The 487,587-nt window shown below is 41.3% G+C and overlaps 4 protein-coding genes across 9 annotated transcripts in view; 2 read left to right on the forward strand and 2 right to left on the reverse strand.

The window, feature by feature from the left end:
* The window catches only part of tbck (TBC1 domain containing kinase), a 338,866-nt gene extending 248,238 nt beyond the window's left edge, over window positions 1-90,628 (forward strand). Inside the window, exons 23-26 of the mRNA XM_072256396.1 lie at window positions 3,894-4,069; window positions 31,966-32,141; window positions 63,520-63,679; window positions 83,669-90,628. Of these exons, the coding sequence (XP_072112497.1) occupies window positions 3,894-4,069; window positions 31,966-32,141; window positions 63,520-63,679; window positions 83,669-83,779 (623 nt within the window). The 3' untranslated portion in view covers window positions 83,780-90,628. The remainder of the gene's footprint in view (window positions 1-3,893; window positions 4,070-31,965; window positions 32,142-63,519; window positions 63,680-83,668) is intronic.
* Window positions 90,629-99,412: 8,784 nt separating this feature from the next.
* npnta (nephronectin a) lies at window positions 99,413-189,547 on the reverse strand. Of its 4 annotated transcripts, none has more exons than XM_072256397.1 (13): window positions 188,991-189,542; window positions 186,932-187,029; window positions 183,091-183,141; window positions 177,123-177,215; window positions 165,186-165,305; window positions 158,371-158,490; window positions 156,635-156,769; window positions 155,857-155,979; window positions 149,317-149,628; window positions 135,904-135,996; window positions 126,794-126,892; window positions 109,968-110,227; window positions 99,413-101,965 (listed from the first exon to the last, which is right to left on the reverse strand). In XM_072256397.1, exons 1-13 carry the CDS (start codon window positions 189,068-189,070, stop codon window positions 101,864-101,866), a joined length of 1,686 nt encoding a protein of 561 aa, XP_072112498.1. In that variant the 5' UTR covers window positions 189,071-189,542; the 3' UTR covers window positions 99,413-101,863. The 4 variants fall into 4 exon arrangements, 3 of the variants coding, with proteins under 3 accessions (XP_072112498.1, XP_072112500.1, XP_072112499.1); XM_072256399.1 differs by lacking the exon at window positions 188,991-189,542 and adding an exon at window positions 188,536-188,734; XR_011885793.1 differs by lacking the exon at window positions 99,413-101,965 and adding an exon at window positions 124,480-124,626 and having other exon boundaries at window positions 110,140-110,227; window positions 188,991-189,547.
* Window positions 189,548-214,861: 25,314 nt separating this feature from the next.
* gstcd (glutathione S-transferase, C-terminal domain containing) lies at window positions 214,862-453,597 on the reverse strand. Of its 3 annotated transcripts, XM_072256400.1 has the most exons (12): window positions 453,558-453,597; window positions 452,672-453,097; window positions 437,694-438,182; window positions 428,117-428,371; window positions 417,213-417,306; window positions 269,824-269,939; window positions 262,699-262,743; window positions 257,031-257,159; window positions 237,511-237,644; window positions 227,754-227,784; window positions 220,261-220,330; window positions 214,863-216,648 (listed from the first exon to the last, which is right to left on the reverse strand). In XM_072256400.1, the coding sequence occupies exons 2-12, from the start codon at window positions 453,083-453,085 to the stop codon at window positions 216,509-216,511; spliced, it is 1,917 nt and encodes a 638-aa protein (XP_072112501.1). In that variant the 5' UTR covers window positions 453,086-453,097; window positions 453,558-453,597; the 3' UTR covers window positions 214,863-216,508. The 3 variants fall into 3 exon arrangements, with proteins under 3 accessions (XP_072112502.1, XP_072112501.1, XP_072112503.1); XM_072256401.1 differs by lacking the exon at window positions 257,031-257,159 and having other exon boundaries at window positions 214,862-216,648; XM_072256402.1 differs by lacking the exon at window positions 437,694-438,182 and having other exon boundaries at window positions 214,864-216,648.
* A 59-nt stretch (window positions 453,598-453,656) lies between these two features.
* Window positions 453,657-464,991, forward strand: ints12 (integrator complex subunit 12). The gene is made up of 6 exons (XM_072256404.1): window positions 453,657-453,949; window positions 454,820-454,972; window positions 455,300-455,481; window positions 460,303-460,462; window positions 461,787-461,936; window positions 463,611-464,991. The coding sequence occupies exons 1-6, from the start codon at window positions 453,797-453,799 to the stop codon at window positions 464,172-464,174; spliced, it is 1,362 nt and encodes a 453-aa protein (XP_072112505.1). The 5' UTR covers window positions 453,657-453,796; the 3' UTR covers window positions 464,175-464,991.
* Window positions 464,992-487,587: the final 22,596 nt, after the last annotated feature.

Below are 487,587 nucleotides of genomic sequence, written 5' to 3' on the forward strand. Positions count from 1 at the left end.
AGTTTTTTGTTTGCCATCAATAATTTATTTAGCTACTGTTTCTTTATGAAACAAAGTCTTGTGTAGCTAAATTGAATTGAATTGAAGTAATTTTATTTCTTACATCGTTCACATTCATGGGGAGTAAAAACCTTTACACTACATCTCTGTCTGAATGTGCAATGTGCAAATGAAAGTAATTTGTAATAAATAATATGTACAGTAAGTATACAACAGAGCAGTCAATATAGCTTAGAAATACAATTGTGTCAGTGTGAACTAATCAGTCTGATGGCCCATTTAAAAATAAACAGGTTGAGTGTCAGTTGATAGAATTGTACTCAAATGATGATTGTTTTATGTAGAATATGACCACAGTCTTCGGGTGAAACATAAATAATAAGGGTATATCAATAATTATAATATCAAAAGACTGAAGGTGCTGGAAGACCCAGGTAGGATAATGGGTTTCCCTATCTTACCTGCTTTCTGTCCTGCAGTTTTTCCAGCACTTTTCATTTCATTTCACATCATTAGTTAGTTTTGTGATAGTGAAAGAAGATCAGTAAAGAGAATTGTCTGTACAATTTAGTTTTCTTTTTTCCCCATCAGCATATTATAAACATTCTCTTTTGCATTAGGGATGTAGGATAGGCTACCCATCCCATAGGATGATGATGATAGATGGATTAGGGATTTTGCATTAGGGATGTAGGATTACATAAACCTCTGATGAACGTTTGTTCTTGTCAGGAAATCTATAAGGGTCAAATAAGGATGACGTCCATTTGAGTCCAGTCAGTTCAGTGGTAACTGATGGGCCAGTGTAGGACCTGCTGACCCCAACTTTACAACCAAAAAAGTACTTTTGAAATGTCATTTCTGTCCTAATATAGGAAATGAAGATTTAAAAAATTAAGAATAATAGACCAAATTAACCAAAATCTCAGTGCGAAGCAGCAGGTGAGTGAAGGCAAGGTAAATGGTATTTGGTATAGGAAAGAAAATGGGTGAACTTTGGTTGACGTGATTTAAGAAGCATAATGAATCAGAGACATCTGATTGCATAATGAATCAATGGGGAAACATGGAGCTTTTGACATGGACCTAGTCAATATGTGTGGCTTTGTTCTCCCCCATATTGAGATGGAGGAAAATGTAGGCAGTCCAATATTTGATGTTGGACAATGGATCTGGCCTAGGCGAAGAAGTATTTTTTCAGTAAGATATAACTTTTCAAGTCATCCTTGATATCAAAGAACAGACTAAGAACACCTGATTTGTGTCTGCAAAATGTTTTAACTTAACTTTTGCTGTTTATCCAGTCTTTTTCAAAAGAAAACCTTATATTCCACCTTTCACATTTTTAATGCCTACTTCGCAAGTAGTAATGTACCAAAATGTCAACTGTACCTCTTCCTAGAGATGCTGCCTGGCCTGCTGCGTTCACCAGCAACTTTTGTGTGTGTTGAATGTAGTTTACATGTTTAGTTTTTTTGTCATAATGCAGTTTATTCAGCAGCGGGAAGCCATTGGTTCTCATTTCAGTTATTTTCTTTTTTTGCAAACATAAGCTAACCTTGCTTGCTTAACAAACTTTAAGGGTCTCACAGTCAGGCTTTGCCACCTCAAATACTGCCAGCAAAAGTTATAGAAGAGTGACTTCCAATGCTTTTGCATATCCTTCCTCAACACCCTTTCTCCTTTAAGGCACTTCATTTAATTCTGTCTGTCTGTAGGATAGCGTGGTAGCCTAGCAGTTAGCGCAATCGATTTACAGCATCAGCGATAACTCATTGAAGTTCTTTGTAAGGGCTTTGTATGTTCTCCTTGTGACCATGAGGTATTCCTCTCACGTTTGAAAGACATATGGTTAGGGTTAGGGATTGTGAGCTGTAGGCATGCCATGTTGGAGCCAGAATCAGGGTGACTCTTGCACATTTGATTTGATTTGATATAAATGACACATTTCAATGTACATATGACAAATGATGTTGATCTTCTTCCAGTGAACACAACGTAGGTCAAGACCTTAGATACTTTATATTCCCACATGCTGGGACCCTGATTCATGTTCTCCCTTCGTATTACAATGAGATCCAGGGCCTTGGTGAGTGGAAAGGGAGCAGAGGTCAACCAGGTGCCGAGCCATCACCATTTTGCATTGCTCGGGTATCAGATTATTAGATTTTTACTCTATGGGTATTAATGTACTTCTATGGAGTAGCCACTGTTAGAGTGTTGAGGCACATGGCAGTCAGTCTGCACAAAGCTGCACTGAACAGTGATCAATAGCCAGGTAAACTCTTTCAGTTAGAGTTTGGAGGATATAATTTTACCAGGGCAGCTGCTAAGCAAGGCTATCAGATCTTGCTCCTTCACTTGAGTTGGCAAACTCGATGTGGTTTCACATTTCTTTTGAAGTAAGGTATTTCTAATAATCCACCAATATTCCAACAGTACCATCATGTCCTGTTCAGTTTATGCTGAAATCTCTGCTGTGAGCCTTGAACTCGCAGCCTTTCGAATTGGGCAAGGGTGTTACCAACAGAGCCAAGACTTCTACACAGGCTGTTCACCAAATGCATGTTGTATGTTCATAAGTTAAAATGTGCAAGAGCTTCTTAATGAAATAAGCATTTTGGTCCTTAACATTAGATTAATGTTAAGTTAAGGAGCTGGTTGTGGACTACAGGAGGAATGGAGACAGGCTCACCCCTATTGACATCAATGGATCTGGGATTGAGAGGGTGAACAGCTTCAAGTTCCTCGGCATAAACATCACCGAGGTCCTCGTGGTCTCTACATACTGGCTGTGTGGTGAAAAAAGACAACAGCACCTCTTGCACCTCAGATGGTTGAAGAAGTTCGGCATGAGTCCCAAATCCCAAGGACTTTATACAGGGGCACATTTGGGAGCATCCTGACTGGCTGTATCACTGCTGATATGGGAACTGTACTTCCCTCAACTGCAGGACTTTGCGCAGAGAGTGATGCAGTCAGCCCAGTGCATTTGTGAATGTGAACTTCCCAATATTTAGAACATTCACAGTGATGATTGCGTAAAAAGGGCCTGGAGGATCACTGGGGACCTGAGTCACCCCAACCATAAACTGTTTCAGCTGCTACCATCGGGAAACGGTACTGCAGCATAAAAGCCAGGATCAAAAGACTTCGAGACAGCTTCTTCCACCAGGCCATCAGACTGATTAATTCACACTGACACAATTGTACTTCTATGTTATATTGACTGTTCTGTTGTACATCTTACTGTACATACTATTTATCACAAATTACTTTCATTTGCACATTGCACATTCAGACGGAGATGTAACATAAAGATTTTTGCTCCTCAAATATGTGAAGGATGTAAGAAATAAAGTCAATTCAATTAATAGTCCATACTCTGCGACGACACTGGTGCTAAACTGTATCAGCACTTGCCCTTCCCTTGGACTACATCAGTGATGTGGAGACGAGAAACACACTGCATGGGCACCAGCCAGTTCTTCAAGTCTTCCTGCCCAGGCTTGCACCCTGGAGAGGACACAATCCATCAGAGACACGAACCCATTATCCCCTAGGGCTGCCTACCTACCTATCTACTCTGTGAGTAGTTTCTGACTAACCTTCCATGTGTTCACCCCAGACAGTGTGACATTTCATGAAGTCATTCAATAAGTTGCAAATGTTGCTTTTGCTTATAAGATATTCCAGCACTTGATTAAATTAATGTAAAGACTAGGAAGGAGAAGGATAAGGACAGAAACTATGTCACTGCATTATTCGCTGTGTTTGCTTGAGAGTTTGTGTAAGCAAATAGATGGAATAGTTTGGTGGATTTGACTGGCATGCTTGAATGCTTTAGGACTTGCGTTCATTGTTATTGATTGAGGTATTCATTTTTTTTTAAGAAATCGACATTGAACGTTGTGTGCGAGAGTCTATCAATCTTTTCTGTTGGACACCCAAGAGTGCTACATATAGGCAGCATGCCCAGCCACCCAAGCCTGGACCTGATGGCAATGGTATCCACCGACAATCATCCTACTATTCTGCAGACTATCAAGATGTGCCTAAGACTGATCTAGTGAGTACTCCTGATACATTGTTTAATGTTTCCCACACCGTGGGTAGATGGCTTTAAAACCTGTATTCAAATTAGAGTTTCAGATAATTTCTGCGATAAAAGATGAATGTTCCCTGTATCAGTAAATATGAATAATGTCAATTTATATATCACTTTTGATTAGGTATAAATGGTATTTTTCATTTATGTATTCAATTGTAGCAGATGGAAAGGGCAATATAATAATCTGTATAAATATCCGTTGCTTTATTTTTAAAGCTCAAAGCATTGCTGTGGTTGCTGCAGAACTCTGAGCATTTTATGGCAGTGATTGAGCATGCTTATGTAATGCAGATTCCACACCTGTTGCAAGTCTTTTAAAATTCCACACTGAAAATAGAAGGGATTAATTCATCATAGACTGCAGCTTTTCTATCATTATCGAATAAAACATGTAATTTGCTGTACATCTATGATGGACATCCTGTATGCATACCCACTCTTTGTTCTCTCTCTTCATCTTTTACCCCCACTTTCTTCTTTCACTTCTTTGTCTACTTAATTTAACAAAGCTCATTCATTACTCTACCAACCTAGATGGCTGGTAAACAACGTTATTGGTTCTGTGTTCATCTGGTAATGATTGTTGGATTAACATCGATGTGGATCTGACAAATCTTTTAAAGTGGTACGCATTCTCGTTGTGCAAAGTAAAACCTTTGGAGATTTGATGCAAAGAGAACCATTTTATACATCTGGCCTAATCTAACTCCATGTCAGTTCAGTTTAAAACTAAATGACTGCAAGGTTCCGCTAGTTTTCCACAGGCCTGTGAAAAGACACAGAATCAAGGTAAATAACCTGCATTCCTATGGGAACAGAAATAGACCATTCAGCATGTTTCACCATCCAGATAAACAGCAGCTTACCTTTACTGTTATTTCATTATCCTCTTGGTTCTATCAGCAAGAATTTTTGCTAGGCAAAAACAACACCTCTCTCTCGGTTATTATTTGTCATGACCTCGATCTCATTTTGCAAGTGAGGGTTGTTCCAGATTTCCATTCCCTCTGGTGTGGAAGAAGGATCTTAGAGTGAGAATTGGGTTTATTATTATCACTAACATATGTCTTGAAATGTGTTGTTTTGTAGCAGCAATACAGTGCAAGTAAAAGATTACTGTTAAGTAACAAAAATAATAGTTTGCAAAAGTCTTCGTCACAAGAATAGGGCAGCCTGGTGGTGTAGCGGTTAGCATCATGCTATTTATTATAGCACCAGCATTCACGGAGCATGGTTCAATATTAGCTGCTATCTGTAAGGAGATTTTTATGTTCTGCCGATGACCATGTGGCTTTCCTCCAGGTGCTCAGTTTCCTCCCTCATTCCAAAGACATGTAGATAGGGATAGTCTGTTCTGGGCATAGTATGTTGGTGCTGTGAGCACGGCAACACTTGTGGGCTGCCCAGTATAATCCTCAATGATTTGATTTGACGCAAACATCACAGTTTATGTTTGAACGTACATGTGACAAATAAGTCAAATTTTTAGTCTTAAAAGTAATGAAAAAGAAATCTAATGAGATGCTGTTCATGGACCATTCAGAAATCAGATGCTGGAGGGGAAGAAGCCATTCTTAAAACATTGGATGAAGTTCTTCAATGATGGATTCTGCTTTCTTGAGGCATGCCTCTTGGAGATACCCTCAATGATGGCAGGGGGAAGTGGTGTGTCCCAGCTGGAATCAGCTGAGTCTACAATCCTCCACAGCCGACAGCCTCTTGTGATACAGTACAATAGAGATTCAGTACCAGGTTCTGGTGCAACTCCACTGTGCATCTATAGAAACATAGAAACATAGAAAATAGGTGCAGGAGTAGGCCATTCGGCCCTTCGAGCCTGCACCGCCATTTATTATGATCATGGCTGATCATCCAACTCAGAACCCCGCCCCAGCCTTCCCTCCATACCCCTTGATCCCCATAGCCACAAGGGCCATATCTAACTCCCTCTTAAATATAGCCAATGAACTGGCCTCAACTGTTTCCTGTAGAAATGGGTGATAGAGACTCTCATAAAGTCTCCTGCTATTAACCATTAAAAAACTTTGTTTTAATTTTGTTATACAATGGAATCCCGTTAATCGGGACACCGGGACCAGTATAGTGCAAAAGTCTTAAGTGTATATATATATATATATATATATATATGTATAGCTAGGATGCCTAAGAATTTTGCACAGTACTGTATTTGACAAAGTGAAGTGGAGAGAGAAGTTGTAAATAAGGCAGGAGCAAAGGAAGTTGGGAATGGCAAAGGTGGAGTGTTGATGGAGGTGTGTGAGACAGGTGGCACAGAAGAAATACCCAGGGCGGGGAAGTGGGAGGCGCGATTGCAAACACACTCAGCCCTAGGCAGCAGGCAAAGTAATTTGATTCAAAACAATTGGTTTATTGATCATTACAGAATGTCCCTCTGGTGCTTCCAGTTCTGCTTTCCCCTTTTCCCAATCACAATTCCTCTATCCCTGCCCCCTTCCCACTCTCTGTCCACAAAAGAGTCCCATATCAGAATCAGGTTTATCATCACTCACAAACATCATGAAAGACGTTACTTTTTGCAGTAGCAATGCAGTGCAGTACATAAAGTCACTACAGTACTATGAAAACATCTTAGGCATCCTAGCTATGTATATGTTGGCCCAATTAAACAGCTGTCCCGATTAGATGAAGTTGCATGGAAATAGTTAAAAAGGTATAAAAAGACAAACTATCATTTGACTGAGAAACAATTTAGGTATTTAAATGAAATGTAGAACAAATTAGAACTCTACTAATACTACTACTATACTATAGAACTACGTATTAGTTCCTAATAGTTATCAACAGCGGAATTCATCTAGTGTACGCTGTCATGTTCTTTTAATTGACTGTAAATGAACAAAATTGGTGCAGACGCTTTGTGCAAATAATTGACAGCTTTCGTACAAGGCTTTTGATGATTGCATCCTCCAAATCTTCATTTTCATTGTAACATTCAAGATGATTATCCACACTTTCAAGTTGGTCATAGCCCTAACTTGTTGAAGTAATGAAATCATTTCATTTAATGCCCATTTCATTTTCTGTCATCTCCAAGCCTCAAATTTGAAAGTCGCAGAGAGCAAAGCTGTTCTGAATTGTCTTACTGCTTAGTTCTCACCAACTACCAGTGGCAAAAATCACTACTTTTTCAATTCAAACACACTATTTAAAAATTATTCGCTCTGAGCACGGTGTAGTGTCTAACTGTACACGAGTGTATGTGTCTGATGCTAGTTAGAAACTGTTCCACAACAATCTCCTGTCCTAATTAAAGGGCATAGTGTACCAAATAAATTAAGGGAATCCCAGCTATTTTCTCGATTAGTTTTTGTTCTTTAAGAGTTGTCCTGAATAAGGAGCTATCAGATTAATGGATGGCTCAGTTAACCGGAATCCACTGTATATTTGTGTTTAAGACTCTAAACCATACTAGTTTGCCTCTAATTAGTTATCAATTTCTTTAATAATGTACATCTCAGTTCAATTTTTCACATTGAAGGAAATACAAACTTGGTTCACCTTAACCCCAAGACATGCCAAAATATTTCATTGCTATTGTAGTGGATATGAAATGTAGCTTTTCTACATGTCATACAGAAGTTCATTTGATGAGATTAAAAGAGGTTGTTGCCAAGGTTGAATATCTTGTCCCACAAAGAAAATTGTTTTTTCACAGGCAATCAAGCAATGCCAACAGAACCATCTGTAATGCCTGGTCTATCCTGCACAATTAATACTCAAGAAGAGACACTGACTATTTCGACCCCAGAAACCACCAAAACTAGTTTAATGACCAGGAGATCTAGGAGTTAATATATCATAAAGAGAATATATTTTTGGAATTGAAAAACAGACACAATTCAGTATAGGTGTAGGAGGAGGAAAATAATTCTATGAGCATTTGGAAGATGAATTGATTTGAACTGAATTCACTTTATTTCTTACATCCCTCACATACATGAGGAGTAAAAATCTTTACGTTACGTCTCTGTCAAAATGTGCGATCATAGTAATTTATAATAATTTATAATAAATAGAACAGTCAATGTAACGTAGAATACTTTGGTCCTGGCTTTTATGCTGCGGCACTGTTTCCGGGATGGTAACAGCTGGAATAGATTGTGGTTGGAGTGACTCGGGTCCCCAGTGATCCTACTGGCCCTTCTTACACACCTGTCTTTGTAAATATCCTGAATCATGGGAAGTTCACAACTACAGATGCGCTGGGCTGTCCGCACCACTCTCTGCAGAGTCCTGCAATTAAGGGAGGTACAGTTCCCATACCAGGCAGTGATGCAGCCAGTCATGATGCTCTCAACTGTGCTCCTGTAGAAAGTTCTTAGGATTTGGGGCCCTATACCAAACTTCCTCAACTGTCTGAGGTGAAAGAGGCACTGTGTGCTTTTTTTTTACCACACAGCTGGTGTGTACAGATTACATGAGGTCCTCGGTAATGTGGATGCCGAGGAACTTTAAGTTGTTTACCCTCTCAACCCCAGGTCCATTGATGTCAACAGGGGTTAGCCCATCCCCATACCTCCTGTAATTCACAAGCAGCTCCTTTGTTCTTGTGACATTGAGGGAGGTTGTTTTCTTGACACTACTGTGTCAGAGAGATGACTCCTTCTCTGTAGGCCACTTCGTTATTGTTTGAGATAAGGCCAATCTAGTGTTGTTGGCAAATTTAATTAGATTAAATCTGTGGGTGGTGACACAGCCCTGAGGGACTCCTATATTGAGAATCAGAGGGGTGGAGGTGAGGGAGCCCACTCTTACTACCTGCCAGCAATCTGACAGGAAGTCCAGGATCCAGCTGCACAAGGCTGAGGTCTCTGAGCTTCTTGTCGAGCCTGGATGGAACTATGGTGTTAAATGTTGAACTGTAGTTCAAGAACAGCATTTTCACATAAGCATCCTTCTTCTCCAGATGTGTAAGGTCGGTATGTAGAGCAGTGGCTATTGCGTCATCTGTCCATTAAAAGATGAGGTCCATCAAAAAAAAATTGTGGATAGAAATAGTGAAGAAGACGTAGTTACTCTCACCCAACCATAGCATGCAGGGATTCTTCTTCCATGCTATAAAAACTTTCACTGATCCTGTTTACATTTACTATTCTATAGATATGCTGAGTCTGCCCACAGGAAGAAGAATCTCAGGGGTGTATGTAGTGACATGTATGCACACTGATAATATTTTGAATTTTGAACCCTGAAGTGCAGTTATCCCCTTTGGTTCAAGCGCCTGATGGGTGAGCATTAGTACCTCTTTCTGAACCTGGTGGTGCGAGTCCTGAGGCTCCTGTGCCACCTTCCTGATGACAGCAGCAAGTCGAGAGCCTGTCCTGGGTGGTCGGGGTCCCCGATCATGGATACTGCTTTCCTGCTGCAATGTTTCGTGTAAATCTGCTCAGTGGGGGGAGGGCTTACCCACGATGGACTGGGCCATATCCACTACTTGGTGTCAGAGTTTCCATTCATGGGCATTGGCGTTTCCATACCAGGCTGTGAAGCAATCAGTCAATATACTCTCCACTACGCATCTATAGAAGTCTGTCAAAGTTTAGATGTCATGCAGAATCTTTGCAAACTCCTAAGGAAGTAGAGTTGCTGTTGCGCTTTCTTCATACTGGCACCTACGTGCTGGGCCCAGGACAGATCTTCTGAAATAATAACTCCAAGGAATTTAAAGATTGAATGGCAGAGCAGACTCGACAGGCCAAATGGCCGAATTCTGCTCCTGTGTCTTATGGTCTTATGGTCTAAAGTTGCTGACCGACTCCACCTTGATCCTCCGATGAGGGCTGGTTCATAGACCTCAGGTTTCCTCCTCCTGAAGTTAATGATCAGCTCTTTGGTCTTGCTGACATTGAGTAAGAGGTTGTTGTTGTGGCTTCACTCAGCCAGATTTTCAGTCTCCCTCCTAGATGCTGATCCATCACCACTTTTGATTCAGCCTGCAACAGTGCTGTTGTCAGCAAACTTGAATATGGCATTATTTATGTCTTTCATAATTTTAAACATTTCTATAATGTCTCCCCTTACTCACCCGTGTTCCAAGAAATACAGACCTTGCCTGGCCAAAATCTCCCTACAACTCAGGCTGCCTAGTCCTGGCAATATCATTGTAAATAGGTTTTTTTACACAGTAAACAGTAGGTGCCTGGAACACACTGCTGGGGTTGATGCAATGAACACATTTAAAAGACTTAGATAGGCACGTGGATGTAAGTAAAATGTAGTGCTTTGGGCTGAGTAGGAGGGAAGGATTAGATTGATCCGGATTAGGTTGGCACAACATTGTGGGCCAAAGGGCCTGTACTGTGCCATATGGTTCTATGCTCTATACTCTGTGTTATAAACCTTTTCTCCAATATCCAGCATGGCAAGTGTTCAGAAAAAATATCCACATCTAAAAACCATAAAGACCCCAGGTCCAGATGAAATCTCTGATGAGTACTAAGTTGGTAGAAATGTACAGTACTACTGGGAAGTAGAATGGTGCAGCTGGTAAAGCTCCTGCCTCAGAACTCTGGTGACCCAGGTTCAGTCCTGATCTCCAGTGCTATCTGTGTGGCTTTCCTCAGGATGCTCTCAGTCCCTCCTCCATCTTAAAGACAATGTGGTTGTTTGCTAATTGGCAACTATATATTCCTCCTAGTGTATAGGTGAATGATAGAATCTGTTGATGGGAATATGGGGAGACTAAAAGTGGGATTGATTAATGTAGTTACATGGATGATATGGTGAATGCAGACATATTTTCTCTCTGGACGAAACTTTTTCATCCTGTTATATTGTAATAATTCTTGTACTGCAAGAATGGTAGCACAATGTAGAAGTTGGATGAGCAGCCGAAGGTCTGACTCATTGACCCAGAGATGTGAGTTCAAATTCTACCTTAGTAATTCTTTGCATCTTTCTATGTCTCTGTGCAATTGAATTGCTGCATTAGATCATTGTGCAACCAGTCAGGGTACTTTCGATGGTACGAATGTAGATGCTATGTGCCTGTAATACCCATGCACCCATGCACACGTGCATATGACAATAAACTTGACTTTGACTTTAACTTTGAAATTTGTCAAAGACGTGCCAAACTCATTTACTTGCTAAGAAATTAAAGATTCTAGCATTCATTTCTTGCAATTGCACGTAAACACTGGGTTAGTACAGGCCATCCAATATGTTAAAGCCCAGGAGTTTAAAGTGGAGATGCCATGTGCACAAAAGCAGTAGTTTACTACAGGTCGACCTTCACTAATCCGGCACCATTGGGACCTGAGGAGTGCCAGATTAGTGAAAATGCCGAATTAGAAAAGGATCACATTAAGCAATAGCTAACCTTCACTAATCCGGCACCATTGGGACCTGAGGAATGCCGAATTACAGAAGGATCACATTAAGCATAATCAGTGCCGGATTATCGAAGGAACCGGATTACAGGTAGTCGGATTAGTGAAGGTCGACCTGTAATATCACCGCACCCCACCCCCCACCCCCAATGTACGGTGTGGGCTAGCCAGGCGCAGGAGTCAGCCATTCAGATAGTGCAAAGAGGAAAAGGTTGGCGGAATGAAAGAGACGTCACTACTCCTAAAGGTTGTCTGATTGTGGTGCTAATTATGCCTTGCAGTTCCTAATAATAATGTTGAGATTGTCAGTAGTTGTGCTGAATTAGACCATCTTCTCAAAAAATGAGGCAACATTATTCTGAGCTGCTGAACAGAGCAGCAGAGTTTTGAATGTTCATCTCATTTACTGTGTCAGTGGTTTTCCTCATAGCTTTGGTATGGCTTTTACTGTATCTGAATTTATCTTTCCTTCCACACTATATCCCACCTGCACTGATATTTAACAGATAATCATTATCACTGCAAAGTAAACAATCTGCTCTCAATGCATTTTAAAAAGTTTCATGATCAAACTACATATTTTAAATTAATAAACAAATCCCCGATAAAGTCAATGAATTAGTGTGGAACTTAGTTCACTTTCAATACCGCATGCTCCATGCAAGCTACAATTGAACTAAAGGACCAGAATAGCCATAGTTGCATTAAATTGCAAGCTCTTCAGGATTTAATATGTGGCTTATTATTTAAAATTCTATTTTTGTCCCACTCATCACTGTGTTTTTCTACTCCAGGGACCAGAGTTGATTTGTACTGCTAACCTTTTCATGCCTCCTCAGAAGGGTTAGGATAAATATGCTTCTCTTTGAAAGTGGTGCTAAATGGGGTTGCTATTTTACTGACCTGGTGGTTGATAAAGATCTTGCACCAGGTTTGGTGGTAATCATAGTACTGTGACGTGATATCCCAAAGAGAAAATTTCAGCCCCCTCATCTGTTCACAGGCCTGTCAAGTTTCATTCCTTTAACTAAAATGAAATAAAACCCTGAGCTCCTCTTTTCTTGGCTCAGATTTTTAAAACAAACACTTTTGTTATATTTGAGTACGAGAGCTGATTGACCGGAGAGATTTCTGGAGGTCTTAGTCTCAAATTAAAATGATAACATGGACCCTTGAAGTTTAGTCACTGTGAGTACAGATCTAAATTTTTCCAACAATCTTTACCAGCCCCACTCCACCACCTCGTCCATGCATAATGATATTAAATGCAGCATGCAATACAGCAATTAAGGTTTTCTCAAGATAATTCCCAGATTTTTATATTCTACTGCTCATATTATCTCTCTCTTCATGTGCCTTGCGCATTATATGCTTGGGCGATCATGGCTTTCCACATCGAACAGTCCCTCACAGCGTCAATGATACCTCGCACACTTAGATTTGTTAGTTCTTTCACAGTGTCCATATATTTTCTTCTTTGCCTTCCTCTTTTGCGTTTCCCAAGCATATGGCCTTGTAATGTAAGGCATTCTATTTCTCCCTTTCTGATGACATGGCCCAGGAAATTAAGTTTCCTCTCATTTAATGTTCTCATTGAAGATGCTTTTGTATGGGCACGTTGGAGTACTGTCTCATTAGTTACCCTATCTCTATATGATATTTTCAGCATTCTTCTAAGAAACCATATTTCTGTTGCTTCTAAGTTCCTTTGGAGTTCTGGTGTTATAGTCCACGTTTCGGAAGCACACAGCAAGATTAACCAGATGTAACATTTTAGTAGCCTAAGCCTTGTTGTCATAGAAATGTGTCATTTCATTTTTTGCAAGTTGGTTTTGGCAATGGCAATTCTTCTTTTTATTTCTACTTTACTTCTAGCATCTAGTGATATAAAGCTACCAAGGTAATTAAAGCTGGTCTTTTGTTCAATCTCTTAGTTACCGATGTACAATTGGCAGTTGGGAGTGTTCTGCTGTTTTGATATCACCATACATTTGGTTTTTTTACAGTTGATGGTTAAACCAAAATCTGCACTTGTTTGTACTACTTTGTCTGGGAGAATTTGTAGGTCTTCTACAGCACTTGCTATTAGGGTGGTATCGTCTGCATATCTTATATTGTTAATGTTAACACCTTCAATTTTTATTCCATCTAGGTCATTTCACTATAGATATTAAATAATTCCGGTGAGGCAACGCATCCCTGTCTAACTCCCCTTTGAATTTTAGTCCAACTGTTTATATTATCATCAATTTTTACCGCCGCCATTTGATTCCAATATAAATTTTGAAACAGTTGCTGGTCCCGTCTGTCAATACTTAACGAGAATTTGAAATAATTTTTCATGTTGCACTTTGTCGAATGCTTTAGTGAAATCATTAAAACATAAAAAGACATCATTTTGATATTCAATTGCCCTTTCTGAAAGCATTCGTAGTATGAAAATTGAGTTCCTAGTTCCTCTATCCTCTATAAACCCATATTGCAGTTTAGAAGTTTCTGGTCTTAAATTGTTTTTAATTCGACTCAGAACAATTCTCAACAAAATATTATGTGACTCTTAAGACTGATTGTTCTATAATTTTTGTAGTCAATAGTTCCAGGAATTTTTGGCAGAGTTATAAATACTGATTTCAAGGAATCGTCATGCAATACACCAGACTCATATATGCCATTAAACAGTTCAAAAAGAATATCTATGCCCAGATCTTCTAGGGTTTGTATCATTTCCACTGAAATTTCATCAGGTCCAGTGGCTTTGCCATGTTTCATGCCTTTCATTGCTTTAGTTATTTTTTCTTTGGTTATAGGTGGGCCAGAATTAGGGTGTTTAATACTTGGGGGTTCCCCTCTATTATCTTCAGAAAGTTGCTCTATATACTGAATCCACCTCTCACATACTTTATCTGGATCTTATAGTATGGATCTGTCTGCTGATCTTATGCATCCTGTAGAAGAGGTTTTCTTAATTCCAGTAATTTCCTTAATTTTTTTGTGCATTTCTTTGCTTTTGATAATATGGCCTTCTACTTCATTGCATTTTTGATTCGGCCATTCTTTCTTTTCAATATTGCACAATATTCTGGTCTGTCTGTCTAGCTCTCTGTATTGCACTTCATTATTCTTCACTAACCTTCTTTGTTCCATCAGATCTAGAATTTCTTGGGTTATCCACCCTTTGTTGGTGTGTTGGATTTCTTGTACTGGCATTATCTCCTCTGCTGATTGTTGTATAGCATATTTAAATCTGTCCCAAACAGGTGTTGTTTCGTTTTCGTTGAGGTGTTCTTCTACAGCTGTTTTGAATTGTTGCATAAGTATGCTAACATTTTTAAGTTCTCCCAACATATACTTCTTGCTCTTTTTTCCATGTTTCAGTTTCTTTAATTTTGTTTTGATGGTAGCTATTACTGGATGGTGATCTGAACCACAGTCTGCTCCTGGGAAGGCTTTAGAATTTGTGATATTATTTCTAAAGCGTTCATTGATGGTAATGAAATTTATTTGATTCCTTGTTCTATCTCCAGGGCTAATCCAAGTGCACAATCTACGTGAATGGTTTTTATCCCAAGTATTGGTGATCACTTGGTTGTTTCTGACACACCAAGCAGTAAACCTTTCTCCATTTTCATTTTTCTCCCCTAATCCAAAAGGTCCTATGATGTTATCAACCCTTTCCTGTCCAACTTCGGAGTTAAAATCTCCCATGACTAATTTTATATCCTGAGATTTACATTGCTCATAAGCACTGCTGAGATCGTCATAAAACTTGTTGATATCCTCTTCATCCGCATCATTTGTTGGCGCATATTATAAACTGTAAAATTCCATTAATAATTTAAAGTCCATGAACCTGAGATGTTGGCTTTAAGTTCCATAATCTAGGTCCACAAATGCGTTTGCATTTCCAAGTTACTGAACCCACTTCCATTCAACGTGTGTTGTTATCTTTTAGTTAAATAGGTCCTCATTGAAAGAGAATTCCTTTTGCTCCTTTATGTTTATTTTGCGTCTTGTCAGTTTTCCTCTGTTGATTATGGTTCATTGATCAGTGAATAGAAAACCCCAAAAAATGAATCCTGTGGGTCCCAAAATCCAGCCAAACATTATGAAAAAGTACGTTAAGCTCTCTATTTTAAATAAATTTGCTTTCTTCCATGTCATTCCAAATCTTTTAGCCTTCTCTAATTATCTTTTGTCCAGTACCTTTCCCAAGGCTTTGCCAAAACCTATGGCAGGACATTTGCCTTCGGATACTAGCACGAAACAGTCACAGGAATTTCATTCTGCCAGTACATTGACTGCTGTAGCCAACTGGCAGCCAATATTTGCATACATGTTTACCAATTCTTTCTTTACTCATTTATTAATTTTTTTGGAGTACACACATTAGCAGGTCCAGCATTTTTTGACATTTCCAGTTACCCTTGAGATAAATTTCTTCCCTTCTGCAGAATATTTCCTTCAGGCTAATAGGAGGTACAACATGTGAGTGGTCCAGTTCACCACTCCATCGAACGTTGGTCTGATTTGTGATCCAACTTCGCAAAATTGCATTAACTGTACGGTTAGAAAATATGGCACTTTCCCAAACAAAACTCAGCTGCACGGTATTCTTTCTTGGGTCAAACTGAGTTTATTGTCAGATGCACAAGTGCAATGTATAATGAATATCTTGGTTGGAAAAGCAACGCAGACAGATGGCAATGAAGATAGCAACTATCAAAAGACATAAATAAACTAAATATAAATTATACATAAATTATGCCAACCTTATGCAAGAAAGAACACATTTAAAACAAAAAATAAGTATATTCCATTGTAATGCAAAGTTAGAATCACATTTACTAACACTGACATCTGTCATGAAATTTGGTGTTTTTTGTGGCTGCAGTGCAAGACATAAATAATTGTTATCAGTTACAATAAAAAAAGTAAGTAAGTAGTGCAAAAGACAAATAGTGAGGCTGTGTTTATAGTTTGACCATTCAGAAATTTCATGGCAGAGGGAAAGAAGCTGTTCCTAAAACACTGATTATGTGCCTTCATGCTCCTGTACATCCTCTCTGATGGTAGTGATGGGAGGACATGTCCCAGATAATGAAGGTCCTTAATGCTGGATACTGCCTTTTAAAAATGTCCTTGGTATTGGGGAGTATTTGCCCGTGACGTAGCTGGCTGAATCAACAACGCTCTGCGGCCTCTTGGAAGCTTATGCGTTGGAGCCTTCAAATCAGGCATGGTGCAGCGGTTAGAATGCTTTCCACCGTGCATATGCAGACATGATGACACACCACATCTCCTCAAACTCCTGCTGGCATGCCTTCTTCATGATTGCATCAATATGTTGGGTCCAGGATAGATCCTCTGAGATGTTGACACACAGGAACTAGAGGCTGCTCACCCTTTCTATCGCTGATCCCTCAGTGAGGACTGGTGCACGCTCTCCCGAACTTCCCTTCCGGTCAAGGTGGTGCCTGCGTACAATGCTCCTTTGGTCAACATCTTCTGGATAGATCATGAAACCATATATTTCACTTCTTTTATGTCTTTTATGTTTGTTTTTCGTCTTGAATGTGATTCTGGAACAGTTGGAGCCTGTAATTTGCTGTTCAGAGATCGTTTGGGTAGTGCTCTGCAGTCTCCAAGAGGATACCGGGAGGTAGATGTAGCATGCGGGAACCTCATGGATGATGTTCAGCTCCATTTCACCGATTAAAACTTCCATTGTTCACCGATTAAAGTGACAAGGGAGATTGAAACATCAAGGTGAATACAGAAGGTGAGCGCCAGCTACCTGTCTTTTGACCGCTGAGGGATCGCACGGAGAACAGAGACTGCCTTTTTTATCACTGCCAAGATTGCTGTGCTACAGAGAGGGGAGACTGCTTTTTTAAGATCACTGGTAGATTGATCTGTTACGGAGAGGGTAGGTTGCCCTTTTGTTGCTGGTGACATTGCTCTGCTACAGAGAGGAAAAGCCTGTCACTCTGCCCAGAGAATGTTACCCAAGTTTTCTGCATTTTGGATGTGGACTTGGACTATAGACTTTTTCAGTCTTGTATTTTTTATATTCTGTGTTTATCGCCTGATCTTTCTCTTTTTTGTGCGGGAAGGAGGAATTTGGGGGGCTGATCATTGGGTTGTTGTTCTTTTCTTTCTTAGTTTTGTGACTATCTGGAGAAAAAGAATTTCAGAGCTGTATACTTTCACAATCAGCTGAGGTTGAGTGCAAGATTGCTGTTGCGACATCACTCAACCAGCCAATTTATTTCGCTCACTTAAGCCTCTTCATCGCTATCTGAAATTCAGCAAACAATAGTGATGTCATTGGCAAATTTATAGATGGTGTTTGAGCTGTGCCTGGCCACACAGACGTATGTGTAGAGAGAGTAGGGCTATAGGTTAAGCATACATCCTTGAGGACATTGTATTACTATACTGAGATAGTTATTGGGGTTGTGCAGGCTGGTTCGAGAACCAATGGTTGACAGGAAGTAGCTGTTCATGAGTCTGGTGTATGGGACTTTAAGGACTTTCTTGTGAAGGAGTTAAAAGTTTATGCTTTATCTAGCATTTCTCAAGATGGAATATGAATGATTGTGTCTGAGCTGAAGAGCCAGTGTATGTAGTAATTGGTGTACTGCTGTGACTGCATCAGCAACTGGGTTCAATTCCACTGCTACGTGTACGGAGTTTGCATGTTCTCCCCATGACCGCATATGTTTCCCCAGGTGTTCCAATTTCTTCCCACAGTACACAGAATGAGTTAGTCAGTTGTGTGCCTGCTACGTTGTTGCCCCTTGCTAATTTGAAGTGATCTTTATCTTTCATTCCATAAGATAAAGAAACCAGGGTCCACTCTGTCACTGACTCCAGCTGTACATGCAGCCTGTGAGTGGCAATAAGTGCAGTGCACCCATCCAGCTGACAGACAGCACAACAAATATCTTAAGTAACTTAATGAAACAAAAAAAAGTGCCAATGATTTGTTGATCAGGGAGTTTTTTATTTATTCTATCCACTGTAGAAGCTTTGCAGATTTTATTCTTGTGAATGAATTTTAGCACTCCTAAGTAATCTTCCTATTTAAATTAAGGTTTTAAAAAGTTGTAGCTGATCTTTCAGGGATGGACATGCTCTCAAGAAGGGGAGAATTTGCTATCCAGAGGGAGCAGGGTAATAAAGTTTTTAATTTAGACTGTGTGGGCACGGTATTGTATAATCTCCCTTCCAGGATGCTGGGAACTATCTTTCGGATTTGTTGTGCCTTTCACAGTGAGCGGTCTCCACTTCCAAGAGAGAATGGTGAAGACAGTAAGAAAGGGGTGTGTGTCATAGTTGTGATGCTGTGCTGGAGGATCCTTGCATCTTGGGGAAACGGCCCTGATTTCTGGGACATGTTGTAACCTGTACCCGACTGAAAACCCAAGAAGAGTTTATTCGTCATATACGCCAGGAAAACACTAGATCCTTTTTTAGGGTTGGTTATAGCTTACAATGTTGCTCCCACTTTTTATTTAACTGCATATCAGATGATCATCTTTATCAGTTAAAATACCTCTAAATCCAAGCTTTGTAGGTCAACTAATGTGCAAGAAACCACACCGTTGCATGTTCTGTAAAATGCAATGCCATGTAAACTTTGATTTTCATAAGAACTGGCCTTAGTGATCTTCAAAATACCCCTTTTTTCGGCAGAATTCTACCCTTACTATATCATTTGTAATTAAAGACCATGGTATTTCAATAAAGATACAAAGTGTCTACTCTCCTGTATCTCATATCTCATCTGAAATAATGTACTTCAATTTGTCTTGTCAAATACAGGTTTAAGTGAAAACATTAAGCCTCCAAATCTGGTGTGTGTTATCAGAAAGAACATCTTAGACGGGCCCTGACATCATCAATCAGTTGACTGATTACAGCTCAATCTGATTCCCTTTATCTCAAATAATATTACTTTGATCTATTTTTGTGCCCAGGCATGCTAGTAATCACAGCAGTTTGATAGTTGGCATTTGATGTGAGGCATCTTTGTTCTCTATTTTCACACATAGCAAATTTATTTGAATTATTTTCAACCAGTTTGTGTATGAGATAGGTTAAAATCTACGATAGTTCAATGGGAAGCAGAATTTAGTAAGCTACCAATAAAGTTAAGCTTTAGAGTTGTGAAGAAGGCTGCATCCTTTAATGATTATGATGAATAAGGTACCGATCTAAGTAGGGTGACTGAAACAACACTGAATACTTAACATGTGTTTCAAATCAGAACAGGAGGAGCAACATGCTCTCTCTGAGGATCTCTCTGCCCACTGTCTCATGCTGGATGCTTTTCATGATTATTTTGTTGAGAACCATCCTTGTGGATTTATCAAGATGTCAGGAATTTCACTCCCTTTGGGAAACAAAATTTCCCAAAAAAATACACAAGCCTGTACGTTCTTTTCATCTGACTTTTTAAAATTCCTAATGTAGTGATTCTATATAACGTTACCATTTGTCCTTGTACATTTCTATTCTGTGCCTCATTTTTTACAAAGAATTATAAAATTATGAATTCTGATGCAATTTAATGGACCTTCAAGATTACCTATTTTTATACAAAAATTGCAATTTTCAGTCTCGTTACAGACAGTGACATCTGAATAATAATGCCATATATCTTTATTTTCTCCTTGAAGTTCAAGAGCCCCTCTGTTAAAGGTTGAATTTCAAGTAATGGTCATAATTTATTTCTACTTCTGATGGTTATAAATGCTGATCTCTCCCTTAGTAAGTCCAGTAATAAATAACTTTTCATAAACTTAGTATCAGAGGCTTCTTTTTAATATGCATGTGGATCATCCTTCAAAGTGTGCTCTAATCAGCTCAGAAATTTTGCATTGTATATAAGATAGTGCTTGAGTATTTACTGACCTATATAACTCATCTTTCTTTAAGTTAATCACTCAATAAATCAAAAGATTGGCTAGATTTTGCAGAAAAATTAATGTGAATCCTAAAGTTAATACATTGATACTTGTGCTTTCATTTCCACTCTTCAGGTTCAATGGTATTGTCATTCAACCATACACATGATATACAGCTAAATGAAACTTAGTTCCTCTGGGTCCAAGGTGCACAACATAATACATATATTCACACACAGCACATCTCGTTGTGATCCAGCACATACAGCCACAAAATAATATTAGCATAAGTCCCTGACTGGTATGGCCTGAAGATTAACAGGATGACATGAAGTACGAGGTGCCTGTTTATGTAAGACAGCATAATGTTACTGGTACTATTATAATATAATAATATACCCATAACACCCATGACTGCGCGACACCCAACATACTGATACAACTACAAAGAAATCACGACGGTGGCTATATTTCAGCGGTCCCCAACCTTTTTTGCACCGTGGACTGGTTTAATATTGGCAATATTCTTGTGGACTGGCTGACGGGGGAGGTTGGTGGGGGGGTGTTAATCACGATTGGAATATAGGTGATAAGTCAACTATAAGTCACTTATAAGTGGCTAATAAACTCAATTTTGTTTCTAAAAGGGTTTATCTAACGAATTTAATATTAATCACACGGCACATATTTTCCTCGGATGAATTTAGTGATAAGTCAATTATAAGTCACTTATAAGTCAATAGTGTCCCAACATTTTAAGTAACGTTTGGATATTAAACACACAGTGCATATTTTCCTCATATGAACATATAAAATCATTGCAACACACCAATATCGCTGAATCACTGGGAGCCCTGGGCTTGTTTCCCTGCCACAAGACGGTCCCATCGAGGGGTGATACTGGAAAGGGGTTCCTTATGTCCAGTTTATTCTGCTTCGCAAAGATATGATGTTGGAAATGGAAGCAATGTTTTCAGTGCTTTCGTGGCTATCTCAGGATATTCAGCCTTGACTTTGATCCAGAATGCCGGCAGAGATGATATGTCAAACATACTTTTCAGTCCCTTGTCATTTGCAAGCTGGAAGAGTTGATCTTCTTCCCGCACTGACATGGATGGCATGTGTGTAATGACCTTGTGTGCATTCCAGTTCAACAGTGGGTGTGACAAGGAATGAGGAGGGGTGTAGCTGACTCATAACAGGGTTACCAGATTGGCTGTTTTGGTGCCAAATCCCAGAAATCTGGCTTTTTCCCAATTTGGTTGGCGTCGGAAAATTCATTTTGCTTTTTGGCTTTTTCCTGGCTTTTTACATGCTAAAATTATCTGCATGAAAATTACATACCATCCTTTTTCTAAAACTTTTTCCTTTAAGAAAGATGTTTTTTGGTCAGTTACATTTGGCAATATTTCTGCCACCAAGAGTCTGGGCAAGAAGGCGCCAACTGGCAAGTCAGCAACACGGTCATGTCGCCAAATCATATTGTTTCCTTGCGGCCCGGTGGTTGGGGACCAATGCTATACTTCATTTGGAGTTTGAAGAAATTTGGCTGGAAATTTATACAGATGTACCGTGGAGAGCATTCTAACCAGCTGCATCACTGTGTGGGATGGGGGTGGTGGGAGAGGTGCTACTGCACAGAATCAAAATAAGCTACAGAGTTGTAAACTTAGTCAGCTCTATTATTATGTATTGCATTGTACTGCTGCCACAAAGACAACAAATTTCACAACATATGCTGGCAATATTTAACCTGATTCCAATTACGGTCTGATTCTGGTTCTGATTCCAAAAAGTGACCACTGCAGGATGAGAGTGTTTCAATAAGTTTGGGAGTTAGGGAGGTGCAGCAGTAGAATTTTCAGACCAGGTGTACAGGTGTGCTGGATGTCAACAGGGTGTTATGAAGTCTAACAGTGTTGGTTAAGAAGCTGTTGGACTGTTAAGAAGCTCTTACTCAGCCTAACTGTTCTGATTCTTATACTGCGATACCTTCTGCTCAAGTCAAAGAGATTTTGGGAAGGTTAGGATAGGTCTTTGAAAATGCTGGAGGCTCTGTGTACACAGGGCTTATGATCTATGTCCTGCTTAGGGGTGGGGTGGGGAGAAGAGGGAGACATTGATGTTTTCAGCTGTCCTTACTTTCTGTCACAGGGTCTTGCAATTTCCATTCCAGACAGTCAAGGGATAAAATTAGATTACTCCATGTCAGGAGTAATTTAATTCTATCCTTTTTACATTGTCTGCTAAGTGGCCATCTGCCTTGTAATTCAACAGTTTTCCTCAAAATGGGACCTGACATACTTGACCCAAGCGTGACAAGATCCTACTATATGTCAGTTTCGGTGTGTAATTCAATTAAGGTTCAGGTCCAGGTTCATGATGGGTCAGGTCAAACCCTGCACAACAGTCTAACTTAGTACTTCATCCAGGTCAAGATACTTTGCTTGATACTACTCTCTTTGCCATTCTTCTCCTCTCTTCTCAATCAATAGAATTAAGCGTACAATATTGTTTTTTTTCTCCCTGCTTTTCTACAGATGCCTCAGGGTCAGGTCAGAGTATAGAAAAAAACCTAGGCATTTGAACTCAGGTCAGCTCTCAGATTGCTTGTGATGAGGTAGGGTTTAGGTCAGTTTTAGATCTCTAGATAGAACAATATTGATAAGTTAAGATTTAATATATGTGTCAAGTAGGTTGTAATGTGGTTAACATGGCAGAAATTGAGGAGCAAAGTTATATTATTTACAAAATCATTTTCTTGGCTGTCTATCAACAATCTTTTTTTAAGTTTTTGGCTACAGAATAGGAGCTGGTAACAATCAACAAGGGCAACAGGCACCCAGTGAGCAATGGGACAAGCAGTGGTCCTCCTTAAAGAAACTTAGAAGAAACCAGAGAAGAAAATTGAAGGTGATGGAGGTGTGGACAGGGGTATGTAGGTCATGGATCAAGTAAAGTGGATGAGTTAAGTTTCAAATCAAGTACAAAAGGAGAAGTGTAGGAAAGAAAGATACACTAAGAATACGATAAAAACAATAAAAAGAAAGGTGTAGCAAATGGAATATATGGTGGAAAAGCATGAAGTCATCCTCACTTAACTAGATGAGGTAGTGGAGAGGCAGAGTATTTTTTAAACAGTGAATTATTGAGCGGCATTGGTGTTTGGAAGGATCTGGGTGTCAAAAATCTGTGCATAACACACCAACCATTAATATGTAGTTTCAGCAACCAGTTAATAAGATAAGCAGTATGTTAGCCTAAATTGTCAGAGCTGGAATATTTTGTAAGGGTCTAGTCTCCTTGCAAGAATGGTCTTGCAATAGAACAAGTGCAGCAAAGGTTCAGCAGATTGATTCTTGGAATAATGAGTTTGCCATTTGATGTTAAGCAAGCCAAAACCTCAACTCCTTGAGTTCAGAAGATATTTTTATTCATTCAAAGGAGATGGGCTTTGTAGGCCCTGCTGGATTTAACTGCCTATTCCTAATTGCTCTTGAGGAAGTGGTGCCGAGCCGCCTTCTTGAACTTCTGTTGTTCCTGAAGTGTGAGTAATCCTCAAAATGCTATTAGAAAGGGCATTACAGGAGTTTGCTCCAGTGACAGTGAAGTAATGGTGATACATTTTCATGTCAGTACAGTGTGTGGCTTGGAGGGGAATTTCCAGGTAGTGATACTTCCATGCTTTTCCTGCCCTTGTCCTTCTAAATGGTAGAGGCTGTGGGTTTCACAGGTGCTGCCTAGGAAGTCTTGGTTGCTGCAGTGTAGGTGGCACAAACTGATACTACTGTGTGTGTGTGTGTGTGTGTGTGTGTGTGTGTGTGTGTGTGTGTGCCTATCTGTGTGTCTGTGTGTCTTTTGTGGAGTAAATGAATGGTTGTGTGAGGTACCCATCAAACAGGTTACTGTGTAGCATGTTGAGCTTCTAGAACGTTGTTGAATCTGAACTTGTCAAGGGTCTTTTTCTGTTTTTTATGTAAGGAATGGGGAGAGGAAGGGCAAGAATGTTGTTTACACAAACCCAGTAAAAGAATAATTTGAGCAACACACATCAAAGTTGCTGGTGAACGCAGCAGGCCAGGCAGCATCTCTAGGAAGAGGTACAGTCGACGATTCAGGCCAAGACCCTTCGTTGTTTCCGTTTTAAAAGAATAATTTGGTTTATTTGCATTGTACTGGGTATCTCTTCATCCCTGCAAATGTGGCCCATTTTCTATATTAAAAGTAGCAATGTGTTATGTGGTTCAGGTTCACAGAAACTGGTTCATTATGTCTAAAACACACTAATATAATCTGTTAGATGACCCTATGGGTCAGTGATAATAGTTATATTATCATCAAACTCCCTTCAAGCCAATTCAAAGAGGAAAAAATTATGTTCAAGTATATTCCCTCTGGCATTAACTTCCACATGGTCAGCAAAAATGAACAGCAGTTGTAGAATTGATTCAAAAATGTTCTCAATAAAACTTTGAATTTAGTGTTACTGCCAGCTTTAAAATACCCACATTTTATAGTGCCAATGTTCAAAGTAAATTCATTATTAAAGTGCATGTATGTCACCATATACATACTTGAGATTCATTTTCTTGAGGCCATACACAGTAAATCTAAAAAACACAATAGAATCAATGAAAGACCGCATCCAACAGGATGGACCAACAACCAATGTGCAAAAGGCAACAGACTGTGCAAATACAAAAAGAACAGATGTGACTAAACATATTGATGAAGGTAGAGCAGTAGATGTAGTGTATATGGATTTCAGCAAGGCTTTTGACAAGGTACTCCATGCAAGGCTTCTTGAGAAAGTAAGGAGGCATGGGATCCAAGGGGACATTGTTTTGTGGATCCAGAACTGGCTTGCCCACAGAAGGCAAAGAGTGGTCGTAGACGGGTCATATTCTGCATGGAGGTCGGTGACCAGTGGTGTGCCTCAGGGATCTGTTCTGGGACCCCTGCTCTTCGTGATTCTTATAAATGACCTGGATGAGGAAGTGGAGGGATGGATTAGTAAGTTTTCTGATAACACAAAGGTTGGAGGTGTTGTGGATAGAGTGGAGGGCTGTCAGAGATTACAGTGGGACATTGATAGGATGCAAAACTGGGCTGAGAAGTGGCAGATAAGTGTGAGGTGGTTCATTTTGGTAGGTCAAAGATGATGGCAGTGTGGAGAATCAGAGGGATCTTGGGGTCCGAGTTCATAGGACACTCAAAACTGCTTCGCAGGTTGACTCTGTGGTTAAGAAAGCATACGGTGCATTGGCCATCAATCGTGGGATTGAGTTTAGGAGCTGAGAGGTAATGTTGCAGCTATATAGGACCCTGGTCAGACCTCACTTGGTTTACTGTGCTCAGTTCTGGTCACCTCGCTATAGGAAGGATGTGGAAAACATAGAAAGGGTGCAGAGGAGATTTACAAGGATGTTGCCTGGATTGGGGAGCATGCCTTATGAGAATAGGTTGAGTGAACTCGGCCTTTTTTCTTGGAGTGACAGAGGATGAGAGGTGACCTGATAGAGGTACATAGGATGATGAGAGGCACTGATCGTGTGGATAGTCAGAGGCTTTTTCCCAGGGCTGAAATGGCTAGTACAAGAGAGCACAGTTTTAAGGTGCTTGGAAGTAGGTACAGAGGAGATGTCAGGGGGAATTTTTTTACGCAGAGAGTGGTAAGTGCGTGGAATAGGCTGCCAGCGACGGTGGTGGAGGGGATACGATGGGGTCTTTGAAGAGACTCCTGGATAGGTACATGGAGCTCAGAAAAATAGGGGCTATGGTAACCCTAGATAATTTCTAGGGTAAGGACATGTTCAACACAGCTTTGTGGGCCGAACGGCCTGTATTATGCTGTAGATTTTCTATGTTTCCATGTTTCTAAAGAAAAAAAAATAATAACAATAATAAATAAGCCACAAATACTAAGAAGCTGATAATATTCTCCACCACACATCTATAGAGATTAGTCGAAGTTTTGGATGTCATGCTGAATCTGAGCAAGTGTCTAAGGATGTAGACGCGCTACCGTGCTTTCTTCATAATGCCACTTACATGCTGGACACAGGACTGATCCTCTGAACTGATAACACTGAGGAATTTAAAGTTTTTGACCCTTTCCACCTCTGATTCCCTGATGAGAACTGGCTCGTGGACTTTTGACTTCCTCCTCCTGAAGTCAATAATCAGCTCCTTGGTCTTGCTAATATTAAATGAGAGGTTATTGTTGTGGCCAGATTTTTAATCTCCCTCTTATATGTTGATTCATCACCACCTTTGATTTGGCCAGTGACAGTAGTGTCATCAGCAAACATGAATTTGGCACTGGAGCTGTGCTTAACCTCACAGTCGTAAGTATAAAGTGAGTAGAGCAGGAGGCTAAGCACACAGCCTTGTGGTGTACCTGTGCTGATGAAGATTGTGGAAGAGATGTTTTTACCAATCAGAGTTGACTAGGGTCTGTAAGTGAAGAAATCGAGGAGCCAATTGCACATATTGATATTGAGGTCAAGGTCTTGATGCTTATTGATTAGTTTTGTCGGGATGATAGTATTGAATGATGAGCTGTAGTTGATAAAGAGCATCCTGATGTATGCATTTTTGCTGTCCAGATATTTCAGGGTTGAGTGAAGAGCCAATGAAATGGCATCTGCTGTGGACCTGTAGTAATGGTAGGTGAATTGGAGAATATCCAAGTCACTTCTCAGGGAAGTATTGATATATTTCATCACCAGCTTCTCAAAGCACTTCATCAAAGTGGATGTAAGTGCCACTGGATGATAGTCATTAAGGCAGCTAACCAGATTCTTCTTGGGCTTACTTGAAGCAGGTGTTATGTCATGAAGTTACATTCCTGAGTAATATCTTCATTGCTTTTCATCTAAAACGTTTGAAACAGCAGCTGGAAGAGGCCATTTGGCCTGTTGCTCTCTCTGGAGGTTCTAGAACTGGGGCATAATCTCAGGATAACAGGTAGGCCATTTATGGCTGAGATTAGGTGGGTTTCTTTTCAGGAAAGGACTGTCTATCTTTGGAATTCTGTACTTCATGTGCATGGGGGGTACTTACTGTGTACAAGTCTGAAATAAAGAGATTAGTAAGAGAGTGGGCAACAGGATCAACTATCATTTTAATGAGCAGTAAAGTAGTCTCTGGCCTTCTATCTTTTTGAAGATGTCCAGCTAGTGTCAGTTAACCTTTCTTAAAAATTTTGCAATAATTTTTCATTCAAGAAAGTATTCAATTACTTTTGCACAGAAGTGATCTGCTAGAGATTTGAGATTTTGTGTGTTAAAAAGGACACACAAACATTGTTAGCTCTGGTATCTCTTCTGGCAGATGGCTAACAGAGAATTACGACATACATTCCAAATTTTAAAAAGAGATGAAAAGTTCGTATTGTGTTTACACACCTGGTTCTTCGGTCATTTTTCCAATTTCAGTTTAAAAGTGAATGAGTTTTGTTTCAAGTTGTAAAGCTGGCCAAGTTGTAAGTCAAAACAAGGCAAGGCTGTTTCATGTTTAATCATGTTTATGTAAAAGAGAAATGCAAACCCATACACAGCCTGGAGATGCATGTTGTACACCATATGACTTCATACTGTACTGTGCTCCTTATCATCAGACAGTAATAAATTATGAAGGGAACATTTATTGGACAACCAACGCTATTGAATCCCAGCTCAATAAGCTAATTCCACTGTGTCATTCATTGTCTGTCCTTGCTAGAGATTCAACTACTGCTCTCATATACTCACGATTTTCTTGGACAATCTTTGCATGTCCTTTGTCAAGCATATTTCCCAATCTTGAATCGTCTTGTTTTCTCAATCTGAATTTGACCCATGCCTCCATAGCAAATTTATAAACTGCACTAACATGGTGGGTTTTGAAAGCTGTTGTAGCTTTCCGCCAGTTACGGTAACCAGTGACAGTGAAGGTAGACTCAGAATGGAACCCATGTCCTCCACACAGGAAATGCCTGCATGCGAAGCAGAACGTAGTATCCTTGGTGATCGAATATTCCAGTCAGTCAAACCAGCCACAAATAAAACTCCTTTGCTGATTGTCAAACTGTTGCGAGCAGCGAAGGGTACTTTTTCAATGCTGGCCGACGGGGTCCTTCCTCAGGCTGCTGGCTAACATCGCTAACAGTGTTCCCACTAGCACTAAGAGCAGCTTCATCCACCTTCTCTTCTGAATCCTGCTCCATTTCTTGTTCCTGTACTTCGCCTCACACTCCTTCGATGAACTGCTGTCGTCCTCATCCCCACTTACTTCTTTCTGCATGTCACTTTCAATTAAGACATGCTCAGGCTGAGACACCACTGATTCCTCTGGCTGAGATCATTTTCTCACTAAAAATCCATCCATTTTTCACGCCGGCCAAAATAATGCACATGCCAGGCCCACGCTAGCTTGAAAAAGCACAATGTGTGTGTGTGTGTGTGTGGCATCCGTTAGTCTCAGGAGATCATGGATCTGCACCTGGATCATGCACAATGTATGTATACTATCAATCTCTCGCGTGAGTGAGAGTGAGTGACATCACCACCTTAAGTGATCTTAGATCAGCGTAACTGATCTGAGGACAGCAACGGCAAGACATTGACAACGAATGAATAAGCAGAAGTGTAGAGTGGATCTGCCAGAGTTTATAACTTTATTGCTACGTGGGTGCTATGGTAATTGGGGGTGCTGTTTCACTAGATCAACTGGAGAAACAAGCTGTATTCAAAACTATACAGAGAAAGCAAAGCAGCTGTAATTTGTATGTGAAATTTCAGTTAATTTCTTGGTGGTGCTATGGTGGTGCTATTGTAATTTCTGCTGGGGCTATAGCACCAGTTAGCACCACCTTAGTGCCGCCCCTGTTATGTAGGAACTGTCTGGAAATTAGGATGTTTACTACTTCTTTATCCCTGACATAAAATCAGAAATATCGCACCAGAGGTTGACAATAAAGGTTAGTGTGTGCAAAAAGTTGCAACTAATTTAATAAACAATTTTTCATGTGAGATATACCAGTGTTGTTTAGCTTCAGTCCCTTTTGTGTTAATATTTTTGGGCCAATTTTTGACAGATGAGGATGACAGTGATTGAGAGCAGGTGCTATGGTAGAAAGAGTGACACAAGCATGAGTGAGATTTCAAAGAAGCACTGGGCAGAAGAGTAATACACAAAGTTTCTGGCATTTCCATCCACCTTTTAATCATAACTTCCTTCACCAAAACTTAAGAGAAACAGACGATATAAGTTCTTTCAACAGCAGCACCACAGCTAAGGAGTACAGATATTTTACCAAATTTTACCGAACTGTATCCTTAAGATTAGATTATGAGGACACTCAGTCCTCGTTTATTGTCATTTAGAAATGCATGCATTAAAAAATGATACAATGTTCCTCCGGTATGATATCACAGAAACACAAGGCCGACCACGACTAAAACTGACAAAAACCACATAATTATAACCTATAGTTACAACAGTGCAAAGCAATACCGTAATTTGATAAAGAGCAGACCATGGGCACGGTAAAAAAAGTCTCAAAGTCCAGATAGCCCATCATCTCACGCGGACGGTAGGAGGAAGAAACTCCCCCTGCCATGAGCTTCCAGCGTTGCAAACTTGCCAATGCAGCATCCTGGAAGCACCCGACCTCAGTGCGACTCTGAGTCCGTCCGAAAACTTCGAGCCTCCGACCGGCCCTCCGACACTGAACACCATCTCTGCCGAGCGCTTCGACCCCCGGCCGCCAAGCAACGGGCAAAGCCGAGGACTCGGGGCCTTCCCCTCCGGAGATTTCGGATCACACAGTAGCAGCGGCAGCGAAACAGGCATTTCAGAAGTTTCACCAAATGTTCCTCCGTGCTCTTACGTCTGCCTCCATCAGATCAGAATTGTGCACGGCCTCCTACTTGACAGATAACAGGTTGAAGTTAAAAACAATTAACTGGCCCAATTATCCCACAACCTCTAACTTTCTCTCACTCCCAAGTTATATGTATATAACTCCCTTGAACTCTTATTTGTTTAATCACTTCAGAAGGCATTTGAGAGGTATCCATGTTGCTGTGTGGTTGGAATCATATACTGTATATGATGATATGTGTATGGAAGGAAGATTTCCTTCCCTGAACAATGTCAGTGAACCAGATGGGGTTTGACGATGATCCAGTAGTTTCATGGTCACTGATACTAACTCTTTATGGTGCTGAAGCAATTGAATTTTCCTGAAGTTTGGCTTCTTAACTTCTTAAAATGCCTTACGGTTTGTAAAATTATTGTACAAAAATAAGGCCATAATAGTTGACTTAAAAATAATGACCAAATCATTTTCCCAGGCTGCAAATGTCCAATACTAGAACACGTGCATTTAAGGTGAGAAGGGGAAAGCTTAAAGGAAATGTAAAGGCAAACAACAGGAATTCTGCAGATGCTGGAAATTCAAGCAACACACATCAAAGTTGCTGGTGAACGCAGCAGGCCAGGCAGCATCCGTAGGAAGAGGTGCAGTCGACGTTTCAGGCCGAGACCCTTCGGCAGGACTAACTGAAGGAAGAGTGAGTAAGAGATTTGAAAGTTGGAGGGGGAGATCCAAAATGATAGGAGAAGACAGGAGGGGGAGGGTTGGAGCCAAGAGCTGCCAAAATGATAGTCCTGACGAAGGGTCTCGGCCTGAAACGTCGACTGCACCTCTTCCTAGAGGTGCTGCCTGGCCTGCTGTGTTCACCAGCAACTTTGATGTGTGTTGCAGGAAATGTAAAGGGCATGTTTTTCACATAAACAGTTGTATGTGTCTGGAATGGGCTGCCAAAGGTGTTAGTGGATGTAGATACAATCGTGGAGTGTAAGGGCTTTTAGACAGACATGAATATGCAGGGATTGGAGGAATCTGGATCATATTCAGATAGAGAGATTTAGTTTAATTTGGACCAAAGGTCCTGTTTCTGTTTTGTACTAAGTTCCTATGTTGAAATTTGGTGACTGGATATCAATACAATTATTTATTGTTTTTTTTGCTAATATTCACTTTGAGTTGACACAAAGGTCAAGTCAAGTTAAGTCACTTTTTATTGTCATTTCGACCATAACTGCTGGTACAGTGCTCAGTAAAAATGAGGCAACGTTTTCCAGGACCATGGTGCTACATGAACAATACAAAAACTACACTGAACTACGTAATACAACACAAAACTACACTAGACTACAGACCTACCCAGGACTGCATAAAGTGCACAAAACAGTGCAGGCATTGCAATAAATAATAAACAAGACAATAGGCACAGTAGAGGGCAGCAGGCTGGTGTCAGTCCAGGCTCTGGGTATTGAGGAATCTGATGGCTTGGGGGAAGAAACTGTTACATAGTCTGGTCGTGCTTCGGGCTCTCACATGGAAAGATATTCCCTCTCCATGTGAAAATTCTATTGTAATGCTTGATGGCAGTCTTTAAAAACTTAAAACGTAAATTTGCTTGTTAACATTTATAATATTTGTACAGTATCTGTGTTGCAGTTTTAAAATGTGTAATATGGAACCTTCGGTTTTTTAATTAGAAGTCGTCTCTTTCAGTCACGTGAACCTATTAGGTTAGCTGAACTCAAGGCCGAAATGTCACCACGGATATCTGCAGAGGACCTAATTGACCTGTGTGAGTTGTCCGGACCGACAAGCTCTAAGATGCCCACTAAAAAGACAAAATCGGGAAAGCCAAAACTGCTCGTGGTGGACATTCGCAACGTTGAGGAGTATCCTTGAAACAAAATATAAATATCTTTTTCTCCCCTTATTTTAGGGTTACTCAATGTAAAGGATATTTCTAATTTCTAGATTAGAAGGTTGTGTAGATTCATATACAGGTTTATCGTCATATATTAGGTTATATTTATATAAGTTTATTGTCAGGCTATGGTGAAAATCCTTGCTCGCATGAAGCTCACACAGTTAGTATTATACATGAGAATAATAAATACAACAGTAAGTACAGCAACCAGTGCAAGACAACAGAATGGTGCAAAAGTTGCAGAGCAGTTTGAAGTAATGTGGAAAAAAATGCTGAAGTGACAATAAAGGATTAACTGACAGAGGTGATACAGTATTAAGAATCCAAGAATATGGCAGCATCTCTGGGAAGGGTAGGTGATAGAGATTACTGGCTCAGAATTTGAGAGCACTGGGGAAGAAACTTCCTTAGTCTCATTATCTGGGCTTAAAATGCCCTGCATTTTCTCCTGGAAGTTAGAAGTGAGGAAAAGGAATGGCCAGATGGTAGTTATTTTCTATTATTAAATAAATATATTGAAGGTTATGATCAATAGATTTTTCAACACTGAGGGTTATGATAAACCGGCTGGAAAGTAGTTGATGCACAGGATCAGCCACAATCTTACTAAATGACGAAAAGGCCAAATAGCGCATTCCTCCTGATTATTTAAATTCATCTTGTTTGACTAGAAATAAGCTGAAAGTAGGGGATGAATGTAATGTAGCATAAAATAGGCAAATAATAAAAGCTTAGATGTAAAGATATTGAACGCAGTCAGTTCTGATTTTGAAATTTGAACTGGCATCATTTTGAAACTTAAGCGAAACATATCTTTGCAAAGCCATTCTTTTTAAATGCTGACAAGTACATATTAAAGTATATCTTTTTTTTCTAATCCTTTCAGCAGCTAATGTTTATTTTGTATTTTTATGGGCTGCTTTTTGAGGTTTGACATGTGGCCTATTGGTAAAATGAAAACTTGGCATTTGATCAAATGAATCTGCTTCATCAACTTCAGTTCTATTTATAAGATTGTACTAGTGAGATGTTTTTTATGACCTTGTTAAGATCCTGGACTACTAAATGCTAAATATTTCCATCTTTTTCAAGGTTATGGTAGCTCCATTCAATCATCCCACATTTGATCAGTGTCCAAATATTTTACTGTTAAGTACATTTTGTTTATGTGGTACTTTACATCACCTCAAGCAACACATGGTGCTTGAAACTTAGTTAACTATCCTCAGTCGAAATGGAAGAAATGTGGCTGCTAATTTACACATAACAAAACTAGAGAAATGCCAATGTGGGAAGAACAGATAAGTGCTTCAGTTATGTTAGCCAAGGGACAACCATTGTCCAACATACCAAGGGGAACTCTCCTGTTCTTTATAATAATAACCCTTGATCTCTTAAGTTCTCCCAAGAGAGTAAGTTATCCGTGGAAATGAACGATTGTCTTGTTTTAACATTTTTGAAAGATGATACTAGGCATATCAATTCTAAGTGTTTTCTTTTCTGGTGCTGTTTTGTTGGATGCTTAATGATTGGAATTTTCTGCATTTGTACTTTATTTTCTGGCTGAAATCTCAAAATGCTGAATGTCCTTGTTACTAACTTTCTTTTGCTTTATAGTTTTTTCCCCCTTGTTTAACCATTCTTTTAACCAAAGGAATTGCATTACTAAAGGAAACTTTTGAATCTCTCCCCTCTGACATGTAAGTAAGTTTCTTTACACATATGAACTGAGATGGTAAAAGTAAACCACAGGCAATGTCCATTACAACTTCTACTTGTGTGCTCTTTTGTGACTTGGTTTTGGTCTGTTTGTCCATATTTTTGTTCTTTTCAGTTGAATGTAGTGCAGCAGAATAGTATAACAATGAACTACATTGTTTGCAGTAGGCCTGTAGACTCAGAGTGCAGTATAGTCTAAAACAACAATGCAACTTAGAAGATTGTTGCTCAGTGTACTGATATGAACATTTCCATTTCCTAGGTCACCTTTTTTGTGTAAGCCCTCTGCGGTGATGTTTAATATTTGATTATTAGAACATAAGGATTAGACTAGGAGCAGGCTAACTGGCCCATCGAGCCTGCTGTGCCATTCAATTAGATTATGCCTGATCTGGTCATCAATCCAGCTTCACCTTCCTGCCTTTTTCCCACAACCCTTAAATCTCTCGCAAAATTCTATCTACCTGCATCTTAGATATGTTTAACCAGGTAGCCTCTACTACTTTTCCTTGTGATAAGCAATTCCTCCTCATCTTTATCCTAAATCTACTCCCCTGAATATTTAGTCTATGTCCCCTAGTTCTAATCTCAACTGCTAGTGGAAACAAATTTCCTGCCTCTATCCTGTCTATCATAATATTATGTTTCTATAAGATCTGTTCCCATTTTTCTGAATTCCAGTGAGTATAGTCCCAGGCGATTCAATCTCTCCCCATTGGCAAATCTGCTCATCTCCATTATCAACCTGGTGGACACCCTCTGCACCATTTCCAAAGCTAATATATCTTTTCTTAAAACTGCACGCAGTACTCTAAGTGCGGCCTTACGAGGATCTTGTACAGCTTCAGCATAATTTCCCTGCTCTAATTAGTATTTCTGTTATGACAATGCATTTGTTGATGCTGCTCTCGTTAACATTAGTTTAGCCTTCTGTGCAACCAGACCAAGTGAAATTTCAACCAACAGTTAGCCTTTATCTTGGGAGGTTAAAGATATTTTACTGAACTACTTCATATATCAGTTTCACACATAAAAACATTTAATATACACCTGCAGAAGTTATAAAAATATCAAAGAAGAAGCTATTTAATTGCTCTAGATTAGGGGTCCCCAACCTTGTTTATGCCGTTGACACCAGCTATTAACCAACGGGTCCATGGACCCCAGGTTGGAAAGCCCTGCTCGAGATAATCCTGTACAGGAAACCCACATTTTCTCCCTCCACTGCTTTCTAGTTTTCTCTTGAATGATTGCAGAATTTATCTTTTAGATGTAGTATGGAATCAATTCTATGTATAAATTACCCCTGGGATTGAACAAATCTGACAACAGTCCTAGACTTGACTTTTACCACAATGCCTGTGCATTCTCTTGTGCTAAAGTTACTTCTAGCATGAAATCACATTCTAACATTACTCATGTCTTTCATGTTCCAGATAAAGTTTCAAATATTTAATACAGCTGGACTGAATTGCTTTTTAGAGGTGTACAACTCTATAACTGTTACTGGAGACTTTGTAATATACCAACTGGGACAGAAATGTGGTGTTTAATTTCAGAAACCATGCAAAGCAGATCCATAATGTTATCAATTTCTGAGACAAAAAGCCCATTAACATATGGCTTTGAAGTTGAGAACAAAGTGGGCATGAAAGAAAGCATGTGTTGTCCTTGCGTCAGTTAATTCCAAATTAACTGCACTTGGTTGAAGGGAGGAAATTAGAATGGGGTTTAATGTGGGTGAATTGTTGATGTACCAATCACATGGCATGGAAGGACCTAAATCATGCCTCAGATAAGGTGGTCATGCTGCCACCTCTGAGCAATTTTTCACTGACAGTGGTTTCCTTATCTAGAAAATGTTTGTGATTGTTGCTTTCTGCATCCCCTTGACTTTCCAGGAAGCTTCCAATCGAGTACCTCTGTCCAGTCATGCCTTCCTTCCTCAGTCAAGAATGTTGCACCTCCTTCAGTGTGCATCATCTGCCCGATAAAGGAGTACCTTGCAGTCTGTGGATGGCTTGCAAGGGTGATGCTGAAGCAAGGGTTCAGTGAGCTAAAGGGTTATCCAGGAGGAATAATTCAGAGGGGTGGGCCTTTAACTCACTGGCTATAGAAGAGTGAGATTTAACCTCTTAACATGCATCACTCTGAGGGCACACGCTGAATAGCTGTTTCCCCTGCAAGAGTTCTAGTTTCCCCTAGTATTTTAGGGCAGGCTGTAAAGGTAAAGAATTAGTGATGTGTGACTGAGATGGAAACAATTGCTGTATTCAGAGGTTTGTGAATCTTCAGAATTCTGTATTCCAGAGGCATGGAGGCGTTTGAATTAAAACCTAGGATTAATAGATCTTAGCTCTAAAAGAATCAAGCTACTCTGGTGACATTTGGAGGCAGATCATCTGCTGTCTTATTGAATAGATTATTAGTTGGAAAGTTCCAAAGCCTACACTTCCTACTTTCCATCTTCTTAGGAGTAATACCATGGTAACCATAAATGCTACTGGAAGAGCTAAATATGTCCCAAGTTTAAGTTCAAGTCAAGTTTTTTTGCCATGTGCGTAAATATGGTGCAGTACAGGTACAAACTTGCTTGCTGTAGAATTACAGATACGTGAGTTCAGACAACGCACAAAGTATGAAGAAAAAAGACTATAAATTGATGCATGTAACAGCACAGTATTTTGTCAGTACTATAGTTGTCCATGCACTGAAGTTCTAGATTTGGTCTAGACCCTATAATGTTCTAGCTAGAGGATTTAAAAAGTAAGACACTGAAGCAAGCTTGTGAGCCATGTTTTGTCACTTCTGCTCATGGGGCAGGAGCTCAGGGAAGATTTAGAATAGAGAACATAAAACAATACAGCATAGTACAGGCCCTTAGGCCCAGGATGTTCTGCCAGCCTTTTAACCTACTTTAAGATCATGCTAAACCTTCCCTCCTACATGGCTTTCCATTTTGCGTTTAGCCGTGTGCCTACTTACAAGTTTCTTAAATGTTCCTAATGTGCTTGTCTCGATCACCATCCTTGGCAAGATATTCCATGCACCCACCACTCTCCGGGCTTAAAAAAAACTAGCTTTGATATCCCCTCGCCCCCATACCTGCCTCCAATTATCTTAAAATTATGCATATTAACCATTTTAACCGTGGTAAAAAGCAACTCTATCTATGTCTCTTATTATCTTATACAGCGTGGCCGGCTGGTGGCACAATGGCATCAGCGCCGGACTCCAGAGCGAAGGTTCCCGAGTTCGAATCCAAGTCAGGCCACCCCCCGAGCACACTTTCCATCCGTGCCGGGTTGAGTGTTGAGCTAGCCACTCGGCCTTGTTAAAAAAAGGGTCGAGTCAGGAACGTTCATATCGTGACCTGGTTAATCCAAAAGGAGACCAATCCTGACACCACGCACCAGACAAGAATGGCTGACTGTCCGGTGCAACATGCTAAAAACAAAATCTTATGCACCTCTATCAATTCTCCTGTCATCCTCCTTCACTCAAAAGAGTGCTCACTCAACCTACTCTCATAAAACCATCTCTCTAATCCAGGCAGCATCCTGGTAAAATTCCTCTGCACCCCCTCTGAAGCTTCCACATCCTTCCTACAGTGAGACAACCAGAAGTGAACACAATAATCCAAATGTGTTCTAACTAGTGTTTTACAGAGTTGCAATATAAGCATATGGGTCTTGAACTCAAACTGCGACTAATGAAGGCCAACGCTCATGCACCTTCTTGCCCACCTATCAATTTTTGGGACAATCTATGGGCGTGGACCTCAATCTCTCTCTCTCTCTCTCTCTGTTCCTCCATATTGCTAAGAATCCTGCCCTTAAACCTGTCGTCTGCCTTCAAGTTCGACCTTTGAAAGTCTATCACTTCACACTGTTCTGATAGAACTAATTTTTTTACTTCTCAGCCCAGCTCTGCATCCTATCACTGTCTCATTGAAACCTATGACATTCTCCTATGCTATCCACAGCACCAGAGTTTGTGTTATTCGCACACTTACTAACCCAGCCTTCCTCTTCCTCATCCCAGTCATTCATAAACTTCACAAAGAGCAGGGATCCCAGAACAGATCCCTGCAGAACACCACTGGTTACCAACCTGCAGGCAGAATACACTCCATCTACGACCATCCCCCGCCTCTGTGGACAAGGCAAATTAGAATGCATATAGCTGAGTTTCCCTGGATCCCATGCCTCCTGACTTTCTGAATGAGTCTGCCATGGGGAACCTTGTCAAATGCCTTACTAAAATCCATATACACCACATTCACTATTCTTACCTTTCTCAGTGTGCTTTGTCACATCCTCAAAAAATTCAATCATGCTCATGAGGCATGATCTACTCCTCACAAAGCCATGCTGACTATTCCTCATTGCACTTTATTTATCCAAATGCTCGTAAATCTTGTCTCTAAGGATCTTTTCCTATAGTTTTCCTACCACTGAAATAAGACTCACTGGTCTATAATTCCCAAGATTATCCCTATTACCTTAAACAAAGGAATATATTAGCCACCTCCAACTTTCTGATACAACTTCTGTGGCCATTGAGGACGTAAACATCATTGCCAAAAGAGCAGCAGTCTCTTCTCTCACTTCCCAGAGTAACCTATGGCTTATCCCATCTGGACCCAGGGACTTATCTATCCTAATGTTTTTCAAAAGTTCAAGTACTTCCTTTTTCTTAACATTAAGATGTTCCAGCACTTCAACCAGTTTTATACTGTTTTCACATTCATCAAGGTCTTTCTTTCCGTGAATACTGAAGCAAAGTATTCATTATAGACCTCCCCTACCTCCTCCAGTTTCAGACACATTTTCTGTTTTATCCCTGATCAGTCCTGCTTTCATTCTAGTCATCCTCCTGTTCTTCATATACATGTAAGATGCCTTGGGGTTTTCCGTAATCCTACTAACCAAGGCCTTTTCATGTTCCCTTCTAGCTCTTCAAAGTTGCTTCTTAAGCTGCTTTCTGGCTACCTTAGAACTCTCAAGAGCCCTGTTTCAGCCTTGCTTCCCAAACCATAAGGCAGAGGTTGATAGATCCTTCTTTGTCAGGGCATGAAGGGATACAGGGAGATGACGGGAAATTGGGGCTGAGAGGAAAAATGGATCAGCCATGATGAAATTGCAGAGCAGGCTTGATGGGCCAAATGGCCTAATTCTGCTCCTATATCTTATGGTCTTATGGTCTAAGCTTCTTTCTTCCTCTTGACTATTTGTTCCATATCTCTTGTCAACTATGGTTCCCTCACCATAGTTGACAAGAGATGTGGAATAAATTTTGGAGACAGTGAGCACAACTCCCTGACCTTTACCATAGATAACCTTGGAGAGGGACAGGAACAGATGGCATGTCCCACATGGGACACATTTATCCAGAACCCCATGCAAGTGATTCCTAAGTAGCCTCAACATTTTTGTTATGTATTTCCCTGAGTACATCTTTTCCCAATTTACGCTCCCAAGTTCCTGCCTAATCGCATCAAAATCCGCCCTCCCCTAATTAAATACTTGCCCATGCGGTCTGTTTCTGTCCCTCCCCAAGGCTATCTATGGTAAAGATTAGGGACTTGTGCTCACTGTCTCCAAAATGCTCACCCACCAAGAGATCTGTCACCTAACTAGGTTCATTGCCTAGTACTAGATCCAGTATGGCTTTTCCTCTAGTCATGCTATCCACATAATATGCCAGGATACCTTCCTGCACACACCTAAGAAATTTCACCCCATTTAAACCTTTTACACTAAGGAGTTGCCTATCAATATTAGGGAAGTTGATTTCACCCATGACAACTGTTTTTTTTGCAACTTTTCAAAATCTGCCATCCTGTCTGATTGTCAGTATCTATGTTGCTTTTTGGGGTTCCATAGAATGCTCTCAAAAGAGTGATCGCTGCTTTCCTGTTCCTGATTTCCACCCACACTGAATCAGTAGACTCAATAGATTTGTTCCTATAATTCACAAGCTGATTGTTTCCTGGAGACCTTGAAAGTGCTGACTTGCAGTTGGTGATTAACAGGTATGGTTACATCTGCTCTCACAGCAAGCAGCTGCAGTCTAATCTTGCTACCAGCTAAATTTTACTACTGGTTTAGAAATCTGTGAACATTATACTTGCGTAATGTTATGAATGTACATAAAAGGAACTGAGCTCAGGACATCTACTCCATACTTTTGAATAGCAGTCAAATTCAATTTTTAGAAGACTGAACTTGCAGTTAATTTGAATTCTCTAAAACAGGGATCATAATGTAAAATGCTGAAAGCTCGTACAAGTATGAAGACATGACTAATGCAATAAATATGGTCTAAGTATAGCAGCCAAAATTCATGATGCCAAAAAAAAGGCAGAGTAGGTTCCTCAACTATATCTACTTCTTTACCGCCTACGTGCCAACTGTAAACAGGAGAATAATGTTGTTATATTACAGAATGGCACAGTTCAGATAGAGAAGATGTCAGATATTTGAAAGGAATATCTTGTTAGACCCAATTGTTTGTGCATTTCTATGATGTACAGCTTCTTCTCCACTTCCTCTCCCTCCCCCCCGGAAACAACCATGGTCCTTTTCCAATTGTTCTTTCAGAAGTTATTATCTCCTTCCTATACCCTTTCAGGGCATACATTCCAAATTACAATTTTCTAGCGATATTTAAAAATATTTTCATCTCACACTGTGCGGGATTGATTGTCTAGCCTTCTATTAAAGGCTTACTGTGATTTAAGTTCCTAAGCTGCCACTTACAAAAGTACCTGATTTTATTCAAAATACACTGTAAATTTAGAGCTTAAATCTTGGTTTATGGGGTTTAGAGAATCATAGAGACATACAACACTAAACAGGCGCTTTATTTCAGTGAGTCCACGCTGTCAGCCAGCTATTTTTAACTAATTCAACATGAATTCCATTTTTCATGCTCCTTACAACCTCCTCAATTCTCCCCAAATCTTAGATTCACTTACACAATAAGGGAAATTTACAGTAGCCTATTAGTGTACAATATTTTCAATATTGTTGCGTGTCTTTGGGAAGAAGCTGTAGACCTAGAGTAGGCCCGTGCACTTGCAGGGAAAATGTGAAAACTCCACACAGGCACACCCACACAGGATTAAACCTGGGTCACCAGTGCTGTGAAGCTGCAGCTCTACCAGCTGTACCACTGAGCTGCCGTGGTGCATGCCACAAGGAAGTCAAATAGAATGAGATTGAAATGACTAATGTGACACATGCCTCGAGAGGGTTTCCAAGCATCCAGTATACGTGTTCCAATGCTAGAAATTAACTGTATCATTGTACACCCATTGCAACTCATCTCTATTTCATTAAATTCTAAATGAAATGTTTGCATAAATTTTAATTGTTCTACCTTAAATGTACGAAGTTCAAAGTAAATTTAATATCAAAGTACAAATATGTCACCATATACTACCCTGAAATTCATTTGCTTTTGGGCATTCGCTGTAAATACAAAGAAACACGATAGAGTCAGTGGAAAAACTGCACACAAACAACCAATGTGCAAAAGGCAACAAATTGTGCAAATACAAACAAAGAACTAATTACTAATATAAATAAGTAATAGATATAGAGAACAAGAGTTGTAGAGTCCTTGAAAGTGACTCCATAGGTTGTGGAATCAGTTCAATGTTGGGGTGAATGAAGTTATCCATTCTGGTTCAGGAGCCTGATAGTTAAGGGGTAATAACTGTTCCTGAATCTTGCAGTGTAAGCCTGACCTCCTTCCTGAAGGCATATTCAAGAAGAGAAGAGAGCATGGCCTAGATGGTGGGGGTCACATGATGACAGGTCTGGCCTAAATTCAGTTACAATCCCAAGCAATGACTATACTTCAGGGCACCTAGGGCGACTCGAGTAGCAGCAATACTCTCAAAGGATACGATTAAGTATTCTTGTTTCAGCCTGATGCAGCTAAAAGGCATAATTTCTTCCAAAGTCAGTACAGTCAACATAGATGTCTTAATGCGTTTAAACAAACTATCGCTGCTTAAAACTGACGGAAACAACTCTGACTGTGGACGGAAGAGCCCACAGAACAAGCATCGCTGCAGATTGGCTTTTCAAGTTTGTTAAAGAAATACCAATTATCTTGCTAGCAAACGTGCAGTCTCTGGTAAATAAAATCGATGATCTCAGAGCCAGGGTGCTGAATCAGAAGGACATTAGGACCGTGTGTGTCCTTTGTTTCACGGAATCCTGGTTAACCCCTTCCGTACTGAATGCAACTATTCAGATCGACGGGTTTACTATACTGTACACAGTCAGGATAGATCCATAGAGTCTCTCAAAAGCAGAGATGGAGGAGTATGCCTCAATATCAACTCTTCTTCATGCACAAATATGTCAGTGCTGTCCCATTTCTGCTCGCCAGACCTAGAGTATCTAGCAGTTAAGTGCGGTCCTTTTTACCTACCACAGGAGTTCTCCGCGGTCATTTTGGTAGCAGTATACATTTCACCTCAGGCCAATGTCAATCAGACTTTAGATGATCTGACAATGGGATCAACATGCACAAAACAGCACATCCTAACACCTTCTCCATTGTTTTGGGAGATTTTAACCAGGTCAGTCTGAAAAATCACTAAGCAATTATCATCAACAGATCACTTGCAATACCAGAGGAAACAACTCACTGGACCATTGCTACACCACCATCAATAATGCCTATCATGCTATCCCACACCCTCACTTTGGGAAGTCTAATCATCTGCCTGTACTTCTACTCCACAAGTATAGGCAGAGACTGAAGACTGCAGCACCAGTGGTGAGGACCAAGAAGGTTTGGACAAGGGAAGCACAGGAGCGCTTACAGGTCTGCTTTGAATCAGTGGACTGAACTGTATTCAGGGATTCATCTTTGAATCTGGATGAGTATGCTGCAGTTGTTACCAACTTCATTAAAACCTGTGTGGATGAGTATGTGCCTACAAAGACTTACTGCACATTCCCAACCCAAAAGCCGTGGATGAACCAGAAGGTATGTCGTCTGCTGAAGGCTAAAGATCTGTGGCATTCAAGTCCGGTGATCCAGGCCTGTACCAGAAAACCAGGTATGATCTGCAGAGGGCTAGTTCAAGGGTGAAGAGACAATTTCGAACGAGGTTGGAGGCAACATCAGATGCACGACAACTCTGGCAGAGCTTGCAAGACATTACTTCCTACAAGCGAAACCCAGTAAAATGAATGGCAGCGATACTTCACAACCAGATGAACTCAATGCCTTCTATGCCTGCTTTGAAAGGGAGAACACAACTACAGCTGTGAAGATCCCTGCTGCACCTGATGACCCTGTGACCTCTGTCTTAAAGGCTGATATTAGGCTGTCTTTAAAGAGAGTAAACCCTCGCAATGTGGAAGGAGTATCTGGTAAGGCTCTGAAAACCTGTGCCATCCAATTGGCGGGAGTATTCAAGGACATTTTCAACCTCTCACTGCTATGGGCAGAAGTTCCCACTTGCTTCAAAAAGGCAACAATTATACCAGTGCCTAAGAAGAATAACATGAGCTGCCTTAATGACTATCGCCCGGTAGCACTCACATCAACAGTGATGAAATGCTTTGAGAGGTTGGTTATGACTAGACTGAACTCCTGCCTCAGCAAGGATCTGGACCCATTGCAATTTGCCTATCACCACAATCGGTCGATGGCAGATGCAATCTCAATGGCTCTCCAGCGGGCTTTAGACCACCTGGACAACACAAACACCTATGTCAGGATGCTGCTCATTGACTATAGTTCAGCATTTAATACCATCATTCCCACACCCTGATTGAGAAGTTGCAGAACCTGAGCCTCTGTACCTCCATCTGCAATTGGATTCTCAACTTCCTAACTGGAAGACCACAATCTGTGCGGATTAGTGATAATATATTCTCCTTGTTGACGATCAACACTGGCATACATCAAGAGTGTGTGCTTAGCCCACTGCTCTACACTCTATGTACCCATGATTGTGTGGCTAGGCATAACTCAAATACCATCTATAAATTTCCTGACGATACAACCATCATTGGTAGAATCTCAGGTGGTGACAATGAGGGCGTACAGGAGTGAGATATGCTAACTTTTGGTTGGGCCACAGCAACAACCTAGCACTAAACGTCAGTAAGACGAAAGAGCTGATTGTGGACTTCAGGAAGGGTAAGACGAAGGAACACATACCAATCCTCACAGAGGGATCAGAATTGGAGAGAGTGAGCAGTTTCAAGTTCCTGGGTGTTAAGAACTCTGAGGATCTAACCTGGTCCCAACATATTGATGCAGTTATAAAGAAGGTAAGACAGCGGCTATACTTTATTAGGACTTTGAATAGATTTGTTATGTCAACAAGTACACTCCGAGGCAGAAAAATCAGTTGAAACCAGAGATTACTTACAAAGAGTGGCCTAGCAGGAATAGTCATTTTTCAAAAATGAGTTTATAAAAATGCCCATCACTTCTTAATCTAAGTCTTCCGACTAACTCAGCCCTCCCTGCACTCGGTATCCAAAGCACAGGCTAACTGGAACCAGGACTTGAGGAGCAGGCCTCAAAGAACAGCTGTATTTTTATGCATTCCATGTACACGTAGAACAGAGGCCTAATGAAAAGCTCCCAGTAGCAGTGTTTTGATCTCTTCTGAAATGATGACCATTTCAAAGTCTAATATAGTGTCACGTCCCATCAGAGTGCCCATCAGCAATGGAGGAGGGTGGCCTGATGTTTGATTGACAGCACAGTGAAGGAGTAAGCCACATGCATCTCTGACTTGTAGCTAAAATCTCTATGAGCCCATCACAATGAGTGGCCAGGAAGCTTAAGTCGACCTGTGCTTGGATAGAATTTTTTTCCTTGTTCTTCAATCTTCTTTGGAAGCCTGTCCACACGACTTGAATCCTCTCTGAAAGGTTTTTCATGTAGCATTTCCTGTATAAAGCATAAGAGCAGAATTTGGCCATTTGGCCCATCGTGTCTTCCAACATTTTATTATGACTGATTAATTTTCCTGCTCCACCTCATCCTCCTGCCTTCTCCCCATAACCTTTGAATCCCTTACAAATCAAGAACGTATCATCCTCTAGTTTATATATACTGAATTACTTAGGCCTCACAGCCGTCTGTGGCAATGAATTTTGCAGATTCACCACCCTCTGGCTAAAGCAATCCCTCCTCATCTCTGTTCTAAAGGGACGTCCTTCTATTCTGAACCTGTGCGCTCTGACTCAACATTCTCCCACTATTGGAAACATGCTCTCCACATCCATTCTATCCAGCCCTTTCACTTTTAGGTAGGTTTCAATGGGATATCCCTTGATTCTTTTAAACTCCAGTGAGAACAGACCCAGAGCCATCAACCACTCATACATTAATCCCTTCGTTCCTGGGATCATTATCATAATCCTCCTCTGAACCCTCTCCAATGCCAGCAGATACTTAATATGGGGCTTAAAACTGCTTTTAATAATCCAAATGTGGTCTAACCAATGCCTTTTACTACCTCAGTATTACATCCTTGCTTTCATATTCGAGTCCACTTAAAATGAATGTTAACATTACATTTTCATCTTTGCTACGGACTCCAAACAGCAACACCTACCTCAGCTGGTGTTTATTATTGATTATTGCTCAGTATCCAACATAATCATACATACCCACAGCTCTAATCCAGGGGTCCCCAACCTTTTTTGCACCGCGGACCGGTTTAATATTGACAATATCCTTGCGGACCGGCCGACAGGGTGCGGGGTGTTCAAGTAGGGCTAAACTCACCTCAACATGTCTTTTACAGTTAGGGTTGCCAACTTTCTCACTCCCAAATAAGGGACAAAATCCCAGGACAATTTACCCCAGGAAAGACTACCATGACCATGAAGCCTTGCGCGGGCACCTGTGTGTGCATGCGTGACGTGCGGGTAGCCGTGCGCATGCGCGTACGTGCTGATTTTTCTCCACAAATTGATTTTGCCTTCATCTTCCTGACTACACTGTACATACATTATTTCTACTTTATATAGGCTGTGTATTTATCATGTCATTCCTGCTTTCACTATATGTTAGTGTTATTTTCGGTTTTATGTGTTATTTGGTATGATTTGGTAGGTTATTTTTTGGGTCTGGGAACACTCAAAACATTTTTCCATATAAATTAAAGGTAATTGCTTCTTCGCTTCCCACCATTTCGGCACGAAAGGTTTCATAAGAACGCTCTACCTTAGTGGGGGAAATATGGGACAAGGGCTGTCCCGTATGGGACAAACCAATTTAGCCCAATATACGGGATGTCCCGGCAAGTACGGGACAGTTGGCAACCCTATGTTCAAGTTCAACAGTGCATGACAGGGAATGAGGAAAGGTGCAGCTGACTCATATCGTTTCCTCACGGCCTGGTAACACATGCTCTGCAGCCCGGTACCGGTCCGCGGCCCAGTGGTTGGGGACCGCTGCTGTAATCAACAAGCTCAAAAACCTGGGCTCTGTCTGCAACTGGATTCTTGACTTTCCCACTGGGAGACCACAATCAGTGTGGATGGAAAATAACATCTCCTCCTCACTGGCAATCAACACTGGTGCACCTCAAGGATGCATGCTTAGCTCAGTTATACTTGCTCTACACCTACAACTGTTGGCTAGGTACAGCTCAAACACCCTCTATAAATTTAATGATGACACAACTATTGTTAGCAGAATTTCAGATGGTGACAAGGAGATGTACAAGAGTGAGATAGGTCAGCTGGTTGAATGGTGTGCATCATCAACCTTGCACTCAACATCAGTAAGAACAAGGAATTGATTGTGGAAAGAGGAAGTCGGGGGAACACTCATCAGTCCTCATTGAGGGACCAGCAGTGGAAAGGGTGAGCAGTTTCAAGTCTTTAGGTGTGAACATCTCTGAAAATCTATCCTGGATCTGATATATTGATGAAATGACGAAGAAGACACGACAACAGCTATGCTTCATTAGGACTTTGAGGATACTTGGTATGTCACCAAAGAAAATCAAAAATTTCAAAAGGTGTACCTTGGAGAGTATTCTGGTTGCATTAGTCTAGTATGACAGAATTTCAGGGGACCTCTCTTGGTGTAATGTTGAATGAGGTTCGTGGGTCTGGCAAGTAAGACAGGAAATGCACTGACTTTGAATAGTTATATTAATCATTTATTTACAAGCAGTAAATATTCAACCAAACATTCATTTTCCCCAAGTTACAGACACAACAAAGCTGAATAGTCCACAGACATAAGTACATCCAACAGGCATACTTAGTTAAAAGTGCATGCAGAGCATTCCTTCTCAATCATTATGCCTCAAAGGAAGAAAGCAGCATGTGCTCTTCCATGTGGTAATTTATATACTCAGGATATTTGAAGCCTTCTACCCACTGGAAAGACAGCTGCAGTTTCAAAACTAACCAATCACAACAGAAGCGACTTTTGACAATCAGAATAAGGCATGCCCCCATAGGACACCTGGGCCCAGTACTTAAGTGAAATTACTAAGAAAACGCAGCAGCACCTCTAATTCTTTAGATGTTTGTGAAGATTCAGCATGACATCTAAAACTTTGACAAACTTCTAAAGATTTATGGTGGAGTGTACATTGACTGGCTGCATCACTGCCTAGTATAGAAACAGCAATGCCCTTGAAGAGAAAATCCTACAAAAGAATAATGCATATGTCCCAGTCATCATGGGTCACGCCCTCCCCACCTTTGAGCATTATCACAGGAAAGCAGAATCTATCGTCAGAAACCACTGCCACTCAGGGGTGTCCTCTTCTCACTGCTGTTACGAGGAAGAAGGTACAGGAGCCTCAGGACTCACACCACCAAGTTCAGGAACAGTTATTACCCCTCAGTCATCAGACTCTTGAACCAGAGGGGATAACATCACTCAACTTCAACACTCACAACACGCTGGAGGAACCCAGCAGGTCGGGCAACATCCATGGAAACGATCAGTCAGCGTTTCGGGCCGGAACCCTTCTTCCGGACCCTTCTTCCTGACGAAGGGTTCCGGCCCTAAACATTGACTGATCGTATCCACGGATGCTGCCCAACCTGCTGAGTTCCTCCAGTGTGTTGTGAGTGTTGCTTTGACCCCAGCATCTGCAGATTACTTTGTGATCACTCAACTTCACTTGCCCCATCACTGAAATGTTCCCACAACCTATGGACTCACTTTCAAGGACTCTTCATCTCATGTTCTCAATATTTATTGTTTATTAATTTGTTGTTATTATTATATATTTTTAAAATTTTCTCAGTTCAAGCTGGTAAAACCTGAGAGTACGGGCATAGCCAAACACATTCATTTCTCAATTACTTGGAACTTTCAGACTATTCTAGTGGTGTTTAGTATTGTGGCTTTCTGAAGATTTACATAGATATTGCTGTGTAGCCCTAATTGTTTAATGCTATTATGTAGTGCCTTTGGGATGATGCTGGTAGTACAAATTACTATTGGAACAATGTATACACGGTTCACTTACCACAGTCTTTCAATTTCCTCTTTTAATTCAGCATATCTCTGGTGTTTTTCACTGATTGATTTCTGTAAGTTATGTGTGTTTGGAATGGCTATATCTATAAAGTAAGTTGTTCTTGTTTGTTTATTTGATCTAGGGTAATAGATGAATTGAAGGAAATTTATATTAGGCAGGAAATGGTGTTGGATAGGCTGTTGGGTCTGAAGGCTGATAAGTCCCCGGGACCTGATGGTCTGCATCCCAGGGTACTTAAGGAGGTGGCTTTAGAAATCGTGGACGCATTGGTAATCGTTTTCCAATGTTCTATAGATTCAGCATCAGTTCCTGTGGATTGGAGGGCGGCTAATGTTGTCCCTCTCTTCAAGAGGGGAGGAAGAGAGAAAACAGGGAATTATAGTCCGGTTAGCCTGACGTCAGTGGTGGGAAGGATGCTGGAGTCAATTATAAAAGATGAAATTACGACACATCTGGATAGTAGTAACAGGATTGGTCCGAGTCAGCATGGATTTACGAAGGGGAAATTGTGCTTGACTAATCTTCTGGAATTTTTTGAGGATGTAACTATGAAAATGGACAAGGGAGAGCCAGTGGATGTAGTGTACCTGGACTTTCAGAAAGCCTTTGCTAAAGTCCCACATAGGAGATTAGTGGGCAAAATTAGGGCACGTGGTATTGAGGGCAGAGTACTGACGTGGATTGAAAATTGGCTGGCTGACAGAAAGGGTAGCAATTAACGGGTCCCTTTCGGAATGGCAGGCGGTAACCAGTGGGGTACCGCAGGGTTCAATGCTGGGACCACAGTTGTTTACAATATATATTAATGATTTAGGTGAGGAAATTAAAAGTGACATTAGCAAATTTGCCGATGACACAAAGCTGGGAGGCAGTGTGAAATGTGAGGAGGATGTTATGAGAATGCAGGGTGACTTGGACAGGCTGGGTGATTGGGCAGATGCAGTTTAGAGTGGATAAATGTGAGGTTATCCACTTTGGTGGTAAGAACAGGAAGGCAGATTATTATCTAAATGGAGTCAAGTTAGGAAAAGGGGAAGCACAACGAGATCTAGGTGTTCTTGTACATCAGTCACTGAAAGCAAGCATGCAAGTACAGCAGGCAGTGAAAAAAGCTAATGGCATGCTGGCCTTCATAACAGGGGGAATTGAGTACAAGAGCAAAGAGGTCCTTCTGCAGCTGTACAGGGCCCTGGTGAGACCACACTTGGAGTACTGTGTGCAGTTTTGGTCTCCAAATTTGAGGAAGGACATTCTTGCTATTGAGAGAATGCAGCATAGGTTCACAAGGTTAATTCCCGGGATGGCGGGACTGTCATATGTCGAAAGATTGGAGCGACTGGGCTTGTATACTCTGGAATTTAGAAGGCTGAGAGGGAATCTTATTGAAACATATAAGATTATTAAGGGATTGGACACACTGGAGGCAGGAAGCATGCTCCCGCTGATGGGTGAGTCCAGAACCAGAGGCCACAGTTTAAGAATTGGGGGTAGGCCATTTAGAACGGAGTTAAGGAGAAACTTTTTCACCCAGAGAGTGGTGGATATATGGAATGCTCTGCCTCAGAAGGCTGTGGAGCCAAGTCTCTGGATGCTTCCAAAAAATAGATGGATAGAGCTCTTAAAGATAGCGGAATCAAAGGTTATGGGGATAAGGCAGGAACTGGATACTGATAGTGGATAATCACAGTGAATGGCGGTGCTGGCTCGAAGGGCCGAATGGCCTACTCCTGCACCTATTGTCTATTGTCTGTTTATCCTGTATTATTATATCCATACAGTTATTACGGATTGTCCTATCTGTAATAATGGATTGGTTGTAATATAATTTGTGGTATCCTGACTCTAAAACTGGATCAGTATTTATAGTAAGGTATGATTTCTTTTATGAGTTTGTATTTTAAAACAAGATTTTGGTGAGTGATGCTTGCCACTTGATTGTACCTGTGGAAGTAATCAGATTGAGTTATACCGCTAGAGGATCCTGTAATGTGTTGGATTGTTTCTGGTTATTCTTGGCATTTTCTACATTTATCATCTTGAATTTGTATGACTTTTATTATTTATTTTTGATATTTTGATATTTGTGTTAACAATCTGGTCGTGTATTACCACAAGGAACCCTTCTGTTTCTGGGAAGAGGTCTGAGCCAGGCACTTGACACTTCCTTGTTGACATCTAGTCTGTTCAGATCATGGGGATGTCTTCCATGGGGGGTCATGCTCTTCCATTGGGTAACTTTTTCTTCAATAGTGGTAATTTCTTCATTTTCTTCTGGGTTATGCTCTCATTTACATTCAGTGGTGTATACTTCTCATCAGAATTGCACTTATTTGCGTGAAGTGCTGAATCCTGTTTTTGTTGATAAAAATATTTCCTTAGAAGTTTTATCTGACTGTTGTGTAAATTTTTCACGTCTGTTATTTCTCTTCCTCCTTCTATCCTAGGTAGTGTTAATCCAAGTGAATTCTAGTGTACATAATGTTTTCTGAAATTTGTCATTTCTGTTCTTATTTGTATTTGTAAATGTTCCAGATTGGTTTCAGACAAGATATTATGCCAAAAGAAAACATTAATATAGGTATAGCGAAAATATTTATTGCCTTTATTATATTTTTACTGTTGAGCTCTGTTTGGCAGATTTTCTTAAGCCTTGATGTAAAATCTGTCAAAATAATAATAATAATTTTTTCTTTCTCTTTGTATTTGCACAATTTGTTGTCTATTGCATACTGGTTGTCCACCCTGTTGATGTGGTCTTTCACTAATTCTATTATGTTTATTGGATTTATTGAGTATGCCCACAAGAAAATGGATCTCAGGGTTGTATATAGTGTCTTGTATGTACTTTTATAGTAAATTTACTTTGAACTTTGTGACCCATGCAACAGATTTGTCTGCCATTTCTATGGCCTGAACATCTCCATGTTCCATGTGTTCATGGAGTATTGATGGTATTGACCAACTGACTTCACATGCAGTTCTACATCATCTGTTGTACCCTGATCTGTATTTTCCCTGTTTATTTATTATTTTGTAATAATCTGTGAATTTTTCTTTCCACTAGCTCTCTCAGAACAGCCTTCTCACTGTACAAACCTGTAGAAACCTCTGCATCCTAACAAAAATATAGTTAAGTTAGAAAGATACCCTTTACAATCAGGTGCTCAAAATCAAACTGTCTTTCATAGCGAATTTACTTAGAATTTACCCAAAGTTGTTATACCCACGTGTGGTTATTTTTGTAATAGCGATTTAATGAGGTCAGATTCTTGCAAAGTGTCTACAAACAATAGTCTAGCCAAAGCAGCATACCAATTGCTCTTTGAAAAGGGAAGAAAAATCATATCACATGTTACCAAAAGCCCCTGTTTATTGTTTCAAAATTCAGGTAAACATACGATCTCTCCATGCCATTCCCACTGTGTTGGTATGCACATTTAATTTTGGATATATTTGTCATGCTCTTAAAGCTGTAGCAGAACTGGTTTTATACTATAATGTGTACCAGCTGTGCATAGTCTCAGTAGTTTGCAGTGTCCTGTTTCCTATTAAAACTGCATCTAACTAAGACTTACAGCTCCCTAATTCAGTGATTTTTTTCACCCTGTGCCTTTTGGTCGAACGATACTATCCTACTCCTTCATTCCCAGGTGATTCTCTAAACCCAATTCACTCGTTACCTTTGGCTGAGCTCTCAGCAAAGTCCTTTATCTCTTACAGAATTCAAAGTATTACATTCAGGTCCTCTTACCATACATGTGCAACAGATTTTTCCTTTGATTTACTCACTAACACTCAGAACATTCTGGGACATGGAACTAGAATTTAAGTGTGAGCTTATTGTCATATATTTGCCTTGTCATAATTTTCTGTGATGTGTCAGAGATATTAAGAGATAACATCAGGCAGCTCGAAGCTGAAGTTAAGAAAGATATTCTCTCGTTTACCCCCTCCACCCCCCCACACACATCAAGCAAAAGATACAAAGCTTGAAGGCATGTGCCACTAAGGTAAAGGTCCCATTGTTATAAAACTATTCAACAGCCCCTACTATGATAAGTTGGAATCTTAACCTCACGATCTACCTCTTTATGGCTTGCACTTTATTGTCTGCCTCCACTGCATTTAATACCTTATTACACTTGTAATGGAATCATCTGTATGAAAGGCAAGCAAAGCTAAGTTTTTAACTATCATCAGTACATGTGACAATAATAAATCAATTTGCCAATTTAAAATGAGAAATAATTAAATAGTGATCCGTAATTTTTTGTGCATCCTGAAGATGGATGAAATCATTGTTATCACCCAACTCCAAACTACAGTTTCACCTAATCTCCTTGGGTTTGGTTGCAACTGAACAGACAATGCTCATTCTCAGGGTTTCCCCTTCTTTCTTGACAACAGATCCAACCAGTTCCCCTCCACCACCACCTTCCTCTGTTTGGCAGAACTGGTCCTCACTCTCAACAACTTGTCTTTCACTTTCTGCAAACCCATGGTGTATCTATGGACACCTGCATGAGTGCCAGCTATATTTGCCTTTTTATTGGCTGTGAGGAACAGTTCATGTTCCAAGCCTTTCCAGGTAGTGATCCTCAACTCTTTCTGTGCGACATTGACAACTGCATTGGTGGTGTTTCACGCACCAATGCTGAGCTCATCAGTTTCACCAACTTTGTTTCCAACTTCCATCATGTCTGTAAATGCACTTGGTCCACTTCTGACACCTCTCTCACCTTTCTCCATCTCCCTGTCTCTATCTCTGGAGACGAACTATCGACCAATATATTTTATAAACCTACCAATTCCCACAGCTATTTTGACTACCCTCTTCCCACTGAGTGTCCTGTAAAAATGCCATTCCCTTTCCTCAGTTCCTTTGTCTCTGCCGCAACAGTTCCCAGGATGAGGTTTTCTTTTCCAAAGTATCAGAGATGTCGTACTTCTTCAAAGAACAGTGTTTTCCTTCCTTTTCATTGATGCTGCCTTCATTCACATTTCCTCCATTTCCTTGGCATCCGCACTCACCCCATCTTCCCATACTTTTATAGAGATAGAGTTCTTCTTCTTCTCACCTACCACCCCATGAATCTCAGCATCTAACACGTCATTCTCCGGAACTTCTGCCATTTTCAACGGGACTCTAGCACCAAACACATCTTTACCTCCCCGACACACCACCATTTTCTGCTTTCCACAAGGATCGATCCCTCCATGATTCTCTTATGCATTCATCCCTTCCCATTAATTTCCTTCCTGCCAGTTATCCCTGCAAGTGGCCAAAGTGCTACACCTGCCCATTCACCTCCTCCTTCATCTCCATTCAGCACTCCAAACAGCTATTGGGGTTGCCTACTGTATCTGGTGTTCCCAATGAAGCTTCCTCAACCTTGGTGAGACCTGATATACATTGGGGAACCGCTTTGTAAAGCACCTCCACTCCATCTGCAAAAAGCACTATCTTCCGGTAGCCAACCATTTTATTTCCTATCCCCGTTCCTGTTCTAGAAAATCAGCTACTCTTCTGCCACGATGAGGCCACTCTCATGTTGGAAGGAGCAACACCTCATATTCCATCTTGGTAGCCACCAATCTGATGGCATGAACATCAATTTCTCCCATTCCTGGTCATTTTCCCCCTCCCCTTTCCCTCTTCTTCAACTCCCTAGCCTGGCCTCTTACTTCTTCTCCTCACCTGCCTATTACATCCCTCTGGCTTCACCTATCACTTTATATCATGTCATCCTTCCCTTTCCTCCACCTTCTTATTCTGACATCTTCCCCCTTCCTTTCCAGTCCTGATAAAGGGTCTCAGCCTGAAATGTCAACCGTTTATTCATTTCCATAGATGCTGCCTGACCTGCTGAGTACCTCCAGCATTTTGTGTGTGTTGTTCTAGATTTCCAGCACCTGCAGAATATTTTGTGCTCGTTCTCAGCTATGTGTTAGATAGCCAAAGGCGAAGTTCATCTGGTCAGAATGATAAGCGGCCATAAAATTGATTAGCTTGTGATGCAAGAGCTCAGGCAGCATGGGTGGTTGGGGATAGGAAGCTGTGCCTTGGGTTGAGCAGGAAGAGAGGGATGTCCACCTTTGAGGAGATCTTCAAGAGATGGCGCCTCAAGAAGGCAAGATCTATCGTTTTCAGGAACAGCTTCTTCCCTCCTCCATCATGAGCCATGAACAAGACCTTTTTATTCAGTTTTATACTATCCTTGTTAATTTATCTCCATGTCAGATAGGCCAATGGTAATACAGTTTATTTCTGATTTCTTAAAGCCTAAGTCTGTGCTTTGGGTCAGGGATAGAGGAAGGAGACAGAGATTAAATAAAGCATATGTCTTTACATGTTTTAATGTGCGCACATTAAATGGGGCACATAGAGGTCATAGGATAGAGAGCAATTGGACTTTTGGTTTTCTGCAAACTACTAGCCCTCCTACCCCAAAACACCCCAGTAATTTAAATAGCGTGGCCACAATCCTTAGAGAGTCCATAAGGCAGTCCAATGTTGAATCCAATGCTGAATAGCAACTCCTATGACACTGCTGGTGCCAAACTGTATAGGTCTCTGCAGTTCCTTTGGATTCATCAGGTTTGTGGAGAGGGGGAGCCTGCAGGACAACAGCTTGTTCTCCATGTTGTACTGCCCTGGCTTGCATAGATAATTAAGACGCAACATCCATGGGTGACCCAATCAACAGAGGGCCTATGTGTCCACAATCATTATCTAAAATTGTGTGCAAAGCCTGGTTGCTTACAAATGATATCAGGATTTAGAGAATTAAATTAAGGGCCGGTTGCTTTATCTCTGAGATCAGAAGATTAGTAAGAGACAAGGGATAGATATGACTGAGGTTGATAAAATGCTAAAGCGATTTGATAAAATGAGGTGGAGGAATAATATCTTCTGGTGAGATATTCAAACATAAGGATCATTACTAAAGTTAGAGCCAGCCAAGTCGAGAGCAAAACCCAGGTGTACATTTCCCTGAAAAAGTCTGGAGCTCTTTTCCCCACATGACAATATTTGTTGCAGCTCAGTTGGTGCTGCCAGGATTCTTGTTAAGTAAAGGAGAAATGGAGTTGGGAAAGTTAGGTTTAATGCCAGTCTAATTAAATGGCAGAGGAAGAAAGAGGCCCTGAATGTTCAAATGGTTCCATTTATTATCAAAATGGATACCGTATACAACCTGAAATTCTTCCTCTTCGAAGACATCCACGAAAAACAGAAGAACCCGAAAAGAATGAACAGCAAAAGAACATTAGAACCCCAAAGCCCCTTTCCCCCTCCACCCAAAAGGGTCTGCAAAAAGCGTCAGGGCTCACCACCCACCAAGCAATAACTTAGCACCCAAAGAGAGACCAGAATCTGCAGTCAGCAAGAACTATTGTTTACCCGACAGTTCAACATGACACAGGCTCTTTCTCTCTAACAAGGGACAGAGAGATGTCACCCATTTCACAGCAAAAGGGGAGACCAACGAACAGTTGCCGTTACGATGTTACGGTCGGCCATATCACTTCTTTCCAAGATTCTCCTCGAGAATCAGCAGCAAACTCTCCCCACCATCAAGAAAGTGTGAATGCTTGACTACAGAGACCTCTATCCGTTGCATCTGCAGCCGCAAAATCCTGATGTTCCTTCTGCCGCAACACCTCAGTTGGCGGCACCAGCCTGAAATCGGTGGTCCACAGGGCTGCACGCCAGCGTCTTCCATGCCTCACCTGGAGAATGTCAGAAAATGGCCGGTCGGTCCGCGAGCTGCAAGAATGGGAACTCATCGCCGTGCAGTTCAGGGACCTCGATAGAACCCCGGCCACCCTGAAAAGGAAAGAAAAGAGACATTAAAGAGAAGAATTTAAGCTGTTTCTGAAGATGAGCTCGAAGAGGCAGCCATTTGGTGCAATCTTAACTCCGCCCACATTGCACATGGTCCTAGAGATTACCTGAGTCCCGTGGAATTGATCTAAGAACAAGTCATTGCTTTAGTGAGAGGAGCAGTGAGGAGAAACACCATCACCATCTCATTTAGTATTCCACAAGAATTGAGGCTAAGTAATTTTTAGATGTAAAGTGTAGTGTCAGGTATAGGAAATAAACTGAATAATACAAGGGGTGATTGATAAGTTCATGGCCTAAGGTAGAAGGAGATGAGTTATTAACTTCAAACTTTCTGCATTATCACTCAAAGAGTTGAACTGCACGTGCATGTAATGAGAGCGTCTTGGACCTCCAGGTGGTCCACAGCAGGGGTGATTGATAAGTTCGTGGCTTAAGGTAGAAGGAGGTGAGTTATATGGCTCTTGTTACCTGCAAGTGCAGTTCAACTCGTTGAGTGAAAATGCAGAAAGTTTGAAGTTAATAACATCAACTTTTACCTTAGGTCACAAACTTATCAATCACCCCATGCGGTGGACCACTTTCTGGAGGTCCAAGATGCCGACTTCTACAAAGAAGGGATCCGTATGCTCCACGACCACTGGACTGTGTAAATGTAGGAAAAATAGATGTGCTCGGTTTTCTAAAATTGACTCCTTCTACCTTAGGCCATGAACTTATCAATCACCCCTCGTAGTTCAATTATTACATTTAATATAAGAGAAAGTATACAATATACAACTTGAAATTCTTGTTCTTTGCAGGCAGCCAGGAAAATAGGAGTGCCCCTAAGAGTGAGTGACAGTAAAAACATTTGAACTCCAACCCGCCCTGCACACCCCTCCTCCCACGCACAAGCAGCAGCAAAGCAACCTCCCCCTCTTACTGCAGCAAATACTGTAACACTTGCATTGCAGTACGATCAATTTGCTTAAACAGCTACCAGTATAATGTAGGTAATAGAATTCAGACGGCTGTACATGCATGCAGATCTTAACATATCATTATATTATACAAGTTATACTGTGAAAAATAGGTGGAAGACAACTTGGAACTACTCTGAGGACTCTTGTTGGAGGTTATTTATTTATGTATTTATTTGCTTTCGTTTAGATAAACACAGGGTAACAGGCTTTTCCAGCCCAATGAGCCCAATTACACCCATGATACCAATTACTCTATTAATGTGCGCACCTTAGGAATGTGGGAAGGAACTGGAGCACCTGGAGAAAACCCACTGAGTCACAGGGAACACATACACTCTTTACAGCCAGCAGCGGAAATGAACCCAGTTTGCTGGCCCTGTAGTAGTTTTATCCTAATCACTGTGCTACCATATAGTTCTACCCCAACACGTCACATCACAATTTTGCCAAAGTGTTCCAGAAGCAGCAAGATTACTTATTTCTAGTCAATCCAAACAGCTGATAATCTCCAGCACTTTTCAGTGGGCCCACCCTGTGTGGACAGTTGTAAGCTCTGCTATCTGAGGCAGAAAGAGTCAATGTAATTAAAGTGCCTCTTGGACAACGGAGTGAATTACAAGCTTCGTAGCTTACTGCTTTCCCAAGGAGTTTATTACACTAGTTACAGCTTAGCTTTATTGTGCTACAGGTGTGAACTCTAACCTGTGGAAACATCCGCAGAATTGTACCCATAATCAGTGAAATACCTGCATCAGTGAGAGTAGATGATGCAGAATTACTGCTCATCTTACATATACAGAAGAAATTGCAGGTTTCCACAGACCTTTTATAGGATCTAGAGTAAAAAAGCATATTTGCAAAACAGCTTTGCAGAACCTCAGGATCTCCAGCCAGTGAATTGCTTTTAGTGGCCAATTTGCAGCTAGCAGTAACCCAGAAAACAATGAAATGAATAACTGTACGATCTGTGTTAGGTGTTGGCTGAACCTTCAGTACTATAGTTCAAAATAAATTTATCCCCAGACTTCTAGAGGTAGAACTCAACATCTCTCTGATTGAATAGTGTCTTGGATCCTACACCACCGAATTCAGGAACAGCTATTACCCTATAGCCATAATAAATTTACTTTGAAATTTAAAAACTGATCTGTTTAGTTGAGATACTTATATTTTAAGTAATTAAGAAAGAGATCCCAGTTGTCTTGGCTTTGAGCATTATACCTGAACCACATCTACGAATAGCAGTGGGAGATTATTATCCATGCCTGAATAGTTCCAATGAACCAGTGTTCTGGCAATTAGAAAATATCTGCGTAGCTTACCAGGAACTAGCATTATGTTACAGCCTCATTCATCAAGGCTGTAAAGGTGTTTGTAATACTAACTAGAAAGTGGGATGTCCTCTCCTTAAGATAGACTCCTAACACATTATCAATATGGTGTGAAGAGTGTGTTGTGCTGAATCAGACTCATGCTTTTCCCTGGTCTGTTGACGCCTAATATTAATATTCATTGAGGAAAATGTTAACTTTAGATGATAATGGAAAATGGAAAACATCAGGACTTCTTAACTACTGAGAGCCATTTAATGGGTGTCTGATGTGCAGTATCACTAGCATGCACTAGTTTATAAATTGACTAAAGATAAATTGAACTGACTGAATTCTCTAGCGCTGATGCTGGTGTTGTTAATAGGCATCAATTCACAGAAATCTGTGGGAGGTTCTTTTATAGCACTGACAGCATGCCAAAGTGTTATTCAAGCAGTGATGTCAGCTGCAGAATTAAAATAAAACCCCTAAAAGGTCCATTCAGCTTATTGCAAAGCATAGCTAAGTTTAGAACGATGCTTGTATATGGTCTCAGGTGGGTATCCAACTTGCACATGCATGTACACTAAAGTAAAATAGCCTTACTCTCAACTGTCTTTTATCCCAGTACTTAGACGTTTTTGTGTTGAGGAGAAAGGGGTTTATTAACAGTTTAAAGGAAGTGGAGAGAATTACCCCTTGACCACAAATGTATTGGCACTAATTAATTCTCTAGCGCTTCATATGCAGTTTCACAAAAGATCTTATGAGGAGCTGCAGATTTAAAACTGTGGTTAAAGAAACCCAATTTTTCAAGATGCTGTGTTTCTAAGGAAACAGCTACTGTAAAAGTAATTAGAAATGAAGGGTTGCATGTTTTTCGTAGGGCAGGGTCATTCTGTGAAGATGATTAAAACTTCGGAGGCTGTCTAAAGCATTAGGGTGATTACCCTTTTTGGAGTGTTTTCCTCCTCCTCCCCAAATGAGAAGCGGGAGGTTTCCTCTATTTAGCAGGACACACAAGCCAGCACAGGGAGACATTTATTTACTTTGATACTTGAAAGTGAGGCAGTGATTAAAAACAAAGTTGGTGGGTCCAAAAAGTGACAGGGATCTAACTGCAAAGCAAGTTAAGTAAACTCCAGTTTCTCACTGCATGTAAATGTTTTGCTTTTCTCTTTGGTCAGAAAAGTGACTAATTGTATTCATACTTTATGGTGGGAGTTTGAGGCCCTCCATTGGTAGAGGCCGACCATGAATATTGCATCCAAGCTGTGTACATGGTATGCAAGTCAGTACCCAAGCCAGGGTGGTACGATATGGAAAGCAAGCTGTTGGGTGGGAGTTTACTTTGAATTATATTAACTGATACGGTTGTTCAGTGTAAAAAAAAAACAACTGGACTCCCATTGTAACTACAAAATCTAATAACTTTTGTTAAAAATTCTCATAACAGTTTTTAACAAAGAGTATAATATGTCACAGCACAAAGGGTTCCACTAATATAAAATTGAAGTTTGTTACTGAATATTGTACTGATGAGTTATGGAGGCCCACATTGGTCCTCATTATTAGAGAATCTGCTAAAACCTGCTTATTTTTATACTTATGGGATATTGCCACCATTGGTAGGAACAACACAAGATGCCCATACCTAATTGCCCTTATTAACAATTATAATCTCACAAACTGCATTCCATATCACTTAGAGCTTAACTTCAATATTGCATAGTTTGAGTATCGTTTATCATGTTGCATTGTAATTATATGTTTGCTTTAAGAGCTAATTAACTAAATTTGTATAGGACCCCTTTTCACTTCTGGTCTCATTATAAAAGGGTAGAGTCACATTGGAAAGGTAGCGGAGAAAGATAGGAAATGCATGCCAGGAAGGGCTAAGCGGACAGGAACATAGAAGGTAGGAGAGGGAAGTGTGTAATGAATCCAAAAGTATCTCCTGCAGTGGGCAGAGGGAAAATGGTTATGTTTGTTTGAACATTCAAAAGAAGTTATAAATATAAAAATCATAAGGAAACCTAGCCAAAGCTTTTACATCCAAAGAGTAGAAGTTACTGCCACAGAGCTTCTAGAATGAAGAGAATAGATGCATAGAGGCAGTAAAAAGGCTGAAATGGAAAGATGAATTTGAATAGGAAAAGGCTTGTGTGAAGTACAAACATTAACACAGGCCATTTGTGCCAAATATCTAGCTTTTGTGCTGCCAACTCAATGTAACACAATACATTCACTCACACAGTATTAAAAACTGCAACATGCTTGATCCAACCATCCCTTACTAAATTGAGTGTGAATTATATATGATTTTTATAGAACATAGAACATATTTCATCAATAATAGCTGGTAGCTTGCATCTTATAGAGCAAAAGTATGATAAATTGTCGAGATTTCCTTGAATGTTGGTGGTGTTGTGTTCAATTGTGCAGAAGTGATTTAAATATATTATGGCACATTAAACACTATTCTTAAATGTTAACTTCACAAGCATCACAAATAAAGTTAAGAGAGAGGTTGAATAGCTGGCAGGTTTGATACCTGCAGAGGTCACCTATGCTGAAATTTCTACTACTGCTAGTGGCATAGAGTTACCAGTTGAACTGAAACTATCTCATATTTTGTGACTAACTTGCCTTTTTTTCATAAGAGTGTGGAAAAGTGTAGTGAGTGTGAGGTAATGATGGGTTTACCTGTGTAGTATTTAATCATTCGAGTGCACTTGGATAGGTGTCTAGTGTTCTCTGTTTATTTTAACTATGCAATAAATCAACATGATAAAACTCTGTGCTGAGAGAACTTCAAATTTTTTTTGCTCACTGACCGAATTGAGTAAAATTGATGTTTGCATTGAGTTAAAATGTGAGCCTCCATCACCCATTGTTTAGTCCATAACGAGAAATGGATGGCACTGGCAGATCAATGCAAAGTAATGCTCCTCCCCAAGTCATAATGCTCCTCATCTCTGCACATTCATTACATCATTATCCATTTTTCCTAATGTTGAGAAACAGTTCTGGTTTTTTTAATCCACCATGCAGTAATGGATTTGCTTTGCTTCAAATATGTTGATGTAACGTCTAGTTCTGATTGAATATCTTTTTTGATTGTATTTCAATATAATTCAGTGTATTAGCCCTTGATATTGTGAAATGAAACTTTCATTTAGGTTATGGCTTAAGGCATTCGCAGGTGATTAGTGTAATATAGGAGATATGTGAGTCATTTTGCATGCAGGAAGACTTCACTAATAGCAATGAAATAATCTATTTAATGACATTGGTCTTGGTGAGACAAGATCAAAAACTTAACTGCTCTTGGATATTTTATATTAACCTGTGTTATGGTTTCAGGTGTTGTATAACAGATCACATATATAATGGTGCAGCATTTCCTTGATACAACACACACAAAATGCTGGAGGAACTCAGCAGGTCTGGCGGCATCTATGAAGAGGAATAAACAGTTGACCTTAGGAGCCGAGACCCTTCATCAGGACTAGAAATGAAAGGGGAAGAAGCTAGAATAAGTAGGTGGGGGTAAGGGAAGAAGTACAAGCTGACAGAGGTTAGATGAAATCAGATGAGGAAAAGTTGGGTGGGCGGGGGAAGGGGGAGAAAGCAAGGTTGTAGAAAAGGTAAAGGACTGAATTAAAAAGAATCCTATAGGAGAGGAGAGAGGACCTTAGAGGTAAGGGAAGAAGGGTTACCAGAGGGAGTGTTGCTGTGGTTAAAGCTACTAAAACATCCTGAAACCAAGAACTGTTTGTCTCTTGGGTCCATTCAGGATTAGATGGTACTGGTTTTTGGGAAGAAAAGAGAGTCCATTCTCCACCTCTTAAAAATTTTAGTTTCATCTTTGACCAATACTTATTTGAGAGATTCTGCCCTCAGTCGTGGCTTGCGAAAGAACTATGTGTCGAGATTCTTCTCTTGTTGGCTGATTGTGCTGAATTAAATAATTAATTGTTATTACAAGTAGAGTTGCTTGAATTCCAAAAGCAGAAAATAAGACTTGATTTAGCTGCAACAAAAATATTAGTTATTCTTAAGTCGTGAAGAAACTAAATGTCATTATTTAACCAAAAGATATGAACCAATTTACTATAGAAAATAATACTCTATTTCATCTGTTGTCGTTCATATCAACAGATTAAATCTTGGGGAGGAGTTGAGGCTTGGGGAAGACCAGCCAGGATCATATTGAATGGTACAGGTGAGGTCTAGGACAAAATGACCTACTTCTCATCCTTTACTATGCTGTTGTAACCATTATGACCAACTACAGGTAGTTTTGCTGTTACATTTCTAAAAAAAAGCTCACATTATAGGAAGGTTTTCTTGATTGCACAACAACCAGTGTGGCCTGTGTAATGATGTTCCTAATCCATCAGTAAGGTTATAATCAATTCATGTTGTGGAAACATGCACTACAGCAGAATTATTTGTACAAAGCTGTAGCTATTGGCTCAATTGTGGAGTTAAATTCCAATCTCACCAAACATTTCTAATATGTGCAACTGAACCAATTACTGTAAATGACACCTTGCAGTGTTGATTGACATGGGCTTTAATCAAGATAGAGATATTGAAGTATTTCTTCTGCTATGAAAATATAAATAGCAGCACATAATTGACAAGGTATTGTGATATCAGAGCTTTTATATACTTTTAATATCATACAGGGTTACAGTGGAAATAGTTGAGATGTGAATGTTCTGTGATATTTCTAATAGAGAGCAAAGCCCTAGCACAATCATTAAATGAGTAGGACTTAGAGAGTTGAACATCTCCTTTGTCTGGTTATTAACCATAAGTATTAAAGTGTTAAACATTCTGTTTGTCAGAGAAGTAAGTACAAGTGTTAAGTGGATTTCAAAGCTGCTTTTTAGGTGTGGTTTAGGTTCTATGGAAGTTTTAAATAACTGCCTGTATGTTTCCCCACTGGTGCTCTCCTTGACTATTCATGCCAGATTTACTCGTGGTCATATCAATGGCAGCATAAACATTCCATACGGTTCTGCCTTTGGCCCAGATGGTGAGCTGATACAGTGTGCTTCTACTAGCTTGCTGCAAAGTTTCAAGGGACGTGTCATTGTCATTATAGGAAACATCGTCAAGAACACAAGCAATGTAAGTTACTGTTCATTTTTGTTCTAAGATATCCTGAGATACTTCTGTGATATTAGTTTTGCTGTGCTATTGATTCCTTGGTGGAGGGCAGACTCATGGAACAAAATAGGCCTGTAAAGAAGAACAGAAACATGGAGCTAGCTCACTGCAGGTGCTGAAACTGAGGTCTTCCAAGATTGTTGTTACCTTATGGGATGATGACAAGGATGGTCGGTGTGAACTGTATTTGCCTACCCACCAAATGATCCTGAACAGAACATCTCAAGTAACTTGTTATCAATTAATATTCCGAGCAATTGGAAGAGCTGTTCTCCCATTAACAGCACCTTTATTTCCCTAAAGGATTTACAAATACCTTTTTTAAATTGTCTTTAGTAAATTTGTTACAGTTCTTTGTGACTATAGTTACTTTATTTTTGAACTGTAGGTTAATGGAGGGTTATTGGGCTTGGATAGAAAAGTGAAGTTGGTGTCAATACCAGATCAGCCAGAAATCAGAATAAAGTGAAAGACAACAAGGCCAGAGTTATAAACATGAGAAAGTCTGTAGATGCTAGAAATCCAAAGCAACAGACAGAAAATGCTAGAGGAACTTAACAGGTCAGGCAGCATCTATGGAAATGAATAAACTTTACACGTTTTGGGCTGAGAATCTTCTTCCGGACTGGAAAGGAAGAGAGAAGAATAAAAAGGTGGGGGAGGGGAAGGAAGATAGTTAGAAGGTGACGCGTAAAGCCAGGTGGGTAAGAAAGGTAAAGGGCTGGAGAAGAAGGGAACTGATAGGAAAGAACAGTAGACTGCAGAGAAATGGAAGGAGGAGGGGACCCAGGGAGAGGTGATATGCAGGTGAGAAGAGGTAAGAGGTCAGAGTGGGGAATAGAAAAAGAGGGATGAGGGAGGGAATTTTTTGTTGCCAGGACAAGAAATTGATGTTCATGCCATCAGGTTGCAAGCTATCCAGGTGGAATATAAGGTGATGCTCCTCCACCCTAGGGGTGACATTGTGGGAACAGATGCAAAGGAGATGAAGGAACTAAGAAAAGGGAATAGCATTTTTACAGGAGACAGGGTGGGAAGAAGTATAGTCAAGGTAACTGTAGGAATCGGTAGGATTATACCAAGTTGTCGGTTGACAGTTTGTCTCCAGAGATGAAGAGGGATTGAGAAAGGGGAGGGAGGTGTCAGAAATGGACCAAGTGAACTTAAGGGCAGGTTGAAGTTAGAAGCAAAGTTGATGAAATTGACGAGCTCGGCATGGGTGCATGAACCAGCACCAATGCAGTCATCAGTGTAGGGGAGGATTACCAGGGAAGGCTTGGAAAATGGATGTGTGTTTAGCCAACAAAGAGGCAGCCATAGCTGGGGCCCATGCAAGTGTCCATGGCTACCCCTGGAGTTTAGAGAAAGTGGGAGGAGCCGAAGGAGGAATTATTGAGGGTGAGGACCAGTTCTGCCAGACGGAGGAGGGTGGTGGTGGAGGGGAACTGGTTGGTTCTTCTACTGAGAAAGAAGAGGAGTGCCACAATCTAGAATATATTGAACATAGAACATTACAGGTCAGTACAGGCTCTTTGGGTTTTGCAACAATACTCATGAAAGTAATGGAATATTAAATTTGATTAATATCAAGAGTACAACTATATTGCTGCTGTTCTACTTAACAGTAACACCTGTTTTATTTCTATGTCTGGAACCAGAAATCTTAGTAGGAAATTTTGTGAGACTCATGGACAAGTTCAACTGTTCCCATCTTGCTCAAGATCCTCATGCTTCCCACAGTTGAACCTCATACTGTACTATGATCAACATCTTCAATGTAGACTTGCACACGAGCAATGATGAGGAAGATGTAGGATTAATGAATCTATCACATGTACCCATGTGAAACTATTTACCTGAGTAGATTCACATATTCATTAACCCCTAACTTGGCCCTGCTGTCTTAGTCTGGTATGACTTGAAATGCGGCATCTGGAAAAGAATAAGTGTTCAGTGTTTCAGGCTGAGACCCAATTCTGTGGCTGATGTTTCATTGAAATTTCAGGGAGAACTGTACTGTCAATAAAACCATCTTTTCAAATGTAAATAATTCAGGTGAATGTGATAACCTACTGCAACACTTGAAAGAGAGTGGTGGAGTTCCCCACATCCAGTGACTAGCATTTTACCTTCTCAGTAAATAATAGCAAAAATAGGTCAGCCAGCTATTTATCTCAATTGCTGCTAATGGAAATGTGCTGTGTCTAAATTGGATACCATTTTAACCTACATGACAATGACTGTATTTCAGGAAGTCCCTTCTGGTATCCTGCCAGCTTTGACAGGGTACATTATAAACAGAGCTTCGCCCCTTTTGTGTGCCATCAAGCAACAGTTTAAAAGTGCCCGGAAAATACTTAGTATGTGTGCCTGCAGTAAATTTTAGTACCTGGATAACACAGTCTCATCTCATAGTACTCACAGCCCAAGTGCAACTGCAGAATGATATGTCTATCGACAGGGATCCTTGCTAAGACAGGAGACTTGGAGTTGCATGTGAACAAGGTTCTGCCTAATTGAAAACTAAACTGCAGTTATCTAATTTAGAACTGAAGCTACTATGTAAAATTCGCCTTCAGTTAACAATTAGATTTACATACACAAAATGCTGGAGGAACTCAGCAGGTCAGTCAGAATCTATGGAAAAAAGTACAGTCGATGTTTCAGGCTGAAGCCACAATATAGATTAGTTATTGTGAAGCTAAATTCTTTTTTTTTCGCATTTATTTCACTGTTGCTGAATACTGTTGAAGGCTAATAACGAGATAGTATTTTGAAATTTTGATTTGTGAAATTAGGTAAGCTTTTCTTCAAGGAATTATATATTACCAAAGTTTTGGCAAAAAGAGAATAGCAAAAGTACGGCATGTCAGGGATCCCTAATGATGTTTATAAATTGTTAAATAAATTGGTTTATTATTGTCTCATGTACTGAGGAGCAGTGAAAACGCTATCTTGCATACTTCCCATACAGATTATTTCATTACAACAGTGCATTGAGGTCATATTATTTTTAAAATTACTAATATATAAAATTAAGTTTCGTGCTCAGTAAGAGTATTCAATAAACTAAGATAAAAATCTATAAGGTTATGCAAGTGAATAAAGACACTGGTACTGTAAAACCTTGTGTGGGGTCAAAAGCTTCAGTTTTTGCAAAATCCAAGCACAATCTATAAAGACACTTACTGTATCATAAGAACACTTACTGTATAGGGGAGCAGCACAGGATCAAAACTTTGCTAACACTGCATTCTTAAGAATGAGCTTTTTATTGGCAAAAGATGAGTAAGATGTTCATAATTAATATTGTGCGCACAATGTAAGATTTACATTCTAATAGTGAGTTCTCCTTTTATGTATAATCACATAATCTATCTGGTTTATGTATCCCAGTTATGCTACATTTATTGTGCTGGTGGCCTGAGCTTGCTGCTGTGCTGGCTACCCCTCCGCCATGAAATGCCAACATATCTTTGACCTATAATTGCCTATGCTGAGTGTCTCCTTCATGATAAATTCAGGCTATTTTTTTCTCTCTGTTAAGGATGCACGGGGTCCATTTTCATTCCTTGGTCTAATGATCCATGGTAACAAGTTTCGTATTCTGCATGGAGGTCGGTGACCAGTGTTGTTCCACAGGGATCTGTTCTGGGATCCCTCGTCTTTGTGATTTTCTATAAATGACCTAGACGAAGAAGTAGAAGGGTGCATTAGTAAGGGTGCGTTAGTAAGTTTGCTGATGACACAAAGGTTGGGGGTGTTGTGGCCAGTCTAGAGGGTTGTCAGGTTACAGCAGGACATCGATAGGATGCAGAACTGGGCTTAGAAGTGGCAGATGGGCTTCAACCCAGATAAGTGTGAAGTGGTTCATTTTGGTAGGACCAATTTGAAGACAGAATACTGTATAATATAAATAGTAAGACTGTTGGCAGTGTGGAGAATCTGAGAGACCTTAGGGTCCACGTCAATAGGACACTCAAAGCTGCTGCGCAGCTTGACACTGTTGTTAAAAAGGGGTATGGTGTGTTGGCAGTCATCAACCATAGGACTGAGTTCAAGGGCCGTGAGGTAATGTTACAGCTATATAAGACCTTGGTCAGACCCCACTTGGAGTACTGTGTTCAGTTCTGGTCACCTCACTACAGGAAGGATGTAGATACTATAGAGAGAGTGCAGAGGAAATTTTCAAGGTTGTTGTCTGGTTTGGAGGGTGTACCTTATGGGAATAGGTTGAGTGTACTTGGCCTTTTCTCCTTGGAGTGACAGAGGATGAGAGGTGACCTGATAGAGATGTATAAGATGATGAGGGGCATTGATCGTGTGGATAGCCAGAGGCCTTTTCCCAGGGCTGAAATGGCTAATACAAGAGGGCATAGTTTCAAGGTGCTTGGAAATAAGTACTGAGGGGATGTCAGGGTTAAGTTTTTCACACAGAGAGTGGTGGTGGAAATGGATACAATAGGGTCTTTTAAGAACCTCTTAGATAGGTACATAGAGATTAGAAAAATAGAGGGATATGCGCTAGGGAAATTCTAGGCAGTCTCTAGAGTAGGTTACATGGTTGGCACAACATTGTGGGCCGAAGGCCTGTAATGTGCTATAAATTTCTTTGTTCTATGTTCCTCTTCATCTGCCAGAAACTTTGCCAGCAGAAGAGAGTGAAAACCATAAAATGAGGACAGCGTAATCTGAATACAGGCAGAAAGCTCAAATTGTGCTTGCCAAAGCTTGTATAAAATGTGTCTCTCAGTTCTGAGAAAGTTAGTCAGCTGGAACCCCACAAGGCCCTTCACTGTTAGGCTCATCGCAAGAGATTAATAGTGTGTGAACCCCTTCCTCTTGGTCACATAATGTGTACCTGTGTGTTGTGCATTGTCGAGCACCCATTTGGACTAATTCCATTTTTTTCTCACCACAGTCCTCTCAACTGTACCCCTCACCCCAGATTATCCTACACTAGGGGCAATTTACCCATCAATCACATATCTTTTGGGTGTGGCATGAAACTGGAGACGCTGGAGGAAATCGACATGTTCGTACAGACAATATTCAAGATCACAAGGAAGTCAGGATTGACTCAAAGTTCTCTTAAGAGGCAGTAGCTGCATCTTAAGAGAAATGTTAATCAATCGTAACTAGCAATTTCAGCAGCTGAATTTCATAAATTAGAGGCAGGTCAGAGGAAGTTATGATCAATTTCAGTTGGGGTCTGGTCAACCAGCTCCATAAATACCGAGAAGCACATAAAAAATGCTGAGAGAGCTCAGCAAGTCATTGAGAGGGATAAACAGTCAATGTTTTGGACCAATATCCTTCACCAGGACTGGGAAGGAAATAATGTGACCATTTCTGGTTGTCAAGAAGCAGAACCATGGGCGGAGAAGAGAAAAACCACAATGTACGAGTTCTCAGTGAACAGCTTGGTGGATGTGAGATTCTCAGCTTGGAAAGAAGCCATTGAAGTGATGGTATTGTGTAGTAAGTGATTTGAAAATGACAAAACTGGAATAAGCTTTAAAATAAATAGCAGAATGGATAGTGAAAAACCTCAAGAAGTCAGGAACCATCACTAAAGACTCTTACCATTCAGGTCATGCCCTCTTCTCATTAGTACTATCAGGGAGGATGTACAGGCTTCTGAAGACCCATGCTCAGTGATTTAGGAACAGCTTCTTCCCCTCTGCCATCAAATCCTTGAACAGACCAGGGACCTCATTGTTCTTTTTTTGCACTTAATTAATTTTGTAATTCATTGTAGGTTTTATCTCTTTGCACTGTCCAATTCTGAGGCCTCCGTCAGTCGGAGATGGCCATGATATTGCATCTTAGCTGGCCAGATACACATCGACAGCAAGCTGTTGCCCATGTGGCAAGCTTCCCCTCTCCACACAGCTGATGAACCCGAACTAACGGCAGAGACCGATACAGGTTGGTACCAGCAGCATCGCAGGAGTTGCCAGTCACCAGTGAACTCAACGTAGGACTGCCTTAGGGGCTTAACCTCCGGGTTTTTCCCTCAGGGTTTACTCCCAAAGCCTTCACGATGAGTGGGTATGGCTGCAAGGCAGCAGAGGTTTGAGATCAGAGTTGTCCTTCTCCTAGATGAGCTGCTCATCATGGCTGACAAGCCCCATCTGCCTGAAGCAACTTGTTTTAAGGCGCAGTAGCCTGCCTTTGCCCCTTCTCCTGTCAGTAGAAACGGCTTCACCAGGCTTAGTAGCTAAGCCACACGTGAAGGCCAGGAGCTGGTTTTGGTTGTCAGAGGCTATTTGAGGCGCACACCATTGGGGCATTTACTAGGTAGTGGGAGCTTGTCCCCACGACCACCCCCGACTATATCTGCAATACAACGGATTTCATATCTTATAATCAATGATAATTAGCCTGCTTTTGTTTCTGAAATTGGCTCTCACGGAGAGAGAATGGATATTGTAGAATAGGTACTGGCAAACATTAAAATGTGTATAATTTTATATTTAGGTGGAGGCAGTATAAGATCTGTCACCAATGTTTTCCAATCATAATTATGAAATCACATTGTAGCAAACAGTCACACAATGCATTTACCTGTGTGATTAATTGTATGGAATGGTGTTTATAGTTTGTAAAGAGAAATGCTGGTTTTAATTTGTGTGCTAATTTAAAAACTCCGTAAAAATTTAGTTCCTTGCAATTGAGATAGAGGTTTATTTATACTGAGCTTTTGCTTTAAGTCCATTTTAGTTTGTTTATATCCTGTGCCCTACAATTTGGCAAAGAAATGCTATCCTAGAACTGTGTGACTTGCACTATTACAAGCCATGCAAGTGGTTTAATTTGATTTATTTAAAACATCAGGATGGAAATTCTTGAATTCCTAACATGAGCCAGGCTGTTGTCACAACCTAATCTGCTCCAACCAATATGGTAAAGGTCCAGAAACCTCCTGCTTAAAGGCCAACTGAACCACAGGGAGAACAGAGAACCTGTGTTCCCTAGAGTTCTCAGAAAGGGAATATTCCAATCATGGCTTAAATTCTACCCTTAATTCTCTGTGTTGACGTGTGGCCAAGTGGTTAAGGCGTTCGTCTATTGATCTGACGGTCGCTAGTTCGAGCCTTGGCTGAGGCAGTGTGTTGTGTCCTTGAGTAAAGCACTTAACCACACATTGCTCTGCGACGACACCAGCGCCAAGCTGTATGGGTCCTAGTGCCCTTCCCATTGGACAACATCAGTGGCATGGAGAGGGGAGACTTGCAGCATGGGCAACTGCCGATCTTCCATACAAACTTGCCCAGGCCTGCACCCTGGAAACCTTCCAAGGCGCAAATCCATGGTCTCACGAGACTAATGGATGCCTAAAAAAAAATTCTCTGAACCTGAATATATATGAAAAAATTGCTTCAAAATTTGGCCAAGCAAGAATAATGTTTTACAGACGGCATCTTCAGAGTAGGGAGATTCAGACATGGTACTTTTCCCTTCTGTTTACTTATGCTCCCGTTCATCCCCTTTTCCCAGTCTCTCTCCTATTTATTTTTAGTCACCTGACCACTTTCACTTCAGTAGCTGTGGAACATGCCTCAGTGAATTGAACAAGTTAGACTTAATTTATCTCATTGTCCCTATTTGCTCTCCCTTCCCTGGGTCAGATCAGGTAGGTTGTTTGATCCAGTTTTCCATCCTGACCTTCAGGTGAAGAGGCACCAGCAGCAATGAGCCATCAGCCAGTGTTACATTGAGGTCCTAATGCAGAACTCTCCAATAGCTCTTCAGTGGAGGTAAGGATGTCAGGGAGCCTCTTAGAACCAAGTTCAGAGACATTTAGCAAATATTTGGTCATATAATTATTTTTTAAAAATCACTAAGGAAGAATTATCTTAAAAAAGCAAGAAAAGGGTATTTTTCTACTGATTTCCTGGACATTTACAATGAATGGAGGCACCATTCTAAAGAGAGCTCAAGTTGATGTTGCATTGCCAAAGTGTATTCACGAGCATAATTTGGGCACTTGAGCATGAAAGGGATGCTTTTGAATGACAAAGTAGGCGTATAGGGCAGATTTTTCTTTATGTTCTCATGAAGTGAATTTTGAGTGCAGGGAAAAGAAACAGAGGTTCTTTCGCAGTTATAATTTTGCTTACTATTGTATTTGGTGCAAAACTACAAAGTGATTATGCCTGACCTTAATGACTGCTAAATCTCTTTAGATAATCTTTAAAAATATTTTAATCTAAAACTTAAATGGTTTAACTTTGCAGTACAAACACGATGAGCCAGGAATAAGAACAAGTTTCAAAGTAACTTTGCTGGTGTCAGAAATATCTTAAGGCAAAAGATTAAGACAAAACACATCAAGCACCTAAGTGCTTGTTACCTGAGGCTCTAAAAAAAATTTGTAAAAAAAAATGGGCAAAACACAGAAATGGTGATGAAAGAGCAGGAAGGTTAAAAAAACTGACACCAGAGAAGCAGTTTTACTAATTGGGATGGCGGAGGTCACAGTAACTGCAATTCAATTCAGACAAATGTTATCCTCAAGGCTTATTTTGAACTGTATCACAGTTTTAGCCATCTTGGTGCTTTCTTCCTTTGGATCTGAAAGTTTATGCAATTTTCCCAATATCTAGTTACATCCCACTATCCTTACCATAGTTGGGTCATTAATTTTTAATTGATAGAAACTAAAAATTGATTTATAGATTATTTAGAAAGTTGCAGCTATAAAAGCTGTAAATATAACTTCTAGAAAAAAATGGTCTCAATAATGTTGCGAGGCCTCCCGTAAGCTCAAAGTTAATGATTTAAGGATATTTACATTTGGGAGTTGACGGGTGTTGTGCTTGGACAAGTAGGAGGCATGGGATCTGGAGATTTTAGGATGAGTACTTCTTCAAAATATGCAACTTTTTTAAAGGCGAATTCAGCACTTACGTTCACTCCACCTTGAAGACTGATCTCCGCAGCTCCTACGCGACCTATTGGTAAATTTGTTTAGTATGATCAGAAATTATGCTGCATTCTCCAATACTGCACCCAATAGTCTAACTAGACTCCATTCTGATTTTTTGTTCTTACGGTACACTCCTTGTTATTTTGGGAGTGTGCCTGAACATAGAACATAGAATAGTCCAGCACGGTACAGGCCCTTCAGCCCACAATGTTGTGCTGACCCTTAAACCCTACATCCCATATAACACCCCACCTTAAGTTCCTCCATATACCTGTCTAGTAGCCTCTCAAATTTCACTTGTGTATCTGCCTCCACCACTGACTCGGGCAGTGCATTCCACACACCAACCACTCTCTGAGTAAAAAACCTTCCTCTAATATCCCCCTTGAACTTCCCACCCCTTACCTTAAAGCCGTGTCCTCTTGTACTGAGCAGTGGTGCCCTGGGGAAGAGGCACTGGCTGTCCGTTCTATCTATTAATATCTTGTACACTTCTATCATGTCTCCTCTCATCCTCCTTCTCTCCAAAGAGTAAAGCCCTAGCTCCTTCAATCTCTGATCATAATGCATACTCTCTAAACTAGGCAGCATCCTAGTAAATCTCCTCTGTACCCTTTCCAATGTTTCCACATCCTTCCTTTCAGCCCTAGTGTTCAAGCATATCACAGGTAAAGTCCTCCCAACAATTCAGCACATCTACGTGGAGTGTTGTCGCAGGAAAGCTGCATCTATCATCAGGGACCCCCACCACCCAAGACATGCTCTCTTCTCATCGATGCCATCAGGAAGAAGGTACAGGAGCCTCAGGACCCGCACCACCCTGGACATGCTCTCTTCTCACCGATGCCATCAGGAAGAAGGTACAGGAGGCTCAGGACTCACACCAGCCACCAGGTTCAGGAACAGTTATTACCCTTCAACCATCAGGCTCTTGAAACAAAAGGGAGAACTACTTGCCCCATCACTGAGTTGTTCCCACAACCTATGGACTTACTTTCAAGGTCTCTTCACCTCATGTTCTGGATATTTATTGCTTATTTATTTACTATTTCTTTCTTTTTGTGTTTGCACTTTCTGTTGTCCTTTGCACACACACTGTTGAACGGCCAAGCTGGTGGGGCCTTTCATTGATTCTATCATGGAGTTATTGAGTAGGCCCAGAAGTAAATGAATCTCAGGGTTGTACGTGGTGACAAATATATACTTTGATAATAAATTTACTTTGAACTTCGAACTTTGAAATTTTAGTGTAAAAACCAATTGCAAATCGATATTAAATCATTTTGTTTTATTACTGCTTCCATTAAAACTAATCCTACATTATATTCTTGTAATGGAAACCAAATTAACATTTAGGCATTAAAGACAATATTTGACTCACAGATCCTTCAAGGCTGACATGCCAATGGAAACTTTGTATATACCCAAGTGCTGAATCAGCTGTCTACAAAATAAAATGTTTCTCATAATTTAATTACAGATCCATTGCAGGATTATGTTCATGCTTGTGTTTCGATGACCAACAAGTACTGTTGCATTTCCAGAAATGTGTCATACTGAGAATTTTCATTAACTTGAAGATATTTTTTCCAACTGAGTCATTCTTCAATGTAGATTTCAGTTGCTTAAATTAATGTTCATTTAAAATATGAATGTTAAAGACAGAAGCTGATACATTGCAGTAATTATATCAGTGCACCTGGTTCATTTACTAGCATGGCTTAGGGCTGTTCCAGCTTTTAAAAATCTGTACTATTTTATTTTCCTCTATTTCTAGGGTTTCAGACCCCGATCAGATACAAACGTGTGCCTCGTTCATTGCAGTAAATTTCATTCCCCTCTAAACTCTTTTGTGTTGTAAATTCCCTTTCACATCTGTGGTCCATTTGGGCCTTTTGCCTTTGATGTTGAGCTGATGCATTTTTTAACCATTTGATTGAGAAATTTTATGTAGTCATAAGCCAGATATTGAGAGCTTTTTTCCAGCTCAGTCTGAAATGTGTCCGACTCTTCCTGAGTCTGGACAGTTGGTGATGAGTTTGCACTCTGCTTGATGCTATCCTAAAAGGAAACAGATGCAAAAATAATTGTGCAGTCCTTGACTACAGTTCAGGTTTTTAATAGAAGTTATTGACCCTCAAGTTACAAGCACGTCTGTTATACCCAGCCTTTGAGGTTGCTGTTGCACACTGGAGGCCAATATTATTTTGTCTCAAGCCTGAAGTTAATGTCACTATATATTCAATTACAACTCTGGGCTGGCAGTTAGAAATTGGATCATTTTAACCAGCATTATGTAATGTGAGTATGTGGTAATCTCTGGTCCCTTAACTGTTAATAGTCCATTCTAAACTCTGCAGGTTACAGTTTGGTGCTGGTGATATTAAAAATATACAGGATTTTATTAATAAGCCCTTACCTCAGCGTCAATTGTGCTCAGTTAATAATGCATCTCTGAATGCCTGCTTTTTCATGTGAACAATGACTGTAGTTGAACCCAGTATTAATTTTGCATCAGTGATCACACTCTTACCTGGGAGCTGGAATGAAACTGAAGAGTAGATCACCCACTCCAGATAGCTGAGGAATTATTTCAGGCTGATGCTCGACTGCAGTATGAAGAGAGTGCCACACTGTCAGACATCATCCCACAAAAAGGACGTTAAATTGAGATCTCTCTGAGATGGATGTAACTTCTTGATGTTTGCTGACTTTGATATGAACAAGTTTTACCCATCACCATTGTGACTCTCCAGTAATAGTTCATAAGCCATAAAATACTTTGGCACATACTAAGTTCACAAAATGCATTACAAATTTTTTTCCCAGCGGTTGAAAATATTGTTTCCAGTATAATCTGTTAGAAAACCAGTGAGAGGATTCAGATACAGATTAATGTGTAAACAGTACACATGGTATTAATAAATACAAGAAGTAGCTATGTTTGTGGGAGAATAAAATGTAATACAGGAGTTCCTTTGGATAATACCGTGAACTACTGAGGGGTAACCTTATAGAGGTTTATAAATTCATGAGGGGCATAGAAAGGTCACAGTCTTTTTCCCCCAGGAGCCTAAAACTAGAGAGTGTAAGTTTAAACTGAGAGGGAAAAGATTTAAAGGGACACGAGGGGCATGTTTTTCAAACAGTAGGTGGTGGTTATGTAGGACGAGCTGCCAGAGGAAATGGTAGAGGTGGGTACAGTTACAATGTTTAAGAGACATTTGATCTGATACATGGATAGGAAATGTTCAGAGGGATATGGGGAAATCAGTCTACCTTAGTTAGGCATCTTGGCCAGTGCAGACAATGGACTAAAGAGCCTATTTCTGTGCTGTTATGGTTCTATTTCAAAGAACAGGCTAAAAAATAAATGAAGGAATCTGGCCAATGAACAGTTAGTTGGTCCTCAATTTGTTGAATGAGCACCTTGTGTGAGCTGATCCTAAGCTCTACTATCCTTGTCCTAACTCATATCACACATCCTTAACCAACATGAATACTTAAGCTTTGAAGTTTCCAGCTTTGTGTTTTGGAGCTTTTGTGGCCGCATTCCCTCTCTATCTTTGTGTCTTCCTCCAACCCTTCTAACTAATTCTGCGCATTGGTCTGTTTGTTGTTGTTTCGTCGTTGAGAGTCCTGCTATCATCCACTGTACTGCTAAGCTCCAGAATTTCTTCCCTAAAACTCCTTGTCCTTCTAGATTTATTTCCTTAAGATGTGCCTCTGGACCAAACTTTCGCTCATATTATAACATGGTGCCCACTATCTTTTGTTGTTATCATTCCTCTTTAGAGTTCTGTATGAATATAAGCTGGATTCGTTCTGCTGTTTTGAGCCAACTTAGAAGCACAGCAGGCATTGCAGCTTTTGTGAGATATAAACTTTAACTGTAATGAAAAATGGTTTGAGGCAGTGCCCGTCGTTTGAAGATATTGGTCGAGTGAAGAGGAAGTTGCATTGCAAGAGGTTTTGATGTACTTATGTACCCCAATTTGATGGCTTCCGGTAATGGAAATCTGTACACTTTTTATCACCGTTGCAAGTCCAATTAAGCCAAGTACTCATTTCTGGAGATATGAAAGGAAATTAAACATTCTCTCTTGCTGATGGTGGAATGCCCAGTTTTTTTTTTAACTCAGTGAGACAAACCCACTCAACACATTAGCTAAAATGTCCACGAACAATGAGTTTCCTTCTTGGTCGATTGTTTGAGGTTGGTGAACAATATATAAATCAAACTGATGATTTCCAAATTTAATTGATTTACAGGATTTGCTGAAAATTGCCAGAAAACCAGGTCAAAGTGGTACACTGCACCACCCCAAAAAAATACTTTGAACCATTAGATCTAATAGGTTTTCAAGTATACACTGAAATATGATTATGACTTTATTTGTGAGGCAATTATGGTAAATCATTGCTGACTGAATATAAATGGCAGTGGGTTAGTTTTTTGGTAAGATTTTTAGAGAGGATACAAAACCTTCTTCACTTTTCTTTTTTTTACCTGTTTCCTATATTTAGTATTTTAAACAACAAAATTTATTTAGAATATCTGCATTTGGAACTCTAATCTTGCTAAATGGTGCTAAAGTTCACATTGCTCTACTTGACAACTTAGCAAACATATGCCCAAGGCTGTTTGCCATTGTGTTTGCAAATCAGAATCCTTTTAATTGTCGCCAAGCAGTTTCATGAAGCTGGCATTAGAGGATGAGAAGTGTGCATATGTGTGTGTCTTCAATGGCCAGTTAGCTTAGAGAAAGGTAGTAGGTGCAAATGGGAAAAGAGAGGGTGAGGAAAATTAAGATACCTATGCATTCGATTTATAGAGACTGTTGAAATTGTCAGTCATTCTCCTGGGTGAACCACAGGCACAAGAGATTCTGCAGATTTTGGAAGTCTTAAGGACACACACAAAATGCTGCTGGAACTCAGCAAGTCAGGCAGCATCAGTGGATGGGAATTAACAGTCACCATTTCAAGTCAAGACCCCTCATCAGGACTGGAGAGAAAGGGAGGAAAAGCCAGAATAAAAAGGTGAAAGGGAGAAAGGAGTTCCAGCAGGCAGGTGATAGGTGAAGGGGAAGGTGGGTGGGTGGGGGAGAGGTGGGAGTAAGAAGCTGGGAGGGGCAGGTGAGGAGAAGAGAGGAGTGAAAAGGTATCCAGGATGGGGAATGAAAAAAAGAGAGAAGGACGGAGGGAGGCAAAATTACTGGAAGTTGGAGAAATTGGTATTCATGCTATCAGTTTACTTACTCAGATGGAATATAAGGTGTCGCTCTTCCAACCTGAGTTTAGCCTCATCATGGTAGTATAGGGAGCCATGGACAGATACGTCAGAATGGGAATGGGAAGTTGAACTGATTAAGTTGAGCTGATTTTTTTACTAGTTTCATTGCTTAGTTTGATCTCAATTGGAGACACTCTCATCCCTCGTTCAGAATCCCAGGCTCAAGCCTCTTATGTTGTACTGAAGGACTGCTACACCGTCAGTGTTGCTGTTCTAAAATCTAAACCAATAGTCACTCAATCTACTTCTTGGCACACTTCTGGCTGGATACTGAGACCGTTACAGTAGATGACTGGATGACTTTTGGATATCTGCATAGTGGCCTTTTATCCCTGCCTCTGCTAACCAATACTACTTTTTTTTAGAACTATTATTAATTTTCAAAGAAAATGTTGGAAAATATATTATTAAGATGATTTTTCATTATTTCTTACCCCCTAACCATTGCTTTTCTTGAAAATCAAGTTTTAAATACCAAAACCACCAGGATAACCCTAGATGACTGGAAGCCCCACATGTGGAACAAGTTTGCAAGTCCAAGTCTGCCTTCTGCTTGAAATAGGAATACAATATAAAACAGTTCCTAATCCACCACTAATTAGGCATTACACGCAAAGAGGCTACTGACTATCTGATGTGGGAAATAGGAATATTTTATAATTAGTGCATGTCTACTCAGACAACTGTCTCCCATCCACAGTTAATAAGTTTCTGCTGAACCATTGCCTCTGCAATTAACCTTCCACTACCACTAGTGTATTAGGCTGTTATTCAAAAGATATGTTTGCTGGGATAAAGTGGAGTGTGTTTTATTCTTTTTCTGTCTGTGTTAAGCTTAACACCTGAGATCTTGATGTAGACCTTGAACACTTAAATGGGATGGATCTATTTCCTGTTTAAAATATTCTTTGTGAATAGCACAGAAGAAGAAAAATCTGTACCCCTTAATTAAGTACTGCAGATATGATACGTGATTTTGGAATGACAGTCCATTGAGATGACCTGGATGTCCAAAATATTGAATTGATTTTGATCTCCTAAAACAAAAGAAAGATGGCAGGAGAAAGCAGAGCAGAATAATTAGCTTTGGACTAGTCTGGCATAGGCTTGTTCATAGGGTGAATAAATCACCCCGCCAAAAGCTTTCAAAACACTCTGGTTACTTCAGTGTAGTCCAAGAAGCTGCCATAACTAATATCAAAACTGTTGTAAACAAAGATGTACTTCAACACAGAAGTAGAGATGATACTGTAGTAATAATTTAAGAAAAGCATGAGACCTGTGTGCTAGAGTCTGCTTTGTTTAAAGTTATGATGATTACACCCTTTCTGTCTTCTCCAGTTGCATTGTGAAGTATGAAATATTGTTTAAATAATATCCTTATTCAGCTAAAAGGGATTAAGTTCTAAAGAAATTTGGTACATTTTTAAAATAATTCATTATTTTGCATAGCCATCCTGAACATATTAAAGAAAATTCTTGGTGTTTTAGCATTAAACATACACATGAAAATCCTATTTAACACCTTTCTAATTCTTTATTATTTTTAAAATGTATTCTAATATTGCAAAGGGTGCTTTTAACTCGTGGCAAGTTGTTATAAAAATGTCTGCTGCGTTAGACATTTGTATTTGACTGGACTGAACCTATATTTGATTCTGGCTTCTGTCAAAACTACACTGTTCGTGTGTATGCCAAATGCTGTGTATTTAGTGTAACATGATCTTGAATCAAAGGGTATTCTAAAGAATTGTTATGAAAGTGCAAGTGTCTCATTATAAGCAATGTGCAATGGGTGACCTTCATAGATTTCAAATCTTGCAAGTAATAAAAAGGAAGAATTCAGTTAAAAAATGTCATAGTTCTAGATAAATGTTGACAAAATTCTTAATTTTTAAACTCTAATTATAATAAGTTCTAAGGGAGTTGGTTAAAACTGTATTGTTGATTTATAGAGTGAGGTTTGGCTTATCCAAGCAATTCTGGGGCTCTGGCAATGTTGACTTGAACGGTGAAGGCAGAAGCTCTCAGCAGATTTAAAATGGTACCTGGAGGAGGCCTGCAAAATCTTCACCCTCAAGGCTGCATACTGTGAGCGGACAAGAGTCATTATGGAAAATGGCTTCTTTTGCTAACAGTGCCTGATGAGCTGAATGGCAAAGGTCCACCAGTTCTGATGAAAGCTCTTTGACCTGAAATAGTAATACTGTTTCCCTCACACAGATGCTGCCTGATCTGCTGAATATTACCAGCATTTTCTATTTTAATTGCAAATTTCTGCCATCTGCACTTTTTTTTGTTTCTATTCACCAGATTGATTCCTGGGATGATGGGATGGAGGCTAAGGATAGTGGTGAATTTTCTTATTAAGAGAGCTTAAACAGGGAGAAATGTCTTCATCCAGAGGTTGGTAACTAGTTGGAATTCTCAGCCCAAGAGAGCTGTAAGCCTCAATTGCAGAGTATATTCAGAATCAGAATCAGGCTTATTATCACCGGCATGTGTCGTAAAATTTGTTGACAGCAGCAGCAGTTCAATGCAAAACATAATATAGAAGAAAGAAAAATAATAGTAAGATGATAATAATAATAAATAAATCAATCAATCAATTACAATATACGCATATTGAATAGATTAAAAATCATCCTAAAAACAGAAATAGTATATATTTTCAAAATGAGGTAATTTCAAGGGTTCAATATCCATTTAGGAATCGGATGGCAGAGGGGAAGAAGCTGTTCCTGAGTCGCTGAGTGTGTGCCTTCAGGCTTCTGTACCTCCTACCTGATGGTAACAGTGAGAAAAGGGCATGCCCTGGCTAGAGGTCCTTAATAATGGGCGCTGCCTTTCTGAGACACTGCTCCTTGAACGTGTCCTGGGTACTTGTAGGCTAGTACCCAAGATGGAGCCGACTAAACTAACAACCCTCTGCAGCTTCTTTCAGTCCTGTGCAGTAGTTCTCTCCCCGCACCCCCCATACCAGAGGGTGATGCAGCCTGTCAGAATGCTCTCCACGGTACATCTGTACAAGTTTTTGAGTGTATTTGTTGACATACCAAATCTCTTCAAACACCTAATGAAGTATAATTGCTGTCTTGCCTTCTTTATAACTGCATCAATATGTTGGGACCAGACCTTGACACCCAGGAATTTGAAACTGCTCACCTTCTCCACTTCTGATCCCTCAATGAGGATTGGAATATGTTCCTTCGTCTTACCCTTCCTGCAGGGCAATGGATTTTAGGATGTAAGGAAATCAGAGTTAGTGCAGGACAGTAAATGGCTGCTGCTGCTGCTATTTGGTGCGTTCACATTTCTAATCCTTAAGTATCTATTATTCTGGTGAAGGTAATGTTTATACTGGAATCAGTGACTGTTTAAATCATCAGTGAGAACAGCAGATATCCGTACAGAGTTTAAGAATCCCTAGTTGAGTTCCCTCAGTTGCCTCTATTTGCAGTTGAGACAAGTGGCACGTTATAGAATCTGTCAGCTTGAATCATGTTAGTAGGGTGACAGAAACCATATTTAACACTTACAATTCTGTACTCCCTGTCAATCTTGTGTGCACCCAGTCAAAAATGCTTATAGCTGCTCAGTACAAAATGAAACAAAGCTGCCTTGAGCTTCAGGTTTTCACAATCATAGGCTTACTGACCAAATTCTGGCTTCACAAGGTTTAAGGGGAACTTGACAGCAGTATAAGTTTGAAATTATGCCTAACATAATTCTAAATAGCAGGTGGGGATTCTCTACTTTGTTAGAGAGCTAGTGTTACCGTATTCATAGCCATCAGATGCTGGTTATGACCATAGAAAATATTCTGAGATCTGTATCTTTTATTTAACCAGGCTTAAATAAGTAGAGGTTGTAGGAACCTACTTAATTAAGCCCATCACCCCTAATGGGGCATAGGTTGCCAACAGCAGCTCCCCAAATTGCTCTGTGCTGGGCCTGAAGTCTTTGGAGCTTCTGTTGGTGTTTCCTTAGCTCTTGAGTTTTTCATGGGATAGGATTGCTAGGCCCATGTCCAACCCTCCTCCTTTCGCAGCCAGGCTTTGAACCATCCATTGTGGAGTTGGAGGTGTAGGAAGGAATTGGGAAATAATAAGAATCTTCCGACTCATTAGATAGTCCTTTGAGATCAAGGATAACTTACTTCCATTCGATTTCTGTGACTTTTGGGGTAAATAATGAGACCAAGTTTGACCTCAGACTCTTCCACAGAGTTCCTCCAGCGCATTGTGAGTGTTCCTTTGACAACAGCATCTGCAGATTATTTTGTGTCTTCCACAGATGGTGCAGGGGCAACCTGAAATGGATAGACAATTTGTGAGATTGATGTACCCCTTCTGTCTTTTACACTGGGCTTCTGTGTACTTGTAACACGTGGACCCTAGTCACTCAGTGCAATCCCAAATCATCTCCTCAACTGGGAATGAGAATGTAGATAATGACTATTTCAGGCCTCCTTGACTTTTCTCAGCAGTAGAGAAAGCTCAACAAGTGTTGTGGTGGAGTGGAGTTAGGTAGGGTTTGAGAAGGGGGTTGAGAAATGGGCTTTGATGGAGGAATAGCTCATAAGTTTCATGAATGCCGGTAGTTGTCTTGCTTATCAATAACACTTTAAATTTATTATTGAAGTATATAGATGTCACCATATACAACCCTAAGATTAATTTGGACCACAAAGGCTGCTCCCCTGAGCAGGTTTGTTCTTTTCTAGTGTTGTGATTCCACTGTGGGGAACAGAAGCTGGATTGTTCTGAGAGCTGTCCGTAACCTGAAGTTGCCATAAATCAGAAAAGTTGTTAGCTGAGATTGCGAAAAGTTGCATTGCTTTTTATTTAGAGATTAGTGCAGATCTCAGTTAGAATTAATTAATAAGTACAGATCTGCACTGCAATTTAAAAGAAACGTGCTGGATCACAAAAAGCTGCACCTATCTGTCAGGGCATCATTGCTCCGTTCAATGTATTGATGCTCCCACCTCTCCATCACTGCAATTTTCCCCGAATTATGTCAGGGTTTGTTGCAAACCTATCGATGCAATTGCTATCAAAGTTCAAAGTATATTTATTATCAAAGTGCATATATGTTACCACATGTTACCTTGAAATTCATTTTCTAACGGGGAAAAAATAAAGAAATACAATTCTGTAAAAAGATTAAACATAAAAAAAAGCTGACAACCACTGTGCAAAAGAAGACAAACTGAGCAAGTAAAAACAGGAATAATAATACTGACAACATGAGTTGCGAAGCCCTTGGAAGTGAGTCTGTCAGGAGGTCATAGATTCAGAATTAGTCAACCACTCCATTATCCCCAGAATAGATTAGGCCTACCAGATCAGGCTGACTTTCTATCATTTAGCAATTTTTATACTATACAATTAATAATGAATTTTATTTTGATATGCTTGTGTACATTTGAAGGTTTTTTTATATGATAAGTTCACCTTCATGAACAAAAAGGCAGTTATTTTTCCTTCTTCATTACTGATAAAGCTTTATTGCCCATTCCTAGTTCTGTGAATTAACCAACTTGTAGGCCACTTCAAAGGTCAGGTGGTGTGGTGGTGAAGTTGCTAGTAGTTCAGCAGTTTTGTTTCCCTAAATTAGAACAGAGAGACCGGTTCTTCACCAGGTTATCATTTGGCCCTTCACTGGGCTATTTCTGTGACGCTTCATTGCTAATGACTCCGCCTTTGTTCTTCAGTTTGCAGCTCATTTGGTGAAGCTAACTTATCCTCGAGTCTGCATCTTGGATGGAGGCATCAACAAGATGAAACTGACAGGACTACTGATTGTGCCTTCACCTCAAATCTGAACCGTTCGGACCCACAGCACCAGGGACAAGTGCAAGAACTCGGAGCTGGCTGAGGGAGTGGTAATGCCTGCGTCCAAGGGCCGTACCCTGGAATCAGTGACTGAAATCCTTGTCTAATCTTGTCTTAATCCTTAATCATGTGGATCAAGAACCTACAGTTTACTGCTGATGACAACATTGGTAAAACTCCATGGAGCAGTGTTATCCAATGCATAACACTGATACAGTAGAGATTTATATCTGAATGTTATTTAGCAAGGAGACCACTGATGAATCATGTTTTTCAGTACTTTCAGAAATGTAAAGTTTGTTGATTGTGACCTGTGATTTTAACTGCATGTTGTAGCACAATCTTTATTTAAGTACTAAGCACAAAACTAAGCCATTATTGCAGGTTTTTTTCAGTAATTTTAAAGTGCATCTGAAACAGTATATATGACAGGGATGAAACTGTTCAACAGGGTAGTTACCATGTTAATGAAACCCAAAAGATGGATTTAAATGGGCAGCACCTTTCAAAGGAACTAGAAAATAACTACCAAAACACTGATAATAAAAATGTACTGCATAATCCTGAGTGGCAATTGAGCACTGAGGGCATGTTCATGCGAGTTCGTAAAAAAATTGCTTTGGAGAACTTTGTCCCCACCCTCTACTGATCCTTTGTGTCTAATTTTGAGTTGAGTCTGTATGCCTGTGGTGACTATTGCTACTATCTGACCTGGATGAAGGATGTTCAACTATCCATTTAGGCCATAAGACCATAAGATAAGAGGAGCAGAATTAAGCCATTTAACCCATTGAGTCTGCTCTACCATTTCATCACAGCTGGTCCATTTTCCATTTCAGCTTCCAAACTCCTGCCTTCTCCCCATATACATTCTTGCCCTGACTAATCAAGAATGTATCAACATCTGCCTTAAATATACTAAAAGAATTAGCCTCCACAGCCACCTGTGGCAACAAATTCCACAGATTCACCACTGTCTGGCTAACGAAATTCCTCCTCATCTCTGTTTTAAAAAGATGCCCCTCTCATATGAGGCTGTGTCCTCTGGTGTTAGATTCTCTCATCATGGGGAATATCCTGTCCTCATCCACTCTAATCAAGGCCTATCAACATTCGATAATTTTCAATTAGGTCATCCCTCATTCTTCTGAAGTCCAGTGAGTACAGGCTGAGAGCATTCAAACATTCTTGATATGACAAGCCATTCAATCCCAGAATCATTTTTGTGAACCCTCCCCAATGTCAGCACATCCTTTTTTAGATAAGGGGCACAAAACTGCTCACAATATTGCAAGTGAGGCCTCACCAGTGCTTTATAAAGCCTCAACATTACATCCTTGCTTTTATATTCTAGTCCTCTTAAAATGAATGCTAACATTGTATTTGCCTTCCTCAATTGCAAATTCCTCAGATTTTTAAATGTTCTCTCTATTTAGAAAATAGTCTACCCTTTAATTTTTGCTACCAAAGTGCATGACCATACACTTCCTGACTTCTTTGCTCAGTCTCCTAATCTGGTCTCCTGTTGCACCTCAACTTCCTCAATACTAGCTGCTCTTCCAACTATCTTCATATTGTCCACAATCTTTGCAACAAAGCCATCAATTCTGTCATCCATATCATTGAGATACTGTGTAACGTAAAAAGAATCGCTCCCAACGCAGACCCCTGTGGAACACCACTAGTCACCAGCAGCCAACCAGAAGAGGCTCCCTTTATTCCCACTGCTTTATCCATGCTAGTATGTTTCCTGTAATACCATGGGCTCGTAATTTGTTGAGCAGACTCATGTATAGCACCTTGTCAAAGTCCTTCTGAAAATCCACTGATTATGCAACATTCACCGATTCTCCTTTGCCTATCCTCCTTGTTACTTCTTCAAAGAATTCCAACAGATCTGTTGGGCAAGATTTTCCCTTGTCAAAACCATGCTGACTGCAGCCTATTTTGTCATGTGCCTCCAGGTCCCCCAAAACCACATCCTTAACAATTTACTCCAACATCTTCCCAACCACTGAGCTCAGACTAACTGCCTATAATTTCTTTTCTTTTGCCTCTTTCTCTTCTTGAAGAGTGGAGTGACATTTACAATTTTTCAGTCTGACGGAACCACTCCAGAATCTAGTGATTCTTGAAAGATCATTACTAATGCCTGCACAATCTCTTCAGCCTAGGGTCTACACCTTTCAGTCCAGGTGACTTATCTACCTTCAGACCTTTCAGTTTCCCAAGATCTTTCTCCCTATTAATGGCAACTTCACACGCTTCTGATCCCTGACACCCTAAATCTTCCATCATACTGATGATATCTTGCACAGTGAATACTGATACAAAATACTTACTCATTTCATCCACTGTTTACTTCTCTACCATTACTACCTCTCCAGTATCATTTTCCAGTGGTCCAATCTCCTCTCTCACCTCTCTTTTACACTTTATTTATCCGAAAAAACTTATGGTATCCTCTTTAATATTACTGTACCGGCTAGCTTACTTTTGTATTCCATCTTTACCTTTTTAGTTGCCTTCTGTTGGCTTTTAAAAACTTCCCAATCCTCTAACTTCCCACCAATCTTTGCTCTATTATATGCACTCTCTTTGGTGCTTATCTTGTCTTTGACTTCTGTTGTTAGTCATGGTGGTGTTATCTTTCCTTTAGAATACTTCTTCCTCTTGGGATGTATATGTCCTGCACCTTCTGAATTGCTTCCAGAAATTCCAGCCATTGCTGCTCTGCTGTCATCCCTGCCAATGTTCTTTTCCAATTAATTTTAGCCAGCTCCTCTCTCATGCCCCTGTAATTTCCTTTTTCTCTATTGTAATATTGATAGATCTAACTTTAGCTTCTCCTTCTCAAATTTCAGGGTGAATTTGATCATATTATGATCACTTGTGTGTTGGCACGTGGCCAAGAGGTTAAGGCGTTGGTCTAGTAATCTGAAGGTTGCTAGTTTGAGCCTCAGCTGAGGCAGCGTGTTGGGTCCTTCAGCAAGGCACTTAACCACACATTGCTCTGCAACAACACCGGTGCCAAGCTGTATCGGCCCTAGTGCCCGTCCCTTGGACAACATCAATGGCATGGAGGGGGGAGACTTGCAGCATGGGCAACTGCCGGTCTTCCATACAACCTCTCCCAGGCCTGCACCCTGGAAATCTTCCAAGGCGCAAATCCGTGGTCTCACGAGACTAAAGGATGCCTATTATGATCACTTGCCCTAAAGAGTCCCTTTACCATAAGCTCGCTAATCAATTCCGGTTCATTGCACAACACCCAATCCAGAATGGTTGCTCTCCTAGTGGGCTCAACCACGAGCTAATCTAAAAAGCCTCCTTGTAGGCTTTTGAGAAATTCCCCCTCTTGGTACCCAGCACCATCCTGATATTCCCAATCTACCTGCAGATTGAAATTCCCCATCACTATTGTAACATTGCCCTTTCATCATGCATTTTCTATCTTCCATTGTAATTTGTGGACCACTTTCTTACTATTGTTTGCGGATCTGTATACAACTCCCATCAGAGTATTTTTACCCTTGCAGTTCCTTAGCTGTACCCACAAATAGACCATAAGACATGGAGCAGAATTAGGCCATCTAGCCCATCGAGTCTGCTCCACCATTCAATCATAGCTGATCCTTTTTTTCTCCTCCTCAACACCAGTTCCCAGCCTTCTTCCCATAACCCTTGATGTCTTGACCAATCAAGAACCTATCAATCTCTGTCTTAAATACACCCAGTGACATGGCCTCCACAGCTGCATGTAGCAACAAATTCACCACCCTTTGGCTAAAGAAATTTCTCCACATCTCTGTTTTGAAAGGGTGGCCCTCTATCCTCTTGTCCAAGACTTTCCCACCATGGGAAACATCATTTCCACATCTACTCTGTCAAGTCTTTCAACATTCAAAAGGTTTCAATGAGATCCCTCTCATCTTTCTGAATTTGAACAAGTACAGTCCCAGAGCCATCAAACATTTCTCGTATGATAACCCTTTCATTCCTGGAATCATCCTTGTGAACCTCCTCTGGACCCTCTCTAATGCCAACACATCTTTTCTAAGATGAGGGGCCCAAAACTGTACACAATACTCAAGGTGAGGCCTCACCAGTGCCTTATAAAGCCTCAGCATCACATTGTGCTCTTGTATTCTAGACCTCTTGAAATTAATGGTAACATGGCATTTGCCTTCCTCACCACCAACTCAACCTGCAAGTTAACCTTTAGGGTGTTCTGCACAAGTCCCTCTGCATCTCAGATTCCTGAATTTTCTCTCTGTTTAGAAAATAGTCTGCATATTTATTTCTACTACCAAAGTGCATGACCATGCTCTTTCCAACATTGCATTTCATTTGCCACTTTCTTGCCCATTCTCCTAATATGTCTAAGTCTTTCTGTATCCTACCCATTTCCTCAACACTACCTGCCCCTTCACCAATCTTCATATCATCTGCAAACTTGGCAACAAAGCCATCTATTCCATCATCTAAATCATTTATATACAGCATAAAAAGAAGTGGTCCCAACACTGACCCCTGCGGAACACCACCAGTCATTAGCAGCCAACCAGAAAAGGATACTTTTATTTCCACTCACTGCCTCCAGCCAATCAGCCAATGGTCTAACCATGTCAGTAATACCATGGGTTCTTAACTTGGTTAGGAGTCTCATGTGTGGCACCTTGTCAAAGGCTTTCTGAAAGTCCAAATATATAATCAATTCAACACCTTCCAACCCTTGTCACCTTCTTCTAACGCTTTGGTTTAATTTCTTACCCACAGAGCTACCCCTTCGCTTCTGCCTTCCTACCTATCCTTTCGATGCAATGTGTATCCCTGGATGTTAAGTTCCCAACTATAATCTTCTTTTAGCCATAATTTAGTAATGCCCACAACATCATACATGCCAATCTGTAACTGTGCTACTCATTCTTCTACTTTATTCCATAAACAGCACACATTCAACTATAACAACTTATGTGCCGGATTCACCCTCTTCAATTTTGTCATCCTGTTGACTGCAATTTTGCCCAGTTATCAGCCTCTCCTTGCTAGTAGTCTCAGTACACACTGCCTGTGTTTGTAACTAACTGCTCCATCCTGAGCCCTATCACTCCAGTTCCCATCTCCCTGCCAAATTAGTTTAAACACTGTCAAACTACTCCAGCAAACCTGCCCGCGAGGATATCAGTCCCCATCGGGCTGTAACCCGTCCCTTTTGTACAAGTTGTACCTTTCCCAGAAAAGATGCCGATAAAACATTAATCCGAACCCCTGCCCCCTGCACCCTGCACCAGTTCCTCAGCCACACATTCACTTGCTAAATCATGCTATTGTTACCCTAACTGTCGTGTTGCATGGGCAGCAATCCAGGGGTTACTACTCTGGAGGTCCTGTTTTTCAGCTTTCTATCTCACTCCCTAAAATCTCTCTTCAAAACCTTGTCTACCTATTTCATTAGTGTCATTGCTTCTCATGGATGCTACCTGACCTCCTGATCTCCTACAACACCTTGTGTGTTGGTGAAAAAGAGCTAGTTGTCTGGAGTTGGAGAATTCAACACTGAGTCCAGCAGGCTGCAACACGCCCAGATGAAAGATAAGGTGATGTTGCTTGTAACAGTGCAGGAGGCTAGAGATCTCAGAGTAGAGAATTGAAGGGTAGCCAATGAGAAGCTCAGGGTCACCCCTCAAGACTGAGTGCAGGTGCTCTGCAAAGCAATCACCCAATCTACTGTTGAATTACAATGTAGAGGAGGATGCCACATTTCTGAAGAAATGAAGGTTCTTCACCTGGAATGATAACTTAAATCCGGTATCAGTCTCTCCTAAAGTTTGTCATGCATTGTGCAGACCAAAATTTAATAAAAACAAAGCGTGTTAAAGGACTTTCCATTCTGAAATTTCAGCACATTCATTAGCAATGATTAGGTTTCTCATATCCTAGTTTAATATAAGGAAGAGCATGTTGAAGACCCAGCAGAAGAGTCAAGCTCATCAACCACGAAGCTACCAGGTAAGCTAGGCTGTCAGAGAAAAAAGTAAATAAACATACAGTCACAATAATCAAAGTTAGTGTGTAAGTGGAATAAACTGTTGGCCAACAAGTTTTATTGTCTAGCCCTTGGTGAAGAATTTGAATTCCACTGTGGAAACTGCAAATCTAACTGAGCCAGTGACAAGAGATGATGGTGACTTCTAATTCTGAACCTTTGTAAAGGAAAAGGATATTGTCTGAAATCAGCTTTTCTAATACTATCTTAAAATAATTGTGGATTACTGCCTCAGTTGCAATGCTATGAGATAAATGGAAAGGATGAGAATGTGAATGTTTGAGCTTTCGCCCTGCATGAGCAGAGTTTTGTTCTTTAGAGCCTGCTTCTGAGCTGCTAGCTTTGTCCAACCTACAGATTAAACTGTTTCTGGTCACGTTTTATAAAGTTTCTCAGAGCAACAGTCTGGGATTTTACCTTGTGGCCTTGTAGTTACTGCACGCTCTAATTGCCTATGAACAATAGAAGCATTGTGAAGACTTTCTCCTTCCATAATTGTGAGCACTGTTAACACAACTTAACTTGTTGTCAAGCACAGGAAGGATTACCGTGTTTGCTGGAGGAGTGAAAGAAGTTAGAATTTCAGATTGCAGCTGTAGTTTTGAAGAGTCGGGGCTTTACTGTTGGAATTTTCCACTGTGCAATCTTGTTACGGTTTCTGTGTGTTTTTAACTGATTAAAGTTTAATCTCCATAGAGATTCAACATCAGTGTTTCATAAGTAATCATGAATCTTGAAGACTAATGAGTGGGAATATTTAATACTTGTATGACAGGAATTCTTGATGCTTTTTATAGTAGGACACTTCTGCATAGAAACATAGAAAATAGGTGCAGGAGTAGGCCATTCGGCCCTTCGAGCCTGCACCGCCATTCAGTATGATGATGGCTGATCATCCAACTCAGAACCCTGTACCAGCCTTCCCTCCATACCCCCTGATCCCTTTAGCCACAAGGGCCATATCTAACTCCCTCTTAAATATAGCCAATGAACTGGCCTCAACTGTTTCCTGTGGCAGAGAATTCCACAGATTCACCACTCTCTGCGTGAAGAAGTTTTTCCTAATCTCGGTCCTAAAGGGCTTCCCCTTTATCCTTAAACTGTGACCCCTCATTCTGGACTTCCCCAACATTGGGAACAATCTTCCTGCATCTAGCCTGTCCAATCCCTTTAGGATTTTATACGTTTCAATCAGATCCCCCCTCAATCTTCTAAATTCCAATGAGTATAAGCCTAGTTCATCCAGTCTTTCATCATATTAAAGTCCTGCCATCCCAGGAATCAATCTGGTGAGCCTTCTTTGTACTCCCTCTATGGCAAGGATGTCTTTCCTCAGATTAGGGCACACAATACTCCAGGTGTGGTCTCACCAAGGCCTTGTACAACTGCAGTAGTAGCTCCCTGCTCCTGTACTCGAATCCTCTTGCTATAAATGCCAGCATACCATTCGCCTTTTTCACCGCCTGCTGTACCTGCATGCCCACTTTTAATGACTGGTGTATAATGACACCCAGGTCTCGTTGCACCTCCACTTTTCCTAATCGGCCACCATTCAGATAATAATCTGTTTCCCTATTTTTGCCACCAAAGTGGATAACTTCACATTTATCCACATTAAATTGCATCTGCCATGAATTTGCCCACTCACCTAACCTATCCAAGTCACCCTGCATCCTCTTAGCATCCTCCTCACAGCTAACACTGCCACCCAGCTTCGTGTCATCCGCAAACTTGGAGATGCTGCATTTAATTCCCTCATCTAAGTCATTAATATATATTGTAAACAACTGGGGTCCCAGCACTGAGCCTTGCGGTACCCCACTAGTCACTGCCTGCCATTCTGAAAAGGTCCCGTTTATTCCCACTTTTTGCTTCCTGTCTGCCAACCAATTCTCTATCCACATCAATACCTTACCCCCAATACCATGTGCTTTAAGTTTGCACACTAATCTCCTGTGTTGGACCTTGTCAAAAGCCTTTTGAAAATCCAAATATACCACATCCACTGGTTCTCCCCTATCCACTCTACTAGTTACATCCTCAAAAAATTCTATGAGATTCATCAGACATGATTTTCCTTTGACAAATCCATGCTGACTTTGTCCGATGATTTCACCGCTTTCCAAATGTGCTGTTATCACATCTTTGATAACTGACTCTAGCAGTTTCCCCACCACCGATGTTAGGCTAACCGGTCTATAATTCCCTGGTTTCTCTCTCCCTCCTTTTTTAAAAAGTGGGGTTACATTAGCCACCCTCCAGTCCTCAGGAACTAGTCCAAAATCTAAAGAGTTTTGAAAAATTATCACTAATGCATCCACTATTTCTTGGGCTACTTCCTTAAGCACTCTGGATGCAGACCATCTCTAAGTGTGTAGTGAAGATTAATTTTTCTCGCTTATTTTGCACTTGTGTTTAAATACTATAATATTGCTTAACTCATCAGATATTTCACTCTGGTTCCAATTGTAACCACTCCACAAATGATAGCCATATCTCCAGCTGCCTGGGCTCTTGAGCTCTGGAATTCCTTCCCTAAATCTCCTCTTTACTTCTCTCCTAATTGAGGACATCCCTTAAAGCCTACTCATTTAACGTTTAGTCATCTGTCCTAAATCTCCTTTGACTGATAATACTCCTATAGGACATTTTGCTACATTGAAAACTTCATGTACTAAAGTAGATAATATTTTTTTCGGTATTTGTCTTCCTGAATCCACAAGTGACATGACATTAGCATTCATGTAGGTAGCAGTTCTTTGTATTGGGAAGTGGAGCCTTGTGTAAATCAGGAAGAGGTTAATTTAAATATTTATTTGCAAAAACATGAACAGTTGAAAAATACCACAACAAAATACTGGAGGAACTCAGCAGGTCAAGCAGCATCCATGGAAATGAGCAAATAGTCTATGTTTTGGGCTGAGACCCTTCTTCAGGACTGGAAAGGAAGGGGGAAGATGCCTGAATAAGAAAGTGGAGCAGGGAGTTTGTAAATCTGCCATTGGAAGATATCATCTGTGTTGCCCTGCATTTTATTAGTTCATACTTTGCAACATCTGATTCATTCTCAAGACGTGTGTCTCATGGATTTTCCCCTTACACCATTCATGATTGATGTCTCATTACACATTGTTGGACTTGAGCCTAACGCAGTAATGAAGCTCGAAACTCCAAAGTCATTGATAAGTTACAGCTGCAACTCCAGTCTGCTTCAGGAATCCAGGAATGATCTAGGTTTGGCAGAAAAAGTTAAGAACAGCGCAAAGGAAATCTAATGTATATTGTTTACTCACTATGAAGATAATTTTGAGGCTACTATGTATTTGGTAATTTACTCTTGACACAATATGATCATTGGCATCTTTTTTTTATCCTCAAGCTGAGGTAAATGGGTAGCAGCACTATTTAGTTGTCATTAGATGTCCTGATGGATTGCTCCTTGAATCAGTATAGTTCTGATTAGTGATGGAACTTCTAAAGATTGTTAAGTGAGTACTTTGAAACTGCTAACTCATTGAAGGAAGGATGATGTATGTTTTCAGACTAGTGACGGACTTGTATTCTAGCAACTTTGGTTCTCTTGTTTTTCTCTGAAGACAATATTATTGAGAGAGAAATCTTTACAAAAATAGTATTTATTTCTTAGGGTCATAGAATGACACAAAGAAGCTAATCAGACAATAAAGCATGCCTATGCAATTTCTAGTCAATTAGTCATCTGCCATTTCCTCATAGGCCTGCCAATCACCATCTTATGTCCCCTGGTCTTGACCCTTCACCAATAGAAACAATTTCTCTCTAGCTATGCTTCATATATGCTTTATGATTTTAAGTATGTCTCAATTTCCTCATAACCACCTCCACTCCATGGAGAACAGTCCCAATACAATCCCAATTTCTCAACATAACCGAAGTTCCATACCCCTTGAATTATTTCACTAAATCTAATCAGCACCCCTTTGACAGCCTTCTTTTTTAACCAAATCCCAATACAATACCACTACCTGAGGTTGAATCAGTGCTTTATGAAGTTTGTATTGACTTTTTTGTACTTAGATTTCCTTTCATTTCTCAGTATTAAATTTGATCTGCCATCTTTGTGCTCATTCCAGCAGACTGTCTGAATCTCCTTGAAATCTATTACTCTCCTTCAAAGTTGACTACCTTTCCAAGATTTGTGTTAAATGCGGTCAAGTCACCCAAGTTCAGATCATTAATATGCTGCTAATCTTTTTAGTACTCACTTATCAATTATTATCCCAGCTAAATCAGAATCAGGTTTATTATCACTGGTATGTGATGTGAAATTTGTTAACTTAGCAGCAACAGTTCAATCCAATACATAATCTAGCAGAGAGAAAAAAATAAATAACTTTTTTAAAAATAATAAATAATTTTTTTAAATAATAAATAAAATTAAAAAATAATAAATACATAAATCAATTACGGTATATGTTAATTGTATAGATTTTATTTTAAACCTGCAACAGAAATACTGTATATTTTTTTAAAAAAGGGAGGTAGTGTCCAAAGATTCAATGTCCATTTAGGAATCAGATAGCAGAGGGAAGAAGCTGTTTAAACTACATCCTTCCTTACTGAAAGTCTACAACGTCAACTTAGTCACCTGCATCCCATTGAGTCATATCAAGTCATATAGGCCGGTGAGCTTGACATCAGTAGTGGGTAAGTTATTGGAAGGTATTCTAAGGGAATGATTACGTAGGTATTTGGATAAACAGGGACTGATTAGGGATTGCCAACATGGCTTTCTGTGGAGTAGGTCATGTCTAACCAATCTTGGAGTTTTTTGAGAAAGTTACCAGGAAAGTTGATGAAGCCAAGGCAGTAGGTGTTGTCTACATAGACTTCAGCAAGGTCCGGCATGGGAGATTTGTCAAAAAGGTTCTGTCATTTGGTCTTCAAAATGAAATTTAATGCGGCCAACTGTGAAGTATTGCACTATGGGAGGACAAATCAGGGTAGAACTTGTATGGTGAGCAGTAGGGCACTAAGGAGTAAGGTAGAAGAGAGGATCTGTAAATAAGACCATAAGACCTAGGAGCAGATTTAGAACATATGGCCTATTGGGTCCACTCCACCATTCCATTAAGGCTGATATATTATCTCTCTCGACTCCATTCACCTGCTTTCTCTCCATAACCTTTGGTGCCCTAACTAATAAGGAACCTATCAACCTCTGCTTTATAGGGTACCACGGTAGCATAGTGGTTAGCGTGACACTATTGCAGCTCAGAACGTACTTGGGTGTTCAGAGTTCAACCCTGGTGCCATTTTGTAAAGAGTCTCTGTACGTCCTCCCTATGGAGTGCATGGGTTGTCTCTGGCTCTCCAGTTTCCTTCCACAGTCATAAACAGGTAGGTTATTAGGTCATCGTAAATAGTCCCATGATTAGACTAGGTTTAAGGAGATCCCCTTCATTCTTCTAAACTCTAGTGAGCACAGACCCAGAGTCATCAAACCCTCCTCATACATTAACCCTTTCTTTCCTGGAATAAGCACGTGAACCTCCTATAGACCCTCTCCAATGCCAGTATATCGTTTCTTAGATAAGGGGCCCAAAATTGCTCACAATACTCCAAGTGCACTCTGACTAAATGCCTTGTAAAGCCTCAGCATCACATCCTTGCTCTTATATTCTAGTCCTCTCGAAATGAATGCTAAGATTGCAATTGCCTTCCTTGTCCCCAACTCAACCTGCAAGTTAACTTCTAGGGAATCCTGCATAAGGGCTCCCAAGTCCATTTGTACATCAGATTTTTGAATTTTTTCCCCATTTAGAAAATACATTACTGCCTCATTCCTTCTACGAAAGTGCATAACAATACATTTCCCTACACTATATTCCATCTGCCAGTTCTTTGCCCATTTTCCCACCCATCAAAGTCCTTCTGCAGACTCCCTGCTTCCTCAACACTACCTGCCCCTCCACCTATCTTCATATCACCCATAAACCTGGCCACAAAGCCATCAATTCCATCATCAAAATCATTGACATTTAACATGAAAAGAAGCAATCCCAATACGACCCCTGCAGAACACCACTAGTCACCTACAGCCAACCAGGAAAGGCCCCCTTTATTTGCTTCCTGCTAGTCAGCTTCTCTTCTTTCCACGCCAGTATCTTTCCTCTAATACCATCAGCTTGTTAAGCATCCTCTTGTGCAGCACCTTGTCAAAGGCTTTCTGAAATTCCAAGTAAACAATGTACAATGACTCTCCTTTGATCTATCCTGGCTGTTACTTCCTCAAAGAACTCCATCAAACTTATCAGGCATGATTTCCCCTGATGGAAACCATGCTGGCTTTGGCTTTTTTTTTAAATCATATGCCTCTAAGTACCCCTCAACCTCATGCTCAATAATGGGCTCCAACGTCTTCCCAACCTGTGAAATGCTGAAGAGATTGTGAGGCATTAGTAATGATCTTTCAAAAATCATTAGATTCTGGAATGGTTCCTGAGGACTGGAAAATTGCAAATGTCACTCCACTCTTTAAGAAGGGAGGGAGGAAGAAGGAAAATTATAGGCCAGTTAGCTAGACTTTAGTGGTTGGGAAGATTTCAACCAACAAAAATCCTGTATCTCATTACATTCCAAGATAATCCAATATTAAGTCATAAAATTAAGTTGGATGCCATTAAGAGTTTTAAATTATAGAGAAATGGAACTTTTACTTAAATAAAATAAAGTCCACCATAATGAATACTCATTGCCAAGGGCTAACATAATCCAAACAAAAAATAATTGGCATATGATGATCCAATTGCAACATTTTTAGAGCTATTTCACTTAATCATTGTGCAAGCAGACAACAGTCATTCCACAAATGGTCACAAAGGTACACAGAAATTTTCCCAGTATCTTTTGTGTTACAAAATCTTTCCTCTATCTACTAGTTTTGTCTTCTCCAAGATTTTTGGTTCTCCACATGTTCATCTCCCAGACTGTTCTAGCTCTCCACTGAGTGCTCCTATACAATTCCACTATTTCATACAATTCTTACTGCACCACTGAATTCATGTATTTCACCCTAGTTTCAGAACCCTCTTTCCCATCTGCTTCATGCTACCTTGACTTTTAACGGGCCCTGTCCATTGCCTTTCACTTTACAGCAGTTCCTCCCTCAACATCAGTGAAAGCAGTCACCTCCCTCCCTTGGCATCCGGTTGCAGTGCTAATATAACTCTGTAAAAACTGAGCTAAAGAATGGGGATCTGGTGTGCAATGAGTGGAAAGGCAGCTACTGATAGTAGAAATTCAGCACAAAAGAAGAGGCAGGCAAGAATGGAATAAGCCCATCATTTGCCAACTATGTAAGTTCACCAACAAAGTAGTTGCTACTTAGGATGTGAATGCAAAATATTCCTCTCCTTCAAATATAGATCTGATGTTGCAGTTTCCTTAGCTTCCAATTACTTTTATCAGTCACTAAAATCCATGGATTAATAGGTTGGTTTGCAAGTAATGAGAGATTTTGAGCTAAAGTTCTGAAACTTTTGTGAAACCTATAAATGGAAGAAGGAGAACATAGAGGGGAAAGAATAAATTATAATGAAAAAAAACAAGTGGAAGTGCAGATGCCAGAAATCTTACATAAAAATGGAAAATGTTAGAAATAGTCAGCAGGTTGGGCAGCATTTATAGAAGCAGAAACTTTTAACATTTCATGTCTATGACTTTTTATCACGTGAAGTTAATGCTCTACAGCTAACTTTCTCCTTCTTAAGTTCTTTAGAAATTCTCTTTTATGTTCACTATTAATGCAAAAATTGTTGAGGTAAAGAATCATTCAGCACATCGATTCTTGTATCTCTCAAGCTACAATTTTTGGTTAGCTTAACTGAATGTTGGATTTATTTCTAATTTTGCTTAATTTGTTAAATGTGTTCCCAAGACTAGTTGTTCCCAAGGAATCAGTCCAAAAAGTTCTGATTTTCTGAGTGTGGGTCTTGAGTTTAATGGAATCATTTGATAGCATTGTTGACCACATAATTATCAAACAAAGCTAACTGAATAACTGTTTTAAACTTGTACTGTTGTGTATTCGCTTGCACTGCCTTTACTTCAAAACCACCCGGTTATTGGCAGCATGGCATGCTAGATTTTCCTCCAGGGGCCAATCCACTTTGCTCCTTTATGTCATCTTTAGAACCTTCTAATTTAAGCTTTTGAGCAGTTGTCCTAATACCTCCTAATTTGGCTTCTGATAAAATTTGGTTGCTACTCCCATGACGTGCTTTGGAATAGTTTACTATATTAACAAAATGTCCTAAACAAACATCGCTAATGGTATATACAAAATATTTTCGAATCTCACTTCATCTTTAGGAGGAGATGAGCTTTACATGCTGATGATTGCACAGTAGGTAACTTCTTTTTGATTAATATTCAGTTAATGTAATAGACTTTATATAGCTTGAGCAGAATATACATGTTCTTCAGCTCATTCAACCATTTAATTCCATACCAAAAAAATCATTCAGTCACACGTCCTGGCTTTTGGGGATCTGCTGTTGTTCGTAAATCTGTGCAGTACTTGGGTGGTTTGGGATTAATTGGTTGCTTTGTTCAAATGGGCGTGTCAGATCCATGGGATGCCATAGGGCCTCATCCTGCACTCTGAAATCCCATATAAAGGCAAACAAGAGAGCTGAAAATTTGGAGACTTGCAGTTAAAATGCAGCTTCTGGTATTCACAAGATTTATGATATCCAGTATAACATCACACTATAACAGCTTGAGTATTAAATTCATGTTGTTTTCAAAAACCATGTTAGAAGGCAAACTGGTCAACTAATGTCCATCAAAGAATGAAATCCATCATCATTTACCTCATCTTTCTCATACAAGCAGTCCCTAGGTTATTGAACGGTTCCATTCCTGAGAACTGTTCACAAAGAACAAGCAGGTCTCTGAAGGGCTGCCGCCAGCCACCCTCACTAACTCAATGAGCTTCCTCAGTTCTAACCCGTACGTCTTGGGATGTGGAAGGGAACCAAAGTACCTGCAGGGTCACAGGGAGAAGGTACAAACTCTTTACAGACAGCAGCGGGGTTGAACCCAGGTTGCTGCTGCTGCTGCAATACTGCTTCCTAACTGCAACCATCCTATACTCACCAAACCCTCCCCCCCCACCCATGTCCTTTTCCAAGCTTTCCTATCCACATCCCTAAATGCAGCTTAATAGTGTCAAAAACACCACCAGCTTCAGCTATTTAAAACAGTCTAACTCTTGGTAACTCCAGCTCAGGGTCACAGAGCAGACAGGCAGGAGAATTACTACCTTTTTGCAATGATTCCTCCTGTGGAGCACTATCAGGGGCATTATTATTCAAAGATCAGTGATGTCTAATACTATTAAGAGCAGGCACTTGTGTACAAGTTAATTATTTATTACAAAATCAGCACTTGAAATCCATTCCAATGAATGGGTGGCTTAAGTTGACTTACTGCCATGAACTTCATAAAGAAATGCCATTCCTGCCTGTGTTAAATGGTCACACCCCAAATGGATCTGAAGATGTCAAGTAATCAAAATGACAGCAAGATATGGGGTACAAAAAGTATATTCAGACTACAATGTTTACTATGTGAAATAATGAGTTAAAACTCTAGAAAATATAGCCACCATCGTAAACACAGTGTCACAGTGCCACCCAATGCTGCTCATGGGTGTTGTTTAACAAGGATTACAAAACAAGCCAATAAATGCCAACATGACGCAGGTATACAAGGACTGACCATACAGCTATGTCAAGAGGAGATTTACAAGGATGTTGCCTAGATTGGGGAGCGTGCCTTATAAGAATAGGTTGAGTGAACTTGGCCTTTTCTCCTTGGAACAACGGGGAATGAGAGGTGACCTGATAAAATTTCTATATACAATAAAATTTGCAGATACAATAGGGTCTTTGCAGATATGATAAGGTCTTTTAAGAGACTTTTGGATAGGTACATGGAGCTTAGAAAAATAGAGGGCTATGGGTAACCCTAGTAAATTCTAAGCTAGGGACATGTTCGGCACAACTTCGTGGGCCGAAGGGCTTGTATTGTGCTGTAGGTTTTCTGTGTTTTTCTATAAGATGATGAGAGGCATTGATCGTGTGGATAGCCAGAGGCTTTCCCCAGGGCTGAAATGGGTAACACAAGGGGATACCCCGTGTAGTTTTAAGGTGCTTGGAAGTAGGTACAAGGAGGATGTCAGATGTAAGTTCTTCACACAGAGAGTATGTGGAATGCACTGCCGGCGACGGTGGTAGAGGCCGATACAATAGGGTCTCTTAAGAAACTCTTAGACAGGTACATGGAGCTATGGTGCTTAGGAAAATAGAGGGCTGTGCGGTAGGAAAATTCTAGTCAGTTTCTAGAGTAGTTTAAATGGTCGGCACAACATTGTGGGCTGAAGTGCCTGTAATGGACTGTAGATTTCTATGTTCCACATTATCATAATTGGTGGCTATAGTAGAGGGAGGATAGTTGCATCCTTTACTGTAATACCCGTGTTGTGATGAAGACTACTTAACAGTAAGTATGAACAAAGCCCACTGGGGTAGGTTGCTGCACCCTGGCGACCAGACAAGGACCACTGTAGTCTGGACAGCTTGGTTTACTCCTGCTGAAAGAAAACTTTTATTTAAATACTACATTATAAAAATATAATGAGCATATTTACCATTTAAAAAAATGAGGAATTGAGCTGCACATTGTCACGTGTCCATTAGATTACACTGCAATCCTAGTCAGTGTTACAAAACTTCTCAATTGCTGCCTGAAAAGCTTGTCAAAGTACAACTGTTTCCCTGCAGTGTTTATACAGTACCATTGAGTGCCTTGACGTACAAACATTTTCAGTAAGTATATGCTCATGTAAATGTGAAACTCATTTTAAATAGAGTGAGACAATCATCTAAAACCATAATGAATTAATTTACAGTTAAGTACATTTTTGAATGGTTATAGTTGTTGTTCAATGTCAGTTACTAAACAAGTAAAAGCAAAAGCATATTGTAGGAACGTGTTCAAGGAAAGACCACAATGACATCCCAATTTGCAAGTTAAGTGACTAAAATGTGAGGGAGAAATGTGGATTATTAAGCCACAGTCCATGACAGTACAGCTGGATGAGACCATGCGCGGTGCAGGAAACCACCCACATGAAATAAGTGGTTTCCCATTGTTACAATATGCTTCATACCTGACTGTGCAAGGAGCCAACTATCAGCTTTAAGCTGAGATGGTAGTGATAGCAATTTAACAGGTCCTCCAATACAAACCTATAATGAGGTGGTGGGCACTACGATATAAGGTGACCACAGGAAAGACTTAGTCCTGCAAAGTGTAAGGGCAAGAGTGGCTGGAAAGAGTGAGAGAGGACCAGGGATCATTTGAGTTGAGTACTGACAGAAGTCTCTTAAAACATCTGACACATTACACTGCATTTATGTCAAGGATCTGGTTAACTTTAGAGGTGGAAGTTTCTAACATGGCAATGCTGGACTCAAGTTTCATGTTACATGAGAAATTTCTCATCTGAGGGACAAGACTCATCAGGATAATTCTCCAGGAAGCTTCCAGTAAGAAATACCAAGGCCAAAGTAACAATTATACAGAAATCATTCCATGGGATGTTGACAGAGTTGGCATTGAACTAAGTTTGTACTACAATGCTGCCTAATATGATAGCAAGTCAATTGATGAGTCATTTATTTAGAACTGCTATTCAAACAACACCCCTCTAGTTACAGACATTTCACAGACACATTCCTCAATATTACTGGATTGCAGACTAATTGTATAAGCACACAAGATAATGATTATTGGAAATGTGGAGTTTGTTTGAACTCCTGTGCCCTTGGAGGGCCGTGTCTAGCGTAGACTGTTTGCACAACTTGTACCCAGGAGTCAAATAGAATGCAGTCAGTTGCCTCTCCCCTTGCATTCAGTCCTCCTACAGACAGAGGAGATGAGGTGATGTCCTTTCAGATATGAAACCCACTCTTTTTTACTGCCCCCAAGGCTTTCCAGAGCAGTGCCCTTTTTGAAAACTGATATCATCCAGTCCGATGATTCCTCTTTTCTTCTCTTGCACTCCTTTGAAGATGACCTGTGGAGAGAGAGATAGAGACCAGGTGAAAAACCTCTCTGAAGAGATGATCCACCTCTTGCCTACTAAACCATGTGCCATGATCTGATTTTTTAATCCACTAGTTGCAGCTAATCTGAAGAAATAATGTATATTTGAAGTCTTTTTTTTAATAGCTTACGCTGGAGTAGATACTATTGATGTTTTGGCATCAAGTACATTTGGCAGATCAACCAAAACAATAGGAAAGGCAGTGTGAATTATGATGAATATTTCTAATGTGATGCAACCTCAATTGATTATAATAAATTTGCTTCTTGTTAGCACAGGAATGAGGGGGAAAAAAGAAGGCAAGAGAGATTAAGAAGAGATTGTATGAAAATTAAAGGGTTACTGGAAACACTGGTTATGCTTAAAGAATTATGTCATCTAGCACCCATATGGTATCTTGAAGGAAGTGGTAGATCTTGTAGAGGGTTTGGAATAATCTTCTGATAATTCCGAGATATTGGAGAGGTTCCAGAGAACTGGAAAATGGCATGTCTCATAATTTTCTTCAAAGAGGGTGCATGGACATGCTCCACAGTTACAGTTTGAATGGATAATTTTACAGATGGGAAACTCCTTAGAAGCAAAATTCTAGAGAAAATAATAATAGAAAAGATAGAGTTCATAAATGAGAACTATGGACGTCTCCAAGGCAAATCATGGTTGGTTAACTGGATTGATGGGATAATAGAGAAGATTAATGAAGGGAATACAGTAGATGTGGTCTATGTGGGTTTCCAGAAAATGTTTGATAAAGTCCCAATAAGTAGCTGGTTAACAAAATTAGAGTCAAACAATCAGAGGTAGAATGGATGGCAAAGCTGACAAAAACAGGTGAATCTATAGGAATGAAGGGTTATTTAGCAAGATGGCACATTAACAGCATTATCATTGAGAGCACATTGCCAGTAAAATCAGTTCAGAAGCCAAGTTTCAATATTTATCTGTTTGTTGTTAAAACATGCCACTGTGGTGGCCCGCACACGCGGGACTCGAACTGCCATCGGGAGCGCGTTTGGGACTACCTGCTCGGGGCGGACCTTCCGGGGACAGTCTGACGTCACGCCCGCCCCGTGGGTTGCAGGGGCCCATGGGAGGGGAGATTTAAGCGCGTGATTTTGAATCAGTAAAGGCATTCTGATTTCAGCTGTCTCTGTCTCCGTGTGTTTCTTTAGTAGTACGTTTGTGCGTGACTACATTGGTGACCCTGGCGTTCCAGACGGCATCTGGAGCCAGCGACTCAGCGACCAGCCATGAGTTCGAGCAACTCATACAGCGTGGTCTCTCTGAAGCTTCCGACTTTCTGGGCCACTCAGCCCCATGTTTGGTTCGAGCAGGCTGAGGTCCAGTTCAATATCAGAGACGTTACAGCTGACACCACGTGGTACTACTACATAGTCAGCACGCTCAACCAGGAGACGGTAGGCCAGATCATCGACTTCCTACGCCAGCCACCAACGGAGGACAGGTACACTAAGCTTAAGGTGCTTCTGATCCGTACCTTCGGACTCTCCCGCCGCGAACGAGACGCGCGGCTCCTACACATGGACGGCCTGGGCGACCGCACGCCATCTGAGCTCATGAATGATATGCTGGCACTCATGGACGGCCACAAGCCATGCCTTTTATTTGAACGCAAACAACAGGAATTCTGCAGACGCTGGAAATTCAAGCAACACACATCAAAGTTGCTGGTGAACGCAGCAGGCCAGGCAGCATCTCTAGGAAGAGGTGCAGTCGACGTTTCAGGCCGAGACCCTTCGTCAGGACTAACTGAAGGAAGAGTGAGTAAGGGATTTGAAAGTTGGAGGGGGAGGGGGAGATCCAAAATGATAGGAGAAGACAGGAGGGGGAGGGATGGAGCCAAGAGCTGGACAGGTGATTGGCAAAAGGGGATACGAGAGGATCATGGGACAGGAGGCCCGGGGAGAAAGACGGGGGGGGGGGGACCCAGAGGATGGGCAAGAGGTATATTCAGAGGGACAGGGGGAGAAAAAGGAGAGTGAGAGAAAGAATGTGTGCATAAAAATAAGTAACAGATGGGGTACGAGGGGGAGGTGGGGCCTAGCGGAAGTTAGAGAAGTCGATGTTCATGCCATCAGGTTGGAGGCTACCCAGACGGAATATAAGGTGTTGTTCCTCCAACCTGAGTGTGGCTTCATCTTTACAGTAGAGGAGGGCGTGGATATGTCAGAATGGGAATGGAATGTGGAATTAAAATATGTGGCCACTGGGAGATCCTGCTTTCTCTGACGGACAGAGCGTAGATGTTCAGCAAAGCGGTCTCCCAGTCTGCGTCGGGTCTCGCCAATATATAAAAGGCCACATCGGGAGCACCGGACGCAGTGTATCACCCCAGTTGACTCACAGGTGAAGTGTTGCGTCACCTGGAAGGACTGTTTGGGGTCCTGAATGGTGGTAAGGGAGGAAGTGTAAGGGCATGTGTAGCACTTGTTCCGCTTACACGGATAAGTGCCAAGAGGGAGATCAGTGGGGAGGGATGGGGGGGACGAATGGACAAGGGAGTTGTGTAGGGAGCGATCCCTGCGGAATGCGGGGGGGGGGGCGGAGGGAAAGATGTGCTTAGTGGTGGGATCCCGTTGAAGGTGGCGGAAGTTACGGAGAATAATCTGTTGGACCCGGAGGCTGGTGGGGTGGTAGGTGAGGACCAGGGGATCCCTATTCCTAGTGGGGTGGCGGGAGGATGGAGTGAGAGCAGATGTACGTGAAATGGGGGAGATGTGTTTAAGAGCAGAGTTGATAGTGGAGGAAGGGAAGCCCCTTTCTTTAAAAAATGAAGACATCTCCCTCGTCCTAGAAGCCACACTCAGGTTGGAGGAACAACACCTTATATTCTGTCTGGGTAGCCTCCAACCTGATGACATGAACGACTTCTCTAACTTCTGCTAGGCCCCACCTTCCCCTCGTACCCCATCTGTTACTTATTTTTAAGCACACATTCTTTCTCCCACTCTCCTTTTTCTCCCTCTGTCCCTCTGAATATACCTCTTGCCCATCCTCTGGGTCCCCCCCCCACCCCCGTCTTTCTTCCTGGACCTCCTGTCCCATGATCCTCTCGTATCCCCTTTTGCCAATCACCTGTCCAGCTCTTGGCTCTATCCCTCCCCCTCCTGTCTTCTCCTATCATTTTGGATCTCCCCCTCCCCTTCCAACTTTCAAATCCCTTACTCACTCTTCCTTCAGTTAGTCCTGACGAAGGGTCTCGGTCTGAAACGTCGACTGCACCTCTTCCTACAGATGCTGCCTGGCCTGCTGCGTTCACCAGCAACTTTGATGTGTGTTGCTTTTATTTGAACAGTTGTTTCTAGAGCAAATGCCAGAGGACATTCGCCTCCTCCTCGTGAGTGAGGATTTCAGCGACCCACGCAGGGTCGCAGCTAAAGCAGAGCAAGCAACGTGGAGCAGCCTCTATTGGCCTAGCCACAATCACGCGCCCCAAAGCCCAGGCCCCGCAACCGAAACCGTCGAGGATCACGGGGGGAAAAAGATGAAAGTTCGGAACAATGGTATTTCTATCACCAAAGATGGGGCTCAGGCACGCGCCACTGCCATCCACCATGTGCTTTTTGGGAAACGCCAGGGCCAGCTGTCACTAATGGTTATGATGGCTGGCCACCAAGACAGCCTCCTGTACCTCTGGAACCGACACTCCAGGCAGTGCTTCCTGGTAGACACCGGGGCCGAAGTCAGCGTAATCCCCCCCTCGAATATAGACACTTGTAACACGGTCCCAGGCCCTGAACTCATCGCTGCAAATGGCACCAGTATTCGGACGTACGGCCCGCGAACTATCTCACTGCATTTCAGGTCCAGCCGTTTCACTTGGACTCTCACATTGGCAGCAGTGTCACAGTCACTACTAGGGGCAGATTTCCTACGAGCCAACTGCCTCCTGGTTGACCTAAAAGGCCGGCGTTTGGTCCACGCCGATCCGTTCCAGACTTTCCAGCTCGGAGAAACCAAGCTACCGGCCCTCCACCTGGATTCTGTGACCCTCTCGGGTAATGAATTCACCAGGGTGTTGGCGGAATTCCCCTCCATAATCACCCCACAGTTCTCCACAGCTGACCCCAAGCACGGCGTGCAGCACCACATCCCCACGCAAAGACCGCCGCTGCACGCCCGAGCTCGCAGGCTCCCACCCAACAAGCTCCACCTCGCCAAGGAGGAGTTCCGTAAGATGGAAGAGATGGGAATTGTACGCCGCTCAGACAGCCCGTGGGCATCCCCGCTGCACATGGTGCCCAAGTCCGCAGGAGGATGGAGGCCCTGGAGAGACTACAGAAAGCTCAACGACGCCACAACCGCCGACAGATTCCCGGTACCCCACATCCAGGACTTCACAGCAAACCTGCACGGTGCGACCATCTTCTCGAAAATCGACCTTGTCAGGAGATACCATCAGATCCCAGTGCACCCCGATGACGTGCCCAAGACGGCCCTCATCACCCCGTTCGGCTTGCTCGAATTCCTGAGGATGCCTTTCTGTCTCAAGAATGCAGCCCAAACTTTCCAAAGGCTCATGGACTCGGTGGAACATGGCCTGGATTTCATTTTCATTTACTTGGACAATATCCTGGTGGCCAGCAGTTCGCACCAACAGCACGTGGCACATTTGCGCCAGCTCTGCCAATGCCTGAGCGACCACAGACTGGCAATCAATCTGGCGAAATGTCAGTTCGGGCTGACAGAGATCGACTTCTTGGGCCACAGAGTCAACCGACATGGCGCAGTTCCCCTACCGGACAAGGTCCAGGCCATCCGCCAGTTCCCCAAGCCCAGCACGGTCAAGGGCCTGCAGGAGTTCCTAGGGATGGTCAACTTTTATCATCGGTTCGTGCCGGTGGCGCACGCATCATGAGACCCTTGTTCAGCCTGATGGCCGGCAAGGCCAAAGAGGTGGCATGGGACGCGGAGTCCATGGAGGCGTTCGAGCAGGCCAAGGAGGCGCTGGCAAAGGCGGCCCTCCTAGTGCACCCGAGAGTCGATGTACCCGTGGCACTCACAGTCGACACTTCCGACACGGCAGTCAGCGCAGTCCTGGAGCAGCTCGTTGGCCACCGGAGGTGAAGTACAGTGCTTCTGACAGAGAGTTGCTAGCGCTCTACCTGGCTGTCCGGCATTTCCGGTACTTCCTCGAGGGAAGGGAGTTCACCGTGTATATGGACCACAAGCCCCTCACCTTCGCACTGGCCAAGGTATCGGACCCATGGTCGGCTCGGCATCAGGGGCACCTGTCCTTTATTTCAGAATTCACCACGGACGTCCGCCACATCGCAGGGAAGAACAACGTCGTCGTCGACACACTGTCTCGCCCCTGCCTCCACTCAGTAGGCGTATCGTGCTCAGGAATAGACTACGCAGCACTGGCGGAAGCACAACGGTCGGACACTGAGATCCCGGCTTACCGCACCGCCGTTTCAGGGCTCCAGTTGGAGATGTCTCCATCGGCCCGGCAGTGGATCGACTCCTGTGCGACGTGTCTACCGGCAAACCCCAACCCGTGGTACCAGCAGCACGGAGGCGCCAGGTGTTCGACACACTGCACGACCTGGCCCACCCGTCCATCCGAGCGACAATCAAGCTGGTAGTGGACAGATTCATCTCGTACGGTTTGCGCCAATAGGTCGGACACTGGGCCAGGACCTGCGTACACTGCCAGACCGCCAAAGTCAGCGGCACGGTGATGGCTCCCCTCCAGCAGTTCCAGCCGACGCACAGGAGGTTCCAACACATCCACATGGACATCATCAGCCCCTTGCCAGTCTCCTGGGGTGCCAGGTATACCTTTACCATGGTAGACAGGTTCACCAGATGGCCGGAAGCCGTACCGCTCCCAGACACGTCCACCAAGTCCTGCGCCAGGACGCTCATTGCAAACTGAATCGCCAGGTTCAGCCTCCCAATGGACATCACCTCCGACAGAGGGGCGCAGTTCACGTCGGGTTTGTGGACAGCACTGGCGCATCTCCTGGGCACCCAGCTGCATCACACCACAGCGTACCATCCCCAGTCCAACGGTTTGGTAGAGCGATTCCACCGGCATCTCAAGTCGGCCCTGATGGCACGTCTCAGGGGCCCCAACTGGGCAGATGAGCTTCCCTGGGTCCTACTGGGCATCCACACAGCCCCCAAGGAGGACCTGGACACCTCAGCAGAATTGGTCTACGGTGCCCCCCTGACGGTCCCAGGCGAGTTCGTACCAGAGGCCCGAGGTTCGGAAGAAACTCCAGCAGTGGTGCTAACGAGGCTGCGGGACAAGGTAGGGACCCTGGCACCGGTCCTGACCTCCAGGCATGGTCCCACACCATCCTTCACCCCTAAAGACCTCCCAGACTGTGAGTATGTTTTCACTCGCAGGAGCATGCCCAGGTCACCTCTACAACGGCCGTACGAGGGACCCTTCGAGGTGATCCGGTGTTGTGGAGGTGGGTGGCTGGGAAGAGACCTTTACAGTGGACCGCCTCAAACTGGCGCACTGGGACACTGAGCAACCAGTGAGGGTACCCGCACCGCGCCGGCCAGGCCGGCCACCCAGGGAAGCCACACACTCCTCCGACAGACATTTCTGGGGGGAGGTGTTGTGGCGGCCCGCACACAAACCGCCATCGGGAGCCACGGGCAGACACGTGGTAGCGTGTTTGGAACTACCCACTCGAGGCGGACCTTCCGGGGACAGTCTGACGTCACGTCCGCACTGTGGGTCGCAGGGGCCCGTGGGAGGGGAGATTTAAGCGCGCGATTTTGAAAAGTAAAGGCATTCTGAGTTCAGCTCTGTCTCCGTGTGTTTCTTTAGTAACGTGTTTGCACGTGACTACACCACCTTGATATTTCACCGGACTGCAGTAAGTCAGGATCAAGAAAAGAGAACAAAAAAGCTTATCAAATTTGCACAAGATTGAATCCTCAACAGTATGCACATTAATAGTGTAAACATTCCTGTGCAATCTTTGATAAATAAGCAAAGCCCATCACCATACATCGCTTGGAGATCTGCCCTTCTACACAATCAGAGGCCTGTTTAATTTTGTCGCTCCATATCGCCCTATTTTCTTGAGAAGATAGACATCCTACAGCAATTCCCATACCCTTGGGCCATTTCAAAACCTTCATCCCACCAATAAAATAGTTCTGAAGATTGTCTTGGTGTTTTTGGAGGAATACATTCGAGCTAATATCTGCACATATAGATTACTGAAGCAAGAATTAGATTTTAGATAATGGATTGAAAGAGAAATGTTGGCTATAGAAGCCACTTCAATTTTCTTAAGTAGCACCATCAGATCATTGGAGGGCAGACCATCTTGTGCTAATCACCCATGATTTTCACCCCTTTGATTTCTCTTAGCAGTCTTGTGAGAAATCTGCGTTCCTCTAGTTCTTGCTCTAGGGCATCCCCAATTATCTATGTCCTTTCATGTGTCTTGGTTATAACATTTTGATTTTCCTATTTCCTTTTTCTCCTGTAATACAACCCTCAGAACTCTTCTATCATCAAACATCTGGTCACCTGTCCTTATGCATTTTCTGTTCACATTATATATGGTCACTGATCATTTTGTACAAAACTAATTTTTAAGCATTTTTATATATAAAAGGTGAGATCTTCATTCAGTTCTAGGGAGAAGTGACCACTAGTTCTTGGAGAAGGGCTTGGGAAGCCCTCTGTTTGTCATTTTTTCCTAAAAATTCCCCTTGCTTTTCTGCGTTGTACATGGTTATTTCCAACTGCAATGCCTTTAGCAGATGCAGCCCATCTGTGCACAGTAAATAAGTTTTCCACAGTCATCAAAGGCGCATCTTGATATGAGTTGCTCAAGCTGAGTGTTGGCAGTGACACATGCAGACAGCTGTTTCTGAGCAGATTGCGCACGTGGCACTTGAGAATGATCACATGCAGTATGATTGAATGTTCCTCCACACACACAAAAAAACTTATCCTTGCAGTACTCACACTTTCAAGACCTGGTCCTCTTAGTGTGAACCGACTTGTCCTCCAGCCGTGCCCTCTGTTCCTTTCCCACATTGGATACCCGTAACTGCCATTCCTCCTCACAAACACCTGGATCTTTCCAGGAGAGTCTCCAGATAACTTGTGCCTGAAGGTCAGACAGAGGTTGCCTGTGTGTGCCTTTCGCCCCAGTGCAAGGAAAAGATGGGCAGCTTCCCTTCTTTTGTAGGTAGACACAGAAAGACTCAGATACCAACCATGACCTAAAAACACAAGCAGGAGAGAAATGGACTTGGTACATACAAGGGTTGCTATTAAAATGGAAGTAAAACGAACAGGCATCATCAGCCAAATTTCAGAAAGAAAGAACAAACTTGAATTGATAAAGTGCTTCTCATTCTCTTGATATTCCAAAGCAATTTTCTGCAAATGAAAGATAGTCACTTTGTACTATGAACAACATGTGTTGAACAAAATCCCACAAAAGCATTGTGATTAATAGCATGGCAGAGCTGAACTGGCAGAGGGTAGTGGTCAAATGGTCTGTAATTAGTGATGTTCTGCAGGGATCTGTACTGGGACTTCTGCTGTTTCTGTGATGTATATAAATGACCTGGATAAAAATGTAGATGGATGGATTAGTAAGTTTACAGATGCTGAAAATCCAAGCAACATACATAAAATGCCGGAGGAACTCCGCAGGCCAGGCAACATCTTTGGAAAAGAGTAAAGACTCAACGTTTCAGGCTGAGACCCTTCATCGGGACTGTAAAACAAGATGAGAAGTCAGGGTAAAGGGGGGAGGGGAGGAAGAAGTACAAGGTGGTAGGCGATGGAAGAAACCGGGAAAGGTGGAGGGTGGTAAAGAGCTGTGAAGTTGATTATTGGAAGAGATAAAGTGCCGGAGAGGGTTGAAGGCCATGTGAGAAAGGGAAAGGGAAGGAGCATCAGAAGAGGGTAATGGGCAAGTAGGGAGATAAGGTGACAGAAGGAATGGGAATGAGAAATGGTGAAGGAGAGGGGGGAAATTAAATGGAAGATCGAGAAGTCATGTTCATGCCATCAGGTTGGAGGCTACCCAAACGGAATATAAAGTGTTACTCTTCCAACCTAAGTGTGGCCTCATTGCAGCAGTAGAGCAGTCCATAGACTGGCATGTCAGAATGGGAGTGGAGAATCGAACTGAAATGGGTGGCCAATGGGAGATACTCGGGAGCCTTCTGGTAACTACTCGACAAAGCAATCTCCCAATCTACATTGGGTTTCACCAATATACAGGAGGCCACACTGGGAGCACTGTATACAGTTGATGACCCCATAGGACTTACAGGTGAAGTGTTACCTCATGTGGAAGGACTGCTTGGAGCCCTGAATGGTAGTGAGGGAGGACATGTAGGCAGGTGTGGCACTTGTTCCACTTGCAAAGGTAAGTGCCAGGAGGGAGATAAATGGGGAGAGATGAGTGGACAAGGGAGTCATTTGGAGAGCGATCCCTGTAGAAAGTGGAGCGTGTGAGGGAGGGAAAGATGCGATTAAGATGTTATGGATAGTGTAAATGAATGGCAAAGAATAGATCGGGATATAGATCAGTTGTAGATATGTGTGGAGAAATGGCAGATGGAGTTTTACCTGGCCAAACATGAAGTGTTGTACCTTGATAAGTCAAATGTAAAGAGACAGTACACTGTTTAAGGACAAGGCCATTGGCAATATTGATTGAGGAGCAGGGGGATCTTGGAGTCCAAGTTACAGGTCCCCAAAATTGGCTCCACAGATTGATAAGGTGATTAAAAAGGCATATGGCATGCTTCCCTTAAATATCATGTTATTGTCTTTATTAGTTAAGGCATTGAGTTCAATTGGTCCCCTAATCTGAGGAAAGACATTCTTGCCATAGAGGGAGTACAAAGAAGGTTCACCAGATTGATTCCTGAGATGGCAGGACTTTCATATGATGAAAGACTAGAACGACTAGGCTTATACTTGCTGGAATTTAGAAGATTGAGGGACGACCTTATTGAAACGTATAAAATCCTAAAGGGATTGGACAGGCTAGATGCAGGAAGATTGTTCCCGATGTTGGGGAAGTCCAGAACGAGCGGTCACAGTTTAAGGATAAAGGGGAAACCTTTTAGGACCAAGATGAGGAAAAACTTCTTCACACAGAGAGTGATGAATCTGTGGAATTCTCTGCCACAGGAAACAGTTGAGGCCAGTTCATTGGCTATATTTAAGAGGGAGTTAGATATGGCCCTTGTGGCTAAAGGGATCGGGGGTATGGAGAGAAGGCAGGTACAGGGTTCTGAGTTGGATGATCAGCCATGATCATACTGAATGGCAGTGCAGGCTCGAAGGGCCGAATGGCCTACTCTTGCACCTATTTTCTACGTTTCTAAAAGCCAGGAAGTTATAATGATAGAGTCATAGAAGTGAAGAATTGTAAATAAGAACCAGAGAATACTACAGCACAGAAACAGGCCTTTTGGCCTATCTAATCTATGCCAAACTATTTGCCTGGCTAGTCCCATCGACCTTGACCCTGACCAAAGCCCCCCAAACCCCTCCCATCCATGTGCTTATCCAAATTTTTCTTAAATATTGAAATCAGATCCACATCTCCACTTCTGCTGACAGCTCTTTCTACAATGTCACCACCATCTGAATGAAGAAATTCCCCCTCAAGTTTCCCTTAAACATTTCATCTTTCACCTTTAACCCATGACCTCTAGTTCTAGTGTTTTCCAAACTCAGTGGAAAAATCCTGCTTTCATTTGCCCTATTGATACCCCTCATAATTTTGTATAACTCCATCAATTTTCCCCTTAATCTTCTACACTCTAAAGCAGGGTTTCCTAACCCTTCTATGCCATGGACCAATACCATTAAGCAAGGGGTCCGTGGGCCTCAAGTTGGGAACTCCTACTCTACAGAATAAAGTCCTAACCTATTAAACCCTTCTTTTGCAACCCAATCCTCCAATGCTGGTAACTACTTGTTAATTTTCTCTGTACTCTTTCAACCTTATTTCCATTTTTCTTGTAGGTAGGTAACCAAAACTGCACACAATGCTCGAAATTAGGCCACACCAAAGTCTTGTACAACTTCAAGATAACATCCCATCTCTTGTTCTTGAGACTTTGATTTATGAAGGCCAATGTGGAACAAGCTTTCTTTGCAACCCTATCTACCTGTGACATCACGTTCAAGGAATTATGGAGCTGTATTTCCAGATCCCTCTTCTACTGCATACCTTAGAAGGAGGTAATCATGTAAATCCTACCCTGACTGGTCCCACCAAAGTGCAACACCTCACACTTATCCATATTAAATTCCACTTGATATTTTTCCAGCTGGTCCAGATCCTGTTGCATGAGTTAATAGTCTTACTCAATGTCCGCTACACTCCCAATCTTGGTGTCATCTGCAAAATTGCTAATCCATTTTACCACATTATCATCCAGATTGTTGATATGGATGACAAGCAACAAGAGACCTAACACTGATCCCTGCAGCACACCACCAGACCCAGGCTTCTAAGTCAGAAGGGCAACCATCTACTACCACTCTCTGGTTTCTCCCACAAAGCCAATGTCCACCCCAATTTACTACTCATCTTGAATGCCAAGTGACTGAACCTTCTTAATTAGCCTCCATATGGGACTTTGTAAAAGGCTTTGCTAAAGTCCAAGTAGACAATCCACTGCCTTGCCTTCATCAACTTGCCTGGTCGTCATCATCATCATCAAATGCTGTGTCGTATAACATAGGCCATAGTCATGATTCACAATTATGAACAACCATGATTATTCTTGGCAAATTTTTCTACGGAACTGGTTTGCCATTGCTTTCATCTGGACAGCGTCTTTATAAGATTGGTGACCCCAGCCATTATCAATGCGCTTCAGAGATTGTCTGCCTGACGTCAGTGGTCGCATAACCAGGACTTGTGATATGCACCAGCTGTTCATCCTTACCCAAGAGTGACCTGCAGGCTAGTGGAGGGAAAGAGCACCTTATACCTCCTTTGGTAGAGGAGACATACATGACCATAAGATATAGGAGCAGAATTAGGCCATTTGGCTCATCAAATCAACTCTGCTATTTCATCACGGCTGATCCAATTTTCCTCTCAGCCCCTTTTCACCATATCCATTCATGCCCTGACCAATCAAGAATCTATCAACCTCTGCCTTAATTATACATAAAGACTGGCCTCCACAGCTGCCTGTGGCAAAGAATTCCACAGATTCACCACTCTCTGGCTAAAGAAATTCCTCCTTATCTCCATTCTAAGTCCTCTGGTCTTAGACTCTCCCACCATAGAAAACATCCTCTCTACATCCACTCTATCAAGGCCTTTCACCATTTGATAGGTTTCAATGAGGTAACCCCTCATTCTTCTAAATTCTAGTGAATACAGGCCCAGAGCCATCAAACACTTTTCATAAGCCATTCAATTCTGGAATTATTTTTGTGAACCTCCTTTGAACCCTCTCCAGTTTCAGCACATCCTTTCAAAGATAAGGGGCCCAAACCTGCTCACAATACTCCAAGTGAGGTCTCACCAGTGCTTTTATAAAGTTTACATTACATCCTTGCTTTTATAATCTAGTCCTCTTGAAATAAATGCTCACGTTATATTTGCCTTCCTCACCACAGACTCAACCTGAAAATTAACCTTTAAGAAATCCTACACAGGGACCCCAAGTCCCTTTCTGCCTCTGTTTTTCATATTTTCTTTCCTTTTAGAAAATAATCAACCCTCTCACTTCTTCTGCCAAAGTGCATAACCATACATTTCCCGATACTGTATTCCATCCACTATATTTTTTGCCCATTCTCTTAATCTCTCTCAGTCCTTCTGTAGCCTCTCTACTTCCTCAAAACTACTTGCCCCTCAACCTATCTTCATATCATCTGCAAACTTTGTAAAAAAGCCATCAATTACATCACCCAAATCATTGACATATAACGTAAAAAGAACTGGTCCCAACACAGACCCCTGTGGAACACCACTCATCACCAACAGCCAGTCAGAAAAGGCTCCCTTTATTCCCACTTTTTGCCTCCTGCCAATCAGCCACCACTTTATCCATGCTAGAATCTTTCCTGTAATATCATGGACTCGCTTGTGAAGCAGCCTTGTGTGTGGCACCTTGTCAAAGGCCTTCTGAAAATCTAAATACACAACATCAACTGATTCACCTTTGTCTATCCTGCGTGTTACTTTTTCAAAGAATTCCAGCAGATTTGTCAGGCAAGATTTTCCCTTGAAGAAACCATGCTGACTATGGCCTATTTTGTCATGTGCCTCCAAGTAGTTTGGGACCTCATCCTTATTAATCAACTCCAACATCTTCCCATCACTGAGATCAGACTAACTGGCCTATATTTGCTTTCTTCTGCCTCTCTGCCTTCTTGAAGAGTGGAGTGACATTTGCAATTTTCCAGTCTTCTGGAACCATTCTAGAATCTAATGATTCTTGAAAGATGATTGCTAATGCCTCCATAATCTCTTCAGCCAGTCCTTCAGAACTTTGGGGTATACACCATCTGGTCCAGGTGACTTATCTACCCTCAGACCTTTCAGCTTCCCGAGACCCTTCTCTCTAGTTATAATAACTTCACACACTTTATGCCCCTTGACACCTGCAACCTCCACCATACTGCTAGTGCCTTTCACAGTGAAGACTGATGCAAAATACTTATTCAGTTCTTCTGCTATTTCATTGTCCCCCATTACTATCTCTCCAGCATTGTTTTCCAGCGATCCATTCCATTACCACCTCCCTTTTAAACTTTATGTATCTGAAGAAACTTTTGGCATCCTCTTTAATATTACTAGCTAGTTAACTTTCATATTCCACCTTTACCTTCTTAATGACTTTTTAGTTGCCTTCTGTTGATTTTTAAAAGCTTCTCAATCCTCTAACTTCCCACTAATCTTTGCTCTATTATATTCCCTGTCTTTGGCATGTATCTTGGCTTTGACTTCTATTGTTAGCCACAGCTGTGTTATCTTTCCTTTCGAATACTTCTTCCTCTTTGAGATATATATATTTGTGCCTTCCGATTTGCTTCCAGAAATGGCATATGTCGTGAAATTTGTTGTTTTGCGGCAGTGGTACAGTGCAATACATAATTAAAAAACTATAAATTACAGTAAGGATGGGCCGAAGGGCCTGCACTTTTCTATGACTCTACTGAGTATAAAAATAAAGTAAATACTGGGCCCCATTCAGGGCCCCAAACAGTCTTTCCAAGTGAGGCAACATTTCACTTGAGAGTCTATTGGGGTCATCCAGCACATTATCCTCCACAACTTCCGCCACCTTCAACAGGACCCCACCACTAAGCACATCCTTCCCTCTCCACCCCTCTCCGCTTTCCACACAGATCGGTCCCTCCGCAACTCCCGGATCCACACGTCCCTCCCCACGGATCTCCCACTCGGACTTATCCTTGTAAGCGTAAGTGCTACACCTGTCCCTACACCTCCTCTCTTGCCACCATTCAGGGCCCCAAACAGTCCTTCCAAGTGAGGTAACACTTCACTTGTGAGTCTGTTGGGGTCATCTATTGCATCTGGTGCTCCCAGTGCAGCCTCCTCTACATCGGTGAAACCTGACGCAGATTGAGGGACCGCTTCGTCGAACACCTCCGCTCCGTCCGTCAAAACAGACAGGATCTCCCGGTAGCCATCCACTTCAACTCTGCTTCCCACTCCCATTCAGATATGTCCATACATGGCCTCCTCTACTGCCATGATGAGGCTAAACTCAGATTGGAGGAGCAAAACCTCATATACCGTCTAGGTAGTCTCCAGCCCCTTGGTATGAGCATACAATTCTCCAACTTCTGGTAATTCCCTCCCCCTCCTTTCCCCTATCCCTATGTCACTCTGCCCCCTCCCCCAGCTACCTATCAACTCCCTCATGGTTTCGCCTCCTTCTACTACCCATTGTGTTTTCCCCTATTCTTTCTTCACCTTTCCTGCCTATCACCTCCCTGCTTCCCCTCCCCCACCCCTTTATCTTTCCCCTTACTGGTTTTTCACCTGGAACCTACCAGCCTTCTCCTTCCCCCCACCTCCCCCCACTTTCTGTATAGGGCATCTGCCCTTCCCTCTTCAGTCCTGACGAAGGGTTCCGGCTAGAAACGTCTACCGATCTTTTCCATGGATGCTGCCTCACCTGCTGAGTTCCTCCAGCGTGTTGTGAGTGTTGCTTTGACCCCAACATCTGCAGATTATTTTGTGTATAAGTAAATACTGTACGTAGTGCAAAAATCAAGAAGAAAAAATGTGAAGAAGTGTTTACGGATTCATTGTCCATTCAGAACTTAGATGGCAGAGGAGAAGAAGCAGTTCCTGAAATGTTGACAGCATGTCTTCAGGCTCCTGTACCTTCCCCTTGATGGTAGCAATGAGAAGAGGGCACGTCCTGGGTGATGGAGCTCCTAATGATGAATATGGCCTTTCTGAGACATCGCCTGCTGAAGGTGTCCTCAATGCTGGAGAGGCTAGTGCCCATAATGGACCTGGCTCAGTTTACAACTTTCTACAGCTTTTTCTGATCCTGTGCAGTGTCCTCTCTATACCAGGTGGCAATGCAGCCAGGTAAAATGCTCTCCACGGACATCTGTATAAATTTGTGAGTTCTTTGGTGACAAACTCCTCAATTAAATATAGCCACTGTCGTGCCTTCTTTGTAATTACATCAATATGTTGGGGCAAGGATAGATCTTCAGAGATGTTCACACCCAGAAACTTGAAACTGCTCATCTTTTCCACTTTTGATCCCTCGATAAAGACTGGTATGTGTCCCCTCGACTTTCCCTTCCTGAAGTCCACAATATATTCCTTGGTCTTCCTAATGCTGAGTACAAGATTGTTGTTGCAAAGCAGAACTATCTCACTCCTGTACAACTCCTGGTCACCATCTGAAATTCTGCCAAAAATAGTTGTGTCATCAGCAAATTTACAGATGATATCTGAGCTGTGCCTAGCCATGCAGGTGTGGTTTTGAGAGAGTAGAACAGTGGGCTAAGCACACATCCTTGAGGTGTGCCAGTGTTGATTGTGTCAGCAAGGGGAAAATGTTATTTCCCATCCACACTGACTGTGGTCTCCTAGTGAGGAAGTCAAGTATCCAGTTACAAAGGGAGGTACAGAGGCCCAGGTTTTGGAGCTTGTTTATTAGAACTGAGTGTATGAATGTGTTAATGCTGAGCTGTAATCAATAAACAACAGTCTGATGTAGGTATAAGTATTGTCCAGGTGATCCAAGACCAAGTGAAGAACAAGTGAGATTGCATCCACTGTTGACCTATTGTAAATCTTATGTTTCTATCTAGATCTATTGTAGATCTAGAATCGCACACTCTCTAGTTGGTACCTCTATTTACTAATTGAATGCTTTTGACAAACTCTATCTCATCCAGCCCTTTTATAGTATGACAGTCCCAGTCAACATGTGGAAAGTTAAAATCACCTACTCGCACAAGTTTATGTTTCTTGCAACAATCTGCGATCTCTTCACAAAATTGCTCCTCTAAATCCCATAGACTGTTCGGTGGACTACTATATATGTGATCATCCCTTTCTTACTCCTCAGTTCCACCCATGTAGCCTTACTAAAATTTGATTCATGTTGCAGCCTTATATAAGTTTAGTTAGGCCGCATCCAGAGTATTGCACACAGTTCTGGTTCCCTATTGTAGGAAGGATCTCAAGGTTTTGGAGAGGGTGTAGAAGAGCTTTACCAGAATGCTGCAAGGATTAGAGGTCGGCTAAATTTGGGTTGTTTTTTCTAGAGCTGCAGAGGCTGAGGGGAGATCTGATAGAGGTTTAAATGATTATGAGAGGCAGAGATAGAATGAACAGATAGTATCATTCTCCCCCCAGAGTCGAAATGTCTGAAACCAGAGGGCATATATTTAAGGTGAAAGGGGGTAATTTCAAAGGAATTGTGAGGGGCAAGTTTGTTTTTTTTGAACACAGAGAGTGGGGGGTGGCTAGACTACACTGCCTTGGTTGGTGGGAGAGGCAGATACATTAGGGACTTTTAAAGACGTTTAGATAAGCACATGAATGTGAAGAAAATGGAAGGATACGCACATTGTATAAGCAGAGGGGATTCGATTAATTGGCCAATTGTTTATTAATTTATTTAACTTGTCACACCTGTGGGCAAAAGGGCCTGTTCCTGTGCTGTACTATTCTTAAGGGTACAATTCCAACATAGTCTACATGCTGAACTCCCTGCGCTTGTCTTTTATTCACAGTGCCCTCATCTCAAGATGCATTATTTAGAAAACCCTGAAAAGAAAGTACTGGCTTGGCTAGAAATCCCTATCCTCTCCTTGCTAAAGCAGAAAATGAAGTAAGCTTTAGTGTCCACCCATTATTACAAACAAATACCACGCACAAGAGATTCTGAATATACTGGAAATCTTGAGCAATACACACACAGTGGTGGAGGAACACTGCAAATCAGATATCACCTATGGAGTGAAATGAACAGTCACATTTTTAGCCGAGTCCTTCATCAGGACTGGAAATGAAGGGGGCAAAAGTCAGGAGAAGAAGTTTGAGGAGGTGGAGTACAAGGTTGTATGTAATTTCTCCCTCTTCCTCTCTTCTCTCTTATTTCATTCCCCATTCTGGATATCCTCTTTCACCCTTTCTCTTCTCCCCGCCAACTTCATGAACTGCCCCAGTTCTCCTTCTCCTTCATTTATTCCTTGTTCAACTGTCCTCTCCTATAGAATTTCTTCTTCTTTAGCCTTTTTATATCTTGCAACTCTAACCTCCCAGTTTCATACATCACCCCCATGGTCGCACTTGTCACCTCTAAGCTTGTACAGCCCCTCCACCCCCACCCCACCTTCTTATTCTGGCTTCTGCCCCCTTCAGTTCCAGTCCTGATGAAGGGTATTGGCTCAAAATGTCGACTCTTTATTCCCCTCTATGGATGCTGCCTGACCTGCTGAGTTCATCCAGCATTTTCTGTGTGTTACACTAGAACAGCGAGTTGACTGGTAAATGATGTACAAAGATTTAAGATGAATTAAGATTGACTGTGTACAGCAGCTTTCACACCCTCGGGACCTCTACAGAGAGCTTTACTATCAATAATTTTGAAATTCAGTCATGTTGCAAAGATTGGCATACGAACTGGGGAGAAGTGCCTTGTGTGGTGAATTATTATGACTTGAAATGTACTGTCTGAAAGGATGATGGAGGCAGAATCAATAGTAGCTTTCAAAAAAGGAAGAGGGATGAAAGGAATAATTGGAGAACTTTTTCAAAGAGTTGGCAGAGATAATATAATATTCTAAGCCTAATACAAAGGTAACCAATGCCAAAAAAAAACTTATTGACAATAAACAGTCAGCATTAGAATTATTTTGAGTGCTGCAAGTTCTCTTTTGCACTTTCGGCACAATTGTTCACAGTTAACAAGATAATTGTTGCCATGGCTCACCACATCTTTGTTCCTCATGCACAACAGTCAGCAACCAGCACATCACAACAGTTCAGAACAGAGCACAGGGTTTGAATTTGTATTTTAAAGACACTGAATATTCTGTTTGCAGAGAGAGATAGCTTTTTTGCCCCAGTTCCTCTGTCTCCACCGCATCTGCTTTCAGGGTGAGACTTTTCATTCCAGAACAACTGAGATGTCTTCCCTTCTTCAAAGAAAGGGACTTCCCTTCTTCCACCATCAATGCTGCCCTCATCTGCATCTCTCCCATTTCATACACATCTGCCCACTCCACACCAGGAATAGGGTTCCTCTTGTCCTCACCTACCATCCAACAAGCCTCAACATCCAACACATAATTCTCCATAATGTCCACCAACTCCAACAGGACCCCACCACCAAGCACATCTTTTCCTCACCTGCGCACTCCACTTTCCGCAGGGATCACTCCCTACGCGACTCCCTCGTCCACTCATCCCTCCTCACTGACCTCGCTCCAGGCACTTAGTCTTGCAAGTTGAACAAGTGCCACACCTGCTCCTACACCCCTTCCTTCACTACCATTCAAGGCCCCAACAGTCCTTCCAGGTGAGGCGACACTTCACCTATGAATCTGTTGTGGTTATCTACTGTATACGGTGCTCCTGGTGTGGCCTCCTGTATATCAGTGAGACCCAATGTAGACGGGGACACCACTTTGCTCCATCTGCCACAAAAAGAGGGATTTCCCAGTGGCCACCCATTTCAATTCTACTTCCCATTCCCATTCCATGGCCTCCTCTACTGCCACGATGAGACCGCACTCAGGTTGGAGGAGCAACATGTTATATTCCATATGGATAGCCTCCAACCTGATGGCAGAACATTAATTTTTCAAACTTTTGGTGATTGCACCCCCCCCCCCCACTCACCACTCCTCATTCTTGTTTCTCTCTCACACTTTCTCTTCTCACCTGCCCATCAACTCCCTTTGATGTTTCCCCCCCTTCCTTTTCTTCCATGGTCTTCTGTCCTTTCCTATTAGATTACCTCTTCTCCAACACTTTATCTTTCACCTGTCAACTTCCCAGCTCTTTCCTTCACCCTCCCCCCAGTTTAATCTATAACCTGCCACTCTATACTTCTTCCTCCCCTCCCCTCACGTTCTTATTTTGACTTTTTCTCCCTTTCCTTCCAGTCCTGATGAAGGGACTTGGCACAAAATATCGACTGTTTACTCTTTTCTATTGATACTGTGTGGCCTACTGAGTTCCTCCAGCACTTTGTGTGTGGTGCTTTGGATTTCCAGCAGCTGCAGATTTTCTTGTTTGTTTTTAGCTTTTTACATTTAACTGTAACTGCAAACGATTTACACACACACAGTAATCAGACTAAATAGTTTCTAATGGTGCTTGTACTCCATATGAATCATGACATCTTATTAATATATGCTTCAGTTCCTTTCTGTCTCAAATGTTCACCTAACTTCCTTTACATTCAAAATGCCGCCACTTGAACTATTCCTGGTTTTATTAAGTTCCACATTCTAACCAAGAATTCTTCTGAAATTCCATTGAATTCATTGGTAACTCTATTAATGGCCCTCAGTATTGGGCAACAAAATAAGAGTTGTACCGCACTTAATTAACGTACACTAAATTAGAATTGTGTTCCTCTCATCAGTAATGCAATTTACATCAGTAACAACAATTTGCATTTATACAGCATCTTAAAATTGAGGAATATCCCACAGTTGAGTCCAGGAGAAACAAATCGGACAGTGAATGTATCTAGTGGCACCCCAGAGCCATCTGGGTTTAGTTATGGAAGGCAGTACCCATTCTCCTGACAGTCACGGGAAGCACATTCTATCTATGCCCATCAAATTATGTGACTCCTCAATTTCACCTTTCTCATATTTTCACATTTGTTCTAATATTTTAAAAAGGCCATTCAGCCCATTGTGTCTATGTGGCCCTCAGAGCAATCCCATCATTTCCATCCCCCAATTTAATTCCTTGCAACCTCGTCTCTCTCAAATGTTCTAATATTCACTCTAAAGTGTTCTAAATACTCACTTCTCACTGCCCTGGTAAAGGATCTAACTTAATCAAAGACACAACCCACCCCAGTCATTCTCCCTTCTCTTCCCTCCCCCGTTAGGCAGAAGATTCAAAAGCCTGCATACTACCAGGCTCAAGCACAACTCATCGTTATAATACTAATGAATGGTCCCCAATACGATAAGATGGACTCCAGACCTCATTATGACCTTCCACATTACTGTCTGCCTGCACTGCACTTTGTCTGCAACTGTAACACTTTAACATGTTATTGTTTTCCCTTATATTTCTTCAATGTACTGGTGAGCTCAAATGATTTGTGTGGATGATTTTCACTGTACTTTGGTACATGTGACAACGATAAATCAACATGCCAATGTTACTGCCCTATAGGCAATATACACCAAAGCAGCATGTCTGTAGGATGTGGGGGGAGGGGAATGGAGTACCCAAGAGAAATCAATGGAGCCACATTAAGAATGTGCAAACTCCACACAGACAGTGCCTGAGGTCAAGACTTAACCTAGGCCATTGGAGCTGTGCAGTAGCTCTACTTGCAGTGGGAAGTTGCCACCCTAAACATAGTTCATAATCAAGCATCCTTGTTATGGGTGGACTTCGGATGATGTGAGTATCTGATTGCTTCCTTAAAAGTAGGAAGGTGCCAACAATCTCCATCCACACAGTTCAGTTGTAATCCTACCTGGGGACTGGTATCTATGGAGAGTTATTGGCTCAGATGCAGTTTAAGGAACAGAATGAATCATTCGGATTTGAAACATTCATATAGAGTCTTCCACTGATTTCCTGCTGGACTTGGGACTTGTACTTAGGGAGAATTCTTCATAAGGTTTAAGGTACCATTCCCATTGAAAACATTCCTATTTAGTCTTTTACTGCCTTCCTGCAGGCCTTCTGTGCATGCCCTGGGTTTGTGTTCATTCCTGAGATCTGGGTGTATCTAGCAACATTATGTTTACTGTACAACACTGACAACCCTTTCAAAATTGTCTGCAGAACCTCTTAGGAGTCTTATTTCAGGAAATGCACTATCTTCTTCTTCTCTTCCAATTATTCCGAGATGATGATGGCAGACTTCCTTCTGTCTTCTTCGGAATTTTGATTATATATATTGGTGACTCTTACACAGTCCATAGATTAGGACCGGGATGAGAAACTGGATTTCTAATATACACTGAACAATAGACTTTCATCAGGACACTTCTCAGCATCTTGTTTCTCATGTTTCTGTAGCATTTCATGATATAGAATGAAACTATTTGGCCCATTCTAAAATAGCTAGGATAGGTTAAGGTTTTATCCTGTTATGCTTAGTGCTTTCTACTTTACATAGAGATTGTACTTTCTAAGTTTCATTGGCTGCAATGTTCTTGAGGACATCCTGGAGTTGTAACAGCCTGGAATAGCAATGCTCCAGTGCAGAAGGAAGCTTAGAACTGAAGCTAAACTGTGAGATATGCAAACTGAGGGATTTCTGCTCACCCTATAAGCTAAGGACATAAGATTAGAATACCTTCACTTCCATGAACATTTGGGAAGTAAACCTGCACTATACGCTTGTGCTTAGATTTGATCTATTCATTTTAGAAGCAATTAGTTTAAAGGAGACCTCTGTTAAGATCACTATGCAATAATTTTTGCTATAATCAATAATAATAATAAATAGCGCTATCAAACCAATCCTTGCCCTGAACTGATCCCCCGTCTGCTGTGCTTCTGTGACTATGTTAATACATTTGAGAGTCAATAAAGTCATTATCCAGGCAACAGTCTGCAGTCAGGGTGTGTTAGCCTTTGCCTGCTGCCCATATAGTATGGTATATGCCATCTGGCAGAGTGCAAACATACTGTCTGCTCAGAAGCTGGACAAGGACGTCCATCATTCTAATTTGTCCCTGCTTCTTCCTGACCTTGGTGTCTGCACTTGCTGGCCTCCTGTTGTCTCTCTTAATTTGTTTTGCATACCTGTTTAAGTAATAGCTTCCCTCCAGTGGTGTTTTGTCAGGGTCATTGTAACAAACTACTGTTGTCATCCAGAGTTGGCATGTCAAGAATTACTCCAGCTCAGCAACTGCAGTGAAATTCGGATAAACTCCTCTTCAAACTGTAGTTCTTAGTCCAAGAGAAGAGAGGTGAGGAGGGCAATTAGATTTATAGAAATATTTGAAGATTAGGGATTTCCAAAGTATTTCAAAACTTTGGAAATGCAGTTAATGTCATAATGTCAGGACATATGGCAGCCAAATTTATGCACAGCAGAATCTGTTGAGTATAAAATATTGACGTGGACACAAGATTTGCTTCCTTTTCAAACAGTGCCACGTCTGCTTGAGGGTCTAATCTAAGAAGGATCCTTCAATAGTACAGGGCCCCTAGTAGAGTGTGAGAATGACAGCCTGGATACTCTGTTGAAATCCTGGAATGGGACTGGTATTTATTCCCATCACTATTGACATAGATCTGACCCACATTAAATAATCAACCACATTGTGTGTTGAACTGGAGTCACATATGGTCAGGGTGGCAGCAGGTATTTTCTTTAAATAAATGGGATCATTTCTTAATGAAAACTCCTGAAAAAAAGTGTCTTTAAAAGATCAATTTTTATCTTGGCATTCTGTAAGCTAGGAGTGATGGTTCAGTTAGCAAAAACGCAAGCCTAAAGGAACCTACCACTGATAACCCACCGCTTGAGACTGTACGGAATCGATTCATTTAATTTTCCTTTAAACTATTTCAATTGCATTTTCTACCTGGGACATTGCAACAGATAAAACCATTTTATTTTTGGGCTGACTATTGCAATAATTTGCTGCATGTTTTGTTCTACTGCCATATATTTGAAGGTTTGAGCAACAAATGATTTAACAGATTTTAATATGTAATAGGTATAACCCTGGGAATTATAGACCAGCAAGTCTTACGTCAGTGGTGGGCAAACTACAGGGGAGGATTTGCAAGCATTTGGAGAAGCACAGTCTGATTACGGATAGATAGCAAAGCTTTGTGAGAGGGTAGGTCATCCCTCAGGAGTTTTTGAATTCTTCGAGGAAGTGACAAAACAAAATGACGAAGTAGAGTGGTGGATGTGATGTATATAGATTTTAGTAATCTAGTTCAACAAGAATCCCCATGGTAAGTTCATTCAGAAAGTTGGGAGACATGGAATCCGGGGAAACCTGGCTGCCTGGATTCAGAGTTGGCTTGCCCACAGAAGGCAGAGGGTGGGAGTAGATGGAGTGCATTCTGCCTGCAGGTTGGTGAACAGAGGTGTTCCACAGGAATCCGTTCTGGGACCCCTGCTCGTTGTGATTTTTATAAAGGACTACAATGAGGAAGAGCAAGGACGGATTAGTAAGTTTGCAGGTGACATGAAGGCTGTTGGCAATGTGGATAGTGTGGAAGGTTGACACAGGTTACAATGAGGCATTGATAGGATATAGAGCTTGGCTGAGAATTGGCAGATGGAGTTCAATCTAGAAAAGTGCGAAGTGATTCACTTTGGAAAGTTGAACTTCAAGCCAGAGTACAAGGTTAATGGCAAGATTCTTAGCAGTTTGGCAGAACAGAGGGATCTTGAGGTCCACATCAAAGTTGTCAGGCAAGTTGATAGGATGGTTAAGAAGGCATGTGGTGCATTGGCCTTTAGCGCTCAGGGCACAGAGTTCAAGTGGTGTGAGGTAATGTTGCAGCCCTATAAAACTCCAAATGTGTACTGTGCTCAGTTCTGGTTGCCTCATTATAAGAAGGATATGGAAGCTTTAGAGAGGGTGCAGAGATTTACCAAGATACTGCCTGGATTAGAGCATATGCCTTATGAAGAAAGGTTGAGCAAGCTGGTGCTGCTCTCCTTCAAGCGAAGGAGGATGAGAGGCGAATTAATAGAGGTGTTAAAAGATGATAAGGGGCATAGATAGAGTGGAGATCCAGTACCTTTTTCCCAGGGCAGCAAAGGCTAATGCCAGGGGACATACTTTTAAAGTGTTTGAAGGAAAGTATAGTGGGGTGGGGGGGGGGGGGGAGTGATAGAGGTCGGCTTTTTACATTGAGAATGGTAAGTGCATGGAACACATTCTTGGGATGGATATAGAGGCAGATATATTAGGGGCATTTAAGAGACTTTAGGCACATTGATAAAGGAAAAAAAGAGGGGTACATGGAAAGGAAGACTGAAAATGATCATGGAATAGCTATAAATGCAGGTTAGAAAGGATTATGAGCTGGTTAAGTAGATTAAAAGGACTGTACCGTGCTGTACTTTTCTATGTTCTCTGATTACCTGATGGGTCACGGACTCGCTCCCAGTGAAGTCCCGCATGTTTCTCTTGCGTCCATCCACACATTCCATGGTCAAAGTTACAGCTGTTCACCAAAATATCTGCCAACAAACCAAAGGCACAAATCATTTACTTCAGTCAACTGAAGGAGAACCAATGGTTCATTGGTAGTCCCAGGTGCAGGTGTGGGGCAGAGCAAACAGATGTACATATTAAGCTATGAGCTTGTTGACAATGATGGATGGGTGAGGCAGGGCCTTTGCCAATAAGTACGACAGGTTGGCAGAGTGACAGAATATAGTATAGGGAAGTGTGGGGTTAGGGCCTTTGATAGGAAGAATAAAGGTATAGATTATCTTCTAAAAAGGGCAAAATCAGAAACCAGAGTTGCAAGGGGACTTGGGAGTCCTAGTTCACGATTCCCCCAAGGTTAACTTGCACATTAAGTTGGTAGTAAAGACAAATGCAATGTTAGCATTCATTTTGAGAGGACTAGCATACAAAAGCAAGGATGTAAGTTTAAATTATGAGGTCTCTAGGACTGTACTTGATAGAGTTCAGGAGGATGAGAGGGGGATCTTATTCTCTATCCAATAGGTCTCAAAGGCCTGAATGGAGCAGACATGAAAAAGATGTTTCTGGTCTTCCCATTATAGGAAGGATGCCAAGATTTGGAAAAGCGTGTAGAAGTAGTTTATCAGAATGGATTAGAGGGCAGAAGGAGACACTGGACAGACTTGCATTGATTTCTCTGGAGTGGTGGAGGCCAACATAAGATCCAGCAGAGGTTTATAAGATTATGAGATGCATAGATTGATAGTGGGTTATTGTTTTCCCAGGACTGAAATGTCTATACCAGAGGGTATGCCTTTAAGGTGAGGGGTCTGATGAGATATGTGTGGGGCAAGTTTTTTAACACAGGGAATGACTGGGGCCTGGATTACACTGCCAGGGTGGTGGTGGAAGCAAATAGAGCAGAGGTGTTCAAGATAGGCCCGTGAATGTGCAGGAAACGGAAGGATATTGACTGTGTAGGCAGCAGGGGTTAGTTTAGTTGGGCACGTAATTACTAATTTAATTAGTCTGACAGAATTTTATGGGCTTAAGGGCCTGTTCCTGTTCTATACTGTTCTGTTTTCATTAGGAAGCGAGCCTAGGATCTGAGGGTACAACCTCAGGATAAAGGGGTGTCCCTTTAAAACTGAGATGAGGAATATCTTCAGCCAGATATGGTGAAGATTGCCACAGAAGGCTGTGGAAGCCAAGTCATTGATTATATTTAAAGTGGAAATTGATACGTCCTTGATCATTAAGAGAGTTACGGGTTACAGGGAGAAAGCAGGAGAATGGAGTTGATAAAATCAACCATGATTGAATGGCAGAGTACACTTGGTGGGCCAAATGGCCTAATTCTGTTTCCTATATCTTACGGTAGAATTCAGCCTTGACATTCTTCTACAGACAAAGATAGATTGATCACTGTCTGAGATCCTTGAAGGAACCAGCATCTTAAAATAATCTTAACTTCTAGCCATTTTAGATAAAATGTCCCTCTTGTATTGTTTAATCATTTTGTTCTTTGAGGTAATATTGCTAACTATTCAAAGATTTCATTTATTTATTGAAATTCAGCGCAGAATAGGCACTTCTGGCCCTTCAAGCCATGCTATCACCCAATTTAACCCTAGACTAATCATGGGACAATTGACAATAACCAATTAACCTACCAACTGATACTCCATCTTTGGACTGTGGGGGGAAACTGGAGCACCCGGAGGAAACCCATGTGATCACAGGGAGAATGTACAAACTCCTTACAAGCAGCAGTGGGAATTAGGCAGATTGAAATGAGGCACACAGGAAAGCCAATGAGCATTGTACAGCATTTCCTCAAATGTCAGATCACTTTCAACACTTGTAGTCAACTGCACAATTTGGAGATTAATTATGGGGCTGTCTTAGCTAATTCTAGGCAAACACGGACACAGTCTATTCAAGAGAATTATGGTTGGTATTATTTGAAATTACTCAGAGTAAGATCAGCAAGATTTGCCTGAATATTCACCCAGTAAAGGACACTGAGACTATGTCCACACTAGACCAGATAAATCCGTAACTGAAGATTTTTCTCTTCGTTTTGATCCTCCGTCCATACTGAAACGGCGTTTTCCTCTCCCAAAAACGGAGATTTTCTAAAACACCCTCCAGAGTGTGTAAATTTGAAAATGCCGATTGTGCAGAGCAGTGTGGACTGGGTAAACAGATATTTTTAAAAACGCTGTCATGACGTGCTGGAACAAATGGCGGCAGCGCGGCATTTCATTGTTTTCTTGAATGCAACCCCCCCACTCAACCTAACAATTTCAGAACAGACGGCAACGAGACTGAAGCCAGAAGAGTTAGAAATGTACTCACCAAATACTTTGACCCATAGCTTACTGAATAAATAAGTATACTCACTTTGCCCTCTTTTCTGTCCTTGCTTGTATGAAGGTGGTTTACCTATTAATGCAAGTACTTCTCTGACAATAGATGTGTAACAGCCTAATGTAACATTGTATGGAAATACAAGATAACACTGATGCAGACATGTTTTATACATTTAACAAGGTGCTTTAAAAATGCAATAGAGTTAGTCAATTTTTCAATGTTCGTCGTCAGCTGAGTCATACTGTCCGTGAACTCCCTGTCGATTGCCTCCATATACTCCAGTATTTGTTTTTTTTAAGCTTTAAGTCCTCGTGCGCGAGAGCCAACAGCAATTCCTTTTAAGTTTTTCTAGTCTGTAACTGGACAAACGCGCACCAAGTATACCGTTCCCTCTTGGCTTGTTTTCTGTGTGTCCTGCGCATGCCCAGTAGGAGGAGATTCGCCCAAATATCCGTTCTGATGTGGACAGAGATATTTTTTAAAACGCCTGGTGTGGACGCCTGTTGTTTTTACGCGAAACCAGCGTTTTCAAAATTATCTGGTCTAGTGTGGACGTAGCCTGAGTAATACAGATTGAGGCTCTGCACACTTTTGAACAAGGCTTTGTAAGCCGCACCGTTTTCCAGCACAATCTGTTGTTTACATACTCCATGTGTGTGTGTTTTATTGTGTTAAAAGGAAGCCTTGTCAGGCTCAAGTCCCAAATCACACCTCGGAATATCAAGAATTTGACAGGTATCCAAGGGCAAACTTGCAACAGTACAGCTTTGAGTTTTGGCCTGGACACTTACAAATCTCCTCAGTAAAATTTATTATTGGTTGCTTGTGCCAAATACAGCACAGTCGCTCAGTTGTAGAGCTTCTGCCTCGCAGCGTTAGAGACCCCAACTTCAATCCTGACCTTGAGTATTTATGTGGAGTTTGTGACTGTGGGTTTCCTCTGCGTGGTTCGGTTCCTCTCACAGCCCAAGGACATGCAAATTGTTAGAGTAATTAGCCACTGTAAATAGCTCCTGGTGTGAAAGTGAGGTGTAGAAGCTATGGTATGGTTGACTGAAATATTGGTGAAAGAAAATGGGATAGAGTAGATTAGTGTAAAAATGGTCAGCATGGACTTGGTGGGCCAAAGGGCCTGTTTCTGTGTTGTACTGTGTTTCATGGCATTGTGCCAGAAGCTTGTGGTAGTCTACTGAATTCAGACTTTCAAACAGATACAAGGTGAGATATTGCACATTCGGAGCATACAATTGAGAATGACTTCCACTTTCACGACTCTGTAACCTTAACAGTGTGTAATGATTAGTTGACAAGAAGATCCTGGGCAAAGTTTCAGCATGGGCAATTCCAAAAGGTTCCCATCTGATAGAAGGAAATGTCAGGTAGAGTGAACCACCTTGCTACTCTCTGAAAAAATAAAGGATTACTAAGAAGGTGGATACTAGCAGAGAGGGTACCACCTCAAGATCTACCATTTCTCCTTCCTTAAAAATGTGTCAGGATTTTCAGATCACTGTGTTCAAATGTAAATGTACTGCTTAAATTAAGACAAAATTAATAAGACTTTCCAATGTCGCACAAATGAGCCAGAAAGAATTTCTCTGAGGTGTGCAGACATCCATGCCAAAACCCAAAGCTACACTGTTGCAGGTTCCAAATATGTCAGACACACTTGCCCCAATACTCTGTTAATGATTTAGCTTAGTAACCTGAGCAGTCAGTTCTGTTGTGGTGTACAATTCCTTATTTCTTTACAACAGCTTCTCCATGGAGATACCTCCTGGATTCCTTAGATCACTCATACTTATAGCATAGAAAGCCACTGAGCACAACAAAATGGACTACTGTATCTTAGAACTATTGGCCTGACTTCTTACCCTTGCAAGTTTAGTTTTAAGTTTCATTCCTATTAAATCTTGTTTCCTTCACCTTTCTAGTCTTGCATTCCAGTCCTGATAACTCATGAAATAAAGATCTTATTTTCTCCCCTTTGGACATTTGCCAATTGTCTTATGTCTGTGTCTAACAATAACCAGCCCTATGAAAAATGCAAACGATTTCTCCCTATCTATCAATGTCACTCAATTCTGAACCTGTTAAAAAAAAATCACCATTCAACTTTTTGTTCCGAGAAAAAAATTGCATCTTTCCCAGTCCCTTTAGACATTTTAGTCAACTCTTGTACTATTTCTGGTAAACATTCTTGCCATCTGCTCCCAAACACTACCACCTTGCCCGAAATGTGATGCCCGCAAAATGAAATAAGTTTGAAAATTCAAAAGAACTGCAGACACAGGAAATCTAAAACAAAAACTGATATGGCCGGAAAAGCTTAGCAAGTCAGGTAGCATCTGTGGAAAGAGAAAAAAAAAAACAGGCAACACTTTGGGGCTGAGACCCTGCAGAAGGAGATACTAGTAGGTTTTCAGCAAAAGGGAAGGTGGGGGAGGAAGTGGGAAAACAAAGTGAGCGATTGTGACAGGATGATTTGAAATCATTAAGAGACAACGTAGGAGGATTGTGTTAAGACCATTTCTGAAGACTAATTGTTCAGGTTCACTGAGATTTTAGCTCATCATTCCACTGAGAATCTCTTTGTTCTGCACATCCCTCCCCACCTGGTTTCTTACTGAAAAATTACTTGCATCTCTTTCTTTCCCATTTTGGAGAAAGGGTCACAGACCAGTAACCTTAACTGTTTCTCATTCCCTTGATGCTGCCTGCCCTACTGAGTGTTTCCAGTGTTCTAGTGTTTGTGTGAGAAACATATATTATTCTCTTTAGAGGAAAATCATTGCAGTCGAGTTGAAAAATGACCTTCCACATTATCAAAAGAAGAGAACGCTGCTATGTCTTAACTTACATGATTATACCCTTCTTTCTACATCAATTTGCACTACATCATTTTGTTTATTTTGTTGTGCAAGTTATGTATAACATGATAATTTAAGTTTATTTTAATTATGTTTGTGATGCACTGTGCTGCTGCTGCCAAATGACATTTCATGTCAGTTTGTCCTTGAGAATAAACTTCAAATTCTTACTGATTTAATAAGTCATGGGAAATAATCAGATGGGGTACCGTCAATACTCCAAATGCAAGCAAAATCAAAACTTGTGTTGGTATTTCTTTGTTTTTCTAATTACACTGGAAACTTGTAATTATTTTCACATCACAGTCACCCTTCTGCTCTGACCATTGGTTCTTTTACATTTAAAAAAGGATAACCATAACCTCCTAAGTAAATTCCAAATGTAACCACCGCCTAATAATTTCAGTGGATAGAACCAGTCTTTTATGCATGAGCTGCTCTGTGAGTAATTGAATGTAATAGCAACCATTTTCACTAAAATAATTGAACCAATATCCCCAGCACAATTCACATTGGTATGACTTACATTTTAGTGACATCATTGTAAATATATCATAATCATAAGATATGGGAGAAGAAGTAGCCTACAGGTTTCTCCCGCTGTCCAAGAGTAGAGTGTTCCTATAAAATTGTTCATAAGCCGAAATGGCGTAAAGTGAAGACGAAATTACCATGAATTTATATGGGAAATTTTTTTGAGCGTTCCCAGACCCAAAAAGTAACCTACCAAATCATACCAAATAGCACATAAAACCTAAAATAACACTAACATATAGTAAAAGCAGGAATGATACGATAAATACACAGCCTATAAAAAGTAGAAATAATGTATGTACAATGTAGTTTTACTTAACAGAATCAGGAAGTTTAAGCCAAAATCGATTTGTCGAGAAAGATTGGCACGTACACGCATGTGCACGTCACACATTTGCACATCACGCATGTGCACACACCCAGCCGCACAAGGCTTCATGGTCATGGTAGTCTTTCTCGGGGTAAACACAAGTTTAAAGCCAGCGTCTTTTTTCGTAAAAGCGAAAATTGTCTTTCGGTAACGAAAACAGGTACTAATGTAGGTCTTTCGTAAAAGTGAAATGTCATAAAGAGAACGTTCGAAAAGCGGGGGACACCTGTATTTGGTCCATTGAGTCTGCTCCACCATGTCATCATGGCTGACCCATTTTACTTCTCAGCCCCAATCTCCTGCCTTCCCCCCACATTCCTTCATGCCCTGACCAATCAAGAACCTATCAACCTCTGCCTTAAATATACACAAACATTTGGTCTCCACAGCTGCCTGTGACAAATAATTTCACAGATTCACCACACTCTGGCTAAAGAAATTCCTCATCATTTCAGCTCTAAACAGACACCCCTCTATTCTGAGGCTGCGTCCATTGGTCTTAGACTCTCCCACCATAGGAAACATTCTCTCCACATCCACTGCGTCAAGGCCTTTCACCATTTGATAGGTTTAAATTAGGTCACCCCTTATTCTTCTGAATTCTAGTGAATACAAGCCCAGAGCTATCAAACACTCTCCATATGACAAGCCATTCAATCCTGGAATTATTTTCATGAAAATCCTTTGAGACATTTCCAGTTTCAGAATGCTCTTTATAAGGAGCCCAATACTGCTCACAATACTCCAAATGAAGCCTCACCAGTGCTTTATAAAATCTCAACATTATATCCTTGCTTTTATATTCTAGTCCTCTTACAATGAATACTAACATCACATTTGCCTTCCTCACCATAGTCTCAACCAGCAAATTAACATTTAGGAAATTCTGCACAAGGACCCCAACTCCCTTTCTGCCCCAGGTTTTTTTGTATTTTCTCTCCATTTAGAAACTAGTCAACCCTTTCAGTTCTTCTACCAAAGTGCACAACCATAAACACCCCAACACTGTATTCCATCTGCCACTTCTTCGCCCATTCTCCTAATCTGTCTAAATCCTTCTGTAGCCTCTCTACTTCCTCAAAACAACCTGCCCCTCCACCTATCTTCATATCGTCTGCAAACTTTGCAACAAAGCCCTCAATTCCATTATTCAAATGAGATCCCCTTTGCCAATCACCTGTCCAGCTCTTGGCTCCATCCCTCCCCCTCCTGTCTTCTCCTATCATTTTGGATCTCCCCCTCCCCCTCCCACTTTCAAATCTTTTATTAACTCTTCCTTCAGTTAGTCCTGACGAAGGGTCTCGGCCTGAAACGTCGACTGTACCTCTTCCTAGAGATGCTGCCTGGCCTGCTGCGTTCACCAGCAACTTTGATGTGTGTTGTTTTAATGACGTTTTAGTTGTCTTCTGTTGGTTTTTAAAAGTTTCCTAATCCTCTAACTTCCCACTAATCTTTGCTCTATTATATGCCCTCTCCGGCTTTTATGTTGACTTTGACTTCTCTCGTTAGCCACGATTGTGTCATCTTGCCTTTAGAATACTTCTTCCTCTTTGGGGATACATCTATCCTGTGCCTTCCAAATTGATTCCAGAAATTCCAGCCATTGTTGCTGTGCCGGAATGCCGGCCGGTGTTCTTTTCCAATCAGTTCTGACCAGCACCTCTCTTATGCATGTATAATTCCCTTTACTCCACTATAATACTGATACATCTGACTAGTTTCTCCTTCTCAAACGTCAGGATGAATTAAATTATATTATGATCACTTGCAACCAAGGGTTCTTTACCTTAAGCTCTCTAATCAATTCCGGTTCATTGCACGACACCCTGATCCCCTACCCTAATAGCCATCTTGAAGGCATTCTAGAAACTCCCCCTCTTGGGATCCAGTGCCAACCTGATTTTCCCAGTTTATCTGCATACTGAAATCCCCCATGACTGTGGTAACATTGCCCTTTTTTCAAGCATTTTCTATCTGCCATTGTAATTTGTAGGCCTCATCCTTACTACTGTTTCTGGGTCTGTTTTACACTCCTTTTAGAGTCTTCTTACCCTTACATTTCCTTAGTTCTATCCACTATTGATTCAAAACCTTCTGAGCCTGTCACGTCTTTCTAATGGTTTGATTTCATTTTTATCAACAGAGCAAAGCCCCCCCACCTCTGCTTACCTGCCTGTCCTTTCGATACAATGTGTATCCTTAGATATTAAGCTATCATCACCCTCTCCTTGTTAGGAGTCTCGTGGCACACTGCCTCTGTTTGTAAACAAACTACCCCACCCTCAGCACTATCACTCCAGTTCACATCCACTTGCTAAATTAGTTTAAACCCTCCTGAACAAATCTAGCCAACCTACCCGAAAGAATAATCATATGAGACATTGCTCCACTAATAGGAACTGGTGTAATAGAAATTGTATAATATAACTTGCAATAAAATAAAGAACATGTAAGCTGGCTAGATGATATTATATATATATCTTACGAATTTGGGTAAGGGATAATTTAAGGAATATAGCCCAAGAGTAAGCCAGTGAGAGTGTTAGGAATTTGTAAGTGACTTCCATCTCTCAATAATAGATGTCTACTGTTGGATTGAATGTCAGTGACGAAAACAAAGACAAAAGAAAACATCCACAATTCTGAATATTTGTGTCAGGCAACCTAACAAAGCTGGCATTTTGCCTTCCATTTCTGAAGGATCTAGTGTTTAAAAAAACATCTACCTGTAACATTAACCACTGCCCAACATTAAGTGATTCATTCATCTCACATTCAACCTGAGGCGCTCATAGGGCTATTCTGATAAAACCCTCGCACTTTCAGTAAGGATGTGAAGTATTATCTCACACTGCTGGAGACCTGCCAGGTCCATACAGAGTATGAGTGATAAGACTAGAGTAAATACCTTGGTCGTCCCCTGCATCATTTTCTTCTGCGGTAATCCCCTTTTCAATGTCAAGGCCAAGTAAAGCCCCGTTCCCTCCAGGCTGACGTGGAACTGAAAATTGAATGAAGAACTGTTAGATGAAACTCAAGACTAATCTTGTTCACATATTCCTACAATTACATCATGGTGAGGAGTATAAAATGAAGCACTTTTGACTGTCCTGTACACACTTGATTTTTTTACCATCCAAACAATGACAGGCTGAGGAAAGCAATTCAGCAAAACATTCTATTCAATAAACCCCTTTTAACATTGCTGTGTGTGTTCTGGTACATACTGCAATTCTCCATCTGTAGTGAACTTTGACACCATTTACAAAGACCAGGTTGGAGGGTGGTGTAGGATAGGTGGAAACACTTTCAATCTATTCCCACCAACAATACCCACTTCTTGTAAATGATTAACAAGCTCTCAGAACAGAAAGTTCATACAACCATAAAACTTCTTTTAGCGATGTTGACTGAGTAGCAAATATTTGCCAAGACTGGGGAAAACATCTCTATTTATCATCAAAGTAGTACCAAAGGAACTTGTATGTTCACCTGAGAAAACAAAGTTCAAAGTAAATTTATTATCAAAGTATGTATGTCACTAAATGCTACGCTAAGATTCATTTTCTTGCGAGCATTCATAGGAGAACAAAGAAACACAATAAAATCATAGAAAAACTACACACAAAGACTGACAATCAACCAATGAGAAAAAGACAAACTGCAAATACAAGTAGAAAAAAAGAAAGCAAACAAATAAATAAATGATACTGAAAGGATGAGTTGTAGAGATCTTGAATGTGAATCCACAGGTGGTGTTCAATGGTCAGTTCAGTGTTCTGATGAGTGAAGATGTCTACACTGGTTCAGAAGACAGATGACTGAAGGGTAATAACTGTTCCTGAACCTGTGGTGTTGGACCTAACACTTGTGTACCTCCTTCCTGATGTTAGCAACAAGAGAGCATGACCTGGATGGTGGGGGTCTAAGACGATGGAAGCTGCTCTCTTGTGGCAGCACTCTTTGTTGATGTCATCAATGATAGGGAGGGTTTTTCCTGTGATGAACTAGGCTGTATCTACCACTTAGGCTTTTCTATTCTTGGGTGCTAGTGTTTCCTTACCAGGCTGTGATGCAACCAGTCAGAATACTCCTGAAGTTGCACGTCAAGAGAAGTTTGTCCAAGTTTTAAATGACATGTCGAATCTATGCAAACTTCAAAGAAATAAGAGGCACTGCTGTGCTTTCTTTACATAACATTTAAGTGTTCATCCCAGGAATCACTGGCCAACTATCTTCAATGGAAGAATGTATTATGCAAGAATAATATTAACTACTGCTCTGGATGAAACCTAGAAAATGCATGACACAATTTCCACATTTCTTTACAACGTTCAAGGGGCCATTTCACACCATCCAGTCCAAGCCAGCTCACAGAGCAAACCCATTTCACAGTAATTCTCTTTGTAACTTATTCTTCCCCACATTCCCAATATTCTCACATTCACCTAAGGGCAATTTACAGCGTCTATTTAACCCACCAACCTTTGAATGGGAGGGGAATGAAGTACATGGAAGAAGCCCAAACAGTCGCAGGAAGAACATGCAAACTCCTTGCAGACAGCACTCGAGGTCAGGGTTAAATCCAATTCGTTGGTGCTATGAGGTAGCAACTCTACCAGCTACACCACTAACCACCCCAAAATTACAATGAAATCATATAACATTATTCACAACTTCAGGACATCACAAAGCATTTCACTGCTGAGAACTTTATTGGGAAATCTTGCTTACAGAACCATGGGCTAATGGTTCCAACTTTTTGAATGAAACCCTAACTTATTCCCATTTGTAAGAAGCACTCCGTCACCTTTAAGCACCTGGTTGCAACACCCAATGAATCTTTACTGTTGTCCAGATAAAAGGTCTCAGCCCGAAACTAGAATTGTGGGTTGAAAGGCCTGTACTGTGCTTTACTGAAACATCAACTGTCCGTTTCCCTCCATATTCTCCAAGTGCTTTCAGATACCAGTCTCCCGTGTCCCAACACTTTTAGACCTGGGACTGATCTAGATACTGCAAAGCATCCCTACAATGACACCAGCTGGCATGCCGAGTATGTTTTTATCTGCTTTTTGTTTATGGGTTTTTAGCTAAATTACATTACGATTATGCAAGTCTATAATATCTGGCAATTCAGGGTGCCTAGCGATGTGCACCTAGTGTGGGGAGCCAGAATAGGTGATCTTGCAAAGACCCTGAAATGGCCATGGCATCAAAAACCTCTTGCAGGTAAAGGGTGAAACAGCTAAACAAGGATAAAAGAAACATGTTCTGCATTTTGGCATTAATGTGGCATAGTCTTTTCTTCACTGTCTATATAATTTATAATCTGTGTTGTCTGAATCTATGTGCTTGTGGTACAATTGCAAGTAAGCTTCTCATTGTACTGTGTCTGCTTCTCAATATTCTTGCACCCATGTCAATGAACTTGATTTGACTTGAACCACTAACACCTAATCCTTAAGGATATCTGGAGAATTAAAGGCAAAGTTGTTGCAGCTCCAATAACTGGATGCTGCCATTTTACAAAATAAAATGCACTGTCGTAATTTGCCTTGAGCTAAGCTACCTACAGAGTTCGGTTTGTTTTCCTGGTTTCAGTGTTGAAACGTTCCCTGAATTAGAATGCAGTCAGCACCAAGATTCCAGTAACTGCAATGAAGATTAGTATTCAGGTTGGAATGCTGTAGTTATGGGAAAATATCGTTCCTCTTTGTGATATTATGATAGTCTAAATGTCATTTCAGACACCTCTCCTTTTAGAATAACACCACATGCTGTTGAAGCCCTGTAAGTTATCTTTAGTGAATGCCAGTGGAATGAGATGTACAGAGCTATAATCATGCTTGGCTGTTAGTGTAAGTCAGCTGTTGGACAGATTTTAATCATTTGGGTGAATGCCAATGCTTTAATTGTTCCCACCCTTCCTGACATCTGCTCATTGAGCGCAACTTTTAAAATTATAAATCATGACAGAATTTGTCTTCTTCAGTCATCAGTAACTCCAATTGTGGCAATACTTGTTCCACAAAACCCCAGCAAAAATCCTTCAGCCTCTGTTGATGTACTCAGCCACTATGAGTCAAGAGAGCTTCCTGGAGAGCAGTTTATAAATGAGTTGATATGCCAAAGTAGCTCAGATGCACAGCTGAAGCTTTCCATCCTTCTCCAGAACTTTAAGATCAAGGGCTTTGGATTGCTAATGCCAGAAGATGCATCTTCAATGGAAACGAGTCAGGCCAACAGCAGTGAATGAGCAGGGCTTGTTTGGGACAGAATGAGAAAGACAAGATAAGACAAAGGGGAGCAGTAAATAACTAAGGTGAATAAGAAGTAGACGTTCCAGGCTGAGACTCATCAAGAGTACTGATGAAGGGTCTCAGCCCAAAACTTTCCCCTCCATGCTCAACTTACGGATTTCCTTAAACATTCTGTGCATGTTGCTATAGATTTTCAGCAATCTGCAGAATCTCGTGTTTACAGTAAACAACTTCTTCAGCCCTGACAATCCAACCACCAACTAGACTGTGTCTATGACTTATTTTTTCACTTTATATTTTTCTGCACTTTCATCATGAAATTCCAAATTAAATATGGTAATCTAATTAACATCATATTATCAGGTGATATGGCCAAGTGTGAGTGATTATGAGAACAGTAGGTGGATCAATCCCTAGGTAGTGCCAATTTATAGGCACTCTTTAAACTTAACTATTCACCACAGAAGAGTAACATAAGGATTCAACATTTTATGTACTAATTCCAACATCTGCAGTGTCTTTTATCTCAGGTGGTCAGTTGCCTTCCTGGTACGAAGACCTGGGATGTCTCATAGTGAGTACAGACCTTTCTGAAAGGGACAGGTGACCAGCCAGTGGGCATGGTATACATCAGCAGGAACAAAAATGGCAGAAAAGGGGATAGGATCCAATGACATGGATTTTGGGAGTTAAGTCACAGGTTATAGAACAGAATCTCATAAACTTGTAAACTCTGGATTATTTCCAGTAGCATACAGGAAAAAGGAAAAGGTCTGATGGGTACTTTGTGCACAACATGATTACAGTGGACCAAAGGGCCTGTTTCTGCATTGAATGACTCTAACATCTGACCTACAATAGATAGAATGTAAATCATCCTGCCAATTCATTAATGCCTGTATTCTGCTGCCAAAGCTTCCCATCAGATAAAAATCACTGGTTCTAGACCTCACTCACCAAACATAAACAAAATTATATTTCTGTCAAAATCTGACAATGAGAGGTGTACTCTGTCCCCATTTCTATACCACTTCTAAATATATGAAAGGTCAATTGCAGCATTGCCCCCACCCCCGCCCCAGGATTAGTTCATGAGTAACATCCAGGTGAATAAAATAAATCCCATAACCCTACTTCCAAAACTAGCAGTGGAATTCTTCCTGACATCAAACTATTTACTCAACAGATTATCTTGTGGTTAGTGTTTGAAGGATCTTGACAGGCACAAATTGAATGTCTCTACAACAATGTCAGATTTCAAAATTACCACTGTGGTTCTCGATGGGGATAAGGGTAAAATTAAAGTCCAGGAGCTATGCAATCCCACTGAGAACCAAAAGGTAAAACCGCACCCCGGACCTGGATTTTACATATAAGGCACTAAAATTTGTTGAATTTTGTTGCTGTCTGCAAAGTTTACATTTTAGGAAAAATAAGATCCAATTTCTAAGCCTGGTGAAAAACTTGGCAGACTGCTAACTGAACAGCTCAGTGGTATGGCCAGTAGAGCCCCTGCCCCACAGCTCCAGTAACCAGGGTTTAATTCACACTTCAGGTGCCATCTGTGTGGAGTGTGTACAATCCCCCTGTCAGCTTCCTCCAGGTGCTTCAGTTTACTTTGAGATCCCAAGGACATCTAGACTGGTGGGTAAACTGGCCTCTATAAACTGTGTGATAACATTCCTGAGGAAATTGATGGGAATGTGAGGAGAATAAAATGGGGTTACTGCAGGAATAATGTAAATGAACACTTGCTGGTCAGCATAGACTTGGTGGACTGAAGTGACAATTTCTATGCTGGATAACTCTCTGACCCCAAAACAAGCCTGTAAAAGAACCATAGAACCATAGAAACTACAGCACAGAAACAGGCCCTTTGGCCCTTCTTGGCTGTGCCGAACCATTTTCTGCCTAGTCCCACTGACCTGCACACGGACCATATCCCTCCATACACCTCCCATCCATGTATCTGTCCAATTTATTCTTAAATGTTAAAAAAGAACCCGCATTTACCACCTCGTCTGGCAGCTCATTCCATACTCCCACCACTCTCTGTGTGAAGAAGCCCCCCCTAATGTTCCCTTTAAACTTTTCCCTCCTCACCTTTAACCCATGTCCTCTGGTTTTTTTCTCCCCTTGCCTCAGTGGAAAAAGCCTGCTTGCATTCACTCTATCTATACCCATCATAATTTTATATACCTCTATCAAATCTCCCCTCATTCTTCTACGCTCCAGGGAATAAAGTCCTAACCTATTCAACCTTTCTCTGTAACTGAGTTTCTCAAGTCCCGGCAACATCCTTGTAAACCTTCTCTGCACTCTTTCAACCTTATTTATATCCTTCCTGTAATTTGGTGACCAAAACTGAACACAATACTCCAGATCTGGCCTCACCAATGCCTTATACAACCTCACCATAACATTCCAGCTCTTATACTCAATACTTCGATTAATAAAGGCCAATGTACCAAAAGCTCTCTTTACGACCCTATCTACCTGTGACGACACTTTTAGGGAATTTTGTATCTGTATTCCCAGATCCCTCTGTTCCACTGCACTCCTCAGTGCCTTACCATTAACCCTGTATGTTCTACGTTGGTTTGTCCTTCCAACGTGCAATACCTCACACTTGTCAGTATTAAACTCCATCTGCCATTTTTCAGCCCATTTTTCCAGCTGGTCCAAGTCCCTCTGCAGGCTCTGAAAACCTTCCTCACTGTCTACTACACCTCCAATCTTTGTATCATCGGCAAATTTGCTGATCCAATTTACCACATTATCATCCAGATCATTGATATAGATGACAAATAACAATGGACCCAGCACTGATCCCTGTGGCACACCACTAGTCACAGGCCTCCACTCAGAGAAGCAATTCTCTACCACCACTCTCTGGCTTCTTCCATCGAGCCAATGTCTAATCCAATTTACCACCTCTGCATGTATACCTTGCGACTGAATTTTCCTAACTAACCTCCCATGTGGGACCTTGTCAAAGGCCTTTCTGAAGTCCATGTAGACAATATCCACTGCCTTCCCTTCATCCACTTTCCTGGTAACCTCCTCGAAAAACTCCAACAGATTAGTCAAACATGACCTACCACGCACAAAGCCATGTTGACTCTCCCTAATAAGCCCCTGTCTATCCAAATGCTTGTAGATTCTGTCTCTTAGTACTCCCTCCAATAACTTACCTACTACTGACGTTAAACTCACCGGCCTATAATTTCCCGGATTACTTTTCAATCCTTTTTTAAACAACGGAACAACATGAGCCACTCTCCAATCCTCCGGCACTTCACCCGTAGACAGCGTCATTTTAAATATTTCTGCCAGGGCCCCCGCAATTTCAACACTAGTCTCCTTCAAGGTCCAAGGGAACACTCTGTCAGGTCCCGGGGATTTATCCACTTTAATTTTCCTCAAGACAGCAAGCACCTCCTCCTTTTCAATCTGTACAGTTTCCATGGTCTCATTATTTGATTCCTTCAATTCCATAGATTTCATGCCAGCTTCCTTAGTAAATACAGACGCAAAAAACCTATTTAAGATCTCCCCCATTTCCTTTGGTTCCGCACAAAGCCGACCACTCTGATCTTCAAGAGGACCAATTTTATCCCTTACAATCCTTTTGCTCTTAATATACTTGTAAAAGCTCTTTGGATTATCCTTCACTTTGAAGGCAACCTCATATCTTCTTTTAGCCCTCCTGATTTCTTTCTTTAGTATTTTCTTGCACTTCTTATACTCCTCAAGCACCTGATTTACCCCGTTTCCTATACAATTCATACAACTCCCTCTTCTTCTTTATCAGAGTTGCAATATCCCTTGAGAACCAAGGTTCCTTATTCCTATTCAATTTGCCTTTAATCCTGACGGGAACATACAAACTCTGCACTCTCAAAGTTTCCCCTTTGAAGGCTTCCCACCTACGAATCACATCTTTGCCAGAGAACAACCTGTCCCAATCCACGCTTTTTAGATCCTTTCTCATTTCTTCAAATCTGGCCTTCTTCCAGTTCAGAACCTCAACCCTAGGACCAGATCTATCCTTGTCCATGATCAAATTGAAACTAATGGTGTTATGATCACTGGAACCAAAGTGCTCCTCTACGCAGACTTCTGTCACTTGCCCTAATTCGTTTCCCAACAGGAGATCCAATATTGCATCCCCTCTAGTTGGTCCCTCTATATATTGATTTAGAAAACTTTCCTGAACACATTTTACAAACTCTAAATCATCTAGACCCCAAACAGTATGGGAGTCCCAATCAATGTATGGCAACCTTTCAGTCAGAGTATTTACATAAATATCAAGGTGGATTTGTGAAGAATTCTTGGGACACACCAAGAAGATAATCTATTGTGAGATTTTCCTTTAACTTCTGCTTTGTAGCTTAAAAAGTCTCTGCAGAGTTTGCTAACATTTCTGAAGTACTCCCAGTGGAATGCTGCTCCAGGAATGGGCCTGAGCCTACACAAACCAGACACAAGCAGATTGCCATGTGAAATTAGTGCCAAACATGACAACAATTTTTGGAATGTCGCTGGGATATAAATGAGTTGATGAAAAGTTTCTTAATCTGGGTTACAAGGGGAGTGGATCGGAATCATTTAAGAAAATGACATGCCACTGGGACAAATGTGTAAAAATTAAACTACTCAATCAGGAGCACAATAGACTTCTCACCGAGGTTTTAATTAACTTTGGCTTTCATGCAAATAATTTAAAAAAGAGGAAAGAGATGTAAAACTAACATGTGATATATTATGTTCTCTTTACTGAAACTTCTTTAGTTCTTCTGTTACTCTCTCAGTTTTAAAATTTTCTGTTTTAATTGGTGATTAAACTTTCAGGTGGAATCAGAAGAGTTTAAGTAGATCATATCAATGGATGTTTTAAAATCTGGTGACTAAATCAGTTAGAAAACTGACCACTGATTGGCTATGATATTTATCTGCAAACTCTTTGTCTTATGGTGGTAATCTCAAATCCTAGTCCATGATGTAAAAATTAATTTAATACAAAACTGTCACCAACTAGCATCAGGGCCAGTGTTCTAAAACAAATTTTTGCCTTACTTGGCAACCACATCTTGGTAAGCTTTAAACAACTCATTAAGAAAGATACAAGGAAATATAATGATAAGTATACATTATGCAAACATCCCTTTGTTCTCCTATGGATTCACAATTGCCTTAGCAACAGCCACTTCTCCTTTAATCTTGCAAAACTAGGCAACTGCACTACACCAACACTATCTCTGCACTATTGCAATGCCTCTCTGTACCTCTTTGTCTTGAGCTGCAGAGTTCCAGGAAATATTGCAAGGTTTTAAAGTTCATTTCGTGGCTTTTTTGCTTTTTCTACTTATCATAATTGTTGCCTGAAATAGATGGAGGTTTTGGCTCATTACTGTCAAGAAGTTGGCACAGCACAGGAGGAACACAGACTTGGATCCAGAGTGTTGGAACGAAACTGACAGCAGGAAACAGTCTAATGCCTTCTCAATCTTAGTCATCAGGCAAGCAATATAGCCTCAAGCCAAAGCCTTACTTCAGTGGAATGCTAGGGCTTAAACAGAACTGCATTGGCTTGGAGATGTGGGATATGTGCAGTATATGTCCTCCATAAAGTCCTGCAGAAGAGCAGCATATGGTCACTTCACCTCCCCCTCCTCTTCCAAGTGCAGAGCCAAGGAAACATGCAAGTAGAGTTCAGTACTACTCCAGAGAAAGATTATGAATTAGAGTATGAATGGCTTTAAAAAGAGGAAGATTTTTTGCAATCTATAGGTACTTCACCCTGTCAGAGATTTAGATATCACATAGGAAGAATGAAATTAACACTAGCATGAACTGTTTGTTCAGTTACTTTACATCAATCACATTGTAAGCACTTTAAATAATTTTATTCCACTTTTTGTTTTCAACCTTTTGAAACCAGTTGAGCAGTTTGGGACTTTTTTTTACATTTGATTTTTAGAGAATGAGGAGTAATTTTATAGAGGTGTATAAAATTGTGAATGCACAGTGTTTTTCCTGGGATCAGGGAAGCAAGAGCTAAAGGACATAATGTTGGTTTAAGGTGAGAGGGGAGAGGGGACAGATTTAATAGGAATCCGAGGGGCAAGCTTTTCACCCACAGTGTGGTCAGTACATGAAATGAGCTACCAAAGGAAGTGGTTAAGGCAGATCCATTACCAATATTTAAATGATACTCAGAATGTTATGTGGATAGGAAAGCTTTAGAAGGATATAGGTCAACTGTTGGAAAACGTGACGACTTTAGATAGGAATTATAATAGTGAACATAATTTTTAAAAATCATGATGGACAAGGATAGGACAGGTCCACAGGTTAGGGTCCCAAACTAGAGTAGGGCTAATTTTTGGGGAATTGTGCAGGATCTAGCAGAGGTTGATTGCATGAAGGGAAAGGAATGAATGGCAAGTGGGAGTCTTCTAAGATTGTGATATGAAGAGGTCAGAAACAGCATGTCCCTGTTACTGATTAACCTTTGTGCATTTGCATCCAAATCATGTATAAATAACAAGCGTACCAGTACCAACCCCTATAACACACCATTAGTTACTGGCCTTCAATCTGAGAAACAGTCTTCAACCACCACTCTCTGCTCTGCTTCCTACCTCGTAGCCAATTTTGAATCAACCTAAATAGCTCTATTTGGATTCTATGTGACCAAACCTTCCTGACCAACCTAACATGTGAAACCTTGACAAAGCCCTTGCTAAAGTCTACACAGGCAACGTCCATTGCCCTACCCTCGAATACTATTTAGGTTATTGCTTCACAAAATTCTAAAAGATTTGTCAAACATGACTTTCCACGCAATAAAGCCATGCTGAATCCACCTTTTCAGACTCTGTCCAAACGCCAGTAGAAAAAGAAGGAATCACACATTTGGTTTAGAACAGGAGTTTCCAAACTTTTTTAAGCTGTGGACCCCCACTATTAACCGAGAGGTCTATGGACCCCAGGTTGGGAAGCACTGGTTTAGAAGGTTGGGGACAATTGACTTATTTTATAAAAAGAAAATGAATATTCAAAAGGAAATCAGGTGGACAAAGAGAGGGCAGGAGATAGATCTGCAGAAAAGGTTCTATAGAAATATTAGAAGTGAAGGGGTGGTTAGGGAGAGGGTAGATCCACTTAGAGATCAGTTGGGTTGCCAATGTCTCGACCCATGGGAGATGGGTGAGATTTTTAATGAATTTTTCTCCTCAGTGTTTACTGAGGGAAAAAACATAATTGTTGCTCAGGAGATAAGAGAAACAAGTGGAGAAGTTTTGAAGGACCTTTGTATTGCCAGGGAGGAGGAATTTGCAGCCTTACAGCACATTAAGGTGGATAAATCCCCAAGACTTGACCGAGTGCATCTTCAGACCTTGTGGGAAGCTATTGCAGAGACCTTGCAGAGATGTATGCTTCATCATTAGCCACTAGTGAAGTTGTTAAAGACTGGAAGGTGGCTAATGTTTTTTCCATTGTTTAAGAAGTAAAGGCAAGCCTGGGAATTACAGGCTATTCAGCAGTCATGCTACATTACTGGTTAGGATTCTGAGGGACATTATCTACCAGCACTGGAATAGACAGAGTCTGAAAAGGTGGATTCAGCATGGCTTTCTGCATGGAAAGTCATGTTTGACAATTCTCTTAGCATTTTGTGAAGCGATAACCTAAATAGTATTCGAGGGTAGGGCAATGGACATTGCCTGTGTGGACTTTAGCAAGGGCTTTGTCAAGGTTTCACATGTTAGGTTGGTCAGGAAGGTTTGGTCACATGGAATCCAAACAGAGTTATTTAGGTTGATTCAAAATTGGCTGGGAGGTAGGAAGCAGAGCAGAGAGTGGTGGTTGAGGACTGTTCCTTGAAATGAAGGCCAGTAACTAATGGTGTATCGTAGGGGTTGGTACTGGGACGCTTTTTATTTATATACAAGATCTGGATGCAGATGCACAAAGGTTGGTCAGTAAGTTTGCGAATCACATGGAATTATGTGGTGTTGTTCATAATGAGGAAGGTTATTATAGCTTGCAAGGGATCTTGATCAGTCAGGAAAGTGGATAGGAGTGATAAATAGATTTTAATACAGTTAAGTTTAAGATGTATGGGCGAAAAGCAGTACCGATTAGTATTAGTAAGTTGTAGGCATGTTATGTTATCACCAGATGCATGCTTATACTTGCAGACTGCCCCCAGCATGGCTGTGTTGGTTGTTGATGCAAAAGATGCATTTAAATGTATGCTTCAATGTACATGTGACACATAAAGCTAATCTTTAATCTTTAATGTAATGTATTTTAGAAAATCCAACTAGTGTAGAACTTGTACTCTGAATTGTAGGGCACAAAGGACTGTAATGGAACTCTAAGGGTGGTGAGAAAAGTTGTTTAGCATGCTGGTCTTCAACAGTCAGTGCCATCAGAATAGGAGTTGGGTCATTACTTTCCAGTTGTACAAGTCAATGGTGAGGCTGCACTTGGAGTACCTTGTACAAATTTGGCACCCTGTTATAGGAATGAGTCGACGTTCCCTTCCCCTATAGGAAGAATGTGGTTAAACTGGAAAGAGTGCAGAAAAGATTTTCAGTAATGTTGCCTGGACAAGAGGGCCAGTGTTGTACTAAGAGGCTAGGTCTTTATTCCTTGCAAGATAGGAGAATGAGGGGTGACCTTACAGAAATCTTTAAGATTATGAGAGGCATTGATAGGGTGGTTGGTTACAGTCTTTTCCCAGGGTAGGGGAATCTAAAACCAGGGGGCATAGATTTAGGGTGAGAGGAAAGATTTGGATTTAAAAGGGATGTGAAGGACAACTTTTTTTATATAAAGGGTGCTCAGTACACAGAATGAACAATAGTGTAATTTAAAAAGCATTTGGATAGGTGCATAGAGGGTCAGGGCTGAGAGGAATGTGAGCCGAATGCAGGAAATTGGGGCTAGCCGTATTATATGGCTTTAAGACAGTACTCTTGGTTGGCATGAACCAGTTGGACCAGAGTTCATTTCTGTTCTGTGGACTATGACTCTACTACTGGAATTTTGTACTGTCTAATGGACAATCAGACTGACAAAGACTTTGTGAAAGGGGATTCCACAATTGGAATAGTCCATTACAAATTTTACTGCAACTTACAATGAAAATGTTAACATTATTCCCATTTGGAACAGATATGTTCATATGAAGAATTTAAGAAGTGTTACGGACCTGCAAACAGAAGTCCACAAAGTTATATTTTGTTGCTCATAAAGCACTTTGAGATGGTCTAAACATGTTAAAATGGCTTATAAAAGGGAACTTCTGATTATTTTATATTCAAATATATAAGGTAATATAATGCAGACACAAGAGACTGTATGTGCTGAAATCTAGAGCAACAATCAGCATGCTGGAGGAACTCGGCGGGTCGAGCAGCACCTGTGGTGTTAGAGGAATTTTTTGGGTTCAAACCCTGTATCAGGAGTTTCACCAACATAATGTTAACTATAACACAACTTAGTTCACCTACTCAAAATTACAACCTGTTAGTAGTAGTATGGGAAAAAATGCAGAATTCAGAACGTAGAATTAGCTCCATCCCTCCCCCTCATGTCCTCTTCTATCATTTTGGATCTCCCCCCCTCCCCCTCCCACTTTCAAATCTTTTACTAGCTCTTCCTTCAGTCAGTCCTGACGAAAGGTCTCAGCCCGAAATGTCGACTGTATCTCCTCCTATGGATGCTGCCTGGCCTGCTGCGTTCACCAGCAATTTGTGTGGGTTGCTTGAATTTCCAGCATCTGCAGATTTCCTTGTGTTTGAGAATTCAAAATCTTATAGTTTTAATGAACTTTACTCATGCACAGGCATTAATGTTGGAAAGGGAATTAATTCGTGTAGACTTTGGGAAAATATCCCACATATTCCCTGTTTGCCCATCATCAAGCTTTGTTTTCATTGTTTCCAGTCACTGATTGGACAGTTTTTCTATTCCCAGGTCATTAAGGTAACATCTGCAGAAAGGCAGAACAGTATTGTAATAGCTCAGGTACTCACTGAAAACATCTCCTCTTTGCCGTGGGACCTCATTCGGAATCCTGTTGTCCACCGGAGTGGCTATGATTGTGGTTGCAGCTGAAGCTGTGGTTGTTGTTGCCATTGTTGTTGCCACTGTTATAATTGTGGGTGGGTTTGTGGTCAGGACTGCCCTTTCTGTTTCGACCTCTGGATTCCTGTTAACAACTGGTGTGGTCGCAGTGGTTGTTTTGATCCTCACTGCAGGGGTGGTGTTTTCCACATAAAAAGTACTCAGAGTTTCATTGTTTCTGCCATGGGGTGGGTCTGTAAACGTAGGGAATTTTGTGTCAACTGGAAAACAAAGTGCCTTTGATTAGTAACTGCTTTGCAAACATTCAAGTAAATGACATTGTTCATTGATTACAGTGGTACAATGACTCAGCCAGATGTTTGTTGGTAGCTTTTCACGCAGCATGATATTGGCACTGAAACCATGAACACAGATATGGAAGGGAGTCAGTCTGAATTGGTATTACACACCAAGTAAACACTCAGAACACTCCAAAAGGCCTTAAGGTAGGTGACATTTCTGACCTTTAAAATTAGTTTAAAGTGGTTTATCAAGTTTGTTACTATTTTTACTTCTTTCATTTTTACTTATATTAATTTTCTTCTAAAACAGAAGGTCATTCAGCCCATTATGACTATAATTGTGTTAGTCCCATTCCCCATTTACTTTAATCAATCCAGTCTCAAATGCCCACCAAATATTCCTTATTCTCCAACCACCTACCCACACTAGGGGCAATTTTGGCAATTAACCTACCAATCAGTACATTTTTGGTACAATATACACCATATAAACATGGAAACCCCATGTCACAGGAGAACATGCAAACTGCCCTTGCTCAGGATGGAACATGATTCCCTGAGAAGTTCCAAACCATTCTATTAAACATAAAAAGGGGGTAAAAGGTTAACTTGTCTTCAGGTGCTGAGTTCACTCGGGAGTCTCACCAACAAGGACCTACCATCATCTTGTCACTACTATAACAGAGAGGTACAGAAGCCTGAAGACAATAATTTAGAAATAGCTTCTTCCCCTCTACCATCAGATTTCTGAATTGCCCATTAACACTATCTAATTATTATTCCCTTTTTGTACTATTTATTTATTTTGTAATTCATACTAATTCTATCTCTGCACTGTACTGACGCAATAAAACAGCAAATTTCACAAACTATAGGACAGTGATAATAGCCTAATTCCGATTCTGATACTTTTGCCAAGATGTAGAGGAACAACTGAGCTCCTATTTTATTTTGCTTATTATCGTAAATTGCCATGATAAATTCCAATGTCAACAGCTAGAATGAAGGTACAATTACATTCTCTGCTGAGGGGAGGATGTAATTGCAGCTTACCCCATTATATAAACACTATATGACATACAAAGTTAGCAGGTAAGGAGTTGACAAGTGTACATAAGCCATAGTTATTTTTAAAAAGTAGAAAATAATTTCTAAAAATACAGAGTTTCAAGAGTTGAATATTTTTAACTGAAGTCATTACTTCCCCCAAACTGACAGGCTGATCAACACCCCCACCCATTAATCCATCCCTTGACACTCTCCACCATCACTAATTTATCACTGCCCGTCAGAATCACATTATGTACATATAACATTGTACCTAGTGTCACTTTATCTACATACAGTCTATATGCTAAGTTAATTTTATGTACTTATATTTATTGTGTTCTCGTGTTTATTATGTTTTTATATCACTGGGTCCAGAGTCAATGGAATAAGTCATTTCATTCAAAGTAAATTTATTATCACAGAACATATATTTCACCACGTACTGCCATGATATTCATTTTCTTTCAGGCAATCACAGTAAGTAGAAGAAACACAATAGAATAAAGAAGACTTCTCCCAACAGGGTGGACAAACAACCAACGTGAAAAGAAACATAACAAAACTGTGCAATTACAAAAAGAAAGAGGGAAAAAAATGAATGAATAAATAAACAAACAGAGAACATGAGATAAAATGTCCTTGAAAGTGAGCCCATAGGTTGTGGGTACAGTTCAGTGACCAGGTGAGTGAAGTTATTCTCTCTGCTCAAGAGCCTGATGGTTGAGAAGTAATAACTGTTCCTGAATTTGCTGGTGTGAGTCCTGAGTTTCCTGTACCTTCTTGATGGTAGCAGTGAGAAGAGAGCATGGCTGGATAGTTGGGTCCTTGAAGATGAGTGATGATTTCCTGCAACAGTGCTCAGTGTAGATGTGCTCAATGGCAGGGAGAGCTTTACTCTTGATGGATTAGGCCGTATCCATTACTTTCTGTAGGCTCTGCCATATGAGGGCATTGGTGTTTCCATACCAGGCCATGATACAACCAGTCAATATACTCTCCAACACACATCGATAGAGGTCCTTCAAAGTTTTAGATGACATGCCTAATCTTCATGAACTTCTAAGGAAGTAGAGGCACCACCATGCTTTCTTTGTAATGGCACTTACATGCTGGATCTAGGACTGAACCTCTGAAATTATAACACAGAGGAATTTAAAACTGCTGACCCTATCTGCCTCTGATCCCCCAATGAGAACTGGCTCACGGACCTCCGGTTTCCTCCTCCTCAGGTCAATAATCAGCTCCTTGGTCTTGCTGACATTGAAAGAGAGGTTGTTGTTGTGACCCCACTCATCCAGATTTTCAATCTTCCTCCTATATGCTGATTCACCACCACATTTGATTTGGCCAATGACAGTGGTGCCATCAGCAAACTTAAATATGACACTGGAGCTGTGCTTAACCTCACAGTTATAAGTGTAAAGTGAGTAGAGCAGGGCACCAAGCACACAAGCTTGTTGTCCACCTGAGCTGATGGAGATAGTGGAAGAGCTGTTGTTAATCTGAACTAACTGGGATCTGCAAGTGAGGAAAGCGAGGATCCAGTTGCACAAGGTTGCTTTGAGGCCAAGGTCTTGAAGATTATTGATTAGTTTTGAGGGATGATATTATTGAATGCCAAAGTGTAGTTAATGAAGAGCATCTTGAAATATGCACCTTCGCTGTGCATATGTTCCAGGAATTAGTTAAGAGCCAATGAAGTGGCATCTGCTGTTGACCTGCTGTGGCAGTAGGCAAATTGAAGCAGATCCAAGATGCTTCTCAGACAGGAGATGATATGTTTCATCTCCAACCTCTCAAAGCACTTCATCACAGTGGATGCAAGTGCTACTGGACAATAGTGATTAAGGCAGGTTACAAGATTCGTCTTAGCACCAGTATAATAAAAGCTGCTTGAAGCAGGTGAGTACCTCAGACTGCCAAAGCGAGAGATTAAAGGTATCGGTGAACAGCCCTGCTAGTTGATCAGCAATGGTCTTTAGTACGCAGCCAGGTACCCCATCTGGGCCAGGTGCTTTCCATGAGTTCACCCTCCTGTAGGATGCTCTCATGTTGGCCTCAAAGACTGAAATCGCAGTATCATCAGGGACTGTGGGAGTCCAAGAAGGTGCCTCCATGTTCTTATGGTCAAAGGGAGCATAAAAGGCAATCGGCTCATCTTGGAATGAAGCCTTGTTGTCATCTATGTTGCTTGGTTTCACTTTGCATTCAAGCCCTGCTGTCAAACATCTTTCAGTGATTCAATTTAGTCCAGATTTGCCACTTCACACGTGAGATAGCTTTCTAGAGATCACACCTGGAACTCTTGTATTTGATGGTTGCCTGATCTGAATGCCACTGACCTGGCCCTCAGCAGATTGCAGATCTCATGATTCATCCAGGGCTTCTGGTTACGGAAGAATCTGTATGATTTTTTGGGGACACACTTGGCTACAACTTTTTATAAAGTCTGTGACAGCTGTGGTGTATTTGTTTCGATCCTCTGATGAGTTCTTGAACATGCCCAATACATCAACTCAAAGCAATCCCACAGCCACTTCTGTGACACCTCTCTGCTGTCCTTATCTCTGGAGCCTTGCTCTTTAAGCTCTCCCTGTATGCAGGAGGAAGAGGGCCAGCTAAGTGATCAGATTTCCTTAAAGGTGGCCTAGGCATGGAATGGTAGGCATTCCTAATTGTAGTGTAATAGTGGGCGAGTATGTTGGGGCCCCTGGTGCTGCAAGTGATACGGTGATGATAACTGGGCAGAGATTTCTTCAAACAAGCCTGAGTGAAGACCTCAACAATGATTTGAAAGTCATCAGGGTAGGCAGTTTCTTGTTTGCTGACTGTGACAGTCTATACCTCGAGTGCCTGCTTAACATCAGCTTTTGGCGGTACGTAAACTTCGGTAAGGATCACGGAGAGGAACTTTCTTGGGTAGTAGAATGATCTGCACTTAACCATCGGATGTTCCAGGTCAGGGAAACAACAGTGCGACAAGACTGCTGCATCCAAGTATCACAAAGAGTTTATCATGAAACACTGACCCCTACCTTTTGCCTTCTCTGAATCAGCAGTCCTGTGCATTTGGTGTATCGAGCAGCCGTCAGATCTTGCCAATGTATCTAGTGTGTCCAGAGTGAGCCATGTATCCAAGAAGCACAACTCCGCAATTCCTCATTACCCTCTGACACAGCAATCTTGCCCTTAGGTCCTCAATCTTGTTCTCCAACGATTATACATTTGCTAACAAGATGTTGGGTAGATGACACTTCTTTCCTTGGCATTTCAGTCTGGCTCAGAATCCTCCCCTCCTCCCTCCCTTCTGGCTGTGGTGATGTACCTTTGTCCACTTAAAGGTGCCATACCTGCAGGCTTGAGAGTTAAGTCCACCGCGAGCTTCAGAAGATCGTGCAATCACTAGTTCATTAAGGCGGTTCTAACGTATGTTATTTAAAGGGAAATTACAGGCTGCAGATTGCAGTGAGAGTAGTTCAGAAGTATACTTAGTTGCTTTGTAAGCTGCTTGCAACATGTTGTTGTGGTTCACCAGCACCATCTTGTCTCCTTTACACACTTGAACTGACGAATGGCAATAAAATATCTTGAATTTTGACAGCAAAAAAAAATGATGTTATAGTATTTTATGTGCATGAATAATTTTATAAATAAGGTATTTATGAAACTGTCAGCCAATATTTTTCCTTCTGAATAATACATAGAGTGGAGAGAACAGACATTTGCAAGTAACATTTCCGTAAGGTTTATTACTTTTAAGACTACATTGCCCTCAAACTGGGACAATAATTGAGCAGAGTCTATGTAGAGAAAAATGTCTACCCTCTTTAGCAGTTTTAGCTGAATTGAATCATTTTAGCCACTCACTTTCAGAGACGGTTGGGCAGGTACATGGATAGGAGCCAAATGCAGAAAAATGGAATTAACACAAGGGATATGGGCCAAATGGAGGTAAATAGGACTAGCTTTGAAAGGCATCTTAGTTGGCATGAATCAGTTAGGCTGAAGGGCCTTTTTCCATTTTGTATGACTCTATGCAGTCAACAGGGTGGCTTTATTTTAGTGGCTTTATTTTATTTGTTGCTCTGTTATTCATGTGCTATAACAAAACTGCAGATCTAGCAAGGTTATAATATTGTACATTATTTCAAACATCAAAAGGCAATCTTTTGCTTTCAAACAAAGAAATAGCAAGTTGATAAGGGGGAATAATAAATAAGCCATGATCAGACTTGATGGGCCAAACGGCCTAATTCTGCTCCTATGTCTTATGATCTTAACGACTTCACAGAGTAAAATGAAGTAGCTTCAAGCAAATGTTACAGTGAATAATTCTGTCATCTTAGGAAAGGACCTCATTATTGTGAGAACATAATTGTTCCTTTCAAAGTTCATATGGATTCAAAGAATAATAAGGAGCTGAAGGTGGCCAATCAGTCCAACATGTTTTGTTTTTTTGAGCAGCCTAACAAGCTGCATCACTTCAGGAAACTGCAATGTGGTGGATAAGAAGGCTGGATAACAGGTAGTCAAAACTGCTCAATGCATCACCAGCAGTAGCCTACCCACCATCAAGGACATAAAAATGCTGGAAGTTGGGCAATAACATCATGAAGGATCCCACCCGCTCTGCTCATGGACTGTTTGTCCCACTCCCATCAGGGAGGAAACTATATAGCATCCATGCCAGAACCAATAGACACAAAACAGTTACTTTCCCCAAGTTGTAAGGCTGAACAATTTCACCCACTAACCCACCCTTCCGTGCCCCCAAATACCACTACTTTATCATTTCCTATCAGTCAGACACTCCTTAGCCTAGTGTCACTTTATGGACATACAATCATTCTATGTATATAAGCTATCTTATGTATTTATATTTATTGCATGTTTTTATTATTATTGTATTCTTTATCTTATTGTGGTCTTTTTTTAGTGCTGCATCGGATATGAAATAATTATTTCGTTCTCCTTTATACTTGTCTGCTGGAAATGACATTAAAGAATCTTGAATCCGAAAAGACCAATTCAATTACTGCTGCCCCCTGCTCTCTCTTTATGCAAGCTATTAACAATAAAATCTGATTTGAAATGTAAAGAACCATTCTAAACAATGATAGAGTTATTGGGGTGCTTTGTTAGGGCTGACATACATACCTGTGCAGCTGTAACCATTGCCCCTGTAGCCTCTCATACACTTGCATTTATAGAAGCCTGGTATATTGTGACAGGTAGCAAAGACACTGCATTTATGTATCCTCCTTGCACATTCATCAACATCTAGGATGGAGGAAAACAAATGGGTCAATGTAGCTTCCCATTCTTATCACGATAAAAATTTATCAATCATATAAAAGGGATAGAACCAGCTCTCCACATGGATGTCCTCCAAATCTACTCCTTCCAACCCTATCAACATACCTTTCTGTTCCCTTCTCCCTGACAGGTTTAATGAAGTTTTGCAACATATTTTTTACCTCAAGCACTCCAAGTAATAAGAAGGTTCTCCTGATATAATTATTCGACCTTTTATGTTATTATTCTTCAGAGAGGAGCAAAATTGAGGAATAGAACAGAAAGGTGAGATCCAAGAAGAATCAACACACAAGTGCGGAGGTGATCAACAAAGCAATTGCATGATCTGTGTTTGATCTTCACACTGTAGAGAAGGCCCATGTTATACTAAAGTAAAAGTAGTTGTTTTATCTACAGGAAGCTGCAGTTGCAGTTTTAGTGACCAAGAAACTCACAGATACGTGAATGGAGGGAGGTCTCAAAATAATATCACAAAGCAAGTTGAAAAGTCAACATGGCTGATTGACTTCATGAAGTTGATGCCACAGACTGAAGGGACATTGTGAGTGGAGAGTTAAAAATCCTATCAGGAACTCTCCAGTGTAAGCAGAGATAGGTAAGACAGAGTCCTTCCACTCACCTAGACACTGATATTTCCCATTATAGTAACGGAGATCAAAGCCATTGTAGCACTTGCAGAAGTAGCTTCCAAAAGTATTAGTGCATTTACGGAATCGAGGGCACGTAGCTGTGCCAGAAGCACACTCATCGACATCTAGAAAGAAGTTACAAGAGACAGTCAGATCAGTTCATCAGCAGTTTCCATATATAGTGCACCTTTTAATAAAACACAAACACCGTCATCACTACAAATAAAATAAACTAATGCCGATGTAAGCAGCAAACAGAACATTGACCGAAGGCTTGGCTGAGGGGGGAATATCTTTGGGAGTGTCTTAACGGGTGAAAGAGAAGGCGAGCAAGGTGGATAGCTTAGCGTCTTGGCTATTAAAGGCAAAGTCACCAGTGGTGGAGTGAGGAAATGCAGCAAAGAGCAAGAGACCAGGATGAGTGGGCAACCAACAGGTATCTTGGAAAGTGAAATTCAAAGCAACTGCAGATGCTGGAAATATAGAGCAAGTAAAATAAAATAAAATGCTGTAAATACTCAGCAGGTCAGGTTGCAGCTGTGGGAACAGAAACAGAATCAATATTTCAGGTTGACGACCTGACAGAAATGTCAACAGAGTTAGGTTTTAATCCATGGACCACTTAGGGAAGCAAAATGCTACCAATGTCATGTGGAGTCAGGTCTGTTTAAACTGAGCTCAGTGTGAAAACATCTACGTTCTTCTCTCTCTCTGGCATGGGCTACTGTAAGGCATTACGATGTTTTTTTAATTGCTCTGGAATTTCAAGGTAAAAGACGCTAATTCCCCAGTTTTAGGCCAATAGGAGCAATTCTGCACATTTCTAACAAGGGAAAACCTGATTTAAAATTAGACCCAAGCCCAAGCCCTGGAAGTGGCGGTGGGGGAGACATAGATTTCCAACTCCAGAGTACAAAGGAGACATAAATTCTGAGAGAGAGGAAACTAGTTGTTATGCAACATCATCCTCAGGAATAACATCCTACTAAACAAAACGTTTTTGACCAAGAGAGTTCAACCTGAATGGTTAACCCTGTTTCGCCAAGCAGAATATTTCCTAATATTTTCTGCATTTGTAGTTCTTCTAACTTACATACAAATTCTATTGGTGAGAAAACTCTGGAATATAAAGATGTCTGCAGGACAAACTAACATAGAATTAGGAGCTCAACTTTTGATAAATGATGCACTCTACCAAACTGAGGAATGGGGAAGTCCACTCAGCCCTTTTAACATCATCACATCATGGCCGATCCCTAGCAACAATCTCCTGGAGGAACTCTAAACACAAAATAATCTGCAGATGCTGTAAAAGATCAAAGCAACACTTTCAGTACGCTGGATGAACTCAGCAGGTCAGGCAGCATCAGTCAGAAACGATGAGTCGACGTTTTCGGGCCGAAACCCTTCGTCAGGACTGAAGAATGAAAGTTGGGGAAGGATTTTTTCCTGGAGAAACTCAACAGGTTGAGCAATGTCTGTGGGAAGGAGAGGACTTATCAACATTTTAACATGAAACCATGCATCAGTCCTGATGCAGTTTTGATCCAAAAGGTCATCAATTCCACCACACGCCACCCCCACAGATGCAGCTTGACCTGCTGAGATTGTGGCAACTGCAGTCTCTTGTGTCTCCATGCTGACCTTTACATCTATTGACATTTACTTAAGTGTTTCATGATCCTTCAACCGGCTGCTTCTAATGAAGAGAATCTGACATACTCACCCACACAGGTCCTGCGGTCTGGAGCAAGTTGCAGCCCGGGAGATGGACAACGGCAACGGATTTCTCCTTTCACCTCATCACAGCCGTACTGGCAATTTGCCATAGCGCATGACCGCATATCTATCAAAGAACATGAAAAAATGCATTCACACAACAGCACAGCTATTATCTTCATATTATCTTCACCAATTCCACCAATCATATAGGCAGCTGATATTGGCAATGTCTATCCTGTTACTGTATACTAACTTTGAACAGACACAAAGGTTAATGGTTCAGGCTGGGTTACCTCACCTTAGCATACATCCCACTCCCGTTCTGATCTCTCTCAGTCTCCTATCCACAAGACAAAGGTCCTGTACTGGCCCACCCTGATGCAACAAACAACCCTACAACAATAAAAGTGCATGGTAACACCGTGGTAAATGCAGACTAATTCTCATATCTCAGGCGCCACTTCACAATGAAAGCAGGCAGCAATGATGGAGTTCAGCAAGTTTCAAAGCACTACCATGGACCTTTAGCTGATTTATAAAAAAGGATGCTGGAAGATCAAGGCTCCAAACCTGGTATACAACTCATGGTCTCACAGGCACCTCCTTGCCCTTCAACAAACTTTAGAGAATTCCAACTACCAAAATCTGCACTTCAAACCACTAGAAAGACAACACCACCGCTGACCCTGTGAAAAACCTCCTACTTCATGATGAGGATAAACATCAGTTAGGCCAGTATCAAAGCTCATGAAGTATTCAGTTGAGAGGCCAAATTATTCACGTGCCTAACATCACACTCTCCTCCAAATTCTATTCCAAATTCTGCCATTGGAAAATTTACCAGGCAGACAGAGGAAAAGATTCAAAGATATGCACAAAACCTCCTTAAAATAGATGCTGAGAATCTCCGACCAATGAATACTTAAAGTGAAAAAGGAACATTTGGAATGGTATCAAGAATCTTGATTCCACACACCTGGAATGAAGAGAAGCCCCACTTTAATCACAAAAGAAGTGCACCACTTTACAAGCTACTTAACCACTCATCCAAAAGCCACCTTGTGTCCCAGTCTGCAATTCCCACCCGAGCCTCATTAGTCAATTCAGATCCCAGAAAACCAGAATGGCAGTAAATTACTGTTGATCTCAAGGAGCTTCCCAAGAACAATTTTACAGCACAGAAATGCACCCTTTGTTCCATCCTGTGCATGTCAATCATCTTGTTCATCTGCATTTATCTCATTTGCCCACAACTTATCCGTATCCTTCTCTACATTGTCTACTGAAGTGACATAAACATAAATATAATGATTTTAATTAGTTTCCACCACCCTCTCTGGTAGTGTGCTCAAAACAAGAGGTAAATATAAACTTTTTTCCTTGGTAGGGGTATCATAAACGTAAAGGCATACATTTAGGGTGAGAGGAAAAAATTTTAAAAGGAGGTCTGAGAGTAACTTTATTACACAGGATGGTTGATATGGGATAGCACTCTCACAGGATATACAATGGACCAGTAATGTAAACTTAATGTTAGCATTTTCTCTAGTTATTTTTATAGCTCTGAGTGTGAGCACTGTATTTCTTGCAGGTTCTTCTTTCAGCACAGGTGGAGAATATGGAAACATTGTATGGTTATCGTGGGAGTGAGATAGAATCTTCTCTCTTCACAATCTCCTATACCTTGCACCCCACCAGCCCCACCATTACATGTCATACCCTATTGGTTTGTGTTCTGTTTATGCAGGAGGTAGACTCATTATTGACCCTATCACCACCTCATTACAAAACATGCTGGAGAGAATCTGGTGAACTTGAAGCTATTTGACAAACCTCTGACTCTTTCATGTAAATTTTGTGAGTGATGACTGCAAAGTCCCCACTGGATGAAGAATGCATTGCCTGGACCAACAGTACTGATTTACTGTACATGTACAGCAAGTATCCATTGTGCTGAATACACTGGGAATATGGAGAGAATACAATGGGATTAGTGTATGACTAATGTAATGAGAACTTGATGATCAGTGCTTACTCAATGGGTCAAAGGGCTGTTTTTGTGCTGTCTGGCTCAATGATTTAGAATTATTACTGCAAGCATTTCTGGATGACCCTGTAATTTCAGTTTCTGAGGCTGAAATCTAGACATAAGACGATAAGATTTAGGAGCAGAAGTAAGCCATTCGGCCCATCGAGTCTGCTCTGCCATTCAATCATGGGCTGATCCACTTCATCCAGTCATCCCTACTCCCCTGCTTTCACCCCATACCCTTTGATGCCCTGGCTAATCAAGAACCTATCTATCTCTGCCTTAAATACACCCAATGACTTGGCCTCCACAGCCACTCATGGCAACAAATTCCACAGATTTACCACCCTCCGACTAAAGTAATTTCTCCGCATCTCAGTTCTAAAAGGACATCCTTCAATCCTGAAATCATGCCCTCTTGTCCTAGAATCCCCTACCATGGGAAATAACCTTGCCATATCTAATCTGTTCAGGCCTTTTAACATTTGGAATGTTTCTATGAGATCCCCCCCTCATTCTCCTGAACTCCAGGAAATACAGCACAAGAGCTGCCAGACGTTCCTCATACGGTAACCCTCCTATTCCTGGAATCATTCTCGTGAATCTTCTCTGAACCCTCTCCATTGTCAGTATATCCTTTCTAAAATAAGGTCCAAAACTGCACACAATACTCCAAGTGTGGTCTCACGAGTGCCTTATAGAGCCTCAACATCATATCCATGCTCTTATATTCTATACCTCTAGAAATGAATGCCAACATTGCATTCGCCTTCTTCACAACTGACTCAACCTGCAGGTTAACCTTTAGGGTATCTTGCACAAGGACTCCCAAGTCTCTTTGCGTCTCTGCATTTTGAATTCTCCCCCCATCTAAATAACAATCTGCCCACTTATTTCTTCCACCAAAGTGCAGGACCATACACTTTCCAACACTGTATTTTATTTGCCACTTCTTTGCCCATTCCCCCAAACTATCTAAGTCTCTCTGCAGGCTCTCTGTTTCCTCAACACTACCCGCTCCTCCACCTATCTTTTATATCATCGGCAAATTTAGCCACAAATCCCTTAATACTGTAGTCCAAATCATTGACATACATTGTAAAAAGTAACGATCCCAACACCAACCCCTGTGGAACTCCACTGGTAACTGGCAGCCAGGCAGAACAGGATCCCTTTCTTCCCACTCTCTGTTTTCTACCAACCAGCCAATGCTCAACCCACGCTAGTAACTTCCCTGTAATTCCATGGGCTCTTATCTTGCTAAGCAGCCTTATGTGTGGCACCTTGTCAAAGGCCTTCTGAAAATCCAAGTACACCATGTCTACTGCATCTCCTTTGTCTACTCTGCTTGTAATTTCCTCAAAGGATTGCAGTAGATTAGTCAGGCAAGATTTTCCTTTCAGGAAACCATGCTGGCTTTGGCCTATCTTGTCATGTGCCTCCAGGTATGCCATAATCTCATCCCTAACAGTTGATTCCAACAACTTCCTAACCACTGATGTCAGGCTAACAGGTCTATAGTTTCCTTTCTGCTGCCTCCCACCCTTCTTAAATAGCGGAGTCACATTTGCAATTTTCCAGTCATCCAGTACAATGCCAGAATCTATCGATTCTTAAAAGATCATCGTTAACGCCTCCGCAATCTCTCCAGCTACTTTCTTCAGAACCCGATGGTGCATTCCATCAGGTCCAGGAGATTTATCCAACCTCAGACCATTAAGCTTCCTGAGCACCTTCTCAGTCGTAATTCTAACTGCACAAACCTCACATCCCTGACACTCTTGAATGTCCGGTATACTGCAGACGTCTTCCACTGTGAAGACTGACGCAAAATACGCATTCAGTTCCTCTGACATCTCTGCATCTTTCATTACAATATATAGTTGTTTACAATATATATTAATGACTTGGATGAGGGAATTAAATGCAGCATCTCCAAGTTTGCGGATGACACGAAGCTGGGTGGCAGTGTTAGCTGTGAGGAGGATGCTAAGAGGATGCAGGGTGACTTGGATAGGTTGGGTGAGTGGGCAAATTCATGGCAGATGCAATTTAATGTGGATAAATGTGAAGTTATCCACTTTGGTGGCAAAAATAGGAAAACAGGTTATTATCTGAATGGTGGCCAATTAGGAAAAGGGGAGGTGCAACGAGACCTGGGTGTCATTATACACCAGTCATTGAAAGTGGGCATGCAGGTACAGCAGGCGGTGAAAAAGGCGAATGGTATGCTGGCATTTATAGCAAGAGGATTCGAGTACAGGAGCAGGGAGGTACTACTGCAGTTGTACAAGGCCTTGGTGAGACCACACCTGGAGTATTGTGTGCAGTTTTGGTCCCCTAATCTGAGGAAAGACATCCTTGCCATAGAGGGAGTACAAAGAAGGTTCACCAGATTGATTCCTGGGATGGCAGGACTTTCATATGAAGAAAGACTGGATGAACTGGGCTTGTACTTGTTGGAATTTAGAAGATTGAGGGGGGATCTGATTGAAACGTATAAGATCCTAAAGGGATTGGACAGGCTAGATGCAGGAAGATTGTTCCCGATGTTGGGGAAGTCCAGAACGAGGGGCCACAGTTTGAGGATAGAGGGGAAGCCTTTTAGGACCGAGATTAGGAAAAACTTCTTCACACAGAGAGTGGTGAATCTGTGGAATTCTCTGCCACAGGAAACAGTTGAGGCCAGTTCATTGGCTATATTTAAGAGGGAGTTAGATATGGCCCTTGCGGCTACGGGGGTCAGGGGGTACGGAGGGAAGGCTGGGGCGGGGTTCTGAGTTGGATGATCAGCCATGATCATAATAAATGGCGGTGCAGGCTCGAAGGGCCGAATGGCCTACTCCTGCACCTATTTTCTATGTTTCTATATCTCCAGCGTCATTTTGTATTGGTCCTATATCTACCCCCCGACTCTCTTTTACCCTTCATATACTTAAAAAAGCTTTTAGTATCTTCTTTGATATTAGTCGCTAGCTTCCTTTCATAATTCATCTTTTCCTTCCGAATGACCTTCTTAGTTTCCTTCTGCAAGTTTTTAAAAGTTCCACATCCTCTTATCTTCCCACTACCTCTGGCTACTTTGTATGCCCTCTCTTTTGCTTTTACTTTGGCTCTGACTTCACTTGCCAACCATAGTAGTGTCTTTCTTCCCTTTGAAAATTTCTTCTTATTTGGAATATATCTGTCTTGCACTTCCCTCATTTTTCACAGAAACTCCAGCCATTGCTGCTCTGCTGTCCTTCCTGTAAATGTCCCTTTCCAGTCAACTTCGCCCAGTTCCCCTCTCATGCCATTGTAATTTCATTTATTCCACTGAAATACAAACACGTTAGATTTTATTTTTTCCCTCTCAAATTTCAAAGCGAACTCGATCATATTGTGATCACTGTTCCCTAGGGGTTCCTTAACCTTAAGCTCTCTTATCACCTCCGGATCATTGCACAACACCCAATCCAGCACAGCCGATCCCCTAGTGGGCTCAACAACAAGCTGTTCTAAAAAGTCATCCCTTAGACATTCTACAAATTCTCTCTCAAGGTCCAGTACTGGCCTGGTTTTCCCAATCACTTTCATGTTAAAATCCCCAACGATTATCATGACGTTGCCTTTCTGATATGCCTTTTCTATCTCCTGATGTAATTTATAATCTACATCCTGGCTGCTGTTTGGAGACCTGTATACAACTGCCATTAGGGTCCTTTTACCATTGCCATTTCTTAACTCAACCCATAGAGACTCTACACCTCCTAATCCTATGTCATCTCTTTCCAATGATCCTTCAAGATGGTGAATCAATAAAAGGCAACTGATCCGGATCATGTACCTGACTGAGTACTAAAACTCTATGCAGATAAATTGGCTGGAGTAATTACAGACATATTCAACCTCTCGCTTCTATCATCTGAGGTTCCCACCTACTTCAAAAAGGCGTGTATTGTACTGGTATCCAAGAAGAGCTTGGTGACCAACCTCAATGACTGCCTTCCAGTGGCATTTACATCAACTATAATGAAGTGCTTTGAGTGATTGTAATTAATGTATATTAGATTGCTGTTCCTTCATTCCAGCCCATCATTCAATACAATCATCCCATCCAAACTCAACATCCAGTTTCAAGAACAGGGCCTCTGTATCTCCTCCTGCAACTGGATACTTGACTTCCTCAGCATCAATGAGGTCTGGTAACAACATCTCCTCTCAGACCATTAACGCAAGTGCAACTCAAGACTATGCACTTAGCCTCCTGCTCTACTTTCTATACACAGACCACTGTGTGGCTAAGCACGGCTCCAGAGCCATTTTCAATTTCGCCATAAACACTGTTGTTGGTGGTGATGAATCAGTTACCAAAGTGTGATAGGTCACTTGGTTGAATGGTGCCACAAAAACATCCTCTTGTTCAGCATCAGCAAAATTAAAGAACTGATTGTTGACTTCAGGAGGAGGAAGGAGGGCAAACATGTGCTAGATTACACTGAGGGATTAGCAGTGGAGAGAATCAGCAGCTTTAAATTCCTGGACATTAACAAGTCAGCTGTCCTGTCCTGGGCCCAGCACATAGATAAAGAAAGCATGCCAGTGACTTTATTTTCTTAAGAAGTTAAGGAGGTTTGGCGTGTGTAATGTTTTGCTTGTGAATACTGCTTATATGATTCAATGTAAGTTGTTTTTCAATTTCATATGTGCTTAAATGTACTTGTGCATATGTCAGTAATTTCAACTTTGACTTTGAAGCACAGTACGAAGAGAAGTATGAGGTTGTATTTAATCAAAAGCAGATCACTCACTTGCACATGATCCATCAGACATAAGCATATAGCCATTCAGGCAGTAGCACTTGTAGCTGCCATACGTATTCATACATCGGTGCTTGCATGGGCGAGGCTTCATTCCACACTCATTAAAATCTGTCCAGAAACAAAAAATTAAGATTCAAGATTGTTTAACGTCATTTCCAGTATACAAGTGCAAAGGAGAACAACATCATTGTTACTCCGGATCTGATGCAGCACAAAAAAAGTCACAATAAGATAAAGAACATAATAATTTAAAAAACAAACACAGTAAGTATAAATAGATAAGATAGCTTAAAAACATAGAATGTGCATAAAGTGGTGTTAGGTACAGGAGCGTCTATAGAAGAGGTGTCTCTGACAGGAAATAATAAAGCAGTGGTGGTGGGGTGTGTGGGGGGGTGAAGTTATTGGTGGAGCTGATGATCAGCATTACTGCTGGAGGAAAGCATCTTTTTTTGAGTCTGGTGGTCCCGGCACGGATACTACATAGCCTCCTGCCCGACTGGAGTGGGACAAACAGTCTATGAGCAGGATGTGTGGGATCCTTCACGGTGTTACTAGCCTCTTTCTGGCACCTTTCTGTACATACAGTGTGTCCTAGACTAGTGCCAATGATGCTTTGGGCAGTTTTGACTACCCGTTGTAGAGCTATCCCGTCCACCTCAGGGCAGTATCCATACTGTGCAGTGATACAGCATGTTAGGACATGGAACAGTGGATCCGTACAAGGCCGTGAGTATAGATGAGATTAGTCCAGCTCTCTGCAACCTCCTCAGAAAGCAGATGAGTTGGTGAGCTTTCCTGACTGTGTAGGACCATAAGAGGTTTACGAGATTTTCACCCCCAGGAGTTCAAAACTGCTCACAGTTTCCATTGCATTGCCGCCAGTGTAAAGAGGGGTGTAAGTGATTATTTAGTGGCATCTTGCTGCATGGATTTCATTGAATTATATAAGCTTACAGCTTATTCACCTTTATAGTTTCTATGTCAACTTTTATAAAAATTGGTCATCCTTTTACCTAGCCATACTATCCACATCTGATCACAATCTCCAAGCTATCCAATTCCTTTACAGAAATAAACATGCTAAAAACACGAGAAAATCTGCAGATGCTGGAAATCCAAAGCAACCCACACAAAATGCTGGAGGAACTCACTAGGCCAGGCAGAACCTATGAAAAAGACTGAACAGTTGGCGTTTTTGGCTGAGGCCCTTCATCAGGAATGCTAGAAATACTTAGACTGAAAGATGAAAAAGTGTTCTCAGTTGGACATGAAGCTTCTGGCTAGGAATATCTGGACAGTTTGCAGTATAAGTGTTCACACAAGATTCTCCCAATGGGTGCTTTTTGGATCGGGACAAGGAGGGCACCGTGAGAGCTAAATTCTGAAGGAAGGCAGTTTTAAAAAAAAACTTCTTCAAGTACAAGAAGGATGATACTGCGCAGGCGCGTGACATAGACAGGACAGCGCAGAGAGTTTAAAAGGAGACCATCCTATACAGCGGGAAGCGGAGTGAGTGACAGCAGAGTGTAGGGCTTTGGCTCAACGGGCTTAGGCAGTAACAGAAAGAGGCGAGAGCGAGGCACCAACTCTTTTTTTTTCTCCTTGGCGAATCGGCCCAGACAAACAGAGGAACAGCAGGACTTACACAGCTAACGGTATGAGCTAACGTTTTAAAAAGTTTGTGTGTTTGGTGAGGTAAGTGGGTGAGACATATTTTTCCTTGTTTCATTCCTGTAGAATTAGGTAGCATGTCTGCAGAGTTAGTGCTTTGTTCAGGGTGTCAGATGTGGGAATCCTGGGAGACCTCCAGCCTCCCTGATGGCCACATCTATACCAGGTGCACTGAGATGCAGCTCCTCGGAGACCGTGTTAGGGATCTGGAGATGCAGCTTGATGACCTACTGCTTATTAGGGAAAGTGAAAAGGAGATATACAGGAGCTACAAGGAGGTAGTCATCCTTAGGCTACAGGAGTCAGAAAACTGGGTGACTGTCAGCAGAGGGAAGGAAAATGCCCGGATAGTGGAGAACACTCCTGTGGCTGCCCCCCTCAGCAACAAATATCTTGTTCTGGATGCTGTTGAGGGGCATGACGTGACAGGGGACGCCCATGGTGACCGGGTCTCTGGCACTGAGCCTGGCACTGTTGTGCAGGAGAGAAGGAGGGAGAAGAGAAGTGCAATAGTCAAGGGGATTCCATAGTCAGGGGAACGGACAGGAGATTCTGTGAGCCTGATAGAGATACCCGCATGGTGTGTTGCCTCCCAGGTGCCAGGGTACGGGATGTCTCGTTGGGTCCAGAATATTCTGAAGAGGGAGTGCGAGCAGCCAGTTGTCTTGGTACATGTTGCTACCAATGACACAGATAGGAGAAGGGAGGAGGCCCTGAAGAGAAACTTCTGGGAGTTAGGAAAGAAGCTGAGAAGCAGGACCTCCAGGGTAGTAATCTCCGGATTGCTACCTGTGCCACGTGCTAGCAAGGGCAAGAATAGTAGGATCAGGCAGATAAATGCATGGCTGAGAGACTGGTGCAGGGGGCAGGGCTTCAGATTCTTGGATCATTGGGATCTGTTCTGCAGAAGTATGACCTGTTCAAAAAGGACGGGTTACACCTGAATCCAAAGGAGAGCAATATTCCGGCAGGAAGGTTTAATACAGCTGTTAGGGAGGGTTTAAACTAATTTGGCAGGGGGATGGGAACCGGAATGGTAGAGCGGAGGAAGGGGAAAACAGAAATAAGTTTAAGATAGTGAGCAGTAAAGTTGTCAGGAAGGTCAGGCAGGTGATGGGGTAAATTTGTAGCCATTGGGATGAGTTGCAGTGCAATCAAAGCAAAAAGTACCAAATACTGGACTTAAGGTGTTGTACTTAAATGCACACAGCATAAGGAATAAGGTGGAAGATCTTGTCATACAGCTACAGATTGGCAGGTATGATACTGTGGCCATCACTGAGACGTGGCTAAAGGATGCATGTCTCTGGGAGCTGAACGTCCAAGGATACACGGTGTATCCGAAGGATAAGCAGGTTGGCAGAGGGAGTGGCCTGGCTTTATTGGTAAAAAATGATATTAGATCATTAGAAAGAGGTGACACAGGATCGGAAGGTACAGAATCTTTATGGGTTGAGCTAAGAAATCGCAGGGGTAAAAGCACCCTGATGGCAGTTATATACAGGCCTCCTAACAGCTGCAGTGATGTGAACTACAAATTACAACAGGAAATAGAAAAGGCTTGTCAGAAGGGCAGTGTTAAGATAATTGTGGGGGATTTTAACATGCGAGTGGATTGGGAAAATCAGGTCGGCACTGGATCTCAAGAGAGAGAATTTGTAGAATGTCTGCGAGATGGCTTTTTAGAACAGCTTGTTGTTGAGCCCACTAGGGGATCGGCTGTACCGGATTGGGTATTGTGTAATGAACTGGAGGTGATTAGAGAGATTGAGGTGAAGGAACCCTTAGGAGGCAGCGATCATAGCATGATTGAGTTCACTGTGAAATTTGAGAAAGAGAAGCCGAAATCTGATGTGTCGGTATTTCAGTGGAGTAAGGGAAATTACAGTGGCATGAGAGAGGAACTAGCCAAAGTTGACTGGAAAGGGACACTAGCGGGAAGGATGGCAGAGCAGCAGTGGCTGGAGTTTATGCGAGAAGTCAGGAAGGTGCAAGACAGGTATATTCCAAAAAAGAAGAAATTTTCGAGTGGAAAAAGGATGCAACCGTGGTTGACAAGAGAAGTCAAAGCCAAAGTAAAAGCAAAGGAGAGGGCATACAAGGAAGCAAAAATTAGTGGGAAGACAGAGGATTGGGAAGTTTTTAAAAGCTTAGAAAAGGAAACTAAGAAGGTCATTAAGAAGGAAAAGATGAACTATGAAAGGAAGCTAGCAAATAATATCAAAGAGGATACTAAAAGATTTTTCAAGTATATAAAGAGTAAAAGACAGGTGAGAGTAGATTTAGGACCGATAGAAAATGATGCTGGAGAAATTGTATTGGGAGATAAGGAGAAGGCAGAGGAAATGAAGGAGTATTTTGCATCAGTCTTCACTGAAGAAGGTATCAGCAGTATACCGGACACTCAAGGGTGTCAGGGAAGAGAAGTGTGCACAGTCACAATTACGACAGAGAAAATACTCAGGAAGCTGAATAGTCTAAAGGTAGATAAATGTCCCGAACCAGATGGAATGCACCCTCGTGTTCTGAAGGAAGTAGCTGTGGAGATTGTGGAGGCATTAGCAACGATCTTTCAAAAGTCAATAGGTTCTGGCATGGTTCCGGAGGACTGGAAGATTGCAAATGTCACACCGCTATCTAAGAAGTGGGCAAGGAAGCAAAAAGGAAATTATAGACCTGATAGCTTGACATCGGTAGTTGGGAAGCTGTTGGAGTCGATTGTCAAGGATGAGGTTACGGAGTACCTGGAGGCATATGACAAGATAGGCAGAACTCAGCATGGTTTCCTTAAAGGAAAATCCTGCCTGACAAACCTATTGCAATTTTTTGAGGAAATTACAGTAGGCTAGACAAGGGAGATGCAGTGGATGTTGTGTATTTGGATTTTCAGAAGACCTTTGACAAGGTGCCACACGAGGCTGCTAAACAAGATAAGAGTCCATGGAATTACCGGAAGTTACATACGTGGATAGGGCGTTGGCTGATTGGCAGGAAACAGAGAGTGGGAATAAAGGGATCCTATTCTGGTTGGCTGCCAGTTACCAGTGGTGTTCCACAGGGGTCCCTGTTGGGGCCGCTTCTTTTTACGTTGTACATCAACGATTTGGATTATGGAATAGATGGCTTTGTGGCTAAGTTTACTGATGATACAAAGATAGGTGGAGGGGCCGGTAATGCTGAGGAAACAGAGAATCTGCAGAGAGACTTTGATAGATTGGGAGAATGGGCAAAGAACTGGCAAATGAAATACAATGTTGGAAAGTGTACGGTCATGTACTTTGGCAGAAGAAATAAAGGGGCAGACTATTATTTAAATGGAGAGAAAATTCAAAGTTCTGAGATGCAACTGGACTTGGGAGTCCTCGTACAGGATACCCTTAAGGTTAACCTCCAGGTTGAGTCGGTGGTGAAGAAGGTGAATGCAATGTTGGCATTCATTTCTAGAGGAATAGAGTATAGGAGCAGGGATGTGATGTTGAGGCTCTATAAGGCACTGGTAAGATGTCACTTGGAGAACTGTGGGCAGTTTTGGGCTCCTTATTTAAGAAAGGATGTGCTGACGTTAGAGAGGGTTCAGAGACGATTCACCAGGATGATTCCGGGAATGAGAGGGTTAACATATGAGGAACGTTTGACCGCTCTTGTATTGTACTCCTTGGAGTTTAGAAGAATGAGGGGGGACCTCATAGGAACATTTCGAATGTTGAAAGGCATGGACAGAGTGGATGTGGCAAAGTTGTTTCCCATGGTGGGGGAGTCTAGTACGAGAGGGAATGACTTAAGGATTGAAGGGCGCCCATTCAGATGCAAAGAAATTTTTTTAGCCAGAGGGTGGTGAATCTGTGTAATTTGTTGCCACGGGCGGCAATGGAGGCCAAGTCATTGGATGTATTTAAGGCAGAGATTGATAGGTATCTGAGTAGCCAGGGCATCAAAGGTTATGGTGAGAAGGCGGGGGAGTGGGACTAAATGGGAGAATGGATCAGCTCATGATAAAATGGTAAAGCAGGTTCGATGGGCCGAATGGTCGACTGCTGCTCCTTTGTCTTATGGTCTAAGATGCTGGAGGAACTCAGCAGGTCAAGAGCATTTGTCAAGGGAAATGGGCCTGGAATGTCCACTGCCCTTTTCCTCCATAAATGCTACCTGACCTGGAGAGTTCCTTCAGCATCTTGTTTGTTGCTCTAGTTTTCCAGCATCTGCATTCTCTTGTGTCTGCAGGATAACTGCTTTGCATCATCACTGTACATTTGGAGATGATGATACAGAGGCATGGAAGAAAGCAATAAAAGAATGGACAAAATCACAGTCAGCTTTCGGTACATAAAGGAAAACAGTATCACCCTGCTGATTCTGTTTTCCTCGATATACTACAGAAACTTAATACTACTGATAGATAGTTTTAATTTTGGGATCCCACAGAGGCCAGAGAAGATTAGCAGTAGGGGTTAGTTAACTCTTAGGGTTTCTTCTGTGTGCTCACGTTTCCTCCCGCAGTCCAGAGTTAATTGGTCATTGCAAACTGTCCCATGATTAAATCGGTGGGGTTTCTGGGCTGTGTGGCTCCAAGTGTCAGAAGGACCTATTCCATGCTGTATCTCAATAAATAAATAAATACACAAGCTCTCTGTTCCTTGGCCAAAACCCTAAGCACATTATGACATGGGTAACTTCAAACACCGCTACTCTGAGCTGACTCTGACTTACAGGTGCACTTTCAAGGACTCTTTACAACTCATGCTCTCAATATTATTTTTCTTTGCACAGTTTCTCTTCTTTTGAACATTGGTTGTTTGTCACTGTTTATTTATGTATAGGTATTCATAAATTCTATTAATTTCTTTTTTCCCTGTAAATGCCTGCAAGAAAATGAATCACAAGGTAGTATTATGGTAACAGGAACGTACTTTGATAATAAATTTACTTTGAACTTTGGACATTATGCTGACCTGTCCTATGATGAATTTATTTAGCACTGCCAAGAATTATATCAATTCTACCCTGATTTGAGCAAACTCAAATTGCCCACGTAATCCAGGAAGTTCAATTTGCTATTGTGGGATTTGAACTCATGACCTTGAGGTTTTCAGACACATGTTATAATCACCATACATCCACCACATGTAACTACAAGGTGTAACTTAGTCCCTGGTCAGAATTTCCTTTCCTCCCACTAAGCATGAACATTGAAGTCAATGCATTTTAAAAAGATTAGAAAATTTTCCTGCTCATACAGTGCCTTGTATACACCAGAGGAACACAGAATACATGCAGACTAAACAAATTGAATATTCTCATTGAACTTTACTTTGTGCTATTATTGTAAATAGTGTTTTTCCTTCTTTGGTTACACTGAATAGATCTGAATTGCCTCATTTAAACTAATAATTGCACACTTCATAAAACCAATGTTAAGACGTCCCTTGATCCTAATTCATCAACTATAATATAAACACTTAAAAAGAGATCTAATCAGCTGTGGAAAAAAAGCATTAAACACAGATTCATTTATTCCTTATCAAGATACTGCAATGTTAGTGAAATAAATAATGACTGAATTCCTTTTTCATTATAAAAAAGTTGTGATCATTAAGTTCTCTCACCCCCAAATGTCTTCAGCAAAGTATTTAATTTCCTACTCCTCTCACAGTACCATCTGGTTACCTGATGCAATCCAATTGTATACAATGAACTCGGGCAAGGACGGGAATCTAAATTATAAAGCCTCAGACTCAGATCAGGTTCAAAATGACCATGGCCAGGCTGGGTTTAGGATAGGTATCAATGAGTAGATCTCCTGCTCCAGTTGCCAACTACAATTAGAATCATGGTTAACACTTCAGTAAGAGACCTTTCAGGCCATTTAATTCATACTGGGTCTTTTTTATACAGTTCAAATCACATGGAATCTTACTGCATCACTCTCCAGTGAACAGAGCTCCAAACATAAAAAGAAAGATTTAGCCTTATTTGTTTATATATAACAAATACAGCTAAATATATTTATAGCTGTATACAAACAAAGCTATATATATCTTACAGTGAAATGTATCATTTGCATCAATTCAAATCAACGAGGATTGTGCAAGGCAGCCCGCAAATGTCGCCATGCTTCTGATGCTGATACCAACGTAGCAGGACCACAGTTCACTTGCTCTAATCATATGTCTTTGGAAAGTGGGAGGTAATCAGAACCCCCAGAGGAAACCCATACAGTCATAGGGAGATTCTGCAAACTCCTGCAGACAACAGCGGGAATTGAACCCTGGTCTTACAGCCAGCGCTATAAAGCATTGCGTTAACCACTACACTACCATGCTGCATTTACTTTCAGCAATAATTCAGAATTAATGACCTTTTACCCCTTATTCTTCAATTACAGTTCCAACAGGAAATTCATTGTGTGATTCTCATGCATATACTACATTGATCAAATTTACTGACTGAATCTCCCTTACAATAATGTGACACTCAAAATTACATCCACTACTCTAGCTAAATCCTTTATACATAAACTAATTGCTTCCTTACTATTGCCCCTGTTTATAATGTCATGGGTATTTGTTATTTTCCCTTCTGGAATGGGATGGACACAAGCCTGGAAATTACACTGGGAAGGGAAAACTTCTGACAACTCAAGTAGCCCTGAAGGAATAAAATTCCCAATAGCCTTCTTCCGGGAAGATCAGTTAAAGATGTTCCCATTCCAAACAAATTGGATTTGAACCCAAACAACGAAGGCAAAATGCAAAATGTTATCTTTATCTATCCTTCCTGGAACATCCAGTTCCCTTACTCCTTTTTATATGTTTAATAATGTTAAAGATAAAAAAAAAATCAACGTTTTACAATCGATCTGGTAATCACCGCTGTTCACAAATATAACGCTTATCACCACTTCGACTATTTTGTTTTTCTGTTCTAAACGTATTCTTTCCTTGTAAAAATTGTGTATCATTTATATTTTTCTTGTGACTGTTACGTATCTGATGCAACATGTCTGTAATGCTGCAGCAAGTAATTTTTTTTCAATGCAATTGTACATACACGTACATATGACAATAAACTCGACTTTGACTTTGCATCCTCAAACCTCATGACAAAGACCACTTTCTTGCTGAATGCTGGAAAATAGTTGTGGCTTTGAACGATAAAGGAGGTTAGGAACAAACAGCTTATTTTTCCAATGGTTGGGGTGAAGCTTTGTACTCGCATAACCAACTAACTGGCTTGACTTTCCTTTGGATAACCTCATAGTTCACTGTATTGGACAGGCAGTAACAAAGCCCTGAAGAGAATCCTTAATATTTAATTCTTACACATTCATGTCAAATGGAAAAATGACAGTATTGTTAAATCTGTACAGCCAAATATCTAAATTTCCAAGTAGTCTGAGAACTTTCAAATCTTGCTGGGAAAAAGATATTTAGGCTTCTCTCCAATAACATGCATTTAAGTTGATGTTCAGAAGGAAAAAGTTACATTCTTAATTTTAAAGATCCAGGGTATATTAGTAATAATTAAAAAAATGGGATCCTGTAGCAGGAATATCAGGGAGGAGTTGATGGGCATGTGTGAGAGAACAGATTACAGAGAAATAAGAGACAAAGATGCTTGACAGCGGGCATTAACTTGATGTTTCTTCATTTAAAAAATATGTATATAATATTTTGTTATATATTTTTTGACACTGATCAACAGAAAAGACTCTTTCATGTCAAAGTGAAAACGAATTTCTACTAATTGGCCTAAATTTATTACATTTATTAAACACAAAATAATTGATCGCATAATTGCTCAGCCCCTTCAAGTCAGTATTTAGTAGATGCATCTTTGGAAGCGATTACAGCTATGAGTATGTGTGGATAGGTCTCTACCAGATTTGCACATCTGGACACTGCAGTTTTTCCTCATTCTCCTTTACAAAACTGCTCAAGCTCTCACAGATTGCATGGGGATTGTGAGTGAACAGCCCTTTTTAAGTCCAGCCACAAATTCTCAATTGGGTTGAGGTCTGGATTCTGACCTGGCCACTCCAGGGCATTATCTTCACTGTTTTTAAGCTATTCCCATTTAGCTTTGGCTTTATGCTTGGAGTCACTGTCTTGCTGGAAAACAAATCTTCTCCTAAGCCGCAGTTCTCCTGCAGACTGCATCAGGTTTTCCTTCAGAATTTCCCTGTATTTTGAAGCCTCACCTCATTTTACCCTCACCTTCACAAGCCTTCCAGGGTCTGTTGCAGTGAAATATCCCCACAGCATGACGCAGCCACCAACAGGCTTCACAGTGGGGATGGTGTATTTTTGATGATGTGCCGTGTTTGGCTTACGTCAAATATACTGTTTAGTCTGATGGCCAAAAAGCTCAATTTTGTTCCATCAGAGCATAGAACCTTTTCCATCTGACTTCAGAGTTTCCCACATGCCTTCTAGCAAACGGTAGCCCAGATTTCATGTCAGTTTTTTTTTGCAACAGTAGCTTTCTCTTTGCCTCTCTCCAATAATGTTGCGACTGATGAAGTACCCAGGCAACAGTTGTTTTATGCGCAGTCTCTCCTACCTCAGCCACTGAAGCTTGTAACTCCTCCAGAGTTGTTATCTATCTCTCGGTTCCTCCCTCACTAGTCCCCTTCTTGCACGGTCACTCAGTTTTTGAGGACGGTCTATTCTATAAAGACTTACAGCTGTGTTATATTCTTTCCATTTCTTGATGATTGACTTAACTGTACTCCAAGGGATATTCAGAGACTTGGAAATTTTCTTGTGTCCAACTCCTGGCTTGTGCTTTTCAATAACCTTTACACGGAGCTGCTGGGAGTGTTCTTTTGTCTTCATGGTGGAATTTTTTCCAGGATACGGACTCACCAGCAGTTGGACCTTACAGATACAGGTGTATTTTTACTACAATCAATTGAAAAACCTTGACTGCACACAGGTGATCTCCATTTAACTAATTACATGACTTCTAAAACCAACTGGCTGCACCAGTGATGATCTGGTGTGTTATATTAAAGGGGATGAATACTTATGCAATCATTTACATTGTGTTTTATACTTGTAATTAATTTAGATCACTTTGTAGAGATCTGTTTTCACTTTGGCACGAAAGAGTCTTTTTCTGATGATCAGTGTAAAAAAAGCCAAATTACATCCACTGTGATACAATTGCTGTAAAACAATAAAACACGAAAACTTCCAAGGGAGGTGGATACTTTTTATAGGCACCGTATGAGTAAGATTATGCTTACATCACTAGCATGTGCATTCCAGATAGACAATAAGAACGTTTATGCTCCATAATATATGTGGCTATTGTTCAGTATATCTAAGACTTCTGATTTTTTTGTATATGAGCTCAGTTGGGATGTATGGAGTGCCTTGGGAGGGGTAGCATGTCTGGTGAAGAGACTTGTCATGTCTAATCTGGGACAGCTCTTTTGTCCCCAGTGGTCACGCAGCTCTCACCTGTGGCTCCAAGTCGCTGGTTGCATGAAAGAGCAGTCACACGCAGTACACTGCTCCAACAGGCAGACTAAAGCAGGTGAAGGTAGACAGTATGCTTTATACCCTAGTGAGATAGGGACCTGCCTGACGTAGCATGTGAAGTCAGCTGCGGGGGAACTGGACGGATGAGATCTACAGTGAGTTCCAAAGACCAGGAAGGCAGCTGTGCAATGCTCCACGGAAAGTGAAGAGCATGACGAGGCATAGAATTCATGGCCATCCATTACAGCCAAGCAAAACCCTCTTGTGGTAACTACTCGTACCACTGCACTCAGACTTCCGAGGTCAAGAGAGTGGAACTGCCCTAGTACAATGGCTTTTTCACTTTGCTGTTCCACACAGGTTTCCCGTCATCATCAGAAACCACCATATAAACTCAGGCACCACACCACCATATAAACCCAGGCAACACACATAGAAAATGCTGGTGAACGCAGCAGGCCAGGCAGCATCTATAGGAAGAGGTACAGTCGACGTTTCGGGCCGAGACCCTTCGTCAGGACTAACTGAAAGAAGAGATAATAGAGATTTGAAAGCGGAAGGGGGAGGGGGAGATCCGAAATAAACTCAGCCCTGTTTTAATTATCAGACAGAACAAACTGTTGTAAATCTGTGTATACAGTTTCCTCTTGGAAAATAATAGTTCACTGTGATTTGAACACTGGTTTTTTGAATTATTTCTAAGGTATATAATACAAGAGGTATCTAATAAGAATAAATCGGACCATTGTTTTCATCCTGTTCTTACCTTGACTGCATGTTTTGCCCGTGTACCCTGGGTAGCACTTGCATTTATTTGGTCCCACGCACTCTCCATGTTTACATCCATGGTGGCACACAGCTGGCAACAGCAGATCAAACAAATTAACACTTAAAACAGAATAACCAGCAGCTTCATTAGCCCAGTCAAGCTAGCTTTTCCCGATCAAGAAGGATTCTGTTTCAATAAATTAAATTCAAAGGTCCAATCCAGCACACCACAATTTTTTTTATCTCAACAAGGAATTATTTCTCAATCGCTTATCACTTGATTCACAAGGACATTGACTTTGACATGCAATGCTTGTCCCTGAAAGATTATTAAAAGCGTATACATATACCAGTAATAGTGAGAAAGAAACCAATGAATTGCTATATATAAAAACAACAACTTATCTTGTACTTTAAGGTCTTGCCCAGTCTGGTCAGTTTGGGCAGCATGGGCAAATTGACTCTCCTTTGAATTGACCTAGTTAGCAATTTGTTTTGGGAACAGATCTCATCACGGCATTTTCAGAGTAATCAGGGACAAGCAATAAATGTTGGCCTGTAAGCAATATCCATCAATGACTAAAAAACATTTTAAAAGACATATTTTCACAATGTCAAGCACTAGGATTGTAATTCATTCAAAATCAAACACACTCTTTCCGTATTTGATTTGAGCATTAAATATATTCTTTCTGATATATCACATCTCTTCCCCCGAGATTTGTTTCACCCATCTTTGAAAGGCATATCTTCCAAAAGGCTGCTCACTTCAAAGTGGGCATCTGCTTCCTGCTGAATTGATAACACATGCACATTTGACGTGTTACAGCAGCTAGCCATAGTCCGAGAGATGATAAAGGTCGAGTGAAGGACTGTATCTGTAATATAAAACTTGGGGTTCATCTCAGACTGGAAAAATTGACATTCCAGTAATGTGATAATCTTGTACTTACAGTGCTAGAGCTACTTCCAGCTTAACAAATTGTAACCTCAGAGCATCATTCTTCATTTTCTACTTTGAATGACTTACCTTGATAGCAAAGTAAAGTTTCTTGCAATACTGCCAGGATGAAGAGTTCCTGCAAATTGTGCATGGCTGGGAGTGGTCCAGGACCACATGGAGCAAGAAGGGCTTTTGCTTGATCAATGCTGAACTTGGGCAGCGGAGATGGTAAATGGCCTCACTGCCCCTCACATTGTGTGAGCTGGGTATGAGTACTGTGCAAAGTGAATCAGGCACTGTTTTGTGCATTTGATCACTTTCCAATTAACTCCTGCTGGGCAAGGTGATGACACATTCCAAGGCTAAATAGCTTCCTGAATCCATCCATGGAGTGCTGGTGAGGTGATGATGATTGATGATCTTAGTGAAGGTAGAAAGGGTGACTGTCTCCATGGAGAACATTAGATGGGAAAGGTGGGAGTCCTAAGGGAATCAATGGTCCAATGGACAAAATGGGAAAGTGGAGTTAGGGTAGAAAATTACTCATGATCTAACCATTGCCATTTGAGAGAGCCTTTGGTGCATAAATTGATTCCTGTTGCGTTTGCCAAAATACTGCATTTTAAAAGTACTTCTGTAGCTTCAGTATGCTTTGAGTCACACAAGGGTTACAAAAGGCATTTCCAACTTCAGCAAAAGAAGGAATGGACCACCTCACATATTTTACACCCATTCACTCCATTGGCGATCACCTGCCTCATCTGTGGAAGAGTTTAAATTCCCACATCAGCCATCACAAAAATAAGGAGCAAAAATAATGCCATTCTCAATGTCAAGTGACTGCCCTTGAAAAAGACAGTGTGTCATTTTCAATGTCAAATGACGGCTCTTGAAGAAGAGATATTTAATTCTATAATTTTATTGAATGATGGAAATGTTATTTTGGTCTTGTTTCTTACGTTTTATTTTGTAATGACAGGATTCAGGTGGAAAGAAACAAAAGGAAATGTTCCCAATTGTAAGAATAAAAGATCAAAAGAAATTTATATCATGGCATGACTAATACTGGAAATCAGCGGCATACAAAACGGATGGAGAGGCAGTGAGTTTCTGAAAAGATATCTGCTGCTTTTGCAGAGAAGGAAGGAAACTAAATAGTAATGTTCAGAACTAGCTATGTAGCCAAAAAGGAAAACATTTACAGAGCTATGGGGAAAGAGCAGGGGAGTGAGACGAATCATGTAGCTCCTTACAAGAGTCACCAAAGGGTCAAATTGCTGACTTTATGCTCTAAGGTTTGGTGTTTGTTAAGAATTTTCCCGCAGCAGAAGTTAATGAATGTCCATTACTACTTGCTTCTTACATGACGTCAGGAACTTTCACTGAAGTTGCAGCAATCCTTTCCAATTATGTATTGTAAGCACACTATTACGTTTCCATCAGAACACTCTTTGTGTATAGCTCCCAAAGATGAGTTTATGACGGATGAGAAGGGGTTGTTGGAAGAAATGCACAGTATTTTAATTCATCCCATTGCTTTGAAAGCTATTTATTAGACAGAGGATTTACTTCATGGTGGTCTAGTCTAATGTTTATTCAGTATCTTGTGGCTGAATCAAAGAAATGAACAAATAGACCTCAAACTAATGACAGGTTTTCATTTATAAAATGGAACATTCTCACAGCAGTTTCTATTGGAATATTCACATTGGTTTGAATGAATTGCATATGCTAACCAGATACCTCACTCTGAACAGGGGCTTCTGAAGCACCCATTCAAGCAACAGGATACAGACATTCCTTAGTATAACAGGGTCACTGAGAAAACAAGATAGCTTCTGGCTCTCCAGGAGATGTCTGCAGAAATAGTGGGAAGGGAGCTTTTACTCCACATCTAACCTGTTACTATTCTTCATTTCCATTTTATGTGGTTCCGTTTCTTTTTTTAAGATTTAAAATAACTCCACAATATTAACAGCATATAAACTTAAACAAATGTTTGATGTTACTGCAACACTCACAACACGCTGGAGGAACTCAGCAAGACGGGCAGCATCTGTGGAAAAGATCGGTCGACATTTCGGGCCGGAACCCTTCATCAGGACTGAAGAGGGAAGGGGCAGATGCCCTATACAGAAAGTGGGGGGAGGTGGGGGGAAGGAGAAGGTTGGTAGGTTTCAGGTGAAAAACCAGTAAGGGGAAAGATAAAGGGGTGGGGGAGGGGAGGCAGGGAGGTGATAGGCAGGAAAGGTGAAGAAAGAATAGAGGAAAACACAATGGGTAGTAGAAGGAGTTGATAGGCAGCTGGGGGAGAGGGTAGAGTGACATAGGGATAGAGGAAGGGAGGGGGAGGGAATTACCAGAAGTTGGGGAATTCTATGTTCATACCAAGGGGCTGGAGACTACCTAGATGGTATATGAGGTGTTGCTCCTCCAACTTGAGTTTAGCCTCAACGTTGCAGTAGAGTAGGCCATGTACGGACATATCTGAATGGAAGTGGGAAGCAGAGTTGAAGTGGTGGCTACTGGGAGATCTTGTCTGTTTTGGCGGACGGAGCAGAGGTGCTCGGCGAAGCGGTCCCCCAATCTGCGTCGGGTTTCACCGATGTAGAGGAGGCCGCACCGGGAGCACCGGATACAATAGATGTCCCCAACAGACTCACAAATGAAGTGTTGCCTCACTTGAAAGGACTGTTTGGGGCCCTGAACAGTGGCAAAAGAGGAGGTGTAGGGACAGGTGTAGCACTTGCGCTTACAGGGATAAGTGCTGGGTGGGAGATCCGTGGGGATGGACGTGTGGACCAGGGAGTCGCGGAGGGACCGATCCCTGCGGAAAGCGGAGAGGGGTGGAGAGGGAAAGATGTGCTTAGTGGTGGGGTCCTGTTGAAGGTGGCGGAAGTTGTGGAGGATAATGTGCTGGATCCGGAGGCTGGTGGGGTGGTAGGTGAGGACAAGGGGAACTCTGTCCCTGTTGTGATGGAGGGAGGATGAGGTGAGAGCCGAAGTGTTTAAAATGGAGGAAATGGGGGTGAGGGCATCATTGATGACAGCAGAAGGGAAACCACAATCCTTAAAGAAAGAGGACACTTGAGATGTCCTGTAACGGAAAACCTCATCCTCGGAGCAGATGCGGCGGAGATGGAGGAACTGGGAATCGGGAATGGCGTTTTTTCATATGGCGGGGTGGGAAGAGGTATAGCCGAGGTAGTTATGAGAGTCATGGGCTTGTAGAAGATGTCAGTGGACAGTCTGTCTCCAGAGGTGGAAACCAAGAGATTGAGGACGGGGAGTGAAGTGTCCGAGATAGACCAAGTGAATTCGAGGGCTGGGTGAACCAAGTGAACCAAGTGAATTCGAGGGCTGGGTGGACCAAGTGAATTCGAGGGCTAGGTGGACCAAGTGAATTTGAGGGCTGGGTGGACCAAGTGAATTTGATATTACTACTTTCGTATTCATGCCCCACTAAATTTTTCTACTGGACTGGAAAAAGAAGCTAGATCCTGGAAGAAATATAGTTTCCATGTCCCCCACTCTTAACACATGAGTGAAATGGGTAATGATCGAACAACTTACCACATCCTTGTGATTTGACCTAGCAGAATAGACAAAGATGGTAAGCAATGCACACCACTTCTCTGCATATGTACACCACTAAGAAGCCTCTACAAAACTACTAGAGCTCTCACAATCTAAAGATACCTTGACCTTTTAGTGCAAGGTTCCTACTATATCCACCTTTCTGAAACTCGTAGTCATATACCATAGTCAGCTATAGCATTTCAGAATCATAATTAGAATTAGAATCAGGTTTATCATCACCGGCCTGTGTCATGAAATTTGTTAATTTAGTAGCAGCAGTTCAGTGCAATACATAATATAGAAGAAAAAAAGTAAAAATAAATAAATAAGTAAACCAATTACAGTGTATGTATATTGAATAAATTAAAAATCATGCAAACACAGAAACAATATATATTTAAAAAGTGAGGTAGTGTTCACGGGGTCAATGTCCATTTAGGAATCGGATGGCAGAGGGGAAGAAGCTGTTCTTGAATCACTGATTCTGTGCCTTCAGGCTTCTGTACCTCCTATCTGATGGTATCAATGAAAAAAGGGCATGTCCTGGGGGATGGGGTTATAAATCAGTGGAAATAAGATTTACGGTAACACAATTATTAGGCGCACCTTCAACTAAGTGTTTGTCATTTCTATAGTAAGTGTAAATAGTAAAATGTACTTTTTAGATTTTAGCAAGAAAGATTTCATTTACCCAGTCCTAGCTACTGTTGCATTGCACTGTGAATCCCAGTAGCTAGCGGGGGCAACAGCTGGGGCCAGGGATTAACAGCAGTGTTGGCAGAACACCTATGAAGAATATTCCACTGTTGAGATGCCACCATTCATTTAAAATTAGCACTATTGTGATCTCTTAAAAACCAGGACTTTTCTCCTTTCTAACAGCTTGATAGCAAGGGCGGTCGGTGCTGCTTTGTCTTGGATTATTGTACAGACAATAACACGACATAAGCACAAAGCATTGCTGGAATTTATTGTCCACTATCATATTTCAGGAACCGTACACATCTCTAGATCAAAAAGAACTGGGTCTTATATTGAACATCAGGATATCAAATTAGAAACACAGCAAGGTCCCACAAACAACAACTTGAATTATTTTATTTGATTAGATTAATTGTGGGTTCACCACAGGCCAGCAAACCCTGATTTTCTTGAAGGCATTCTGAGGAATCTTTTACATCCACCTAAGAAAGCAGAGAGCCTCGGAGTAACAACCAGAAGTCAGCATCCCCAACAATGCAGTACTCTCTCAACACTATTATGCAGCGTGAAACTACATTATGTTCTCAAGTCTCGGGAGTGGGACATGAACTCTGACTCAGAGGAGGGAGCATTATTGCTGAGCCAAAGCTGACACCTGTCAGTGAGATTAATCTATGCTTCACATACCCTGTCTTTAAACCACAAATTAACAAGATTATTGTAAGAAATATGTTAAGCTAACCTTTCAGAGGGTACGTTACTTGACATATTCTCTGCAAAAACGGGATGAAAGCTGGAAAACAAATATCCAGAGAATTCCAGAGGCTTTTTAGGAGGTTGGACTTGATTTAGTTAATAATCCACATTCTGGTACACACAGGCAAACCAATACACACTCACCCAGACACACGCATATATAATGCACAACTCTTAAAAATTCTCTAAAACACATAACATTGGTCACAATTTTTTGTGTGCTGGTCAAGACCACACTGTTTACTCTGCAATAATTGTTTGCATTAATGAGTGAGAGATACACAGGGGAGAAATTTTAATTATTCTCTACTTTTGGGTTGCCTTCTTAATCTGGTTACAAGGGCATGTCTGCTGATGGGTGACAATTGCCCAATCCAAAGCAGGAGTCTGTATGAATACGTATGCAATGCAAACTGTAGCAGCATCATTCATCCTGTGGCTGCAGCACTCATGCCATTTACTGACAAAAGCTCTTGCAGGCATTGTTATTTGAAAGCACCCAACGATTCTGTATCTTGGAAAATATATCAAAATAATCTTTTAGACAATCTATTGCAAAAATTTATCATAAATCTTTTTTTGTTTATTGGGCTGTATCTTATAAAAAGAATTTAATCAATTAAGGATGCCCAATCTGTACATTAATAGCAAAAGAAACTCCACGTCTGAATACCGGTGTCTAACGAATTGATTCAGGAATTAGTGCACTTGTTATCACTGGGCAAACCTTTCTATATGCAGAGTTCCAGAGATGCTTTTCTCAGTGGCAACATACAAAAACTCCTTTTGAACCTTTGTCTGCTGTGCAATAAGGGCAGTAAACTGTCACAAGAGATGTCCCTGTCATAAAGGTTGTGGCGGTAGGACTAAATGGATAGTTCTTCCAAACAAAACTTGTTAGGCATGATACCTTTACTGCGTGATTTAATGACACACTTTCAACTGCATCTAGAGAACAGGAGTGAGAAGAGCCTATTTAATAAAACATTGATGTATGGTTATTCACAATCAAGTTCAAAGGTTTAAATTACGACCCACACTGAGCCTTCTTTAGCCTTACCACCAACCACTTGACCATGGTTGTGATTGTTTTGTCTTTTACTGGTTGCTATAGGATTATAGGTAGTTCACATTATCTTACTATACTACAAACAGTTTCTAACTACAGCGTATTCTCATTCCTGAGGTTGAAAAATTGGGAATTGCATATACAAATAGGTGTCAGTACAATTGGATGTCGATAAGAAAAGAGGAAGGATTCTTAGCTTAATAAATAAAGAGTACAAAAGCAAAGCAATGATGCTAAAGCTTTCTAAATCTGAGTTTAGCTAGAATATTGTGCCCAATTCTGGAGAAGACACTTTAGAAAGGCTTTCAAGAACATGTACAGAATTGAGGTAATTCTCGTGTATAGAAATAGCAGAAAAGCTGGAATTATTTTCCTTGGATTTAATAGTAAGATACAGAATAATGAAGTGCTTTGATAGTGTAAACAGGTGCATAATGGTTGCATTTATGGAAACATTGGCAATCAGAGGACACAGGTTTAACTCAAGCAGTGTATGAATCCGAATGTCATTGAAGTGAAAGTTTTATGGATTGATCTGGAACTCATTTCCAAAATGTGGTGGAAAATAGTTCAATGAAAGGAGTCAGATACATACTGGAAGAAAAAGAAGGGCAGTATAGTGGGGCAGGGACTGAAACTTACCAGAATCCTTGCCTTTTTGCAAAGCGTTGGCATTGGTGCTATGGGGCATAAGATGATATTGGTATAGGGCTGGGCCATGCAAGAGAGGTGCCAAAGAATTTAAATTTTCTGATTTTTAAAGATTTCACGTGCACGCATTTTAAACATTACAGGGTGAACATGACTAAGATCCAAAATCTCCTGAATGATTATTTCAGGGATCTGCAAGCCTCCTTATGCATGCATCTATTTCTAGGACATTGCTGCTAGAAAAGCAGAACAAAGACCTCTGAAGACATGACACAGTTTCTGATATTTTTGAAAAGTTCTAGAGCTAAATTTGGACAAATTTACCAAGGTTAAAGGACATCCCCTGGTCTCTGAAACTAGAAGCAGGCACAAGGACTGCGCCACCTAGTGTCAAGCATATAAATTATAGTCAAAACTGACAGAAATGAGAGCAAGGGAGATTTTGGGTGCTGGCTGTAGCGAACTATGGAATGGTCTGATTAATTTGGAGGAAGTTACAAATAACTGCATGTGACCAGTGGACATGAACCAACATTCAATGCTGCCACTTTGAAAATTCCCTCTGGAACACTGTAACATGCAATTTTCAAGTATATTTGACAGTGTAAACAGGTGCAACAGGTTTCCTCTTTTAAAAAATACGTCTGTCATCTATTCAAGGTGACACAGTATGCATTTTAGAGTGAATTAACTGCAGGAAAGATTTTGCAACATTGCACATGTCCAAGCTGCCCCTTGCATTTTAAATTCCAGTAGGATGTCAACAGCCTTACTTAATCCCAGGCAAGCAAGTGCAAAAATAAACTTCACCTACTCTTCAGGAGTAAGGATGAGCAGCCATTTGCCAAGCACATTAGAAGCTTCTGCAGCAAGCTGTAAACCTGTACTGAATAATGAGTAAAAATACTATTCCCCATCAACCACCCCCTCAACACAGGTATAAAGTTGTTGCTGGTAATAAATAAATGTGTGGGGTTTGATTTAAATTGTTGTTCTGCTTAATGCCTCAATGGATGACCACTGCACGGATACTATGCACTTGCCTTTAATCTCTTCATGAAGATGACTTGAGCAAATGGCCTAATCCAAGTTTTTATTTTTTAAAAAGTGTGTTAAAGCATTTATTTAGTGCATGCTAAAAAATCGTGCTGTACCTCTGATACTGTGATTGACAATGAACATAATACTACAGCTGAGACTTTCTAAGTTAAAAACAGGAAATACTTTACATGCAAACAGCAGTAATATTTTGCAGTATGTATTCCAAAAGGGTTGTGTATCTGAGGGGCCCATTAAAACATTCAAGACCATCTCAGATTTTTGTTCTTGTTGGATAAACATATTAATAGATATGGAGCAAAAGCAGGAAAATTGTGTTACAGAGCAGATTAACCATCAGTTGAATGAAATCAATTATTACTAAAGGTCCAATATCTGCACCCAGGCATCCAGTATTCAAGGCTCTGGAACTATGTAAAAGCAAAGCTCTGCATAAAGTCTCCCAGAGTAACACTATGAACTAGAATTTGCAACTTAAAATCATTAAATGATCTCTGATTGTGTATGTATTTCTTTGCGAACAAACAGTATAAATAAATTTCATGTGACATTCAATAAGAATTGTGTTAGAGTCCTTTAAGGAGCTACCTATGTCATACCCCTTTATAGTATCTAAATGACACAACACTACAGGAAAACCTCATCTCTACTGGAGATAAATGGTTGCAAGCTTCATATTAAACACTCTTTAATATCCATCTCTCCTAGTGTTTTGAAGTCCCAGCTATATGTAATTGCCTCTATAATACTGCTTCGATGTTCCTGATGTAAAAACCCAGTATGTATAAAAACCTAAACATCTAAAAGGCCTTGATCACTTGTGTGCAAAAGTCCTTGTTATGTGTTTGTAAATATCCTGGCTGAGTGCAAAAGTCCCTGTTATGTGTTTGTAAATATCCTCGCTGAGTGCAAAAGTCCCTGTTATGTGTTTGTAAATATCCTGGCTGAGTGCAAAAGCCACAAGTGCACGTGAGCAAAAGCCCCAGCTCCCTGTTATGAAAGCTGCAGCTGTGCGCAAAAGCCCAAGCTGGCAGGTTGAGGTACTCACGCTGGCACTGTCCCCAGGGTCTGCGGTTCCATCCCCAACAGCAATCCATTCGAAGCCCATAGCGACACATGCCCGCAAGAGAACGCTGCTTGCGGACCCTGAACGGGAAACAAGGCCAGAACAGGATCAGTGACTTAAGGCAGAAAGAGAGAAACCACCAACCATCAAGCTGTGTGCACCCAGGCTGATCGAGGGAAGTCATCCTTCACCAATTCGAGCCATGGACAGTGTGTATTAGATAGAAAAAGACTAGGACAGACTTGGATTGTTTTCTCTGGAGCATCTGAGGCCAAGGGCTGAACTTATAGAGTAAATGAAATTATAAAAGGCATAGATAGATTAGAAAGTCAGAGCCTATTTCCTAGTGAGGAAATGTCAGATCCGAAAGAGCATAAATTCATGGTGATAAGGGGAAAGTTTAAAGATTTGTGAGACAAGATTTTTATGCAGAGACTTCTAGGTGCCTGGAACACAGCTCAGAGGGAGATTGCGGAAGCAGACGTGATAATAACATTTAAACACAGGCAGGGGGAATTCAGGAGGTATCGGTATCAGATTTATTATCATTGCCTTAGATGATGTGAGATTTGCTGTTTGGCTGCAGCAGAACATTGCAAATTACTTAAATTACAAAAATAAATAGTGCAAAAAATTATATAATTAAGTAGCAATCATGGGTTATTCAAAAATCTAGTGGTAGAGGAGAAGATAGCATTAGGTTATATTGATATCATGGTCAGTGTAGAAATGGTGGGCTGTGCTATACTGCTCTATGTTCTGCAGAACCTAAACAACTCCTTTGCCCCACCATGACCTTGACAGTCCTAATCTCATTTTTCAACAACTGGCCCATAACTTTTTATGACTTGATAATTCAAGAGCTCATCCAGGTACTTTTTAAATGTTGTAAATGGACCTAACTCCAACACCTTCTCAAGCAATGCACACCAGATCACAGGCATTCACCTCAGGGTTGAGGAGTTAAAATGAAGCATATTAGAAAGGGTTTCCTCTGAAGGTCATGATCAGCAGACACAGGTTTAAGACATTAGTAAAGAAATCAAGATGTATTGGTGAACATGGGTGCAATGAGGTCAGACAGAAATTTTCTTTCATGCATTGAAACGGCCGGAAAGACTGGCAAAAGAAAATTCATTAGTCAAAAGAGAATTGGACCCCTATCTAAAAACAAGGAAGAATTTGCAGACATAGGCAAGAAAGGCTGTGGAATATGGCTTTTTAAGCACTGTAAATAGATGGAGTTAAGATACTAGGTGAAGATTTTTTTTCCAAAAGTTTCTACACTTCAAAAGTACTTCATTGACTGCAAAGTACTTTGTAATGTAATGATCAGGGACACAATAGGTCTTCCATAAAAAGTTAAGACTTTCTTTCAGAACAGTCCTGATCCAACAGTCTTAAAAGGCCAACTTCTCTTGCTCCCATGCATGGGACCACCTAAGTGAATCTTTCATAGATTCAGCCCAAGTAAAGGAGTTTCCTTACGATTCTCCATTCCTGGTCACGTTTAAACTAATTATTTACATTTGCCCCAAATCAGGATCTGGAGAACGGCAAGCGCATCGATTCCTGGAGATCCTTACCCGACACACGGAGTCAAGACACGCTCACTGCGGTACAGATCATGCGGGCGAACTGTTGCATTCTTGCACACCCCAGCAAAGACTCCATGTTACTACGCAAGCCCCAACTTGACAGCGAGCCGGTGCCTGTGTGTCTGACAATTTTTAATCGCAACGATCTGACTTTGGATACACGTTGTTCTTTTTGTAATGTCAGGTTCTGTACTTCGATTTAAAAATAAATACGCTGAAACGAAATTACACACCATAGCAGAACTTTGCAAACACTCAAGTGTCAAACGTGACAGGTGTTACACCACATTAATGATGCAAAAATTTAAAATAATCAATGGACAAAGAAGGGTATAAACTCGAATTTAACTGCATGGAGAATTTATAATTGTCGCGACAGACTCCACTTCATGTCGCTCTGCTACAGGGAGAAATGTATATCCGAGTTCCTTGCATAGTTTTACCTGTTTCTGCTGTTTTCTTCAGCTGTGACACACAGGTACAATGTGGACACGGCCAGCAAGTGCCCCACGAACGCCCTCATGGCCTTCCCCTTCCCCCTTGCAATCCTTGTCCCTCGATAAAACAGAACGAGTGCAATCGGCAGCTGTTTCTCGATGTAGGGAATGACCCTTGCTGGATCGGCGCCGTTGAGCTTGGTCTATTGGGAACACGCTTCTCTCCACCGCGCTCTCCAGGTCTTGCTGGAGTTAATTCCCGTGAAAAAAAAAACGATCCAGCAGTTAGTTCTCGCAGAGATTCGGTGGTGAATGCATTCAGTACGGACCGTGTCCCTCTCTTCTATTTCCACTCCTGCCTTGTTGCTCTGCCGAAGATTAGATCCCCTGGCGGAGGATGGCTTTGGTTAGCTCCGACAAGTCAGCGGAGAGCGGGAGGTGCGAGTATAGTGGGAGAGGTTGGGAATGTTGTGGTGTGTAGGTTGGAGCAGGGTGCGCGGGAGGTGGGCGCTTGTCATGCCCCTAACCCAACCCTTCCCACTTCCCCGTCCCTAGCCGCAGCTGTTGTCAGTCATGGGCAAAAGAATGAGAGACAGACAGACAGACTGAGAGAAGTAATGATAAATACAGCGGGAAACAAGGATAAGGACATAAACGTGAAAAAAAAACAGTATCGTAATCGGAGGGAGAGAGAATCTTGCAAAAAACGATATAAAGAGCTAACAGGATAGGAGAAAGGCAAAAGTGAGAGCAGAGTAATCGTGAGATTAGTATTGGAATTGGTTTTCATAGACACGTACCGAGAAAAGCATCGTTTTAAAAGTCTGCGTGGCGTCGGGACACATCATGATATCACGTAGCAGCAGGACGCAGTACATAGCGTTGAAATTACAGACAAAGTGAGTGCAGGTAGACAAGTAAAATGCAAGAATTCATTTTTGGTCAGTCGAGTCTCATAACACCTAGAAGTCCTTCAGACTGAAATGATGCAAAGGTAAAATGGGTTGAAGTAAATTGGAAGAAAAAAAAAGATGCATTGTGTGTGAGAGGATGGATTAGATGAATGCAGGGTGCTCCACTCACAGGGCAGCCATGGGGAAGGTAAACCAGCATCAATCCAGAATCGCAATGGAAATTGAAAATGAGAAGATTGAGAATCTGTTCCACTGAATGGCAAGAAGCTTACCGGCTAAAATTTCTCCCTTGCTATGTTATCACCAGTTATAAGAGAGATTTTGCCCAACAGAAAAGAGGGAAATGGTAGTTCTGCCAGGTCTCAATGCATTGGGGTCAAAGATGACCTCTTGATCTCCCAATCTCCCTTGTCATGACCCTTGTACTTTTATTTGTCTACCTGCACTGCACTTTCTCCGTCACATTCTGCATTCTGTTTTCCTTTTTACTACCAGGATGTACCTGTGTATGGAATGACCTGTCTGGATTATCTGCCGACATTCCACCGTATCTTGTTTTGTGACAATAAACTATTACCAATTTGGTCTTATATTCCTGGGCAGGTGGGCACATTTGTGAGCACTCTGTACTGGAATGACTTGTTCAGAGAGCTCTGAATTACTCAACAGCTGGGTAAGGGTGATGGGACCTCCTGTATTGGATTCTGAGGGACAACAGATTGAAGCACCCTTAGCTCTGCATTATTCTCAAACTTGCTATTAAAGTGTACAGCAGCCAATGAACTACAGTCATCTTACTTTACACAGTGTTTGGATTTCCTAACAACATACTCTTCTTTTGCATTCTTTAAATCTGGAACTGGGCAAGGAATGGACATAATTTCTAGAAAAATGGGAGATTAAAGAGCAAATCAATACAGCTGGATTCAACAGCATTCTTCTCAAGTTTAGACACTCACAGAGGAGAAGGCATGTATTTCATTGGCAATCCATTCGCCATGTGCCATGATTTTCAGATCAAAAATCAGTGCAGCAATTAATATCACAAAGAAAATGTTCTAGAGAGTGCACAGTTTACCACATGGGGTGGTATTTAAAGATTCAAAGTACATCTATTATCAAAGAATGTATGCAGTATACAACTCTGAGATTTGCCTTTCCCACAGGCAGCCACAAAATGAAGAACCATGCAATCCATTCAAAGAAGAAAAACATTAACTTGCCCCCACACACACACACGCACAAAAAAAAATCACATCACTCAAACAGCAACCAAAACAAAAACAAGCAAAACATGGAATATAAAACACAAAATCAAAAAGCACATTCTCAGGCAATTAAAAACAATAGCCCACCCTGTCATCACTCAATGAGCTCAGTGCTGGGAGTGGAAGTGTTGGCAGCCTTGTGCTCTTCCCTTGGTGAGAGGTTCTCAGAAAGCCTCAATCCAAACCAATAGGTAACTGCTGATATCAGCAGAACTCCAAGGCTATTATACATCTACTTGGTTAAAAACAACACACATAATTTCATTGCTTCATGTGATTGGTGGATCCAAATTATAAGCAAAATAACTGGATAGATCAGTTTAGAGACAAAGTATAAAAACCTTTCCCTTGTAACTGCTTCTCTGCTCCTTTCCCAGTTTCCAGGTCTTTGGCGTTTCTACTTCTTTGTTCATGTTTGGAATCCCTTTTCTTGGGCTTTTGAAAATGCCTATTTTCTTGCTATCTCATTTCTTCATTTAACTTTACTCTACTATCTCTCTGTTCCACATAGCTCAGTGTGTGTTCCTTTGTTGATGTTCAGTATAACATAAGCAGTAGTAACAATAGTAGATCAATAGGACTCTAGAGCACACTCTGCCATTGTTAGATCATGAGAGATTAAATTCATCTCCAACTAAAGTAGATGTAAACTTGTTGTTGTTGCTTGTGTTGCTCTGAACATTGTGGGCATGGTATATTGGCACCAGAATATTATGCAAACAATGCATTTCATTGTATTTTTTACTGTTTATTGTGATGAATAAATTAATCTGAATCTGAACCCTTATTCTGAAATTATGTTCCCTAGTTCTAAATACCCCATTGAGGATAACATGCTCTCAGCATCCTCTCTACTCCCAACCCCCTTCTACTCTGAGTCTGAGCCCAACCATAATTCATACACCAACTTCTTCATCCTAAGAATCAACCTCGTCAATCTTCTCTGCGCTGTCTCCAATGCAATTCCTTAAACATGGAGATGAAACTGGATGCAGTAATGCCAAGTATGGCTTCACCAGAGCTTCATAAACGTGCATCAGTGTTTTCCTACATTTTATTCCATACCTCTTGCAAAAAAGGTCAATATTCCATTGGCCTTCCTAATTACTTGCAGTGCTTGCTTGCTAAAATATTGTATTTAATGAATGTCTGATCCCTTTGTGCTACATTTAGTCTTTAATTCATTTAAAATACCTTATTTATTCATTCTTTCAAGAATGAATAACCTCATATGTTCCAATATTATTGTCTATTTGCTAATATCTATGGTCATTTAATTAATCTATCTATATTCTTTTGCAAGTTCTTTATCTCCATACAGTTCGGGAATCAATATAGTTTTGTATCATCAGCTAATTTGGCTAGTTTGGTTCTTTCATCTGATATGAATTCTCAATAATTCAAGTCCCAGCGCTCATACTTCTATAATTTCTACACTTCCACTAGGTATTGCAAACAGAAGGAATAACGAGGTAGTGTTCATCGTTCATGGACTGTACAGAAATCTGATGGTGGATGGGAAGAAGCTGTTTCTAAACCATAGTATGTGGGTCTTCAGGCTCCTATGCTTCTTCCCTAATGTTAGTAATAAGAAGAGATCATCTCCTGGATGGTGAGGGTCCTTAGTGGTGGGTGCCACCTTCTTGAGCATTGTTTCTTGAAGACGTCATGGATTGTGGGGAGGGTTGTGTCCATGATGGAGCTGGCTATAACTCCATTCCTGTGCATTGGAGCCTCCACACCACGTTGTGATACCACCTGTAAGAATGATCTCCACCAAACATCTATAGAAATTTGCAGGATGCCCAGGACTTGAAACTACTCATCCTTTTCACCACTGACCCCTCAAACAAAGACTGGTGTATGTTCTTCTGACTTCCCCTTCCTGAAGTCCACAATCAGTATCCTGAAATTGTTGATGTTGAGTGTGAGATTGTTGTTGTTACACCACTCAACCATCTAATCTATCTCGCTCCTGGAAGCCTTCTCATCACCATATGAGTTTCTACCATCAGTGAATTTATAGATGTTATTTGAGCCATGCTTAGCCACACAATCATGAGTAGAGCAAGGGACTAAATATGGAGCCGTGAGACATATGTGTGTTGATATTCTGCAAGGAAAAGACGTTATTATCAATCTTCATTGATTTTGGTCTCCCAATAAGGAAGTTGATAATCCAATTGCAGATGGAGGTACAGAAGCCCAGGTTTTGAAGCTTGATTATTAGTACTGAGGAAATAATGTTGAACACTGAGCTGTAATCAAAATGCAGTAACCTGATGTATGTCTTGTGGTTGGGAGTGAGCCATTTCTCTGTGAAGTGGAGTCCATTTGTGTGCAAAAACACTTCTACTTGGCATTTAATCAACTGCCCTGTAGAAGTCCAAATATGCCGAAGCTACTGATTCCCCTTTACCCACCCTGACTTATCCTCAACAAATGCCAACAACGAGACAACCATTTCAGAGTTAATTTGTGGTGCAGTTGTCATAAGCCAAAGCAGTGTGTGTGTGAGTACAAGAAAATATCGGAATAATGTGAGAGTTCCAAGGATGGATGAAGGTGGCTGGCCCAATGTGGCTGTATGAGGAGATTTCTATGAAATGTTAGGAGAGAGCTATGAATGTCTGTTGGAGAGTTGCAGTAAGGTAATTTTCAGATTAATATTGTACACATGGGATTCAATTAAGTACTGTAGGATATGCATAGCACTTGCTTTCATGGAAACAAATGGTGGTTATTCATGGTACATAAGGTACTGCTTGTAATGCATTAAATACACGTGTTCTTATAACAGTTGTCCAGTTACTTGATGAAATAGATTGTATCCTATTTGAAGTTAGACCATCTGTTCGACACCCGAATCGCAAGTCAATGCGTAGAACCATAGAACACTACAGCACAGAAAACAGGTCATTCGGCCCTTCCAGTTTGTGCCAAAACATTATTCCGCTAGTCCCATTGACCTGCATCCAGTCCATAACCCTTCAGACCTCTCCCATCCATGTATCTATCTAATTTATTCTTAAAACTTAAGAGTGATCCCGCATTTACCACATCAGATGGCAGCTCATTCCACACTCCCACCACTCTCTGAGTGAAGTTGTTCCGTCTAAACCTTTCCCCTTTCACCCTAAAGCCATGTCCTCTCGTATTTATCTCTCTTAATCTAAGTGGAAAGAGCCTATTCACATTTACTCTGTCTATACCATTCACAATTTTGTAAACCTCTATTAAATCTCCCCTTTCTTCTACGCTCCAAGGAATAAAGTCCTAACCTGTTCAATCTTTCCCTCAACCCCTGAAGACCCGGCAACATCCTAGTAAATCTTTTCTGCACTCTTTCAATCTTACTGATATCCTCCCTATAGTTAGGTGACCAGAACTGTATACAATACTCCAAATCTGGCCTCACCAATGCCTTATACAACCTCCCCATAACATCCCAACTCCTGTACTCAATACTTTGATTTATGAATGCTAGGATGCCAAAAGCCTTCTTTACAACACTGTCTACTTGTGATGCCACTTTCAGGGCATTATGTATCTGAACTCCCAGATCCCTTTGTTCCTCCGCACTCCCCTACCATTTACTGTGTATATCCTACCTTGATTTGTCCTTCCAAAATGCAACCGCTCACAGTTGTCTGCATTAAATTCCATCTGCCATTTTCTGGCCCTTTTTCCAGTTGGTCCAGATCCCTCTGCAAGCTTTGAAAGCCCTCCTCACTATCCACAATGCCTCCAGTCTTAGTGTCATCATCAAACTTGCTGATCCAGTTGACCACATTATCATCTAGATCATTGATATAGACAACAAACAACAATAGTCCCAGCACAGATCTCTGAGGCACACCACTAGTCACAGGCCTCCAGTCTGATAAGCAATCATCCACTACCACTCTCTGTCTTCTCCCACATAGCCAATTTCGAATCCAGTTTACAACCTCTCCATGGATACCTAGTGTCTGAACTTTCTGAACTAACTTCCCATGTGGGACTTTGTCAAAGGCCTTACTAAAGTCCGTGTAGACAACATCCACAGCCTTTCCTTCATCTACTTTCTTGGTAACTATACTTTTGTGAGCAACAGATCAATTTGTGTTGGCGCATGGCCAAGTGGTTAAGGCGTCAGTCTAGTGATCTGAAGGTCACTACTTCAAGACTCAGCTGAGGCAGCGTGTTGTATCCTTGAGCAAGGCACTTAACTACACATTGCTCTGCAACGACACTGGTGCCAAGCTGTATCGGCCCTAGTGCCCTTCCCTTGGACAACATCGGTGGCATGGAGAGGGGAGACTTGCAGCATGGGCAACTGCTGGTCTTCCATACAACCTTGCCCAGGCCTGCACCCTGGAAACCTTCCAAGGCACAAATCCATGGTCTCACAAGACTAACGGATGCCTATAAGATCAATTTGATCCAGGGTTTGTTTTATAGACAGTAGGAGTTACTGAGTTTTGGCCCAACTGGCTGTGGGAAGTGCAATTGTTGTCTCTAGGAGGAAACACGAAAGAACTGAAAAATCCTTTAAATGAATGCCATACATTGCCTCATGCCAGTTGGATTTTTGATAGCAGGCTTGGATATCTGTTGTGATAATGCCCATGGCAAAGTAGTTCACTGACATTCAGGTCCCAGCATAAAGAGTGGATTGGAATGTTCTTCTTCTTATCTGCCCAGCACCTCCATCTGGTGCCCCTCCTCCTTCCCTTTCTCTCATGGTCCACTTTCTTATCAGATTCTTTCTTCTTCAGCCCTTTACCTCTTCCACCCATCACCTCTCCCTCCCTACCCTCCCAGCTTTCCCCCTCACCTGGTTTCACCTATCACCTGCTAGCTTGTACTTCTTTCCTTCCCCCACCTTCTTATTATGGCCTCTTCCCGCTTCCTTTCCAATCTTGATGAAGGGTCTTGGCAGAAATATTGAATGTTTATTCCTACTCATAAATGCTGCTTGACTTGCTGAGTTCCAGCAGATATTTTGTGTGTGATGAATAGAATGGGAGCAAGAATAGCGAGTTCAGGGAATTTGCCCAAGCTTTATAACCTTGAGGCAGCACTGGAGGAAAGGTTAGTATTTATACAGTCAGATCATGTTAATAACCTACATCAGAATACTGAGCCATTCTAATCTGTTCTGCAGTAGTAGTTAACATGTGTTCTTAGACCTTTTCAGCTGAAAAAAATCAGACCCTTTCTGATTGGATATTGCAAAAGGCACCATCTCTGCCTTCAAGGAAGGGTACTTATGTGTGCAGTTTTAGCGAGAGCTGGCCCAGCAGTCAATATGGAACATATTCAGTATTTACCAGTTGGACAGTAGCTGGACTACAGTAAATGAAGCAGTTGTACTGCTATGCATGAACACCCATCATTCCAATTGCAATGAGTTGGATTGCCTGCATTGCCAAGAGTTTGCCTCGTGATCAAACAGAGAAATTCATTATTTATGCACTTGCAGTGATGTGTACTTTTCAGCAGGGCTGGAATTAAATGGGTATTTACTTCTGCTTCTTATTGCATCTTAAAGCAGCAGAATGTTCCAGAATGACTCGCTGGACCATAAGTCCTTGTCAGACTCCAGAGCACAAATAGAAAAATTAACAGAGACAGATAAACACTTTATTAAATAAATAGGATTAGTCCGAATCTGAACCATAATGCTCACAACACTGCTGTTCCTTTAAAGGTTGAAAATGCTTTGTATTCTATATCAATATTGACCTCTGTTATATTACCCAACTCCTCCTAACATCAGCTCAATAATTTCTTTGTTATCTGTAGCTTTTGCAATTTCATTTTAGTTCTATACTTTTATCAGCTTTGTTCTAGACTATTGATGGAAAGAGACTGAGGAAACTATCATATATACTGGAAATCTGAAATAAAACAGCAGAATATGTTGGAAATAGTCATCAGGTCAAGTAGCATGTGTTACTTTCTCCACAGAAGTCAGCTGGTGAGTGAAATGTGCACACTTCATTGTGGATCAAGATCTGTGTGCTTAGTTTCCAGATCACTACATGTTTCTAACAATGGATTGTAAGGTCTAGGTTTAGTGCAATCAAAACATTCAAAAGTAAATTTGTATCTAAATTGAAGTGTCCCAAGCTGTGTCACAGAAGTGTATCAGATTTAAAAATCTACCACCAAAGCAAAAAAAACAGAAGTTTGCAGGCCATCATTGGAGAACTCAAAAAGTTAAGAAGATGGAAGGATATTGGGATGGATTCCATTACTTTGAGTTGATGTTGATGATGGGTGCCAATGTTTGGTGCCACTTAATTGTAATCTTCAGTGAAGTGACACAGTTAAGTGCAGCCTTTTACAGAAACATTTTTAAAAGTAAAAATACTCTTCACAAGACAATGCCTAACTTTTAAAATACTCTTTAGAACATGTTGAGATGACTAAAGACTAGAGTGCATTACACTGATTGTGCAATATAAATGTTTTAGATTGCTTGTGGTCATCTGAAGCCTCTCATTTGAATCCGAGAGTGTACTATGGAATGGTTTATAAATATTAAGCTGAATTATGGAGGATGGTACCATGTGAGACAACATAAGAGTGTTAATATAGCCAGCCACTTTCCACCGATAAATTTCATAATAGACATTGTAAGCACATTATTTTTTTTAACTTCTTAGTATGCAGAATCTTAATAAAGAATTGTGGTTCTAATGAATACTCACATTTTTCAGTGTAAAACCAATGTGTTACTTCCTGCCCTTACAATATAAAATGAATGGCCTGAAAATCAGGGACTTACATTCTCTGATTATTTGAACACATGCCTGATAAATGTTGAATGTAGATGAAGCTCCTCTCTCTGTAAATGTATAAAAAAATATAACCAGTATTTTTAAAAAATCAAATGTGTGTGTTTGATTGCCCTAAGGAATGTAAATATTTTTTATATAAATGGATTACCATAAAGCTATCATTTCAGAAAATAACAGCCAATATCTATGTTGTAAACACAAACCCACAAATTAGTTGCAAAGAACTATAGAGCTCATCCAGCAGATGCTTAACATAACTGATCCCAAAAGATCAGTGGACAGCCCCGACAGGTTATGGACAATATTACCAGCTGCTCGACAAATAGATTATGCAGGATGATAACTATATATCTTTTTTTGAACTCCGGTTCATTGCCAGGATATCACTTACTGATTGTAGCTCTCTCTGAACATAAATGACAGAACCTCAGTAAAAACAAGATAGTCTCACTTTCACATCATTTTTCTATCATCCCAGCTTGTAATTGGCTGATGGTTCTTTCTCAGATACAATTTCCCTTTCTATCTCTTGAGGGATGGCATCAAATCAGGAGAACAGATTGCTAAGTGTCTGATTTTAAAATAAAACATAATGGAGAGATGTATTAGGTTAAGGTAGAATGATAACTCTATAACTAAAACTGGCCAGGTAAACTGCAATTCTCTTCTGCAATCTTACACATCAGCAATGCAAGAGGCTACAAAAAGTGAAGGACTCAGCCAACTTCATCATAGATACAGGTCTCACCACTACTGAGAACATCTACAAAGACTGTGTCTCAGAAAGGTGACATCCATCATTAAGGGCCCCCACCATCTTGGCCATGCCCTCTTCTCAATGCTACCATCAGGCAGAAGTTATAGAATCCTGAGGATCCACACATCAAGGTTCAACAACAGCTTCTTCCCCATTGCCTTCAGGTTCTTGAACTTACCAGTAAAACCCTAACACTACCTTGGACTATATTCCTTTTATCCCTTTCTTAACTTGCACTAATACCATTAAGTTTATTTTGTCATGTAAGTTTTGTATAATTTACAGTATATGTTAAGTTCCTGTGAACTTACGATTGTAATATGCTGCTACTGCAAAAAGCTAATTTTCATAGCATTCATATCCTTGATATGTATGCCTATGATGATAAACTTGAACATATTTGTTCCCAAATTTTAGCCTCTCCCTCAAGTCAGGATTTAGTGCAGAAAGTAATCAATTCTGGACTTTTTAAAATCTAATCTAAGTAAACATTAAAAAGGGAATAAACTGCTGCATTTGTCCAATCTTTCATGTCTTCAGGATCCCACAAAATGCTTTACAATCACTAAATTACTCCTTTGCATCAACACTGTCATATTGAAAATATCTGTTTATCATAATAATAGTGACATGAGAATTTTTTTTACCCAGGAAGCCATATTATGTCAGAATGCCACTTATGTCAAAATGCTGTTTCTGGACTTCACTTTAGCATTCAACACTATCCACAGACTTTGGTGAACAAACTCCTACTCCTACAACTGAATGTTGGACTTCCTAACAAAAAGACTTTAGATATTCAGGATACACAATCGCACCTCCATGCCCATCATCTGCAACACAGATACCCCCCAGGGCTGTGTGCTGAGCCAATTTCTGTACACCCTGCTCACACATGACTGCATGGCCAAACATTCAAACAATTACATCGTCAAGTTTGCCTAAGACACAACAGTGGTGGGGCTCATCACCAATAATGTTACGACGGCCTAAAGAGTGGAGGTGCAAGAGTTTGAGGTCTGTACCAGACAAATAACCTCTTCCTTAACATCAACAAGACAAAGGAGATTGTTATTGACTTCAGAAAACACTTAACACTCACACCCACTTTACATTGGCAGCACAGCAAGCAGTTTCAAACTCCTGAGAGTACAAATAACACACAGCCTCTCATGGTCCTAGAACACATCCTACAGAGTCAAAAATACTCACCAATGCCTCTACGTTCTGAGAATGCTGAATACTCACATCATTCTACAGAAGTACAGTAGAGAGCATCTTGACAAGTTATAATAGGAAGGTTTTACAACAGATAGTCAAAACTGCCTGATGTATCACTGGCACCAGCTTACCTGCCATCAAGGACATATAGAGAAAGGTGCTGGAAAAGGGCCAGTAATATCATGAAGGATCCCACCCATCCCACTCATGGACTGTTTCTGCCACTCCTATCAGGGAGAAGGCTACATTGCATCCACACCAGGACCACCAGACTCAAAAAACAGTTATCTTTCCCAAGCAGTAAAGCTGATTACCATCTCCACCCACGAACTTCATCTCTGCTTTAATATTTCTTGTCAGACATTTTGTGTACAGCCTAGAGTCACTTTAAGGACATGCAATCAATCTATGCATATAAGCTACTTATGTATTAATATTTAACATGCTTTTTATTATTAATGTGTTCTTTATCTTTTGTTTTGTTATTGTGCTGCATCAGATCCAAAATAAAAAGTATTTCATTCTCCTTTACACTTGTATACAGGAAATGACATTAAACAATCTTGAATTTTGAATCTTATGCCTTTGTTAATTTCTCACTTGAAAGACAGTAAGTACCTCAGATTTGCATTAGGGTCTCAATATAGACTTTGCAATTTAAGAATCTGGAGTGAGATTTGGACACACAATATCTAGGGCAACTTAAGTTCTGAGAAGTCTACCAGAGCTCATAAGATTGCAAATTATGCATAAACATCAACTTATGTACAGCCCAAAACACAAAATTTAGTTTCAGAGACAGAGACAGGGGCATTTCAATTAAAGTACTGTTCCAAAACGGCCTCTTATTAATTCTAAGTTATAGGTCAGGTATTTTAGTCAAGAGTACCAAATGTCTGAGCTAAATATAGAATAATAGATACCTGAGCCTGTTGTTAATATTGTAATTTAATCAACTACTTTAACTGGTGATGCTGGAACAGTTTATGAGGGTCATCCAATCCCCGGTATCAAATAACATGTTTTAGCTCAATGCCAGGTGTTTATGTGGTTCAAAATACAGAACATACCTATGATATATTTTTTTACAAAATCTTACATCTGCATGCTTTTGTGATCAATTTTTTTCATATATATGCAAAGCAAAAGAGAAAGCAGTGGAAAGTGTCTCCCTAGTTTAAGTTTCAAAGAGGCAGCAAAGGTGTGATGGGTTAATTCCATGAATTCCTACGTTTGCAATTATAATAAACACTAGGTCAGTGAACATGATACACTGTAATAATAGTCTCATGCTTAGAGAGGCACAACAGCACCACCACTTGTTGAATATGTAATTACAGTGTGACGTTTACATAGACAATGCAATTATCCATGTAGATGTTGGACTATATAATTAAAATCGGAAATAAGAACAGAAGATATAATTTTTAAATGGGACTGAATTATATTAGTGTGTCACAGTTCATATATTCATAGATAATAACCTTTTTTCACCCAAAAGATTTAATAGGTTTTAATTCTGACTCCCCAGTGTGCCGTCCTTAGTGAGATGGATTAATATTTTATGTAAAGAAAACTTAATGTTTAAATCAAAGAAACTAATTTGTTGATTGCAAGGTTATGAACGTGTACAAAGCTTTTCATAAAACTTGAAATGTATTTCATGATATATCAGCCTCCGACATCCCTTTAACAGACCACTTACATACGAAGACATAAAGAATAGCCTTATAACTCATAACAGAAAACAATGTGAATTCACATCAAAAATATGTTTAGCACTATTTAAATGTGTTCAAAACCATCTGTATTTACTACATTTGAATTTACTAATGGGTTAACCCACAGACATACACCATTATGTACTTACTGCAATGCAGGATGCTATTCAGCCCTTTAGCTTGCTGCTAACTTCTGGAAAAGCAATCCCATCATTCCTATCATTCTCTTAGTTGCTCATTCTTGTCTATATGCCCATTATCTTTCTGCCTGCCAAATAATGAACTAAGTGGTAATGGACAGTATCAATAAAAGTGTATGCACAATACTATAACAAATCTTGATTAAGATTAAAAATAGGTTCTTGACTAGTAAGGATGTCAAAGGTTATGGGGAGAAGGTAGGAGAATGAGGTTGAGAGGGAAAATAAATCAGGCATGATCGTATGGTGGAACAGACTCAATTGGCTGAATGGCCTAATTCTGCTCCTTTGTCTTATGGTCTCACCTCAAAGTTTCATTCATTTGAGCAGACATTTGGTGTGTTTGAGGGTCAGTGTGGCATTCTTTCCTCCCTTCAATCCAGGCCAGTTCCCCAGTTTAGTACTGAGGGATTGCTCCATACATAATGATCTTCAGAAGCTTCATATGCTCACTTGAGTGACTCAGATAAAAATTAAAGCTCCTATGGCACCTTTTGAAGAAGAGCAGCATGTTTCCCTGTATTTGACCATGGTCCATGCTCAGTCATGACCAACAAATTAATTGGTCACTCATTCACTTTTTGTGGGATTTTACAGTGTAAAATTGGTAGCCAAAGTTGCTAATATAAGTTATCGCATTTCATATTAATTTATTTAACTGTACTGTTGCACAATGCTATTAAAGATAAGATCATAGCTATAAGTTTAGTTGGAACCATGACCTGTCCAATTTCCAGTTATTATGCAGAAATAGCATCATATTAGGAACTGAATTTCTTCCGCGGTTTGATCGGGTCACAACCGCGCAAGCGCGTGGACGTCAGCCAGTGAGAACAGCGAGAAGAGCTTAAAAGAAGACAGCTTTATAGAGCGGGTAACAGAGTAGAGCGAGACAGAGTTGGAAGGCTTTGGCTCAATGGGGCTTCAGCGATAAGAGGCTGAGGCGAGGTAGGTTGCCTGAGTAGAATACAGACAGGAAGTATATGTGTGAGGCCGGTGTTCTGTGCTCGGTGTCAGATGTGGGAAATCCGAGAGACTCCCAGCCTCCCAGATGGCTCCATCTGCACCAGGTGCATCGAGCTGCAGCTCCATAGGGACCGTGTTAGGGAACTGGAGATGCAGCTCAATGACCTTCGTCTGGTCAGGGAAGGTGGGGAGGTGATAAGAGAGGAGATATAGGCAGGTAGTCACACTGGGGCCTGGAGAGATAGGCAAGTGGGCAACAGTCAGGAGAAGGAAGGGCAGGAGTCAGAGGCTAGAGAACACCCCTGTGGCTGTACACCTTGATGATAAGTACTCCTGCTTGAGTACTGTTGGGGGGGACGGCCTACCTGGGGGAGGCAACAGTGGCTGCGCCTCTGGCACAGAGTCTGGCCCTGTGGCTCAGAAGGGTAGGGAAAGGAAGAGGATGGCAGTAGTGATAGGGGACTCTATAGTTAGGGGGTCAGATAGGCGATTCTGTGGATGCAGGAAAGAAGCACAGATGGTAGTTTACCTTCCAGGTGCCAGAGTCCGGTATGTTCCTGATCGTGTCCACAATATCCTGAAGTGGGAAGGAGAACAGCCAGAGGTCGTGGTACATATTGGTACCAACGACATAGGCAAGAAAAGGGAGGAGGTCCTGAAAGCAGACTACAGGGAGTTAGGAAGGAAGTTGAGAAGCAGGACCACAGAGGTAGTCATCTTGGGATTACTGCCTGTGCCACACGACAGTGAGTACAGGAATAGAGTGAGGTGGAGGATAAATGCGTGGCTGAGGGATTGGAGCAGGGGGCAGGGATTCAGATTTCTGGATCATTGGGACCTCTTTTGGGGCAGGAGTGACCTGTACAGAAAGGACGGGTTGCACTTGAATCCCAGGGGGACCAATATCCTGTCAGGGAGGTTTGCTAAGGCTAGTGGGGAGAGTTTAAGCTAGGATTGCAAGGGGGGTGGGAACCAAACTGAAGAGATGGAGGAAGAGGTGGTTGGCTCACAAATAGAGAAAGCTTGGAGACAGTGCAGGGGGGAGGATAGGCAGGTGATAGAGAAGGGACGTGATCGGACTGATGGTTTGAAATGTGTCAATTTTAATGCAGAGAGTATTATCAACAAAGCAGATGAGCTTACAGCATGGATCAGTACTTGGAGCTATGATGTTGTGGCCATTACAGAGCCTTGGATGGTTCAGGGGCAGGAATAGATACTTTGAGTGCCAGGCTTTAGCTGTTTCAGAAGGGACAGGGAGGAAGGCAAAAGAGGTGAGGGCGTGGCACTGTTGATCAGGGATAGTGTCACGGCTGCAGAAAAGGAGGAAAACATGGAGGGATTGTCAATGGAGTCTCTGTGGGTGGAAGTTAGGAACAGGAAGGGGTCAATAACTCTACTGGGTGTTTTTTATAGACCACCCAATAGTAACAGGGGCATCGAGGAGCAGATAGGGACACAGATTCTGGAAAGCTGTAATAATAACAGGGTTGTTTGGGAGATTTTAATTTCCCAAATATCAATTGGCATCTCCCTAGAGCGAGGGGTTTAAATGGGGTGGAGTTTGTTAGGTGTGTTCAAGAAGATTCCTTGACACAATATGTAGGTAAGCCTACAAGAGGAGAGGCTGTACTTGATCTGGTATTGGGAAATGAACCCGGTCAGGTGTCAAATCTCTCAGTGGGAGAGCATTTTGGTGATAGTGATCACTATTCTATCTGCTTTACCACAGCATTGAAGAGGGATAGGAACAGACAAGTTGGGAAAGCGTTTAATTGGAGTAAGGGGAAACATGAGGCTATCAGGCAGGAACTTGGAAGCATAAATTGGGAAAAGATATTCTCAGGGAAATGTACGGAAGAAATGTGGCAAATATTCTGGGGATATTTCTGTTCAGTTCTGCAGAGGTACGTTCCAATGAGACAGGGAAAGGATGGTAGGGTACACGAACCGTGATGTACAAAGGCTGTTGTAAATCTAGTCAAGAAGAAAAGAAGAGCTTACGAAAGGTTCAAAAAACTAAGAAATGATAGAGACCAAGAAGATTATAAGGCTAGCAGGAAGGAGCTTAAGAAAGAAATTAGGAGAGCCAGAAGGGGCCATGAGAAGGCTTTGGCAGACAGGATTAAGGAAAACCCCTACAAGTATGTGAAGGGCAAGAGGATAAGACGTGAGAGAATAGGACGAATCAAGTGTGACAATGGAAAAGCGTGTATGGAACTGGAGGAGATAGCAGTGGTACTTAATGAGTACTTTGCTTCAGTATTCACTATGGAAAAGGATCTTGGCAATTGTAGGGATGCCTTGAGCATGTAGATATTAAGGAAGTAGATATGTGGGAGGCTTTGGAAAACATCAAGTTGGATAAGTCACCAGGACTCGGCAAGATGTACCCCAGGCTACAGTGGAAGGCAAGGAAGGAGTTTGCTGAGCCTCTGGTGATGATCTTTGCATCATCAATACAGATGGGAGAGGTTCCGGAGGATTGGAGGGTTGCGGATGCTGTTCCATTATTCAAGAAAGAAAGTAGAGATAGCCCAGGAAATTATAGACCAGTGAGTCTTACTTCAGTGGTTGGTAAGTTGATGGAGAAGATCCTGAAAGACAGGATTGATGAACATTTGGAGAGGCATAATATGATTAGGAATAGTCAGCATGGCTTTGTGAAAGGCAGGTCATGCCTTATGAGCCTTATTGAATCTTTTGAGGATGTGACTAAACACATTGATGAAGGTAGAACAGAAGATGTGGAGTATATGGATTTCAGCAAGGCATTTGACAAGGTACCCCATGCAAGGCTCATTGAGAAGGTAAGGAGGCATGGGATCCAAGGGGACATTGCTTTCTGGATTCAGAACTGGCTTGCCCACATAAGGCAAAGAGTGGTTGTAGACAGGTCAGTGACCAGTGGTGTGCCTCAGGGATCTGTTATGGGACCCCTACTCTTCATGATTTTTATAAGTGATCTGGATGAGGAAGTGGAGGGATGGGTTAGGAAATTTGACACAAAGTTTGGGGGTGTAGTAGATAGTGTGGAGGGCGGTCAGAGTTACAGCGGGACATTGATAGGATGCAAAACTGGGCTGAGAAGTGGCAGATGGAGTTTAACCCAGATACATGTGAGGTGGTTCATTTAGGTAGGTCAAATATGATGGCAGAATATAGTACTAATGGTAATACTCTTGGCAGTGTGGAGGATCAGAGGGATCTTGGGGTCTGAGTCCATAGGACACTCAAAGTGCTGCGCAGGTTGACTCTATGGATAAGAAAGCATATGGTGTATTGGCCTTCATCAACCGTGGAATTGAATTTAGGAGCCGAGAAGTAATGTTACAGCTATATAGGACCCTGGTCAGACCCCACTTGGAGAACTGTGCTCTGTTCTGGTTGCCTCACTACAGGAAGAACGTGGAAACCACAGAAAGGGTGCACAGAGATTTACAAGGATGTTGCCTGGATTGGGGAGCATGCCTTATGAGAATTGGTTGAGTGAACTCAGCCTTTTTTCCTTGAAGCGACTGAGGATGAGAGATGACCTGAAAGAGGTGTTTCAAATGATGAAAGGCATTGAGCGTGTGAACAGTCAGAGGCTTTTTCCCAGGGCTGAAATGGCTAGCATGAGAGGGCACAGGTTTAAGGTGCTTAGGTGTAGGTACAGAGGAGATGTCAGGGGTAAGTTTTTTACGCAGAGAGTGGAGAGTGTGTGGAATGGGCTGCCGGCGACTGTGTTGGAGGCGGATGCGATAGGGTCTTTTAAGAGGCTCCTGGACAGGTACATGGAGCTCAGGAAAATAGAGGGCTATGGGTAACCTTACGTAATTTCTAAGGTAAGGACACGTTTGGCACAGCTTTGTGGGCTGAGGGACTTGTATTATCCTGTAGGTTTACTATGTTTCTATGAATTTTTTTTATTAGATACAGTGCAGAATAAGGCCTTCCGGCCTTCAAGCCATGGTGCCCAGCAACCCCCGATTTAACCCTGGTCTAATCATGAGACAATTTACAGTGACCAATTAACCTGTTAACCTGTATGCCTTTGGACTGTGGGAGGAAACCAGGGCACCAGGAGAAAACCCACACATTCCAAGGGGAGGATGTACAGACTCCTTAGAGAAGATGCTAGAATTGAACTTCAAACTCTGACGCCTCGAGCTGTAATAGTGTCGCTTTACTACGCTACCTATTTCATTTGTACATCCTCATCCACTGTGATCTCCTCCTCTAAAACCATGTCATCTTAAGAACGTATTGGGATTTGCAGTGAGGGGAGACCACTAACACTGAAACTGACAAATAATAATTTCCTGTAGCAGTTTTCGAACTGGCACCCTGAGCCATACTAAAGCGGAACATTGAAATCCATCGAGAATTCAATAATATGTTTTGGTCTATTTGTTTTCCTCATTTACACACATATTTGTCTCACACCTCTCTCTTTTCTAGACCCCACTAGTCTCTGCATCCAGAACATCATCCTTCACTGATTATGCCAAATCCACATGTCTCCCTCCATCTCACTTTTCTGCTTTCCACAGGGACCATTCTCTCCATGACTGCCTGTCCACTTATGCTTTCCACAGTCAACCCCTTCCTGATCCCCTGTAACCACAGGTTTACCACTTGTCTCTACACCTCCTCCTTCACTATCATCCAGGGATCTAAACAGCTCTTTCAGGTGAGGAAGGAATTTACTAAAACCTTATCCAACCTGAACTATCACATTCAGTGCTCATGATATAGATTCCTCTATATCGGCAGGGCCAGGTGTAGACTGGACAACCATGTTACAGAGCACTAGAGCTCTATCTGCAATGCATGTTGCTATTGCATGTCATTTCGGCTCTCCTTTCCATTCTCACACCAAGATGCCTGGCTTTGGCCTTCTCTATTGCAACATGTAAGCCAAATGCAAACTAAAAGCACAGTCCCTTATACTCTACTGGCTGCTTACAACCTAATGGCACAATGTTCCCCATGTTAAAACACACCAAATGGTGGAGGAACTCAGCAGGCCAGGCAGCATCTATGGAAAGGAGTACACATTCAATGTTTCGGGCTGAGATTCTTCATCAGGATGAAGGATCCCCCTGCCAAGCTCCACTTCCTTGTCATTTCTGTCGCAAACCCCTCTTTTAACTGGTTTCATCTAACACCTACAGTCACCCCTTTGACCCAAAATATCCATCATCCCTTTGCTTCCTCAGATACTGCTTGACCATGGAGATCTTCCAGCAGCGCTGCTCCAGATTCCAGCATCTGCACTTTCTTTTGTCTTTAATATGTTTTGGTGTTCTCCATGAAGACCAGCATAGGAAAACATTTTAATTTATCAACATAATAAATGTTTAGACTATATTTCAAGGGAATTGAAAAGACATTGCAGTTTCTAATCTCACCTGAAATGATATTGTCTTGCAACGCTCCATGCCTGCATTATCAAAAACATTCTTAATCTTTATTAGGTAAAATGCTGATCACATGGAGGGAGGATTCACTAAAGAACATTAAGTACTCTCATACAACATAAGAGATCCAAGAGTGAATAGATAGAGAATATGGTGCATGAAGAAATTCCCTGAGGCATATTAACGATGATCTGTATGTAGTTTAATCCATGACATTTATATGTTAATGAAAAAATCTGATAAGCTTTCATCAATAAAACATAGTACAACACAAGAACAGGCCCTTCAGCCTAACATGTCTGTAACAACCATGATGCCAATCTAATCATACCTGCATGTACGTACATGGTCTGTAGCTCTCTATTTTCTATCTTCTCATGTGCCTTGTCCAAATGTCTCTCAGGAATTCTCATCATATCTGCTTTCACCACCTCCTCTGACACTTATACACTTACAACTCTGTGTATAAGAAAAGGCTTGCTCACAAAACTCCTTTAAACTTTCTTCCTCTCAATTTAAACCTATGCCATATTGTTTTTGACATTTCCACCCTGGGAAAAAGACTCTGGCTTTTACCCTATAAAAGCCTCTCATTACAATCAGAGCAATGAAGTACTAAATGGCACAAGCTAAGTTGAATCACTAAATATTTAGTGACTAGTCTAACTAAGTCTTCCATTTTTAGTTACTTCCCAGTTGGCTTAGATGTTGAAATCTGGAAGTATGCGTCATTGTCTCAATAACAAGAAAAAGTCAGCAATTGGCAAAGAAAGCCAAACAGATTAGATATGGAGACCTGATTTAAAGATTTTTTGTGCATACACACCTTACAATTCAAGAGAAGAAAGCCTTTTAAAATAATACTTGGCATTTTTTACTGCCAAGGATCACAGTAGTGATAACTTCCTTGGAGATGTGACTATACTATTATTAAATAACCTTTTAGATACTGGATACAGAAACCTTTGGTATGAGCAAACAAAATAGTTAAGGATGAACCCTTGGGAACACACTGACCTTTTATTGATTAATTTGGTTCGTGAATTTTTTGCTCATTGTGAGTTCTCATGGATAGCAATTTACTGCAGGCTTTGCTTGAGGATAATAAAAAAGTAAAAATGAATAATCTTTGGTTGACTTGTATTGGTTTTGACTAGTACCGATGCATAACAATAATGCATATTAAAGTAAGATGTGCCCAACTTGAAAGGAAATAATCTACAAGTTTAACACCTGAGTTAAAATCAGGATACATTACAGCTGCCAAGTAGATTCAAGTTTTAAGTGAAATGTCCTCAGTATTATTAATTTTTATTTACAATTTTTTTTTCTTTTACACATTGGTTGTCAGTCTATAATATATAGTTTTTAATAAATTCTATTATATTTCTTCATTTTGCTGTAAACAACTGCAAGAAAATGAATTTCAAGGTGGTATATGATACTTTGACCATAAATTTATTTCTACTTTGAGAGTGGCAATGGACATAATTAGTTGAACGGCCTCCTAAATTGTAACATCAATGAGATATGAGAAATATAACTTGTCATAACCACTATCAATTATTTACATAGAACATAGAACAGTACAGCGCAGGAAAAGGCCATTCAGCCCACAATGTTGTGCTGAACCAGCTAAAAAGCAAATAAAAAACACCCAAACACTATCCCCTCCTACCAACACCATGTCCATATCCCTCTACCTTCCCCACATCCATGTACCTATCCAAACATCTCTTAAAAGTTTGTAATGTACTTGCCTCCACCACCATAACAGGCAGTGCATTCCAGGCATCCATGACTCTTTGAGTAAAAAACACCCCTCACATCCCCCTTGAACCTAGCCCCCTCACTTTCAATGCATGCCCTGGGAAATAGGTATTCTCTGCTCACTTTATCTATGCCTCTCATAATCTTGTAAAATCTCTATTAGATCTCCCCTCAGGCTCCAGCACCCCAGAGAAAAAACCCCAGGTTTTTCCATCCTCTCCTGATAGCACATGCCCTCTAAACCAGGCAGCATCCTGCTAAAGTTCTTCTGCACACTCTCCAAAGCCTCGCCACACTAGCAACAGAGTCATGGATACAGAGGGAGTACAGCAGTGGGCTAAACACATACCCCTGAGGTGCACCATTGTTGATTGTTAGAGAGGAGATGTTATCATCAACCCACACAGATTGTGACCTTCCGGTTAGGAAGTCGAGAATCTAATTGCAGGTTCTGTAGCTTATTCATCAGGATTGTGGGAAAAATGATGTTAAACATTGAGCATAATCAACGAATGGCATCCTGACATAGGTGCTTGCATTGTCCAAGTGATCTACATAAGAACATAAGAAATAGGAGCAGGAGTAGGCCCTCTGGCCCATCGAGCCTGCTCCACCATTCAATAAGATCATGGCTGAGCCCACCACGGACTCATCTCCACCTACCTGCCTTTTCCCCACAACCCTTAATTCCCCTACTAGGCAAAAATCTATCCAACCTTGTCTTCAATATACTTACTGAGGTAGCCTCCACTGCTTCATTGGGCAGAGAATACCACAGATTCACCACCCTTTGGGAAAAGCAGTTCCTCCTTATCTCTATCCTATATTTACTTCGCTGAATCTTGAGGTTATGTCCCCTAGTTCTAGACTCATCTACCAGTGGAAACAACTTTCCTGCCTGTATCTTATCTATCCCTTTCATAATTAGGTATGTTTCTATAAGAATCTCCTCTCACCCTTCTGAATTCCAGTGAGTACAGTCCAAGGCGACTCAATCTGTCCTCATAGTCCAACCCTCTCATTTCTGGAATCAACCTGGAGAACCTCCTCTGCACCAACTCCAAAGCCAGTATATCCTTCCTCAAGCATGGATACCAGAACTGCACCCAGTACTCCAGATGTGGCCTCACCAGTTCCCAATACAGTTGCAGCAAAACCTCCCTGTTCTTAAGTTCAATCCCTCTAGCAAAGAAGGGCGAAATTCCATTTGCCTACTTGATAGCCTGCTGCACTTGCAAACCAACCTTTTGCATTTGGAAATATAGAAAACCTACAGTACAATACAGGCCCTTCAGCCCACAAAGCTGTGCCGAATATGTCCTTACCTTAGAAATTACCTGGGATTACCCATAGCCCTCTATTTTTCTAAGCTCCATGTACCTATCCAGTAGTCTTTTAAAAGACCCTATCATATCTGCCTCCACCACCGTCGCCGGCAGCCCATTCCACATACTCGCCACTCTCTGCGTAAAAAACTTACTCCTGACATCTCCTCTGTACCTACTTAAAACTGTGCCCTCTCGTGCTGGCCATTTCAGCCCTGGGAAAAAGCCTCTGACTATCCACACGATCAATGCCGCTCATCATCTTATACACCTCTATCAGTTCACCTCTCATCATCCGTTGCTTCAAAGAAAAAAGGCCGCGTTTACTCAACCTATTCTCATAAGGCATGCTCCCCAATCCAGGCAACATCCTTGTAAATCTCTCTGCACCCTTTCTATGGTTTCCACATCCTTCCTGTAATGAGGCGACCAGAACTGAGCAGAGTACTCCAAGTGGGGTCTGACCAGGGTCCTATATAGCTGCAACATTTATCTCTCGGCTCCTAAACTCAATCCCACGATTGATGAAGACCAATGCACCATATGCTTTCTTAACCACAGAGTCAACCTGCACAGCAGCTTTGAGTGTCCTATTGACTCGGACTCCAAGATCCCTCTGATCCTCCACACTGCCAAGAGTCTTACCATTAATACTATATTCTGCCATCATATTTGACCTACTTAAATGAACCACCTCACATTTATCTGGGTTAAACTCCATCTGCCACTCCTCAGCCCAGTTTTGCATCCTATCAATATCTCACTGTAAACTCTGACAGCCCTCCACACTATCTACTACACCCCCAACCTTTGTGTCATCAGCAAACTTACTAACCCATCCCTCCACTTCCTCATCCAGATCATTTATAAAAATCATGAAGAGTAGGGGTCCCAGAACAGATCCCTGAGGCACACCACTGGTCACTGACCTCCATGAAGAATATGACTCATCTACAATCACTCTTTGCCTTCTGTGAGCAAGCTAGTTCTGAATCCAGAAAGCAATGTCCCCTTGGATCCCATGCCTCCTTACTTTCCCAATAAGCCTTGCATGGGGTACCATATCAAATGCCTTGCAGAAATCCATATACACTACATCTACTGCTCTACCTTCATCAATGTGTTTAGTCACATTCTCAAAAAATTCAATCAGGCTCATAAGGCACGGCCTGCCTTTCACAAAGCCATGCTGACTATTCCTAATCATATTATGCCTCTCCAAATGTTCATAAATCCTGCCTCTCAGGATCTTCTCCATCAACTTACCAACCACCGAAGTAAGGCTCACCGGTCTATAATTTCCTGGGCTATCTCTACTCCCTTTCTTGAATAATGGAATAACATCCATAACCCTCCAATCCTCCAGAACCTCTCCCGTCTCCATTGATGATGCAAAGATCGATGGCAGAGGCTCAGCAATCTCCTCCCTGCACAAGCACTCTCAAGTCCTTCTGCACAGCAGAATGCTGCAGTCTTTTACCAGTTAAATAATAATCTGCTCTTCCACGTATCCTTCACATTTACCAACATTGTACTCCATCTGCCAGACCCTTGCCCACTCACTTAACCTATCTATATCCCTTGGCAAACTCTGCATATCCCCTGCACAATTTGCTTTACCACTCAATTTAGTGTCATCAGCGAACTTAGATACACTACACTCGATCTCCTCTTCCAGATCATCAATGTATATTGCAAACAGTTGCAGGCCCAGCACCAACTCCAGCGGCACACCGCTCACCACTGTTTGCCAACCAGAGGAACACCCATATATCCCAACTCTAAGGCCGTGTGAAGAGCCATTGAGATTGCATCTGCGGTAGAACTATGGTGGCGATAGGCAAATTGCAGTGGGTCCAGGTCTTTGCTGAGGCAGGAGTTCATTCTAGCCATGACCAACCTCTCAAAGCATTTCATCACCATGGATGTGAGTGCTCCTGGGTAATAGTCATTAAGGCTGCACATATTACTCTTCTTAGGCACTGGTACAATTGTTGCCCTTTTAGAGCAGGTGGGAACTTCCGACCATAGCAGTGAGAGGTTGAAAATGTCTGCCATAGTTGGCAAAGTTTTCAGAGCCTTACCAGGTACACCATTTGGACCTGCCACCTTGCGAGGGCTCAGCCTCCTTAGGCAGCCTAACGTTGGCCTCTGAGACAGAGATCAGAGGGTCACCGGGTGCAGCAGGGATCTTCACAGTTGTAGTTGTATTCTCCCTTTCAAAGTGGACATAGAAGGCATTGAGCGTAGCTGGTAGTGAAGCATCACTGCCCTTCATGCTATTGGGTTTCGCTTTGTAGGAAGTAATGTCCTGAAAACACTGCAGAGTTGATGTGCATCCGATGTCACCTCCAACCTTGCTCAGAATTGTTTCTTCGTTCTTGAAATAGTCCTCTGCAAGTCATTTTCTGGTACAGGCCAGGCCACCAGTCTTAATGCCACAGATCTACCCCTCAGCAGACGATGTACCTCCTGGTTCATCCACGACTTTTGATCTGGGAATGTACAGCAAGTTTTCATAGGCACACACTCATCCACACAGATTTTAATGAAGTCAGTAACAACTGCGGCATACTCACGCAGATTCGAAGATGAATCGCTGAATACAGTCCAGTCCACCGTTTCAAAGCAGTCTTTTAAGTGCTCCTGTGCTTCCCTTGTCCAAGCCTTCTTGGTCCTTACTACTGGTGCCGCAGTCCCCAGTCTCTGCCTATACTCAGGGAGTAGAAGTACAGCCAGGTGATCAGACTTTCCGAAGTGTGGGCGTGGAATGGCATGGTAGGCATTCTTGACGGTGATCCAGTGTGTTGTTTTCACTGGTACTACAAGTGATTTGTTGATGGTAATTATTTTGTTACTTTTCAGGCAGGCCTGCTTAAAACCTGCCAAAATTATAGTGAAGGTGTCAGGGTGTTGATCCCATTGCTCAGATCATCTAGAGTCTGTTAGACATTGGACTGAGGTGGAATGTACACCGTTAACAAAATGATCGCTGAAATCTCCCGTGGCAGGTAAAATGGAGAGCACTTAATTGCAAGATATTCCCAGTCTGGTGGGCAGGATTGGGACAACACTGATACATGTTTGCACTAAGAGGAGTTGATCATGAAGCATACACCACCAAATCTGTTTTTGAGAGACATGACAGTCCTATCCTGATGGTGTACAGTGAACCTGTCAATCTGAATCGCTGTGTCCGGTATGGAAGGGGTTAACCAGGATTCTGTGAAACAAAGAATGCATGTGGTCCTAAAGTCCCTCTGATACGGCACCCTTGCTCTCTGAGGTCTTCGATTTTATTCATTAGAGGCTGTACGTTTGCCAGCAAGATAGTCAGTATTTGGAGCCTGAAACCTCGTTTTCTTAAAAGCACCTGAATTCCTGACCTGCAGCTGCCAGGAATCCAGTGAGAAATGCAGCCACAATTGGCATTGTTTCCATCGGTTTTAAGCAGAAAAAGTTTATTCAATCATATTAAGACATTTTCATTAAGTGTACAGACCTTGGAAGCAATTGTGATTCTCAGCTGCATCGAGCTGAAACAGGGATATGTAATCACATCCATCGAACTGTGTTGCACAAGATCACTGTTCCCAAGTCACTCCGGAGGTATAAAAAAAGGTTAAACTATAGGTTATAGTTTAACCTTTTGAAAATAAATATTGTTTAGTATCTAGGATATTCAGTATTTCCTTAAATTATTTTGTGCAACTTCTGAAGCAAAAGTTTGCTTGCAATTTTTTGGATATGAATACATATGGGTAGTTCAAGTATAATGCAAACTTTTGTGAACACGAGAACGTCATATTTTGTTGGTGTGCAATATATTACATAACGTAGTAGGCTATTGATTTTAAATATAAATATTAAATTTTGACTTCATCTTCATCTAGGTTAATACACATATACCCGTTCAATAAACTGAAACAATCTGCATTGTTGCTTTCCAAGTGGCTGTTTAATCAAAATATTTATATGGGGTTTTGAAATTTTCAGAGGAGGATCTAGTGATCCCAAGGAAAACAACTAATATTAATGACTAATATTAATAGACATTATTACAAAGTAATGGCAATTCACTTGAAACACTCAAGTTGTCAATCATACATAGCCCTTGGCTAGAATCAAATTCCATAATATCAGAACAATTCTGGAAATATCAAGAATATTGTGAATTATGTCTATCTATATTAGAGCTATATTACTTTCTTAAAACTCCTTAAAAATATGTTAGCTTTACCTACCTAACATTGATTACAAGTGTTTGTCCGTGTTAAAAATACATTATCTTACAAAAGAAAGCATTCAGAAAAAAAAACAGCTAGAAAATAACACTCTGCTTTTACCAAAGTTGAAACATTGAGATGGGATGACTTCACAGAATCCTCAGCAGCATGCAGTTCACTGAGGAAGCAGAAACATGCCCACAATAATCCATTAGCAGCGTCCTTCTCAAGTACATTCTCAGATTCTCAACTTCTACTAGACCATATTTTCTGATTCTGTTATTTTGTTGGTTGAAACACATAGGAAGAGTGTGAATTTTATAATCCAAATAATTATAACATGCAATAAATCAGGAAAAGTATCTAAATATTCCCCATTATACTTAATAGTTTAGTTACTTCTATTTATCAGTCAATTCATAGAATAGTAGTTTAAAAGGCAGTGAAGTGCAGTGAAGGGGAGAGGCTTCTTTGTTAAAATATGTCAGATTGTGCAATCAAAGGTTATTTTCCATAGTTACACTTAAGTCATTGTGGGAAACCATAGGTGTAGGGATATTCCACCGTAAGCAATGACTCATGACCTCATCACTGCTGCTGTTGAGTATGGAAAAAGGAAGAACTAAAAGTAAAGTGGATGCTAGGAATCTGAAAACAGAAATTGTTCAAAATACTAACCAGGTCAGGCAGCATTTGTAGAAAGAGAGAAAGAGTTAAAAAGTCAGACTGTAAATCATTCATCAGAACTGATTACAAACTTGAAACATTAACTCTGCTGCTCTTTTCACAGATGTTACTTGATTTTCAGCGTTTGCTTGATTTTAAAATTCCAGCATTTTAAATTTTATAATGGTAAAACGTTGACTGACATCAAGTTACACACAATGAAACAGCTCATCTTTCTTGATGGCAGAGCAGTTTATTTGTTGTCTTCGGCTATTATGTAGTTAAACTAAGACTTTAGACTGAACAACTACCCACTATCAGGTTGTTTTTTGGTGAACAGCTGTCTGGTTCCATGGATGTCACATAGACCTTGTACCCATATTCCTCTGCAGACCAGGCTCGGTCCAGATCCACAAGGCCCATGCAGTTCTTCCCTGTGAATAAAGAAATTTCATTAATATTTTTGTTGGTAACCACAAATCAGTAAGCCATAACCCGACATAAAAATAATTGGGTGTGCTGGTTGTTAATAGAAATAATACATTTCACTGTATGTTTTTATGTATATATGATAAATAAATTTGAATCTGAATCTGATCTGAAAGGTCATTGGATCTGTCTTTTTTGGAACAGTTTAAATATTATCTATATAAGGAATGTTAACTCCCTGAGAAACACTCTTTGTATAAACTTACAGTGAGTCACAAATTGAATTTGTTGGAACTGCATTCAGGGCATTTCACAATTTAAATAATTTAAAGTGTTTAATAAACATAACTCATATTTGACAAAAAGCATCAAATTCAGATTACAAAAAAAGACGGTAAAATTAATTTTGTTTTAGTCTACTTAATATCTAATAAGCCCAATAAAATAAACAGACTCTTGCCATAGTAACAACCATGGTGGTAATTAAATAACTGCTCCGAAATTGATAACCACTCATTATGTTTATTGAAGTAGTTTTCCCACGTGGGTTAAGAGCACTGCAGCTAATAATGTCATGCTTTCACAACACTTAAGTGTTCACTTTGACCCGAATATGAACCAAACATGCATCAGAATGTACATGGCTCAGTTATTTTAAGTTTTCTGCATGAAATTGAATTATTGGCTTAAGATACTTCCTAAAAAATTCAAGTTATTCTGAGCAACACACAGAAATGCTGGAGGAACTCAGCAGGTCAGGAAAAGAGTAAACAATCAATGTTTTGGGCCAAGACCCTTTTTCTAGACCGAGGTGGAAGGGGTGGGAGATGTCTGAATTAAAATATAGTGGGAGGGGAAAGAAGCTAGCTGGAATTGATAGGGGAAGCCAGGTGTGTGGGAAAGGTCAAAGTCTGGAGAAGAAAGAATCTGATAGGAGAGGAGAATAGACAATGGGAGAAAGTGAAGGGGCTGGGGACCCAGGGGGAAGTGAAAGGCAGGTAAAAAGAAGTAAAAGGTCAAAGTGGGGAATACAGGAAGTGGGGGGGGGGAGAGAAATTTTGCTCTTTCCAGAAGAAGAAAAAAATCGATATTCATACCATCAAGTTCGAGGGTACTCAGATGGAATATAAGGTGTTGCTCCTCCACCCTGAGAGTGGCCCCATCTGGGCACAACGGGAATGGAAATTAGAATTAAAATGTTTGGCCACCGGGAAGTCCTGCTTGTGGCAAATGATGCAGAAATGCTTGACAAATTGGTTCCCCTAATTTATGACAGGTCCTTCCAATGTAGAGGAGGCCGCATCAGGAGCAACGAATACAATAGGTGACCCTATCAGATCCGCAGGTGAAGTGTTGCCTCACCTGGAAGGTCTGGGCCCTGAATGGAGGTGTAGGAGGCGGCGTTTGGGCAGGTGTAGCACTTAGGCCATTTGCAGGGATAAGTGCTTGGAGGTAGATTAGTGGGCAGGGTCAAATGGACAAGGGAATAGCAGAAGGAGCAATTCCTGCAGAAAGTGGAGGAGGTAAAGAGATGTTTAGTGATAGGGTCCCTTTGAAAATGGTGGAAGTTGTGGACGATAATGTGTTGGATGATGGCGTTTAGGTTTTTCTGCTCAGCACTCTTTCCAGGAGTTCTGTTAACCCTCCACAAGTAGTTATAGCCTCCTTGTTAATATGAATGAGATTGGAACCTACTTTGGTTTGGAATCTTAGACCCAGGTGTCCAATGGACAGATGTAGAGCCATAAAGTTATACAGCACAGAAACAGGCTTTAACTCAACTCAACTTGTCCATGTCAACAAGTTGCCTTTTGAGCTAATCCCACTTATCTGCATTTTTCTCATGTTCCTCTAAAGTTTAGAGTCTAAACCTTCCAATCCACGTACTTGTCCAAATGTCTTTTTAGACATCTGTAAGAAAATAGATTAACTAGGCCAATGGAACATGAAATTCATAAAAGAATTCTTGGATCAAAGTCATTCCATACCAGGATCTGGGTTTTGGTTAAGTTCTCAATGATGGTTTAGAAATCTCCTTTGTTTAGAACTTTCCTCTCAGTGAAGACATTTTGTAAAACATGTCTATGTAGATTCAACCTTATTTTACAAAGGTTTACGAACATTTAAGGAGCTGAAATTGCAACATGGATGCTTCTTTGTAAGGTTTAAAGGACAGGTTAGGGGTACACATGATGCTGACGTATTGCTGGAGCAGAGAAGGAACCTCCTGTGCTCCTAGCAGCTACTGATTATGGAAAGCAAATAACCTTCAATAATTTCCAATAATACAACCACTAAAGTGGTCTTCAGCAAATTGTGTCAGTTCTGAACTCTAATATTAACCTTAGCTAAGCTTCACCTGGAACCTTCAAGATCATCCTAGAGTCAGCCAGCAGAGACTAGATAAAACAACAAGCATCCTTCTGTGTTATACTATTCCATAATTTTACAAGGCTTACAAAAAGAAGTACATTTTCCATCACTGTGCTGAGAGATATAAGACTGTAATCTTGTTGTCATCAAATAAATAAAGTGAAGATACAAAAAAAGACTTGACTGTAATTGGGTGTGACTTGTTCAAGACATACACTGCGGTTTTCCAATTGATATACCAGCCATATACCCAATTATCCCATGACTAACATTTTATGAGAAAACTGCTCATGCAGAAAACATTCCTTGCCAGCAGCTCACAGGTTGGAAATAGGCAGATACTGCTGCTTCTTAAAGACTTGGAACAAAAGCTTAGAAGGTAGATGGGGAGATTTGTCAGACAAGCACTGTAGAGGAGTAAAAGGCAACATAAGTGAGCATTATCAAATGTTTTAATAAGAAAATCCCTACTATTAACTGAAAATAAAATGCATTCAGAAGTTCCAGACAGATATATGCTGAGACCAGCTCAAGTACTCATTAAATATTGCATCTCTCTCCTTGTGGTACACATGTTTCTTAGTAGATGTGGAGAGAAAATAGGTCCAAGTTCTAAATGATATCACCAGACTCCTGACTGACTCTGACTGACAGAATTCATCTCAACCTGGAAATTAAAGCAGCCCTTACTTCAGTGGTGAACAAGCAGGATTGCAGCTGATTTGTTTCTAAGGCATCAATCATTAAAGGAAAATGTGAAAAACTATGTCTGAAATCACAGTGCCTTTGAAAGAAAAACAAGTTGGGAAAAGTTCTCTTGTAAACAAAGAGAACCTACAAATTTAAGAATCATTTATTAAGCACAGGAAGAAAGCGGGTGAAAGGATGGTGGAAGTAGATTTAATTCTACCCTCTAATAGAGATTTGTGAGTAACTGTGAAGGGAAAACTTGTAGGTCAATGGGGAAAGAGCAAAGTGAATGGAACCAAGTGAACAGCTCATTAAAATAGCTGCTGCAGGCAGAGGCACAGAGTACCTAATAGCAACTTGCAGTAGTTATTTCCAAAAATAACATTCTTAAATTGAGCTTGCTGTCCATGTCACATTAATTTGTTGATTCTAAGAGATTACTAGCCTCTATGCTTTGAATAATGGAGCAACCAGGCCTGGCCAAATGAAATACATTCAGTCATTTTCCTCCACCATTCTATAAGGTAGTGTCAGCTATGTATTTGTCCTCGTACCTATTAGCCGGCGCTCAGCAGGGAGTTGAACAGCTGTCTGATCTGCAAACCTGCACAGAATCATGTGTTCCTGCAACAAAAAGAACAATGCAAAAGATTTCAGAATTAATCTTACAATTGCCAATAAATAATCACTTAACGACTTCAGAGATAAAGCATATGCAAGAATAAATAAAAAGTAAACACAGAAAAATGATTTGGTATTTGAACAGATCCCAAAGGGTATTTCAAAGCATTAACAGTGGGCAACTCAAAATAAAACACCCATTTGTAAATCTACATGCCTTGCAGCTAAATATCCATTTCACTTCCAATGTGAGTTTTTAAAGAAGTATTTATGAATGCACTAATAATTCTTATTCTCAACAATTTTTAATTAGGACAGACAACATCTTGAACCTGAAGCAGTGTGTTCACCTGCTGAAATTACCAGTAACTGCATTACTGAAAATGTGGAGCTTTCACCAATCTTGTTAGGCTACTTTCATATCCATCAGTCTACACTTCCAAATAAAATACTATTGCACAGACACAATTATCTTGTTCAACCCATTTAATATGGGTGAATTTTTTAGATTACATTAATTGCTACTTTCTTTGTATGTTGGAAGCAGTAATACTAATCTGGTCTATATTAAACATATGCAATTTTCATGTTAAAAAGAGAAAGTGTTTTCTTTGATCCAGATTCTGTAAATAGAATAGTCCTGTTGGCGTTAAATTCTCTTGTTGTATTAGTTGTAATATCTAAGCTACGTAACTTAATTAATGAACTAAAGCCAACAGTAATTTTTCTGAACCAATTTCTGTTCTATGTGAAGTGCAAGTACACTTGAAGCTAAGTACATAACAAAGCATTTCTCTATCATTTGTTAGAGTTTGTACCAGTGGTTCCAAAATGTTTTGGGGCTACTGCCACCTGGGCTCCCAAACCACATCGCCAGATCCCCTCACTCCCTTTCCAGCCATTACATAAACACTATAAGAATTTTGATTTATGAAGCACAGTGAAAGAAAACAGGAACTGCAAATTCAAAGCAGTGACAAATAATTACAAAAAATATTCAAATCTATTTAACGCTACAAACAAGATAATTTATCCACTTACCTACAATAACAGTTTTCATGAACAACTTTAGAGGATACATTAGTAGTTCAATTATTCACTAGTTCATTGATTTTTCACCTCTCAGAGAGATGGATGGGCTTGCTGCAGTGACAGCAGCTTCTCAACGTCAGCCTGAATGTCACTCAGAAAAGAGTCTCAGATCCCATGTTCAGTAATTTGCAGTCTGTTTTGCTGCTTTGAAGAAAGTTGGACAACTACACTGAGACCATATTCCACTAAATATAATGTTGAAAAGACAACAAAGAACATTTTGACCTTCTTCCACAGTACAGGATAGCATCTAAAGATTTCTTCCTGCAACCAAAAGTCTTGATATGATTTTTGAACCTTAGCTTCAGCTCAAAGTCATTTTGTAGAGAGATCAGTTCTTCTTCCTCCATCCTTCCTATTAATTCCTCATTGCAAGTGTTCAGGAATGAATTTATTACCCAATCTGGAATTTGAATCAAGAGAAGACCCAGAAATCTATCTGATATGTTTTCATGCAGCTCATCCAGGTAGGCACAGTATATTTGAAGATCATTATCTGGTATTCCTTCTTTTCCTTCCAACTCAGAGAAGTTCGGAAATTGGAAAAGGTCATGATGGCCAAAACTGCACTTAATAGGGTTAACTTGGGACAGAAACCTGGAGATGACTGATTTGATTTTGATAAGTTTCACATCATTTCCTTGCAATTGAAGACTGATTTCGTTAAACGTTGCAAATATTTCTGACAAATAAGTAATGTCATACCTAATATTCTTGAGTTGATTACTGAATTAAGCACTTGAGTCCTCAAAGAGTTTTATCACAGTTTCAAAAAATGCATAAAAGCATCTCAAGCGGCTCTCCTTTTGAAACAGTCAAGCATTGAGAGTGTGGGACTTGATTTTATTTACCGCTGTGATAACAGTATTTAATGATCTATGCAGCTGATCACTTTACATTTCTTTGCAACAAGATGTTGTCTGTGAATTACACGGTGAAAAGTAAATATGTTAGGTAAAGCTTTTTCCGAAGAAGTAATAACCCCATTCTGGTGCCCCATCTGTTGCACAAACAAGAATGCTGGTGAGCAGATTGTTCTTCTCTTTGAAAAACTGCTCAACAACCCTGTAACTGTTTCTATTTTCCTTGCAAATAACAACTCTTGAACCATGCTTTCATATTTTATATCGTGAACATAACCAAGAAGCAAAAATTTGTTGCCCAGCAAAGCTGACTCATCAAACTGCAGAGCAAATTCTGTTGTCTTAACTATGTTGTACAATGTGTCTTCCACATTCTCAAACATTTTATCTATTCATCTTTGAAAAGAGTTGTCACTGAGCGGAATCGCTTTAATTGAATTGATTTTATTTCTTACATCCATCACATACTTGAGCAGTAAAAATCTTTACATTATGTCTCTGTCTAAATGTGCAATGTGCAATTTATAGTAATTCGTAATAAATAGTATGTACAACAGGACAGTCAATATAGCATAGAAATACAATTGTGTCAGTGTGAATTAATCAGTCTGATGGCCTGGTAGAAGAAGCTGTCCCGAAGCTTGTTGGCCCTGGCTTTTCTGCTGCAGCCCCGTTTCCCGGATGGTAGCTACTGGAACAGTTTGTGGTTGGGGTGACTCAGGTCCCCAGTGATCCTTCGGGCCCTTTTGACTCACGTCTCTGTAAATGTCCTGAATAGTGGGAAGTTCACATCTACAGATGCACTGGGCTATCCGCACCACTCTGAAGAGTCCTGAGATTGAGGGAAGTACAGTTCCCATACCAGGCAGGGATGCAGCCAGTCAGGATGCTCTCAATTGTCCCCCTGTAGAAAGTGCTTAGGATTTAGGGATTCATGCCAAACTTCTTCAACCGTCTGAGGTGAAAGAGGCACTGTTGTGCTTCTTTCACCACACAGACTGTAGGTACAGACCACGTGAAGTCCTTGGTGATGTGCATACCGAGGAACTTAAAGCTGTTCACCCTCTCAACCCCAGATCCATTGATGTAAATAAGGGTTAGCCTGACTCTATTCCTACTATAGTCCACACCAGCTCCTTTGTTTTTGTGACATTGAGGGAGAGGTTGTTTTCCACTGTGTCACAGTGATGACTTCTCTGTAGGCTGCTTCATTATTATTTGAGATTAGGTCAATCAATGTAACGTTGTCAGCAAATGTAATTAGCAGATTGGAGCTGTGGGTGGTAACACAGTCATGGGTATACAGAAAGTAAAGGAGGGGCTAAGGACACAGCCCTGAGGGGTACCTGTGTTGAGGGTCAGAGGGGCAGAGGTGAGGGAGCCCACTCTTAACACGTGCTGGCAACCTGACAGAAAGTCCAGGATCCAGCTGCACAAGGCAGGGCGAAGGTCGATGTTTTTGAGCTTCTTGTCAAGTCTGGAGGGAATTATGGTGTTGAATGCTGAACTGTAGTCCAAGATCAGCATTCTCACATAAGCATCCCTCTTCTTCAGGTGTGTAGTGCTGTGGCTATTGCGTTATGTCAATCAGTTGTGTTGGTAGGCGAATTGTAAGGGGTCCAGTGTGGGTGGTAGCAAGCTGCAGATGTAGTACTTGACCAGCCTCTCAAAGCATTATTGAGGTAAATGTGACAGGACACCAATCGTTCAGATATGTTACCTTGGTCTTTTCAGGTACAGGAACAATGGTGGATGTTTTGAAGGAGGAGGGCACTCTACACCAGGAGAGGGAGAGATTAAAAATGTCTATAAACACACCTGCCAGTTGTGCCGCGCACATCCTGAATACCTGTCTTGGGATGCCGTCCGGTCCGGCAGCCTTGCGACTGTCCACTCGTTGGAAACACCTGTGTACCTGATACTAAGGTGCAGGTTGCTTTGGCGGCTCTCCTCGGGGGCTCACTGTCGGTGACAACCAACCGAGAGTAAAAGAGATTTAGCTCATCTGGGAGAGAGGCAGTGATGTTGGCAGAATCACTTAGCTTTGAAGTCTGCGATGTGCAGACCTTTCCATAAGCTGTGTGTGTTGTTGGTGGACAGTTGTGTCTGGATCTTGTCCCTGAATTGCCATTTCCCTGCCTTGATGACCTTGCATAAATTGTAGTTGCATTTCTTGAGTTCCTGCTGATTACTGGCAATGTAAGCTCTGCCCCACGTGGTAAGGACTGCTCACACAGAACTGCTGATCCAGGGTTTCTGTTTGGATAGACCCTGACCAATATCTGGGGGCCATCATCCTCAATGCACTTCCGGATGAAGCTCATGACCCCATCCGTAAACTCGGAAACATCCTCATCATGAAAGACATTCCAGCTGACTACATCCGGGCAGTCCTGTAGCATGAAGACTGATAGGTCAGAGCAACAGTGGACAGTTTTAGCTATGGCTGCCCCATGTTTCAGCTTCTGCCTGTACATTGGCAGAAGCAAGATGGAGTGATCTGACTTTCCAAACGGCAGACAGAGGAGCACTTCGTAAGCATTGCAGAATGGAGAGTAGCAGTGGTCAAGTATGCTATCTCCCCACGTGCTCACTTGGATATGTTGACAAGACTTCCGAGAGTCTTTAGTCAGTGACGCTCTATTAAAGTCTCTGGCGACAATGAAGGCAGCCTCTGGGTGTGCAGTCTCCGGGGTGCCGATGGTCTTATACAGTTCCTTGAGAGCCAGGTCAGTATCAGCCTGTGGTCGAATGTACACAGCTGTGATAATAACAGCCGTGAACTCCCTAAGCAGCCAGCAAGGTCTACACACCACCACAAGATACTCCAGATCCAGAGAACAAAAGGGTTTGAGGTATGCACATTCTGGGGGGTCGCACCAAGCATTAATGACTGTAAGGCATGCCCCACCTCCTTTACTCTTCCCAGACAGGTTTTTTGACCTGTCTGCTCGGAACAGGGAGAACCCAGAGGGCTCGTTAGCGTGATCCATTATCTCCTGCGTCAGCCAGGTCTCCACGAAGCACAAAACATTACATTCCTTTGTTTCCCGCTGATAGGAAGTTCTGGCTCTCAGTTCGCACAACTTATTGTCCAGGATCTGAACATCAGCCAGGAGTATGCTAGGGAGCGGTAGCCGGTTAGCACGCCATCACAACCTCACCAGGATGCCAGCCCTTCTCCCTCACCTCCGGCGCTGCTTCCAAGGTAGCAGAGGTGTAATAAATGAGCCTTCCATGGATCGTGTAAGCAAGGGTTCGCAATGTAGAAAAGGTGGCACATTGCGGGTAAATGCCATCTTCACGATGTTCAGAAAAGTCAGTCTATCATATCTGATGTAACTATCAGCTTCTTGAACAAGAAATGTGAAGGAAATTGCAGAAATTAGCAGTACACTGTAAGGTTCATATGGAGCTTGCAACACAGCCGCCATACGCGGCATCATCTTTAGTCTGGTGACTCATGCAAACCATACGGTTAACCTCCCTTACTGCTGGCAGAATCAATTTTTCTCCATTGTATTGGGCTTTCCAGATTTAGCAATGAGCAATGAAATGTTGTATGAAGCATGCAAACCATCACTGTTTCATTGTGAAGTGCTAGCAAACCTGTTTTGAGGTGTTTTCATTTCTGAAAGTTTTCACAAAGTGACTGAAAATAAGCCAAGTTCTTATTTGCTTTGTCAGAGTGTATTTGCTTCAAATGTTTTCAAGGAGCCTGGATGGTTTCATTGCCCCATTTGTGAAAAAAAAAACTTTTTCAGCCAATAGACACATTGCCTGCTATTGGTTGCTTGGTGCTAGTATAAATCCATATTTCAGATACTGTCTACACTTCTTTTTCATTTGGCCTGCTTCTGCCATTTTTGTTATGGATTAATGACTATGGTCAATCTCATACTGTTGTCCAACCTCAAATGCTACAATCAATAAAGGGGAAGTTATGATGTCATCATAGCTCAGGTAAAACCTGACCCTCTGCCAAAAGGTACATAAAGTGGAGCAGCTATATCATAGTTGGGCCATGGGCCAGAGATGCGGTGAAGACCATTCGAAAGGGCAGATTCTGAACTTTACCCCATTGAACCCTGTACACTTGCCTCCTCACCATATCCTTTGATGCCCTGACCAATCAGGAAACTATCAACTACTTTAAATATACTCATGGACTTGGCCTCCACCACAGTCTGTGGCAGTGCACATCACAGATTCACCACTCTCTGGCTAAAAAATTCCTCCTTACCTCCGTTCTAAAAGGTCATCCCTCAATGTTGAGGCTGTGCCTTCTAGTTCTGGATACCCCCACATGGGAAACATACGCTCCACATCCACCTTATTACTCCCTTCAACATCCAGTAGGTTTCAATGAGACCTCCCCTCCCCCCCCCGACATTGTTCTAAATTTCAGTGAGTATAGGCCCAAAGCTGCCAAACACTCCTCTCTCATTAGCAGAATTGTCCTCATGAACCTCCTCTATATCCTCTCCAATGACAACACAACCTTTCTGAGATATGGGGCCCAAAGCTGTTGACAATACTCCCAAGAGCAGCCTGACTAATGTCTTATAAAATCTCAGCATTATCTCCTTGCTTTTATATTCTAATCCCCTTGAAGTAAATACCCCTTTATCTTTATCACCCCCTTAGAAACTCTCAGGCCGGGGGGGGGGGGGGGGGGGTTGCGTGTGGAGATGATATCGTCCGCTTTGGGAACCACTGGTTGAAATCCAGTTTATCTTAATCTGTTTGCAAAGATTCTTAAATCGTGATCAGCAAATCATTTCCCCACAAAACATTATGAAATTGTTAACAATGGCCCCAACACCAATGACACCATTAGTAAGTGATCTCCATGCATATCTACACTGACTAATAATGTTCCATTTCTCTACAAAAATGCTCAATTTGCCTAATGAATAAAGTAGAACTGGTGGACCATAAACAGAAATAACAATATTTCTCTTCAGAAATCAGTACAAAGTGTGATCTTTAACAGTAAGAATGTGATAACAGGAAATATTTATAAAAATGACAGCCAGAATAAAACAATAGTTGTTGGCTGTATTTGGTCTCTCTTCCTCCGAAAGATTATAAACAAAATCAAGGGATATGAGGGCTGGGAGACTGATGAGAAAGAAGATTAAGCATAATCTTATTTAATAGCAAAGGAGGCTTGGGTCTTTTCCACCTTCATTTTCTTATAAAATAAATGAACGCATGTATTGAATGTTCTAGTAAATGAATGAGATTGTGCTAATATAAAATGATTAAGATGAACAGATAAATAAACGAAATCCAAAGTGCTTGACTACTTCAGGACCCATATTAGCTCAGACATCAGTAAGTCTGGAGAACCATTTTTGTTTATAGCTTGCACACTGTTATATCATTAAATGGCAAGGTCATTAGAGTCTGCACACATAATGTTCTTCAGCAATAACATACAAGCTGTTAAGTAAAATGCTACGTACCTTATATGACAAAACACTCTTGAATTTTTGGCTAAAAAGGGAAATCAAATTTAACTATTAGAACTTACATCTGATAATAACATTTAACACAAGCAGTGGTACTCATTTCACTATGTATTGTGAATACTTTCGCATAAGTGTTTATGGGCAATTTTCTATATATTCCAAATGTAGATAAGTGTATAGGATTTCATTAAAAATACTTATCACTATTTCATGAATATGTGCATCTTAAGAATAAAAAAAACTTTACTGGAAGCAAACATAATTATTAAGCAAAAACAAAATGACACAATTACTTCTAATAACTTTTTGACAGCACCTAAATTCTAAAATGAATCAATCACATCAAGCAACCAAATGGTGGATGAGTGATCTACTCCTGGCCTCTTGCCTGCTATCCTGAATCCATGCCATTGTGCTAAAGGCTAGAGAGTAGTTCTGTCTACTGGTTCCGTTACTAATAGGGTCCTCCAGCAACACCAGCAATAACTGATATGTTAACTAATACTCTGTAAACAGATGGAATCTGGAACTGAGGAATAAGAGGTGACCACATTATTAGGATTATATTATGCACCTCATAACTGTCAGTTGGATTTACAGGAGCAAGTTTGTAGAGAGATAGCAGGCAGATGCAAGAAAAATAAGGTTGTGATAATAGGTGATTTTAATTTTGCACATATTGACTGGGGCTCCCACACTGTAAAAAGATTCGAGGGGATAGAGTCTGCCAAGTGCGTTCAGGAAGTTTCTTTAAACAATATATAGAGGTTCCAAATAGACAGTACAATACTGAATCTTCAATTTGGGAATAAGATAGGGCAAGTGACAGATGTGTTTGTAGTGATCACAATTCCATTAGTTTCAAGATAATTATGGAGAAGGACAGGACTAGTCTTCAATTTGAGATTCTAAACTGGAGAAAAGCCAATTTTGATGGCTTCAGAAAAGATCTGACAACTGTGTATTGGGATAGGTTGTTTTCTTGCAAAGGGATGCTTGATAAGTGGGAGCCTTCAAAAGTGAAATTTTAAGAGTACTGAGTTTGTATGTTCCTGTTAGAATAAAAGACAAGGGCAACAGGTTTGTGGAACCATGGTTATAGAGGGAAACTGAGACCTTACACTCAACACAGATAAGACCAACGAACTGATTGTGGACTTCAGAAAGGGTAAGACAGGGTTACACACACCCATTCCCAGAGAGGGATCAGAAGTGGAAAGAGTGAGCAACTTCCAGTTCCTGGGTGTCAAAATCTCTGAGGATTTACCCTGGGCCCAACATGTCGATGCAGCTACAAAGAAGGCACAACGGTGGCTATATTTCATTAAGAGCTTAAGGAGATTTGGTATGTCACCAAAGACCCTCGCAAATTTATACAAATATACCATGGAGAGTATTCTAAGTGGCTGCATCACTGTCTGGTATGGGGGAGCGGGGGTCTCAGGAGGGTGACGTTCTCAGGATTGCTGCCAGTGCTACGTGACAGAGATGGTAAGAACTGGAGGAGATGACAGTTGAATGCGTGGCTGAGGAGTTGGTGCAGGGAGCAGGGTTTTAGATTTTTAGATCATTGGGATCTCTTCTGGGGAAGGTGGGACCTGTACAGATTGGATGGGTTGCACCTGAACTCGAGGGGGAGCAATATCCTTGCAGGTAGGTTTGCTAGCATGGTTCGGGAGGGTTTAAACTAATTTGCGAGGGGGATGGGACCCCAGAGCGATAGAGCAGTGAAAGAAGTGCATGGAGTAAAGCCAGATCTAACATACAGAGAGGCTTTGAGGAAAGAGAAGCAGAAAAAACGGTGTAAAGACAGTAAGGTAGAAGGGCTGAAATGTGTGTACCTCAATGCAAGAAGCATCAGGAACAAAGGTGATGAACTGAGAGCTTCGATACATACATGGAATTACGATGTAGTGGCCATTACAGAGACTTGGCTGGCACCAGGGCAGGAATAGGTTCTCAATATTCCTGGATTTCAGTGCTTTAAAAGGGATAGAGAGGGCAGAAAAAGGGGAGGAAGGGTGGCATTACTGGTCAGGGATACTATTACAGCTACAGAAAGGGTGGGTAATGTAGCAGGATCCTCTTTTGAGTCAATATGGGTGGAAGTCAGGAACAGGAAGGGAGCAGTTACTCTACTGGGGGTATTCTATAGGCCCCCTGGTAGCAGCAGAGATACAGAAGAGCAGATTGGGAGGCAGATTCTGGAAAGGTACAAAAATAACAGGGTTGTTATCATAGGTGACTTTAACTTCCCTAATATTGATTGGCACCTGATTAGTTCCAAGGGTTTAGAAGCGGCAGAGTTTGTTAAGTGTGTCCAGGATGGATTCCTGTCACAGTATGTGGACAGGCCGACCAGGGGGAATGCCATACTAGATCTAGTACTAGGTAATGAACCGGGTCAGGTCACAGATCTCTCAGTGGGTGAGCATCTGGGGGGCAGTGACCACCGCTCCCTGGCCTTTATAATTATCATGGAAAAGGACAGAATCAAAGAGGACAGGAAAATTTTTAATTGGGGAAAGGCAAATTATGAGGCTATAAGGCTAGAACTTGCGGGTGTGAATTGGGATGATGTTTCTGCAGGGAAATGTACGATGGACATGTGGTCGATGTTTAGAGATCTCTTGCGGGATGTAAGGGATAAATTTGTCCCGGTGAGGAAGATAAAGAATGGTAGGGTGAAGGAACCATGGGTGACAAGTGAGGTGGAAAATCTAGTCAGGTGGAAAAAGGCAGCATACATGAGGTTTAGGAAGCAAGGATCAGATGGGTCTATTGAGGAATATAGGGAAGCAAGAAAGGAGCTTAAGAAGAGGTTGAGAAGAGCGAGAAGGGGGCATGAGAAGGCCTTCGCAAGTAGGGTAAAGGAAAACCCCAAGGCATTCTTCAATTATGTGAAGAAAAAAAGGATGACAGGAGTGAAGGTAGGACCGATTAGAGATAAAGGTGGGAAGATGTGCCTGGAGGCTGTGGAAGTGAGCGAGGTCCTCAATGAATACTTCTCTTCGGTATTCACCAATAAGAGGGAACTTGATGATGGTGAGGACAATATGAGTGAGGTTGATGTTCTGGAGCATGTTGATATTAAGGGAGAGGAGGTGTTGGAGTTGTTAAAATACATTAGGACAGATAAGTCCCCAGGGCCTGACAGAATATTCCCCAGGCTGCTCCATGAGGCGAGAGAAGAGATTGCTGAGCCTCTGGCTAGGATCTTTATGTCCTCGTTGTCCACGGGAATGGTACCGGAGGACTGGAGGGAGACAAATGTTGTTCCCTTGTTCAAAATAGGTAGTAGGGATAGTCCGGGTAATTATAGACTAGTGAGCCTTACGTCTGTGGTGGGAAAGCTGTTGGAAAAGATTCTTAGAGATAGGATCTATAGGCATTTAGAGAATCATGGTCTGATCAGGGACAGTCAGCATGGCTTTGTGAAGGACAGATCGTGTCTAACAAGCCTGATAGAGTTCTCTGAGAAGGTGACCAGGCATATAGATGAGGGTAGTGCAGTGGATGTGATCTGTATGGATTTTAGTAAGGCATTTGACAAGATTCCACACGGTAGGCTTATTCAGAAAGTTAGAAGGCATGGGATCCAGGGAAGTTTGGCCAGGTAGATTCAGAATTGGCTTGCCTGCAGAAGGCAGAGGGTGGTGGTGGAGGGAGTACATTCAGATTGGACGATTGTGACTAGTGGTATCCCACAAGGATCTGTTCTGGGACCTCTACTTTTCGTGATTTTTATTAACAACCTGGATGTGGGGGTAGGAGGGTGGGTTGGCAAGTTTGCAGACGACACAAAGGTTGGTGCTGTTGTAGATAGTGTAGAGGATTGTCAAAGATTGCAGGGAGACATTGATAGGATGCAGAAGTGGGCTGAGAAGTGGCAGATGGAGTTCAACCCAGAGAAGTGTGAGGTGGTACACTTTGGAAGGACAAACTCCAAGGCAGAGTACAAAGCAAATGGCAGGATACTTGGTAGTGTGGAGGAGTAGAGGGATCTCGGGGTACATGTCCACAGATCCCTGAAAGTTGCCTCACAGGTGGATAGGGTAGTTAAGAAAGCTTATGGGGTGTTAGCTTTCATAAGTCGAGGGATAGAGTTTAAGAGTCGCGATGTAATGATGCAGCTCTATAAAACTCTGGTTAGGCCACACTTGGAGTACTGTGTCCAGTTCTGGTCACCTCACTATAGGAAGGATGTGGAAGCATTGGAAAGGGTACAGAGGATGCTGCCTGGTTTAGAAAGTATGCATTATGATCAGAGATTAAGGGAGCTAGGGCTTTACTCTTTGGAGAGAAGGAGGATGAGAGGAGACATGATAGAGGTGTACAAGATAATAAGAGGAATAGATAGAGTGGATAGCCAGCACCTCTTCCCCAGGGCACCACTACTCAATACAAGAGGGCATGGCTTTAAGGTACGGGGTGGGAAGTTCAAGGGGGATATTAGAGGAAGGTTTTTTACTCAGAGAGTGGTTGGTGCGTGGAATGCACTGCCTGAGTCAGTGGTGGAGGCAGATACACTAGTGAAGTTTAAGAGACTACTAGACAGGTATATGGAGGAATCTAAGGTGGGGGCTTATATGGGAGGAGGGTTTGAGGGTCGGCACAACATTGTGGGCTGAAGGGCCTGTACTGTGTTGTACTATTCTATGTTCTATGTTCTACTGCACATTATCAAAATAAGCTGTAGAAAGTTGTAAACTTAGTCCGCTTCATCATGGGCACTAGCCTCCGAAGTATCTAGGACGTTTTCAAGGAGCAATGCCTCAAGAAGGTGGCATCCATCATTAGAGACTCCCATCCCCCAGGACATGCCTGTTCTCATTGTTACCATCAGGAAGGAGGTACAGAAGCTTGAAGGTACACACTCAACTATTCAGGAACAGCTTTTTTCCCTCTGCCATCTGCTTTCTGAATGGACATTAAACCCATGAACACTACCTCACTACTTTTTTATTTTTGTACTACTTATTTAACTATTTAATAAATAAATACACACACACTTAACTCACGCTGATTTGAGTGTACTTCTATGTTACATTGACTGTTCCATTTATTATAAATTACTTTGATTACGCATTGCACATTTAGACAGAGACGTAACATAAAGATTTTTACTTCTCATGCATGTGAAGGATGTAAGAAATAAAGTCAATTCAATTCAAAATTGGTCCACTTGAAGATCAGCATGGTCATCTATGCATGGAGCCAAAAGAGGTGTGTTTTTTTGCATCTGTATTTATTTGGTAGTGGACACAGAGTAAAGTTTTGCATAGACTATATCCGATCGCAGAAAAGGACATGCTTGTTGCCTTGAGACAAATTAGGGTGGAGAAGTCCCCAGGAACTGACAAGGTGTTCTGCTGGACCCTGTGGAAGGCTAGTGCAGAAATTGCAGTAACCTTAGCAGACATATTTAAAAAGTCTTTAGCCATGGGTGAGATCCAGAGAATTGGAGGATATCTAATGTTTTTCCATTGTTCAAAAAAGAACATAGAACATAGAAAATCTATAGCATATTACAGGTCCTTCGGCCCACAATGTTGTGCCAACCATGTAACCTACTCTAGAAGCTGCCTAGAATTTCCCAACCGCATAGCCCTCTATTTCTCTCAGCTCCATGTACCTATCTAAGAGTCTCTTAAAAGACCCTACCACCTTTGCTAGCAGTGCATTCCACGCACCCACCACTCTCTGTGTGAAAAACTTACCCCTGACATCCCCCTTGTAACTACTTCCATGCACCTTAAATCTATGCCCCCTCGTGTTAGCCATTTCAGCCCTGGGAAAAAAAACCTCTGGCTACCCACACAATCAATGCCCCTCATCATCTTATACACCTCTATCAGGTCACCTCTCAACCTTTGTCACTCAAGAAGAAAAGGCTAAGTTCACTCAACCTATTCTCAGAAGGCATGCTCACTAATCCAGGCAACATCCTTGTGAATCTCCTCTGCACTCTCCCTATAGTATCCTTCCGACTCAACAAATAAATGGGAAATTATAGGCAGGTGAGCCTGACATTAGTAGTGGGAAATTTATTGGAAGATATTCAACGGAACACGATATATAAGGATTTAGACATGGCCTAATTAGGAATGGTCAACATAATACTATATGCGATTGGTCATGTCTAACCAATCCTATTGAGGTTTTTGAGGAGGTTACCAGGAAAGTTGAAGAAGGACAGTCAGTGGATTCTACCTACATAGGCTTTAGCAAAGCCTTTGATAAAGACCCGCATAGAAGCCAGGGAGCGGTGGCAGATGGCTGTCTCTCTGACTAGAGGCCTATGATTGATGGTGTGCCACAGGGATCGGTGTTGGGGTTGTTGTTGTTTTGTCATCTACATCAATGATCTGGATGATAATGTGGTAAACTGGTTCAGTTAATTTGCAGATGACACCAAGACAGGGGGGTGTAGTGCGCAGTAAGGATGGCTCACAAAGCTGGCAGCAGGATCTGGACCAACTGGAAAAATGGCAGATGGAACTTAATATGGACAAGTGTGAGGTGTTGTACTTTTGGGAACACAAACCGGGATAGGACTTGCAGTGTCTGGTCGAACACTGAGGAGTGCAGGAGAACAAAGGAATCTGGGAATACAGATTCATAATTCCTTAAAAGAGATATCACAGGTAGTTAGGATCATAATGGACATTTTGGCACACCGGCCTTCATAAATCAGAGAACTATGTACAGGAGTTGGGATGTTATGTTTAAGTTTCATAAGGCATTGGTGAAGCAAAATTTGGAGCACTGTTACTAATCTGGTCACCTAGTTACAGGAAAGTTATCAATAAGATTGAAAGAGTACAGAGAAAATTTACAAGGATGTGCCTAACTTGAGAACCCAAGTTGTTAGGACTTTATTCCCTCCAGCATAGGAGAATGAGGAGAGATTTAGGTAGAGATATAGAAACCTACGAGGGGAATTGACAGGGTAAATGCAAGCAGGCTGTTTCCACTGAGAATGGATGAGTCTAGAACTAAAGGGCATAGGTTAAGTGTGAAAGGGGGAATATTTAAAGGGAATCTGAGCAGGAACTTCTTTACTCAGAGGGTAATGCAAGTGTGGAACAAGTTGCCAGCAGACGTGGTGGATTTGAGTTCAATTGTAACAATTAAGAGAAATTTGGATAAGTACGTGGATGGTAGGAGTATGGAGGGCTATGGTCCAGGTGCAGGTCAATGGCACTGGGCAGAATTACAGTTTGGCACAGACTAGATGGGCTGAAGGTCTGTTTCTGTACTGTATTGTTCTATGACTCTATAAAAGACATTACAAAATGAGAATGTTTGAAAATAAAATGTATATTGTTGAAGTTAAACCCTTTGGAATTTTCCATTTGATTTCAAAAAGTGATTTCTTTCACTGTTTTGTGAGTTCCTGTGGGAAAAACAATTATAGCTATAAAAGGCTCGGAATGTATAATGGTTTTTGTAATTGCAAGCATTCACCTCTTTAGATAGGAGCTACAGTTTGATCTTCTAATAATAACATTTTCAGTGATGGGGGAGGGGAAGGAGGCCTGGTGAGAGGTTTAGAATGTGTTTATGAATCGTGACGCCACTCCTTAATGTTCACAGGCACTGTTTTTACTTTGTTAGGTCATAGTGTTAAAATTGCTGTGAGCTGTCCTGTCAGTACAACATAAACGGTCTTTATATGAACCCTGAGCAGTACAGAAGCAAAGGTTGGTGAAAAGTATTTTAAGATTTGAATATACTTGGAGTAAAATTAAAGATCTGGATTGCCACAATAAATTTAAATTGAATATCCCAAGAAGCAATGCGTTATCTGCTCCTAACTGTAGTAATTGTTACAATGATCATTGCTTTCTTGATCTAAGTTGTCTCTCTCCACCTGAACTATGGCTCATCCAATACTCAGCTTGGATTGTGCTATTCATGCTGAGAATATATTTCTTACAGAGAGGTCACTTCCATCTAGCCTTCTAAAATTATGCATTACTACACAAAGAAAATCAAAGAAAAATAATAAAGATTTGCACTTTTATTTCAACTTTAACACAGTAAAACTGCTGAAGATAATTCACAGAAAGGAGTTATCAGACAAAAGTTGGCAACAAGCCAAAAAAGAAAACTTTAGGTCAAGTGACCATAGATTTGGTGAAAGAGTAAATTTTAAGACATATCTTAAAGATGGGGAGAAAAATAGAGAGACCTAGAAGTATCATGTCTCCTGTTACAACCAAGGAAAGGAAGGGCCAGGGTTGGAGGAATGCATTATTTTGGAGTGCTCTGGATAATTAGTTTATTGGTAAATTGACTTATTTGTTTATTATTAATAGTCACATATTGAGGTACAGTGAAAGACTTCATTTTACATGTCATCCAGACAGATAATTTCATTAGATCACTACATTGAGGTAGTCCAGGGAAAAACCATAACAGAATGTAAAACAAAGTGTTACAGTTACAGAGAAAGTGCAGTGCAGGAAGACAATAAGGCACAAGGACATAAGTTGTGAAATCAAGAGTCCATCTTATTGCACTAGGAGACTGTTCAATAGTATTATTACAGTGGGAGCCTGCTGGGATGTGTCTTCAGACTTTCTTTTGCCTTGTGCCTGATGGGAGGGGGCAGAAGAGAGAATGGCTAGGTCTTTGATTATGTTGAATGCTTCACCGAGGCAGTAAGAAATGCAGACGGGGTCCATGGAGGGTGGCTGGTTTCTATGATGTGCTGAGCTACATCCACAACTCTCTGTAAAAGCTAGGAAAAACATTAGGAAACAAAACCACACTGAGTTGTGAAAAAGTTTTAGTGGGGGAAGCAATAAAAGGTGGCATAACTGAATAAGAGGAGGAAGGGGGAAGACAAAGGAGAAAAGAAAAAGCAAAGAGAAATAATAGACTTGAGAACAACTTGATTGCCAAAATTCCCCAGGTGAGGGGATGTGGAAATTGGAGAAAATATTAGTCTATAGTTTACTAATAAAATAGAACATATTTGCGATATCAAATACTTTTTTCACTTTATGATCTAGTGTTATTTGTATTTAATTAAATTAGTTAACATAAGAAGCTTAGGTGGGCCCTTGATAGTATAGAAGCACATTTCTACAGGGGCACAACTGAGAGCATCTGACTAGCTTTTTCACTGCTTGGTATGGGAATTGTACCTCCCTTAATCGCAGGACTCTGCAGAGCGTGGTGCGGACAGCCCAGCACATCTGCAGCTGTGAACTTCCCATGATTCAGGACATTTACAAGGACAGGTATGTAAAAAGGGTCCGTAGGATCACTGGGGACCCAAGCCATTTCAACCATAATCTATTCCAGCTGCTACCATCCAGGAAGCAGTACCACAGCATAAAAGCCAGGACCAACAGGCTCCAGGACTGCTTCTTCCACCAGGCCATCAGACTGCTGAACTCACGCTGATTTGAGTGTACTCTATATTACACTGACTGTTCTATTTATTATAAATTATTATAAATTACTATGATTGCACATTGCACATTTAGATGGAGATGTAATGTAAAGATTTTAACTCCTCATATATGTGAAGGATGTAAGAAATAAAGTCAATTCAATTCAAGTCAATAGTTTAAAATTATCTGCTATATGTATGATAAAAGTCCAATAAGAATGAATGATTTTCTTTAAAATAAGATGCCCTAAAGTTTTATAAATACTTAAAAACAAGCCTCAAGGAAGACATGAACTAAATCACAAGGCTGTAATATCCATTCAGTCTCAGATAAGACCCTACCTTCTTGGGAACGTGTACTTGACTGTGTTCTGTATGAAGCCATAACAACATGGACAGATTACAAATGCCGCATTTGCCATGATACAATGATCAATGACCATGTCTGTCGCCACCCCACATGCATGAAGTGCCACCTGTAAAGGAAAAATGGGAGTGAAGAAGAACATTCACATAGGTACGAAGACTTCACAAAGTATCAGTTACCACAGTGTTAAAATGGATCTGCTTGAAAAGTTGAGTCCTTAAACCGAATTCCTGCATTAACTAAAAAAATCAAGAGGCTGAATTTTCTTACCTTTGCAAATCTTGGTATTTGAAAGTCCATGATGAAATTACAATCTGATTTAAAAATCATGCATGTTAGTCATTTCTTTCTCCTTCACTATTCAGGATTATATGTTCCACATCTGTACATGTTGGCAGCAATTCAGTGGCTCGTCTAAATCCCATTTGTCAAGTATACGTAAAAAAACATGGACAGCCCATACAACAGCTGGTTTAAATGTGAAAAATTATATTTTTCATTCATATATCTTCCACATGACGACTAACAGCAGAATATCTGGTTATCTATTTCTCTCTATCATTCTGCTGCTAACCTGGCTGAAATCTGCTTTCTCGACAGATCAGGCACCGAGACTGGAGTCACTTCTGATCAATAGGATTGGCTACACAATGAAGTTCACTTATCCAAGTGCCTCAAACTTTATGGAGTGAAGGTAACATTTCTTGATTTAATTAAAGATATGTTTTATTGCTCTATTTTAAGTTAATCACTGATTGCATTAAAATTCGAAAACATCAATTTCCTGTTCTTTTCTGCATTGAATCATTGCACATGCAACTCGGTAACCAGGTACTAAGAAGAAATTTGGAGTGATTGCATCATGTCCCATCTCAATAAAGCAGACAGATCGTGGACACTTACCAAATCCTGTCTCGTTGCTGAAGCATAATTCCAAAAACTACTGCAATGAAACAAAAACCTTAGGTTTGTAGCTCTGAATTTAATTGCTCCAGCGCATGCTGCCTTGCTTTTACCTTCCAAGTCAGAATCAGGTTTATCATCACTGAATTATATGTCCTGAAATTTGTTAGTTTGTGGGAGCAATACAGTGCAAAAAATAACAAAGTAGTGTTCACTTTGCCTTTAGAGCGTAGAACAGTACAGCACGGTACAGGCCCTTTGGCCTACGATGTTCTGTCAACTTTTTAACCTGCTCCAAGATCAAACTAACCTTTCCCTCCTACGTAGTCTTTCCTTTTTTTTCACCCATGTGCCCATTTAAGAGTCTCTTAAGTGTCCCTAATGTACCTGCCTCTACCACCACCCCAGCAATGAGTGTCATTCACTTACCACTCTATGTGTAAAATACCTATCTCCAACATCCCCCATTCTTCCTACATGAAGATGTTTCTTATAACAAACCTCCCTTACCAACTTTTTTGATAATCTACTCTAAAATTGCTTGGTCAAATTACTTTCATCTGGTATGTACTACAATAGATGTTATGTTTTCATTCACACTTGAAGGCTCTGAGAATCTCCACTTCATTAATCCAACCAAGGGCATGCAGTAGGAAGGTTGATGCATGAAACTGACATGTGGGACTACCTCAGCTCCACTTTAAGGTCATAATTCAATGAATCACTACCTTTTTATTTTTCCGTGTTCATTTTCTTTAATGTTTCTTATGCCTGGCCTCTCTGTTTGACAGATTCTGCTACTCCTTTAAGTAGGTAAACAGAGAAGTATTAGAAAGAGCATCTGAATTTTTTTCTTGTCATTTCTCCAAACTTTACCTTCTTCCTGTATTGATGCCGAGATGAATCCATGTTAACTTGGCTACCCTTCAGCTTTTGCTTACTGACTCTAGGATTACCCTACAGTCTAAAAGGTTTGAAGATAGATTTTTAGAAGGATGTTATGAATAATTCAGGTGTAAAATCATCACATCTCAAACACATGTTGTTTATTAACTTCTTGAACTACTATTAATTGTAATAAATACATTGGAACGATTGAAAAAAAGATTATTTGATTTGGTGAGGTGATCATATGTCAAAAGTTATATTGGACCAGACCTGAGGAATTTAAAATCAGACAATTAAATTAGATGAAATAATGCTAGTATCTGATGTGATGTCCATGTAATTACTCAAATCTCTTACAAATCCACAACTGTTATTTACAAAAGGAAATCTCTCCTCTATACATAATCTGGTCTGCATGAGTCCCCCAACTCGTGGCAACAAGACTGATTTGTAACTATATTTGAAACAGTGCAGAAAGCCATTCTGTTCAAGATACTGAGAAATTGGCAATAAATGTTGGGCCAATCAGCATTGACCACATGCCATGAATAAAAAATAATGGTGGAAGCACAGTTTTTGCTAACATTGCATACCTCCTCAACTTGCATGGATATAAAGAGTTAATAAACAAATTGATACAGGTCTTAAATGAATACTGCTTTCAGCATAATGATGCATAAATTGTGCACACCTATTCTGATTGAAAGGGGACTATGCTGTTTGCATTGTAACATTTAATGTACCTTTACAGATTATATCTTGTTAATATAAATATAAATTCACAGCTAAGTCTTACATAGTTAACCTGGGGAACTTGGGGAACAGCTGAGGGAATTTTTGCCTGCTTAGAAATTATTCTTTCAACTGCAACCTTCCTCAAACTTAGTGCATCACACAGACACATTGCAAGAAAATGTATGAATTTATTGACAGTTTCGTAAACCTTACAACTCATCAAAGGAAATCATTTGTGGTTTTCCTTTAACTGCTTCCACTTTTTGAAAGCAGAGGCTTAATGACAGACAAAATACTTTGATCGGAAATACACTGAATTTAATGTGGAATTACTTCATCAGTTCATGAAGTGGAAGGAAATAATAGAGATATAAAAAGAGATTGTGTGTATCTTTATTAGTTTAATTCATGCAACCTCATTTCTCCAAACAGGAAAATATCACTCATTAAAAGATATATGGAGTCACAGAAACAGGTCTTTCAGGCCACCCAACCAATGGGAACTAACAACTAACCATTTACTATAATCCTACTCTAATCCCATTTTATTCTACGCACATTCTCGATCAATTTCCCCCAGATTCAACCTCTCTGAAGAGGCAATATACTGGTCTGTCATTCATGGGATATAAGTAAAGCCCTAACTTTGTTTTCATTTATGCATTCTTTACATCATTTGACTACTTAGATATAGGAGACTAGTGATTTTTAAAAGTCTCAAGTTCATTTAACTAGATTGCACATTACTTCACTTTAGCTATTTAATACATTCCTGACCACTTCTAAGAAGATAATAGACTCAATTTCATTTTCTCTTCTGGCCAATATAGATAGCTTCAAATGATTCCTGCCTCAACATGTATGAATTTGCTTCATAGGTACAATGAAGCTATTGCTCTTAAGCAAATTTTCCCTTCTCCCTACAAGTCAAAGCCTGCTTTCAGGTTGGCCTGAAAACACAGTGCCACTCTGGGTAGAGATTAATGCAGAGAAAACTGTACAGAGGGACAGGCTGTGCACTGTCATGGAATGAAGCCAAATATCCCCAGTACTTCACAACTAATCTGATCCAGCACAGTTGTTTTCCTTTCTGGTAAAAGCTTTGGCATTCCTGTCAAATTGAAAGGCAGGTGTGCTCAATGATAGCTTTCTAGGCTCTGTCTCAATTCACATAAGTTTTCTAACATTTACAAAAATACCAAGTAATTTCATAAGCAGAATTCTACCTTTTCTGGTCTATTCAGATGTGAATCTGTACTCTTAAGGATGATCTAATATTAACTATCATTTTTAAGGACAATATGATCTATACTTATTCACCATCAGATTCAAATCAACAGATGCCTTCAATAAGTGGCGCCTATTTTTAAACTTCAATATGGTGCAGTGTGGTAGTGGTGTTCCATTTCCCCATGTCAACAGCTGTCAGCAGTCCTGTGCAAGTGTGTGAGAGGAAGCATGTTAATGTAATTGGTTACTCATTCTCACTATCCTGAATTAAACCGATGGTAATCATTCCGAAAACTCTCATATTGACATTCAGAATAAACTTACTTTGAACAGAGTACGAGGTAGAGTGGTGAAGTTTTCCCAATATCTCATTGGGAAGTATGATACAAATCAGGAGTGGTTTAAGTATTCAAACAATTATCATTACTATATCTGTAAGTAGCACAGGTAACAAGACAGACAAAGGTAAGCTGAACTTAAAATTGCTGCTTGATAGAATGGGAGGAATTTTGCCTTTGGGCATTAATGTAAAATAAGGGAACATAAAATGATCTACTGGATGATTAATAAATTCTCCCTGCTATTCTGGCCAATATTTATCAATTAAAACATAATAACTTGCTGTTTGTGGTATTTTACAGTTCACAAATTGGCTGCTGTGCTTCCATACATTATTACAATGGTCACACTTTACAAGAAAATACTTTATTAGCTGCAAATTTCTTTAGGGTGCCCTGAGGTAATGAAGAGCATATAAAAAAATTTAATTCTTTATTGAAGCAACACACACCAAAGTTGCTGGTGAATGCAGCAGGCCAGGCAGCATCTGTAGGAAGAGGTGCAGTCGACGTTTCAGGCCGAGACCCTTCGTCAGGACTAACTGAAGGAAGAGTGAGTAAGAGATTTGAAAGTTGGAGGGGGAGGGGGAGGGGGAGATCCAAAATGATAGGAGAAGACAGGAGGGGGAGGGATGGACCCAAGAGCTGGACAGGTGATAGGCAAAAGGGGATACGAGAGGATCATGGGAGGTCCGGGAAGAAAGACAAGGCGGGGGGGGGGAACCCAGAGGATGGGCAAGAGGTATATTCAGAGGGACAGAGGGAGAAAAAGGAGAGTGAGAGAAAGAATGTGTGCATAAAAATAAGTAACAGATGGGGTCCGAGGGGGAGATGGGGCCTTAGCGGAGGTTAGAGAAGTCGATGTTCATGCCATCAGGTTGGAGGCTACCCAGACGGAATATAAGGTGTTGTTCCACCAACCTGAGTGTGGCTTCATCTTTACAGTAGAGGAGGCCGTGGATAGACATGTCAGAATGGGAATGGGATGTGGAATTAAAATGTGTGGCCACTGGGAGATCCTGCTTTCTCTGGCGGACAGAGCGTAGATGTTCAGCAAAGCGGTCTCCCAGTCTGCGTCGGGTCTCGCCAATATATAAATTTGAATTTCCGGCATCTGCAAAATTCCTGTTGTTTGCGTTTTAATTCTTTATTGAACTGACCTTCATTTGCTAAGCTGCAATAAATTACCATTCTAATTTCTTTCCTGTTGTGAAAAACAAATATACTTTTGACACAATGCTCACAATCGGTGACAATTCTACTTCTTCGTGTTACTTAATGTCGTGATTTCATGAAAGTGTTTATGAAACAGATGCTAGAGGATAAATGGCACATAACACAATTTAAACTCATTCATCACTATTATACATTTCCATCACTTTTGCTACTGTTTCAATAGGAACAGCCTGTGCTAACTTGTTACACCACCCAGTACTGGTGGGGCTGCATTCTTTTTTAATGGACACTCAGTATTTGCAGAAGTAAATTTTTCTATTATATATACTATGGTTTGTTTAAATATATGATGCATAAAACTGTTTGATTAATGCCTGGTTTTTGGTTTGTTATATGTATATATTACGCTTCAGTTCACAGGCTTTGCCATGGTCTAATTTTTAACAGCACTAACAATGCTGCAGAAAAATTATGACTCTTAAAAGGTTTAAGTGAAGTTCAAGTAAAATTGACTTTCATTTACTATATTGAATAGAACACAGAACATAGAAATCTACAGCACATTACAGGAGCTTCATCCCACAATGTTGTACCATTTATGACCTAAAGATAATCATAGGATGAGCCCTCATCCAAGTATATCTCCATCCCTCTGAAATCTCCTGAAAAAAAAAATGCCAATGAGATTTTTAATTTGGATAATACTTCATCACTATGTGCTCATCATTCCCTCCTACAATTTAAAGTGGTTCATAGGGCTTATATGACCAAGGATAAATTATCTCATTTTTATAGAGATATATCTCCCTATTCTGATAGATATAACAATGGAGAAGCTTCACTTATTCATATGTTTTGGACTTGCCCAAGTCTTAGAAAATATTGGAAGGAAGTATTTCAAACTTTTTCTGTACTCTTTAAAGTAAATTTTAAGCCTAATCCTTTGACTGCCCTATTTGGTATTGTTGGAAGCAAAGATATCATTTTGAAGACATCTGATCTGCACATTCTGGCTTTCATCTCTCTTATGGCTAGAAGGGCACTTTTGTTTAAATGGAAGGATGCTGTTCCGCCTAATCATGCTCAGCAGTTACGGGATGTTATGGCATGCCTAAAATTAGAAAAGATTCGTTGTTCAATTTCTGAATCTAACGAAGATTTTCAAAATTTGTGGGGCCGTTTTTAAATTATTTTCATAATCTTTGATTTCTTGTTAAAGTACAGAAGGTAGTTAATAGTATATTTTATTATCTGATAAATATCTTTTTTCTTTTTTATCCCCCAAACAGCTTCGGCTTTGATAGTGGGTGTAGATCTTTTTCTTTTCTTAATAAAATTGTTTATATTCTAATATACGAACTAAAGTGTAACCCCACTTTTTAAAAAAGGAGGGAGAGGGAAACCGGGGAATTATAGACCGGTTAGCCTAACATCGGTGGTGGGGAAACTGCTAGAGTCAGTTATCAAAGATGTGATAACAGCACATTTGAAAAGCGGTGAAATCATCGGACAAAGTCAGCATGGATTTGTGAAAGAAAAATCATGTCTGACGAATCTCATATAGTTTTTTAAGGATGTAACCAGTAGAGTGGATAGGGGAGAACCAGTGGATGTGGTATATTTGGATTTTCAAAAGGCTTTTGACAAGGTCCCACACAGGAGATTAGTGTGCAAACTTAAAGCACACGGTAATAGGGGTAAGGTATTGATGTGGATAGAGAATTGGTTGGCAGACAGGAAGCAGAGAGCGGGAATAAACGGGACCTTTTCAGAATGGCAGGCAGTGACTAGTGGGGTACTGCAAGGCTCAGTGCTGGGACGCCAGTTGTTTACAATATATATTAATGACTTAGATGAGGGAATTAAATGCAGCATCTCCAAGTTTGCGGATGACATGAAGCTGGGTGGCAGTGTTAGCTGTGAGGAGGATGCTAAGAGGATGCAGGGTGACTTGGATAGGTTAGGTGAGTGGGCAAATTCATGGCAGATGCAATTTAATGTGGATAAATGTGAGGTTATCCACTTTGGTGGCAAAAACAGGAAAACAGATTAGTATCCGAATGGTGGCCGATTAGGAAAAGGGGAGGTGCAACGAGACCTGGGTGTCATTATACACCAGTCATTAAAAGTGGGCATGCAGGTACAGCAGGCGGTGAAAAAGGCGAATGGTATGCTGGCATTTATAGTGAGAGGATTCGAGTACAGGAGCAGGGAGGTACTACTGCAGTTGTACAAGGCCTTGGTGAGACCACACCTGGAGTATTGTGTGCAGTTTTGGTCCCCTAATCTGAAGAAAGACATCCTTGCCAAAGAGGGAGTACAAAGAAGGTTCACCAGATTGAATCCTGGAATGGCAGGGCTTTCATATGATGAAAAACTGGATGAACTAGGCTAAGACTCATTGGAATTTAGAAGATTGAGGGGGGATCTGATTGAAACGTATAAAATTCTAAAGGGATTGGACAGGCTAGATGCAGGAAGATTGTTCCCAATGTTGGGGAAGTCCAGAACGAGGGGTCACAGTTTGAGGATAAAGGGGAAGCCTTTTAGGACCGTGATTAGGAAAAACTTCTTCACACAGGGAGTGGTGAATCTGTGGAATTCTCTGCCACAGGAAACAGTTGAGGCCAGTTCATTGGCTATATTTAAGAGGGAGTTAGATATGGCCCTTGTGGCTAAAGGGATCAGCGGGTATGGAGGGAAGGTTGGTACAGGGTTCTGAATTGGACGATCAGCCATGATCATACTGAATGGCGATGCAGGCTCGAAGGGCCGAATGGCCTACTTCTGCACCTATTTTCTATGTTTCTATGTTTCTAATCTAATCCATATGAATATAGAGTAAGGAGTTCGTTAATGTGATTTAATATACTATATCTGTTATTATTATATTTTGTTTTTTGTTTTATAATATGTATTCTCTTGAACACTGTATTCTTATATATATAGAAATCAAATTAATAAAAATATTGAAAAAGAAGAAAAACTGTGTTTTTGTTTTAATATTTCATACGATAAATACCTTAAGACTACCTGGCTAAAGAAAATATTTGTAAATGAAAATTCCAGAATTCTGAGGAAAATGAAATAGGGTTAATGTTTAAGGTTGGCAACACTTCATTAGATAGATTCCTGACTTGAAGCATTAACTCTGTTTCCTTTTAAACAGATGCTACCTGATTTGCCGAATGTTCCCAACATTGCATGTTTCTTTATCTCAGATTTCCAAAATTTGTAGTTCCTTAATTTTCATTTTCCGTGGAATTAGTAAGGTTGTATAAATTATGATGAAGTGAAAGTTAAATTCCTATGCTACAAAAAAAATTTCTTGAGAAACCTTAAAAAAACTAGAGATGATGTCAGCAAGACTAAGATTGTGGCCTTCAGGAAGGGGAAGTCAGAAGAACACATACCAATCCTCACTGAGGGGTCAACAGTGGAAAGGATGAGCAGCATTAAGTTCCTGGTGTCAACATCTCAGAGGATCTGTCCTGGACCCAACATATTGATGCATCCATGAAGAAAGCACACCCACAGCTCCACATCATTAGGAGGGCTTGAAGAGATTTGGTATGCCACCAAAGGCTCTTGCAAATGTTTATAGACATACAGCAGAGACAATTCTGACTGGTTTTATTACCACCTGGTATGGAGGTTGCAATGCACAGAATCAGAAGATGCTGCGGTTGGTTGTAGACTCAGCCAGCTCCATCACTTGCACAACTCTCCCTTCCATCGAGGACAACTTCAAGAGGCAGTGCCTCAAGAAGTTGGCATCCGTCATTAAAGATCCAAGATATACCATCTTCTCATTAATATTGTTAGGAAGGACATACAGTGGCCTAAAGATCCACAATCAACAATTCAGAAACAGCTGCTTCCCCTCCACCATCACATTTCTGAACAGTCTATGAACACTACTTGGTACTTTTTTTTTGAACTATTCATTTATTTTGTATTTTATAATGATTTTATATCTTTGTACTGTACTCCTTCCACAAAACAACAAAGATTATGTCATATCAAAGAGTGACAATAAGCCAGCATTTGGTGTTGTCCAATACACAACCTCTGGATATGTACTGTCTGTCTAATTAAGAATCTGATGTAAATAACTGTATTTTTTGACAGGCGAATGAGAATAATTAGGAGCTGAGACTATTGTTGGTCATGTAATCTCAGTATTCAGTTGTGCAGAGTTTATTTGCAAACTTTAATCATATTATGTTTTGTTAAACTGATAAGGGAGGAAGCAAGCCACGTTTTTATGAGAGTTTTACCTCTTTGTGGAGTAGTGGTAGATGTTAAGTAAATACATATGATTGAGATAGATTTATTCACTGCAGTGAGTGTCAGGTCTTTTCTATTAGAATTGGTATATGTAGTTAATTGTGATTTCCACAGCCTTAGTGGCCACTGCAAATTCTCATAGAATATAATACAGTAAAGGCATATGGAACAGTATGAGACAAGAGCTCGATTGGAGTAAGCTGTTTGTGTCACAGCCACATGAGAAGCTTTTAAAGGTGAGATAGTGAGAGCTCAAGGTCTATATATTCCTGTTAGAGTGAAAGGCTAGGCAGTAGGAGTAGAGAACCTGGATGATGAGGGTTATTGAGGCCCCGACCTCAATAACCCTCATCAAAAAGAGGAAGCGTCAATTAGGTAAAGGCATCTGCAGTCAGGTGAATCTCTCAATGAGTATAAGGGATGCCGAAGTATACTCAAGAAAGAAATGAGGTCATGCGGTAATTTTGGTAGAGAAGAATGAGTGTTGTAGAACAGAGGGACCTTGGATTACACATTCATGGTTCGCTAAAAGTAGACAGGGTGGTGACTCTATGGCTTCATGCCGCACAAGAACAAGTCCTTTGGCCCATGCTGCAGTACTGAACTAGTTAAACTAGTAATCAATTTCCTAACTAAATTAATCCCTTCTGCATACACAATGTTCATATCTCTCCATTTCCTGCACACTCATGTACCTATTAAGAAGTCCCCTGAATGCCTCAATCATATGTGCCTCTACCACCATCACATTTCAGGCACCAACTACACTGTAACAAAAAAACGTGCCCTGCATATATGCTTTGAACTTACCCCCCCCCCCCGCAATAAATGAAAGTACTTTTGTGTTAGACATTTGGACTATGGGAAAAAAAAACTAGCTGTCTCCTTTATCTATGCCTCTCATAACCCTATAATCTCAGTCAGATCTCCTCCCAGCCTCCACTGCTCTAGAGAAGCAACCCAAGCTTGTTCACCCTCTTCTTATAGTATGTGCCCTCTAATCCAGGCAGCAACTTAGCAATCGACTTCTGAACCCTTTCTATAGCCTCCACATCCTTCCTATAATGAGACAACAAGAAAATAATACTTAAAATACAGTCTAACTAGAATTTTATAAAGCTGCAATCTAACTTTGCAACTCTTAAACACAGTGCCTTAACTAATAAAGACAAGCATTCTGTATATTTTCTTTACCACCCTTTCAACCTGCGCATCTACTTCCAGGGAGCTATGCACTTGAATCCCAAGATTCTGCTGTACATCAATACGGTAAAGCGTCTTGCCATTCCGTCAGATCTCCAAACACCTCACATTTGGCCAGATTAAACTTCATCTGATATTTCTATAACCATATTTGCAACTCTCAGTATCAATACTAGTTTAAAGAATCTGCTATGATTCTTTCAAAATATTTTGTTTTATGATTATGTGATTTCAAGTTTGCATAATTGATATAATTTAGTGTTAGGGAACAGTACAGGAAGGTGCAATAGTACGTTTGTAGATAAATCCCAAGATCATATCAGAATGATGAAGCTCTATTAAATGCACAAGAAGATCCCCTGCACTTTTGGTACTTTGTACTGTAAGCTATGTTTGACAGCATGTTTTAGAGCCAGCATTGCAATGGTGATCTCTTTTCCATCATGGTTGACTTGTGAAAACAATCTGCCAGCTCTGTCATTGACCTAGAACAAGAAGGCAGCTCACAGCACTCTGCACCATTGTCAGTTTAATGACAGACTTAACTTAAGGAATAGTCAGTGAGCGCGCAGGTGAGCTGTAGTTCATATAGGATCAGGATCTTATGGCGGAGCGGGAACCTGACTGACTCAAAAGCCATGAAATGAACCCCTTAGTTTGGGAGCTGCAGTAATGCTGAGAGAATGAGCAGCCTGTGAGGAGAGAAATGAAAGTGATGGCTGGATAACTGACGTAACAGTCATTTGCATGATGGAAGTAGGAATAATTATTGCTATATTATTCATCAACCTCTATAATAGCATGGAAATATGGAAATAAAATTGACAAAGGAATAATATGAGGTGAGAATTGACTGTAGATCATTTCAGAGCAGATGGTATGGGCCTGCAATCGTGCCCTGTATGAGACTATGCCAGCAAAAGCACTGTTCAAAGAGGAGGTTAGTATAGCAGAGCTAGTACCAGTGAATGGTGCAGAAGACTGGTAATGTGCCTCCTGTGCCTACCACTTTTCGTGGCATTTCGTATTTCTCTTACTTCCACATGTAATATGAAATATTATACTTAGTCACCTCAGGACTGATCTATTTTGTTAACTTCAGCATGAAACACCAATAATTGTGGTACTCTGTGGATTGCATCTGACACTTGCTTCCTAAACTCTGGTGAAGGTCGACACCTGAAAGCTCTGGTTTTGTTCAGCATGCCATGCAACAAATAAGCCAAAAGAATGTAGTAAATGTACTGTAACTGAGTGTTCCAACAGAAAAGCTGCATATGTTTACAAAGTATTAAATAAAAGTTGCCTATGGGCTCTTTTAAATGTGGAGTTTCCCATATGTATGTTGTAGTAAACATAATTTGTCCTGAAATTGTCTGAGTGTGGGTTGGCTTTTGCTTAAGCTGCTTTCGTGTATTATTGTCACATGTGATTCTGGGACACCGACAGGGAAACTGAAGGTAACTCCAAAATGGTCAAGATTGGTTGATTTGAATTGTCAGACATTTCTAGCACCCACCCAGTGTTGATGCTGGCAAAATTAACAACTAAGTAGTAAAGGGAAGGTGGCAAAAGTTTTTCAATGGTAGAATAGATTGTCTTATACAAAGAAGAAAAAAATTGAGGAACGTACACTTAGTGTTTAATTCGTTAGGTACAACTGTACATCGGCTTGCTAATACAAATATCTAATCAGCCAATCATGTGGCAGTAACTCAGTGCTGAAAAGCATGCAGACATAGTCAAGAGATTCAGCTGTTATTCAGACCAAATACCAGAACGGGGAAGAAATGTGATACTAAATGACCGTGGAATGATTGTTAGTGCCAGTCAGGGTGGTTTGAGTATCTCAGAAACTACTGATCTCTTAGGGCTTTCTCACACAGGTCTCTAGAGGTTACAGAGGATGGTCCCGCTCTGTGGGCAAAAATTCCTTGTGAATAAGAGAGGCCACAGGAGAATGGCCAGATTGGTTCAAGCTAACGGGAAGGCAACAATAACTCAAATAATCACAAGTTACAACAGTGTGTGCAGAAGAGCATCTCTTAACGCTTAACATATGGCTCCTACAAAACGAATTTAATCAAGAGGCCACTGAATGTATATGCATCATGAACTGGAATGTGTGTCAGTTATAAATCAGAGTGGCAGCAAAATTAGACATTGGAGGAACATAAGAAACAGAAGTAGGGTTAGGGTAATTCAGTTCTTCGAGTATCTAAAACCTTTTAATAAAATCATGGCTGATTATATGCCTTGTCCACATTCCAGTCAGAATCCCATTTTTCTCATGATTCTCTTGGTGGTATGAAAATCTATCAGTCTCAATTTACTTTGTTTCCAGGCATCCACATCCACAGATAATGATGAGGAGATGTACAGGAGTAAGATATATCAGCTGGTTGAGTGGTATTGCAATAATAACCTTGCACTCAACATCAGTAAGACCAAGGAATTGATTGTGGACTTCAGGGAGGGGAAGTCGAGGGAACACACACCAGTCCTCATTGAAAGGTCAGCAGTAGGAAGGGTGAGAAGTTTCAGCTTCCTGTGTGTCAACATCTCTGAAGATCTACCCTGGGCCCAACATATTAATGCAATTAAGAAGAAGGCACATAAGTGGCTATATTTCTTAGAAGTTTGAGGAGATTTGGTATGTCACCAAAGACTCTAGCAAATTTGTACAGGTGTACTGCGGAGAGCATCTAACTGTTTGTATCACAGTCTGGTGTGGTGCGGCCACTGCACAGGATCAGAAAAGGCTGTAGTGGAATACAAATGCATGGGCACTAGCCTCCCCAGCATTGAGGACATCTTCAGAATGTGATACCTAAAAATGGTATCTTCCATAATTAAGGACCTCCTTCACCCAGGACATGCTCTCTTCTTATTACTACCATCAGAGAGGACGTATACTCAAAGGTTTGGGAACAGTCCTTCCCCTCGGCCAACACATTTCTGAATAGACAATGAATCAACCCATGAACACCACCTCACTATTCTTGCTCTCTTTTGTACTACTTACTTAGTTTAATTTTTTATATATCTTTTTGTAATTTATAATATTTTTATGTATTTCATATTTTTGCAAAACAACAAATTTCACAACATTTGTCAGTGATATTAAACATAATTCTGATTCACAGCCCTCTGGGATAAGAACTCTAAAGAGACATAGCCTACTTATTGTAGAGTACTCTCATCCTGATTACCACATGCACCCTTGTTCCCTGTTCAGAGGATGCATTCCTTCATTTTCTATCTCGTTAAAAAAGTTATAAATTTCAATTAAAATAATACTACTTAATTTCTCTAAATTCCAGTGCATAGGTTTATTCTACACAATTCCTCCTCAGGGACTATTCCCTCAAACAGGAATAAATCAAACAAATCTATACTACACTGCCTCCAGAGTAAATATATTTTTCTGTGGGTATAGAGACTAAAACTTATGATATTCCAAGTGCCATCTCACAAAAAGCCCACAGAGTTGCAGCAAATTGTATTACCATTGCACTTCAACACCACACATGTAAATGGGAAAAAAACTCCTAGTGCTCCTATGCTAATGTTGATGTAAGCAGCCTATCAGTATGACTGATCGACATGTACTGGCATTTGGTACACTTTACCCTGACATCAGCTCTGGCAGGGTTTGCAGTCCTTTACTTCCTCTAAAGCGAAACCTAACCATGAATGGATGTGATATTTCACTTCCAGGTGAGCTCAAAGTCCTTTATACATGCTTTGAAAGGGAGAATAAAACTGCACCCGTGTGAATTCCTGCAGCATTTGATGATCCACTGATCTCTCTCTCAGAGGCTGATGATGGAATATCTGTCAAGAGGGTTAACCCTGACAATGCATCAGGCCCTGATGGTGAACCTGGTTGGTCTCTGAAAACCTGTGCCAACCAACTTGTGGGACTGTTCAAGGATGTCTTCAATTTCTCACTGCTGCAGTTGGACATTCCCACCTGCTTCAAAAGTGCGACAATCATACCAGTGCCCAAGAAGAGCAGGGTGAGCTGTTTCAATGACTATCGCCCAGTGACACATCTATTGTGATAAAGTGCTTTGAGAGGTTGGTCATGGCTAGAATCAACTCCTACCTAAGCAAGCACCTGGACCTGTTGCAATTTACCTATTGCCACAACAAGTCTGTAGCAGATACAATCTCACTGGCTTTCCATTTGGCCTTGGGTCATCTGGACAATAGTAATGCCTATGTCAGGTTGCAGTTTATTGATTAAAGCTCAGTATTCAACACAATCATACCCTCAGTTCTAATCAACAAGCTCCAAAACCTGGACTCTGTACCTCCCTCTGCAACTGGATCCTTGACTCCCTCTCCGGGAGACAACAGTCTGTGCGGCTGTCAAGGATGTGTGCTTAGCCCCCTGCTCTTCTCTCTCTATTCCCATAACAGTGTGGCTGGGTACAACTTAAATGCCATCTATTAATCTACTAATGACACAACTATTGTTGGCAAAATTTAAGAGGGTTATGAGGAGGCATACAGGAGCGAGACAAATCAACTGGTTGAGTGGTGTCACAGCAATAACTTTGCACTCAATGTCAGTATAACCAAAAAATTGATTGTGGAGTTCGGGAAGAGGAAGTCGAGAGAACACGCACCTGTACCCATTGAACGATCAGAAGTGGAAAGGGTGAGTATTTCAGGTTTCTAGGTGCCAACATCTCTGAAGATCTAACCTGGGCCCAACATATTGATGCAATTACAAAGAAGGCATGACAATGCCTATACAGGTTTCCCACGCCATCCGAAGGTAGAGTGTTCCTATGAAACAGTTCGTAAGCTGGAATGTCATAAAGCGAAGAAGCAACTACCATTTATTTATATGGGAAAATCTGGTGAGCATTCGCAGACCCAAAAATAACCTACCAAATCATGCCAAATAACACATAAAACCTAAAATAACAGTAACATATAGTAAAAGCAGGAATGATATGATAAACACACAGTCGATAAAAAGTAGAAATACTTTTCCACAATCATTGCCTGAGCTGTTCTCCATAGCGAAAATCTCATGCAAGCGCCGTCGGCAAAAACACGGCGCAAGCGCTCTCCAGTAACCTTTAAGCTATGAAGCTGCCAAATCATACCAAATAACACGTAAAAATACACAGCCGATATAAAGTAGAAATAATATATGTACAGTGTAGTATCACTTACGGGAAGACAGCACAGAGCACACTGATGATGGTGTGTTAGACTGAGTCGTTGGAGTTTGGGTGGTGCAGTGGCCCCCACCCTCCGGGCAGCAAACCGATACCGATCTGTGAAGCATGCAGCGGTAGCCGGGAGGCACACAGCACATCTTTAAGAAAAAAGCCGAAATAAACATGCTAATTAATTAGGTGCCACCCAGCACGTAATTGTCGGCCCAGATCAGTGCCGATTGCGTCGCCTCTGATCTGGGCCGACAATTACGTGTCGGGCAGCACCTAATTAATTAGAATGTTTATTTCGGCTTTTTTCTTAAAGATGTGCTGTGTGTCTCCCGGCTACTGCTGCATTCTCCGCGAATCGGTATCTGTCTGCGGCCTGGTGCTGGGGTGGTGGGACACTGGAGTGTCATCTCATCGTCTGTTTCCATTAGAGCAGGCAGCTTATCTTCTCCTATGACTGCCCGCCTCGATGTTGAAGGTCGAGGTTTGTCGTCTGCCGTGGCTGATGTGGAAGGCTTGCTTGACTGCTGAGCCTCGCACATTTTTCTATCATACAGTTCTTTGTAAGCACTCAAACCATCCTGCAAATATCCCCTAAACCAACGTACCCTTTCAAAATTAAAGTCGTACTTTATCATTACTCATTCGGTTTCGATTGTTATCCTTTCCTCTTCCAATTGCATCAGCTCTTCATCTATCAGTTCTTGGTCATGGGATGCCAAAACCTCTTCAACATCATCTTCGTCAGCTTCCACAAGCCAAACTCACTTAGTCCTTACTTCGTTCACCACGATCAAAATGCTTAATTATGTCTAGTTTTACGCTAAGTTTAACACCTTTACGAGCTCTTTCAGGCTTTTCTGACACCTTAGAACTCATCTTGCAAACAGCTGCTCACAGACACGTGTTTAAGTAATGCTGGCTGGAATGCAGTTCCGAATCCAGGGGAGAGCGGCTGCTCAGGACGCGCGCTGCCTTTTATCGCGCGCTGATTTTTTCGTAACAGTGAAAACACCTTCTGTTAGCGAAAACAGGGTACTAATGTAGGTCTTTCGTAACAGTGAGGTTTCGTAAAGCGAACGTTCGAAAAGCGGGGAACACCTGTATTTGATTTTGAGTTTCAGAAGAATTGGAATGTTGTCAAAGATACTCGCAAATTTCTACGGATGTCTGTGTAGAACATTCTGACAGGTTGCATCACCATCTGCTATGAAGAGGCTGCTGCACAGGATCGGAAAAAGCTGCAGGAAGTTGTAAACTCAGCATCTCCTTCATGGGCACCAGCCTACCCGTCATCAAGGACACCTTCAAAAAGAGCTGCCTCAAAAAGGCAGCATCCGTCATTAAGAATCCTCATCACCCAGGACATTTAGATCATAAGGCATAGGAGAAGTAGGCCATTCAGCCCATCGAATCTGCACCACCACTCCATCTCAACCCCATTATTTTTCCTCTGAACTCCTTTTTCTTGCCTCTCCCCATATCCTTTGACACCCTGACAAATCCAAAACCTATCAACCTCTGCTTTCAATATACCCAATGACTTGGCCTCCACGGCCGTCTGTGGCACTGAATTCCACAGATTCATCACCCTCCGGCTAAAGAAATTCCTCCGCAAATCTTTTCTAAAGAGACATCCTGTTCTGAAGCTATCATGCCCTCTTCTCATTTCTCCCATCAAGGAGGAGGTACAAAGGCCTGAGGGCACAAACTCAATGTTTCAGGAACAGTTCCTTCCTCTCCACCATCAGATTTCTGAATTGACAATGCATCTGTGAACACCACCTCAGTATTTTTACTCTCTTTTTGCACTACATATTTAATTATGTACATACACACACACACACACACAGGTAATTGAAGTTATTAACTTCAAACTTTCTGCATTTTCACTCAGAGTTGAACTGCACGTGCATGTAATGAGAGCTGTATAACTCATCTCCTTCTACGTTAGGCCACAAACTTATCAATCACCCCTTCTATGGACCACTTCTACAAAGAAGGGATCCGTGTGCTCCACGACTGCTGGACTAAGCATGTACATGTAGGAGGGGACTATGTTGAAAAATAAATGTGCTAGGTTTTCTAAAATTGACTCCTTCTACCTTAGGCCACAAACTTATCAATCACCCCTCGTATATTTTTATATACACACACACATACATGCAGTGGCATGCAAAAGTTTGGGCACCCCGGTAAAAATTTCTGTTACTGTGAATAGCTAAGCGAGTAAAAGATGAACTGATTTCCAAAAGGCATAAAGTTAAAGAAGACACATTTCTTTAATATTTTAATCAAGAAAACTTTTATTTCCATCTTTTACAGTTTCAAAATAACAAAGAAGGAAAAGGGCCCAAAACAAAAGTTTGGGCACCTTGCATGGCAGTACTTAGTAACACCCCCTTTGGCAAGTATCACAGCTTGTAAACGCCTTTTGTACCCAGCCAAGAGTCTTTCAATTCTTGTTTGGGGGATTTTTGCCCATTCATCCTTGTAAAAAGCTTCTAGTTCTGTGAGATCCTTGGGCCTTCTTGCATGCACTGCTCTTTTGAGGTCTATCCACAGATTCTCGAAAATGATTAGGTCAGGGGACTGTGAGGGCCATGGCAAAACCTTCAGCTTGTTCCTCTTGAGGTAGTCCATTGAGGATTTTGAGGTGTGTTCAGGATCATTATCCTGTTGTAGAAGCCATCCTCTTCTCATCTTCGGCTTTTTTACAGACGGTGTGATGTTTGCTTCCAGAATTTGCTGGTATTTAATTGAATTCATTCTTCCCTCTGCCAGTAAATGTTCCCCATGCCACTGGCTGCAACACAAGCCCAAAGCATGATCAATCCAACCCCGTGCTTAACAGTTGGAGAGGGGTTCTTTTCATGAAATTCTGCATCCTTTTTTCTCCAAACATACCTTTGCTCATTGCAGCCAAAAAGTTCTATTCAAAAGGTTCAAAGGAACATCTAAACAAGCCTGATGCATTTCGGAAACCAGTCCTATGGACTGAAGAAGTTAAAATAGAACTTTTTCTAATTTCCTTTCTTCTGCCTCTCTCCATAAATTCTTATCCATAAATTTACAGTAGATTTGATAGGAAAGTTAAGAAAAGCCTGATAAGAACATATTAGATGAAATTCTTAATATGAAACCAGTCTATAATGGTTCAATATCCAATACTTATAATATGTTGTTGGGAATGAGAAATGATTCTTTGGACACAGTTTTTAAAATAATTCATGCATTATACGTAATTTCTTCTTTCACTGTAAACTAATTAATCAGAGAACCTGCTCAGTCATGATCTAATGACTCTGCTGGCAGTTGCACATCTGGTCATCAGAGGAGTATTGGATCAAGTTCACAGATGATGCTAATGAACCTGTGATATAGACAGCAAGTCATGTGGCCAATGGTTTCTCAAGCTGGAGTAAAGGAATAACTGCCAGTACTTATGAAATTGTATTTCACCACATTAAGAACTTTTGGAAGAGGCAAGAATAAGTTACATTACAAGTTCTCCATAATAGACTTGTGTTGTTCACTTACGCCAATTTGAAAAGGTCCTGTGAAGTAATCTAGGTTTGTCTGCAGAAACCAGATGTTTTGTAATCCAAGGTCATCACATCTGTCTCTAGCGCGCACTAATGATTCTTCTTTGTTTTCCACTAAAATCACCTGGAACATATATCAAATCTAATCAGTATCAGAACCAGAAAATGCTGGAAAAGTTCTGCAGGAAGCATCTGTAAACGCATATGAACTTACATCGGAATTGAGAAAAGGTAGGAGGAGAACAATGTTTAAAAGATGCAGAGAAAATATAAAGTGATGGAGAAAACAAAATGGAAGATCAGTGTTTGAGCAGAATAGAGGAGAAAATAAATGGATTATTGCTATCACGTCTTACAGCTTAAGTGTGATACTATCATGTAATACATCTTTCCCATAGCTCTACCTTCACATTCTAGGACAATGACAACAAAAATAATCTCTCCTTCCCACTAAACAACAGGAATGCAATTCATAGCCTTTCTTCTCTGTTGTAAGATGAAAGAAGACAACAATTAGTTTAGAAATACAAATTTGGGTATCTTTACCTAAATAGTTGAACTCATTGCTGAGCATTCATCAGAACATCATTACAACAGCGTAGAATGGCGAGACCAGTGAGCCTGTGAGAAAACTGAAGTGAATTCATGACTATTGACTCAGAAAGATACTTGTGAATTCCGTGAACCTCCATCAAGAAGTGGTTCAGTCTGCATTTAATCTCCCCAGTGTAGAGGAAACTGCATTGTGAATTATGAATCCACTACATTAAACTGAATGAAAGAAAGCAAGGCAGGAGCAGAGGGAACTGCGTAAACTCCAGACAGAGTTGCAGCAACTTCTTCTTCTGCAGTCGAAGGGGGTGGATGTCAGGGAGGAACTGCGAGAGGTGAAGGGCCGGCAAGCCCAGCACCTCGCCGCCGAATCCTCCAAGATCATCTTCCGATCAAGGGTCCGAACCGTGGAGCAGGACGAGACGTGCTCACGCTTCTTCTTCCAAAAGGTGCACAGGGGGAGCTCTATGATCCACAACCTTAAGGAAGAGGACGGCTCAGTCGCGACCTCGCAGACCGACATACTGAGGATCTGCAAGTCCTTCTATGCCGGTCTGTACGACGAAAAGGCCACAGAATCCACAGCCTCCCGCAACTTCCTGTCGTCTATCACGCAGGTCTTAGACGACGGTAAGCGGGAGAGTCTGGATCAGCCACTGACCCTGGACGAGCTGACAGGCTCCATCCGTTCCTTTGGGTCGGGTAAGACTCCCGGAAGCGACGGCTTACCGGCTGAGTTGTACTCGGCTCTGTGGAACTGGATGGGCCCAGACGTGCTGGAAGTGTACAACGCTATGCTTCTGGCCGGCAGTATGTCTGAGTCCATGAGGAAGGGCATCATCACCCTCATCTACAAGCAGAAGGGGGAAAGGGAGGACATTAGGAATTGGAGACCCAGCTCTCTCCTGAATGTGGACTACAAGATCCTGTCCAAGGCTATCGCCAACAGGGTCAGGTCTGCTCTGGGACAGGTGATCCACCCGGACCAAACGTGTGCTGTACCGAGCAGGAAGATCTCAGACAGCCTCGCGCTGCTGAGGGACACCATCGCCTACGTGCAGGACAGGGGAGTGGACACCTGCCTGGTCAGCTTGGACCAGGAGAAAGCCTTCGACAGGATATCGCACATGTACATGGCGGACGTGCTCTCCAAAATGGGATTTGGGGAGGGAATCCGGAATTGGATCAGACTGCTCTACGCAGACATCCGTAGTGCAGTCCAGGTCAACGGGTGGGAAACAGACAGCTTCCCCATCAGGTCTGGAGTCAGGCAGGGCTGCCCCCTCTCCCCTGTCTTGTTTGTCTGCTGTATAGAGCCCTTTGCCGAGGCCATCAGGAGGGATGAGGGCATAAGAGGGGTGACGCTGCCAGGCAGTGGAGGGACCCAAGTGAAAACCTCCCTGTACATGGACGATGTCACCGTCTTCTGCTCTGATCCGAGGTCAGTTCGCAGGCTGATCAGCATCTGCGAACAGTTCGAGCTAGCGACAGGGGCCAGGCTCAACCGCACGAAGAGCGAAGCCATGCTCTTCGGCAACTGGCCAGACCGATCCAGCATCCCCTTCACCATCAGGTCTGACCACATGAAGGTGTTGGGGATCTGGTTCGGAGGGGCCGAGGCGTGCAACAGGAACTGGCGGGAGCGGACTGCCAAGGTGAAACAGAAACTGGGACTGTGGGGAGCGCGCTCCCTGTCGATAACGGGCAAGAACCTGGTCATCAGGTGTGAGGTGCTCTCAGGGCTGCTGTACTTGGCGCAGGTCTGGCCCGTCCCCCGCTCCTACAGCTCGAAAATCACCCGGGCTGTCTTCAGATTCGTCTGGGGATCCAAGATAGAGCGGGTGAGACGGACCGCCATGCACAAGTCCCTGGACAATGGGGGCAAGAACGTCCCCAATGTCGCCCTCACCCTGATGGCCAGCTTCGTGTGTGGCTGCATCAGGTTGTGCGTGGATCCCAGATACGTGGGCACAAAGTACTGCTATGTGCCCAGGTTCTACCTGTCGCCCTGGCTACGAAGGATGGGTCTGGCCCCACTCCCACGCAACGCCCCCGTCAGCTGGTCGTTGCCCCCTTACCTGTCCTTCGTAGAAAAATTCTTCAAGACCAACGCATTTGACCACAGGGCCATCAGGCAGTGGTCGGCACGTAGTGTCCTGCAGGCACTGCAGGAGAAGGACGTGATGGACACAGTGGCGTGGTTCCCTGAGCAGACCGTCCAGTTCAACTGGCAAAATGCCTCATCGCCAGATCTCACCAACAGGCACAAAGACCTCGCCTGGCTGGCGGTGAGGGGGGCCCTCCCAGTCAGATCCCTCCTGTACGCCCAGAACAGTTCCTCTACACCCCACTGCCCACGGGAGGACTGTAATGGAGTGGAGTCGGTGGCTCACCTCTTTGCACACTGTGGGTTCGCAAAGAAGGTGTGGAAGAGAATGGAAGGGACAGTACTAAGATTCATGCCCAGCAGCTGCGTTACCGAGGACTCCGTGATCTATGGGCTGTTCCCAGGGACGCACACGGAGACCAACATCCGGTGCTGCTGGCAGATCATCAATTTGGTGAAAGACGCTCTTTGGTCGGCCCGAAACTTGATGGTCTGCCAGCTGACGGAGATGTCCGTGACTGAGTGCTGCCGACTGGCACACTCTCGTCTGCAGGAGTACGTTCTGAGGGATGCACTCAAACTTGGTGCAGCCACCGCGAAGGCCCGGTGGGGAAGGACCACAGTTTAACGTTCATCACCCGTAGGAGGGGGAGAGGTTGGGTGGGGAGGAGACCTACCCTCATCAGCTGTGTGGACAGATAATCAACATGGTGGCCAAGGAGTGGGTGGAATTGTTAATTTGGGAAAGTATTAGAGCCATTGCCTGCCTTTATTGTTGAAAATTTTGATTGTTATTAAGTCTTAACTCTTGACCAAGGGTTGAGAGTAAACGCATGATTTACTGTAAACATCTTTCATTTGTAAATGAACAGAGTCAACGCAAAATTTTTATTGTTAATAACTGTATTGAATAAGGACACACAGTCAACGAATGGTTTTCTTTTCCTGTATGTAATTATTTTTATTTTGTAATATTTCTGAATAAAGTATTTTTGGAAAAAAAAAAAAAGAAATACACTATTACCTGTGCTTGAAAGACCATTTGGGAAGCTGGAGACCTGGAATGAGAAAAGCTATATATATTCCTATTGCTTAAAGAGAAGGAGAGGGTACATTGGTTGCTGCAATCATCCCAGAGATCAGATCAGATCAATGTCATATCCACCAAGGTACAATGAAATTCCTTGCATGTCTGAAGCTAGACCTTTAGTTGATCGTTATAGCAACAATAATGTTTTGAATTCAAGCCAGAAAAGTAAAGACCTTACTGTGATTTCTATGAGGAAGGGGAAGGAATGGCAAAAGAAGTGGATGAGTTGCAACAGAATGGAATGGAATGTATGCGTCAGCAAGACCATCTCAAGTTTGCTTAAGTCACCAAGAATTTTTTTGCAGCACAGAAATATAACCCTATTTACTTCTTCACAATAATTAAGTAACTGTACAAACATTGTGGAAAACAAAAATCAAGGAAATACAAATGTTGGAAATAAGACGTTTTTAAAAAACTTAAATGCTAGAAGTACTCAGCTAGTCAGGCAGAATCAGTGGAGGAAGAAGCTGTTACCATTTCAGGTCAGGGACCCTTTGTCAGTGGAAGGGTCTTTAACCTTAAATTTTAATTTAGTCTCTGTTTCCACAGAGACTACCTAACCTGCTGAGTGTTTCCAGCATTTTCTGTTTATATTTTAAATTGTGTGGAGGATTGCTATATATAAAAAGAAAACTATATTTTCTAAACAATATCCCATGGTCTATAAAACAATGGTAATGCAAGGATACAGTAATAGAATAGCCTACATGTGAACTACATAAGAAAGTGGAAGAACCTAATCTCGGTCAATTACAGTGGGAGTCTGGGAAATTTAGAGTGAGATAATGACTGTGGAAACATGCAGTGTTTATTGCCACATTGCTAAGAAACAGACCACAATTATACATTTGCAGAGAGTAACACAGATGTAATTCACAAAAGATAAACAGCTGGCATATGTTAAAGTTTGCCTACTGAACTACATTCACTTTTTGATGGTGCAAGATCAAGGAAGTTGACATTTGTAACTACTACAGAATTACATAAATAAAGCGATTCCAGATCAAATTATTTTTAGCTTCAAATGCTGAATCACAGGCGCTTTCAAAATGCCTGAAAGGGCAAAAATCTAGGTTCTCAGGATACATGGCTCCAAATCCCCCATCTCCTTTCCGAATACATAAATATTGCATGATCAGAGTTCATACCAATTGAAAGTTTCTAAATCCATTACAACTCTGTAAGTGAAATTTTCCCTTTGAATAACATGAAATATTAACTACCTCATGTCCCACGGCATTCGAGTGTAACTATTTCTTTCAATGAGTTGTAATTTTTATAGAAAAATAAACAAATTACACTATGGAACGTGATCCTGTAACACAAACTATCCTAAAATCCAGATTATAAAATAGAGCTTAATTTATATTGGCTTGATGAGCTGGTGCCCTTAGACACAGACCAGTTAAAGGCAGTTTTCCTTTGAATTATACGTTGAAATGTCAGCTTCCAGTGCCTTCACAGCCTTTTTATAAGCTTTTTGTCAGCATTTCTGAATTCTGTAAGTGGACAGCATGCAGATAGCAGTGAACTTGATGAATTTCAAGATCAGGCTATGCAGCCAGCCATAGGTATCATCCACTAAATCTCTCCTTGATGATGCGGGATGGAACACAATAGGAGAAGATGATTGTTACTTGAGACTTTGATGGAAGAGACCAGCATACAAATTTGGCCTAAAGCCCAACATATAAAACAACATATCAGATGGTCAGCAGGTTAAAAAGAAAATGTTGGCAGGCTTTCACAATGTAGATCTAGCTGCTCCCACAAACTGGTATGTGAGTGCCTGTGCCTGATTTGCTTTCTTCAACATGGATATCTAACATGCCATCACAAAGCTCTCATCTCAGGTTGCAAATTTAATTCCAGAGTAAGCAGAGTAACTGCAACAAATTTTAAATTACATACCTGGCATGACGACAAGGTATGAGCTAGGACAATTCCAAGGTGCCCCTGTAAATATAGGTCACACAGTTCAGTTAACCAGTGGTCAATGGTGTCATTTCAAGGTCAGACATGGATAAATTTGTGAAGACAAACATCTTTATTTATCTGTCTGTTAAATGAACCTTTGAGTAGTTACTCTTTGCAAGGTAATGGGATTTAAAGTTTCCACTCACAGAAGTTGTAACAACAAAATTATTAAGTTTGTTATTTGTTTTATGTCTGTTGTGAAAATGGAATCATCAATGAATGTAAGGAAGGACAAGTCAATTGCCGACTACAAATGCAGACAGAGTTAAGTAGCACCACAGATGCAAAATTCATAAAGGTGAAGAATGAAGAACTGAAGGTGCTGCATTTAAATGCGCGTAGCATTCAGAATGAGGTGGATGAACTCGTGGCTGAAAGAAGGTCATAGTTGGGAGTTTAACGTCAAAGGATATACTTCGTATCGAAAAGAAAGGCAGGAAGACATGGGGGTGGTGTGGCTCTATTGGTAAGAGATGGAATTACATTCCATAGAAAGAGGTGACATAGGGTCAGAGGATGTCGAGAATGTCGAATCTTTGTGGGCAGAGTTAAGAAAGTGCAATGGTAAAAAAAAAACATGATGGGATTCATATATAGGCCTCCACATATCAGCCAAGATGTGGGGTTCAGATTGCAAGGGGAGCTGGAAAGGGCATGTAATTAGGGTAATGTCACAATTGTAATGGGGAACTTCAATATGCAATGGGATTGGGAAAATCAGGTTGGTGTGAGATCACAAGAGAGGGAATTTGTTGAATGCCCACGAGACGGCTTTTTAGAGAAGCTTGTGCTCACGCTTACTAGGGGAAAGGCTATTTTAGGTTGAGTGTTGTGTAATAACGCAGATCTTATTGGGGGCTTAATGTAAAGAAACCCTTAGGAGTGAGTGTTCATAATATGATTGATTTAACACTGCAATTTGAGAGAGAGAAGCATAACTCACGTGTATCAGTATCGCAATGGAATAAAGAAAATTACAGAGGCATGAGAGAGGAGCTAGCCCGGGTGGCTTGGAGGGAGATATTGGCAGGGATGACGGCAGAACAGGGGTGGCTGAAGGTTCTGGGAATAGTTCACAGGGAGCAGGATAGATTATGTTCCACAGAAGAAGTTGTTCTCAAATGGCAGGGCTAGGCAACTGAGACTGACAAAGGAATATAAGGACTGCATAAAAGCCAAGGAAAGGGCATACAATGTAGCAAAAGTGAATGGGAAGTTGGATGATTGGAAAGCTTTTAAAATCCAACAAAAGTAAAAAAAAGATATAAGAAGGGAGAAGATGAAATATGAGGGCAAACTAGCCAATAATATAATGTTTTTTTCCAGTTACATAAAGAATAAAAGGGAAGTGAGAGTTGATATTGGACCACTGGAAAATTATGTTAGTGAGGTAGTAATGGGGGACAAAGAAATGCAAATGAACTTAATAAGTACCTTGCTTCAGTCTTTATTGTGGAAGACACTAGCTGTATGTCACTGGTCCATGAGTGTGAAGAAGCAGGAGTGAGTGCCATTGCTATTACAAAGAAAAAAGTGCAAGGCAAACTGAAAAGTCTTACGGTGAATAAGTCACCTGGACCAGATGGACTACATCCCAGTCCCGAGAGAGGTTGCTGAAGAGATGATGGGTACACTGGTCATGATCTTTCTAGAATCATTTTATTCTGGCATGGTCCTGGAGGACTGTTAAAGAGTCCAGTTAGTGGTTGGGAAATTGTTGGAGTCCATTATTAAGGACGAGGTTTGGGGTACTTGGAGTCTAATGATAAAATAAGTCAAAGTCAGCATGATTCTGTAAAGGGAAATCTTGCTTGATAAATCTGTTGGAATTCTGCGAAGTACCAAGCAGGTACTTTGTACCAAGTGGACAAAAGAGAGGCAGTGGCTGTCACTTAGTTAGATTTTCAGAAGGCATTTGATAAGGTGCCTCACATGAGGCTGCATAACAAGATAAAATCCTATGGTGTTACAGGAAATATACTAGCATGGACAGAGGGGAATGGCTGATAGGCAGGTGACAGCAAGGGGAATAAAGGGGGCCTTTTCTGGTTGGCTGCCAGTGACTTGTGGTGTTCCTCAGGGGTCAGTTTTGGGACTGCTACTTTTCACATCGTTTGTCAACGATTTAGATAGTGGAATTGATGGCTTTGTGATAAAGTTTGCAGATGATACTAAGATAGATGGAGGGGTAGGTAGTGCTGAGAAAGCAATGCGATTGCAGCAGGACTTAGACAAACTGGAAGAATGGGCAAAAAAGTGGCAGATGGAATACAGTGTTGGGAAATGTACAATAATGCATTTTGGTAGAGGAACAATAGTGCAGACTATTATCTAAATGGGGAAAAAATTCAAACATCAGAGATGCAAAGGGACTTTGGACTACTCATGCAAGACTCCCAGAAGGTTAATTCACAGGACGAGTCTGTGGTAAAGAGGGCAAGTGCAATGTTAGCATTTATTTCAAAGGAATAGAATATAAAAACAAAGAGATAATGCTGAAGCTTTATAAGATACTAGTTAGGCCGCACTTGGAGTATTGTGAACAGTTTTGGGCCCCATATCTCAGAAAGGATGTATTATCATTGGAGAGAGTCCAGGAGAGGTTCACAAGGATGATTCCAGGAATGAAGGGGTTAACATATGAAGAGCATTTAGCAGCCTTGAGCCTGTACTCATTGGGATTTATAAGAATGCGTGGGGATCTCATTGAAACCTACCAAATGTTGAAAGGGCTAGATAAGGAGGATGTGGAGAGGATGCTTACTCTGTTGGGGGTATCAAGAACTAGAGAGCACAAACTTAAAACTGAGGGACAACCTTTTAGAACAGAAGCACAAAATACTCTGCAGATGCTGGGGTCAAAGCAACACTCACAACACGCTGGAGGAACTCAGCAGGTCAGGCAGCATCCATGGAAACGATTAGTCAACATTTCGGGCTGGAACCGTTCATCAGGACTGAAGAGGGAAGGGACAAAGGCCCTATAAAGAAGGTGGGGGGAGGGTGGGAAGGAGAAGGCTGGTAGGTTCCAGGTGAAAAACCAGTAAGGGAAAGATAAAGGGGTGGGGGAGGGGAAGCAGGGAGAGGATAGGCAGGAAAGGTGAAGAAGGAATAGGGGAAAACACAATGGGTAGTAGAAGGAGGCTGAACCATGAGGGAGGTAGTAGGCAGCTGGGGGAGGGGGCAGAGTGAAATAGGGATAGGGGAAGGGAGGGGGAGGGAATTACCGGAAGTTGGAGAATTCAATGTTCATACCCAGACTACCCAGACGGTATATGAGGTGTTGCTCCTCCAGCCTGAGTTTAGCCTCATCGTGGCAGTAGAGGAGGGCATGTATTAAGATATCCAAATGGGTATGTGAAGCAGAGTTGAAGTGGGTGGCAACCAGGAGATCCTGCCTGTTGTGGCGGACGGAGCGGAGGTGCTCGACGAAACGGTCCCCCAATCTGCGTCGGGTTTCACCAATGTAGAGGAGGCCGCACCGGGAGCACCAGATGCAATAGATGTCTCCAACAGACTCACAAGTCAAGTGTTGCCTCAGCTGGAAGGACTGTTTGGGGCCCTGAATGGTGGCAGGAGAGGAGGTGTAGGGACAGGTGTAGCACTTACGCTTACAGGGATAAGTGTCGGGTGGGAGATCCGTGGGGAGGGACATGTAGACCAGGGAGTCGTGGAGGGATCGATCCCTGCGGAAAGCGGAGAGGGGTAGAGAGGGAAAGTGCACTTAGTGGTGGGGTCCTGTTGAAGGTGGCGGAAGTTGCAGAGGATAATGTGCTGGATGTGGAGGCTGGTGGGGTGGTAGGTGAGGACAAGGGGAACTCTGTCCCTATTGTGGTGGTGGAAGGATGGGGTGAGGGCCGAAGTGTGGGAAATGGAGGAGATGCAGGTGAGATCATCGTTGATGACCACGATAAACCAGGTAAACCACGATCCTTAAAGAAAGAGGACATTTGAGATGTCCTGGAACGGAAATCCTCATCCTGGGAGCAGATGCGGCGGAGACAGAGGAACTGGGAATAGGGAATGGCATTTGTGGCAGGGTGGGAAGAGGTATAGTCGAGGTAGTTATGAGAGTCAGTGGGCTTGTAGAAGATGTCAGTGGACAGTCTGTCTCCAGAGATGAAGACCGAGAGATCGAGAAAGGGGAGAGAAGTATCCAAGATAGACCAAGTGAATTTGAGGGCTGGGTAGAAGTTTGAAGGAAAGTCGATGAAATTGACGAGCTCAGCATGGGTGCAGGAAGTAGTACCAATGTAGTCGTCAATGTAATGAAGGAAAAGTTGGGGAGCAGTACCAGTATAGGTCTGGAGCACAGACTGTTCCACATAACCAATGAAGAGGCAGACATAGCTGGGGGCCATGTGAGTGCCCATAGCTACACCCTTAGTCTGAAGAAAGTGGGAAGAGCCAAAAGAGAAGTCATTAAGTGTGAGTACCAGTTCCGCCAACCAGAGGAGGGTAGTGGTGGTGGGGAACTGGTGAGGTCTATTGTCCAGAAAGTAGCGGAAGGCTTTGAGGCCTTCTTGATGGGGAATGGAGGTGTATAAGGATTGGACATCCATAGTGAAAATGAAGTGGTCAGGACCGGGGAACTGGAAGTTATTGAAGAGGTGGAGGTCATGGGCTGTATCCCGGATGTAGGTGGGGAGGGACTGAACTACGAGTGACAAAATGGAGTCCAGGTAGACAGATACAAGTTTGGTGGGGCAGGAGCTTCTGAACTCAGTAATTTCAAGCATGAAGGTACATGTTTGACAATATTATGTAGAAATTGCCATTGTGTTTTCCTATATATTTCTGCATGCTTTTAAAATACATTTGATCTTTGAGAAAGCACAGACAACTTTGTTGAAAAATAGTGACATATTCCAACATATTCTTAATGAAATATTATACTATAAACAAACTATTCAATAGTAATACACAAAACATACAACAGACACAACAGACTGCAGTTGCTGGAATCTGCAGCAAATACCAACAGGAAATTTCAACATTATGAGACCCTATAATACGACTGAGAATGGAGATGGAAGACAGCCAGTATAAAGAGGAGAGTAGGAGGGCTGAGACAGGGCTAGCAGATGATGACATAAAAGACCACAGACGCTGAAATTTGGAACAACATATAATCTGCTGGAAGAACTCAATGGGTCAAGCTGCATCATCTGCATGCTTCCTCCAGTCCACTGATTGTTGATCAGGGTTGATCAGCCAGTAGGGGATAGTTAGACCAAAAGGGCTGAGGGATGATGACAGTAAGAGCCAAGTAAGGGAGAGGAAAGAGCAGAGTTAAGAGCAGAGGCAGGTAGATGACAGGTGGAAGCAGACAAGGAAGGGATAATGACCCCTTATATTCTGCCTGGATAGGCTACAACCCATTGGTAAATTGAATTTTTGAATTTCTGCTAACACTTATCTGCTCTCTTTCTCTCATTCTGCCCCATCTCCATTCCTCCCATTTTTGCTCCCTCTCCTGTAGCCCATACTTTAGCCCATTATTGCTCCATGCACCTACTACCCATTCGCTTCACCAAATGGATCCCTTCACCCGTCCGTCTGATTCCATTTGCCGTCACCTCTCTCTCATTGGTTCTCATTAACACCTTCTCTACTTATCTGATTCCAGCACTTGTAGCTACTGTGTCCTCCCTTAACACCCTCTAAATACGTCACTAGCTTCACCCGCTCATTCCCCACCTGTTTCCATCTTCTTTTTATTCCCCTTTCTGCATCCACCTATCACTCATCTGCCTCATCTGTCTCTCAACTCCAACCATCACCCCTTCTGTCCATCTTCCCTTCACCCTTTTCCCCTCTCCTATGATCTGTCTCATTCCTCCCCCTCTCCTCTTTGTACCAGCTATCTTTCCTCTCCACTCTCAGTCCTGATGTAGGTTCTTAACCTGAAACATCAACAACTGCTTTCTCCTCACGGATGCAGTTCAACATGCCGTGTCCTTCCAAAGATTTAAGGCCCATGAGATCCAGGGGAAACTGGAAAATTGAATCAAAAGTGGTTTGGAGAGGGTTGTTTTTGTGATTGGACGTCTGTGGCAAGTAGTTATCCACAGGGACTCTTACTGTTTTCAACATAAGATTGGGATATGGATGCAGGCAGCAAGATCAGTAAGTTCGTAGCTTTCACTAAGATTGGCAGAGTTGTTGACAGCATGGAGTATTGTAGTAGGGTACAAGGTGATATCAATATGATGGTGAAGTGGGCTGAGAAATGGCAGGTACTGGAATTTAAGAATGATAAATATGAGGTGATGCATTATGGAATACTAATGAGGCCAGGACCTTTATTATAAATTGTAAGGTCCTACGCCACCGCCCCCCCCAAACTTTAATACTTTAATTGAGTACTTTGGTATGTAAATCCAAAGATCCTTGAAAATGGCAGGATAGGTTGATAACATGGTTAAGAAGGCCATATGGGTATTGGCCTTCATTAATTTCAGCACTGAACACAACAGCAAGGAGGTAATGCTTCAACTTTATAAAACATTAGTCAGATCTCAGTTGGAATACTGTGTGCAGCTCTGGTCACCACGCCACTGAAATGATGTGATAGCACCAGAAAGAAGCAGAGGGGATTCACCAGAATGTTGCCTAAGGATGAACATTTTCATTGGAGATGCAAGGTCTACTTTCTCTGGATAAGAGGGGTTTAAGAGCGGACATGACTGGGGTACATAAAGTTACAATGGGTATAGATAGGAGAGAATGGAGGAAAGTTTAAAACGAGGGGACTTGAATTTGGGGTAAGGGCTACAAGATTTAGAGGGGAACTGATAAGGACATTTTTTACCTGAGAGTGGTGAATTCCTGGAGTGCACTGCCAGAGAAAGTGGTGGAAGCAGAGTCACTGACAACATTTAAGATGTGCTTAGATGAGCATGTGCATCACTTGATATTTAAAGTTCTGGGTCAAGTGCTGGAAGATGGATTAAAATATATGACTGCCCACTACATGGCATAGTGGGCCAAATGGCTTGCTCCAATCTGCATAAATCTATGATCATTAAAGTTAGTAAAGATCTTAAGATTACATACCCCGCCACTGCAGAAATCAACGATTGTATCACCAGGTTTGGCCAACTTTGTCACAATGGAGATTATGTTGTCTAACTGTTGCTGCTTCCTTAGGGCACGCTCAGAGCTGAGCTTTCCTGTAAGAACAGGTCAATGCAGAAACAAAAATTTATCAGCGCAAAATCAGACATACTTCAGTCAACAGGTGCCATACATTTTCAGCTTTGCAGTCACTGTTCTGGGTGTACAGACAGGATGATAAACAACAGCTATCTTATAATTAGTAGTATATTAAACTTTCAATCTCAGTGATATTGTAATTAAAATGCAAAGTTTACAGCAGGGATCAGCAAACTTTTTGCCTCTGTGGGCCAGATCGCATATTAATGAGCAGACGGTGGGCCAGGTTAATGCCATAAAAAACTTGAAATATGGGAATTATCCATTTAATTACATCTAGTTATGTTTTGTCTCAAATTAATGAATAACACATGCTAGAAAATCATTTGTGCTTAACCAAGGATGCCAATTAGTAATCAAAGAACTCAGTTTAGTTGCAATTTATTTCAATCAAGGCATCTTTTGAATCTATTAAAAGGACACAAAGAACCTTTAAACATAAAATGTATGAACATGATGCATTGAATGGTGGTAAATTACATTTTAATACAACAGTCAATAAATCAATGTGAAATTTGATGCTGTTTGTTGCTTAAAAGCTTCTCAATAGTGGGTGTCAAACTTGTTGATGCCAAGAGCAAGACATCATCCAGATGGGCATCGGTCAATCTTGTTCTCAAATGGTTCTTGGTGTGCTTCATTTTTGAAAATAATTGCTCACACAGAGAAGTACTGCCAAACAATGTCATCTTTTTTGCATGGTCCACTAAGTTAGGATACCTTCCATTTGGATGAATATATTTTCTATAGAAGTCAAGCAAAATCAGCAAAATGAGATGAAAACTTGGACCTTTGTCTCATTTTCTAGGCAAATGAGACAAACTGGTTTCCCAGCTTGCTCGATGAAGAAGTAATCTAGTGCCCAAGTGTCTTGGAAATTTTGGCACTCAGTGTCTACCTTCCTGCATTTTGCATTCATTGCCATTGGAATTTTTTTCTTCAATTTTATTTCGAAACATGAGTTATTCCACAAGTATTGTAGCACACGTAAATATCTGGATATCTAGCGTGGATTTCTTGTTAAAACACAGTGACGCTGTTTCTGTTTACAAATTTGAACGATCCCATCTGAAAACCTGCGCATGCACGGAGAGTATCTAATAAATATTAATAAGGTAGTCTGCCTTCCCGTCATTCGTATATACCAGTGTTTGGTTTGAAACAGAATGGATCCTGGGGCCAGTGTAACAAGCTGCCATGCATGTCCATCAGTGTGGTCGCGTGAAACACTCAGAATAAGGAAAAATCACTCGCGGGCCAGTCAAAATACCTTCGCAGGCCATAGGTTGCCTACCCCTGGTTTACAGCAAAGAGTTTCCAGAAACTTCTCATGTCATAAAATTAGGATAATCAATTACTACTCTGACTCAAGAGTTTCTTCTTTTATGAAATGTTTGATAGACGTTATTAATGGCTTGCAAAATAAAATCACATATCCATAATTTCATTAAATGAAGAACAATAAAATGTTAAATCTTGGACCGTCAACAAATTAAATGCTAACAGCACACACAAAATGCTGGAGGAACTGAACAGGCCCAACGTTTTGGGCCGAGACCCTTCATCATGCGTTCTGATGAAGGGTCTTGGATCGAAACGTCGACTGTTTACTCTTTTCCATAGATGTTGCCTGGCCTGCTAAGTTTCTCCAGCATTTTGTGTGTGTTGCTTGGATTTCCAGCATCTGCAGATTTTCTCTTGTTTGAAATTAAATGCTGAGTTGCATTTAGGGTAGCAGCATAAAAATTGAAAAGGCTCTTGAGCCATTATCTTGATTAATCTGTCCCTCAACTCCAAGTACCGTCACATCAGGTCTACAACGAATGCAGTCTCACCTGCTCTCCACGCAGCCTTGGACCACCTGGACAACAGCAGTACCTACAACAGGCTGCTGTCTATTGTGTGCAGCTCATTGTTCAACACTATTCCCCCACTCCGCCCCCGGCCCCAGTAATAATCAATAAGCTTCAAAACCTGGGCCTCTGCACCTCCTTTCCGTAACTGCATCCTTGACTTCCTCATCAGGAGACCACAGTCAGTGTGGATCAGAAATAACGTCTCCTCTTCAAAGGCACAACTCAAGATGCGTGCTTAGCCTGTTCTACTCTCTCTACACCCATGACTCTGTGTCTACACACAGTTCAAACACCATCAAAAAATTCACCAATGATAGAACTGTTGTCAGCGGAATCTGAGATGGTGATGAGGCATACAGGAGTGAGTGAGATCAGAAGTTTCAAGTGGTGTCAATATCACTGAAGATTGATCCTGGGCCCAACATATTGATGCAATGACAAAGAAGGCATGCCAGCAACTATATTTCATTAGGAGTTTGAGGGGATTTGATGTCACTTCAGTAAGTTTCTACAGATGTACCATGGAAGATAGATAGATAGATATACTTTATTAATCCCGAGGGAAATTTGGTTTCGTTACAGAACTACAAAAAACCCCCAACAATCAAACAACAAAATGCAAACTATGCCAGATGGAAAATAAGTCCAGGACCAGTCTATTTGGCTCAAGGTGTCTGACCCTCCACGGGAGGAGCTGCGTGTTTGATGGCCACAGGCAGGAACGACCTCCCATGCCACCAAGTGCTGTATCACGGTGGAATGTGGCCGAAGTCCAACAGTAAAAAGTTCAATATCCAGTCTGCAAACACGTTCCTCAAACGTCATATGCCCCAGATTGCACCATCTGTTGTTAGCCAGAACAGTAAGCATCCAACTCCTTTACACTTACCGCTGTCAGTGTACTTCCGGTCAGGCGGAACGGTATTACCCACCGAACTCCTCTTCTCCAAAAGTCTCTGTTGTCGCGACCCGGTCCTCCTTCCTCAGCTTTGTGATCCCCTTCTGCATCCTCTGTGTGTTTTCCTCCGGATTTCAGCAGGGGTGTCAGCCACTCTGCTCACTAAACCGGCCAGCATTTGCTGGTCCGTGGAATACACAATGTGACCTTGCTTCTGTCCCGCATGTCGGGATGTAACCATTTCCAGTGCTAAAGAAAACCCAAATAAAACTCTCTCTACCAGTATGTTAGAGAGGGTGCAGCTTCGACGTGTTACCATGAGAGAAAAAAATACAAAAAATAACGTAAATTAAAAAGTAAGAAGAAGAAAGTAAGAATAGATCGGAACGGCTGTACCAGGCTGCATGCACGACTGGCGCAAGCGCACTAGGGCTTCTCCTTTCTGGAAGATGTACCTTCCAGAAAGATGGCACCAGTGACCAACTGCGACAGTTAATGAAATCTACTGGATATTCTTCTTCTTCTAACTATGTTGCACTTCTTCTTCTAAACTACCAACAACTGCAGCCTGTAATTACCTTTTTAAGAATGTACTTCTGGGCCGACTGAATGATCTGGTGCTTCTGTGATGGTGTGGATGGGATTTAGTGTTGATTCCTAATGGCGGTACAGGAACCCGTGGTCAGATGCATTAGTCCGTGCCAATTAAAATCGCTGAGGATAAGAAGAGAAAACGAACAGAAGTTCAGTGCCATGTGTCTGCATTTGACCGATGTCTCTTGTCATGCTGTAGCCTCGGGTCCCACACTGCCAGGTTTGGGAGTGGCTTTTGCTCAGCAGCCATCCGGCTTCTGGACGTACTCTCCTTAGCGGTGAATATGCTCTGCAGTTGTGGATATGCTTTGGGGACTCTGCAGTTCGAGTTCCTCGTGTTTCCTGTTTACTTTTTTTTAACTATTTGTGCAATTTGATAGAGATGCTTTGGCGTTTAACTTTTCAGCTGTGGCATGTGGCCATCAACACAGCTCTTGAGGACTACCATTGGCACAGTACCGAGGACTCACTTTTGGGGACTCTGTGTATAATGTTATTTCTTTACTTTTGAATGTTTGTACGATTTGTTTTTTTTTTCCGTTTGATGAAGTGCCACCAATGAGGCTGCTTAACAAGATTACCAGAATGATTCTTGCATGGATAGAAGATTGGCTGACTGGCAGGAGGCAAAGTGTGAGAGAAAAGGGGAACTTTTCTGGTTGGCTACTGATGACTAGTGATACTCTGTAGGCGTCAAGGTTAAAACTGCTTCTTTTCACATTATATGTCAACTACTTGACATCAGAATGGATAGCTTTGCAGTCAAGTTTGCAGATAATACAAAGATAATGGAATGCAGGTGGTGCTGAGGAAGTAGGGAGTCAGCAGAAAGACATCGACAGATTGGCAGAATGGGCAAAAAAGTGACATATGAAATATGGTGTAGGGAAGACAATGATCATACACTTTGATAGAAGGAATAAAGGCGCACACCATTTTCTAAACAGGGAGAAAGTTCAGATATCAGAATTGCAAAGGGGCTTGGGAATCCTCATGCAGGATTCCTTAAAGGTTAACTTGCAGGTTGACTTGGTGGTAAGGAAGACAAATACAATGTTAGCATTCATTTCGAGAGGACTAGAATATAAAAGCAAGAATGTAATGCTGAAGCTTTATAAGGCATTAGACAGGCTGCACTAGGAGTACTGAGAGTAGTTTTGGGCCCCTTATCTAAGAAAAGACATGTTGGCATTGGAGAGGGTCCAGAGGATGTTAATGAGAATGATTCTGGGAATGAAGGGGTTAACACATCGGGAGCATTTGATGGCTCTGGGCATGTATTTGCTGAAGGTAAGAAGAAAGAGGGGAGATCTCATTGAAACGCATAGACAGCAGATGCCATTACTCAACCAAGGAACACCTGGACAACAAAGATGCATACATCAGGATGCTCATAATCAACTACAGATTGGCATTCAATAATATTATACCTTCAAAACTAATCAATAAGTTTCAATACCTTGGCCTCAAGACCTCCTTGTGCAATTGGATCCTCAATTTCCTCACTTGCAGGCCCACCAGTCAGTTCAGAAGAGCAACAACATCTCGTCCACAATCTCCAACATTACAGGTGCACCACAAGGCTGTATGCTGAACCCCCTACTCTACTCGCTTTATATTTATGACTAAGTACAGTTCCATTTTAAGTTTGCTGATGATACCACTGTCATAGGCTGAATTAGCATATAGGAGGGAGACTGAAATTCTGGCTGAGTAGTTCCACAACAATAACCTCTTACTCAATGTCAGCAAAACCAAGGAGCTGATTATTGCCTTCAGGGGGAGGAAATTGGAGGTCCATGAACCAGACTTTATCAGGAAATCAGAGGTGGAGAAGTTCAGCAACCTTAAATTCCTTGGTGTTAGCATTTCAGTGGACCAGTCCTGAGCCCAGCATGCACGTGCAATTATGAAGAAAGCATGGCAGCGCCTCTTCTTTCTTAGAAGTTTATGAAGATTCAGCATGACACCTAAAACTTTGACAAACCTCTACAGATGTGTGGTGGAGAGTATATTCCTGCCTGTAACACAGCATGGAATGGAAACACCAATGCTCTTGAACAGAAAATCCTACAAGAAGTAGTAGGTACAGCGCAGTCCATTTTGGGTAAAGCACTCCCCACCATTGAGCACATCTACACGAAGTGTTGTTGCAGGAAAGCAGCATCTGTCATCAGGGACCTCACTCCACCACCCAGGTCATGTTCTCTTTTTGCTGCTGTCATCAGGAAGAATGTACCGGAGCCTCAGGATTCACACCACCAAGTTCAGGAACAGTTATTACCCCTCAACCATCTGGCTCTTAAACCAGAGGGGATAACTTCACTCAACTTCAATTGAGTCCCACCATTGAACTGTTCCCATAACCTATGTACTCGCTTTCAAGGACTCTTCATCCGATATTCTCAATATTTATTGCTTATTTATTTATTATTATTATTTCTTTTTTTCTTTTGTATTTGCAGTTTGTTGTCTTTTGCACACTGGTTACCCACCCTGTTGGGTGCAGTCTTTCATTGATTCTATTATGGTTATTGGATTTATTGAGTCGGCCCACAAGAAAACGAATCTCAGGGTTGTATATGGTGTCATATACGTACATTGATAACAAACTTACTTTGAAGTTTGAACTTTGAATCCTGAAAGGCCTCTACAGAGTGGATATGGAGAGGATGTTTCCTGTAGTTGGGCAGTATAGGACCAGAGGACACAGCCTCAGAATAGGGGAATGTCCATTTAGAACAGAAATGACATGGGACTTCTTTAGCCAGAGAATGGTGAATCTGTGGAATTCATTGCTACACACAGCTGTGGATGCCAAATCATTGGGTATATTTAAAGCAGAAGTGAATCAGTCCTTCACTTGTTGGGGGAGGGGGGTCAAAGGTTACAGCGGGTGAAATGATTGCACAGTGAGGAGGAGCAATGGTGGAAAGGGAAGAAGGGGGAGAAAATTGTAGGTAGCCTAACAAATTTTTGAGTTTTCACCATGTTAAAGATGATTTGACTTCTGATCTGGCAGTCGGAAACAAGCTACTTCCTTGACTAACTATCAGTTCATTATCAATCTTGCACTACATATCATTACTCTCAACAAGAACAAATTGCATTTATATAGCACTTTAAACTCCATAAGAGGTTGCAATATGTCAGACAGGAATATTATCAAATCAAATTTGACACCAAAACCACATTGTTTGAAAATTCAAAAAAAATTATTGACGCAAGAAATCTGAATAAGGAACATAAAATACTGGAAACACTCAAAAGGTCAGGCAGCATTGGTGATAAGCAAAGCAGAGTGAATGCTGCAAGCAAAAACTCTGTCATCAAAAATGAAAACAGAAACTCCTGAAAGTGAACAGCTCTGATGAAGTACCTTTGATCTGCTATATTAACTCTATTTCTCTGCAGACCTGTTCAATGTTTCTAGCATTTTTCACTTTTATTTTCAAGCAAATATTTGTTTATAGAGGTTGGATTAAAGTAGTGATGTTCAGTAAAGAGGCAGAAAATATTCTCGCATGGTACTTGGACATGATTAAGCTAGATTTTATTGTCGTAAAATTATGCAAATTATTCTGGAGAGGATGCCTCGCTCCTGACCTGTAATACTCAAATCTTTGGCAAAGAACTAATGTCTGCTCTCAAGGCTTTGTGACTTTAGAGTTAGGATATGGAGTTCAACCAAAAGAAGTTGCTGGGATATGGAAACCAGTGTACTCACATCAAGGACAGAATAGCAGTTGAGAAAGTCTTTATGTGTTAATTCCAGAGGCTGGTGAATAAAACTAAATCCTAGAACTGAAAAGGTTTATTTAGATTCCAGTCTATCACTAGACAGCACAAGAAGTCAATACCTAGCCATCTAAAAGGTTAATAATGGTACTTCTCTTCTTTTAGTGCAGATAAAGGTAGACGAAGAAGCCAAAGGCATGACACTATACACATGGCAAAGCTCAATAACATTTATTCACACAAACTCTCTAACTAATTACATGGGATTTGGACTAGAAAATCAACATCAATGAGTCTGAAACCCTGTACCTTCCTATGTCTGGATTATGCTCCTTTTCTTCACTGTGTTATTGGTAGGCATCATAAAGAATAGAAATCAGTGGATCAGACAGAGTTAAACTTTTAAACTGAGCTTTTAAAAAGCAAAAAGAAACATAACCCTCTCATTGAGGTTTGACAACAGTGCATAACACAAGGCATCGGAGTAATTAGAGCCCTTTGACTCTAGTCACACCTAGTTTCACCCCTGACAACTGAGAAGCACAACCCTTCAGGAACAGAAAGATGGTGAACGCTGAATTTGATCCCAATATTTAAGTTAAGCATAAAGGGAAAACTGCTAATCAGGCATTTTATAATGAGTACTTATCCTTAAATTTTGCTGTGAACTATGGGATAGAAGTGGCCAGGATAATTTGAACAGAATATGCAGAATGATGTAGCATGTGCATTGCTCACTGCTTCTGAATTTCAGAAATGAATAATAATGCCCAGCTACTACTATACTGAGTCCTTACCTGAATTAATAATTGTATGAGTATCTGTCTCTACTTCTCAGAGTTTCTGCCAAAACAAGTTTTAAATACAGGAGGCACTTTGATACTTTGAACCACACTTACTTACACACTAGTGTATAAAATTAAATATAATATACAACAAAGGAACTACCTATTGGGCCCAGCAGGCCCTGATACTATTTCTACTCAGCATGCGATTACTGCTACAATCCAACCTTAGCAGCATAACTATAAACTGATTACAGGCGAAGACCAGCTGTGACTAGTAATACCTATCTTACTGGAAGATGTAACATTATAGCTTTAATTGTCATTGATCATTGAAATGCATCAAATTTAGCTGTGAACTACCACCTGACTATAGAGAGTGACTGGCACAGAGTCATAGAGTCACAGAGTAATACAGAATGAAGACAGGCACTTGGGCCCAGTGTACATGCTGACCATGGTACCCACAAAGCCAGTCACATTTGCCTGCAACTGACCCATACCAGTCTAAATCCTTCTTATACATAAACTTATCCGAATGTCTTTGGAATATTGTTATGGAACCTGCCTCAACCACTTTCTCGGGCAGTTCATCAAATATACACATCACCCTTTGACTGAACTTGCCCCATAAGTTTCAATTTGTCTGAGAAGATGGGGTAAAAGACTCATTCTGAACATCTTCTATAGTTCATGCTGTTTAAGAACAAACGTAGTATCCTGTCTGGATGACAATAATGTCTACACGTACAACCAAAAATTACAATCCAAACCAACAATTAAAGCCAAATCCAAACAGTTAGCCTGCTCACACTTAAACTGTCATAATGGAGCAAAATAATGACATAGGATATAATTTGGAGAAAAGATATTTATACAGTAATAGCATCAGCTCCAATACAGGAAAATGATAATCAGTTTAGAAAAGAGCTATTTTTGACAATAGGACCATAGGACATATGAGCAGACTTAAGGCCGTTCAACCTGTTGAGTCTACTCTACCATTCCATCACAGCTGATTTATTATCCCTCTCAACACAATTTTCCTGCCTTCTCCCCATAACTTTTGATGTCCTGACTAATCAAGAATCCATTAACTTTGCTTTAAATATATCCAATGATTTGACCTCCACAGTACGTTGTCACAATGAATTCCAGATTCACAACCGTCTAGCTAAAGAAAATTTCTCCTCATCTCTGTTCTAAATAGACAGCCCTCTATTCTGAGGCTGTGCCTTCTGAATATAAACTAGTCCACTATAGGAAACATCCACTCTATCTAGGCTTTTCAATATTCAATAGGTTTCAATGAGATACCCCCTCACTCTGCTTTTCTTCAGCAAATACAGGCCCAGAGCCATCAAACTCCTCTTATGTTAACCCTTTCATTCCTGAATCATTCTCATGAATCTCCTCTGGACCCCCTCCAATGCCAGCACTTTTTTTTAACATAAGGGGCCCAGGACTACTTGCAGTACTCCAAGTGCACTCTGTCTAATATCTTACAAAGCTTCAGCATAACATCCTTGCTTTTAAATTCCAGTCTTCTTGAAATGAATGCTAACATTGCATTTGTCTTCCTTATCACTAATTCAACCTGCAAGTTACCCTTTAGGGAATCCTGCTCAAGGACTCCTAAATTCATTTGCACCTCTGATTTTTGAATTTTCTCTCCATTTAGAAAATAGTCTACACCTTTATTTCTTCTAAATGCATGACCATAGTGTCCCCTACACTCTATCCATCTGCCACTTCTTTGCCCATTCTCATAATCTGTCAAAGTCCTTCTACAGATTTCGCCATTTATCATTGTATTGTCTGCAAAGTTGGTCAAAGTGGACTTTGCAATGAGAGGGGAGAACAGGTTTGACCTTGTTTACACAAACATTCCCGACGCGTACCGGGTGGAGCCCCGCCCCCACCTTGGTTACTCAGACCACATCTCTGTTATGCTAATCCCAGCATACAGACCGCTCATCAGGCGCTCCAGACCAGTTCAGAAGCAGGTGAAAACCCGGCCAGCAGGAGCCATCTCTGCTCTTCAAGACTGCTTTGAGCACACTGACTGGCACATGTTCAGAGAGGCTGCAACCGTTGGTGACTTTACCTACTTAGAGGAGTACATGGCATCAGTGACGAGCTACATCAGCAAGTGCATCGATGACATCACTGTGGCCAAGACCATCACCACACACGCTAACTAGAGGCCATGGATGACCGTGGAGGTGCGTGCACTGCTGAGGACCTGTGACTCCATCTGCAGAGCATGCAACAAAGCAGCGCTAACAACAGCGAGGGCCAAACTGTCCCGGGCCATCAGAGAGGCAAAGCGTGCACACACCCAGCAAATCCACAGCCACTTCCAGGACACTGGCGACGTGCGGCACATGTGGAAGAGCATTCAGGACATCACCAACTACAAGACAACACCACCTGCCTGTGCTGGTGATGCCTCCCTCCCAGATGCGTTGAACAACTTCTACGCTTGTTTTGAGGCAGAAAATGACGTGGCGGTGAGGAAGATTTCCTCCAAATGACCAGGGCTGTGTCTTACCGTGGCCGATGTGAGGAGAACCCTATGCAAGGCCAACCCACAGAAGGCTGCTGAACCAGACAATATTCCTGGCAGAGTGCTTAGAGGATGTGCAGTCCAGCTAGCAGAGATTCTCACTGACATCTTCAACATCTCCCTGAGCAACGCCGTTGTTCCTATGTGCTTCAAGGCCGCCACCATCGTCCCCATGCCGAAGAAGCCTTAAGTGTCCTGCCTCAACGACTACCGTCCCGTTGCACTTACATCCATCATCATGAAGTGCTCTGAGAGGCTCGTCATGAGGCACATCAAGACCCTGCTGCCCCCCTCACTGGACTCCCGGCAGTTCGCGTACCGTCCCAACCGTTCAACGGACGACGCCATTGCCATCACCCTCCACCTGGCCCTAACCCACCTGGACAAAGAAGACACGTACATTCAAATGCTGTTCATAGACTTCAGTTCAGCATTCAACACAATCAGTCCCCAGAAACTGATTGGAAAGCTGAGCCTACTGGGCCTGAACACCTCCCTCTGCTACTGGATCCTAGACTTCCTGACTGGGAGACCTCAGTCAGTCCGGATTGGAAGTAGCATCTCCAACATCATCACACTGAGCACTGGGGCCCCCCAGGGCTGTGTGCTCAGTCCACTGCTGTTCACTCTGCTGACCCACGACTGTGCTGCAACACACAGCTCGAACCACATCATCAAGTTCGTCGATGACCCGACTGTGGTGGGTCTCATCAACAAGAACGATGAGTCAGCATACAGAGAGGAGGTGCAGCGGCTAATGGACTGGTGCAGAGCCAACAACCTGTCTCTGAATGTGAACAAAACAAAAGAGATGTTTGTTGACTTCAGGAGGACACGGAGCAACCACTCTCCGCTGAACATCAACGACTCCTCCGTAGAGATCGTTAAGAGCACCAAATTTCTTCACCTGGCGGAGAATCTCATCTAGTCCCTCAACACTAGCTCCGTAGCAAAGAAAGCCCTGCAGTGTCTCTACTTTCTGCAAAGGCTGAGAAAAGTGAATCTCCCACCCCCCATCCTCACCACATTCTGCAGAGGTTGTATTGAAAGCATCCTGAGCAGATGCATCACTGCCTTGTTCGGAAATTGCAACATCTCGGATTGCAAGACCCTGCAGCGAATAGTGAGGTCAGCTGAGAAGATCATCAGGGTCTCTCTTCCCGCCATTCAGATATTTACACCACACGCTACATCCATAAAGCAAACAGCATTATGAAGGACCCCACGCACCCCTCATACAACCTCTTCTCCCTCCTGCCATCTGGCAAAAGGCACCGAAGCATTCGGGCTCTCATGACCAGACTATGTTAACAGTTTCTTCCCCCAAGCCGTCAGACTCCTCAACACCCAGAGCCTGGACTGACACCAACCTTCTGCCCTCTACTGTGCCTATTACAATGCCTGCACTGTTTTGTGCACTTTATGCAGTCCTGGTCCTGAAAAACGTTGTCTCGTTTTTACTGTGTACTGTACCAGTAGTTATAGTTGAAAGGACAATAAAAAGTGACTTGACTTGACTTGATAAAACCACCAATTCTGTCATCCAAATCACTGACATATAGTGTGAAAAGAAGCAGTCCCAACACCAACCCATGCAGACATCACTAGTCACTCTCAGCCAACCCAACCCTTTATTCCCACTCTTTGCCTCTTGCCAGTCGGCCAATCCTCTATTCATGCTATTATCTTTCCTGTAATACTATGGACTCTTATCTTGTTAAACAGCCTCATGTGCAGCACTTTGTCAAAGGCCTCCTGAAGATTCAAGTAAACAAATATTCACTGACTCTCCTTTTTTATTTTTGCAAACAGGAATGCACAGTCACTATTCAGACTCTCCACCTTTCAGTAAGCAAGTGGATGTGCTGATTTAGGAGTTACACAAAATATGTCAGCCATGAGCAGAGGTTCATGCCATTTGTCTGGACCTGACGTGTGAGAGAGTTTGCACGCTTTTTTGTCCAGCTTCATAATGCGGTTAGTTTCAAACTTTATATCATCTGCAAACACTTAAAATTATACTGTTCTTCTTGCACCATATTGCTCATTCATCACTTCTGCCTTGTTGATCTGCAACAGCTCTTGGTCTTTGACTTTAAAATTCCCATCCCTCTAGTCTCACTATTGTCGCAGCCACCTTTAGCCCTGTAGTACTTTAAGATCTCCATATTCCAACCTGTCCTAAAACATCCTCATGAGCAGAATTATAGATTCATAGTTATACAGCACAGAAACAGACTTTTCAGCCCAACCTGCTCATACTAACTCATTGACTAGTTACACTAATCTCATCTACCTCCATTTGACCCATATCCTTCTAACTGCCCAAGTGTTGTTTAATCATTGGAATTGTACTTGCCTCTATCACCCCCTCAGGCAGTATATCCACTACCTTCTATAGAAAAAAATGCTTCTCAGATCCCTCACTCTGGTTTCAAACTCCCCTACCTTGGGAAAAATCCTGTGACTATCCACCCTATCCCTGCCCTGTATGATCTTATAAATCTCTATAAGGTCACCAACCAGCATCCTCCTCTCCAGGGAAAACAGTCTCAGCCTATCCAATTTCTCCTTATAACTCAAGCTCTCCAGTCCAGGCAACATGTCTGTGAATATTTTCTGCACCCTCTCAAGTTTAATTGCATTTCTTCGAGCTTAATCACATCATTATGCATACTAAAGGTCCCATGAAGGATCTTGGCATATGTTAGTACATTAACGGAACTATGGAAATGTAACTTACTGTCTAGATTATTCAGATAAAACAGATTTCTAACATGCACTAGGGAGCATTCAATCATGCAATATAATACTATGCTTGGTGCCAAGCACATAATTGCAGCATAAGATTAGTGAAAGAACCAGAATCAACCCATATTGTTTTGTAAAGCTGGTGCATTTTAAACAGAGCAGAACCTTTCTGATTGTAGTGGGAACTAAGCATTTCCTTCTTACCTCTGGTCCTTTCTGTACCTGAATAAGAGGTACTATTGGTCAACATAGCACCAAGCTGCGGTCTCATTTGAGGACATGGCTCAGACGTAATTAATTTTTTAGGTTTATAGAGACCAGTATTCTCAGATACTTTTGTTCTACCACACTACTCAGTGCCCTACCATTCACTGAGTAAGACTTACCCTGGTTAGTCCTACCAAAGTTCAACACCTTGCACTTGTCTGTATTAAATTCCATTTGTCACTTTTCAGTCCATTGGTCCCACTGGTACAGATCCCTCTGCAAACCATGATAGTTTTCCTCGCTGTCTACAACACCCCTGATCTTGGTGTCATCCACAAATTTGCTGATCCAGTTAACCACATTATCATCCAGATCAGTGATGTATATGACAAACAACAAAGGACTCAACACCGATTCCTGTGGCACTCCACTAGTCACAGGCCTCCAGTCAGAGAGGCAACTATCTACTACCACTCTCTGGCTTCTCCCACAAAGCCAATGTCTAATCCAATTTACCGTCTCATCTTGAATGCCAAACGACTGACCCTTCTTGACCCAGCTCCCACGTGGGACCTTGTCAACTGCCTTGTTAAATCCATGTAGGCAACATCTACTGCCTTGTCTCTATCAGCTTTCCTGGTAACTTCCTCAAAAAACTCTAAAAGATTAGTTAGACACAATCTACCATGCACAAAGCCATGCTGACTATTCTTAATCAGTCCATTATTTACTATCCAGTCCCTTAAAATACCTTCCAATAATTTTCCCATGAATGATGTCAAGACTAACTGGCTTATAATTTCCTGGTTTATGTTTAGAATTTTTCTTAAACAGTGCAACAAAATTGGCTATCCTCCAATCCTCTAGTACCTCACCTGTCACTAAATATCTCTGCTAGGGCCCCAGTAATTTCTGTACTTGCCTCTCATAGGGTATGAGGAAACACCTTATCAAGCCCTGATATCCACCCTATTTGCTTCAGGACAGCAAACACCTCCTCTTCCGCAATCTGTATAGAGTCCGTGAAGTTGATGCCACTTTGCTTTACTTCTATAGACTCTGTGTCTGGGTCCTCAGTAAATACAGATGCAAAAAATGCATTTAAGATCTCTGCCATCTTTTTTGGCTCCATGAATGGATTACCATTCTGATCTCCTACAGGACCAAAGGTTCAAAGGTTCATTTTATTGTCAAAGTATGCATGTACAATACAACTCTGATACTCATCTTCTCCAGATAGCCATGAAATTCAGAAAAAAATGAGAGTTGTTGAAAGAAAAGATGTCAACTCCTCCAGTGATATGAAAATGAAACAAAATTTGCAAACCCTAAAATTCCCCACCCCTCCCTCGCACAAAAAGTGACAATAACATCAAACCCCAGCCCCCTCCATCGCAGAAAAGAACAGCAATCATAGCATCAAGACCCCCAACCCCCTCTCTCTCACACAAAAAACTAAAAGATCGTCCACACAGAAAAACACCAGCAAGAACATCAGATCCCAAATCCTCAACTCTACCTTTGCACAAAAACTAACATATTGCCTATCTGCCAGTCGGCAACAAAAAAGAAAACACCAAAAACTGAAGGAGACCAATATAAACTACAGTCCAATAATCACATAAGTCTCAGAATTTCGAAAACATCCTCCTGTCAGCATTCAAGGAGAGCAGCCGCACAAACTCAATCTTTCCATGAAGAGTGACTGTCACGCCGGGTCAGAATGCCACTGACCCGGCTACCAACCACTGTTGTCCCCATGACCTGCGTGGAGATTGACCACTGACCTCTTCTGCATTCAACTCAATGCTTCAATCTTCCTAAACACTTTAAAATGGAGTTGCTCATGACCCTGCACCCCATCTCAGGTCTTTTCCAAATGGCAGCTCATGCTCTCCGTGCTCTTCAGGACCCCACCTCTGGTCTTCTCCATGAGGCAGCTCATGCTCTCAGTCCTCTCTGGACACAGCAGAGCTCTAGATTATTCAATCGAATTCCAAACGACACGTCACAGGCTCCAACAGTTTCCGTCACACAATCAAGACAAAAAGAACAAGCAGAAGACATAGAAAAAGTGCAATAATTGAAGAGATTAGCAATCTGAAAGATGTCGCCCAAAGAATTGTTGTTTGCTGGCGCCATCTTGACCAGAAGTCAAGTCAATTTTGTCATTTGCAATTCTTTAGTTCTGAATGTACAGTTACCTACTTTGGTCACAATATTTTTTTTGTGTGCCATACTCTGCCAGAGCCTTGGTGACCACTTTTCAAGTGGTTGTCTTGGAGGAAAGGTTCTGTGAGTGGTCCCCCACGTCCTTCTCACAGCGCAGTTTTTCTTTACAAGGCCGAGTTGCAAGCTCAACACTCAACCCGGAACGGATGGAAAGCATACCCGGGAGTGGACCGACTGGGTTCGAACTCGGGAGCCTTCGCTCTGGAGTCCGGTGCTGATGTCACTGCGCCACCAGCTGGTCACAATATTAGATAAACAAAATCTTTTTTTAAACTTTAGTCCACCCACCTCTCTGCTTTCCTATTTCAGATATGCTAACCTGAATGTACAAACAAAGTGAAACATGACCACTAGTCACAGTCTTGTTGAAATGTACTGACTCGCATTTTACCAGTTGGTTCAAGAACCAAATGGATGAAGGGAAATAGCTGTTCTTGAATCCGGTACTGTGGAACTTCAGGCTTTTGTATCTCTCACTCAAAAGTAGTTGTGAAAAGATGGCATGTCGTAAGGGTTAGGAATTTTTGTTGATAGATATTGTCTTCTTGAGGCAACACTTCCTGGAGCGACTTCCAAGAGTGGAGACACACATGCCTATGATGTATTGGGCAGTGTCCAATACTCTTATGTTCCTGTGCACTCAAATTGCTGTACCAGAGCATAATGCAACCAGTTAGGATACTTTCAACAGTATACCTGTAAAAGTTCCAATACAAGCTGAACCTCTTTAACCACCAAAGGAAGTAAATACTGGTTCACTTTCCTTACGTACCGCGCTTAGGACAGATCATCTGATATGTTGTCACGTGACCGGCAACAATGAATATAGAATTGAATTGAGTCAGGTTTTATAAAAACAATCAAACATTTTTCAAACTCTGCTCAATATATAAAAAAAACAAACGAAAATCTTAACCGGAAGTAAACTGTCATGCGGCCATTTAACAAACTGCCACTCAGTACTAGTTCTTAAAGCGATAAATGCAAAAACGGTTCTTAAAGCGGTAAATTCAAACACAGTTCTTAGAATGGTAAATTCGAAAGTCCAAGAGATTTATACAGTAAATTACGAGAGACTTTCCTGAAGTAAAGAATTCCTCAAAGACACGACGTCGCATCAGTCCCAGCCGGCTCCTGCCTTGTCCACAGGATTTACGACGACGGAAATAAAACGGTTTAAAGGCACAGACCTTCCCTCTGGATACTAGATCCTGCACAGCCTTTTCTGTCACTTTTAGCAGAGGCTATCTCATGCAGATCACTCTTTCTTGAACAAATTCAATAAAGGTCGATCCCTTCAATCGTCGAATGACTCCTTCAGGTTCCCGTCTTCACTCTCCAATACTACTGAAAAGATACATCAACAAACCTGGCAGAAATTGGTTAAAGTGCCAGTCTAGCACTTTTGTACCTCACAATAGAACGTAAAACTCCGTTTTAAATCGAAACTGCGTCATAAGGCAAATACGCAGTGGAGCGGAATATCTGACTAACGTTCTAACTGGAAAACTAACTGCATCATCAGGGGTCTACACTTATAGACCTGGTGAGAACAGGTCATCACGTGACCTCACATCGGCAGGAAAATTACATCAGGTGACCTCCAAAAAACCATTACATCATGCTCATAAGACAGTCACAAGATATCCATGAGGTATGTAACAATGTTAATACCCAAGATTTTAAAACTGCTGACTCTCTCCACCAAGAATCCCCCAGTCTGGACTGGTACACATTTACCCTCCTTTTTCTTCTTGAAGTCAACAATGAGCTCTTTATTTTTGATGATGATGAGCTAGAGATTGCATTTGTGGTACTACACAATTAGGTGACATATCTACTTCTGATAAACTGACTCATCACTGCCTGTGATTTCTCCAACAACAGTAGAGCTATCAGCAAGTTTAAGATGGCATTAGAACTGTGCTTTTGCCACACAGTTACAGTGCCTATAAAAAGTATTTGCTTCCCCCCCTTGGAAATTTTCATGTTTTATTGTTTTACAACATTGAATTATAGTAGAGTTAACTTGGCTTTTTTTTAAACACTGATCAACAGGAAAAGACTCTTCTATGTCAAAGTGAAAACAGAATTGGAGCTGCAGCTCAATGACCTTCAGCTCATACAGGAAACTGAGAAGGTGACAGATAGGAGCTACAGGGTGGTAGCAGGCAGGCACCTGGGTGACTGTCAGGAGAGGAAAAGGAAATGTGCAGTCAATGCAAAGTACCTTTGTGGTTGATCCCCTCAATAATAAGTATATTGCTTTGGATACTGTTGGGACTGATGACCTACCGGAGTTGCAATGAACGGGTATGAAAGGACAGGCAGGTAGGCAAAGTGGGTGGGGTGGCTGTTGATAAAGAATGAATCAAATCATTATAAAAGGATGACATAGGCTCAGAAGATGTAGAATTGTTGTGGGTAGAGCTAAGGAACTGCAAGGGTAAAAAGACGCTGATGGGAGTTATACACAGGTCTCCAAACCATAGCCAGAATGTGGCTTACAAATTACATCAGGAGATAGAAAATGTATGTCAAAAGGGCAATGTTATGATAGTCAGGAGATTTCAATACGCAGGTAGATTGTGAAAATCAGGTTGGTGCTGATTTTGGATCCCAAGACAGAGAATTTGGAAAATACCTATGAGGTGGCTTTTTAGAGCAACTTGTGGTTGAACCCACTAGCGATAGGATATTCTTGAACGGGTGTCATGTAATGAGCTGGTTTTGATTAGGGAGCTTAATGTAAAGGAACCCTTAGGAGACAGTGATCATAATATGATGGAATTCACCCTGCAATTTGAGAACGAGAAGCTAAGGTAACATATATCAGTACTACAAGGGAGTAAAGGGAATTACAGAGGCATGAGAGAGGAGCTGGCCAAGGTTAATTGAAAGGGATCATGGCAATGCAGAAATGGCTGGAACTTCTGGGAGCAATTCAGAAGGCGCAGGATAGATATATCCCAAAGAAGTAGTAGTATTCTAAAGGCAGGATGACAGAACTGTGGCTGACAAAGAAAGTTCAAAGCCAACACAAAAGCAAAAGAGAAGGCATAACAGACCAAAAACTAGTGGGAAGTTAGAGGACTGGGAAGATTCTGAAAACCTACAGAGGTGACTAAAAAGCCATAAGAAGGGAATAGATGAAATATGAAAGTAAGCTCAACAATAATATTAAAGAGGATAGCAAAAGTTTTTTTTCCAGATATATAAAGAGTAAAAGAAAGGTGAGATTAGATATCAGACCATTAGAACATGCTAGAGAGGTAGTAATAGAGGGCAATGAAATGGCAGATGAACTGAATAAGTATTTTGCGTCAGTTTTCACTCTGGAAGATACTAGCAGTATGCCAGAAGTTTGAGAGTGTCAGGGGGCAGAAGTGAGTACAGTTACTATCGCTAGGGAGAAGGTGCTTGGGAAGCTAAAGGTCTGAAGTAGATAAGTCACCTGAAGCAGATGGTCTACACCCCAGGGTTTTGAAAGAGGAGCTGAAAAGATTGTTGAAGCATTTGTAATGATCTTCAAGAGTCAATAGATTCTGGCATGGGTTCCAGAGGATTGAAAAATTACAAATGTCACTCCACCCTTCAAGAAGGGAGGGAAGCCGAAGAAAGAAAATTATTGGTCAGTTAGTCTGATCTCAGTGGTTGGGAAAATGTTGGAGTCGATTGTTAAGTATGAGGTTTTGGGACACTTGGAAGCACAGGGTAAAATAGGCCAAAGTCAGCAAGCTTTTCTTAAGGGAAACTCTTGCCTGATAAATCTGTTGGAATTCTTTGAGGAAATATCAAGCAGGAGAGACAAAGGAGAATTGGTGGATGTTGGGATTTTCAGAAGGCCTTTAACAAGTTGCCGCACATAAGAGCCTATGATATCACAGGAAAGATACTAGCATGGATAGAGCACTGGCTGATTGGCAGGAGATGAAGAGTGGGAATAAAGGGAGCCTTTTCTGGTTAGCTGTTGGTGACTAGCGGTATTCCGCAGGGGTTGGTGTCAGAACAGCTTCTTTTTACGTTGTATGTCAATAATCTGGATGAAAGTATTGATGACTATATAGCCAAGTTTGCAAATAATACAAAGATAACTGGAAGAGCAGGTAGTGTTGAGGAAGCGGGGGACTGCAGGGGAACGTAGACAGATAGGGAAAATAGGCAAAGAAGTGGGAACTGGAATACAGTGTCAGGAAGTGTACGGTCATGCACTTTGGTAGAAGGAATAAAAGCATAGACTATTTTCTAAACAGGGAGAAAATTCAAAACTCAGAGGTACAAAGGACTTGGGAGTCCTCGTTAACTTGCAGGTTGAGTTGGTGGCGAGGAAGGCAAATGCAGTATTAGCATTTTGAGAGGACAAGATTAGTAAAACAAGGATGTAATGCTGAGACTTTATGAGGCACTCGTGAGGCCTCACTTGGAGAATTGCAAGCAGTTTTGGGCCCCTTATATAAGAAAGGATGTGTTGATATTGGAAAGAAAGGCTTATCATATGAGGAGCATTTGATAGCTCTAGGCCTGTACCTGCTACATTAAAGAGGGATCTCACTGAAAACCAATCAAATGTTAAAAGGTCTAGATAGAGTGGATGTGTCCAATAGTGTGGAAGTCTAGAATGAGAGTCCACAACTTTAGAAAAGAGGGGTGTCCATTTAAAACAGAGGTGAGGAGGAATTCCTTTAGCCAGAGGTGGTGGATCTGTGGAATCTGTTGCCATGAGCAGCTGTGGAGGTCAGGTCATTGGGTGTACTTAAGGAGGCCATTGGTAGATTTTTGAAAGTCAGGTTGTGAAAGGTTACAGGGAGAATTCAGAAGAATTGGGTTGAGAGGGAAATGGATCAGCCGTGATTAATTGGCAGAGCAGACTCGAAGGACCTAAAGGCCTAATTCTACTCCTATCACTTAAGGTCTTAAATTGTAGGAAATGTACAAAAGTCTATATAAAGAAATAACTATTATAACAGTTAAAGTACTTTTTAAAATATATCATAATTCTATGATAAAGGACAGATGTTGAACCAACTTTGAGCTAAAAATTGTATAACTACCTTCTAACAAAGTTAAAGCAGGATTGTGGATTGTGCTTATGGAAGTTGCTTAAAAATTGTATTCTTCAATTGTAAGACTCACATAACGGCATTATCAGGTTTCCCTGTGTAAGGTCACTCTGAAACTGACAATGCCAATTTCAATACCTCATTCTCAACTGATGGGTTTGCTAGTTCCTGCAGCTGTCAGCATTGGCTCAGCAGGTGTGACCTCTGAAGCCAGCTCATAAAGACACATACCATAATGCAAGCAACATACTTTCTGTTGCTGTTAAATGAATGGATTTTGATGAAGTTGGTAAAAAAAAATGTCTGTAGAAGGCATGCTCTAATTAACAAACTTATGGTGAGATCAATATTCCCTGTCCAGGGCCCAGGGGGCCTTTTTGTCAAGCTCAACTTTCTAAGACAGCAGCTGACTCTTCCAGGGGTCAAAGAGTTGTTTCTGAGTAAGTCAAACTTCCAACTAATATCAACACACACAAAATGCTGGAAGAACTCAACATGTTAGGCAGCACACATAGAAATGAATAAACAGTCGGCATCTTGAACTGCGTCCCTCCTTCAGGACTGGAAAGGAAGGGGGAAGACGCTAGAATAAAAAGGTGGGGGGGAGGTGGAGAAGGAGGATTGCTAGAAGAAGATAGGTGAAGCCAGGTGGATAAGAAAGATAAAGGCTGGAGAGGAAAGAATCTGAAGGGAGAGAAGAGTGGACCATAGCAGAAAGGGACATAGGGAAATGATAGGAAATGAGAAGAAGTAAGAGATCAGAGTGTGGAATAGAGGAAGGGGGGAGGGGAAGGCGGAGGACAAGGGATTATTTTTACCGGAAAGAAAAGTGATATTCATGCCATCAAGTTGGAGGCTACCCAGATCGAATATATCCTATCCTCGTTATATGCGTCTTCAGACTATGCCGATTCACAGTTATGCAAGGAACCTATTTCTACCAAGGTCTCGTTATATGCGTCCAAAATTCACAGTCATGCGAGGAACACTGCTTTCCCGCCAATAGAAGTCACGTGCACACGCTTCACAGTCTCACTGTTGGGACGAGAAGCACCGCTTCCCGCCAATACAAGTCAGGTGCGCGCGCCTCACAATCTCTCTCCCACCACTCTCGCACTAGTTTTGGCAAGGTGTGGATGCGCCATCTTAAACTTCTGTTGGTTTTACCTACGGTGCAGTGATTTTGTGCTTGAAATATTTAATTATGCCTCCTAAGCGTTCGATGTCATGTCTTGGGCCATCAGCCGAGCAGCAGAGAACCGCTTTAACACTTGGAAAAAAAGTTGGAAATTATAAACAGTGCGGCACCTACTGCTGGGAACAGAATCTTGCCTTTAAAGTTCTTATGTTGCTTGACAATGCGCCAGCCCATCCTAAACATTTGGACAGCATTCATCCTTACATAACAGTGCATTTCCTGCCGCCTAACACAACATCGCTGATTCAACCACTCGACCAGTGTAATCCACATTCAAGGTGTACGTATTTTTTGTTACGGTGAACTATCTTTCCGATGCTGCAAGCAACAGACGATTTTGAAAATGCCGGGAGTTTACCAACGGTGAGGGCATGGTGGAAGTCGGAATACAAATGGCGATGGACTTGGACCCAAGTTTAGAACGGAGTCAGCATTTCAGTCGTTCCCTGCCGTCAACCCTTCTTTCCTACAAGCAAATTTATGCTGAAAAACAAAATGCTGCTAAGCAAGCAACCGTCACCACTTTATGCAAATCGTCGTAATCTTTCTGCTGCCAGCAGTTCTAAGAGTTTTGTGAGTCTTCTTTCACCCCTTGCTGTGCTTGATATTATCCTGATGATCACAACCAAACACCTTATCTATGTAAAGCTGCCCGACACCACAACAACCACTCGTCTCCCGGAGCGAACACACCTGCCACTGTTGGTGAGTACTGTACACCAGAGGATGTTAACTTTCTATGATTTATTACATTGAATATTACCTTAAATTGATTAAATATAATACAAATGTTGTCTTGTAGTTCTGCTTTTGTGTCGTATTGGTATAAAAATGTGAATAAGTTACAGATAAAACATATTTAGGAAGCCCTCTGGAACGCATCCCTGTTTTCTCCATTTAAATAATTATTCACATTATGCGTCAACTTCGAGGAACGTATCCCTCGCATATAATGAGGATAGGGTGTATAAGGTGTTGCTCCTCCACCCTGAGGGTAGCCTCACCTTGATACACAAGGAGTTATGGTACGACATGTCAGAATGGGAATGGGAATCAGAATTAAAATGTTCAGCCACTGGGAAGTTCCATTTTTGGCGGATAGAGTGGAGGTGTTCAACAAAGTGGTCTCCTAATTTATGACAGGTCTCACCAATGTAGAGGAGGCCACATCGGAAGCACTGAACATAATAAATGAACACAGCAGATTCGCAGGTGAAGTGTTACCTCACCTTGAAGGACTGTTTGGGGCCCTGAAAGGAGGTGAGTGAGGAGGTGAATGGCAGACAAAGCATTGTGGCCACTTGAAGGAATAAGTAATCAATATCCAATTAATAATCCTTGCGCAGCTTCCTGTTGTAAACAAGAACCAGTCTTCAGTTCTTACTGTAAATTGCAAGCAATAATCAATCTGAAATTAAAAGGACATCTTTGGAAACAAAGAGCTATAGAGCAGTGGCTGCTGGCCACTCAAGAGATGCAGTGTAAGACAATGAAGTTATCTGAATTCGGTCTGCATCAAACCAGCAATACTGGCTAAATTAGTTAATTCAGGAAGTTTGCAGACCAGACTTGTACTATCACTTAGCGCATCAAACAGCTGATCTATCAATAGTTCAGAGGTTTGTGTATTTAGAGAGTCAGCCCTCACAGCATTAATCTTGGGTGAATGGGATCTATGTCCCCAAAAGCTTTTAGACATCTGTGTGGATTTCCCAGCAAAGATATCTGAACAAATATCACATGTACGTGAAGTCACTAAGTAGTAACAAAAAGAGTATAAATTTTAGAGCAGTCAGGCTTGTTAGGAATAGTGAAGGAACAACAAGTTCTTCTGCCTTCGATTTCTGCGACAGACAACTTATTGATCTGCAACTGGGTGTGGTATGTCTTTTTAGCTTACAGTTGTACCTATATTTTGGAAATCCTTTGTATTTTAGAAATAGCTTGTAATTTGAAACCTTTTATAAGATAGAAAGTTTCTGTGAGCAGTAAAAATAAATGAAAAAAAAATAAATAGCACTAAAATTAAATGAACTATGTTTAAACAACTTTGCTAGCTGGAAGTATCTCTTCTTTGGTAATTCTGCTCAAATAGTAGGTATTGGCAGCTAAACTCATCGTGCAGGATAAACAGGGAAGTGATCGAACCTTTGAAGAGTAGGTGGATATGGTATAGCTTCCCTTTAGTGAGGGTACCTGTAGCTATCTATATCGGATAGGGCTTAAGATTTCTGTTTGAGTTCCGAGCTCTGCAGGCAGAAAACCCAATACCATCACAGTAGGTTGCCTGGAAATTCTCTGCAAGAATATTTAATGTACTGTACTAATAAGGAATCCTGCAATGAAGCCTAATACCAGTGCCCACTCTGCTTCCTAATGTCGGCTTTAAAAAAATGTAAATTAAGTCTTTTGACCTTACGTATAGGTTTCAGTTAACTCCCCTCATTCACCAGTGAACAGGAGAGCCTAAGATATGTCATAGATCCACAGCACCAGCATAGATTGATCTTGAGGCTGGGACAATGGGAGTGACTACGATTGCAAAACAGTCCAGGACCATGTGAGACACAAGAGACTACAGATATTGGAATCTGGAGCAACAAACAAAATGTTGTAGGAATTCAGCAGGTTAGGCAGCTTCTGGCGAAGGCAATGTACAGCTGACGTTTTGGTTTGCCGCCTTTCATCTGGACTGTCCATATGCTGCCTGATGAACTAAGTTCTAGTATTTTGTTGGCTGCTCCAGCACCCTGTGAAGTTTTATTTGAAGTTATGGGAGTTCAAAGATCTCAGTGACAATCAAGTTTGAGTGTTGATCCCTGAAACAGCACAATTTCACCAGCTTTTATGGATGCACCACAGAAAACATCCTATGCGTCACTCCCTGGTATAATAGCTGCTCTGCCTGAGACTGCAAGAAAGTTCAGACAGTTGCGAACACTGTTCCCTCTAAGCTGCCTGGGTGCACAGCCGTGCAGTATCTGAAATGCTTCCACAAACATAACCTTTGTTGCTGTGCAGCTGGAATTTTCTTAACATTTAAACATTTGAAGTGTTGCGCAGTTTTCAGGCCATGTAAAAATTTCCTGCAATGGTTGGTCCGCGCAGCTCTAAAAAAATTAGAAAGAAAGTTGGTTGTAAACACAGCCCAGTTTATCACTCAAACCAGATTCCCTTCCAGTGGCTGTATCTATATTTCCTGCTGCTTCAGGAACGCAGCTAACATAATCAAGGACCCTTCCCATCCGTCAGACACAAGATACAAAAGCTTGTGAACATATATCACAACACTCAAGGACATAAACTAATTGTTTGTCAGCAGTTTCAGAGAAAAAGGCATTTGCAATACCTGGTTGTTCTGTACACTCTGCTTATCAGACCAGTCAGGTTGAAAGTCACTCTGCAGATGATTTCTGACTATTGACTACTCCTGACATTATTTGGGGAAGTTCTACACCAGAAACAAAAATGCCAGGGTTAACAAGTCATACTGAAAAGTCAGGAGTCAAATTTCCTGAATGGTGACAACACATCCAGCAAAGTGTGTAAAATTGTTCTACTCTAGATTAAGGCAATTTCTAACTGAACAGCAGAGGAATTTTTTTTACACCAGTCACTTATTAGATATTCTAGGATGTGTTATATATTTGCAGCACCATCTATTTACAGTTCCATGCACTAATGGCCTTTCTTCTTTTAGTATTTTCTGGAATTATAGGTTGGCTTGATATGACATAAAATAAAAGAAGCATTTAGAGTGTTTCACTGAAAAATATGTATACATGTGGGATTACTTCCCAGGCCTTCACTCTCAATCAAAATGGATACTGTCTGGCAGCATGAGATTTTCAGCAATATTTCACAATGAATGCTGAATTGTTCAACAAAAGTCTACAGTTGTCATGGGGAATTAGGATCCTTGTCTCTAAGAATCCATGCGAATTGCTCCATTCTACAAATGATAATGCGATAAAAAATTATAAAACCCACTGAGAAAATGGTTAAAAAGCAAATGTTCCAGCCTTATAACCTGATGCAAATCTATGTGGTACACCTTGTCTAATCAATGACAAGCTTTGTTATGCCTTCTCTTTTTGCCAAGACAAGACAAAGTCTGTATTTTAAAACCAGTCATATCTATGCTCTTGACATGTGAAAATCACGATGAATCTGATATCTTAAAGTAAAATAAACCAGCAAGTAATCTGTTGGTTGTGCATTCACTCCAGCTCTAAGAGACATAAGACAGGTTGACAAGATCATATCACTTTGGAATTGTACAAAACTGAGAAGCCTGCTGTACACAGAGCCTTGAAGACTTTCTATTTACACTCTTCCAAAAAAAAAACATGAAGATGCCAAAACCGTGAAACATTTAAACTCTTCTCAGGCTTTAAGGCAGGTACAGGTATTGATTATAACCAATGTTTCAATGACAAACTCTGCCATCTTCTTCAGTCTAGTCCAGTGGTATTTATACCCAGCAGTCCGTCCCTCCTGATTGGTTAGCCCTCATCCAATCAGGTTTTCACTCTCCCATCTTGTTTACAATTAAATACCAGTTCTTACTTAGAGCAAGACCTACGTCTTTGTTAAAATTCTTCACCTCTAGTTTTATTTCAACGACTTCCTTCACCAGGCGGTCACAAAACCCATTGGCACATCACAGTAGTTTCATGCCATCGGTCAATCCTATGGCCACTGCGAATGTAGTGTTCTGTTACCTCCGGGTAACCAAAACAGATACACCTCCTGTACTCCTTGAGCGAATTTCCATCATGTGTCCTATCTGGCCAATATATGCTGCTCTGCATTCACAGGGAATCCTGTAAACGCCAGCTGACTTAAGTCCCAGGTTATCTTTGACCCACATAAGCTATGATTTGAGCTTCTTTAAGGTTTGTGGATGGTATTAATTTGGTATTTCTTCAGGATCCTGGTGATCTTTCCTGAAACCATCAAAATATTGGGAAGATAGGTGCAGTAACAGGATAGGTTTCCTGGTTTTCCTGGCAGCCCTTTTAAAGGCCCAATTGATTTCCTTCACCTTGTATATATTCTGTAGGAAAGTCGTGCATATTTGTCTTATTTCCTCAGGGAGACTCTACAGTCTGAAATAACTTTCACACGGTTAATCAAAGTAGAATGCTCTTTGTTGGGAGGTGTAATGGTGGTTGTTATTGTTGAGGTATAAGTCTGTGTGAGTAGGTTTCCAATAGGTGCCATGTCTGAGGCTATCATTCGGTTTGTGTCATATTAGAATGTCCAGGAATGGGAGGCAACCTGTCTTCTTCATCTCCATTGTAAATTGAATATTTGGATGTATACTGTTCCAGTGGTGATGAAACTGTTGGAGTGCCTGGAGTCCATGAGGCTGAAGGTGTCCGTTCCTGGATGAGTAGATATGGAAAAATATTTCCTTTTCTGGATGAGCTCAGAAAAAGAAGGTATGAATTCAAAATAGCCTGCATAGGTCAAATCAAGAATTGAATTTTGTTTTCAATGGAGAGAGGTGCAATGTGGGCACTACCTTGTGGAGTGCTTAAAGCAGTTATCATTAATAAATAAAAGGAGGTTTTACAAGCATTCATAAGACAGAAAGGATACAGAGTGTATATGCGTGTGTGTGTGTGCTGTGCCTTCTCTTCCTTGCGCTGTGAATCCTACACAATTCTATGCAATGCTGAGTTTTATTGATTCTCTGGATATAAATATTGTCAGCAATGTAAGTCTTCATTATTATTCTTGGTCAACCATTCCAAGCTCTCTATTTTTTGCTGATCAAATACCAGTCATAAAGAAGCCCTCATTTCAAAGGTTCAAAACTCAAAATACATGTTTAAATTAAAAATAAATATGTTGCTTTTATTTGTATTTTAAAAATTCCAGTGGTTACAGGGATATATAACATGTGAGATTGTGGAGAATATCTGGGAATGACTGAAGGATGGGGAATAACAGATACTTTAGAATGAACAAGGTCATATGAAGGACTTTTGAATTTCACTCAGGGTCATTTTGTGCATGGCACTAAAAGAAAACATAAACTGATAAACACACCGAGAGATTATTAGGCATAGAAGCAAAATTGGCCCATTCAGCCTTTTGAGTCTGCTCTGCCATTCCATCATGGCTGATCTATTATCCCTCTCAACCCTATTTTCCAGCCTTCTCCCTGTAAACTTTGATGCCCTAATTAACCAGGAACCTAACAACTTCCACCTTAAATATACCCAACAACTTGGCCTGCACAGCCATCTGTGGCAATGAATTCCACAGATTCACCACTCTTTGGTTAAATAAAACTTTCCTCATATCTGTCCTAAATGGATATCCCTTAATTCTGAGTCTATGCCCTCTGGTCCAACTCCTCTACACTAGGAAACATCCTTTCCATATCCAATTTATCTAGATATTTCAATATTCAATAAGCTGCAATGATATCTAGCCCTCGTTCTTCTAAATTCCAGCAAGTAAGGGCCCAGAGCTAACAAATGCTCCTCATATGTTAACCTCATATGTTAACCCTTCATACCTGGGATCATTTTCATGAACCTCCTCTGGATCCTCTCCAATGCCAGCACTTCGTTTTTTTTAGATAAGTGACCCAAAACTGTACATAATACTCCAGGTGCGGTCTGACCAATGCTTTATAAGGCCTCGGCATTACATCCTTGCTCTTATATTCTAGTTTTCTCAAAATGAATGCGAACATTGTATTTGCCTTTTAACTAATCAGTTAAAAATGCAAATTAACCATCAGGGAATCATGCACAAGGTCTCGCACAACCTTTTGCACATCTGATTTTTGAATTTTCTCCCTGTTAGGTAAATAGCCTGCACCTTTATTCCTTCTACCAAAGTGTATGACCATGCATTTCCATACACTATATTCCATCTGCCACTTCTTTGCCCTTTCCCCTAATCCATCTAAGTCCACCTTCAGACATCCTGCTTCATCAACACTACCTGCCCCTCCACCTATCTTTGTATCGTCTACAAAACTGGCCACAAAGCCATCAATTCCTTCATCCAAATCATTAACATACAACATGAAAAGAAGTGGTTCCAACACTGATCCCTGTGCCATATCACAAGTCACCAGCTGCCAACCAAAAAAGGCCCAGTTTATTTGCACTTTTGCCTCCTGCCTCTCAGCCAATCTTCTATCCATGCTAGTTTCTTTCCCGTCATATCATGGGCAGCCTTGTTAAGCAGTGTTAATCTTGTTAAGCAGCCTTGTGTACAGCACTTGTCAAAGGCCTGCTGAAAATCCAAATAAACAACATCCACTAATGAATAACACTTCTTGGGCTTCCAGATGGGTTAAAGTCATAGTCATACTTTATTGATCCCGGAAATTGGTTTTCGTTACAGTTGCACCATAAATAATAAATAGTAATAGAACCATAAATAGTTAAATAGTAATATGTAAATTATGCCAGTAAATTATGAAATAAGTCCAGGACCAGCCTATTGGCTCAGGGTGTCTGACCCTCCAAGGGAGGAGTTGTAAAGTTTGATGGCCACAGGCAGGAATGACTTCCTATGATGCTCTGTGCTGCATCTCGGAGAAATGAGTCTCTGGCTGAATGTACTCCTGTGCCCACCCAGTACATTATGTAGTGGATGGGAAACATTGACCAAGATGGCATGCAACTTAGACAGCATCCTCTTTTCAGACAACACCGTTAGAGAGTCCAGTTCCATCCCCACAACATCACTGGCCTTACGAATGAGTTTGTTGATTCTGCTGGTGTCTGCTACCCTCAGCCTGCTGCCCCAGCACACAACAGCAAACATGATAGCACTGGCCATCACAGACTCGTAGAACATCCTCAGCATCGTCCGGCAGATGTTAAAGGACCTCAGTCTCCTCAGGAAATAGAGACGGCTCTGACCCTTCTTGTAGACAGCCTCAGTGTTCTTAGACCAGTCCAGTTTATCGTCAATTCATATCCCCAGGTATTTGTAATCCTCCACCATGTCCACACTGACCCCCTGGATGGAAACAGCGGTCACCGGTACCTTAGCTCTCCTCAGGTCTACCACCAGCTCCTTAGTCTTTTTCACATTAAGCTGCAGATAATTCTGCTCACACCATGTGACAAAGTTTCCTACCGTAGCCCTGTACTCAACCTCATCTCCCTTGCTGATGCATCCAACTATGGCAGAGTCATCAGAAAACTTCTGAAGATGACAAGACTCTGTGCAGTAGTTGAAGTCCGAGGTGTAAATGGTGAAGAGAAAGGGAGACAAGACAGTCCCCTGTGGAGCCCCAGTGCTACTGATCACTCTGTCGGATACACAGTGTTGCAAGCACACGTACTGTGGTCTGCCAGTCAGGTAATCAAGAATCCACGATACCAGGGAAGCATCCACCTGCATCGCTGTCAGCTTCTCGCTCAGCAGAGCAGGGCGGATGGTGTTGAACGCACTGGAGAAGTCAAAAAACATGACCCTCACAGTGCTCGCTGGCTTGTCCAGGTGGGCATAGACACGGTTCAGCAGGTAGACGATGGCATCCTCAACTTCTAGTCGGGGCTGGTAGGTGAACTGGAGGGGATCTAAGTGTGGCCTGACCATAGGCCGGAGCAGCTCCTGAACAAGTCTCTCCAGGGTCTTCATGATGTGGGAGGTCAATGCCACCGGTCTGTAGACATTGAGGCCGCTGGGGTGTGGCGTCTTCGGCACAGGGACGAGGCAGGACGTCTTCCACAGTACAGGAACCCTCCGGAGCATCAGGCTCATGTTGAATACATGGCAAAGTACTCCACATAGCTGAGGGGCACAGGCTTTGAGCACCCTAGTACTGACACCATCCGGTCCTGCAGCCTTGCTTGGGTTGAGACGTTTCAGCTGTCTTCTCACCTGTTCAGCCATGAAGCCCACCGTGGTGGTTTTGTGTGGGGAAGGGGTATAGTCATGAGAGCAGAGTGGGGAACTGTGAGGAGGGGTAGGAGGGGAGAGTGGAATATGTGTTGGTTGGGGGCCGACAACAGATGGCTCATGTGGGGGATGGGCAGGGGTCACAATGTCAAATCTGTTAACGAACAGGTTAAGTTCGTTGGCCCTGTCCACACTGTCTTCAGCTCCTCTTTTGCTAGTTTGCCGAAACCCAGTGATGGTCCTCATCCCCCTCCAGACCTCTCTCATGTTGTTCTGCTGGAGTTTCCACTCAAGCTTCCTCCTGTACCTGTCTTTAGCCTCCCTTATCCTGGCTTTCAGGTCCCTCTGTATTGCCCTCAGCTCCTCCCTATTTCCATCTCTAAACGCCCTCTTTTTAGCTTTCAGGATGTCCTTAATGTCCTTTGTCACCCACGGCTTGTTATTTGAATAACAAAGGACAGTTCTCGTCGGAACATTGCAGTCCGCACAGAAGTTAATGTAATCAGTGAAGCATTCTGTGAGCCCATCAATATTGATTATAAACAAAATTTTGATGATAAACTCTGCCGTGGCATATGCACTGGATTGTTTTGTTTAAACATCCTCCGACTTTTCGTCTATCCTGTGTGTTATTTCCTCAAAGAATTCCAAAAGATTTATCAGGCAATATTTTACCTTTAGAAAACCATGCTAACTTTGGCCTATTTTATCATGTGTCTCCAAGTACTACAAAACCTCAGACAAGAGAAAATCTGCAGATGCTGGAAATCCAAGCAACACACAGTCCTGCTGAAGGATCTCGGCCTGAAACGTCGACTGTACCTTTTTCCATAGATGCTGCCTGGCCTGCTGAGTTCCTCTAACATTTTGTGTGTGTTACTCCAAAAGCTCATCCTTAGTAATAGACTCCAATATCTTCCTAACCACTAGGGTCCAGCCTACTGGCTGATAATTTCCTTTCATCGGCCTCCCTCCCTTCTGAAAGAGTAGAGTGACATTTGCAATTTTCTAGTCATCAAAAACCATTCCAGAACCTAATGATTCTTGAAAGATCATTATTAATGCCTCCACAATCTCTCAGCTACCTCTTTCAGAGCCCTGGGGTGTAGTCCATCTGGTTCAGACAATTTACCTATCTTCAAGCTTTTCAGCTTCCCAAGCACCTTAGTAATAGCAACGCCACTCACTTCTGCCCCCTGACACTCTCACATTTCTAGTATTCTGCTAGAGTCCTCCACGATGAACACAGACACAAAATACTTATTAAGTTCCTCTGCCATTTCTTTCTCTCCTATTACTACCTGTACAGCATCATTTTCCAATGGTCCAATATCCACTCTCGTCTCTCTTTCACTTTTTATACTGTATACCCAGAAAAAACCTTTTGTATCAATTTTTATATTATTGGCTAACTTACCTTCATATTTCATCTTCTCGCTCTTTGTGGCATTTTTAGGTGCCTTCTGTTGGTTTTTTAATGCTTCCCAATCCTCTATCTTCCCACTGGTTTTCACTAAATTATATGCCCTGTCTTTTGATTTTACGCTGTCTTTGACTCCCTTTGTCAGCCATGGTTGTCTCATCTTCCCTTTAGAATACTTATGTATCTTCTGAGTTTCCTCCATAAACACCAGCCATTGCCGTTCTGCCATCAACCCTGCTAGGTTCCCCTTCCAATCAACTTTGGCCAGCTCCCCTCTCATACCTCTTTAATTTCCTTGACACCAATGTAATACTGATACATAAAACCATAAGACCAAAAGACATAACAGCAGAATTACACCTTTTGACCCATCGAGCCTGATCCACCATTTCATCACAGCTCAGCCCCTTTCTGCTGCCTTCTCTCCTTAACCTTTCACACCCTGACTAATCAAGAATCTATCAACCTCTGTCTTAAATACATCCAATGACCTGTTCTCTACAACCACCTGTGGCAACAAATTTCACGGATTCACCACCTTTTGGCTAAAGAAATTCCTCCACATCTCTGTTCTAAATGGACACCCCTCTATTCAGAGATTACACCTCCATAGGAAGCATCCTCTCCAAATCTACATTTGACTTTCAACATTCGATAGGCTTATGCTTGATTTTATCTTCTCCTTCTCAAACTGCAGGATGAATTCTATCATAAAATGATCACTGTTTCCCAAGGGTTCCTTTACCTTAAGCTTCCTAATCAAATCTGGATCATTAGAACACTAAATCCAGAACTGCTGTTCCTCCAGTGGGCTCAACCACAAGCTGCTCTAAAAAGCCATCTCGTAAGCTTGGATTTTTCTTGGACTGTAACACTGTTGGCGAAGTTTCAATGTAAATCTCATTGATGTGCATGAAGTCAAAGTCAAAATTGAGTTTACTGACATATGCAAAAGTACATGATGTGCAGGTACAGTGGAACACTTGGCTGCAGCAGCAACACAGGCATGAAGCATCATATAAGCAGCTTTCACAAGAAAATCACAAATTAATCATAAATTGAACCGTTTTTACAAGAAATAACAAACTCAGAAGAAAATACAACTCATTTTAGTACAAACTGACCAAAGTGGTGATAGTGTTGCTAAACTGTAGTGACCAGGGTTGTGCTAGCCTAACCTTAGTGGCCCTGGGAACAAAAATAATTTGGATTTTTATTTAAATTTCAAACAGAAAAATGTACTTCAAACCGAAACTACAATTTGACTATTGCTCCATACTAATCATTGGCCAAAATTTCATTTAGTGAAAGGTGAACAACCCTTGTTGAATTGACTTTAGCATACAGATGCACAGACTTAACACAAATTAATATTTCTCAGGTATTTATTTATTTATTTATTCAAAGGATGTTACTTAGGCAACAGCCTTATGAACACCACAATAAGCAGTTCATATCATCACCCACTCTTTTCTTTTGTAAAATGTTGCCAAAACTGCATCATCTACTACCATGTAATTCAGGACAGAGCATGCACTTCGGCCAAATTCTCCCCTGGACAGAAAATGCTGGAAGAACTCGGCAGACCAGGCAGCATCTAAGGAAAAGAGTAAACTGTCAACTTTTTGGGCCAAGACCATTCATCAGAACTGGAACAAAGAGATGAGAAGTCAGAGTGAGAATGTGTGAAGAGGGGTGGAAGAAGTACAAGGTAGTAGGTGAAACCAGGAGAGCAGAAGGGGTGAAGTTAAGAGCTGGGAAGTCAACTGGTGAAAGGACTGGAGAAGGGGGAATCAGATAGGAGAGGGCAGAGGACTATGGAAGAAAGGGAAGGGGGAGGAGAACCAGAGGGAAGTGATGGGCAGGTAAGGTGATAAAGTGAGAGACAGAAATGGGAAAGGGGAATGGTGAGGAGGGGTTGAGCAATTACCGTAAGTTCGAGAAATCAATGTTCATGCCATTAGGCTGCAGGCAAGCCAGATAGAATATAAGGTGTTGCTTCTTTCTCCCCTTCCCCCCATCTTAGTCTGACTTCTCACCTCTTTTTTCCAGTCCTGCCTGATGAAGGGTCTCAACCCGAAATGTCAGCTGTTTACTCTTTTCCACAGAAGCTGCCTGACCTGCTGAGATCCTCCAGTATTTTATCTGCATCACTTTGATCTCCAGCATCTGCAGATTTGTTTGCAAATGCTCTATTGGTATTGGACTGGCTGTCAGTTTCATTGCGGACAGAAAATTTAATCGATTTGGGACATCACAATACAGTGGCGTTGTAACAAAAATAGCAGCCAGCAGTGCAAAAACGTAAACCAGACTACAATAGCAATAAGCGACAGACCAGATGTTATTAATCAATGCATCATACCCTCTAGAATCCCCAAGCCTGTTAGTCCCATTAATTTGAAGCAAAATGCTAGCAGATCTAGATATATTATAATATATATATATATATATATATATATAATAAAGTATAACTATGACTATGACTATGATATCCTAATGACAGTGCCATCAAGGCCTAAAAGTATACTTTTGTCAATATTTTCATTACAAAATTAGATACTAACCAACTTTGCAAAGTGATTTATTTTATTTTAATCAGAGATATTTCTGTTTGAGGTCACTCCATAGTGCAGCCCTTCGTTTGCAAAAGGCCCTATTCTCTGCTTCTGTTTCACATTATATCTGGAAGTCTATTCCTTGTTAAATTCTCACCTTGATGAATACAAATCAATTATTAGAAAATGATTAATATGCCTCCAGTGCTAAGCAGGAGCTAAGTTCAATATTTGGAAGCATACAGTATGTGCATGGCAAACCACTTTTCTAATAAGGCAAGTTACATTAACTCCCAGAAATAGGGCACAATGGAAGCATAAACAACAGGAATTCTGCAGATGCTGGAAATTCAAGCAACACACATCAAAGTTGCTAGTGAACGCAACAGGCCAGGCAGCATCTGTAGGAAGAGGTGCAGTCGATGTTTCAGGCCGAGACCCTTCGTCAGGACTAACTGAAGGAAGACTCTTCCTTCAGTTAGTCCTGACGAAGGGTCTCGGCCTGAAACGTCGACTGCACCTCTTCCTACAGATGCTGCCTGGCCTGCTGCGTTCGCCAGCAACTTTGATGTGTGTTACAATGGAAGCATATGCTGACACATTGGATGGTTTGACATGTCTTTATGCCTAGCTATAAGCCTTTTATCTAGCAGATTTTTTCACAAAATTATCAGATACATGCAAAACACACTGAAATAAGAAAATGCCAGAAACACTCAGCATGTCAAGTCAACTTATGTTTACTTTAACTTATGCTTGTCTTCATCTTGTAATGTACTATGCTGCTGTGAGAAATTAAGTTTAATAGTATTTATATCCAACATGTTTAAACCTGAGACAATAACAAACTTGAAATTGAAGGTTCTGTGAAAAAAATTAATTCAGTTTCTCTCAGCTCAGGTTGCCACCTGACCAACTGTTACTGTTTTTATTTCAGAATTTGGAGATCTGCAGATTTTTTTGTTATTCAATTACTAGAAAATAAGCATGCCTAAATTAGTTTACTAATTAGAATATCCTCCACCTCCAAAGTAGGCTATTTGTAAAAGATGTGTTTTAAAAAGCTTCACCTGAGTGTACTTCCTATTTGCTGCCTTCTGCAAGCCTCTTGCAACAATAGATCTACAGCGGATGCAATCTCACTGGCTATTCACTCAACCTTGCACCACATAGTCAATAGCAATACCTATGCCAGGATGCTGTTCATTGATGACATCTCAGTGTTCAACATCATCCTTTCCTCAGTACTAATCAACAAACTCCAAAACCTGGGGCTCCGTATCTCCCTCTGCAACTGGATCTTTGACTTCCTCATCAGGAGATCACAGTCAGTGCGGATGGGAAATAACACCTCCTCATATTCTTGTCAATCAACACCGGTGCACCTCAACAATGCATGCTTAGTCCACTACTCTACTCTCTCTACACTCATGACTATGTGGCTAGGTACAGCTCAAATGCCATTTATAAATTTGCCAATGACACAGCTATTGTTGGCTGAATTTCAGATGGTGACAAGGAGGTGTACAAGAGTGAGATAGATCAGCTATCCAACTTTGCAATAGCAAGTTATGTCATTTTACTCAGCGATATCACTGTTTGAGGTTACTCCATAGTGCGGCCTGTCGTAAAATGATTGAAATGCTTCCACTGCTAAGCAGGAGTTGAATTAAGTGCTTGGAAGTATTTAGAGTTCTCTTAAGTGCTAGAGAGTGGTGTTGCAACAACAACCATGGCACACTACGTCAGTAAGACCAAGAAAATGATTGTAGACTTCAGAAAGGGGAAATTCAGCAAACACACACCAGTCCTCATAAAGGGAACAGCAGTGGAAAGGGTCAGTTGTTTCAAGTTCCTGGCTGTTAACATCTTTGAGGATCTATCCTTGACCCATCATATTAATGCAATTATAAAGAAAAGATAACAGTGGCTATATTTCATTAGGAGTTTGAAGAGTTTTGGTATGTCATCAAAGACTCTAGCAAGTTTCTACAGATGTACCCTGGAGATCATTCTAACTGGTTGCATCACCATCTGGTATGAAGGGACCACTAGACAGGGTCGGAAAAAGCTGCAGAATTTTTCAAATTCAGCCAGCTCCATCAGGAGCACTAGCCTCCCCAGCATCAAGGATACCTTCAAAACATGATGCCTCAAAAAGTTGAAATCCATCATTAAGGACTCCCACCACTTCGGACATGCTTTCTTCTCATTGCTACCATCAAAGGGGAGGTACAGGAGTCTGAAGACACACACTCAATGTTTTAGGAACAGCTTCTACCTCTGCCATTAGATTTCTGAATGGACAATGAATCCACACACACTATCTCACTTTTTTTCTTTGTTTTCTTTCTGCATGACACTTATATTGAATATATTTATTTCTTATTGTAATTTATATTTTTTTAATTATGTAATGCACTGTACTACTGCTGCAAAACAGCAAATTTCACGACATATGCCAGTGATATTAAATCTGATTATGAATCTGATCCATTTCTGCATTACATATTTCTTTCTCCTCCCGTTTACAAAGAAACCTGCTTGCCACATTATAATTATAATTCTTCTTTCTCTGTGATCCTACCAGTGCAAAAAAGGGAATAACATCATTCTATAATAAATTAAGAAATAGTAACTTAAAATAGAAATACACAAAGATAAAATGCTTGGCACAAGAACTGGCTGTACAACCAAAGTGAGGGGAGATGAGCTAGCATACTTTAAATTTTCTAAGTCTATACTCGTACTTTGGAGCTCCTTGTTTGCCAGCAGAGTTCAAAGAATCAAACAGAAATGAGAACACAAATTTCACAGTGCTTTCTTATTCCTGGTTATATTATCTGGAGTGCTGAAAATCATGAATGCTGATGTCTTTCTTTGGTTCTCTCATCATATAAGCATTAACCAAGACTTTGTTAAACAATATTGTCCAGAATTCTAAAAATAGTTCTAGGTTCAAAACTCAAAATAGGTAGAATAACTTTCATTAATCTGCTACTTTGGCATCCATAATTCTCAAGAAATATTAAACAATTTCAATACGTTTTACAAAAGGAGAAATTTCAAATTAGGTTCTCATGCATTGTGTTCATGTGGCATCTCACATCAGCCTAAAACACAAATGCTCATTGCTGTCTCTCTTGTAAATACGACAGTGCTTTTAGAAGACCCACTTGTTTTGATGGCGTTTCATAATGCAGCAAAGATATGAGGTTTAGATGAATTAACACTTCATATGATGGTTAGTACAGTCATTCAATTTATCATATTGCATTACTGTTGTAAATACAAAAGAGGGTTTGTTTTGATGGTGTTTCATAATGTACTTCTCTCATCTATTCACTATTTTAGACAAGAGTGTACTAAACAAAGGTATAAAGTGAGGTTCAGATGATTGGACATTTCATATGATGGTGAGCACTGTCATCCATTTGACTGATTATTTTACATTACTATTGTTTAGCCTGAAGAAACAGAATTGCAGTGTAAAACATTGTTAGTTAAAAGGGCAAGGAGATGAAGTATAGTTCAGAAACTTATTTAAAAGGTTTATACAATACCAGTAAAAGATACATAGTAAATCTATTTTAGTAATTTTCATGCCATCATCATGTTCAGGTAACTGATAATACTCCCTCCCTGACCCATATCCATTCCCCAAGGATGTCAGATGGTGAAGAGCGTACTGCTATATAATGAAAAACTTGTTTTGAAATTTAATGTGGTCAAGAACAAGAATGAAAGTTATCCTTTCCTCATGCCCCAGAGAGGATTAAGTAAGTCCATATCCATTGCAACATTACATAAAAATTCATGTAGCCTCATTTTGTCATCACTGAGGTTTGATTTACTTACCTAGAGTCAAAAGAAAGCTTGCTAAGGCTCACTAAGGTTGTTGGCCAACAAGAGCTCTCTTTAGCAGATTTCTCAGCAGCTAATATTAGCTACTCTTGGCAAGCGTATCATAGTCGGCTTTTATTTTGGAACAATAGTGCCAGCTCTGACACACAGCAGGCCATGAGGACTGCATGTGTTATAAGCTGGCACTATTATTACAAAATAATGTGTATTTCTATTTTACAAAAGAAATTGACCTAGTAGGCTGCATAGAATTAGTTTAAGATAGTGAACCCCTCTATGATCTTGTCCCCTTCTGGATCTTTAACTTTCATAAGCCACAGATTCTTTACTGCATCAAGTGCTTCATAGCAGATTTCACAAATAACATTATTACATTTGCATGGTTTCCGTCTGAAATGTCAATAATTCCTTTCCTTACACAGATGCTGCCTGACCCAACGGATTCTCCAGCAAATTGTTTGTTTCCCAATATATTACTACTGTAATGCATGACAGATTCAACAACATGTTAATATAAATAAATTGGTCAATGTAGATTCCATTTATATATATTCAGAGGTTCTTACAAGCATCTACATTAAAAGAATTATACATCTGTCTCTACTAAACACATGCCACTACTTTGCCAGTAATGTCAGTGGAATCACTCTGAAATCTGTACCTTAATTTAGATCTCATTTAAAATATCTATGCCTAATTTTAGAAATTATATTATATGTTATGGAAACACAGAAATAAAAACTTAGTCAAACAGTGCTGCTTTTATCAGCACTATGTGGTTGTAAATCTACCAGTGTAGAATGCAGTTGTGATTATTTGTTCAAAGAGCAATTCAGAACCCTAGCCAGGTATGCTTTCCCTTCAATTGTAATTTTCTTTTTCTCCCTTGGGTCCCCATCCATGCAATACTTTGACAAACACCAGTCCTGTCTTCCCAAAGACATCTTTAATCTCTGGGCTCAAGTTTTGATCTGCTAATCTGCACCAAGGACCTGACTAATTTAAAAAAATTGCACCACCCATTGCCCTTTCCATCATCTTTGGCTTCAGTCCCCATCTCCCCATTCATCAATCACCTTCCAACTTACAACAGCTTCTGATCAGTCTCCGCTGCATTCTCTGCGAATCGGTATCTGTCCGCGGGTTGGGGTGGTGGGACACTGGGGTGTCATCTCATCGTCGTCTGCTTCCATTAGGGCAGGCAGGTCATCTTCTTCTATCTCTGCCTGCCTTGATGTCGAAGGTCCAGTTTCGTCGTCTGCTGTGGCTGATGTGGAAGGCTTGAAAAACAACAGTATGCTTGACTGCTGAGCCTCGCGCATTTTTCTATCATACAGTTCTTTGTAAGGATTCAAACCATCCTGCAAATATGCCCTAAACCGACGTATCCTTTCAAAATTAAAGTCGTACTCTATCATTACTCATTCGATTTCGATTGTTATCCTTTCCTCTTCCAATTGCATCAGCTCTTCATCTATCAGTTCTTGGTCATGGGATGCCAAAACCTCTTCAACATCATCTTCGTCAACTTCCACAAGTCAAACTCACTTTGTCCTTGCTTCGTTCACCACGATCAAAACGCTTAATTATGTCTAGTTTTACGCTAAGTGTAACACCCTTACGAGTTCTTTTAGGCTTTTCCGATACCTTAGAACTCATCTTGCAAACGGCTGCTCACAGGCACGTGTTTAAGTAATGCTGGCGAGAATGCCGTTCCGAATCAGGGGGAGGGCGGCTGCTCGGGGCGCGCACTGCTTTTTTTCCGTGCGCTGCCTTCTATCATGCGCTGCTTTTTTTTGCGCGCTGCCTTTTTTTGTAACAGTGAAAACACCTTTTGTTAGCGAAAACAGGGAACTAATGTAGGTCTTTCGTAACAATGAGGTTTCATAAAGCGAACGTTCGAAAAGCGGGGGACACGTGTATGTGTGTGTATATGGGAGAAAGGAAGAAAGGTGGAGCACTCATATTCAATGTGCTTTGTTCTCATGCACAACAGAATAAACAATCCTACTATAAAATGGGTGTACATTTGATTTCACAAGTGTACATGACCTTACTGTGTTACAATAGGTACTCTGATCCCTACCTAGCCAGCAATTGCTGGGGCCATTGGCCTTGAAATACTCTACACTTATATTTTTTTATTCAGCCATCTTCCAGAAATTTTAATACTGACAAAATACAAATACAGGGAAGGCAGCAAATGATCAAACAAGCGGTTATTAACTTTCACTAGGGTACTAAACATGCCTATAGAGCAAGTCTTCACTGAAAATGAAAAATGAAGCAGGTAATTAATGTGGACCATTAAGTAATAGGAATTTGGATTTCAGAAGTTGGTTGGTTGGTTGGTAAATTGATGGAGAAGATCCTGAGAGACAGGACTTATGAACATTTGGAGAGGCATAATATGATTAGGAATTGTCAGCATGGCTTTGTGCCTTATGAGCCTGATTGAATTTTTTGAGGATTGACTAAACACATTGATGAAGGTAGAGCAGTAGATGTAGGGTATATGGATTTTAGCAAGGCATTTGATAAGGTACCCCATGCAAGGCTTATTGAGAAAGTAAGGAGGCATGAGATCCAAGGGGACATTGCTTTGTGGATCACGAAACTGGCTTGCCCACAGAAGGCAGACAGTAGTTGCAGACGGGTCATATTCTGCATGGAAGCTGGTGACCAGTGTTGTGCCTCAGGGATCTGTTCTGGGACCCCTTATCTTTGTGATTTTTATAAACAACCTGGATGAGGAAGTGGAAAGATGGATTAGTAAATCTGCTGATGACACAAAGGTTGGGGGTGTTGTGGATAGTGTGGAGGGCTGTCAGAGGTTACATTGGGACATTAATAGGATGCAAAACTGGGCTGAGAAGTGACAGATGGAGTTCAAGCCAGATAATTGTGAGGTGGTTCACTTTGGTAGGTTAAATATGACGGCAGAATATAGCATTAATGGCAGACTCTTGGCAGTGTGGAGGATCAGAGGGATCTTGGGGTCTGAGTCCATAGGACACTCAAAGCTGCTACGCAAGTTGACTCTGTGGTTAAGAAGGCATATGGTGCATTGGCCTTCATCAATCGTGGGATTGAGTTTAGGAGCCGAGAGGTAATGTTGCAGCTATATAGGACCCTGGTCAGACCCCACTTGGAGTACTGTGCTCAATTCTGGTTGCCTCACTACGGGAAGGATGTGGAGATCATAGAAAGGGTGCAGAGGAGATTTACAAGGATGTTGCCAGGACTGGGCATGCCTTATGAGGATAGTTTGAGTGAACTTGGCCTTTTCTCCTTGGAGTGATGGAGGATAAGAGGTGACCTGACAGAGGTGTACAAGATAATGAGAGGCATAGTTTTAAGGTGCTTGGAAGTAGGTAGAGAGGAGATGTCAGGGTTAAGTTTTTTTACGCAGAGAGTGGTGAGTGTGTGGAATGGGCTGCCGGCAGCGGTGGTGGAGGCAGAAACAATAGGGTCTTTTAAGAGACTCCTGGATGGCTACATGGAGCTTAGAAAAATAGAGGGCTGTAAGTAAAGCCTAGGTAGTTCTAAGGTAGGGACATGTTCAGCACAGGTTTGTGGGCCAAAGGGCCTGTATTGTGCTGTATGTTTTCTATGTTTCTAAGTCCAAGCCTGGGGATTGCGAATGAAAATAATTCATTTGTACATAAAGATCTAGACCGTTAAGAAGAAAGATTTGATTAAAGTAGGAGACTACAACCAGTCATCAATTTAACTCAATGAAGATGAGGAAGGAGGGAAATGTTTGTAAAAATTTTATATAAAATAAGACAGTAGAGAATTCAAAAACAATTATAGAACTGTCAGGATGGAGGAAAAAAAGAAATGCAATAACAAAAAGAGCTTTTCCTAGTTACTGGAAGTATTCAAACTAGCCTTATAAAGACTGAAGAATTTTTGAGATGGTAAGTTTACTGGCATGTATTTTTATTATTACTCATTACTTATGAAGACCATAAGATACTTAATCTTTCGGCAATATATTTTATTTATAAGTAAGAACATCTAAAGCATGTACATTTGATCTAAAACATGACCTTCTATCTGTTGAACAAAGGGAAATGAACATTGTTTCTACTGGAAGGCTAACTCTGTGCTGAAGCACATAACAGTTCTATTAACCAAGCGAGTCTTGTTTAAAAAATTTCTGAACTAAGATGAGTAAACCCAACAGAGTCTTGTGACATAGCTAATCTATCTCACTCCTGTACATCTCCTTACCACCATCTGAAATTCTGCCAACAATACTTGTGTCATCAGCAAATTTATAGATGGCATTTCAGCTTGGCCTAGCCACACAGTCATGGGTATAGAGAGAGTAGAGCAGTGGGCTAAGCAAGCATCATTGAGGTGCTCCAGTGTTGATTGTCACAGGTTTCTAGCTGCAAAGAGCATTAAGACTGATTTATATTTCTGCGTCAAATGGACGCCATAGCCTACGCAAGTGGCCTACGCACGTTGTGAGCATTTACAATTGTGCGTTGGTGTGTCTGCGTTGCTCTGCAATTCGGGCATGTTGCGCATGCGCACACATCTGCCCGTGCAAGGCTTCATGGTCATGGTAGTCTTTCTCGGGGTAAACAAGTTTAAAGCGAGCGTCTTTTTTCGTAAAAGCGAAATGTGTCCTCCATAATTTCGGAGGTCTGAAAAGCTTTATGAAAAGCATTGCAGCCAGAGTTCCTTCCCTGCCCTTCAGTTGCTCAACGGGAAGCTATTGCAGCATAGGAGGAAATGCAATGATACCAAGCGGACCAATCACAGTTGTTGCGGTCTGCGTTGCCGCGACACAGAGTTACATTTTGGGAGAGGTGTTTTTGTCATGGGGATGCACCATACATGACATAAGTGTCAGGAAATGAGCTTTTTGCAGCAGCAGAACAATATATTACAAATAAGGCAAACATAAGTTCTCAACTGAAATTAACACAAATTACACAGAACTTACATTACATAAAAAACAATAAAATAAACATAACAACACCAGTGCAAGATTGAAAGAGACAAAAAGAAATATAGCCTAAGGTAATATTGAAGCTTTTCAGGTTGGTTCAAGAACAGTGGTCGAAAAGATGTTGCTGAACATGTTGTTGAAGGTCTGGCTTCCCTATCTCCTGCCTGATGGAAGCAATGAAAAGATGGAATGGCCCAGTGGTGGGGTCCCTGATATTGGATAATGCTTTCATGAGATCATGCTTCTTGTGGTTGTCCTCAATGGTGGAGATAGCTGTACTCTTGCTGGATCTGGCTGAGTCCTCTACTCCATGTAGCCTCTTGTGTTCCTGTGCATTTGAATTCTCATTCAAGCTGTGATGCATCCAATCAAAAACACAAGAGATTCTGCAGATGCTGCCAATCGCGAGTAACACACACAAAATACTGGAAGAGCACATCAGGCCAGGCAGCATCTATGGAAATGAATAAACAGTTAATATTTTGGCCTGAGATTTTTCATCACTACTGTAATGCAAGGGAGAAGAAACCAGAAGAACAAGGTGGGAGGAGGTGAAGGAATATAAGCTAGACAATGATAGCTGAAGCCAAGTGCTTGGACAAGGAAGAAAGAAGTGGAGAAGTGATAGGGAGAAAAGGTAAAGGACTGGAGAAGAAGCAATCTGATAGGAGTGGAGAATGGACCATGGGAGAAAGGGAAGGAGGAAGAGCACTGGGGAAGGTGATAGACAGCAAGGAAAGGAAGAAAGGTGAGGGAGAAACAGCATGGGGAATGAAAGAAGAGGAAAGGGGAGGGGGAAAATTATCTAAAGTTAGAGAAATCGATGTTCATGCCTCAGGTTGGAGACAACCTACACGGAATATGAGGTGTTGTTTCTCCAACTCGAGAGAAGCCTCGATGTGGCAGTAGAGGAGACCGTGGACCAATATGGCAGAATGGGAATGGGGATTGGAATTACAATAGTTGGCCACCAGAAAACTTTGCACTTCGTGGATGGAGTGAAGGTACTCGACAAAGTCAGCCCCCAATCTATCTGTGGTCTCACCAATGTAGAGGAAGCCACAGATCAGGAGCACCGGACACAGTAGATACCCCCAAAAGATTCACAGGTGAAGTATTGTCTCACCTGGAACATCTGTTTGAGGCTCTAAATGGAGGTAAGTGAGACAGTGAATGGGCAGGTGAAGCACATCTTCCACTTGCAGGAATTAGTGCCAAGAGGAAGATTAGTGGGGAGGGGTGAATGGACAAGGAATTCACAGAGGGAGCAATCCTTGTGGAAAGTAGAGAGTGGGGGAGGTAAAGATATGTTTGAAGGTAAGATCCCATTGAAAATAGCAGAAATTGTGAAGAATGATGTGCTGGATATGAAGGCTTGAGGAGTAGTAGGTGAGGACAAAAGGAACACTATATCTGTTAAGGTGGTGGCAAAATGGGACAAGGACAGGTGCCATGGAAAAGGAGGAGATGCGGGTGAAGATAGCATCAATGGTGGGGGAAATGAAACCCCGTTCTTTGTAGAAGGAGAACATCCCTCATGTTCTGGAAGGGAAGTCTCATCCTGGGAATAGATGCAGCAGAGTCGAAGGAAAGAAAATGAAATGACATTTTTACAAGCCACAGAGTGGAAAAAGGTTTAGTCAAGATAGCTGTGGGTGCTGGTAGGTTTATTAAAGATCAACCGGTCAGAATGCTTCCCATTGAACAGCTGTAGAAGCTTGTCAGAATCTTTGTTGATATGCCTAATCTTCCTGACTTTGCAAGAAAGTGGAGATGTACAGTGTATTACCTGTAACAGCAGAATTAGGATTACTTTGATGTTTGAAAGACGGGTTACACCTGAACTCAATGAGAACTAATATCCTTGCAAGCAGGTTGATAGAGGTTTTGGGGAGGGTTTAAGATAATTTGGCAGGGATTGGAAACTGCAGTAATCAGGCTGAGAATGAGGAGGTTGGTATACAAGTAGATGTAGCGTGTAGTGAGACCGTCACAAAGGATAGGCAGATGATAGGGCAAAACTGCAGTCAGTAAAATGAGTTATAGTGTATCATGAAGGCAAAATTGAAAAGGATAATGAATTCAGGACCAAAGGTGTTACATTTTAAAATGCACACAGTATACAAAATAAGAAAGATTATTGTGTAGCACAGTTAGAGATAGGCAGTTATATTTTGTGGGCATCACCAAGTCGCGGCTGAAAGATCATAGTTGGGAGCTTAACATGCAAGGATATACATTTTATCGAAAAGACAGGCAGGTAGGCAGGAGTGCAATGGTTCTGTGGGAAGTTTTTAAAAACCAATGGAAGGCAACAAAACAGTAGTAAGGGGAGAAAAGATTAAATATGAAGGTAACCTAGCCAATAATATAAAAGAGAACACAAAAGTTTTTTTTTAGATATATAAAGAGTAAAGGAGAGGCAAGAGTAGATATCGGACTGCTGGAAGATGATATTGGATAGGTAATAATAGGGGACAAAGAAATGGGAGACAAACTTAATAAGTATTTTGTGTCAGTTTTCACTGTGAAAGATACCAGCAGTATGCCAGAAATTCAAGAGTGTCAGCAACCAGAATGGAGTTTAGTTGCTATTACTAAGGAGAAGATGCTTGGAAAGCTGAAAGGTTTAAGGGTAAATAAGTCACCTAGAAGCCATGGACTGCATCACAGGATTCAGAAAGAGGTAGCTGAAGAGATTGCGGAGGCATTAGTAATGATCTTTCAAAAATCACTAGATTCTGTAATCGTTCTGGCAGACTGGAAAATTTCAAATGTCACTCCACTCTTTAAGAAGGGAAGCAGAAGAAATGAAATTATAGGCTAGTTAACCTGACTTCAGTGGTTGGGAAGATCTTGGAGTCCATTATTAAGGATGAGATTTTGGTGTACTTGGAAACAAATGACAAAGACAAAGGAGAATCAGAGGGTGTTGTTTACTTGGATTTTCAGAAGGCCTTTGACTGGCAGTAGGCAAAAAGTAGGAATAAAGGAGCTCTTTTCTGGTTGGCTGGAACTAGTTGTGTTCCGCAGGGGTTGATGATGGGATTGTTTCTTTTTCTCATTATATGTCAGTGATTTGGATGAAAGAATTGGTGGCTTTATGGGCAAGTTTGCAGACGATACAAAGATACAGTAGGTGAAGGGGCAGGTAGTGTTGAGGAAGCAGGGAGTCTGCAGAAGGACTTGGACAGATGAGGAGAATGGGCAAAGAAGTGACAAATGGAATATAGTGTAGGGAAATGTATGGTCATGCACTTTGGTAGAAGGAATAAAGGCACAGATTATTTTCTAAATGGGGTGAAAATTTAACAACCAGAAGAGCAAAGCGACTTGAGTGTCCTCGTGCATGATTCCCTAAAGGTTAACTTCCAGGTAGAGTCGGTGGTAAGAAAGGCAAGTACAACATTAGTATTCATTTTGAGAGGACTAGAACATAGAAGCAAGGATGTAATGCTGAGGCTTTATAAAGGCATTGGACAGATGGTACTTGAAGTATCGTGAGTAGTTTTGGGCCCCTTATCTAAGAGAAGATGTGCTGCCATTGGAGAGGGTCCAAAGGAGGTTCACGAGAATAATTCTGGGAATGAAAGGATTAACATTTGTTGGAATTTTGAGAGGCCTAGGTAGAGTGGATGTGGAGAGGATGTCTTCTGTAGTGGGGGAGCCTTGGACCAGAGGGCAGACCCTCAACTTAGAGGGAAGTCCATTTACAACAGAAGTGAGGAGAAATTTCTTTAGACAGAGGATTGTGAACCTGTGGAATTCATTTCCACGGACGACTGTGGAAGTCAAGAAATTGGGTATACTTAAAGGTTATGAGGGGAAGGTAGGAGAATGGGGTTGGGAGGGATAATAAATCAGCCATGATGGAATGGCAGAGCAGATTCAATGAGCTGAATGGCCTAATTCTATTCCTTTGTCTTATGTCTTTCTCCTCTCTTTCTAAGTCGAACTAAACCATTCCATCTGATCTCCACATCTGTCTACGTTCCAGAGTCAAGAATGGGAAATTAGGCTGATATTTCTCTTTTTCAGCCCAGGAACATTGAAGCTAAATACAGAGTGTCTCTGCTGTTGCCAACTATTACTAGCCCAAAAAGTATAACTCAGTAAGCTTATCTAGGTAGCACTGCCAGATACTGACAATTTTGCATGACATGGACATCTTAAGAAGATATGAACAAACTATATTAGGTTGGCTTACTAATAGCATTTTTATGTGAATCAACACATTGTTGGAGTCAAGCACCAATCCAGCACAGGACCACATTCTAAGCCGCAGGTAGGAGAGGGGCAATTTCTATTCCCAAACAAGATAGTAAACTACAGTTCCAGTTGAAATTAAAAAACTAGAAAAATCAGCCGGTCACATAAGGAGGAGGAGCTTAGGAGAGTCAATGGCGCCTAATGGCGACTCCTTTGCTTGCATCTTTGGAAACAGCTCTATTTCCAGCTTTAATATTTCTTTTTTTCCCTTTCAAGGTTCTTTTGAAGACCCTAACCTAGAGTTACACACTGACTATGCTTCTTTGCGGGAATGAGACCCGTTCTCGGGGCTTCACGACCGGCCGTTATTCGACATGCCAAGGGTGCAGCCTGAGAGCTTCGCTTGCCTTTGGAGGTCCGAGATTTCGTGACTCTGGAGACAGGGAGAATCGAGGTGTCCTGGCAGGAGATTGGTGTGTCGTGGGAGTCGGAAGATCTAAGGCTGTGTGCCCAGACACCTGAGATCTTTGGGCACAGGGCTCGGAAAAAGCAACACAACGGACTTTTAACATTGTAAACCAGTGAGTTGCTTGTTATGTTTGCCCTCTTGCTGTGAAACGGAGATACCTCTTTCTCCCTTATTAGGGAGAGAGAAAGCCTGTGGTATGTCGAACGAGTAGTCTTTAGGGTACTGCAAGTCTGTGTCTTTGCTGTTGCTTGCTGCATGCTTGAGTGTTCAGTGCTGGGTGCCGATGCTTTTTTTTGCTGGTGGGGGGAGGGGAGAAACATTGCTCACTGCCACTTACGCGCGGGGGGGGACTTTGGGGTTCTGTCATTTAACTGTCATTCATTCTTTGGGGGCACTCCTCTGTTTTCATGGATGGTTGCAAAGAAAAAGCATTTCAGGATGTATATTGTATACATTTCTCTGACATTAAATATACCTTTGAAACCTGAGGAAAATTAAATAAAGTGTTTTACGTCAAAGATCCTTCATCTGAATGAAGTGTCTTTGACCTGAGACATTAATTTCTTTCACTTTGCAAAAATGCTGCCTGACCTACTGCTTTTACAGAATTTTCTTTCTTTATTTCACATTCCAAGCATCTGCGCGTCTTTAGATTGTCATCTTCAGTTCTGCTTAGTTAACCTACCTTCACCATTATTGTAGGAGAGCACTGCTGACCAGACACTCAACTGGACGAGCCATATAAATACCATGGCTACAAGAGCATATCGGTGACCATCTACTAGACATCAGTAAGAAACATTCTCCACCTGCTTAAATGAGCGCAATACCAACAACTCTCATGAAGCTCAAAACCATCCAGAAAAAAGCAGTCCACTTGGTTGGCATTCAATCCAACACCATAAACATTCATTCTCCCTACCACAGGTGCATTGTATGTATCATCTTTAGAGTATACTACAGTTATTTATCTAGGTTTATCCTACAAATCTCCTGAACGCATGACCTCTACCACTAAGAAAGACAATGGCAGCAAGTGCTTGGGAACAACAACACCAGATTCCCCTCCAGGTCACATACAATCCTGACTGTATGGCCTGCCCTTGCCACATTAGTCCCAACAGCACTATGGAAACACTTTCACCAGAAGGATTGCAGTGGTTCAGGAAGATGGCTCACCACTATCTTCTCAAGGCACTTAGTGATGAACAATAAGTATTTACCTAGCTAGCACCCAGACGCCAGAAGTGAATAAATCATGTTAAATTCCTCGACACTATTCTAAGATGATTTTGTGAGTTCTTCTAGTCCCATGGCCACTAACTATATTCCATTACAGAAAAAAAGATAACTTTGTCTCTATATTGTATGTTGAGCCCTGCTCTACATAAACTCTTTGCGGCAACTGGTTCTTAAACAATATCAAACATTCAGTAATAAGGTGCTGCTATATGTGCAAATATTTCTTTACGTCCATCTGTCAGCAAGCTTTTCAGATGCAGATATTAGATAACTTATTACCTTGATTTCAGCATTTACAGTACATTTTAACAAGATTTTTTACGCAGAATTTAGCATACACTGCTCAGATATTAATTGTTGGGCTACATTTTTATAATTTTTGTAGTAATTTATTCCTTTTCCACAATAAAATGGTCAAGTAAAAAGCAATAATAATTTGGCTGTTTTGTGTGGTCTTGGGAGTACAGCAGTTGCGGTTAATTCTGGAAAACCAACTTAATTTCCAAAACAGTTTATGATTCATGTTTGCAGGGGAAAAAAGTAGAACAACAGTCAGCCATTGATTGATGTCTTATTTTGCAGAGGATACATCTGGAACCTATGCTTACCTTTTTCCCAGGGTAGAAATATCAAAGACTAGAGGACATAACATATCTTTAAGTTGAGAGTGGGTAAATTTAACAAAGATATGCTAGGAAGTTTTCTTTGCACAGAGGGATAGGTGTCTGGAATGTGCTTTCAGGGATGGTGATGAAAACAGACATGATAGTGGCATTTAAGAAGCATTTAGACAAGTGCAAGAACAAGCAACGAACATGGATCATTTGCTGGCAGAAGTTATAAAGTTTAATCTGGCTTTGATTTCAGCACAGACATCATGTGTCATCCTGTGCTGTACTGGTCTACGTTCCATATTCTATGAATTTTGTGGTAAGCAGTGAAATACAACTGTGTAAAACTGTGGCTATGATAGCAAATTAGTGAATTAAATCAGTGGGTAAGTTTCTGGATCAGAATCAAGCGCTTAAAAGTTTATTTCGGGTCAGGAAGGTAAATTTGCCATCCTAACTTGATCCGATGTGACTTTAGACCTGGTAAACTCCAGATTCCTGTAAATCTTATGGCATTAGGTAAAACATAGGCAGAGAAGTCTCCTAATCACCACCTACTGTCTTCTGCCAGCTGCTGACCAGTGATCCTCCATGATGAACAACACTTGGAATAAAAAGTGAAAGCAGATTAGATACAGAATATACACTCTGAGTGGGGGACTTCAATATCCATTACGAAGTATGACCGTGCTGACCAAGACTTGGGTTTATAGCTGCCAGACTGGTGAAAGTCAATGAACATCAGGAATGAATCTACGTAACCTCGCCCTCAACAAGCTACTTCTTGCAGATGAATCTATGCACGACATCATCAGTAAAGGTACATACTACATAATCCTCATGGAGACAGATTCCAGCATCCAGTCCTGCGAAGTTGAGGTGATGTGATTTGCGGAGTTAAATAGGGGTACAACATTTAAAGTACATGGTAGGACACTGATGAATGTTGACAGAAAGACCTAGAGGTCCAAGACCATAGTTCCTGAAAATCACAAGTCAGCTGGATGGTAAAGAAGGTTGCGGCACAGAACATAAGAGTTGGAGCAGAACATTGCAACTTTACTAAACACTGACTAGGCCTCATTTGGAACACTGTCTACAGTTCTAGTCACCATACTATAAGAAGTATTTGTAGATCTCCCCCTCCCCCTCCAACTTTCAAATCCCTTACTCACTCTTCCTTCAGTTAGTCCTGACGAAGGGTCTCAGCCTGAAACGTCGACTGCACCTCTTCCTACAGATGCTGCCTGGCCTGCTGCGTTCACCAGCAACTTTGATGTGTGTTGCTTGAATTTCCAGCATCTGCAGAATTCCTGTTGTATACTATAAGAAGGATGTGATTGCTCTAGAGACAGCGCAAAGGAAATTCATCTGAATGTTGCCTGGACGGGAAAATTTTGAGGGGAGAGACTGAATAGGTTGGGCTTGTTTTACCCAAAGCGAAGAAGTATATGATACTATGAGACATTGATAAGGTAGGTAGTCAATATCTTTTATCCATGGTAGGGGTGACAAAAACAAGATAAAATATGCTTAAGAGGAGAGAAAGGAGTTTTAAAGGGGATCTAAAGAGCAAGTCTCTGTTTACACAGGGAGTGGTTGATATCTAGAAGGTACTACTAGACGAAGCGGTGCAATCAGATACAATTAATATATTTAAGAAACATAGAGACAGATTATTAAATAGGCAAAGCATAGAAGAATATGGTCCGAATGGGGGCAAATAGCGTTCATGTATACGGACAGCAGGACAGCATGTACACAATGGGCTAAAGAGCCTGCTTCTATACTGTACAACTCTATAAACTCTCAGACTCTTCATGCTCCCTTGCCATCAGATCCCTCAGTCCACCATTATTTAACTAGAAAGCCAGAGAAACAACCCTGGTTCAGTGAGAAGTGTAGAAGGACTAGGCATACATAAAATAGCAAGTTGCCTGCCTACTGAAACTGCAGCACCGAACCATGTGAAGTAAATAACAAATTCAGCATGCAATAGGCAGAGCTAAGCAATCTCACAAATAGAGAATTAGGTCAAAGCTCTGCACTTGTAGCAATTCTAGTCATGATTGGTGATGGACAACAACTAACATGAGAAGGTAGCTTCAAAAACATGCCTATCCACAAAGATGGTAAGACCCAGCTTGTGAATCCTAAAGACACGACTGAAGCACCCACCACTAGGTTTACCCAGAAGTGGCAAAAAGGTCATCCACATTAGCTTCTTTCTGAAACTCCCAATGGTATAGAAGGCAGTCACCAGATTATCTGATTCACTTCATACAATATCAAAGAAAGACTGAGACCACTGGACAGAGCAAAGTCCATGGGACTAGACAACAATCTAGCTATAATATTGAAGACCTGTGTTCTAAAACTAGTTGTGCCTCCAGCCAAGCTCTATCTACTTGACAATGTGGAAAATTGCCTAGCCATGTTCACAAAAAGCAAGACATTCAATCACTACTGAATTAAAAGTAACAGAGCTTGTTATTGATAGTGCTATTAAACAGCACTCCCATATCAATAACCTTCTCACTGATGCTGTTGGGTTTCTCTAGAATCACTCTATTCCAGCCCTTTTTACTATCTACATCTGAATATGGACCAAAGAGCTGAATTCCAGAGGTGGGGTAAGAGTAGCTACTCTGATACCAAGGCAGCATTTGACCAAGTAAAGAATCAAAGGGGCCCAGGTAAAACTATAGTCAATGGGCACCAAAGGGAAATACCTAGTAGATGGAGTAGTTGAAGATGGGTGTGATTGGTACAAGCCAAATATTCTAGGTCCAGAATGTCACCTGAGAAGTTCATAGGCCCAGCCATCATCAGTTGCATCATCAGTCACCTCCTTTCTATCATACAGAAGGGAGCCACAGTGGTTAGCACGACACGACTGCAGTTCGTGACGTCAGAGTTCAGAGTTAATTTCCAATGTCATATGTAAGGATGAATAAACACTTCTTGAGCTTCCAGCTGAGTACAGGTATTGATTATAACTGACGTTTTGAGGACAAACTCCGCCATCTTCATCAAGGTTGATGCCCAGACATGCATAGTCCAGATGTATTTATACCCCTGCAGTCCATCCCTCCTGATTGGTTAGACCTCATCCAATCACGTTTCCACCCTCCCATCTTGTTTACCATTGAATTCCAGTTCTTAGAGCAAGACCTTCAGAGAAATCAGTAGTAGCAGAACATTACATTCACAATGGCCACAGGATTGACCAGGATTGACTTTAATGGAACAAAACTACTATGGCTTCGGGACTGCCTGGTAAAGGAAGCCATTGAAATAAAACTAGAGGAAAAGAATTTTAACAAAGGCAGAGGTCTCACAGCTGTTTTTCTCCAGTCCTGCTGAAGGGTCTCAGCCCGAAACGTCGACTGCACTCTTTTCCATAGGTGCTGCCTGGCCTGCTGAGTTCGTCCAGCATTTTGTGTGTGTTGCTCCTCATATTTATCTGGATTATGTGAACAAGCTCCCTCAGGTAATTAATCCCTTTGTCCCTGAAACAACTTTACTTTACTTTATTGTCGCCAAACAATTGATACTAGAGCGTACAATCATCAGAGCAATATTTGATTCTGCGCTTTGTGCTCCCTGGATTGCAAATCGATAGTAAATATTAAAAATTTAAATTATAAATCATAAATCGAAAATAGAAAAGGGAAAGTAAGGTAGTGCAAAAAAAAACCGAGAGGCAGGTCTGGATATTTGGAGGGTACGGCCCAGATCCAGGTCAGGATCCATTCAGCAGTCTTATCACAGTTGGAAAGAAGCTGTTCCCAAATCTGGCCGTATGAGTCTTCAAGCTCCTGAGCCTTCTCCCGGAGGGAAGAGGGACGAAAAGTGTGTTGGCTGGATGGGTCGTGTCCTTGACTATCCTGGCAGTACTGCTTCGACAGCGTGCAGTGTAAAGTGAATCCAAGGACGGAAGATTGGTTTGTGTGAAGTGCTGGGCTGTGTTCACGATCTTCTATAGCTTCTTCCGGTCTTGGACAAGACAACTTCCATACCAGATTGTGACGCACCCTAGAAGAATGCTTTCTACGGTGCATCTATAAAAATTACTGAGGGTTTTAGGGGACAGGACAAATTTCTTTAGCTTTCTCAGGAAGTAAAGGCGCTGGTGGGCCTTCTTGGCAGTGGACTCTGCTTGGTTGGACCAATTCAGATCATTTATGATATTGACCCCGAGGAACTTAAAGTTTTTGACCTGTTCCACTTGCGCACCACCTATGTAAATTGGGTCGTGCGGTCACTACTCCTTCTGAAGTCAACAACCAATGCCTTCATCTTGCTGACGTTGAGGGATAGGTTATTGTCTTTGCACCATGCCACCAGGTTTTTAATTTCCTCTCTGTACCCAAACTCATCATTACCCAAGATACGGCCTACAATTGTTGTGTCATCAGCAAACTTATATATTGAGTTCGATGGAAACTTAGCTACACAATCAAGGGTATACAGCGAGTACAGCAGGGGGCTGAGTACACTTCATCCTTCTTATGATTTTCTATCAAACCTTCTCCACTAAACCTTTTGTTTCTGGGAAAAAAATCATGTTTCCATATTGAACAAGTAAATAAAGGCAACATCATTACTTTTTTATAATCAAAAGATGAGGTTTTATAAAGCTGCCTCTAATACAGGATGTTGAAGTATTGTGCAGCATAGTATTAACAGGAATAAATAGAAAACATGAAAACAATGAACAGAATTAAATCAAATATAATATTCAGAATCGGTATATCATTTTTTCAAGTGCAATGTTTTTCTCCTTTCAGGTATTGCATCTCTTTATCTATTTGGTCTGACACCACATAGAATAATTATGCAGCTGTTTGTCAGGCCATTACACATACAACACATATAGCTTATATGTGTTTTAAGTGTAATTATCTATTTGTTTGTTCTCTTTACTACAACTTCCTCAATTTTTTTTTCTTTAAGCCATTTCAGGATGGAATTCTTTTCAGAAAGTTCCTTTGTTGGGTACACTAGCCGTCAGCAGTGCTGTAAAGCTGGTGTATCCAGACTTCAGGAGTCATGAATTGAGAATAGCTTTCTTCATCAGATAAAGATATTGATCCATGTACCTACAAGATGAGAAAGCTTGAAGAGAGAAAATTCTCAGGCCCAGGTGGTAAATAAAACCTGACAGTTTAATCTATTAAGGTACAGTTCAGCTGTCAGCAGTAATGACAAGTCCTTTCATCTAAATCTCAAAGGCAAAGCTTCCCTGACATTTTTTTATATATTGTGGCAATAACAAAAGCCAATTCATCACTTTCCATTCAGTACTTGCGAAGCAAAGATCAACACTCTGAGAAACCAATCAGATCAGCGTTCTGTACCTATTAATCAACTGAGGTTCAATTTATCATTGACAATATATTGAAGTACAGTACAAGGTCAGAATAACTCATCCTCAAACTGCTATACAACCACAAGATAATTACAGATGAGAAAAGCAATTGTAGTTCAACCATCTTAGTGAACTGTAAGTGCAGAAATCAATTACTTCCAGAGTTTTTGCATTTAATCTCTCCATTCCAGTTCATAAACCTTAAGTGGGAAAAATAATGTTTCTAATAAACACATTTAACCAGAATAATCTGAAAAACCATATTAGGTTCAACTGGCACTGACTTTTAGAGCCAGAAAGCAACAGGATCTTTCACTAGTCAGTGCTACACCCACAGGTAAATGACCAATAATCTATTGTACTACCAATTTACCTCAAACATTTCAAAAGCAAAGCAATTCTCCTTCACTCGGATGTAAAATAAAAACTGTCAGCATTGAAAATAGCTTGAATTTATATCCTGTCTTAAAAAAGGCAATTCTAATGCATTTCACAGACAAAAAAAATGACAAGAAGACAAATGTAGATCAAGTATGCAATTTTAAGGAAGATGTTAGAGGAAAGAAAGCTAAAGAAGTGACTTGTTGGCCAACCATTGGTTATGAAGGGTAGAGAGGTTAGAAGAACTGAAAGTTGCATTAAAAACAGGTTTTGTCCTCATCATTGCAAGAAATAATGGAGATAGAGAGGAAGTTAAAATAAGAACAACTTGCAATAGAAAAATGGCATGCCCCTTACTGAAAATCTCATATGGGTTAAACGTAGAGAGGCAGTACACTGCTAAGGGCAAGAACTTTCAAAAGTCAGAAAGTTATGTTGCAACGTTGTAAAGCTCTAGCTAGGCCAAATCTGGATTATTACATATAGTCCTGGTCATCCCGTTATAGGAAGGATGTCGAGGCTTTCGGGAAGGAGCAATAGAGGTTTACCAGGACGTTGCCTGGGTTAGAACGCATGTGCTGTAATGAGAGGCTAGACAAACTTAGTTTCTTTTCTCCAGAGAGGCATAGGGTGAGGGGAGATCTGATAGAGGTACATAAAATTAAGAGAGGCATAGATGGAGTAGATGGGCATGATCTTTTTCCTCAGAGTAGAACTGTCTAATACGGAGGGCATGCATTTAAGGTGAGAGGGCCTATTCCTGTGCTGTACTGTTTTATGTTCTAGAATATTTTTAAGACATGGAGTTAATACATAAATGGAAAGCTTTCATGAAGAGTAACTTTTGTAGAGATAAAGGAGAAAATTATTAAAGAGAGTAAAGGGGAAGAATATTCAAAGAAAAGAATAGAAGATCAGCTCAAATTGTGAATGACTGAACAATGATAACGATAGGAAAATTGGAAAAGTGGTAAATTGGTAAATTAGTTTATTATTGTCACATGTACTGAGGTATAATGAAAAACTTGACTTGTGTACCACCCATTTCACGACAACAGTTCATTGAGGTAGTGCAAGAAAAACAATAACAGAATACAGAACAAAGTGTAATGTTTTCAGAGTGAGTGCAGTGTAAGAAGATAGTAAGGTGCGAGCCATAATGAGGTAGATTGTGAGGTCAAGAATTCAGTTCAAAGTAAATTTATTATCAAAATACATACAATATATGTCACCACATATTACCCTGTGATCCTTTTTCTTGCTGGCTATCTGCAGTAAATACAAAGAAACACAATAGAATCAACAAAAAACACATACAAGACAGACAAACATCCAATGTGCAAAAGACAACTGTGCATATCTCTACAAAAATAATAATGCTCATAAAGGGAATCATACCTTACTATAAATACAAGCTTGATCCAGTTTTAGAGTTAGACTCCCACAAATTATATTACAACTGATCCGTTATTACAGATAGGACAATCCATTATAACCATTCAGATATAATAACACAGGATAAACAAGCAAGAACAACTTACTTAGTAGATATAGTCATTCCATACACACATAATTGAAAGACTTTGGAACAGAAACAGGCTATACATTGTCCCGATAGCAGTACCTACAACTGGTATCATCCCTAAGTATTAAGAAATTAAGGGTACATAGCAATATCTATGTAAATCTTCAGAAAGCCACAATGTTAAACACGACTAGAATCGTCTGAAAATTCCTAACAATTGAGAAATGAGCATGCTTGAATATGCCCATACCTTAGGCTTTACCAGCTTGAGCTAAGAAAAAATAAATTTCTATAATAATAATAATAAATAAATAAGCAATAAATTCCAAGTTCATGAGATGAAGAGCCGATGAACGTGAGTACATAGGTTGTGGGGTGAATGAAGTGAGTAAAGTTATACCCTCCGGTTTAAGAGCCTGATGGTTGAGGGGTAATGACTGTTCCTGAACTTGGTGGTGTGGGTCCTGAGGCCCCTGTACCTCCTTCATGATAGATGCTGCTTTCCTGCAACAGCGCTCTTTTTAGATGTGCACAATGGTGGAGAGGGTTTTACCCATGATGGACAGGGCTGTATCCACTATTGTTTTTAGGCTTTTCCTGGGCTTTTCTGTTTCCATATCAAGCCATGATGTCAATAATGTCAATAGACTCTCCACCTTGCATTTACAGAAATTTGTCAAAGTTTTAGATGACTTTGCAAACTTCTAAGAAAGTAGAGGTGCCGCTGTGCTTTATTTGTAATTGCAGTTACATGCTAGGCTTAGGACAGATCCTATGAAATAATAACACATAGAATTTAAAGTTGCTGACCCTCTCTACCTCTAATTCTGAAAAGGACTGGTTCACGTACTTCTGGCTTCTTTCTCCAGTAGTCAGTTCTTTGGTTTTGCTGACAGTGTTGTGGCATCATTCAGCCAGATTTTCAATATCCCTCCTATAAGTTGATTCGTTACCACCTTTGATTCGGCCAACAATAGTGGTGTCGTCAGCAAATTTAAATAAGACATTAAAGCTGTACTTAGCCTCAGTCATAAGGATAAAGCAAGTAGAGCAGGACGCTAAGCACACAGCCTTGTGGTGAACCTGTGCTGATGGTTTCCATCTTATTCACTTAGGGAACCATTCAATAGATTTATAACAGCAGGATAGAAACTATCCTTGAGGCTGGTGGAATGGACTTTCAGACTTTTGTTTCTTCTGCCTGATGGGAGTTAGCAGGAGGAAGAGATAATGCCTGGGGCGGAAGTGGTTTTTGACTATGTTCTCTATTTTATCAAGGCAGCAGCCTCCGGGTCCAATATATAATTCTCCGTAACTTCCGCCACCTCCAATGGGATCCCATCACTAAGCACATTCTTCCCTCGCCCACCTCTGCTTTCCGCAGGGATCACTCCCTACGCGACTCCCTTGTCCATTCGTTTCCCCCCCATCCCTCCCCACCGATCTCCCTCCTGTCACTTACCCTTGTAAGCAGAACAAGTGCTACATATACCCTTACATTTCCTCCCTCACCACCATTCAGGGCCCCAGACAGTCCTTCCAGGTGAGGCGACACTTCACCTGTGAGTCGGCTGGGGTGATATACTGCGTCCGGTGCTCCCGATGTGGCCTTCTATATATTGGCAAGACCCGACGCAGACTGGGAGATCATTTCACTGTACACCTACGCTCTGTCCGCCAGAGAAAGCAGGATCTCCCACACATTTTAATTCTACATCCCATTCCCATTCTGATATGTCTATCCGCAGCCTTCCCTACTGTAAAGATGAAGCCACACTCAGGTTGGAGGAACAACACCTTATATTCCGTCTGGGTAGCCTCCAACCTGATGGAATGAACATTGACTTCTCTAACTTCCGCTAATGCCCCACCTCCCCCTCGTACCCCATCCGTTATTTATTTATATACATTCTTTTTCTCTCTCCCTTTTTCCTCCCTCTGTCCCTCTCACTATACCCCTTGCCCACCCTCTGGGTTTCCCCCCTCCCCCTGTTCTTTCTCCCTGGGCCTCCTGTCCCATGATCCTCTCATATCCCTTTTGCCAATCACCTGTCCAGTTCTTGGCTCCATCCCTCCCCCTCGTGTCTTCTCCTATCATTTTGGATCTCCCCCTCCCCCTCTCAAATCTCTTACTAGCTCTTCTTTCAGTTAGTCCTGACGAAGGGTCTCGGCCCGAAACGTCGACTGTACCTCTTCCTAGAGATGCTGCATGGCCTGCTGCGTTCACCAGCAACTTTTATGTGTGAAGTTAATGTGTAGACACTGGTTGGTGTCTATAATTAGGCTGGTATAGGCACATTGGTGGTTTCCATGATAAACTGAGTGAGACCGTGAAGTGGAGATGGCAAGAGTGATTTTGTTCAAGCAAGAACAATAAATGTTAAGAGATATAACTGAAGGAAAGAAGCAAAATAAAAGACTAGAAAAGTTGTTATCTGAAGCAATGCATCTAATGATTTCTGAATGTTTCTAAAAGGACAGATCTATTTTTACTCTGCTTGTTTCAGCTTCTAACTTATAATGATGGGAATGAATGTTCACTGAATCTAAAGCAGACTTGTAACTACTTGGTACGTTAAAAATGCATCATGTATGCAAGTCCTTTGTATCTGTGTAAGGAAGAATGACTCTCAAGGAAGAAGTGGGAGTTTTTTGAACTATTCAGAAGAAAAATTTGAAAGGATGTGTGCAATGTTAATATTGCTGCTTGGATCCCTGGACCCCACAATGATAGATCCTTCATGGTAACCTCTTTCTCTGGGTCAAATCTTACTCAAATAGCAGCTCCTGCTTGAGATGGTAAAACTTCAGACATTGTCTTGTGGTTTGTTTAAATACCATTTAATGCAGGGCTGAATGGTGGAGGAAATAAAAACAAACAAGTGTCCTTCAACAAACTGGCTTTCTTTCATTTTACAACACGATTTTAAAAAAAACATTTCACCAAGCCTTTCAGAGAATACAGAATTTTGAATGAAATAAAAACGTTGATACATTTCTGTGTTCACAAGACATGTAGTAATAATTTCTACCCTTGAAAAGTCTAGAAAACTAAGTATTCATGTCAGCACATACATGAGCTGTGAATTTTAACATAGTTCACCAAGTCGCTAAATAGTAATGAAGGCATTAGTACTTCAATTTTGCCATTACAGATTTCATTACTGTTTGGTAAGACCTCAATGTATTTTTGGTTTCCAATCCCAAAAGCCTGTCCTGGAGGCAGTATAGACGCTAAAAGAGTATTTCCCCATAGGTGGAGAATCAAGGCAGCAGTGTTATTTGGGACTGAGAAACTTCATCATTCAGGAATGTCTGAAATTTGAAATCGGTGAATTTGAATTCAACATACTCATGCTCGTTGACTCTAAGGAAATCGAACAGGAAAGTGCATTAGAGGTTGAAAAATTATCACAACCAACACACGGTGGGTGCAGTACTTAGTGCACTGACTAATCTACTGTTTCCCTAGTTTACAATTTTAAGTTGTGTTCTTAATTGTCCTGTTCCACAATGGATTAAAATCCTTTTTTTCCCCAGGACCACTATAGTGCAGTGATTCCCAATGGGTGTAATAAAGGGACGTTAGGGGAAATAGAAGTCGTAAGGGGAGAGACAGCATGTAGCACCCTAACTTGAGGCACAAGACAGGACTGACAGTTTGTAGGGCAGGGACTTCCAAAAAAAGGATGAGGCACTGGAGCGCAGGAAGAACCATAGCTCTGCAGGCATTAAGCACTCTTTGTCACAACGCATCTGAAACTTGACAATATCATCCAAATAAACAGACATTGCCTCCCTCTGGTGTTCCTCCCTCTTTTCTTTCTCCATGGTCTTCTGTCCTCTTCTACCAGACCCTCCCCTCTCCAGCCCTGTATCTTTTTCACCAATCAACTTCCCAGTTCTTTATTTCACCCCTCCACGATCAGGTTTCACCTACCTTGTATTTCGCTCTCCCTTTCCCCCACCTTTTAAAACTACTCCTCAGCTTTTTTTTCCTCCAGTCCTGCCAAATGGTCTCAGCCTGAAATGTTGACTGTACTCTTTTCCATAGATGCTACCTGGCCTGCTGAGTTCCTCCAGCATTTTCTGGGTGCTGCTTGGATTTCCAGAATCTGCAAATTTTCTATTGTTTTAGACATTACTGAGGAAGCATAGACTAGCAACCAGGGTGCCCAGCAGTTTCCCTTGACTCACAGCATGGAATGAGTTAATGCAATTTAACAGTTGGCAAGTCAAGTTCACCTTCTCAACTTTCTTTAGAGATTTACAAAAAACAGGTTGCACAACAATACAGCACAGGCCGGAACCAAGTGGTGAAATAAGGCCAATCAGTGCACCTGCCAACTTCAAAGATTCCTCTTGAGGGGTTCAAAGTGACCCATATATGTGGTCAAGAAACATCTTTGGGGATTATGAGACCTTTGTCAATTGTGCTAACTGGAACAGTATAAAGGTAGCTTGATGAACACCAGCTCTATCCCAACCAACATTCAGATTTCAATCTGAATCCCTTGCAACGTAATTTTCGCTGTTGTGATCGTCTTCATCAATTCTCTTTTGTAAAAAGTGAAAAACAAATATCAACGGAGAATCGACCTACAACGAGTTCAAAATGGAGATTGAGAATAAAAGTATTCCAATTAGGGACGTGATTTCTTGTGCAACAGATGGAGCACCATATATGATAGGTCGCCATGCTGGTTTAGTGGCATTTATTAAAAAAAGGAATTCCAGGTCTGTTTGCAATCCATTGTGTAATTCATCATCAACATCTCGCAGTCAAAAACCAGTGATTCTTTTCAAGCATGACTCTTGTAATATCTGCTATCAACAAAATTAAAGCTCATCCATTAAATAGCAGAATATTTTGCTAGTTAGGCCAAGATAACGATGAAGAGTTTGAATGCTTACTTCTTCACACTGAAGTTCATTGGCTGTCAAGAGGCTGCTGCTTAAAACGTTTCTTTGATCTTTTTGACACTGCGGTTGAATTTTCGCTCAAAGTCGACAGAGCTTGGGGAACAAGATTGAATTTCTATGTGGAGATGTGGCATACCTAGCCGATCTGTATGGCAAAATGAACATTTGAAATATGAAACTGAGTATTTCAATTTAATCCAGGCAAAAACTGCAGTGTCCACTTTTAGCAGAAAATTGGAAATATATAAGCTAAACATTGGAAGAATGTTCTCAGTTTCCCTGCATAGAAAGTATGGCACTCTCCTTCACAGATGGTGATTTGCAAGAGTACTGCTTACACTAGCAGTCACTGAAGAAGGATTTTCAGAATCAATTCAGGATTTGAGTGATCCGGAAAATCCAGACTAAATAATTAACCCTTTTCTTTGTAAAATGGAAGAACAGGAAGAGCGCTTACAAGGAGAAATTACCAAAATTCAGAATGATGAAGAAGCAAAAATGCTTTTCAAAAATGTTGGCTATTGTGGTATGTGGCTACACTGTCATATGAAGTTTCCTGGTCTTTGGAGAAGAGCCAAACTTTTAGATATTTTTTAAATATTACTGTTGTCAATTACAAAGAATGAGCTTTTGAGTGGATATGATGATTGAATTAACTCAATGCTTCACCATGCAGAACAATAGTCATTTACTTTGTTCACACTCAAAAATTATACTTAGAATTATACATGACCTTAGAGGAATTGCACAAACATTACCAAAGCAACACAATATCCTTCCTTAGACTTTTGAGAAGCAGTATTCTAATCCCCTCAGCCTCTGCAACAAGGGTATAAAAACTTCTCACAGATATAAAACTTCTGCTCATTTGAGATATCACTTAGTGATTTCCAGATGGGAGGGTGCTGGTTGCTGCATCAAACAAGATCTTTATATTCAGCCTTGAGATTTTCTATGTTGGTTTTAATAGCAGTGGATGGTATTTAGTGCATAATGTACAGTGACATGGTTCCTACAATGCTTTGCAAAGCATGCAATGCTGCAAACATGGAACCATTTACAGCATTAAGTTCAAATAACTGTGTATCTTTTACAGTTACTTGTTTGTCTTTATGATTACCAGGTTTCAAAAGAAGCAAGTCCCCAGGCCATATTGCAAAGTTCCTTATTCTCTGTATCAGCTTTCATAATCTTCTCAGCTTATTCACATTCATATTGATGGTGAAAATATACCTCCTGGTGGAAGACATACATGTATGGGTTATGCAAAGACAAATATAGCTGGCAGTATTCCAGTCCCTGAACGTACTGTTTCACTGCTGTCCCAGCGGTAGTTATGAAATTCTTGCTTCCATGATTTTCCATTGTTAAGAGCAACACAGATGATTTTCTTTAGTGTTCACATAAATTACTGTTCCAATAGCTTGTGGCCTGTGGGATGTGATTTTTCAACGTGTAAAACCCAGGTAATCTGCAAACTTCCTGAGGTCACCACTGATGAATGCGCTCCTCAATCAATCTTCACCATTTTCCATACATGAAACAGTGATAAGACAAGCTCATACTTTGGAAGGATAATGTTCTCAGAAATAGAACTGACAATCACTATGATATTATTACAACTGATATCGCAAATGAATGATCACCAGAGTATGGAAAACCAAAATCAACTTTGCCCTTGATCCTTTAGATACCTCTGATATCTCAACAGACTCCTGTAAATTTCACATTGTAGTTGCTAAACATTGTGGGAATTTGTTGGTATCAATTAAACAATCCATTGACTGTGTATTGACAAAATGATTACCTCATCTTATTGCAATTCATGAGATTGTTGAGGCTACACTTAGAGCATTGTGCACATGTATTTGATGTTTTGGAAGTGAGGTGATTGGACTGGTTGTAAGAATGGTAAATTTACCTTTGAAGATAGACAGAGCTGACTAGCCTGTATTTTCTGGAGTTCATAAGAATAAGTATCTTGGTGAAACTAACAAAGATCTTATAGAGCCTGAGAGAGAGGAAGGAAGAAGCGTATTTCCTTCGCTGAAGATTCCAGTGCTAGGTCAGTCTCAGAATAAGGAGTAAGTTGCTTAGGAACAAAGAAACATAGAAAACCTACAGCACAGTGCAGGCTCTTTGGCCCACAAAGCAGTGCCAAACATGTCCTTACCTTAGAAATTACCTCGGGTTACCCATAGCCCTATTTTTCTAAGCTCCATGTACCTGTCCAGGAGTCTCTTAAAAGACCTCCACGACCGTCGCCAGCAGCCCATTCCAAACACTCACCACTCTCTGCATAAAAAACTTACCACTAACATCTCCTCTGTACCTGCTTCTAAGCACCTTAAAACTGTGCCCTCTCAGGCTAGCCATTTCAGTCCTGGGAAAAAGCCTCTGACTATCCACACAATCAATGTTTCTCATCATCTTATATACCTCTATCAGATCACCCCTCATCCTCCATAGCTCCAAGGGAAAAAGGCCAAAGTCACTCAACCTATTCTCTTAAGGCATGCTCCGCAAACCCTGGCAACATCCTTGCAAATCTCCTCTGCACCCTTTCTATGGTTTTCACATCCTTCCTGTGGTGAGACAACCAGAACTGAGCACAGTACTCCAAGTGGGGTCCGACCAAGGTCCTATATAGCTGCAACATTACCTCTCAGCTCTTACATTCAATCCCATGATTGGTGAAGGTCAATGCACCGTATGCCTTCTTAACCACAGAGTCAACCTGCGCAGCAGCTTTGAATATTCGATGGACTCGGACCCCAAGGTCCCTCTGATCTTCCACACTGCTAAGTCTTACCATTAATACTATATTCTGCCATCATATTTGACCTACCAAAATGAACCACCTCACACTTATATGGGTTGAACTCCATCAGCCACTTCTCAGCCCAGTTTTGCATCCTATCAATGTCCCGCTGTAACCTCTGACAGCCCTCCACACTATCCACAACACTCCCAACATTTGTGTCATCAGCAAATTTACTAACCCATCTCTCCACTTCCTCATCCAGGTCATTTATAAAAATCACGAAGTGTAGGGGTCTCAAAACAGACCCATGAGGCACACCACTGGTCACCGATCTCCATGCAGAATATGACCCCTCTACAACCACTCTTTACCTTCTACGGGCAAGCCAATTCTGGATCCACAAAGCAATGTCCCCTTGGATCCCACGCCTCCTTATTTTCTCAATAAACCTTGCATGGGGTACCTTATCAAATGCCTTGCTGAAATCCATATACACTACATCTACTGCTCTACCTTCATCAATGTGCTTAGTCACATTCTCAAAAAATTTAATCAGGCTCGTAAGGCACGACCTGCCTTCTACAAAGCCATGCCGACTAACCCTAATTATATTATGCCTCTTCAAATGTTCATAAATCCTGCCCCTCAGCATCTTCTCCATCAACTTACCAACCACTGAATTAAGACTCACTGGTCTATAATTTCCTGGGCTATCTCTACTCCCTTTCTTGAATAAAGGAACAACATCTGCAACCCTCCAGTCCTCCGGAACCTCTCCCGTCCGCATTGATGATGCAAAGATTATCGCCAGAGGCTCCGCAATCTTCTCCCTCACCTCTCACAATAGTCTGGGGTACATCTTGTGCAGTTTCGGTGAGTTATTCAACTTGATGCTTTCCAAAAACTCCAGCACATCCTCTTTCTTAATATCTACATGCTCAAGCTTTTCAGTCCACTGCAAGTCATCCCTACAATCACCAAATTCCTTTTCCGAAGTGAATACTGAAGCAAAGTACTCATTAAGTACCTCTGCTAACTCCTCCAGTACCATACACACTTTTCCACTGTCACAGTTGATTGGTCCTAGTCTCTCACGTCTTATCCTCTTGCTCTTCACATACTTGTAGAATGCCCTGAGGTTTTCCTTAATCTTGTCCACAAGGCCTTCTCAGGACCCTTTCTGGCTCTCCTAATTTCATTCTTAAGCTCCTTCCTGCTGGCCTTATAATCTTCTAGGTCTCCATCATTACCTAGTTTTTTGAACCTTTCGTAAGCTCTTCTTCTTGACTAGATTTACAACAGCCTTTATACACCACAGTTCCTGTACCCTACCATCCTTTCCCTGTTTCATTGGAACTATGCAGAACTCCACACAAATACTCCCTGAACATTTGCCACATTTCTTCCGTACAACTCCCTGAGAATATCTGTTCTCAATTTATGCTTCCAAGTTCCTGCCTGATAGCCTCATATATACCTTTACTCCAATTAAAAGCTTTCCTAACTTGTCTGTTCCTATCCCTCTCCAATGCTATGGTAAAGGAGATAGAATTTTGATCACTATCTCCAAAATGCTCTCCCACTGAGAGATCTGACACCTGACCAGGTTCACTCAAGTACAGCCTCTCCTCTGTAGGCTTATTTACATATTGTGTTAAGAAACTTTCCTGAACACACCAATCAAACTCCACTCCATCTAAACGCCTCGCTCTAGGGAGATGCCAATCAATATTTGGGAAATTAAAATCACCCACCACAACAACTCTGTTAATATTACATCTTTCCAGAATCTTTCTCGCTATCTGCTCCTCAATGTCCCTGTTACTATTGGGCGGTCTATAAAAAAACACCCAGTAGTGTTATTGACCCCTTCCTGTTCCTAACTTCCACCCACAGAGACTCCGTAGACAATCCCTCCATGACTTCCTCCTTTTCTGCAGTTGTGACACTATCTCTGATCAACAGTGCCATGCCCTCACCTCTTTTGCCCCGCTCCCTGTCCTTTCTGAAACATCTGAAGCCTGGCACTCAAAGTAACCATTCCTGCTCCTGAACCATCCAAGTCTCTGTAGTGGCCACAACATCATAACTCCAAGCACTGATCCACGTTCTGTGCTCATCTGCTTTGTTCATAATACTCCCTGAATTAAAATAGACTCATCTCAAACCATTGGTCTGAGCGCGTCCCTTCTCAATCATCTGCCTATCCTCCCTCTTGCACTGCCTCCAAGCTTTCTCTATTTGCGAGCCAACCGCCCCTTCCTCCATCTCTTCAGTTTGGTTCCCACCCCCCAACAATCCTAGTTTAAACTCTCCCCAATAGCCTTAGCAAACCTCTCTGACAGGATATTGGTCCCCCTGGGATTCAAGTGCAACCCGTCCTTTCTGTACCGGTCACTCCTGCCCCAAAAGAGGCCCCAATGATCCAGAAATCTGAATCCCTGCCCCCTGTTCCAATCCCTCAGCCACACATTTATCCTTCACCTCACCTTATTCCTATACTCACTGTCACAGGGCACAGGCAGTAATCCCGAGATGATTACCTTTGTGGGACTGCTTCTCAACTTCCTTCCTAAATTCCTGTAGTATGTTTTCAGGACCTCCTCCCTTTTCCTGCCTATGTCGTTGGTACCAATATGTACCACAATCTCTGGCTGTTCTCCTTCCCACCTCAGGATATTGTGGACATGATTAGAAACATCCCAGACCCTGGCACCTGGGAGGCAAACTACCATCCGTGCTTCTTTCCTGCGTGCACAGAATCGCCTGTCTGAACCCCCAACTATAGAGTCTCCTATCACTGCTACTATCCTCTTCCTTTCCCTAACCTTCTGAGTCACAGGGCCAGACTCTGTGCCAGTTGCGCGGCCACTATTGCTTCCCCCAAACAGTACACAAACAGGAGTACTTATTGTTAAGGGGTACAGCCACAGGGGTACAGCCAGCATCTGACTCCTGCCCTTCCCTCTCCTGACTGTTATCCACTTATCTGTCTCCCGAGGACCCAGTGTGACTACCTGCCTATAGCTACTCTCTATCACCTCCTCACTCTCCCTGACCAGACGAAGATCGTTGAGCTGCATCTCCAGTTCCCTAATGCAGTCCCTAAGGATGCACCTGGCACAGTTGTGGCCGTCCGGGAGGCTGGGAGTCTCCAGGACTTCCTACGTCTGACACCGAGCACAGAACACCGGCCTCACACATTTTCTTCCTGTCTGTATTCTACACAGGCAACCTACCTCGCCTCAACATTGCAGAAGCCCCGTTGAGCTAACTGTGTCTCCCTCTACTCTATTGTCCGCTCCTCCAACACCCGCTCTATAAAGCTGTCTCCTTTTAAACTCTTCTCACTGTTCTACCTGGCTGACATCCACGCTCTTGCGCAGCCATGCCCCAATCAAACCGCTGAATAAAAACATTGTGAGGAGGCGAAACTCATCATCACTGAGTATCTGCTATTGAGTTAATTTTAGAGAGGCTGAAAGACTATTGGATATTAAAGCAGTCAAGGGATAGTGCAGGAAAGTGGCACTGTGGTAGATCAGCTGAAATTCGTAATCACCAGGCTCTAAGGATCAGACTCTTACATTTAATCTTCCGTTACTTCTACTCTAGGATCTTCTTCTCTTTCTTTTTCTGGAAGTTCTTGTAGAACAAGATCCGAGGTAGGTGGTTTATACTAATAATGCAAGGTACATGCAACTTAACAGCAGATGCCTCTTTTACAACCAGTTTTTATTTTTATATCAGATCTACTGTCATATGCATGACTACAAAAATATTCTTCAATGCAGCTTCAACATTATTGACTGTGATTGGCCAGGGCACAAGTTCATAATCATAAATTTGATATATTGTTTAGCCACTGTTGCATCATGACCAGCAGGCTTAATTCTGGCACAACATTTGTGATTCCAGTGCTGTAAAGTGTTGTTAAGCTCACATATGCAGTGAAGAATTGTTACATATGAAGAAATAGCAAAACTCAGTATGTCAGTCACCTGAGATTACATTCAATGTTGTGTGAGCAATCTTGGATTTGAATGTCTTTTCTAATGGAAAGGCTTACAGTTGCACTATCTTTTAAAGGAAAATCCTAGTATGTCCTTATTGAGTAGGACGACACTGAAGATAGTTGAAGGTTTGTTCATTCACCATGTTGACAGGTGTATGAATCAGCACTCTGACAGCAAGCTTCAAATATTTCTCTCCAGGTCAGAGAGCTCAGAGGAGTGCAATGAATAACAAACGCACATTCCAACCATCAGAACTGTTATTGCCTTCTACACTGACTTCAATGTTTGCTTCAATGTCTAATAAGTTGAAATGAACTGGGTTTGCTGAATGACAAATTCCTACAAATTTGCCACGTGACTTGCATTGCTATTCCATAACAGCAAAACATTCTATTTTGCAAAGGTTGCTGCCAAAAGATTAAAAGCCAACGATGTTGGCAATTCTTCTTTTTGATAGTTTCAAGGGAAAAGTTCTGCCATGGTGTTTATTTTTCCCTGATACTATTCACAATAGTACCTTTCACTTCCTCTGGAAATGATAATGATCTTGCTAACCTCAGCAACTTGGATAGTTCAATATCTTTTCTCAAGAGTTTTCCACCAAAGATGCTTCAATGATCTGCATTTTTAGTTCTCAATCAAGTTTGTAAATTTTACATTTTGCAGCAAGTTGTGTCAAGAATGTGTAAAGTTGATCAAATGTTTTGTCTGCTTCTTGCCTTATGTGACTGAATATAATTGGCTCATATCCCATATTCCACATTCAGTGCAGGTTTGGCTTGAGTTTTCTTAGTCATATTCTCAAATTCTCTTACAATTTGTGAGTAGGCATTCAGCCCATCCAGACAATGCTGGCTCACAAAGAGTAATCCCATTAATCCTATTCATCCATATATTTTCCTGCAACTGACTCTCTCTCACATGTCTGTTATCTCTTGCCTGATTCTTCTACAGTGCACCTACCTACACTTGGAGTAATTTACATTGGCCAATTAACCAACCAACCAGCATATTTTTTTTGGTTTGAGAGGAAACTAGAGCACCCAGAGGAACTCATGCAGAATGTGAAAATTCCACATCGCTAGCACTGGAGATCTACATTGAGCCCTGATCACTGGAAAAGCTCCACTGTGCTGTAGACAACAGTCATAAATATCCTATAATTCTTAGTCTTCATATTGCAATAAGAGTGCAGTTTTACTTACAGTATCAGTGATCCAAATTCACTCACTACTCCTCAAACACCCACTTTTCCCAACAGGCAGATTCATAATGGACACTGAACAACATGACATTAGAAATGTTCTTTCATTAAACCAGTGGACAAATACAGCATCAGTACACTGCATCACTGTTTATTCTTCAACACTGCTTGGCTTGCACAAATTCTACTTAAATAGATTGGATGGTAGAATGCACCTTTCCATTGGTAGCTGCAAGGTTAACTGGCAGGATGATGAATGCCGAGCAACCCTACACTGGTTTATAAGTCTAGGCAAAGGACCTTTCTGGGTGGTCCTTACATCCAAAACATTCAAAAAGATAGCAATTGCCAGTGCAAAACTACAACAGGCAAGCCTAGGGTATGTATAATCAGGCACACCACTCACTGTTTCTAGTGAAACAATTGTTGCTTTCTTTATCATGATGCCTAAGATACTAGACATGCTCAGAATTTTACTGATTAGTTTTAAGATGAAGCATACTAACACAACAGCACAGATGCCATATTGAAGTTAGAGTCATAAAGTAATATGGCATGGAAGTAGGCCCCTCAATCCATCTGGTCCTTGCCGACCACAGCATCCTCCCTGTTGCCCACATTTGGCCCATAACCCTCCAAGTTCCTCCCCTCCATCTATCCAAATGCCAATTAAACCTGCCTCGACCACTTCCTTTGGCAAATCTTCCAGGTACTCACTACCTTTTGTGCAAAGAAGGTACTTCTCAAGTCTCCTAAAAATCTTTCCCTTCTTTTCTTGTATGTGTGCCCTCTATTTGGACCTCTCCCCAAACCTGGGGAAAGTCTATGACCATCTACTTTATCCATACTCCTCCTGTTTTCATAAACTTCTATGAGGACACCCCTCATTTTCTTGTGTTCCATGGAATAAAGATCCAGTATGGCCAACCTCTCCCTACAACCGAAGCCAGCTAATCCAGGCAGGACCTTCGTAAATGGCTTCTGCGCTCTCCTATGCCATTCCTATAACTGGGTGCCAAAACTGTTCACGATATTTTAAGTGCAGCCTCACCAATGACTTATACAACATAACTGCAACGTAATGTGCCCACTTCTAAACTCGATGCCCTCCATGACTGATGACAGCCAGCAGTAACATCTTCTTCACCACCCTATCTACTTGCATGGCCAGTCAGGATCATTTCTCTCTGGAAATGAAAGTGAGAAAGACCTTCAAAGTAAAAGTAACCGGCTGGACCTTCAGAATTTAAGTAAATTATTTTTCTTTAAAAGCAACTTCAGTTACTTTAAGAGAAAGCATGAATAGTCCTGTAAAAAGCATTACATCCAGTTTCATGCAGTGTGCAGAAAAGCAAATTGTAGATAGCTACAATATCAACCTTAGTTAATGCAAAAAAAGGGGTTCACTTTAATTATGAGATAAAATGATCATTCACAGCTTGGCTCAACAAAGTTATTATGCAGCTTATCAACATCACCATGCATCTGACCAGCAATAGAAGCTGCCATGTTTTAATTTGGGCTTATCTCCAACAAACTGTCAACTACACTATTTGAATTAACAAATAGAACTCACCACACATTAAATCCGCAAGAAAACTGAAAGAATTGTATTCATATCTGGGTAGAGTTTTTTATATCACCAGAAAAAGCACAAAGGTTCGACTTATAATTATGATGCTCTATTAGATCACTTCACTTGATTGAAATGTTCCTTCCTTCAGCTCCTACACTTCAGAAGACTCAAATTCCCACATCCTTTCAAAAAAAAGCCTTCCGAAGACGTGCACTAGCTCCAAATTCAAACACACTTCATTTTAGACTCTGTCTTATTATTGTTATTGATAGAAAGGAGCCAATCATGCTTTAAAAAAACAGAACAGACAGAAGTTTAATGATTTTTCTTAATCCACAAAAACAGAAGATATTATACTCTGGATTTGTGGCAAGTGTGGCACCTCCAGTCAATATTCTTATGATCTCTACTTCTGGTGCAAGTTTAGGTCAGCAAATATCTTCAGCAGCTTGAGCTTCATTTCAAAGAATGACCCAGTTTGGTACAATTTGTCATGTTGCTGGATCTCGGATATTGGGAACTGGGATGGAGATGTGGGAAAGGAGCTGAAGAGACAGTCGTTACTTCCTTCTGTGTTATTCCCGTGCTCTCCTGGAATTGATGTACAAATGTCTGGACAATGCTGACAGAAAAATCATAAAGATTAGAAACTTAAAATATTCCCATTTGAGCCATTAAAATGGTTATCTGTAACAACGTATATGGATGGGTGAAACAGAGGAAAAGAATGTTTATGTGGAGAGCATAACTGACAGAACTATTGCAGTAAATTGTCCACCAGTTTTGTAATATCTAATGTGTGGTCTGTGATAACATACTGTCAGGTAGAAATGCAGCTGCTGTCACTTCTGTCAACACCATACAAGAAGCAGAGTTCTGCCACAATTTTAAGCAAGAAATAACATGAGTAACTAACTCAAAGCAGACAAACCTTTCAGTGTTAGATTCTAAGCTTCTCCTGATTCCCAAGCCTTTGATATAAATCCCAAGGTCCCATAATTGGTTCGGGAGATTCCAAATGAGATGGTGCACAACTGACAGGGTAAGCAACGTGCACATCCTTTCTTTAAATTGTAGTTAATCTTTTTTAAAAAAAACTCATTTACAAAGAAATTCCAGTGATAAACTGGTACTGACAGATTAAAAGGTTAATTCTAAAAATGCAAATATAAGCAGTAACTTATTAGTTCAAGATGTTGAAAATATCCAAAAGCTACTCTTAACCAGTGAAATACTATTTGTCTGGCCCACCTCTCAAGCAACCCAAATCCAAAAACACTTACCCCCTTTAGTAGCTCAGTATCTTATTAGCCCGAGACACATCTGTGGTTAAAAACTTTGCTTGAGATGATCCATCTTGCCTTCTATCTAATTTTAACACATAACCAGTCAAATCAGATTTTGGTTTTGCTGAAAATGGCATAACCTTAGAGAGATAGAGCATTATTTTTATTTTGAACAATTTTTAAAAATTTTAAATGTGGCCCTTGCAGAGATAGCGTTTAAGAGACACTTAGAAAGGTATGTAGAATAGCAAGACTGAGAGAAATATGGGGCAAACTCTGGAAATTGGGACTAGCTGGGTGGGCACCATGGTTAGCAGAGACTGGTTGGGCCAAAAGGCTGTAATGCTCTGTGACTCTAAGCTTGGTTCCACTGGTGCGAGTAGTTCTCTGGTACCTCTGCAAATGGCCATTTATATCAACTGATAAAATAATTTATGTTTTCAAAACAAGAGTTCTAACATACAATTCTGGTACCCTTGTGACCTGATCAGTGCCTGCCCACAGAAACTGCCCCCTGAGCAGAACTTTTCTTTTTAAGTACAATCACTTTAAACAAATCCTGAGTTGCACAAGGGTTCCAAGAACTGTCTATAATCCATTTTCCTGAATTAGGAAATACCATTGCAGAGGTAGCAAAGGTTTCAGATTAATTAGCTATAGATTAGTAAAATTTCAGTTAATTTCAGATATTAGTTAGGTCTTAAATAAAACTCCTTAATTAGTGCAGTTCTATACTACAGATTTAAGATGTCCCAAACCACAGAGCTTCAACCTATATTTTGGGTAGAAGCATAATCATGTCCTGTTGATCAGTTATGTGCACTGAATCTTCCTCTTTAGTGGTTAACTGCCTGTTTATTGAAAGAAATCTTCACCAACAACAGATACCTTAGAGCTCCCAATGACTGGATGAAAGACAGGGCTATAATCAGACAGGTTCCAGAATTTTTCAACATGCGAAATAGATGGATCATGTGCATTTATACATGCAGATCACAAACAGCATTGCAGCAAATTCAACAAAGAAAAATGTTTAGAAGAAGCATCAAAATAGATTAAACATTAGTTCGTAAGATATAGGAGTATGATTAGGCCATTTGATCCATCAAGACTGCTCCAGCATTCCAGCATGGCGAACCCATTCTCCTGTCTTCTCCCCATAACCTTTGGTGCCTTGACTAATCAAGAACCTATCAACCTCCACTTTATATATACCCAATGACTTGGCCTCCACAACCATCTACGACAATGAATTCCACAGATTCACTACTCTCTGTCTAAAGAAATTCCTCATCTGCTCTAAAGGGGCATTCTTCTATTCTGAGGCCCTCTGGTCCCGGACTCCCCAGCTATAAGATACATCTTCTCTATGTCCACCCTATCTAGGCCTTTCAATGTTCAATAGGTTTCAATGAGAACCCCCCTCCCCCACCCATTCTTCTAAATTTCAGCAATAACTGGCCCAGGGCCATAAAACATTCCTCATACCTTCATTTCACCTCTGCAACCATCTGAGTGCTGGGCTGACTTACTCAACCAACTGGTAGGATGTCATGTAATATGTGCTTTGACTTGGTTCAATCTTGTTTCTACTGTAAACAAAGTGCTGACCATAAATGCTACCTACTATCAGGAAATAGACAAGGAGTTTGGGGAATGGCAATTCTGCACAGATGTGATGGGAAGTATTTTTCGAAGGTATTGATATCTGTATTGGCATAGAAATTTTTTTGTTAAACATTAAGATGTGGCATTTGAGTGGAAACACATTCTATTGGATTTCCCAACGACTGCAGGAAGGTCAAAATTATGGTAAATTATGGAATGACTACAGGACAAATTATCCTTTAGCAGTTAAAGACCCATAAAAATGATGGGTGAATTAAGTCAAACATTTAGAAAATGAATCACAGGTCTTCCTCAGGTTACAACAAAGTTCCATTCCTGAGAACTGCTTATAACCACTCAGATATTGCCATAAACTATTTTCCCACACTGCAAATGCTTGTCCACATCTACGCATGCAAGTTGGAAGTTCATTATTTAAATTTTCAGTACATAGGCAATAGCTTTATAGTTATTATCCACAATTAAACCAGCTAATTCTAGAAAGGGTGATAGATCATACTAATCATTAGTTCATCTCTGTATACATTTACCTTATGGGTTACAGTAGTGTAATCAGAATGGTACTGCACAAAGGTCACACATTAAAATGCATCTGATAATTCAAGGATAAGGTTCAGAAAGTGACTTTAAGATTGCTGAAGCATAATTGCCATCCTCGGTCTGACTAAACTTCAACTCTAGCTGTATTCTATATGATTGGTGTTCTGAGTGAAAATAAGCTTCTACATGTGATCATTGATAAGCTGGCGGAGCTTTTAAAATGTAGACAGTACTGAGAAAATAGTTTGCCGACTGGAAAATTCTGAGCCCTATTACAGGAAAGAAGATTTTAAATGTTACAGTGAAACTAAGTGAAGGAAGTGATATTCAAACTGGATCTAACACACATTTTAGAATTTAACTGATCAGCTATTGTCTCAACCCCACTTTCCTGGGCAATCAGATTTGTGCCAGGGATTGTGGCTTCAAGCAATAGCAAACAATTTATAGCTATAATCAGAGTCACTTTCTTTGAACCAAGATTGTAACTGCAGCTTCATCTGCCTAAGAGAAATTTCTATTGGGCTTTCTTCTATTATATATACATGAAATTTAAGGGAGGATTTATTGCTGTTAATGTGGAGCTTTCACCGCTGTTCGCTGAGGGATCTCAGAATGATGCAAGAAATGGGGAAGAGGATGGTTGTAGAAAACTGAAAAATTTCGAAGACAAAGGAGAATCAGTTGATGTTGTGCATTTGAATTATCAGAAGGCCTTTGACAAGGTGCCACACATGAGGCTGCTAAACAAACTACAAGCCAAAAGTATTACAGGAAAAATTCTAGCATGGATAAAGCAGTGGCTGGTTGGCAGGAGGCAAAGAGTGGGAATGAAGGGAGCCTTTTCTGGCTGGTTGCCAGTGACTAGTAGTGTTCATAGAACATAGAATAGTACAGCACAGTACAGGCCCTTCGGCCACAATGTTGTGCCGACCCTCAAACCCTGCCTCCCATATAAGCCTCCACCTTAGATTCCCCAATATACCTGTCTAGCAGTCTCTTAAACTTCACTAGTGTATCTGCCTCCACCACTGACTCAGGCAGTGCATTCCACGCACCAACCACTCTCTGAGTAAAAAACCTTCCTCTAATATCCCCCTTGAACTTTCCACCCCTTACCTTAAAGCCATGTCCTCTTGTTTTGAGCAGTGGTGCCCTGGGGAAGAGGCGCTGGCTATCCACTCTATCTATTCCTCTTATTATCTTGTACACCTCTATCATGTCCCCTCTCATCCTCCTTCTCTCCAAAGAGTAAAGCCCTAGCTCCCTTAATCTCTGATCATAATGCATACTTTCTAAACCAGGCAGCATCCTGGTAGATCTCCTCTGTACCCTTTCCAATGCTTCCACATCCTTCCTATAGTGAGGTGACCAGAACTGGACACAATACTCCAAGTGTGGCCTAACCAGAGTTTTATAGAGTTCCACGGGGGTCTATGTTGGGAACAGGTCTATTTATGTTATATGTCAATGATTTGAATGATGAAATTGAGGCTTTGTTGAAAAGTTTGCAAATGATATGACGATAGGTGGAGGGGCAGGTAGTTTTAAGGAAGTAGCGAGCAAGACTACAGAAGGACTGAGACAGATTAGTAGAGAGGGCAAAGAAATGGTAGATGAAATACAGTGTCAGGAAGTGTATGGTCCTACACTTTGGCATATGAAATGAAAGGGGTGACTATTTTCTAAATGGAGAGAAAATACAAAAAACTGAGATGCAAAGGGACGTGGGAGTCCTAAAGGTTAATTTGTAGGTTGAATCTGTGGTAAGGAAGGCTCAATGTTAGCATTCATTTCATGCCGGCTAGAATATAAAATCAAGGATATAATGTTGATAATTCATAAAGCACTGGTGAGGCTTCACTTGGAGTACTCTGAGCAGTTTTAGGCCCCTTATCTTAGAAAGGATGTGCTGAAACTGGAGAGGGTTCAAAGGTGGCTCACAAACATGATTCCAGGATTGAATGGCTTGTCAGATGAAGAGCATTTGACAGAGCTGGGCCTATATTCACTAGAATTCAGAAGAACGAGTGCAGACCTCAATGAAATCTATCAAATAGTGAAAGGCCTTGATAGAGTGGATGTGGAGAGGATGCTTCTATGGTGGGACAGTCTAAGACCAGAGGACACAGCCTCAGAATAGAGGGGCGTCCTTTTAAAACGGAGATGAAAAGGAATTTATTTAGCCAGAGAATGGTGATTCTATGCAATTCTTTGCCACAGGCAGCTGTGGAGGCTAAGTCTTTATGCATATTTGGGGCAGAGGTTGAAAGATTCTTGATTGGTAGGGCTTAAGGGATACAGGGAAAAGGCGGGGGATTGGGGCTGAGAGGAAAATTGGATTAGCCATGATGAAATGACAGTGCAGACTTGATAGGCCAAATGGCCTAATTCTGCTCCTATAACTTATGGTCTTATGTTTTTTAACATTTACTCCAGAAGGTGGGTTATGGGCAGAGGTCTCAGTGGGGGCGGAAAATGAGACTGTGTGCAGGAAGAGAAAGCAAGACCAACTGTTTCATTCCACTCTTTTAATTCTTTATGTAGGCTGATCTAATTTGTCCCCTCAGTACTACTTTTTGTCATTGCTATAGCTCCCTCATTTGACAACAAAATGCTTCAACAGTAGCAATTTCATATGTTCATTAATGGCTAATTGACTGATCAATAACCATTAATCAATTAAATATGCTCCTTCTTTCTATTTTCAAAAATCAGTGTGTACAAAATAGCAAAAGAAAATTTGCAACTGAGAAGATTTTTCATGACATGTTTCAAAATGAAGAGGACCAGGAAAATTTAACTCTTTAAATATGGGTGTAAATTATTTCAGGCAATGGCATAGAAGTACCACACAAATTTAGGCAAACTTCTTCTGAAGACATGAAAGAATCCTCTGCAGGGGTATTTCATTTTAACAGGGTTTGGGTCAGCACTTGGCTTAGATCTGAAGTTGCAGGAACCAGCACAAGAGTTATTTGCGTTGTTTTTCAGTAATATGTGCTGCTCATCTTCATGACAACATGAAACTATGCCTTGTGAACACCATGCAAAGAGAATTCAAGGTGATTTAGACAAATTGAGCAACTGGTCAAATACATGGCATAAGCAGAGTAATATAGATAAATGTGATAATTAATCATAAACACGAAAAATTCTGTAGATGCTGGAAATCCAAAGCAACACACACAAAATGAAACCAGGTGGGTGGGAAAGGTTAAGGACTGAGTGGTGATACAATAGATTGGAATGTATTGGTGTACAAAAGAACCTAGGTGTTACTACAGACTAGCTACTGGAAACAAGCACACTGGTATGCATGTTTGCTGTTACGTAGGAAATGGTATGCTAACCTCATTGCAAGGGGTTTTGGGTACAAAGGAAAGGCTGTTTTACAACATTTTTCTACAGGACCTTGTGATACTACACCTTGGGCATCATATGCAGCTTTGGTCTGCACTATGCCTAGGGTATTATATGCAGTTTAGGCACAGAGCCATCAAACTGTCCTCAAACATTAACCCTTTCCTCCTCAGATTCATTCTCATAAACCTTCTCTAGATGCGTGCAAAAAGCAGCACATCCTTCCTTAGATGTGGGGCTCAAACTACTCAAAATACTCCAAATGTAGTCTGGCCTACATCTTATCAAGCCTCAGCATTACATGCTTGCTTTTATATTTGAATTCTCTCAAAATAAATGCTGGCATTGCATCTGCCTTCCTTGTTACCAACTCAACTTTTAGGGAAATCCTGCATGAGCATGCCCAAATCCTTTTGCACCTCCTATTTCTGAATTCTCTCCCCATTTAGAAAGTAGTCTGCAATATTACTTCTTCTACCTAAGAGCATGACCACACACTTCCCTGTGCAGTATTCCATCTGCCAATTCTTTGGTCACTCTCCCAACCTAGCCAAGCCCTTCTGCAGATTCCCTGCTTCCTCAACACTATCTGCTGCTCCACCTATCTTTGTATTAACTGCAAACCTGACCAGAAAGCTATCAAATCAAATCAATTATTGCTTGTATGTCTTGTCTTCTCTTTTCACACAGGTTGCATATGGTCACAAGTACAACTGGTGTCACCTGCCTTCTAGATGAGGGTGCATCACATCTGAGGGTGCATCACATCACACCTTAATCTCCATCACATCTGGCGGCTTGCCAAGGGCAATCTGTGAACTAAGATCAGGCTGTGGCTGGATGGGGCATGCATCTAATATTTTCCTGGCATTCATGTTCACTTTGTGCCAGCTGGTGGTGTGGTGGCATCAACGCCGGACTTCGGAGCAAAGGCTCCCGAGTTTGAATCCAGCCGGCTCCCTTGCACACTTTCCATCTGTGCTGGGTCGAGTGTCGAGCTAGCAACTTGGCCTCGTAAAAATAAGAAAGCCTGCTAAATAAACGCCGTCATGGTGGCGTCCCGATGACTCCACTTGGAGTTAAGGGCTTTCTTCTTATGTTCACTTTGCAAATGGCAAGACAGTGAGAATCCTATTCTGTTGCAATATCAACTCATGTTTTCTTTCTGTTATTTTAAATTAATTTTACACTGACAGATTTTAGGGATAGGATCACATTAACAGTCCATCACCTAATTCATAACTGTCAGGGTGTTGAATAGTCTTCAAACTACTCCTCTCTAATAATGCCCAGGGGAAGAGCATGAAGATACAAAATACAATGTCTTGAAAATGTATTTGGCCCCCACTCCTATTGTCACATTTTACTGTCTCATTTTCTAAAGATAAAATATATTGAAGTAGGATTTTTGAGCTAATCTACAAAACATTGTGCATCATATCAAATCAAAAATTCCCAAACATGTCAACAATTTACTAAAAATTAAAAACCAAAATTATGAGGCTGATAAAGTATTCACCCCCCCTTGCGATTATCACATTAACTTTCCTCAGGCAAGTTAGTGGATGATCTTACCAACTCACCCAATTTTTTGATGTAGAAAATTGGAGGATTATTTGGTTTCAATTAATTCATAAGAATAAATATCCCCTCTCTCTGTAGGGTTCAACAGCATAGTAGATTTTCAACAGACCAAACCAAATGAAGACAAAAGAGCATCCAAGTCAAGGCAGGGATTTACAATAGAGAAACAGAAAGCTGGGGAAGGGTACAAGACCATCTCAAAGGCACTGAAAATACCTCAGAACTCAGTGGAGTTCATAGTGAAAAAGTGGAAAAAATATGAAACCACAGCCACAATACTTAGGTCAGCCCACCTTCTAATATGCTCTTCTAATATTTATAAATGTGTTTATCTGTGCATTTGTAGTGCTACTGTGACACTTCAATTTCCTTTGAAATCAATAAAGTATCTATCTTTCTAAACTTAGTTGCCAGAGGAGAATAGCACTTGTAAGACCAGTACTGTGACACCAACAATCACTCTGAGTGAACTGCAGAAGTCAATAGCTGCAACTGGAGATGAAGTTCATGGCTCACCATTTTTTCTCTCTCTATTGTTATGTATTGTATTGCTACCACAAAGTTAACAATGTTCACAACATACGCTCGTGATATTAAATCTGATTCTGATAAGACCAATCAAATCCTAATAAATAAAACTACTACTTCAAAACGTAAATGTACAAACGCAGCAGCATTACATGTCTTTACATCCAGTACTTTCATGATATGCTTGGTAAACAGTTCTTGCAGATAAAAGAGAATTCATTGCAATTTCTTTCCTCATTTGTCCTCTCAACTTTTCTTGCTTCCTTGCCTAAGAAGCCTCATTCTGAAATCAATGGTAAATGATCCAACAATCCTCCAGTAGCCTCTTATAAGTAACTTATTGCACTGGATTCAACCATGCAAGAGCACTGTGATATAAATTAAACATCTGTCTTTGTTCAATTATTTAATGTATTTTTGCTTTGTTGGCCAAAATTCACACAGAATTAAACAATGAAAGAATGTTTTTTTCAAGTAAATTAGTTTCATACAGAAAAGACAAATATTTTCATAGTTCAGAGAATTGTCAGTTGATTTGCCACATCATCATGCCACACACCCATCACTGTCAGAGGTAAGCTTTTCACACAAAGAGTGGGGGAATGCACTGCCAGCAAAGCAGGTAGAGGAGGATACAATAGGGTCTTTTAAGAGACTCCTAGTTAGGTACACGGAGCTTAGAATAATAGAGGGCTATGTGGTAGGGAAATTCTAAGCTTCTTTTAGAGTAGGTTAAATGGTCGGCACAACATTGTGGGCTGAAGGGCCTGTAAATGCTGTAGATTGTAGGGACTGTAGATTTTCTATTTTCTATGTTTCTATCATCAGTGTTACAAGAATGCAGGTTCGTTTACTGTGAGTGTCACTTTAAGTGCCTGAGTGAGGTGGGACTATGATGTCAGTAACAAACTGTGGCAGCCAGCGTCAGACGAGAGAGGGGGGAGAGGGGGGGAGAGGGGGGGAGAGGGGGGGAGAGGGGGGGAGAGGGGGGGAGAGGGGGGGAGAGGGGGGGAGAGGGGGGGAGAGGGGGGGAGAGGGGGGGAGAGGGAGAGGGGGAGGGAAAGACAGACACACACACACACACACACAGACTGTGGGAACTTTAGCTTGTCACTGCTATGGTTTGGAACTCTCCTATGCCCAAAAGTTTGGGGTGATCATCGGCACGCAGTGCACAACGAATGTGTGACTGTCACTTCATATAATCCATATGTATGGATTTGTTGGAGTATCCTGTGGTATCACTTTTGTTGGCCCTTACCTGGAATCAGGGTGTTATCTTGTAACCACTTGAAGACGATATTCCTGTGACTATCACCTGGTGATATTTCTAAGTGGATTTCGGAACGACTCGACGGATAAGATCTTTGGCGACTGTTATTTCATTTACCCAGCATGGAATCTGTGGAGTTCTTCTTAATTGCCTTCTCTCTACATTTTCATGTGGATTTACAAATCTCTCCCCTCACTCACTTATTCCGTGGATTACTGAACTTTTCTACTTTACCATCTTAAGACTTCAAGCATTGTTTCTCAAGCTTGATAGTCTGGGACCTATATATACACATATATACTCATAACCCTGTTAACCTGTTTATTTCATTTAAACTTTTATATTTGGAGTAAATACTAATAAAGATAGTAGTTTTAACATCAAAACCAGACTCCATTTGTGATCTATTGCTGCCGGTACGTAACATCAGTAAACAAGAAATGCTTACTAAGTAAATCCATAGTATGTGACCAGTGAATTGAGCTATCCATTCATTTCCAAATATTGTCATTAATTGCCATTCTTGCTCAGTGGGGTTTGATAAACAGTGATGTACTGGTCGAAGGAGGAGTAGAGCCAGTGATATCTTTATTGAACCTCTGAAGGATAGATTTGTGACCAGAAACTTTGAATTTGCCAAGTTGTGCTCAATTCTAGTCAGGTTGAGGGGTCAAAGTCAGGCTCTGTAGTCTTGTGAGTACAAATAAGGTGTGAGCCATAAATTGTGGTTTAAGGCCCAAAGTTAAGTCGAAAGGACAAAAGAATGTGCAATATTTTCATGAGAACAAAGTCACAAATGCACTATAATTGAATTGCTTGTGCACAAATTATATTTCTTTCCTTGTTTAATGTTCAATAAAAATATTTTAAATTTTGCATACACTGTATATTTATCTCACATTGAATACAAGAGACCCCTGTGGGTGCAAGAGGCATTATAGTCAGCTAAAATATAGAGGCAATAATTCCCCTTATACCAAGCAAATATAAAATAAAGATACAGCCTGGTTTGTAAAAAATATACAAGGTATACTGAATCCAAGTGGTCTATCTGGTATTAACACCAAAGATATTTTCAGGTAAAGCAACCGAGTTTTATACAATGCTCATCTAACATCCAGGCAAGTGGTCTTTCCAGCAAAAGGGAACAATTATCAATAAGAAGTATGCACTTGCTTGACCCCTTTGCTTGCAGATCTGATTTCCTATAACTCCCAAATGCTCCCCAGTGATATAAACTAACAGAGGCCCGGGCATCAATCTCTGGAAGGTGGCTCAGTTTTAGTTTAGGGAATACTGTACCAAGGAGGTATTCAGCATCTTGGACTGTGTTGGTCATTGATGCAAACAATGCATTTTACTGTATGTTTTGATGTACATGTGACAAATTTAAAACTAATCTTTATATTTATAGTTTAGTTGTATTATTAAAGTAAAAATCCTGTGGCACTTTGCATCCTTGAGTTATGGCAAGGAATAATTTTAAAGCTATAATGATATTTGATGGGAATTTTCAAATGAAACTAGCTCTACCTTTACAAAATTGACCTTTCTTACTTGAAACCTCAGCAACAGTTCTGCTCTGGTCCAAAAAATTTAATAGCCCTTTCCCAAGATAGGACCAGTAAATTACAGCAGTAATTCATTATTTTGTCAGTGACACTTACTGCAGTTTTAATCAAAGCAAACATCAGCCTTTAAGAACTTTCACATTATTTCACATAGCAATATGTCTCTAATATTAATTAGTGCAAATATTCTAAATGTAGATTTAAATTTTATCAGAGAAAAAGAAGAGTATATCTTTACACCTGATAGCACTAGCTCTGAAGGCCCCTTAGACTGTTGTATGAGTCAATGCTGCTCCATGGTAATAGTTCTGAATTGCTCTGTGTACTATAGAAAAGTAGCTTTTGATCCAGCTCCAAAATATAAACTTAGGCATTCAACAATTTCAACAGATCTATTTTACAAATCAAATTCAAATACCTCCTGGTTCTGTTCCACATTGGGCACAACCACAAGAACCTGCACCTACATATTAGCTTTAATTATAGGGTCTCTATTATGTTACATCAAGCATTACAACAGATCCCAGACTACTGTCGTCAGGCATCAATGAATATGTTAGATGCTTATACACACCCTTTTAAAAGGGGAGTTATGCCCACACCTATTAGAAACATAGAAAATAGGTGCAGGAGTAGGCCATTCGACCCTTCGAGCCTCCACCGCCATTTATTATGATCATGGCTGATCATCCAACTCAGAACCCCGCCCCAGCCTTCCCTCCATACCCCCTGATCCCCGTAGCCACAAGGGCCATATCGAACTCCCTCTTAAATATAGCCAATGAACTGGCCTCAACTGCTTCCTGTGGCAGAGAATTCCACAGATTCACCACTCTCTGTGTGAAGAAGTTTTTCCTAATCTCGGTCCTAAAAGGCTTTCCCTTTATCCTCAAACTGTGACCCTTGTTCTGGACTTCCCCAACATCGGGAACAATCTTCCTGCATCTAGCCTGTCCAATCCCTTTAGGGTTTTATACGTTTCAATCAGATCCCCCCTCAATCTTCTAAATTCCAACGAGTACAAGCCCAGTTCATCCAGTCTTTCTTCATATGAAAGTCCTGCCATCCCAGGAATCAATCTGGTGAACCTTCTTTGTACTCCCTCTATGGCAAGGATGTCTTTCCTCAGATTAGGGGACCAAAACTGCACACAATACTCCAGGTGTGGTCTCACCAAGGCCTTGTACAACTGCAGTAGTACCTCCCTGTTCCTGCACTCGAATCCTCTCGCTATAAATGCCAGCATACCATTCGCCTTTTTCACCGCCTGCTGTACCTGCATGCCCACTTTCAATGACTGGTGTATAATGACACCCAGGTCTCGTTGCACCTCCCCTTTTCCTAATCGGCCACCATTCAGATAATAATCTGTTTTCCTATTTTTGCCACCAAAGTGGATAACTTCACATTTATCCACATTAAATTGCATCTGCCATGAGTTTGCCCACTCACCCAACCTATCCAAGTCAGTCTGCATCCTCTTAGCATCCTCCTCACAGCTAACACTGCCACCCAGCTTCGTGTCATCCGCAAACTTGGAGATGCTGCATTTAATTCCCTCATCCAAGTCATTAATATATATTGTAAACAACTGGGGTCCCAGCACTGAGCCTTGCAGTACCCCACTAGTCACCGCCTGCCATTCTGAAAAGGTCCCGTTTATTCCCACTCTTTGCTTCCTGTCTGCAAACCAATTCTCCACCCACATCAATACCTTACCCCCAATACCATGTGCTTTAAGTTTGCACACTAATCTCCTGTGTGGGACCTTGTCAAAAGTTTTTTGAAAATCCAAATATACCACATCCACTGGTTCTCCCCTATCCACTCTACTAGTTACATCCTCAAAAAATTCTATGAGATTCGTCAGACATGATTTTCCTTTCACAAATCCATGCTGACTTTGTCCGATCATTTCACCGCTTTCCAAATGTGCTGTTATCACATCTTTGATAACTGACTCCAGCAGTTTCCCCACCACCGACGTTAGGCTAACCAGTCTATAATTCCCCGGTTTCTCTCTCCCTTTTTTTTTTAAAAAGTGGGGTTACATTAGCCACCCTCCAATCCTCAGGAACTAGTCCAGAATCTAACGAGTTTTGAAAAATTATCACTAATGCATCCACTATTTCTTGGGCTACTTCCTTAAGCACTCTAAGATGCAGACCATCTGGCCCTGGGGATTTATCTGCCTTCAATCCCTTCAATTTGCCTAACACCACTTCCCTACTAACATGTATTTCGCTCAGTTCCTCCATCTCACTGGACCCTCTGTCCCCTACTATTTCTGGAAGATTATTTATGTCCTCCTTAGTGAAGACAGAACCAAAGTAATTATTCAATTGGTCTGCCATGTCCTTGCTCCCCATAATCAATTCACCTGTTTCTGTCTGTAGGGGACCTACATTTGTCTTTACCAGTCTTTTCCTTTTTACATATCTATAAAAGCTTTTACAGTCAGTTTTTATGTTCCCTGCCAGTTTTCTCTCATAATCTTTTTTCCCCTTCCTAATTAAGCCCTTTGTCCTCCTCTGCTGAACTCTGAATTTCTCCCAGTCCTCAGGTGAGCCACTTTTTCTGGCTAATTTGTATGCTTCTTCTTTGGAATTGATACTATCCCTAATTTCTCTTGTCAGCCACGGGTGCACTACCTTCCTTGATTTATTCTTTTGCCAAACTGGGATGAACAATTGTTGTAGTTCATCCATGCAACCTTTCAAATGCTTGCCATTGCATATCCACTGTCAATCCTTTAAGTGTCATTTGCCAGTCTATCTTAGCTAATTCACGTCTCATACCTTCAAAGTTACCCCTCTTTAAGTTCAGAACCTTTGTTTCTGAATTAACTATGTCACTCTCCATCTTAATGAAGAATTCCACCATATTATGGTCACTCTTACCCAAGGGGCCTCTCACGACAAGATTGCTAATTAACCCTTCCTCATTGCTCAAAACCCAGTCCAGAATAGCCTGCTCTCTAGGTTAATCATATATACTGAGATCTGTTTTAATCATATAGCAGGGAATTTCAAATACAGAAAAGCTGATGAGGAGTTGTTAGCCTCCATCATTTGAGATTTAAAAACACATTTGCAAGTTGCTGGAGTAACTTTTAGGCAAGATAGTCCATCAAATTCCAGAGCGCTGTTTATGGAGGCCAATCATCAAATTCCTCTGTTCAATTCATTGTTTGATACATAATAGACTACTACTAATGGAGTAAAGAAAACATTGAAAATATTGGCAGATATCCAAAAATAATTATACAGGTATTTGTACAGAACTGTACCTGAGGCGAAGAAATACTGTGATCAACAATATTCTTCACTCAAAATAATGCAGGATGCTAAATACAAAACTGGAAAGCTTATCAGATGCAATGCAGGAGTAGATTCATATTTATGAAGGAACAGCAATGAATTCATTTGACTCAAGTTCCTTGCCCAATATAATCAAATCTTTGCTGGGACCCAGGTTTGTAATAATAAAATTCCTTTATGATAACCATGTCCTTCACATGCATAGTTAGTAATTTAGAACTAAGATGACTCTAGATAAAAATTTTGAATTTTTAAGCTATTTTAGTCCAAAAACACATTTAAACCTGCATTTACTGAGCCCAACTTTCAATCACACAATAATATAATAAAGTAAATGCTATTGTACATCACTTCAGCAAAGAACTTTGTTTAAGTTACACTTAAGGAAATCTTCCCATCTCCATTTACTTTAGCTTTTTAAGTATTTTACTTCCCAGATGCTCATGGTTTAAAAATAACTTTCCAAAACATGTGCAAAAACCATTTTTGCTACAGAAAACAGCCACGGAACTTCTGTTTATTCACAATCTCTGAGGGAACTAAATTAAGACTAGAACAAAGTTCAAAGTACAAAAGTTCGAAGTAAATTTATTATAAGACCATAAGACATAGGAGCAGAATTAGGCCATTCAGCTTATCGAGTCTGCTCCGCCATTCCATCATGGCTGATCCTGGATCCGACTTAACCCCATACACCTGTCTTCTCACCATATCCTTTGATGCCCTGACTGATCAGGAAACACTCAACTTCTGCGTTAGTGGATGAAGATGAGATTACTTCAAGCACAGATGATGTGGTCTTTTCAACCACTGATTCACAAGCCACAGCGATTCGCTCTGGAGAGAGTCATCATACTCCAGGTCAGACGAGAGATAACCCAGGTCAGGTTTCAGACCACAGTACCCAGGTAGATCCTTCGCATGATGGTGGTGGTGTGGAGGTAGAGAAAAAGAGGAAGGTCAAGTGGCCAGCAATGGCAGATGAGAAGGCTTGGCGTGTATTTGATGAGGATATCAGTACGATGTTGGAGAACACTCTCAGGGGAACATCAAAGAGAAAGTTGGAAGTGCTGGGCAATATGATTTAAGATGTTGGAAAGTACAAGTTTGGTTTGGTTGAGTTGAAGAAAGCAAAGCCTACACAGCAACCAAGCAGGCGCCAGAAGGAGATTAGTAGGTTGAGGAGAGAGCTTAGATCGTTGAGACAGAGGTGGAAGGTAGCAAGTGAGGGTGACAAGCCAGGGCTTGCTGATCTCCGAGAGCATTTTCGAATAAAGTTAGCATCACTCCGTCGTGCAGGGTCACAACGTAAAAAGAGAAAGAAGAGAGAGAAAGCAAGAACCCTCACGAGTTCACAAAGAAACTGTTTGAACAAAGTAAGAGTGGGCAGCTTAACATCTCTGAACAAGAACTTGAGGATCACCTGGCAAGCACTTCCTCTAAAGAACAGCGGGAGACTCCTTTGCTTGACATTTCAGGGCTTGTGAAGCCTACCAAGCCAGGAGTGAAGTTCGATCCGTCAGAACCCAAACTGGCAGAAGTCGAACGGTTCATCAGAAAGGCAAGGTCAGGCTCAGTGCCAGGACCTAATGGAGTGCCGTATAAGCTGTTCAAGAAGTGTGAACAGCTGAGGAAATACTTGTGGAGATTGTTAAAGATGGTGTGGAGACAAAGTGTTGTTCCTTTGTCATGGAGTGAGGGTGAAGAAGTATACATCCCGAAGGAAGAGAATTCTTCTACGTTGAATCAGTTCCGACCAATTTCACTCCTGAATGTAGAGGGGAAGATTATGTTTGGCATTCTGGCAGAAAGAATATCTTCATTTGTGATAGAGAGTGGATTAGTAAATACATCTGTGCAGAAGGCAGGAGTACCAGGCTTCGCAGGATGCTTTGAACATTCCAGTATGATATGGCATACCATCCAGGAGTCAAAAAGGTTGAGAAGAAATCTGGCTGTAGTTTGGCTTGATCTGGCAAATGCGTATGGTTCTGTTCCCCATGTCCTGATTGAGTTTGCGATGGAATTCCTATGGATTCCTGCTAAGGTGAGGAACTTTGTTATACAGTACTACAACGATTTCCGGATGAGGTTTTCCACTCAGCAGTTTATAACTAGGTGGCAGAGCTTGGATTGTTGGAATCCCAATGAGATGTGCAATTTCACCCATCCTTTTTGTGTTAGCCATGGAGGTCATTATGAGGGCTGCAGAATCAGTGGGACCAGGTATCGCACTTGATGACAGAGAGGAGTTACCACCAATACGAGCGTTCATGGGCGATCTTACCCTTTTGGGTCCCAGCACACAGGCAGTGGAAAATGTACTATCTAGACTCGAGGAGCTAATGGATTGGGGAAGAATGAAGTTCAAGACCAAGTAGTCAAGGAGCATTGTTCTTAGGAGAGGAAAGCTGGTTGACTTTCATTTCACCCTTTGTGGAGAGGAGATTCCATCCATTCAGGACCAACCAGTTAAGAGCCTCGGGCGATGGTACAGAGAGGAGCTGAGAGACACCAAGAAGGTTCAAGAGACAGGAGAACAGATCAGCAGAGGTTTGATGTCTGTTGACGAGTGTGGCTTGCCTGGCAAGTTGAAGTTGTGGTGCTTGCAGTACGGACTGATGCCATGGATAATGTGACCACTAACTGTCTATGAAGTGGCAATGTCCCATGTTGAGGCAATGGAACGGAAGATCAACAAGTATGTGAAGAAGTGGCTTGGAGTACCAAGCCGCCTCACCAATGTTGCAATCCACAGTAGCCAGACAAAGCTTACCATCCCAGTGCAATCCCTTGTTGAGGAGATCAAGGTAGCCAAGGTAAGATCATTCTTGATGCTTCAAAACTCAAAAGACCCTGTCACCAAGAACACCCAGCCGGATGTGAGATCAGGCAGGAAGTGGTCAGCCCATGTAGCAGTTGATGAGGCAGAGTCTAGATTGAAGCACAAGGAGACAGTTGGGGCTATCCAGCTAGGCCGCCAGGGACTTGGATGGACAACCCACAAGTGGTGGTCATCTTCTACAGGTAAGGAGTGCCGTGAGCTTGTAACACAGGAAATACGAGAGGTAGAAGAGGAGAAGAGGTTAGCTAAAACAGCTGGCCTGGCCAAACAAGGGGCTTGGACCAGGTGGGAAAGTGTTGAACAACGACATCTATCTTGGAATGTTCTGTGGCAGATGGAACCGCTCCGCATTTCTTTTCTATGCAGAGCTGCGTACGATCTGCTCCCAACACCTGCCAACCTCAGCACCTGGCATGAAGATAAGACAGACAGGTGTGCTGCTTGTGGCGAGAAGGGAACACTTCAGCATATCTTGAGTGCATGCAGAGTCAATCTTTCCAGTGGCATGTACACTTGGAGACATAACAACGCTCTCAAAGTTGTAACAGAAGCGATTGAGCAGAGAGTACTGCAGCACAACTTATCTCATGCCCCATGCTGCACAGAACATCGCATATCATTTGTGAAAGAAGGCTCCAAGTCAAGGGTGTACAGCACAGGCTCACACTCAAGCATACGTTCTTCAGCCAATGATTGGTGTGTCAAGGCTGACCTGGACAGGAAAGGCAGTTTCCCGGAGCAAATAGTTTTCACAACATTGCGTCCAGATATAATCGTATGGTCTGACACCAGTAGAGAAGTGGTTATTGGTGAACTCACAGTCCCCTGGGAAGACAACATCGATGAAGCCCATGAGCGCAAGTTAACCAAGTATGCAGAATTAAGATCAGAGTGCAGAGACAGAGGGTGGAAGGTCTCATGCTATCCATTCAAAGTAGGCTGCCGTGGGTTTATTGCATTCACTTTCCAGAAGTGGCTGTGTGACCTTGGCTTCACTAGAAGAGAGATCAAGTCAACCAGCAGGGCTGTAGCTGAGGCAGCAGAGAAAGGATCAGCATGGGTGTGGACCAAGTATGTCCAGAGGGGTAGATAGTCAGACAGTGTATACATATCTTGTAAACTCTTCAGTAGTTGCATAGACACCTGAAGAGCAGACTATCTGTTGGATGGAAGTGACCAACAACTCTGATAGAGGCAGATGCCAAATTTTTAAGCTCACAAGTGGGAGGTGGTGCTTTAGCACTGCTGGCCCACCACCTCGAGGGAGTCTTGATCATAAGCGGGCCGAAACTCCTGAAGACAGGTGGCAGATCAACTGATGATCCCACTCATGATAGCACAGGACAGTTAACATCTTAGTCCACGTGTATTTTGTAACCCATACACTTGGCCTCTACCGCAGTCTATGACAGAGCAGTTCACAGATTCACTACTCTCTAGCTAAAAGAAAATTCCTCCTTACCTCTGTTCTAAAGGGTTGCCCTTCAACTTTGATGCTGTGCCCTCTAGTTCTAGACACCCCCACCATAGGAAACATCCTCTTTACATCCACCCTATCTAGTCTTTTCAACATTCAGGTAGGTTTCAGTAAGATCCCTCTGCATTTTTCTAAATTCCAGTTAGTAAAAACACAAATCTGCCAAACACTCCTCAAATGTTAACCCTTTTATTCCCAGAATCATCCCTGTGAACCTCCTCTGGACCCTCTCCAATGACAACACATCCTTTCTGAGGTAAGAAGCCCAAAACTATTGCCAATACTCCAAGTGCACCCTGACTAGTGTCTTATAAAAGCTCAGCATTATCTCTTTGATTTTATATTCTATTACCCTTGAAATAAATGCCAACATTGCATTGCCTTCTTTACCACAGACTCAATCTGTAAATTAACCTTCTGAGAGTCTCGCACAAGGACTCCCAAGTCCCTCTGCAACTCTGATGTTTGAACCTTGTCCCCATTTAGATAACAGTCCGCACTATTGTTCCTTTTACCAAAATGCATTATCATACAGTTCCCAACACTGTATTCCATTTGCCACTTTTTGCCCATTCTTCCAACTTGTCCTGCTACAATCACATTGCTTCCTCAGCACCACCTACCTGTCCACTTATCTTTGTATCATCCACAAACTTTGCCACAAAACCATCAATTCCATTATCTAAATCATTGACAAACAATGTGAAAAGCAGCGGTCCCAATACTGACCCCTGAGGTCAAAGCACATCAAAGTACACCTAAGTCACCATGTACAACCCCCTAACGTTCATTTTCTTGCAGGTGTACTCAATAAATCCAATATCCATAATAGATAAAATCAATTAAAGACAACAAACTGTGCAAGTACAAAAAGAAAGAAAAAAATATACTAATAAATAAATAAGCAATATATATCGAGATCATGAGGCAAAGGGTCCTTGCAAGTGAGACCATAGGCTGTGAGAACAGTTCAGTGATGGGGGAACTTAAGTTCAGTGAAGTTATCCCCTCTGGTTCAGGATCCTGATGGTTGAGAGGTTATAATTGTTTCTGAACCTGGTGGTGTAAGTTCAGAGGCTCCTCTACCTTCTTCCTGATGGTATCAGTGAGAATAGAGTGGGTGGTGAAGAAAGAACCCTGATGATGGATGCTGCTTTCCTGCGACAATGCTCGTTTAAACATGCTCAGTGATGGGGAGGGCTTAACATGATGGACTGAGCCATATCCACTACTTTTTGTAGGATTTGCCATTCAAGGGCATGTGTATTTCCATACCAGTCTGTGATGCAGCCAATCAATATACTGTCCAATACCACCTATAGAAGTTAGTTAAAATTTTAGATGTCATGCTGAATCTTGGCAATCTCCTAAGGAAGTAGAGGTGTTGCTGTGCTTTCTTCGTAATTGCACTTACGTGCTGGTCCCAGGACAGGTTCTCTGAAATGGAATTTCACCAAAGGAATTTAAAGTTGCTGACCCTCTCCACCTCTGATCCCCCAGAGGACTGGCTCATGGACCTCAGCTTCCTCCTCCTGAAGTCAGTAATCAGCTGCTCGGTCCTGTTGACACTGAGTAAAAGTTGTTGTGGCACCACTCAGCCAGATCTTCAATCTCCCTCCTACATGCTGATTCATCACCATCTTTGATTAGGCTTACGACAGTGGTGTCGTCAGCAAACTTGAAAATGGCATTGGAGTTGTACTTAGTCGTGCAGTCATAAGTGTGAAGCGAGTACAGCAGCGGGCTAAGCACACAAAGGCACTGGTTATCCACTCTTTCTATGCCTCTCAATCTTTTACACCAAGTTGCTTCTCATCCTCCTTTGCTCCAAAGAGAAAAGTCCTAACTCACTCAACCTTTCCTCATAAGACATTCCTCTAATCTCTGAAACGCATTATAGTTGGCACAGAAATCCTGGCCTGGAGAACCTGTTCCTGTGCTGTTCTATGTTCTTTCACAAACTTGGGCCGGCGCTGAGAACGTTAAAAATACATTACATTTACAGAAATAATTGCAGGGTACAACTGTGCAATTTTATGAGATTAGTACAAAATTGTTAACAATGGCTAAAATTGCCTTCATAGTAACCGAGGGACATGCAAGCAGATTTTTTAGAAATCTATGCCTAATTGTACGCTGTTCCCAGAACTGGATGTTATCAATGAAACCAGTTGATGTATTATTTTTATTTCCAGTGCAAGTTGAGAAAACATACAGCATGAGACTCCTCTGTATTTTCACAATAGTATCACTATATCACACTTTCTACCAGACTGTTTTGGTCATTCTACTTCCAGTATCAATTATCTCTATGAGCCTTGTGTGATTGCCAATGAGTGCTGAATTATTTGTGTTGTGTGTTCATGCAGGAATTTGACAAATATTATCAAAATTAATTTCATTTGCAAGTATCAAAAACATTGAATGCTTTTTCCATAAGGATTAAGTGAGTTCTATCTGTAGTTTTAATACCGGAAACCTCTTATTGTGGGTTTTTTTTTTCAGTTTTGCTGATATTCCAAAAGGATCACTTGGATTTAAACGGCAGTCTTGACACAGATAGCATAAAGTGCTAATCCATTTTTAAATACCAATTTAATCCAAATAACAATTTTCCATGGTCTTCAGCCGTTAAAACCTTCTTCTCTGGAAGTCCCTCCCTAAAATTCTCTACTTCTTTCTTCCTTAAAAACACTCCTTAAAATTTAGCTCTTTCACCAAGCCTTTGATTGCTGTTTTAATGGACTAGAGTTTGGCAAACATACTCTGTCAGCAATTCATCTTACTTCTCAGAATGGCATATAACCCAATATAGAAGATCTTGGCAAATAGGGTGTGTAACAACATACTCCTGAGCCAATCAAATTACAGAATTGTTGAAGGAAAGGACAGAGTCAGAATTGAAACTAGACTACCTGATCTGAATCCTGATAAAATAAATTTGGGTTGATTACCAAAAAAAATAAGTCTTGGGTTGGGTTGAACCAACGCTTCATAAATACAAAGAACATTTGGTATTTCCTCAACAGCCTGACTACCTGATCCGAGACCTATGGGGTCCAACTATACAAGTTCAGTCTTGGTTTTAATATTATGTCCAAGTACACCTCCAGTCTGAAGTAAGAAGTCAAAATTACTATGGATGCTATCAGGTAGAAAACAAACAAAATAAAGTACGAAGGGAAGATGCTACTTAAAGAAATTGGTAAATTGGTTTATCGTTATCACATATACTGAGATATAGTGAAAAATTCTTCTGTATGCCATCCATAAAGATCACGCCAAAATATAGGTACATTTAGGTAGTACAATGGGAAAAGCAACAACAGAATGCAGTATATGATGTTACAGTTACACAGAAACTACAGGAATACAATAAGGTGCAATGCCATGTCAAGATAGATTGTTAGGTCAAGAACAAGAGAAGATCTGCAGATGCAGCAAATAAAAGCAACACACACAAAATGCTGGAGGAACTCAGCAGGCCAGGCAGCATCTATAGGGAAAAGTACAGCCAACGTTTCGGGCCAAGACCCTTTGGCAGGACTGGAGAAAAAAAAAGATGAGCAGTAGGTTTAAAGGGTGGGGGTGAGGGAGAGAGAAACACAGGTGATAGGTGAAACCTGGAGGGGGAAGGATGAAGTAAAGTGCTGGGAAGTTGATTGGTGAAAGAGATACAGGGCTGGAGAAGGGAGAGTCTGACAGGAGATGACAGAAGGCCATAGAAGAAAGAAAGGGAGAAAGAGCACCAGAGGGAGGCAATGAGCAGGCAAGGAGATGAGGTGAAAGAGGGAAAAGGGAATGGGGAATGATGAGAGGAGGGGGCATTATGAGGGTTCCAAAAATTGACCCCAACAGACTCATAGGTGAAGTATCGCCTCACCTGGAAGGACTGTTTAGGACCCTGAATGATAGTGAGGGAGGAGGTGCAGGAGCAGTTGAAGCACCTGTTCCGCTTGCAAGGGTAAGTGCCAGGAGGAAGATCAGTGGGGAGGGACAAATGGACATGGGAGTTGAGTAAACATAGAAACAAAGAAAATAGGTGCAGGCGTAGGACATTCGGCCCTTTGAGCCTGCACCGCCATTTATTATGATCATGGCTGATCATCCAACTCAGAACCCCGCCCCAGCCTTCCCTCCATACCCCCTGACCCCCGTAGCCACAAGGGCCATATCGAACTCCCTCTTAAATATAGCCAATGAACTGGCCTCAACTGTTTCCTGTGGCAGAGAATTCCACAGATTCACCACTCTCTATGTGAAGAAGTTTTTCCTAATCTCGGTCCTAAAAGGCTTCCCCTCTATCCTCAAACTGTGGCCCCTCGTTCTGGACTTCCCCAACATCGGGAACAATCTTCCTGCATCTAGCCTGTCTAATCCCTTTAGGATTTTATACGTTTCAATCAGATCCCCCCTCAATCTTCTAAATTCCAACGAGTACAAGCCCAGTTCATCCAGTCTTTCTTCATATGAAAGTCCTGCCATCCCAGGAATCAATCTGGTGAACCTTCCTTGTACTCCCTCTATGGCAAGGCTGTCTTTCCTCAGATTAGGGGACCAAAACTGCACACAATACTCCAGGTGTGGTCTCACCAAGGCCTTGTACAACTGCAGTAGTACCTCCCTGCTCCTGTACTCAAATCCTCTCGCTATAAATGCCAGCATACCATTTGCCTTTTTCACCGCCTGCTGTACCTGCATGCCCACTTTCAATGACTGGTGTATAATGACACCCAGGTCTCGTTGCACCTCCCCTTTTCCTAATCGGCCACCATTCAGATAATAATCTGTTTTCCTATTTTTGCCACCAAAGTGGATAACTTCACATTTATCCACATTAAATTGCATCTGCCATGAATTTGCCCACTCACCCAACCTATCCAAGTCAGTCTGCATCCTCTTAGCATCCTCCTCACAGCTAACACTGCCACCCAGCTTCGTGTCATCCGCAAACTTGGAGATGCTGCATTTAATTCCCTCATCCAAGTCATTAATATATATTATAAACAACTGGGGTCCCAGCACTGAGCCTTGCGGTACCCCACTAGTCACCGCCTGCCATTCTGAAAAGGTCCCGTTTATTCCCACTCTTTGCTTCCTGTCTGCTAACCAATTCTCCACCCACACCAATACCTTACCCGCAATACCATGTGCTTTAAGTTTGCACACTAATCTCCTGTGTGGGACCTTGTCAAAAGTTTTTTGAAAATCCAAATATACCACATCCACTGGTTCTCCCCTATCCACTCTACTAGTTACATCCTCAAAAAATTCTATGAGATTCGTCAGACATGATTTTCCTTTCACAAATCCATGCTGACTTTGTCCGATCATTTCACCGCTTTCCAAATGTGCTGTTATCACATCTTTGATAACTGACTCCAGCAGTTTCCCCACCACTGACGTTAGGCTAACCAGTCTATAATTCCCCGGTTTCTCTCTCCCTTTTTTTTTTAAAAAGTGGGGTTACATTAGCCACCCTCCAATCCTCAGGAACTAGTCCAGAATCTAACGAGTTTTGAAAAATTATCACTAATGCATCCACTATTTCTTGGGCTACTTCCTTAAGCACTCTAGGATGCAGACCATGTGGCCCTGGGGATTTATCTGCCTTCAATCCCTTCAATTTACCTAACACCACTTCCCTACTAACATGTACTTCGCTCAGTTCCTCCATCTCACTGGACCCTCTGTCCCCTACTATTTCTGGAAGATTATTTATGTCCTCCTTAGTGAAGACAGAACCAAAGTAATTATTCAATTGGTCTGCCATGTCCTTGCTCCCCATAATCAATTCACCTGTTTCTGTCTGCAGGGGACCTACATTTGTCTTTACCAGTCTTTTCCTTTTTATATATCTATAAAAGCTTTTACAGTCCGTTTTTATGTTCCCTGCCAGTTTTCTCTCATAATCTTTTTTCCCCTTCCTAATTAAGCCCTTTGTCCTCCTCTGCTGAACTCTGAATTTCTCCCAGTCCTCAGGTGAGCCACTTTCTCTGGCTAATTTGTATGCTTCTTCTTTGGAATTGATACTATCCCTAATTTCTCGTCAGCCACGGGTGCACTACCTTCCTTGATTTATTCTTTTGCCAAACTGGGATGAACAATTGTTGTAGTTCATCCATGCAACCTTTAAATGCTTGCCATTGCATATCCACCGTCAATCCTTTAAGTGTCATTTGCCAGTCTATCTTAGCTAATTCACGTCTCATACCTTCAAAGTTACCCCTCTTTAAGTTCAGAACCTTTGTTTCTGGATTAACTCTGTCACTCTCCATCTTAATGAAGAATTCCACCATATTATGGTCACTCTTACCCAAGGGGCCTCTCACGACAAGATCGCTAATTAACCCTTCCTCATTGCTCAAAACCCAGTCCAGAATAGCCTGCTCTCTAGTCGGTTCCTCGACATGTTGGTTCAAAAAACCATCCCGCATACATTCCAAGAAATCCTCTTCCTCAGCACCTTTACCAATTTGGTTCACCCAATCTACATGTAGATTGAAGTCACCCATTATAACTGCTGTTCCTTTATTGCACACATTTCTAATTTCCTGTTTAATGCCATTTCCGACCTCACTACTACTGTTAGGTGGCCTGTACACAACTCCCACCAGCGTCTTCTGCCCCTTAGTGTTATGCAGCTCTACCCATATCGATTCCACATCTTCCCAGCTTATGTCCTTCCTTTCTATTGCGTTAATCTCTTCTTTAACCAGCAACGCCACCCCACCTCCCCTTCCTTCATGTCTATCCCTCCTGAATATTGAATAACCCTGACCGTTGAGCTCCCATCCCTGGTCACCCTGGAGCCATGTCTCTGTGATCCCAACTATATCATAATCATTAATAACAATCTGTACTTTCAATTCATCTACCTTATTACGAATGCTCCTTGCATTGACACACAAAGCCTTCAGGCGCTCTTTTACAACTCTCTTAGCCCTTATACAATTATGTTGAAAAGTGGCCCTTTTTAATGCTTGCCCTGGATTTGTCAGCCTGCCACTTTTACTTTTCTCCTTAGTACTTTTTGCTTCTACCCTCACTTTACACCCCTCTGTCTCTCTGCACTGGTTCCCATCTCCCTGTTGTGAACTAACCTCCTCACTCCTAGCCTCTTTAATTTGATTCCCACCCCCCAACCATTCTAGTTTAAAGTCACCTCAGTAGCCCCCGCTAATCTCCCTGCCAGAATATTGGTCCCCCTAGGATTCAAGTGTAACCCGTCCTTTTTGTACAGGTCACGCCTGCGCCAAAAGAGGTCCCAATGATCCAAAAACTTGAATCCCTGCCCCCTACTCCAATCCCTCAGCCACGCATTTATCCTCCACCTCATCGCATTCCTACTCTCACTGTCGCGTGGCACAGGCAGTAATCCCGAGATTACTACCTTTGCTGTCCTTTTTCTCAACTCCCTTCCTAGCTCCCTATATTCTCCTTTCAGGACCTCATCCCTTTTCCTACCTATGTCATTGGCACCTATATGTACCACGACCTCTGGCTCCTCACCCTCCCACTTCAGGATATCTTGGACACGATCAGAAATATCCCGGACCCTGGCACCAGGGAGGCAAACTACCATCCGGGTCTCTGGACTGCGTCCACAGAATCGCCTATCTGACCCCCTTACTATCGAGTCCCCTATCACAACTGCCCTCCTCTTCCTTGCCCTACCCTTCTGAGCTACAGGGCCGGACTCTGTGCCGGAGGCACGGCCGCTGTCGCTTCCCCCGGGTAAGCTGTCCCCCCCAACAGTACTCAAACAGGAGTACCTATTGTCACGAGGCACAGCCACCGGGGTACTCTCTATTACCTGACTCTTCCCCTTCCCCCTCCTAACCCTGACCCACTTGTCTGCCTCCCGTGGCCCCGGCGTGACCACCTGCCTGCAACTCCTCTCTATCAACTCCTCACTCTCCCTGACCAGACGAAGGTCATCGAGCTGCAGCTCCAGTTCTGTAACGCGGTCCCTTAGGAGCTGCATCTCGATGCACTTGGCGCAGATGTAGATGTCCGGGAGGCTTGGAGACTCCAGGGCCTCCCACATCCGACACCGAGAACAGCAAACTGCCCTCAGACTCATACTGCCCCTCTCCTCAAATAATAGCAGAAAATGAATGCCAAACCTTCCTCGCCTCGCCCGTTTCGCCGAAGCCCTTAAGTCTTCACTCTGCTCCCAGCTCACTCCGCCGCCCGCAAACTCCGCTGCCCGCTCTATGAGGCTCTGTTCCTTTTAAATCTGCCGCGCTGCACTGCCCGACGTCACACGCCTGCGCAGTCCCGCCTCTCAGAATGCCGTTGGAGAAAAAAAAATAATGAAAATTTCAAAAATGGGAGTAGAGAGCAATCCCTGTGGAAAGCAGGAAGTAGCGGGAGGGAAAGATATGCTTGGTGGTGGAATCCCGTTGGAGGTGGCGGAAGTTCCAGAGAACTATGTGCTGGACGCGGAGGCTGGTGGGGTGGTAGGTGAGGACAAGAGGAACCCTATCCCTGGTAGGGTGGCAAGAGGATGGGGTGAGAGCAGATGTTCATGAAATAGAAGAGATGCATTTGAGGGCAGTGTTGATGGTGGAGGAAGGGAAGCCCCTTTCTTTGAAAAAGGAGGACACCTCCTTTGTTCTGGAATGAAAAGCCTCATCCTGAGAGCAGATGCAGTGGAGACAGAGAAACTGAGAGAAGGGGATGGTGTTTTAAGTCAAAAGAATCCATTGTATCATATAAGAGGTCCATTCAATTGCCTTATAACAGCAGAATAGAAGCTATGAGTAGAAAAAATTAAATCTTCAAAAATAATGCACTTGATTCCACTCCTGTAAAAGTGCTAGTAAGACTATTTGAAGCAAAAGAATTACTATGTTCTTCACGACTTATTCATGCTGATGTATGCTTTGTTCCTGCGACAGTGTTTCATATAGATGTGTTCAATGGTGGACAGGGTTTTACACGTGACGGACTGGGCTGTATCCACTACTTTTTGTAGATAGATAGATATACTTTATTAATCCCGAGGGAAATTTGGTTTTGTTACAGCCGCACCAACCAAGAATAGAGCATAAATATAGCAATACAAAAAACCCCAACAATCAAACACCAAAAATGCAAACTATGCCAGATGGAAAATAAGTGCAGGACCAGTCTATTGGCTCAGGGTGTCTGATCCTCCACGGGAGGAGCTGCACGTTCGATTGCCACAGGCAGGAACGACCTCCCGTGCCGCCAAGTGTTGTATCACGGGGGATGTGGCCGAAGTCCAACAGTAAAAAGTTCAATATCCAGTCTGCAAACATGTTCCTCAATCGTAATATACCCCAGATTGCACCATCTGTTGTTAACCAGAACAGTAAGCACACAATTCCTTTACACTTACCGTTCTTAGTGCACTTCCGGTCAGCCGGAACGGTATTACCCACCGAACTCCTCTTCTCCAAAAGTCTCTGTTGTCTCGACCCAGTCCTCTTTCCTCAGCTTTGTGATCCCCCTCTGTGTGACTTCCTCCGGATTTCAGCAGGGGTGTCCACCGCTCTGTTCGCTAAGCCGGCCGGTCTTTGTTGGTCCGTGGAATACACAATGTGACCTTGCTTCTGTCCCGCATGTCGGGATGTAACCATTTCCAGCGCTAAAGAAAACCCAAATAAAACTCTCTCTACCAGCATGTTAGAGAAGGTGCAGTTTTGACGTGTTACCGTGAGAAAAAAAAAAAAAATAATGTAAATTGAAAAGTAAGAAGAATTAAGTAAGAATAGATCAGAACGGTTGCATGCACGACTGGCGCATGCACACTGAATTATCTGTTCAAGGACATTGATGTTTCCATACCAAGCTGTGATGGGTCCATCAATATACTCTCTATGGAAGTTTGTCAAATTTTAGATGTTATGCTGAGTCTCTACACACATCTAAGGAAGCAGAGGCATTGCCATGCTTTCTTCGTAATTGCACTTAGGTGCTGTTCCCAGAACAGGTCCTCTGAAATAGTAACAATGAGGAATTTAAAGTTGCTGACCCTCTCCACCTCCGACTCTCCAATGAGCACTGGCTCATGGACCTCTGGTTTCCTTCTCCTGAAGTCAATAATCAGCTCCTTGATCTTGCTGACATTAAGTAAGAGGTTGTTGTTATGGCACCACTCAGCCAGATTTTCAATCTCTCTCTTATATGCAATTAGAAGGTTATTTGGTCATTGGTAAATTATCCTGTAATTAGGCTGGGATTAAATCAGTGGGTTGCTTTGTGGTGTGGCTCAGTGGACTGGAAGGGGCTGTTCTGCACTGTATCTCTAAAATAAAAATAAAAATAATTCTATGTATTTCAATTCAGAGCATCCCATCAAGATACCAGGTACAGCTTCTGGAGAATAAGCACAACTCAGATTTACATACTTACATAAATATTACTCTGCATGTAAGTAAATTGGGGATTTTACCACATTACAGCAAAAATACTATGTAAATACAAGTTACTGTTGTTTAGACAATTTAAATATTATATAAAGTAATATAATTACCTCATACAGCAATGAAATCTTCATTACACACTCTTTCAATTGAACAACAGCCCACTTTATTTTGACACAAAGTTTCTTTTCCTTCTTCTTAAGCCCAGCACCCCTACTGGGGCATCAGCTACATCGGCAACTTGCCAGAGTCATCTGGTCTGGCGCGATAGAAGATTGGTGGGCCCTGTGGCTTCTGCTTTCACCTCACTTACTTCATACATCTTCCAAGTGAAGATTCTTCCTCTCCCAGGAATGAGGTCTTCGGTGCTTCTGTTGGCATTGTTGTAACTCTGGGTTTTTATGGGATGGGGTTGCTAGTCCCATGCCCAATCATCCTCCTTTCACAGCTGGGCTTGGGCCATCCATGGCAGAATTGCCATATAGTTTATGTTCTATTTACTTATCTGTAATTTATCCTCCTCCTAGCCGGACCAGAATCATATCACCAAATCCACAGTCAAAATCAAAGCTCCCTTAGAACCAGAAAGGATTGTACAAACACTGTAAAAGTAGTTATATTCAAACCAATGTGATAAAGGAATTTAAATTAAGTATTCACCACTCCCTGAAGATCTGTACATTGCCTTCTCTTACAACTTATCTCCCTTTGTAAAGCCCAATTGAATTTGCAGTCAACTTAAAACCAGCAAAAATTAAATTAAAAGTCTTCATTCTGGAAGAACTCTCACGAGCACAATAATGATGCATTCTAGATAGTTATTATATACACAAGAAATGTTTAAAGCTTACTCAGTCACGACAAAGAATGTGAAATTTCAAATTAAGCTGTCTTTCACTCATGACAGATAGAAGTTAATGAACATTTTCATCTGAAAGGTTATTTAAATTACTAGCACCACAGTAAAAAATAATGCCCCTTATGTACTGTGGAATGAGTAATTTCATCAATGTCTCAGTTGCCAAGTTAGTGGTATTAGTAAGATATTGCACAAATACAATTATGTTAAATTGTACTAACTTCGTGTGTCCAGGGAAGTTGTGTCATTCTAACGGCACAAATGTAAATCTGCAGATGTTCTCATTTGAAATATAAATCTAGTTGTTGATACTATGGAACAGCGAGCAATATTTTTAATCATGTTTTAAATTAATCTAATCCTGGCATATCCAACAGCCCTACAATAAGTATACTGATAGCAGCCTAGCAGTTCAATTTTTTGGATGGCTATCGTGGAAATCTTTAAAACTAGCTGATATTTCAACATTTTAGGTGGTTTCTGGCAGTCCTGACAAGTCTGTTGATAAAGACATCAGTGTCAGCTCAGTGTGTCACTTCAGGGGTGAAGCAAATCCAACACAAGTCAAACCCTGCAGACACAATCCTGTCATCTACCAATCATTAAGCAACAGTAACCTTAGCAAAATCCAAGAGTTTGTTGCCTTTCATAACTCAAAGAAAATACCGAGTCAGAAGGCAGAACAGGCTGAAATGATTATGAAAAGTTAAACCAATAAGGCTAGAAACTAGCAGATTGGGAGATAGTACAACGCCACTGCTTCCTTTGCAAGAATTTGTGCAAGGCATTTCAAAATAAGCCAAAATATTTGTGTGTGGAAATAATTAGTAAAGAAAAACACTGATTACATGATATCAGCATTTTGTTCTTTTCTAAAATGTTTCCTTTTTAACATATTTCCTCTCCCTCTCTTTTTACCTCAGCATTTCCCAAGGCAAATGGGGTAAGGGAGAGAAATAATCCATGAATTATAGCTACCATTTTGTGAAAAACAAGGTCCCAGAAAAAGCAAGTTTATTATCACTGACATAGGTCGCGAAATTTTGTTGTTTTGCAGCAGCAATACAGTGCAGGACATAAAAAATTACGATGTTACAACACAAAATATAAAAACTAAAAATAAATAAGTAATACAAAAAGAGAGCAAAAGTGAGGTAGTGTTCAGGATCTGTTCAGAAATCTGATGACAGAGGGGAAGAAGCTGTTCCTAAAACATTGAGTGTTGGTCTTCAGGCTCCTGTACCTCCTGATGAAAAGCATTCCTGATGAGGTTGGTCATGACTAGACTCAACTCCTGCCTCAGCAAGAACCTGGACCCACTGCAATTCACCTATCGCCACAATAGGTCAATGGCAGATGCAATCTCAATGGCTGTCCATACGGCTTTAGATCTCCTGGACAACACGAACAGCATCCTGACATAGGTGTTTATCGACTTTAGTTCAGCATTTAACACCATCATTCTCACAATCCTGATTGAGAAGTTACAGAACCTGGGCCTCTGTACCTCCCTGTGCAATTGGATCCTCGACTTCCTAACTGCAAGACCACAATCTATGCGGATTGGTGATAACATATCCTCCTCACTGCTCTACTCTCTCTATACCCATGCCTGTGTGGCTTGGCATAGCTCAAGTACCATTTATAAATTTGCAAATGATACAACCATTGTTAGTAGAATCTCAGAGGGTGACGAGAGGGCGTACAGGAGCGAGATATGCCAACTAGTGGAGTGGTGTTGCAGCGACAACCTGGCACTCAATGCCAGTAAGATGAAAGAGCTGACTGTGGACTTTAGGAAGGGTAAGACACAGGAAAACATACCAATCCTCATAGGGGGATCAGAAGTGGAGAGAGTGAGCAGTTTCAAGTTCCTGGGTGTCAAGATCTCTGAGGACCTAACTTGGTCCCAACATATCGATGTAATTATAAAGAAGGCTAGACAGCGACTATACTTCATTAGGAGTTTGAAGTGCTGCTGCTAAATTAACAAATTTCACAACACATGCTGGTGATAATAAACCTGATTCTGATCCTCCCAGATGGTTGTAATGGGAAGAGGGCATGTCCCAGATGGTGTGGATTCTTAATGATGGATGCTGCATTTTGAAGATGTCCTTGATGGTAGGGAGGCTGGTATCCATGATAGAGTTGGCTGAGTTTACAACAGCTTTATCCGACCCTGTGTATTGGGCACCTCCACACCAGATCACACCAGATGTGATGCAACCAGTCAGAATGCTCCACACAAATTTAAACATCTGTAGAAATTTGTTAGTCTTTGGTGACATACCAAATCATCTCAAACTCCGAAAGAAATATAGGTTCCGAGTGCCTTCTTCATAATTGCATCAATACGTAGGGTCCAAGATTGAGCTTCTCAGATACTGAAATCCAAGAACTTGAAGTTGCTCATTCTTTCCACTGCTGATGAAGACTGGTGTGTGTTCTCTCAACTTTCCCTTCCTGAAGTCCACAATCAATTCCTTGGACTTACTGAGGTGAGTGCAAGGGTTTTTTTGCAACACCACTCAGCCAGACGATTTACACCTCCTCGTCACCATCTGGGCTTCTGCCGACAACAGTTGTCTCATTGGCAAATTTATAGATGGCACTTGAGCTGTGCATAGCTTCACAGTTGTTAATACAGATCAGTGAATTAAGCACACATCCTTCAGAGTACGACTGTGTTGATTGCCAGTGAGAAGGATATGTTATTTCTAATCTGCACCAACTGTCATCTCCCAACGAGGAAATGAAAGATCCAGTGCTTGAAAGAATTTTTAGATGTAATGCCAAATTGGAGTATGAGGACAGCATTTCAAGAGTACTTCTGGGGAGGAGACTGGAACCTACCAATCTTCTGAAAGTTCAGCGTTCCAACACTGAGACAGATTACTATTACTGCATAGCTCAGATTTTAAATTTCAAAAGCATTAATCCTAGAGTTCAGATCCTATGTCCTATCATGGAACTCAGCATCCCAAAAGGAGTTTTTTTAAAGCTGATTTTTAAAACTTAATTTCAAATAATTCTTTATAACATTCTTACCAAAGTATTTGCTTGAAAATAATCCATTATCTAATTATCTATACACACACACACACAAACATTATACTGATTATTACAAAATATTTTAATAAGTATAATACAAATGCATATTTTTTGTGCTGTCAAAATTTTTAAATGGCCCTGGAGAGCGTAAAGATACAATGAGCTTCAATAAATTGCACCGTTAAATAGCTGGATGTGCAAAGTGACTAAAAGTGTTATGAACCATGAGTTTGATTGAAAGACCATAAAATATAGGAGGAGAATTAGGCCATTTGGCTCATTGAGTTTGCTCTGCCATTTCATCATGGCTGATCCATTTTCCTTCTCAACCCCACTCTCCTACCTTCTCCTCATAACCTTTCACATCAATTAATCAAAAATTATCAACTTCCACCTTAAGTACACGCAATGACCAATCCCCACAGCTGCCCTTGGCAATGAATTCTACAAACTATTCACTGCAATAAAACTGGCAAAGTCCATGTAACTGTCTCACAAGGGGGAAGTAGGGTGAATTGCAGGATTCTTGTCCGCCGCTTCCTAAATAATTATATGGTAAAGAAACCGCAACATTAATTGTTCTTTTCTAAATGCACATCTGCACATGTATAAGCATGCAAATTATTAAAGGAACTTGTATTAAACGTAAACAACAGGAATTCTGCAGATGCTGGAAATTCAAGCAACACACATCAAAGTTGCTGGTGAACGCAGCAGGCCAGGCAGCATCTGTAGGAAGAGGTGCAGTCGACGTTTCAGGCCGAGATCCTGACGAAGGGTCTAGGCCTGAAACGTCGACTGCACCTCTTCCTACAGATGCTGCCTGGCCTGCTGCGTTCACCAGCAACTTTGATGTGTGTTGTTTGTATTAAACATAGATGGCTTTTGAATGTAGTTGAATTTATTGTCATATACAGTATGTAAGTGCAGCAAGATACAGATGCAAAGAGAACTTGCTTGCAGCAGCATCACAGGCATATACATTCAGACAATTTATCAGATTACTTTAACATATGCAGTAATTAAATGTTTATTTTTCCATGATTCAGTTTTGCAGGGTGAATTGCTTACACTATTTTGTTTTTCAAGTGTTGATGCTCCACAATCTTGTTGCACAGTGATACAATTTCCATGGCTTCAACAAATGTTCCGTGACAATGGCTGAGAATTTCTTCTAAGTTCTACACATTTTTAAATTCTTTTCCAGGATTCAGGCTTCATTGGCAATGACAACATCTACTGCTAAATCCAAATCTCTTTGTGAAGGTGGTAAACCTGTCAAGATGGTAACCAACTGTCATTTTGAACCGCTGCTGTCGTTCTTGTGAAGGTACTCACACAATCCTATGACAAGGGAGTTAGTGCATTTAAACTCAGGAATGATAAAAGACAACATATTTCCAAGCTAGAATGGTATGTGACTAGTATGAGAAATGTCAGATACTGGTATTCCCATAAACTTGAAGCCCTTGTCCATCTTGATGGTAGAGCTTGCAAATTTCAGAGTTGCTGTCAAGTCAACCTTGGTGAGTAATTGTAGTAATATTTAACCGAAGTTGTACACTGCAGCCACTGTGTTTTGGTGTTAGAGGGAATAGTTGTTAGGGTGGTGGATGAGGTTCCAACTAAGCAGGTTAGTTTATGTCAAGCTTCTTTCAGCTATACTCATCCAGGCAAGTGGAGAATATTCGATTACACTCCTGGCTTACTTCATTAGTAGAAAGCGTTTAGGTGCCATGAAGAGAATTGCTGCAGGATATCTAGTTTTGGATGAAACTAGACAACGGGGTGACCCGTTGGGGCACCCTTTGAGAGAAGGGTAGTGCAGTCTAATGTGACCAGAATGAACATTAAATTTTCTTGAATGCTATTGGTATCGCTTTGCTTTGGAATCTGAAGTAGAAAACTTAAAAGGATATTAAGCGTTTTCAGATTTATTCACTCTAGAGAGTGTTTTCGAAAATCTCCGTTTTCGGGGGCTGAAAACACAGTTTCAGTGTGGACGGGAGGGCAAAACGAAGAGAAAAAGCTTCGTTTTCAAAATTATCCGGCGTAGTGTGGACGTACCCTCAGTTTATTAAAGAAGAACGACGCATAGCAAAGCAAATATAGCTCCGCCTGTTTAACGAAGGACACTTTTGATGGCATTATTTCTGGTTTATCTGTCACCTTTGTGCCTCTCATTGTCATTCTGGAGACATGCAGCCCTTTCATCCCCCGTCTCTTCATCTCTTCTGCTGTTTGTTGCTTGTCTCTGATCCTGAAGATGTGTATGCCTCTCCTCCTCTGTCTCTTCTTCTCTCAACTTTTTTTGTCCTGATCCTTTGATCCTGGAGTCGTGCGGCCCTGGCCTCATCCGATTCTTGTTCTCTCCCGCTCCTTGCCGCTTCCCAACAACGTTTGGCATAATCACTTGACCATAATGTCCCCCTTCCCTTTCCACGTAGCATAATTAGGCTGACCATTTTTTTTTTTTAACCCTAATGCTGGATAGAAGATACGAACAGTAACACCAAAGGGTACTGATTATTCTTGATGATGTGGTTGGTGCTCTCCTAAATGGACGTGATAATAGTCACCGCTGTCCTTTGACTGCAGCAAAGGGTTTTATGGGTGTCTCGAAGTATGTCATTACAATAAGATTTAATTATCTCTTATTGATGGGTGGCAGTTAGATCTGTCCCAATCCTGAACATGCTGATGGTGATTCTCAGAATGTGGACCCTCAAAATAGGGCTGCCCTGCCCTTTTGCTCAGGTAGGTGTCGCTGCTGAAGCTGGCCGTGAGCATGCGTCGAGTGAAAGCGAGCCTGTTGAATTTGGCGAATGAGTAATTTTATGTGAATATATAACCCTGAACTTTGTCTGCATTCTGTAAGTTAGCACATTTTAATTTGATTTAGCCAAAAAAAGTGCCAGCGTAATGCACCGTTTGCACTAATTGGAGGTCACAAACAGACAGACAGAGCATGAGAGTTTTAATAGTATATAGATTGAAAAATGCTAGAAACACTCAATATGTCAGGCAGCATCTATAGAAAGACGGACAGAGTTAATAGTTCACCATAAAATCTCTTTGTTGCTATTTTAATAAAAATTACCAGATATACTGTATATTTTCATCATTTTCTGTTTTTGTTTAATTTTCCAGCATCTGCAGTTTACTTGATTTTCCTGAAAAACCCTAATTGCTACTGTTATCACGGCATTCATGTGACTAGTTCAGTTACGTTTTTGGTAATGCTGAATTCCATCATTATTGCCCCAAACTCATATGTCAATAATAATACCGTTAGATAGAATGCTATGGATAGAAGATCGTTAATGGCCAGAACTTCCATATCATAAATGATATTCATCTCCTGTTATGTTGTCTAGGTCTTGCTACATGCAGGGTAGTCTGTTTCATTTGCTGTGGAGTTCTGAATAGAATTGAACAATGAACATCTGCAGTTCTGTAACAAAATGGATGAAAGATCCTTGATGAAATAGCAGCAGAAGAAAGATCATTGACGTAAGGTTGAGCCTAGAACACCAACCCGAGGAACTACGACAGTGATAGTCTGAGGTTAAGTTGACTAACCTCCAACAACCACAACTATTTTCCTTTGTGAGAAATATGATTCAGACTGTACATCTTCCCCTTGATGCCCACTGGCTTCAGTTTTACCAAGGCATGTAATGTAACACATAGTCACAGGCAGCCTTGATGGGAAGGCAGTTACTCTCACCTCACACTTGAAGTTCAAATCTTTGGTCCATATTAGAGCTGGATTGTGTTCCTAACAAAACCCAAATTGGCCATCAGTGAAGAGGTTATCATTGAGTCAGTGCCACTTGCTAGTACAATCGACAACACCACTTTTCATTACTTGACGGATGATTGAAAGTAGTTTGAATAGCTCCAATCAGTCAAATTGAATGGGGCCAGCTTTTCACAACAGCACATAGCTGGGCAACTTTCCACTGTTGTCAGCTAGGTGCTAGTGGAGGTGATTAGGTGAAAGAGCTTGGCACAACTAGTTTTTGTGTTATGGTCTTCACTACCACAGCCATGGCCCACAGCTACTGTTCTATCAAGTGTATGAAACCACTTCTTGTTATAATGTAGCAGGAAATAAATAATGTGAAGATAGATAGATAGATACTTTACTGATCTCAAAGGAAAATACAGAGTCACAGTAGCATTACAAGTGCACAGAAATACAATATACAAACCTTAGAAGAGAAATAAGAAAGAATAAAAAATAAGTTACCTCCATCAGACTAACTGGAGGCAGTCATCACTTGCCTGGCAATATGTTGACTCATTATAGAGTCTAATGGCTGAGGGTAAGAATGACCTCATATAACACTCTTTGGAGCAACATAGTTGTCTTTGTCTATTAATAAAAGTGCTCCTCTGTTCAGCCAAGGTGGCATGCAGAGGATGAGAAACATTGTCCAGAATTGCCAGGGATTTCCATAGGGTCCTTTATTCTACCAGAGCCTCCAGTGCGTCTAGATTGACTCCTATAACAGAGCCAGCCATTCTAATCAGTTTGTTGAACCTGTTGGCATCACCCATGTTGATGCCATTGCCCCAGCACACCACCGCACAGAAGGTTGCACTGGCGACAACAGACTGGTGGAACATGTGAAGGAGAGGCCTGCACACTCCAAAGAACCTCAGTCTCCTCAGGAAGTAGAGGTGACTCTGGCCCTTCTTGTACACAGCATCTGTCTTGGTGCTCTACTCAAGTTTGTCATCCAGGTACACGCCCAGGTACTTGTAGGTCCTCACCACATCCACATCCTCACCATCAATAGTAACACGGAGCAGTGCAGGTTTAGTCTTCCTAAAGTTCATCACAATTTCCTTTGTCTTACTGATGTTGACCTGCAGATGATTCAGCTTGCACCATTTGACAAAGTCCTTCATAAGGGCCCTGTATTCATCCTCACATCCTCCCTTTATACAACCAACTATTGCCGAGTCATCAGAGAATTTCTGCAGATAACATGACTCAGTGTTGTATCTAAAGTCTGAGGTACACAGGGTAAATAGGAAGGGAGCCAATACAGTCCCCTGTGGGGCCCCAGTGCTGCTTATAGCCATCTCTAACACACAGCTCTGAAGCTGCACAAAGTGTGGTCTGCCAGTCAGGTAGTCCATTATCTAGGATACAAGGGAAGTGCCAGCCTGCATTGACTGGAGCTTTTCCCACAGCAATGAGGGCTGTATGGTATTGAAGGCACTTGAGGAATAAAAAAAACGTGATCCTCATAGAGCTGCCCTGATTATCCAAATGGGAGTAGGCTCTGTTCAGCAGGTAGATGACAGCATTGTCGACTCCAAAGTGCTCCTGGTAGGCAAACTGCAGGGGATCAAGGGCTGATGTAACCAGGGGTCAGAGGTGAACCAGGACAAGCCTCCCTAGGGTCTTCATGATGTGTGCAGTCAGGGCTGTTGGATGGTAGTCAATCAAGATTTTCAGTTGGCCCTTCCTGGGAACAGGGACCAGACATGATGTTTTCCACACATTCGGGATCCTTTCCCGGCTTAGGCTCAGATTGAGACTGTGCTGGAGAACTCCACACAGCTGCTCAGCAGGACCCTGGGGTTCACATCATCCAGTGCCAGTGCTTTGCCATGTCTGAGTTTCCCCAGAGCCCTTCTCAACTGCACGGTAGTGAAGGCAAGTCCATGATGAAGGTGGGGTCTGGGGAGGTGAAGATCGGAACAATAACAGTTGGTATGTGGAGGGGTGGATAGTAGGTGGAGAGCAAGGAAGGGATGTAGATAGCAATAGCCTATGTTGTTCATCCACGTGTTGAACTGGAAGGGGGGAGGAGGGAGGAGTGGAGACATTAGTGCTAACAGAGTATTGTGTGCCTAGCACCTGGACTGTTGTGCTGAAGGGATTGTGAACAGGAGGGCAATTGTTAAACCTATTGAAAAATTGGTTTAACTTGTTAGCCCATTCACGGCTGCACTTCGAGGCTCTACAGCTAGGCTGACTGAAGCCAGCAATGTTCTTCATGCCTCTCCACACCTCCCATGTGCTACCCTGTCTGAGCTTGTTCTTCAGCTCTCTTCTGTATTCCTCGATAGCCACTTTGATCTTCTCCTTTAGTTCCCTCCTCATATCTTTCAATTCCTCCCTGTTTCCTGGCTCTCCTTTTGTGGTTCAGAAGAGCTGTTAGATCATTGGTGACACATAGTTTGTTGTTAGGGAAGCAGCAAACAGTTGTTGATGGCATTACAATGTCCACACAGAAGCTGATGTAGCCAGTGATGCAATCAAGTCCATTAAGGTTTTTCCCATATGGTTCATAAAGCACATTCCAGTCAGTAACCTCAAAGCAGCCCTTCAATGCCTCAGTGGTTTCTGGTGGTAGCTAGATGTTGCTGTATTTGGGCTTATACAAGGGCATGAGGTGAACCAGGTTGTGATCTGATCTTCCAAGTGGGGGGAAGAGCTGTGGAGCTGTATGCATTTTTAACATTTGCATACAAGAGATCTGATGCTTTATTTTGACCTCTGAAGACTGGCCTTTGAGATAACGGGGTCCTCAAGGACCTCAGGAGGATACAGAAATGGATCTTCAGTTTGATACTTTTCACTAAAAATCACTGTGAATACTTCAGTCTTGTCTTTAGCACTCAGCTGCTCTTCAATGCTCAAGCAATCCCCTATCCTCCTCCATTTAGAGGTGGGGATATTCTTGGAGATAAAAGCCATGTTACAATGCAAGAACTTGAATATCCATCCCAATCTTTATATAATGAGCTGAGTATTAAAAATACATTGATTCTAATCCTAAAAAACATTTTTGTTTTAAAGCACATTGTTCATCTTCAGTTGTTCATCGAGTGCTAGCTTGACACCTGCCTTTAGGGGTAAGTAAACTGCAGTTAAGAACATGGCAGAGAATGCTCTCAGTAAGTAGAATGGTCAGCACTTATCATGAGATGTTCCAGATCTGGAGAAGAAGAATGAGACAAGCGCCAGGATGAGTTTCCCATGAAGCAGACATCACCACCTCTCCTCTTTCCTAATTCTGCCGCCGAGTCCATCTGATGGATTGAGAACCCCTGAGACTGAAGCGTAGTGTCCAGGGTACACAGAGTGAGCCATATATCCACGAAACAGAGAACACATCAATCTCTCATTCCCTTACATCCTCCAACTTGCTCTGCAGTGATTGTACATTGGCCAGGAGGATGCAAAAGAACAGTGGTCATGTTCTGTGTCACTTCAATCTGGCCCGAGATCAGCTTCCCACCATCCTCCCCGCTTCCCAACGTCCGCGACCATGCTTCCTGGAGCGATTTCAACCATCCTGTCACTTCCAGGTGCCCTACCTGCATTCCTGAGAGTCAAGTTTGCCAAGTCCTTCAGGCTTATTCAGAGAAGACTGTGAAATGCCCCGTACAGGTGATATCCACGCACCTGCAGTTTTTCATAGAAATGTCGCTTGTTACTGATCATCTAAAGGAGGATTGCAGGAGTCTTCTCTCTCCTGGCTATGACCAGTATGACACAACATTTTCTGTTGATGGCAACTCCTACTAAACTTGTTATTAAATCATACAGCTTAGAAAGTATAATGCCAAGCATTGTTACTGGTATCTTCTATACTCGAATATTTATCAGTTCCTTGTTCTCTGTGAAAGGAAGTCTCTAAAGTTATATGGAAGGTGACATTTTGCGTATATAATACAGCAGTGATTTAAGATGCAATGGAACATATAATGATTATTAGGAGGAAAGTAGACAGGGTGCCACAACTGAAAGCTCCTAAGCAGCCAAACAAAGACCTGGGGTTTTGGTGGTTTGAAATCATTACAATCTCTACTGATTTGCAATATTATGTATCAAATTCTTTCCAGCTGCTTGGAGATTTAACTTCTTTTTGAAATATCAGTTATCATATAATCAGGAGATCAAAGTAACAAAATCACTATCCTGATACATCAAGATCTACATAGGCATTTATCAGTAAGATTATGGGATTAGATGCAAGGATTGTGCTTAATGAAAATCTTCAGGCGGATGTCAGAAACTACTACATTAAACGATGCTGCTTAGAAACTATTAATCTTGAAATGGATATTTTTATAAAGAGATGTGCATTTCCACTGATGGAAAACATATCACAGTTTTTTTCTAAAACCAAATCCCATGTATATTAAAGGAGAAGTGAGAAGAAATTACTGGTAGTCGGTAAAAGCATTGTTTGCACCATCAGGCTGAAGGCTACCCAGATGGAATATGAGGTGTTGCTCCTCCAACCTGAGAGTGGCCTCATCATGGCAGTAGAGCACATCGTGGACCAACATGTAGGATCAGAAATGGGGAGTAGAATTAAAATGGTTGGCCACCGGAAATCTTCCCTGTTGCAGAAAGAGCAAAGGTACTCAAGAAAACATTCCCCCAATCCATGCCAGGTCTCACTGACGTATAGGAGGCCACACAGGGAACATTGGATACAGTAGGTGACCTCAACAGACTTGCAGGTGAAGTGTTGCCTCACTTGAAAAAAGTGAATGGTAGTGCAAAAGTAGGTGTAGCACTTGTGCCGCTTGGAGGGATAAGAGCCGGGAGGAAATCAATGGGGAAGGGTGAATGGATAACAGAATCATAGAGAGAGTGATCCCTGTGGAAAGCAGAGATTTGGGGGGGGGGGGGTGTTCCTAAAATGAAACAAATCCTACAATATTATTTTAAAAGTCTATCAATAAAGAAAATGTTGATTTGCAGCAACAGGACAAGCAGCCATACATGAATGGTTGGAAGATTTTCTCTATCTTGTTAACTCCTACATTTTTACAGTATTTTCCAGCCTTTCTGTTTGTAGGATAAGAACAAACTAATTAAGTGACAGCTCCCACACACATACAACATTCTGCTGCCTTCACACATTCCAACATAATCCCAGTCCAACAGATCAATCATGAGAAAACAGGAGCCTTGGACACAGAAAGAAATCACACTCAGAGCTATAGAGTTACATACATCATGGAAATAGATTCAACTCATTCCGTCTTTCCTCCAACCAAGGTGCCTTCCCGAATTGGTCCCATTTTCTGCATTTGGCCCATATTTCTCTAATACTTTTCTATCCAAAAACTAGACCAAATGTCTTTTAAACACTGTATTTGTATTTGCCTCTACTTTCTATGGCAGCATATTCTACTTACTCATGATCTCCATGTAAAAAGCTTGTCCCTCATCATAAGGACATAGCAGTTAGCGTAACACTTTAAAGCAGCTAGTTGTTGACAGGGAACTCGATTCCTGCTGTCTGTAAGCAGTTTGTACATTCTCCCCATAACTGCATGGGTTTCTTCCAGGCGCTCCGGTTTCCTCTCACATTTCAAAGATTATGTGAGGGTTCATAAGTTGTGGAAATGTTATGTTGGCATCATTTGCAGGCTGCCTAGTACAATTTTCACTGATTTGATTTGACACAAAATAATGCAAATGGGCGCCACTACAGTGTAGCAGTTAATGCAACGTTATTACTGCTTGGGGCATTGGCGTTCAGGGTTCAATCCCGGTGTCCTCTGTAAGGAGTCTCTGTACATCCTCCCCATGGGATGCATGGGCTTTCTCCAGGTCCTCTGCTTCCACAGTCCAAAGGTTAATTGGTCATTGCAAATTGTCCCATGATTAGGTTAGAGTTAAAACAGGGTTGTTGGGTATTGCTGGCCACTGTGGCTCCAGCAGCCAGAACGACCTATTCTACACTGTATCTCTAAATAAAATAAAAATAATAAACATTCCACAGTATGTCAAGTAAAGCTAATCTTTAATCTTTAAAAATATGCATTCTGACTCTCCTCCCCTTGAAGGTGTCATCACAGGTAGAGAGTGTTTTTGGCACACTGCCCATAAATCAGAGCACTGAAGACAGAAGTTGGCAAGTTATACTGAAGTTAAATAAGATGATGATGAGGCTGTATTTGTAGCAATGTGTGCAGCTTTGGTCACTTACCTACAAGAAAAATATCAATAAGCTTGAAAGAGTACAGAAAAAAATTTACAAGGCTGTGACCAGGACTTGAGGACTAGAGTTACAGGGAGAGGTTGAAAAGGCTAGGACTTTATTCCCTGGAGCGCAGGAGAATGAGGGGAGATTTTATGGAGGTATACAAAATAATGAAGGGTAGAGATAAGGTGTATGAATGCAGGGTTTTTCTCCTAAGTCTGGATGAGACTAGAACTCAGGCTCATACAATTAGAGTGAAAAGTGAAATATTTAAGGGGAATCTGAGGGGAAACTTCTTTACTCGGAGCATGACGGAGTGTGGAATGAGCTGTCAGCACAAGTGAAAGATGTAAGTTCAAATGTAACATTTAAGAAGAGTTTGAAGAGGTGCATATGGATGGGGTGGGTTTGGAGGATATGGTCCAGGTGCAGGTAGGCCAAAGGGCCTGCGTCTGTGCCTATGACCCTACCTTCAGAAAAATACAATAGCTATTCACCCAGTTTTATAAGGACATGCCTCAGCCTTCACTCCTGGAAAAAATAATCTCATTCTATCCAGTCAGTCCTTATAACTCAAGCCCTCCAGTGCTACCAACATCCATGTGAATCTTTTCTGCACCTTCTCTAGCTCATTCACATCCTGTGACCAAAACTACACACAATATTCCAGGTGCAGTCTCACCAATATCATACACAGCTGTAACTAGACATCCCAATTCTTGCATTCAATGCACTACCCACTGAAGGCAAGGAAGCCACACACTTTCTTCACCACTTCCTCTACCTGAGTCACGTCTTACATACATGTACCCTGAGGTCACTCTACTCTACATATCTCGCAAGGGCTCTGTCACTTAATGTGCAAGTTTTACATTACAGTTTTCATGTTCTAAGAACACTCAAGAAAATTTTGTAACCAATTAAGTATTTTTAAAACGCAGCACCTTTTAGTCCTGATGAGGGGTTCCAGCCGAAACATTGACTGTTCGTTTCCACGGATGCTGCCCGACCTGCTGAGTTCCTCCAGCTTGTAGTGAGTGTTACCTTTTAGTGAAGTAAATCTGCACTGCACGGTCTGATAAACGGCAATAAGACAAATGACCTGGTAATCTGTTTAACTAGTATTATGTGAGGGATAGAAATTGGAACAGGACTGAAGGAAGAATATTTCAGCTCTTCTTTAGATATGTCATGTGTACTTTTACATACATCAACTGTGAGGGCAGAAGAGTTTCTTGGTTAACATCTCATCCTAAAGACTCAAACCATTGAATTTCCTAAATTAGAAATCTAGATCCTGGAGTAGGTTCTGGACCCAAAACCTTCAACTTACAACTGAGAGTACATAGGCACAAACTGGAAACCAGAAACAAACCATGGTGATTTTCAATTGATGAGAGCTTAACCTGCAAATAATAAAAGGAATCAACGCTTGACTCTTCAGAGAGAACAGTGAAATTAATAAACAAGAGAAAATATGCAGATGCTGAAGGGTCTTGGCACAAAAAGTCAATTGTATTCTTTTCCGTAGATGCTCCCTGCCCTGCTGAGTTCCTCCAGCGTTTTGTGAGTGACATTTTATACTTGGCAGTTATTCCTGGAAAGAGGTGTGAAGTAGGAAAGCACTCATTTTTCCTGCTCCTAGCTGCTACAGAAGACTATTAGACCATAAGATAAAGGAGCAGAATTAGATCATTTGGTCAATCATGTCTACTTCACCATTCAATTTTTATTTCGACCCCTTTCCCCTGCCCTCTCACTGTAAATCTTAACCTCTTTCAAGGTCCATAATGAAATTATTTCTTTGTGCAAATAGAGTTGTATATTGGGCAGACCAGAAATGAACAGATATCCTATCTGGAAGAGTATTAAATCAGCTTGATTTTAAAGATAAGATGATAACCACCATAGCCAGTTTTGTTCTGAAACCAAAAGTGACCTTGTTTAATGAATTTGAATCAGCAACTTCCTGTGGAAGGATTTCAGTTTATACACTAAATCATCTAAGAACCTGATCTCCACTTTTGCTGATAGCCAGCAATGGGGCTCTGACTCAAGATGCCTTCTGGGTATCCCGTGTGGTTAAATTCCTCACATACACCCTGTGCCTTTGTTTTCAACCACACTGCTGTGTGGTTGCCAGTAAATGATAAACCTACAACACATTACAACACATTGAGTTAATTTATGAGATTCCTCCCTCCATACCCCCCCCCCAATGATCCAGGTAACCAGTCCACAGTATCACTAAACAGTTATGAATAAAGCTTTACAAGTTTAAAAGACTGAAAGCTTGAACTTGTGACATGTAGATGATTAAAGGATTTTAAATCACATACTCTTCCATCAGGATAAAGAAAAGTTATTGTTCAATTGCTCCCATTGTAAAAATCATCCAATGTTTTAAAATACTTAACCTTACACTCATGCTTATTCACCATGTTGAGAATCTGGGCTTCACAGATCACAACAATCTGCTCAAAAAATTATGGAGCACTGAAATCAGGGAAGAACTTGAACCTTAAAATCAGTAGAAGATCATGAAGAAGGAACACAAGCACTGGTTAAACAAATAACCCCCTCTCGACTGCAGGAAATATGAAACAAAGATAAACACAAAATAATCTGCAGATACTGGGGTCAAAGCAACACTCACAACATGCTGGAGGAACTCAGCAGGTCAGGTGGCATCAGTAGAAAAGATCGGTTGACGTTTCGGACCGGAACCCTTCGTCAGGACTATAGGGGGAAGGGGCAGAGGCCCTACAAAGAAGGTAGGGGGAGGGTGGGAAGGAGAAGGCTGGTAGGTTCCAGGTGAAAAACCAGTAAGGGGAAAGATAAAGGAGTGGGGGAGGGGAGGCAGGGAGGTGATAGGCAGGAAAGGTGAAGAAAGAATAGGGGAAAACAATGGGTAGTAGAAGGAGGCGGAACCAAGAAGGAGGAGGTAGGCAGCTGGGGGAGGGGGCAGAGTGACACAGGGATAGGGGAAGGGAGGGGGAGGGAATTACCAGAAGTTGGAGAATTCTATGTTCACACCAATGGGCTGGAGACTACCTAGATGGTATATGAAGTGTTGCTCCTCCAACCCAAGTTTAGCCTCATCATGGCAGTAGAGGCCATGTATGGACATATCTGAATGGGAGTGGGAAGCAGAGTTGAAGTGGGTGGCTACTGGGAGATCCTGTCTGTTTTGGCGGACGGAGTGGAGGTGCTTGACGAAGCAGTACCCCAATCTGCATCGGGTTTCACTGATGTAGAGGAGGCCGCACCGGGAGCACCGGATGCAATAGATGACCCCAACAGACTCACAAGTGAAGTGTTGCCTCACTTGGAGCAATAGATTGAAATGATCTAATGACAACAATCATTTTGCACTATAAGGTATCTGCTTTCATACCTTCCACAGGTATTCGATCTACTTTCTCAAGTGTTCTACAAATCCCACATTTATGAAGACCACTCCAAATTCCTTTATTTACTCTTCTCCTGCCCCAATTCCTGCAGTTAGTCAGTGTTCAATCACATCTCTAGGTACCGTCTTGAAGAATTTCAAACTATTACTATCAAATTGCAGTCATCAGGTACCCAGTTTAGCTCCAGCTCATGCACAGATGCACTAGAATCACAGACAAAAGGTGCCTTTACACTAGAGTATCCAAACATCAGTGTATTTATCCATTAAACAATCCATTACAAGACCACAAATCATAACAGAATGAGCTCATTCAATCCATTGAGCCTGCTCTGCCATTCAGTCATGGCTTATATATTTTCTCTCAGCCCTTTCTCCCACATAAATAAGGAATAAAAGTGGTCCAACACTGACACTTGGGCACCCCACTAGTCATAGACTTCTAGGCTTCCAGTCAGGGAATCAACCTTCAATCATCACCCTCTGCTTCTTTTCATCGAATCAGTTCTGAATTCCATGCAACCTGACCTTCCAGATTAGCCTGCCGTATGGGACCTTGTCAAAGGTCTTACTGAAATACATGAAGACATTATCCACTGCCTTACCTTTATCTATCCCCACCTCAAGTCTTTTCCTCCTATTGTGGTTTTTGGAATTTTCTGAATATTCATAAATGCCGACAGCAGCTCACCAGAGCTCTCTGTCCTGGACCAGACTTCCAATTCCAGATGTGTTCCATCTATATACCTTTGAGGCGAAGATCATTCCTCCCCTAAAGATGAGGTGCTTAGAGCTTCTGTTGGCATTTCTCCAGCACCGGGGTTTTACAGGATAGTGTTGCTGGCCCCAAGACCAACCCACCTCCTTTCACAACCAGGCTTGGGACCGTCCATGACAGAGTTGAGTACTAGGACAATTATTTTGTGATATCTTTTTTCAATGTGGAAAGGGCTATTACCCATGTAATTATAATTATATCTTAACATAAAAGGGAAAAATGTTTGACTGGAGCAGTGGCTCCCAAACTTGGGTTACTGTCCCCATGGCACCCAAACCACATCCCCAGTTCCCCCCTCTCCTTCTCCAGCCATTACATAAAAACTATGAAGGATTTTGATTTATGATACACGTTGAAAGAAAATTGGAACTACATATTCAAAGTAGTGACAAATAATTGTAAGAACTAATCAAATCGATTTAAAGCTACAAATAAAATTATATTTCTTTATTTCCTTACAGTCAAAACACTTTTAGAGTGTATTAGTAGTCCAACTATTCACTACATTATTTTTTCAGATTTCAACGAAATGGGCTTGGTGCGATGATACAGCTGCTCAACAACAGGCTAAATATCACTCAGAAGGAGTCTCAGATCCCACGTTCAGTAATTTGCAGTCAATTTCATTGCTTTGAAAAAAGTTGCATGACTACAATGAAACAACATTCCACTAAAGAAGATGTTGGAAAGGCAATAAAGAACATCATGACCTTTTTCTGCAATACAGGATAGCGCACAGAGATTTCTTTCTGCAACCAGAAGTCTTGTTTAAACCTCAGCTTCAACTCAAAATCATTCTGTAACGAGATCAGTTCTTCCTCCATCCTTCCTGTTAATTCCTCATTGCAAGTGTTCAGGAATGGTTGTATTACCCAATCTGTAATCTGGATCGAGAGAAGATCCAAAAATCTCCCTGACAAGTTTTCTTATGCAGGTGGGCAGAGTATATTTGAAGATCATCTGTTATTCTTTTTTTTTCCAACTCAGAGATGCTCGGTTATTGGAAAAGGTCGCGATAGCCAATGTTGCACTTACATAGGGTTAACTGGGACAGAAATGTGGAGATGACTGATTTAACTTTGATTAGTGAATAATTCTGACAAATAAATATTGTCGTGCCTCATATTCTTGGGCTGATTACTGAATGAAGCATTCAAGTCTTCAAAGAATTGAATCACAGTTTCAAAAAATGCATAAAAGCATCACAGGTAGTTTCTTTTTCCAAACCATCTGACTTCTGCATGCAACAGCAAGTGCTCAAACTGTTCATAATTCTAAACTAGATTCTAAACTAGATTCTAAACTCTAGATTTAGCCATGGGCATTGAAATGTATGAAGCACACAAACCATCCCATCCCCTCACTCCAGGGTACATAATCATTCAATCCGTAATCCCCGTCCCTCCCCGATGAGAATTTTAATCTAGTCTTTAGTATGAGACTGCTGCCCTTCCTTATGTTCCCTCTCTTACCATGTCTCTCCCTCCTGTCCCCACACTGGTGCATCATCTCATCAACTTTCCTAGTTACAGTAACACCAACCAGTCCCATTTCTGCTGCCATGCACAACTTTGGCCAATGAATTCGTCACTCACCACTTAACACTGTTTATGTTTCACATTGTTGCTGTGACTCGATTTAGCCCAATCTCTCCAAAGAAAAAATTCCCACCACGATCCAGTGTTGATTGGAAACACTGTACATGTGTTTAATTGATTCAAAGTAATTCATTTCTTAAATTAAATCTGAAATCCCTCAGGTGTCCCCTTGCTACTGAACACCCACATCACCTACTTTATCTTTATTGCCTGCCCCTTAGAAATTCACACCAGCCCCAGAGGGATGATATCACCCACTTTGGGAACCAATAGACTAAAGGAATAAATGAGGAAATGGAAAAGAGATGTGTAAATGTGGATATAGAAGAGCACACAAATTATTGAGGAATTTGGAATAGGAATAAGTAAATAGTGGTTTGATGAAGGAAACAAGTAAATAGAGGAATTAGCAAAAGAACAGGCAAACGATAAACAGATTGATGAGAAATTACGTTTGCTATTACTCAAGGAGAGGATGATTCTAAAATTATAGAACATAGATAGCTAATAAATCCAAAAAGGAACTCAGGAGGAACTACTTAGAAAGCAATAAGAATTAAGAAAACATTAGCACACAGTGTTTGAACCAGTAGCATGAATATATTTAAGAGGATACTATGTAAGTTTGTTAAGAAAAACTAGGCCCTTCCCTTCAACATAATATTGTTCTACTGCTCGACTCAATGCTGAATCTAGAGCTGGAGATCAGATGTACTGATATCGACCACCAGCTCAACTTGAACTTGGACTAGCCTGCAAAGAAATCTGAAACATACCAAGGTCAGAATGGCTGACAGTATTAGGATTCAGACATTTTCTGTTTGCATTTTTCTGTAGCAGAGCACTAACATTCATTGTGGAACTTTAAGGCAAAACATGATGATTAAATTGACTCAAGCCAAGTCAGCATGGACCTGTGGTTGTGCTAACTAGCACACCTCTATATGCAGTAAAATTAAGCTACTGAACAAGAGCAGACTAAATTTGTGGTGCTAATCAAGAAAAATAGCATATGCTATTTGTTTTTTAAGATGCCCAGATAACTTCAGCATACTAGGAGCCAAATTATAAACAAGCCTATCATTGTCGTATTACTATGGTATTTAGTCATGAAAGCATGAAATAACACACCAGAAGAAACACAAACCAGCTCAATTTCGATACAATCTTTGTGAATAATCAGAACTAATATTTGGGGACTGATGAAGGCAGTGCCATACCTTTACTGAGGACTTTGGATAAATAATTGCATGATGGCCGGAGACATAAAGTCAAAAGGTTAGTATAGTTAATTGTAACATTTCAAAGTTATTGATTTCTAAAACTGCATATATTTCAGTACTGTTTTTAATAAATTTAACAGACAAACAGATCTAACATTAGGGCATTTAAAAATCTTGTTCAAAATGGTAATCTGATTTATTTATTACGACTCTGGAATTCCAACCCTATGCCTGTTAACTTAAGCATTAAAAACATCTAAACAAATACAAATGGTTCACAATTTGACCAGTTTTAATATACAATATTGGTAGTTACACTCAGTGGCCATTTTATTAGGTACACCTGCTCATTAATGCAAATATCTAATCAGTCAATCATGTGGCAGCAATTCAATACATAAATGTATGCAGATATGGTCAAGAGGTTCAGTTGTTGTTCATACCAAATAAGAGAATGGGGAAGAAACGTAATTAAAGTGACTTTGACTGTGGAATGATTGTTGGCACCAGACAGGGTAGGTTGAGTATCTCAGAAACTGCTGAACTCCTGGGATTTTCACACACAACACTTTCTACAGTTTATGGAGAATGGTGCGAAGAACAGTGTTCTGCAGGAGAAAGTACCTAGTTAATGAGAGAGGTCAGAAGAGAATGGCCAGACTGGTTCAAGCTAACAAGAAGGTGACAGTAATTCATATAATAATGCGCTACAATAGTGGTGTGCAGAAGAGCATCTCTGAATGCACAACACATTGAACCTTGAAGTGGGTTGGCTGCAGCAGCACAAGACCACACCAGGTTCCACTCCTGTACCTAATAAAGTGGTCACTGGGTGTATGTTTTAAAAATTCACTGTAAAATACATGATGCAATTTCACACTAGTGAATAATTAAATTTCAGGAAGAAATTAGATGACTTTTTGAAGGAGATTTACACCACTAAATTCACAGTCTGTATTGGAACAAGTGTAGTGAACTGAGCTTTAACCAATCACTGGTTGTGCTACAGCTGGAGTGTTTTTGACTCCAGGAGCCACTCTATGGAAAGTACATCAAGGCCTTGGCTTGAGCGCCAATGAGATGTCCACCAACTTCTATCTATAAGGTATTTTAACATAACAACATATGTCAAGGTGCTTTATAGGAGCTTTGTCAAACATGACAAAGAGGTTGATGGTGCAATTTAAGAGAGAAAGGCAATGGAAATAAAAAGAAACAAAAGATTGGTCCAGAGAACACTTAAGTGCATTGCAGAATTGACCAAGTAGCTCTGCTAGGTTTTTTTTTCTCTGTGTTTATTCTTGTTCTTTCTTGTAAATTTATTGTTAAATTACAGTTGATTCACCCTAGTACGCATGTCCAGGTCAAGCATACCTATCTATCCTCTCAGGTTTGTATCCTCATGTAACAGACATTATTTTGAAGGTGAATACTGTGAACAACATGCTGCAATTATTCATCTTAAAATCTCACAACTTTTGAAAACTGTCTAAGGTCTGTTTGGCATCCATTGATTGCAACGCAAAGCATTTGTGAAAAGACAAGCCATAAATCAAAGTTCAAAGTCGAAATAAATTTTATTATCCATAGGTGTCACAATATACAACATTGAGATTAATTTTTTGTGGGCATACTCAACAAATCTATAGAATAATAACAAGATCAAGATCAATGAAAGACCGCTCAACTAGAGTGTTCAACCAGATTGCAGAAGACAACAAACTGTGCAAATACAAAAAGAAACAATAATATAAATAAATAAGCAATAAATATCGAGAACATGAAATGAAGAGTCCTTGAAAGTAAGTCCACTGATTATGAGAACATTTCAATTACGGTGCAAGTGAAGTGGAGTGGAGTAATCCAGATTGTAGACACCTGCTGCGGAAATATAACAAAAGAAGTCCAAAGCTTTAGAGAGGGGGGACCTTAAAAGGAAAAGTGAAGAGACTCCAGTTTGTCACTCCTGTAAGTTAGCTACAGAGTAGTGCTGGTAACGACCCCGAATCATTTCCCTATGATCACTAACAGGTGGAGGCAGGAGAGGAAAAGAAGCTTTAAATATAAGCAATAATGTGTCTCTTGTGTCTATCAGTGGTAATCATATACATTTTAATCACTATTTCCTTGTGCCATTCATGTACAACCCATTCCATGCTCCAAAATTCTGTGTCTCTGTTTTGACACTAAAAGATCCATAACTCTACCAACTCTGGCATAACAGTTCTGGTAAGATGGTGCCATTAATTGGTGACTCTTTGAGTGCATCTCCAATGGAAGCCGTCAAGTATTCCTATTTAGGAGTACTACAGCTGAAGTCCACAGTCACAGACTTGGGTACGTCAGTAAGAGAGCACTGTAACTGGTTGCATCACCTTCTGGTATGGAGGGACCACTGCACGGGATTGGAAAAAGCTACAGAAGGTTGAAAACTCAGCCAGTTTCATCATGGGCACTATCCTCCCTCACAACAAAACCATCTTCAAAAGGCAATGTCTCAAAAAGGTGTCATCCATCGTTAAGGATCTCCATCACCCAGGACGTGCCCTCTTCTGATGGCTACCATCAGGGAGGAGGTACAGCAGCCTGAAGCTACAGTCAACTTTTTAGAAGTAGCTCCTTCCTGTCCACCATTAGATTTCTCAATAGACAATGAACCAACCCAAGAACACTGCCTCACTATTTTTGCTGTCTATTTTTGCAAAGCAACAAATTTCATGCTATATGTCACTTTGACCTGATTCAGATTCTGAATATGATAGGCCTGGACTGGGAAGCATGTGTTTGTGAGCTGTAACAGTAAATCTACTATAGAGAATGGAGAATAGTAAAGTGTACATGCAGAAGTGGAATTAGGGGTGAGAAGAAAGAGGTTAAAGTAGGTGGAGGATAAGGAAATAAGGAAAATGTGAAAGTCTAAGAGGTCAATTTAGCAATGGAACAATAATCTCTGAGCATTTCAAATGACCATACTGCAATTCCTTTTAAGAAGCCATCTACACATTCAACATTAAGTGTTCAGTTTCTATGCTAACATATTATGTCACCCAAAGGAACAATGTGAACAGTCAGGTAGCCATAGTGCAGGAAGTACCTCAAAATTCATAAAACCCATGGGTTCCAATTGGAACATGTTCCATCTTACAAAATGAATGAACTATTGCCACTTGCATATTACTCCATCTTGCGCCTACTCATAACACTGTCTCTAACACATACACATACAATCACACACAAACAGACAGGTGAGTTCCAACTCAGTCTGTTGGGAGATTCCTTCATAGAAGAATCATGATCAATCAGTGTTAAAAACCAAATTTTTTCATATATAATTGCCTGTCTGTATCACTGAATTGCCACATTAAAGTGACCAAGATTGTTACACAATCATATTAAATTTTATTCCATGTTTTCTGTGCATTTTCCACTCATATCACAATATATACCATTCCATATTTTAAAATGAACATGGCACAGTTCACTTTTGAACAATGTAATATGTAATTCTCTGCAATTTTAGATAGTTCAATAAAAAATCTATGTCCCTGAATTAATGTTTCTACTCTCCAATCCAAACCAATCCCATTCTTGCTTTGAGCAATTATCAAGAGGCTGACGCTTCATTTCAGTATTAAAATTTGTTGCACTGTTGGAAGTATCGTTCAAATAGAATTTCAGTCTCCTCTTTGAGACCATGTGACTTTATATGAAGAACATCCCGGCATTTGCCCTTCACCAAGCTGCACATAAACAGCATTAACTGGCTATCTCTCTAGCTAATTTATGGATTTTATCCAGATGAATACAATACTTCAAAATATGTCAGAAACAGTGCTTTTGAACAACCTAGCATAATTGTTCTGAAGCTCCTTGCATGTCCTTTGCTTTAAAAGTGGTTTTTAATTTAGACTATTGCATATAAATGAAAACTTATTTCTCTTATCATGAACAGCAGGACACAATCTATCAATGGCCTGGCATAGCGCATGGGAACTCGAGTATCTCATACCAATGTGTACATTTCTGAAAGGGTATAAATCTTGTGAAACAGATGTTAAGACTTAAAATGAAACAGATGTAAACCTTAAGCCAGACACTACATTTTAGATTACCCTGGCCCCAGATAGCAGCGTATGGGTGTATGCATTCCACAAGTGGAGTTTTCTCTGCATTCTCCAACTTGCTATTTATCAGTTGGTTAATGTTTGAAGTGATGGTACTCAAGTGTGTTACCTGGAAAATATGCTCCAGCAGCTCACTTGAAATATAAAGTATAACCTTAACAATTTTTCTGTGTAATTAATGAAGGGAAGGGTGATAATAATGTTAGAAATCTTATAAATTCATAGCCCGATAAAAGCACTATCAGATAACTTGACAATCTCGTAATGCCTGAATTATATATAGAATCTATTTCCCCTATGAGCTTCCAGAGTTATGTTAGTCCCAGTGAAACAATGCCACAATTAAAATTGTCTTCCTTGTTTTCAAAGTAACTGCAATTAGCTTACCCACCTGCACTCCTCCCTTTCCACTATCCCAGCCACATCCCTTTCTCTGCCGTCTCCAGCCTCAAAATGTTCTGGGATCTATTCACTCCACTAGTCTCCACATCCAGCATATTGTTCTCCATATCACCTGCCATTTTCAATGGGATCCCACCACTAAATATATCTTTCCTTTCACCCCCCCCCCACAGGGATCACTCTCTACACAACTCCCTTGTCCACGTCCCTTCCCAGTGATCTCTCCTCCCTCCTAGTGATTACCCCTGCATATGAGACAAGTGCTACACCTACCCCTACACTTCCCCCCTCACCATCAATCAGGCCCCAAACAGTCCTACCAAGTGAAGTGACACCTCACTTGCGTAGTTCCTCTAAATCGGTGAGACCCAACATAGATTGGGGGACTGCTACATCGAGCACCTTCATTTTGCCCTCCACAAAAGGCAGGCGTTTCTGGTGGTCGACTTCCCATTCTCATTCCAACATGTCAATTGATGGCCTCCTCTACTGTCATTATGAGGCCATTCTCAGGTTGGAGGAGCATAACCTCATATTTCATCTGGGTAGCCTCCAACCTGACGGCATAAACATCAATTTTTCTACCTTTCTCTCCCCTCTCCTCTCTCTTTTTCCATTCTCCACTCTTGCTACACTCTTACCCCTTCTTTTTTCACCTGCTCAATACCTCCCTCTGGTGCCCTCCTCTTTCCATTTCTCTGATAACCCCACTGTCCTCTCCTATCAAATTTCTTCCTTCTTTAGCCCTTTACCTCTTCCACCTATCAGCTCCAAGCTTCTCACTTCATTCCCCCCCACAATCTACCTTCCCCCTCACCTGCTTTCACTTATCACTTGCCAGCTTGTACTCCTTCCCCTTCCCCCACCTTCTTATTCTGGCTTTTTACCTTTGCCTTCCAGCCCTGATGAAGGGTCTCAACCCAAAATGTCAACTGTTTATTCCTCACCATATACCTGACCTGCTAAATTCCTCCAGCACTTTGTGTTTGTTGCTATTTTCACTCCAGTTCGGGACTCCTAGTTATCGCTGATCGCAATCACCATCACATCAGCCATGCTTCAGCTGTGAAGCTCCTCAGCTCTTAAACATCCTTCTAAAACCTTCTAAATATCCTTCCATTGTTCCCTTCTTTTCCCATTTGAGTTGCTTCTTAATACCTGTTTCCTTGACCAACCTTCAGGCAAAATTTGCCTTAATATCTCATGATCAGTTGTTAAATTTTCTTTAATAATGCTTTGAGGTAGCAGATTTGGACATGATGTGCTGTGTAAATACAAGCAGTTGTTGTTTTCGCTGCTGCTACCTCAACATAAGCAGGAAAGATGTGATAAAGTGCAAAGAAATAAATAAAAGTGGGATAGGTGCATGCATGGTTGTGTTACCTTTGATACAATAGGTACAACAGAACAGCTTTCCACTGAGAGATCCTGCTTTCTCTGGCGGGCAGAGCCAGATCTCCCAGTGGCCACACATTTTAATTCCACATCCCATTCCCATTCTGATATGTCTATCCACAGTCTCCTCCACTGTAAAGATGAAGCCACACTCAGGTTGGAGGAACAACACCTTATATTCTGTTTGGGTAGCCTCCAACCTGATGGCATGAACATTGACTTCTCCAACTTCCGCTAATGCCCCACCTCCCCCTCGTACCCCATCTGTTATTTATTTATATACACACACATGCTTTCTCTCTCTTCTTTCTCCCTCTGACTATACCCCTTGCCCATCCTCTGGGATTTCCCCCCCTCCTCCTTTTCCTTCTCCCCAGGCCTCCTGTCCCATGATCCTCTCATATCCTTTTGCCTATCACCTGTCCAGCTCTTGGCTCCATCCCTCCCCCTCCTGTCTTCTCCTATCATTTTGGATCTCCCCCTCCTCCTCCCACTTTCAAATCTCTTACTAGCTCTTCTTTCAGTTAGTCCTGACGAAGGGTCTCGGCCTGAAACGTCGACTGCACCTCTTCCTACAGATGCTGCCTGGCCTGCTGAGTTCACCAGCAACTTTGATGTGTGTTGCTTGAATTTCCAGCATCTGAAGAATTCCTCGTGTTTGCACTGTTAAGCAATGTCAGTTTTAAGAAAATCATACATGGAGCTTAACAAACTATTACACATTATTCATTGTATCAAACATGATATATTAAATGTGATTTTAAAAAAGCAATAATCCATAGAAAGTGAAAGGTTACCATCTCTCTTGACCTAAATTATGTTTAACGTCAAACACATTGAAATTGACAAGTTTACCACATATAGTCAGTTACATACAATGTATTTCTGGTACTGGAGGCAGAAACTATTTCAAAACGCACAAGGGAACAGGTAATTACTTTTGGATTATGGAACACCTAGTTTATTTAGCTTTTACTTAAATGACAAGTGTAATTTTAAAATCATTTCAGATTATAGTGAAATACCATTTGCTTTATCTACCTTAAAAGGCACCTATTTTGTTGAACATGTGGTACAATGTGTGTACTAAGTACTATACATAAGAGTTACCATAGGTACACAATGTGGGAACCCCAAACAAATATAAATCTTTCACCCATGATGCTTGATCCTAAAGCGCCCAATCAACTTTTCATTGGTCACCTAAGATATGCGACTCTTTCAAAGATCAGCAACAAATTAGACAGCAAAACTTAATAACGTTAGTCCACTCACGGGTAACTTTCATTTGCAGAGCATACAGGCATAAAACACAAGAATGCTTACTGCAAATAATTTTATTACTAGCCTATAACAAATTAAAATTTAACAGAGAGCAAAGAACTGAGGATGCTGGAAATCTGAAATCAAAATAAGAAATGCTAGATATACTGATGAAACTCTGCTATTCTCTTCACAAATATAGTCTAACCTGCTGAGTTTTCCTAACATTGTGTATTTTCATTTAAAAGTAAATCAGATTTAATTTGGAACTGGATTCAACATTTTAAAGTGTTTCAACAGAACTTGCAGTTTTATATGAGCAGTGATATTTATAGTCCATGAGCCAGGACCCCAAATTTGGGCCACCGGTACCATCTGGGGGGAATAATTCTGATAGTGATTTTTGACAAGGTATACACCCCTAGTGCTAGAAAATATGTGATAGCATTGCAGCGGTGGTAGCTTTCTGTGAGGGGCTGGGAGTTGCACCTCCATGCTATAAGAACCATGATCCCATGGTGCTTTGTCTATGATAAGATGAATTATGCCAGGTACCTGTCCCATTACTTTGCTCAGATGATGAACCTCCCAGAGAAGAATCCTCCTGTGTATGAGGCCTTCAAGACAGGCCAATTCTCAGTGCAGCTGTCAAGTAACAACCCCTTTGGGCAGATCCCTGTGGACCAGGCTATTGAAGCCACAGTGAACAAAGACACAGAGACTCCTGGAGGCACATCACGGTTCAACCTGAATGCTGGAGCTATCAAGCGTTACTACATAACAGCTGAGCACCGCAGTGCACTCCTGGGACAGTTAGGGGAGATGGTGCAAGGCAGCAAATCAGAGCTTTGTCATGTGGAGCTACAGCAGCCAAGAATCCAGAAAGATGAGGAACCAGTTTCAGCAGTGGTTAGCCTCGTACATGAATGGGTCAACCCATTTGCAGAGAAGCGGGACCTCATTAGCATATCTACAGCAAAGGCAGTCCCCAAGGACATTGCCTCCGACCTGATGAAGGCATATGAGATTGGTGAGCAATGCCATGCAACCTTCAAAGATGAGAGACTAGAGGAAGAGCCACCAGCAAAGAAATTCCATGACCCAAGGAAAACCAACAAGCTGAAAGCATTCAGTGATACGTGTAAGAAGTGAAATCAAATAGGAGGGCGATCATCTTGAAAGCAGACAGGCTTTTGTTTGGACGCATCATAGTGATGGCACAAGGGCACAGTCTACATATGGAGAATAGCCCTGGGCCCTGTCCACACCAGAAGGATCACTGAGAAAGACAAATAAAGCTACTTTAGCCACAACCTTGCAGAAAAATGTCACAGTAGAAGAGCAACTCCCAGGAAACTCTGCTACAGTGGTTGATGGAATGAACTTGGTCCAAAGAGTGAAAGGTGATCAAGTTACTTTCAAAGATGTTGCCACAACAATTCTGAGCATGGCTCTGAGGGAAGGCAGTCAGAGCAGCAGTATAAATGTTGTGTTCGATACATACAAGGAGAACTCTATCGAGAATAGTGAAAGATCTCTACGGGGTGAAGAGACTGGTCATGAATTGCAAGGTATCACAGGCACACAGATGGTGAGGCAGTGGAGGAGCTTCCTGTACAAAGTCAGTAACAAAAATAGTCTCATTAGCTTCATAGTCCATGAATGAAGGAAGGCAGCGTACAGAGCAAAGCTACAGGAGAAGATTCTGTATGCAACTGTGAATGACAAATGTTACAGAATCACATCTCAAGACAGTGAGGAGGTGTCAGCTCTTCAGTGTCAACAAGAAGAAGCAGATGGCCGCCTACTTCTCCATGCTGCCCATGCCACAAGAGAGGGATACCAGTCTATAGAGATCTGCTCAGAAGACATAAAGCTAGGGCTCCTTTGGAGAGAAGGAGGATGAGAGGAGACATGATAGAGGTGTACAAGATAATAAGAGGAATAGATAGAGTGGATAGCCAGCGCCTCTTCCCCAGGGCACCACTGCTCAATACAAGAGGACATGGCTTTAAGGTAAGGAGTGGGAAGTTCAAGGGGGATATTAGAGGAAGGTTTTTTTACTCAGAGAGTGTGTGGTGCGTGGAATGCACTGCCCGAGTCAGTGGTGGAGGCAGATACACTAGTGAAGTTTAAGAGACTACAAGACAGTTATATGGAGGAATTTAAGGTGGGGGCTTATATGGGAGGCAGGTTTTGAGGGTCAGCACAACATTGTGGGTTAAAGGGCCTGTACTGTGCTGTACTATTCTATGTTCTATGTCTTTGGCATTTTGTGACAAGATTGAGGCCCCATTGTTCCAGAAGTGTGGCACTAGGCTTGTAGACATCAGGAAGGTTGCTGCCACTGTTGACATAGAGGTTTGTAGGACTCTCATCAGGTTGCATGCATATACAGGATGTGACGCTGTAAGCACTTTTGCAGGCAAAGGGAAGACAAGTGCCCTAAAACTTCTGACAAGCAATAGGGAAACTCAGGACAGATTCTTAGAGTTGGGTCAGGAATGAGACCTCTCCCCAGAACTGATGGACAAACTGGAGGCATTTACATGTCTCCTGTATGTCCCAAAAGCATCGACCACCAAGGTCAATGAGCTCAGGTATCACCTTTTCTGTGCCAAAAAAGGTGAAATTGAAAGTCATCAACGCCCACCATGCAAGGACTACTTAACAAAACATGCACAGCGAGCCAACTATCAGGCTGGTATATGGAGAAGATGTTTGGAGAAGGACCCACAAGTGCCAAGCCCTGTTGGCACAGGATGGAAGATGGAAAGAGAAGAGGAAGGTGAACAGTTGGTGGTGCACTGGATGGAAGGCCAGCCAGCACCCGATGCCGTCCTGGATCTACTGGCCTGTAACTATCTTAAAAAATGTTCACTCCCAAGATGTATGTGTGTTGCAAATGGCCTCAGGTGTACTGCCATGCGTAGTGTGGCAGACTGTGAGAACCAGGCATCCCTCTCAGAGAGTGTGGAAAGTTCAGATGAAGAGGGAGGAGGAGAAGATGGCGACGTGACACAGTGCGCGCAGCCTCTCTGGTGAATGATATCTGTAATCTGTCAAGTAGGGTACCGTGTACAATTCTGATTTGATGGAGACAGACGTGAGAGTACGGAAGAGCATCTGGAGAAACTTCTGAAATGCCCGCTTTGCTGCTGCTGCTACTGAGTGGTAACCGGAATCTCCGGAACAGAAGGCCCCGAATCCTCGGCTTTGCTTGTTTCGGCAGCTGGGGCTAGGTCGAAGGTGCTCAGCAGAGGATGGCACTCAGGAGGCTGTATCGGAGGGGCTGGTCGGAGGCTCGAAGTTTTCGGATGGACAGACTCGGTGTCGGTTGTGGTCGACTGCTTCCAAGGCACTGGCAGTTGTCGGTGCCTTGGAGGTTTATGGCAGGGAGCTTCTCCCTTTTGCCGCCTGCTACCGGGGACTCGGAAATCGATCCACTCGGGACTTTGAGACTTTTTTTTTTTTTACCATGCCCATGGTCTGTTCTTCATCAAATTATGGTACTGTTTTGCACTGCTGTAACTATATGTTATAATTATGTGGTTCTGTCAGTGTTAGTTTTTGGTTTGTCCTGTTTTTCTGTGGTATCACTCTGGAGCAACATTGTATCATTTCTTAATGCATGTATGCATTTCTAAATGATAATAAAAGAGGACTGAGTGTTCTCATAATCTAAAAAAAAAGATGTAGAACACGTGGAAGACTTGGAAAATTATGATTATTAATAGGTTATGAAAGTATGGAAAGCAGTCTTTGACTAAATATTTTCATTTTACAACCAAATGGTGCCTAAGTTATGGCTGTGTGGAACCCCACATTTGAATTATTGTACTGTAAATCTATATACTATGACAAAAGCTTAAAATTGTTTTGATTTGATACAACAATATGGAAAATATTATGACATTGATAAAATTCCAGAAATCTCTCCAGCTGAGGTTTTTTACCTTTTGGAGGGTGGGGTAACTTTTTCTGCTGTACTGGTGTTAATATGGAATATATACAAAAAGTGATTACTTATTTGAAGTAATAAAGCTACCACTGGTGCAAATTTCTGAATGACACCAAGATTAGGACTGTCGTGGACAGTGAGGAACACTATCAAAGCTTGAAGTGGTCTGGACCAGCTGTGAAAAAGGGCTGAAAAATGACAGATGGAATTTAATTGCAGGCAAGTGTGAGGTGTTGCAGTTTAGGTGGACAAACTAGGGTAGGATTTACACCATGAGAATTACTGCACTGAGGAGTGTGGTAAAACAGAAGGATCTGGGAATACAGATTTATCATTCCTCGAAAGTGGCACCACAAGCAGTAAGGGTCATTATGGAAGCTTTTGGCACATTGACCTTCATAAATCAATGTACTGAGTACAGGAGTTGTGAAGCTATGCTGAAGTTGTATAAGATGTTGGTGAGGCCTAATTTGGAGTATTGTGTGCAGTTTTGGTTACAGGAAAGATGTAAATAAAATTGAAGGAGTGCAGAGAAAATTTGCAAGGATGTTTCCAGTATTTGAGGACCTGAGTTACAGGGAAAGGTTGAATAAATTAGTACTTCATTCCATACAGCAAAGAGGAACGAGGAGGGATTTGATGGAGGTGTATAAAATTATGAGGAGTGTAGATACATTAAATGCAAGCAAGCTTTTTCCAAAGATTGGGTCAGACTGGAACAAGAGGTCATGGGTTAAGGGTGAATGGTGAAACGTTTAAGGCAGGGGTAGGCAACCTGAAGCACAAATGATTTTCTAGCTTGTGTTATTCATTAATTTGAGGCAAAACATAACTAGATGTATTTAAATGAATATTTCCCATATTTCAAGTTTTTTATGGCATTTATCTAGCCCACCGTCCAGTCATTAATACGCGATCTGGCCCACAGAGGCAAAAAGGTTGCCGACTCCTGGTTTAAGGGAAACATGAGAAGGAAGTTCTTCACTCAGAGTGGCGAGGAAGTGGAATGAGCTGTCTGCGAAAATGGTGGATACGGGTTTGATTTCAACAACTAAAAGAAATTTGGATGGGAGGGATATGGAGGGCTATGGTCCAGGTGCAGGTTATTGGGATTAAGTAGGTAAATAGCTCAGCATGGACTAAATGAGCCAAAGGGCCTGTTTCTGTGCTGTGGTGTTCGATGACTCTATGAGCATACTTGAAGACACTGCAAAACCCAACAGATTCGAAAAAGTATGTCTTCTCCAATTAGCCCAGCAGAGGCCAATCATATACTACAGAAAATATATAATTGTAATTAGTTTGATTTGGAGGAAAAGGCAAGAGGAAATTGTTGGAAAAAAATGAAGAGAAAATAAATTAAATATTGCATTTGGTGCAAAATGGTAAAGCTCTTAATGGTTCCTAGTGAATTCTCAGGCTTCTCAATAAAGGGGAAGAAAAGAACAGTTGGCATATCAAATCAGCCAAGCACTTGTATTCCATCTTAAGGTATTGGCATCAGCCTTCAACCAATTCAGGAGGTTAAGTTCCAGACTGTCCTTATCTTTTTCTTGAACTACCTTGAAACAGAGTTCTAAGTTTCAATGGACACTCCAACCCATTTCATTCCCCAGAGCAGGGTTTCTCAACTAGGGATCCCCAGAACCCTAGGGTTCCATGAGAGGTTGCTAGGGGTTCCATGAGAGACCATGAATAAAAAAATTTGTTTTTTGAACTTTGCGCATTCCGGGATGCTAGCAATGCTAACCAGTGCTGGGCAGTGACCAAGCATCCCCGTTAGCAATCTTGTTCGATGTCTCTTATCCTAGTATGGTAGTGCGCAGTAGACCATGTTTATTTGCATGAGTCCATTCTCAGTTTTGACATGAGATAGGGGAAGACGGTAGGGTGATAATTGGTGAGTACTGTATTGCACGGAGGAGAGGACAGTAGACTGATAATTGGTGAGCTCTGTTTTGCACGAAGGATGGTAGGCTGATAATTGATGAGTGCTGTATTGCACGGAGGGGTAAAACGATATGTTGATGAAGAGCACTGGATTGCACGGAGGGGAGGACGGTAGGTTGATGAGGGCTGTGAAGTGCGTTATCTGAGCATTGAATGCACTCGCCCAACTTGGGCTGTGACGTCAGCCTCTCCCTCACGAATTACCTCCCAACTTCCCCTTATACGCCACCAAGTGGAACAAACAGACTCAACCAGTGTAGGAGAAAATTGGAGGGAAATTTTCATTCTAAAGGATTGTTTACCACATTGCCACTTTGCTGCTGGCCTGCTGCTTTGCTGTCGATGTAATTATTGCAAAAGGTGGATTGTGTAGGTTAGAACTGAATTGTATTGTGAAGTTTTCGTACTTTTTGTGGTTTTCTCATTTAGTTATTTATCATGCCATTCTCATTATGCAACAACGGACACAAAAAAAGTCCGACTTTACAATGAAAGCTACTTATCAATGGGTTTTACATGGACTAATGATCCAAGTTGTCCTACTCCATTGTGCATAGTCTGTGGCAAAAAATGTACAAATGCAGCAATGGCTCCAGCAAAATTGACTTACCTATGAATCACAGCCAAAAAGTTCTATTCAAAAGGTTCAAAGGAACATCTAAACAAGCCTGATGCATTTTGGAAACAAGTCCTGTGGACTGATGAAGTTAAAATAGAACTTTTTGGCTGCAATGTGCAAAGGTATGTTTGGAGAAAAAAGGGTGCAGAATTTCATGAAAAGAACCCCTCTCCAACTGTTAAGCACGGGGGTGGATCGATCATGCTTTGGGCTTGTGTTGCAGCCAGTGGCACAGGGAACATTTATTGGCAGAGGGAAGAATGAATTCAATTAAATATCAGCAAATGGAAGCAAACATCACACCATCTGTAAAAAAGCCAAAGATGAAAAGAGGATGACATCTTCAACAGGATAATGAACCTAAACACACCTCAAAATCCACAATGGACTACCTCAAGAGACGCAAACTGAAGGTTTTACCACGGCCCTCACAGTCCCCTGACCTAAACATCATCGAAAATCTGTGGATAGACCTCAAAAGAGCAGTGCATGCAAGACAACCCAAGAATCTCACAGAACTAGAAGCTTTTTGCAAGGATGACTGGGTGAAAATCCCCCAAACAAGAATTGAAAAACTCTTAGCTGGCTGCAAAAAGCGTTTACGAGTTATGATACTTGCTAAAGGGGGTGTTACTAAGTACTGCCATGCAGGATGCCCAAACCTTTGCTTTGGGCTCTTTTCCTTTTTTGTTATTTTGAAACTGTAAAAGACAGAAATAAAAAAGTTTTCTTGCTTAAAATATTAAAGAAATGTGTCATCTTTAACTTTATGCCTTTTGGAAATCAGTTCATCTTTTACTCGCTCAGCTATTCACAGTGACAGAAATTTTGACCAGGAGTACCCAAACTTTTGCATGCCACTGTACACTACATCTACTGTTCTACCATCATCAATGTGTTTAGTCACGTCCTCAAAAAATTCAATCAGGCTCGTAAGCCACGACCTGCCTTTCACAAAGCCATGCTGACTATTCCTAATCATATTATACCTATCCAAATGTTCATAAATCCTGCCTCTCCATCAATTTACCAACCACTGAAGTAAGACTCACTGGTCTATAATTTCCTGGGCTACCTCTACTCCCTTTCTTGAATAATGGAACAACATCCACAACCCTTCAATTCTCTGGAACCTCTCCCGGCCCCATTGATGATGCAAAGATCATCACCAAAGGCTCAGCAAACTTCTCCCTCGCCTCCCACAGTAGCCTGGGGTACATCTCATCCAGTCCCAGTGACTTATCCAACTTGATGCTTTCCAAAAGCTCCAGCACGTCCTCTTTCTTAATATCTACATGCTCAAGCTTTTCAGTCCACTGTAAGTCATCCCTGCAATCCCAAGATCATTTTCCGCAGTGAATACGGAAGCGAAGTATTCATTAAGTACCTCTGCTATTTCCTCTGGTTCCATACACACTTTTCCACTGTCACACTTGATAGGTCCTATTCTCTCACGTCTTATCCTTTTGCTCTTAACATACTTGTAGAATGCCTTGGGGTTTTCCTTAATCCTGTCCGCCAAGGCCTTCTCATGGCCCCTTCTGACTCTCCTAATTTCTTTCTTGAGCTCCTTCCTGCTAGCCTTATAATTTTCTAGCTCTCTATCATTACCTAGCTTTTTGAACCTTTCGTAAGCTCTTCTTCACTTCTTGACGAGATTTTTAACAGCTTTTGTACACCACGGTTCCTGTATCCTACCATCCTTTCCGTCTCATTGGAATGTACCTATGCAGAACTCCATGCAAATATCCCCTGAACATTTGCCACATTTTTTCCATACATCTCCCTGAGAACTTCTGTTTCCAATTTATGCTTCCAAGTTTCTGCCTCATAGCCTCATATTTCCCCTTACTCCAATTAAACACTTTCCTAATTTGTCTGTTCCTATCCCTCTCCAGTGCTATGGTAAAGGAGATAGAATTGTGATCACTATCTCCAAAATGCTCTCCCACTGAGAGATCTGACACCTGACCAGGTTAATTTCCCAATACCAGATCAAGTACCTCCTCTTGTAGGCTTATCTACATATTGTGTCAAGAAACCTTCTTGAACACACCTAACAAACTCCACCAAATCTAAACCCTTTGCTCTAGGGACATGCCAATCGATATTTGGTAAATTAAAATCTCCCACCACAACAACCCTGCTATTATTACACCTTTCCAGAATCTGTCTCCCTATCTGCTCCTCGATGTCCCTGTTACTATTGGGTGGTCTATAAAAAACACCCAGTAGAATTTTTGACCCCTTCTTATTCCTAACTTCCATCCACAGGTTCATAGACAACCCTTCCATGACTTCCTCCTTTTCTGCAGCCGTGACACTATCTCTGATCAACAATGCCACGCCCCCACCTCTTTTGACTCCCTCCCTGTCCTTTCTGAAACATCTAAAGCCTGGCACTCGAAGTAACCCCTGAGCCATCCAAGTCCCTGTAATGGCCACAACATCATAGCTCCAAATACTGATCCACACTCTAAGCTCATCCGTTTTTGTTCATAATGCTCCTTGCATTAAAATAGATACATCTCAGACCATCGGTCTGAGTGCATCCCTTCTCGATCACCTACCTAACCTCCCTCTCGCACTGTCTCCAAGCTTTCTCAATTTGTGAGTTAACCACCTCTTCCTCCATCTCTTCAGTTTGGTTCCCAACCCCCAGCAACCCTCATTTAAACTCTCCCCAATAGCTTTAGCAAACCTCCCCGCCAGGATATATTCAAGTGCAACCCGTCCTTTTTGCACAGGTCACTCCTGCCCCAAAAGAGGTCCCAATGATCCAGAAATCTGAATTCCTGGCCCCTGCTCCAATCCTTCAGCCACGCATTTATCCTCCACCTCACTCTATTCCTATACTCACTGTCACGTGGCACAGGCAGTAATCCCGAGATGACTACCTTTGTGGTCCTGCTTCTCAACTTCCTACCTAACTCCCCGTAGTTTGCTTTCAGGATCTCCTCCCTTTTCCTGCCTATGTTGTTGGTACCAATATGTACCATGACCTCTGGCTGTTCTTCCCACTTCAGGATATCTTGGACGTGATTAGAAACATCCCAGACCCTGGCACCTGGGAGGCAAGCTACCATTTGTGCTTCTTTCCTGTGTCCACAGAATCGCCTGTCTGACCCCCTAACTATAGAGTCCCCTATCACTGCTGTCATCCTCTTCCTTTCCCTACCCTTCTGAGCCACAGGGCCAGACTCTGTGCCAGAAGCACAGCCACTGTTGCTTCCCCCAGGTAGGCCGTCCCCCCCAACAATACTCAAGCAGGAGTCCTTATTGTCAAGGGGTACAGCTACAGGGGTGCTCTCTAGCCTCTGACTCCTGTCCTTCCGTCTCCTGACTGTTACCCACTTATCTGTCTCCCCAGGCCCCAGTGTGACTACCTGCCTATAACTCCTCTCCCCGACCAGATGAAGGTCATCAAGCTGCACCTCCAGTACCCTAACATGGTCCGTAAGGAGCTGCAGCTCAACGCACCTGGCGAAGATGTAGCTGTCCAGGAGGCTGGGAGTCTCCCAGACCTCCCACATCTGATACCGAGCACAGAAAACTGTCCTCACACACATTCTTCCTGTCTGTATTCTACTCAGGCAATCTACCTCACCTCGACCTCTTATCGCTGAAGCCCCATTGAGCCAAAGCCTTCCTACTCTGTCTCCCTCTACTCCATCACCCGCTCTATATAGCTCTCATTTTAAACTCTTCTCGCTGTTCTCACTGGCTGACAACCACGTGCTTGCGCAGTCATGCCCTGATCAAACCACTGAAGAAATAACCATCTCCCTTTAAACCCTTCTCGCTTTTAAATTCTTCTTGCTTTTAAATTCTTCTTGCTGTTCTCACTAACTGATGTCCATGCACTTGCACAGTCATGCCCCGATCAAACCGCTGAAGAAATACAGTAATCCCAGTTCAAATGAGGCAATTTGAGATCTCCTAACCAATATAATTTGAAGATTAATATAAGCCCGAGAAACTCTACAGATGCTGGAAATCGAAAGCAACACACACAAAATGCTGGAGGCACTCAGCAGGTCAGGCAGCATCTATGGAGATGAATAAACAGTCGACGTTTCAAGCCAAGACCCTTCTTTAGGACTGGAAAGGAAGGGAGAAGGCGCTATAATAAAAAGGTGGGGGGGAGGGGAAGGAGTTTAGCTAGAAAGTGATAGGTGAAGCCAGGTGGGTAGGAAAGGTAAATAGCTAGAGAGAAAGGAATCTGATATGAGAGGAGAGTGGACTGTAGGAGAAAGAGAAGGAGGACAGGACCCAGGGGGAGAATATAGACAGGTGAGGGAGGGACATGTTTTTAACCAAAAGGAGAAATCGATAATCATGCCACCAGCTTGGAGGCTACCCAGACAGAATATAAAGTGCTACTCCTCCACCCTGAGAGTGGCCTCATTCTGGCACCAGAAAAGGCCATAGAATGACATGTCGGAACAGTAATGGGAATCCGAACTAAAATATTTAGCCACCAGGTGTCCTGCTTTTGGTGGATGGAGCAGAGGTGTTCAACAAAGCAGTTCCTCAACTTATAATGGATCTACAACAATGTAGAGAGGACACATCAGGGGGATTGGACACAATAGATGACCCCAAAAGAGTTGAGGTTAAGTGTTGCCTCACACAGACACACAGTATAATATAACTACATTAATATAAAATAGAGGAGAAATATATAGGCAAAGCATAGGGTAATATAACTAATATAAACCTATGCTTTAATCTCCTCTACCTCCCTCTTAGGAAATCTATGGTATATTTTTGTTTCTAAGCTTTGCCATTTGGAGCCACATTAAGGACTCCTTAGTCAATATTGCAGTGCCATATCCTATTTAACATCCGTTTTCGCAAGCCGAAAGCTTCCATTTTCAGGAGTTGCCAGTCCTACATTTCTTTCAACAATACCTCTGTAACAGTGATAGTATCATACTCAAATGTGCTGATCAACACTCTTAAATCACTTGGCTTATTATTAAAACTTCTTAAATTAAAAAAATATGCAAATTAGCTTTGCATTCCTATTTGTCTTATCATGCCCTTTTCTGCTCTGCCTGCTAGACTGACTCTCTCATGCCATTTATTTTTAATATAGCTAAATATTTATGCAATGGTGCAGAAGCTTTAACAAGTTAATTACAGCACCTTGGATTTATCAGAGCCAGGAAGTAGGTAGTTTATCATGGGCTCCCTGAATATATTGAAAGTTCAGTATTTCTAATGACATCCATTATCACAGAATGACAAGATATGTGCCTTTTGAAAACAATCACCATTCTTTTTTGTGATATTATCGTTTTAAAAAATTACTTTCTATTTGGGCATCTCTGATGGGCATTAAGACCGATATTTGTTCTCTATCACTTACAGTCATTCCATACAACCGAACAGTTTACTCCAGAGATCAAACAAGGTAAATCAAAATTAAGCAGACAGAACTAGCAAATTATTTTCTTAAAAGGACATTTGTGTACAATATGGATTTTAAGATAATACAACAGCTTCATGAGCATTATTCATATCGGTCTTCAATTTCAAGGACTTTAAAATAAAATTAATTCAAGTTCTTCCAATTCCTGGTGAAATTCAAACTTGCATCAGCTTGGTTTCTTTCACATTCCATTAAAACTTGTGCACAAAACATTTACTAATCATGCTAGTTTTTGTTCAAGACGGCGCCAGCGTACGACGTTCCCTTGTCCAGATGGTCTATGAAACTGCTTAATTTACTTCTTTTACGTCTGTTTTTCATCTTCAATGTGTTTCTGGAACTGCCAGAACCTGTGATTTACAGCTTAGCGATCTCCGGGAAGACTCTGAGAAGCGAATGTATCCTCAAATGGCCTCAGGGCAAAGAAACTTCGAGATGGGACCTGAGCCTATGTTCAGTTCCATTTCGCCAATTAAAATGTCCATTAATTGCCGATTAAAGCATCAAGGTATATGTGGAAGGCAAGCAAGAGTTCAGTGCCAACTGCCCGCTTTTTGATCACTGATGGGATTCCTCTGCTGCCGGAGAAGGAGTCAGCGAACGGCCTATTGTAGGCTTCTGCATTCAAGCAATGCCTCTGTCTTTTGATGATGTTGGAGGATGTTACAGTGGTTCTGTGCTTATGAATTGGACTATTGTATTCATGGACTGTGTACCTTTTCGGACTTACGGTTTCTAAATTCTGGTTTTTGCCCTTTCCTTTCTGTTTAGTTGTGTGAGGGGTAAGGGTTTGGGGGTTGATATTCTTGTTGCACTCTGCGAGTTTTTGTGTGTGGGAAAAGCAGGGTTTGAGATTGATGTTCTTGTTACATTTTGTGCAAGGGGAGGGGGTTTGGAGGTTGATGATCGGGTTGCTGTTCTTTTTTGTGCAGCAGGGGTGTGTTAGGTATTTCTCTGAAGGATTTCCAAGGTTTTTCTTTGTTTTTTGGCTATCTGGAGAAAACAAATCTCAGAACTACTATAGATACATACTTTGTTTCTAAATGAACCTTGAACCAGAAGGTGGGGATGAATTACAAATGCCTAGGCAGGAGGTTCCAAGATTTTGATTCATGACAAATAGAACAGTGATTATAGTTCCTTGTGAAGAGGGAAACCTGCTGGGGGTAGCATTCTCATGCACCTGCTGCTCTCATGCAACAGTTTGGGGATTTAGGAAGTATCACTGAAGCTTTGTTGTGTAAGTTTGTTGGGCAATATGGCTTACTTGTCTACTTATGTTTCCTTCTGAACAACATCTTGTAGTTGGCACATTCAACAGACATAAGGTGCTGGTGAAGAGAGTGTACATGTAAACCAAATCACCAGATTACTGCACTTAATAATGCTTGGTTTTACTGTACCTCAAACATAGTGACATAAACAGATTCCTAAGCATACAATATCAATCTATTACAGTGATACCCAATGGGGCCGGTACCATCCCCCAAAGGGGTGGTTATATGTCCCAAGGAGAAGTTAGGGGAGACAGAAGTCATCGGGGGAGGGGCATTCAAGATTCTTGAGGGGGGACAGTAAGTGGCACCCTGACTTGAGGCACAAGACCTGAACAATTGTGTCAACTCGCTGCCATCATCAACATCCCAGTTTGTGTTAGTTTTTTATTTTAATTTAGTCCCATTAATGATGGATAAATACGTACAGCACAATCTCAATGAGTCTGAAGGCAGGGAGGCCTTGAATTCTAATCCTGCTAAGAAACAGAACTACAGAAAGTGCATCAATACAATGTTATATACCTGGAGCATAGTTTTATTCTGTTCCCATCAATCAGCGACGCCTCATGTGTCTTATTTGTAATACTGTACTGTCTAATGAAGCCATTAAGATTGCAGGAACACTTCTGTAAAAGACACCCTGAAAAAGCTACTTATGGTATTACTCAGTTCCAGAAGATAAAAGAAGCATTTGAAAAGTGTTGCACACTAGAGTCATTTGCCAAGAAAGCTAAATTTACATTGAGAGTAGATTCACTGCTTCTTATAACATTTCCAAAATGATAACAAAGTGTAGAAAATCTCATACAATTGGTGAAAGATTAATAATGCCTACTGTATCAGAAGTGCTCACCACTGTTCTCAAAATGGATACCACTATGTTAAAATCAATTCCTCTGAGTAATAACTCTGTAACTCATTGTTGAAGAAATGAGTGAATACATTGAGTACCAACTATGCACAGAGCTACAAAAAACAGAACTTGGGATATAACTGGATGAGTCAACTGTGCAAGACAACAAGGCATTGCTAATGGCATATGTATGGCTTATCAAAAATGGAAAAGTTTATGAAGAGATTCTCTTTTTAGTAAAAAGTAAAAAACAAATATTAATGGAGAATCAATCTACAATGAGCTCAAAATGTATATTGAGGATAAAAGAATTCCAATTTGGAACATGATTTCTTGTGCAACAGATGGAGCACCATATATGACAGGTCGCCAAGCTGGTTTAGTGGCATTTGTGAAAAAAGTGATCCCAAGTCTATTTGCAATCCATTCTGCCTTAGCCAATGACTTTTTTTTTAAACCCAGACTTTTGTAACATCTGCCATCACCAAAGCTAAAGCTCATCCGTTAAATAGCTGAATGTTTCAACAGTTATGCCAAGATAATGATGAAGTGTTTGAACACTTGCTTCTTCACACTGAAGTGCATTGGCCATCAAAAAGCTGCTGCTTAAAACGTTTCTTTGATCTTTTTGACACGCTGAATTTTTGCTCAAAGTCGACAAGAACTTGGGAAACAAGATTAAACTTCTATGTGGAGATGTGGAATACCTAGCCGATCTGTATGACAAAATGTAGATTGACAAAGAATGTTCTCGCAGTTTCCCTGCATAGAAAGTACGGCACTCTCTTTCACAGACAGTGATTTGCTAGAGTACTGCAGTCACTGAAGGAGGATTTCCAGAATCGATTCAAGGATTTGAACAATCTGGAAATTCCAAACTGCATAATTAACCCATTTCTTTGCAAAGTGGAAGACAGGAAGAGAGCTTGCAAGAAGAAATTATCGAAATTCAGAATGATGATGAAGCAAAAATGCTTTCCAAAACTGTCAGTTTTTGTGGTATGTGGCTACACTGTCATACAATGTTTCCTAGTCTTTGTTGAAAAGCCAAACTATTCTCCATCACATTTCCATCCCCCTACCTTGTTGAAAGAGGCTTCAGTGTAGTGAATCACATACTCAGAAAAAACAGAAACCGCTTGGACTTCAGGCTTTTGCTGTCACAACTCGAACCAGATATTTCAACTCTTGCAAAAAAAACCATCAAGTTCAAGGATTACATTGATGTCAAAGCTACTGTACAGCACACACGGTGTGTGTAGGCTAGGTTTAAAGATAAATAAAAATTTAAAGCAGAATCATTTTTCTCCTGTTTGGTAGAAATGATTTTACACTATGGGGGCACCGGGAAGCATATTGTGCCTAAGGGAGGCATTGGCAAATATGAAGGTGCTTTAGGGGGGTGTTGGCAAGTATGAAGGTGCTTTATGGGGGTGTTGGCAAGTATGAAGGTGCCTTAGGGGGGTGTTGGCAAGTATGAAAGTGCTTTGGGGGTGTTGGCAAGTATGAAGATGCTTTGGGGGGGGTGTTGGCAAGTATGAAAGTGCTTTGGGGGGGGGCGCTAAGACAGTCTACAAGCTTCATTTTGAGAACCTATAATGCCTATGTGGGACAGTTATCTTACTCTATGAGGAATAAAACACTGCCCAATTGATTCTAAAACATGTTTTCAAAGGGGTAGTATCAGAATTTTTTAGATATTATTGCTGTCAATTACAAAGGGTGAGCTCTTGAGTTAATAAGATGAGTTGAAATAACTCAATGCTGCATATGCAGAACAATAGTCACTTATTATGTTCACACACAAGAATTATACTTAGAATGATACATGACCCTAGACCTGGGCTAAAAAAGGGGTTAGGAAACACTGATCTAATACATTTTCATTGAACAGCTCTAATCTTTCACCTAGGTTAGTTAGATGTAAGTAGTTGGGCACAGAAGAGGGTGTAAGGTTCTTTTCAAATTACATTTAGCTGAATATTCTACTTTAGTTACATGCTCTTCATTCTGATTATGCTAACATTCTACCTGCATTCATACCACTCAACATATTTTAAGTTATGGTAAGTGTAAAGAAACTGAAAAGGTTGTGTGTCAGCTGCATTCTTGAATCCATCAGCTATCTCTCTCGTTGATGACTATCATTTTGCTACTAAACTAACTTATCATTAAAAAGTACAGGAACTGACCCTAGGTCCACAATCTCTCCCCACACACAACCACTAACTACACACTGCATGGAAGTAGAGAGAATTAGATAGATAACATTTGAGGTAGGAAGGAGATTTTATTTTGTTATCTTCAGATAGTATCAGAGCCTGCAGCAAGTATGGCGGGTACCTGGTGCCCAAGCACATAACGTAAATGCTTCAAGGTGGAATTCAAATGTAGTAATAAAATATCTATGGAGGTCAACAGGTCAAAACACCACCATATCATTCCTCAGGGTCTACAGCTGGCTGAACTATGCACAGCCAATGAATTATAAATCAGGGATATCTCCAAACATGCAGCACAAGCAAACAATTTAACGTTTCATCAGATAAAAAAAAGTGGCATTTCAGGCTAAGTGAACTCTGCATCATAAATTAATATCCTTGGGTAGATTTTAATGACCCGGATCTGTGCAGTGCAGGTGGTTTAAAATGACTGTAAACAGTATTTTCTTCATCCACAGCATGTTTGCCACTACTGCCACTTTAGCTGCTGGCTAATATTGGTGACCGCAGGTCATTAGCAGGCTAGCAGTTGAATCTTATTAATACTTAAGCAGGAATTCAATTAAATCATTCACAAGTGAAACTCAAAAGAATTCTCATTTTTCACAAAAAATGACGAAAATATTGGAAACTTACCCTCAATAAAATTTAACTGGTAGCAATTTTTACAGAGAAAATCTGATAATATCAGTCACTGTTAATAGCAGTCAAGGCCAATTTACAGACCATGACCGCAACTGTAAGCTGTCCACCGTTGCTTGGGAAAGAAAATGTCAGAAGGCTAATAACAAGATAAAACTCAGCCATTCACCTTCATAAGTTTCTCTAGGGACACAATGCAATTCAAAAGCAAATCCAAATTCTTGCAAAATTTATACAAAAAAAGCTGAGAATTCACATCATCTGAAGATGCTTCCAAAATTCAGAAGACTTTCTAAAATCAGCAAGGTTTTGCATATTTATTTAATAACAACTCTCGGAAGATTATGGAGAAGTTCCAATTCTCTGATAAGACCAGCAACAGTTAAAGAAATGATAGAATATGCAAAAGTGACCAGGGCAGCTAGTCAGAGCCAGATTATTCTAACAATACTGAAATGGAAAGAAAAGCACAAAGTCTGATCTTACCTTCTATGGGATGAGCAGATAAGGGAAAGCTGCTCCAATTCTGACTCAACAAGGGAAAAGGGTGAGGGGAGAATCTTGCTGAAATTCCATTCTCCTATAGTTAGAAAGGAGATATTTATTAGTTTTTTTTAAATAAATGTCATTCCTCAATTGTACCATATTGCAAAGAGAGCTGGACCTTTTAATTGAAAGTTGGGAAATAACTGAAGCGGAGAAAATTACATTTGGATTGTGCAAAGAAAAAGGCAACAGAGAACAGTACCGTGGCACTACTACATCCTAAAATCTGCAGCTGAAAATATGCTAATTTTCTCAACGGTGAAATAACCATAGGAGTTGAATCAAGTTAAGACCATAAGACTATAAGAATTAGGAGCAGAATTAAGCCATTTGGCCCATCAAGTCTGCTCCGCCATTCAATCATGGCTGATTCTTTTTTTTCTCCCCCTCCTCAGCCCCACTCCCCGGTCTTTTCCCTGTAACCTTTGATGCCGTCTCCAGTCAAAAGCCTATCAAGCTCTACCTTAAATAGAGCCAACAACCTGGTCTCCACAGCTGCCTGTGGTAATAAATTCCACATTCACCACCCTCTGGCTAAAGAAATTTTTCCACATCTCTGTCAAATGGGCACCCCTCTCTCCTGAGGCCATGCCCTCTTGTCCTAGACTCCCCCGCCGTGGGAAACATTCTTTCTACATCTACCATGTTTAAGCCTTTCAACATTTGAAAGGTTTCAATGAAATACCCCTCATCATTCTAAACTCCAGTGAGTACAGACCCAAAGCTAACAAACGTTTCTCATATGATAACCCTTTCATTCCCAGAATCATCCTTGTAAACCCTCCTCTGAACCCTCTCCAATGCCAGCACATCTTTTCTTAGATGAGGAACCCAAAACTGTTCACAATACTCAGCATCACACCCCTGTTCTTGTATTCTAGACCTCTTGAAATAAATGCTAACATTGCATTGCACCGACTCTACCTGTAAGTACACAGACTCTCAGATTAACATTGATTTATATACCAACTCTGTCCTTGAGCATATCAACAAGTGTGTAGATAGAGTGAAATCACCAAAACAAATAAAAGTTTTCCCCAATCAGAAAGCATGGACGAACAGAGAAGTTCACCTCCTGCTCAAGGCCAGAGATTCAGCCTTCAGGTCTGGAGACCGGGAGGCTTCCAGCTCAGCCAGGGCCAACCTGAGGAGGGGAATCTCTCAGGATAAACACATATACAAACAGAGAATCGAGGAGCATTTCAACTCCTCAGACCCCCTGCGCATGTGGCACGGCATACAGGTCATTACAGACTTCAAACCACCTAGTACTGTGCCCCCTTCCAGCTCTGCTTCCCTCCCCGATGAGCTTAATTACTTCCACGCTCGCTTTGACCAAGAGAACAGGGAGGTCACCCTCAAAGCGGATCTCCCACCTGGTGAACTGCCTATTTCACTTTCCACCTCCGATGTTTGCGCCACCCTCAGCAGGGTGACTGTACAGAAGGCAGCTGGTCCGAATGGAATACCTGGCCGTGTGCCCAGAGTCTGTGCAGGGCAGTTGGCCGGGGTCTTCACGGACATTTTTAATCTGTCCCTGGTCCAGGCAGTTGTCCCTACAAGCTTCAAGATCGCCATCATCATGCCAGTGTCGAAGCATTCCACTGCCACGGGCCTGAATGACTTCCGTCCAGTTGCACTCACCTCCATCATTGCGAAGTGCTTTGACAGACTGGTTCTATCACATCTGAAATCCTGCCTGCCCACGAGCCGTGACCCCCATCAATTTGCCTATCACACCAACAGGTCAACAGAGGACGCCACCTCCACGGCACTTCACTCTGCCCTGACCCACCTGGACTGCCCCAACTCTTACGTCAGAATGCTGTTCATTGACTTTAGTTTGGCATTCAATACTCTGATCCCCTCCAGGCTAATCGCCAAACTTCGCCAGCTTGGTATCAGCTCATCTCTCTGCAATTAGACCTTGGACTTTCTGACTCACAGACTCCTATCAGCAAACAACAGGAATTCTGCAGATGCTGGAAATTCAAGCAACACACATCAAAGTTGCTGGTGAACACAGCAGGCCAAGCAGCATCTGTAGGAAGAGGTGCAGTCGACGTTTCAGGCTGAGACCCTTCGTCAGGACTAACTGAAGGAAGAGTGAGTAAGGGATTTGAAAGTTGGAGGGGGAGGGGGAGATCCAAAATGATAGGAGAAGACAGGAAGGGGAGGGATAGAGCCAAGAGCTGGACAGGTGATAGGCAAAAGGGGATACGAGAGGATCATGGGACAGGAGGTCCGGGAAGAAGGACGGGGGGGGGGGGGGAACCCAGAGGATGGAGGACGAGGGAGCTGTCTTCCTTTTTTAAAGAAAGGGGCTTCCCTTCCTCCACTATCAACTCTGCTCTTAAACGCATCTCCCCCATTTCACGTACATCTGCTCTCACTCCATCCTCCCGCCACCCCACTAGGAATAGGGTTCCCCTGGTCCTCACCTACCACCTCACCAGCCTCCGGGTCCAACATTCTCCGTAACTTCCGCCACCTCCAACGGGATCCGACCACTAAGCACATCTTTCCCTCCCCCCCCCTCTGCATTCCGCAGGGATCGCTCCCTACACAACTCCCTTGTCCATTCGTCCCCCCTATCCCTCCCCACTGATCTCCCTCCTGGCACTTATCCGTGTAAGCGGAACAAGTGCTACACATGCCCTTACACTTCCTCCCTTACCACCATTCAGGGCCCCAAACAGTCCTTCCAGGTGAGGCAACACTTCACCTGTGAGTCGACTGGGGTGATATACTGCGTCCGGTGCTCCTGATGTGGCCTTTTATATATTGGCGAGACCCGACGCAGACTGGGAGACCGCTTTGCTGAACATCTACGCTCTGTCTGCCAGAGAAAGCAGGATCTCCCAGTGGCCACACATTTTAATTCCACATCCCATTCCCATTCTGACATGTCTATCCACGGCCTCCTCTACTGTAAAGATGAAGCCACACTCAGGTTGGAGGAACAACACCTTATATTCCGTCTGGGTAGCCTCCAACCTGATGGCATGAACATCGACTTCTCTAACTTCCGCTAAGGCCCCACCTCCCCCTCGTACCCCATCTGTTACTTATTTTTATGCACACATTCTTTCTCTCACTCTCCTTTTTCTCCCTCTGTCCCTCTGAATATACCTCTTGCCCATCCTCTGGGTCCCCCCCCCCCGTCTTTCTTCCCAGACCTCTTGTCCCATGATCCTCTCGTATCCCCTTTTGCCTATCACCTGTCCAGCTCTTGGCTCTATCCCTCCCCCTCCTGTCTTCTCCTATCATTTTGGATCTCCCCCTCCCCCTTTCAAATCCCTTACTCACTCTTCCTTCAGTTAGTCCTGACGAAGGGTCTCGGCCTGAAACGTCGACTGCACCTCTTCCTACAGAGACTCCTATCAGTTAAGTTAGACAACCTCTCCTCCTCCACTCTCACCCTGAACACCGGCGTGCCTCAAGGCTGTGTGCTGAGCCCTCTTCTGTACTCCCTTTTCACCTATTACTCCATTCCTGTACATGGCTCAAACTCCATAGTCAAGTTCGCAGACGACACCACCGTGGTTGGCCTGATCAGAGGGGATGATGAGACAGCCTACAGGGACAAGGTCCAGCACCTGGCCACATGGTGTACCGACAACAACCTGGCCCCTTACACCCAGAAGACCAAGGAGGTCATTGTGGACTTCAGGCATGCTAGGAGCCACACTCACGTCCCCATCTACATCAACAGAGCTGTAGTGGAGCATGTATCAAGCTTCAAATTCCTTGGTGTCCACATTTCCGAGGATCTCACCTGGTCCCTGAACTCCTCCATCCTGATCAAAAAGGCGCAACAGCACCTTTATTTCCTGCGGAGCATCAAGAAAGCTCGCCTCCGTCCCAGGATAGTGACGGACTTTTACCGCTGTACCATTGAGAGCATACTCACCAACAGCATCTCAGTGTGGTATGGCAATTGTCCCGTATCAGACCACAAAGCAGTGCAGCATGTGGTGAAAACTGCCCAGTGGATTATCGGCACCCAATTGCCCACCATTGAGAATATCTACCATAAACGCTGCCTGGGCAGGGCAAAAAGCATTATCAAGGATGCATCTCACCCTAACCATGGACTTTTTACTCTCCTCCCATCCGGTAGGTGCTACTGCAGCCTCCTCTCCCGCACCAGCAGGCACAGGAAGAGCTTCTTCCCTGAGGCTGTGACCCTGCTGAACCTCACATCACAGCGCTAAGCAGTATTACACCCATATTGCACTGTCTCAGTACTCTATATTTGTGTGCTGTAGCACTTTTTATTCACAGTTACTTTGTAAATAACACTATTCTTTGCATTTCTGGTCAGATGCTAACTGTATTTCATTGGCTTTGTATCTGTACTCAGCACAATGACAATAAAGTCCAATCTAACCTAATCTAAATCTAATCTAAGTAAACTTTTAGGTTGTTCTGCACAAGGACTCCCAAGTTCCTTTGCATCTCAGATTTTTGGATTTTCTCCCCATTTAGTAAATAGTCTGCATATTTATTTCTTCTACCAAAGTATATGACAATGCACTTTCCAACATTGTATTTCATTTGCCACTTTCTTGCCCATTCACCTAATCTAAGTCCTTCTGCAGCCTACCCGTTTACTCAACACTATTGCGCCTCCACCAATCTTCATATCATCTGCCAACTTGGCAACAAAGCCATTTATTCTATCACCAATATCATTGATATACAGCATTAAAAAGAAGTGGTGCCAACACCGACCCCTGCAGAACACCACTAGTCATTGGCAGCCAACCAGAAAAGGATCCTTTTATTCCCACTCACTGCCTCCTACCAAACAGCAAATGGTCTAACCATGCTAGTAACTTCCCAATAATAAACCATATAACAATACAATTACAGCACAGAAACAGGCCATCTCGGCCCTTCTAGTCCATGCCGAACACTTACTCTCACCTAGTCCCATCTACCTGCACTCAGCACATAACCCTCCATTCCTTTCCTGTCCATATACCTATCCAATTTTTTTCTTAAATGACCAAATCGAACCTGCCTCTACCACTTCTACTGGAAGCTCATTCCACACAGCTACCACTCTCTGAGTAAAGAAGTTCCCCCTCGTGTTACCCCTAAACTTTTGACCCTTAACCCTCAACTCATGTCCTCTTGTTTGAGTCTCCCCTATTCTCAATGGAAAAAGTCCATCCATGTCAACTCTATCTCTCCCCCTCATAATTTTAAATACTTCTATCAAGTTCCCCCTCAACCTTCTACGCTCCAAAGAACAAAGACCTAACTTGTTCAACCTTTCTCTGTAACTTAGGTGCTGAAACCCAGGTAACATTCTAGTAAATCTCCTCTGTACTCTCTCTATTTTGTTGACATCTTTCCTATAATTCGGTGACGAGAACTGTACACAATACTCCAAATTTGGCCTCATCAATGCCTTGTACAAATTTAACATTACATCCCAACTCCTATACTCAATGTTCTGATTTATAAAGGCCAGCATACTGAAAGCTTTCTTCACCACCCTATCCACATGAGATTCCACCTTCAGGGAACTATGCACCTTTATTCCTAGATCCCTCTGTTCTACTGCATTCCTCAATGCCCTACCATTTACCATGTATGTCCTATTTTGATTAGTCCTATCAGCATTAAACTCCATCTGCCATCTTTCAGCCCACTCTTCTAACTGGCCTAAATCTCTCTGCAAGTTTTGAAAACCTACTTCATTATCCACAACTCCACCTATCTTAGTATCATCTGCATACTTACTAATCCAATTTACCACCCCATCATCCAGATCATTAATGTATATGACAAACAACTTCGGACCCAGTACACTGAAACACACCACTAGTCACCGGCCTCCAACCTGACAAACAGTTAACCACCACTACTCTCTGGCACCTCCCATCCAGCCACTGTTGAATCCATTTTACTACTTCAATATTAATACCTAACGATTGAATAGTAACCACTTCAAAACATTCAGTAAGATTTGTCAAACCATGACCTTCTACGTACAAATCCATGTTGACTGTTCCTAATCAGACCCTAATACCATGGGCTCTTAACTTGGTAAGCAGCCTCATATGTGGCACCTTGTTAAAGACCTTCTGAAAGCCAAAATATACAATATCCACTGCATCCCCTTTATGTATCTTACTTGTAATCTCCTCAAAGAATTCCAACAGGTTCATCAGGCAAGATTTTCCGTTAAGGAAACCATGTTGACTTTGTCCTATCTTGTCCTGTATCACCAAGTACTCCATAACTTCATTCTTAACAATTGACCCCAACATCTTCCCAACCACCGAGGCCAGGCTAACTGGTCTACAATTTCCTTTCTGCTGCCTTCCTCCTTTCTTAAAGAGTGGAGTGACATTTGCAATGTTCCAGTCCTCTGGCACCATGCCAGAGTCAATGATTTTTGAAAGTCCATTACTAATGCCTGCATAATCTCTATTGCGATCTCTTTCAGAACCCTAGGGTGCAGTTCATCTGACCCGAGAGACTTACGTACCCATAGGTCTTTCAACTTTTTGAACACCTTCTCCCTTGTAATAGTAACTGCACTCACTTCTCTTCCCTCATGCCCTTCAACATCTGGAACACTGCTAGTGTCTTCCAGAGTGAAGACTGATGCAAAATACTCATTTCGTTCATCTGCCATCTCCTTGTCCTCTGTTATTGTTTCTCCGGCCTCTTTTTCTAGCAGTCCTATATCCATTCTCATATCTCTTTTATTATTTACATACCTGAAAAAGCTTTTACTATCCACTTTGATACTGCTTGCTAGCTTGCTTTCATATTTCATCTTTTCCCTCCTAATGACTCTTTTAGTTACTATCTGTAAGTTTTTAAAAGCTTCCCAATCCTCTATCTTCCCACTAATTTTTGCTTTGTTGTATCCTCCCTTTTGCTTTTACATTTGCTTTGACTCCCCTTGTCAGCCATGTTGTATTATTTTACCACTTGAGTATTTCTTTGTTTCTGGAATATATCTATCCTGCACCTTTCTCATTTTTCTCAGAAACTCATGCCATTGCTGCTCTACTGTCATCCCTGCCATCATCTTCCAATTTACTTTGACCAACTCCTCTCTCATACCACTGTAATACCACTGTTAAGGTTCCGTAATGGCAGATGGAGCTTAACGCAGACAAGTGTGAGGTGTTACACTTTTAGAGGACAACGAGAGTAAGACTTACATAGTGAATGGTAGGGCACTGAGGAGTGTGGTAGAACAAAGAATTGCAGGGATAAGTGCCAGGAGAGAGATTAGTGGGGAGGATGAATGGACAAGGGAATTATAGAGGGAGCGATTCCTGTGGAAAACAGTGGGGGGGGGGGGGGGGAGAGGAAAAGATATGATCAGTGCTAGGATCCCTTTGGAGATGGCAGAAGTTGCAGAGAATGATGTGTTGGATGTGGAAGCTCATGGGGTGGTAGATAAAGACAAGATGAACTCTATCACTGTTAAGGCGGCAGGAAGATGGGGTGAGCATGGATGTTTGGGAAATAGAAGAGATGTGGGTGAGAGCAACATCAATGGATTCACCTTCTTTCACCCAGTCACCAGTAAAGGATTTTTCAGCTGGTACAATAAACAGCTGGTCTTAACAGTGAGGAAGTAGGCTCCTCTACACTCTAGCATTATTTAAAATTAGAATACAAACAAAAGTAACCTGTGAATGGAGTAGAACTGGAGACACTTGATTTTAATGGCAGCTGTCAAAGTAACCAGCTGGTCTTACAGATTAACACAATGCCTGTACCATGTACCAGAACTTTCACTCGCAGCTTCTAAATTTAAAGATTGGATAAACTGTGATAATTTTCTTTTGAACACAGATGGTAACGGGGATTTAACTTAGGTATGTAAAATTATAAGAGCCCTGCATAGAAGAGGAAGGATCTTTTTCCCTAAGCATTGGAGTTAAAAACAGGGTGCAGAGAACAAAATTGGTGGAAGGATTGAGAGGGGAGTTCCGGGAAAATAAATCATCCAAAGGATAATAGGGGTTCAGAACATACTACCTGAAATTTAATAGAGAGGAACACATCTAACATTTCAAAATTTCTTGGATGTGTACTTCAGGATTTAAGACCTCAAATATAATATATATAGTGCTGAGGAATGGGATAAGACTGGGTATATGACTGGGCAGGCATGATGGGTCAAATAGCCTCCCACTGGAATCATAAATTTTCTATGATTTCTGAGCAGTATATCACAGTGGGAAACAGGAACAACACTTGAAAGATGTAATCATGAGCAGGATTTTGCACAAATATTGCAGCACATAACATATTGCCCCATCAGGAAAGGTGTTTTGAAAATAAAATCATATTAAAATAAGGAGAATTGATAACTTGAAATGGGTGGAATAACATTTGCAAGAAAAATTCTCAAATGACAGTATTAATTTTTTGATAGTCAATCCTGAATTTCATCTTATTGGGCAACCCTGCTCAAAGTTTGACAGCATTTAAATTGGAAAGAAGCAAATGACAGCCAAAAGATTCTCAGAAGCATAACGTATTAGATCAATTGCAAAACAAAAGCAACGAAGCTAACATAATACTTTCTGTTTGCCACTGACAATAAAGAGCTCTCTCTCTCACTCTCTCACCACTGTTGTTCAGGTTTACTTTCTTGCTCTTTCTCAGCTACAGACAACAACACTTCACCAGCAAATCTGTTGGAGTTGTCTACTGCATCCGGTACTCCCAATATGGCCTCCTCTACATTGGTAAGACCCGACACAGTTTGGGGACCGCTTTGTTGAGCACTTTCACTCCATCCACAAAAATCAGGATCTCTCAGTGGCCACCATTGTAATTGCGATCCTCATTCCATTCCAACATGTCAGTCATGGCCTCCTCTACTGCCACAAAGAGGGCACTCTTAAGTTAGAAGAGCTACAGTTCATATTCTATCGAGATAGCCTCCAACCAGATGGCATGAGCATCAATTTCTCCAACTTTCAGTAAGTTTTCCCTTCCCCTTCCCTCTTCTTCAATTCCCTATCTGACCCCCACTGAACTCTTCTCTTCTCCTAACTTGCCTATCATCTCCCCAGTGCCCCACCTCCTTCCCTTCCTCCCTTGGTTCACTCTCCTCTCCAATCAGATTCCTTCATTGCTTGCCCTTTACTTTTTCCGCCTATCACATCCCAGCCTCGTACTTCATTCTCACCACCCTCCCAACAAATCATTCTGGATTTATCTATCACCTTCTAGCTTATACAAATTTCCCCTTCCCCACCTTCTTATTCTGCTTTCTGCCACATTCTTTTCCAGTCCTGATGAAGGGACAAAATTTTGAATGTCTATTCATTTCCATAGATGCTGCTTGACCTGCTGAATTCCTCCAGTATTCTGTGTGTGTTACCCAACATATTCTCCCATTTTGCTCACAACTTCTTTACCAGGAACTACAAGTTATGAGTTCCTATTCTCCCAGGTTATAGACTTTCAAATATTTTGAAGAAACAAAATACCAATTAACAAATGAAGTATGCATATGTCTACAGACTACAAACAATGTAGTCCTTGTGCTTAGTCCTTGGCCCTTACCTATTAAATGTTTACAATCTGGTTCTGAACAACAAGTACAATGAGTTTCTACATTTCTCCTGATGAAAGAATTAAATTATAAGTGAATGGAGTATGTTAACTTCAGGATCAACATGTTACTGCAACAATTTTTCTTAAGATTCAACACATCAGCTGCGCCAGAAAGCTCAACTCCAAAGATAGTGCTGCAGTATCAGATTATTGATTCAACAGGAAACTCTTAATGAGTTTTCTACAGTTGAATATTAACAAAATCAGTACATGTATTCTCAGCCTTCACAAATCTGCACACAGCAGTTGCTCATCATTTCTACCAGTTGCCTTTCATTTTGAATCCAACAACATACAACAACTGAATCCCAAATCTGAATTCCTTCACAACTGCATTTTTCTGTCTCAGGAAAGATGCCCACTTACACATCTATCACTCTTCCATAGGCACTGAAATATTACTTCACACCTTTATCATCTTGATGAATGAATAACCTTTATCAACTTTCTAACCTTCAAATGGTAGCTTCTCGGAATTCATCTGATCCAGTGACTTGTCCACTTCAACAAAAAAAATTATAACCTTCACTTAATAACACTTTAATTTGCCTAATGGAGATATGGTGTTGCATAATAATATCTGGAATATGATTTTAAGATCTGTAGATTGAACTGTTTGAGGGCATCTCAGAAATATTAAATGGATGTTAGCCAAGGATCAAGTCTATATGCATACAAAATATAAATCTGTTATCCAAATTATTGTTAATCTCAAAATTCTAATCCTCATTTTGAAATCTCCCACACTTCTATGTAGATGTAATGCTGTCGTATTGAATATTGAAGCCTAGATCTTACTTGAGATTATTGTCAATACTTCAAGCCCTCAAGTTTCATCATAACAGCTAGATGTTTCTACAATGGTGCCTACTCTCCAGAATTATATCCACACCTTCCATAACCTATTTCTATATGCAGTAGTGTTCTGTAACTTGAAAACATTAAATTCTTATCATGCATTTAAATTTACAGCTGATGTACATCATTCGTGTTTTACATCTCAAATCTTTCCAGTATTCCCTTTGGAATCTGTATCAATGTCAGCCAATATCACTGGCAACTATCCGGGGTTCAGTTGTTCAACTGATCATTACAAAATTATTTTAAATTATTTTAAATGCAGAACAGGTTTACAGAGTAATAAATATTCTTAAGCTTTTGTTTATGCCTACAATGTAAAATATGGCAGCTAGGACATCCCAAAAACCATAAAAATAGTGAGTTACTTCAAGCTTGTTCATGGTGGGTCTTGGGCCACCTCGGAAATGGGGGTCTGTGGTTTCAGTATTCTTGTCCTTACGATCACTGGAGCTTGGAGTCAGCATGCTGGAAGAAGGCGAAGTTGCAGGAAGGTTGAGAAAACGAATTCCACAACTGACAGCAGCTTTCTTCACTCCAGATACTTCCTGTACATGTCGGTACCAACGGGAGAGCAAAGGCAAAGCTTTCAGCATCTGTTCTTGACAGTCCCCAAGAGAATCCTGATCAAGAAAAATTCAGAAGAAGGTTAATGTGACTTTGTACATAAAGCCAGGATGTCTTCTCACGTAGCAGTATGACATTGTAAGGGATTCTCACAGACATAGATATTGATAGTGCTAAACTGGAGACGTGCTCTCCTCAAGAACTGTGCTGTGAACAACCCTTTCACAGTCACAGAAACATTCAGTTCCTAGTTCTAATACCGCTGGATTTACACAGTAAGGTATGCATTTGCTAAAGTGTGTGAAACCCAAAACCAAGAAAAAAGGCCCTGTATTACTTGACCCTGAAACTTCACCACAGAGCCTGATTTTAACTCACTCCCTCTTTGATCAAAAGTGAAATGCTTGTTAAACACAAAGTAGGTAACAAAATCTGTCCACAGACGCAACATGGACTAAGCAGAGATCATACAAAACATTCATCAAGAAACACATACAAACTGCTGGAGGAAGTTATGAGGTCAGGTAGTGTATAACAAACAGTTGATGTTTCAGACCAAGACACTTCCTCAGGACTTGTCCTGAAGCTCAGTATCACGATAAATGCTCAACTGTCAATAACAAACTGATACATAGTTCATATCCTGGTCTGAGCAATTATGAGATTTGAGTGTAAAATATAACTTTTTATACTGCTTTCAGATTCACATTGTCAAAATAAACTGTGTTCAATAACTGCATATGTCACTGTTAGTTCTGCATCTAGTATTAAATCCACAAACCCACAGTGGCACAGGCTTCAACCAATCTCAAAGGTGCAAACTTAGCACATGGTTTGGAACCAGGGAAGTTCCAGTCTATGTTCCAAGCCTTCCTGGTAGTGCTCCCCAACTCTTCCACCACCACATTGGCAACTGCATTGGTGCTGCTTCATGCATCCATGCTGAGCTCAACTATTTCATCAACTATGCCCCTAACTTCCACTCTGCCTTGAATTCACTCGGTCCATTTCTGACACCTCCCTCCTGCTTCTCTATCTGTCTCCACCTCTGGAGACATACTGTCGACCAACATCTTTTATAAACCTACCGATTCCCACGGTTATCTTGACTATAACTGTTCCCACCACCTCCTGTAAAAATAATATTTTCAGTTTTCTTCGTCTCTGCCACATCTGTTCCCAGATTACGGCTTTCCTTTCTAGGACATCAGAGATGTCTGTCTTCTTCAAAGACTGGGGTTTCCCTTCCTCCACCATTGATGTCGCTCCCACCCACATCTCCTCCAGTTCCCAAACATCCATGCTCACCCCATCTTCCTGCCGCCTTAACAGTGATAGAGTTCATCTTGTCCTTATCCACCACCCCATAAGCTTCCACATCCAACACATCATTTTCTTCAACTTCTGCCATCTCCAAAGGGATCTTAGCACTGATCATATCTTTTCCTTCCCCCCTCTCACTGTTTTCCACAGGGATCGCTCCTTCTGTAATTCCCTTGTCCATTCATCCCTCCCCACTAATCTCCCTCCTGGCACTTATTCCTGCAACCAGCCAAAGTGCTACACCTGCCCAATCACATCCTCCCTCACTTTATTCCAGATGAGGCAACTCTTCACCTAAAATCTGCTGGAGTCATCTTTTGTGTCCAGTGCTCCCAATGCAATCACCTATACATTGGTGAGACCTATTGGGGAACCACTTGGTCGAACACCTTCGCTCCAAAAGCAGAACTTCCCAGTGGCCAAACATTTTAATTCCAGTGCCCATTCCCATTCCAACATATGGGTCTATGGCCTCCTCTTGTGCCAAGATGAGTCCATCCTCAGGGTGAAGGAGTAGCACCTTATATTCTGTCTGGGTAGCCTCCAACCTGAAGGCATGAATATCAATTTCTCCTTCCAATAATCTAAAATTCCTTCTCCCTTCCCTCTTCCCCACTCTGGTCTCTTACCTCTTCTCATGTGCCTATCACCTCCCCCCAGATTCCCTCCTTCCTCCCTTTCTCCTATGGTCCAATCTCCTCTCATATCAGATTCCTTCCTTTCCAACCCTTTACCTTTCCTACCCACTTGGCTTCACCTATTACATTCCAGTTATCCTCCTTCCCTTCCTCACACCTTTTCATTCTGACATCTTCCCCTTTCTTTTCCTGTCCTGAAGAAGGGTCTTGGCACAAAATGTCGATTGCTTATTCATTTGCATAGATGCTGCCTGACCTACTGAGTTCTTCCAGCATTTTGTAGTTTTACAGCAGTAAAAAAAAGGCTTTCATTTTGTGCCTTCCACATGCTCAGCTATTCCCAAGGGAGTAGCTCTGCTAACTGGCTATCTGCTTCAAGCCTAAAATTCTGGAACCAAAGCATATTATCAAATTGCCAGCGGCATAGCAACATTACAACAGTGATTTCATTTTAAAAGTATGCATTAGGGTATAAATTGTTTTGGTATATTTTGAGGTTATGACAAGTGCAGTTCAAATGCAAGATCTTTTGCTTCCTCACACAACACATGGCAATGAAATGCCATCACTGAGTTAAGCAAAACTGCAGGAAAATTTACACTCAGCAGAGTTCCACAAATAACTACAAACGATTGCAGTATATAATTTGCTCTTGAATGTGCTGGTTGTGAAACTAATGTTAACTGAGATATCAGCTAAACATTCAGAAGTACCATATTGTGTATGATCTGCTCATTATAAAATACTGTACTCCTAATATTTATCCACCAGGTACTCATAACTAAACAGTGAACAGAGGTCTCAGGAAGGACACCAATTCATTAAAAATTTTGAAAATACAATTTAAAGTTATAAAATAAGTTCATTTTTACATTATTAGCAGAAAAGGTCATGGCAAATTTGTTCATTAATGCAACTGAGTCTTTGACTAGTTGCATGGTGACTATAAGAAAACTCACCATCAATCTTCTGTGTCTTATGACATAAGTGTTAATGGAACAAATTTAAGACAGCAGAAAGATGCAATGTTGGCAGCAGATTAAAATCTTCAGCCATCATATATTCAATTTCTAAAGCACAGAAAATCTGGCAAGTATGAAAGGTATCTAATAGAGATAGATCCAATCCACAGCAGGTGTAGTACAACAGGCCCCTAATCAGAGTAAATTTCCCTGGATGGATCATCAATTAGTCTACACATTCTTTTTTATTTTCAAGTACTTGTTTCTATGACAGCTGCAGCTTCTCCCCAATTCTTCTCCCTACAACCAGGGACCATATCTATATCTTTTCTACCCCACATTCACTGTTTCACCAAAACCTTTCAAGGAAGTGATAACCTTTTCATTTTGTTCCAAATTGCTTTCGCTTAAAAGGTTTACCTTTCCCTTTACATCATCTTACTGCACTGTTATCTGTAAAAAAAGATATCCGCAGGATGCTTAAGAGTCTCATGCATTCCATTATCAAATACTTAGCTAGTCTGGATTCCATAAAAGCTGTAAAAAGGCTAAAATATGGTGGGGGGGTGTTGTTGGGAGCAATGCCATCGCTGTGCTCCAATGAGCTGACTTTACATGATAATATGGAGGATTAATTTATTTTGTTGAGCTCCTAATAAGTTATATGCTTCAGATTATCAAGAAGTCAGATGCTACATACCCAGAACAATATGCTGCTAAACTGCAAATTGTTAAAAAATAGACTTGGCATACAAGATAGATTTAAAGGAACCTTTTGCAAAGAGCTTCAAAGGAAAAGATTCATAAACATACTTTTGGCGAGACTCCCCTTGAAGCACCTATTTGGAATGTGCACTGTGCAGGGGCTCACATTACAAGAAACATTCTAAACACCACCACCCTTCCCCCCCCCCTTTATCGTAACAGATTTTACTGTTGCCTTTTTTTGGATTCTGTACAAGCTCAGAATGCATTCTCTCGGCAAAAGCGAGGCAATCCCACTGGACATGCAATGTTTACTAATTTCCAAACTTCAACATTCAACTCTTCTCAGCAAAAATGCATTGGTCTCTGCGCAGCAATCCAACCAGTCCAAATACCCTATCCTCTCATTCTCAGTATTATGGATGAAGAGGTCATGTGTAACACATGCACATTTGCTGATGATACACAACTTGGTGGCAGTTTCAGCTCTGAGGAAGATATAGAGTGTCTTCGGGAAGAACTCAGATTATGAATGGGTGAAGATACAGCAAATGAAAAATAATCTGGAAAAATGTAAAGTCATCCACATTGGTAAAACGAATTCCTTTATAAGTGGTGAGAGATTGAAAGGTGTGCAGAAAGACACAGGCATCCTCACAAAGGCTGATATGCAAAAGGTGAGTAGGTAGGTAAAAGGTTTAGAGCAGAAAAATACATGTACAGTACCACCATAGACAGCTTGCTTCAATTACATGTGGTCTTAGTGAGATTACTGTGTATGCATTTAGTCTCTCCAACTATGGAAGGATATACTAAAGAGAGTGCAATGTGTCTCCTGTCAGGGTGAGTTTGGCACTCAAGGAGAGGTTAAGAATACAGAATATAGAACGTAGATCAGAACAACACAGTACAGGCTCTTTGGCCAACAATATTGCCTTGACCTTTTAACCTGCTCCAACATCAACCCTTTCCAAACATATAATCATCCATTTTCCTTTCATCTATGTGCTTATCTAAGAGTCTCTTAAATGTCCCTAATATATTCTGCCTCTACAACCACCCCAGCAGTTCGTTCCACGCACCACCACTCTGTGTAAAAAAAAAACCTACCTCTGACATCTCTCCTAAAACTTTCCTCCATTCACTTTAAAATTATGCCCTCTTGTATTAGCCGTTTCCACCCTGGTAAAAAGTCACTAGCTGTCCACTCTATTAATTGCCTCTATGACGCCAATTCTCATCCTCCTTTGCTCCAAAGAGAAAAGCCTTAACTCACCCATCCTTTCCTCATAAGATATGCTCTCTAATCCAGGCTATACACTGGTAAATCTCCTCAGCACCCTCACTATGGCTTCCACATCTTTCCTGTAATGAGGTGACCAGAACTAAACACAATACTCCAGGTGTGGTTTAACCAAAGTTTTATAGTGCTGCAAGATTATCCCGCAGCTCTTGAACTCAATCCTCCAGCTAATGAAAGCCGACATAGCATATGCCTTCTTAACCAACCTACCAACCTACATTGCAACTTTGAGGACTCTATGCACGTGGGCCTCAAGATCCCCTTGTTCTTCCACACTACTAAGAACCTTGCCATTAACCTTGCAGTCTATTTTCAAGATCAATCTTCCAAAGTGTATCAGTTCACACTTTTCTCATTGAACACCATTTGCCACCTCTCAGCCCAGCTCTGCATCCTACAACATCCTATTGTAACCGATGACAACCTTCTTCACTGTCCACAGCACCAGCAACTTTCATGTCATCTGCAAACTTACTAACCCACACTTTCTTTTCCTCATCCAAGTCATTAATAAGAATCACAAAGGCCAAGGGTCCCAGATCAAATCCCTGCAGAACACCAAGGGTCACAAACGTCCAAGCAGAATACATTCCATCTACCAACCTCTGCCTTCTGTAAACAAGCTAATTCTGAACAAGCCAGGATTCCCTGGCTTTCATGACTCCTGACCTTTTTGAATGATCCTACCATGGGGAACCTTGTTGAACACCTTACTAAACTTCATTTACACCACACCCACTGCTGTACCTTCATCAATTTACTTTGTCGCTTCCTAGAAGAAATTAATCAGATCCATGAAGCATGATCTCCCCCTCACAAACCTATGCTGACTACGCCTAACCAGACTATTCTTCTCTAAATACTTGTAAATCCTGTCTCCAAGAATCCTTTCCAATAGTTTGCTCACCACTGACACAAGACTCACTAGTCTATAACTCCCAGGATTATTCCAATTACCTTTCTAGAATAAAAGAATAACACTTCTGATGCTCCAATCTTCTGATACTACTCCTGTGACAACTGAGGATCCTTCTGCAGACTCCCTGGTTCCTCAACACTACCTGCCCCTCCACCTAGCTTCGTATCATCTGCAAATTTGTGCACAAAGTCATCAATTCCATCATCCAAATCTTTGACATATAACATGAAAAGAAGCAATCCCAAAACCGACCCCTGTGGAACACCACTAGTCACAAGCAGACAACCAGAAAAGGCCCCCTTTACTCACATCCTTTGCCTCCTGCCAGTCAGCCAATCTTCTATCTATGCTAGCATCCATTCTGTGATACCATGGGCTCTTATCCTGTTAAGCAGCCTCATGTGTATCATCTTGTCAAACGCGATCTGAAAATCCAAGTAATCAATATCCACTGACTCTCCTTGGTCTGCCCTGCCTGGTATTTCCTCAAAGGATTCCAACAGATCTGGCACTTTGCTCCCTCTCCAAGAAGGTACCAGGAGCCGAGCAGCTCGAGGTCAAGAAGCTCAGAGATGGGGCGTGAGCCCATGATTAACTCCATTTCTTGATGATCTTGCCAATTAAAGCGTCAAGGAAGATTGAAAATATCGAGATGAGTGCGGAAAGTGAGCAAGCGCTCAAAGCCATCTACCAGCCTCTCACTCACTGCTGCCAAAGGAGGATGTCTGCGTGCAGCACTTTCTCTCCTTCCTGCCCACTTCTCCTAAAGGAATGTCCCTACTTTTGAATTCTCTCTCTCTCTCTCTCTCTCCCTCTCCCCTCCCCCCTCTCCCCTCAATGCTGTCAACAGATGGTACTGAAGTTCTGAGTCAACAGTTTGTGGATTGGACTGCAGTTCAATTGCACACTTTCGATTTTGTGTTTTCTATGTTTGCGCTCACTCTTTCTTGTCCCTGTTTTGCGCATGGGGTGGGTGCTGTTTGTGCTATTTGTTTTTTTTTGCATGGGGGGCGTGGTTTGATATTTTTCTTTGAACAGGATCTTTGTTTTCGTGGCTGCCTGGAGAAGATGAATCTCAGAGTTGTATACTGCACACATACTTTGATAACAAATGCACTTTGAACTTTGGTTGTAATCTGCTCTGAGAACAGAACATTCTTGATTGATGTCAGCATGTTTTCTGTGGTTCTAAACTTGCTCCCACATCTAAAGTTAAATGAGTTTGACAAATAGGATTTATCAGAGTCATGGATTACAACTCTGACATTAAAGGGAATCAATCTTCTCAAAAAGGTCAGCATGAAATCTTTTCTAGAAGGTCAAAATACTATAAGAAGTGAATTAACTCCCAATTCACCAAACAACAAAAACACACAACAAAAACTTTTATTAATTTCTGCCTCTAAACTTTAAATGTGGGTTAAAAATAACAGAAAGTTGAGAAAGTATTACAAGTTCCCACACAGTGTTCTGACAGTCTGAGATCATTGTTTAAGCAAAACTTGCTCAACATTCTCACAGCATTTGAAAAATATTTTCTCTACTCTTCATCTATGGAGAGCAATTTTCCTGTGGGGGGGAAGTGTGCAAAAAGGAGAGTGTGAATTCATAATTCTATCTATTTGTTTTTAATGTCAGTGTTGAGTATGGAAAGAGAAGATATATAACCTGAGAAAACAATATTTGAAGTACATTTAAATTTCAGTCAATAGGGTTCTGTTAGACTTGTGATTCTCTATCATCTTATCTGACAGCTCCACGACAAATGTTACAGAAGTCCCACAAGTTAAAGCAAGCTGTTCCTGTACTGCTTTTCGTGCATTTTCCATGCTTGGAGGAAAGTAAATTTCATGGATGAGCCTTAATTTCAATGAATGATCAGTTGTAAACAAACATTCTGAAGGGCTATTAACACTGTTCTTCGATCAATTTTACAACAAGTTTGAAAAACGCTCAACAGAAGATCAAAGTAAGATATCCCAGGTTTGAACTTCACGCTGAGCAATATCAGAAGGAATGGAGGTAGGACCAATGTGTTCTAAACAGCCAGTCCCCAATTTCCAAACCCTGACTGGGGAAGATAGGATTGAGCTCAACTGTGAAACTCACTTTCCAATTTTTCTCCCAGTAAGCAATTTACAGAATTCTGGATTTACTGCAGCTCAGTTGGTAACACTTTTCTGTCTTTAGTCAGATGGTGCCAGGTTTAAGTGCAACTGCAAAAACAAACATTGAAGATGTATCCTTTCAACTGAGATTTAAACCATAAACCATTGCCTTCATAAACAGTCATAAAAAGTCCCACTTCTTCTTCATTGGGAGGAGAGGGAAGTTACCCCAACTATCCATCAATTAGCATTTCTGTAACAGATGATCCAACAATCATTATTTACTTCTCTGCCCACCTTGCTATTCCATACCTCCTACTGTCTATATTATGAAAATAATAAATTGGTTTTTGGAATGTTCCAAGCTCATACAAGATGCAAGGCATCATATTTGCCTTCTTGGTAGTTTGTCTCCAATCTTAAAAGTTAGATAATTCAGGTGGCATTTATTCAGATAAGAAAACTAACAATTATGTAACTCCCTTCCCTTTAAACTCTGGCAGAAGGTGCAGTAATAGGTGATATTCCCTGTTAGTTTTTATCCCAAAGTTAATGGCTTTACCATCTCTCATATGATATGATCTAGCAAGAAGCCCAGATAGCAATAGCCCCATTGAAATTTAGTAGAAACCTTTGCCATGCTCTAAAAATCTTTCAACATCGGATCAGTGAATATGATGAGCGATGATGGGTCCAGATTCAGATTAGTACAATTGGAATGGGAAGTTTAAGGGTCTAAATTGAATACTACCAGCTCTATAAAAACAAAATAATGCAACAGCAAAACAATTAATATGAAAGTCTTAAAAAGACTGCAGATGCTAATAATATGAAATTAAAAAAGAAAATGCTAGAAACACTCAACAGGTCAGGCAGCATCTGTGGGAGAGAAATGGATTTATCATTTCAGGTACAAATCTCCTAATCAGCATCATTCCAACAAAGGGACTTAGACCCTAAATGTTAATTCTGCTTCTCTTTCTGCATCTGTTGCCTGAATTTCTATTTTAATTCTACAAACCCAAAAAAAACCTGATTTTTAGTGTTAAACTTCAAGCTTTTCCTTTAAGTGTTGTGAAGCATTTTTCATAAAAAATATCTGCTTTACATAACAAATTATAGCTTGATCAGGCACACAAGAGACTGTAGGTATTGGAATCAAACAGCTGCAGGAACTCAACAAGCCAGGCAGTACTTGTGCAAATAAAAACAGTCAACATTGTTCGAAGCAAGTCATTTCTTTTTAAATGATAAACCAGTTTGCATTAGTGCTCTAATTCTATAGAAGTAATTTTAGATAAAGGTTGTAGATATCAACACAGACAATATAACATGACCCAATGAGAACTACTTTCAAACTGAAAGGATCATGTTTGCAATGTAATAAAGCAGATAACAAACCAAATAATGAGAAACTTACAAAAAAGTAGTGAAGACAAGGAAATAGGACTATGTCTGTGAGAGTGAAGTAAAGCCCTTCAGCAAACACATGTTCTAGAGGTGGAAGATCGATGGTTTTCACTTTTCTAATACAGGACTGCTCCCTGCTGGTCACAGCTGGAATCTGCTCCACTGTAAGTTTAGAAAGTGCACTTCTCAGCTCAAGGCTTGCCTTCTCAGTATCCAAGTTTTCCTCAATTAAATCTTTAGTTATGTCCACTCCTTCATCACAACAGCCAGCTCCTCTATCAAATTCCTTTATAAAAGATTCTTTATTTTTGTTCTTGGTCCACTCTTGCAGTTTCTGCCTACGAATCTTATCATCATTGTGAACGTGGACAGGTTCCCTAAGTTTCTGCTCCAAGTGTAGTATCTCATGTGGAATGTTTTGATGGCCATGGCTATTCCCAAGGAAACTCTCCACAGCGAGTGGAATGCTAATTTCACACAACTTGGTCCACTGGCTCACCTGCCAAATGAAAGCACATACACATTGTTCCGGTCAAATGCTTGCATTATTTGTCAACTAAGAAATGATTCCAACACAGCATCCCAGTGATGGGAATTGAGATGCTTTTAACATGCTACTTCATTATTTTTACATCTATGTGCAATACCAAATGTAGTCTTCAGATGAATTTGAGTTAGTAGTAACTGAGCATGTAGTTCAATCCCCTTGCTAAACACATGCATTCTTCCTTTACATTTGGTGATTCACGGTAAATTTCAACAACAACATTTAATACACAAAGCACACATTTAAATGTGCCTTTTGCCAGTAACTCCACTGGGCAGATACCAGAAAGGATTTGAAAAGGAAAACATTTCCATGTCTAATAAACACAATGTGCTGGGGGAGCTCAGCAGGTCAGGCAGCATCAATGAATGGTAATAAAAAGTCAATGTTTCAAGCTGAGACACTACACCCAGCATCTGCAGTACCTCTTGTGTCTATGATTTCATGCACTCATATACTTTTGTTGAAGTATAGTCACTGTTGTAACATAGAAAATGAAGCAGCTAATTTGCTCACATCCAGATCCCACAAACAGCAACCTGACAATAACCAAATATTTTGGTGAGGCTCACAGAGTGAAAGATAGTGGTCAAAACACAGATAATTCTTTTGCACTTCTTCAAAAGAGTGATACAGAGACTTTTACCTCCACCCAACACATGAGACATAAGGTTGGTTCAAGATCACATCAGTCAAGTTCAACAAAAACAGTACAGTACTCTCTCAGAATTGCACTTAACCACCAGCCCAGATTTTTTGTGCTTGGTAGTAGCAAGTTTTTGTAAAATATTTTAAATTATAATAGCAGCTCTGCAAAGTTGCAGTGGAATTGCCGAACAGAAGTGTGCCACCTGTGTAAATATTTAATAGTCTTGATACATAGGCAACATTGGCAGAACTGGGTATGTAGTCAGTGAGAATTTACTCCTTTGTAGCCTGAGAATACAAAGCTTGAACAAATTTTCCCTTCACCTTTGTATTAGAATCTGTCAGCAACTCGCAAAATGGTTTGGAGTTATAAAGAGTCATACACAAAATTCTAACAATCAACTCCCTTTGCTCACCTGCCACTGAAGGGAACAATGCCTCTTCTGCAACCACACTATCAAAAACTAAGGAGAACATGCTTCAGCTATTAAACTCAAACCTTTCCCAGCAAACATGGCAGGAAACTTTAATATTAACATTGTATAACTCCAAAAGATACATGCACTTAATATACAAAATAATTGGGTGTTAAAACCTAAACATAAATGTAAAGACTTGAAAATACAATCTGCACACAATAGTATGAAATCTTATGTCCAACTTCAATTCTTGACAACATTCTCCATTTTAAATTCCAAGACAACGGCTCCAATGCAGCACTGAGGAAGAACTCCATTATCAAAGGTGCCCACTTTTAGTTGAAACACCAATTTTTAAATTCCATGAACTTAAAGGACCCCCTGTGATTATTTTTCAGAGAATTAATTTCACTTCAAAAGTACTTCACTGGTCATCATAAAAGGCCGAATATAAACTTGTCTGTTTCTTTATCCAATTGTTAGTAGTAGCACATTAGGAGCATCACTAGCAGAATTGGGTGACAAATTAACACACAGAGCTTCCACCATAAATACTGCACTGATAGTAGAAGCAGAATATAAAGAATGAAATATAAGACTTTAAAAACAGAAATTAGATAAGTTGTATTGATTTACATATCCTTATCCTCAAAACTGTTCGGTCTGAAGGTTAAACTTGGTCCACTGCCCATGTGCAATTCTTCAGAAAGTGGATTAAAGAAAAAAATATTTAACTGTTTGTATCTGTAATAATCCATCAGCATTCTTTAATAAATCAGTACTAAGACAGACAAAGTTCAAACATACTTTCAAAGATCTTATGACTGAAACAATGGCATAAGAAGCATTTTTACACTGGGAAACACCAAATATGGAATCGAAATACAGCACAGGGAAAAATAAATAGATCTTCAATTTTTATTGGAGGCTATTTTGTGCTTGATTGCTTCCAGTAAGGGAGAACTGATTTGACTAAGATTCTTTCCAAGTGTAAAATAGATTTTATGTTGTCCTTTAAAATCATTTATAAATAGAACTAAATAAAAAAGAAATTTTTAGCATTCAGAATAGAAATTAATAGCTTAAGATCTAAAATTATTAAATGATGTCAGCTTAAGCCCATGCACAATTATAAGGAACAAAAGATTAACATCCAGAAAGGTCACATTCTTCTCAAGTTATGTTAAACTTTTTTTTTTACACTGCCACTTAGAGAATAACTGATTGCTAAGATTTTTCTTAAAAATACTGTGAAAATTTGAGTGTAAATTTGGGGACTTACATTGTGGATAGTAAAATGTACGATTTTAGCACTACTGTTCTTTCTACATCTGATTTATTACATGTAGAGGATCCGAGGGATATGCAGTTGTATTCTGTAATGTGTAAACAGCCTGTATGCCACATATACAGAAAGCTAACCCTGCATAGCCTGCTTTAGCACAGTTCAAAAACTGTAACCAGATATTTGTTCAGCAATGACTGTGGAACCTTTTTAGAAAGACTGACAACTGCACTCATCTAGATAAACAATCACCGCACTTTAAAAGTAGTTTACAGTATGTATAGAGTTTAACATGTTTCGGTCAGAAGATGCCATCCTATTAAATTCCCAATAATTTTGTGCCTTATTCCTATTTGTAACCTCCACCAGAATTAAAAGCCTCCAAGATTATTCCGTGTTCTCTCCTAAAGTGCATTCCTGGTTTCCTTCAATAGTGTGGTCTCTGAGCTCCAGAGTTCCCTCCATTAACCTCTCTAACTCAGACTATTCCTGAAGGCACTTCATAAAGTTTGCCCCAATAAACAAAGGGGCTCATCCTGAAATGTCACTGTCCATTTCCTCCAGTATCTTTGTGAATTGTTCCAGACTTCCAGCATTTCCAGCCTCACATGTCTAACAGTAATCTATTAGAGGAATTCAATGGGTTGAGCATCATCTGTAGGGGTGAAAGGAACTAGCACGTTTCAGATCAAAATCCTACATCAGTTCTAGCATCTAATGTCTGTGTCTCACTTAAATCTACCGCTCTGTCCAAGACTTAATTATATCCTAATCTCTTTTTATGTATCTCACTGTTAAAAGTTTCATAATGTTCCACTGAAATACTTAGAAATGGTTTGTTACTACAAAGACACTACAAAAATGCAAATTGGTATTGTTTGTCAAAAAAATACAATTTACATCAACTCAAAATTTCCCTTTACATTGCCTGCCAGCAACTTTTATACATACTCTTCACCTTAGCAGAACAGACAAATCTTAACATACTGCCTTATTTCTCTGTCTTTCATTAAAAGACATGACTGAACATTGTTATTAGCAGTCAAGGCACAAACATACAATGCTATATTTCTGTATATTGTTCACAGTATTTTCTAAAGGGATTATATGAAATGGAATGGAAAAAGGCTCATGTAGAGCGTAAATGTGTGGATCAGAGGGACTTTTAAGTGTTTCTGTGCTACATTCTCTATGTAATTAGCTTCTGCCAACATGATAAGGGCCATTTTTTGTCAACCATTTCCGTCGTAACACTCAGTGGCCACTTTATTAGGTACACTTGTACACCTGCTTGTTAATGCAAATATCTATTCAAGCCAATCATGTGGTAGCAACTCAATGCATAAAAGCATGCAGACATGGTCAAAAGGTTCAGTTGCTCTTCAGACTAAACATCAGAGTGGGAAAGAAATGTGATCTAAGTGACTTTGACCGTTGAATGATTGTTGGTGCCAAATGGGTGATTTGAGTAACTCAGAAACTGCAGATTACCCAGGGTTTTCGCACACAACAGACTCTAGAGTTTGCCAAGAATGGTGCAAAAAGCAAAAAAAAAATCCAGTGAGCAACAGATCTGTGGGTGAAAATGCCTTGCTAATGAGGGAGGACAGAGGAGAAATGCCAGACTGGTTCAAGCTGACAGAAAGCGATAATAAGTCAAATTACCACATGCTACAACAGTGGTATGCAGAAGAGCAAGTCTGAATGCAAATGTCAAACCTTGAAGTGGATGGGCTACAGCAGCAGAAGACCACAGACATACACTCAGTGGCTACTTTATTTGGTATAGGAGATATTGCACACTACATATCACAGAAATTCATGGGACTGAAGTAGACCGTAAACTGTCTGCATAATTCCTTCATCCAGCTTTCAGCCTTTTACATTTTTCAGGCAATAAATTTAACACCACATACATTCTACTGATTGCAAACGATTTTTAAACTCCCCTCAATTATCTAAAATTCCATGTTACTGACCTGCTCTGTGAAAGGAAACAGTCTTTTTGGCTGTATCTTGTTTTACGGCGGTTGGAAACAGTCCTTCCTGACTCTGTGTGTGTGTGTGTGTGTGTGTGTGTGTGTGTGTGTGTGTGTGTGCATGTGTGCGCGTGCCCTTAACTCCTAATGGAGTCAGGGTGCTGTCGTGACAAGCTTTTGGTATGCTCATCATACAGCGTGTCTTGGGCATCTGAGACCTAGAGGAGCCCATCCCTCTCCAGGTTTTTTTTTTTAACGAGGTCGAGTTGTTAGCTCGACACTCAACCCAGGGCATGGATGGAAAGTGTGAAGGGAGCCAAATGGATTTCGAACTCGGGACCTCCTGAAGTCCAGCGCTGATGTCACTACGCCACCAGCCGGCCTACCTTTTATGTATCTCAATTAAATCACCACTCAACTGTTTTTGTTTCAAAGACAGAAACTAGCCTATACAATCTCTCCTGATATATAACCATACCATAACATGATTTTTTAAAATTTGGTAACTACCGATTGATGTGAACAACACAGATTAATCAAAATTAATCAAACCTTTGGATCAGGACTACAGAGCGTCGTGGGAGCTAAATTGTGAAGGAAGAAGTTTTTAAAAAAAACCGCCTTTGAGTGCAAGAAGGGCGAGACGTCAGCAGGACCGCGCAGAGAGCTTAAAAAGGCGACCACCCTATACAGTGGGCAGCTGTCAGAGTGGTAGCAGAGTGTAGGGCTTTGGCTTCAACGGGCTTCGGCTATAAACGGGAAGAGGCAAGAGCAAAGCGCCAACTCTTTTTTTCTTCCCCCCCCCCACCCCTTTCGTGAATCGGCCCGGACAGACAGGAACAGCAGGGCTCTCACAGCTAACGGTACGAGCTAACAGTTTAAAAAATTTGTCTGTTTAGCGAGGTAAGTGGGTGAGTAGACTTATTTTTCCTGTTTCATTCGTGTAGAATTAGATAGCATGCCTGCAGGGTTAGTGCTTTGTTCAGGGTGTCAGATGTGGGAATCCTGGGAGACTTCCAGCCTCCCTGATGGCCACATCTGCGCCAGGTGCACCGAGTTGCAGCTCCTCAGAGACCGTGTTAGGGATCTGCAGCTGCAGCTTGATGACCTACTGCTTATCAGGGAAAGTGAAGAGGTGATAGACAGGAGCTACAGGGAGGTAGTCATCCCTAGGCTACAGGAGTCAGAACACTGGGTCACTGTCAAGAGAGGGAAGGGAAATGCCCGGATAGTGGAGAGCACCCCTCTGGCTGTCCCCCTCAGCAACAAATATCTTGTTCTGGATGCTGTTGAGGGGGATGACCTGACAGAGGATGCCCACGGTGACCGGGTCTCTGGCACTGAGCCTGGCGCTGTTGTGCAGGAGAGAAGGAGGGAGAAGAGAAATGCGGTAGTCATGGGTGATTCCATAGTCAGGGGAACAGACAGGAGATTCTGTGAGCCTGACAGAGATACCCGCATGGTGTGTTGCCTCCCAGGTGCCAGGGTACGGGATGTCTCGGATCGGGTCCTGAATATTCTAAAGGGGGAGGGTGAGCAGCCAGTTGTCTTGGTACATGTGGGTACCAATGACATAGATAGGACAAAGGAGGAAGTCCTGAAGAGAGATTTCCAGGAGTTAGGAAGGAAGCTGAGAAGCAGGACCTCCAGGGTAGTAATCTCGGGATTGCTACCTGTGCCACGTGCTAGCGAGTGCAAGAGTAGTCGGATCAGACAGATGAATGTCTGGCTGAGAGACTGGTGTAGGGGGCAGGGCTTCAGATTCTTGGATAATTGGGATCTCTTCTGGGGAAAGTATGACCTGTTCAAAAAGGACAGGTTACACCTGAACCCGAAGGGGACCAATGTCCTGGCGGGAAAGTTTAATAGAGCTGTTAGGGAGGGTTTAAACTAATTTGGCAGGGGGATGGGAACTGGAATGATAGAGCGGAGGAAGGGGAAAACAAATAAATCTAAGATAATGAGCAGTAAAGATGTCAGGAAAGACAGGCAGGTGATGGGGCAAATGTGTAGCTATTGGGATGAGTTGCAGTGCAATAAAGTTGCAGTGAAATCAAAGCAAAAAGTATCAAATACTGATCTTAAGGTGTTGTACTTAAATGCACGCAGCATAAGGAATAAGGTGGATGATCTTGTTGTACAGCTACAGATTGGCAGGTATGATATTGTGGCCATCACTGAGACCTGGCTAAAGGATACGTCTCTGGGAGCTGAACGTCCAAGGATACACGATGTATCGGAAGGATAGGAAGGTAGGCAGAGGGGGAGGTGTGGCTTTATTGGTAAGAAATGATATTAAATCATTAGAAAGAGGTGACATAGGATCGGAAGGTGCAGAATCTTTATGGGTTGAGCTAAGGAATAGCAGGGGTAAAAGGACCTTGATGGCAGTTATTTATAGGCCTCCAAACAGCTGCAGGGATGGGGACTATAAATTACAACTGGAAATAGAAAAGGCTGGTCAGAAGGGCAGTGTTATGATAATTGTGGGGGATTTTAACATGCGAGTAGATTGGAAAAATCAGGTCGGCACTGGATCTCAAGAGAGAGAATTTGTAGAATGTCTGCGAGATGGCTTTTTAGAACAGCTTGTTGTTGAGCCCACTAGGGGATCGGCTGTACTGGATTGGGTATTGTGTAATGAACCGGAGGTGATTGGAGAGATTGAGGTGAAGGAACCCTTAGGAGACCGTGATCATAACATGATTGAGTTCACTGTGAAATTAGAAAAAGAGAAGCCGAAATCTGATGTGTCGGTGTTTCAGTGGAGTAAAGGAAATTACAGTGGCATGAGAGAGGAACTGGCCAAAGTTGACTGGAAAGAGGCACTGGCGAGAAAGACGGCAGAGCAGCAGTGGCTGGAGTTTATGTGAGAAATGAGGAATGTGCAAGACAGGTATATTCCAAAAAAGAAGAAATTTTCGAGTGGAAAAAGGATGCAACCGTGGTTGACAAGAGAAGTCAAAGCCAAAGTTAAAGCAAAGGAGAGGGCATACAAGGAAGCAAAAATTAGTGGGAAGACAGAGGATTGGGAAGTTTTTAAAACCTTACAAAAGAAAACCAAGAAGGTCATTAAGAGAGAAAAGATTAACTATGAAAGGAAACTAGCAAATAATAGCAAAAAGGATACTAAAAGCTTTTTCAAGTATATAAAGAGTAAAAGACAGGTGAGAGTAGATATAGGACCAATAGAAAATGATACTGGAGAAATTGTAATGGGAGATGAGGAGATGGCAGAGGAACTGAACAAGTATTTTGCATCAGTCTTCACTAAGGAAGACAGCAGGATACCGGACACTCAAGGGTGGCAGGGAAGAGGTGTGCGCAGTCACAATTACGACAGAGAAAGTACTCAGGAAGCTGAATAGGCTAAAGGTCGATAAATCTCCTGGACCAGACGGAATGCACCCTCGTGTTCTGAAGGAAGTAGCTGTGGAGATTGCGGAGGCATTAGCGATGATCTTTCAAAAGTCGATAGATTCTGGCATGGTTCCGGAAGACTGGAAGATTGCAAATGTCACTCCGTTATTTAAGAAGGGGGCAAGGAAGCAAAAAGGAAATTATAGACCTGTTAGCTTGACGTCGGTGGTTGGGAAGTTGTTGGAGTCAATTGTCAAGGATGAGGTTACAGAGTACCTGGAGGCATATGACAAGACAGGCAGAACTCAGCATGGATTCCTTAAAGGAAAATCCTGCCTGACAAACCTATTACAATTTTTTGAGGAAATTACCAGTAGGCTAGACAAGGGAGATGCAGTGGATGTTGTATATTTGGATTTTCAGAAGGCCTTTGACAAGGTGCCACAAGTGAGGCTACTTAACAAGATAAGAGCCCATGGAATTACAGGAAAGTTACACACGTGGATAGAGCGTTGGCTGATTGGCAGGAAACAGAGAGTGGGAATAAAGGGATCCTATTCTGGTTGGCTGCCGGTTACCAGTGGTGTTCCACAAGGATCAGTGTTGGGGCCGCTTCTTTTTACATTGTACATCAATGATTTGGATTATGGAATAGATGGCTTTGTGGCTAAGTTTGCTGACGATACGAAGATAGGTGGAGGGGCCGGTAGTGCTGAGGAAACAGAGAGTCTGCAGACAGACTTGGATAGATTGGAAGAATGGGCAGAGAAGTGGCAAATGAAGTACAATGTTGGAAAGTGTATGGTTATGCACTTTGGCAGAAAAAATAAATGGGCAGACTATTATTTAAATGGGGAAAGAATTCAAAGTTCTGAAATGCAACGGGACTTGGGAGTCCTCGTACAGGATTCCCTTAAAGTTAACCTCCAGGTTGAGTCAGTAGTGAAGAAGGCGAATGCAATGTTGGCATTCATTTCTAGAGGAATAGAGTATAGGAGCAGGGATGTGATGTTGAGGGTCTATAAGGCGCTGGTGAGACCTCACTTGGAGTACTGTGGGCAGATTTGGTCTCCTTATTTAAGAAAGGATGTGCTGACGTTGGAGAGGGTACAGAGAAGATTCACTAGAATGATTCCGAGAATGAGAGCGTTAACATATGAGGAACGTTTGACCGCTCTTGGACTGTATTCCTTGGAGTTTAGAAGAATGAGGGGAGACCTCATAGAAACATTTCGAATGTTAAAAGGCATGGACAGAGTGGATGTGGCAAAGTTGTTTCCCATGATGGGGGAGTCTAGTATGAGAGGGCGTGACTTCAGGATTGAAGGGCACCCTTTCAGAACAGAAATGCGAAGAAATTTTTTTAGTCAGAGGGTGGTGAATCTATGGAATTTGTTGCCACGGGCAGCAGTGGAGGCCAAGTCATTGGGTGTATTTAAGGCAGAGATTGATAGGTATCTGAGTAGCCAGGGCATCAAAGGTTATGGTGAGAAGGCGGGGCAGTGGAACTCAATAGGATAAAATGGATCAGCTCATGATAAAATGGCGGAGCAGACTCGATGGGCCGAATGGCCTACTTCTGCTCCTTTGTCTTATGGTCTTATGGTCTAAAATATTTCTTTTGGATTGTAAAAGGAATGAAATTTCATTCAAATGTTGTGAAAGCTCAACACACATCAAAGTTGCTGGTGAACGCAGCAGGCCAGGCAGCATCTCTAGGAAGGAGACATTTCGGGCCGAGACCCTTCGTCAGGACTAACTGAAAGAAGAGGTAGTAAGAGATTTGAAAGTGGGAGGGGGAGGGGGAGATCCAAAATGATAGGAGAAGACAGGAGGGAGAGGGATGGAGCTAAGAGCTGGACAGGTGATTGGCAAAAGGGATATGAGAGGATCATGGGACAGGAGACCTAGGGAGAAGGAAAAGGGAGAAGGGAAAAAAAAAAGAGGATGGGGAAGGAGCAAGTCAGAGGGACAGAGGGAGAAAGAATGTGTGTATATAAATGGGGTACGAGGGGGAGATGGGGCATTAGCGGAAGTTGGAGAAGTCGATGTTCAAGCCATCAGGTTGGAGGCTACCCAGACGGAATATAAGGTGTTGTTCCTCCAACCTGAGTGTAGCTTCATCGTTACAGTAGAGGAGGCCGTGGATAGACATGTCAGAATGGGAATGGGATGTGGAATTAAAATGTGTGGCCACTGGGAGATCCTGCTTTCTCTGGCAGACAGAGCGTAGGTGTTCAGCAAAACCATCTCCCAGTCTGCGTCGGGTCTCGCCAATATATAGAAGGCCATATCGGGAGCACCGGACGCAGTATACCACCCCAGCTGACTCACAGGTGAAGTGTCGCCTCACCTGGAAGGACTGTCTGGGGCCCTGAATGCTGGTAAGGGAGGAAGTGTAAGGGCATGTGTAGCACTTGTTCTGCTTACAAGGATAAATGCCAGGAGGGAGATCAGTGGGGAGGGATGGTGGGGACGAATGGACAAGGGAGTCGCGTAGGGAGCGATCCCTGTGGAAAGCAGGGTGGGTGGAGGGAGGGAAAGATGTGCTTAGTGGTGGGATCCAGTTGGAGGTGGCAGAAGTTACGGAGAATAATATGTTGGACCCGGAGGCTGGTGGGGTGGTAGGTGAGGACCAGGGGAACCCTATTCTTAGTGGGGTGACGGGAGGATGGAGTGAGAACAGATGTGCGTGAAATAGGGGAGATGCATTTGAGAGCAGAGTTGATGGTGGAGGAAGGGAAGCCCCTTTCTTTAAAAAAAGGAGGACATCTCCCTCGTCCTGGAATGAAAAGCCTCATCCTGAGAGCAGATGCTGCGGAGACAGAGGAATTGCGAGAAGGGGATGGCATTTTTGCAAGAGACAGGGTGAGAAGAGGAATAGTCCAGATAGCTGAGAGAGTCAGTAGGCTTATAGTAGACATCAATAGATAAGCTGTCTCCAGAGATAGAGACAGAAAGATCTAGAAAGGGGAGGGAGGTGTCGGAAATGGACCAGGTGAACTTGAGAGCAGGGTGAAAGTTGGAGGCAAAGTTAACAAAGTCAACAAGCTCAGCATGCCTGCAGGAAGCAGCGCCAATGCAGTCGTCGATGTAGCAAAGGAAAACTGGGGGATGGATACCCAAACAGGTTTGGAACATAGATTGTTCCACAAAGCCAACAAAAAGACAGGCATAGCTAGGACCCAGACAGGTGTCCACAGCTACACCTTTAGTTTGGAGGAAGTGGGAGGAGCCAAAGGAGAAATTATTAAGAGTAAGGACTAATTCCACTAGACAGAGTAGAGTGGTGGTAGAGGCGAAATGATTAGGTCTGGAATCCAAAAAGAAGCGGAGAGCTTTCAGACCTTCCTGATGGGGGATGGACGTATATAGGGACTGGACATCCATGGTGAAAATAAAGCGGTGGGGGCCAGGGAACTTAAAATCATCGAAAAGTTTAAGAGCGTGAGAAGTGTCACAAACATAGGTAGGAAGGGGGGATGAAACCGTGTCGAGGTAAGACCACAGCCTCCTCTAATGTAAAGATGAGGCCACACTCAGGTTGGAAGAACAACACCTTGTATTTCGTCTGGGTAGCCTCCAACCTGATGGCATGAACATTGACTTCTCCAACTTCCGCTAATGCCCCACCTCCCCCCCGTACCCCATCCGTTATTTATTTATATACACACATTCTTTCTCTCTCTCTCGCCTTTTTCTCCCTCTGTCCCTCTGACTATACCCCCTGCCCATCCTCTGGTTTTCTCCCCCCCCTCCCCCTTTTCCTTCTCCCTGGGCCTCCTATCCCATGATCCTTTCATATCCCTTTTGCCAATCACCTGTCCAGCTCTTGGCTGCATCCCTCCCCCTCCTGTCTTCTCCAATCATTTTGGATCTCCCCCTCCTCCTCCCACGTTCAAATCTCTTACTATCTCTTCTTTCAGTTAGTCCTGACGAAGGGTCTCGGCCCGATACTTCGACTGTACCTCTTCCTAGAGATGCTGCCTGGCCTGCTGCGTTCACCAGCAACTTTGATGTGTGTTGCTTGAAATTCCAGCATCTGCAGAATTCCGCGTGTTTACGTTATGAAAGCTCAACATTGTCTGGAATGTTTTGCAGCTATCAAATGAGAGCAATGACATAAATCTATATTATTGTTGTATACACATTTTAATACTTTACAAGTGACTATTTAAAGCTTTTAATGTCATGCCTTAATGATACATTGTCTATCTCCATACTACTAATTCTGGTCAATCCTGAAAATTCAAATCAGTTAAAAATAATATGAATCTCTAAAATTTATTATTGATTTTACCTAACAAAATCATTATGAAAGAAAAATCAAATTCTGTAAAACCTATACATAACTAAAATTCTCCAACTCTGTTCACATCCTCATGAATTCTTCATACTATCACATACTTCATGCAGTGTGATGACCAGAACTCTAGCTTTGCCGTAACTAGTAATTTAAGCAATGAACCGTAAACTTTTTCTGGCTTTCAACACCAAGTTTAAAGCCAAATTACATTATATAGCTTCTATTTCTTATGCTCTAAATTATTAATGTAAACAATTTTCTTTCAACTCTAACATAAATCACCCTGGATTTCTCTCTTCGGCTCTCTCCTAGGCAATACTTTTCCTCCAATAATTTAAAGGGAATTATTTTACTCACTAAATAACTGAGTCATTTCCCTTGTTCTAAAACTCTTGTGAGGCTTTCATTCACACATTTTGGAAGACTAGTACACTTCAGGAGTCTGTCAAGATTGACATGCTTTGGGAAATGAAAAAATTCTACCACAGGGTATTCCCTAACTGAATTACAAACTGAATTAAAGTAATCAAGATAATAAAGGGACTGAAAAGCATAGATACAGAGAAACAATTTCTTCAGGTGAACAACTGGCATAGGAAGTTGGACATTTAAAAGTTAAATTGGGAACCATCTTTTACATGGAATCCTGAAATATGAAATTCAAATGGGTGTGGTCACACTAGTAATTAGACACTTTCATGACTGATCAAGATATCTCTTCATATCTTTACCACATAGATTAATATAAAAGAAATATATGCATTTATAAACTGCTTTCATGACTCTCAGAACATCTTAATCTGCTTTATAATGGAGTTCTTGTGAAGTGTGACTTACTGTAAGCCCAACAGCCAATTTGCATTCACCAAGCTCCCTCAAATATCATTGACAAAGATTCCTTCGTATGCATGAGAAATAAGAAGAGAGGCATTAATACTGTACTGACCAAAACTCCAGGACTAACTCCTCTTCTATAACAAAATGTCATGGGACATTTGATTCTGGAACATCTGGACAATGAAGATGCTCTTCATTGACTACAGTTTCGCATCCAACACTATAGTCCCCTCAAAACTAATAAACAAACTCCAAGATCTAGGCCTCAGTGCCTCCTTCTGCAGCTGGATCCTCTATTTCCTCTCATTCAGACCCCAGTCAGTTTGTACTGGCAGTATCATCTCATATATTAGCCCCTGCTCTCACTTTACACGTATGATTTGTGAGGTTAAGTACAACTCCAGTTTGCTGAAAACACAACTGTTGTTGGCCAAATTAAAGGTGGTGACAAATCAGCATATAGGAGGGAGAGTGAGAATCTGTCTGAATGGTGCCACAACAACCACCTCTCACTCAACATCAGCAAAACCAAAGAACTGAATATCGACTACAGGAGGAAGTCCATGAGTGAATACTCATCGGGGGACCAGAGGTGGAGAGGGTCAGTAACTTTAACTTCTTCAGCATTATCACTTCAGAGGATCTGTCCTGGGTTCAGCACGTAAGTGCCATTACAAAGAAGGCATGGTCGTACCTTTACTACTTTTGGAAGTTTGCAAAGATTTGGCAGGTCATCTAAAACTTTGACAAACATCTATAGATGCACTGTGGAGAGTATACTGACTGTTTGCATCACAGCCTGGTATGGAAACGGAAATGCCCAAGAACGGTAAAGCCTATAAAAGATGGTGGATACAGCCTATTCCATCACAGGCAAAGCCCTCCCCACCATTGAGCACATGAACAAGGAGCGCTGTTGCAGGAAAGTAGCATCCATCATCAAGGACCCATGCCATCCAGGCCATGCTCTCTTCTCACTGATGCCATCAAGAGGGAAGTACAAGAGCCTTTGGTCCTACACCACCAGGTTCAGGAACAATTATTACCCCTCAACCATCAGGCTCCTGAACCAAAGTGGATAACTTTACTCACCCCAACAGTGAAATCATTCCACAACCTATGAACTCGCTTTCAAGGATTGTAAAACTTATATTCTCAATATTTTTATTTTTTTGTTATTTTCTTTCATTTTCTTTTTTGTATTTGCACAATTTGTTGTCTTTTACACATTGGTTGTTTGTCCGTCTTTGTAAACAGTTTTTCATTGTTTCTCTTGTGTTTCTTAGCACTTACTGTGAATGCGCATAATTAAATGAATCACAAAATAGCATATGATGACATATATGTATTTTGACAATAAATTTATTTTGAAAGTTGGGATCTTTTATGCCTTTTTGAAGAGGGGACCAAAAGGATTTGATGTAACATCGAAATGTTCCCTCAATACCTCACTGAGACACCAGCCTAGATTTTGTTATTAATCCTGCATTTGGATTTGAACCCGCAGTATTCTGGGGCAAGGGTACCACCAACTAAGCCACAAGTAACAAATATTACAAAGTTAAACTACAGATCAGTTAAGCCTTGATCTGTTCCTAATTACTCACCTCAGCACAGGCCTTTAAACATGTCTTTTTAAAACCAAGTAGCTCGGAGATATCCTTGCGATTGCAGTCAGCTTCACAAGTTTTGTGAATAATATATCTCAAAACCACAGCAAGGCCTGCTCGACAAAAATTCCCATTCTTTTCCACCACAGCTGGTAAACAACAACTTTGCACCACATGAGGGAGTTCCTGGTCTGAAATGATAGACGCAGGAATGTTGGCCGGCACCTTTTTCATCCATAAGGTACAATCAGCAACGTTCTTATTTGGCACAAGGAACACTTTTAAAGATGTAGTGTCACAATAGGACATGAGAAATAAAACAATGGATGTGTGCAGAGGAAAAATCCTGTCTTCCATATAGTTAGAAATCTCCAGATACAAGCACTCATCGTCAATGCCCACTTTCTCCATTTTTGCAACTACCTGGAGGGAGAATGGAATTAAAATGCACTTAAAATATTGAAACACTGAAAAATAACTTCTAAATATTAACAACTTTAACATTTCGCCAGCAGGAAAAATGAGAAGTACAGCATCAGCAGTGTCATGGAACATATGAGGGAAGAGTAACAAGAGCTTTAGAAACAGATTCCGATTACAGCAAGGGGCAACCGTTCTTTAGTATAAAATTAATAGAAGAGCGTTTAATTTCTCTCTCTTTCTCCATTCTATATTCACAACCCATGTCCACAGGTGCAGAGTCTAATTTATCCTATGCCCAGGACTCCAAATCTAAAGAATCGAACAGAGCCTAGTTAATACACAGTGCTGACAAGCTAGTGACTGTAATTATCAACACTTCAAACAGTTTGTCGAGGGGCTGTGCTAAAGGAGTCAGAGGAATAGCATTATTTTATCAGCACCAGAGCGTCCGATTAATTACCTGAACACATGCACAGCGAATGTGGGGGAATCAAAGCACAGTCGTACCGGATGTACCCGTTGCTAAGAGGGTGGGGAAGTTATAGAAAGTAGGACCGGAAGGCGTGCGAAGTAGACGGTGAGGTGGGGAAGGGTGACATGAAACTGTATATTCCCAGGAATTTAGTTCAATGTGACTGGAGTTAGGGCTTTACTTTTTAGTTATACATAGATACAGTTTCCTCTTCACCTTTGCAGGACATGGCTGCTCCCAGTTTGGAGCTGGACCCGCTCTTCTTGAAAGCCTTGGGGTATCTGCATTCAAAAAGTAAAGACTCGGCGGAGAAACTGAAGTCTCTGTTGGATGAGGCCTTGGCCAGAGGTAGCGAGTGCAGCTTTCGGCAGCAACAGAAGGTGCAGTGGAAACAATAACTGCTAGTTTTTCAGTAAGAACAGAAAATGTTGGAATTTAACCGAGTCTGAGATCATAAATGGGCCAAGTAAAATTGTGGGTGGGGTTGTAAATTTAATTGGTAAATGTGTTTATTAGTGTCACATTTACCGAGGTACAGTGAAAAAAAATTGGTTTTACTTGCCATCCGTACAGATGACGTAATCGCATCATGTACGTTGAAATACTACAAGGGAAAAGCCATAACAGAATTACAGTTACAGAGAAAATACGGGTAGGCTAAAGGGCGCAAGACCATGATGTGGTACATTGTAAGGTTAAGAATTCATCTTATCGTAATAGGTGACCATTCAGTACCCTTATTATAATATATAGTCGTTGAACCTGATGGTATGTGCCTTATAAAATGACCCATCCATTCCTGAAATTAAACCTTCCAATGAATTAGCAACCTTTAGAAAGGAATCAGTTTTGTACACAGTACTCCATGTCTGCCCTACATAACTGAATCCAAACCTCCCTACATGTGAGTTCAATTCTCCTCAACAAACATTAATTTTCTGATAGTTTTCATAATTATTTGCTGTACGTGCATGTGTAATGCATGCTAAGTCTTTTGCAAATCATGTACTGGGGTCACAGATCCCTTTGCATTGCAGAACTCCATGTCACACCATGTAGTGCCTTTTTTTTTATATTTACTGCCAAACTGGGAAATTCTACATTTTCCCATATAGTACCCTATCTGCTGGGCCTTATTGCACTCACTCAGCATCAATTTTCCTTTGTAACTTCCTTAATTTCCCTTTTCAACCAAGTTTTTGAAACAGCACCAAGCCTATAGTTTAACTTTTTGTATCCCTCTTGCACAGGAAGTTGAAACACCCAAAGTAACTGTTGGTTCCAAATCCAGTTTGGCCAAGCAGGAGTCTAAAGTATCCTCATCTTTGACATCTGGCAATAATGGAAAGTCCAGTTCCAGTGAAAAAACAAAGAAGGAAACTGAGAAGAGGCCAGCTGAAAAGGTAAAAATTGCTAGCTTACACCTGTGGCGTTGTATAGCAAATGATCTGTGCACATAAGGGAGTTCAGGGTATTTATCACTTAAAACTATTAAAATGTTAGAATATTATTACTAAAATTTGATTTGGCACATATGTGAGCCATTAAATGTGCAGTTTGCCCTGAAGTAATTTTGTTTACTAAAAGTAGTTAAAAATTACATTAACATGTCATAATTAAATTTGATTCTAAGTTGGTATTTTCTGTCAAACAAAGTAATGTAGTAAACCGTTAGCTTTTATAAAAAATCTTAATAAATTAAATTAACTCAATATTTCCAATTTTGAAAGGTTAAGCTGGACACTCAGGAGGGAATTGATCCCCAGAAAAAGGCCAGACTGGAGAAGCCAGAGAATCGATCTTCCCCAATCACCGTTCAGTCCAGCAAAGACCTGGCAATGCCTGACCTGCCTGGTTTTGAGAGCGCAGAGGACTTTGCCATGGAAATGGGGTTGGCATGTGTGGTGTGCCGGTATGAGAGGTTTTTTCTTCATTATAAATTACATGCCCATAGGTGCGGCATTGCAAAACTAATTGCAAGTTTAGAGGAGAGATGGGAAAGTGGGGTTAGGGCTCAGGGTCAGAGATATGGTTTACTTATCCTTTTATAGTCATATAAAAGGATACTTGTTCTCAGTCTTTACAATATTAATTTTGTATGCTTGCTTAGTAGGTAAATGCTTTATCAACTTGCTAGGTTCCCATGTTATGCAATAGTCACACTATTATTTGAGACATATTTATTTTGTGCTGAGGTACAGTGCCCTGAAAAAGTATTCAGCCCCAACAACTATTCATATTTTACTGTCTCATTCTCTAAATTTGAAATATATTGCAATCGGATTTATTTGAGCTGATCTATGAATCTTGGTGCATCATGTGATGCTTCTTCGTCCTGACGAAGGGTCTCAGCCTGAAACGTCGACTGTACCCCTTCCTAGAGGTGCTGCCTGACCTGCGTTCACCAGCAACCTTGATGTGTGTTGCATGTAACTCACAAGTAAAAATTCTCGGTTAAGTTGGTCAGAATCCCTGGTTATAATACTCATTTATGTGAACAAAGGATTGGGGACTGAATACTTTTACAAGACACTGTAACAATTGGTTACTACGTCAGGGCAGATAAAATGAGATGAACACCTACCTCATATTTGGCATTGGTAAGGCCAAATTTGGAGTATTGTGTACAATTCTGTCACCGGATTATAGGAAAGATGTCAATAAAATTGAGAGAGTACAGAGGAGATTTGCTAAAATGTTGCCTGGGTTTCATCTCCTAAGTTACGGAGAAAGGTTGAACAAGTTAGGTATTTATTCTTTGGAGCGTAGAAGGTTGAGGGGGGACTTGATAGAGATGTTTAAAATTATGAGGGGGATTGATAGAGTTGACATGGATAGGCTTTTTCCATTGAGAATGGGAGAGATTCAAACAAGAGAACATGAGTTGAGAGTTAAAGGGCAAAAGTTTAGGGGTAACATGAGGGGGAACTTCTTTACTGAGAGAGTGGTAGCTGTGTGGTTGAGGCAGGTTCAATGTTGTTGTTTAAAGTTAAATTGGATAGATATATGGACAGGAAAGGAATGGAGGGATATGGGCTGAGTGCAGGTTGGTGGGACTAGATGAGAGTAAGAGTTCAGCATGGACTAGAAGGGTCGAGATGGCCTGTTTCTGTGTTGTAATTGTTATATGGTTATATTTGCCTGTCACACCAGTTTTTCTGAGTCAGACGTACAAATTCAATTACTTGCTTCGCAAATTAAATTATTTACAAAAATGCCTCATACTTAGCCAAAACTAGGAAGCTAATGTGAAGGTAAAACATTTGGTAAACGATGCAAAATGCACATACAATGAAATAAAGTAGGCAAATTGATCTGTTGTGATTCTTTACGGGTATTGAGTGAGACTCATTCCTCCAACTGTCCTGTAGCCATGTTACTAATTTTTCCACAGGTGAAAGATCTTAAAGTCGGTTTTGGCCACCCTTATATGGTCCATTACAGTTATTTCATAATTGAACATAATTAGAAAGCTAATTATAGACTGGTCTCTTTACAAAAGTCTGGTTTCTACACCTTCCTGATGGTAAGCAACGATATCAAATCACTAAGAAGAAGGGACACAGGATCAGAAGAGGTAGAATCCTTATGGTCGAGTTAAGAAATGGCAAGGGTAAAAAGACACTTATAGCAGTTATATACAGGCCTCCAAACAGCAGCCAGGTTGTGGACTACAAGTTACAGCTAGAAATAGAAAAAGTGTGTCAGAAGGAAAATGTCAAGATAATAATGGGGGATTTTAATATGAAAGTGGATTGAGAAATTCAGGAAGGTGCTGGATCTCAGGAGAGGGAGTTTGTAGAATGCCTACGAGATGGCCTTTTGGAGCAGCTTGTCCATAAGCCCACCAGGGGATCGGCTGTTTTGGTTTGGGTGCTGTGTAATGAACCTGAGGCAATTAGGGAGCTGGCGGTAATGGAACGCCTTGGAAGTAGTGATCATAATATGATTGAGTTCAGTTTCAAATTTGAAAAGGAGAAGCTGATGTAAGGTGTATCGATATTTCAGTGGAACAAAGGGAATTACAGTGGTATGAGAGAGGAACTGGCCCAAGTCGACTGGAAAAGTAAGCTAGATGGAGACGGTGGAGCAGAATTGGATGAAATTCCTACAAGAAATAAGGCAAGTGCAGGAAAAATATATTCCAAGAAAAAAGAAAATCATGAATGGAAAAATGGCACAAATGTGGCTAACAAGAAAGATTAAGGCTAAAATAAAAGCAAAAGAGACGGCGTACAAGGAAGCAAAAATTAGTGGGAAAACTGAAGACTGGACAACTTTTTAAAACTTACAGAAGGAAACTAAGAAAGAAAAGATTAATTATGAAAGGAAGTTGGCAATTAACGTAAAGGATACTAAGAGTTTTTTAAATATGTGAGGAGTAAAAGAGTGACACGGGTAGTTATAGGACCGATTGAAAATGATGCTGGAGAAATTATAATGGGTAACAAAGGGCAGAGGAACTGAATGAGTATTTTGCATCGGTCTTCACAGTGGAAGACATTAGCAACATACCCGATAGCCAGAGGTCTCAGGAAATAGAATTAGGTACAGTCAAGATTACTAGAGAGAAAGTGCTTGGGAAGCTAAATGAACTAAGAATAGATAGGTGTCCAGGACCGGATGAGGTGCACCCATGGGTTCTGAGGAAGGTGGGTTTGGAGATTGTGAAGGCATTGGAAATGATCTTCCAGGAATCAATAGACTCTGGCATGGTTCCGGAGGACTGGAAGGTCACAAATGTAGTTCCGCTGTTTAAGAAAGGTGGGAGGCAGCAAAAAGAAAATTACAGACCTATTAGTCTGACATCGGTAGTTGGAAAGTTATTGGAGTCAATCCTGAAGGACGAGGTTATGAAATACCTCGGTGCATGACAAGATAGGCCCAAGCCAGCATGGTTTCATGAAGGGAAGATCCTGCCTCACCAACCTATTGGAATTTTTTGAGGTAATCTCAAGTAAGATTGACAAAGGAGAGGATGTGGATGTTGTGTATTTGGATTTTCAAAAGGCCTTCGATAAATAGTGCAGCATAAGAGGCTGCTTAATAAGATGAGAGCCCATGGAATTACAGGAAGGATGTTGGAATGGCTGGAGCATTAGCTGATAGGCAGAAAGCAAAGGGTGGGAATAAAGGGATCCTATTCTGATTGGTTGCCAGTTACTAGTGGTGTTCCGCAGGGGACGGTGTTGGGGCCGCTTCTTTTTACCATGTATATCGATGATTTAGATTATGGATTAAATGGTTTTGTGGCTAAGTTTGCGGATGACACCAAGATGGGTGGAGGAGCAGGAAGTGTTGAAGAAACGGAAAGGTTGCGGAGAGACTTGGTCAGTTTAGGAGAGTGGGCAAAGAAATGGCAGATGAGATACAATGTTGAGAAATGTACAATTGTATATTTTGGAAGAAGAAATAATCGGGCAGATTTTTATTTAGATGGGGAGAAAATTCAAAAATCGGAAGTGCAAAGGGACTTGGGGGTCCTCGTGCAGGATACCCTAAAGGTTAACCGCCAGGTTAAATCGGCAGTAAGGAAAGCGAATGCTATGTTGGCATTCATTTCAGAGGAATAGTGTATATGAGTAAGGAGGTGTTGATGAGGCTCTATGGGGCACTGGTGAGACCTCATTTGGACTACTGTGTGTAGTTTTGAGCCTCCTATATTAGAAGGGATGTACTGATGTTGGAGAGAGTTCAGAGAAGATTTACGAGGCTGATTCCTGGAATGCAGGGGCCAACATATGAGAAGCGTTAGTCGGCTCTTGGACTGTATTCATTAGAGTATAGAATGAGAGGGGATCTCATTGAAACATTTCAAATGTTGAAAGGGTTGGACAGAGTAGATGTGGAAAGGCTGTTTCCCTTGGTGGGTGAGTCCAGGACAAGAGGCCACAGTCTTAGAATTAGAGGGTACCCATTTAAAACAGAGATGAAGAGAAAGTTTTTTAGCCAGAAGGTCGTGGATTTATGGAATTCATTGCCACATACAGCTGTGGAGGCCCGATCATTGAGGGTATTTAAGGAGGAGACTGATGGGTATCTAATTAGTCAGGGTATCAAGGGATATGGGGGGACAGCCGGAAATTGGAACTAGATGGGAGAATAGTTTAGCTCATGGTGGAGTGGCGGAGCAGACTCGATGGGCTGAATGGCCTACTTCTGCTCCTTTGTCTTGTGTGTTTTAAACAAAAAAAGCTGGAAAAGGTCAATGCAACAAGTTACAAAGTGCAGACGTAATCATTATTTTGCTACCTTCATTGTTGGAATTTTTTATCTGGAAGCTGTTTAAAACAAGTGTACTTGCATCATTAAGTTTGCAATATCAATGAGAACAAATTTATCCTTGTGTGATGTGCAGAAAATATTCAGACTGTCACACTGGTCAACAATCACATTTCAAGATGCATCGTATCTCAGCATTTCTGAACTGTTCTTGGTATTTACCGTGTCCATCAATTGGGGCATATTCTGAGGCAATTCTCTTAGTATCTTCCACAGTTTTTCATTTGAAACAAAATACCGGGCATTAAACTATAGTGTTCTGTAGCCCAGTGATCCACTTCATTCTATCTCTGAGAGTCATATATAAATAATAACTCTAACATATGGATGCAATGTAAGAAAATAATTTGTACTTAATGAAATACTCCAGGAATATGAAGAGGATACATTTTTATATAATAAGATAATGTATCTGGTGATACTAATCATTGGTTAACTAATTTGCTTTTAGCCAGATGACTGTTACATCAGGTAATCAACTGGTTGAATGTCAAGAATGTCACAACCTCTACCATCAGGACTGTCACAAACCCCAGGTGACGGACAAGGATGTAAATGACCCACGACTGGTATGGTATTGTGCCCGCTGTACAAGACAGATGAAGAAAATGGTAAGAACTCTCCCAATTGACACACACAAATATACCAGAACATCCCTTAATATTTATGTTAGCAGATGTGTCTTTCATTTTAATTTTGATGACGTGTGGAACACTTCGAAGCGGAAAATCTGCCTGTTTTGAGTTAGTAATCTCACCACATGAGACAATGAGAGGATGATTTTATTTATAAAAATGAGAGTGTCTGCAGATACTGAAAATCCAAATCAGCATGCACAAAATGCTGGAAGAACTCAGCAAGTCAAGCAGCACCCATGGAAATGAATAAACAGTCAATGTTTCAGGCCAAGGCTCTTCTTCATGACTTGTGCCTGACTCTATTTGTCCACACACCCTGCAATTACAATGAGCTGAAATTGCATTGTTTCTCAATAATATCCGAATGCGTTGTTTGCTGGCCAGTTTCAAGTCGTGGTTAATATCAAGGGACATAATGAATTTACTCTTTTTTGAAGAGCAGTATACAGGCAATATTTGCAAGCCAGGGCTAAAGACTAAGAGTTGTGCTGATTAGAGGTTTATAAGGTGGTGAAAAAATGTATGTTAGACTCGAAGATATTGTTACTTGTGAGTGAGACCAAATACAAACCATCCATTAAGGCACTGAGAGAATTTTTCTTTCTCCCGTAGAGTGATTTTGGATGTGGAACTCGTAGTTAGAAATAGTTCAGACAAGAAACGCCTATGGATTTAAAAGTAAGAAGTGCGAAAATGAAAGAGAAAGAAATCCGGTTTATGAAAACTTTAGGAGAAATTTGGACTTTGAAGTATTTTCATTTGGGCTTGCTGAATGCTCCAATACTCTAATGAGTGTTGTTGGGAAGAAGTGAGGGGAAAGAATAGAAAATAGATATATCTATTTTATGTTTAGACTAAGCAGTCATTAAACTGTCTAGTGGGATGATTGGAAATGCAAGTTCCTTTCCTTTCCTGAATAAGCTAACTACGGTTGACAACTCCTTGACTGGAAGAAATACAGAAAAAAGAATCTTTCAAAATGTCAACGCGAGAAAATCTACAGATGCTGGAAATTCAAGCAACACACACAAAATGCTGGTGGAACGCAGCAGGCCGGGCAGCATCAATAGGAAAAAGTACAGTTGACGTTTCAGGCCGAGACCCAGCACTTTGTGTGTGTTTCTTTCAAAGTGTCTACAGGTTTAGTGAAGTAACTTGTCCAGAATTCCAGGGCACCAATTCTGCAAATTAGAACAGCTGGAAATTTTAGGTTGGATATTTCAAACATTGAACCCAATCCAAATGTTCCTCTCCTTTTCTAACATGTATGTTCATCAGAATCATTTCTATTATACAGGCACAGAAGACACAAAAGGCTGCTCCAAAAGCTTCCAGTTCGGTCGCTAGCACCACTCCATCAGTAAAAGATCCATCGGTGAAAAAGCCTGACTTGAAGCAGAAACAAGAAATGACCACATTTCAGGCTTTCAAAAGAGCTGAAGTAAAGGTACAGTAACAGTCTCTTATTAACACAGCCAACTAAAATCTTATACCCTGCTTAATTTCCATTTGGAAGTATCTGTTTGGAAAAAGGGGCTGTTTTTATAATAGTAGAGGAGTCCTTTTTAGTGCAAAATTAATCTGGATTTATCAGAGGCAAGCCAAAAGGCAGAAGTACTAAAGCAGTCGATCTCCTAGAGAATCGTAATCTAACAGTGGCTTTCAGTTAAAGCAGAATTGAGAGAACTGGATTTGTAAGGAATGTGAAATTATTCTAGTAATTTTATTGGTGATTGTGTAACATTTGCAGAAGTAATCTTAAAGCAAAGTTGAAGAGATGTTAGCTTTCATTTCCAGAGAATCATTATCTGATTATTTTGATGGCAAGACTTTAAACTTTAGACACTAACAGAAACTAAACTAATACAAAATATAGAAACTAATTTATTGGGACATATCAGAACCATTACATTCCTTCAATCAGCCAAAGTTTCATAGATATATTTTAAAAGGCATATAAAAGACAAACTACTATTTAACTGAGTAACAAATTGTGTATTTAAATGAAGTACAGAACAAATTAGAACACTGCCAATGCTACTACAAACTGTAAAACTGTATTAGTTCACAAATAGTTATCAACAGGAAAATTCATCCATTGTATGCTGTGGTGTATGGGATGTCCAAGGAGGGGTAGCACCTCCGGTAAAGGGGCTTGTCATGTCTGTCTTGGGGCAGCTTACTCACTTTTGGTCCCCACTGGACACTCTGCTCTCACCTGTGGCTGAAAGTAATTTTGCATGTGATAGTGGCCACATTCCAGTGTACAGCTTCAACAGGCAGTCTGAACCAGTTGAGGGTAGCCAGGGGGTCTCATATCCTAGTGAAGTAGGGACACGGCTGTCCTTGCGTATGAAGTCAGCTCAGGCGAACTGGGCGGATGGGATCAACAGTGAGATCCAACGGGCAAGAAGGCAGCTTGGCAACGCTTCATGGCGAGCAAAGAGCATGATAAGGCACAGAAGTCTGTTACCACTGCAACCACGGAAGAGCCCAGTTTGTGATGACTATTCGTACCAGTGGACCTCGACTTCCGAGGTCGAGAAAGTGGAACTGTCCTAGTACAACAGCTTTTCATGTGCTGTCCTGAAAAATCTCCTCAACAACCAGTGCATTCATATAAAACATGGCTGACTGATTATACAGTAGTTAAGGATGAAAGCTCCCCACACTGATTTTTTTTTTGAAGTGATTTTTTTTTTTGCTATTGCTGCTGGTGACAGCACCTTCTTGCTGGGAAGGCGCCAGGAAACATGGTCAGATAGGTAAACGTGCGGCATCATATTTGGGAAGAAATGGAAAGACTTTTGTGGCCAGATGGGTGAAAACTGAAGAATGTTGCTCTGGAGGGGGGGTGTTTAAATATCCCGTCCATGGATCTATCCACATCCAGTATAGATTCACTGCAGGACATGAGTAAATGGTAATTCTCGAGAAAGGTTTTAGGACATTCATGGTTATTTATAAGCTGTAGCTAATGTAATCAATCAGTTTGCCAGGGAGGGGATTTAAAATGTTATCTATATTTAAATATATGTCAACTGCATGTGTGTGTATTTTCATACTGCCTTATGCTCCTCATTCATAGTTTAAGGTAATTTTACTTTTCATTATATTTCAGACCACCTCATCTGCTTCTGGGAATTCCTCCAATTCTAGCACCACCTGTTCCTCAGTTAGTGGCCTCACAGGATGGGCTGCCTTTGGAGCTAAAACATCTTCTGCGGCACCTTCCACAGTTAAACTGGGGTCAGCTGTACAGACCGCCAGTGGGAAACCTGCTGCACCCTCTTCAAATCAGAAAGCAGTGGGTCTCTCTGGACTGGCACCTTCTAAAGCAAGCCTGGGATCCAAAACGACCACTAATGTTAACTCTAGCACTGGACCTATAAAGCCTCCTCCATCCCTAACATTGGGGAAACCGAGTCTTAACCGATCATCTAGCAGTGACAATGTCACCAAAGTGGGTTTAACAGGACCTGGCAATAGTGTTGGCCAGGCTAGCAGTGGAAATGGAGGGAACTCATCTACCAACAGTGGTGCTAACAATGGGGCCAAAACTCCATCTGATGCTAGCAACTCTTCCGTTGTTAAGTTGCCAACATCTCAAGAGTCTCAGCTTAATGCTATGAAAAGGCTCCAGATGGTTAAGAAGAAAGCTGCACAGAAGAAGCTTAAAAAGTGAATGTTCATCACTGTTGTTCTCTGTTGTCTTTGTGTTTCTACAGAGAATAGCTTGCTAAGGAGGCCAACAAACATGCCCTTGGATTTATGCATTTTTGTAAGATTTTTATTTGTGAGAAGAGCACAGATCTATCTCTTGCCTCTGAAGGCCCCATGAAAAATGTGTGGTGAGAGATAATTTATGTAGGTCTAAATGGTTTTGATCAAGATCTACACAGTAAAAGGTTGTAAGCACAAGGCTGAGAGAATTAAGAGATTACACTGTTACACAGCAAAAAAATAATTTCATAAGTTACCATTTGTAACAAAATTGACATTCTGGCCTTTTTAAAAAAAAAAAAAAAAAAAAATAATCTTTTAAATAGATTGCTGATTCAGACTCCCTTTCATAGCAGTTTCAAGCAATCTGAAAAGACCTTGATTGGAGACCCATTTCGGACACCAGGAGCCAAAGATCTTGGTTGTTCACCAACTTGCAGGAGACAACATCCTTAGTGAGCTATGCAGTACAAAGTAACAGAAAATGAATTTGTAAGCTTATTCTGATTTCCTTGCACCCACAGAAAACATTTCCTTTAAAAGATTTAGCTCAAGTTCCTAATGGGCCAAAAATGCTCTGCACTTCTCAAAACAAATCTTAAAGTTGAGTGAGAGACCAGTTTACTGTGATGTTGAAAACCAGGGAGGTTTTAATTCTGTGTCAAATGGACCTGTTCACGTATGTTGTTTTGTGTGTATTACTGTTAATGGAGATGCCGTCTCCATTTGGTGAATTGCACTGGTATTGAAAAAGAATTAAAGTCAAATCTTGTAACTTCGATTAATGGAGCACTTTTTAATTAGTCCCATTACATATTTTTATATGCTTTTCTTTATCAGAACTGATTGAAAGATGTGGGGTCATTGAATAAAATGCCAGTCACATCTTCCTTACTCTTTGTCATAGTGCATGGGTCCTCGTGTATCTAACAACCAGTGTGAATCAGTCTATTATTTCATCTGAAAGATTTCCCCATCAGTGCAGTATCACCTCAGTGAATTCTGATGAAGGATATTCAAACTGAAACATTAAATGTTTTCTTTCTTCTAATGTACTGAGATTTCCCAACGTTTTCTGTTTATTTCATATTTCCAGTGTTTTATTAATTTTCAGCTACACTATGCTAGTAGCTTTCCATTATTTTGCCCAGGTTCAATCTAGAATCTGGATGTCTGGTTTATTGTTTGTTATTAAGCTTTTCCTACTCTTAGTTGCTAACTTACAAAACGTACTGGAAAATGGGGATAGAACTAGCAGCTGCTTCACTCTGACATAGTCTATGGATTCCACCTCAGTACCCACAGAGTAGACTAGTAGCAAGCCTTCACTGATTCTCATGGACTGCTGAAGAAAGAAACATTATGCCAAACAGCCTCAACATAAATCTCATTCTTATGTCTTCAGTAGCAACTCACACTCTCAGTACTTTAGTAGAAGAGTCATTCTAGATTACTTGCTCAAATCCCATAAGTGGTCTTAACTATATACCATTGCAGACCGCGCATAAAATGTGAAACAGTTTTCATTAATACTTTTTCTTCCTTTCCTCTCCATAGCTCAAGAATGCATGGTGACTTCACAAACTTTTACTGACACCATATCCAATCTCTCCCGTAGTGCCAAAATGGTGGCGACTGATCACAAATTGGCAACTCTAGCACTGTGATAGGATTAAGATGTGGAGAATGCACCTTGGTCAGATTTCTGGAGTTGTTATTTACAACGCAGATGGCAATTGGTTACCACTTTGCTAAATAGACACTTGTATGTGAGCCCTTATAAACAAAGCCTCTACTTTGGCCATACTACATTGGATTTAAGTACTATGACAAAAGCAAGTCTTAATTGTCAGTTTTTCAATGCAGCACATTTTATTTTGGACAGCAGACATGCTCTTGGTATTTGTGGAATAGATTTTTCACACAGAAGCAATAGAGTGCAGGGGTAGGAATTGAATTTCCTTTGGCAGGACAGCTGAACAGACACGTATAATACATTGAATCAGGCAGCGTTTGTGCAGAGATGACAGACTGGAAGCACAGCAGAATTAGGCCATTCAGCCCATTGACATGACACTAGACATGTTCATTGCTATTTTGATAGCTATTTGGCACTCCCATAGGTCTCTAAATTTGATACAAAAGTTCCTTGGTATATCTGTTTCAATGATATTAACTCAAAAAAATTCAAAAATGTTTAGTAGTGCCAAGGTTCAGTCCATTCTGAACTACCTGTTCTAGATGGCTGTTTTTAGCCGTGTAATATATTTACTACATACATCCCTCAATTTTCTCTCTCATCCTGATCTCATCAGTATGTGGGCTTAGACTTTTGTTAAGACACTCAAGGAGTTAATTGAAATCCAATCAATATCTCAGTTTCATCTGCCTCATTAAGTGTCCCGCACATTTGAGCATGTGGTGTTGTATTTGCCCTGCCTTAATATTGAAAACAATGTATAAATTTACATGATGACCAACCAATCAATGTCAGTATAAAGACTGATTTCTCGGACCACATGGATCAAGTGGCTGCCCTCTGTGCAACATTACATCTACTGTCCTAATCTTTGAGCTGCACCTGGTGATTTCAAAGCTAATTACTGATTGTAAGATTCAGGAGATATATAGGCATCTTGTGCGACCATGGATTTGCACCTTGGAAGGTTTCTAGGGCGTAGGCCTGAGCAAGGTTGTATGGAAGACTGGCAGTTGCCCATGCTGCAAGTCTAGGGAAGGGCATTAGGACTCATACACCTTGGCAATAGTGTTGTCGCAGAGCAATGTGTTGTTAAGTGCCTTACTCAAGGACACAGCATGCTGCCTCAGCCAAGGTTTGAACTAGCAATCTTCAGATCACTAGACGAACACCTTAGCCACGGCCACGTGCCAACACAAGATTCAGGATAAGACATGGCTTTACTATACATGATAAAGTATAAATGGACTCTAAACCTTACAACCTACTAAGTTATGACCTTGCTTTTTTTTGTCTACCTGCACGACACTATTTCTGTAGCTGTTATACAATTCTGCATTCTGTTATGTTTTATCTTGTACTACCTCAATGTTTTGTGTAATGAATTGATTTTATGAACAGTATGCAAGGATGTAAGACAAGCTTTTCACTCTACCTCAGTGCATGTGACAATAATATTCTAATTGCAATTCAATGGAAGCAGTTTTAAGGTTGATTTTTGCACTTTTAACTGTATACCTTCTGACTTTGTCTCTATGTTGCATAACATAGTTTCTCCACAATGGCTACCTGACCTGCTAAGCTTTTCCAGCATTTTCTGCTCTGATTTAAATCTACAGCATTTACAATTGTCATGTGCCTCATGTAAAGTATAAATAAGCAAGTTTGCACAATGTTTATCAAGAGGAGTACATACCCTGTTGGTAGCGATAATCTAGGTATGGTTGAGTGACAAAGTGCAGTTTTACTGAGTTAGACTTCGATGAAGAATGGTATAGTCAACCACCTGAAGGGCAGCAGAGAGGAAGCATGCGAAAATTAGGATAATGCAACTTGGTCACATTGCTGCGTTGTCATTTGTGGTCAGTTATAATCATTCTGGTGTTGGGACAGAGGCCGGATATGGTGTTGAACACGAAGTGTATAAGGTCTCTTGAACTTTGGAAGGGACCCGTCAAATATGGCATCTTTGGTTTACCTTCACACTTACACCAATGACTTTGTGGCCTGCAGGAAAATGAAGCTCAGGGTTGTATATGGTTATTTGAACTTTGTACTTTGAACATTTATTAACAAACAAGAAAACGTAGGCAAATATTTTCCATGAAAGCTGTCCCCAGTGAAGGAACTCAGTGAACCTTTCGCAGTCAAATACTTCCTGTGAAAGAGGAGGTGTTTATTTAATGCAAACACATATTTGATTATTGTTTCTAAAGAGCAGCATAGTTGCCTAACTGCTATCTCACAGCTTTAGCAACCAGGCTTTGATTCTGACCTCCTGTCCTATCAGTGTGAATGTTGCACATTCTCACTGTGACTGTGTGGATTTCCTCTGGTTTCCTCTCACATCCCAAGGAGGTGCAGATTAGTAAATTAATTGGCCACTGTAAATTGCTCCTGGTGTGAAGGTTAGTGGTGGAGTTGATGGGAATGTGGGGTGAGCAAAATGGTACTGGTGTAGCAGGGTGCTTGATGTTTGATGCAGCCTCACTGTATGCTATGATTCTAGGACTCTTAGAAACAATCACTTCATTAAACAACACACAAAAAATGCTGGTGGAACGCAGCAGGCCAGGCAGCATCTATAGGAAGAGTTACAGTTGATGTTTCGGGCCGGGACCCTTCGTCAGGACTAACTGAAAGAAGAGATAGTAAGAGATTTGAAAGTAGGAGGGGGAGGGGGAGATCACTTCATTATCTTGTCAACATTTAAAAGGGGTCTGAAGGGCAACTTCTCACAGAGGGTGGTGCATATCAGGAACAGATTGCTAGGGGAAGCAGTTGATGTAGGTGCAAGTAAAACATTTTTAGTTATTTCATTTATTTATTTATTTAGAGATACAGTGCAGAACAGGCCCTTCTAGCGCAATGAGCCGAGCTGCCCAGCAACTCACCAGTTTAACACTAGCCTAATCACAGGACAATTTACAATGATCAAATAACCTACTAACTGGTACGCCTTTGTTCTGTGGGAGGAAACAGGAACCCCACATGGCCATGGGGAGACATACAAACTCCTTACAGACAGTGCCAGAAATGAACTCTGAATTTCAAAGACCTAAAAGATATTTGGATAGGAAAGGTTTAGAGGAATGTGGGTTAAATGTTACTAGCTTAGATGGCCATCTTTGTCAGCATGAGCAAGATATAAATGCAATATTGAAAGATTCCCTTATTAGACATGTTGAGAGCTGGAAATGATTATTGTTTTAAGTGGCATTTATTTATTTATCTGGTCTTTTTCAGTACCACTTCATAATTTCCTGTACCCCTCTCTATAATCATATTACAATTCCAGCACCATTCAGTCCTTTCATAGTCATAGTCATAGTCATAGTCATACTTCATTGATCCTGGGGGAAATTGGTTTTCATTACAGTTGCACCATAAATAATAAATAGTAATAAAACCATAAATAGTTAAATAATAATATGTAAATTGTGACAGGAAATAAGTCCAGGACCAGCCTATTGGCTCAGGGTGTCTGACCCTCCAAGGGAGGAGTTGTAAAGTTTGATGGCCACAGGCAGGAATGACTTCCTATGATGCTCTGTGTTGCATCTCAGTGGAATGAGTCTCTGGCTGAATGTACTCCTGTGCCCACCCAGTACATTATGTAATGGATGGGAGACATTGTCCAAGATGGCATGCAACTTGGACAGCATCCTCTTTTCAGACACCACCGTCAGAGAGTCCAGTTCCATCCCCACAACATCACTGGCCTTACGAATGAGTTTGTTGATTCTGTTGGTGTCTGCTACCCTCAACCTGCTGCCCCAGCACACAACAGCAAACATGATAGCACTGGCCACCACAGACCCGTAGAACATCCTCAGCATCGTCAGGCAGATGTTAAAGGACCTCAGTCTCCTCAGGAGACGGCTCTGATCCTTCTTGTAGACAGCCTCAGTGTTCTTTGACCAGTCCAGTTTATTGTCAATTCGTATCCCCAGGTATTTGTAATCCTCCATCATGGATGGAAACAGGGGTCACCGGTACATTAGCTCTCCCTCAGGTCTACCACCAGCTCCTTAGTCTTTTTCACATTAAGCTGCAGATAATTCTGCTCACTCATGTGACGGAGTATGAAGAGGTTTCAGAAGAGGATTACCAGGATGCTATCTAGATTAGAAGGCATAAACTATAAGCAGAGGTTTTATAAACTTGGGTTGTCTTCTCTGGAATGGTGTAAACTGAGGAGAGACCTGATAGAAGTTTATATAATTATGAGAGACAAAGATAGAGCAGACAGCCAGTATCTTTTACCCAGGGTTGAAATGTATAATACCAGAGGCCATGCACTTAAGCTGAGGTGACGCCAAACAAAGCTATCGGACGATTGAATCTAATGAGAGAGCTAAGAGAGACAATGGAGAAACATTCAAAATGCTAATAAGAGAGAAGAGAGGGATTAACAGAAAAGAAACACAATTCAGAATATTGACAGACTGGTTACTTTGAACCTGAATTGTTTGAAGTTTGATGGACAGGTGATACCCCAGCAGGGTGATAAAAAGAGCAGGTTTGCTAAGACACACGACACACCACGAGACAACGAGACCCTGGAAAGAGTGATGTGCCCCCATGTGGTGGGAGTTTGGAGGTCCGGTTCGCAGGAACCGACCAGAGGCTCACAGGGTGTAAAGGTATGTTCGGTGGGAACCTGAGGTGTGTGTCCGCCCTTGCCTGAATGCCGGGTTCACCACGGAAGAACAATCGTATCTGGAACAGAGGGGTCACAGTCGGTGACCACAGCAGGATAGAAGACATAAAAGGGTCGGCCCGAAACCAACTGCAAAGACATCAAAGGTCTGCCTGATCCAAAAATCAATCAATCAATCTCTCTCTCTCTCTCTCGCTCTCTCTCTCTCCCCCCCCTCCCCCCCTCCCCCCCCAATGGTACCACAACAGCGATTACTGCGAACTGCACTAAACTGAACTGAACACTGCATCACTTAAGACTGATCATTTTACCCCTAGACTGCGACACAACTTGGTTGATTCCTATTACCCTAGTTCTGTGCATATGTGTGTATTATTCATTGCTAACCTGTCACATTTATATCCTTACGATTAGAGTACAGTATTACTTAGTCCTTTAATAAAACTTTATTAGTTCCTAGTAATCCAGACTCCAACGAGTGTTCCATTTCTGCTGGTTTGGCAACCCAGTTACGGGGAAAATGTGCAAGATGTTTAAAGGAGATGTGCGGAGCAAGTATTTTTACACAGAGAGTGGTGGAGGTCTGGAATATACTACCAGGGATGGTGGTGAGAGGAGACACAATAGTGGCATTTAAGAAACATTTAGATAGGCACATACATAAATATGCAAAGAATGGAGAAGGGATTAGTTTAATTGGTTTGGCAGAGCATCGTGGGCTGAAGGGCCTGCTCCTGTGCTGTCTGTTCTATGAAACCATATCATGAAGAAGTTCAACCCAATCATATCGTGAAGAGGTTCAATCCAATCATATCGTGAAAAAATTGAGAGATTAAAATAATGTTTTTACAGAACAGTTGTGATCTGCCAAAAAAAACCTCTTTAAAGTGTGATAAAAGCAGATTCAGAAATAACTTTCAAAGGGGAATATTTGGAAACCTTTAAGGTAATTGGGAATGATGTGAGATTAATTAGATAACTCGCAAAGGGCCAACACAGGTGCAGCAACCTGTCTAGCCTCCTTACGTGCAGTAACTAACGATGAATATTAAGTATAGCTTTGGCCATAATATTGCTTTCCTGACCATATATAAATTTCAGAAAACATTGTGCCCATGCTGGCCTCATGTAAGGCTTATGGTTTTGATGACTGTGATCTTACTGAGTTACAGTATCACCACAAGATCTGGAATGACTGCTTTTTTATCACCCATTTATCACCAGGGTCATAAATATAATGTTGATACAGTGAAGGATTCAACATTTTCTTCTCATTAATTATAAGCAAAATTAATAAATTGTCTGTAAAACAAGGAGTTGGAATGTTAGAGAAGAAAGTATAAGTATGAAATAAAAACAACTGAATAGATTTAAGGAAGTATGGTTATTTCTATTTTAAGTCAATTGAGGAGTGGAAGCAAATGAGAATATAGTGTTTTCATGTGGATAGAAATCAAGTATTTGTTTTACTCATGTACTCTAGAGTGGAGATCAGAACAAAAGCTGTGACTATCATGTAGCTGTTTGGCAGCTAGGTAATGATCACAAGATGACTCAACCTAGCTCATGTAGACAAAATGCTTGGATCTAGGTCCTGAACCATGTGCATCATCTGTTACTGCACAAAAAGCAGCCAAGACTCATTAGTGCATTTAATGAGTCTCCTGATCTCATCACACAAATGTCTAACATGGCGAATGTCCCAGAGGGAGGAGTTGCTCTAAGTTTGAAACAAAATGCAGCAGTGTTGTGGTGTTCTCAACTTAATGTTCACCGGTCTGTGTTTGTGTGGGTTTGCATTGGCAGTCAATTGCAATAGTGAGGTTGTAGAACATCAGGGATGGAACCCATAAACCAATGGATGGAGCAGAAGTTGACAACAATGGAATCCTACAGAGGAACCAGCTGGCACTCATACCAGAGAAGTTCTGTAATATTTGAATATATCTCCAGCAGATTCAATTCAATTTATGGCAAAAACAACCCATTTATACTGGAGTTCAGACTATCCATTTTCTCATGTGCATTTCATTTGGGAAAGTAGCTTTAACTATCTTTCATTGCAGCCTGTGTCAATTATTGTCTATTTCTGGCAGATTGTTTCTTAAATTTGAACTCTAACATCTATATTATAACTCATACCAATTCCTGTTCACCCAAATATCTGATGTGTATTGTATCCCAGCCCTGAAATAAATGCAAGTTCATTGCAAATTTTGTCAGTAATCAATGTTTGACATCGATTGAAAAACATAAAAGGTCAATAGAACTGCTGCACTGACTCGAGGAAAAGGTAAACATGCTATGTACAGTGGCATGCAAAGGCTTGGGAACCCCTGGTCAAAATCTCTGTTACTGTGAATAGCTAAGTGAGTAAAAGATGAACTGATTTCCAAAAGGCATAAAGTTAAAGATGACACGTTTCTTTAATATTTTAATCAAGAAAACTTCTTTTATTTCCATCTTTTACAGTTTCAAAATAACAAAAAAGGAAAAGGGCCCGAAGGCAAAGTTTGGGCATCCTGCATGGCAGTACTTAGTAGCACCCCCTTTGGCAAGAATCGCAGCTTATAAATGCTCTTTGTAGCCAGCTAAGAGTTTTTCAATTCTTGTTTGGGGGATTTTCACCCATTCTTCTTTGCAAGAGGCTTCTAGTTCTGTGAGATTCTTGGGCCATCTTGCAAGTACTGCTCTTTTGAGGTCCATCCACAGATTCTCCATGATGTTTAGGTCAGTGGACTGTGAGGGCCACGGCAAGACCTTCAGCTTGTGCCTCTTGAGGTAGTCCATTGTGGGTTTTGAGGTGTGTTTAGGTTCATTATCCTGTTGTAGAAGCCATCCTCTTTTCATCTTCGGCTTTTTTACAGACGGTGTGATGTTTGCTTCCAGAATTTGCTGGTATTTAATTGAATTCATTCTTCCCTCTACCAGTAAATGTTCCCCATGCCACTGGCTGCAACACAAGCCCAAAGCATGATTGATCCACCCCCATGCTTAACAGTTGGAGAGGGGTTCTTTTCATGAAATTCTGCACCCTTTTTTCTCCAAACATACCTTTGTTCATTGAAGCTAAAAAGTTCTATTAAAAAGGTTCAAAGGAACATCTAAACAAGTCTGATGCATTTTGGAAACAAGTCCTGTGGACTGATGAAGTTAAAATAGAACTTTTTGGCCACAATGAGCAAAGGTATGTTTGGAGAAAAAAAGGTGCAGAATTTCATGAAAAGAACCCCTCTCCAACTGTTAAGCACAGGGGTGAATCGATCATGCTTTGGGCTTGTATTGCAGCCAGTGGCACAGGGAAAACTTACTGGTAGAGGGAAGAATGAATTCAATTAAATACCAGCAAATTCTGGAAGCAAACATCACACTGTCTGTAAAAAAGCAGAAGAACAAAAAGAGGATGGTTTCTCCAACAGGATAATGAACCTAAACACACCTCAAAATCCACAATGGACTACCTCAGGAGGCACAAGCTGAAGGTTTTGCCATGGCCCTCACAGTCCCCTGACCCAAACATCATCGAGAATCTGTGGGTAGACCTCAAAAGAGCGGTACATACAAGACGGTCCAAGAATCTCACAGAACTAGAAGCCTCTTGCAAAGAAGAATGGGTGAAAATCCCCCAAATAAGAATTGAAAGACTCTTAGCTGGCTACGAAAAGCGTTTACAAACTGTGATACTTGCCAAAGGGGGTGTTACTAAGTACTGCCATGCAGGGTGCCCAAACTTTTTCTTTGGGCCCTTTTCTTTTTTTTGTTATTTTGAAACTGTAAAAGATGGAAATAAAAAAGTTTTCTTGATTAAAATATTAAAGAAATGTGTCATCTTTAACTTTATGCTTTTTGGAAATCAGTTCATCTTTTACTCGCTTGGCTATTCACAGTAACAGACATTTTGACCAGGGTGCACAAACTTTTGCATGCCACTGTATATGTTAGTGAGTCAGAGCAGCATACATTTTGAATTTGTTGTGTGAAATTACAAAATTCATTGTTCTGACCTAATACTTAAAGTTGAGTTTACTGTGATGGGCACAAGTACACATATGCGCGACAGCATCACAGGCACATTGCATTAGATAAGCAGCATTCACAAAAAACATAAACATAAAATATACAGAATTTTTACAAGGAAGAACATAACTGGAATAAAAGAAAGTCATTGTAGTGCAAAGTGATCATAATGTTGGTTTAGTGAGGTAGTGCTGTGGCGAGATTAGGGTTCTGCAGGTTAGTTGAAGGGAAGTAATTGTCCTTAACCTGATGGTGTGGGACTTCAGGCTTCTATAACTCTTGCCTGATAGTAGCTGTGTGAAGATGGCAAAGGCTGGATAGTGAGGTTCTTTGTTGATAAATGTTAATTTCTTGTGACAGCACCTTATGTAGACACTACCGACAGTGGGGAGGGAAGTGTCCATGATGAATTGTGCTGAGTCTTCCACTCTCTGCAGCTGCTTATATTACTGTGTATTTGAATTGCTATATCAGACCATGAACACAGAAAATAGAAGCATGAGGAAGTCATTTGGCTTTGTTCACCATTTTTTTACGATTTTGGTTGTTCACAACAAATTCAATACTTTGTTTCAACTTTCATCCCATATCCGTTGAACCTTCTCTCCATATATAACTCTTCTTAAATATGCAGGTAGACACTATCTGGTTAGATATTTTGTGGTCCACATGTTTTGGATCTTTAGTACAGATCTGTACTAATTGATACCTAGCTTTTGAGATCTCAGTTGACAGTGTTTCAAACTTAGTGAAACTTTAGGCTACCAACAGTTCTCAGGAATGAAATCCTCGCAGAACCATGGAGTGTCCTGTACTTAAAAAAAGAAGAGTTCTCCTACTCAGACAAAGATGATCATGGGGCAGTGTCTGTGGTAGGGCACAGTCTCATCCCAAGAGTGTTGGACTGGAAAGTCTCAACCTGTATTTAATGATGTGAACAATGACTGCTTCAATTACTTCTTCACTTTCTGCAAGAAATAATTTCTTCTCATGTCTGTCTTAAATTGTTCACCTTTTATCCATACACTATGAGGGGAAAGAAATACTTGAAACATAAAACCCATCAGCAGGATTTAAGCATCTTTGCTAAAACCAACATTTATTTCATTTGTCCCTTTGTTTTTGAACCATTGCAATGGGCACGGAGGCTTACTAGATCAATTCAGAGAGCAGTTAGGAGTTAGTTATGTTGCTTGAAGACCCACTAAAGGTGGCAAATCACAGACTCAGTCCATTAGTGTATTCAGTGAGTTATTAACAACAATCCAGCACTTTAATGGTCAATGCAAGCCTTTGAAAACTGAATTTATTTAAGTAATTGAGATCAATCTCACCAGCTGGAATTTCAATGTGTATGTAGAGGCAACAAGGTTATGCAGTCAGTTCAACAGCTCCAGTGACCTAAATTGAATCCTGACCTCTGCATGCAATCCATACATTCTCCTTGTGACTGCACAGGTTTCTTCCCACATGTACAGGCAACTGCTAATGGGGAGGGATGTCACCAATTAACCTAACAATCTGTACATTTTTGTTGGTCGGTAGGTTAACTGGCTCCAGTAAATTGCCCTGGTGTGTAGATGAATGAGTGTGTAGAAACTGAGGAGCAATCAGTGGGAAAAATTGTCCTAAGGTAGGATGAGTGTAAATGGCTGCTTTGTTGTGAGTAGGGTGGGCTTTCACCTTATACTCTTATTTAAGCAATGACTATGCAGTTGAATAAACAAGATTAAATTCTTCTAAGCTCAAAATGTAGAGGTAGAAATGTACAACATAAACTTGTTGGAATTCCTTGTCAGATTCCTTTGGATTTTTTGAATAAATATAATTATTCTTCTTGGAGTGCTTATTCATGCTCATTCCAATTTACAGTTACATATCTTAATTACTTAGAAATGCAGCTTAGATTTCAGTGATGCAGGTAACATATTTTTCCACAGCAAGGTCTCACAATCCATGATGTTATGTGCAGATTAATTATTGGCCAATAAAATTGGTAACTGATTATTCATGAGACAACACTGTTGATTAATATTCATAATCGATGCAGGTGGATGCTTTCCTGGTGTCATGGATTATTGATTATCTGACTGGCAGACCACAGTACGTGTGCTTACAACACTGTGTGTCCGACAGAGTGATCAGCAGCACTGGGGCTCCACAGGGGACTGTCTTGTCTCCCTTTCTCTTCACCATTTACACCTCGGACTTCAACTACTGCACAGAGTCTTGCCATCTTCAGAAGTTTTCTGATGACTCTGCCATAGTTGGATGCATCAGCAAGGGAGATGAGGCAGGGTACAGGGCTACGGTAGGAAACTTCGTCGCATGGTGTGAGCAGAATTATCATGGTGTGGCTTAATGTGAAAAAGACTAAGGAGCTGGTGGTGGACCTGATGAGGGCTAAGGCACCAGTGACCCCTGTTTCCACCCAGGGGGTCAGTGTGGACATGGTGGAGGATTACAAATACCTGGGGATATGAATTGACAATAAACTGGACTGGTCAAAGAACACTGAGGCTGTCTACAAGAAGGATCAGAGCCGTCTCTATTTCCTGAGGAGACTGAGGTCCTTTAACATCTGTCGGACGATGCTGAGGATGTTCTACGAGTCTGTGGTGGCCAGTGCTATCATGTTTGCTGTTGTGTGCCGGGGCAGCAGGTTGAGGGTAGCAGACACCAACAGAATCAACAAACTCATTCGTAAGGCCAGTGATGTTGTGGGGATGGAACTGGACTCTCTGACGGTGGTGTCTGAAAAGAGGATGCTGTCCAAGTTGCATGCCAGCTTGGACAATGTCTCCCATCCACTACATAATGTATTGGGTGGGCACAGGGGTACATTCAGCCAGAGACTCCTTCCACCGAGATGTAACACTGAGCGTCATAGAAAGTCATTCCTGCCTGTGGCCATCAAACTTTACAACTCCTCCCTTGGAGGGTCAGACACCCTGAGTCAATAGGCTGGTCCTGGATTTATTTCCATCTGGCATAATTTACATATTATTATTTAATTATTTATGGTTTTATATTGCTATATTTATACTCTATTCTTGGTTGGTGCAACTGTAACAAAACCCAGTTTCCCTCGGGATCAATAAAGTATGACTATGACTATGACTATCTACAGAAATGTGGTCAATATTAATAACATTATGCCACAAACTGAAACAAAAACAAATTCAACCCAGTGACTATGTCTGGCAAATTGTTTGCTGCTCTAGCTAAGTGTAAGATCAAAAATCTTTGTAGGTTGGAGGCAGATGAATGGACACATCTGCAACCACATCCCACATTTAACCAGAATCGAAAGCATTCTGAAAGAAGGAGGAATGTCAAAGACTACTTCAGGAAGGAAACCCATTTTCTTACAGTTCCAGCAACCCAGCTTCAATCCTGACCTCAATACAGTCTGTGGAAAGTTGTCACATTCTCCCTGTGATTGTGTGGGTTTTCTCTGGGTCTGTGGTTTCCTTCCACATGTCAAAGACATGCTCACAAGTTATGTCTGCAGTAAATTGCCATTCAGGGTTTGTAAGTGGGAAAGGAACCAAAAGGAAATGAATGGGAATGTAATAGAGGATAAATTGTAGGAGTACGGGGAAATAAGCAGGAAAAATGGGAAAGATGCCGTTGCTCTGTTGAGAACCATAGTTGTTAGCACAATGCTTTGCAGGACCAACGACACGGGTTCAATTTCCACCACTGCCTATCAGGAGTTTGTTCTCCCCGTGACTGCTGGGGGTTTCCTCCAGATGCTCTGGTTTCCTCCAGCACTCCGAAGGAGTACAAGTTGGTAGGTTAATCAGTCATTGAAAATCATCCCATGATTAGGCTAGGATTAAATCAGGGGCATTGCTGCGTGGTGCAGCTTGAAGGGCTGGAAGGGCTTGTTCCATGCTTTATCTCAATAAAATTTTTAAAAGCCAACATGGACCCAATGGATTGAATGACTTAAATGCTGCAGACCTAGAATTCTAGACAATGGACGGCAAGGATGAGAATGGGCAGGATTTGGATGTTTTGTGGTTTGTACAGGAAGGACAAGTCATGGAAAGATAAAACAGAGCTTTAGCATAGAAGATAAAGCATTGGTGGTGGAAGAATTGCCCGACAGTTTTAAATCCTGTCACTGACCTTGCATAATCATCTGAACAGGGAGATTCTATACTAAGAAGGCAGCACTCCAGCAGTATAATACTCTTTCAGCACTGCATTGAGGTGTCAGCCCATATTATACAATTAAGTTCTTGGAGTGGAGCAATGAGATGTTTGAGACATTTGCAAGTACTATCATCCGACAAATCCCTTTAGATAGTTCAGGTGGTATTCTTTTATAATCAAGGGAACAGTAAGGCATAACTCATTCCAATATCCAATTACTTGACTAGTGGTTTAAAGATGTTAAAATTAAAACATGTTTCTTTCTAGATCACTATGAAACCAATTGAACCAAAGGGTACGTATGATGAAATCATAGAACAATGCACCTCAGAAAGGTGATGGCATATTGTACCTGTCTTGGGTGTTATGTAGAACACCCCATTATAGCAAATATTATTATTTTTCTTTTAGTTGCAGTATTTGTCCAAAGCTCTTTTTGGTTTCAGATGGTCTATTCCAGTTTAGAGTAACTCATTGGGTATATTAATATTTCCTCACATTATTTTTGGATCTTTCTAAATATGCCTTCCATTTGGCTTTTGGTGTAAGAGGTTTTACATTTATCCAGGAAGAAACATATTTTAGGTTATCTTCTTCAGCAGTGCCTGGGATTTTAAATGTAAATTAACTTGCATTGGAAGAAGATTACAAGTGTGGTTCTCAGGCTTGCAAGGACTTCTGTGCAAACATTGTATACTTTAGACACAGTCATAATCATGACACTCACACTATGGAGTAGTAGTTTTACATCACAGCAGTCCCTTGATGGAAACCTGTCTGAGAATACTAAGCATCTTTTACATTTGTAATTGTTTCTCAAAAACTAGATTAACAATGGCTGTTTCCATTTCTGCAGATTTTGGTAATAGTGACAGGACACCAGCAATGAAGGGAAACAGTGAGATGAATAAGCGTGAATTACACACGGTATGGATGAAACCACTGGAGGTATGTGAGAAAATTGTTACCAGTCTGGATTTGATCCAGGCCTGACACATACATTGGATACAATTATTATCTTGCACAGTTTTTGTGACTTTTATATTAGTTTGACTGAAATATCTAATTTATGATAAAATATTTGGATCTTGTATTTTGTTCTTGCTATTTGGTTCCCATGACATTGTGTGCATGGGTTCAAGGCCATGGCTAGTCCACAGGGATTTTAAACTACACATAATTCATTCTGCAATTTAAAATCATATAATGTAATTGTGTTAATTACCGTGCCATTCCTTTTGAAGAATAGACAAATATCCCTGATGACCTAGCAGAGGAAAAGTCACAGTAGTCATATCCTGGCACTGAGTCTGCCTCTTTGACTCAGAAGGGAAGTGGGGAGAAGAGGCACACTAAGGTGATAGTGGATTTATCAGTTAGGGGAACAGAAAGGAAATTCTGTCAACAAGAACAAGATTCCCAGATGGTATGTTGCCTCCTGGGTGCCAGGGTCTGGGACAACTCGGATCGAGTGCTCAGCATTCTTAAGTGGGAGGGTGAGCAGCCAGAGGTCAAGGTCCATGTAGGTTCCAATGACATAGGTAGCAAGAGTGACATGGTTCTGCAAAGTGAGTTCAGGGAGTTGGATGCTAAGTTAAAGGTCAGGACATCCAGGGTCATGATCTCAGGATTGCTACCCATGCCACATGCTAGTGAAGCCAGAAATAGGACAATTATAAAGTTTAACACATGGCTAAGAAGCTGGTGTAGGAGGGAGGGCATCAGATTTTTAGATCATTGGGCTCTCTTCCAGGGAAGGAGGGATCTGTATAGGAGAGACGGTTTGCACCCGAATTGGGGGGGACTGAGATCCAAGTGGGAAGGTTTGCTAGTGCTGCATGGGGTGGGGGGGGCAGGGAGGGGGTTAAACTAGAGTTGCAGGAGAATGGGAACCAGAGCGCCAGAACAGATAGTGAAGAGGTTGTGAAGACATATATTGTTTAGACCTCAGACAAAGTCTGGGGTCTAGAAGTTCAGCATGGTGTGAGTAATGCTCTTTGCTGTGTATATGTCAATACAAGAAGTATTGTAGGAAAGGCAGATGAGCTCAGGGCGTGGATCAACACTTGGAATTATGATATTGTAGCCATTAGTGAGACTTGGTTGCAGGAGGGCAGGATTAGTAGCTCAGTGTTCTGTGGTTCCGTTGTTTTAGACACAACAGAGCAGGAGGGATTAAAGGAGGAGGGATGGCATTACTGGTCGTGTAATATGTCACGGCAGTGCTCAGTCAGGACAGACAGGAGAACTTATCTAGTGAGGCTCTATAGTTGGAACTGAGGAATAAGAAAGGTATGACCATGTTAATGGGTCTATATTATAAATCACCCAACAGTCCATGGGATTTAGGGGAATAAATTTGTAGAGAGATCACAGACTGTTGTAAGAAACATAAGGTTGTTATAGTAGGTGATCTTAACTTTCCCCATATTGACTGGGACTTCCATACTGTAAAAATACTAGATATGGTAAAGTTTGTCAAATGTGCTGAGGAAAGTTTCCTTAATCAGTACATAGAAAACTCAATGAGAGAGTGTGAGATTAGTCTCCTTTTTGATTAGCATCAAAGGGTATGGGGAGAAGGCAGGGGAGTTGGGATGACTAGAAGAATTGGATGAGCCACGATTGAATGGTGGAGCAGATTCGATGGGCTGAATGGCCTACTTCTGCTCCTATATCTTATGGTCTTATGGCCTTTTAGGGAAACAGACAAGGCAAGTGACAGAAGTTTGAAAATGGGAACACTTTGCACCAAGTGATCATAATGCCATTAGTTTCAAAGCAAATATGCAAAAAGATAGATCTGGTCTGTGGGTTGAGTTTCTAAATTGGGGAAAGGCCAATTTTGATGGTATCAGAAAGGATCTGGCAAGTGTGGATTGGGACAGGGTGGTTTCTGGCAAAGGTCTATCTGGTAAGTGGGAGGCCTTCAAAAATGAAATTTTGAGAGTACAAATCTCGTATGGGCTTGTCAGAATAATAGATAAAGATAACAGGTTTAGGGAACCTTGGTTTTCAAGAGATATTGAGACTCTGGTTGAGAAAAAAAGGAGGTGCATAGCAGGTATAGGCAGGTAGGAACAAATGATGTACTGCTGGAGGATAAGAAATGCAAGAGACACTTAAGAAAGAAATCAGAAGGCCTAAGAGAAGACATGAGGTTGCCCTAGCAGACAAGGTGAAGGAGAATCCTAAGGGATTCTAAAGATATGTTAAGAGCGAAAGGATTGCAAGAGACAAAATTGGTCCTCTGGAAGATCAGAATGGTAATCCAACTGGAACCAAAAGAGATGAGGGAGATCTTAAATCAATTTTTAGATCTATATTTATTTGGGAGATGGACACAGATCTATAGAAGTAAGGCAAAGTAGCCGCAAGTTCATGGACCCCATACAGATTACAGAGGAGGAGGTTTTTCTTGTCCTGGGGCAAATTAGGGTGGATAAATCTCCAGGGCCTGACAAGGTATTCCCTCGGATCCTGTGGGAGGCAAGTGCAGAAACTGCAGGGGCCCTAGCAGAGATATTTAAATCATCCTTAGTGATAGGTAAGGTACCAGGGAATTGGAGGATAACTGATGTTGTTCCACTGTTTAAAAAAGACTCTAAAAGTAAACCAGGAAATTATAGGTTGGTGAGCCTGACATCAATAGTAGAAACGTTATTGGAAGTTATTCTAAGGGACCGAACATATGAGTATTTGGATAGACATGGACTGATTAGGGATAGCCAGTATGGCTTTATGCATGGTACATCATGTCTAACCAATCTTATAGGATTTCCTGAGGAAGTTACAAGGAAAGCTAATGAAGGCAAGTGCTCAGTCCATTGTTGTTTGTTATCTATGTCAATCATCTCAATGATAATGTAGTTAATTGGATCGGCAAATCTGTAGATAACTAAGATTGGGGGTGTAGTGGAAAACTATCAGGGCTTGCAGTGGGATCCAGACCAGCTAGAAAAATGGGCTGAAAATTAGCAGATGGAATCTAATGCAGACGCATGCGAGGTGTGGCACTTCCAGTAGGACCGACCAGGGTAAGTCTTACACAGTGAAAGGTAGGGCACCGAGGAGTGTGGTAGAACAAAGGGATCTGGGGATACAGGTGTATAATTCATTGAAAGTGGCAGCACAGGTAGATAGGGTCATAAAAGAAGCTTTTTGCACTTTGACTTTATAAATTGAAGTATTGAGTACAGAAGATAGGATGTTATGATGAAGTTGTATAAAACGCTGGTAAGGCCTAATTTGGAGTATTGTGTGCTGTTTTGTTCACTGACCTATAGGAAAGATGTAAATAAGGTTAAAAGCACACAGAGAAAATTTACAAGAATGTTGCAGGGACTGGAGGACCTGAGTTATAAGGAAAGATTGAATAGGTTAGGATTTTATTCCTTGAAATGTAGAAGACGGAGGAGAGATTCGATAGAGACATACAAAATTATGAGGGAGATATATAGGTAAATGCAAGCAGGCCTTTTCCACTGAGGTTGGATGGGACTACAACTAGAGGTCACGCCTTAAGGGTGAAAGGTGAAAAGTTTAAAGAGAACGTGAGGGGAAACTTCTTCACACAGAGGGTCCTGAGAGTGTGGAGCAAGTTGCCAGTGCAACTGGCACAGGCAAGCCTGATTTCAACGTTTAAGAGCAGTTTGGATAGGTGCTTGGATGGGAGAAGTATTGAGAGCTATGGTCCAGGAGCATGTCGGTTGGAACTAAGCAGTTTAAATGGTTCAGCATGCACTAGATGGACTGAAGGGCCTGATTCTCTGCTACACTTTTCTATGTCTCTATGACTCTAAAAACCTATCTATAATGGCTGCCAATCAGATCATTTCATTATTTATTGAAATCACTCACTATTTTAAGTGCCAGCATCGAACACCTACCTTCCCCTGGATTATTTTGTTCCCTCCCAGAGTCCTGTACAATATGTATTTACCCTTCAATTAACATCACTAGATCATTGCTTTTCCTTCCACTATTCTGAAGAAAGGGAAGATTGAAATGCAGACACATGCGAGTGCTGCATTTCATTAGCATCAACCAGGTAGACCTTCTATATTTCAGTCTGCATTCTAAAGGAAAAACAACACAACCGTGGCTGACAAAAGAAGTCAAAGCAACATAAAAGCCAAAGAGAGGGCATATCATAGAGCAAAAATTAGTGGGAAGTTAGAGGATTGAGAAGCTTTTAAAAACCAACAGAAGCCAACTGAAAAAGTCATTAAGAAGGTAAAGATGGAATACAAAAGTAAGCCATCCAATAATTTTAAAGAGTTTACCAAAAGTTTCTTCAGATAAATAAAGTATGAAAGAGAGTTGAAAGTGGATATCAGCCCACAGGAAAACAATGCTGGAGAGGTAGTAATGGGGGCCAACAAAATGGCAGAAGATCTGAATAAATAACTTGCATCAGTCTTCATGGAGGAAGACACTAGCAGTGTGGTAGAAGTTCCCAGTGTCGGGAGTCATGAAGTGTGTGAAGTTACCATAACTAGAGAGAAAGTTCTTCACAAACTGAAGGTAGATAAGTCACCTGAACCAGATGGTGGACACCCAGAGTTATAAAAGTGGTGGCTGAAGAGATCATGGAGGTATTAGTAATGATCTTTCAAGAATCACTCAATTCTGGAATGGTTCTGGAAGACTGGAAAATTGCCAAAGTCACTCCACTCTTCAAGAGGGAGAGAGGCAGAAGAAAGGAAACTTGGCTAGCTAGTCTGACTTCAGTGGTTGGGAAGATGTTGGAGTCGATTAATAAGGTAGAGGTCACAGTGTACTTGAAGGCACATGATAAAATACGCCATAGTCAGGATGGTGTCCTCAAGAGAATACCTTGCCTGACAAATCTGTTGGAATTTTTGAAGAAATACTGAGCAGGATAGACAAAGGAGAATCCGTTGAAGTTATGTACTTGGATTTTCAGAAGGCCTTTGACAAGGTGCCACACATGAAGCTGCTTAGCAAGCTACGAGCCCATGGTATTACAGGAAAGATTCTAGTATGGATAAAGCAGTGGCTGATTGGCAGAAGGCAAAGAGTGGGAATAAAGGGAGCCTTTTCTAACTGGCTGCCGGTGACTAGTGGTGTTCCACAGGGGATTGGGTTGGGACCGATTCTTTTTATGTTATATGTCAATGATTGGGATGATGGAATTGATGGCTTCGATGCAAAGTTTGCAGATGATGTGAAGGCAGGTGGAGGGGCAGGTAGATTTGAAAAAGTAGAGAGGCTAGACAGGACTTAGACAGATTAGGAGAATGGGCAAAGAAATGGCAGGTGGACTACCATTTCAGGAAGTGTATGGCCATGCATTTTGGTAGAGGAGGTGAAAGGGTTGACTGTTTTCTAAATGGAAAGAAAATACAAAAAAACTGAGGTACAAAGGGACTTTGGAGTTCTTGTGCAGGATTCCCTAAAGGTTAATTTGCAGGTTGAGTCTGTGGTGAGGAAGGCAAATGCAATGTCACCTTTCATTTCAAGAGGTCCAGACTGTAAAAGCAAAGATGTAATATTGAGACTTTATAAAGCGCTGGTGATGCCTCACTTGGAGTATTGTGAGCAGTTCTGGAACCATTATCTTATAAAGGATATAAGGAAACTGGAGAAGCTTCACAAAAATGATTCCAGGATTGAATGGTTTGTCATATGAGAAGTGTTTGATAGCTCTGGGCCTGTATTTGCAGGAATTCAGAAGAATGAAGGGTGACCTCACTGAAACCAATCAAATGGTGAAAGGCCTTGATAGAGTGGATGTGGAGAGGATGTTTCCTGTGGTAGGAGAGTTTAAGACTAGAGCACATAGCCTCAGAATATAGAAGCATCCTTTTGGAATGGAATGAGGCGAATTTCTTTCACCTGAGAGTGGTGAATCTGTGGAATTCTTTGCTACAGATAGCTGTGGAGGCCAAGTATTTATGTATATTTAAGGCAGAGGTTGACAGATTTTTGATTCGTCAGGTCATGAAGAGATACGGGGAGAAGGCAGGAGATGGGGGCTGAGAGTAAAATTTGATCGGCCATGTTGAAATGGTGGAGCAGACTTGATGGGCCAAGTGGCCTAATTCTGCTTCTATATCTTATGGTCTTATAGTCTTATATGTGAAAAAGCCACCACATTTCTGATGTTATGAACAACGTTCCCTCTATTTTTTTTTTTACAGCTGCACAGGCCAACCATCGCACTAAGCAGGAAATTTTTACACAGCCTTAGAATGATTTTTTGTAGAGGGTGTCGGTGTTCAGCAGGCTGGAAGTTTATTAACAGTGAGCTACCAACTGCCATTCTGTGATATTTACAATTTATAATAGAGTCATAAATTGAAACACTGACAAACTAAATGCATTAAAGCACTAAAGTATTTCAAAGTAAAGTTTGTGGTACATTCATCTTTTAGAAAATATATGGATTACATTCATTAATGCATAATTAATTACAGGGCATTTCACAATTATATTAACATTATATATGTGTTTGGCAGCATTTCAGTTATTCCGCAGCCGTGCACCCATGCAGCTCAGTGATTATGACAGTGACTAAACTTAATAAGTACTTTGGGAAATCATGAAGTCACTACCAATAGATACTGAGCAATTTTGCCAAGATAAGAGAGGTGTCACTATTTTCCATTACACACCAACATTATACTGAAACATTGCAGGATGGGTCAATTAAGTTTCAAGATCATATTCACTCAGTAGTCACTGTATTAGTACACCTGCTTGACAATGCAAATATCCAGTGATGAAGGCAGTAGCCAGGATTTAAATAAAAGGAAGCAATTGTTTAAGATATTGCTGAGTTTTGAATGTGGACCTGTTTCTGATATTAACCTGATTCAATTAACAAAAAATTTGAAACAATCCTTAGGAGATATTGTGGGTGCAAGATCTTTAAGAGGTGGGACACTCTTAGTGTTTTGTAAAGATAGTAGGCAATGTAGTGGTAAAAAGCAATGTTGTAGATGTGCTGGAGAACATGATTATGGAATTGTGGAGAAGGCATTGGGCCAAAATGTAACAATTGTGGAGGGGAACATAGCTCTACTTATGCAGGGAGACCTGTATATAAGAAAGCTGTGGAAATGCAGCATGTTCCGGTAGAAATGGGCTATCATATGTAGAGACTCTTCAGAAAGTACAGAAAACTGTGTCAATGGGACCTATTAATATCCAGAATACAGACTGATTTAAGTCAGTGTGTAAAGTGCATAATGCTATTACAAAGGATTTGCTAATTTTTGATCAACTAAAATTTGCTACTTTGTGGCAGATGTGGTAAATTGTACAGCTGTAGCTATAAGTAGGACAGAAAAAAATAAAATTACATTAAGGGCTACAGGAAAATATCTAGAGATAGAAGACTTAACTCTAGAAGTTACTCGTTACAAGGAGGGGTTAATGATATTCAGACCAACGAAGGGTTGTTAATGGTTGTTTTTTCCTTCTTTTCCATTATCTTTTCTTCTTAGAATGGAATGCTAGAAGTTTGTTAGCTGAGGTCGTTCGTTTGTCCATCATGCAAAAATGACAAGAACCACTCTGGTCATCCACGATTTGTAGGGGCTGAACTGACCTGTGGGTACGCACCTGGCTGGAGAGGCCAATCCACACTCAAAGTTCTTTGGCAGTGTAGACAAAAGATGGCAGCCTTGTTGGGTTGGGGATCAGTGGCTCAGGCCTTCCTGCCTCATCTGTCACTGTACCTTTATGGAGGGAAGAGCGCCACTCAACACTATCCTGAGCAGTACCTTTCTATGTGTCTGAACTGATGCCAAATATTTTTACGATGCTTTATGTAGTGTTTCTTTTCTGTAGTTCACCATAAAG

The sequence above is a fragment of the Mobula birostris genome, chromosome 4 (assembly GCF_030028105.1).
Source record: "Mobula birostris isolate sMobBir1 chromosome 4, sMobBir1.hap1, whole genome shotgun sequence".
Lineage (NCBI taxonomy): Eukaryota > Metazoa > Chordata > Chondrichthyes > Myliobatiformes > Myliobatidae > Mobula > Mobula birostris.

What these genes read in the sequence shown, in the direction of transcription:
- npnta (XM_072256397.1), bottom strand. Translation starts at nt 189,070, where the DNA reads ATGAGGGCGTTCGTGGGGCACTTGCTGGCCGTGTCCACATTGTACCTG. An exon ending in GAAGAAAACAGCAGAAACAG is followed by an intron (nt 187,030 to 188,990) that starts GTAAAACTATGC and finishes TTTCCCGTTCAG; the next exon opens with GGTCCGCAAGCAGCGTTCTC. An exon ending in CAATGGTTACAGCTGCACAG is followed by an intron (nt 149,629 to 155,856) that starts GTATGTATGTCA and finishes TTTGTTTTCCAG; the next exon opens with TTGACACAAAATTCCCTACG.
- gstcd (XM_072256400.1), bottom strand. Translation starts at nt 453,085, where the DNA reads ATGGAGAAAGTGGGCATTGACGATGAGTGCTTGTATCTGGAGATTTCT. An exon ending in CAGGACCTTTTCAAATTGGC is followed by an intron (nt 237,645 to 257,030) that starts GTAAGTGAACAA and finishes TTTCCTTTACAG; the next exon opens with GTGGCACTTCATGCATGTGG. An exon ending in TGCTGAGCGCCGGCTAATAG is followed by an intron (nt 216,649 to 220,260) that starts GTACGAGGACAA and finishes CTTTATTCACAG; the next exon opens with GGAAGAACTGCATGGGCCTT.
- ints12 (XM_072256404.1), top strand. Translation starts at nt 453,797, where the DNA reads ATGGCTGCTCCCAGTTTGGAGCTGGACCCGCTCTTCTTGAAAGCCTTG. An exon ending in GCTTTCGGCAGCAACAGAAG is followed by an intron (nt 453,950 to 454,819) that starts GTGCAGTGGAAA and finishes CCTCTTGCACAG; the next exon opens with GAAGTTGAAACACCCAAAGT. An exon ending in TCAAAAGAGCTGAAGTAAAG is followed by an intron (nt 461,937 to 463,610) that starts GTACAGTAACAG and finishes ATTATATTTCAG; the next exon opens with ACCACCTCATCTGCTTCTGG.